This window comes from Elephas maximus, chromosome 20 (genome assembly GCF_024166365.1).
Source record: "Elephas maximus indicus isolate mEleMax1 chromosome 20, mEleMax1 primary haplotype, whole genome shotgun sequence".
NCBI classification, from domain to species: domain Eukaryota; kingdom Metazoa; phylum Chordata; class Mammalia; order Proboscidea; family Elephantidae; genus Elephas; species Elephas maximus.
In genome coordinates this window covers 16019509-16596224 of record NC_064838.1, presented here as the reverse complement: position 1 = coordinate 16596224, position 576716 = coordinate 16019509, and the positions used below count along the sequence as shown (strand labels likewise).

General features: G+C 41.5%; 1 protein-coding gene across 13 annotated transcripts; it reads left to right on the top strand.

Annotated features, from left to right (window-relative positions):
* The first annotated feature begins 144220 nt into the window (after nucleotides 1-144220).
* FRMD4B (FERM domain containing 4B) lies at nucleotides 144221-530498 on the top strand. Of its 13 annotated transcripts, none has more exons than XM_049863180.1 (27): nucleotides 144221-144509; nucleotides 146549-147080; nucleotides 207934-208028; nucleotides 223345-223453; nucleotides 248349-248476; nucleotides 372488-372553; nucleotides 375990-376084; nucleotides 384680-384772; nucleotides 403011-403095; nucleotides 442917-442973; nucleotides 443760-443782; nucleotides 473826-473909; nucleotides 475998-476063; nucleotides 479849-479906; nucleotides 481527-481613; nucleotides 504235-504311; nucleotides 506937-507075; nucleotides 507699-507840; nucleotides 508826-508959; nucleotides 509053-509172; nucleotides 510335-510563; nucleotides 512527-512583; nucleotides 513902-514049; nucleotides 515188-515307; nucleotides 516442-517253; nucleotides 524080-524209; nucleotides 529020-530498. In XM_049863180.1, exons 6-27 carry the CDS (start codon nucleotides 372488-372490, stop codon nucleotides 529138-529140), a joined length of 2943 nt encoding a protein of 980 aa, XP_049719137.1. In that variant the 5' UTR covers nucleotides 144221-144509; nucleotides 146549-147080; nucleotides 207934-208028; nucleotides 223345-223453; nucleotides 248349-248476; the 3' UTR covers nucleotides 529141-530498. The 13 variants fall into 13 exon arrangements, with proteins under 13 accessions (XP_049719137.1, XP_049719136.1, XP_049719134.1 ...); XM_049863179.1 differs by lacking the exon at nucleotides 223345-223453 and adding an exon at nucleotides 217001-217117; XM_049863177.1 differs by lacking the exon at nucleotides 223345-223453.
* The last annotated feature ends 46218 nt before the right edge of the window (nucleotides 530499-576716 follow it).

The window sequence follows — 576716 nt, the reverse complement described above, 5'->3', positions numbered from 1 at the left end:
CATCGCACCTCTTCAGGGAGCCATCACTCACACATACTCTGACAGCCTCTAATATAAATGGTGCTCCCACTCCCCAGGGAGGTGCAGTGTTCAGCCTGCACAGCTGCACACAGCGGTCCTGACAGTGATCATTTATTCTTTTCTCTTGATTCCTTTGACGCTTATTGAGCGTATATTGCCTGGGTGTATGTGTGTGTATTTTGTGTGTGTGTGTGTGTGTGAGAGAGAGAGGGAGAGAGCATTCTCATAGCTTCACCTCTTCCATGAAGCCTGTCTTGACCACTCCAGCCCATGGCAATAATTTGTTCCCTTCTTTCATGTTCTACACCACTTCTCCCCAAGCTATCATAAATTACCCTGTTTTTGTGTTTACCTTTAAACCTATGTGGTGGTGGTCCCAGCTAGGGCAATGCTGCTATTCCAATTTGTCTGATCCAAGGTTGGAGAATTTGTGGGACAGGCCTGACGGAAGTCTATTCACATGAGAGGTTAAGAAATCTCCTGCTAGAAAACTTTCCTAAGTGGAGAAGGAAGAGGTCACATAGGACTCGAGGTTGAGTCTGGGTCTTGCTTTAAAATAACTAACTGTAATGTTAAGCCAGTCACTTTTGTTTTCTATGAAATGAAGAATTTGGATGTAATAATTTGAAAGTATTATCTAGTTCTAACACTCTTTTAAAGGTAGTTTCCGTAATAAAAAAATAATATACGCTTATTAAAAATATTAAAAAAACACAGAAAAGTTTAACAAATGTATATTGTTGTAAACCCATTAGTTGAAGAGAATCATTGTTAACGTTTTGGCATATAGCTATCCAGACATATTTTTATTCATGTATATATTTATTTATATATTTATTCATGTATATATTTGGATAAAAATATATAAGGGCATAAATGGGTTAATCACAAATTGGATCACATCACGTGCATTCCTTTATTTTGCAAAGAATATATAGAATTTTTTAGGTCTTTTGTACCCTTTCTAAACTAATAACATATCTTGCAGATTTTACATAACAATACTATATACTGTTTCATAGCCTACTTTTTTATCTAAAACTATTTCATGTTTATCTTTCCATGTTAATACATATAATTCCTTGTAAGTTTCAATTACTTCATAGTATTTCATTGTGTAGGCAACTTTAATTTATTTAAATTATTCCCAATTGATGAATATTAAAATTTTCAATGTTATAATTACCAATGAGATGGACATCATTATGCATAATATATAAATATGTAAATATTATTTACTAATATATACACGTTACATATGCTTAAAATATAAATTATGCATTTAATGTATATTATCATAATATAATATATAATGTGTTATGTATAACACTATTTATTTTATTCTCTTTATGTCTAAAAATTTTAAGTAACTTGTATGAATATATACTATATAAGCATAATTTTTTTTTAAGCATAATATATGTTCTTCATTTGTGTTTTTGTCTTATTGTATTAGGTCCTTGAAGTAGAATTGCTGGATCAACAGCTCTACCGTTCTGTTTTTATAGTGGACTTTCAATAAATATTTGCAAGGATGATCACAATAAGAGGCTTTCCATCACATGGTACTACTGCATTGGCAAACATGACCCGCACTTTGTTAACTAAGAAAGAGAAAAAAAATCATTTAGAAGAAAACGAAAGAGTAGTCATGTCCAATATCATGCTTATGATAATGTTCAGAACATATGTTTCTAAGAGAAAGAAAAGAGCAAAGAAAAATTAAAAATAAAGGACAAGTAGAGAACTTATTTAAATTGATGCATTTTAAAGAATTGATACTTTTTCATGTGGCTTTACCAGCATGTAATTAGTAATAAAATATCAGCTGTGTTTATGTTCCAAGAATACGTCCCGTTCTAATGTAAAACTCAGAGCCCTGGTGGCACAGTGGTTAAGAACTACCGTGGTTAACCAAAAGGCCAAGTCATGTAGCCTCTCTGAGACTCAGTTTCCACAAATGTAAAATGTGGATTATTGTGAGTCATTGTGGAGACTGAACAAAACACTGTATGTAAAGCACTTGGCAAGTTCCTGGCACTTACAGGGGCTCGATAAATGGTAGCTATTCTACTCTGTCCTATAGGGTCGCTATGAGTTGGGATCGACTCGACAGCACTGGGTTTTGGGTATTATCACCAGCCACCACGGAGCCCTGGTGGCACAGTGGCTTAAAAGCATGGCTGCTAACCAAAAAGTTGGCAGTTCGAATCCACCAGCTGCTCCTTGGAAACCCTATGGGGCAGTTCTGCTCTGTCCTGTAGGGTTGCTATGAGTTGGAATTGACTTGATTGCAACGGGTACTGTAAAACTCCAAGCAATAACAAGACATTAAAAGACTAACAGGTAAATCTGAAGGAAAAAAATGACTAGAAATTAGATGATATTAGGAACTCATTACCATATTTTTACGAAAATAACACACGTTCTACTTTTTTTTTTCTCACCTATGCCCTCCCCCTCCCCCAGGCATTTTCATAAGTCTGCTATGCTAATTTTTTACAAACCCGTAAAAACCAAACACGCTGCTGTCAAGTCCATTCCGATTCATAGTTTCACAAGTTGGGAACCACTTTCCTTTTATGCTGGGTTTACTTTTCAAGCTCCAAGCCAGTTTTCTGATCTCTGAATGCAAGAAACAGGGACTTAACAAGTTACTCCGAGTATTACATTTAAGTGGAAGTAAAAGCAGGCATCAAAAGAAGTAGGAATCCCAAAGTTGGAATAGGATTTTCTAGGTCTCATGGAACACTCATTTCAGACTTAAGGCAGTCAGCTGTAATATCAGCAGCAGGAGTTGGTGTGTCCCTGCCACTACGCTGAGCTTCACTTTATTTCCATTGCTTCATCCACACCCATCATCAGATACCATCAAGTACATTCCAACTCATGGTGACCCCATGTGTGCCCATAGGATTTTCGGTAGCTGATTTTTCAAAGTAACTTGCCAGGCCTTTCTTCCCAGGCACCTCTTGGTGGACTTGAACCTCCAACCTTTCAGTTAGCAGCTGTGCACGTTAACCATTTGTACCATCCAGGGACTCCCCGTTGCTCCATACCTTTGCTTCCCTTATGACACCGTATTATGTACAGCCTCTCTCTGAACATCTTTGCAGCTTCTGCTCCTAACAGTAACTATCAGCTCTCTCCCTGTATCTTAGAACTTTACATCATTTGAACCCCAAGGGTGAGGGGTGGGATAGAGAGAGAAATAAAGAGAGTGAAGCAGTAGTTGACGTCATACCTGTTTGGGTTACCCTTTTTCTTGCAGCTCACTCCCAGGTTGCTAGCCAGCCTACAGGTTGTCTACTTTTGGGTGAACTGTCCATTCCCAGGCAGTGGTTGATATGATAATGATCTGGTTTTGACCTCATGCTTAAAAAACAGCTGGGGTGGGGAGCCCCTAGAAGGAACAGAAGGCAGGGGAGACATCCTGTCCTATAAGTCCATTATGGAGCAGCAATGAGACAGGGGCTAAATAAAGGAGGAACCGAGGTCTAAGCAAGGAGTGAACTCAGTAGTAGTGACCTACATAAGGATGATAGATTGCAAACCATATTTAACTAGAAGGCACTAGTGGTGGTCTTTGGGACTGAAGAGAGAAGTAAATTGTATTTTAAACCTAATCTCAGATTTGAATCCTAGGTATATCTTATACTAGCTGTTCAACCTTTGTGTCTCTAAACCGCAGTCTCCTTATCTTAAACAGGGCATAAAAATGCCTTATTTGCAGAATAGAGAAAACAGTTATGAGCTGATGACTGCAAAGTGCTCAGGACTGCACCAGTCATACAATTAAAAACAAGCACACAAACTTGTCGCTGTCACAGTCAACTCTGACTCATGGTGATCCATGTGATATAGACTAGAACTGCGCTCCATAGGGTTTTCTTGGCGGTAATCTTTACGGAAACAGATTGCCAGGCTTTTCTTCCACTGGATGGGTTCAAACTATTAACCTTTAAGTTAGTAGTTGAGTGCAAACCATTTGCGCCACTCAGGACCTCCAGCCACATAACCCATTGCCATCAAGCCAACTCCGACCCATAGCGACCCTAGAGGACAGAGCAGAAGTGCCCCATAGGGTTTCCAAGGAGTGGCTGGTGGATCTGAACTGCCGACCTCTTGGTTAGCAGACTTTGCTATTAACCAATATGCTGCCAGGCTTTCCGGTGGATTTGAGCTGCCGACCTTTTGGTTACTAGCTGTATCACTTAACCACTGCACCACCAGGGCTTCCTAGTCACGTAAAAACCAAATCCGCTGCTGTTAAGTGGGTTCTGACTCATAGCAACCCTGTAGAACTGCCCCATAGGTTTTCCAAGGAGTGTCTGGTGGATTTGAACTGCCCACCTTTCAGTTAGCAGCAGTAGTTCTTAAGCACTATGCTACCTGTGTTTCCAAATAAATAATCATCTTACTCTTACTATGGCAGTCCTTCTAAGGTTCCGTGTGAGTGCAAACCTTCTGAATCTGAATTAGAATTCAAAACCTAGCAGCCTTCCAGGGAAAACGGTGAGCTGCAGGATCCTTGCCCTTTACAAGGTTAAGGAGCTTAACTAAACATGCTAGTCTCTTCCCTTCCCCTTTAAGAATGATATCTCTTCTTCTGGTCCAGAGGCAGCTGTTAACAGCAGATAAAGGGACCTTGCTGGAGGCCCACCCCAGAGCCCTCAGATCTGCTTGGATTTCCTGCCTCCTCTACAATCTCTTCATCTCTAAGCAGCCTTCTCCTCCTTTCATTGCTCATCCCCCAAACACACATGTACCATCCTCTATTAAGTAAGAAGGGAAAAGGAAGATTGTTTTTAAAAATAGGGGAAAATGATGTCACATGGGTCTTGAGGAGGGACAGTCCTTCTTAAGATGGGCCTTAACCAGCAATGGTTGTTCAGGGGTAGAATTCTCACCTTCCATGGAGGAGACCCAGGTTCAATCCCCAACCAGTACACCTCACGGACAGCCTCTACCTGTCTGTCAGTGGAGGCTTGTGTGTTGCTCGGAAGCTGAACAGGATTCAGTGGGGCTTCCAAACTAAGTTGGGCTAGGAAGAAATGCTTAGCAACCTACTTCTGAAAAATCAGCCAATGAAAATCCTGTGGATCACACCGGTCCAATCCCATTGCGCATGGGGTCCCCATGAGTTGGGTGTTCACGCCACAGCAGCTAACAATGACAATAACAACAACCAGCAGCCTGTATCCTTCAGGCAATTTGGGAGTTGCTTCTGGGAGCCTTTATCTGGATTCCTTCTAAAAGCCATCAATTCCCCCGGGAACAGACACTGATAATATTATTTGGTTCATTGTACTTAGCACCTAGCTCAATAAATATTTGTTGAATGAATGAATGAGTTGATAAATAAATGAATGTTTTGGCAATAGAAAAATAATATTGCACATATCAACATCTTTAGTTTTGGAGTCAGACAAATACATGTTTATATTTTGGCTCAGCCATTTACCATGTAAACTTGGCTAAGTTATTTGACTTCTCTAGGCCTCAGTTTCCCTATCTATAAAATGGGAATAATAGTTCACCTCATAGGGATATGAGAGTTAAATGAGATATTGTATGTAAAGAAGTTGGCATCGTGCCTAGAACACATCTTGTGGTCAATGAAAGTTTGATATTATCTGGAAAAGGAAGACATAGCATAGATGAGTCACTATTTGACTCCAACTCATCCGCAAGGATGGCTGTTGTAACTCAACTCACTTGAAATGATGTCATGTTTTCTGAATGAGCTAAAATATTCTCCCAAGCTGGGAGTGCACAAGTGTTTAGAATGCCCAAAACAAACAAAAAATCCATTGCTGTCAAGTCCATTCAGATTCATAGTGACCCTATAGGACAGAGTAGGCGTGTCCCGTAGGGTTTCCAAGGCTGTAAATCTTTATGGAAGCAGAGTACTGCATCTTTCTCCCATGGAGCAGCTGATGGGTTCGAACTGCTGATCGTTCGGTTAGCAGCCAAGCACTTAATGCCACCAGGGCTCCTTAGAAAGCCTGGCTGTCCTCTAAAAAAACCCATCAAAATGGCAAAAAAATGTGTGGAGGCCAATTACATTTGGTGAATCGCCCATAACCCTCACTTGGTAATTGGGTCTCGATGCACCATTACAATTAAACATGCAAATAGCAGCCCTTTGATTCTTATCATTTATAGGAAGGATGAGCATTTTCAAACAGCTGCATTTGCACCCATTTAGGTAATGATGATGATGCCAACAGATCCTTCCCATTCCAACTGCCTTTCATTCAAAGAATCGGGCTCAGAGGTGCTTTCACAGGCTGCACTTACAGCTTAATTCCATCATTATGGACCTGCAGGAATCCCTGGGGTGGAAAGAAGCACACATTAACTCTTGCCAATGACAGTGCACAAACAACAGGCTAGGAAAGCAAATGGCAAATAATCCACCCAGTTGAAAATGGAAGGGAAATGTATGAAGCCAGAAACAAAGAAAAACACAATGAGTGGTGCTGTAATTTAGCTACACATTTCAAATAACAAAGGAATCCAAAAACTAAAGTCACTTCCCCTGGTACTCTGAACTCCATGGAGAGATTGTTTGTGGAATGACTCAACAGGAAGTGAGAAAGATCCACTTCACTCATCACCACCCACACACCTCCTGTCATTCAGTAATTCCACAAAGGACAAGGGAGCAAAACCACTAGGCTCTTGGGCTGTACTGCATGCTAGGTAGGTCCAAATCCTTCCCAGCATTGATGTTTTGAGCATCCCCCACTCTTAAGACTGAAATGAGACTATTCTGCTGACTTCATTCTGTGGGGACAATGATATCTACTTCACCCCTGTCAAAAGCCACCATTCCCCTTGGCTTTATATTATTTTTTTTTCTTCAGTTCACTTTTTCCTGAGGTTATTTTGTTATTGTTGTTGAGAATATACACAGCAAAACATATACCAATCAACAATTTTTCTAGAGTCATACTTCGTACATTCCAGGTTCCGATTATTAGTGGATGTTTGCAGCTGTTTCTTCTCATTTTGAGTTGTGCCACAAATGAATGTCCCTAAAGCTTGACTCCAGCCACGTCATTAAGGTCGACTCTACTTTGAGGAGGCAACTGTTCCCCAGTCATATTTTAAGTGCCTTTTTTTCCAACCTGGGGGGACTCATCTTACGGCACTATACCAATGCTTCGCTGCTATTCATAAGGTTTTCACTGGCTAATTCTTTTCCAAAGAAGACTGCCGTGCCCTTCTTCCTAGTCTTAGTCTGGAAGCTCAACTGAAACCTGTCTGCCATGATTGACCCTGCTGGTATTTGAATATCTGAATACCGGTGGCATAGCTTCTCGCATCGCAGCAACACACAAGCCCCTATAGTACAACAGGCTGACAGATGCGCAGGGGGTGACAATATGGATGGAGATTAAAGACATTATGCTGAGTGAGATAAATCAATCACAAATGCACAAAAATTTTATGACCTCGCTTATATAAAAAGCAGCTACCCAGATGAACGTGTGCACAAATACACACACACACACACACAAACACACAGACACAAGCACACACTCACTCACAATTTAGCATTCACTTTAGAGAGAGTTCCTTGAACCTCTGCATTGAACTCCTCTGTCGACCCCTAGTCAAAAACATGTATACCAACTGATTTCTAACATCACACATCTCTCTGATATTCATTCATTCACTGAACATTTATAAAACCACTGTGCTAGGTACTGGGATTATGAACATGAATAAAGCATTGCTTCTGTTTTTGATGCATTCACAGCCTAATGGAGGAGATGAACATTTAAATATATAATTTCATTAACGGTTGATAACTGTTTTAATGTGGTGGTGGTGGTAAGCTGCCGTCAAGTTGATTCTGACTAATGGCGACCCCAGTTGTGCCAAGTGGAACTGCTTCATAGAGTTTTCAAGGTTGTGACCTTTCAGAAGCAGATCACCCGGCTTGTCTTCCGAGGAGCCTCATAAAAGTATACTGAGGACAGGCATACCCGAACAACTTGCAGGACTGGTTTATTGGGTTCAAAAACTTTGGACCATAGTCTCTGGGGACAACTTAGTCAATTGGCATAACATAGTTCATAAAGATAATGTTCTACATCCTGGTTTGATGAGTAGTGCCGGGGTCTTACAAGCTTGTGAGCAGCCATCTAAGGTACAACTATTGGTCTCTACTCATATGGAGCAAAAGATAATGAAGGAAACCAAAGGCTCAAAGAAGAAACTAGTCCATAGGACTAAGAGCCCACAGGAACCACAGCCTCTTCTAACCTGAGGCCAGAAGAACTTGATGGTGCCCAGCTACCACTACCAACCCTTCTGACCAGGGACGAAATAGAAGGTTCTGAATAGAATGGGAGAAAAACGTAGAAAAAAAATTCCTAAAATAGGCCAGACCTTCCGGACCAATAGATGCTAGAGAAACTCCTGTTATTGTTGCCCTAAGATACCCTTTGAATTTGGAACTGAAGCGATTTTTACAGGCCACCTTTCAGCCAAATAATAGATTGGCTTATAAAGAAACAATATTACCCGTGAGTAATGTGCTCCCTTAAACAATCAAGTATGTGAGACTAAATGGTCAAAATTTACCCAAAAGCAATGATGAGAAGGCAAGAAGAGGAAAGGAAGCTAGATCAATGAAAACAGAACAAACAGAATGGAAACAATGAGAATGCTGACACATGGTGAAAATTGTAACCAATGTCACAGAACAATTTATATTAAAATTTTAAATGGCAACCTAATTTGCTGTGCAAACTTACACCGAGGATGTGTAAGAGGAAGGCATGTCTAAACCTGGCTCAGGAAGTTGGGGAAGGCACTACAGAGGTGATATTTGAGCATAATGTTCGGGGTATATAAACCCACTAAGGAGGGGGGTGACTGCAGGCATTTCTGGCAGAGAGAACACCATTGTCGTTTCATGGCATCCACTCAGTTCCAACTCACAGCGACCCCATGTACAACAGAAGGAAACACTGCCCAGTCCTGCACCATCCTTGCAATTGTTGTTATGCTTGAGCCCATTGTTGCAGCTACTGTGTCAATCCATCTTGTTGAGAGTCTTCCTCTCCTTCCCTGACCCTCCACTTTAACAAGCATGATGTCCTTCTCCAGGGACTGGACCCTATTGATAATATGTCCAAAGTATATGAAACGCAAAGTATTGTCATCCTCACTTCTAAGGAGCATTCTGGCTGTACTTCTTCCAAGACAAATTCGTTGGTTCTTTTGGTAGCCCATGGTATATTTAACATTCTTTGCCAACACCATAACTCAAAGGCATCAATTTTGCCTTTGTCTTCCTTATTCATTGCCCAGCTTTCATATGCTTATGAAGTGATTAAAAACACTATGGCTTGGGTCAGACACACCTTGGTCCTTAAAGTGACTTCTTTGCTTTTCCAGGCTTTAAAGAAATCGTTTGCAGCAGATTCACCCAATGCAATTTGTCGCTTGGTTCCTTGACTGCCACTTCCAATGGGCATTGATTGTGGATCCAAGTAAAATGAAATCCTTGACAACTTCAATCTTTTCTCCATTTATCATGATGTTTCTTGTTGGTACAGTTGTGAGGATTTTTGTTTTCTTTATGTTGAGTTGTAATCCATCCTGATGGCTGTAGTCTTTGATCTTTATCAGTAATTGCTTCAAGTACTTTTCACTTTCAGCAAGCAAGGCTGTGTCATTTGCACGATGCAGGTTGTTAATGAGTCTTCCTCCAATCCTGTTTCCCCATTCTTCTTATTCTTCATATAGTCCAGGTTCTAGGATAATTTCCTTAGCATACAGACTGAATAAGTGTGGTGAAATGATACAACCCTGACACTCACCTTTCCTGACTTTAAACCATGCAGTATCCCCTTGTTCTGCTGGAACGGCTGCCTCTTTGTCTATGTACAGGTTCCTCATGAGCACAATTAAGTCTTCTAGGATTCCCATTCAGAGAGAACAACAGGGGCAAAGGCTTGGAGTTGTGAAAAAGCCTGGCATGATGGAGCCACATTAGGCATTTTGTGTGACTTAAACATGGAGTAGGCATGTTGGGAGAAGAAGTGAAGAACATACAGATTTTGTAAGGCATGCTAAGGAGTCGGGACTTCATCCTGTGGGCAATGGGGAGCTACTGAAGGATTTTTGAGCACGGAACAGTAATGAATTCAGATTCCTGTTTTACAAAGACAATTCTCTGATCGTGTGTAGGAAAAACAAACCCAAGTCTTCTTGATGTCAGTGAAGCTTTTGTTGTACCCAAGTTTCCACTGCTACTGACACAAAAAATCAAAGCGTACTGTCAAACTATTCAAAAAGCCCAGTGGAAAAGGAAGTACTATTATTTTTAGACTAATGCAGTGTCTGGTACCCAGTGGTGATGGACATGCAAAATTAACAGATGATGACATGAGCTTCACAAATTTCAACCAAGGAAAACAGTTGCTACCTGGAACTATTCATAAACAATATTTAGGGTTAAACATTAGCTGATATCATTTTTACGGATCCAGGGCCTGCCCTTGAATAGTGTCAAAAGTGATTTGTTATAAACACAATGGAATTTCATTTTAAGATGGTGGTGATGATGGTGGGAGAGAAGGGGGTGGGGAGGAGGGGAGGCATCAACATTACCTTTGGGAATCCCTTAAATTACTGATAAAGTGCAGTATATGGAGCCCTGGTGGTGAAGGGGTTAAGCTCTCAGCTGCTAACCAAAACATCAGCTGTTTGCACCCACCAGCAGCTCTGTGGAAGAAAGGTGTGGCAGTATGCTTCTGTAAAGATTTAAAGCCTTGGTAACTCTATGGGGCAATTCAACCCTTTCCTATAGGGTAGCTATGAGTTGGAATCAAACACGATGGAATTCCAGTTTAAGATGGTGTTGATGATGGTGGGAGATATAGGGGGGTTGGAGGGAAGACATTGCCTAAAGCAAAAACTGGTTATCACCAAAATTACCTTTAGTGATCCCTTAAATTATCCATAAAGTACAGTGTACATGCCGTATAGATATGCAGTATTATTTGTGATCTATTTTTATATATATATAATAAAATTTCTAAAAGTGTATATATTAAAAATACAATTTCTCAGTATTTTTTCTAAGTTTTTGTTAGGTGCCGTTGAGTTGATTCCGACTCATAGCAACTCTATAGGACAGAGTAGAACTGCCTCATAGGATTTCCGAGGCTGTAATCTTTACAGGGGAAACCCTGGTGGCTGTAGTGGTTAAGTGCTACAGCTGCTAAGTAAAAGGTTGGCAGTCGAACCCACCAGTGCTCCTTGGAAGCTCTATCGGGCAGTTCTACTCTGTCCTACAGGGTTGCTATGAGTCGGAATCCACTCAACAGCAATGGGTTTTCTGGTTTAATCTTAACAGGAGTAGATCAACAGGTCTTTTCTCCAGAGGAGCTGCTGGTGGATTCGAACCAATGACCTTTTAGTTAGCAGCCTAGTGTTTAACTATTGCTTAACTGTGGCTTTTTATTTTTCCTATACCAATTGTACACTAGAATTTGTGTAAGTTAAATGCATATATAGTGCAAACAACACTGTAACAAAACAGCAAATTGGCAAATGAATGTACTTCTAATATACAAATTGGAAGAGTTTCAGGCTGTTAATTTTGTAACTGCCCTGCACCCTGCCATGCTGTCTGGGTAGGAAAACAGCTAGAATTGTGAAACGCACTGAAACTTTAATTGCTCGTAACCTGTCTCGTGCCTCAGACTGTAACGAGGAACCGGTACTACAGCGTGGTTGACGGCTACAAGGGGTCACAGATCACTGTAGGCCCTCATTTGTTCTCAAAATATTTTGGGGTTCAGTCAAAATCTGAGTATATCCATTGGAGGGTATCCGATGTTTGAACACCTGTCACATGTCCTGGAGATGGCAGCTGAAATATATCGATAACTGGAACTCAGTTTCAAGACTTTTGGGGAGGGCAAGAAGGTAGGAGGAGGGACTGGAAAATTCCACACAGTTGATATTGGGGTACCAGATACACTAGGTCACCACGAACATTTCTGTTTAACTGCTCATGTGTCCCACAGAGGTCACCCTCTGGAGCCACCCCCTTCCCTCACCCTCCAGCTGCTGTGGTCAACAGGTGGCTGAGGTCTGTCCACTGCCCAGCAGGGGCTGGCGGATCTCTGCTTGTCAACTCCAGGGAAGGACCCAGCTGCCAGGACAGTTCATGTGGATGTCACTGTAATGTCACAGAGGAATATCTTCTTCTGAACCTTAGGAGGTTGGCACCAAGGGCTTGTTTTTATATAAATTTACTTTCAGTGCTTATCAAAAACCGACTTGGAAAGAGTGTAATGAAAATGTTTTTACTCTTACTATAATTCTTGCATTCCTGGGTGGTGCAAATAGTTAATGAACTCGGCAGCTAACTGAAAAGGTTGGCATTTCAAGTTCTCTCAGAGGTGCCTTGGAAGAAAGGCCTGGAGATCTCTGTTTGAAAGACAAGCCACTGAAAACCCTATGGAGCACAATTCAACTGATACATATGGGGCCAACATGAGTTGGAATTGCCTCCATGACAACTGGAAAAATAAAAACAAAAATAATTCCTATGGGTGCAAATGACAAGAGTAGGCCATGCCACCAAGAGACCTGTCATCCTCAGGAAAATAGATACTCCCTTAAAAATACACCGTCATCTTCCTCTTTTTCTTCTTCCTCTTCTTCCTTGTTCTCCTCCTACTCCTTGAGTAGGTCTTCTTTCTACACACACACACACACACATTCACCCCATAGTGATTAAAATCCTAAAAGTTGATGTCAGACACACCTGGATTCTAATCCCAGCTGGATCCTAAAGAAGTAATTTACACTTGCCTGTAAAATGTGGATAACAATAATAGTTTTCTACCTCATAGCGTGTTTTGGGGAGGGAGTAAGAAAATGCACTTACAGAGATCAACACAGTGCTCGCCACAGGAAAGCCAACAAATATTAACCTTATTTGTTATTATTATTTTCACGGTAGTTATACACGGTCTTGTTATCCTGCAAAACTTTAATTACAATGTATTGCGAACATTTTCCCATATCAATAATGCTCCTCTAAACTATGAGACTGAAAGGCAGCACATAATTCCGTTTTATGTAATTAACAATATGACTTAATGGCTTCTTAATACTATTTGTTTTTCTTAGTAAGCAAGAAGGAATGTTACTAAAGAAATGTTACTAAGACTGCTAAACACTTAGCCATACGTATTTGTTTTCTTTCAATTAAAGGAAGAAGAAATTGTTTTTCTAATAGGTTACTTTTTGATATAGGTCAAAATTCAGTATAAAAGATACATTTTTCGTATTCCTCAAGGAGTTTTAATATCTTAATAATCAAAGGAAACTTTTTATAAATCATTTCACCTCTAAAGTGCCACAGGGTTCTCAGCTCCACAGCAAGAGTGGGTACAGCTTACCCATTTCAAACAGAGTTTAAACTGGATTGTTTGAAGAAATAATAGTCACCTGAGCTCTGGAGAACTATTTAGGCTCTTAATAGCAGCGACGATACTGACAATAGTCAAAAAAATGGCTAATATTTATTGAGGACTCATTGTGTGCCAACCACTGTTACAAGCATTTTACTTTTATCAATTCATTTATTTCTCCCAACAAGTTTTTGATGTATGATATTTATTCACATTTAACAGATGAGGAAATGGAGGCAGTGTTTCTGCATCTTTAGATGACAGATAGATAGACAGACAGATAGATGGATGGATGGATAGCTGCAGTTGAGTCAACTCCTACTCGTTGTGACCAGGTCCTGAATCATCCTTACAATTGCTGGCATGTTCAGTTTCGTCACTGAGGCCACCTTGCTAATCCATCTCACCATGAGTCTCCCTCGACCTCACTGGCCTTCTGCTCTACCAAGCTTGATGTCCTCCTCCGGTGATTGATCCCTCCTGAGAACATGTCCAAACAAACTGACAGTATGACAAACTGACAGACAGGTGGTAGTCCTCGTCTATAAAAAACAAACCAAACCAGTTGCCATCAAGTTGATTCCAACTTCACAGCAACCCCATGTGTTGCAGAGTAGGCCTGTGCTCCACAGCGTTTTCATGACTGTGACCTTTCAGAAGCAGATCGAAGGGCCTGTCTTCCGAGGTGTCTCTGGGTTGGTTTGAACAGCCAACCTTTCAGTTAGTAGCCTCATGCTTAGCCACTCGTGTCCCCCAGGGGTTCCTTCCTCCCTGTAAAACCCCAAACCAAACCTATTACCTTAGAGTTGATTCTGACTCATGGCAAGCCCATGTGTTACAGAGTAGAACAGCTCTACAGGTTTTTCTTGGCTATAATCTTTACGGAAGCAAATATAAAAGAGGCAGGTTACCTGTTTACTGCTGAGCTTCATAGGGCATAGTGAAAATAAAATGTACCGAAAACTTAAATGTGATAAAATTTTAGGGTACCATGAACATCTCATGACGCGAGTGAAGCAACGATTACAAACTTCATTTCAAAAACGAACACGTTTTTGACACGGTAATGACAACGTTGCACTGATGCTGGAGTCTCATGGCTCCCAAGCCGTATGATTTTTTGACACCACACACACTACTGCGTTCCATAGACTTCTCTTCTTCACAAACCAGTAAAACGTTTACCAATGGACGGGCTCATGTTATCTTTTTAGCAAATGATTAAGAGAGAGTATGGGTTTTGCCGAGGGAGTCATTTTTCAAAATGAGTCTCAATTAAAAAATTATGCCTTTTCGTTATAAAACGCCAAACAAAGCAGAGAAACATAACGAATAAAAATCACTCGAAACCTTGTAACCCAGAGAAGGCCTTTCAATTGCGTAGTTACATGCGTGCGCCACACACTTCATTTACATGGGGTTCTACATTTTATGCAGTTTTTGCTTTACGATATAGTATAGATTTCCATAACAACACAAATCAACCTATATCATTGTTTTTAATATCTGCATAATTCAACTAAACCACAAATTTATTTAACCAGGCCCATATTGATAAAAATAGACATTACTATTTCCCTTTTTCTTTTAATATTATAAACTATCTGTTGGTGAGCCACCTTGACATAATCCTTTGTGTACTTGTCTGATTACCTCCTCAAGGTGAACTGCTAGAAGTGGCATTGCTAAATCAAAGAATATACACATTTTACATTTTGATACATAATTAAGCCCATTTCGACTGATAGCCACCCTGTACGGTAGAGTACAACTGCTCCATAGGGTTTCCAAGGCTGTAATCTTTATAGAAACAGACTGCCACATGTTTCTCACACGGAACAGCGGGTGGGTTTGAACCAACGATCTTTCGGTTAGCAGCTGAGCACTTAATCACTGCACCACCAGGGCTCCTGGATACATAATTAAGTTCTTGGTATCTACATAATTGCTTTTCCCAACAACAATACAGGGGGCCTCCAATCCTTCCTGGTTACTGGTGAACAGTAGGGAGTTAATAAAATGGTGAAACATTTTAATACAATTTTCCCAGGTAAACAAGGCCAGGGCTCAGAATTCCCAGCAGGCCTGAGGATTTAGCTCACACCTCTTGGTCTGTTCCTCTCCCGGTTCATTTCTCTGAAGGGACTAACAGTGTGCATTTTGGATTAACTCAATTGCCTGACTTTGAAGCAGTGTTTCTAGTGCCTACAGAGACTCAACCTGGGATCCCAGGACAAGACAGTTGAAGGATTCTGTTGCAAATCTAGGAGGACACTACCCGTGCTGACTGATGACATTTAACACTAAAAAAACAAAACAAAACAATCTTATAGGTTGCTGCAGTGGGGTCACTTATGTATTTGCACTGTAATCTTTGCTTCTGGAAAGAACCCAAACCCACTGCCATGGAGTCAATTCCAACTCGTAGCAGCCCTATAGGACAGAGTAGAATTGCCCCATAGGGTTTCCTGGGCTGTAAATCTTCATGGAAACAGATGCCACATCTTTCCCTGCTGAGCAGCTGGTGAGTTCGAATCACTAATCTTTCGGTTAGCAGCTAGGCAGTTAACCACTGCACCACCAAGGCTCCTTACCAGTTATTCTCAGACTATCCGCTATGACATCTGGGATAGAAATAAATTCTCCAGGGACCTCCTTAGAAATCTAGGTCTTTAAGTATACAGCAAAAGCCAGTTGCCACCGAGTTGATTATGACTCATAGTGACCTCCTGTGTGTCAGAGTAGAACTGTGCTCCATAGGGTTTTCCATGGCTGAGATCTTTTGGAAGTAGATCTCCAGGCCTTTTCTCCAAGGCACCTTTGGGTGGACTTGAACTGCCAACCTATCAGATAGCTGCCAAGTGCATTAACTGTTTGCATCTCTCAGGAACTCCCCTTAAGTATATCGGTAAGCATCATTGCTCTATTATAGCAGGGAAGAAAACCCACATCTTGTGACCTTATTGATGCTTTAAATTTTAGAATGAATCTACTGTTATTTGAAAGTTTTTCTCGCTTTGTTAGCTGAGTATCACTGTATGAAAAGCTAAATTCTCAATGATTTTCCACTTTGGGGTGACACATAGCATGGATGCGCTTAGGACACACGTGTGAACAATGTTTTTTACTTGACACACATCGCCTCGTTGCATGTGAATTATATTCACCCTTTGACGTCTAGGAGCCCTGCTGGCCCAATGATTTAAGCATTTGGCTGCTAAACAAAAGGTTGGCAGTTTGAATCCACCAGCTACTTCTTGGAAACCAGATGGGGCAGTTCTACTCTGTCCTACAGGGTCACTATGAGTCAGAATTGGCTTGATGGCAATGAGTTTTTTTTTTTTTCGGTGTCTAGGTATGAGTAGAATATCAATGGCATTTGAAATGTTCTAAAAGTTGAAGAACAGAAAAATTGTAATCTTCAAATCGTGTTTTCCTAAGAGACTAATTCAGTGGTTTGGTATCAACAACAAGCCAGTGAATTTTGACTTTGAAAAAAAAAGGATCAATAATGCTTTATTTGAAATACAAATATAGCATTTTATTGTTTACAAATTTTCCCTTCTGATCCATTCTGGGTTGTCTGAGGTTGGGTTCCCCAGAGAAGCAAAACAAGTGAAGTATATATATATATATATATATATATATAGAGAGAGAGAGAGAGAGAGAGAGAGAGAGAGAGAGACAGAGAGAAATTTATCTCAAGAAAATGGCTCATCCAGTTGTAGAGGCTGGCAATTCTCAAGTCTGTGGGTCAGGTATCAGGCTGGAGGCTTCTCCTGACTCATGCTTATGTAGCTGCAAGGGCTAACAAACCCAAGATAACAGGTTAGACAGCAGGCTGTTGGCTCATAGGCTGTGGAGTCCAACGAATTCCAAGAGCAGCAGGCAATACCTGACTCAAGTCCCAAGGGCTGGATGTCAGATTATGACAAGCCAGATTCAGGATCCAGAGAAAGCAAAAGCCAGTGAGCTTTGCCAGAATGTCCATATATATTGGATGCAGGGCACACTTGAGGAAATTCCCTTACAGCTGATTGACTGATCACATCAGATCACATCATGGAGGTGATTACATTCTGTCACAAAATGGAGGATGACTACATCATCACATAACTGCAAAACCACAGAGAATCATGGCCCAGCCAAGCTGACACACAACCTTAACCATCACATGGGTGGTACAGATTCTCCTTCCTTGACACTCACTCAGGACAAGCACAAGGGGCTCCTCTAAAATTGCAAATGGTGAGCACACAACAAAAAGAACAAAGGTGAAGAAAATTCAAATTCTGGGAGGTGGGAAAGTAATAAGCAAACTGTTCCTTCCAATTCCACCAGAGAAATGCATTTTGTCTTCCAATTACAGGTTTCAGCACTTTGAGTTCATAGGGTGCCCCTGCAGAGGCTTATGAAGAAGAATGAAAAAATCCTTCTGTCTCATTTCTCCCAGGTTGATATTTCACTGGAAGCTAATGACAGCCTGCTTCTGCAGAACACTTTACAATTTTTAAAGTACTGTCACTTATCCTATTGGGCCCCCACATAGAGAAGAGGCATGTAGGTTGTTATTAATAGCTCCGTTTTATCAGAGAAGAAAACTAAGGCTCAGAAACACTGGCCCGAAGTTACATGACAAAGGTAACTTAGATAATGTCTGACACACTGCAAGTCTATCAGTCAATGTGAGGGGCTGCTGCTAGCACTACTACTACTACCATGGGTAGCCCTAACAGAACCAAAATCAATCTTTAACCCCGAAACATTCCTGATTCTCTTTCCACACTGCCTCTTGATGGTGACTTTTTTGCATCTCTCAGAGAGAGGGTGAAAATCAATATTGTTTTTTTTTAGGTGGCGTAGAGTCGAGTCTGACTCCTAGCGAACCCATGCGACAGAGCAGAACTACTCCATAGGGTTTTCTAGGCTGTAATCTTCACAGGAGCTGATCACCGGGTCTTTCTCCTTTGGAGCCCCTGAGTGAATTAAAACCATCAACCTTGCAGTTAGCAGTTGAGTGCTTAACTGTTGTGCCACCAGGGCTCCTGTGAAAATCAATAGGACCTTCTATTGTATTCACTTATCCTGATTTCTAAGTATATCCTATATCTGGTGTTCAAGTCTTGTTATAGACAGTATATGATGGAGTATATCCATCAAAACCATACTAAACCAAACCCGTTGCCATCTAGTCAATTCTGACTCGCAGCAACCTGATAGGACAGAGTAGAGCTGCCCCATAGCGTTTCTAAGGAGCCACTGGTGGATTCGGAAAACTGACGTTTTGGTTAGCAGCTGAGCTCTTAACCACTGCACCACCATGGTTCCATCAAAACCATAGTTGCACTCTGACTCATCTAAATCATGCTATTTTAAAGAAAAGGGAGTGGAATTGGTGCCTCAAATTAAGTGGCTGGTTTTCAAGGATTAGCATTGAAATGTTTGATTGCTTAGAATATCTTTGTTTATAACGTATATCACATTTTCTGAGCATTTGCCACACCTTTATTTTAAAAATTGAGCATTTATATTTGAAAAGTAACACTGTAATAGTTTTTTTTATTTTCAAAATTCTAGTATAATAAGTATAATACGTAGGCATTTTTAAGTAATATTAAGTAGGAAATAATGTGATAAATATTTTCTCATTTTTGCATGTCTCCCAGGCTTAATGAGAATTTTTTTTTCTTTCCTAAATTGTACCATAAAAATTGATAATAATAAGTAATGAGCCCTGGTGGCATAATGGTGAAGCTTTCAGCTGCTAACTGAAAGGTGGCAGTTTGAACCTACCCAACAGCTCTACCAGAAAAAGACATGGCAACTTGCTTCAGTAAAGATTACAGCCTAGAAAATCCTATGGGGCAGTTCTACTCTGTCACATGGAGTCACTATGAGCCAAAATCTACTCAATGATACCTAACAACAACAATCATACCAGTAATAATAGGTACTCAATTTCTTAGTAATAGGTCATATATAATGATAACCAAAACCCATTGCCATCGAGTCCACTCCGACTCATAGTGACCCTACAGGACAGAACAGAATTGCCCCAAGGAGCCGTTGGTAGATTCGAACTGCCGACCTTTTGACTACCAGCCCAACGCTTAACCACTGCACCACCAGGGTTCCAATATGTGATGATAATAATAGGTAATTATCGTTGTAATTATTACAATGATAGTAATAGGTAACAATAAAGCGCATGTGCAAAATGCACATATACATTACATGTGTCATCTTACGTACCTTTAAAATATGTTTTATATAACAAAAATTTGCCATTTCACACAATTTTATGTGTACTTATTACAAAAAAACCCAAACTCATTGCCACCGAATCAATTTTAACTCATAGTAACCCTATAGTCACAGAGGAGAACTGCCCCAAAGGGTTTCTAAGGAGTGGTTGGTGAATTTGAACTCCCAACCTTTTGGTTAGCAGCCTGATTTCTGAACCACAGTGCCAGCAGGGCCCCACGTGTACTACTGAGTAACATTAATTATGTTCGTCATGTTGAGCTACCATTACACTGTTTCCAAATATTTTCATCACGCTTAACAGAAACTCAGTACCCCCTAAGCAATACCTCCTCATTTCTCTTGTCCATCTGTCCCTGGTTACCACTAATTAAATGTGGTCTGTATGCATTTGCATATTCTAAACATTTATGTAATTGAAATCTTATGATATTTGTCCTTTCCTATCTGCCTTATTTCACTCAGCATAATGCTTTTAAGGCTTATTCATATAGCTTGTATCAGAACTTCATTTTTCTTTGTGGTTGAATAGTATTCCATTGTAAGTATACACCACACTTTGTTTAGTCATTCATCTGATGATGGCCATTTGGGTTTTTTCCACCTTTTGGCTCTTGTGAATAGTGCTGGGATGAACACTGGTATACAAGTATCTGTTTGAGTCCCTGCTTTCAAGTCTTTTGGGAATATACCTAGGATGGAATTGTTGAGTCTTTCTATGTTTAACTGTGTTTAGCAGTCTATGCTAATTCTACTTTTAACTTTTTGAGGAACCCTCAAACGGTTTTCCACAGTGTTTGCATCACTTTACCAGCAATGGATAAGGGTTCCAATTTCTCCATTCTCTCCAACACTGGGTATTTTCCATTTTTTCTGATAATAGCCATCCTAGTGGGTATGAAGTGTATCTCATTGGGTTTTGATTTGCATCTCCCTAATAATTAATGCTCCCATGTTTGTGTCAGTTTGTCTTACTGTAGGGAACTGTGTGCTGCTGTGATGCTGGAAGCTATGCCACTGCTATTCAAATACCAGCAGGGTCATCCATGGTGGACAGGTTTCAGCTGAGCTTCCAGACTAGGGCAGACTAGGAAGGACCCAGTAGTCTACTTCTGAAAAGAAATAGACAGTGAAAACAGCAGAACATGGCCTGATACAGTGCCAGAAGATGAGCCCCTCAGGTTGGAAGGCACTCAAAAGACAACTCCGGAAGAGTTGCCTCCTCAAAGTCGAGTCCAATTTAATGACACAGATGGAGTAAATCTTTCTAGGCCTTCATTTGATGATGTGGCATGACTCAAAATGAGAAGAAAGAGCTGCAAACATCCATTAATAATCAGAACCTGGAATGTAAGAAGTATGAATCTAGGAAAATTGGAAATCGTCAAAAATGAAGTGGAACGCATACACATTGATATCCTTCCTAGGCATTAGTGAGCTGAAATGGACTGGTATTGGCCATTTCAAATCGGACGTCATATAGTCTACTATGCCAGGAATGACAACTTAAAGAGGAATGGCATTGCATTCATTGTCAAAAAGAACATTTCAAGATCTATCCTGAAGTACAACACTGTTAGTGATAAGATAATATCTATATACCTACAAGAAAGACCAGTTAATATGACTATTATTCAAATTTATACACCAACCACTGAAGCCAAAGATGGAAAAATCGAAGATTTTCACCAACTTCTGCTGTCCGAAATTGATCGAACATGCTGTCAGGCTGCACTGATAATTACTGGTAATTGGAATGGAAAAGTTGGAAACGAAGAAGGATTAGTAGTTGGAAAATATGGTCTTGGTGATAGAAACAATGCCAGAGATCATATGATAGAACGTTGCAAGACCAAAAACTTCATTGCAAATACCTTTTTTGACAACATAAATACCGACTATACTCATGGACCTTGCCAGATGGAATACACAGGAATGAAACTGACTACACCTCTGGGAAGAGACACTGAAAACCTCAATGTTATCAGTCAGAACAAGGCAGGGGCCAACTGTGAAACAGTCCAACAGTTATTCATATGCAAGTTCAAGTTGAAGCTGAAGAAAATTAGAACAAGTCTATGAGAGCCAAAATACGACCTTGAGTATATTCCACCTGAATTTAGAGACTATCTCAAGAATAGATTTGATGCATTGAACACTAACGACAGAAGACCAGACGAGTTGTGGAATGACATCAAGGACATCATACATGAAGAAAGCAAAAGTCATTAAAACAACAGGAAAGAAAGAAAAGACCAAAATGGATGTCAGAAGAGCCTCTGAAAAGTTGCTCTTGAATGTCAAGTAGCTAAAGTGAAAGAAAGAAATGACGAAGTAAAAGAGTTGAACAGAAGATGTTAAAGGGCAGCTCGAGGAGACAAAGCAAAGTATTATAATGACATGTGCAAAGACCTGGAGATAGAAAATCAAAAGGGAAGAATGCCCTTGGCATTTCTCATGCTGAAAGAAATGAAGATAAAATTCAAGCCTCAAGTTGCCATATGGAAGGATCCTATGGGGAAAATATTGAAGGAATACACAGAGTCACTATACCGAAAAAAATTGGTCAATGTTCAACCATTTCAGCAGGTAGTACATGATCAGGAACCAATGGTTCTGAAGGAAGTAGTCCAAGCTGCACTGAAGGCCTTGGTAAAAGGCGAGGCTCCAGGAATTGACAGAATACCAATTGAGATGTTTCAATAAGCAGATGCAGTGCTGGAAGTGCTCACTCATCTATGCCAAGAAATTTGAAAGATAGCTGCCTGGCCAACTGACTAGAACAGATGCATATTTATGCCTATTCCAAAGAAAGGCGATCCAATCAAATGTGGAAATTATTGAAAAATATCATTAATATCACATGCAAGTAAAATTTTGCTGAAGATCATTCAAAAGCGGTTGCAGCAGTACATCGACAGGGAACTACCAGAAATTCAAGCTGTATTAAGAAGAGGACATGGAGCCAGGGATATCATTGCTGATGTCAGATGGATCCTGGCTGAAAGTAGAGAATACCAGAAAGATGTTCATCTGTGTTTTATTGACTTTACAAAGGCATTCGACTGAGTGGGTCATAACAAATTATGTATAACATTGCAAAGGATGAGAATTCCAGAACACTTTATTGTGCTCGTAAAGAACCTATACACAGATCAAGAAGCAGTTGGTCCAACAGAAGAGAACAATGGGATACCGCGTGGTTTAAAATCAGGAAAGGTGTGTGTCAGGGTTGTATCCTTTCACCATACTTATTCAATCTGTGTACTGAGCAAATAATCTGAGAAATTGGACGATACGAAGAAGAGTGGGGCATCAGGATTGGAGGAAGACTCAATAGCAACCTGTGTTACGCTTGCCGAAAGTGAAGAGGACTTGAAGCACTTACTGATGAAGATCAAAGACCACGGTCTTCAGTATGGATTACACCTCAACATAAAGAAAACAAAAATCCTCACAACTGGACCAATAAGCAACAGCACAGTAAATGGAGAAAAGATTGAAGTTGTCAAGGATTTCGTTTTACTTGGATCCACATCAATAGCCACGGAAGCAACAGTCAAGAAATCAAAAGGTGCACTGCATTGGGCAAATCTGCTGCAAAAGACCCCTTTAAAGCGCTGGAAAGCAAACATGTCACTTTGAAGACTAAGGTGTGCCTGACCTAAGCCATGGTGTTTTCAATTGCCTCATACGCATGGGAAAGCCGGACAATGAAAAAGGAAGACCAAAAAGAATAGACATCTTTACATTGTGGCGTCAGCGAAGAGTATTGAATATATCACAGACTTCTAAAAGAACAAACAAGTCTGTCTTGGAAGAAGCGCAGCCAGAATGCTTGTCAGAAGCAAGGTTGGTGAGACTTTGTCTCACATACTTGGGACAAGTTATCAGGAGGGATCAGTTCCTGAAGAAGGACACCATGCTTGGTAAAGTAGAGAGTCAGTGAAAAAGAGGAAGACCCTCAACAAGATGGGGTGACACAGTGGCTGCAACAACAGGCTCAAGTGTAACGACCGTCAGGGGAACGGCACAGGATTGGGCAGTGTTTTGTTCTTTTGTAGAAAGTGTCACTATGAGTCGGAACTGACTTGATGGCACCTAACAACAATGACAACAACAAGCAGAACTATTATCATCCTGTCTTTACAGATGAGAAAACGAAGGCCCAGAGAACCACAGTAACTTAACAAGCTAACTAATGGCAGTGCTGGGAGGCAAGCTTAACCCCCAAATTCTTGCTTTTAGTTTATTTATTATTTTTATTACTAGTTTTCAAACATTCACAAAAGTCAAAAATATTGCACAATGAACTCTCATTTGCTCATCACATAGATGTAACAATTTAACTTCCTTTCCTTTATTTCTCTTCCTCTCTCCCTCCTTTCCTCTTTCCAACTGGACAATTTTGAAATTAATTGTAGGCATCATATCCTTCACCTACAAGTACTACAGCTTGCATATTCTAAGAATAGGGACAGCCCTGTCACAACCCAAGATGATTAACAATAATTTTCTAGAATCATCTAATACCCAGTTTTTATATTAAAATTTCTGCAATTATTCCCCAAATGCTTTTTATGGCAATATTTTAAAAATAGGAATCAATGTTCACATTTCGTGTCTTGTTATTATGTCTGTTTATTCTTGGCCAGGTCCCTCCATCAGTTCTGTTTTGCTTTTCAATGACATTGACTTTTTGAAGTAGTACACTAAGCCAGTTGTTTTGTTGAAGTCCCCACATTCTGTATTTTTATGACTGTTTCCTTAACATTTCTTTAGTATTTTCCTCTTGTCCCTAAATTTCCAATAAAGCAAGCTCTATTGTTAAATGTCAAGTTCCTAACTAAAAAGCACAAGGTGTAAATAAGTAAATAGCAAAGCCATCCTCATCTTTAATACTATTGCTAACTAATAATGTTTGTCCTGGTGGTACAGGGTAATTGTTAGGAGCTCAATTTAAAGGGAAGATGAAAGGGTGAGGACTTACGACACTTAGAATACATTTGGTGGTGTGTGTTATAAAAAGCTTGTGTCTGACATTTTCAGTTTTGGCTATAATTTCACTCACATACACAGATTCTGGGAAAATTAAAGCACTTGTCTTTGTGGGAACTTCACCAACGACACTTAAAAATCCTGTAGCTCCTGCCAGGTATGGCATGTCTGGCAACATATAAGAATTTTTTTTTTTTTTTATGTTATATGTTTTCACTAATGATGGCATGCTGATTCAAAGACCAATTTGGAGTTTTTGATATAAGTTATGGATTTTGAGAATGATGACCTGGTGAAACAAGCCACCAATTAGGCCAGTGGCACTGTGGCCCCACCAATCCGTGGTATGAAGTATATCAATAAGGACTAAATAGTTTATTATGAGCGCCTTTCCATTACATTACACAGGGAACCTCTGGTTTTCCAAGTATGACACAGAAAAGCCAAAACAAACCCATCAGGGCTCCCTAACTATCACACAGGAAAGCCATAATCATGCTTGTTTAAGGCTTATCTCACAGAAACAAAGGGGAAAAAAAGCCAAAGTTTATAAAACTAACACATCCAGGAAGCCTCACCTAATAGAATGTTCAACCTACAAAACAATGAGGCTCCAACTCCTGTCTGCTCAGCTTCATGAATTTCAAAAGGGGCTCACTTTGACACCAAACGCTTTAGAACTGGAGTAAGGTACTGCCTGCAAGGTTGAGAGGCATAAAAAGTGGCTGGTATACAGTTAAAAAAAAAAACAATAGTAACTAAAGGATTAAATGAAATTCAGGGAAATCTTGAAGTTAGCACTATGGAAAATTCCCAGAAGGATCTATGAGTTTCTCTCCACTGCTAGTCTATCTATTTTTACAAAACTAAGCTCCCATTAGGACTTTATTCCTTTGGCAACATTTAATTAACTGCCATATCCTGGCTGAACTAAATCTAGAAATCTCATGAAACAATGAAAAATCTAACACAAACTTGCTTTATAAAATATGGCAAAAATACTACCACAAACATCCAGGCAAGCGGTATTGCAGGTTTACCTTAAACTAGGATGGCAGAAGATCAACAGAGAGGAGGAGAAGGACTTGTTAAATGCAGTATTTAGATCAAAACAAGAAAGCCTTGGTGAATTCAATCAATGAGTCTCAAACTTTATTTTGCATCATAATCACCTGGAAGGCTTGTTAAAACACAGGTTGCTGGGCCCCACCCTCAGAGTTTCTGATTCTAGAAGGTCTGGGGGTAACCATTGGAGCCCTGGTGGTGCAGCGGTTAAGAGCTCATCTGCTAACCAAGAGGTCACAGTTCAAATCCACCAGCACCTCCCTAGAAACTCTACGGGGCAGTTCTACCCTGCCCTATGCGGTCAACTATGAGTCAGAATCAACTTGACGGCAATGGGCTTAGGGGGTAAACAAGAATCTACATTTCTAACAAGTTCCTTGGTGGTGCTGATGCTGCTGGTTGTAGGAACCATGCTTGACAACCACTAAATAAGATAAAGGGCATAGTGGATATCTGCTGGGCTGGATTTTTTTCTGTCCACTCTTCCAATTACAGCATCTGATTGGCTCGGGGGAACTCCTTTTTTGCCACTGGATATAGTCATGGAAAAAAAAACAAATCCATTGCCATTAAGTGGATTCCAACTCTCAGTGACCCTATAGGACACAGCAGAACTGCCCATAGGTTTCCAAGGCTGCAATCTTTACTGAAGCAGAGTGCGACATCCTTGTCTCCACGGAGTGGCTGATGGGTTTGAACTGCTAACCTTCTGATAGCAGCCACTCTGAACCACTGTACCAGCAGGGCTCCTCCAGGTCATGGAAGAAACTGTAAATCAAGATGTACCACTCTCTCTTTACTCCAGCTAGGCTTATCAGATATTCTGTCTCATTCTGGGATTTGACTCCTGGGCAGAATGAACCAAGGACTAAAAGCAGCTGAGTCTATTCATGCTGTTGGCCACCTCCCACACAGACTGGCCACTAGTGTTTGCCCTGGTTCCTTTCCAAGACCAATCCTTCAGCTTTTCCTTCAAATCACCCTGTATCTTTCTATGTTACTTATTGGTTTGTTATTTGCTGAAGTTAGCCAGAGTTCTTCTGTTGCTTGCCACTGAAGACCCCAAATGATATCTAGGGAATAAGACAACTTTGATAGGGAGACTGTTTTAGTTTTCTGTGGCGGTGGGAACAAATTCCCACAAACTTGGTAGCTTACAATAACAGAAATTTATTCTCTCATAGTTCTGGAAGCCAGAAGTCTGAAATCTGTATCTCTGGGCCCAAAACGATGTGTGGACAGGGCCACGCTCCCTCTGGAGGCTCTGGGGGAGAATCCATTTCTTGCTTTTGCCAGCTTCCTGTGGCTGCTGCGTTCCTTGACCTGCGGCTGCATCACTGCAGTCTCTGCCGTCATGGTCACATTGCCTCCTCCTCTGCTGTGTGCTCTAGTCTTTCTCTGACTCTCTCTCAGAAGGACGCTTGTGATAGCATTTAGGTCCAGTTGGATAATCCATAATAATCTCATCTCAAAATCCTTAATTTAATCACATCTGCAGAGAACTTTTGCAAAAAAGAGAGCATTTACAGGAACCAGGGATGAGGACATGGGTATTTTTTGTGGACCATTTTTTAGCACACCACAGTGACCAAGGATTGTCCCAGTTTCAGCACTGGAAGTCCTATGTTCTGGGAAACCCCTCAGTCCCAGGCAAGCCTGGACTTGTTCGTTTGCTCCTTAAATTCTTATTTGTGCTAGAAACAAAGGCAAGTGACCAACTGTTACAGTCTACTTGGGACTTTCTGGGTTTTAGCACCGGAAGTCTCACATCCTAGACAACCTGTCAGTCTCAGGCAAATAGGGTCAGTTGATCACCCTCATCAGCCTCTCTGTTTTAGAGCAGCAGCCTAGGAAGAGTTGTCCTCTTTATGACCCTTTCTGAAGCAGAAAATACTACAAATATTTGGAATACAGGCCTCAGGCAAAGTGAGCCTGGAGGTGTTTCAAGAGAACAACTTGTCGACTGGATTGCTCTTAATTGCCAAAGGCCAAAGTTGAACGCAAGCTTTATTTCCCAAGAAAGACAAGGAAGAAAATTTTAATAGGTTGATTAAAACCAAAAAAAGGTAATCAGCTGCTTTGAAACTTCCCAGGGAGAAGGCAAAAAAAGGGGTACTTGTCGCAGGTGCAATGGGACAAGTTCTCAGCCTTGTTTCTTCACATGGGGGCTCCTGCTCATCTTAGGATGAGTCTCACCAAAGTCAACCAGGAGCACTTTAAAAAATGCTGGTTCTTGGGACTCACCACAAAATATGATTCAGAACCTCTGAGGTTTAGGTGTAGGAATCTGCATTTTAAACAACCATCCTGTGTTTTATGTTTTTTTTTTTTTTTTATGCAGATAAACCCTAAGGTGACCCCAATGATTTCCTGCTTCATGGTGCCCATGACTTTGTGGAATCCCCTTACCTTGGCAAGAACTATGATTTGCTTCTAACCAATAGAATATGGCAAAGGCCATGGGAAGTCACTCCCATGACTATGTTATATTACATAAGACTCCATTTTAGCAGACTAGAGAGAGAGAGACTCTCCTTGTGAAGGAGCTTTTGAGACAGCTACATGGCAAGGAATTGTGGCCAGCCTCTAGATGTTGAGAGTGGCCCTGCTTGACAGCCAGCAAGAAAGCCAGTATCTCAGTCCTACAACCATGGAAAAATGAATTCTGCCAGTAACCTGAGGGAGGTTGGAAAAGGATCTTTCCCCCATTGAGCCTCCAGGTGCAAACAAAGCTCTAGTTGACACCTGGATCGCAGCTTGTTAAGACCGGTGTGGGCTCTGGAAGTGACAGTCCTGCTTCATGTCCTAGGTCTGCCCCTTCTCAGCTTCGTGACCTTGGACAATATCAAAATATCTTTAAGCTTCAATTTTCTCATTTGTCATTGTGAGGATCAAATGAGACAGTGCCTGTCAAAACTGAGCACAGGGCCCATCATACAGAAAGAGCTCACCACACTTAATTGCTTTCTTTATAAGAACTAGTCCAAAATCCTCACATAGTCTCACAACTGGGACTATCAAAAACAGCTTATCAAAATGGAATTGTGGCTCCTTCTGAGGACATTTCTAGGACTGGCTAAACAGGCACACCAGTGAGATGATTAAAGAATCATAACTTTTGATAGAGCCAATCAGCTACCATCTGCCTGCACAACTGAGTGATTAGCAGCCACCCAGAAGTATCACTTCTTAGATCAGGCTCTAGGGCTAAAACACAGCAGTTGATTCATTTGATTTGAAGTTGGGAAGATGGAAACCATTCAATAGGCAAGTGTGCGAATAGGCTAAAAACAGGCAGTTTTGGAATGCTTGGCTGTGGTTCTTCCCAAAGACAAGAGAATCAACTCCTGAACTTCTTGAGAATTCTGAGCACTTAATGTATAGGTTATTGGGCACAGCACACACTAAAGAAGGTTTCCCAAGCTTTGGCAAGCATCAGAATCACCTGGCAGGCTGCGAAAACACAAAATAGAAACCAAACTCCAGATATCCTGATTTAGTAGGTCTCACGTGAACCCAATCTGCTAGAATTTTCATTTCTAGCAAGCTCCCAGGTTTTGCTAATGCTGCTGCTGGTTCAGGAGCCACGGTTTGAGTAGGACTAGGCTAGACTGGAGGGAAGAGTAAATGACAATGGTCTCCTTCATATATTTGGAGTATTACATTGCATCATGCCAAAGTGCAGAAGCCAGACCAATGGTCAGACTTTAAAGGATGACAGAGGTTGGCTTTCTATACCACAAAGCTTTCTAATCACTAAAAAAAAAAAATCACTAGGTCCAACTAATAATGATATAGACCATTTTATTAAATAATGAGCTCCTTGTACCCATAAATATCCAAGCAAAAGCATAAGGTTGCTGCCACAGGCAGCAGGTGGTTTTAAATCGCCACTGTAAAATTGTTGAATGCTTCCCAGGCCTAGTAGCCATGCTGCTTGAGTGCAATTGAACCCATACCCAACTTCATAAGGCCCCCAGTTTCTTCATCTGTGAAATGGGGATAATTTGAGGATTACATGAGAAAAGTGTGCACTGCAGGTAAGGTTCCTGGGGAGAGACTCTGAGATGATTAGAGGGAAGGAAGTATAGGAGGGAGTGTTCTCAGGATCGGCATCTGGGAGGGGGTCAGAGCAGCAAAATAGGGTGGAGTGAGTAGTCAAGCTGCCATATAGTTACAAGAAGATTTCAGCTCTGGAACACAGTTGGCCCTTAAAATTGTCCCAAATTGTGGTTGGAGACCACAGCTTTATACCCTTGCATCCACCAGTCTGTGGACAAGATGTCCTTGAGAAAGGCCTTGACCTTGGGAAAGGCAGCTCTCTCCAACCAGGGGAAATTCCCAGTGAAGGCTGACCACGGAGAGCTATCAGACAGTAACAGTCCTAGAACGGGAATCTGGGCGACACAGCATACCAACCACTAAGATGGTGAAGCGTTTAAAACAATGTCTGGTACATAGTCACTGCTATCTGCATTGGCTATATCTATTATAATTCATTTCATACATGTTGAGTTTTCAAGATAATGTTTTATGCTCAAATAGCAACTGCTGTTAGAGTCTGAGTGGAGAGGCTTAGCTTTGGTTATCTAGTCATTCATTCATTTGTTTCAGAAGAAACAGCCATCTTAGAATCATTCATTCACAGGAATATGTAAAATATATGGTGGGCTAATTAAAAATGGGGTTGAGAGAAAGAAAAACAAGAATAATGGCACCCTGGGCTTTGTCTTTAGAACACTTAGCATCATTTAGAATCATGTATGTATTTATATGATGATTTATTCAATGCCTGACTCCACTAGTCCAAAAGTATTAGGAGACAGGGAACCTTTTTTTATTTTGGTTTTATCTTCAGTTTCTAGCACAGTATTTAACATATGTTGTTATTATTTGCTCTAGGGTCAGCTCCAACTCGCAATGACCTTACGTATAACAGGACGAAACGTTGCCAGTCGAGTGTTAACTTTAAAACGATCGGAATATTTGAGTCTATTGTTGTGGTTATTGTGTTAATCTGTCTCACTGAGGGTTTCCTTCGTTCTTGTTGACCCTCTACCAATTTCAAAAGTTGTTGTTAGGTGCCCTCAGTCCAGCCGTTCAGACTCACAGCAACTCTCTGTACAGCAGAATGAAACACTGCCTGGCCCTGTGCCATTCTCACAGTCTTTGCTATGTTTGAGCCCATTGTTGCAGCCACTGTGTTAATCCAGCTCATCGAGGGTCTTCCTCTTTTTCCCTGACCCTCTACTTTAGCAGGCATGATGTCCTTCTCCAGGAACTGGTCCCTTATGATAATGTCCAAAGTATGGGAGACGCATTTTGAAATGTGGCGTCTGGGGTCTTAAATGCTAACAAGCGGCCATCTAAGATGCATCAATTGGTCTCAACCCACCTGGATCAAAGGAGAATGAAGAACACCAAGGTCACACGATAACTATGAGCCCAAGAGACAGAAAGGGCCACACGAACCAGAGACTACATCATCCTGAGACCAGAAGAATTAGACGGTGCCCGGCCACAACCGATGACTACCCTGATAGGGAGCACAACAGAGAAGCCCTGAGAGAGCAGGAGAATAGTGGGATGCAGACCCCAAATTCTCATAAAAAGACCAGACTTAATGGTCTGACCGAGACTAGAAGAATCCCAGCGGTCATGGTCCCCAAAACTCCCGTTGGCCCAGGACAGGAACCATTCCCAAAGACAACTCATCAGACATGGAAGGGACTGGACAATGCGTTGGAGAGAGATGCTGACGAAGAGTGAGCTACTTGTATCAGGTGGACACTTGAGACTATGTTGGCATCTCCTGTCTGGAGGGGAGATGGGAGGGTAGAGAGGGTTAGAAACTGGCAAAACAGTCACGAAAGGAGAGACTGGAAGGAGGGAGTGGGCTGACTCATTAGGGGGAGAGTAAGTGGGAGTATGAAGTAAGGTGTATATAAGCTTATATGTGACAGACTGACTTGATTTGTAAACTTTCACTTAAAAAAAAAAAATTACGGGAGACGAAGTCTCACCATCCTGGCTTTCAAGGAACACTCTGGCTGTATTTCTTTCAAGACAGACTTGTTAATTCTTCTGGCAGTCCATGGTACATTCCGTACTCTTCACCAACACCATAATCCAAAAGCATCAATTTTTCTTCGGTCTTCGTTATTCATTGTCCACCTTTCACATGTATATGAGGCACTTGAAAATACCATGGCTTGGGGCAGTGGCATCTTAGTCTTCAAAGAGACATCTTAGCTTTTTGACACTTTAAAGAGGTCTTTGGCAGCAGATTTGCCCAATGCAACACATCGTTTGATTTCTTGACCGCTTGGTTGTGTGGGTGTCTGTTGTGAATCAAGGTAAAATGAAATCCTTGACAACTTCAATCTTTTCTCCGTTTATCATCATGTTGCTTACTGGTCCAGTTGTAAAGATTTTTGTTTTCTTTATGTTGAAGTGTAGTCCATACTGAAGGCTGTGGTCTTTGGTCTTCATCAGGAAAGGCTTCAAGTCCTCTTTGCTTTCAGCAAGCAAGGGTGAGTCATCTGCATATCACAGATTGTTAATGAGTCTTCCTCCAATCCTGATGCCCTGTTCTTTTTCATATAGTCCTGCTTCTTGGATTATTTGCTCAGCACACAGATTGAATAAGTATGGTGAAAGGATACAACTCTGACACATACCTTTCCTGAGTTTAAACCACACAGTAGCCCCTTGCTCTGTTTGAACGACTGCCTCTTGGTCTAGGTACAGGTTCCTCATGAGCACAATCAAGTGTTCTGGAATTTCCATTCTTCGAAATATTATCTATAATTTATTATGATACACACAGTCGAATGCTTTTGCATAGTCCATAAAAAACAAGTAAACATCTTTCTGGTATTGTCTGCTTTCACCCAAGACCCATCTGATGTCAGCAATGATATCCCTCGTTCCACGTTCTCTTCTGAATCGGGTTTGAATTTCTGGCAGTTCGCTGTTGATGTACTGCTGCAAACATTTTTGAATGATCTCTCAGCAAAATTTTACTTGCATGTGATATTAATGATATTGTTCAATAATTTCCACATTCTATTGGATCACCTTTCTTTGGAATGGGCACAAATATGGCTCTCTTCTGGTCGGTTGGCCAGGTAACTGTCTTCCAAATTTCTTGGCATAGTTCTGCATCTGTTTGATGAAACATCTCAATGGATATTCCATCAATTCCTGAAGCCTTATTTTTTGCCGATGCCTTCCGTACAGTTTGGATTTCTTTCAGTACCATCGGCTCTTGATTATATACTATATCCCAAAATGATGGAACGTTGACCAATTCTTTTTGGTACAGTGACTCTGTGTATTCCCTCCATCTCCTTTTTTTTTTTTTAATAATTTTTATTGTGCTTTAAGTGAAAGTTTACAAATCAAGTCAGTCTGTCACATATAAGCTTATATACACCTTACTCCATACTCCCACTTACTCTCCCCCTAATGAGTCAGCCCACTCCCTCCTTCCAGTCTCTCCTTTCGTGACTGTTTTGCCAGTTTCTAACCCTCTCTACCCTCCCATCTCCCCTCCAGACAGGAGATGCCAACATAGTCTCAAGTGTCCACCTGATACAAGTAGCTCACTCTTCATCGGCATCTCTCTCCAACCCATTGTCCAGTCCCTTCCGTATCTAATGAGTTGTCTTTGGGAATGGTTCCTGTCCTGGGCCAACAGAAGGTTTGGGGACCATGACCGCCGGGATTCTTCTAGTCTCAGTCAGACCATTAAGTCTGGTCTTTTTATGAGAATTTGGGGTCTGCATCCCACTATTTTCCTGCTCCCCAGGGGTTCTCTGTTGTGCTCCCTATCAGGGCAGTCATCAGTTGTGGCCGGGCACCATCTAGTTCTTCTGGTCTCAGGATGATGTAAGTCTCTAGTTCATGTGGCCCTTTCTGTCTCTTGGGCTCATAGTTATCGTGTGACCTTGGTGTTCTTCATTCTCCTTTGATCCAGGTGGGTTGAGACCAATTGATGCATCTTAGATGGCCGCTTGTTAGCATTTAAGACCCCAGATGCCACATTTCAAAGTGGGATGCAGAATGTTTTCATAATAGAATTTATTTTGCCAATTGACTTAGAGGTCCCCTTAAGTCATAGTCCCAAACCCCTGCCCTTGCTCCGCTGACCTTCGAAGCATTCAGTTTATCCCAGGAACTTCTTTACTTTTGGTCCAGTCCAGTTGAGCTGACCTTCCGTGTACTGAGAATTGTCCTTCCCTTTTTCACCTAAACTAGTCCTTATCTACTAACTAATCAGTAAATAACCCTCTCCCACCCTCCCTCCCTCCCCTCCTCATAACCACAAAAGAACGTGTTCTTCTCAGTTTATACTATTTCTCAAGATCTTATAATAGTGGTCTTATACAATATTTGTCCTTTTGCATCTGACTAATTTCACTCAGCATAATGCCTTCCAGGTTCCTCCACGTTATGAAATGTTTCAGATTCCTCACTGTTCTTTATCGGCGCATAGCATTCCATTGTGTGAATATACCACAATTTATTTAACCATTCATCCCTTGATGGACACCTTGGTTGCTTCCAACTTTTTGCTACTGTAAACAGTGCTGCAATAAACATGGGTGTGCATATATCTGTTCTTGTAAAGCCTCTTATTTCTCTAGGGTATATTCCGAGGAGTGGGATTTCTGGGTTGTATGGTAGTTCTATTTCTAACTTTTCAAGAAAATGCCAGATAGATTTCCAACGTGGTTGTACCATTTTACATTCCCACCAGCAGTGTATAAGAGTTCCAATCTCTCTGCAGCCTCTCCAACATTTATTATTTTGTGTTTTTTGGATTAATGCCAGCCTTGTTGGAGTGAGATGGAATCTCATTGTAGATTTAATTGGCATTTCTCTAATGCCTAATGATCGAGAGCATTTTCTCATGTATCTGTTAGCTGCCTGAATATCTTCTTTAGTGAAGTGTGTGTTCATATCCTTTGCCCACTTTTTGATTGGGTTGTTTGTCTTTTTGTGGTTGAGTTTTAACAGAATCATATAGATTTTAGAGATCAGGTGCTGGTCGGAGAAATCATAGCTGCAAATTTTTTCCCAATCTGTAGCTGGTCTTTTAACTCTTTTGGTGAAGTCTTTAGATGAGCATAGGTGTTTGATTTTTAGGAGCGCCCAGTTATCTGGTTTCTCTTCATCATTTTTGGTAATGTTTTGTATTCTGTTTATGCCTTGTATTAGGGCTCCTAAGGTTGTCCCTATTTTTTCTTCCATGATCTTTATCGTTTTAGTCTTTATGTTTAGGTCTTTGATCCACTTGGAGTTAGTTTTTGTGCATGGTGTGAGGTATGGGTCCTGTTTCATTTTTTTGCAAATGGATATCCAGTTATGCCAGCACCATTTGTTAAAAAGACTATCTTTTCCCCAATTAACTGACACTGGGCCTTTGTCAAATATCAGCTGCTCATATGTGGATGGATTTATATCTGGGTTCTCAATTCTGTTCCATTGATCTATGTGCCTGTTGTTGTACCAGTACCAGGCTGTTTTGACTACTGTGGCTCTATAATAGGTTTTAACATCAGGTAGAGTGAGGCCTCCCACTTTCTTCTTCTTTTTCAGTAATGCTTTACTTATCCGGGGCTTCTTTCCCTTCCATGAAGTTGGTGATTTGTTTCTCCATCACATTAAAAAATGTCATTGGAATTTGGATCGGAAGTACATTGTATGTATAGATGGCTTTTGGTAGAATAGATATTTTTACTATGTTAATTCTTCCTGTCCACGAGTAAGGTATGTTTTTCCGCTTATGTAGGTCCCTTTTAGTTTCTTGCACTAGTACTTTGAAGTCTTCTTTGTATAGGTCTTTTACATCTTTGGTAAGATTTATTCCTAAGTATTTTATCTTCTTGGGGGCTACTGTGAATGGCATTGATTTGGTGATTTCCTCTTTGAGGTTCTTTTTGTTGATGTAGAGGAATACAAGTGATTTTTGTATGTTTATCTTATAACCTGAGACTCTGCCGAACTCTTCTATTAGTTTCAGTAGTTTTCTGGAGGATTTCTTACGGTTTTCTGTGTATAAGATCATGTCATCTGCAAATAGAGATAATTTTACTTCTTCCTTGCCAATCTGAATGCCCTTTATTTCTTTGTCTAGCCTAATTGCTCTGGCTAGGACCTCTAGCACAATGTTGAATAAGAGCGGTGATAAAGGGCATCCTCATCTGGTTCCTGTTCTCAAAGGAAATGCTTTCAGGCGCTCTCCATTTAGAATGATGTTAGCTGTTGGCTTTGTATAGATGCCCTTTATTATGTTGAGGAATTTTCTTTCAATTCCCATTTTGCTGAGAGTTTTTATCATGAATGGGTGTTGGAGTTTGCCAAATGCCTTTTCTGCATCAATTGATAAGATCATGTGGTTTTTGTCTTTTGTTTTATTTATACGGTGGATTACATTAATGGTTTTTCTAATATTAAACCAAACTTGCATACCTGGTATAAATCCCACTTGGTCGTGGTGGATTATTTTTTTGATATGTTGTTGAATTCTGTTGGTTAGAATTTTGTTGAAGATTTTTGCATCTATGTTCATGAGGGATATAGGTCTGCAATTTTCTTTTTTTGTGGTGTCTTTACCTGGTTTTGGTATCAGAGATATGGTGGCTTCATAGATTGAGTTAGGTAGTATTCCATCATTTTCTATGTTTTGAAATACCTTTAGTAGTAGTGGTGTTAACTCTTCTCTGAAAGTTTTGTAGAACTCTGCAGTGAAGCCGTCCGGGCCAGGGCTTTTTGGGGGGGCAGTTTTTTCATTACCTTTTCAATCTCTTTTTTTGTTATGGGTCTATTTAGTTGTTCTACTTCTGATTGTGTTAGTTTAGGTAGGTAGTGTTTTTCTAGGAATTCATCCATTTCTTTTAGGTTTGCAAATTTGTTAGAGTAAAATTTTTTGTAATAATCTGATATGATTCTTTTAATTTCAGTTGGGTATGTTGTGATATAGCCCATCTCGTTTCTTATTGGGGTTATTTGTTTCCTTTCTTGTATTTCTTTAGTCAGTCTGGCCAATGGTTTATCAATTTTGTTAATTTTTTCAAAGAACCAGCTTTTGGCCTTGTTAATTCTTTCAATTGTTTTTCTGTTCTCTAATTCATTTAGTTCAGCTCTAATCTTTATTATTTGTTTTCTTCTGGTGTCTGATGGATTCTTTTGTTGCTCACTTTCTATTTGTTCAAGTTGTAGGGACAGTTCTCTGATTTTGGCTCCTTCTTCTTTTTGTATGTGTGCATTTATCGATATAAATTGACCTCTGAGCACTGCTTTTGCCGTGTCCCAGAGGTTTTGATAGGAAGTGTTTTCATTCTCGTTGCATTCTATGAATTTCTTTATTCCCTCCTTAATGTCTTCTATAACCCAGTCTTTTTTGAGCAGGGTGTTGTTCAGTTTCCAAGTATTTGATTTCTTTTCCCTGATTTTTCTCTTATTGATTTCCACTTTTATGGCCTTGTGGTCTGAGAAGATGCTTTGTAATATTTTGATGTTTTGGATTCTGCACAGGTTTGTTTTATGACCTAATATGTGGTCTATTCTAGAGAATGTTCCATGTGCACTAGAAAAAAAAAGTATGCTTCACAGCTGTTGGGCCTCCATCTCCTTTTGATGCTTCCTGCATCATTCAGTATTTTACCCGTAGAATCCTTCTTAACTGCAGCTTGAGGCTTGAATTTTTTCTTCAAATTTTTCAACTTGAGAAATGCCAAGATGGTTTCAGGGGACTTCTAGGTCAGTTGACATAATGAAATCTATTAAGAAAACATTCTGCATCCCACTTTGGGGAGTGGTGTCTGGGATCTTAAATGTTAGCAAGTGGCCATCTAAGATGCATCAGTTGGTCTCAACCCGCTTAGAGCAAAGGAGAATGAAAAACACAAAGACGCAAGGTAATTATGAGACCAAGAGACAGAAAAAAAAAGTTCGTTTAAATCAGAGACTACATCGTCCTGAGACCAGAAGAACTAGATGGCACCTGGCTACAACCAATGACTGCCCTGATAGAGAGCACAACAGAGAATCCCTGAGGGAGCAGAAGAGCAGTGGGACGCAGACCTCAAATTCTTGTAAAAAGACCAGACTTAATGGTCTGACTGAGACTAGAAGGACCCCAGAGATAATGGTCCCCAGACCTTCCGTTAGCCCAAGACTGGAACCATTCCCAAAGCCAACTCTTCAGACAGGGATTGGACTGCGCTATAAGATAGAAAAGGATACTGGTGAGGAGTGAGCTTCTGACCTACTTGAGCCCAGAAGCTCACTCCTTACCAGTATCCTTTTCTATCTTATAGCCCAGTCCAATCCCTGTCTGAAGAGTTGGCTTCCCGTCTGGAGGGGAGATGAGAAGGCAGAGGGGAACAGAAGCTGGGTGAATTGACACAGGGAATGCAGGGTGCAGAGAGGGAGTGCGCTGTCTCATTAGGGGGAGAGCAACTAGGATGGGGGAGAGCAACTAGGAGTACATAGTAAGGTGTATATAAATTTTTGTATGAGAGACTGGCTTGATTTGTAAACTTTCACTTAGAGCACAGTCAAAGAAAAAAACAAAGAAATGCTGAGAGTGTTCTTCCCTTTTGATTTTCTAACTCCAGGTATTTATGCATTTCATTATAATACCTTGTCTTTTGGAGTCACCTCTTGGAATCTTCTGTTCATCTCTTTTATTTCATCATTTTTTTCCATTCACTTTAGCTACCCTACATTCAAGGGCAAGTTTCAAAGTCTCTTCTGACATTCATTTTTGTCTCTTGTTTCTTTTCTGTCTTTTTAATGACCTTTTGCTTTCTTCATGTATGATGTCCTTGATGTCATCCTACGACTCATCTGGTCTTCAGTTATAAGTATTCAATGTGTCAAATCTATTCTTGAGATGGTCTCCAAATTCAGGTGGGATACACTCAAGGTTGTATTTTGGTTCTCGTGGCTTTATTTTAATTTTCTTCAGCTTTAACTTAAACTTTTATGTGAGAAATTGATGGTTTATTCTGAAGCTGGCCCCTGGCCTCGTACTCACTAATGATACTGAGCTTTTCCTTTGTCTCTTTCCACAGTTGTAGTCAATTTGATTCCTGTGTTTTCCATGTGGTGAAGTCCAAATGTATAGTGGCCATTTATGCTGCTGAAAAAAGTTATTTGCTACGAATAAAGTCATTGGTCTTGCAAAAGTCTACCATGCGATCTCCAGTGTCAGTTCTATCACCAAGGCCATATTTTCCAACTATAGATCCTTCATCTTTGTTTACAATTTCAGATTCCAATCACCAGTAATTACCAATGCATCCTGTTTGCACGTCTCATCAATTTCAGACTGCAGAAGTTGGTAAAAATTTTCAACTTCCTCATCGTTGGCATCAGTGGTTGGGGCGTAAATTTGAATAATAGCCATACTAACTGGTCTTCCTTGTAGGCTTATGGATATTGTCCTATCACTGACAGCATTGAACTTCAGGACAGCTCTCGAAATGTTCTTTTTGATGATGAATGCCGTGCCATTTCTCTTCAATTTGTCAGTTCTGACATAGTAGACCACATGAATGTCTGATTCAAAATGGCCAATATGAGTCCATTTCAGCCTAGGATGTTGATCTTTATGCATTCCATTTCATTTGTGGTGACTTACAATTTTCTTAGATTCGTGCTTTGTACATTCCACATTCCCATTATTAATAGGTCTTTTCAGCTGTTTCTTCTCATTTTGAGTCATGCCACATGAGCAAATGTAGGTCCAGAAAGATTTACTCAATCCATGTTATTAAAGTGGATTCTACTTTGAGGAGGCAGCTTTTCCCCAGTCGTATTTTGAGTGCCTTCCAACCTGAGGGGTTTACCTTCTGGCTCTCTATCAGGCCAATGTTCTGCTGTTATTCATAAGGTTTTCATAGGTCAAATTTTTCAGAAGGAGACCACCAGGTCCTTCTTCCTCATCTGTCTTAGTCTGGAAGCTCCACTGAAACCTGTCCACCATGGGTGACCCTGCTGGCATTTGAAATACTGGTGGCATAGGTTCTAGAGTCACAGCAACACAGAAGCTACCACAGTACAACAAACTGACAAATGTGTGGTGGGTTTGACATATAGATACTCAAATATTTGTTGAATGAATGAATGTGTGGAAGAGTAAATAGAAATGAAGCTAAGGAAAAGAATGCCATAATGAACTAACACATTTATTATGAGTAGGGTGAAATTTGTAACCACATTTCCTGGCTGCTAATTAAAAAGAAAAAAAGGAGAGAGAGAGAGAGAGACCTGAGAGTTGAACAAAATGGATCTATGTCGTGATCTATTTTAAAAAACCACCAAATTGCTCAGAAGCAGTACAACCCTTATTGGTATAGAAAACAGATGAAAATTTCCAGGAATGATTGCCATAAGGAGGAGTCTACCTGATGCCAGCATCAACCCCTTCAACAACATCCATAAAATATGTATAATGGCGTTTTACAAGTCTGTTTCTAAAAGCTCTTCCATGATATACACTGGTGGTCTCATGGAGAAAGGCTGTTAGAAACAGCATGTCACCAGGCGTCTGCTTTTATGGCCTGATCCAAAGTAGATTTTAGAACATCTGAAGGAGCAAATGGTCATATTCACTGGCAACTACCTGTGGCCATGACTATTAGCTCACGTATCATATCACATTAACACGCTGCAAAACTCCCACAGATGTGCTGTGAGATTGTATCCAGTGTCTAGAATTTATATTCCATGCAGTTACAGGCAACTGAACATTGAGCCAATGGTCACAAGACACCACATGGAGGGAGATACAATTTACTGCAAAACGAAGCAGAAGAGGAACCGGTAGCATGCTGGAGCCAGCCCAGGGAAGTAGATAATGTGTTTCTCTTTCCAAGTTTACATTCAATGACTTCATATTGGTCGCTGAAAATTGGCCTTGGTGGCAATGTTTACACTATGGATATCAGCATACACTACAAATCAGGGCTTTTTTCCTCCTCAGAGAGCCTATTTACCAGCACATCACTGACTGTAACTCAAAATGAAGTCTGGCCTAAATAAAGGCTAAGTGAGAAATTTGTTTCTTGAACACATACAAGAACATAGTTATATCACAGTAGCCAAAAGGTAGAAATAACCCAGTGGCCATCAGTAGATGAATGGATAAATAAAATGAAATATATACATATATATATGCCTATGTTTTTTTTTTTTTATGTGTATAATGGACTATCGTTCAGCCATAAAAATAAATGAAGTTCTGATACATGCTACAACATGGGTGAACTTCAATAATATTATGCTATGTGAAGTAAGCCAGGCAGAGAGGACAAATATTATATGATCCCACTTATGTGAAATATATAGCATAGGAAAATTCATAGAGACAGAAAGTAGATTACAGGCTGGGCAGAGGGAACGGAAAGCTATTGCTTAATAGAGTTTCTGTTTAGGGTGATGAAAACTTTCGGAAATAGGGTAAAGTTTGCATAACATGGTGAACGTAATCAATGTCTCTGAACCGTACACTTAAAATAGTTAAAATGACAAATTCTATGTTGTATGTATTTTGCCACAATAATTTTTTAATATAAAGAAAGAGAGAACACACACAGTTAGGGCTGATGACAGTTCTATCCAAATGGCAATATAGCACAGTTGGATGATAGAGGGAGTAGCTTGCTAACGGGAGCCCCTTCTAGACACTGGAAGACGAGGCTGTGCTGTAGAGGTGACACTGCTATGGTTGCCCATGGCTTGTTTAGTGCTATATCGAGTCTTTTAATTCGCTTTAAGTAGGCTGCCAAAATTTCTACTCCAGTGGACTCTCATCCCGTCACTGGACTGGACAAAGATGAGAGCAAGTAAACAATGTAAAAACGGTGAGCAGTTCGCTAACCGGACCTGTGATCTACCACAGCCTGAGGTGGTAGACGTGAATCTGTGTGTTTCTGTTGGTTCCACTTCCCTAGTGCCCCTCACAGAGTATCCTCGTGTCCTGAGGTGTGATTCTGGTGTAAAAAATGATGTATTTCTCAAACAACACAGTCTCTGAATGTAAGCCAACTTCTTCATCTGGTGTCAACCATGGAAGCAGCCATCTGTTCCTGTGCTGGGAGAAAAACAGACTGCTGCCCTGAATGATGGATAGAATAATATTGTACCTTATGGTAAACTTAAGGGATTTTTCGAGGGATTTTGACTTTACACAAGTTTTCTTAATTGACAGAATGAGATTTCTCTGTATTAGAAAGCATACAGAGAATAGAGAATGGAATCTTAACGGCCAGCTTTAGGCTATTATATTTCTGGGTAAATTCAGACCCATATGACTCAGGGGAAGCTCAACTGGGGGTAGGGTCCTTTTATTTTTTTTGTTGAAGATGAGATCCCCGGGTGGCGGAAAAGGTTTGCACTCAGCTTCTAACTGAAAAGTTGTCAGTTTGAATTTACCCAACACTGCCAGAGAAGAAAGCCCTGGAAATCTACCTCTGAAAAATCAGCCATTGAAAACCCTGTGGAGCACAGATCTGCTCCGACACACATAGGGTCTCCATGAGTCAAAATCAACTCAAAGACAATGAGTTTGGGTTTTGGTTTTATGAAAGCTGAGCAACCTAAAGAGGGTGAAGGGAAGACAATCCCATTCCCGTACAAAGGAGGGCAGAAGGAGCAATCCTCTTAGGTAATCAAAACAGCAGTACCTTCAGTGCTGGGTGCCACCCTGATCACCACCAAAACGCCAGCACTTCATTACGTAGCTGTCAATGTAAACGTCAAAGCACCTTCTCCTAGGAAACAAGGGCAATTTCTTTTAATTTAGCTCCCTGACTGCTTTCCACATGAAGATGCAATATGCAGACATTCTGACAGTATTCTCCATTTTGTATTATATATTCATAATACTGCTCTAAACGGACTTTCAAAATACAGTTGTCATATGGTGCTGCCTATAGATCTTCAGGTCCAGGGAATAGCAGACGCCAAGACTGGAAAAGGATTATTTATGTCGTACTTTCTTTACCTTTAACCCCTCTTCCTATCTTTTCTGCTTGGTTGGCACTATTTAACAGAGAGTAAATAGACAATATTATGTGCCCAAAATGGCTCTCCACTGCCCATCAATTATAACATTGATTTTAATGACTCCGCAATACGTTGGCAACTTGATATAAATTATAGTTATAGAGCTCCCTGACTGATGAACACCTTTTAAGCCACCAGATGCCCCTTGAGAGAAAGCAGCAACCGAAAAACTTCGATTCAACTTAAAAGTCAAATCCACAGCCAATATGTGGTCTTTCTGGGGTGGAATTACCCTGTCTGTTTTAGGGTTGTAGATTTGACTGGGCCTTCCGGAGGATATTCATTCAGTGCTAAGAAATCTCCCGGGCTCACACAGTGACAGGATTTCCTGTCTTTTTAGAGGAGAAAAAGCAGGCCGAGATGGTGACATCTGAAATATGGCAGCTCTAACGGGGGCTATGAGAACACCTGCCACCTCTGTTCTAGCAGGTCAGGAGACATTTCTTGAAATGCTGGAGTAAGAACCATTGAGGGTAGGAGTGTGGAGGAAAAAAAGTAAACATGATATAAATAATACTTAGCTTATTAATTTAGGAATAACAATAGATAAAACCTTGCTCTTGCACTGCAGTGGCTTTCAAGCTTTTGACCATGATTCACAGTGAGAAATCCATTTTTCTTGCAAACATAGACTCATATGTGCAGGCATATATACATATGTGTGTGTATGTGTCTTTGTGTCTGTGTAAGACCATATAAGGGGCCCTGGTGATGCAACAGTTAAGTACATGGCTTAACACATTAAAAACATTAAAGAAATGCTTCCAGATACACTGAAACATCTTTAATACAATAACACAGTAATAATAATGTTTGGATGTGCATTGATAGGTAGTGACCGTTTGGACTATGAACCATTGTATCTACCTTGAATTTTTAATATAATAGGCTTTACAGGTTGGTAACCTGGGAACCGCCTGTGTGACAAACCTGAGCTTCATAGGGTCGTTATGAGTCAGAATCGACTCTATGGCAATGGGTTTGAAGCTTCATAAAACAAGACTGGGTTTAATATTTTCTATTCTATTCTGGTTTTAAAATGCTGGTTATGACCCACTCATTTGATTTCAAGATACACTAGTGAGTCGTGAGCTGCAGCCTCTGAAACTCTGATTTGCAGTGTGCCCATGATGGGCAGAGTACTGGAGCCTAAGGGAACGGCATGGTGGTTAAAAGTGCTCTCAAAATGAAGAACACCAAGGACATAAGGTAATTACGAGCCCAAGAGATAGAAAGGGCCACATGAACCAGCGACTACATCAGCCTGAGACCAGAAGAACTAGATGGTGCCCAGCTACAACTGATGACTGCCCTGTCAGGGAACAAAACAGAGAAGCCCTGAGGGAGCAGGAGAACAGTGGGATAAAAAAACAGACCCCAAATTCTTGTAAAAAGACCAGACTTAATGGTCTGGCTGAGACTAGAAGGACCCCGGTGGTCATGGCCCCCAGACCTTCTGTTGGCCCAGGACAGGAACCATTCCCAAAGCCAACTCTTCAGACAGGGATTGGACTGGACGATGGGATGGAGAGGGATGCTGGTGAGGAGTGAGCTTCTTGGATCAGGTGGACACTTGAGACTATGTTGGCATCTCCTGTCTGGAGGGGAGATGAGAGGGTAGAGGGGGTTAGAGGCTGGCAGAATAGACATGAAAAGAGAGAGTGGAGAGAGGGAGCGGGTTGCCTCATTAGGGGGAGAGTAACTGGGAGTATGTAACAAGGTGTATATGGTTTTTGCATGAGAGACTGACTTGATTTGTAAACTTTCACTTAAAGCACAACAAAAATTGAAAAAAAGAAAAGAAACTCTTCAAAAGACCACATTAAAAAAAAAGTGCTCTTGAGTCAGACTGAGCAGAGCAAGCAGTTTGTAAGTGGCTGTTAACTAAGAGGTTCGTGGTTAGAACCCACTCAGCAGCTCCATGGGAAAAAGACCTGGTGATCTGTTTCCACAAAGAGATTACAGCCAAGAAAACTCTATGGAGCGGTTCTACTCTGCAATACATGGCGTTGCCATGAGTCAGGGGCCAACTGGTCAGAAGCTGACTACAACAATCAGGTCAGGCTACACACATTTTGAACCCTGACTCTTCCACATGCAAGCAAGTTTCTGAATCTCATGTGCCTCAATTTTCTTGTCTATAAAGTAGAATTAATAATGCAGCAAAGCTTTTGAAAACTGGATGATGTGTAAGGTGGAACCTGTCAGAGAGGGAAAACACAAATATTTTCCACTACTAGAGAGGGATAGAAAAGTGGTAAGACTTCACCCTGTCAAAGGCGGAAAACTTACAAGACCTGGAAAAACAAGGCAGTCCCGTGGAGTGTTCACTCTCATGGGTTTCACTGTATCTTAGAAGGTTGCTGTGAGGATTAAATGATATAATACCAGTAGAGCTCCTATAATAGTACCCAGCACATAGTAGGCTTTCCCTAAATGCTAGCTCTCTTATCAGTTAACGATAGCCACAATAGTGCTGCATAAATCATCCCAAACTCCAAGGCAAACATTATTAAGCAGTTTTAGCTTTTGGGTTTGTGGGGTCCAGCTGGCTGTTGGCTAATCTAGTATGGCCTTGGCTGGGACAAGTGGTACATTGTGGGTCTGCTCTTGGGTCTCATTCTCCAACAGAGTAACTCGGTCATGTCCTTCTCATGGTGATGAAAGAGGGAGGTAAGCAAAGACAAGGTCAGCCTCCCACAGATTGTGCCTGCTAACATCCCATTGGCTGAAACAAATTACAAAGCCAAGGACAAAGTAAAGGTGGAAGGTCACTGCAGAGTTACTTGGTAAAGAACATGGATGTAGTGAAGGGTGACAAACGGGGTCATTTTTACCGTTCACCAGAGCTGTGATGATGCTCCTGTAGACTTTCTCTCTGTGCTAGGTGCTTTGCACAGAAAAACAAACCCATTGCTATTGAGTCGATTTCAACTCATAGCGACCCTATAGGACAGAGTAGAACTTCCCCATAGGGCTTCCAAGGAGCACCTGGTAGATTCGAACTGCCAACCTTTTGGTTAGCAGTCATAGCTTGTAACCACTACTCCACCAGAGTTTCCAGGTGTTTTGTATAAATCAGGTTAAATTCTGAAAATAACCTAGTAATGTGATAATAAGGATTTCTTCACTGCAAGTGTCAGAGTTCTCATACAGACAATTTCAAGCAGAAGTCCATTTAACTGAGAAGTAAGCCGGTCACGATTACTTAGCGTGTCTGAGTTACAGTAAGGCTGGATCTAGGGACTCAAATGTGGTCTTTGATGCTCTGCCTCTCTCCATTTCTCCACCTTGTTTTCCTTTGTGTGTTGAATCCACTCTGGAGATGACATTTCCCATGATGCCCCTCCAGGAACTTCAGGTTTACAACATTCTCACAGCTTGCAATTAGGGTGACCAACCATCTGGTATGCCCACGACTAAGCGGTTTCCCGGAATGTGGGACTTTCAGTGCTAAAAATGAGAAAGCCCCAGCCAAATGGGGAAGAGGTGATTATCCCACTTACAATTCCAGAGAAAGGACATTTTCCCAATGGAATTGGCAGAAAAGTCTCTTGGAGGACTCTCTTTGACCTGACCTGATTCATATCCCTGTTCCTGAACTAATGACCATGGCCAGGAATATGAAGCTTCTGGCTGAGTCATCTTCCAACCCATTTTGAGGTTAACTTGTCCTGAGTCCTATGAAAAGTGAGTAGATGAGATACTCAAAGAACAGGATCATGGATGTACAAACAATGTAAATCACTCAATTACTGTTGTCTCCAGTTTAGAGATGAAAAAATAGAAACTCTAAGAGGTGAGGGGACTTCCAAGATCACATAACAACATAAATGGCCAGGTCAGGGTTTGAATCGTGATCTGGTTTTAAAGTTCGCTGTCTTTCCACTGCCCAGTGTCACTTGCCTACAGCAGTAATTACACAAATTTTCTGAGAGCCCAATGCAGTACTGAAAAAACTCGACGGCACTGGGTCTGGGTATACCTATTAAAATAGTGAGAAACTATAAATACCCTACTTTCTAAAGAACTAGTGGAAAAGACAGAAATAAAGGCCACTTGGGGGAAATTTCTCCCCAAGCATTTTTTTGCCAAAATATGAACAACTGGTTGGATGACTTAAGGTGTTTTTAGGTTATTTTCCAACATGTGCAGTAGCACCAGAAAAATTGTTCTCTCACAAACCAAAACCCACTGTTGTCGACTCCAGCTCATAGTGACCCTATAGGACAGAGTAGAACTATACCATAGAGTTTCCAAGGCTTTAATCTTTTTTTTTTTTTTTTAATTTTATAGTATTTTAGGTGAAAGTTTACAACACAATTAGTTTCTCATTCAAAAATTTATACACAAATTGTTTTGTGACACTGGTTACAACCCCGACACATGTCAGCATTCTCCCCCATGCCCTTTACACTCCAGCTTCCCCGTGTCCATTCGTCCAGGTTTCCTGTCCTTTCCTGCCTTCTCATCTTTGCTTTTGGGCAAGTGTTGCCCATTTGGTCTGGTATACTTGATTAAATTAAGAAGGACATTCCTCATGCATGTTATTGTTTGTTTTGTAGGCCTGTCTAATCTTTGGTTGAAAGGTACACTTCAGGAGTGGCTTCAGTTCTAAGAAACCAGGATGTCTGGGGGCCATAGTCTAGGGTTCTTCCAGTCTATGTCAGACCAGCAAGTCTGGTCTTTTTTTGAGAATTTGAATTTTGTTCTAAATTTTTCTCCCACTCTCTGAGACTCTTTATTGTGTCAGAGCGGTTGGTGGTCATAGCTGGGCACCATCTAGTTCTTCTGGGCTCCGGCTAGTGGAGGCTGTAGTTCATGTTGTCCATTAGTCCTTTGGACTGATATTTTCTTTGTGTCTTTTGTTTTCTTCATTCCCCTTTGCTCCAAACATGATAGGACCAATGGATGTATCTTAGATGGCCACTCACAAGCTTTTAAGACCCCAGATGCTACTCACCAAAGTAGAATGTAAAACATTTTCTTTACAAACTATGCTATGCCAGTTGACCTAGATGCCCCCCAAGACCATGGTTCCTAGCCCTCGACCCCAGTAACTCGGTCCCTCAAGGTGTTCAGATGTGTCTAGGAAGCTTCTGTGCCTTTCTCTTGGTCATGTTGTACTGACTTCCCCTATATCGTGTGCTGGCTTTTCTTTCACCAAAGTTAACACTTGTCTATTATCTAGTCGATGATTTTCCTTCTCCATTCATGTCCTCCCTCATAACCATCAAAGATTATTTCTTCTTGTGCGTAAACCTTTCCTTAGGTTTTTGTAATAGTGGTCTCATACAATATTTGTCCTTTTGTGATTGACTTATTTCACTCAGCATAATACCCTCCAGATTCATCCATATTGTGAGATGTTTCAGGGATTCAGCGTTGTTCTTTATTGTTGCTTAGTATTCCGTTATTTATCCATTCATCTGTTGATAGGCACTTAGGTTGTTTCCATCTTTTTGCTATTGTGAATAGATCTGCAGTGAGCATGTGTGTGCATGTGCCTTTTCCTGTGATGGCTGTTATTTCTCTAGGATATATTCCTAGGAGTGGGATTGCTGGATCGAATGGTATTTCTAATTCTAGCTTTTTAAGGAGGTTTGTATTTTTTTTTTTGAATATCATTTTGCATAGTGGTTACACCATTTTACATTCCCACCAGTGTATAAGAGTTCCAGTCTCTCCATAACCTCTCCAATATTTGTTATTTTCTGCTTTTGTGTGTGTGTGTGTGCGTGTGTGTCTGTGCCAGTTATGCTGGGATAACACCAAGGCTGTAATCTTTAAGGAAGCCAACTACCACACTTTTCTCCTGCAGTGCAGGAGAGTTTTTGGTTAGTAGTTGAGTGCTAACCACTCCATCACCAGGGCTCCTTTGTTCTCTCCCACCCACCCCCACACCCACTGAGGAAGAGCGAGAAGAATTGCCACCAAGAATTCTGAGCTACCGTTGACTTTCCACTGGTCCCTGAGAAACTGAAAAAAAAAAAAAACTCCAGCATAGCCATTGGCCACACCAAGCAACAATTAATCCCTTTTGGGTCCTAGAGTCTTTGGATTCTTGACTCTTGGAGATGCATAAAGAAACAGAGACCCTATAAAGATTATTACTGCTAAAAATGTGGGTAAGGGAAAATTCTGTGGCCTAGACTAAAGGAAGAAATCCTGGTGTCATAGTGGTTAAGTGCTACAGCTGCTAACCAAAATGTCTGCAGCTCGAATCCACCAGGCATTCTTTGGAAACTCTATGGGGCAGTTCTACTCTGTCCTATAGGGTCACTATGAGTTAGAACTGACTCAATGGCAATGGGTTTAGATTAAAGAAGAAACTTAGAAGTGACTTATATACATTCTTTGTAGACATCTCCAGTGTCTTTGCCCAAACAGATTTTCTTGGTCCTTCTGTGAGATGAGCCCCAGACAGAGCTGACAGTTGGTGGTACATGTACTGCAGAAGCTGGCAGTCCTGTAGAAATACCACATGGATTATCCCTACAATTTTGTGTTTTGCCAGAGTAAAAATGGCCATGACTCTGCGAAACAGCTAGAACAAAAGGCTAATGGATTTGATGTCCCCTGTGGGCCAGGATACCACTGCTGCTCCTGCTCAGCACTGACTTGTAACAGTGACTGGAATCAGTTATCCAAAGACAGATGAGCCTCCTAAACTGGGTGGAAGAAACGACATGTCATTGTTTTCAGGCTCTCTTATACACAGAGCAAGTAATCCCGTGGGCAGCAAAGGTGAGAGATAAATAGCTATTGCTTGAGCGTTTGTGTAATTAAACGGCCAATGATTGGCAGGAAAGAGGAAAGAGAAATAGTTGTCATGGATATAATGTTACATAGAATAGAGTAAAACACTTAAACATTCCACTTCAGTGCTTTGCTCTAAACTTGTATAAAATGCCCAATCTTTCGTTATTAAAGGCAATTAAAAAAAAAACAAACATAAAAAGCTGGTGAGGTGAGGCAACAGAAATGGTCCTTAATATGGAAATTCTACAAAATGATATAAATCCAAGAGGAGGGAGAAAAACATCTATTGAGCACCAGTGTGGTGCCAAGCTCAAGACATTTTTTATTTAATCTTTACAACAACCTCTTGAGTTAAACATCACGATCACAGTTTTAGAGATGAGGAAATAGGCTGAAACAGAATCTCACTTAAAGCATACAACTAGTAAGTGGGGAGATTTGAATCTGTGTGCTTGACTGATGGGATCCCTGGGTGGCACAAACAATTTGTGCTTGACTACTAACCTAAAGGTTGGTGGTTCGAACCCACTAGCAGCACCATGAAAGAAAGGCCTCGCGATCTGCCTTGGTAAAGATTACAGCCAAGAAAACCCTATGAAGCAGTTTTACTCTGTAACATATGGGGTCAGCTTGACTTGAAATCCGCTTGACGGTAATGAATTTGGTTACGGGTTCTGTTGCAAAGCCCGTGATCTCTCCTCAAAGTATGCAGCTTCCCAGACACAAAGACCGTTTTCGAGAAATTGTAACAGAAAATACAATTTAAATGTCAAGGTGTTTTGCTCTTGGAATGGATTGTTATCTTTCCTATGGCTTATTTTTGTACCTGTCTTTGTGACAGCTAAACAGTACTGCATAGACAGACACAGTTGGTTCAATTGAGAACATCCTGGAAGCATTCGATTGTGTTTGGTATTTTGTCATGGGTTTCTTCAAGACCACTGCGAAGGTGAGATAAGACACAATCATGTAACAATCATGGCTTGAGAGGGAAAGGCTTCATTATAAACTCTGTCACCAGGACAGATTTGGGGGAACAAGTGTTCCCTTCCAACATAATTAGCTTGGCCAGTGAGGATCACAACTGTCAAATATGTGCTGCTATTTCTTCTCGCCAAATCAATGGGTGAGGATCCAAAATATTAATTGCAGTGTGGAAGCCACCCACCCAATATTGCACAAACAGCGTGAAGACTACCACGGGCATTCCTTCTGTTTTTAACATGCGGCCCTGAGACATGTCAAAATGGAAGAATAATAGCTGTCAGAGCTTAAGAGCCATGTTAACTCACCCAGCTACACGCCTGCTACAGACTATAATGGGTCTCCTTTCAGGCAAGTAAACATAAGTCATACTCTCATTAGAGAAAGCAGCAATGGATAATTTGTCCCTATAAATGTAATTGAATGCGTGCACACAATTTCCTTCACAGCCTATGCCAAAAAAATGCAAAGCCTTGGAAGAGAAAGCGATGGTGGGTGTTCAAATGTTACTTCCAGGGTTAGAATATTCCATGATATTAACTCTTTTGGGTCTTATATCAGGTCAGTTCATTGCTTAGTAGTAATACACTTTCAAAAACTTATCTAAGACCAGGGTTATCCTTTTTACTGAAATTTTTAGACCTTCTGAGCTTAGACTGTAAGGTATCTGGGAACATGGAACGAATTTCATAAATCTTGGCATCCTCAGGACTTGGCGTAGTGCATGATCAAGGTAGACTCCTAATAAATTTTTATTGAATGTTTGAACAAAGGAAATTGTAACTGTTTGGTTTGAGTTTACAAGGGTAGTTCAATAGGTGCTGCTTAAATTATTAAATTATATTTTCTGTGGTTTCCTCGAGGTGACTCATAAAATACTCTTCTTCCAATGATGTTTCTTACTGCATGTAAAAGACATATGGTTTTGTCATTATAGCCAAAAGATAAAAACAAGCTACATTACAGATGGCACATGTATATTGTCCCTTCCTTCTGTATGCATGGCAGATATTTCTAATCAGCACAGATTTCTCTCTGGTCTCCAGATTTTTCACACTCTGGCAGTCCTGGCGGCTACTGCCAACTGATTGAATTTGACACAAAAGGTGAACCTATTCACCGTCCTGAAGCTAGGATATCTCTTTTCTGGCAAGGATGGCAAACTAGAGATTATCTAAGAGTACACAATAAAAACAATATTTCAATTAAGCTTTTCTTACCCAAAGCATAATTTTACTGGCAATACAGTTATATTGCAAGACAGATATTTTAGTTTTGCTGTTTCTTCTGTATGAACACAGAAAGGTCAAAAGAACTGTAGACGCCTTGCTGTCTCCACTCTCCTATTACCGTCTGCTTCTAAGTGGTTCTGGATGCTTAGGTATACTTATCCCAGCTCCTTGTGAGTGAAACCATTTCATGTGATATGACAAATAAAATTTACTGCCATGATTCAGATCCTATTTCCAAACATAAGATCTATTATAATTCAACCAGCAGGTAGATAATATGAGGATAATTTTAGGACTTTAGACCTAAAAGGGGCCTTAGAGAAGATCTAGCTCTGTTTGTCTTCAGCCTTTTGGTTTCACGACCACTTTACAGGAATAAACATGATCTATGCCAAGCCAACGAGAACCTTCCAAGGGACAATTCAGGCAAATCCATTGGAAAAGATGCCCTGTCTTTCTCCAGGAGTGCAAACTGTGAGAAACATGTAAACCTGGAGAGGTACGAATTCTTGGGTTCATAAAAAATGTCATCTGCAGAATGGATCCAACATATGAAAGAAATAGAAACGAGTGATACAGACAGACAGAGCACCAAAAACCTCACTTGAGCCCCTAGATCAGCCATGTTCAGTTGCTCTTACTGGTTCACTTCCCAGTTAAGTGAGCCCATAAATACATTTTTGCATAAAATAGTTTGTATGAGGATTCTGTCACTTGCAATCAAGAATCCTTACTTAGACAAATGCCCTCATTGCAGGGCTATGTTCAGGATTTGATCCAGTTTATACAGAGCACCTAATGCAGTAGGAGAAGCCCCACGATCATCATTATAACTCTGGTTGATTACAAAAATGGCCTTGATTTGTCACCAATTCCCCATATCCATGCATTTTGCAGTGTAACTTTACAACATTCTCCCATTCTGATATTGGGCTTGGCTGTGTGGTTTGTTTTGCCAGTGTGATTTTAGTAGGCATGATCCAACCAGAAGCTTGAATTGGGCTATTGGGCTTGCTCTTGCTCTCCTCCTTTGCCATCACCATGGGAAGACGAGTGCGAGTTTCTTAAAGATAAATTTCAATGTGAAATCTGCAGTCATATCAATGAACTTTTTGTATTGTTATATTAAAATCCATTGGCATAACTTGCACATTCAATGAATCTTTTTACCATGCACGATTTTGTAGCATCCTGGATTGATCATTTGGAAATTATCAGTTCACCGCGTTATACATATCTTCCAAATATCGCACGTATCTTTAAAATACCCCCCCAAAATCACGTATGTTAATATCACCACCAAACTCATTAGAAAAGCTCATGACATCAAGCTCAGGGTGGTGATGATACTTTTTCCAATATCCTATGTTCACTTGGAATCACATATTCTATCATTGGTAGCAAATCCTGCCAGTTATTTTGTTTGAAGTGACAGTTTCTTGTCATTCATTTTCAAAAGCGTATCTGACCCACATCCAAGTCTGAATAGCCATAGTTTGTCTGCCGGTGGTTTTCTCAGACAGAGATCGTGTTCCATAAGTGGCTAGTTCAGCTCACAACTCCAACAATTGCACAAGCTCTTTTCCTCAAGACAACCTGGTACTTCAATACGCAGCAGGAGCGGTTCATGTATACCTCCCATTTTGTCACACAGAATACTGAAAACTCAAGTACTGGAGGGTTGATATTTCACAAAATTAATAACTTGTCTGCTTCATCAAGGACACTCTTAAGGGAAACTAGAATTTATTATTTTTATTTCTTACTTTTCTTTTTAGGAGCCCTCGTGGTGCAGTGGTTAAGAGCTCAGCTGCTAACCAAAAGGTTGGCAGTTTGAATCCACCAGCTGTTCCTTGGAAACCTTATGAGGCAGTTCTTCTCTGTCCTATGGGGTCGTTATGAGTCTGAATTGAATCGACTCAATGGCAACAGGTATTGGAAACCCTGGTGGCGTAGCGGTTAAGAACTATGGCTGCTAAACAAAAGGTCAGCAGTTCGAATCCACCAGGTGCTCCTTGGAAACCCTGTGGGGCAGTTCTACTCTGACCTATAGGGTTGCTATGATTCAGAATCGACTCGAAGGCAATGGGTTTGGTTTTCGGTTTTATCGTTGTTTTTTACCGTGAGTACATATTGTTGGCAGGTGCCGTCAAGTTGATTCCAACTCATAGAGCCTCCAGTGACATAGTAGAAATGCACACAGGGTTTTCTAGGCTGTAATCTTTACAGGAGCACATCACAAGGTCTTTCTCCCTTGGAGCCATTGGGTATGTTTGAACCAACAACCTGGCAGTTAGCAGCCAAGTGCTTAACCGTTATGCTACCAGGTCTCCTTTTATAAGTACATAGCAGTAAAGAATATAATGATTACTACAGGTACAGTGCCTTGATTCATGCGGTCCAGCAGTCGACCCATCATTGCTTTTTCATCATAAGTACAAATGTCAAGACAGTTATTCAATATTAAACCATGAAATTAAAAAAAAATTACTCAAAATATGAATATTTTAACACCTTTGTTCTTGTTTAGCCTTCACAAAAAAAGATATTCATTACTCTGAGTTGGTGTGACAGCAGACAAATACAAGCAAAAGAGCAAGCCCAGCTTGTCTTTGGATTCATCCATTTACGAGATGCAAGTTCAGTTTTGCGGATGAGATATTAACACTGTCGTTATGTTTGCAGCTGAAGTTTTATATCAGTGAGTTACCGTATGTTGGAAAATGGCACCGCCACTATTTCTTTTTCTGACTTCCCTCCAGCAGGCATTCAGCAATGTCAACGCTAAGAATTTATTAGTTTCTCAGCGATTGTGCTCGCTTCTCCAGCAGATGCGACTCTTACCTTATTTGCTTTGATACCTAGTTCAGTTCTACTTTGAAAATCTGTAACGAACAATTGTGGACTTTTAAAGAGCTCACAGCATCTCTGGTTAAAATATTCAATTCCTTTTTCTTTAAGCTTCAAATGATTGGCCTAAAAATGATGTTTCAATTTAACTGGCACCCTAATGCTATAAAGTAAGGAGAAGAAGCCCTAGTAGCACAGTGGTTAATCACTCAGCTACTAACCAAAAGGTTGGTGGTTTAAACTCACCCAGCAGCTCTGCGGGAGAAAGGCCTGGTGATCTACTTCCATAAAGGCTACAGCTGAGGAAAGTAGCATCTGGGGTGACGGCGAGCAGCCATTTAAGATACAACTATTGGTTTCCTCCTATCTGAGGCAAAGAAATGAAGAAAAACAAAGACTTGAGGGAGCAAACAGTCCAAAGGACTAAGGGACTGCAAGAACCGCAGCCTACATGACCCCAAGACCTGAAGAAGTATATGGTGCCTGGCTACCACTACTACTGGGATCACAACAGAGGGTCCTGGACAGTGTGGGAAAAAAATTGTAGAGCAAAAACTCTAATTCACAAAAAAGACCAAACTTACTGGTCTGACAGAAACTGGAGGGTCCCCTGAGACTGTGGCCCTAAGACATCCTTCTGAACTTGAACTGAAGTCATTCCTGGAGACCACTTTTCAGCCAAACCATAGATAGGCCCATAAATAAACAATAACAACTGAGAGGAAATACTCCTTAGAACAATCAATTATATGAGATCAAAAGGACAACATTTGCCCGAAAGCAAAGATGAGAAGGCAGGAAAGGATAGAAAATTAGGAGGAAAGGAAGCAGGGCACCTAGGACAGAAATGGGGGGAGTGCTGACACATTGTGGGGAATGAAATCAAGGTCATGGAACATTTTCTGTACAAACCATCAAATGGGAAACTAATCTGCTCCGTAAACTTTCCCCTAATGCACACACACACACACAAAACTACAACCTAGGAAACCCTGTGTAACAGTTCTACTCTGTCATATAGGGTCTCCATGAGTTGGAATTGACTCAACAGCACAAAACAACAGCAACAAATAAAGACAGCTCTCATCGCATCTCCACTGCTTCTTTACAGCTTTGCTCCCTTGCTTTGCAGTAGATTCCTCCCTTCTGTGTGGCGGAGAACTCTCTGATACATCTGTTTAGTTTTTTTTCAGCGTCTTTAGATATAGGCAGTGCTGCTGTCTGTGGACTCAGAAAGTAAGTCTTATAACCTCCCTTTTACAGGCCAATGATCCATCCTTAAATATACAAAAAAAACATAGAAATAAAATTTCTGTCATTTTTGAATAAAATCTTATTAAATTTTAAAAACAAGTTGGATAAAAATTTAGGAAAGGTTTTTAAAAAATTAAAAATATTGCAAAACGACAGAACATACTCACTTCTAGTTGTGTTTCTGTGTGTGTGCAAGGAAATTTTTGAGATTTTCAAATATAAATTTACTGAATATCAGTGAAGTTAAGATAGCTGGTGAAAGCACAGTAGAATACTAGAACAAACTGGGTTCATCTCTGAAAAGACGTATATTTATACCTTAAAATTACTACCCCCGAAAATTATAGAAAGCATAAGAATATGCAAGTCATATCCTCACTCATCATGTAGTCTGGAAAACTAGCCCATTTGTGAGACGATGAGTATAAAAAGAAAATAATGCCTTAATATTATTATGAAAATAGTTCTGACCTCATAGACCTCCTAAGAGAGTCTTGGGGAACCTACTAGCCCCTAGACCACACTTTGAGAACTTTTGAAATCCTTCATTTTACACTTTGGTGACAGAAAAAGAGGTACGCAAAAGAGGTACCTGTTCAAATTAGTCCCAAAGGTACAACTAGCATGCAAACCTCCTGGCTTCGCTACTATGTGCTTTGCATCTCTCTCTCCCCCTTCATCTCCATCCTCATCCTTATCATCCTTCTCGCCCCACCATCCCACTTAACCATAAGTTCCACAGAAACCCTCATATTGATTTGTGCTTGACTACTAGCCAAAAGGTTGGCAGTTTGAACCCACCCAGAGGAACCTCTGAAGACAGGCCTGGTGATCTGCTCCTGAAAGATCACAGCCTTGAAAACCCTATGCGGCAGTTCTACTCTGCATGCATGGGGTCATCATGAGTCACAACTGATGGCAACTAAAAGCAACAACAACAACTACATTAGAGCATAACTGATACTCAATAACTGATTTGTTGTATTGGATTCAAGTTTTGGTGATTAAGGATTGCTTCTAAAACAATGATATGAAAATCCAGGCTCTATTAAAGTGACTACGTTTTTGCTGCTGATTGTGTATCATCACCTAAAATTTCACCCAGCTTCATCTTTGACCACAATACAGAGTCTTTCTGTTTGCTTGTTTATTTATTTATTTTTTTAGTAAGAGCTGGTTCAGTTACCAATGACAGATTCCCAGTCAAAACTAACTGAAGCCAAAAATCGAGTCCATTGTCGTATGTAACTGGGCAGTCCAGTGGTGGGCTTGGCCTCAGGAACAGGGGGATCCAAGGAATCAAGCAATGTTGCTGGGCACTGCCCCTCATCGGGTCTCATTTCTTTTCTTGGGCTTAATTTCCAGAAAGGTTTTTCACACAGGGAAGGAAAGATGAGTTCTGGCACCCTAAATCTACATCTGTTTGTTGTTAGTTGCCTTAAAGCCACCTTCAACACATGATGACCTTATATAACAACAGAATGAAATGTTGCCCTGTCCTGCGTCATCATTGTGGTCCTTGACATGTTTGAGGCTATTGTCGAGGCTATTGTGTCAATCCATCTCATTGAGGGTTTCCCTCATTTTCACTAACCCCCTACTTTATCAAACATGATGTCTTTTTCTAGCAATTAGTCTTTCCTGATGACATGTCCAAAGTAAGAGAGTCAAAGTCTCCCCACTCTCTCTTTTAAGGAGCATTCTTGTTGCATTTCTTCTAAGACTCGTTTGTTTGTTCTTCTCCCAGTTCGTAGTATATTCAATATTCTTCACCAGAACCACAGTTCCAATGCACCACTTCTTCTGTCTTCCTTTTTCATTGTTCAGCTTTCAGAGGCACATGAGGTGATTGAAAAGACCATGTCTTGGGTCAGATACACCTTAGGCACCAATGTGACATTGCTGCTTTTTAAAATTTTTAAAGAGGTCTTTTGCTGTTAGATTTGCCCAATGCAATATGTCATTTGATTTCTTGACTGCTGCTTCCATGGACATTGATTGTTGATACAAGTAGTATGAAATTCTTGACAACTTCAATATTTTTTCTGTTTATCATGATGCTGTTTTCTAGTCATCCATAGACCAAAAAACCCACTGCCGTCGAGTCAACTGTGAATCATAGCAACCCTATAGGACAGAGTAGAACTGCCCCATAGAGTTTCCAGGGAGCGTCTGGTGGATTCGAACTCCGGACCTTTTGATAAATGGCTGATTTCTTAACCACTGTGCCACGAAGGCTCCATCAGTCATCCATAGGGCTCATAGTTCAAAAGGAAGAGGCATACTTCCTCTTTCCCAGCATCCATTTGTCAAATCTCATGGACGGGCCTTTATTGGCATTTTGTAGGAATCGCATGCCCACCCTTGGACAAACCACCAAGTTCAGGAGAATGTGGTTCTATGATTGGCCCAGACATGACCATGTGCCCAATGGTGACTACCTTTCTAGTTCTATAAAGAACTAGAGTGAAGTGGGTGTTAAAGGAAAAAAGCCTGTTGCATTTTAACTCATGATACATTTTTATATGATTACAACACTGATACATATACTGGATAATACAGAAAAGATAAGGAAGAAAAAGAAAATGACCTATAATATTACCACAAGTGGAGATAGCAAGGAAAAATATATGTTCATGTGTATTTTCTGAGTTTTTCTATGCATAACCAAAAAAGAGCCCAGCTGCCATTGAGTCAACTCTGACTCGTGGCCACCCCATGTGTTGTACAGTAGAACTGTGCTCCATAGGATTTTCAAGACTGTGACCATTCAGAAGCAGCTATCCAGGCCTTTCTCCCGAGGTGCCTCTGGGTGGGTTTGAACCACCAATCTTTTGGTTAGTATGGCGCTGTTAACCATTTGCAACACCCAGGAGCTCTTTTCTATGCATAGAAAATGAAAGAGGAAAAAGAAAAAAAAAAGATACCTGCTTTTAAATAAATACTCCCTCACATCCTAAAATTTCCTTACAACCTAACTGCCATGACTGGTTCATAGGGCAGTCTTGGCAGATGTGATGTTCTCAGACCTCCCTCTTCCATAAAAGTAATTTCAATCTCCTCCTTGTCAGTGAAGTTGCTATTTTCTCTGCAGATTACGTAGGTCCTTAGACAAGGCTACAGGGCAGAACTGAGCAGCCCATGAAATGCATCTGTTTCCCCTATGTACAAAACAAATCCAAATTAAAATATTGACTCTGGAGAAAGACTACAGTCACATCAGCATGACCTCAGCTGGCAGATTTGAAAGACAGCGTGCCTGCATGAGTCCTGCGTGACGCTGAGCAGGCTGTGGGGCCAGACTACATGTGTTCATGAATGCTGAAGGCGATAAGCATGTTGCCAGTCCAGCTTACCATTTCCGATTCTTTCTTTCTACTTGCTAAATAATGGAACAGAAAAGGCCTACAGCAGGCATCCCTTGAAGTTATGTGAGCTAACCATGCCTAGGAGAACAGCTCCAGGAAAACTTTCTTCCTATCTTTGCATAAATACAGCCAGATGCTAAGACCTTCAGTGAAAGCCATCATAAGCGAGTTACAGAACTGAACACACTGTATGTGTTGCATTGTCAAGTAGGATTCAGGCAGTGGCATGAAAGTAACTGTCTGACAACTTTTGTTGTTGTTTGGGGCTGTCAGTTTGATTCCAGCTAATTGCAACCACATGCGACAGAGTAGAACTGCCCCATAAAGCTTTCTAGGCTTTAATTTTTCACCAGGTCTTTCTCTGTAGAGCCACTGGGTAGGCTGAAACTGTCAGCGTTTCAGTTAGCAGCCGAATGCTCAGCCGTTTGTGCTACCAAGGGTCCTTAGGGTTAACAACTAGTTCCCTAAATGAAACAGTCTCTATTTAACAGTGTTAGCTGATTTTTGTAGCGTAAATCCTCTTACTGTTGTCAATTTTAAGCTCCTGAGCTGACACCACTGCACATGGAGTTAGGACGAGAATGGCACCTTCAGCTCTCAGGAGCCGGTACAAGCAGCTCCAGCACGCTACTGGAGTGAGTCATTCCTTCAACCTGATATTTATTCAGCCCCTACCCTTTGCGAGCTGTTGTGCTAAGCTCTGCAGATACAACAGTGAGCAAAACGTAGATGTTTCTCCTGCTCTCTCAGACTTGTACTCTAGTGAGGAAGACGGCCATTAACTAAATCTTCACAGATGTGAAGGTTAAGCTAAAGCAGTGATGAGCTATTTCAACGTGGACCACATAACAGGAAGTTAGGACCTTGCCTGGGGGTCAGGCGAGACTTCCCTAAGTGTCCTTTGTTTGTCTGTGCTCCAGTGTAGATGGTTAGTTTCCAGCCAGGGAAGTAAGCAGCTACTTATGTCCAGTTATTACCCCTTCTTTCTTGGTAACCAATTCCTTTCAACAGTTCAAATAGTACATTCCACTCAATTCTTGCTTGCATGGTTTCTGAAGAGAAAAAAGAAAAAAAAAAACCCATTGCTGTTGATACCATTCCGACTCATAACGCCCCTACAGGACAGAGTAGAACTGCCCCATACAGTTTCCAAGGAGCGCCTGGTGAATTTGAACTGCCGACCTTTTGGCTAGCAGCCATAGCTCTTGACCACTATACCATCAGGCTTTCCTTAATTCTCATCCTGTTCTATAGGTAAAGTATCCCAATAAATTAGGAAGAAAATAGTACCTCCTCATCTGACTGTTTTGATCAAATGTGCTAGAATATGTAAAACACCTAAACAGTGCCTGGCCCATGTTGTTGCTAGGTGCCATCGAGCCGAATTCTTATTCATAGCCACCCCATAGGACAGAATAGGACTGCCTCATAGGTTTTCCTGGGCTGTAATCTTTACGGAAGCAGATCACCAGGTCTTTCTCCCAAGGAGCCGCTGGTGGGTTCGAACCACTTACCTTCCGTCAGCAGCCGAGAACTTAACTATTACACCAACAGAATTGCTAGCCAATTTAGTCATTCACTGCTGTTACTGCAGTCATACATTTCTCTGTGAAAACCCAGAGATCGTGTGTCCTTTCAGGTTTTTATTCATACTTCTTAGCATGGTCCCTGACAAACAGAACATAATCAGTAAGTGTTTGGAGACTGAAATGGATGATAAGAGCCAAGGAACTTCCCCAAAATTAGCAAGTGTAAACACAAGCCATATTAAACCTTAAAATATAGCAGCAATTGTCTAAACTTTGTTGTACTAGCATAATAGTAGCATATAAAATTCGATGTAATAAGTAACTAGATCAGAATCACCAAACCAAACCCATTGCCGTCGAGTCAATTCTGACTCAGCAACCCTGTAGTACAGAGCAGAACTACCCCATAGGGTTCCAAGGCTGTAATCTTTATGGAAGCAGGTTGCTTGGAGTGGCTAGTAGGTTCAAACCGTGGGCCTTTTGGTTAGCAGCTGACCTTTTCAACTACGGCACCACCAGGGGTCCTTAGTCCAGAATAGACCCTACCATATATAAGATTTTAATATATAATGAAGAAAACGTAACCATCACTAGAGAAGAATGGATTCAAATAAAAGCTGCTTCATAATTGTGTATACACAAAAAAAGAAGGTTCATAACTGACACCAAATACAAAGTAAATTTGATGAATTTGAATATTTATATAAAAATGAAATTATAAAAAATTTAGGCAAATATTTTTGTATCTCTCTACACATGGAGATAAAAGCATGAAATAAATCTCAAAGGAACAAGAACAAGAGATTCCATTATCATAACAATAAAAATGTTCTGTTCTTGAAAACATAAAGTGAAAAGGCAAACAAACTGAAAAAAAATACTTGCCCCAAATATGACAAAATATTTTATGTCCTTAATATATAAAGAACTCTTGTAAGTCAATAAGGAAAACACTGAGGCCATAAAGAAAAATAGCTGAACCATAATTTCCAAGAAGAAATGGCAAAAAAAAACCCACAATAATTAAAAATAATTAATCTTACTAAGAAATATTAAAATGCAAATTAAAACAAGGAGAAGTCATTTTTAATCCATAAAACTAACAGAGATTTTAGAAACTGATAATTCTCAATGGTTTTGTGGGTACAATAAGATGGGAACTCTCACACGTTGCTGATTGCTGAGCAAATTGTCGCAAATTTCCTGGAAATTCTAGAATTTTTCTTAATGGAATCATATACTATATTCCCTTTTTTATCTGGGTTCTTTCACTAGAATAATGTTTTTCAGATTCACCTAAGTTATCGTGCATACCAGTGTTTCTTTTTTTAAATTGCCAAGTAATATATTTTTGTATGGATATGGCACAAATTTTTTTATCCGTTAGCCTGTAGATGGATATTTGGGTGATTTTCATTTGGGGGATATTACAAATAAACAGATACATTGTGAACATTCCTGAACACATCTTGGTGTGGACACAGTTTCATTTTCCTTGGATAAATGTCTAAGAATGAAGTTGCTAGATTGCAAGGTAAAAAGCACCCGTTTTATTTTATATGAAACTGCCAAACCATTTTCCAGAATGATAGACTATTTTACATTCCCACTAGCGATGTATGAGAGTTTGAGTTACTCCACATCCTCACAAACAGAATTGTCAGTCTTCATCTTAGCCAGTTGAATATTTGTATTCTCCTTTTTAAAGCAGAAACCCTGGTGGCATAGTGGTTAAGTGCTGTGGCTGTTAATTGAAAGGTCTGTAGTTCAAATCCACCAGGTGCCCCTTGGAAACTCTATGAGGCAGTTCTACTCTGTCCTATAGGATTGCTATGAGTCAAAATTGACTTGACAGCAACGGGTTTGGTTTTTTTGGAGGGGGGAGTTCTCTTTTAAAGCAAGAATGTGTCACTGGTAGTGCCATGTTCTTCAAATCACGTCCCGGCAGCAAAACTTCTGATTGTTCCACTCACAGGCTTAGAGTTTTGGTGACAAAAGACTAATCCCCCCAAACTTATATCTAACTGGTTCATCTGCTGATGGTCTTTGACTGAATCAATTTTTTTAGGGAGTGCAAAATGGTAATTTTTTAAAATTTGGTCATTCTTTCCAAATTTTTGGCTAGAATTTTTCTGTAAACGACTTTCCCATATCACTGATGACCATTTGGTTACCCTGAGGTACAGTTTACACAGTGAAACAGGACAAATCTTTCATTCTTGCCCATAAATCGACAATTTTTAGAATAAGGAATTGGTGTCCTATTTACTTGTCCTAACTTTTTGAAGAGTGTTTTATTTACAGGGGAAAACGTTCACAATACAATGTTTAGTGAATAAAGCTGGACAGAACTATATATAATAAGACTGGTAGTTGTCCCTGCATTGTGGGATTATTGGTAGTTCTTAATTAAACTAACGAGCCCTGGTGGCACAGCAGTTAAGCGCTTGGCTGCTAACCGAAAGGTTGGTGGTTCGAACCCACCAGTTGCTCTGTGAGGGGAGAAAGATGTGGCAGACTGCTTCTGTAAAGATTTACAGCCTTGGAAACCCTATGGAGCAGTTCAACTCTGTCCTATAGGATCACTATCAGTCAGAATCAACTCGAGGGCAATGGATTTTTTCCTGTATTTGCCAAGTTTCTGTAATGAGGATCCAACACTTTGAAAATGGGTTTTAAAACGTTATGTTTGCTGACTCAGTCAATGGACATATGGATGAAGTCTTTTGAAATTCCCCATTTTTATTACGCCTGTTGTAAGAGTCGCTTCTGACTCATCATGACCCCATGTATATCAGAGAAGCACAGTGCTCCGTAAGGTTTTTTTGTTGTCGTTGCTGTTTTTAATTGTGGTGAAAATATACAGACAAAAACATCTGCCGACACAACAACAATGCCCATCCGCATTTACAACCCCATGACATCAGAGGCGTCACTAGGGTTGGTGTCACTCAGTGCCATAACTCTTGGTGTCCCCCCCATGCTAATCACAATATTGTAGTTAAAACACCAGAAAATTTGACAGAATCAGCAGCTATAAAAACACTCCAGCAAGGAAAACAACAGCAGGTGCTTGTGATACATGCAGAGGAAACCATGTGATTCAAAGCGTCACTGTAACTGGGTAATGATGACTGTCCTGACCAAGCGCATTAGAAGGTTCAAGAAGTAAATTAGCAGAGAGTTTTAGCCTTGTAGGTATATTGATACATCTAAGCTGGGCTTGGAGCCCTGGTGGCGTAGTGGTTAAGAAGTCCGCTGCTGACCAAAAGGTCGGCAGTTCAAATCCACCAGGCGCTCCTTGGAAACCCTATAGGGCAGTTCTACTCTGTCCTATCGGGTCGCTATGAGTTGGAATTACAAAAAATGTTTTTGTTGTTATCACTAACTACAGGGATTTTCTATAAAAAATAATAAATTTCCACCGAAACTGCACAAAAATTTTATATACAGTCATTTTGGTGTCACCCCTCTGACAGTGTCACCAGGTGTGGTCCACACTCCCCTAGTGATGCCACTGCATGGCATTGGTTACATTTTCCATGTTGTGCCACCATTGTTATCACTATTCTCGCTCATTTCATAGGGTTTTCAATGGCTGGTTTTTTGGAAGTAGATCACCAGGCCTTTCTTACAAGGCACCTCTGGGTGGACTTGAACCTCCAACCCTTCAGATAGCAGCCAAGCATGTACACCATTTGCACCACCCAGAGACTAGGGAGATTAGACAGGGATTACAGAAGGAGAAGGCTGGCCCTTGAATCTCTCCAACCTAATGCATTTTCTTTCTTTAAGCCCTAACATCTTCTAAGAAGAAGTAAAATAAAATGGGCTAAACTACAAATAGATCTGCCAACACGAAGGAAATTTTAGAGGTTGCTACCATAAAATCCTAAAATAAGCTTGAAAAGGAAAATGCAGCAGGTGAGAGGTCTCACATTCTTCTCCGTGCTTGTGCGTAAAGAAGAGTGTTTAGAGGTGACATAGTAACTCCGGTCTCTCTAATGGTTTACAGCACAGGCTGACATGTCAAAATCCTTCTCTGTTCACACGCTGAATCAGTCAACACGCTCAAAACAATGCCACGACTGGTGTGTGCCTTTTCAATGTTCTAATCTTTGTACCAAAAGGAATGCCACTTTATAGAAAAACAACCCACCTAGGCACTTCTATGTGAGAGAGACACTGATTGGGAAATACTGCCTCCTGGGATTCAGGCACCCAGGTCTCCCCAAAGCCACAGCTTATTCATGAAACTCCAGCATTTTCCTCTTCACCATTTGATCATCAGAATCTCAGCCTGGCGTACAAATCTTCTGACTCACTATGTTTTTTTCCCCCGGCAGGCTATTTGTTCTTCTTCAGTGCAGTTTTCATTTCCCTTTAGAGCCATTTTCTTTGGCCGTTTCATCACTAGGAGACTATAAAATTTCTCAAAGCATAAAATGATGTTTAGTGAGACCGACAGTCCATGGGAGGCAGGCGCTCATTCTGGTTTGACGGAGTAAAGTATCTCTCCAGTGACTGTCACCCCTCACAGGTACGTGGCAAGGAGGCTTCATGCTGTTTTGTTATTAGTCGCCATCGAGTTGGCTCTGCCTCATGGCAACTCCATGTACAACAGAATGAAAGGACTCTCAATCCTGCACCGTCTTCATTATGGCTGGTCTCCTGGACTTCATCTTGGCCATGGCTTATTTTGAGTGCCTTCCAACCTAGGGGGCTCATCTTTCAGCAGTATATTGGACAATATTCTGTTGTGATCCATAGAGTTTTTATTGACTGGTCTTCAGAAACACATTGCAAGCCTTTCTTCCTAGTCTGTCTTAGTCTGGAAGCTCCACTAAAACCTGTCCACTATGGGTGGCCCTGCTGGATTTGAAATACTGGTGCCATAGCTTCCAGCATCACAGTAATATGAAAGTCACCACAGTACAACAAATTGACAGACGAATGGTGGTCATGCTGTTTATTGGTGTGGCAATCCCAGAAGAGAGAACCATAAAAGGATTTCTCAAAATGGACAGGGAATGATACATACATATTTCTGAATGTCTACTATATGCTGGGTTCTTTACATATCATTGTGGCCATTTATTTTTTTCCTCAGCAACTGTCTCTCCTTTCTACTATCGAAAGCATCCAGCTTTCCTTTGGATAATCATCCCTCCATATTTGCAGCCAGGAGGTTTGGGTAGGACTAATTTCACCCTCAGCTGTGGGTGGTGCAAATGCTTAAGTGCTCAACTACTAGTCAGAAGATTGGCAGTTAGAACCCATCCAGAGGCACCTCAGAAGACAGGCCTGGCAACGAGCTTCAGAAAGGTCACAGCGTTGAGAATCCTATAGAGCAGTTCTACTCTGCACACACAGGATTGCTTTGGGTCACAATCAACTCGAGGGCAGCTAAGAACAAGTTCACCCTCAATTCTGGGAACGGGCCCCAATTGGCTTCAAATAAATGCTCTTCGTTTACCTGACCTGAGTGATTGCTTTGGGAATGGACATGCAAATAAAACACATGGATCCAGGTACTGGAGAGGAAGCTGCCTTCCTCTTCCATGGAAGTTACCAGAAGAAATAGCATCCTTTTTAGCTGTAGTATGAGGTACGAGGATACACGGCCTAGAAATTCTACAGCCATTGTTACTTGATGAGATGGGCCATTTTGGAGACAAAGCCAACACACAAAGGAGGACCAATACACAGAGCTAGAGCCCTAATGGCACCACCAACTCTACAAACAGCAGCTAAAGCCAAAGAAGATAAGTGAGCCATTTGATGTTCTTGCTTTCTTTAAGCTAAGTTGGATTGGGTTTCCTATTGCTTGAAACCCAAAGATTCATAGCTGACACACTTACTAAATTTACCATATTTCCCTCACCATAAGCTTATTGCTCCTATTTTACCACGGAAGATCCCAATTTCCAGAGAGAGAATCCCACTGGCGTTACAGTTGTGAGGTGAACTTAAGTTATCTAAAGCTCGTGTTCTCAAACTCTAAGGAGCCCTGGTGGTTCAGTAGTTAAGCGCTGGTCTGCTAACCAAAAGGTCAGCTGTTTGAACCCACCAGCTGCTCCTTGGAAACCCTATGGGGCGGTTCTACTCTGTTCTATAGGGTGGTTTGAGCCGGAATCGCCTCGACGGCAATGGATTTGGTTTGGTTTAAGGAATCCAGGAGGTGCAGTGTTTAAGCACTCAGCTACTAACCAAAAAGGTCAGTGGTTCGAACTCACCAGCAGCTCTGTAGGAGAAAGATGTGGCATTCTGCTTCCAAGAAGGTTTATTACAGACTTGGAAATCCTACAGGACTGTCTACTCTGTCCTATAGGGTCACTATGAATGAGAATTGACTTGCCGACAATGGGTTTGTTTTTGGTACACCAGCATTTCTCAAAGTGTGATCTGAGAACATCTGAGAAGGGCCCCAAGACCCTTTCAAAGGGTATGCAAAGGTCAAAACTATTTTCATTATAACACTAAGATATTATTTGCCTTTTCTATTCTCATTTTCTTATGAGCATAGAGTTTTCCAGAGGCTTCATGACTTGCGATGATGTCATCTTTCTAGTGACTAACAGAATATATGCTTCTGTATTCTTGTGTTTGGTTTAGGTTTTTTGGCTTAGTTATCTAGGATATCCTGTATGAGTCAAAACCCTCACAGCATTTGCAGTGATACCTTTTATCTAGCACAAATAGCTTTGATGTTTTGCATAAATCAGTTTATCACCTTATTATCTCACGAAAAGTGGAAACAATGTTCCATTAGATTTTAGTAAGAAATTATTATTTTCCTTTATATGTTGTTATTTATTTTTACTGTGAAATTTCAGCACTTATGAATTTTGGAGAATTGGCAGGCCTTTTCTGAACTTTCACTCAAGCATTAAATTTTAAAATATTTCCCAAGATCAATGCTTCAAAATAGAAGTGTGTCAAAGTGGGTTCATTCAGTCAGGGGACATGTAATAAAGAAATGCATTTCCTATACTGAATTTTAAAATAACAAAATCAACCAAAAGCCTGTCTACTTTTTATTAGTACCATACTGTGGCCATGTCATCGATTAATACTCTTCCAGTCACTACTTCAGAATAGCAGATCCCTGGGCCTGAATGTCTTCTGGGATTTCAGTTGGTATCAGGACTCCTGCATTCCTTCCCATTGTGCTTTGAGTCTGAAGTCACTTCATTCAATGCTTCCCTTAGATAAGTCAAATGATGCTAATAGTGCTCCCTGTTTGCATAGCATCTCTGTCCCAACATTCAAATTGAGTACCTTTTCCACTCCTCAGAGGCCCACCCCTCCCTTTTGTTGACCTCAAGATGCTTGTGATGTGCAACACACTGTAAACAAAAATCCAGTGGAAATTGTAGATCACGACATTCAGGAGTGAAATCAATGGCAAGCTTACAGACCCAAAGTGTAGAAAGGCCTTTAGTGTATTGTCTTTACCTGTCTCCAGTCTCATCTCACGTGCCTCTCTTCCTCTCTCAATGCACTGCAGCCCCATTGACCTTTTCTTGGTTTCTCCATGCCTTGGGCTTTTCCGCCTCAGGCCTTTGCAAATGCTCTCCTTGACCTAGGTTGTTCTTGCCCTGAATCCCCACTTAGCTGGCTTTCTCTCATCCTCAAGGCCTCAGCTTAAATAGCACTTCCTCAGATTCTCTCCCTGACCAACCCATCTAAAGTATGACTCCTCTCTGTCCTTCTCTTTCATCACCTGCTTTACTTTCAGCTCATGGCATTCACCAGAATTTGTACATACACTTGTTTTTGTCTATCTCCCCCACTGGACCATGAGGTGGTGACCATGTCTATTCCATTCTTCATCCTCCCAGCCCCGCTGGCACTACTCCTGGCACATGGCAGATGTTTAATGCATATTTTATGAATGAATAAATGAGTGAATGATTGCTTCTTTCTCCAAAGAGGCCTAATTTCCACAAAACATCCTGGGAGAAAGAGGCACTTATTATTTTCAAAAATAAGACTGCTATTGGATTTCTAAAAAATCTGTGAAACTAGAAATTTGGCCCAACTCACTCAAGGAACAACGGAATGAAAAGAAATCAGTTTTAAGTCTGACTTCTTTGACAAGGTAGGCATAAGCACACGTAACGCAGATTCCATTTTTAAGAAGTTCAAGGATGAGAAAAACAAATCTCTGGTGAAAGAAGTTCAAAATAGTGGCTATGTCTTGGGGGGAGTCACATGGACTGAGAAGGGTCATGAAGAAACCACCCAGGCTAGTTAGAAACACCCTATATATTCACCTGGATGGTGATAACATGCGTATACAAAATAAAACCAGTTCCCATGGAGTCAGTTTTGACTCAGGATGGCTCTATATGTGTCAGAGTAAAACTGTGCTCCATAAAGTTGTCACTGGCTGGTTTTTCAGAAGTAGATTGCCAGGCTTTTCTTTTGAAGTGCCTCTGGGTGGACTCAAACCTCCAGCCTTTCAGTGAGCAGCTGAGTGCTTAGCAGTTTGCACCATCCAAGGATTCCAACATGGGCCAAAAAGAGAAAAAAAAAAAAAAAACCATTGCCGTCGAGTCGATTCTGACTCAATAGCAACCCTATAAGAGAGAGTAGAACTACCCCATAGGGTTTCTAAGGAGCAGCTGGTAGATTTGAACTGCTGACCTTTTGGTTAGTAGTCAAGCTGCTTAACCACTTCGACACCAGGGCTCCACAACAGAGGCATAGACATAAAATATTTGCCAAGCTGTACACTTAAAATTTGTGCATATTGCATTATGTATGTATCATACCTCGTTTAAAAAATCTTCGGCTAAGTTGACAAAGGAGCCCTGGTGGCACAGTGATTAAAAGGTACAGCTGCTAACCAGAAGGTCGGCAGTTTGAATCTACCAGTCGCTCCTTGGAAATCCTATGGTGTGTTACTGCTCTGTCCTATAGGTCACTATGAGTTGAAATCAATTCAGTAGCAATGGGTTTGGTTTTCGGTTTTTAAATTAACAAAAGAAGACTTAACCGAAAAAGTTGACCAGACAAAAGTGATACTGTAGCTACTGACAATACCAAGAAGCAAATTACTTTACCAAACTTCAATAACCCTGCCATCGGTTACATCCCTGGCATGAGAGTATCAGTATATGTATCGTATAATTTAGATATACACACACTGGGGAAAAAGTACCTTTTTAGGAGTGTTACAGAGTACCAATCTATACTGACCAAAAAGAACTCTGCTGTGAAATAAATAATTTAGTGTTTGCTCTTCAAATTGTTTTCTCTTCTTTGTCAAAGAACAGAAACGGGTGCCATAACGTTCAGTTTGTATCGCTTCCAAAAGAACCAATGCAGTTCACTGGTGTACTCACTGTTGCCAAATGAGGCTTGCCTCTGATAGACAAGTGGCTCATAAACTGATCTTTTTACGTGGAAATTTTGTTGCGCTTAATTTTTCTCAGGGCCAAAGCTCTAAATAGAAAACAGGTTGTTGTACCATGACAATAAATAATTGTTATTTATGTGCATTGAAGATGAGTGACTCACTTTTATAAATTACCTTTTCTCCATGGTTCACTGGATTCCTCCTGACCCATAAATAATGAGTCTCCTAATCTCCTAAAAAGAATTGGAGAAATGAAGACAAAAGGAAGGTGGGAGGAGCCTGGAGAAAATATTATTGAAAAAGAATTTACCTTTTTACATAAGCAAGCATATGAAGAATGTTCCATGACAGTCTATACTAAATCCATGTTGCACGATTTCAAGAGCAGCAGCCTGACACCTCTGTATTTTCCTTGACAAGTGTAAATGCGGTTATTTTAACAATGGCACCAAATACTTTTTTGAGACTGCTTCTTCCATAAAAGAGCCTCCCCCTTTAAGAAAGTCATATGTTAATAGCATGTGCACCCAGTCATCCTTCACACAACCCCAGAGGAAGCCTGTTTTGCCTGTCACATGCACTGTTTGTTTGAGCCCCTACGTTAAAATAGGCATTTAAAAATGGCGTCTCCATTAAATCACTTAGGGGTCAAACAAAACTGAACTTTCCTCTGTAAAATACAATAGTCAACCAGAGAGAATGCCTCTGTGATCAAGAATAGGCTGTGAGTTTATTGTATGATTCCATGGGGGAGAAAAAAAGGCATGTTGATCATTTTTCTAAAAATATGTAACAATAAATTCATTCAAATGTGAGGCTCTGGAGTCAGCCTTTGTCTCCTCTCCTCTGGAGAGTCAGAAATAAGGAAGATGAGCATTTATAGAAGAGAAATGAGTAACAATATTATAAGATAATCTCACCATATTTATGGTGTCAGTTTTTCAGTGTCAAGATCATTTCTCATTTATAGACCGGCTCCAGTTTAACAAAAAACATAATAAAAAATGAGCTTTCTTTTACTTTAAAAGTACTATCATTACCCATTATACACAGAATTTTATTCTTTCTCTAACAAAAAGAAAACAATAAAGCAGTCAAGAGTGGAACCCTTGTTTAATTAGAAAAGATCATCTTTCTATTCTCATACAATAAAATCTTCTTATTCCAGACTTCGCTAACTTGACATTCATCATCATTTGGGTAAGTTATCAGTTCAAGTTTTCCCTTGTGGCTTCTGATTAAGAATAGCATCTGACTAGCAGCTCTATTCACACTGTCACAATTTTGCATTATAAGACTTACAATGACATAATACAAGGTGAAAAATTAGAGCAATTTCTCAAACTAATGGTCAACCCGCAGCCAATGTGTTATATGAGTTTCCACTCACTGTAATGACCATTTAATAGAAAACAGAAGAGTCTTTGTCTGCCAGACCCCTCCTAAATACCAGATTATATCTACTAGTAAATAGGACATATGTCCCCCTATTGTACATGTGCTTCCTTTTGCTACATCATGTTGGTATTATCCTCGCTTCCTCCCTATCCCATCTTTTTAACATCTAATTAGGGAATGCAGTTCCCAGAAGTCAAATGGACAGGAAGCTGGAAGGAATGACAAGAGAAGACACAGGAAATGTCTCTGGTACTTGCTGGGAATTGTAGTTTTTCACGTGCTTCGTGAAATGCTGGGCAGTGGTAACAGGATTGGATGACATCAGGCCAACAGAGCTGTGCTTGATGAATCCATGCAAGATATTGAGAATGGAGGTAGGAGCTGTACATATTAATTTATTGTCCAAAAAAGATATATCTAAATCTTTTTATAAAGCTCCTTCTTACATAAAAAGAGCCCCCTTTAAGATATGCATATGTTGATAGCATATATAACCAACAGGACAATTGGATTTAGTGGCAATTTTTATATTTTGTTGATTAACAAACCAGATCCAATGGACTCACTCATGCTTCTAGAGGAGAAAAGTAGAAAAAAAAAAAAAAAACCAGGAATCAATGAAGAAATATAGCCAAAAAGGGAAAGAAATGTCACCCTGAAGATTCAGAAGAAGTTGTCTCTGAAAACGATTTAACCACAAAAACAGGAAAAAAAGTTAGAAAAGTGCTAATATCCTTCGTAAATGACCTTTATGCAATCATAGCAGGCTGCCATAGGAAAGCAAACTGAAATCAAAATAACACGGAATATGATGAAAAACAAGATAAATGGGCTAAAGAGGGATAAGAGGAGAAGCAAAATTGCAGTAACAGAATGAAAATCTCCATAGAAGAGCAAAAGAGAGACCAAAAAGTCACAGTTGAAAAATAAATCTCTAATGTGGAAGACCAAGTAGAGATGCTCTCAAAAGCATAAAGACACTAAGACAAGTCAATGGGTTTGAAACGGAGATTGTATCTAATAATTTAATTAAGTACCCCTAAGGAAAGAGTCTCAAGTTGCAATTCTGAAGGATTCTCTTGGCAAAATATTGAACAATGAAGGTAGTACCAAAAGAAGATGGAAGGAATATACAGTCACTGTACCAAAAAGAATTGGCTGACATGCAAGCATTTCAGGAGGTAGCACATGATCAAGAACTGATGGTAATGAAGGAAGAAGTCCAACCTGCACTGAAGGCATTGGAGAAAAACAAGGTGCCAGGAATAGATGGAATACCAAACGAGGTATTTCAACAAACAGATGCAGTGCTGGAAGTGCTCACTCGTCTATGCCAAGACATTTGGAAGACAGCTACCTGGCCAACTGACTGGAAGAGATACATATTTGTACCCGTTCCAAAGAAAGGTGATTCAACGAATGCAAAAATTATCGAACAATATTATTAATTTCACACACAAGTAAAGTTTTGCTGAAGATAATTCAAAAACAGTTGCAGCAGTACATCAACAGGGAACTGCCAGAAAGTTGAGCTGCATTCAGATGAGGACATGGAGTGAGGGATATTACTGCTGATGTCAGAGGAATCTTGGCTGAAAGCAGAGAATACCAGAAAGGTGTTTATCTATGCTTTATTGACTATGAGAGGCAGTCGTTAGAACAAAAGAAGGGGATACTGCATAGTTTAAAATCAGGAAAGGTGTACATCAGGATTGTATCCTTTCACCATACCTATTCAATCTGTATGCTGAGCAAATAATCCGAGGAGCTGGACTATATGAAGAAGAATGGGGCATCAGGATTGGAGAAAGACTCAGCAGATGACACAACCTTGCTTGCTGAAAGTAAAGAAGGCTTGAAGCACTTACTGATGAAGATCAAAGTCTGCAGCCTTCAGTATGGATTACACCTCAACAAAAAGAAGACAAAAATCCTCACAAGTAGACCAATAAGCGACATCATGATAAACAGAGAAAAGACTGAAGTTGTCAAGGATTTCATTTTTCTTGGATCCACAATCAATGCCCATGACAGCAGCAGTCAACAAATAAATGATGTATTGCATTGGGCAAATCTGCTGCAAAAGACCTCTTTAAAGCGTTGAAAACCAAATAGATTGAATTGTGTCCCCCAAGTATCTGTCAACCTGGATAGGTCATGATTCCCAATATTGTGTGATTGTCCACCATTTTGTCATCTGATGTGATTTTCCTACGTTATAAATCCTACCTCTATGATGCTAATGAGGTGGGATTAGTGGCAGTTATGTTAATGAGGCAGACTCAATCTACAAGATTAGGTTGTGTCTTCAGCCAATCTCTTTTGAGATATAAAAGAGAGAGGTGAGCAGAGAGACAAGGGAATCTTATACCACCAAGAAACAAGAGCTAGGAGAATAGAGCATCCTTTAGACCCGGGGTCCCTGTGCTGAGAAGCTCCTCAATTGGGGAAGATTGGTGACAAGGACTCGCCCCCAGGGCTGGTAGAGAGAGAAAGACTTCCCCTGGAACTGGCACCCTGAATTTGAATTCTAGACTCCTAAAATGTCAGAGAATAAATTTCTCTTTGTTAAAGCCACCCACTTGTGGTATTTCTGTTATAGCAGCTCTAGATAACTAAGCCAGCAAAGATGTCACTTTGAGGACTAAGGTGTGCCTGATCCAACCCATGATATTTTCAATTGCCTCATACGCATGCAAAAGCTGGACAGTGAATAAAGAAGATCGAAAGACTGATGCCTTTGAATTATTGTGTTGGGGAAGAATACTGAATATACCACAGACTTCCAGAAGAATGAACAAGTCTGTCTTGGGAAGAAGTATAGCTAGAGTGCTCCTTGGAAGCAAAAATGGTGAGACTTCATCTTCGTACTTTGGACATCTTATCAGGAGGGACCTGTCCCTGAAGAAGGAGATTGAGCTTGTTAAGGTAGAGGGTCAGCAAAAGAGAGGAAGACCCTCAATGGGACGGATTGACACAATGGCTGCAACAATGGGCTCAAACACAGCGATCATCGTGAGGATGGCAGAGGTCATTCCATTGTACATAGGGTCGCTATGAGTCAGAACCAACATGGCAGCACCTAAGAACAACAACGAGCAAAGAGCCAGAACGTTCTGAACAAAAGCAATCCTGAAAATGACAACGGAAGTAGACCTTTACAGCTAAATCGAAACAAACAATACAAAATACTGTGTATACAGCTGGTAAAGGGCCCACCATTGCTCAGAGTATTCAGTGAAAAATTTGGCATACACTGGAAGACTTTTTTGAGTTGCAAGAATGAATATATAAATCCTAAAATCATCTCCTTTTAAGAGTAGGAAGGTGCAGATGGGCGGGGAAAAAGGCTGAGTATAAAAACAAAAATTGAATTCAGCATCAGACTTTTCTTCAGCAGTAAAGCAATAAATGTCATTGTCTGCAGCATATTACAAGGAAAATACTGTAATACAATAATTGCCCCCCAAAGAGTAAACGACAGCTTTATTAATCATTCCCTCAAAATGTCTTTGGGGCCCTAGAATTATATAGGTGAAATGTTATTTTACAAAATTGTTTAACTTTTCCCTCAGGGAAGAAGACGAGAAAGGCAAGGTCAAGGGTAGAGAGGAGAAGAATTTTGATCTTTTTGAACAGAGTGGCAATTTTTTTTTTTCCATAAGAATTCCAACAGCTTGTTGGTGTGGAAGATGAGTCTTTTGTGTTATGAAAACCCCAGAGCATGACTTTCTCTGCCTCCACGTTTTCAGCACAAAAACTTGACGCTTTCTGTCCTCATATTCTGGTAGCCGAAGCACAGGCCTTGGACCTCAGCCAATCAAATGCTCCCTCCCTGCCTTTCGGCTCTGAAGCCAGCCAATAATGTGATAGTTAAAAGGGGGTTCTGATAGCACCAGCAGCGGAATCCAGGCCCTTATGCAGCTGGACGGGTTTCAACATCAGTGGTGAGACAAGCAGCAAGCTAATCAAATTGATCCTGTGGTCTAATTTTGACTGTGGTTAAGGCCACAGAGCTCCCTTGAGTTTCAAACCTGTTTCTTGCACCTATTAATTCAATGAGCTACCTATCTTTCCAGTAAATTTCTCCTCTGCCTAAGCCAACCAGGTAAGGTTACTCTTGCTTGCAATCCAGAGCATTGGTAGATGGATGACTTCATCAAACTGAGCTGGACTGGTGGCAGACCCCAGTGGACTCTAATGTCAAACCAACTTTGCATTCATAGCATAAATTCCACTTTTTCTTGGTATGTAATTCTTTTTATATGTTGCTGGATTCGGTTTGTTAATATTTTGTGAAGGATTTTTCATCTATGTTCATGAAGATACTTGTCTGTAGTTTCTCTGTAATAATTTTGTCTGACTTTGCTATCAGGGTAATATTGAACTCATAAAATAAGTTGCAAAGTGTTCCTTCTATCTTCTAAAAAAAATCTGAATCATTGGTATTATTTCCTCCGTAATTATCTTATAGGAGTCACCAGGGAAACCATCTTGCCTTATGCTTTTTTATGCAGAAATATTTTTATTTGCTAATTAGATTACTTTTTATAGGTCTGTTCAGATATTCTATTTCTTCTTGAGGCAGTTGTGATAACTTACATCTTTCTAAGAACTTGCTCATTTAATCTAAGCTGTCTAGTATAGTCCTTCTAATCCCTGTAGGGTTGGTAATAATTTTTTCTCCCTGTTTTTGGTAATTTTTGTCTTCTCCCTTCATTCTTGGTCAGGGTAGCCGAAGGTTTATGAAATTTTTAGATCTTTCTAAAGAAACTACTTTTGGTTTCATTGATTTTCTTTATTGCTTTCTGTTTTTCATTTCAATGATTTCTGCTTAGGTATTTATCATTCCTTCTTTATACTTGCTTTGGACTTAATTTCCTTTGTTTCTTTTTTTAGTTTTTTAAAGCGGCAGCTTACTTTACTGATTTAAGTTCTTTTTTCTGTTCTGATATAAGCATTCAAACCTTTAAATTTCCCCCCAAGTATTGCTTTATCCACATCTCACAGTTTTTGATGTTATGCTTTCATTTAATTCCATTTAAAAGATTTCCTAATTTCCTATAGGTTATTTAGAAGTGCATTGTCTAATTTCCAAATATTTGGGTATCTCCATATTTATTTCTGTTGTTGATTTCTGATTTAATTGTTTTGTAGTTGTAGAATGTACTTTGAACGATCTCTAATCTTTTAAATTTATTAGAACTGTTTTATAGTTTAGCATATGGTCTATCCTGAACAATGTTCCCTGTGCACTTGAAAGGGATGTAAATGGAGTTGTTGTTGGGTAGTGTTTTGTAAATGTCAGGTAGGTAGGTCAAGTTGGTGGAGAGTGTTGTTCAAGTCTTTATTATTCTTGATGACTTTCTGTCTTGTTCTGTTAATTATTTAGAATCGGATATTGAAATCCACAACTGTAATTGTTAAATTGCCTATTTCTTTCAAGTCTGTTTTTGCTTCATGTATTTTGGGGCTTTGTTGTTAAGTGCACATACATTCATAATATCTTCCTGATATATTGACCATTTCATCATTGTGAAACCTCCCTCTTGTCTCTGGTAATATTTCTTGTCTTAAAGTCTGTTTTGCCTGATTTTAATATAACTATTCCAGCTTTCTTATGGTTACTATCTGCATGCTACATCAATTTCCATCATTTTACATTCAACCTATTTATGTCTTTGAACCTAATTGTGTCTTTTGCAGACAGCATAGAGTTGGATTTTGCTGTTTTTACCCAGTCTGACAACCTCTACATTTTAGTTGGAATATTTAGTTCATTCACTTTTTTTTTTTTCCAGTTTATGATGTCTTTTTTTTTTTTGAATTATGCTTTAGGTGAAAGTTTACAGTTCAAGTTAATTTCTCATACAAAAATTGATACACATACTGTTATGTGACCCTAGTTTCAATACCTATAATGTGACAGCATATTCCCCCTTTCCACCCTGAGTTTACCATGTCCATTCAGTCAATTCCTATCCTTTTCTGCCTCCTTATCCCACCTCTGAACAGAAGCTGCCTATTTAGTCTCATGCATCTACTTGAACTAAGAACCACCTTCTGCATGAGTATTATTTTATGTTTTATAGTCCAGTTAAATCTTTGTCTGAAGAGTTGGTTTCAGCAATGGTTTTAGCTCTGGGTTAACAGAGAATCCACACGCCGTGTCTCCTAGGATTCCTCCAGACTCAGTCAGACCATTTACATGAATTTGAGTTCTGCGCCACACTTTTCTCCTGCTCTGTGAGGGATTCTGTTGTCTCCCTGTCAGGGTGGTGATTTGTGGTAGCTGGGCACCGTCTAGTTCTGCTGGCCTCAGGCTGATGGAGTCTCTGGCTTATGTGGCCCTTATGTCTCTTGGGTTAATATTTTCCTTGTGTCTTTGGTGTTCTTCATTCTCCTTTGATCCAGGTGGGTTGGGACCAATTGATGCATTTTAGATGGCTGCTTACAAGCTTTTAAGACCCCAGATGTCACTCACCAAAATGGGATGCAAAACACTTTCTTAATAAACTTTGTTAGCCAGTTGACCTAAATGTCCCCTGAAACCATGGTCTCCAGACCCCCATCCCTGCTACTCTGTCCCTCAAAGTGTTTGGTTGTGTTCAGGAAATTTCTTAGCTTTCGGTTTAGTCCAGTTGTGCTGACTTCCCCTGTATTGTGTATTGTCCTTCCTTCACCTGAGAATTCTTGCCTGCTTTCTGTAGTGAATTCCCCTTTCCCTCCTCTCCCCCCTCATAACCACCAAAGAATGTTTTCTTCTGTGTTTAAATCTTTTATTCAGTTTTTATAATAGTGGTCTCATACAATATTTCTGCTCCAAGTCATTTGTCCCCTCCAGCAACAAAGCTGCTAATTTTCATGGTTAGTCCTGTTTGATAGAACTCATTTGGCTGAGCAGCTGGGATGATATGTGGGGCAAACCCAGGCAAGAATGCCACAGATTCCTACTGTTCTTACCCCAAGTTCCACAGTTTTTCATAGATACACGCTTCTCAATTTGTTGTTTGCTTTTAGTCAATTTCCAGAGCCCTGAAATGATTGACAATTTTGTCTGGCCTTATAGCTTGTTTATAAGTGTTATTTTTGGAAATAGAATTTATAGACCTGCTTACTCCTTCATAGCCAGAACCTGTGTCTACTCTCTCTCTCTTTATGTTTTTTTTTTCTTTTTTGCTTCCAGGCTACTCAAACAATGGTATCTTAGTCATCTAGTGCTGTTATAACAGAAATACCACAAGTGGATGACTTTAACAAAGAGAAATTTATTTTCTCACAGTCTAGTAGGCTAGAAGTCCAAATTCAGGGCATCAGCTCCACTGGAAGGCTTTCTCTGTCAGCTCTGGAGGAAGGTCCTTGTCATCAATCTTCCCCTGGAAGATGAGCTTCTCTGCACAGGAATCCTGGGTCCAAAGGACGTGCTCTGGTACTGGCACTGCTTTCTTGGTGGTATGAGGTCCCTATTCTCTTCTTGCTTCCCTTTCTTTTTATCTCTTGTAAGATAAAAGATGGTGCAAGCCACACCCCAGGAAAACTCCCTTTACATTGGATCAGGGATGTGACCTGAGCAAGCATGTTACCTCGCCTTCTAATCCTCTTTAACCACAGACAGAGATTATGATTTACAACACATAGGAAAATCACAAAATGGAGGACAACCACACAATACTGAGAATCATGGCCTAACCAGGCTGACACATATTTTGGGGGGACACAATTCAATCTGTGACAAATGACATTGCTAGAGCAAGTCTTAGGACACCAATGACGTTTTCCATTGCAGATTCTTGCTAGATAACATTTTATTATTTCTTTTTGATTCCTAAGTGATTGTTTCTGTTACCCATAGGAGAGCCCCGTCTTGTTCATATCCTTCTGTCTCTCCCCCTTCACTTCCCTGTCCAAGCAAATGTCAACTGTCACCAACGCAGAAAAGAATGATGCAGCATTTACAGAAGCTTACTTAGGGAAGATTGCAGAAAGGATTTTTATTTGTCTGTTTGCTTGTTTGTTTGTTTTTACTCACACACCACTCAGCAAAAAAATATATAGTAAATCCCTATTCATTAATCATTCCTACTATCATCAAATTCCCACTTTGGTTGGGGGACATGCCGAAGGGCTTTGTGCCCTTGCCTTTCCACTAATAATGCTCAGCTCTGTTACTATTCTCGTCAAGATTCTCTCTACCCCTCCCTCCATCACATACCAGATCCACTCCCTTCTGTCAGTTATGCAGACTAGCACCCTTTTTCCTTGTGAAAACTGAACCCTAGCCCTAAACCTAGATCCCAAAGGCTTGCGGTTGGTTTAACAAAAACATCTTTTAAACGATATCAGATCTCTTTATATAGAGATTTTGTGCCATGTGCTGAGGACATAAACATTTCTTGAAATGTTAAGCACTTTTTATGACCATATCCCAATACTTTACACCTGGAAGACAATCCAGCCACCTACTTTGTTAAGAAGCTTGAGGTCATTTGACCCAAGTTCCTTCATCTATATTTCTGTTGCTGGGTGATTAACACTTCTCTCTTATGCTTCCCTTAGGACCCAAAGAAAGGAAGTGGGTCTTTATGTCAACACTTAGGCACACACCCCCTCACTTATATACCAGTTAAGGTTCTTTCAGGTGCGTTTAATGTAATGTGCTTTGACAAGTTTAGGCAAAGTTTGATTTATCCAAGAAAGAGTGAAAAATCCAAGACCTGCTAAGGACCTTGGCAGTGGATACTGTGGTTTTTCTCTCTGGAATGGTGCCATGGGATAACAGCGCCAGACTCCTTTCAACACGCAGTCTCTGCTCAAGTTTCAAAATCTCAGGAGAAACAATCTGATTGGCTAAACTTGGTCAGAGGTCTTCTCCACAGACCAATCACTGTGTAGGGGAGTGGCAGGGTCTGTTACTGGAGGAAAAGGTGCTGCGTGGATGAGAAGAATAACCCTACAGCACTACTGGCACTCTCTTCCCTCCAGGCTTTTCTTCAATTGCCTCTCATTTCTTTACATCCTCAGTGTCTCCTTTACCTTTGGTTCCTTCTTTATGTCTTCAAACAAGCACAGGTATTCCCTAGCTTGAAAGAAAACTTTAACTTTGTAATCTTCAGCTCTCATCTTATTATTGTAATTTTTTTTTCCCTTTTCGATTTCACAATTCTACAGTAAACCATCTACTCAGCTTCCCAGGCAGCTGACTTACTCCTAAAACAGGACTTGCATATACTATTTCTCTGTTGGGGGATACTCTTCATCTCCTTCTTTGCCATCTTATTTACTACCTGTACCAGAAAGCTGTGTTTGACACATGCTCCCTCCCTACCTCCCCCAGTCAACCGCTTCTTCGACATCATTCGGTTTCAGCAAACATTGAATACATTAAATGAATGCTGTTAATTTGAACTTTATTGATTTTGTACCATTTATTTATTTATTTCTAATTTTTTAAATTGTACTTTAGATGAAGGTTTACAGAGCAAACTAATTTTTCATTAAACAGTTAGTACACATTGTTTTGTGACATTGGTTGCCATCCCCACATGTCAACACTCTTCCCTTCTCAAATTTGGGTTCCCCATTACAAGCTTTCCTGTCCCCTCCTGTCTTCTCATCCTTGTCTCTGGGCTGGTGTGCTCATTTAGTCTCATTTTGTTTTATGGGCCTGTCTAATCTTTGGCTGAAGGGTAAACCTCAGGAGTTACTTCATTACTGAGCTAAAAGGGTGTCTGGGGGCCATACTCTCTGAGTCTCTCTAGTCTCTGTCAGACCAATAAATCTGGTCTTTTGTGTGTATGTGAGTGAGTTAGAATTTTGTTCTACATTTTTCTCCGGCTCTGTCTGAGTGTACCTTGTATTTAATTTGTTTATATGCTTTTGTTTTAAAGCTACTTAACAGCAATAAGGAGTTTATAAAATGCTTTTATGTTTGTACGTATTTAAATAGCATTACAGTAAAAATAATTCAAGTCAACCCCGAGAGTCTGAGATATAACACTTTTCTTTTAAAAAAGTCAAGTTTCAGGAGACGTTGGTCTATGACATCAGTTTATCATTTAGTCACATATTTTCTGATAGGGTATTTAACCACCACACACACACAAAAAAAAAGGCTCAATAAATTCATCAAAAGTAAGGACAATGAATTTAGTAATTTTTGTATCTATTTGCATATATCTAGTACTGTCTCTATATTTTGTTGAGTGAACAAATGGAAGCTTTGCTTTCGAAGAGTTATTATGAAATTATATTATAGATAATAACTACCTTTTATTGACTACTGACTTTTATTCAGTGCTAGGAATTGTGCTAAGTGTGGTAAATAGAATATCTCAATTAGTCTAATTAGGAGTCTCACTTTACAGATGAGAAAACTGAGGTTTATAGAAATTAAATAATTTCCCTAAGGTCAAATAGGAGTCCCTGGGTGAGACAAATAGTTAAGCATTCAACTACTAACTGAAAAGTTGGTGGGTCAAGCCCCCTCAGAGGTACCTCAGAAACAAGGCCTGGCAATCTGCTTCCGGAAGGTCATAACCTTAAAAACCACGCGGAGTGAAGTTCTACTCTGTACACTTGGGGTCCCAATGAGTTGGAATTGACTAGATAGTAACTAACAACGAGATCATATAACTAGTAAATGCCAGAGCTGGGATTCATATGCAAAATAATTATTACAGAAAAATTAAGAGCAAGGCTCTTTCAGTATAATTTTTATGGTAAAGCTCCTTTCATTCTGTGTAATATTTATATTTAATTCAGTCCTTTAGCCTGTAAAAATATTTATATTTCTATGTACTTTTCACACCCATACTTGCCACAATGAAAGTCAGTGTTTATAGAGTCATGTATAGCATGTCTCCTTAATACATTTGTGCTATTACTATCAGTGTTAAGAAATTTTACTCATTTAGCAGACAATTTTGTTAATTTCGCTTTGTACTTGATAGGGAGCTGTTTTAATATGTCAGGCTATGTTTCGTAATATAGGAAATGCCATACCAACACATCATCAAGAACACATTTCTGCCCACTGGCTTTCCATCCAGGACAAGGAAGTATGTGTTGTGGGGATTACTGTACAGAGAGAACCAATGTCACTCACGTTTCAACCGACGAGGAGTTATTAAAAAAAACACACACGCAATATAAACAAAATCTTAGCATAAATTGAATAGGCACATCTCTGCTCAATCCTTGGCTGATAACTGCTGCATTTATCAATTTTCAGGCAATTATCCATTATAAAAAAAAATAATTTCCAGGACCTTAACTCCTGATGACTTCATTTCACATTGCTGACGGCATGGATTAGCTAATCGGAAGCAGAGAGGCTGTGTGGTTACTGCGCATTAACGCATAGCTTGGTTGTGGCTGAGTTTTCCACTCTTTAGGGCCACAGTCAAACATGTGGTCAAAACCACTCTGCCCATCAATTATGCTACCCTTGCTAATTTTTTTTTACAAAAAAATTTAAGCGTTCGAGTGGTTCTTATTCTAAAGAATAAATATTTAAAGAGAAGGAATTGACTTTCCATGCTGTGAGGAAAAGAATCCAAAATTATCATCATCTACAAGTTTCGACTTGCTCTAGCCCTCACCACATCTAGCCTGGGTGGCACCATTTGCCTCTTCTGGGCAACTTTTGTAAAGAATGCTGTTTCCCATGCCTGGGACTCTCTACCATTCTCCTGCTTGCCTCCTCAGTTACCTCCTCCTCCTCCCCCATCCCCTACATCCAGTATGCAGCCAGGTTAAGAACGGTTGATCCAGAACAAACACACCAAGCCATTGGCAGCGTCTATTGCTCTGGAGGAAGTCTGGAGAGGAGGAATGGCTGGCCTACTCTGTCAGCACAGGTAGTCCCCAATTTAAGACAGGGTTCTGTTCCGACGGCTCTGTCCTAAGTCAGTTCTGACACGTCAAATACCTCATTTTTTTTTTTAGTTTTCATTATTATTGCCTTTTATTATCAGTAAACCCAATCTTTGTCTTTGGGTGCTGGAAATATTACACATAAACTTACAGATCTATTAATATATACATACCTACATAAAAAAAATACACAAATCATAAAAATTTACCCCAGCAATGAAGAAGAGGTGGATAACATTGGCATTTTATCAGTTGTGATAACAGCTCCACTTGTGGAAGGTTCTGGGCCACCCAGATTATCCCTGGGAATGGGGATGGTGTTTCTAGTCAGAAAGTTAGTGAGAGTTGTCTTTATGGCCCTTTTCTTTTTTTCTTCATAGATTTCACAGTAACATCTCACTGCTTCCTGAATCTGCCCACGACTTTTAGCAAGGCAATCAGTGTTTGAGCACACATTTTCAAGCAACTGAAGCTCCCGGTTTAGTTTAGAAAACTGAATCTATACAGCATTGTTTTGAACAGTAAATTATAAAACTGAACATCTGTGAGTGAACATCTAAGAATGATAACATCGGCAAATTATGCACGGCAACGCTGTATCCAGTATGTATTACTAACAACAACAAAAAAATAAACGATAAGGTGTGCCAAAAAAAAAAAAAACCCAAAAAACCTGAAGGTCATAAGTACGCTTAGTCGTTAACTCCAACTACCTGTATATGATTCTGCATTGTCTTTATAAAAAGCATATTTTTAAAATTTTTGCTTAGGTAATGTATGCACATGATACAAAACTGAAAGGTGCAAAAGGGTCTTAAGGAAAAATGAGTCTTAACTTTTCTGTGTGCTAGCCACTCACCTTCAGGCCTTGGAGGAAACCACTGTTAACCAGTTTCCTGTGTTACTTTCAGACTTAAGCTGTAATATTACAGCTTAATGTGAATATATATATATGTATATATATATATATCCATACAAACACACCGGAAACCCTGGTGGTGTAGTGGTTAAGTGCTGTGGCTGCTAACCAAAGGGTCAGCAGTTCAAATCCACCAGGGGCTCCTTGGAAACTCTATAGGGCAGTTCTACTCTGTCCTGGTGGCTCCCTATGAGTCGGAATTGACTCAACGGCACTGGGTTTGGTTTGGTTTGGTATATACACACACATAATTTTTATTTTCATGTTACATATATTTTATATTTATGTATTTATTTTATATTTTGTGTATGTATTTTCCCAGATAAACAGAAAAGACTTGCTCATTTTTAAATAAAGAGGGGGCAAAACAAACAAGACACTTAAAAATTAAGTCAGTGTATGAGTTGAACTGTAAATGATTCTAATTAACCTAGTCAGGTTACTGTGAAGTTTTTTTTATAGTGGATCTCTTAACCTGAATTTATTCTATTTTGATACATCCCAACTTAATTTCAGCTCCCAAAGATGTCTATCATGAGACCTTTTCCGTCCTCTATGCCATTCTCTCCCTTAGGTCCTTCCAAGAGGTTTCAAGCATCCTTTGTGCTTCTAACCATACCATTAGTTGTCTGTGTGTGTGTGTTCTCGTGCATTTGTATACTAGCGCTTTATGTGGAAAGTGACTCCAGGGAGCAGGAGGGAGGAACAGCGGGAGTGACACAGAGAAGGCAGGACGAACAATGCAAAGCGGCGTCTAGGGCTGGCCACCGCCGCTGCTCCTGCTACGGGAGACCACTGCAAGACCCCCGGACCGAGAGGCCTCAGGAAACGCATCTCAGAGCTGTCTGCCTGGAGGACAAAGGCGGCATGCTTTTATCCCGCAGCTCCCATCGCTCATTGTGTACCATTCACATTTGGATTTCCTTCTTAACGTCCCGAGGCAAAGCTGTCTGGTTGCACAGATGTTAATTATTCGAGACTACTCTTAATTAGTTGTGTGAGTTATTCACTCCGGAACCGTGACAGAAAGCCTCAGCCGGTTTGGTCCCCAAAGACATAACCCAGCGGGCTTTTCAGGAGCCTAGTTTATGACCCTCCCCCACGTCCCTCTTCCTTCTTGAACCAGAAAATTGCAGTTTAGTCAAGCTCACAGAGGCCACCCCCCATGGGGACCTTTAAAATTAAATGCTTAGGATGTACATGTTTTTTAAAAGCTCCTTGCACACGGAAGCGAAAAGCTTTAGAGCCGCTGCCCAGTGAAATTATTCAGTTCGAAATCAAGTTGCCTTGCAGAGGTTCTGGGCTCTGAATGGAGCTGACCATTCATTTTCCTTTGACTTGTAATTTCCCTTTGCTCCCAGGATTTGCGTCTTGCTCTGTGCAGTGTATTAAGCACGCTGGCTGCCTTCAAGATCCTCTAAATAATTAAAACTTTATTGAGGAGCGCATTGGGCAGATTAAGTCCATCAAATAGAATCTACTTGTTCATTACAATCTCCTACACACCCAAAATCAGGAGGCGGGGAGGCTCTGGCTCTTACTAAATTATTCGTTCCTTGTATAAAACTCGTATAGACGCACAGGTGGTCGTTTTGAAAGACTTTGCTGGAGGACCTTGCTGGTTCATCTATCTGAGGACCCCACTTTTATTTGAACAGAATAACTGGTAGCAAAAAGCTTCCTTTTTGTTCTTTTTATTCCAGGCAGGAATAAATGAAGCACTCCAGGTAATAAAATATATGCAAGAGGAAAATGACTTTCACTAGGCTTATACCAGGAGGGGAAATAGACTGGTGCTTATTTTAAAGAAGTTCAGACCCAGCATTCTTTTTTATGAGCCTGGGTTGAATGCTTGGCAGGCAGTGGGAAAAGGAGAATATGATATATTATAATCAGAGTTTAAGAACCACTTTACTAAACAAGTTGGATTGTTAAAAACAATGAGGCAGTTCTGTATACACCAGCATGGAAAGATTATCTATGATATAAGAACAAGCAAGGAACAGAGCCGGAGGCATAATATAATCTCCTTTGTGTAAAATTAAATTTTTAAAAGCTTTATATGAATTTACAGGTAAATGCTTCCGACAACACCTCAAGGGCAACACATCCAGCTATTTTGCTGTTATCTCAAAGAGGTCACTGATGTTAGGAGAGGGGAGGGGAGATGCTTATTGGTTATATCAAACTTAAAAAAAAAAAATAAAGAATACCTTCTTTAGAACTAGCTGAAGATTTTTATTACCGCAAAACATCACTGTGACAGCTAAGCTACAGCCCTAAAAAAAAAAAATTGCAGCAAAAGAATTGTAAAGTGACTTGGATTTCATCATTTTAAGGAAAATCTTAGGAAGCCGGAGTTAGTCAATTACAAAAGTACTAAAATTGTAGACTCTGAAAAAAGGTTTTCTGCAGAAATAGTTTATTTTCCTCACCTCTCCTCCCAAGACCTTGGAAAGATTCCTTTTACACTAAAATTAGTAAAGTAGTTTAAAAGAAAGTATGTATGGGATTTGGAGTCAAAGAGAACTAGGCTGAAATCCTGCCTCCGTTACTTATTACTATGTGACTCAGAGCACTCAGGGCAACACACTTAATCTTACCAAGCCTCAGTTTTTCTCATCTGCAAGATGGGAGAATGATGATACTGGATCATTATAGAACCTAATTAAGATAATGTATGCAAGGGTTTAACCTATTGGTTGGTATAAAAGAAGCATGCAGTACATGTTAGCAATTTGCAGGCCTTGTAGAACATATTATTGTTAAAAAATAGCCTATATACCTTCCTGGATAGGTTTCTATATTCTAGTCCTACTGAATTCTGGAACGATCCAATGACTTGCTTCAGCCAGTGAATCATGGATGAATCATGGACGGAAGTGTCACTTCTAAGCAGATGCTGTAAGAGCCAGCTTGTAGTTCACTATGGTCCTCTCTTTTTCCATGACACCAACTTGAATCTTGAAGAGAAGACAAACATGAAGCAACGCAGCCAGCAAACTCTTTCACAATGTCCAGGATGTGGATTGTAGTGTGAGTGAAAAATAAACTCTGATGGTATTAAAAAAAAAATTTTTTTTTTTCAGTCACTGATATTTTTGGATTTTCCTACAGCAAAACCTAGTCTATCCTGACTGATACATACACCTTGCCCCTTGACTTCAGCTCTTAGCTGAAATTCTTTGGACAGGTTTTTTTTTGCTACTATTGGTTAGGTTCCTCAGTTCCAAATATTACAAATATTTCTGCCTAGTTTAAGCAGACATGCAGTTTATAAACGGATGTTAGGTAGCTCAGCCCAAAGATAAATGGCCCAAAAATAAAGCTTAGGATACTCAGTCAGGAACAATGACCAGTTATTTTGTAGGCCCGCTCCAGTGGAGACAGCGTAGCTGATGCCTCTGGGCACAGGCTCTGCAGCTTGCACGGCCTATTTTTGGCCTTGGCCTGGAAACTTTGCTAGAACCTCTGCCACTTCTACTTTTGGAAGCTAAAGTATCTACTGTCATCTCACCAGAATGAAGTCCACCAGATGCCCGCACCTGGTTGGTAGAGCCTATGTCACAAGCCTGCCCTTAGATACAAGGGAGGTTGGGAACATGTACATTTGGCTTCTACCTTGGGGAGATGCAAACTCATAAAGTAGGATATTACTCAGACACAGAAAAGGTTTTCAAACATCATTGTTTTTAGCTGTCGTGGAGTCAGCCCCTGACACATGGTGACCTCATGCACAATGGAAGGAAACGCTACCCAGCCCTGCACCACCTCCGTCCTCGGTTACAGATCAGGCCATTTTGATTCATAGGGTTTTCATTGGCTGATTTTTTTTTTTTTTTTCCGGAAATAGATCACCGGCCTTCTCTCCTAGTCTGTCTTAGTCTGGAAGTTCTGCTGAAACCTGTTCAAACCCAGGTCTCCAATACGGAAGGCGAGAATTCTATCACCTAGCCACCATTGTCCTCATTCAAACGGTAGCCAGAAACCAGCTGCTGTTGTCGTGTCAGTTCTGACTCATGATGACTCCACCTGTGTCAGAGACAACTGTGCTCAATAGGGTTTTCGGTGGTTGATTTTTCAGAAGTAAAGCACCTTTCTTCTGAGGTGCTTCTGGGTAGACTTGAACCTCCAAACTTTCAGTTAGCAGGCAACCACGTTAACCATTTGTAGAACCCAGGCACTCCATATAAACATTCCAAATACCAAACCCATTGCTATCAAGTCGATTCCTACTCATAGCAACCCTATAGGGCAGAGCAGAACTGCCCCATAAGGTTTCCAAGGAGCAGTTGGTGAACTCAAACTACAGACCTTTTGGTTAGCAGCCTGACCAAACATTAGGGACGTCGAAAAGGAATTGATAAATAGCCATAAGACAGCCCTTTAAACATATGTATAGCTTGCTCTGGTATAGAGCTGTGTGGTCCAAGATGGTAGTCACTAACCACATATGGCCATTAATATTTAAACTAAATCAGAAAATCACTTCCTCAGTCACACTAACATATTTCAAGTGTTCAGTTGCCACATGTGGCTAGTGGCTAATATATTGGGCAGCATAGATATGGAGCATTTCCATCATTGCAGAAAGTGCTTTTGGACAAGGCTAATCCAGAAAATTGAGTTTAATATATTTTTTTAAGTAATTGGCACCAGAGAGAGATGGCCGCATGGTGCAGTGATCAGAGCACTGTTGGGTGTCAGGAGACTCCAGTTTCCCTTGACACTACTTCTTTGTGGCATCAGGCAAATCTTTTAGCCTTTTCAGGACTTGATTTTCACATCTGTCAAACAAAGACATGGTAATTGTAATGGAATAAGTCCCCTCAGGCAGCCCCCAAACAAAACTCCTTTAATTGGCTTCCTGCTGCCACTTCTACTGGGTCAATTCCTGGATCACAGGGTGATGTCCAGATGAGGAAGCAGGGGTGGTGAGTTTCCACTCTACAGATGAACCCTTGAGAATTGTAACTTTGGACCCTTTTCTCTTTCAGGCAGGGACCTATTTGTCCCCCTTCCCTGCAGAGCCGATTTCACCATTAAATGTGAAGAAATTTTCAGTCTAGAAGTTCAGTATGGATAAGGATAATTGTCAATCTCAACCTCACACGTACAGTGAACGTGACACAGGTTCCCGGCCTGATCGGGTTTTAACTTCAGGTTTCACTCCCCTTCACTACTCTGCCTGCAGTCTCCACCTATGTTTTTTTCTTGGTGATTTGCTCTACCTTCTGCCCAAGAAAAAAGCCTTCTCTTCCATTTTCTTTTCCACCTCTGTAGGGTCCACGACTTTTTCTCTTTGAGTACCATCTCTGTTGATGTGGTGGCAGATACTTCTACCTTCCACAAGTAGGAATGGCAGTAGATCCAGTCAAAGGGTCCAGACAAGGACCAAATGACCTCAGTGCAAGCTACAAACCCTGTGCCCAGGGCCACAGGCTGTGCTGTCTTCACTGGAGCAGGACTGCAAAATAATTGGTCGTCGTTCCTAGCTGAGTAGCCCAAGGTTTTTTCTCTAACCATCAAGATAAAAATCCAGATATTAACAAGAGTTCTTTCAGCTAACTCCACAGGCCATCCTCAATCCAGTCACTTCAACCCAATCTTACTGCCACTTCCTTCCTAATCTAAGCCCCCCTCAACTCTTATTGGGACAACCTCAAAGTGTTTCCACCTTAGTCTCCCTCAACAGTCCCTCCTTCACCTAAAAGCTAATGTGACCTTTATCAACAGGGTAGAGCACAGCCTGCCTCCCCACTGCTTTAATACCCTCCCATGGTTCCCTGTTGTTGTTGTGTGCAGTCTAGTTGATTGCAACTTTATAGTAAACCCCATGTGACAGAACAGAACAGTCCCATAGGGTTTCCTAGGCTGTAATCTCTATGGAAGCAGTAGAGTCTCTTCTCCTGCAGTGGGTTCTAACTGCCAACCTTAAAGTTAGCAGCCTAGCTCTTAACCATTGCACCACCAGGGCTCCTTTCTATAGCCCTTAAAATAAAATCTGAAGTCCTTACTCTGGTCTAGGGGCCATGCAGGACCTGAGTCCTGAGAGCTTCTCTCTCATTCTGTCATTCTGCCTGCTCAATCAGACTATAAGGGAAAATTTTATACTTCACTGGAAAACCACTTGTTATCTGGACTCTAGAGAACACTCCTTCAGAGTATCTGATTCTGAGTCTATGGAAGCTATTTTACAACCCTGTCACTTTTAGCTAACTGATAAACCAAAAACAAACAAACCTATTATCGTCAAGTTGATTTCGATTCCTAGTGACCCTATAGGACAGAGTAGGACTATCCCATAGGGTTTCCAAGGCCGTAAATCTTTACAGAAACATACTGCCACATCTTTCTCCCACAGAGCTGCTGGTAGTTTCAAATCACCAACCTTTCGGTTAGCAGGTGACCACTTAAGTACTGTGCCACCAGGGTTCCTTAGGTAACTGACAGCAATGCAAAATAATTCTAGTCTCTAGGCATGCCAGTTCTGTCCTGCCCAACAGAGGCTCAGTTTTCTTCCCTCCTCCACTGTGGAGGAAAAGTTTTGCCCCCGTTTGCAAATTCATTTCAACATTTCTTTACTCCATATACATTTGTGCTTTTTAAAAAAATTTTTTTTTACCTCTTCGAACTAGTTATAAAATCTGCCTGGTTCCCTCACTGGTTAATGAGCTAAATAAAATCTTTAACAAATGTTCATTTTATATCTGTATGAGAGTCTAATTTTACCTTTTTCTTTTTGAAAATTATCTTTTAATACTACATTTCAGCCACCTGGCTCTCTTTTATTCTCAAATATTCTAGCCTATTCCCACCTTGGAATTGCTATGCTGCTGTCCTTTTGTTGGAAATTCCCTGCCCTGAGATATTTCCCATGGCCAACTTCTCTTTACTCAGGGCTCAGTGCAAATGTCACCACCTGAGAAGGAGCTTCCCTTACCACCCCCTAATCTCTGCCATCCCTCTCTTTTGTTGTCCTCTCAGTACTTACTCTTTATCTAAAATTTTTCTCCTCCATGTATTTGTTCAATTATCTACTGTGTGATTCCTTCTTCTTTTGGGAGAAGTTATACTCCACAAAAGTAGGGCAGTCTATGTCATATTCACTATGTATTTTCACTGCCTGACACAGAGTAGTTACTCAATAAATTTATCTGAATGAATGAAAGAAAATGATGGAACACCTTAACTTCATGTAAACCTCAGTTCCATCAATTATAAAATAAAGAAATGATATGATAAATACATCTTGCTTCAAAATAATCCAAAAACAAAAAAACCAAACCAACTCATGGAGGCCCCATAGGGTTTCCAAGGCTGTAAATCTCTACAGAAGCAGACTGCCACATCTTTCTCCCAAGTAGCCACTGGTGGGTTCGAACCATCGACCTTTCAGTTTGCAACCAACCAAAATAATAGGAGAGGAGAAGTCAGTGGAAGGATACAGTAAGAAGGCCATGAGTTGGTAATTGCTGAGTCTGAGTGATGGGTATACAAGGGTTCAGGATACTAGTCTATCTACTGTTTAAAATTCCCCGTAATATAAAGTTTCAAAAAAGTGCAATGTATGTCAATTTCCTTTACCCCTTTTTAGGAGATTTCTCATGCTTCAGGTCATGAGATTTGAGAAAATGAGTGTTTGCATTTGGTTTTTTTTTGGTTGGTTGGTTGGTTGTTTTTTTGGTTCAGCAGTGCTAACTCCAGAAGACACCGCTTGCAGAATTAGTACTCAAAGAAGAGGATTCTGAGGCAGTTCCCCTCAAACAAATGGCGGATCTCCTCTTGGAGCATCATACCTGATGGGGTGAACTGATCTTGGAATTGAAGCTAAAGGTCAGGAACCAACAATCAAATGTCAGGACTTGAGAGGCCAGGCGAACTGCAATTCCACATGTGTTTATTGAGGGCTACTATGTGTTAGGATACCCTGGGTGGTACAGATGATTAACATGCTTGGTTGCTAATCAAGAGGTTGGAGGTTTGAGTTCACCCAGAGTCTCCTCTGAAGAAAAGCCTGGAGATCTACTTTCAGAAAAATTAGCTATTAAAAACCCTACGGAGCACACAGGGGGTCACCTTGAGTCAGAATGGACTCAAGGACAACTGGTATTGTACTATGTACTAAGCACTTGACCAAGCGAAGGAGATTCAGTACAGCATAGGACAAACATGGTTCCTACCCTGAAGGAGTTTAGAGTTTATCAGAAAAGACGGAGGAGGAAATAAGCACTATATCAGAGTGCCCCCAAAGAGGCCCCCAGCCTCGACCCAGGGTGGTCTGGAAGGCTTTCCAGGTAAGCAAATATCCAAGCTAAGCTTTGAGGAATGAGGAACAATGATACCTGATGCTCAGTGAGCTCCCTCTCTGTGCCAGACACTGTGCTAGGCACTTCACAAGTCTTAATCATTACTCTTTACAGCAACCCCTTAGCTGAGGAAACAAAAATTAAATAATCTGGCCAAGGTCTGTCTCTCTCTCTCTCTCTCTCTCTCACACACACACACACACACAGAGTAAGCCTAAATAACCTCGTTCTAGGGTTGCTGTGAGTTCCCTCGGCGGCAACAGGCTTGGTTTTTTTAATTTTGAGTCCACAGGTCACCAGAATGCTCTGTGGCTTCCCACTTGAAGATAATCAGGCTAACCACTGAGCAACTTTTAATTCACCTGGAATCCAGATTTCTGGGTCAATGGAATTGGGGTGACCCACCCAGGCCATTTGCCCTTAGGTGTCCTTTTGAACCTTGAGCCTTGAAGAAACCGGTTCCTAAATATCACCTTGTGGTCAAACAATGGTCTAGATAAACCAGTAAGACTTCTGACTTGGGAATTGTGCTCTTTAAGCATTCAGTCAGTTTCAGGAAACAGAGACTTCAAAATTCAGACTGGGAGCTATGCTTTAGGGTAAACCAGGAATTATTTTAATTGTTCTTCAAGATTCTGCTGTATGACTGCTGTAGCCTGACTGCAAACTGTTTATCAGCTCTGTTCTTCCTCTTTTTCCAGGGCAATGACGATAGGATCTGGTCTAAGAGTGATTTGAGGCTCTTTCATCTCTGGAACATTTTTGACTCTCTAGTTGAAATGTTACCCCAATTTGCAAGTCGTATAATAAATAAACTTAAATCAATTTCTGTTATTGGCTTAACATGATTTTTGTTTAACAAGGTGGGGAGCAAAGGGGGTCCAAGTCAGAGGGAAGAGTGCTTGTGGAGCCCTGAGATGGAGAGAATGTAGCACATTCAAAGAGCTCAAAATTTCTTGGAGGTAGAGAAGATGTGAGAACATGACAGACCCTGGAGAGAACCTTGGGAGAGATGACAATGTGGGAGACTCTGAGAAGAACAAGAACTCACGGCAAGGGAAACAAAGTGAAAGCTGGAGAAGAAGGGCCACCTGGGACGCACCTTCTGGTAGTAGGATCATTTCCAGTGCATATTTCTAACCTTCACTGCCCTGCCAAAGTGGGCCCACCACTTTCCACTTTCCCCAGGTAATCTCTGCAGCTTCCTTTTGTCTCAAGCCCCTCCCCCCCCCAATTTTGTCCTTTGTCTCAAGTTCCTGCCTTGTAGGCTTAACCTGGTTGTCACTTCCCTGCTCTGCCTCTTCCATGTATACTACCAGAAAGGCATATTACTCGGTAGTTAGAAGCACAGGCTCCGAGATCAAACGAAATCTGGATTTGAAATCTGGGTGTGCTATTTACTACCTATGTGAGCTTGGGCAAGCGTTTTAACCTCTCTGACCTTTAGTGTCATCTTAAAAAGGCCAATAGTAATAGTTTTGTAGGAACCCTGGTGGCACATTGGTTAAAGCGCTCAGCTGTGAAGCACAATGTCAGCAGTTGCTGTCAAGTCAGCTCGGACTCGGGGCTACCTTAGCAAAACAAAACAAACCGTCGCCCGGTCCTGCCCCCTCTTCACCGTGGTTGGTATGTTTCAGTCCACCGTTGTGGCTATCGTGCCAATCCTTCTCACTGAGGGTTTCCCTTGTTTTCGCTGGCTCTCTACTTTACCACACTTGATGTCCCTTTCTAGGGATTAGTCTTTCCTGATGTTGTGTCCAAAGTAAGCAAGCTGAAGTCTCACCATCCTCACTTCTAGAGAGTATTCGGGTTGTATTTCTTTTAAGACTGATTTGTTTTTTTGGCAGTCCACGGTATATTCAGTGTTCTTTGCCAACACCACAATTCAAACACTCAATTCTCATTCTGTCTTCCTTTTCATTATACAACTGATAGTGCTCAGGTTTTTATGAAGATCCAAGTGAGACAGCACATGTGAAGAATTTAGCTAGGACAGGGATCACAATAGAGGGCCCCGGATACAGCTAGAGAAAAATGTAGAACCAAATTCAAACTCACAAAAAAAGACCAGACTTACTGGTCTGACAGAGACTGGAGAAACCTCAAGAGTACGGCCCCGAGACACTCTTATAGCTCAGTAATGAAGTCACTCCTGGGGTTCACCCTTCAGCCAAAGATTATACAGGCCTATAAAACAAAATAAGACTAAATAGGCACACCAGCCCAGGGGCAAGGACAAGATGGTAAGACGGGATAGGAAAGCTGGTAACTGGGAACCCAAGGTTGAGAAGGGGAGAGTGTTGACATGTCGTGGGGTTGGCAACCAATGCCACAAAACAATATGTGTATTAATTATTTAATAAGAAACTAATTTGCTCTGTAAACCTTCATCAAAAGTACAATTAAAAAGTGGCATACAGTAAATGCTCAATAATTAGAACCGCTGGCTTGCTTTTATCCTAGTTTTAGTTTTGCATGTTCCAGTCATGCTTCATCCTCTCCCTGGCCCCTATTCCATGAAAGTACATTCTGAGCTTGAAATGCCAAAGGGCCTTCCTTACCTGGGATGAAAAACTCACATTCTTCCTTCCTCAGGACATGCTGATGGACAGTAAGTGGGACTTTTTCTCTCTCTTTCCACGGAGTCTCATACGACAGTGAGACCACCACTGCCTTCCTCAGTAATTCTTCCATGGTCTTTTATTCGTAGATCTAAACTCTGGGTACATAGCCTTCTAAGGACCCCGTTAAGGAAGCACTACTCTGGGGGTCAGCAGGTAAGACAGAAAGGAGTTCATTTTAATCTTCGTTTAGTAGAAAATATTTGTGAAGTAAAAGGACATTGACAGTGGAAGACAGATGAGTTTAGCATTTGGAAAACAGCTTGATGGGGTGAGGGGAAAAAAAAACAACTGACATCTATTTTCATTTCAACATCAAGGATGGATTTAAATACGCCGTAAAGCCCTTTTGCAACCTAGCTAGCATACTGAACAGGAACGGCTGTGCTCCTAGAAAAGGAAGCATATGGTCCCGCTACGACTCTGAAAAACCTGACTGCAAGTAATACGTGATGCCCGCTATTTTTTATTCTTATTTCCATCCTTCTGACTCTCAAATAGAAGGTGAGTGCTGAATGCTGTATTTTTTTTTTTTTTTTAATTTAAAAAAAGTAGTTGTTTTTTGGTTTTATTTTTGTGGCCGTTATTGTTGGTTTGGAGCCCTGGTGGTATAGTGGTTAAAGAGCTCGACTGCTAATCAAAAGGTCAGCAGTTCAAACCCACCAGCCACTCCGCGAAAACCTTATGGGGCAGTTTTACTCTGTCCAAATATAGGTCACTATGAGTCGAAAGTAACCCGACAGCAACGGGTTTTATTGTTGTTTTAAGCATGTATTCTCTATATCTAAAGGTACATATATATGTATCCAAACCAAACCCGTTCCTGTAGAGTCGAATATAAATATGTATATATATTTTTGTTTGTTCACTGGTTTTCATGTACTTCAGGTGAAAGTTTGCAGAGCAAATTAGATTCCCATTCAATAGTTTGTACATAAACCGTTTTGTGGCCTTGCTTTCATTCCACACAATGTGTCAGCACTGTCCCCGTTTCCTCCCTGGGCTCCCCATTTCCTTTCGTCCTGATTTGCTACCACTTCCTACTTTCTCATCTTTGCTTTTAGGAAAATATTTCCCTTTTGATCTTGTGTAATTGATTGTTCTAAGAAGCATGTTCCTCTCAGGCATTATTGTTTATTTTATGGGCTTGTCTATTGTTTGACTGGAAGGTAGTCTCCAGGGATGGCTTTAGTTCCAGGCCATGAGGGTGTCTTAGGGCCATAGCCTTGGGGGTTCTTCCAGTGTGTCAGACTAGTGAGTGTGGTCTTTTTTGTGAATTTTATTTTCTGTTCTAAATTTTTCTCCCACTCTGTCCAGGACATCTGTCGTGATCCCAGTCAATGTGGTCATTAGTGGTAGCAGGTACCATCTAGTTCTTCTGGTCTTAGGGTCATGTAGGCTGTGGTTCGTGTGGCCCATTAGTCCTTTGGACTAATTGCTCCCTCGAGTCTTTGGTTTTCTTCACTCTCCTTTGCTCCAGATGGGAAGAGACCAATAGTTGTATCTTAGATGGCTGCTCGCAAGCGTTTAAGATCCCAGATGCTACTCACCAAAGTAGGGTGCGGAACACTGTCTTTATGAACTATGTTATGTCAACTGACGTAGATGTCCCCTGAGTCTATGGTCCTTCACCTTCGAGCCTAGGAACTTCATCCCACGAAGTCTTTGGGTATGTTTAAGCAGTTGCACCGACGGTGGCCCTTGTGTGCTCTCTTGTATAATAATGTATGAACACCCACCATCACATATGTAGAAATATCCACCACCAAACCTGTATCTGCTGGTGAGTATGCTCCCTCACACCCTCACACACCTCTTCCTGTGTATCCATTTGTAAATTACTGTTTGTTAACGCAGGATTGTCTATGCTGTGGTGGTTATGTAGTTGCAATTTATTCTTGCATTCCTGTCGGTGTCCTTTCTTGCCTTGTTCATGTTGTGCTGACTTCTTCCCATATTGTGTGTTGCCTTTCCCTTCACCGATACCAACACGTGTCTTGTGTCTATTTGGTAATTTTCCCTACCTCTCCCTCCCATCCCTGGTGACCATCAAAGAATTTTTTTTTCTGTGTATAAACTTTTGGTTCTTACTTTAGTCTCACACAATATCTGTCCTTTTATGACTGACTTATTGCACTCAGCATAATGCCCTTCAAATTCATCCATGTTGTGAGATGTTTCACGGATTTGTCATCATTATTCCGGCATAGTATTTCGTTGTGTGTATGTCCCACAGTTTGTGAATCCATTCATCTGTTAATGGGCACTTAGGTTGTTTCCATTTTTTTGCTATTGTGAATAATGCCGCAATGAACGTGGGTGTGCATATGTCTATGTGGGCGATGGCTGTTATTTCTTTAGGGTATATACCTAGGAGTGGGATTGCTGGATCCTGCGGTATAGTCAGCCCTCTGTGTCCTTGTGTTTCGCATCCACGGAGTCAACCAACTAAGGACAGACAATATCCAGGGAAGAAAAAAAAAAATGCATTCAAGGGGCTGGGGGTAACACCGAGGGCTGGACAAGATAAGACAGGGAGCAAAAGCCCTGAGATGGGAGGGTGCCTGTTTGAGGAATAGCAAAAAGACTGGTGCGGTTAGAGGAGATGCAGGTAAAAGAGAGATAGGCTGTACTATCAGGGAGCTAATAGGGGGCTGGGTGTGGAACCTAGGGACTTAGTAAGACAGGGAACAGAGGGTCCCCCAAATCTCCGAAGTAACAAGAAATGGGCCAGGGCGCAGAAACAAAGCCATTCCCCAGAACAATGGGGCAGGGTATCTAAAAATAGCCCACAAACTTCTTTAAAGTTGCCTTTCAGAAGCAGCTGGAGAAAACTAGCCCCAGGGACATGCACAGAACATCCACCTGTGACCGCTGTGTGATCTTCCACCTGGGGCAGTGAGGGGCCACAGCCCTAGCCGCTGAATCGAACCCAGAGAGTGAGAGACTGGGCAGGTGCGGCACCCCATAATAAATCCTGTTACCAATCCCAGAGGCCTCCGGGACAGAAGCCATCTTGGAAAGCTGCTGCGCAGGCACCTCAGTTAACATATCCCCACCTGTGTCTACGAATAAACATGAATCTTTTCCCGCCTGAGAATGTTTAAAAACCCAGGCCCCTCTTTTGTTCTGTGAAACAGGGGTATGCATTGCTCTAGGCCCTCCCCCTCTCCGCTTGCAAACCTCTTCAATAAAGCTTTGCTCCTGTGAAAAACTCTACGTGTCTTACCTGCTCATTCTTGACCAGTGAGAGGCAAGAACCTTATTCAAGTAACAAAGACAAGTCAAGACAAGGGCTCCAGCCAGAGGAAAGGCATGTGGCTGTGAAGGAAGAAGCTCCAGGGGGAGGAACGCAGCAGCACCCTGACACAATCTGGGCAAGTAAGGACACTAGGAACAGGGTCGCAAACTTATGCTCCGGGGCTCCTTGGCCTGACCAAAGATCTGGTGGATCATGTTTGTGGCACAGGTCCGTAGTCAGGTAAACCAAAAAACCAAACCTGCTGCTGTCGAGTCGATTCTGACTCATAGCGGCCCTATAGGACAGAGTAGAACTGTCCCATAGAGTTTTCAAGGAGCGCCTGGCGGTTTTGAACTGCCAACCCTTTGGTCAGCAGCTGTAGCGCTAAACCACTATGCCACCAGGGTTTCCTGCTGTCAGGTTGTAGAGAATAAAGTTGGCAGGCCCAGGACCTGGCGCTCTGTGCAGGGTGCGCACGCAGCTTCCAGTCGCCCGGGACCCCCTACCTGAAGGACCCCTGGCTGGAGGGCAGCCTGCAGCGTGAGGGCCCAGAAGCAGCTATCCTTCAAGCGCCCGCTTTGACCCAGCGCCTCAGGGACCGCCCTAACCTGGCCCGACCATCGCTATTCCACTTCAAAGGGAAACACTGTTCATTCCTGTGCTTTGTATTAAAAAAAAAAAAAAAAAATTACGTAAGAGGTTTGAGTGTGTAGGTGTTTTGGTATCCATGCTCCTTGTAGGAAGAGTACAATATTGGGTCCTGGACCCAATCCCCTGCGGATAGGAGGGAGGACTGTATTTCTTTTTCTAGCTTTTTGAGGAAGTGCCATGCTGTTTTCGAAGTGGTTGTACCTCTTTGCATTCCTACCAGCAGTGGTTAAGAGTTCCATTCTCCTCACAACCTCTCCAGCATTTGCTGTTTTCTGTTTTTTTGATTAGTGCCAGTGATGTCCAGGGTGAGGTGGTATCTCACTGTAGTTTTGATTAGCATTTCTCTAAATGGCTGGTTACCATGAGCATTTTCTCACGTGTCTTTCAGCCACCTGAATGTCATCTATGATGAAGCTATCTGTTCATATCTTTGGCCTATTTTTGTAATTGGATTGTTTGTCTTTTATACTGTTGAGCTGGTGAAGTTTTCCATAAATTTAGAGATTAGACCCTTGTTGGATGTGTCATAGCCAAATTTTTTTTTCCAATCTATAGGTTCTCTTTTGAAGAAGTATTTTGTTGAGCATAAGTGTCATAAGTGTTTAATTTTTAGGAGGTCTCATTTATCTAGTTCATCTTCTGCTTTGTGAAATCTGCCTGTATTTTTGCTCACAAATGCCCCAGCCCAGGTACATTTTTTCTCTTATCTGAGTGTTTCTCCTTCAGGCTATTCTCTCTCTGGAGAATTTGCAGAAAAGATCATGGAATGTATGTCTGAGTTTCATCCACTGACAAAATAAGACCAAATTCCTGTACCAATGAGCTGGGTTTAATGGGGTATTTCTGTTCCCAGAAGTGAGCGGAATGAATCAAGTAATACATGTTCTATGCAAGTTTCTTTTCACCCTTTTGTAAATATAATGTGATTTTTTTAAGTGATTGGAAGGGTGGGAGTGGAATGCAGATTACTTTTTGGCTTTCTTCCAAAAACAAGGAGAAAAGAGCTCCTGTAGATTCTATATGGGGGTTACCCTTGAACCCTGGGGAATCACATTCTGCAATTAGAGGTATGAACAGCAAACTCTTGGCACTGATACGCTGAAAAGGAAAGATGTTGCCACCTCTCTTGCTTCATTTCTCTTCCTGACTCAGCATGGCCCTGAGCCACATTTCTTGGAGAGAAAGCTAGATTGTTGACAATGGAATTCTGGTCCTGGTGGTGGCCTCCACGATAAGTTATAAGTTTTCTGCACCACGGTTTCTCATCTGTAAAACAAGAGGATGAATAAAATTATTCCCATGTTTTACTTCAGCACTAATTCCAATTCAGCATGCTGGCTTTTTTTTTTTTTTCCCTGCCTATTTAGATAGGAAAAAAAGAAATAATTTTGACTAACATTTAAACCCTGGATTGGAGAATTACGACAAAGGAAGACTTTTAGGTTATAGTCTTTTATTTTTAGATGTCATGCACATTGCCAACAAATGAGCAATGAGGAAGTAATCATGGCATAGCCATAACATGAAATATTAAGCAATAATTAAATATGACATTTACAAAGCGGTTTAGTAGCCTGGGAGAATGCGCTAGGTAGAATGTTAAGTAGAGGGGAAAAAAATCAGGATATTAAATTGTGTAAACAGGATCATAGCAATGATGAAAAAGGTAGAAAAAAGACCAATGTCAGCATTTTAACAGTGGCTGCCTCCTTTGGTGGGATTATGGCTGAACTTTTTCTCTACTTTTCTATGTTTATTCTTTTCTGTATTACTCTGTGTATTAAGTATTGTTTTTATATATTATACTGTTCCTACAAAGAGCATGCTCTACTTTCTAATCAGAGGGTGTGTGCATTTGAACCGTTTTGGCTGTTTTTCCCTAGCCATGGGTAATGGATTTTTGTGTCTGGAGTTGATAGCTCCTCGTGACAAATGACAGGAATGTGAGAAACAGCCAGCCGGGTTGGAGATATAGCCTGTGGTCACTCCGTGGAGCAGAGCACTCTCAACTAAATAGCTATTGAATCCCTGGCCTTGGCATTATTAGGACCATGCACCACCCAAAGGAACTAGCCATCCATAAATGACTTTCATGCTATTACTATTGCACAGCTCTCACTGAACTAGAAATAGGCCATTGACACTGTAGGCGGTTAGGCTGCAATGCGGGTGCTTCCAAGCACTTCCTCTACTAAAGACGAAGTCACTAAATTCCCAGTCAACGCTCCTCCCGTGCAGCCACCACCCTTCTGTTACTGGAGGCTTGTGTGTTGCTACAATGCTAAACAGTTTCAACCGAGCTCCCAAACTAAGACGGGCTAAGAAGAAGGGCCTGGTGACCTGCTCCTGAAAATCAGCCAGCGAAAATCCTACGGATCACAAGGGTCTGATCCATAAGTGATCGTGGGGATGGTGCATGACCAGGCAGCATTTTGTTCCATGGCATTGTGCATGGGATCACCATGAGCCAACTCAATGTCAGCTAACAGCCGCAACAAATTCAGTGCCGATAGGCATCTTTTGAATGTGTGTTGTTGTGCCAAGCCCTGTGCTAAGCACTGGGGACATAAAAAACCAAACTAAACCCACTGTTGTCAAGTCAATTTCGATTCATAGCAACTCTATAGAACAGAGTAGAACTGTCCCATAGGGTTTCCAAACTAAAAGTCTTTACAGGAGCACGGGTGCCACAGCCATGGAGCGCCTGGTGGGTTTGAACCACTGACCTTTCAGTTAGTAGCTGAGCTGCACCACTGAGGATGTAGGTTTAATAAAACACAGTCTAGTACTTAATATCTGCAGATATGGAAACTAGTTATGCTACCATGTGATGAGGGGGATAATGGCGACAGGCACAGAGAATTATGGGAGCTCAGAATGGAACTTCTAAGTTAGCCATGAGATGGCGAAAGGGCAAGAATGCTTCCTAGAGGAAGGGGTACTTGAGCAGAGGAGTGACAAATGAGTAGGAGAGGGCCTGCCAGAGGAGCTGAGGAAAGGCGAACACAGGAAACAGGGGAAGCAACAGAAGCAAAGCTGGGAGATCGGAGACAGCATGGAGCAGGACCCTTAGAGCCATGCAGCATTGTTGAAGCATAAGATGTGAGGAAGCGTAAGATGTGAGGCCGAGAGTGGTGATGAATGAGAATAGAAAGGAATGGAGGGGTGGGGTCATGCAGGACCTTATGTGCCCGTGAGCAGAATAGACTATACTAGAAGAGACTAGAATAGACTGCATACTAGGGCCTGTAAGCCAAATCTGACCCATTGCCTGTTTTTGTATAGTGCACAAGTTAAGAGTAGTTTTTTACGGTTTTAAATAGCTACATTGAGCCCTGTTGGTGCAATGGTTCAGTGCTTAGCTGCTAATGGTTCAAACCCACTAGTGGCTCTGCAGGAGAAAAGATCTGGCATTCTGCTCCTAGGAAACCCTATGGGGCAGTTTTACTCTGTCTTATAGGGTCATTGTGAGTTGGAATCGACTCAACAGCACACAAGTACCTAGATAAAAAAAAAAAAAAAAAAAAGCTGTTGCTGTCGAGTTGATTCCGACTCATAGCAACCTTATAGGACAGAGTAGAACTGCCCCAGAGAGTTTCCAAGGAGCACCTGGTGGATTTGAACTGCTGACCTTTCAGTTAGAAGCCGTAGCTCTTAACCACTATGCCACAAAGGTTTCCAAGTACCTGCATAATTCCCTTGATTTTGCCTCTTGGTCTACAGAGCCTAAAATATTTACTATCTGGCCCCTTTAGGAAGGAGTTTACCCACCCCTGGGCTAGAATATACCCTGAAGGTGACAGGGAGCCAGGTTATGAGCTTGGGAGTGGTCAGGTCCAGTTTAGTTAGACTACTCAGATGGTGTGGGGGTGAGTAAATGTGAAGAAAACACAACAGGAGTCAGGAAGGAAGCTGAGAGGTGAGAGGTGAAAAGTGTCTGCATAAAGGCAGTGGTAGAGAGAATGTGGAGAGAAATGGACTGCTGGAAAAGGTCTTGAGTTCAGTTCTGGATGTACTACCTTGGAAACACCTGGAGACATGTGCTTGGAGAAGTTCACCAGCTGTTGCATGAATACAGGCATACCTCGGAGATACTGTGGGTGTGGTTCCAGAATGCTGCAGTAAAAGCAAGTCACATGAGGTTTTTTTGTTTCCCAGTGCACATAAAAGTTATTTTTACACTATACTGTAGTCTATTAAGTATAATATAAAAAACAATGTACATACCCTCATTAAAAAATAATTTTTTCTCAAAAATGCTAACCATCATCTGAGCCTTCAGCAACTCACAATGTTTGTGCTGTTGGAGGGGGTCTTGCCTCAATGCTGATGGCTGCTGACTGATCAGGGTGGTGGTTGCAGAAGGTGGGGATGGCTGTGGAAATTTCCAAAAATAAGACATCAATAAAGTTTGCCACATCGATTGACTCTCCCTTTCACAAAAGATTTCTCTGTAGCATGGGATGCTGTTTGATAGCATTTTGCCCGCAGTAGAGCTTCTTTCAAAATTGGAGTCAATCCTCTCAAACTCTGCCACTGCTTTATCAACTCAGTTTATGCAATATTCCAAATCCTTTGTTGTCATTTCAACGATGTTCATAGTATCTTCACCAGGAGTAGATTCCATCTCAAGAAGCCACTTTCTTTGCTCATTCACAAGAAGCCACGCCTCATCCGTTAAAGTTTTATCATGAGATTGTAGCAATTCAATCACATCTTCAGGCCCCACTTCTAATTCTAGTTCTCTTGCTGTTTCCACCACATCTGCAGTTACTTGCTCCACTGGAATCTTGAACCCCTCCAAGTCATCCATGTGGGCTGGAATCAACTTCTTCCAAACTCCTGTTAATGCTGATATTTTGACCTCCTCCCATGAATCACAAATGTTCTTAATGGCATCTAGAATGGTGAATTCTTTCCAGAGGTTTTCAAATGACTTTGCCCAGATTCATTAGAGGAATCACTACCTCTGGCAGCTATAGCCTTACAAAGTGTATTTCTTAAATAATAAGACTTGAAAGTCAAAATTACTCCTTGATCCATGGGATGCAGAATGGACGTGTGTTGGCAAGCATGAAAACATTAATCTCCTTGAATATCTCCATCAGAGCTCTTGGGTGACCAGGTGCATCATCAATGAGTAGTAATCTTTTGAAAGCAATCTTTTTTTTGGAGCAGTAGGTATCAACACTGGGCTTCAAATATTCAGTAAACCATGTTGTAAACAGATGCGCTGTCATCCAGGTTTTGTTGTCTCATTTATAGACCACAGGCACAGTAGATTTAGCTTAATTCTTAAGGGCCCTGGGGTTTTCAGAATGGTAAATGAACACTAGCTTCAACTTAAAATCACCAGCTGCTTAGCCCCTAACAAGAGAGTCAGCCTGTCCTTGGAAGCTTTGAAGCCAGGCAGTGACTTTTCCTCTCTAGTTATGAAAGTCCTAGATGGCACCTTTTTCCAACATAAGGGTCTTTTTTCTACATTGAAAATCTGTTGTTTAGTGTCGCCACCTTCATTAATGATTTTCTGGGTCACTTGCTACAGCTTCTATATCAGCTCCTGCAGCTTCACCCTGCACTTCCATGCTATGGAGACAACTTTTTTTCTTAAACCTCATGAACCAACCTCTGCTAGCTCCAAACTTTTCTTCTGCACCTTCCTCACCTCTCTCAGCCTTCATAGAATTAAAGAGAGTTAGGGCCTTGCTCTGGGTTAGGCTTCGACTTAAGGAAATGTTGTGGCTGGTTTGATCTTCTGTTCAGACCACTAAAACTGTTCCACTTTCTTACCATTTGTGTGTTCACTGGAGTAGCACTTTTCGTTTCCTTCAAGAGCAAAAATTTTCCTTTGCATTCACAACTTGGCTAACCGGCACAAGAGGCCTAGCTTTCCGCGTGTCTCGACTTTCGATATGCCCTCCTCACTAAGCTTAATCACTTCTAGCTTTTGATTTTAAGTGAGAAACGTGCGACTCTTCCTTTCATTTGAACACTTAGAGGCCAGTGTAAGGTCATTAACTGGTCTAATTTCAATATTATTGTGTCTCAGGCAATAGGGAGGCCTGAGGAGGAGGAGGAGAGACGGGGAACAGCTGGTCAGTGGAGCAGTCAGAGCACACACAACCTTTATCAGTTAAGCTCGTCATCTTATGTGGGCATGGTTCATGGTGCCCCAAAACAATTACAATAGTATCATCAAAGATCACTGATCACAGATCCCCATAACAGATACACTAATAATGACAAAGTTTGAAATATCGCGAGAATTGCCAAAATGTGACACAGAGACATGAAGTGAGCACATGCTGTTGGAAAAACAGCACCAAAAGACCTGTCTGACACAGGGTTGCCACAAACCTTCGATGTGTAAAAAACGCAACATCTGTGAAGAGCAATAAATCGAGGTGTGGCTGTAAATCCAAAGCTCGCTGGAGAGAGAGCAGAGTTGAGGTCTAGCATTAACAAACCAGTAACCACCTGCCATCAAGTTGGCTCTGACTTTTGGTCACTTCATACGTGCCAGAGTAGAACTGTGTACCATAGGGTTTTCAATGGCTGCTTTTTTGGAAGTACATCACCAGGCATTTCTTCCAAGGCAGCTCTGGGTGGACTCCAACTGCCAAGCTTGCAGTTAGCACCTGAGTGCCTTAACCATTTGCACTTTCCAAGGACTCCCCAGTCTTGAGAAAACCAAAAAAAAAAAAAAAAAATCAAACAACTGCCACCGAGTCAGTTCTGACTCATAGCAACCCTATAGGGTTTCCAAGGAGCAGCTGGTGGATTCGAACTGCTGACCTTTTGGTCAGCAGCCAAGCTCTTAACCACTAAGAGATGTCAGCAAATAGGTGGGGACTGAACATATGCAAGAGGATGAGCTCACCCAGATTAAGGTGTAGGTGAGGTGAAGATCACAGAGGGCCAAGGGCATGATCATGGGGACCACCAATATCTAAAGTGCTGAAGATGGGAGGAGGAAACTACAAAAGGAGCAGAACGAGTGGTGATGAGAGAGGTAGGAGGAGAAGAACCAGATATGCTTTCATGGAAGCCAAAGAAATAAAGAATTTCAAGAAGGAAATGTGGTCAACATTTCCAATGCATCGAAGACTTCCAAAGTGTTAAGGACTACACAAATATCCTCCAAATTTGGCAATTGAGACGATGTGGCAAAATTAGTCTTAGGGGAACGATTAGATAAAATTTTCTTTTGGTAATTTCGTCTGGGTCCCCGAAGTTTTTTGTTGATCTTTAAGTTTATGGAGCCATGAAACTTACTTCCATTTGTAAGAAATGTTCAAAGAGCCCCACAAATGGTATTAAGACAATCTGGATTAGTGAGTGGTTCAAGGGCTTGAATCATTACATTTGGGTTACTGTACAAATTACTGTTCAAGGAAACATATTAAACATCTCATACAAAGATAACGTGACTTTCCCAAAGCATAATTAAAAGCATACTATTTTAAAATAAAAGAAGTATGTACTAAAAACAAAAAAGTTTACAAAGACCCTGTGTGCTGCCATAAATAAGTTCCTTGAGAAGAACAAGGAAACAGCCAAAATTAAGAATGCAATTATTAATAAGGTGGAAAAAAATTTACAAAGAAAACAAACTGTTGATAAAGGAAGCAGGTTGGAAAATTAAGTAGGTGAGTATATGAACAGCTTTTGTTTTGCTTGCCCGGCATCCTCTACAGAAATAAATCCCAAACCTTCCCATGGGGAGCCATTCTTCACTCTGAAATTGTAGTTTAGGAGAAGCTGATAGTATTCCCAGCCCTGGGCGCAGACGTGCTCAACTCCTGTCTAAGGAGAGCACTGCATCTCGTGGGCCACAATGATTGGTTCAAGGGTGGGGTAGAGACTCAGTGTGAGCCGATGAGGGTCAGGCTGGGTGTTTCCCTGGCACCAGGTGGAAAGAGACCATCGCTTTCCACTGGGGTTGGATGCATTCTTGGAGCCACTGGTGGCTGTATTTCCCACTGTACCCCTGCCTGAGAATGAAGTTCTCAGAGAAGAAAACTGAGTCAAGAGAGGTAGAGAGGCACTTTCCTGGTGACATTATTTAGTCCACTGAATTCAACCATGTTAGAAGCAAATCCTAGACATGTAGAAAAATTTCCCTTTCCCCCTTAAAGCCGTTTGATTTTCATTTCTGTCACTGGCAATTAAAATTGTCCAAATTGATAAAGTTGGGGATATTTAGGAATAGAATGAAACTCACAGTAAGAGAGCCCAAAATTATGAAATTATATGTATACAAAAATGGTCATAAACATAGTTAAGGGTTGTGTGGTTTAAAGACGTAGAATGTTACTCAATTTGCTCAACAAAAAGAGGAGTTTATTGTATTGAGTCAAGGGGTGCTCATAAAACCCAAGGGCAGGAAGTAATGTCAGCCTTCACGACCGGGAATAAAAGACCTCCAGAAAGTCTGCAGGAAAGCTAAAAAAAAAAAAAAAAAAAACATTGCCTTTGAGTCAATTCTGACTCATACTGAGCCTACAGGACAGAGTAGAACTGCCCCAAATGGTTTCCAGGGAGCGCCTGGTGGTTAGCAGCCGTAGCTCTTAACCACTGTGCCACCAGAGCTACTAAGAGAAAATTCTAAATATGAGAACGGGGAGTGGGATATGGTTGACCCAAACTGGGACAGGCTCCAAGGACCCCTGGTGGTGCAACAGGGTAAGCACTTGGGTGCTAACTGAAAGGTTGGTGGTTCGAACCCAGTGGGAGAAAGACCTGGCAATTTGCTCCTGTAAAGATTTCAGCCCAGAAAACCCTGTGGGGAAGTTCTGCTCTATCACATGGGGCCACTATGAGTCAAAAATAACTCGACGGTAACTACAAACAGGACAGGTTCCACCTTGGATCCCATCAGCTTTGGCCAAAAGACAGTGCTCAGGCTCTGCTGCATATTCAGAGGGCCAAGGCAGATGTTACCCTTAAACTTCTAGAGCCTGAACATGGGAAAGAAATGTGGAATCATGGCACAATGGGGAAAGCCTGGATTAGTAGCTCAAATTTGTAGCTCTACCTAGGCTGGACTTCAGACTCATCACTAGTCAGAACCAGCTGAGTGGCTTTTTGGGGTTCATACTCCTTCTTGGAGCCCCAATGCCTCCTATCCGCCATGCTGAAATGCTCCATGTGATCAGAATGAGATCATGTGTTTGAAAATACTCGGTGAAAAAAAAAAATCACCTCTTCATAGGTATTTAAAAAACAACAAGAAACAGCTGCTATGGAATCAGCTGTGCCTCATAATGACCCCATGGGTGTCAGAGTAGACTGTGATCCACAGAGTTCTCAGTGGCTGATTTTTCAGAAGCAGATCACCAGGTCTTTCTTCCAAGGCACCTCTGGGTGGGCTCAAACCTCCAACCATCAGATGAGCAGCCAAGTCCTTAACCGTTTGCACCACCCAGGGACTCTTCCTAGGAACATACGTATGTTGAAATCAAAGTTCTGAATGACTGTGCAGAGTAGAAAGAACACAACTTTGGAGTCAGATAAAGAAGCTTCAGATCTCAACAACTAAACCACTTCTAGCCTTCTCACCTTAGGCCCAGTTTGTAACTATGTTTTCCTCAACACAAAACAAGAATAATAATATCTAGCTTAGAGGAGTAATGTGGAAATTAAATGTTAAATATCAACTACCTCTAGCCCAGTACCTAGGTCTCTAATAAATGTTAACTGTCCTCATTATTAGTTATTGAGAGGCACCAATTATTATCTCAAGGCATGTCTATCCTTAATCTAAAAAATCTTCCCCTACAAGGTTTGAAATAATCACCTGTTAAAAAGGCTCTGTGCAGAAAGACTCCCTTAAACACTGGTTCTTAACCAGTAGAAATATTTGGGGATCTTTTTTAAAATACCAATGCCTGAGTCCCCCTCTAGACAAATGTCTGAACCTGGGGCCCTGGCATTTGTATTTTCAAAAACTCCCCGGTGGTAGATATAAACCCAAACCAAATCTATTGCTGTTGAGTTGATTCAGACTCATAGCTACCCAAGAGTCCAGGGTAGAATCACCCATAGGGTTTCCGAGGCTATTATCTTTACAGAAGCAGACTGCCACATCTTTCTCCCATGGAATGACTGGTGGGTTAGAACTGTCAGCCTTTAGGTTAACAGCCAAGTGCTTAATCACTGTGCCACCAAGGCTCCTTAGTGGTAGACATAAAGGCCACTAAACGTTTGCCTAAAACCCATCTGTCAGTTTGTTGCACTATTGTGGTTTGCATGTTGCTATGATGCTGGAAGCTATACCAGCGGTATTTCAAATAAATACCAGCAGGGTCTCCCATGATGAACAAGTTTTAATGGAGCTTCCAGAGTAAGACAGACTAGGAAGAAAGCCCAGGCAATCTACTTCCAAAATTTAGCTAATGAAAATCCTCTGGATCACAATAGAATATCAACCTCTATAGTACTAGAAGATGAGCACCCTAGGTTGGAAGGCACTACATGATAGTCACAAAAACAGACTCAGACATACCAACAACAATCAAGAAGATGGCGCAGGACCAGGCAGTATTTCATTCTGTTATACATAATGTCGCCATGAGTTGGAGCCAGCAACAAAATGTTTGTAGAATGAATGAATGATGTGTGCATGAAAGAATGAATACAACAATGAACACAATACGTTTATAATAAATTTGGGACAAATCGTTAAATTCTGTACTCTGCAATTCATGCTAAAAGTGGGTTGGCATACAAGTAAAATATTTAAAGTAAATGTATAAAAGAAAAGGTTAAGTCAGATGTTTCCACCATTTTGTGATATGTTGTAAGTCCCAGCCTCTATGCCTGTGGTTATGGTCCCATTTGGGAGTGAGCTGTCTGTTATGTTAATGAGGCAGGATTAGGTCATGTCAATGAGGATTAGGGTGGGATACAACACCCTTACTCAGGTCACAGCCTTGATCTGATGTAAGGGGAGTTTCCCTGGGGTGTGGCCTGCATCATCTTTTATCTTACAAGAGGTAAAAGGAAAAAGAAGCAAGAAGCGAGAGAGGGACCTACCTACTACCCCCAAGAAAGAAGAGCCGGGACTGGAGTGTGTCCTTTGGACCCTGGCTCCCTGCACTGAGAACCTCCTAGACTTGGGAAGATTGATGCCAAGACTCATGGAGATTTCCAGGGAAAGCCGGGCCCATAGATGTTGAAAGGAGAGAAGGACCTTCCTCCAGAGCCAACAGAGAGAAAGCCTTCCCCTAGAGCTGGTGTCCTGAATTCAGACTTCTAGCCTCCTAAACCATGAGAGAATAAATTTTTGTTTGTTAAAGCTATCCACTTGTGGTATTTCTGTTATAGCAGCACTAGATAACTAAGATAGAGTCTGGCGTTTGTGCTTTCTGCGGTGTGTTGGGTTATTGTTGGAGAGCCAGACGTTATCCGGGAAACCTGCATCGCAATGAATGGAACAGCGTTAACCCCTGTGAGGACACGGACATTTGCTTCCAGGCTGGAAATGCCTCGTCTTTTCTGCTGCTTCTTTGCTTCCTGGGTTCTCAAGCCTTCATAGCAACGGAGCTGTTGACAGAACAGACCACTCAACAAATTACGTTCCTTGAGTGTTTCCTTCTTCTCCCTGATCAAGTTCTTGAGTTTCATTTAAAATTGGCATGCAGACCACTTCTTTTTCAAGCACTTAATCTACCAAGTACCACAAGTCAAAATAAAGATGCTTGCAAAGAAGGAATTCAAGAAGGAAAGAGCTTCATATAGACCCACCGGCTCAGTTTGACTCATACAAGGTCAGGGGAGAAAAAGTCCTGATGTAATCACTAATCAGAATTCTGAACTGTGAAGTAAAATTGATATGCCCTGGCAGTATAGCTCAAAACGGCTGGGAGAAACTGAATATTTTAAGGCTTAACAACATATGAATTTCAGAAATGGAGACCCTAAGGAAATAAGCAATGAATTAAAAGGATTTTCAGGTGAAATATAACAGCTATTGAAAGAAGACAAAGAAAATTGGTTTCATTTTTATTGGAAATAGCTGAGAAAGTTAGTCTGCTAGAGAAATCTAGGAAATAAGAAAGAATAAAGTAGTAAATTAAACTGAACTCATAACTCACTCTTTAATATCATTGCATGAATGAGTGAGAAGGATAGGTACTGAAGAGACAGACAAGAATATTAGAAAATATTGGTAGTCAAAAGGAATCAGACCCACCACACATGGTAGATCAGGGGTTACAGAGCTGAATGTGTACAGGGACTTTGAATAAAGAGGTTTGGGTGTAAGACAATAGGGAGAGGCGATGACTTTTAGTCAATTGCAGCCAAGTAGGATATAAGCCCAGTATGACAGCCTCTAATCTTTTAAAGAGAAGTTGGAAATCCAGATTTTTTAATGCAAAGTTCTCCCAAGTTTTAAAACTCATCAATAAATTAAAATGTTTTCAGAACACTAAACTAGCCTAAGGAGTCCCTGGGTGGTGCAAACAGTTTACACACTCTGTTGCTAACTGAAAGGTTGGAGGTTTGAGTCTACCCAGAAAGGCCTTGAAAGAAAGGCCTGGCGATTTACTTCCAGAAAAAATCAGCCATTGAAACCCCCATGGAAGAGTTCTGCTCTGACACACACGGGGTTTCCATGAGTCGGGGTCGACTCGACAACAGCCGTTTTTTAAGTTAGCCAAATAAAACACGCCTGTGAGCTGTATCTGGGCCCCAGGCCACCATGTTGAGAACTCTGGGGTAGTGGACCAAGAGTGCATGGGCTTTGGGTCCTTCTACAACTGGATTTTAACCCCAAATGTACCACAAACTAGCTGTGAGACCATGGGTGAAATAATTCAACGTTTCAAAACGTTAATCTACTTATCTGTAAAAAAATAATGTTTTTCTTTTCTGGGTTGTTGTGAAAATTATACAAAAGCACAGCCTTAGGGAGCGTGGGTTACAACGAGGCAGGAGAGGGGAAGGCTGTGTGTACCGCTCGCTGTACGTGGTATAATGTGCTCCCAACCCATCATAAAGTCCTGGCAATCCTGAGAGAGAAATAGTCTTTAAAAAAATTTCAAAATATGAAAGAATCTAAAACACAAGAGTGTATAAAATCAAGTATACAAATTGAAAATTTTGAGTCACAAATTACTGAGTAATGATAAAAATGGCTCATTTTTTATGTCACAGTAGAGCATTAAAAACCACGAAATTCACAAAAACACTAGGAACTGGCCATGCCTTAAAGCAGTGTTTCTCATTATGTGTACCTAAAAAGCCTTTTTTTCCCCCCTAAAAACTCCTAGCCCACAGATTTTAATACCCTAGGTATTCCGCATATTTGTTCATGTACTGTATGTATAGCTGTGCTTTAAACACAAAAAGGGTAAGATTGTTTTTGTTTCCTCCCAAAACCAATTTTCACCCCCTGGGAAAGGACATGGCTTCCTTTATGCATGTCTGTCTTAAAGAGACCTACAACATGGATTGAATTAGTTCTGCCATTTTTGTCTCTCTTTGGGGTTGGATATCATGGATATAAATCTCGTTGTTCAATGCCAAACACAGAGGAGATGCTCAATACATTATAGCTGTTGCAATAAACACTAATAAGATACACGGAGATTTATCTGAATAATCCTTTGGGGCCAGGGATGTCATGAAAAGCCCAGAGGCCTGCCTATCGCCTATGTTTTATTGCCTCGCTCCCAGACCTTTATGAAGGCAATGTTCCAACAGACCAGAAAGTCTCTAACAACCCCTCTGGAGATTCCTCACTTCCCAGGAAACCATGTTCTCCAAGGAATATCAGCAGCGTTGCTGTTCCTCCTTGCATCACTTAGAGTATTGGTAAAATTCAAGGGAAAAATCTACTCTCCGCAAATACGTCAGATGGAAGAATCATTTTGCTTAAAGTTATCTTCTATCAGTTCCGATTTCCTACTGCCTTGCAGCCAAAGATGAATCCGTATCTTCCTCCCACCGTATCTTCCTAGCCCCTTGTAATTGAATCTCCCAAGCTCTGAAGTGTACTAGAGAGTTTCTGCGCTTGGCTTCTGTTTGTGTGGTAGATTTGATGGTACATGCTTTCTTGGCCTGTTCCATGCTGTTGGAGCATTAGCCAGACTCTGGAGAGAAGGGAAAAGCACTGTCCTTGCAGCCTCTTAGTGGTTTGACTATTGCCTAATGCTTGGCAGGCTTCTCAGTAACAAAAGTTTGGATTGAACTGTGAGGACGTTAGGAAATCCTGCCCCAGGAGAAAATCTCTGTATATGATGTCAGAACAATTAGATATTAAAAGTTGCAGACTCCGGGGTTATTAACAAGCTTAGGACAACTAATTAAGAAGGGTGAGTTGATTCTACCTGGCTTCTTCACCCAGAGATTTGAGGAGTTAAGCAGGAGTTTCCAGCGATTCTCAAGGCTAAGGGCTGGGATTTAATGACAGTACACACGGAGAAGAAGCTCAAAGAGAACATTCTGGGGAAACCTCAATGCTCGCGCACATTTTGTACTTTAATCATTTGTTTACACCTCTGTCTTTTCAACTGGAGGAATGACTCCAGTAATTCACCACGAGCGTCTAGCTCACTACCTGGCTCACCTCTGTTAGTAAGGCCTTGTTATGATTATTGTGGTTGTTGTTGCTGTTGGATGAGAAATGAATCTTTACCAGCAGTGGTAAACCAGCTGCCTTTGAGTCAGTTCTGACTTGTGGTGACTCCACGTGTGTCAGGGTAGAATTGTGCTCCAGAGGGTTTCCAATGGTTGATATTTTAGAAGTAAATTGCCAGGTCTTTCTTCTGAGGCACCTCTAGTAGACTCAAACTTCTAGCCTTTCAGGAGATAACTGCTAATATTCTCTTCAAAGTAAATAAGGGAAAGACATGTAATTCAGATGGCCTGAGCTCTGTTATTTAACAGCCATGTGACCTCGGATGGGTTACTATATCTGTGCCTCAGTTTCTTCATTTGTAACATAGGGATAATTATAGTGCCTGGCACAGTAGGGCTGCTGGGAAGGCTAATTAAACTAGTGCATGTACACTTTCCCTTGTAATGTGTTCAGCTCAGTGCTTGGCACGTTGAAAGCACTCAATATGTGATAGCTATTATTACTATGGAGCCCTGGTGGCACAGTGATTAAGACCTCAGGCTGCTGACCAAAAGGTCAGCAGTTCAAAACCACCAGCAGCTCCGTGGAAATCCTATGGGGCTGTTCTACTCAGGCCTGTAACGTCCCTATGAGTCAGAATTGACTCTGCAGCAACGGGTATAGGTTATTATTTCTATAATTATTATAATAATTATTAATAAGTTTTATCTTATGAACAGATCAGCCTCAAAAGTCAGGAACTAAACCAAAAAAAAAAAAAATCGTATCCATTGAAAATTTCCCTTGAATATTCTTTAATTGTTCCTAAGTGGCAGTGGGTGGTTTTTAAATTAACAGGGCTCAAACCCCTGAAGGGCAAAATGGAATTTAATATTTTTTCATTTCTTTTTGCATGTCAGCTGTGGCTTCTCTCTCCCTGAAGCAGTGGTGTCCAGAGCCTAGTTTGAAGGAAGAGAGGGAGAAGGAGTGAACCAAAGGATACTTCTCTTCTTGCCAAGCTTATAGAGTTGACTTTGAATAAGCTAAACGCACACGTGGTGTGATTCACTGCATTAGAGATGTTGTTCCTTCGAAGGCTGACTCTGAAGCAAGTTATGTCTCCGGATATAGAGCAGAGATGGCTCAGAAGAGAATGATGTATCTCATAGAGAAAGCTGATAAATCAAGGCAGGCTGGAAGCCACATTGTCATTCAGAGGTCATTGAGTATTTTCTTACTATTCTCAATAACTTCAAATGACAAATTGCTAGTTTTGTAAAGTAAACAACCAATTGACTACCCTGATCCATTGTCCTCTTCTTATGCTTGGCCGTGAAACCTCCACCAGCCCCGGCCGTTTCCTCCCAAGAATGATAAGGTGAGCAGACTCAATCATCTCTATCATTCAAACAGCATGTCTAAAATGTCCCCAGCACCCGTGTCTCCTGTAACCACCACTATAAAACACAGGGGATTGCCTCAATCCAGAGAAATGGCCAGTTTGTTTCATCAGCCCCAGGGAATTCTGGGAATTGAGAGAAGAGGCAATCTGAAAGAAAGGTATAACAGCAAGACAGAGGGACACGGGGTCCTAGGGCCTTTGGAGGATCAGAGCCTTGCTAACTGGTAACCCACAGGCCAAATCCAGCCCATAGACATATTTTGTTTGGCTCACATAGTATTTAAAGAAAAAAAAAATTTTTAATTGACTGTCAACATTTAAAACTCAGGAGAAATGTCTTAAAAATTGGTGTTTCTAGCTTCCCTTGAAAAATGAGAAGTTTGCCAATCCTGGGCTGTGTTTCCACATGGTGAAAATCACCTTCACCTCAGTGGCAGGTGTTCTCATTAGATCAGGCACACCTCTCAAGTTTGCCACAGTCCCCACCAACCCCTCATTGATCTCTAACAGAGTTACTATTTATTTTTATACTCGTATTGTGGTTTTTCTTATAGTAAAGAGAAAAATAAAACGTTCCTACTACTCATGTCTCTACCCAAATCAAGGACAGAAATTATTACTCTACTACTACGATTTTAGACTTTTATGTCCATCCCACTTCACTCATATAATGTTTCAGCTGATACACATTCATGGGACCCTACCAGCTTTAAAAATAGAAAAATACTTGCATGTTGTTGTTGTTGTTAGGTGCTGTTGAGTCGGTTCCCACTCATAGCAACCCTATGTACTACAGAACAAAACACTGCCCAGTTCTGTGACATTCTCACAATCTTTGCTATGTTTAAGCCCATTGTTGCAGCCACTGTGTCAGTCCATTTGATTGAGGGTCTTTCTCTTTTCCGCTGACCCTGTACTCTGCCAAACATGATGTCCTTCTCCAGGGACTGGTCCCTACTAATAACATGTCCAAAGTACATGAGACAAAGTCTCTCTATTCTGGCTTTCAAGGAATGCTGTGGCTGTGTTTCTTTCAAGACAGGCTTGTTAGTTCTTCTGGCAGTCAATGGTGTATTCAGTATTGTTTGCCAACACCATAATTCAAAGGCATCGATTCTTCATTGGTCTGCCTTATTCATTGCCCAGCTTTTGCATGCATATGAGGGGATTGAAAACACCATGGCTTGGGTCAGGAGCACCTTAGTCCTCAAAGTAACATCTTCGCTTTTTAACACTTTGAAGAGGTCTGTTGCAGCAGGTTTGCCCAATGCAATATGTCACTTGATTTTCTGACTGCTGCTTCCATGGGTGTTGATTGTGGATCCAAGTAAAATGAAATCCTCCACAATGTCAATCTTTTTTCCATTTATCATGATGTTGCTAATTGATCCAATTGTGAAGATTTTTATCTTTATGTTGTGGTATAATCCATGCTGAGGCTTTAGTCTTTGATCTTCATCAGTAAGAGCTTCAAGTCCTCTTCACTTTCAGCAAGTAAGGCTGTGTCATCTGCACAGCTCAGGTTGTTAGCGAGTCTTCCTCCAATCCTGATGCCACATTCTTCATATAGTCCAGCTTCTTGGATTATTTGCTCAGCATACAGATTGAATAAGTATGGTGAAAGGATGTAACCCTAACACACAGCTTTCTTGATTTTAAACCATGCAGTAGCCCCTTGTTCTTTTCCAATGACTGCCTCTTGGTCTATGTACAGGATCCTCATGAACACAATTAAGCGTTCTGGAATTCCCATTCTTTGCAATGTTATTCATAATTTGTTATGACCCACACAGTCGAATGCCTCTGCGTAGTCAATAAAACAGAAGTAAACATCTTTCTGGTATTCTCTGCTTTCAGCCAGGATCCATCTGACATCAGTGATGATATCCCTGGTTCCATGTCCTCTTCTAAATCTGGCTTGAATTTCTGGCAGTTCCCTGTCAATGTACTGGTACAACCACTTTTGAATGATCTTTAGCAAAATTTTACTTGCGTGTCATATTAATGATATTGTTTGATGATATCCACATTCTGTTGGCTCACCTTTCTTTGGAATGGGCACAAATATGAATCTCTTCCAGTCGGTTGGCCAAGTAGCTGTCTTCCAAATTTCTTGGCATAGACAAGTTAGTACCTCCAGTACTGCATCCCTTTGTTGAAACATCTCAGTTGGTATTCCATCAATTCCTGGAGCTTTGTTCTTCACCAATGCCTCCAGTGCAGCTTGGATTTCTCCCCTCAGTACCATAGGTTCTTGATCATACGCTACCTCCTGAAATGGTTGAATGTCGACCAATTCTTTTTGGTACAATGACTCTGTGTATTCCTTCCATCCTCTTTGGTGGTTTCCGCATCATTCAATATTTTGCCCATAGAATCCTTCAATATTGCAACTTGAGGGTTGAATTTTTTTCTTCAGTTCTTTCAGCTTGAGAAATGCTGATCGTGTTCTTTCCTTCTGCTTTCGTAACTCGGGGTCTTTACACATGTCATTATAATATTTTACTTTGTCTTCTCAAGCTGCCCCTTGAAATCTTCCATTTCGCTCTTTTATTTCATTATTTCTTCCATTCGCTTTAGCTACTCTATGCTCAAGAGCAGGTTTCAGAGTGTCTTCTGATTTGTATAGTAGTTGGTAAAAAGCCACTGCCCCAGACGCTGCTACATGTCCCTGTTACCCATATCTACTCCAGCCTTTTCCCTGGGACCCAGCAACCGAGGGTTAATGCTGGCTGTAGAAGAAGTTCTTCAGAACAGTATTTCAGTTCCAGGTGCCCGTTAACATCATTCAGCTGGTAAGCTGTGAGTGGCAGGTTTAGTAGGCTGTGTTTGTCTCTATTTCTGCCTTTGTAAGACATCTTGTCTCTGGCAAAATTCCATTCTGGTTATGAAACCTATGTTTTCCCGGTTGGTCCTGGCCCTCAACATAATGGCTCTCAAGACCTTCCTAGTCCTCATTAGGACACATGGTAGAACAAGTATAAACTCCTTCAAAAAAGACAATGTCACCAGGAAATACTGCAGTGATGTCTCTGACTTGTGGGAGGAAAGAGTCTGGAAGCATTTGCTTAAGGACAAACAACTGAAAAAAGAAAAAGTTGCCATTGAGTTGACTCCAACTCATGGCGACCCCATGTGTGTCAGAGCAAACCTGTGCCCCGTATGGTCTTCGATGGCTGATTTTTTGAAAGTAGATCACCAGATCTTTATTCTGAGGTGCCTCTGAGCAACTTGAACCGCCACACTTTTTGTTAGCAGCTGAGCTCGTTAACATTTTGCACCAACCAGGGACTACTACCCACAACTTATACACATGCTGTTATTTTGCTTCCTATTGTTCACTGTTTTCAGGTCCCACAGTGTCATCCAAGGAGCTCTGGTGGCACAGTGGTTAAGCACTTGGCTGCTAACCGAAAGGTCAGCACTTCCACCCTACCAGCCGCTCCCCAGGAGGAAGATGTGGCAGTCTGCTCCTGTAAACATTACAGCTTTAGAAACCCTATGGGGCAGTTCTATCCTGTCCTGAAGGGTCACTGTGAGTTGGAAACGACTTAAAGGCAGTGAGTGGGTTTAAAGTGTCACCCAGGGTGTCATTCACCTTAGTCTCTGGGCCTAAGAAATCCTTCACCTCTCTGCTGCACAATCTTGAATGCTAGACATTTTTGCCAGGCTAACTCCTATTTATCTTTCAAATCTCAAACTGAATGTTGCCTTTCCAGACAGTTTCTCCTTCTGTTACAATGCGCCTTCCACAGCAGCCTGTATTTCCCATTCCAGCACTATCTTCCAACTGCCTGCTTACTGCATGTTATTCACGCCCCGGCCAGGCTTGTTTACCATTTATCTCCAGCACATGGTGGAAATTCAATAGATGTTTGTTGAATGAATAACTGAGTGCAGGAATGAACATTTTCGGTCCCACACACAGCAGACATTGCCATATTCCGAATTTTATGGAGTAGGGGACGTCGTGGATCCTCTTGGATTCCTTTTACCACCAGTGCCTGCGTGCTTTATGACTAAATTCCCACGTGGGACCTTCTTCAGGGGTTGCCTTGTGCACTGTCGCTTAGTCACCTTCCCTATATGGAGAGTCTAAAGTGCCTGAGAGTTTTCTCGCCATCACCCAGGGAAGCCAGCCGTCAATGACTTGACTGATGTGAAAGTAGAAAACCCCAGCTCCTTTGCCTCCACCACCTGCTACCATTTGCCAACAAGTTGACTCCAACTCATGGCGATCCCATGTGTGTCAGAGGAGAAATGTGCTCCACCAGGTTTCCAGTGACTGAATTCTAGGAAGCAGGTCCTCAGGCCTTTCTTCCAAGGTGCCTCTGAGTGGACTAGAACCACCAGCCATTTGGTTAGCAGCTGAACGCGTTAACCGTTTACACCTCCCAGGGACTCTTTGCCTCCAGGTGAGGCCGACTCTGAGGTGTAATTTACACACCAGAGCTCCCCTGTAGGGGCAGGCTGAGGCTGGAACTGAGAGCACACCCTTCCCTTTCCTTGTCCTACTTACACTGCTCCTCCAGCTGTGTTTCACGGGAACACCCAATTCTTGGCCCAGGGTCTGCCCCTGGGAGAACCCAATCTAAGAAAAATTGGTCGGTGAACATTTACCAAGCACCTCCTGTAAGTAGAACACCATTATCAGGCAACCCCACAAAGCAGGCTGACTAGTGCTTCATTCCCCTTAGTTCACATCCTGAGGGACAGTGCATTGGACTAAGACAACTGGACCATCAGTGATGCCATCTGAACCAGCATTTAGTTATTTTGGCATTTTTAGGATACGAACGTAACCCAACAGTGTGTAGCCCATTAGAGGAGGGAAAAAAGACTACAGAAAATCAATAGCGTTTTCTCTGAAGTCCCAGAGAAGGTGCCAACTCCGGATTTCCTTGGATGACTCGTTCAGTGGACCTTTCGCTAGCTATAATTACGTGGCTTTCCCAGATACCAAAATAGAGGAGTTGTGTGGAAAGGTCAATAATGGAGCCTTGATGCTGAGAGTCTTAATTGAGGAAATCATTGATTCTTCATTAATATTTTAACCTGCTTGAAAGATAAGAAAGTAAGGGCTAATCTATTTTTAAAAATACGCAACTAAAAACCGTCTGTCAGGCGTGTACATATGTGATTCTCTTGACGCTGGTGGTAATAGTCATATCCCAGGGTTCCTGGACCTTGGCACTACTGACATTCTGGGGTGCACAATTTCTTGTTGTAGAGGGCTATCCTGTGCATTGTAGAATGTTTAGCAGCATCTCTGGCCTCTATGAACCAGATGCCAGTGGCCCCGCACCCCACACCAGTTGTGACCACCAAAAATAACTCCAGGCATTGCCAAATTTCTCTGGGGGGAAAGTTGTCCCTGGGTGAGATGTATATCCCAGGGAAATGAAAGCCTGAGGTTTTGAGGTTCAGAGGTGGGAAAGTGGGTGTCATGCTTCTGTCCCTTTAAGTATAATTGTAGAGGATGAAAGATGTCATCCGGACCATGGAGATTATAAATTAGCATCATGGTGGATCCAGTACTGTGCATTTTTACAGAGTGTCCTCCTTTAGAAAAGAGAGTCACATGGCCAAGAAGCTTGTTTAAAAACGTGTGTCTTGATTTGTCCCGAATGATGATGACATGATTTGGGAATTCAGTAGATCAGATCTAACTACTGATTAAACAGATTTCTCTCTAACATGTCGGGGTCAGTTCCTCTTTACTAGCTTAAAAAAAAAGCAGGTCACAAACATCTGTTTTGAGTCCTTAGAAACTTGAAAAGATTAAAATGAAAAATAAGAAGGAAATAAACAAATGTCCTTTTACCATCTGTTTCCTAACGGTCACTCACTTCAAATTATTGCAGTTGTGGAGAAGGACAGAGTTCATAAATCTTTTGAATGCCTAAAGTAAGCTAGTAGAGAGGCCTTTTGGGATAACATTAAAGGCAATGAGGATTAAGCTAAATGTTTTTTTTGTTTGTTTTAAATCCAATTAAAAGCATGTATTACAGTCTCTTGGTGATCCATGTGTTTGGGTGAAGTACATCGGCTGCCAAACAGTCCCTCCTTCAGGTCCTTCAGGAATCGATTTACTCAGCCGCCACCATCAGCAAAAGCTGTAGGTATAGCATGTTTTACCTACAATACGACGACTGCAGAATTCTTTTATGTGTTCCTGTGGTTGACAGTTTTGTATAAGAATGCTTTAATACCCTCTGGTACTTGGCTTTTTACATTTTGGGCTTTGCTTCCTGGATTCTGTTATGTGTGGTTTAATAGGTAGTCATCCTGCTTTGTTCCTACAGAATATGACTAATGTTTGGCTTGTTTCTAATAGAATTCAGTATCACCCCCATTTAGTTGAGTGAGCTGCCTGGTGGTCCCAATTGTTGAGGGGCTGGATAAAATTTCATGGGCTTTAAGTCTCAAGTTCTACTCACTATTTTATAGCCTAGTGGGGGAGACAGACATTGGGCAAAGAATTACTCAAATAAATGTAAAATCGGCTATCTGTTTAGTGCTGGGTTACTCAGCCTTGGCACTGTTGACATTCTGGGTCAGAGAATTCTTTGTTGTGGTGACAGTCTTGTGCATTGTAGGACAGTCAGCAGCGTCCCTGGCCTCTACCCACTAGGTGAAAGTAGCATCCACCCTCTCCATTGGTGACCACCAAAAGTGTCCCCAGACATTGCCAACTGTCCTCTGAGGGCAAAATCACCCTCGGTGAGAACCACTGGTTTAGTGCCAAGAGGGAGAAAGTGATTCATTGTCTTACCCAGAATGTGTAACCAGGTGATTTGACACAGCCTGCCTGAGTCACTTTTTTTTTTTTGCCTGAGTCACTAGGAAAGTGTTCCTTGAGGCTTTGGTGTTTGAGCCGAGATTCCAGTGATTAATAGGAGTTGACTAAGCAAAGCTACTACCTGTGTGTCAGTTTGTTGTACTGTGGTGGCTTGTGTGTTGCTGTGATTCCGGAGGCTGTGCCACTGGTATTTCAAATACTGGCTGGGGCAGTCATGGTGGACAAGTTTGAGCAGACCTTCTAGACTAAGACAGGCTAGGAAGATAGACCTGGTGATCTTCTCACAAAAATCAGCCAATAAAGCCTTATGGATCTGCAACCAATGTACAAAACAATATGTGCATTAATTGTTTAATGAGAAACTAATTTCCTCTGTAAACTCTCATCTAAAGTACAATCAAAAAAAAAAAAAAATTAGCCCAGGGCTGATTCCTCCCAGGAGGAGGTCAGACAAAAAGAAGAAGAAGAAAAAAAAACCTTATGACTCACAGCAGAACATTGTCCAACTCACTTGCTTTGGACACCTCACCAGGAGAGATCAGTCGCTGGAGGGGGACATTATATTCGGGGAGGAAGCGGGCCAGCGAGGGAGAGGGAGATCATGGTGCTATGGATTGACACTATCGCTGAAACAATAAATGTGAACACGGCAGTGATCATGAGGATGATGTAGGACCTGGCAACATTTCATTCTGTTGTACCATGAGTCAAAGTCAACTTGATGGCAGCTATCCATCTCTCTATCTAACTAGCTATCTAAGCAAGGAGGAAGGGAAGAATATTTCATTCATCTTTCATTCAAGACTTACATAGTGAATGCTTCCAAAACAAACAAAAAAAAACAAACCCGTTGCCGTTGAGTCAATTGTGACTCACAGCAGCCCTACGAGACAGAGAAGTGCCCCATCAAGTTTCCAAGGCTTTAATCTTTTATGGAAGCAGATTGCCACATCTTTCTGCCTTGGAGCAGCTGGTGGGTTGGAACCACTGGCCTTTCAGTTAACAGGCAAGCACTTAACCACTGTGCCACCAGGGCTCCTAGTGAATGCCTACTATGTGCTAATTCTGCTCTGTTGTTGTTAGGTGCTGTCCAGTCATTTCTGACTCATAGTGACCCTATGCACAACAGAACGAAACGCTGCCCGGTCCTGCGCCATCTTTACAATCATTGTTATGCTTGAGCTTATTGTTGCAGCCACTGTGTCAACCCACCTGGTTGAGGGTCTTCCTCTTTTCCGCTGACCCTGTACTCTGCCAAACATGATGTCCTTCTCCAGGGACTGATCCCTCCTGACAACACGTCCAAAGTGTGTAAAACGCAGTCTGACCATCCTTGCCTCTAAGGAGTGTTCTGGCCGCACTCCTTCCAAGACAGATTTGTTCATTCTTTTGGCAGTCCATGGTATTGTCAATATTCTTCGCCAACACCGCAATTCAAAGGCGTCAACTCTTCTTCAGTCTTCCTTATTCATTGTCCAGCTTTCACACGCATATGATGTGATTGAACACACCATGGCTTGGGTCAGGCGCACCTTAGTCTTCAGGGTGACATCTTTGCTCTTCAACACTTTGAAGAGGTCCTTTGCAGCAGATTTCCCCAATGTAATGCAACTTTTGATTTCTTGACTGCTGCTTCTTCCGTGGCTGTTGATTGTGGATCCAAGTAAAATGAAATCCTTGACAACTTCGATGTTTTCTCCGTTTATCATGATGTTGCTCATTGGTCCAGTTGTGAGGATTTTTGTTTTGTTTATGTTGAGGTGTAATCCATACTGACGGCTGTGGTCTTTGATCTTCATCAGTAAGTGCTTCAAGTCCTCTTCACTTTCAGCAAGCAAGGTTGTGTCATCTGCATAACAGGTTGTTAATGAGTCTTCCTCCAATCCTGATGCCCTGTTCTTCTTCATACAGTCCAGCTTCTCGTATTATTTGTTCAACATACAGATTAAATAGGTATGGTGAAAGAATACAACCCTGACGCACACCTTTCCTGACTTTAAACCAATCAGCATCCTCTTGTTCTGTCTGAACAACTGCCTCTTGGTCAATGTAAAGATTCCTCATGAGCACAATTAAGTGTTCTGGAATTCCCATTCTTCCCAGTGTTATCCATAGTTTGTTATGATCCACACAGCCGAATGCCTTTGCATAGCCAATAAAACACAGGTAAACATCCTTCTGGTATTCTCTGCTTTCAGCCAGGATCCATCTGACATCAGCAATGATATCCCTGGTTCCACGTCCTATTCTGAAACTGGCCTGAATTTCTGGCAGTTCCCTGTCGATATACTGCTGCAGCCGTTTTTGAATGAGCTTCAGCAAAATTTTGCTTGCGTGTGATATTAATGATAGTGTTCTATAATTTCCACATTCGGTTGGATCACCTTTCTTGGGAATAGGCATGAATATGGATCTCTTCCAGTCAGTTGGCCAGGAAGCTGTCTTCCATATTTATTGGCATAGACGAGTGAGCACCTCCAGCGCTGCATCTGTTCGTTGAAACATCTCAATTGATATTCCATCAATTTCTGGAGCCTTGTTTTTCACCAATGCCTTCAGAGCAGCTTGGAACTTCCTTCAGTACCATTGGTTCCTGATCATGTGCCACCTCTTGAAATGGTTGAGTATCGACTAATTCTTTTTGGTATAATGACTCTGTGTATTCCTTCCATCTTCTTTTGATGCTTCCTGCGTCGTTTAATATTTTCCCCGTGGAATCCTTCACTATTGCAACTCGAGCCTTGAATTTTTTCTTCAGTTCTTTCAGCTTGAGAAACGCTGAGCGTGTTCTTCCCTTTTGGTTTTCCATCTCCAGCTCTTTGCACATGTCATTATAATACTGTACTTTGTCTTCTCGAGAGGCCCTTTGAAATCTTATGTTCAGTTCTTTTATTTCATCAATTCTTCCTTTTGCTTTACCTGCTCGACACTCAAGAGCAAGGTTCAGAGTCTCCTCTGACATCCATCTTGGTCTTTTCTTTCTTTCCTGTCTTTTCAGTGACCCCTTGCTTTCTTCATGGACGATGTCCTTGATGTCATTCCACAGCTCGTCTGGTCTTTTGTCACTAGTGTTCAGTGTATCAAATCTAGTCTTCAAATGGCCTCTAAATTCAGGTGGGATACACTCAAGGTCATATTTTGGCTCTCGTGGACTTGCTCTGATTTTCTTCAGTTTCAGCTTGAACTTGCATATGAGCAATCGAGCTCCTGGCCTTGCTCTGACTGATGATATTGAGCTTTTCTATCTTCTCTTTCCACAGATTTAGTCAATTTGATTTCTGTGTGTTCCATCTGGCGAGGTCCATGTGTATAGTCACCGTTTATGTTGGTGAAAGAAGGTATTTGCAATGTAGAAGTCATTGGTCTTGCAAAATTCTATCACTGGATCTCCGGCATTGTTTCTATCACCAAGGCCATATTTTCCAACTACTAGTCCTTCTTCTTTGTTTCCAACTTTTGCATTCCAATCACCAGTAATTATCAATGCATCTTGATTGCATGTTCGATCAATTTCAGACTGCAGCAGCTGATAAAAATCTTCTATTTCTTCATCTTTGGCCCTAGTGATTGGTGTGTAAATTTGAATAATAGCCGTATTAACTGGTCTTCCTTGTAGACGTATGGATATTATCCTATCACTGACAGTGTTGTATTTCAGGATAGATCTTGAAACGTTCTTTTTGACGATGAATGCAACGCCATTCCTCTTCGAGTTGTCTTTCCCAGCATAGTAGGCTATATGATTGTCCAATTCAAAATGGCCAATACCAGTCCATTTCAGCTCACTAATGCCTAGGATATCGATGTTTATGCGTTCCATTTCATTTTTGATGATTTCCAATTGTCCTAGACTCATACTTCATATGTTGCAGGTTCCGATTATTAATGGATGTTTGCAGCTGTTTCTTCTCATTTTGAGTCGTGCCACATCAGCAAATGAAGGTCCCGAAAGCTTGACTCCATCCACGTCATTAAGGTCGACTCTACTTTGAGGAGGCAGCTCTTTCCCAGTCACCTTTTGAGTGCCTTCCAACTTGGGGGGGGCTCATCTTCCAGCACTATATCAGACAATGTTCCGCTGCTATTCATAAGGTTTTCACTGGCCAATGCTTTTCAGAAGTAGACTGCTGGGTCCTTCTTCCTAGTCTGTCTTAGTCTGGAAGCTCAGCTGAAACCTGTCCTCCATGGGTGACCCTGCTTGTATCTGAATACCGGTAGCATAGCTTCCAGCATCACAGCAACACGCAAGCCCCCACAGTACGACAAACTGACAGACACATGGGGGAATTCTGCTCTAGGTGCCAACAATACAGCAATAAACAAGTCAAAGAGCCCCAATGCTTGTTATGTTGTTTTCAGGTGCTCTCAAATTGGTTTCGACGCATAGTAACCGTATGCCCGACAGAACAAAGCACTGGTCCTGAGCCATCCTCACAATCATTGCCATATTTGACCCCATTGTTGCAGCCACTGTGTCAATCCATCTCATTGAGGGTCTTCCTCTTTTTCACTCACCCTGTACTTTACCAACAAAATTCTCCAGGGATTGGTCCCTCTTAATAACATGTCCAAAGTACCTGAGACAAGTCTCACCATCTGTGCTTCTAAGGAGCATTCTGGCCGTACTTCTTCCAAGACAGATTTGTTTGTTCTTTTGGCAGTCCATGGTATATTTAATACTCTTCTCCAACACCATAATTCAAAGGCATCAATTCTTCTTCAGGCTTCCTTATTCATTGTCCAGCTTTCTCATATATATGAGGTGGCTGAAAATATCATAGCTTGAGTCAGGCACAGCTTAGTCCTCAAGGTGACATCTTTGCTTTTTAACACTTTAAAGAGAGGTCTTTTGCAGCAGATTTGCCCTATGCAATATGTTGTTTGATTTCTTGACAGCTGCTTCCATGGGCATTGATTGTGGATTCAAGTAAAATGAAATTGTTGACAACACCAATCTTTTTTCTGTTTATCCTGATGTTGCTTATTGGTCCAATTTTGAGAATTTCTGTTTTCTTTATGTTGAGGTGTAATCCATACTGAAGGCTGTGGTTCTTGATCTTCACCAGTAAGCGCGTCGAGTCATCTTCACTTTCAGCAAGCAAGGTTATGTCATCTATGCATTGCAGGTTGTTAATGAGTTCTGATGCTGAGAATCTTAACTGAGGAAATCTTAACTGAAGAAAGCTGTCTTACAAATTTCTTGGTATAGATGAGTGAGGGCTTCCAGCATTGCATCCATTTGTCAAAACATCTCAATTGGTATTCCATCAATTCCTGGACACTTGTTCTCTGCCGATGCCTTCAGTGCTGCTTGAACTTCTTCCTTCAATACCATTGGTGCTTGATCACATACCCCCTGCCCCCCCCCCAAAAATCCATCGCTGTCAAGTCAATTCCGCTGTATAGAGACTCTTGATCATAAACTGCCTCTGAAATGGATGAATAGCGACTAATTCTTTTTGGCACAGTGACTTTGCATATTCTTTCACTCCTTTCTTTTTTAATTGTGCTTTAGGTGAAGGTTTACAGAGCAAATTAATTTCTCATTTAACAATTAATATACATATTGTTTTGTGACATTGATTGCCAACCCCACGGTGTATCAACCCTCTCCCCCTCTTGACCTGGACTTCCCTGTTACCATTTGTCCAATTTTCCTGTCCCTTCCTGCCTTTCATGCTTGTGCCTGGGCTGGCGTGCCCATTTAGTCTCAAATACACGGCTGAGCTACATGTGTTATTGTTTGTTTTATAGGTTTGTCTAATCTTTGGCTGAAAGGTGAACCTCAGGAGTGACTTCAAGACTGAGTTAAAAGGATGTCCAGGGGCCATACTCTCCGGGTTTCTACAGTCTTTGTCAGACCAGTAAGTCTGATCTTTTTTTGTGAGTTGGAATGTTGTTCTACATTTTTCTCTGTCCAGGACCCTCTATTGTGATCCCTGTCAGGGCAGTCAGTGGTAGCTGGGCAATATTTAGTTGTTCTCGGCTTAGTCTGGTGAAGGCTGTGGTATCCTTCCATCTTCTTTTGATGCTTCCTGCATCGTTCAATGTTTTGCCCATAAAATCCTTCAAAATTGCAACTTGAGGCTTGAATTTTTTCTTCAGTTCTATCAGCTTGAGAAATGCTGAACATGTTCATCCAGGTCTTTGCACATGTCACTATAATACTTTATTTTGTCTTCTCGAGCTGCCCTTTGAAATCTTCTGTTCAGCTCTTTTACTTCATCATTCCTTCCATTTGCTTTAGCTACTCAGTGTTCAGGAGCAAGTTTCAGAGTCTCTTTTGACATCCATTTTCGTCTTTTCTTTCTTTCTCATCTTTTTAATGACCTTTTGTTTTCTGCTTGTATGATGTCCTGGATGTCACTCTACAACTCATCTGGTCTTCAGTCATTAGTGTTCAATGCATCAAATCTATTCTTGAGATGATCTCCAAATTCAGATGGGATATACTAAAGTTTGTACTTTGGCTCTCATGGACTTGCTTTAATTTTCTTTAGCTTCAGTTTGAACTTGCACGTGAGCAATTGATGGTCTGTTCTGCATTCGGCCCCTGTCCTTGTTTTATCTGATGATATAGAGTTTCTGCACTGTCTCCTTCCATGGATGTAGCTTATTTGGTTCCTGTGTATTCCAACTGGTGAGGTCCATGTGTAGAGTTGCCTTTTACATTGTTGAAAAAAAGGTATTTGCAGTGAATAAGTCCTACAGGATTCTATCATGCAATCTCTGGCATCTTTTCTGTCACCAAGGCCATATTTTCCAACTACTGATCCTTCTTCTTTGTTTGCAACTTTCACATTCCAATCACCAGTAATTATCAATGCATCTTGATTGCATGTTTGATCAATTTCAGACTGCAGAAGTTGGTAAAAAAAATCTCTAATTTCTTCATCTTTGGCATTAGTAATTGGTGTATAAATTTGAATAACAGTTGTATTAACTGGTCTTCCTTGTAGGCGTATGGATATTATCCTATCATTGACAGTGTTGTACTTCAGGATAGATCTGAAATGTTCTTTTTGATGATGAATATGATGCCATTCCTCTTCAGTTTGTCATTCCTGGCATAGTAGACAGTATGATTGTCTGATTCAAAGTGACCAACACCAGTCCATTTCAGCTCACTAATGCCTATTATATAGATCTTTATGCATTCCATTTCATTTTTGATGACTTCCAATTTTCCTAGATTCATACTTCTTCGCACATTCCACATTGCAATTATTAATAGATGTTTGCAGCTGTTTCTTCTCAATTTAAGTCATGCCCCATCAGCAAATGAAGGTCCCAAAAGCTTGACTCCACCCCATCATTAAGGTCTACTCTACTTTGAGGAGGCAGCTCTTCCCAGTTGTATTTTGAGTGCCTGCCAACCTGAAGGGCTCATCTTCTGGCATTGTATCAGGCAATGTTCTGCTGCTACTCATAAAGTTTTCACTGGCCAATTTTCTTTAGAAGTAGACCGCCAGGTCCTTCTTCCTAGTCTGTCTTAGTCTGAAAGCTTCACTGAAACCTGTTCACCTTGGGTGACCTGCTGGTATTTGAAATACAGGTGGCATAACTTTCAGCATCCCAGCAACATGTAAGTTACCACAGTATGACAATTTGACAGATGAGTGGTGAGCTATGTCTGTAGTAGGGAAAAAAAAATCAATAAATAGGTAAACAAATAATATAGAATGTGTAAGAGTCTACTTGATCTGGGTGAGCACCAAAGGACCCACTGAGGAGGTGACCTTTTGCTGCCCTTGAATAGTGAGAAGAAGTCAGGCAAGCAAAGACCTGGGGAAAATGAATTCTAGGCAGTGTGTGCATCAGTTACTATAGGAAGGGTTTGAGAACGTCCAGTCACAAATCTCTTCTCCATTCATTTAGAATCCTGACCACAAGATAAAGAGCTGAAAGCCAGAGCCATTTAATGGCTAAGCTGTTGTTTTAATGATACTTGTTTCTCTTGTCCATTTAGGTACAAATGGATGTGTGCCCATATCACCACTGGCATGGCAGAGATCAAAGATATATTGTTAATGGAGTTGGTGTTACTGTGTTTTTCAGGATAAATCATCCAAGATCTCTTTGATTGAGTGATCTAGTGAAGTTTTCATTGGCTGTATTTCTTCTGTGGCTAAGAGAAAGAACTCTTAAAATGTTGCTGGCTATAAATCTGGCCCTCTTTCCTGAAGATCAGATTTACAAGAGAGATAAACAGCCAGCAATTCCTGTTAATAGAGTCTACAAGATTGCTTTATAATGAGGAAAGCAATTGACAAGATCATTTAAAAAGAAGTAATGTGACAAACACATCCAGAGGCTATGTTTTCTAATAAAAAGGTTGCTTTCGATGACATACAATACTTAGCAGAGTGCTTTCACTGTGTTTATTTTCCCCAAAATAGTAGCAGCTTACAGATGCGGGCTCCCCATCTTGACAATGCACCAGGGATTCAGATGTCTAGGATACAACAGAATTTTTGAGCCAGGAGAGTCCAACAATCTTATTTCACAAAGAAAGGAAATGAGGCTCAGAAAGGTTGAATGACTTGCCCAAGGTCATAAAGGAGCCCTGGTGATGCAGTGGTTAAATTCTCGAGTCCTAATGGAAAGGTTGACAGTTCAAACCCACCACTGGCTCCACAGAAGATAGACCTGATGATCTTTTCCTGTAAAGATTACGGCCTAGAAAACCCTATGGGGGCAGTTCTCTGTAGAATCGACTCAATATTAAACAAAACAAGGCCATAAAATAATTGATGACCCTGCCAAGACAAGAACATGCTTCTCTAAGTATTCTGGTCTGTGTTCCCTGCGTGAATATATATCTGCATTTTACACAAACCACTCATTAAAGGAAAAGTCCTACAGATCTGAAATCCACACGTGTCTTTGACACAGCTCATCACAGTAGGCATGTGGTTATCACCTGGGTAGATTTTGCCCCGTCCTCCCAGGGGACATTTGGCAGTGTCTGGAGACGTATTCGTTCATCACAACTGAGGGATGCTATTAACATCTAGTGGGTAGCAGACCAAGGATGCTGTTAAACATCCTACAAGACACAGGACGACCCCCCAACAACAAAGCATTATCAAACCAGTGTATGTCATTAGTGCTGAGATTGAGAAACCCTTGGTTGGGACTTTGGTGCTGCCTTTCTCACTAGACTTTCAGCCCAGTGAGGGCCAGGCCTTGTCCTGGCTTGTTCATTTGCTACTGATGACTCAACTCGACTACCAGTACTGCCATTGAGTGCATTCCCAATACTTAACTGTTTAATTTAGTTGTAAGCTAAAATAAAAGATGGAAATTCCTTCAAAAAATGGTGGTGGGACACAAAAGAACTGCAGAAGTCCAATGATGAGTTCCCGTGGTAAGTGGAGACATTTAAAAATAGTGGCTCTTTATCCTTGTGGGGACACTTGTGCCTTTGAGAATTTCACAAAAGCCATGGACCCTCTCTTTAGAAAAATTCCACTCATGACAAATTCTCCATACAGTAGGACCAATGGATTCCCTGACATACTAGAAAGGCCAGACGTTCTGGGTCTAAAAGAAAATGTGGGATATTTTTCACCTCTCTTATCTATGCTGTTGTCTAGTAACTCTAGATAGTGAATTACTGGCTCTGCACATTGTTTCCAGGAAAATTCGTTCCTACCTGAAATAGTTTTAAATAGAATAATTTAGATGTTGGAAAATCCCCATCTACAGAAACAGACAAATAAAATGTAGGATATGATACAATGGTTAAAAGACAGAAACTAGATCCATACCCAGCAACTTGGATTTTTTTTTTTTTTTTAACTTGATATTAAGTGAAACACACAGGCTATGGTACCTTGCATAGAGTATGATATAATTTATGGAAATTTTAAAACAGAAAAAAAACACTATTATATAACCCTCATGGATGTATTTATATGAAAGTATGAAAAATATTTTGGAGAATTCAAACAAAATCATTACAGTGGTTGCTTCTAGGGAGCTGGAGATAAGAATAAGGTTGGTAATAGGAAACAGAGAACTTCAACTTTTCTGTAAAGTTTGATTTGGTCTGATAAAAACAAAAGACAATGGGAAATACGCTAAAATGCCCAATCCTGAGTGGTAGCTGTATGGATGTTTGCCATCCTATATTCTGTACTATTCTGTATTTTTAACATTTTCTTTTTTCTGAAAAAGGAAAACTAAAAACAACCTCAGATAGATAATGGTTGTTTTCAGTTACTCAAACTCTTAGCAAAATGGCCTCCACTCCCTAAAAAATGTGCTGAGATCCTCACAAGTTTGCCTTGTATCTTGTTTGCTTTGGCAAAATAAGCAAACTGCCCTGAAATGCTTTGTACGCATGGCTTGGTTTTTACAGTCGCTGATTCACAAGTGTGTTTTCCTTTTTCTGCCTACCTAGCCTTCACTCTTTTTTTTTTTTTTTTTTTTTTAGCCTTCACTCTTAGTAGAACAGTCAAGATGGTTTCCCTTAAATATTTGACTTTTTCTCTAAATTTGGTCAGATTTAGTAACTGGTTGAAGTGGAGGGAATTATGGGTGGAGAAAGTTTTCTCAGTACGTGAATGGAAGTAGAATTACATCGGCCTTATAAATGTTAGAACCGATTTAGGTTATGATTATGTGACTGAAAAGCTATTTAATGTAAGTTATGTGATCTAAAGCCAATGAATAGCCTCATTATATATTTTTTTAACCATCTACAGCATTTGGAATCATGTAATTAGGAACATCATTTAGGTCTTAGCTAGAAAATAGAAGCAGATGTTTATATTGGAAAAGCACTAGGCTAAAAGCCAACGAGCCAAAGTTCTACTTCCTGTTCTACTAATAAAAAGCTGTGTGCTCTTGGGCAAGTCACCTGCCTTCTCCGAGCCTCACTTTCCTGACAAAATGAAGGAGTTGGAATGGATCAGCAGTTGCAAACTGCCTTTGAGTCGTATCAGGTCTGCAGATATGTGTTTGTTTGGTTTAGTATTTAAAATATTTTCAAATTAGTTACCAACATTTAATAATCAAGAGATTTTTTACTAATCATCCAATTTTCTGGCTAGTCTTAGAAAACAGATTTGGCAATACTATTCCTTCAACAATGGGTTGTTGCTGAGTAGTGGGGGCCAGTGCTCTCTCTAATTTGCCACAGCCTCCACTGTTTCCTACTGTCATATACCTGACCCATTATATTTATTTGTGTTTCTACCTGGCTTCTCTAAACATCTGAATTTGTAACCCTTGAACCAGAGTTCTCTACATTTTTTGAGTTTCATAATTTCCTGAAGCTAACAGAAAAATGTATTGGAGCAAGTCAACAGTGTACCCAAACTGAAACAGAATAAGGGAAAATGAAACAAGCCTACCAAAGACTGGAAAAGCCCTATTATGGATTGAATTGTGTCCTCCAAAAATGTGTGTCAACTTGGCTAGGCCATGATTCCCAGTATTGTGTGATTGTCCACCATTTTGTCATCTGATGTGATTTTCCTATGTGTTGTAAATCCTACCTCTATGATGTTAGTGAGGCAGGGTTAGAGGCTGTTTTGTTAATTAGGTATAACTCAATCTACAAGATTAGGTTGTATTTTGAGTCAATCCCTTTTGAGATATAAAAGAGAACTGAGCACAGAAACAGGGGGATCTCCTACCACCAAGAATGAACCAAGGAGGAAGCGTGTCCATTGGACCCAGGGTCCCTGGGCTGAGATGCTCCTACACCAGGGGAAGATTGAGGACAAGGACCTTCCCCCAGAACCAACAAGACAGAGAAAGTCTTCCTTTGCAGCTGTCACCCTGAATTTGGACTTCTAGCCTCCTAAACTGCGAGAGAATGAATTTCTCTTGGTTAAAGCCATCCGTGTGTGGTGTTTCTGTTATAGCAGCACTAGTTGACTAAGACAAGCTCTAATTCTCGTTTTTGGAGTGGGAATACTAAACAGAATTAATGGAGCTTTTGTTTCCTATTTTATTCCTTTTTAAAGGAAATTATAGTTTTTAAATAAAATAATCTTAGAAGTATGAAAAGGAGATCTGTTTAAAGGCTGGCATGTTTATACCTTGAGTATATCCCACCTGAATTTAGAGACCATCTCAAGAATAGATTTGACGCATTGAACACTAGTGACCTAAGACCAGACGAGTTGTGGAATGACATCAAGGACATCGTCCATGAAGAAAGCAAGGGGTCACTGAAAAGACAGAAAAGAAAGAAAAGACCAAGATGGATGTCAGAGGAGACTCTGAAACTTGCTCTTGAGCCTCGAGCAGCTAAAGCAAAAGGAAGAATTGATGAAGTAAAAGAACTGAACAGAAGATTTCAAAGGGCCTCTCGAGAAGACAAAGTATCATAATGACATGTGCAAAGAGCTGGAGATGGAAAACCAAAAGGAAAGAACACGTTCGGCGTTTCTCAAGCTGAAAGAACTGAAGAAAAAATTCAAGCCTTGAGTTGCAACAGTGAAGGATTCCACGGGGAAAATATTAAACGACGCAGGAAGCATCAAAAGAAGATCTAAGGAATACACAGAGTCATTATACCAAAAAGAATTAGTCGATATTCAACCATTTCAAGAGGTGGCATATGATCAGGAACCGATGGTACTGAAGGAAGAAGTCCAAGCTGCTCTGAAGGCATTGGTGAAAAACAAGGCTCCAGAAATTGATGGAATATCAATTGAGATGTTTCAACAAACAGATGCAGCGCTGGAGGTGCTCACTTGTCTATGCCAATAAATATGGAAGACAGCTTCCTGGCCAACTGACTGGAAGAGATCCATATTTATCCTTATTCCCAAGAAAGGTGATCCAACCAAATGTGGAAATTATAGAACACTATCATTAATATCACACGCAAGCAAAATTTTGCTGAAGATCATTCAAAAACGGCTGCAGCAGTACATCGACAGGGAACTGCCAGAAATTCAGGCTGGATTCAGAAGAGGATGTGGAACCAGGGATACCAATGCTGAAGTCGGATGGATCCTGGCTGAAAGCAGAGAATACCAGAAGGATGTTTACCTGTGTTTTATTGGCTATGCAAAGGCATTCGGCTGTGTGGATCATAACAAACTATGGATAACACTGCGAAGAATGGGAATTCCAGAACACTTAATTGTGCTCACCAGGAACCTTTACGTAGATCAAGAGGCAGTTGTTCAGACAGAACAGGAGGTACTGATTGGTTTAAAGTCAGGAAAGGTGGGTTGTATTCTTTCACCATACCTTTTAATCTGTATGCTGAACAAATAATACGAGAAGCTGGACTATATGAAGAAGAACGGGGCATCAGAGTTGGAGGAAGACTCATTAACAACCTGTGTTATGCAGATGACACAACCTTGCTTGCTGAAAGTGAAGAGGACTTGAAGCCCTTACTGATAAAGATCAAAGACCACAGCCTTCAGTATAGATTACACCTCAACATAAAACAAAAGTCCTCACAACTGGACCAATGAGCAACATCATGATAAACGGAGAAAAGATTGCAGTTGTCAAGGATTTCACTTTACTTGGATCCATAATCAACAGCCATGGAAGCAGCAGTCAAGAAATCAAAAGACACTTTGCATTGGGCAAATCTGCTGCAAAGGACCTCCTCAAAGTATTGAAGAGCAAAGATGTCTCCTTGAAGACTAAGGTGCACCTGTCCCAAGCCATGGTGTGTTCAATCACATCGTATGCATGTGAAAGCTGGACAATGAATAAGGAAGACTGAAGAATTGATGCCTTTGAATTGTGGTGTTGATGAAGAATATTGAATATACTATGGACTGCCAAAAGAATGAACAAATCTGTCTTGGAAGAAGTGCGGCCAGAATGCTCCTTAGAGGCAAGGATGGTGCGACTGCGTCTTACATACTTTGGACATGTTGTCAGGAAGGATCAGCCCCTGGAGAAGGACATCATGTTTGGCAGACTACAGGGTCAGTGGAAAAGAGGAAGACCCTCAACGAGGTGGATTGACATAGTGGCTGCAACAATGAACTCAAGCATAACAATGATTGTAAGGATGGCGCAGGACTGGGCAGTGTTTTGTTCTGTTGTGCATAGGGTCACTATAAGTCGGAAGCGACTCGACGGCACCTAACAACAACAACATGTTTATAGAAAAATAAGTGTGTCTAGAATAATTTTTTTTTTAATCTGCTTTTAGAAACAATGGAGCAACAAAGAATCGTGTAGCCTGGGTTTTGAATCTTCCTTCCAAATACAATCAGGCATACCCCACATAAATCCTGATGTTTATCTTAAATTTTTCAAGGTTCAACGATCAGCAACTTTAAAAACACGACGGAGTCCAAAACATATGCCATTTTGCAACCTCTGCAAGGAAGAGGAATCTCCCCCAAGGTCATTACCAAATTACCTACTTTAATCAGAGTGGGATTTTTGTGATTAGGTGACATGGCAGCAGAAGAGCTGAAAAACATTTGTTTTATTTCCCACGGAGTGCCCTTGCCCTTTTGAAGGAAAGATGATACTCTCCAAACACTGATTTAAGATTCCAGTGGACCCCTGCACTCACGCGATTCACTAAGGGACTGGATTGCAGCGCTGGCCTTTCTCCAAGGCATTTTAGCCAGTGAAGTGCCAAAAGAACATTATTAAAAAGCACTTTCACGTATAAAAGGGGCTCAGTGATGTGCCCTGAAGACAGTTATGCATTATTGTGAGCTCCACGTTCGATGATATTACTTTCATAATCTGGCAGCAAGCTCAGCCACATTTAGCAAAATAACACAGTTCCTATTCACAGCGAATCCGCAGCAACAGCTAAATATTAGGTTGAATATTAAGGAAATTGTCGATGTTTGACCTTTATCCCACAAAAAGGCAATTTCCTAAGGTTCGACCTAGTATCAGCGTATTTTTAAATATGATTACTTACGTTTTCTCTTTAAAAAAAAATATCAGGGCATGATAATTAGCACACTTAAAGCATGTATGTGAAGCATCAGTGGTTCAGGGGTAGAATTTTCATCTTCCACTTGGGAGACCTGGGTTCGATTTCTAGCCCATGTAGCTCAGGCTAGCCATCACCCGTCTATCGGTGGAGGCTTATGTGTTGCTCTGATGCTAACAGGTTTCAGCAGAGCTTTCAGACAAAGAGACCAGGAAGAAAGGCCTGGTGATCTACTGCTGAAAATCAGCCAATGAAAACCCTACGGATCACAATGGCCCGATCAGCAACTGATCACGGGGATGGTGCAGGACCGGGTAGTGTTTCACTCTGTTGTGCGTGGGGTCACCATGAATTGGGGGCCAACTCAACAACAGCTAAGAATAAGATGTGCAAATAGTAAACAATTCACGCAACAAAAAAGGGGAAACAGTGAGAAGTTCCTTTCCCTCTCACCCAAACTTACAGTCTTTCTAGACACAACCACGGTTAAAGCGAAGCACTTATTTCCGGTTATTTACATCATGTGACATATTCAAAGATTAGAGACGATGATCTAAAATTTTTGTGCTATATTTGAATGTAAGGTACAACAGCCTTGGTCAGGTTAGTGAAAGGAGGGTCTTTAATTTCATCTTCATGTATATAAAAGGCTCTGGGGTCAAATGGGCAGGTGAGGCATCCGTGACAACAAACACCTCCCACGAATGTAACACATGAAGTAACTGGTCACCCACCTGTTATTTACACCATGTGTTAAGTGCCTCGGGGTGCTAGAGCAGGTCAGGGCTTACATGGAAATAAATGCATGACCCAGTGCTACCCTTCAAGAAGGGACAAAATTCTGTGGGGTGTATCAGTGGGTGGCTGTTACATTCTCATTAGCAGTCCTTAGTTATCTAAAGAAGTCTCTGGGTGGTGCTAACAGTTGAAACACTTGCCTGCTAACCAAAAGGTTGGAGGCTTGAGTTCACCCAGAGATGCTTCAGAAGAAAGGCCTGGAGATCTAATTCCAAAAAATCAGCCACTGAAATCTCACTGGAGCACAGTTCTACTCTGACACACACGGAGTCGCCGTGCGTTGGAACCAACTCAATGGCAACTGGTTAGTTATCTAAAAAGTTCTTCAAAAGAAAACACAATTGCCCTTGAACAACAGCATAGCTACAAGCGTCATTTTTTGATATGCCCAATATTATTGCAGTTTAATTTTTTTAAAGAGCTCCTATTATTAAGAACCCCAAAATCAGTGAGATTTATCCAGGCCACGAGGCTAACAAAAAATTGCCGAGAAAGTCTCATCTCTCTACCAGCTGGATGAACTCTTCATCTCTGGACTCAGAGCAGAGATACAATTTTAGCTCCTGACTTAATAGCTGTGCGACCTTGAATGAATCATTTCACCTCTCTGGGCCTCAGTTTCTTCATGTGTAAAATGAAAAGAATAGGGTGCTACCTCACAGAGCTACCAGTTAACTGAGGCCACATGTGTCAAGTGCTTATTAATGAGTATCAGCATGATTTATTACAAATTAATGAATATTTACCTACTCACAACCTTTTTGCTACAAAATAATGCAAGCAGTATATATGTTCATAGGAGTCCTGGTGGTGCAGTGGTTAAAGTGCTTGGCTGCTAACCAAAAGGTTGCCGGTTCAAACCTACCAGCTGCTCCATGGGAGAAAGATGTGGCAGTCTGTTTCCATAAAGATTTACAGCCTTGGAAACTCTGTAGGGCAGTTCTACTCTGTCCTATAGGGTTGCCATGAGTCAGAATTGATTTGACAGCCGCGGGTTTTTGGATACCTGTTCTTATCCCAAATCTGAGTCATCAACAGGAAATCTTTGGGAAGCACAAACTTGCTGAAGCTAAGCGGACCACAAGGCTGAAGGAGTGGGGTGACTGCCCTTTAACTTTGACTTTAAAATTGTACATAAAACAAAACAATCAATGCCCAATTGTACATCAGCTGTCAATAGGGGACTGGCTGAATAAATTAATACAATGCAGTATCAATATATTAATAATCAATATAATATCAGTATAATAGATGATCTAATTTGTATGTGTGTTGGCATGTGTATTAAAACAGTCTGGAAGTATGTCTACCGAAATGAAAAGGCACTTATTCTGGCTGGTGAACTTGTGGGTGATTTTCAATTTCTATTTTATATATTTTATGTTCATAAAATATACCTCCTCGAATAAGCATATATTTACCATTAGCATTTTTAAAAAAAAAGAGCTCTTTTTATTCTGGAAGAGAAAAAATATATATAAGGCATGTTTGTATTAATTCAGTAGCTGAATCTCATGTTACACGTAACAAAACACACTTCTTTATACTGCACAGGACCGAGATAAAGGGCTTAAGATGGGGGTCCAGGGAATTTCTTGCACCACCTTGCATTAAACAGCTCAACCCCAAACATTCTATTATGTAGAGAGCTGTTGGTCAGGCCCTGATTTTTCACCTGGAAAGTCTTCATTTCAGGACAGAATTGTTTTGGCTTGATTCTCATTGCTGATATTTTGTCCATATTTATTCGTCTCATCACGCCACCTAAATTGTGGGTCTTTAAAGAGGGACACTCATTTCTTTTACCTCGTTTGTTGTGTAGCATTCCCACATGATGCTCAGCCCAGCGTTAAGTATTTACCTTCTTTTTTTTTTTTTCATTCAGCTGATTCTGACTCACAGTGACCCTGTAGTGACCCTATAGGACAGAGTAGAACTGCCCCATAGGCTTTTTAAGGAGCGGATGGTGGATTCGAACTGCCAACCTTTTGGTTAACAGCCAGCCTCTTAACCACACACCAATAGTGCTCCAAGTATTTATTTACTGGTCATGCAAAAAGTACAGGACTTGCTAGTTGTTCTTCTCTCGTGTGGTTCCTCTAACTCTTCACCCCCGGCCCCACCAAAAAAAAAAACACTGCCATTGAGTCAGTTCTGACTCATAGTCGCCCTATAGTAACCCTATAGGACAGAGTAGAACTGTTCCATTGGGTTTCCAAGAAGCGGCTGCTGGATTCGAACTGCCAGCCTTTTGATTAGCAGCTGAGCTCTTAACCACTAGCTACCAGTGGATCCTCCAGTCAAGGCAATAATAAATATGGGAAATGGACAGTCTATAGGTGAATTTGACCTGCAGACATGTTTCAGTTCGTGTATGGAATATTTCGAAATATTTTAGTTGGCCGCTATCATTCTTAAAATTGGGTAAGTTCACACCAAAATCCAGATTTTCAGGCTGTTTTGAAAAGACAAAACGTCTGACCACTCCGGATCTACATTCCCAAATGGTAACGGTCTGCTGGGGCAAACTGTGGCTGCTTCCTTTAGAGGGGGGATATGTTCTCTAGTTTGCCGCAGTCCTCACCACTCCCTCTTGCCCCCGCTTGTCATATTTCACTGATTTATGCTGCTTATACAGCCTCTGTGTTTACCACCTCTGAGAAGTCCAGTGGTTTCTTCAAACTTACAAGTCTCTGGGGTTTCACTGCTTTCCCATATTCTGTTCAGGCTTCTGACCATGCTCTCCCCTAACTGGAGAAATTTCTTTCAGGAAAGCACCTGGGAAATGCTGCCTCCTTCGTGACACCTTCCTTGATTTCCCTCCACCAGAACTTTGAACATCTCCTATATCATATACAGCATTCCCCCTACGGGTAAAGAACTTGTGATAATGCCTTGTACACTGTAGCACTCAAAACACCTTAGTTTTATTATAGCTATCCTGGTGTTCTCTCCCAGGCTGTAAGCTCCCTGCTGGAATGAAGCATTTTACTCATCTTTAGAGCCCAGTTTTCGTGATTTGTACAGAATTTGTCCTGAACAAACGCACACTGAATTAAATAGGAATGCCCACCCAGTGTTGGATTCGTCATAAGAATTTCACAATTTAGGGTGGGAAAAAATCCCTGTATGAGTAGGGATGAGACGTGGGTCACAAGGGATGTAGAGGGGAGGGTGAGAGCAGTGTTTCTCAGGTGGACTCCTGAGAAGCTTGCTGAAAATTCAACTCTCTGGTCCATGAGCTTCTGAACTAGGCCTTCTGGGGCTGGGGCCCAGGAATCTGAGGTTTTATCAAGCTCTGCAGGTAGTTGGTAAGTATACTGATGGTTTAGTGGTTCTCAATGCTGACTGTGTATGAATTTCACTACTGGAGCTTTGAAAAAAGATAGCAAATCCCAACTCCAGAGACTCTAATAAAAGTTTCTCAAATATTAAAAAATATTCTAATATGGAACCAAAGTTGCAAATTCTGTAGTAGGGTAGGAAGAAAGGAAAAACGGTTTGTTTTGTTTTAATTTTTTGCTATATTTTATATGTTTATTTATCAAATGAATAAACAAAGTTAGATAGAAAGACTTTCCCCCTACCATTTAATAATCATAAACCAAAAACAAACCAGTTGCCGTTGAGTTGATACCATCTCATGGTGACCCCATGTGTATCAGAGTAGAACAGTGCTCCAAAGAGTTCTTAAAAGGGTTGATCTTTTTCAGAAATAGATTGCCAGACATTTCTTCTGAGGCATCTCTGTGTGGAGTAGAACTTCTAACCTTTAAGTTAGCAGCTGTTAACCAAATATTAAATGTTTGCACCACCCAGGGACTCCTTAATAATAATAGCTAATATTTATTAAGCATTTACATTGGGCCAGGCGCTACTCCAAAAGCTCTCCATGTATTAACTAACTTAATTCTTAAAACAACCCTGTAAGATAAGCACTATTATTATTATTATTCCTATTTTATAGAAGTAAACAAGTTCTAGAGATGTTGTGTAATTAGAAAAGCTGGACTTCAAACCCAGGTAGAACAGCCCTGGACAGCGGCATCATTAGGGGTTTGGGGGGTGGGGTGCAGACCTCACCAGGTGACAGTCAGAGGTGGTGACACCAAAATGACTGTCTACACAATTTTTGTGCAGTGTTTCCACAGAAATTCTTATAAAAATATTCCTGTACTTAGTTATAACAACAAAAACACTTTTCTGTAAGCCCAGCTTATGTGTATCAATATTCCTACAAGGCTAAAACTCTACGCTAATTTACTTTTGAAAACTTCTAATACAATCCGGGAGCCCTGGTGATGCAGTGGTTAAGAGCTGACCTGCTAACCAAAAGGTCAGCAGTTCGAATCCACCAGCCACTCCTTGGAAACCCTATGGGGTAGGTCTACTTTGTTCTATAGGTTTGCTCCGAGTCCTGAATGGGTAGTGCGCTCTGGCCACAGCTGTCATTATTACCCAATTACAATGACGCCTTGAATCATGTGGTTCCGCTGGCTTCCGCACTACAAACACGCTCTGTTTTTCTTGTTACCAGTGTTTTTACAGTCTCCAATTTTGTCAAACTTTCTGGTGTTTTGGCTACAATATTGTGGTAATTAGCATGGTGGGGTGACTTGAGCTACTGGGTAACTCCAACTCTAGTGACGCCAATGACCCTGAAGCCCTAATTTTTAAGTCAAAGCCTTTTTGCTCAGGGAAAAAAAAAAATCCAATAAATATCCCACATCTTTAAGAAAATTCTCTGGACTAGAATGACTGACCTGGATTAGCTTTACTGATTGCTCTCATGTTGTATTTTCCATCTTACATTCTACATCTAGTTTGTCCCCCCAAAACATGTACACATGTCTGTATGTATTTCTTTTTTCTCCAAAGAAATGCTGTGCATTTTTGAGGGCTGAGCAAGCCATTGCTCTTCGTAATGCCCCCGTACCCTGAGGTCCTTCTCATGCTGTTGAACGCACTGAGTAGACAATATTACGCAGTGGTTAGGGAGTCCGTCAGAGCTGAGGTTAAAGATGAGCACTAATGCGTTCTAGCTTTCTACTTTTGGGTAAACGATCATCTCTGAGCCTCAGGCTCCTCCTCTGTAAGATGGGGGTTCAACAACTGACATCGAATGAGCCATTGCTATGTGCCAGACGCTGAGCATTGGTGCTCTATTATCTTGGTTTCGTAAGGCCGCCACAGCAAAATGCCACACAGTGGGTGCCTTTAAGGAACAGCAATTTATTTTCTCACATTTCTGGAGGCTAGAAGTCTAAATTAGGGTATCAGCCATATTGATACCTTCTGAGGGTCCCGAGATAGGAAATGTTCCCTGCCTGTCTCCTGGCTTCTAGTGGCTGTTGGCAATCCTTGGCATTCCTTGGCTTGTAGATGGATCCTGAGGTGCTGTTTTTCCCATGATTCTTGATGACACCGCCCCAAAGGGATAAGGATTAGGGTCCACCCTACCACAGTATGACCTTGTCAACAGACAACAAAAGAAAAACGCTATTTCCAAAGAAGGTTACAGGTACAGGGGTAAGGATTTCAACATATCTTTTGGGGGGGGGGACAATTCAATCCACAACATCAAAAAAGAAAGGTGGAGGTGGGGGGCGGGGAGAAGAAATGCCAAAACCAGTGTACTAAAACTGCGGTTGGGTTCAGATATTGACACTGAACAAATCGACTTTCACAAAAGCACAAAGCCATATAATTGTGCAGTCACTAGATAATGACAGGGCTTGCTTTTAAATGAATTAATTCATAGCTTTATGGCAGAATTTATTCAATGGCAACTATCAGCAATAATCATAGAGAAGTGAGATCTGGTAATGAGACACGTATGTAAAGCTATTTGGGAAATATTTTCTCTCAGCCCTATCAGCGAACCTCGGGTACTCGTCAACTCATTTGGGATAATATAAAAAAAATCCCTACAGAATGGTCCTATCTCCCATCCTAATTTGCTATACTGCTCTTATCGTCAGATCAAGTTGGAATCCTTGCTCTGTGTCTTATTACTTATTTTGAGTTAACCTCTCTGAGCCATCTGAGTTTCCTCACCTATAAAGAGAGCACAAGAAAACACTGCTGAATCACTGAATTGTTCTGGGGGATAAAAGCCTGGCATAAGGTTAGGGTAGGCTTTAAATGACAACTTCTCTCTCCCTCCTCCCCCTTTCTCCCTCCCTTTGCTTTCTGTCTATATTTCTTTCTTTCAAGAGCAGAGACATCAGGTTTGCAGGAATCTCAGACCAAGTCATTTAGCCAGGCCCTTTGGGGTCCCTAGGTATACTCTGCGCCTCACGCACCGGAGCCTCATTCCTTTTATTCTAAGGGCAGCCGGGTCCTGGGGTGCTTCAAGCTTGGGAGGTGGAATCAAGTCCCGCCAAGCGCTTTTTGGAATCTGAGGGAGAGAGAGAGGCGCGGGCTTGTGACACCCCCTTCTCTCCCCGCTCCCGGCAGTACCAGCCACTCCGCACCCCTTGGCACCGGCGCCTTTTCTCTGTCGGGGACGCCGAGCCCAGCCCTAGAAGCGCGCGGCGGGGGCCGAGGGCGCCCCTTCCCTTCCTCCCGCTCCCCCTCCTCTTCCTCCCCTCCCGATACAATGACTGGGCCGGAACAGCGCAGCAGCCGTGTCTCATTGGCAGCGGCCGCCCCAGCCCCCGGGGAGGCGGCGGGCGGGGGCAGCCGGGGAGAAAGAAGCCGAGAGCTGGGGCTGACACCGAGAAGAGGAAGGCCGGACGGAAAGACCGAGGACTGAAGGACGTGAGGAAGGCTGCCGGGCACTGCAGTGAGTGAGGCTCCAAGCGCGGACGCGCGGCGGGCGGCGGCGGGGCGGCGCGCAGCCGGGCCGGGGAGGTGGCGGCGCTGGCTGCCCGGCGAGCCGGGGAGTCGGGCTCCGCGGCTCACGTGCTGAGCAGGAGCCTGGGCAGAGAGCACCAGGAGAGGGAAGAGGGACAGCCGCCCGGAAAGGCGCCGAGGAGGAGAGTGGAGTTGACGGGCTGGCTCAGAGCCGCGCCCCCGGGTCCCGCGCGGAGCGCAGCCGAGACAATAAAGTAGCGGCCGACAGTCCCCGAGCGCCTGAGGGAGAGGCGGCAGAGCAGGTAGGCAGGCGGCTGCCTCCGGTTCCCCAGCGCGCCGCGGGGCGCGGCCGCCACATGCGGCTCCAGCGGGCGCACCCGGCGCGCCCCGGGGCGCAGCGCGCAGCGCGCAGGTTGGGAGACCCCCAGTGGAGGTGCGGGTCCTGGCTGCACCGGCAAGCAGCAGCCCCGCCCCGCGGCTCCGGGCTTGCTGCAGCCTCAGCTGGAGTCCCCCGGGCGCTAGGCGCGGCGCTTTGGTCGCGTTAGTAGTGTGGAGACAGGAAGTTTGGCGGTTTCGAAGCGTTGGCGCTAGTGGGGTTTGCAAACGCGCCACCAGGGACCATGTGCTTTGGTTGCCGCTCGTTCGTTGGTGGGAGGTGGGGAGAAGAGCTGATGAATCCCAGATCCGGCTGCCCAGAGATACTTTCAAAAGGGAGCCAAAGGAGTGGGGGCAAACCCTTCGCATTAGGAGAGGAAACTAAGGGTTCAGTTTAGCTGCCCTTTCAAAATGGGTGTGTCAGGTCAAGCCGCGCCTGTGTTAGCCTGTGTGTGTGGGGGGATCTCTCCCTATCTATTTTCTGCAGTATTTCGCTTGTACCTGGGGAGGGCAAAAAAGATGATATTTGGCTGCTATTTTGAGGAGTGTCATTTGGTGTGGACGAATGGATAAGCTCGTTCTTTGCATTGGATGTCCCGTGCTCCGTAAGAGACTACTGAGCTGTGCCTGGCGTTGTTCACAAAAGGGATGAGAGCTTGGTTTGAATCTCCTGGACTGAGAAAGCAGCCGCAGGAGGAGATTTCTCTAGCTTGCTCTCCTTTGTGTGGCCGTTTCCTTCCAGATGTGAAAGGGTTGGGCTGGGTGCTCCTGGGTGGGGTAATAATTATCCTGAACATTCCTGCGATCTGCAAGGACTTGTAAACATACCAGAGCCAACTCCTCTGAACTTTGCGAACTGACTTGGTCTGCTCGCTGGTACCCAGACGGCTGCGTCTAGAAGGTAGCCACTTCAGGAAAAAGACCCTGGAGTGCTGACAGCAGCAGTCTTTCCGGAAAGCTGGTTGATCCTTCAAGGTTAGCTAGTCGTATTTGCCCTAGGAGCGTACCAGCCAATTCAGAGGATATGTGCAAGATGATAGCACGGTCCCTGACATGCTGTTTCCTGCCCTAACCTGAATGGATGTGTGGAGCTTCCAAATCAAATGTCTGGAGGGGAAGCAAAGCAACCTTGCCTGACTTAACTTCATCAGCCTTCACTTTTGTCTGTCATCTACATGCTGTTGAGAATGGTAGTTATGTTTTCCTGAGAGCTTACTCTGTGTCTGGCACCTGGGTATTCACTTTTTGGGCATCACAAATAGTCCATGAAGTAGAAAACTGAGCCCTAGAGGGAGGTTAAGTAGCTTGTCATAAGTCACATTGGCAACTTGTGGATTCTACAAGGTCTGATTCCAGATGCCAGGCTCTTAACCCTGACGGGGCCCTAAAAAGGGAAGTGCCGTGGTGGTACTGGTGATAAAGAAGAAAATATCAGTAACAACTACCTCATATGTTTTCCATAAGGTTAAATAAAATGATGTTTAAAAGAGTCATTGACAGACGGTAATCACTCGGTGTATATTTTTGTCTCAAAATTAGAATCGATACACTCAAAATAGGTGATGAGCGTATTGTTTCTACAGCTCTTTGGTCCTTTTTGTATATATGAAAATTTTGGTAATAAAAAGTAACAGTGTTTACATTTCCTAACAGGGGGCCGGAACGCCTCAGGCCATTCTGAGGACTTCTGGAACAGAAAAGGTTTGTCACTTCTTTGTGATACCAGCATGTATTAACCAAACACTTTATTTGCTTAAATTCAACAATGCAGGTGGAATGTATTTGATGGAATGTATGATGGAAAATAAAGAAACCTAAAACGCCATTATAGTGAGGTTTGATTGTCATTATCACTGGAAAAGTTCTCAGGAGCCACTTCTCTTGGGCGTACAAATGATTGTCTTAACTTCACCCTGCTTTGAAATGTGTAAGTTTCCCTCTGAGTGGCAGCTAAGTTAATGGGCTCCTCCAACAGGCAATCTCAAAAAGTGTGGGAGGAGGTGTATCTAAGGCAGAGTGTAAAAACAGCTGAAGTTTTCTTAGCAATGTTTACTGTCTCTGGCTTCTGTTTTCAACAGGCCTAAGAATCTCAGTTCTCCATTGAATTCCACAGATTTAATCAAGACTCTGCAGTGCTATTGTGCAGACAAAGAGGAAGTTTTGGCTAGCTGACAATACAAATATGGTACGCGGATAGCAGTTAAAGATACCAGGACTGTCTTCTCCAGCCTGCAGTAATTGTCTAGAATTTCAAGAGCTCTTCATAGTTATCTTACACACATTACGCACCTAAGTGAAGGCTTGAGGGTTACATGTAGGTGATCTCTCTGGATCGGGGCCTAGAGATCTGACCTTATTATCATGAAGACACAATTTTTAACTGCTCAGCAAGTGCTTCAAAAACCAAACCAAACCCATTGCTGTCAAGTCGATTACAACTCATAGCAACCCTATAGGACAGAGTAGAACTGTCCCATAGGGCTTCCAAGGAGCGGCTGGTAGACGTGAACTGCTGACCTTTTGGTTAGCAGCCATAGCTCTTAACCACTACACCACCAGAGCTCCCAGCGAGTGCTTAGGTTCAGTGAAATTACCATCTTCTTTAAATAAATAATGTAACTCAGCTGGTCAGCAGGGCTTAGCCATCTCCTCCCTTGCTTCCCGTATTGCTCTCATTTCAGACGTGGTTTTCATTTTGTTTTAGAAGGCAGCTATCTTTTGTCATTCATTTATTTCAAAGTGCCTGGATGGAGATGTTTTCTCCTCTTCTGGCAAACCTGTGTCCTGAGCAGTCAGAGAGAAGCGGTAAGTTAGTGATTTTCTGTTGCTAGACACTTGACAAGCCATCTCGTTATTTAGGGGCCAAATCTATTTCCTCGATAACCTGATTTGCTAAAATTATCATGTCATTTCTCATCTCATTCTTCCTGGTGAAATCCATTTTTACGCTAATCTCATAAAGCAGTGTTTTTCAAACTGCAGGTCATAAAATCAATTTAGCGGATCACAACCAGTATTTTTTGTCTTTTTTTTTAATGTAGGACAGAAAATAGCAGCGTCATTTTACCTTGGTAAGGGCACTACAGTTTCATGAAACTTTGAGTCAGTTCTGTGTCTGAGGTTGTGTACATTCTGGGTTGCAGTGTAAAGTGTGATTCCTACCCTGACTTGCTATCAAAAAACATTGGAAGTTCCCAAATGGTGCATTTATCAATTAGTACTACTTTTGTTTATCATGGTAAATATATATGTAGTAAATTGTTGGCCATATCACCATTCTTCATGTGTACAATTCAGTGACATTGGTCACATTTATCATGTTGTTCAACAATTACCATTACCCATTTCCAAATTTTCCTGTCACCTTTAACAGAAGCTCGGTGTCCCCTGAGCATCAAGTCCCCCTTTTTCTTTGCCTCCCACCTACCCCAGGTAGCCACTAATAAACTTTGGTCTCTATACACTTGCTAAACCTAGATATTTCATATAAATGGGATCATACAATATTTGTCCCTTTGGGACTGACAGTACTGTTTGGATTATAAGTGACAGACACTCAATTTAGATGGAATTAAAATATGTTGTCGTTGTTAGATGCTGTCAAGTCAGCTCCACCTCCATGCTCACAACCATTGTTATGCTTGGGCCCTTTGTTGCAGCCACTGTATCAATCCACCTTCTTGAGGGTCTTCCTCTTTTTCACTGACCATCTACTTTACCAAGCATGGTGTCCTTCAGGGACTGATCCCTCCTGACAACATGTCCAAAGTATGCAAGACATAGTCTCACCATCCTTGCTTCTAAGGAGCATGCTGGTTGTACTTCTTCGAAGACAGATTTGTTCGTTCTTTTGGCAGTCCGTGTTACATTCAGTATTCTTCACCAACACAATTCAAAGGTGTCAATTCTTCTTCGGCCTTCCTTGTTCATTCTCCAGCTTTCACATACATATGATGCAATTGAAAATACCATGGCTTGGGTCAGGTGCACCTCAGTCTTCAAGGTGACATCTTTGCTTTTCAACACTTTAAAGAGGTCTTTCATAGCAGATTTGCCCAATGCAATGCGACTTTTGATTTCTTGACTGCTACTTCCATGGGTGTTGATTGTGGATCCAAGTAAAATGAAATCCTTGACAACTTCAGTCTTTTCTCCGTTTATCATGATTTTGCTTATTGGTACAGTTGTGAGGATTTTTGTTTTCTTTATGTTGAAGTGTAATCCATACTCAAGGCTGTGGTCTTTGATCTTCATCAGTAAGTGCTTAAGTCCTCTTCACTTTCAGCAAGGAAGATTGTGTCATCTTCATAATGCAGGTCGTTAATGAGTCTTCCTCCAATCCTGATGCCTCGTTCTTCTTCATTTTGTCCAGCTTCTCAGATTATTTGCTCAGATACATGTCTTTAAGTTTGTCATACTGTGGGGAATTCTGTGTTGCTGTGAGGCTGGAAGCTATGCCACCGGTATTCAGATACCAACAGGGCCACCCATGGTGGACAGGTTTCAGCTAAGCTTCCAGACTAAGACAGACTAGGAAGAAGGACCTGGCAGTCTACTTCCAAAAAGAATTAGCCAATTAAAAATATATATATACACATATATATGGAGCCCTGGTGGCGCAGCAGTTAAAGTACTCAGCCACTAACCAAAAGGTCAGAGTTTGAACCCAGCAGCTGCTCTGCAGGAGAAAGATGTGGCAGTTCACCTCCATAACAGTTTACAGCCTTGGAAGTCCTATGGGGCAGTTCTACTCTGTCCATTAGGGTTGCTATGAATTGAAATCAACTCAACGGCAGTGGGTCTGGTTTTTGGTTTTAGTGGCCTGTGTGTGGATTAAAGTTACTAAAACACCAAAAAACCAAACCCGACTCATAGCAATCCTACAGGACAGAGTAGAACTGCCCCATAGAGTTTCCCAGGAGCACCTGGTAGATTGAACTACCGACCTTTTGGTTAGCAGCCGTAGCATTTAACCACTACCCCACCAGGGTTTCCAGGTTACTAAAAGGTACATGAATAAGAGTGGCTTGAAGAGCATCTTATTCAGGGCTAAACGGTGCTTACAAGACCTGATTCTTTTCATTGTTTAGCTTTGCCTTCCTCTTCTTTTCTGTGTGTATTGGGTTTCTTCTTGGGTGGCAAGATGACTGTAGCAGTTGCCAGTTTACACAATCCCAGGTTCAAGTCCAACAAAAAGAATAAACTCTCCTTCCCCAGTTTTTGAAAAAAAAAAAAAAGCCTCAAAAGCAGTTCTGATTGGCCAGATGGGCCTGGTTGGAGGAAACCAGTGGGCCATTTGGCTTTTGCAGAAGCAGCTTAGTCCCATGGTGGGTCCCACCCCGACCACGTGGACCGAGAACACCAGCGGGTGGACCTGCCAGATGGAGTTGCTGGAGGAAGGGGAAAGGGATGCCGAGGAAGCCTGGAATAAATGTTCACAGCCATGCACAAGTGGGTAATGCAGTATAGGCTGATTCCTGCTCTTTGAGGCCCAAAATCATGGAAGAAGAGATGAATTCTACTCAGGCAAGTAGGTTATCGATGTGATTTCTCAAGTGTGTAAGGAAAACCTTAGCTGACACTTTTAACATGGTTAACATCAGGACGTCTGAGATCAAAACACAGAACAAGTCAAAGTGATAGTAGTTTCCAGTGACGTCGATGGGGGAAAAAAACTAGACATATTGATTACAAACACACCACGATCCGAAACCTCTTACCAGGGGTGATCATATCCATTTTGCATCTATGCGCAAATCATAGCAGGCATTTTGCTGTGCTGTTTTGTTGTGTTGATGTGGCTAATTTGGCGAACAAAGTTATTTGGAGTAGGGTCGTGGAGCAAATTATTTGAAGAGCGTACCTTCTTAAGGCCCAAGGCGTATGAGTCCTCTGCTCGGAGACTCTGCAGCCTTGAGGTGTTTGCTTAAGCCTGTGTAATTTGCCATTGGAGATCTCCTGCTTTTAAATGTCCTCTGTCACTTCATATACAATTATCCAGTGGGTATGGGGTTCTAATTGTGTGTGGCTGGGAGAATAATGCTCACTCACAGCAGAAGTTCCCTAGAAGTAGGGTGACCCTGCTGGCTTGCCTGGATCAATCCTGGTTAATGTCTGTGACTCCGTTTTTAGGCAATAAATTATATGGGGTGCCACCTATAAAGGCTATTTTAGGAAATCTATTTAATTGAATATATTATTTTATAAGAATTTCTTTCAGCAGTCATCACTGAAAAATAATGTTTAAGGATGCATGCTTCCGTGGTAAAAGTATAAAGGAAACCAAGTAACTGATTACCAAAAAGGGTAGGATAGCACACTGGTCCTCAGTCAGGAATGATTTCTTCCCCCAGGGGATATTTGGCAACATCTACAAAAATTATGGGGTTGCAAGTAGGGCAAGGGTGCTTCTGGCGTCTAGTAGGTGGAGGCCAGGGATGTTGCTAAACATCCTAGAATGTTCAGGATAGCCCCCAAGCAAAGAATTATCTGACCCAAATGTCTATAATGCTGAGGTTGAGAATCCCTGGGTCAGTGGTGACGTTTGTAGGGGAGAAAGGGAGAGTGTTTAGGAGCTCCTGAGGTGACCAAGTGTCAGACCAAGTGTCGGATACATGGGTATTCGCTTTGAAGTGATTACTGAGTTTTGCATTTACGTTTTGTGCACTTGCGTGTGTGTTATGCTGAAAAAAGGCTTTAAAAAGCCAAGAAGCTCGTACAGTAAGTAAAGGATGAAACTCCTAACGCCTGCTAGCATCTTGCTCAGTTGTAAAGGCTCAATAAGTAATAATAGAGCCGATGGTTACAATAACAGCTCACGTTCACAAAGTGCTCACCTGTGCTGGGATGTACCTGTGATCTCTGTGAGGATGCCCTCATCCGGTGCTCTCCAAGCCCCAGGATGTGGGGACTCTTGCTCTCCGCATTTTACAGCGGAAGGAACTGGAGCTTATCAAGGCTGAGCCGGCCAAGATCACAGAGTATTTCTGGAGTTGGCCAAGTCTGCGTGTTAACTAATATTTTGCAGGAAGGCAGCGTGGTTGTGGTTATGAACACTGGCTCAGGAGACAGATGACAGCACTCAAATCCAACTGCACCACTTACTAAATATGTACCTTTGCGCAAGTGACTTAATCTTTCTGTGCCTTAGTTTCCTCTTCTGTAAAAGGGGGATAATAAAAGTTCCTACCCCATAGGTTGGAAACCCTAGTGGCATAGTCGTTAAGTGCTATGGCTACTAACCAAAAGGTCGGCAGTTCGAATCCACCACGTGCTCCTTGGAAACTCTATGGGGCAGTTCTACTCTGTCCTATAGGGTCACTATGAGTCAGAATCAACTCCACGGCAACGACCTTTGGGTTTTTTTATCTCATAGGTTATTGTGAGAAGTAAGTCACAAAATATGTGAAAAGTGTTTCACACAGTGCCTACCCAAAAACCAAAAACCAAAGCTGTTGCTGTCGAGTTGATTCCAACTCATATCGACCCTACAGGACAGAGAGAACTGCCCCATAGAATTTCCAAGGAGCACCTGATGCATTCGAACCGCTGACCTTTTGGTTAGCAGCCAAAGCTCTTAACCACTGCAATACCAGGGCTTCACCAAACAGTGCCTGCTGCATACTAAATACTCCGTAAATGCAAGCTATTATTATTTGTACTTTGTAAAGGCTAGGAAAAATAATAATTGTTATTATTTATTGAGGTTGCTGTGGAATCGGTTCTATGTACTGCAGAGTGGAACTATTTCATAGGGGTTTCGTGGCTGTAGTCTTTACAGAAGCAGATCGCCAGGCCTTTCTTGCACAGTGCTGCTGGGTAGGTTCAAATCACCAACCTTTTGGCTAGTAGCTGAAAGCACACTGTTTGCACCACTCAGGGACTCCTGAGGACCTACTATATGCCAGTTTTTATGCTAAGTATTTTTCATATATCATTTTCTTTTTATAGATCCTGTAATACAGGTATAATGTCCACTTATTGTTATTATCAGCCCCATTTTACAGATGAAGGAGCCCTGGTGGTGCAGTGGTTAAAGGACCAAACCAAAAGGTTGCTGGCTCAAACCCATCAGCCGCTCCGTGGGAGAAAAACATGGCAGTCGGCTTCTGTAAAGATTTCCAGCGTTGGAAGCCCTGTGGGACAATTCTACTCTGTCCTAGGTCACTATGAGTCTGAATCGACTTGATGGCAGTGGGTTTGGTTTGGGTTTGGGTTTATAGAAGAGAAAAACTAAATTTGATGAAATTAGCTTGTATTGGACACTTAATTTCAACTCCAGGTCATTCTAACTCCAGCGCCTCTGCTCTATTTGGAAGGGAGCCATGAGATCAACTCATCCACAGAAAGGAGCCCCAGGGAGGGGATGTGACTTGGCAAGTTATTAAGGGATGCTGCAGGGCTGGAGAGCATGTCTTCTGCCTCCCACTGCCTTCCATAACCATCTCTGTTTTGGGAACAATGCATCCACCACACCGGGTAACCATGCTGGTGGGTGGGAGCAGCCACTTGGGCCAAGAACACTGGATCAGGACTTAGAGAGATGTCTTCTAATCCAGCTACAAAAAAAATCTAGAGCTGTGTTTACCCATGGCAGTACGTGAGGTAATTTTAGATATTACACAGAGAAACATTTTATCTATCTATTTTAATGTATACCAGCATTGTTTTTTTTTTCATCTAGACCCTCAAACTGAGAATTAAGGGATATTATTGCTTAAGATAAGGTAAGAAAAAAATAGCATCAGGGCAAAGTCGGTTAGGGGGCAGTGGTGGTTCAATGGTAGAGTTCTTACCTTTCTTGCGAGGTACTAGATTGGATTGCAGACTGCACCTCGTGCACAGCCAACCACCCATCTGCAGTGGAGGCTTGTGTGTTGCTAGTGCCAAACAGGTTTCAGCAGAGCTGCTAGAATGAGACAAACTAGGACGAAAGGCCTGGTGATCGGTTTCCAATCCTCAGCCGCTGAAAACTCTGTAGATCACAACGGTCTGATCCCATTTGCCTGGGGTTGCTATGAGTCAGGAGCTGGCTCAAAGGCAGCTAACAACAACAACAACAAAGTCATTTAAACAAATGTTAGGTAAAACATAGTGTAGATGGTATAGAAAAATAGCCAAACTCAGAAGGGAGGAAGTGAATGACTGAAGTCTGGGTAATATTGGACCAGAGTGGTGTTTCTCAAACTGAGTACACACGGATCACTTGGGGGTCAAATTAAAATACAGATTCTGATTCAGTATATCTGGGCAGAGCCTGAGATGCTCGTTTCTACAAGCTCCTAGGTGATGCTGATGCTGCTGGTCTGTGGACCACCTTTGGGTAGCAAGAGACTAGAGGGCATTGGCTCTCCTTTGACATGTGCTGGATGCTGTAGCAGATACAACGGATTGCAAGGCAGTCAGTCTTTCATCCTTCAGAAGCTTGATCTAGCTGGGGAGAGAAGATGTGAATATGGGAGGTGGACGCCCACAGCCAGACAATGGGTCCATCAAATGAAAGGTATGATGGTGGTCTACCCTGAAAGGCTTGCATCAAGATGGGAGGAGCTGGTGGGTGATAGCGTTATACGTTGATTTGTGTCTCCCAAAAAGATATATGCAAACCCTAACTCCTGGGACCTGTGAATGTGACCTCATTTGGAAATAATGTCTTCACAGATGTACTTAGTTAAGTTCACATAAGGTCATATTGGAGTAGGTGGCCCTAAGCCAATATGACTCTTATCCTAGTAAGACAAGGAGAAGAGACACAGGGAAGACAGCCATGTGACTATGGAGGCAGAGACTGGAGCGATGCTGCCGCAAGCCAAGAAAAGCCTAGAGCTACCTGAAGGTGAAAGAGACAAGGAAGGATCTTCGGCTAGAGCCTTTGGAGAGAGCATGGCCCTGAATTAGGACTCCTGGCTTCCAGAACAGTGAGAGAATCAATTCCTGTTGTTTTAAGCCGCCCAGTTTGTGGTACGTTATATGGCAGCCCTAGAAAACTAATGCAGGTGGAGACAGCTGCTGTCACTGAAGAAGGGGAATTTAATTAGGGCCTGAAAGGTCTGCAGCAGCAAGTGGAGAGAACCAGGGCCGACTTTATAAGCAGGAGGAAGGGCGCAAGTAATAGGGAAAAATCAAAACACCAGCACAGGCAAAGTAGAGGCTTCAGCAACAATATGATCAACGCAGAGAATCAGTTTGGAACATTCCGTCAAGACCACCTACATCTTCAAAGAACAAGTCCCGATTGCCTGGTGATACTGCTGTTGTCGTTGTTCGTTGCCACAGAGTCTGTTCTGACTCATGGCAACCCCACATACAACAGAACGAACTGCTGCCCGGTCCTGTGCCATCTTCCCAATGGTTGGTCCGCTCGAGTCCTCTGTTGTGGTCATTGTATATTTTGAGTGGCTTCCAACCTGGGGCTCATCTTCCAGCACTATGTAGTGTAATATTTTGTTCTGATCCATACAGTTTTCATTAGCTAATTTTCCGAAGTGGATCGCCAGACCTTTCTTTCCAGTCTGTCTGAGACTGAATCATCTGCTGAAATCTGTCCACCACGAGTGACCCTGCTGGTGTTTGAAATACTGACAGACAGTGGTGGCTGGTGAAAATAGCTACCGTTTACTGAGCCCCTGTAAGTGCCAGGCACTTGCCAAGTGCTTTACATACAGTGTTTTGTTCAGTCTCCACAATGATTCACAATAATCCACACTTTATATACGTGGAAAATGAATCTCTGAGAGGCTGCATGACTTGGTCAAAATCACACAGCTTGTCAGTGACAGACCTGAAATTCAAACTCAGGATGGAGTCTGTGCTCTTTGCCACCACAGTGTAAGAGCCTCAGCCCTTTGTTGTCCCTGAGTCATAGCATGAGGGGCTCAGCTTTCTTTCCAGAGAGCATAGTTCACAGGAGATTTTAATGGGCTACCTTGTTTCACTACTACCTGTCTGTCAGTTTGTCGTAATGTGGCGGTTTGTGTGTTGCTGTGATGCTGGAAGCTATGCCGCTGTATTTCAAATACCAGCAGGGTCACCCTTGGTTGGACAGGTTTCAGCAGAGCTTCCAGAGTAAGAGAGACCAGGAAGAAAGGTCTGGCAATCTACTTATGAAAATTAGCCAATGAAAACCATATGGATTGCAACAGAATACTGTCTGATACAATGCTGGAAGATATGCCCCCCAGGTTGGAAGGCACTCAGAATAACAGTGGCCACAACAATGGACTTGAGCAGACCAACGATCATGAAGATGGAACAGGACCAGGTAGCAGTTCATTCTGTTGTACATGGGGTCACTATGAGTGGGGGCCAACTTGATGGCAATGAATAACAACTGTGTTTCAAATGAGAATATTCCCTTTCCAAAAAGATCCTGAGCAAAAATCCAAAGTTGTCCTTGTTCGGTCATTATTTATAAAAGAAAAAATTTATATTCCATTCTGCCTTGCTGAATAAACTCTTAATAGACTGGAGTTATAGGGTCACTATGAGTTGGAACTGACTTGATGGCAATGAGTTTGAGTATTTTTTTTTAAGGCGTTGTGACCTTACAAAAGAAGTAAGTACGAAAGTGCTCCCCCCACATATCAGCAGTGATATGAATGGCTTGTCACAGACAATGGAGATTTCCTTTGGAAATCACCAAGGACCCTAGACAGACAGTTATTGGAAATAATTATGCCTCTGCCACAGCGTGGGCCCCATCACGGCCTCTCCTGATTCAAAAGATCTTTCTGGAAATACCAGCATCCATCTTCCAGCTGGTGCTTATAACAGCTGACAGCGTCCATGGGGGACCCAACGATGCAGCCTGAGGACTTTTTTCAAGCTTCCCTTGTTGCACCTGACTGATCCCATCCCATCAGTTCAGTCATGGCCAGAGAGCAGAGGAGACCATATGTGACCTGAATGAGATGCTTACACAGGCGCAGAGCTCACATTGCCAGCTCTGGCTTGGTACATCCACGCTTAGTACTTTGGCAGGGTTCTGTGAGATAAAGGCAGAACTGGGGAAGAAGGGAGGGAGGTGAAATCAGGACCAGAATTGGCCCTGGATTGAGAACCGGGAAGGCTGAGTGCTGATTCCATCTCGACAGCCGGCTGCCCTTGGATATACTGGTCAGCCCTCTGCTCTGCCAAGGGAAGAACTGGACAGTGCATTAGTTTCCTAAGACTGCCATAACAAAGTGCCCCAAGCTGGGTGCTTTATAAGGACAGAAATTTATGTCTCACAGCTCTGGATGCCAGAAGTCCAAATCAGGGAATCGGTTATGTTGGTTTCTTCTGAGAGTTTGAGGGAGAATCTGTCCCATGCCTCTCTCCTAGCTTCCGCTAGCTCCTTGGCTTGCAGCTGCAGTGTCATGTGGCATCTCTCTGTCCCCCTGTCTCTGTGTCTTTTCTCCTGTTTTATAAGGAACCAGTAGTATAGGATTAGGACCCACCCTCCTCCAGCATGACCTTATGTTGACCTAATTGATAACCTTCAAAGACCCTATTTCCAAACCAGGTCACATTCACAGGTACCAGGGTTAGGACTTCAGCATATCCTTTGGGGGGACACAATTCTGTCTATAACAGATGGTGACACTTGAGGCCCCTTCTTTTATACTAAACCTTTATGCTCCGAACAACCAGAGGTGTGCACCCTGCAGTTTATCAGCGCCAGCTCCACTGTTCTCACTTTCACGTTCTCTTTTTCACTCCCAGATATGTGCACTTGAAAAGACTTCCTTAGCAGTAGTGTGTCAATGGAAAGTTTAAGCAAAACTATTGGCCATGCAGTAAAGTTATATTTGCTGTGACTAGTTGTATTAAATAGCCTTTCAGTATGGAGAGCATGGCTTCTTTGATAAATTAGGAAAGATTAGGGCATTTGAGGCCATTCTAAATGAATTAATTGTGTCCGTTTAAATGTGCAAGCTGAAATCCAGCATCCTGATAAACTAATGAAAACCATGTGCCCCTAGACTGGGACATAGAACCCTTTCCCGGTGGGGCTGTAAGACTTAAATTGAGGACATAGCATGGTAATTTGCTCCAACTGTGTTAAATTAATTCAATTTATAGTTGAAAAGAAAGAAGTGTGCTGCTTTATATACCTGCATATTCCCGGCCCAACTGCACGTTCATTGCTTAAAAGGGCGGGGTGTCCAGTTGACTAGCAGTCAGAAGCTTGATTCAAACAAATCAAGAAGAAGGAATTGGTTTTGCGCTGATTCAGCCACTTTAAACGGTTCAAATTGTGAGTGGTTCTCGTCATAATTTCTCATCCTGAGCTGAGTAGAAAACTCCATCCCTGGCCCATTATGTAGCTCAGATTAAGAAAACCTGTGACCATGATAAAGGTAGAGGATATTTAAAATTGGACAGTTTCTCAGCAAGCATTCATTCCATGAATGATAGATCCTTTGACTGTATAATCAGAGGGGGACATGTCACTGTCTTCTTTCAGAGGTTACAATGCAATTGCTTCTCTACCCCATGGACAGTTTCATTTACACAGAATTGTCACGGAGAAGTAATTTATTTCACTTCAGTGATTTTTTCCAGGTGATTTAAGCTTGCCTCTGGGTACCCACATTATTTATTTATTTATTTATGCTTCAACTCTCTTTGATGAAAACCTGACACATGGCTCTTTGCTTTTTTCCACGGCATACGGAAGTGTGGTGAGGTCCTCCCTTGACTGGGCTCATCGTGATGAACATCACTGTTCCTTACCACAGCCTCGTTGTTCTTTGACCCCTGAATTGGGTGGGGTTGAGTGCTTCTCTATAAATAATCACAGGCCTGATTCTTTTGTAGTTACTGTTATTGTTAATAATAAATCCCTGTCACCATGCTTAGGACATCATAGGCGTTATAATCTTGGCTAATCTGCCCACCTCCCCCATGAAATGAGCATTAGTTTTTGTCAGTTTCGGAGGTGAGAAAATTGAGGTTTAAGAGATTAGTAATAAGTGATATCACTGGCAACTGAACCCATGTCTTTCCAACTGCAAAATGTATACTGCTAGCCAGGCCACACGCTGCCTCTTTCTTGCTCTGCTTCTCTTCTCTGCACCTCTCTGGGTATTCCTGTCTGCCTCCTTGCTTTACAGCTTTCCCCTGGATAAGGGTCCAAGATGAGGCCTGCACCTTTTTATGGAGCATTTTTGGTATCTTTGGCTTTAAGTGAGGTCCCGAGGGTATTTTTGCTGATTCCTGGGTTCCCGGACATTTTCTGCACAGTTGCAGTTTCCAGGAGTCTAACCTGTGGACCCATCACTGTGTATGCTAAGGCTTTGGGGAATTATAGGATGTTCAGCATCGTGATTAAGTTGCATAATCCGGAAACCTGCAATCAGAGGGGTGCTTGGTGATTCCATAATGCAGGGTTGGCACACTTTCCTGTAACGGGCCAGACACTAAATATACTAGACTTTGAGGACGATATGGTCTCTGTTGTAGCTACTCATCTCTACTTTTGTAGGTCAAAGAAGTGATAAGCAATAGGTAAAACAGTGGGTGTGACTGTCCTCCAATAAAACTTTATGTACAAAAACAGGCAATGGGCAGGAGTTGGCCCGTGGGTCATAGTTTGCTAACCGCTGTTATAATGAGGGGATAAAAGGACTAATCAGAGCATTTTAAAAAGCGTGGAGAGGTAGGTAGTTGAGAAGCCCTGTGAGTAGTAGTTAGGCCCATGGACTCTGAAGATAGAATGGCCTGGGTTTGCCTCCTGGTTCCACCATTTACTCTTCTAACTTAGACCAATGTCTTAACCTCTCTGAGCCTTAGCATTCTATCTTTAAAATTGGGGAAAGGATAGTTCTTACTTGTAGGGTTGTTCTGAAAATGAAAGGAATTAATCTCTATACTTAGAACAGTCAGTGCCCGGGACAAAATAAACACTAAGTAACTTTTTATAACTACAGTAACTAATCCAATTTCTAGAGACACAAAATATTCTTTTTTTTTTTTTTTATTGTGCTTTAGCTGAAAGTTTACAGCTCAAGTTAATTTCTTATACAAAAATTTATACGCACATTGTTATGTGACCCTAGTTGCAATCCCTGTAATGTGATAGCACATTCCCCCTTTCCACCCCGATTTCCCGTGTCCATTCAACCAGCTCTTATCCCTCTCTACCTTCTCATTTCCCCTCTGGACAGGAGCTGCCCATTTAGTCTCGTGTATCTACTTGAACTAAGATGCACACTCTTCACGAGTATTATTTTATGTTTTATAGTCCAGTCTAATCTTTGTCTGAAGAGTTGGCTTTCGGAATGGTTTTAGTTCTGGCTTAACAGAGGGTCTGGGGGCCATGTCTTCAGGGGTTCCTCAGTCTCAGTCAGACCATTGAATCTGGTCTTTTTACATGAATTTGAGATTTGCACCATATTTTTCTCCTGCTCTGTCAGGGACTCTGTTATGTTCCCTGTTAGGGTGGTCATTGGTGGTAGCTGGGCACCATCTAGTTCTTCTGGGAGAGATGGAATATTCTAATGCTTTGATGGAAAGAATGAAAACTCACTCTGCTCTGAGATAATGGAGGGCAATGGTAAAGCTCCTGGCTATTGTGGATGAATGTGTGCAGAGGAGACAGGTTTGTTAGTGAAAACTGCGTAGTGCAGTGGGAAGGGTCTTGGCCCAGGAGCTAAAGGAACGGGGTTCCAGATCCCAGGCAGAGTCATTAACCTGCAGTGCGTTCTTAGGCAAGTCACTTCCCTCTAGAGTCTTGGTTTCTTCATCTATAAAATAAGCAGAGTCCCTGGCTGGTACAAATGGTTAACAAGCCCAACTGCTAAACGAAAGGTTGGAGGTTCAAGTCCACCCAGAGGCACCTTGGAAAAAAGGCCTGGAGTTCAAGTTCTGAAAAATCAGCTTTTAAAAACCCTCTGGTCACCTCATCTGGAGCAAGGGAGAGTGAAGAAAGCCAAAGACACAAGGGAGAGATTTGCTTAAAGGACTAATGGACCACAGCTACCACAGCCACCACCAGACTGAATCCAGCACAACTAGATGGTGCCCACCTACCACCACCGACTGCTCTAATAGGGATCACAATAGGGGGTCCCAGACAGGGCTGGAGAAAAATGTAGAACAAAATTCAAACTCACAAATAAGACCAGATTTACTGGTTTGATACAGGCTGGAGAAACCCTGAGAGTATATATAGCCCCCAGACGCCTTTTTGACTCAGCCCTGAAATCACTCCTGAGGTTCAGCCCTCAGCCAAAGATTAGACAGGCCCATGAAACAAAATGAGACTAAATGGGCACACCAGCCCAGGGACAAGGGCTAGAAGGCAGGAGTGCACAGGAAACCTGGCAACTGGGAACCCAAGGGAGAATGTTGACATATCGTGGAGTTGGCAACCAATGTCACAAAACAATATGTGTATTAATTATTTAATGAGAAACTAATTTGCTCTGTAAACTTTCACCTAAAGCACAATTAAAAAACAAAACCCTACGGAGCACAGTTCCATTCTGACACACGTGGGGTTGACATGAGTCGAAATCAACTTGACGGCAACTGGTTAAACTAGCTTAGTGGTTGCAAACTGATTGCTCACAGGCCAAGTTCTCCTATGGATATGCTTGATTAGCCCTAAAGTGTTATGAAAATATTTGAATTAATCACCAATAATTAAAAATCAGGAGAGCCAACAAAAATTCTGGATTTCTAGTTCTTTTGCAGATTCAGAAGCTCTAGCAACACTGGCTGCATTTCCACCTGGCAGCAGGTGGCAGTCACTGAGCAATGGCAGCCTGTGGGTTCTGTCTCTCACTGCTGTAGCAGGTGCTGCTGGTGTCCAAGCCATATCCTTGCCCTCCCCCCTTCAGTGCATGCCAGCTGGACTTGCCCCTACCAGCACCTGGATTCTTTGGCCTGGGGACTTTGGCTGACTCTGAAAGTGATGGTTTGGAAGTGCTGGGTTAACATACAGGTAAGGTATTGGGTTAGTGTACAGGTACCTGGTTCCCTTGCCTTTCAAGTGTGATAACTGAGGTATATGGTCTACTCCATTTCCGTGTGAGATTAAGCTTCAGTCACCATGGTGACAGATGACTTAACAACACCTATTTTTTGGTGGCTTTCCCTTTCTTGCCTTACTTCCCCACTCCCGTACTGGTGTTTCCTGGGATCACCTCCCTGATAAGCTCCTAACACTTGAATCCTTGTGCAGAGTCTGCTACGGAGGAACCAGCCTAAGAAAGGCCGTAGTCCCTTCCACTGAGGCCAAGTGGGAACTGCTGTTGTTTTTCCTGATGCTTGGGCAGCGTTTCTCGGGTAGAGAAGTATTTGTCTATCCCATGTCTATGAAGAGGAAGGGTAAAGGGTTTCTAGAAGACTGGGAGCATATTTCCTCGTGTGAGTAAAGAACAGACTGCAAGCTTTATGCAGATGCCCTTCTTCACTTATTGAGGTCTTGCCCTTACAGGATCTGAGTTTGTGACCCCTTCAGTAGATGACCGTTAGGGATCTTTTGAGCTGGGGATCTTGTTAATGCGATATTTTGTGAGAAGCAATTCCGATCCCTAGATTGTGACTGGTGAATTGTTTTAACCCACCTGAGGAGATTTGTGTTTTAAAAGAGGAGATTTGGGGATCAGGTTTGTTTCTGTATAGGTGGCCAGCATCCCAGTTTGCTTATGGCAGAGGGACTTCCTACAACATGGGATTTTTAGTGATAAAAATGGGAAATTCCCAGGAAAATCAGGACAAACTGTTCAGTCTACCCCAGGTGCATGTATTCAGTAGGTGACACAAATGGTTAAGTGCTCGACTACTAGCCAAAAGGTTGGTAGTTCGAACTCACCCAGGGATGCCTTGGAACAACACATGCCTGACAACCTGCTTCCGAAAGGTCACAGCCTTGAAAACCGTGTGAGACAGTTCTACTCATACATCGGGTCTCCATGAGTCGGAATCAGCTCAGTGGCAACTAACAACAGTACGGCAACAACTAAGTACAGGGCACACATAGGACCGTTTAGAGTCCAACTCCTGGCCCCCGTGTGTGTGTGTGTGTGTGTGTGTGTGTGCATATATATATGTACATATGTATACAGGTTTCCCCCACTATCTGAAAGCAGAGTATTCCTATGAAATCTTTTGTAAGAAATGGCATAAAGCGAAGAAGCAATTACTGTTAATTTATATGGGAAAAATTTTTGAGCATTGCCAGACCCAAAAAATGCATGCTTTGGATATGTTATCAGGAGGGACCAGTCCCTGGAGAAGGGCATCATTCTTGGTAAGTTAGAGGGTCAGTGACAAAGAGAAAGACCCTCGACAAGATAGGTTGACACAGTAGATGCAACAATGGGCTCAAACATAGCAGCCATCGTGAGGATGATCAGAGAGTCTTTCATTCTGTTGTACATAGGGTTGCTATGAGTCAGAGCCAACTCCACAGCACTTAACAACCACAACAACAACTCTAGTGCTGTTTAGTGGTTACCCCGTCCGTCTGCAGTGACCATCGAGACACTTACTGCTTCGGGGTCCAGGTCTAGAGGGAGGAGCCGAAGTGCGTATTCAGGCACGAAGACTCAGTCATCTCTTCCCCCGTGCCCAGAAATTCAAGGTCCATTCACCCTGTGTGCTCCCCAAAAAAGGAATTTGAAAGAAGTGCAGACCCTGCCATGGGCAAGAGCAGGGAGAGATAAATGTAACTTGAGTGGCATGATTAGCAAGATCTTTGCTTTGTTTTCTTAAGAAGACAGCAGCTAGTTTTCCTGCCACCTCTTGTGGTGACTTTTTCTTCCAACGTATAATTCCTGCGTAGTACACCAGTTGCAGTTTTGTGCTGTCCCTCCTCCCTCCTGCCCACTCTCCCTAGGAGGAATTCCTCAAGTTGTGTGGTCGTGGTGGGACAGTCCCATCTCTCCCTGGAGCAAAGGGACCAGATTGCTCCTCTTTTCACAAGACACATTCTGGGAATGTGGGAGAGACTTTTTTTTTGTCCCCCAATATTCACTTCCTCTTTACCTTTTAGTAAGAGCTCCCACTACCTAGGTTTTATCTGGGCTAGATGGTGCAAATGGTTTGGGCTTGACTGCTAGCCTAAAGGCTGGTGGTTCGAACCAACACAGCCATACCGTGGAAGAAAAGTCCTGGTGATCAGCTTCCATTAGGATTATAGCCCAGAAAACCTTATAGAGCATTTGTACTCTTGTCCAGGCATGGACTTGTAACTTGAAATTTGTCTCCAAAATTGAAGGGTGCTGAGAGACTGAAGAAAGAGGTGGGTAACTCCAGTGTGGCAGCAAAGGAGTATATTAGGGAGACTTACATATGAGGCCAAGTCCTGGGTGGCAGCATGACCAGAGCAGATCTCCGCACCACACAGTGGGAGGGCTGAAGTTTTATAGTGGTGGTGTACAATAGTGGCTTCATGCCAGGGTCTTAGATAAGAATGTAAACTGTAGTGAGCTGATGGACCACATGAGGGTGCTCATGTTTGGCCTCACAAAGCCTGTTTCCCCTTCAGGCCACCCCCCTCCCAGGCCACTTCTTACAACTTGGCACATTTTCTCTATTGTGCCATAGTACGTGAGACCCTGTCTCCTCCCTGCTGGGGAGAGATATAGAAGTGGGGTTAGCCAGGTGCTGCGTGCTCCCCACGCATGTGCAAGAGATGGAGAAAGTTACTGTGTGCCCAGAACAGGGGGAAGACTTCTGTGATAAGGAGAAGAAACTGGGAGAGAAAGGCGACTCAATTCCCAGCTTCCTTATCAGAGAATGTTCTGGGCCCAAAGCCTTTACTTAGGCAGCCCAGATGGGATATGTAGAGACAGACCCTTTCCCCAACAACTCTGCACATATGGGTCGCGGTGAGTTGGAATTACTCCTCAGCAACTAACAACAAGAACATGTTTGCTGAAGTAGGGACTACATTTCCCAGCCCTTCTTCCATCTTATGTGGCCATGTGAACCAAGCTCTGCCTAAACGAATATAAGAGGAAGTGATGTGTGCACCTTTTGTGTTATTCCCATGAAAAGGAAACAGCTTCAATTTCCTTTCCCCTCCTTCCCTGTAGCAGGAACAAGGAAGTGGTGGTGAGCCATATTCAGCCATGAGCATGAGGGTGACAATCCAGGGATGGGCAGAGCATTACAATGGAAGGGCCTGGGTCCCTCTACCTCTGTGTTGAACACAGTTGTACTACCTAGTCCCCAGCCCCTGCCAGACTCCCTCCAGCTTGGACTTGGCCTTGAAATAGAAATAATCTAAACCACTCTTACTTAGTCTTAATTAAAGCCAAGAACCTATATTATATGTCATATAAAGGCTCACTATATGACTTAGCCTCAGCCAGTTGGGAGTTGGTAGAAAGAGCATGGGAGTTGGAGCCAGAAAGATCTGGGTTTAATCTTAGCTCTGCCACTGGGTGACATTGGATAAGAAATGAATCTAAACCTTTTTCTGAGACTGTGACGTGCATTACTACATTTAATACTCCCAAACGGGCCTCTGGGGTAAAATATCCAGCATGATACTTGGCATATAGTCCAATATGCTTTTTCATTCCAATAACCAGACACTCACTCAAAGAGGTTCAAATTAAGAAAGAAAAAAGGATGTAGGTAGTGTTTCTCAGAAAATAACCCAGAGACCACTTATATCAGGATCACTAGAGTGCTTTATTTAAAAGTACCCATCCCTGAGGGCTGTGGGGACCATGGTCTCAGGGAACATCTAGCTTAACTGGCCTAACGTAGTTTATAAATAAAATGTTCTACATCCTACTTTGGTGAGTAGTGTCTGGGGTCTTAGAAGTTTGTAAGCGACCGTCTAAGATACTCCACTGGTCTCACCCCATGGGAGCAAGGGAGAATGAAGAAAACTAAAGACGCTGATGGACCACAATAAAGGGCTCTGGCCAAAACTGGAGAAAAATGTAGAACAAAATTCTAACTCACAAAAAAAGACAAGACTTAACTGGCCTGACAGAAATTGGAGAAACCCCAAGACTAGGGCCCCTGGATACATTTTTAGTTCAGTAATGAAGTCACTCCTGAGGCTCACCCTTCAGCCAAAGATTAGACAGGCCCATAAAACGAAATGACATTAAAGGGGCACACCCGCCCAGGGGCAAGGACCAGAAGACAGGAGGGGACAGGAAAGCTGGTAACAGGGAACCCAAGTTCGAGAAGGAGAGAGTGTTGACATGTTGTGGGGTTGGTAACCAATGTCGCAAAACAGTATGTATACTAACTATTTAATGAGAAGCTGGTTTGTTCTGTAAACCTTCATCTAAAGCATAATTTAAAAAAAGGAATACTCGGATTCCTGAAGATACTAAAAAAAAAAAAAAGTACCCATCCCCTGGATGGAAGATGGAGGAGTCAGCACACAGACAAGCTCCCAGAAGGTTCTATACACATTCATATTTGAGAACCACTGCTGCAGGTGGATCTCCTAGCACCCTTTGTAGAAAGGACAGCCAGGCCTCAGAAGAGTCAAAACCTTGTCATCCTCTCTTCCTAGGTCCATGGGAGCTGGGTCTCTTGTTTCCCTGCTGTTCTCCTTTGCTTATTCTCTGCTGCTTACACCTGGCTCCTTTTATCCTCATTCCAAACACCCTGCATTGATCCAGCTAGGATTGGGGTCACCTTGTTCCTGTGGCTGGGCAGGATGTGTGGGAGGGGAGTTGGAAGCATAGATGACACCTGATGTCACCTTCTCTTCCGTGACTATGGACCAGGTTGCATTACCAGAAAAACAGCAGTGGTTGGGGGAAGTGTCATGTCAAAGTCTTGTAGAGCTTTGCCTTTTCCTTCTTGTACCATTTACCGTATAATATTGTAATTGTCAGTTTGCTTCTCAGTATCCACCATCAGACTGGGAGAAATTTGAGAACAAGACGATTGTCTTACTTACTCTTCTATTTCTAAGACTTACCGGAATGCTTGTCACCAAGAACGGACTTAATGAACAGTTCCTGAATGATGACTGACCAGAAATGTCAGTGCAAATGTATATACCAAACCAAAAAAACAAACCCGTTGCCGTCTAGTTGATTCCAACTCATAGCGACCCTATAGGACAGAGTAGAACTGCCCCATAGAGTTTCAAAGGAGTGGATTTGAACTGCTGACCTTTTGGCTAGCAGCTGTCTTAACCACTATGCCACCGGGGTTTCCTGCAAATGTATAAGAGCACATTATTCTGTTACTTTCTAACTTTTTAAAATCAGTTTTGTTAAGACAATTTATAAAACAAAATGCAACCATTTTAAGTGTACAGTTTGATAATTTTTAACAAACGTATGCACCAAGGTAACCACACACCAGTTAAGATATGTGGTACTGTCTAGTCACCAGTTACTGTCCCGTTGATTCTGGCTCACAGCAACCTTCCGTGTGTCAGAGCAGAACTGTGCTTCATAGGGTTTTCAGTGACTGGTCTTGCTGAGGTAGTTTGCCAGGCCTTTCTTCTGAGGTATCTGTGAATGGAGTTGAGCTGCTGGCCTTTTGGTTAGCAGCTGAGAGCATCTCTCGGGGACTTCAGCCAAGATGTAAAACATTTGAATTACCCCTAAAAGTCTCCTCTTATAAGGGGCCACTTTTTAATTCTTCCAGATTAGCTTAAGAAAGGGCTTGTCCAGAGCTCAGAATCTTGTGGTGCTTCTCAAAGTCCAGGAGTCCCCGGGTGGCACAAATTATTAAGCAGCACCTGGGTGATTAGTTAGCAAGTTAGTGATGAAACCAAGACCCCCAACTCAGAACACTTTCTGCAGAAGCCCGAACACCTATTGCTCATCCTCTCTTGCCTCTCCACTTCCTTCTAGTAGCTTTTCTTCAAGATGATATTTTCATTGGGAAGAAGTATAATAGTAATAGGTAATAATTTATTATGTATTAAAGGAGCCCTGGTGGCTCAGTGGTTAAAGCGATCAACTGCTAATTGAAATGTCGGTGGTTCAAAACCACCAGCGGCTCCGTGGGAGAAAGATTTGGCAGTCTGCGTTCGTAAAGATTTACAGCCTTGGAAACCCTGTGGGGTTGCTATGAGTCAGAATCAACTCCATGGCAGTGGCTTTTTTTTTTTTTCTTTTTAGCTATTATTAGCTATTATTGTTATCATCATCATCTTCCCTGTTTTCACAAGTGAGAATATTGAAGTTCAGAGAGGTTAAGTAACTTGCCCAAGATCAGTCAGCTAATAAGAGTTGGAGTCAGGATTCACACCCTAGCAGCCCGATTCCAGAGCTGCTAACAAAGCTGGTTCTGTTATTGCTCTCATGTTGTGTTTAATACTTTGGGCTTTGGAATCAGAAGAATTTGGCTTCAAACCCTAGCTCTGCCACTTACGAACTGTTGTGTGAGCTTGGCCAGGCTGCATAAACATAGTTATCTTCACTTTCCTCATCCATAAAATGGAGAAATAAGTTACCTCACAGAATCATAGTACGGAGCATAAAATGTGACATGAACGTAAAGTTTATGGCATGCTGTTTGGCATACAGTTAAGGGGGTGTCCTCCTAGAGCTGACCGTTCCCACTGCTCCCAGGCATTGGGACAGGCTTCTTAGCACAGTGAAGGCCCTTCCTGATTTGGCCCTCTGCAGTGTCATTTCTCACCAGACTGTCTCTCTAAGCTCTGGCATGCCTCACTCTTCCCAGTTCTTCAGAAAGCGTCAAGCACTTTCTTGCATCCAGACTTTTGCCTGGAATGCCCTTGCCTGTCTTTATCTGGCATATTTCTGCTTTTCTTTCATATAGACTAGACATCACTTCTTCCAGGAAGTCTTCCCTGACCATTCATCTCTCCCAAGCCAGGGATGAGTGGTCCTGTCGTTTGATCCCACATACCTCTGTACTTCCCTGATCTGTACTTTTCAGGCTGAATTGTAATTGTCTCCACAGTGGAAACCCTGGTGGCATAGTGGTTAAGTGCTACAGCTGCTAACCAAGAGGTAGGCAGTTTGAATCCGCCAGGTGCTCCTTGGAAACTCTATCGGGCAGTTCTACTCTGTCCTATAGGGTCAGCAAGAGTCAGAATTGACTCGACGGTTTTTGGTTTTGGTCTCCATGATAGATTGTAAGTTCCATGAGGACAGAGACTATGTTGTGTTCACTATTAAATCCTTATTTCTTGGCACCATGTTTAACTTCAAGTGGGCACAGATAGATGGTTGGATGGATAGATGGATGGATGGATGGATAGATAGACAGGTAAGGAATGACTAAAGAAAGTATCACTATGCCCCACCAACTCTCCCTTGCATCCATTCTCTACTTTGTCCTTTTAATAATAATAGTACACTCCTCTAAGTTTTATCTGGGCTTGTGGATGCGCTGAGAGAGGCTACTTTCCCCAGCCTCTTTTGCAGGGAGCTGTGTCTGTGTAACTAAGTTTGGGTGAATGGAATACTCTCTTCTTTCACTTCTCATTAGCTGGGGAGTGAGGAAATGGCAATGTCTGGAGTAGTAGCTTTGGAGGCCATGTGTGAAAGAGCAGAGCCAACCCACCATCATGGATCCCTGGATGCTGCTGTAGAGCAGAACTGTCTACCTGTCCTAGACTACCTGCTTCTCTTTGGACCACTACATGAAAGGGAAATACATGTTAACCTCAATTAAGCCATTGTATTTTGGGGTTGCTTTGTTGTAGCAGGATTCGCTGGGTGGCGCAAATAGTTAAAATGCTCGGCTGCTAAACAAAGTTTAGAAGTTCAGGTCCACCCAGAGGTCCCTCAAAAAAAAAAACCCAAAAAACCAAAAAACAAAAACCTGGAGATACTTCCCAAAAATCAGCCATTGAAAACCCCGTGGAGTTCAGTTCTACTGTGACCTATGTGGGGTCTCCATGAGTTGGGGTTGACACAATGGCTACTGGTTATTGTCACAGCAGCTTTGTGTGTATCATGACTTAGTCATCTAGTGCTGCTAAAAAGAAGTACCACAAGTGGGTGGCTTTAACAAAGAAATTTATTTTCTCACCATTGAAGAGGCTAGAAGTCAGAATTCAGGATGCTGGTGCTAGAAGGCTTTCTCCCTCTGTTGGCTCTGAAGGAAGGTTCTTGTTTCTTCTGCGCTTCTGCTCCTGGGCGATCTTCATGTGGCTTGGAGTCTCTCTTTTCTCATTTCTGCTTTGCTCACTTGTTTAATCTCTTTTATATTTCAGAAGAGATTGACTCAAGATACACCCTATATTAACTCTGCCCCCTTAACATAACAAAGAAAACCTGTTCCTTAGTAGGATTATAAGCACAGGCGTAGAGGTTAAGATTTCCAGCACATATTTTGGGGGGACGTGATTCAGTCCGTAACAACAAGTGATACTCTAATCTTACGAGAAATGCTTCATTGATCTGAGGAAATACACAGTGTTGGCTTTTGCTGTTATTGCCCTTCTTATTAAGACGTTAAAACTAAATGAGTAAGAAGTCATCCTGAATAAATAAACAGGATTCAGGCCTGTATAGGGACCCTAGTGGTGTAGTGGTTAAGTATTTGACTCACAACCAAAAGGTTTTCAGTTCGAATCCACCAACCGCTCCTTGGAAACCCTATAGGGCAGTTCAACTCTGTCCTATATGGTCGCTATGAGTCGGAATCAACTTGATGGTAACAGGTTGGCAACAGACCTATATAGCATCTTTCCTTTTGACTCCAGCACCATGCAGTGCCTCCATCTGTTGAACAAGAATGGGTATTTTTATGTTTTTTCATTTGTCTGGTCCTTGCCTATCTTTGCAGAGCCTCTTCTTGTACTTTCTCTGCCTTATGCTATTTTTTTTTTTTTTAATGCTATAGGCAAAGTACATAATGCTCTCTTCTTTCCTCTTCTTTTCTCTCCAACAGGCCACACGTTCTCCTGTGACAGGAAGATCTTTGCACATGCTAATATCTGTATGTGAGATGTTCATCTCCTTCTCTTAGCTCCATTGCCTTCTACTTGTATTACTATCTCAGATCAGTTGTCACCTCCTCCAAGAGGCCTTCCCGGATCCCTCACTGGGTCATGCTCCTCTTTCATATGCTGTATTGTGTATTATTTCAGGTCTTCCTAGAAAGAGAAGTCAAGATGGGATGAGATGTACAAGGGGTTTGTTAGAGAAACTCCAGTGAAGAATAAAGAGGAGGGAGCAGGTTGGCCTCAGTGAAAGGAAAGCAAGGAGGGTGGGTAGGAAAAGTGTCAGGCTCAGCACAGATCTGGGAAAGTTTCAGCCAAGCTGATGGGACATCGCTGAGATAAGTCTCCTGGTACAGGAACCCTGCGTTGCACGGGAATAAGCCTGCGCTAGTTGCTGGACCTTCTTAAGATGTTAACAAGGGCTTCCTGCCCTGCTTAATCAATGGCTGGGAATAATGTTTTTGTGCATAAATAACGACATATTTGATTCTTGTTTTATGGCCTTTTTTGCTTTTCATTGCAGTTTTTTTTTTTTTGAAAGATACATTAAAAATATATGCAGCTTAGAAAGGAAACAGAAAACACAACGTAAGCAATTTTGATGTTTGCTGCTGAGTCTAGTGAAGATGATGTATTTAAAGTTGCATGTAACTCATTGCAAAAAAATTTAAAAACACTAATAAATAATGGGGATTGTGCAGTGTTTGAGCTGTATCCAATTGGCTTTTTTTTTTATTACGTGGCTTAGCTCAGCTCCTTCACTTCGGGTAAATCACTTATGTTTTGGGGCCACAATTTTCTGTAATTAAAAATATTACTAGCCCATCCAAGTTTAGTTTGAAATTCTGTGATTCTATTTTATAGAGCTAAAGAAGGGATCAAAAGAGATGGCAGCTGGAGCTGTGAGTCAGCTGTGCTCCCTACAGTCTGAGATGTGAGCGGTGTGTTTTTATTTATCTCTTTTTACTTTCTTGATGACCATAAGTATTTAATTTTTAGGAGCTCCCGGTTATCTAGTTTCTCTTCTGGTGTTTGTGCTTTGTTAGGTATGGTTTGTATTCTATTTATGCCATGTATTAGGGCCCCTAGTATTGTCCCGGAAAACCTGGTGACACAGTGGTTAAGAGCTATGGCTGCTAACCAAAGGGTCAGCAGTTCAAATCCACCAAGTGCTCCTTGGAAGCTCTTTGGGGCAGTTCTACTCTGACTTTTCTGTGATACGGAATCGACTCTATGGCAACAGGTTTGGTTTGGTTTTTGGTTTAGTGTTGTCCCTATTTTTATTTCCATGATCTTAATCGTTTAGGTTTTATATTTAGGTCTTAGATCTATTTCGAGTTAGTTTTTGTGTAAGCTGTGAAGTATGGGTCCTGTTTCTTTTTTTTTTTTACAGATGGACATCCAGTTTTGCCAGCACCATTTGTTAAAAAGACCATCTTTTCCCGATTTAATGGACTCTGGTCCTTTGTCAAAGATCAGCTGGCCATAGGTGGATGGATTTACATCTGCGTCTTGATACTGTTCCATTAGTCTATGTGTCTGTCATTGTACCAGTACCAGGCTTTTTGACTACCGTAGCTGTATAGTAGGTTCTGAGGTCGGGTACTTATGAGGCCTCCAACTCTGTTCTTTTTCTTCAGTGATGCTTTGCTTATCTGGGGCCTCTTTCCTTTCCATATAAAGTTGGTAATTAGTTTTTCCATCTTGTTAAAGAATGCTATTGGTATTTGCATTAGGGTTGTATTATAGCTGTGGATTGCTTTGGGTAGAATTGACATTTTCACAATATAGAATCTTCCTGTCCATGAACATGGTATGTTTTTCCATATCTGTAGGTCTCCTTTGGTTTCTTGCAATAGTGTTTTGTAGTTTTCTTTGTATAGGTCTTTTACACCCCTGTTTAGATTTATTCCTAAGTGTTTTATCTTTTAAGGGCTATTAAAATGGTTTTGTTTTCCTAATTTCCTTTTCAAAGTTCTCTTTGTTGGTGAAGAGGAACCCAACCGATTTTTGAACGTTGGTCTTTTATCCTGCTACTGTGCTGAAATCTTTTATTAGTTCCAGTATTTTCCTGTGGAATCTTTGGGATTCCCTACATATAGGACCATGTCATCTGCAAATAGGGATAGTTTTACTTCTTCCTTTCCAATTTGGATGCACTTTATTTCTTTTTCTTCCTTATTGCTCTAGCTAGGACTTCTAGCACAATGTTAAATAAGAGTGGTGATAAAGGGTATCATTGTCTTGTTCCTATTCTCAGAGGGGGATATTATCATCCTCTGTCCATTGAGAATGATGTTGGTTGTGTTTTTTGTTTTTTTGTATAGATGCCCCTGATTATGTCGAGGAATTTCCCTTTTTTCTGATTTTATTGAGAGTTTTTATCAGGAATGGGTGTTGGACTTTATCAAATGCCTTTCCTGCCTGATTGAGATAATCATGTGATTTTTTTTCTTTTGTTCTATTTATGTGGTGGATTACATTGATTGATATTCTAATTTTGAACCATCCTTGCATACCTAGTATGAATTCCACTTGGTGACATTCTTTATAATTTTTAAAAATACTTTTCATATCGAAATCATTTTTTTTTTTCAACCTGGTTTAAGGAGGAGTCCCTGGGTGGTACAGATGGTTTACTCACTCAGCTGCTTACTGAAAGGTTGGAGGTTTGAATCCACTCAGAAGTGTCTCAGAAGAAGAGCTTGGTGACCTACTTCTGAAAAATCAGCCATTGACAACCCTGTGGAGCACAGTTCTGTTCTGACACATGTGGGGTCGCCATAACTTAGAGTCAATTCCATAACAACTGGTACCGGTTTTGGCGCTCTAAGAAAAAAAGAAGCACACAATAACTCAAATCTGCAATGATGGTTATACAATTCCTTAGAGCCTTAACCTGAAAATCTCTAGTAGGTGAAATTTAGTATAATAAATGTCCTTATGTCAGTTGATAAGATCAAGTGCTAAAAATACCTAATCTCAAGCAAGTCTTAAACCCAAAATTTCCTATGAATTTATTAATTGCTCTTGGGAAGATGGGTGTTTGTTCTGAGATATCTTTATCCACTTAATAAAGTACTCTATTTATAAATGACCACCCATGTGAAGAGAATGCCTTATTGTTCTGCAGGAAAGAAAACGGGCAAATTTATTGGCCAACTATAAAAATTTAGATGATTCTCCCATGCTCACTGCTTTGAAGTTTGGCAAAGGACGCTCTCAAGTATGAGAAAAGGGTGGGCATGAAAACCAGGCAGTATGACAAGATGGCAGGAGAATGCTTGTCTGGCCCCATGTGTTGACTTGTTAGTGTAAAGGTGGGTGGTCTCCACAGTGCCTGGTGATAGTTCAATAATATGTGGGTGTTTAGGGCCCCATGTGGGATTACTAAGTGTGAGTCTGGCTGCTGTGGTCATCAACACCTTTTGCTTTCCTGTTGCTCCTTTTAGCTCGTAGTCCAAGATGTGTAAATTTAGATCTGTAATTTACAAGTGCATTCAAGGTGCTAGGCTTGTTTCCTCTGAGGGTGCATGAAATGAAGTGTTTGCAACTAGAATCCAGCTTTAGCCTTGACTGAAAATTTCATTTAAGCTTTTTTACCCCATAATGGAAACTGCTTTAAAGTTTTATCTAATAATAAAAATAATATTAAGATAATACAGTATAAAGGAGAAAAGTAAAATAAAACACTTGTAATTCCATTACCGTGAAGTAAATTGCTTAACATTTGAAATGCAGACTTCTAGGCTGACTTCATTTCTTATCTTCCTTTGGCCATGGCTTCTGACATTTTCTTGTTATGTTATCATATTGTCATTCATCTCAATTTTTTAAAATTCTAACCTAATAACAGAAATTGCTATTATTATTATTCCCAGTTTGTTATGTACTAAGTGCTTTTTGGGAGATTGTATAATTTAATCCTAGAACCATCCCTTGATTGAAATAGGCAAAATTATCCTTTTTATAGAAGAGAAAATGGAGACCTGGAATGGTAAAAAATATCAGCTAACTAGAAACCTGACATTCTAACCTGAGCAGGTCTGTTTGATACGAGAGGAAAGATGTACTGTATTTTATATCATCTGACTGTATTTTATGGATCATTTTATGCTGGTTTTAAATCCTTCTGAAACAAGGCATGAGATAAATCCAGTACAAACATACACGTTTGAAGGGCCCTGGGACCTTGCTATGTAAATAAATGCATGGTCTGCCCTTCTGTAACCGTGGAAGAAACCATTTTGTCAAGGTACCACTCATCTCTAATTTTTCTGACTTGTAATTTCAGGATTTCATGAAAGGTTCAATTGCAGTTACTCTGAGTGCTCTGTTTAGGCAGTCATGATTCCATCAGACTCTGATGCCTAGCAACCTAATCTTATAGCATGCCTGGAATTTCTCGTATGTTTGGTTACTTACAAGCTTTCTAAAGTAGACCTTCACCAATTCATGGGTAGAAAGGTTTCACTTTAGTGGTTTTCTAAATGTGATACAAATGCTATGCTTTATGTATGAAGTGTTTCCAAGAATAGAAAGGTTTCAGAGCAGCCATCTCTGCGTCTTCAGTCTCAGGTGTTCCATTAGCATCGTTAAGTTATGAGGTCATGGTCAAGGCAAGAATAGCACTTTGAGAGCTGGCAAACTCAGATTCTTATATCTTGCAAGGAGCTAACAATGAACTTTCTCTTAAATACGCTAAAGGGCACAAACACACTCACACATGGTTTTTAGCTTAAATTCCATTTTAACTTTTAGAAAAAGAGAACTGTTGACCGAATAAACTTTTACATGTATCAAATTCTGGCGAGGAGAGAGATCTAATCTTATTGCCTCAAGTTTTTGAAGGATTGAATCAAGAGTTACAAACTCAAAATATTAGTAAGAACCAGTAAAACATTACATGTTTAATCAAGATTGGTAGAACAATAGGGTGGTAGGTCCTGGGACAGACTGGAGCACCGTGCCCCACAATAATTATTTTCTAAAACTATTAAGTTCACCAAACAAAACACCTTGACAGCTTCATTTAGACCAGGATTGGCTGCCATTTGAAAAATTCTGCTTAATGGAACGGAAGATTAGGTACCAGGTAGGGAAACATATTAAGGTCTTGGAAGTTTGACCGTTATTCCATCTTTTATTCTCTCTGTCAGCATTCCCTTTGTTCCTCTTCCTAGAGCTTATCACAGTCTCAGTGATTATTTTCCTTTTTTACTTGTTTATCTGTTTATAATTGGTTTCTCTCACTAGACTATAAACTTCATGAGGGCAGGCACTGTGTTATTCTTGTTCATGGTTATACTCACCAGCACTAGCCAGGGCCAGGCATATAACTGGTCCTCATAAAAACGGTTGAGTGGATGAAGTAAGGACTCTGATGACTCTCGTCATCATGTGACATGTCTTCATTTTAGCAACCACAACACTTAGTACAATTTGTAGCAAATAATTGTGATGCAATAAGTGTTTATTGGATGAAATTGTTGGTGATCATGGTCGACCATGTTGTAGAAATGGATGTGGCCACGAGGCTGGGAAGGTGCTTTGGACCCAGTTCTCCAAGGAAGCTCAGAAATAGCAAGGTGTATGGATACTAATAAGATATGACCAGTAATCTAAGTTAGTTGTTGATATCAGGGACATGTGATCATGGATGAAAATAGAGTCCAGGAATGATCAGTGTTCCCAGATAAAGGTATGCAGTTGGCTTCAACTAAACGATCTGGTAATAGAACGAATGCCATAAGAGCTAAAGGCAGGATTCATACGCGTCCTGAGCAGAGGATGGTGAGAGAAAGTCATGATGGTAGTAAGGCGCTAAAAAATGATCTAGGCACCCAAAACGGGGTTTAGGATTCTAAAATTCCAGAAATAGTTGCAAGGTGCAGCGTCAGCTCAGTGTCCAGCAGAACAATTGCTGGAGCCCAGGTCAGACCCACACCAGCATTAGTATTGGTTGGTACTGAATTCCCTAATAAATTCACTTGTTGTTGTTGTTTGTTGCCATCGAGGCAATTCCAAGTCATGGTGACCCCATGTGTGCAGAGTAGAACTATCCGTAGGGTTTTCAAGGCTATTACCTTTCAGAAGCAGAGTGTCAAGCCTGTCTTCCAAGGCACCTTTGGGTGGGTTCGAACCTTTTGACTAGCAGCTGAGCTCTTGACTATTTACCCCACTCAAACCAAAAAAACCAAACCCATTGCCATCGAGTCAATTCTGACTCATAGACACAATTAGTGACAGCACCTGAGGGACTGAGACGGTACCCTTGACTGTAGGGAGAAGCGCTCCCAATCCTGCTTTTTGTCCAGAATGAGTATAGGCCTAGAATGTTTAGTTTCCAGAATAGGAGAACCCTCCGGGTGAGTTAATGCTGTCACATAGTTTGGCAAACAGGACTCATTGGATATAAGTAATAGAAAGATCATTCGAACTAACCTAAGGGAAAAAAAGGAATCTATTGGCTCCTATAAACACACCATTCAAGGACATGAGCAAATTTGGTCTTGGAGATTATGCCCTCTCTCTGCTTCTTGGCTCTGTTGCTCTCTGTGTGTTGGCTTCACTCTTATCTGCTGGAGATAAGCTTTTGCTGTAGAGAGCCAGTGTGGCCTGATGGTCAAGAGCATGAACTTGGGTATTCTCACAGCCTGGGCTTGAATCTCACCTCTGCTTCTTGACCTTGACCTTGGAAATGGGGATAATTAATGAAAAAGAAAGAAGAAGAATTGATGCCTTCCAACTGTGGTGTTGGTCCTGAATACTGAATATATCATGAATTGCCAAGAGAACAAACAAGTCTGTATAAGAAGGATTACGGCCAGAATGTTGCTTAGAAATGACGATGGTGAGACTTCAACTTGCTTACTTTGAACATGTCATCAAGAAAGACCAATCACCAGGAAAGGACATCATGTTTGGGAAAGCAGAGGGCCAATGACAGTGAAGGAAACGCTCAGTGAGATAGATTGACACAATAGCTGCAATAATGAACTCAAACTTACCAGAGATCATGAAGATGATGCAGGGCTGGGCAGTGTGTCATTGTGTTGTACGTGAGGTTGTTATAAGTAGGTGTTGTACAACAATAGTGCCTTCCTCATAGGTTGTTGTAAAGATTAAATGAGTCAATATATGTAAAGCACTTTGAATGGTGCCCTGTACATAGAAAGTGCTGTTGTTATTGGCTACTAGCAATTCTGGCTTATAATCTAGCATCTCTGAGACCAGGGGAAGGTAGCACCTATAGGAAGGAATCTTACCGGCATAGCCTGCAACACAGGCACACCCAGGTGAGAGGAGATCCCTTGTCAAAATAGGAAAAATGGAGAAATGAGGCAGAGATGCCTCAGTCCACCAGAATTTATACTCTCCTTCCATATACAGTTGTTGCTAGGTAGTGTCTGCCCAGCTAGGGGCTATAGCTCCTCCTCCCTTTGCAAGGGGAGGGGGAAAAAGCATGCATATGACTACACCCACCCCTCTCTTGTTGACATGGTGAGGTTCCAAAGACCAGGTCGTTACATGAAAATTGGTGTTATGCAAAAATGGTAGATGACCACATCAGATCACAAAATGGAGGATGACTACATCATTACATAACTGCCAGATTACGTTATTACATAAACTGCCAAATCACTGACAATCATGGCCCAGCCAAGTTGCCATATAACCTTACCCATCACAGCTAGCATTACTTTTGCCTCACTCCTTGGTGTTCATTACTGCCAGATGTATGTTGTTAATGTGCAAAAAGTCAAATAGCAGGTTTTTTACTATTGTCATAAATGTGAAATGTCGGATAACGAGATAGTGAGGCGTGGGTGTAGTTCTTGTCTATATCATATGAGTGGAAATGAAGTGTGATACTTCCAAGCCAAGGCATTTAAAAAGTGGTTGTGTTTTCTCCCCTTGATGTAGTTAATGATGAAGATGTTGATTTTAAATTTTCATTGCACTGGAATCATGGGGCAATCTTACTTAACAAAACTAATGTCAGGACTGATATCAGACCAATAGTTCTCAACCAGGGGCAATTTTGCCCCCCTAGGGGGCATTTGGCAATATCTGAGTACAGTTTTGGCTGTCATAACTGGGGTTGGGGTGGAGCTACTGATATCTAGTGAGTAGAGGCCAGGGATGCTGCCAAACATCCTACAATGCACAGGACAACCCACAACAAAGAATTTTCTGGCCTAAAATGTGCAGAGGTTGAGAAACCCTGCCCTAGAGGATGCAAAGGTGAGGTATGTAAGAGGTCTCACTCATACCTGAGTCACTTCAAGGAAGAAAGCTGCCTGTTGACTGGAATACCTACCTTGGAGAGTGCTGTGAATGAAAAGCAAGATTCTACTGTGTTAAGGGAGCCCTGGTGGCACAGTGGTTAAGAGCTACAGCAAGCTATGGCTGCTAACCAAAAGGTTGGCAGTTGAATCCACCAGCTGCTTCTTAGAAACCCTATGGGGCAGGTTCTACTCTGTCCTACAGGGTTGTTATGAGTCAGAATTAATTTGATGGCAATGCTTTTTTTTTTTTTAATTGTTAAACCAGTGAAATTTGGGGTCTGTGTATTGTAGCAGCTAGCATTACCTTAAGTAATACAAGGGATAAAAATGCTAAAGCAATTGTGATTATTTAGCCTATTTTATTGCTGTCTGCATAGGTTGAAATATATATTTAAATTGGAGACCATGGTTCTACATAAAATTTACCAGTAATTCACAGCCCAGGTTTTCCTAATTAAAACTACCCAAATCAGTATGTATTGATTTTTTTTTTTTTTTTGTAGTGGGAATGGACTGTTAGTGTTTGGTTTACATCCTGGATGGAAAATATTTTGGGCCTGACCTTAATAAGTAGGTTAGTTTAGGTTTCAAATCAAAATTTGTTTTATTTAATATTTCCTCTGGTTTAGTCAGTGAACGTTAAGTTAACCTTTCACGTCATCCTATTAGTTATTCGCTGTAATGAAGACAAGTTCGATTTACAAAAGAACAGTGGGAAAATTGTTACAGATGGCGGCTCTTGTAAATATTGTACAAATGGCTGGACTCTCCAATCTGTTTGACAATTGATGCAAATTACTGTGAAAGGTCTGAAACTGGTTAATATTGGGACTTCTCAGGAATTTTAGAGAAAAACAGTCAATAATCTCAGTACATGGAGTTCAGGAGGGTTCATCTGCTCTGGGAGTGACCCAGAGCTGATTAACCGAAGCACTGAGCCCCTGGGCCATGCTGATTGATTTAGACATGGGCTAGTTACTCAGGCTGGTTCAGTGAGTCCATCCTGGGATTTGTGTAGGATCTATCAGGAGCAACATGCTTTTTGTTGTTGTTGTTGATATAAGGCTATTGGCTATGAGCTCTGGGGTGCCCTCTTATTTAAGAATGAAGCTACAATAAAGAAAAACATAAGAAAAAGATGAACAGAAAGAGAGAGAGAGAGAAATTAGGTCCTGGTGACATTATTTAAGTGTTTGGACCAAGTCATACCTGAAGCTCCATGGACTTTTCATTAATCAAGCCAGTAAAGTTCTTCTTTTTCCTTAAGTTTTCTGTCACTTGTAGCTGCTTTCAGATTGGCTAATATAATTGAGATATGTTGATTATGTCTGACCCCCAGGAGTTCACACATTCATTTTTTATGGTAGGTTATGTAATTGTTACCAATTATTTGTTCTTCTTCCAGTAATGAGCTTCGATCCTCACCCATTGCCATGTAACCACCCTGTGGATGTCAAGTGTGGCTGTGTGACTTGCTTTGGTTGATAGGATATGGGAGAGAAATGACGCATGTATATCTAATCAGCAGCTTTAAGGACTACCATGTGGTTCTCCCAGTTTTTCTCTATTTCTCTGAAAAGTAGCCAAGAAATCCCAGAGTCAATCTTAGAATGGAAAAGGTATGTGGAAAACAGCCTTAGCCAACCCTTGAGTTCCTTTATGTGGCCTTTCACTTTGGCTCTTTGGAAAAACACCTGGAGAGATTTTTTTCCCCTAAACCCAGAGCATTTGTTACTTTTGTCCAGTTGATTGACATTTCCTGGGAGAGCTGTAAACAGCTTGACTTTTGTCTGGCCCAGGGCTGCAGCCTGCCCTGTGACTGGTATGCAGCTTGCAGGGGTTGGTCAATATACTATACAAATGAAGTGTCTGTGGCCTCCTGAGAGGGGATTGGTCAGTTCATGGCCCTAGTGGGAGGCCCATACCTTGAAATTGATGAGGAGTTTGTTTATATGGGCAACCAACCCCACAGTGGTTTTTCAGACAGGAAGCAGACAAAAGTAGGAGGAAGAAAGCAGAGAGAGGAGGCAAAGAACCTCCTAAAAGAGCTGCAAGATGAGTTAAGGGCTGTAACACTAAGATGGCAACAGGCCTGGAAGGGGACCTGTAGCAGAGTCAGCGGTGAAGGCGGGAAGACCGAAGGCAGAGAGGGTTGTCCTGAGGAGGCCAGGAGGAGGCCATGTCCTCAAGGGGCCGAAAGGTCACTTGTTTGGTGCTTGTGGCTCTGTTAAATGTAGTGGTGGTTAAGAACATGACCTCTGTCTCTGTGATTTAACAACTGGGAAGTCACTGACCTTCTCTTAATGTCTTCCTCATGATAATGATAGTATCTTCTTTAGAGGGTTTTTGTGGGGATAAAATAAGATACTATACATTTACAGAATTTCATACAGTGTAGGACCCCTAGCAAGGCACTCAGTAAGCAGTAACTATTATTCTTACCATTACAGAAGAAAGTATCTTTTTGATACTTCCATAACAGCTCAGTCCTTGAATAAGATTTGATTGTAATACATTTGTTGCATAGTCCATGGCCAAGTTCAACACAAATACTCAGCGTGTTATTAAAAGATGCCCCTTGAGGACACAGTTTGAGTATTCCTGCCCTAACTGTGAAGTCAAGCTATTCTGCACCCTGTGACCTTCTCTGTCCTATCCCCAAATGCTTGATGCTCTTTTTCTTGCTAGCTCTGTTTGCAAAGCCTGAGGGATTCATGTAATAGCATGTTCATCAAAAAATTAGCTTTGCAATTTAATGAAAAGAAACTTTTGTAGCTTCAGCTGTGCAGCTGTGTCCCAGACTGCATTCAAGTTATGCCTTAGTTATAAAAGTGAACACTTAGTAGATGCTTGTTACTAGTATCTCATAGATGAGAAAACAAGATTAGCTAATTTGCTGTGTACTCACAGGTAGTCATTATGATTCAAAGCTTATGTTTAAACCCAGAATTTGTTTCTTCAACACATATTTATTATCTAGTATATGCCAGAAGTATTTCCAGTTGAATAAGATAATCTAATACATTTCCTGCCCTCATAGAGCTTTTTCTGTATTTGGGGAGATTACTAAGCAAAAACCAAATAATGTAATTGCATTTAATACAATGGGGGATAAGACAAGGTAATGGGATAGAAGGTAATGGGGGCACATTAGAAAGGGTATTTGGTCAGATGGAAGATATTTGAACTGAAACAGGATTGATGAGAAGGAAGATTTGGGGAGAAAACATTCTAGGCAGGGAGGGCAGCAGGTGCAAAGGTCCTGCGGCAGAAACCAGCTTGGCAGATTTTACAACAGGAGAGAGAAAGCCAGCCTGGCTGGAGCGCGTGACCCTGGGAGAGAAGAAGATAATTGGGAGCTAAAAGATCAGAGACTTTTGGGTCATAGTAAAGAGTTTGGATTTTTTTCTCAGTGTAGCAGGAAGCCACTGGAAGATTTTAAGCAGGAAAGTCACATGATGTTCTAATTCCTGTATGAAGAATGGATGAACTAGATATGCAAGGTGTAAAAGGAGAGTCAGCTGGAAAGAAAGGATGGTGGTTTGGACCGTGATTGTAGGAGTGGAGATACAGAGAAGTTGGTGAGTTTGGTACATATTATGGAGGTGAGCTGACAGGGCTTGCTGGTGGACTAGATCTGGGCAATAAAGAAGAAAACAGAAAAAATAACAACTTCTAGGTTTTTGACCAAAGTAATTAAATCATAGGGATCCCTGGATGCACAACTACAGTACTAGCCATAAGGTTGGCAGTTTGAACGCACCTGGCAGTGCCTCAGAAGACAGGCCTGGCAATCCGCTTCTGAAAGGTCACAGGCTTGAAAACCCAGTGGAGGACAGTTCTAGTCCACACACACGGGGGAGCCATGAGTCAGAATTGACTTGATGGCAACTAACAAGGACAACAACCACAGCAATGAAATCATGAAGCTCTACACAGAGGATTCAACCTAGCTCTCCCTAATATCTCGGCAATCTCTTTTGAAAAGCAAGTATCTAATTGCCTGCTCTGATGAGGAATTCTCCTTTTTAAAGCACTATCTTCTCATTCTATATACAGGAAGCCTGAGGAGAGGAGAGAGAGAATTAGAGGCAGATAGACACAGATTGATTTTTATAGTTTGCATTTGAATTCAGGTTAGCCTGCCCCAGATGTCTGCTCCAATCCTTCTGGCTAGGTTGTTAACAACAGTGGACCAATTGTGGGCATCGGCTTTGCCAGTGATGGTGTCTGTCTCAGCGTTCAGGTTCTTAAATTGAACAGAAGACCAAGAGGCCAACAGTACTGTCCTGACTGGCCTGCTTGTTGCCCAGTGCTCAGCTTTGTCTGCAGCCTACTTCCTGGATTCGGCTTCATGACTTGGCCAAGAAGGCTTTGGGTGCACGCCTTGGTAGCATGTGATAAGGGCTTCAATTCCAGAAAGGGATCTCGGCTGTGGTCAAGGGCGTCCATTGGTCCCCAAGGTCAGAAGATGACAGCCTGGCCTCTTTGGCTCCTTGCCCTGTACAATCAGAGCAGGCCAGGCCCCAATCTCAGGGCTGTGGTGGAGCCGGGACACCACTGAGGTTTGGACAGAGAGCAGGGTGGGGCGATCTGTCCTCGGGCTGCTTCAGAGCTGGCTTCTGACAAGGGACTAAAGTCAGGCATGTGGCCGAAATTACACACGAGTTCCTGGCAGAATTCATGTTAGGATTTATGAAAATAGATTTTATAACTTCAGCTGTGTTTGGTGATGATGATTTCTTGGTTGGAGATACATGGTGGCTCCCTAGGCGATGTTCTTCCCAGGGTAGATGTCTGACGACTTTACACTGACTGTGCCGTCCTTACTCCTCGAAGCTTTCTAAGTCTCTGGGCAGAGAGGGGGAGTATTAGTCAGGATTCTGGCAGGAAACCGGATTCTCTTCTGATGGTTCAAGTGAAGAGAATTCGCAAAGGGACTAGTCGCAGAGGTGTGGGCAGGGCTGAGGAAACACTGAATGGGCAGCCACCCAAAGAGTACCAACAAGGGCAAGTGTGACCACCCCTAGGGCTGAAGGGGACAAAGGGAGGAGCTCTGGTTACCTGAGCCAGGTGAGAACTAGAACCACAGAGGAGGAGCCCCCAGCAGGGGCTGCAGTCACCGAGGGAAGCAGATAGTGCCAAAGAAGTGGCCCTGAAGCAGGAAGGAGTAAGGAAGACATACCTACCCTCTCTGTCCTGTTTCCTCCTGCCCCTCTGGAGAAGAGGGAGGAAGAAGAGGGTACTTTATTCTTCACTGCAAATAACAGGATCGCATTACCTTTAAACACACACACGCGCACCCTCCCCAAAGAAGAGCCACTTCGTGTTACCGTAGTGTTCTATATGTTTAAGTTGCTAGGTGGTACAAATGGTAATGCTCTCGACTGCGAGCTGAAAGGCTGGAGGCTTGAGTCCACTCAGAGGTGCCTTGGAAGATAGGCTTGGCAACCTGCTTTGCAATATCAGCCAGTGAAAACTCTCTGCAGCATAGTTTTACTCTGACATACATGGGGTTGCCGTAAATTGGAATCGACTCAACAGCAACGGTTTTTTTTTTTTTTTCTTTTTCAAAGGGGATATATGTTTAAGACACAATTGTATTTTTGGTTATGTGTACTATTAGTATAAGAAGCCCTGGTGGCACAGTGGTTAAGCACTCAGCTGCTAACCTAAAGGTCGGTGGTTCAAACCCACCAGCCACTCCACAGGAAAAAGATGTGACAGGCTGCTTTCATAGAGATTACAGCCTTGGAAGCCTTATGGGACAGTTCTTCCCTGTCCTATAGGGTCACTATGAATCAGAATTGACTTGATGGCAATGGGGATACTATTAGTAAAAAAAAAAAAAAAAGTTCAGGCAAGCCAAAATTTGCATATTTATTTATTTATAATTGTATATAGTATATATGTATTACTATACTAAGGAGCCCTGGTGGTGTAACAGTTAAGCTCTCAGCTGCTAACCAAAAAGTTGGTGGTTTGAACCCAGCCAGTGGCTCCATAGGAGAAAGACCTGGCAATCTGCTCCAGTAAGGATTACAGCCTAGAAAACCCTGTGGGGCAGTTCTGCTGTCACACAGGGTTACTACGAGTTGAAACAGACTCACCAGCACCTAACAACAAGAATATTGCCATACTAATGTATTATGCACGGTTAATTCCCTAGGAGGCACAAATGGTTTGCATTCAACTACTAACCTGAAAGTTGACGGTTCAAATCCACCCAGTAGTACTGAGCAAGAAAAGCCCTGGCGATCTGCTTCCGTTAATGATTATAGCCAAGAAAACCAAATGGGGCACTTCTACTCAGTAACATATGTGGTCCTTATGAGTTGGAATCATCTCGATGGCAAATAACAAGATATTGTACACAGTATAGCACAGTAGGTAAGGCATGGATTCTGTACCTCCATTTCTTCATAGGATTGTTGTGACAATTAAATAAATACAACCACCCTTTACTTACTGACGTGGTTAGGTTACAAAGACTAGGTCATAATGTGAAAATCGATGTTATATGGAAATGGAGGATGACCACATTGGATCACAAAACAGAGGATGATTACATTATTACTTAAGTACCAGATCACATCATTATATAACTGCCAAATTACATCATTACATAACTGCCAAATTACATTATCACTTAGCTACCAAATTATATCGTTACCTAACTGCCAGACCACCGAGAATCGTGGTCCAGCCAAGCTGACACATAACCTTAACCATTACAGCCAGCATTACTCTGGCTCCCACCTCAGCATTTCTTACTGCCAGACGTATGTCGTTAATGTGCACAATGGTCGGATAGTAGATTTTTTACTGTTGTTGTAAATGTGAAATATTGGGTAACAAGATAGTCGGTGAGTGAGGACTAGCCCTGAGGAGTAGTCGAACAATACCCTGACATGAAGAAAGTGCAATGTATGTTACATTACAGTATGTAACATACTTCACAGCAGAAATTTTAGAACAGTTAGATAACAATATTTAGTGTTTAATACGTTTTAATACATTTTCCTATACCCATCTCACGCATATGGGAAAATGTATCAGGGTGAACACGCCATGCTGTGGAGACCGCCTGTAAAGAGTGTTTGCCACCAGGCAGCCCCAGGTGGGATCCCAGCCATCTCCTGTGCTACCTTGAGTAAGTTGCTCTCTCCCAACCTCAGTGTCTTCATCTGACAATACAGACATGTGTCACTGAAAGTTCACAAAACGTCTGTGGAATAGGACGTTATGTGATTTGGACATTGTGTGAACACGCCTGAATCATGAGCATAACATTCACTGATTCTCCACCTCCGTGTTGTTTAATAACCTTTTGTTTTACTTCCAAATCGATACTTCTTCTTTGCCTCTCGCTGCTGCTATCACTGGCTCTGGTTTTGCTGTGTTCGGAAGCCATGGTGCACTTCACGGTAATATTTTTGAAAGAAAATTAAACAGAGAGATAACGCTACAACACTCAAGAGATGCACGATACGTGAGACTGGATGCTGCTGCCTGCAAGTTGAAACATACACTGTTACACAGTGAAGTTTTTATTTGTAAGTAGGGAAAGTTCACATTAAACTTATGATAGAAAGTACAGGACAGTACATACGTAAGCCAGTAACATAGGCACTTTTAGGACTCTCGAGACATATATGTTATAGGGTATGTACGTACTGTACCATTATATACCTGGCAGCACAATCGCTTTGTATACAAGAGACACAAGATACACATGTTGCCTGTGGAAAGCTATTGCATTCGTTACGTCCGGTTACATCCGCTACATCCCTTTCTCCAGTTGGAATTTCTGAACTCTGTTATACCCTTATGGGACCACGGACAGATATGCAGTCAGATGTTGCCCCAATGGACCTTACGCAGCACGTGACTATACTTAATAGTACCTACCTTATAGGGTCGTTTGAGGACTAAATGCGATACATCAAGTCAGACACTTAGCACAGGTACCGCCTGGTGCTTTGTACTCAGTAAAATGATACATATTTTTATCGTTACAACAGTAACACTCATTGTATTAAAATCAGCAAAGAGAAGAAAAATAAAAATCACCCATAATCCTACAGGCTGGCTATGATCACTGTAAAAAAAAAAAAAAAAATCTATATATACGTATATGCATATATATACATTTTTTAGAACCTTTTCTAAAGCTTATATATAACCAGTTACTGAAAAGTTGATTCTGACTCATGGCGACCCTGTGCGTTTCGTAGTAAAACCATGCGCCACAGGGCTTTCAATGACAGTTCTTTGGAAGTAGATCACCAAGCCTTTCCTCCAAGATGCCTCTGGATGAGTTGGAACTGCCAGTCCTTCAGTTATTAGCTGAGCGCTTTAACTGTGCCACGCAGGAACTCCAAAGCTTATATACATGTTTTGCATAATGGAAATATTGTCTATTCTGTCTTCAGGCTGTTTCTAATGGCTGTAAACTATAACATCTTAGAGACTCAGAGTAAGTTATTTTCCCAACTCCTATTGTTGGTCATTTATGTTTTATACATTTTTTTTCTATTTTAAACAACACTGATGAATAATCTTTTTTAACAGCTTTATCTCATTGCCATTGAGTTGATTCCAACTCATAACAACCCTATAGGACAGAGTGGAACTGCCCCATAGGGTTTCCAAGGAGCGTATGGAGGATTCAAACCACCGACCTTTTGGTTAGCAGCTGAGCTCTTAATCATTGTGCTACCAGGGCTCCTTAACAGCTTTAAACCAAAAAAACCAAACCCATTGCAATCGAGTTGATTTCAACTCATAATAACGCTCTAGGACAGAGTAGAACTGCCCCATAGGGTTTCCAAGGAGCGCCTGGTGGATTTGAACTGCTGACCTTTTGGTCTTAACCACTATGCCACCAAGGTTTCCTTAACAGCTTTCCTGGAATGTAATTCACATACTATACAAGTCATCCATTTAAAGTTTACGGTTCAATGGCTTTTGATTATATTCAGTGTGCTGCAACCATCACCACAATCTAATTTTAGAACATTTTCATCTCCCCAGAAAAGAAGCCCATCCCCGTTATAGTCATCCCTGCCCCAACCCCTCCCAGGCCCAGCAACTACTAGTCTGCTTTCTGTCCCTATAGATCTGTTTGTTCCGGACATTTCACATAAATAGGATCATACGATATGTGGTCTTTCGTGACTGGCTTCTTTCACTTAGCAGAATGTTTTCAGGAGTCACACATGTTGTAGCATGTATCAGCAGCACTTCATTCTTTTTTACTGCTGAATATTTCATTGTATGGATATGCCATATTTTATTTATCTACTCACACGTGATGGCCATTTGGTTGTTTGCACGATGAATAGTCTTCCAGGTTAATTTCTGCACACATCTTAATTATTTCTTCCAGTGCATACCTAAACATGAACATGGTGGGTCAAAGATTATGCATATCATCTGTAGATTTTTTGAATATTAAACACTTCCGATTAATTCTTTAACTCTCATCGGAGCACATTAATTGCTTCCTTTGTCATCTGAAGGGTCGCTGCTCACCATTAAGACTTTTTATTTGTGTTCCTTGGGACACCTGGATATGTGCAACATCTAATCTTTGTAATCATCACCCCTCAGAGGTTCTATCCTATTTTGGGTACCAGAAGTCTGATGGGCAGTGGTACTCGTCAAGGAAACAAATTGTGTGTACTTGTATCAGTCTTTACCATTTGCACCTAGAAATCCCCTAAAGTCTGGAGTTAATGAAGATCAACGGAGACTTGTATGTGGCAGAAAGTCTCTATAAATGGTCTCACTTTGTCCTTTTAAGGACATGTTTCCACTACCAATCTTTTGAAAGTAGTTAATTTCCAGAAAAGGAGCCCTGGTGATTCAATGGTTAAGCACTTGGCTGCCAACCCACTCAGGGGCTCCATGGGAGAAAAGACCTGGCAATCTGCTCCTGTAAAGATTATACAGCCTAGGAAACCCTATGAGACAGTTCTGCTCTGTCCTGTAAGGTCCCTGTAAGTCAGAATCACCTTGATGGCATGCAACAACAACATCCAGAAAAATAATTTTTTATGTCAGTGGAATTTTGACCCAGTGTTTCACAGCCCATGGGAAGCTAGGTACCATTAAGCTCACCATCTTATTTATTTAAAACACATTATAGATAAGGTGACTTTCCCTCCTCCTTAAAAAAAATTGAAGATAAGTAAAAACTTGCTTTCTACATGCTGTGGTTTTTCATCCAACATTGCTGTTAAACTGTTGGGGTGGCCTCCTGGGTAAAATCTACTCACACGTTTTCTTTATCATCAGAAAGGATCCTGTGGGGAAGGCAGCTGGCAGATAAACACCAAGCTTAAGCCACAGTCACTGTCAATCCTGGATAATGTTTGCAAATAAAATGGTCTCTGCAGCAACCAACTAGCAGTGGATAAGAGAGCTGCCTCACTTATAGCTGCGTTTAGTCTTTCCAAAACTTGAAAATTATTCATTGAACGATGGCAAATTGGGTGGCTTATTGTGTCCTCACCTTCACCCCTGGAGAGCCTCCTTCACTGACCTTTCTAGTCACAAACAACAAAGGTGATTAAAATACTCTGTGCTTTGTATAAAGACCATCTACTGCACCCAAGGTTGTCTCACTGGTGGTGCCGAAGGATTTGCCCTGATCCACTTCCCCTTGGGAACAAACACGTGCATTTATGAGATGTTTGGCCTAGATGAGAAGAAAACCCATGAGGACTAATAAGTGTTGGACTTATGTGTTAGTTACTGGGAGGCACTTTTATGTATGATATCCAATTTCAGCCTCACAAATTGGATAGTAGGTACTGTTATGCCTGTTCTAAGGATAAGAAAGTTGAAGCACAATTGCTCTATGCCTCCCAGCAGCCAAAGTATAAAAAAAGTTCAAATTAAGTACACAATTCTAATTATTCTGGGATAACCAACCAGTTGCCATAGAGTTGGTTCCAACTCATGGCCGCCCCACGTGTGTCAGTGTAGAACTATACTCCTTAGGGTTTTCAGTGGCTGAATTTCAGAAGTAGATCTCCAGGCCTTTCTTCTGAGGTGCCTCTAGATAGACTTGAACCTTTCTATTAGCAACCTATTATGTTAACTGTACCACCCGGTTTTTTGTGTTGGCATCTGTTGCCATCAAGTCGATTCTGACTCATGATGACCCCAAGCGTTACAGGTTGAAACTGCTCCGTAGGGTTTTCTTGGCTGAAATCTTTATGGGAGATCTCCAGGCCTTTCTTCTGTGGTACTTCTGGGTAGGTTCCGACTGCCAACCTTTTGCTGAGTAGCTGAGAGCAAACTGCTTCCACAGCCCAGATTTAGAAAATTTTGGCATAGGAAATACATTAATTCCTAGGAGTAAACAAAGGTAACCCTGCTGCTAAATTCTTAGGTCTAAGTTGGAGACAGTGCACGCCTTGGGTAGTGAAAGTCTTTTAAAGTAAATGTTGCAATGCTGTACTTTCCAAGTGTGGCCTTCAAAGAAGACACCCCTCAGGAAAGGAGATCCATGGTCGAGAAATCTGGGAAACGCTGGATTAAATTAGGTTAACCTGGATTTTTTATTGCAGGCCTTCTAGTTGTTTTTGCTAAGCGCTGTCACATCCATCCCAACTCGTAGCAACCCCTTGTGACAGAGCAGAACTGCTGCACAGAGTTTTCTTGGCTGTAATCTTTTTTTTTAATCTTTACGGAAGCTGATTGCCAGGTCTTTCTCCCAAGGACCTTTCAGTTAGCAGCAGAGCACCTAACTGTTTGCGCCACTAGGGCTCATATACTCATATAGGAATGTGCATTGTGAGCCCCCAGGATGGGTAGAGCATAAACATTTTTAGGAGTTGAAGTTTGTGACATCCTCAGCTGGAATAAACTTAATCCCCATTTGTGGGGATTAATTTTTTAATAGGTAATATATTTTTATATATGTATATGGTAAGTTCAGAGTACAAAAAAGTATTCAATGAACTATAGGTCTCCCTTCCACCTTTGCCTCTGAGATTCTCTCTTGAGCGACAAACGCTGGTTTCAAGTTCTGAGAAATTCTGTGCATATGTAAGAATGCTTTATGTATGTAGGTATATGTGTGTACATGTACATCTGTGTTTTGATTTTTGAGATCATGCTTTTTAAAGCAAATGTTCCCCCCTCCCCATTTAAACTTAACTCTTAACCCTTCACAGAAACTAAAAAGTTGTGATAAAGACAGTTCTGGGAAGAAGTTAAATAGTTGGATAAGCTATAAATAACCGGGAGTCCTGGTGGCATGTGATTAAGAACTCAGCTGCTAACCAAAAAGGTCAGCAGTTCAAATCCACCATTTGCTCCTTGGAGACCCTATGGGGTAGTTTTGCTCTGTCCTGTGGGGTCTTTATGAGTAAGAACTAACTCGACGGCACCTAACAACAACAACATAACTAACCTGTAGAATGTAGACACCAAAGCTTAATGAACCAGTCCGAGCCGCCTCCTGCTGATTAAGTGAATGAAAACCAATCATTTTAAATTTCCTTTTTGGAAATTCCCCTAACAGTTTGTACCATATATAAGCTGATCAAAATTGTACTGCGCTGAGCCCATCTCTTTGGGGCGGGGGGGAGGTGCTCCTTGTTCTCAAACAGTTTTTCTGCCCAATAAAACTTTTTAACTCTAATTGACTTATTGATCAGATTTCTTCTCTTGACATACTATATACATTATTCTGTACCTTGCCCTTTTACTTAACAATGTATGTTGGAGCTTGCTCCACTTGAGTGGATGTAAAGCGCCATCATTTATTCGTTTTAATATCAATGTAATATCCCCTTGTGGATATATCATAATCTGCTTAACCAGTCCCTATTGATGGACATTCAGATTATTTCTAATCTTTTGCTAGTAGAAACAGCATTGCAAGGGGCGCCCTTGCATGTTTGTCTGTGTCACCATGGTGTTTCTTGCATCAACCTTTGCCAAAAACCAAGAGCATTATAATATACTATGACTTTGCAAAGTCAAGGACGGCTCATGTTTGAAGCCTTCTGATAGTCTGGCTTGATACAGAGATAGGAGAATTTAGATTTTGAGATAATAACATACCCAATTCCTAAAAATATGTGTATACATATATATTAACAGAGGTTGTTTAAAATAGAGGGGAAACCCACTATAGATTATTTTTCCAGAGATAAGTAAAAATAAGGTTTTTAAAAATCATTTTTCTTTTCGGGAATAAGGAGGCTTGGAGTTAATAATGTACATGTTTCTACTCATGGCAAGATGAAACTTGAGAAATGCAGCCTCCGAGAACAGAGATTTCCCACATGAGTATCCTTTGATTCTTAACTCAAAACTTGAAGCGAATTGTTTTATTGACTCCGGCTCTGAAGCAATGATTTAGCTTTCTCACTGTCTTGTACTGCATTTAATTTCTGCCAGATAGCATTTAGCTGACTCTAAGACTTTAAAGGAGCCCTGGTGGTACAGTGGTTAAGAGCTTGGCTGCTAACCAAGAGATCAGCAGTTCGAATCCACCAGGCGCTCGTGGAAACCCTATATGGGGCAATTCTACTGTCCTGTAGGGACTATGAATTGGAACTGAGAAGGCACATAACAACAAGACTTTAAAACTTTTCTTTCCCTTGTACATATTTCTCCCTTTTCTTTTCTATGTACTGAAGGGAAAAAATAATACAACAGAAAGTAAATTTGTTTTTAATTTTTATTTTTATTGTACTTTAGATGGAGGTTTACAGAACAAATTAGTTTCTCATCAGTTTGTACACACATTGTTCCATGACACTGGTTGACAACCCCGCGACATGTCAACACTCTCCCTTCTCAACCCTGGGTTCCCTATTACCAGTTTTCCTGCTCCCTCCTGCCCTCCCGTCTCTGCCCCAGGGCTGGTGTGCCCCTCCAGTCCTGTTTTGTTCCATGGGCCTGTTCAATCTTTGGCTAAAGGGTGAACCTCAGGAGTGACCACATTACTGAGCTGAAAGGGTGTCCAGGGGCCATACTGTCAGGGTTTAAATTTTTATATAACAAAGAAAAAAATAAAACTTTCCTTTTGAAAAAATGTTGATATCTAGTTGGAATTCAGCTCTAGAAATTAAAAGAAGCCCTTCCGTACTTCGTTAACAGCTTTGCTGATGATGTCTCCCATATTTTTGATAGAGTTTGATCTCAGAACAGGCAGGGAAAATTTCTCTGAGGCCAAATTAGTAATGGGGCAGTAGGTAACTTAAGTGTATTTTACATTGTCTGTTTTTTTTTTTTTTTGGTTCTCCTTTGGAAAAATGCAGAGCAATGCATTAAAGCCATCATCCACCACAATGTGCCTTTACTCTGACCAGGCATTTTGTATAATATCTTCTTTGATCCTCACAACAACCTTATAAGGTGGGTACTACTGTTATCCCCATTTTATTGGTAAGGAAACTGAGGCACGGGACAATAAAGTAGCTTACTCAAGGCCACACGGCTAGGGCTTTGGAGGGCTAGGAGTTGAACCCGTTACTCCAAAGCCTTCTCAAAGATGACTCTATTCTCAGACTAGGCCTTACCTTGATTCTTTTCAACTTGAAGAAATCTATTCAGCAGCAAGTGAGCAGAATTCTTATCACTGCTCCAATGTAGTAATGCCAAGCAGCATGTAGATTCTCCCCACTGTGTGCAGCCACCACAGTGGAGGGTATATATTCTCTTACAGCTGAGCAGCCCTCGACGCAGAGCGTGAAACAAGCCCAATGACACAGGTGACCGCTTCAAGGAAGGAGGCGTTCTGACCCTTTTATTACCTCCCCCCGGGCAGAAACGATCACCTGCAGCAACACCTCATATAACTCAATTTCCTCACTTGAGGCTGGTTGAATGGACAGGTTCTTCCCCATATTCTAATAGAAACAGTCAACACAGTTTTCCCTTGGGAATTTGTGCAAACACTTGATGTTCTCATCCTACATTCTTTTTTTTTTTTTTAAACGTTTTATTGTGTTTTAGGTGAAAGTTTACAGAGGAAATTAGTTTCCCATTCAACATTTCATATACAAATGGTTCCGTGATGTTGATTGCCACCCCCGTAATGTGTCAGCACTCTCCCCATTTCCACCCTGCTTTCCCGGTTTCCATCCCTCCGGTTTCCCTGCCCCTCCTTGCCTTCTCCCATTTGCTTTTGGATAAATGTTGCCCGTTTGGTCTCATGTAGCTGATTGTTCCAAGGATGACATTCTTCATGAGTGTCTCCCTGTGTTTTAATGTAGAAAGAGTCTTCTGGTTATGATGTACAGAACCTAGCCATACCAGTTGTCAGTTTCACCTTATTGGTAAGGGGCAGGAAGAGGGTCATTACTTAAATCCTGAGTGGTCAATACATTTACAGGCCTGTAAAGAAAAATTTGACCAAAGGAGTCCAGAAACATAGGTCTAATCCGACTCCAATCCTGTGCTCTTAACCACTGCTGTGCCACGGGCATCTATCCATTTCATTTGACCTCTGGGGCAAGATAAACACATCCAGTGCTGGGAAATCTCAGAAAACTTATATAAAGGGAACTGTGGCCACCTCCCAGTATTTCAAATACCAGCAGGGTCACCCATGGAGAACAGGTTTCAGTGGAGCTTTCAGACTAAGACAGACTAGGAAGACGTGGTGGTCTACTTCTGAAAATTAGTCAATGTAACCCTGTGGATCACAACAGAACATTAGCCAATTTGTCATTAGGAGGGATCAATCACTGGAGGAGGGCATCATGTTTGGTGAAGTAGAGGGCCAGCGAGGGCAAGGGAGACCCTCGGTGAGATGAACTGGTACAGTAGTAGCAATGGTGGATTCCAACATGGTGGCAATTGTGAGAATGACGCAGGACCAGGCAACATTTTGTTCTGTTGTGCATAAGGTCATCATGAGTTGGAGTCCACTGGACGGCAACTGACAGGAACACTTACTGAGCAGTTACTGGGTACCAGGAACTATTGTGGTAGATGTTTCAAGTCCACACAGAGTAGGATTGCTAGCACCCTTTACCAATGAGAAACAGACACTCAGAGGTTAAGTGAGTTGGCCAAACTCACATGGCGAAGTGCCAAACCCAGAATTCAAACACGGGTCTTACAAACTCTCACTTCTGCATGTGGTCATCCCGCATGCTCTGCCGCCTCCCGAGACATGCAAGATGAAATCAGAGATGGGAGATTTGTAATTGCCACGTCCAGCTTCCTGCCAGGGCAGGATGTAATTGCAGGGCTGAGACCAGAGTCTATGATAAGCTGATACTAAACTTGTTCTTGGCAAGCACCACACTGCTTCTTGGGAAATGAGGGGGTAGGGTAGAGGAGGCGGAGGTGGGGGCTTAGGTGCAAGGATTTTTTTGTAGTGTTTCATCTCCTTTTGCTTGAGGATGAAAACACTTCCTGGATGACTATCCTAAATATTTAGTGGTGTTTCAGATACGATACCGGTCTTCAAACATTCAGGCCCAGGGACACAGTTATGATGATAGAAGTTGCTTTGCTGTAACTGAACTTGGTCTTCATCTCTCTCATGAATCTGGCTTGAGGCTTGCATCTCAGCAGGGCACTTGGACATGAGTGATGCCTCTCATTGTGAGACAGGTACATTATGAAGGCCTTTGGACACTTTACCGACCGAGCTGTTTGCCAACACTGTCTTTTATGTTTAAAAGGAATGAACATCAGTTGAATGGCTTTGTATTTGTTACTTGTGACTCTGTTCTTGCTTTTTTTTTTTTTGCAGAAGAAAAGTGAAGGTTCATGAGATAGAATAAGATATGTTGCTTTTATATTAAAAAACAAAACAAAACATGTCACCATGGAGTCGAATCTAACCCATAGCGACCCAATAGGACAGATATAAAGTTTCTTTAATTCCAAATCCGTGTGATTTCCTTTCTTTTGATTCTTTCATTAGCTCTTTTACGTGGAAAAATATTACTGGTCAGGGAAGTATTCACATTTTTTCTATTTTTTTAAGATTGAAGGGTTTGATGCTTTGCTGGCTACAAAAAGGCAGCTATGGATTTGAGAAAAAGCTCTGCAATACGCCTTGCTCCCTTCTCCTCTTTGTTTTCCCCGGAGTGAGCATCATTTTGTCAGGGGAATCGCCAACTGGAGGCAGAATGCCTCCTGGCCTGGCTTTCCATCACCCATTGTTTGAGCTCCGCTGATAGGCTCCGTGCCACTTTGATGTCCTTTCATTAGAACTGTGTTCCAGCCTTTGTCATTTGTTTTTCTCTCTTTGCCTGAAGCAGGAACAAACCTGGCATGTTTGAGAGGCAGGAACATTTAAGCTGTTTTGAAAGAAAAGAAGAAGCCAGCCTGTGAGGAACAGAAGCAAGGTATTCCTAAAAAGGGAAGAATTGATGCAAAGATCCTCAAGTAGAAAGGAGACTAAAAAGAATTATAGGTGCTGTTCACTAGCACTCGGTGGGTGTATTTTTTTAAACAGTTTATTGAGATAATTTAGTTACCAACATCCCGTTTAAATTGTTCCTCATTTAAAATGTAAAATCCAGTGGCTTTTGGTATATTTACAGAGTTGGGTCACCATCACCGTAAGTATACTATGGAACGTTTTCATCTTTCCAAAAAGAAACCCATCCTTCCAGTACCCTGGCCTCCCACCAGCCCTAGACAACCACTCATCTTTCTTTCTGTTTCTTTAGATTGGCCTGTTCTGGACATTTCACATAAATGGGATCATTCAATACATGGTCTTTTGTAACTGGGTTCTTTCACTTAATGTAATGTTTCTGAGATTCATCCATGCTGTGATGCTGACAGCATTTTATTCTTTTTCTTGCTGAATAATATTCTAATGTATGAACATATCACATTTTATTTATCCTTTGTCTGTTGATGGACACTGGGGTTGTTTTCACTTTGGGGCTATTACGAATAATGCTACTATGAACATGATTTTGTGTGGACATGTTTCATTTTTCTTGGGTAAACCTAGAAGGAGAATTTCTGGGTCATATGGTAACTATATGTATAGCATCTTGAGCAACTACCAAATTGTTCTTCAAAGTGGCTGCACCATTTTACATTCCCACCAGCCATGTGTGAAGTTTCCAATTTCTCAACATCCTTACTAACATTTGTTATTATCTGTCTTTTTGATTATAACCATTCTAACCAAAATACCAAACCAGTTGCCACTGAGTTGACCCTGACTCATGGCAATCCCATGTGTGTCAGAGTAGATTTGCGCACAATTTTTTCAATGGTGAGTTTTTGTAAGTAGATCGGTAGGCCTTTCCTTTGAGGTGCCTCTGGGTGGATTTGAACCACCAGTCTCCACAGCCAGTCTAGGGAATGTGAAGTGGTATCTCGTTGTGGTTTTGATTTGCACATAGAACACGGTTCTATTCTGCACACGTGGGGTCACCATGAGTCGGAACTGACTTGATTGCAACTAACAATAACAATAACGACCAATGATGTTGAGCATCTTTTCATGTGCTTATTAGTCATTTGTTTTATCTTTCTTTGGAGAAATGTCCATCCAGATTCTTTGCACATTATTATTTAGTTGGGTTATTTGTCATTTTGTTATTGTGTTATAGGAATTCTTCATATATTCTGAATATCCAAAAAAACCCAGCGCCCTCGAGTCGATTCCGACTCATAGCGACCCTATAGGACGGAGTGAACTGCCCCATAGAGTTTCCAGGGAGCGCCTGGCAGATTCAAACTGCTGACCCTTTGGTTAGCAGGCGTAGCACTTAACCACTACGCCACCAGGGTTTCCAATATCCTGAATATAAGTCCCTTATTAAAGGTTTGATTTTCAAATATTTCTCTTAGTGGATTCTTTTCACTTTCTGCATGGCGTCCTTTGAGTCACAAAAATTTTTAATTTTTTATTGTCTAATTTATCACTATTCTATTTTATTTGTTGTGCTGTGTTGTCCTAGCTATTAAATCATTACCCAACCCCAGGTCACAAAGATGTACTGCTGTGCTTTCTTCTAACAGTTTTTTAGTTTTAGCTCTTATATTTAGGTCTGTGATATACTTTGTGTCTTTTTTGTGTGTGTGTATGGTATGAGATGGGCGTTCAAATTCCTTATTTTTCATGTGCATACAAGATGTCCCAGCACCATTTGCTGAAAAAACTACTCTTTTCGTATTGAATTATCTTGGCCCCTTTGTAGAAAATTAACTCACCATGGATGCTAGGGCTTATTTCCGGACTCTCAGGGATACTTTTTAATTGATGGTATCTTTCTAAAATGATGACAGCTTCAGAGAGCCCAAATGCAGCTGGGTAGTAAAGCAGCTGATATCCACCTGGTGAATTCTGAATTGAAGGAGCTTCATTTTCTCTGACTATAAAGTGAATTTATGGATGAAAGCTCTGGTGTTATTTACTTACAGAGTTGCAGAGAACCTTCAGACCCTTCACAGATCCTTAAAAGGGCTTCATCTTACCCCTTAACAATGAAAAGACAACCCAGTCAAAAACAGAGCAAAGGACATGAACAGACACTTCACCAAAGAGGATATTCAAATGGCCAACAGACATATGAAAAGATGCTCAACATCAGTAGCCATCTGACAGTGAGATACCACTAGGATGACTGAGGTTTAAAAGGAAAATAGCAAATGTTGGCAAGGATGTGGAGAAATTGGAACCCATATCCATTGCTGGTGGGAATGCAAAATAGTACAGTGGGAAACAGCCCGGTGGTTACTTAAAACACTAAAGATGCCATATGACCCACAGTTCCACTTAGGCCACTGTGATGGTTAAGATTGTGTGTCATCAGAAGAAAACATTCTTTGATGGTTATGAGGGTAGGGAGGGAGGGAAAGGGATATTCACTAATTAGATAGTAGACAAGAATTATTTTAGGGAAAGGGAAGGACAACATGCAATAGAGGGGTATTCACTAACTAGATAGTAGACAAGAATTATTTTAGGTGAAGGGAAGGACAACACACAATACAGAGAAAGTCAGCACAACTGGACTAAACCAAAAGCTAAGAAGTTTCCTGAATACAATCAAACGCTTTGAGGGACTGAGTAGCAGAGATGGGGGTCTGGGGAACATGGTTTCAGGAGACATCTAGGTCAATTGGCATAACAAAGTGTATTAAGAAAGTGTTCTGCATCCCACTTTGGTGAGGGGTGTCTGGGGCTTTAAAAGCTAACAAGTGGCCATCTGAGTTGCATCAATTAATCTCAACCCACCTGGAGCAAAGGAGAGTGAAGACACCAAAGACACAAGGAAAACATGAGCCCAAGAGACAGAAAGGCCACATAAACCAGAGACTCCATCAGCCTGAGACTGGAAGAAATAGATGGTGCTTGGCTACCACCAATGACTGCTCTGACAGGGAGTACAACAGAGAATTCCTGATGCAGCAGGAGAAAAGTGGGATGCAGACCTCAAGTTCTAGTAAAAAGACCAAACTTAATGGTCTGACTGAAACTGGTAGGACCCCAGATATCATGGCCCCTGGACTCTCTGTTAGCCCAAAACTAAAACCATTCCCAAAGCCAAGTCTTCAGACAGGGATCGGATGGACTACAAGATAAAATGATACTGGTGAGGAATGTGCTTCTTAGCTCAAGTAGACACATGAGACTATGTGGGCAGCTCCTGTCTGGAGGTGAGAAGAGAAGGTAGAGGGGGACAGAAGCTGGTTGAATAGACATGGAAGATACAGAGTGGAGAGAAGGAGTGTGCTGCCACATTTTAGGAAGAGCAACTAGGGTCACCTAACAATGTGTGTATAAGTTTTTGTTTGAGAAACTGACTTGAATTGTAAACTTTCACTTAAAACACAATAATACTAATAAAAAAAGATTGTGGTCAACTTGGCTGGGCCACGATTCTCAGTGTTTATATGTGATCATCCCCGGGACCGGATCTGCTGTGAATAGCCAATCAGTTGAAAGGGAGTTTCTTTGGGCGTGCGGCCTGCCTCTGAATATAAGCTGACATTCTGGCTTTTTGCTCGCTCTGGAACCTGCAGCTGCCTCCTGTTCATCTGCCCTCTGGTTCTTGGGACTTGAGCTATCAACTTAACTGCTGATCTTGGGATTCATTGATCTTCACAGCCTGTGAACGGGAGCCCTGCTGTCCGACTTGCCCATCTTAGGTTTGCCATCTCCTGCAGCTACGTGAATCAAAAGAAGCCTGCAGTCTTGTGTGCCAACCTTGGAATTCGTCAATCTTCACAGCCTGTGAGCAAGAGCCCTGCTCACCGACCTGCTGATCTTGGGTTCACTAGTCCCTGCAGCTATGTGAATCAGAAGCCTCTATCATGATCCATGGACTTGGGACGTTCCAGCCTCTATAACTGCGTGAGCCATTTCCTTGATATAAATCTCTCTCTCTATATATTTATACGCTTTACTGGTTTTTCTTCTCTAAAGAACCCAGCCCAAGACAGCTACCTTGTAGGTAAATAACAAATTGGCTCAAAAAATAATGAGAATCACCAATAAGTACTGTGCTCCTTTAAAAAATCACCAATATGAAACCAAACAGTCAACAACTATTTTAAAACAAAGATGAGAATATAAAGGGGCAGGGAAACTAGAGTAATGAAAATAGAACAACTAGAACAGAAATAATGAGAATGTTCATGCATTGTGAAGAATGTAATCAATGTCACTGAACAACTTGTGTAGAAATTGTTGAATGGGAACCTCAACTGCTGTCTAAGCCTCTACTGAAAACACAATAAGATATTATTAACTACCCTTGACAGGGCAATATCTACTGTAATGCTCCCTTTCTTTCCTTCCTGCCTTCCTTCCCACCTACCTTCCTGCGCCTTCCTTTCAGCATAATCTGGGCTGAAGAGATGAGGTTTGCAGTAATGATACAGTAAAACCCAGAATGATACAGTGGGCACATTTAAAGTAGGTGATATGCACAGTCATGCAAATAGATAGGATAGCACACACATGCACATATATATGTAAAAAAAGAAAAAAAAATATATATATATACAAGCCTTGGGGGTGCAGTGGTTAAGAGCTCAGCTGCCAACCAAAAGGTCAGCAGTTCAAATCCACTAGCCACTCCTTAGAAACCCTATGAGGCAGTTCTACTGTGTTGTGTAGATCACTTAAACACACAAATTCAAGGGTAATGATTTTTCAATTTTGCAAGGTATTTTAAATAAGCTGTAAGAAAACATGGACATAGGGTATTCATCCCCCAAAGTTCATGCTTCTACTCTCTCTAAATCCTTTCCCTTGGGCCATGCTTATTTGGTAACTGCATCAGCATGCCTGAACAGTCTGCTAAACTCAGGTTCCAAGTGTCCTACTGGATATTTGCACTTGGACACCTATTAATACCAAAGGCTGCGAACAACAGAGAAGTTATTTTTGACACCTTCTGAGGGGAAACAATTTATCAGTCCTTTGGATTTATCCATTACCACGAGTCCTGTATCAACCCCTAGCTTTCCATTCCTATTGCCTCCACCTGGTTCTCCTACAATAAACAGTGCAGTAACCTTCTGACCAGTCTCTTCCCCAGCAGTCTCTTTCTATTCCCAATAAACTAAAACCAAACCCACTGCCGTCGAGTTGATTCCAACTCATAGCGACCCTATAGGACAGAGTAGAACTGCCTGATGGAGTTTCCAAGGAGCGCCTGGTGGATTTGAACTGCTGATCTTTTGGTTAGCAGCCATAGCACTTAACCCCTACACCACCAGTGTTTCCTCTCTTCCCAATAGTCTGGTTTAATTTTTTTTTTAACTTCTTTGATTCCATCAATCTCTTGCCCCCCAAACCTTTATTGCTTATGGGATAAAAACTAAACTTTTTAGCTTAATATTCACAGTCCTTGTCCATCTGTCCATTTGCTTTCCAAGCCTTGTCTCTGACCTCCTGCAGGAGTTTTCTTTTCTAGTCACACCAAGCTATTCAGTGCTTCCTGGACAGGCCTCTAGTCTTCCCGTTTCCAGGTTTCATATTATACTTTGTTCCCCAAGTAGTATGTCTGTCACTTTCTCCTTATACAGCTCCCCTTTCTTTCAAAACCCAATATAAATCTCATTGCTATTGCCCATTTCAGAGTGAAGAGTCGGGTTCAAGTCCCAAGGTTTAATAGCAGAGGTATACGGCAGAGGTTGCACACTGACAATCCGCAAGCCAAGTTCAACTTGCAGATATGTTCTGTTTGGTCCACATAAACCAAACCGAACCCATTGCCATTGAGTCAATTCTGACTCATAATGACCCTATAGGACAAAGTAGAGCTGCCCCATAGGGTTTCCAAGGAGTGGCTGGTGGATTCGAACTGCTAACCTCTTGGTTAGCAGCTGTAGCGCTTAATCACTGAGCCACCAGGGCTCCTTGGTCCACGTAGTGTTTTTTAAATTTTTGAATTAGTTGCCAACAATCAAAAGCCCAAGGCTTCACATAAAAACAAAGCAAAACCACTGAAAAACAGATTTCTAGCCAACTTGGAAAGTTTGGAAACAGGGCTCAGTATTTCCACATGGCAATGGCCTGTGATTGAGCTGTCCCGTTTAGCCAAGGTGTGTGTGTTTCCCCGACCACTGCTGCACTGTGTCCACTACCAGAGCTCCTGCTTCCTGGTGTATGTTCCCTGTCTAGCCCCTGTGGGCCTCTGATCCAGCAGGTGATCTTCCAAGTCCTTGTGAATACCTCTTCCTTTGTTATCTTGAGTTGCTATTTCATTCTATGGCTTTTCACTTTTTTGCGTGTTTGAAATGTTCCTTCCATGGTACCTCCTATGAGATCATATCTGTAAAATATTAATAAATGTACTAAGGTGATTTTTAGAGTCCCTGGCTGGTGTAAACAGTTAAGGGACTTGGCTGCTTAACCAAAAGGTTGGAGGTTTCAGTCTACCCAGAGCAACTTGGAACAAAGACCTGGTGATCTGCTTCCAAAAACTCAGCCTCTGAAAACCCTGTGGGGCACAGTTTTACTCTCACGCACAAGGGGTCACCACGAGTCGGAATTGACTGAATGACAACTGGTTAAGTTGATCTTAACATTTTTAATATTCCATCACTTGCTAAAAAAATGTTGAGGTAGTATTTTTTAAAGACCTGCATTACAAGGAAGTAGAAGAGAAATTCCAATAAAGAACCAGGACCAAACAAACAAGGAAAATGTCATATATGCGGTTGCCACGATTTCATTTATAAAGGGAAAGAAAGCTAAGATAGATTTTATTTCAAGGAGAACTAAACCTGCAGACTGAGCCCACAGCAGCTTCACTGAGCATTTGCTCTGGTTCACCGTGTATTTGTTCCATGTAACTGATTTTTACTTTTAAATTATATTTTCTTTCAAATAAAAGAATCAATTTGAGTTTTTTTGATAAGAACATTATAAATGAAATTATGTCTTCAGTTTTATTTCTGCTGGGGTTAAAAATAACTGTACTGGTCCGGAGCTGGTTAGCATTTATTGCTCTTTATTTTTAGGACTTGGCATAGGGACCCATCACTATTTTTCCACCAAGGTTTCCAGGTTTTCTGTGTCTTCTCCTGCTCATGAAGTTTCCCAGCATGAAATGTAGGGAAATGTTCCTTTAGTGGGCAGTTCCCAAGACGGCCCCATGTTTTCCAGTGTTTTATTGTTTGTAAGAGTTGAGACGATTCTAAAATCCATTTTCAGCTTTTCATTAGTCAAATACTGAGCCTCGGCATACTTTAGAGAGCCCTGGTGCACAGTGGTTAAAGCATTTGGTGGCTGACTGAAATCCACCAGCTGCTCTGTAGGAGAAAGATGTAGCAATCTGCTTCTGTAAAGACTTACAACCTTGGAAACTGTATGGGGCAGTTCCATTCTGTCCTACAGGGTCGCTATGAGTCCAAATCGACTTGACGACAATGGGTTTTGGCATACTTTCCACCTATCATGGCCACCACAATATCTTCTTGGGAAAAGGCTTTAAGAGGAAATCTCTTTGGGATTCTAAACTGTTAAACCATTATTATTACTAATATAAGCACTTAATACGAGAAAATACAAAAGTTGCACTGATGGAAAGAAGACACTCTGAAGACTAATTTTAAAATATGTGAAGCTCTGGCAAAGATCTCGAAATACACAGACATGCTTCCCACCTAAACTATTTGACTGTTACTCCCACACCAATATAGGCTGGGAACATGGGGTCTCCCTCCACCGTTGTTTTATTTTTTTATTTTGATAACGTTTAATTCTTCTTCTTCTAGTTGTGCAAATGTACACAACAAAACATTCCTCAGTTCAACAGTTTCTACATGCGCTATTCTCTGACATTGATTACGCTCTTCATGTTGCTCAACCCTTATCCCTGTCTTTTTTCTAATTATTCCGCCACTACTAATGTAAACTCAGTGCCTCCCAAGCAAGAACTCTCCCTTTCCCCTTCCCTCCCAGCCTTGGTAACCATTAATAAGCTTTGGTTTCTCTCTATTGGCTTATTTCGTATAAGTGATGTCAGACAGTACTAACTTATTTCACTCAGCATTGTGTTTTCTAGGTTCATCCACGTTGTGACATGTATCAGAACTTTATTTCTTTTTGTGCTGAGTAGTGTTCCGTGTATTATGTATCACATTTTGTTTATCCATTCATCTGTTGATGGACATTTTGGTTGTTTCCATTTTTTGACTATTGTGAATAGTGCTGCAATGAACATTGATGTCCAGGTTTCTGTTTATATTCCCGCTTTCACTTCTTTGGGGTATGTATCCATTGCTGGGTCATGTGGTAGTTCCATGTTCAATCTTTTGAGGAACTGCCAAACTATTTTGCACAGTGACTGTACCATTTGCATTCCCACCAGCAATGGATGAGGGTTCCAGTTTCCCCACATCCTCTCCAACACCTCATGTTTTCCATTTTTTTTAATCATTGACATTTTGATGGTGGTGAGGTTGATTTTTAAAAAAAAAAAAAAAATTTTTTTTTTTTTTTAATGTCTAATGGGAGCCCTGGTGACACAGTGGCTAAGTGTTTGGCTGATAACCAAAAGGTCGACAGTTTGAATCCACCAGTCACTCTGTGGAAATCCTATAGGGCAGTTCTACTCTGTCCTATAGGGTCTCTATGAGTTGGAATTGACTCAGTGGTAGTGGGTTTGGTTTTTTTTTTTTTTTTTGGAATGCCTAATGGGAATCCTGGTGGTGCAGTGGTTAAGAGCTCAGGCTGCTGACCAAAAGGTCAACAGTTCGAATCCACCAGCTGCTCCTTGGAAACCCTATGTGGCAGTTCTACTCTATCCTGTAGGGTCACCATGAGTCAGAATCAACCTGATGGCAATGAGTTTTTGGGTTAATGTCTAATGATTTTGAGCACCTTTTCACGCACTCCTTGACCATTTGAATATCCTCTTTTGGGAACAGTCTTTTCAAGCCCTTTGCCCATTTTCTGAGTTACTTGTCTTTTTGTTGTTGAGTTGGGGGTCTCCTTTTTGACCCACAGACTTCACAGTCATACATGCACAGCGAATAAGAAAGTACTTCCCATACCTTTGCCACATGTGGGGCCACCACTCTTGATATTTTGCTTTTAATTGACCACCTTTTTCAAAATCAAAAAATTTTATTTTAGAAGGTAACTCTACAAGGGTGACTGGGTTTCTCTTTAGGGGAATGAAAAATGTTTGAAAATGGATAGTGCTGATGGTGGCAAAATGTGGTGAACAGAATTAATGTCACTGAATTGTACACTTAAAAATGGTTAAAATGGCAAATGTTTTGTTACATATATTTTACCATAATTAAAAAAATTAATTTTACATGCCTACTGTAAAAAAGAAGACCTGTATTCTTGGCCAAACATGGAATGTTATTGGAGTATCAAATGCAAGGAGAACATGCCGGTGTTATCCAATTCTGTCTAGAGCCTGCCAAAGGCTCATCTTTCTCTCCACACAACGGGGGACAGAGCTGGTGTTAGAAAAAGTGCTAAGTATATAATAGCACCAACCTGAGACTCTCTGGTAGCTATTTGGAGGGAACCAACAAGGAATAACTTTACCACTGATGCAGTGTTATTTCCCGGGAGCACTCTGTGAAGCACCCAGGGTCATCTCAGGCAATGGCCCAGGTCCCACTCTTTGGCAATCACTGGACTGAAAGATACACCCCCTGCCTCTCCAGTATGTTTCAGAAAATGTTGGTGAGAGCTTTGAGCATGAAGTTAGAGGGAGATTGATGTAAGTGGACATCCAAAAAACTCTTTACTTTGTGTTATGTTTGCATGAAGCTGGCTTTTATAAGAAAGATGTTCCAGCATGCCCCAAGTCAGACTGGTTTAATTTCCCTATTCTTCTCCTTCTTTTTCTCTCCCTCCTGCTCTCCCACCCTCCCTTCTCCTCCCCCTTCTTTTCCCTCCTTATTAGTCGTCTTCACAGGACAGTCACCTGTGGGAGTGTGTTCTTCATCATTAATGCGGGAGCAGACACACTGTGGATTTCTCCAGGGCACAGCCTGTATTCCCCTTTTACCCAGTTCTGTGATATTTTTAGTTAGGGCTGCAGAGAAGCTGTCGGCAGCAATACTTGTTTGGGGTGTTTTTGAAAAGCTGGGTGTCTCACTGCACTTTCACCACCAGCCCCGCCAAACCCACCCCTAAGAAAGAAAACTCAAGGCTAAGGAAATTGCACTTCAGGGTTGAACTTCAGATCCAGGAGAAAATGTTACATGGACAAAGCAAGTGAATTCATGCTCGGTGATTTCTGAAACCCAGGTGGTGTTTTGATTCCCCCAAACAGAATTTAAGCTTTTAAAAGAATTTGCTTGCTTCATTATTGGAATTATTGATGGCCTTAGTGTCATTTTAGGGAAGCAGTTTGCATGAAAAATATACTAAACATTTGTGGGATTTTCTACTCAGCTCTACCTCAGTCTCTTAGGAGTTTACCAAGCAAACTCCATTTTCCTGGTTACTGCGGGAACAGGCATTTTATATCCCAGTACCCTGCTCATAGAGTTCCTGGGTGGTTCACACACTTGGCTGCTGACCAGAAAGTTGGAGGTTATAGCCCGCTCAAAGATGCCTCAAAAGAAAGGCCTGATGACCTACTTCTGAAAGATCAGCCATTGAAAACCCTGTGGGACACAGTTCTACTCTGACGCACGTGGGGTCGCCATGCGTTGGAGTCAACTTGATGGTGACAGGTTACCTCGTTCACTGTTGACAGTTGTTTGTTCAGGGATGGGCCCCTGACTTCCACTGGGCCAATCGGAGGTCTTTCCTGGAATCCTTGAACTTGGAATCCTGAAGGTTCAGAGGCTGAAGTTGTAAAAGGCAAAGCTTAGGAGCTGTTGTGGCCAAGTTTTCCTTTCTGTAGGAAAAGTCAGTGAGGCAGAAGATTGAAGATGACATGCAGAAAGAGTTAGAGCCCTGGCTGCATTTGAACTCCCACTTATATCCTTCCTGAGACCTAGCTTCCTCCCTGCCCTTCCTACTGCCTGTTATGTAAAATATCAGAGTAACTTTTGTAAATTTCCCGTTTCTGCTTAGAGTGTTTCAAGTTGGGCTTCAATTCATTCATCTCTAACCAAAGGAAGTCCTAACAGGTGACAAGTAATCATTATACAGCAGAGTTCAATTCAACAACCAATACTATTATGAGCAGAGAAAAAATATAGACATGGCTCAGGAAATTAATACTAGTCGCATGTCCACACATCCTAGACTCCAGTCCTCACAGCAACACTATGGTGCTTTCACCATTTTACAGATTAGAAAGCTAAGGCTCTGAGAAGCTAAGAAACTTTCCCAAAGTTACCCAGCTGGTAAGGAACAGAACCAGGCTTTGAACCTATGATAGTCTGACTTCAACACTTATTTGTGATTCCAATCTTTGCTATTATAACCTCCCAACAAATGTGTCTTCAATTTTGTCTTATTTGTATTTGTTGTGTTTTATCAGAAAGAATGGACTAAATATGCTCTAAAGATGGACTACACTGATTGGCAATCACTTCCAGGATCATGGAACCTGGAAAGATGGAAGGAACCTTACAGGTTAAGTTCTTCAAACCCTCATTTATTCTGCAGATTACAAATTGAGGCCCTGAGAGATGAAGGCATTTACCCAAGGTCACGTAGCTATTGTATGGCAGCCACCTAACTTGAACTTATCTCTCAACACCAAGACATTTGTTTTTTCCCTTAAACAAATCCTTTTGGTCTAAGCTTAAAAGCTACTTTCCCCGCAAAGCCCTGCTAACCCCTAGACTAGGACGACATACTTCCTACCACCCTCTCTCTCCCCTTTCATAGCATTTTATTCCTGACTTAAACACTTGTTAAACAGTCTACCTTCCCCACCAGACAGTAGCCTCTGTAAAGGCTGGAACCCTATCTGCCATATTTGCCATTGCCCCTCATATACCCAAAACCAAACCCGTTGCCGATGAGTCGATTCTGACTTACAGTGACCCTAAAGGACAAACTAGAACTGCCCATAGGTTTTTCGAGGAGGGCCTGGTGGATTTGAACTGCTGACCTTTTGGTTAGCAGCCATAGCTCTTAACCACTACACCACTCATACGGTACATGCTTAATATATGTTGAGTGACTAAATGGGGGAATAAAATAGCACATGGGATCTGCAGCAATGTTCAGGAGTTTAGAGCAATTTAGCTGTATGATATTAGAGCATATCTTCCAGTTGAAATTGTTTTTTTTTTTTTTTTTGCTACATTGAACATTTGCTGCTGTAATCCTAGATGTAGCACCTAAACTTACACAGCTTTGGAGGCAGAATCAGTAGTAGATGAAGTACCAGCAACCACACTGCCTTCCCAGCCTCCCTTCCCTTGGGCTGGGGGTTTTAGCAAATGGCCAATCACACAGCTGTTCCCACTTCCTCATTGAACACGTGCTACACAATCAGACCCACTCCAGGATCTGAGCAGTGACATTCAGGACCTTGGTGCAGGATCATCAGATGGTAGTTTCCTGAATGACTGCTTGTGACTTCATGCTGTTAAGTTTCCCCGGAGTTACTATGGTTCCCGCCCTCCCTGATGCTGTATTGTTCACTCTGCCTTGAATTCTGGGAGCTACAGACTTTCTAACACATTTTCTTTTTTTTTAATTTTGCTTTAGGTGAAAGTTTACAGGGCAAATTAGTTTCTCATTAAGCAGTTAATACACAAATTGTTTTGTGATATTCGTTGCCAACCCCGCAATGTGTCAACACTCTCCCCTTCTCCACCCCAGTTTCCCTGTTTCCATACATCCAGTTTTCCGGTCCCTTCCTACCTTCTTGTGTTTGATTTCAGGCTGGTGTGCCCATGTAGTCTCGTATACATGATTGAACTACGAAGCACATTCCTTACGTGTGTTATTGTTTGACCTTTAGACCTGTCTGATCTTTAGCTAAAGGGCAAACCTCTGGAGTGACTTCAGTCCTGAATTAAAAGGGTCTCCAGGGGCCTTACTCTTATAGTTTCTCCAGTCTCTGTCAGAACAGCAAGTCTGGTCTTTTTTTTTTAATTTGAATTTTGTTCTACGTTTTTCTCCAAAAGATAAACTGAATAACTGGGATTCTCTAAAAATTAAACACTTATGCATCAAAAGACTTCACCAAAAGAGAACCTACAGACTGGAGAAAAAAAAATTGGCTATAACATATCCAACAAAGGTCTAATCTCTAAAATCTACATGAAAATCCAACACCTCTAAAACACAAAAACAAATAATCCATTTAAAAAATGAGCAGAGGAAATGAACAGATACTTCACCAAAGAAGATATTCACATGGCTAATAGACACATGAGGAAATGCTTTCGATCCCTAGCTGTTAGAGAAATGCAAACCAAAACTACAGTGAGATACCATCTCACCCCAACATCACTGATACTAATCAAAAAGACAGAAAATAACAAATATTGGAGAGGTTGTGGGGAGATTGGAATTCTTATACACTGGTGGAAATGTAAAATGGTACAACCACTTTGGAAAACAATATGGCACTTCCTTGATAAGCTAGACGTAGAAATACCACAGGACCCAACAGTCTTACTCCTAACAGTATAATCTAGAGAAATAAGAGCCGTCACATGAATAGACACATGCATACCCATGTTTATTGCAGCATTTTTCACAATGGCAAAAAGAATGGAAACGACCTAAGTGCCCATCAACAGAGGAATGGATAAACGAACTATGGTAGATACACACAATGGAATACTAGGCAACAATAAAGAACAATGATGAATCTGCAAACATCTCACAACATGGATGAATCTGGAGGGCATTACACTGAGTGAAATAAGTCAATCAGAAAATGGACAAATGCTGTATGAAATCATTATTATAAAAACTCAAGAGAAGGTTTACACACAGAAAGAAACAATCTTTGATGGTTATGAAGGAGGGGAGGGATGGGGAGGGAAAAACAATAACTACATAGTCAATGGGCCCCTGGTAGCACAGTGGTTAAGAGCTCAGCTGCTGACCAAAAGGTCAGCAGTTCAAATTTACCAGCTGCTTCTTGGAAACCCTGTGAGGCAGTTCTACTCTGTCTTGTAAGGTTGCTGAGTTGGAATCGAATGGTAACTTTGGTGAAGGATAAGACAGTACACAATACTGGGGAAGTCAGCACAACTTGACCAAGGCAAAGCCATAGAAGCTTCACAGGCACATCCAAACTCCCTGAGGGACCAAGTTACTCGGCTGAGGACTGGGGACCATGATCTTGGGGGACATCTAGTTCAATTGTCACAACATAGCTTATAAAGAAAAGGTTCTACTTGGTAAAGTATCTGAGGTAGTAAAAGCCTGCGAGCAACTAAGATATATCTACTATTCCAATTCCGGCAGGAGCAAAAGAGAATGAAGAAAACCAAAGACACAAGGGGAAGATTAGTCCAAAGGACTAATGGACCACAACTACCACAGCCTTCACCAGATTGAGCCTAGAACAACTAGATGGTGCCCAGTTAGCACCACCACCTGGCCTGACAGGGATTGTAATAGAGGGTCCTGGACAGAGTGGGAGAAAAAATGTAGAACGAAATTTTAATACATTTCTTCCTTTTTTTTTTCTTTTTAATTAACTTCAGTTTGCTAGAACAGGTTTCTGTCACATGCACTCAAGAATCCCGAGCAGTACATGTGGTAACACCAGACTGAAAATGAGAAAACAAGTAATTCAAACCATTGTATAAATTAGCGATGGACTTTACTATCCCTTAGAAAAATCAACTGCCATCAAGTTGATTCCGACTCATGGTGGCTCCATGTGTGTCAGGCTAAAATGTGCTTCTTAGGGTTTTCAATGGCTGATTTTTGGAAGTGGATCACCAGACCTTTATTCTGAAATGCCTCAAACTTTAGGTGCTGCCAGTAATCGTTTGCACGATCCAGGGACTTCTACCATCTCTTGTTGTTGTTGGGTGTCACTGAGTTGATTTTTGACTCCTTGAGACCCCATGTGATAGAATAGAACTGCCCCATAAGGTTTCCTAGGCTGTAGTCTTTACGGGAGCAGATTGCCAGGTCTTTCTTCCACAGAGCTGCTGGGTGGGTTTGAAATGCCAACCTTTGAACAGCCAATCTTTTTTTTTTTTTTTTTTTTTTTACTGTGCTGTAGATGAAGGCTTATAGAACAAACTAGTTTCTCATTAAATAGTACACACACTGTTTTATGACATTGGTTAACAACCCCATGACTTGTCAACACTCTCCCTTCTCAACCTTGGGTTCCCTACTACCAGCTTTTCTGTCCCCTCCTACCTTCTAGCCCTTGCTCCTGGGCTGGTGTGCCCCTTTAGCCTCATTTTGTTTATGGCCCTATCTAATCTTTGGCTGAAGACTGAACCTGAGAAGTAACTTCATTACTGAGCTAAAAGGGTGTCGGGGGCCCATACTGTCAGGATTTCTTCAGTCTCTGTCACGCCAGTAAGTCTGGTCTTTTTTTGTGAGTTAGAATTTTGTTCTACGTTTTTCTCCAGCTCTGTCCAGGACCCTCTATTGTGATCCGTCAGAGCAGTCAGTGGTGGTAGCCGGGCACCATCTAGTTGTACTGGACTCAGTCTGGTGGAGGCCATGGTAGTTGTGGCCTGTTAGTCCTTTGGACTAACCTTTCACTTGTATCTTTAGTTTTCTTCATTGTCACTTGCCCCCGAAGGGTAAGACCATTGGAGTATCTTAGATGGCCACTTACAGGCTTTTAAGACCCCAGATGCTACTCCCCAACGTAGAATGTAGAACATTTTCTTTATAAACTATAGACTTTATTCTGAAGTGCCTCAACCTTTAGATGCTTCTTAACCATGAGCCACCAGCGCTTTGAGCATTTGCATTTTAAAAGAGGATTTGAATGACCGAAGTCAATCTCTGATTTTGAATTGTGTAGGGAAGGTTGGGAGAGGAAGAGAACAGAAGTTTCGTGAAGAATGGGGAAAGGCTGAAGAGAGAAGGTGACATAGGAGCTGAAGCTTGAAAGATCAGTAACATTTTTCTGGTGGTGGTAATAGTACCAGTGGTCTTTTCTTGTTGAATTTGATGGTTTTTTCTCCCTCTTGACTGAGTCTTATGTAGGATCACTCTTTCAAACCTTTTGGCCTAAAGCTAAATTTATTTTTTCATCCAAATTTTCATGTCACTTTCAGGAGTGACACATGTTCATAAATTACATTAGTTGTATTGAACTCATTATTTAAAATACGTGGTATGCCCATGCAGATGGACTATAAACCATCGGTTCAATCTTCAACAGACACAAAAACACAAAGATAATGGAAAATGGAATTATAGGTAGTTGGAGGGCTATAGGGGAGAAAGTATGGCTGGAGAGGTGAATTAGGCTCAAATGCAAGATGGCTTAATGAAAGCCATACCAGATGCTGGGATTCGTGGGAGATAATTCACTGCACTTCTCTAAATTCAGATCAAGAAGTGTGATGGAATCAAGATAGGAGCTCTGTTGATGATGAAGCCAAATTATCATCTTAGACTTGAAGCCAAATGGTCTTCATTATATTTTAACCCTGAATCTGGTCTCTGGAGCCCAAACTTGGGAAGCATTGACTTGGATAGAGGATTGTAACCTGCCTCACCCCTGTCAAGCCCCGAGAGTAGGGCGGGGAGGTTGTGCATGCTTGCTGCAGGTGTGTATCTTAGGAAGAGAGAAGATCAAAGAAAGCAGAGGCCATTTAAGAATAATTGGTCTCCTCTCATTCTTACCAGATGAATCACTCCTGGAGACAGAGACCAAAATTTTTCTCCAACCCTCATTCCTTGTTGGGAAGGGCCTTTCTCCTCTATTTGGAATCATAAGGAATGAAGTTTATAAGCGTTCCTTACCCGCAATATGGAGATCCCAAATTGCTCTTGCTTCTTTAGGGGATTAGCCAAAAATACAATTCCTCAACAGAAACTTACTTCAGAGGTTGACAGTGTGGATACAACCGCCAGTATGGAGAAAACTTTTAGTCCATTGAAGGACTCTACTACCAGTATGCCCAATATGGCAATGCCATAGTTATTCAACCCACAGCAAGCCCATGTGAGATGTTCTCTTAAAACTCCACTGATAATTTGGAGTAGAACTTGCAAACTAATGCCTTTCTATATAAAACCCTTTCCCAAGGAATGAAAATGAAATGAAATGGAAATGAAAGGCTAAACCAAATGATGTAATGCCATCTTGCAGCTTCATCATGAGCATGCTCTAGGAAAAATATTCATCTTGGCTAAACAATAGCCTTCCCTATTAATGGAAATAAGATTTTCATAATGGGCTGCATGGTGGTGCCTTACTGATGCAATTACAAGAAGCCTCCTTGGCTGTACTGAGAAATCTGTTTACTACCATAAATAAAAAACTGGCTTTCTGCAAAAGTAACCTCTTTGGGGAATGCCGATCAGAAGTATTCCCATCGTCTTGGAGTCTTTAATGTATTTTGCAGCTGGGTGTCTAGGGGTATATTTCAACAAACCTCTGAACTAGATTTTCTGATTCTGTCCCACAGAGAACAGTGCTGTACCTCTATTAACCTGAAACATTCGCTGCAGCACAGCAATTTGGTGAAATTATAATTGAAACACAGTACTTGACCCTGAGGGGACCATGGAGAATGGGATTTGCTTTGGTGGCTTCTCATGCATCATTGAAAACCTGCTGTCGCTAAATCAAAGCCTTGCTTATATCTTAACTATATAAATCATTTATTGACAGCCATTTCAGTGAGGCTATGGAATACTGCTCCTTGCCAGCTCCTTCGTTTTTCTCCATTTGTCTATGTATTTTTCCATAAATTGGATTACTCTGATTAATAATCATCTTGTGAAATAGGATCTTGTTACGGGATTCTGGTGACTATTGAGCAAAATGTAATTAAACCATAGCCGTGCAGTCTTATCAGGAAAAATACATTTGGAATTAAGGGAAATCGGTGAAGTTCAGGTATTAATTTCAAGTGTGCGTGGTAATAAACTGGGCTAACAAGGTATTACCGAGTGTTAGAATCCTTTTGGGGCTCACCTGAAAAGATGAGATAAAAGGGGTGTAAGGTTTTACTTATTTATAAGTAAATGGACTCTGCTAAATCTTTTGTGTGATGCTTAAGAACATTTTTTTTACAATCTTCTTTACCATCTGAATTCGTATTAATTATAAAGAGTCAGTTTAACGAAATCAATTTAACACCCCCTGCTTCTTAAATCAATGAGGCTGAGATTACTAGCTGTACCCCAAAGATTTATTTTCCCATTTTCCTTGTAGTAATAGAAGTAGGCTATGGCCACCTAGAATAAAGAAGACTACATTTCCCAGACTCCCTTGCAGTTAGTTGTTGCATGTGACTGAGTTCTGGCCAATGAAGGGGGGCGGTGTGTGCAATTAATTTCTAGGTTAAGGGGCTGCATCATCTCTTTCTTCTCAGTGACTGGAATGTGTATGTGTTGGTGGGGACCAGAACAGCTCTCTGAGATAAAAGATGGAAGCTGCGTGCTAAGAATGGAAGAGGAAAATGCACCCTGTTGATTCAGAGTCCCTTTAACCTGTCCAGGACTACCTATGCTACTCTTACATGAGAAAGAAATCAACTTCTGTTTGGTTTAAACTGCTGTCTTTTAGGGTACCTTTTAGCTCAGGCTGCTAACCAAAAGTTCGGCAGCTCAAATCCACCAGTTGCTCCTTGTAAACCCTCTGGGGCATTTCTACTTTGTCTTATAGGGTCGCTATGAGTCCGAATCGACTCGAGGGCAATGGGTTTTGTTTTGTTTTGTTACAGCAACCTAATCTGTATCCTTACTCACCTTTTGAAACCCAAACTATACAGGTCGTAGATCCGTGCAAAAAAAATAAAAAACTTGTTGCCATCAAGTCAATTCCAACTTATAGGACAGAGTAGAACTGCCACACACGGTTTCCAAGGCTGTAAATCTTTGCGAAGCAGACTACCACATCTTTCTCCTGCAGAGTGACTGGTAGGTTTGAACTGCTGACTTTTGGGTTAACAGCAAAGTGCTTAACCACTATGCCACTAGGGCTGCTAGCATAGATTAGTACTGATGGCAAATTGGATGCTTTCAGCAGCAAGTAACAAATGCATGGACTCAAGCAGGTTTAAGCAACGAGGTAAATTATTATCTCAGAACAGAAGTAGGGCAGGCATTCGGGTTGCTTGATTCAGTGGCTGAATAATATCATCAAGGACCCAGCTTCCTTCCACCTGTGCTCTGCCATCCTTGGTGTTAGCATCATCTTTAGGCCAGTGACACATATGGCAGCAGCAGTTCCAAGCATCACATCCAGACAAGACAATGTTCATAGGAAGAAGAGAGACCCTTTTTTCTGTGCCTGCCTCTTAGGAGAGCAGAGCATTTCCCAGAAGTACTTCTGTCCCCAGCAGTGTCCCATTCGTATCTGATGGCCAGTATTGAGTTGCATTCCCGACCCTGTTACTGACAAGGGGACTGAGTCCCCTAGTAGATTACCCTTGAGCAGGGTCATTGGAAGGAGCCCTGGAGGCACAATGATTAAGTGCTTGGCTGCTAACTGAAAGGTTGGCAGTTCGAACCCACCAGTGGGTCCACGGGAGAGAAGACCTGGTGATCTGCTCCCATAAAGATTACGGCCTAGAAAACCTTATGAGACAGTTCTAGTCTTACAGGGTCGATATGAATCAAAATCAATTCAATGACACACAACACCAACAACAGGTTCAGTGGGGTCTATGGCTGCATGAAGGAGGGATTGAGAAATGAACAATTTTGGAGGAAATAATTGAGGAGGTGGATGATGAGTAGGCTACTACACAAGGAAACAGCATAAAAGGATCTGAAAAAATGTGAGTGAGAAGGGATATGTTGGGTTTTTGCTTCAAAATATGACAGCAAGGGGGGAAGCAGATGGAAGTACAGACAAAACAAGACTAGCCAGGAGTTGAGAATTGTGGGAGTTCATCGGGGCTCATTATACTTTTCTCTCTGCTTTTGTGTATAGTTGAAATGAAGTATAATTTAAAAAGTTAAAATAATCCAAGCGAACCAATGGAAGAAAAAGTAACAGGAAAAATGTAATTTATCCTCATGTTAATAATATTAGCTGATTAAGGGGCACTGGGTTTCTGTTAAGGGTGATGTTATGGATTGAATTATGTCCCCCCAAAATATGTGTTGTAAATCCTAACCTTTATGCCTGTGATTATAGCCCCATTTGGGAATGGGTTGTTAGTTATGTTAATGAGGCAGGATTAGTATCGGGTGTTATCTTGAGTCAGTCTCTTTTGATATATAAAAAGAGATGAAATAAGCAAGCAGAGAGGAAATGGGGTAAGAAAGATGCCAAGACACATGGAAATCTCTAAGGAACCAGGAAGCAGAAGCTAAAGAGACAAGGACCTTCCACCAGAGCTGACAGAGAGAGAGAGCCTCCCCCGAGAGCCAGCACCCTGAATTTGGACTTCTACCTCCTAACTGTGAGAAAATAAATATCTGTTTGTTAAAGCTACCCCCTTGTGGTATTTCCATTACAGCAGCACTAGACGACTAAGGCAGGTGATGAAAAAGCCTGGGAATGGATAACGATGGTTGCCAGCATTATGAACATAATTCAAGTCACTGAATTGTACGTGGGAAAAAATGTTGAGATGGTAAATGTTTTGTTATATACATATTTTTACCACCATAAAAATAAAGTCAATGATAATAATAATGTTAGCTGACATTTATTTAGCATTTGCTCTTGGTCAGGGGCTCAGCTAATCAGGTCAGAATGGCTTAGGCAAACAGTAGAATTTATTGGCCGGTGTGACCGAAATTTTCAAGGGTAGCTTAGGCCCAGATGGTGCAGCTCTTGGTTCTGCTTTCCTGTGTGTTGGTGGGCTCTCTTTGTTTGGTCACCCTAACAGCTCCTGCCTCACTCTCATTCCCTTAGACATCCCAGAGGAAAGAGCACTTTTCCTCTTTAGTCATTGCCACAGAAAGTCCCAGGCCAGGATCCCATTGGCCCAGCGTGGATCTCTTTCCTACCCCTGAGCTGGTCATTGGCAGGAGGATGTGGTTGTCTGATGAACCAAGCCTAAGACATAGGTCCACCCCTGGAGCTGGGAGTAGGCTCAGCCCCTCTGAAACTCTGCGGAGTAAGAGAGGAAGAGGATTGGTTCTCCTAAAGAGAATCAAGGGGCTGTGGCAGAGGGAAGACATAATGGATGCTGGGTGGGCAAAAATAACAGATGGCCACTGCACTTGTAATATCTCATTTAGGCACATACTGTTAACGCTCCATTTTACAGATGAAAAATTTAAGCTGATTTACCCATGATTATGTAGATGGTGATGGCAGAGCTAGGATTCAAATGGGAAGTTTAATATCAGGAACTACGTGTCCTGTTGCTTAGGGTGAATAAAACTGCTCTTTCAGAGCCGAGGCAATGGTTGACTGTGAATCTCTGAGGAGACTCACAGACAAGGGAGACTTCACTATTGAGGATTGTGACATAGTGGTTATGAGCATGGATTTGGGAGTTTATGTGGATTTAGGTCCAAATCATACCACTCAGGAACTGGCTGTCTAAATAAGTCCACCAAGTGCTCAAAGTAGTCTCATTGCAGAGATGGGGAAAATGGACCTCAGAGGACCAAAGTGACTTGTCAAAATGTAGAGCCAGGGTATAAATCCACATCAGCTGTTCTCACAGCCTGTTTTCTTCCAACTTGCCAGTGCTTTTCAAACTGCATCTGGGACCATTGGGGGAGTGAGATGGAGGCCAGTTAGGTATGTTCTGAGTCTCTACCTTCCACTTTGCCTGGAGAAGCAGCAGTTTAAAACCCCTTTTAGAGACTGGAATTCTACATAAAGTTTTTTTTTTTTTTTTTTAAAGATTTCTCTACTTTTCTGTTTGTTTTAACTTTGGATTATGGAAAAATCCAAATATGTGCAAATGACAAAATGGTACAGTTCTGAGGATCACTCCTATACCCCACACCTACTTCAACCATTATCAACTCAAGATCAATAGCGCTGTATCATACCCCACTTCCCTCCTCATTATTTTGAAGCAAATGTCAGACACACCTCCCTTTTAGCTCAGTAATGAAGTCTCTCCTGAGGTTTACCCTTCAACCAAGATTGGACGGGCCCATAAAACAAAATGAAACTCAAGGGGCGCACCAGTCCGGGGGCAAGGACTAGAAGGCAGGAGGGGACAAGAAAGCTGGTAATAGGGAACTCAGGATTGAGAAGGGAGAGTGTTGACATGTGGGGTTGGTAGCCAGTGTCGCAAAACAGTGTGTATACTAATTGTTTAACGAGAAGCTAGTTTGTTCTGTAAACCTTCATCTGAAGTACAATAGTAAAAACGTCAGACATCATATTATTTCTTCTGTAAATATTTCAGTATGTATCTTCAGAAGAGAAGCACATTTTTCATAATGCTAATATCACACCTTAAGCATTTCACGATAATTTCTTGATGTCATCGTATACCCAGTTAGTGTTTGTCTTTCCATTTGTCTCATAGATGGTACATACTTCCTGCAGGTTGTTTGGATCAAATTCAAAATAACATCAACCCGTTGTTATCTCTCATGGATCTCTTTTCATCTGTAAAATTTCCCTCCATCTCTTTCGCTTTTTTTCTTCGCAATGTATATGTTGGAGAAACTGGTTTATTTAATCTGTGGTTTTCCAGAGTCTGGATTTTTCTGCCTTCATCCCCATGATACAAATTACCATGTTCTTCTGTTAACTGGTCCTTCCTTGGTAGTTGGATGTAGAAACTTGATCAGATTCAGGTTCAGTTTTTTGTTTTTGTTTTTCCAAGGGCCTCTGAGGGCAGAAAGCAAGGCCAGCACGCAGATACGGGGGAGGCAAAGCTGACGTGGGGATCAGCGCAGGCGGGTAATATGCTGTGGTGGTTACAGGTAAACTCTCTCGAGCCAGAATGCCTGGGTCAAGATCCTGTCGTCACCACATACTGACTGTGTGGCTTTGGGCAAGTGACTTGACCTCTCTAAGCCTCACTCCTTGAAGCAAATGCCGTTGGTGCTCCTTGGCCTGCCCTGGAGATTGACTGCTGACATTTCTCATGTACACTGGCAAGGATTCTTGCGTCTTTCTGCCTGAGGACATTCTTCAGTTGCGCGCGTGAGCTCCTGCCAAGCACAGGGCAGGCCAGGGAAGAATTAACTGCTCCAGGAGTGACCCGCAACCAACAAGGGAACTATTGCTTCCTTGCTCCTCTGTGGGAAAATTCTGCCCCTCTGTGGGAAAATTCTGAGGCATGTCTCACACAGTCTCTCAAAGGGTTCCCAGTGAGACTGAGCTCCGGCTACTGATAGTGGTAGCCTACTCTTGAATGTACCATGGACTAGCTTCCTTCTGTTCCCTTTCTCACTTCCTCATTCCCCTACTTTTGCTTCCTGGGATCATTTCCCAAAAAACTTGATGTTGCTAACTGCTGTGATCCATCGAGTAAGTTCACAGCTCATGGCGACCCCATGCACAAAGAAAGAAAATGCTGCCTGGTCCTGTGCCGTTCCCATGATTGGTTGTAGATCGGATTGTTGCATCCACAGGGTTTTTAATGACTGATTTTTCAGAAGTAGATTGCCAGGCCTTTCTTCCGTGTCTGTCTTATTCTGGAAGCTCTGCTGAAACCTATTCAGCATCAAAGCAGAAAACTATTTGCCTCCAAATACTTGTCTCAGGGTCAACTTTTGGGGGAACCCAACCTAAAGACATTGCCCATCAGGAAAATGTTGTGAGGATTAATTGTGTTAATATAAAGTCCTCAGAGCAGTGCCTGCCTCTTAGTAAGTATAAAAAGGAATGGAGCAACTCTGTCAGAAGGGGGCATCCCGGACTTACCCTAACCAAATATGCAAACCTACTTCTCCCTCAATCCATTTATTCATCTGCCAGACAATTCTAGAGCATCTACCATCTGCCCAGGGCTGTACCAGAAGGTAGAGAAACAGCAGTGAGTAAATTGGACAAAGGCGTGGAGCTTGAAGTCTAATGTTGTTATTGTTGTTGTTAGGTGTTGTTGAGTCGATTCCGACTCATAGAGACCGTATGTACAACAGAACAAAACACTGCCCAGTCCTAAGCCATCCTCACGATTGCTGTTATGCTTAAGCCCATTGTTACAGCCACGGTGTCAATCCATCTCTCTGAGGGTTTTCCTCTTTTTTGCTGACTTTTTACTTTACCAAGTATGATGTCCTTCTCCAGGGACTGATCCCTCCTGATCCAAAACCAGACCAAACCCAGTACTGTCAAGTCGATTCTGACTCATAGCGACCCTACAGGACAGAGTAGAACTGCCCCACAGAGTTTCCAAGGAGTGCCTGGCGGATTCGAACTGCGGACCGCTTGGTTAGCGTCCGTAGCACTTAACCACTACGCCACCAGGGTTTCCATCTTAGCAAGGAAGAATGAAGAAAACTAAAGATACCAGGGAAAGGTTAGTCCAAACGACCAATGAACCACATCTACCATGGCCTCCACCAGACTGAGTCCAGTACAACTAGATGGTGCCTGGCTACGGCCATTGACTGCTCTGATGAGGATCACAATAGAGGATCCCGGACAGAGCTGGAGAAAAATGTAGAACAAAATTCTAACTCAAAAAGAAAGATCAGACTTGCTGGCCTGACAGGGACCAGAGAAACCCTGAGAGTATGGCCCCCAGACACCCTATCAGCTTAGTAATGAAGTCACTCCTGAGGTTCACCCTTCAGCCAAAGATTGGACAGGCCCATAAAACAAAACAAGACTAAAGGGGCAGACCAGCCCAGGGGCAAGGAATAGAAGGCAGGAGGGGACAGGAAAGCTGGTAATAGGGAACTGAAGGTTGAGAAAGGAGTATGTTGATGTGTCTTGGGGTTGTTAACCAATGTCATAAAACAATATGTTTACCGACTGTTTAATGAGAAACTAGTTTGTTCTGTAAACCTTCATCCAAAGTACAATTTAAAAAAAAAAAAAAAAAAACTCTCCTGTCTTTAAAAAATCCCCTCTTTTGGTCCCAGATTCTATTCTAGCATCTCTCCGCTGACTTCCCTGTCCTGAGCAGCCTTGCTATCAGAAGGCTTCTATCCTCCGTTTCCTCTTCACTGTGGACACCCTCTGTGGAAACCATCCTTGCAGACAGATGTCACCAAGAGCTCTTCTCGCTCCCATCCCTAATCTCTAAATCCAAGGGCATTTTCCCAGGTCTTATCTTTTTTTTTTTTAAAATAGTATTTTATTGTGTTTGCAATGAAAATTTACACAGCAAATTAGGTTCCTGTTTGTCAGTTTCTGCACAAATTGTTCTTTGTCATTGGTTGCCTTTTTCACAATGCATCAACATTCTCTTTAATTACATTCTGGTTGTTCTGTTCCCAGTACTCTAGTTTCCCTCTCCCTTGTCTTCTCATCTTTGCTTTAGAGTAATTGTTGACATTTTGGTCTCATATAGATGGTTTTTTAATGGAGCAGTATACTCATGGATAATATCCTTTAGAAAAAAATAAATGGAGCAATCATTATGATAGTTTTTTCTCAAGGTCGTCTGTAAGAAAGATGACCATGTAATTTCATTATCCAAATGGGACACATTTGAGAGTAAAAGGGAGGGGTGCTGCATTAATTAGTCAGGGACGACAGGCGAAAATTGGGACTGTGCCTGCAAAACCAGGGTGTATTGTCGCCTGGCCTGTAAGTCAAATCATAGTTTCAGTGCAGAAAAGGAGTCGTCTACACAAAGGAAATCCTACCTCAAATGTTATAAACAACCTTTAATTTAACCATTTCATAATTTCACATTCTTATGTATTACCCTTTTTTAAAGTGGAGGCTTATCTGTACTGTGCCATATCAGTGCTAAAAGGAATAATATTAAGGTTCTCATTTGTAGCTTAGCAATGAAATTGTCCCTTATAGAGAGCTGACAAGTGATCTCACACACAGAGACAGGTACTTCAGATCTGAACACAGTGAAAAGAACCATCAAAACTTCTGGTAAAGTAGAGAATTGCATGTTTAGAAAGCAAAAATTTCAGATAGAGAAAGCTAATACCCAAGTGCAATGCATTTGAAATAATATTTAAAAATTGCTGTCTAGATAGTGTTGACACACTGCCGTCGAGTTGGTTCTGACTCCCAGTGACCCTTTAGAACAGAGTAGAACTGCCTGATAGAGTTTCCAAGGAGCACCTGGCAGATTTGAACTGCCAACCTCTTGGCTAGCAGCCGTAGCACTTAACCTCTACGCCATCAGGGTTTCTAACTGGGTGTAGTTACCTCTTAAAATAAAACTAAGACATGTACATTTGCAGCTCCAGTTACAGCTGGAATCAGCCTTATTTATGGTTTAATCTGGTGGGTCCCAAACGTAGCTGTCCCTCCAGGTAACCTGGGGGAGCTTTTGTGAATATGCAGAATCCTAGCCCTGGGAGATTTTGATGCACTAGGTCACAGATGGCCCAGAGCAGGGGTCAGCAAACTATGACCACTGGCATACTGGTCGAATCCAGCCATGCCCATTCACTTGGATATACGAGGGCAGAGCTGAGTGGTGTGAGGCCTGCAATAGTTACTATCTGGCCTTATTAGTTTCCTAGTTCTGTCAGAACAAAGTACCACAATCCAGGTGGCATAAAACCACAGAAATATATTCCTCACAGTTCTGGAAGCTAGTAGTCTGAATTCAGGGTGTCAGCAGGGCCATGCCTATCCAAAGGCTCCAGGGGAAGATCCTTTTTTGTCTCTCCCAGCTCCTGGCAGCCCCAGGTGTTTTGGCTTGTGGCAATGTAATGCCAATCTCTGCCTCCATTTTCACACGGCCATCTTCCCTTTGTATCTACCTGTATCTTCTCCTTTTCTTATTAGGACTCCAGCCATATTGGGCTCAGACCCCCTCTACTCCAGTATGGCTTCATGTTAACTTGACTAATGACATCTGCAAAGGCACTATTTCCAAATAAGATCCTATTTACAGGTAAGGGGGAAGGGAAGGGTTAGAACTTCAGTATGTCTTTTTAGGGGACACCATTCAACCCATTACATGAAACCCATTGCAGGAAACATTGATTGATCCATGGACTAGAGGAATCAGTATTTTTCAGAGCTATTCAGGAGATTCTGATGCTTGGGAATTACTGATGACAATTTGTATCCAACATTTGCAAAAACAGTAAGCCAGAGGCGCAGAGAGGTGAAGTGACTTTCCCAGTGTTTCAAGGTCAAGACTGGACTGAGTAACTCCTCATTTTTTAGCCCTAATCTTCCTACCGTATCGCCTCACCTCTCTAATGATGCTCCCAGCTTCCATGAAAAATCAGCCCCTTTACTTGGCCATTGTGGAGCTCAGTTGACAGCAGTCAGTTCCCTGGCACTCGACGATGAATAATACAGTGACTTGGCTTGTCATCTGTCATTGCAACTTTCATGCGTGCCAGAATGCCTTCCCCTTGTCACGGGCACCATCTGGATGTAAAACCATGTGGAATTTCCAACAAGCGGCATTTGATAAACATGGGACATGGAAATCTCTGAAGCAAAAGACTTGTGGGGAGTAAAAGAGGTCATGTGTCCAGACAGAGAATCATTTATTTATCAGTTCATTCATTCAACATACATTTTCTAGGTGCCTTAACTATTAGCCAAGCACTGTACTGGGCATGGGAAATTTAGTCATGAACAAAACAGACATAGTCTCTGTCCTCATGGATCCTATAATTTGATGAAGGAGGCAAACATTAAATAAATAAATAGGTAGATAGATAAATAGATGGGGAGGTAGAGAGACACTTGGAATTGCCGTGAGTGGTGTAGACAAGTACTTGGTGCCAGGACAAATGCAGTAATGACAAAAAGAGACAACAATCATGGAGTGCCTGTTACGGCCCGGGAACTCATCTACATGATTTGTATGTAATAACTCATTTCATCTTCGCGGCAGTCCTGTTATTTCAACCCCATTTTACAGATAGGGAAGTTGAGACACACCTTGGTTCATTGCCTTGCCTATCATCACATGGCCAAGAAATGATGAAGCCAGGACTTAACTCCACTCTATCTTGCCCTAGAGACGTTAACCACCATGTCTTATGCCCCCAACAGAAGGATGCCATCCTAAGAAAGCTCCATGTAAGTTGATCTGGTGTCTTTCACAAAGCCTGGCACATACAGGCATTCTATAAACATATAATGATTGTATGAATGAATTCATTAATGAAGGCGTGCATATATATGTATGTGTATATTTTTAAGAATTATATCTGACGTAAAATGAACTGTTGTGAGTTCTACGTTACCCAGTCTCAGTTTTTCCTTTTTGAGTCTTTGAGCTGTTAGCAGCTATTTCAGCCAAAACACTGCCACACTCTCTCATATGAAAGGTGAAATGGAATAATTAGACAGAGCTCATTAAATCAGTTAAATGATTCTGAAGTAGGAACTAGAGAATCATAATTTACTAAAATGTTTGAAGTATTACCATGCAGCGAGAATAATAAAACTTAGAAGTGACACTCTTCCAAGATTGCTGTGAGCAAAAAAGGCAATCGATCACAGACATAGAAACATCGAAGACTTGTTTATCGCATTTTCTTAGCTTATAAAGCTTTGTCCAAAAGCACACATGGTTACGAAGAAGTTCAGCTGGTCCAGATTCTCAGAAAGCAGGTGTGCCCTAGAGGTTTGGATGGGTCAGATGCGACTGAGGTTATTTCCGGAGCACTCAGCAGGTAGGTGACCTGTAGACCAATTTTAAGTGGCATCTTTGTAAACCTCAAGCTGTGTTTCTTTGAACAAGTTAGAGGGCTTTTTGCCACCTAGTACAGTAGTCACACTGTCATCAGGTAACAAGAGTGGACTCCATCAGGTACACCATTGCTGGTTACTGGGGTGTTTCTCCAGGCATGCTTAATCTTGATCGCCAGCTTTGGTGCTCTCAATGACGAATGCCCTGAACACATCCAAGCATTTGTTTGGCTCTTGGGTTACCCACGTAAGATGAAAGGAGAGAACATTTCCTGACTGAATGTATATTTCTGGAAATCCTCCAACCCCTTAACATAGTTAATCAACAAATCAAATATCCAACTTTCTTATTCAGTCTTTATACATGAAGGGAATATCATAGCCCTTCCCCACTCTTTGACTGACTCACTCCTACTTTAGGGCCCAATTTAAATGCTGTATTCTCAAAAAAAGCCATGCGGAATCTCAGACTAGGCTGGGGACCCCATTTGCCCTCTCCTGGTGCCCTGTTCACAGGTGGCCCAAGAAGATAATTTGTATAATTAATTGTGTAATATCTTGTGCACTGTGAGGATAGACTATGTCTATCTTGTTCATCAATGGAGTCCCAGGGTAGCTCAAATGGTAAAGTGCTCAGCTACTAACTTAAAGGTTGGTGGTTCAAGTCCACCCAGAGGCACCTTGGAAGAAAGGCCTGGTGATCTCCTTCAAAAAATCAGCCCTTGAAAACCCTGTGGAGCACGGTTCTACTCGGACACACACGGGGTGGTTGCCTTGAGTGGGAGTTGCCTTGATGGCAACTGGTCTGGTGATTCTGTTCCTGTTTTTTTTTCACTCTCCACCCAACTGCCCCTTTTCTATTAGAGATCCAATATGTTTGATGAGATTCTTTCATTCATTTGACACATACAGTATATTCTCTGTGCCAGGCTCCCCCAGGAACTTGATAAACTTTAACTCAGTACCTGAAACAATCCCTGTTGTTGTGTGCCCTCAAGTTGATCCCGACTCCTAGGGACCCTACAGGACAGAATAGAACTTCCTATGGGATTTTCTGGACTAATTTTATGGGAGCAGATTGCTAGGTCTTTCTCCAGCAGAGTTGCTGGTGGGTTCAAACTACTGACCTTTTTGGTTAGCAGCTGAGCATTTAACCATTGTGCCGCTCGGGCTCCTTACTGAGTAGGCATTACTAGTGTTGTTTTGCAGAGAAGGAAATTGGGGTAGAAAGCTTAACTGGTTTACTCAAGGCCACCCACTAGTCAATGGCAGGAAGCGGGATTCCGGTACACTTTTCTCTGACTCCAAATCACGCACGCTTTCTACTTCAGCATGTTGATGTATTTCTGTTTAGGATCCTCCACCCCCAAACACCGTTTTCTTACTCGCATATCCACACTTATTACAATACCTGTTAACAGTCTGTCTTTCCCAGTAGACTCTTATGTCTATATGTGAAGACAGAAACCATTTCTCTTCTGATCACTGCTGCATCCCTGGTGTCCTGCACAGTGCCTGGCATGTAATGACCAAACCTGTTACTGTTGACTCCAACTTATAGCAACTTCACAGGACAGAGTAGAACAGCCTCATAGGATTTCCAAGAAGCTGCTGGTGGATTCGAACTACTGACCTTCTGGTTAGCAGCGGAATGCTTAACCACTGGCGCCACCAGGGCTCCCTGACATGTAATAAGCACTTAAACAATCATGGAATCTGTGAATGAATGACTTCTTTCTCCTACCATTACACAAGTTCATGTTGAAGTCCATTTTTCTGGAGAGGATACAAATTGGAACCAAACCCTGCAGCCATTTCTCTACAACTGTAACATTGTAAACATTCGTTTTCTATTTTATTTATTTAGAGCTCTCTTATTGAAAGAAGAAATGTCTCCCTCCCTCCTTGATGGTCTCTCCTTCTGCACATTACATTATCTCAGGCCAGCGTGGCATAGGCGGCCACCTGTCTTTTGTGAAAATAGAATACGCATTCTCACAACAGCTGTGTCGTGGTGATTGCCAGGGCCTTGGTATAAACCTGGGACTGGGTTTTTTGTTTTTTAAATTATCTTGGCATAATGTATTCATTATGGAAGTGATCTGAATGAGTTGTAACACGCCAGGACCACTGAAACCATCCCACGCACTGAAGAAGAAAGGCAGCCAGCCGTGGAGAAAAGAGTACCGAACTTCGAACCATAAGGAGTGGTTAGTGGCCTCAGCTTTTCCACTTACTATTTTCACAACCTTAAATGAGCCAGGATTCTTCATTTCTATGGGCCTGAGTTTTCTTATCTATGGAATGAGGATGATAAAATAGATCAGGGAGGACAGTAAAGTGGCATGTGTACCCATCCACTGTTGCCATCTTCCATGACGGACATTGCTAATCAGTAACGATATACTTTCTCATTGATCCAAGGTGCAGCTTCATAAGCTGTATCACAGCACTCCTTACAGCCATCACCCATTAGTCACTGACAATTTGCCTTCCCAGCCATTCTTTCTGGATTCTCACAAATATACGAGTAGCCACTGAATCGATTCCGACTCATGGCAACCCCGTGGCTGTCAGAGTAGAACCGTGCACCGTGGGGTTTTCAATGGCTGATTTTTCAGTAGGTTGCCAGGCCTTTCTTTTATATAGATAGATTAGATAGATAGATAGATAGATAGATAGATAGATAGATAGATAGATAGATAGATAGATAGATAGATAGATAGATAGATAGATTGATTGATTGCCAGGCCTTTCTTCCAAGGAACCTCTGGGTAGACTCAACCCTCCAACTTTTCAGTTAGCAGCCAATCACATTAACCATTTACACCACCCAGGGACTCCCTCAAGAATACAGGGAGCCGGTTTTTGGTGCAAGGCAGGAGGAAGAGAGATGACAGGAGGACAGTTTTTATTCTCCAGAACTTTCCCTGGAAATCACCTTGACCATGATAATGTCACAGATCATTCTCTGAGATGACCTTGGCATACAAAGGTCACTGGAGCCATTCTGGTTCCTGGCTGAGGCCCTCCAGGAGCAGGCCAGGAGCCACCTTCCTTCTGAAGCTGTGCTAGGGCGTCACTATTGGAACACAATTGGGAGATAACTCTGAGATGTTTGCTCGGTTGTGAGAATTCCTTCTTAGCAGTCAGAACCCAGCAGATCACTGTTTAAAATTTGGCTTCCTCCAGGGTAGTCGAGTTAGTGGAAAGACCCCTGGTGAATGACTTTTCATGGCAGAAAAAAGCAGGCCACAGAACTATAGATATACATTAAAAAAAAAAAAAAGAACATGTATGCATACATGAATGTCTGAAAGGATGTACTCATATGGCTGATGTTCAGTGGGCATCCCTAGGTGGTGCAAAGAGTTAGTGCTCTCTGCTGCTCACCAAAAAGTTGGAGGCTCAAGTCTATCCAGCAGTACCTCAGAAGAAATACTTGGCAATCTTGAAAAATCAGCTAGCCAGAATCTTCTGGAGCACAGTTCTACTCTGACACACATGGGGGAGCCATGAGTCGAAATCGGCTGGACTGAAACTGGTAATCTTTAGTGAGTGTCTGCTGTGTGCCACGCGCTACGTGAAATGCTCTGCAAATTCCAAAATGTAAGTCCTCTTACTGTGCCCATTTTACTGATGGGAGAACTGAAGCTGAGGGGGGTTAGGTGACTTCCCCATTGTCACAAGCTTCTCAGGGATAGGAGCCAGGATTCGAACTCAAATATACGACTCCACAATCAGCCCTCTTAACTTCTACATCCTCCTGCCCCCCACCGAAAGTTGGAGAGTGGTTATCTCAGACTGTTGAGATTAGAGATGATTAAAGATATTTTTTTTGTCCTTTGTGCTTTCCCGAGTTCTCCAAGTTTTCTACAATGAACCCGCTTAACTATTGAAAACAGGAAACAAAAACCTTAAAAAGAAAGAATTAAGAGTCTGAGTCAGAAGACCTGGGTTTAACACCTAGCTCTGTTGGGACCGATTGTCTCACCTCAGGCTGGTCCTTTCACTTGTCCGGGCCTCAGTTTCCTTCTCTGTAAAATGTGATTGTTGGACTGAGTAATCTGTAAGGCTCCTTCTAGGTTGGAAGTTTTTACACATTGTCTTGGTGGGGGATGGGGTTAGTATCCAGATGTATTCTTTAACTTTTTTTTCCCTCCTGAGAAGTGATGATTATTAAGCCTTAGAAACTCTTCAGGGGATTTACGTGGTTTTAAAAATTGATAGTGATTCCTGGTGAGCTTGCAAGTTCCCTGGAATCAAAAGAAGCTCCTTTTTATTAAAACCAGGAGTTTCTGAAAGCAGATACGTTAGAACACAGGCATGGTTATCATCAGGGCGGGGGCGGGGGCGGGGGGGGCATTATGCTGAGCCTAGCCTTTTGTACATCCATTTCTATCATCCATGTCTGTTTGGTTGTTTGGTCTAAATTTAGTGGTTTTGTGGTGTGGAGGTCATGAAGGTTATGCTACAGTTAAAATACATGGTGTCTCATTAAGTTGGTTGCATTTATAGATCTTGAGAGGCCTTGGGGTGATAAAAACCTGAGTTATGCATTGCATTAAGCAGAGTTATATAAAGCCTGTTGAATATTAATTTTGTAATGATTCACCTTACAGTTTTATGAGGCTAGATATAAAAAGATGCTGTGAATAATTGAGGCTATGGTCTATAAAATGAAGTCTCGGGAAGAGTAATTGGAAATGAAGAGAGCAAAGCTTTACCCTTCTTTGCTGAGATCAAGCTACTTGAATCCCACTTCCCCTTCCTGCAAATTCAGCCCACCATATTTCTTAAACCATTCCATGAACACATACTAAAAGAACACAAAGCTAATAAGATACAGGTATTTTCTACCATGCTATTATTTTCATTACTCTTAGTTTAGCCTCTAAATATATTTGGTCATTGTAGTCTGAATGTTTCAGAAATCCTTTCCCAGGCTGCATTTTTAAAAATTATTTTTAAAATAAAGCGAGTTCTCTTATGAGAAATAAAATTTTATCTTTTGTGTCACTCATATCTCTTCTCAAATAGCTCTGTGCTAAAGTTATACAAATGGCCAATAAGCACATAAAAAGGTTATCAACATTATTAGTCATCAAGAAAATGCAAATTTAAACGACAATGAGATATCCACCTCACATCTATTAAAATGGCTAAAAGACTGACAACACCAAATGTTGGTGAGGATCGGAGCAACTAGAATGCTTCTATGCTGCTGATGGGATTATAAAAGGGTAAAACCACTCTGGGACATAGTTATTGTTTTTATAAAATCAAAAATACCCTTGTCATAGGACCCAGCAGTTCCACTCCAAGATATTTACTGAAGACAAATGAAAATGATAGTCATACAAAGACTTGTTCAAGAATGTTCATGGCAGCTTCATTCATGATAGCCTGGAACTGGCAACAGTCGGAATGTCCACCAACAGGTGAATCGATAAACAAGCTGTGGTATATCCACACTACAGAACACTATAAAATAAAACAATTAATAAGGAACAAACTACTAACATGTGCAGTAATGTGGATGAATCTCAAAAATATTATGCTGAACAAAAGGAGCCAGACAAAAAAAGAGTCCAGACTGTATGATCCCTTTCATGTGAATTTGTTAAGAAAGCAAAGTCATGTATAGTGACAGAAAGTAGATCAGGGCTGACTGAGGCAGGGGTATCCAGTGATGGGGAAGGATTAAGTGCAAAACGACATGAAGGAATTTTGCAGGGGACAGGAAAAAAAAAATTTTTTTTTTTTCGTTCTAGTGGGGGGTACTGGAGAGTATATATTTGTCAAAATCTATTGCACTGTACCCTGAAAATGGGAGTACTTTGTTGTATGTCAATTGTATCCCCAATAAAGTTGATTTTTAAAATGCCTTTTGCAGTAGCTCTCTTTTTGGTTCATAAGCATATCTAGAAGCTAACCTAAGATACTGATTCCAAATCAAGGCTCTACTGAGTACTGACCGTGAGCTCTTGAAAAAGTTCTTTCAACCATTCTGAGTCTCATATTCATGTATATAAAATAGGTATAATAAATACATTTGGCCAGCCTCACAGAATTGCCCTGAGAAACAAAGGAAATGATGAATATGTTGGTGATTGGTAAATTATGATACAGTGCAGAAAATTAGCTATCACTACCACTTTGTAGTTCACTTTGCAAGTCAAAGTGAAATTACCTTAATATAGGGCCCATGTAAAACTTTAGTTAGCTGACCCTCTTACCTGGCCTCAAAATGAACTCTCCCCATATTGAATGCCTTGCTAAAGCACAGAGATCGTAGCAAATTTCCATAGCATTTAAACAGTACCCACCTGGATAATCCCATGTGACATAGTAGCAATCAACCCACTCAGACTCTAAGCCCTTTGCTTCCAGCAGTGACAACCTACACAATTGTTCCCCCAAGTCAAGACACGCTGTACGAGTTATCTTAGCTTGTCAACGAGGTTTAAATTTCATTTGACTAATGTCTCCAAAGGATCTTCTGTTTTTAGAGCAATGAGCTTCAAGTCATAAGCTAACAAAGTAAGTTTTGATTCTGAATGAAGAGGGAACATTGAAAAGTTGGGTCCTGGGATGTAATCTAAAACAACACATGCATTCAACTGACAAGCAGTCACTGAGTATCTACTATGTATGTTGCCCTTGGCTCTGGTGACTCAGCAGTGAATAAATAGGACAAGCAAGAGCTCTCTCCCCAGGAGACTTGCATTCTAGGTGGGGAAGAAAACCAGCCATCAAGTAAACAATGTAATTTCAGAACCGTACAGGAAATAAACAAGGGTAGAGGATAACACAAATTCAGATTGATGCTATTTAGGATATAGTGATCAGGGAAGATAATATGAGCTAAATTGGATTGATGAAATGGAACCAGATAAAGGAAAATCTGGGGAAATAGTGATCCAAGTAGTAGGAACAGCAAGTGCAAACTCCAAAGTCCCTGTGGTGAGAATGAGGTTGGTGAAGTAAGGTAGGAAAAAGAAGCCAATGTGGGAAGTATCAAGTGTGGAAGGGAATCCAAGATACAACAATTGGTGTCTACTCACCTGAAGCAGTAGAAGAAAAAGAAGACCCAGAAATAGGAGAAAGAAATGGTCTGCAGGTCTAACTGCCGCCCTGAACTACTACCTCCTTTGCCATGAGACCAGAAGAAATAGATTGTGCCTGACTATCATTACTGAATGTTTTGATCAAGGACCCAATAGATGGATCCTGATCAGAAGGAGGAAAAAAGTGGAAGAGAGCATCAAATTCCTTTGGGAACCAGACTGGAGGAACCCCTGAATCTACTGTCCTGAAATAATCTTTAATCCTTGAACCAAAACTACCCCATGAAGTCATCTGTAAAAAAAAAAGAACAGTTTAGCTCAATTAATAAAGGATATTGGTCTTGAATATTTTGCTCTTTTAAAGAATTATCTATATGGGATCAAATTGACAGCAGTAATTCTAAAGCACAGATGAGACCTTCAAGGGACATAGAGAGTAAAAGCTAATGGTGGTGAAACAATATGGGTAGAGATAGAATGCAGACACAATGTGAAGAATGTAACCACTTGCGTTGATCTGTACATGTAGAAATTGTTGAACAGGTATGTGTTTTGTTGTGTATATTTTCACACATACACATACAAAAGAATGAAGGGGAGATTGGCATGAAATGAGGGTTTGAGAGGTGAATAGGGACCCACAAATCTGGGGCTTAACGTTTATCCTTTGTACCTTAAAAAGACACCAAAGTGTGTTAAGCAGAGAAACCATCTGATATATAAATATGGCCACCATTTGAAGAAGGGATTGTGTCAGGTGTCAAGTGTGGAAATTAGTAAGAAGACTATTGAAATCTTCTAAGGGAAAGATGATAGTGGCTTGGAGTAGGGAGATGGCCTTGGAAATAAGGAGATATGGGCAAATAGGGGCTGTGTTTCACGGGCAGAGCTGCTAGGAGTTGATGAATGGGAAGTGATGTGATAAGGGTAAAGAATACAGGTAGTCCCTGACATACAGTGGGGTTCCGTTGTCACGACTCCATCCTAAGTGGGTTCTGACATAAGTCAAATACCTCTTTTTTTAATTTTAGGTTTCATAATTATTGCCTTTTATTATTCTTTTTTATCTTTGTAGATCTGCTCTCTGACCATCTTTGAGTGAGCATCTGAAAATGATAATATCAGCACATTATACACTGCAATGTTGTATGTCATACATATCACTAATGATAAGATGTATTAAAAAAAAAGATGGTCATAAGTGCAGTTCTTCGTAACTTGAATATGTTTTAAGTCAGGAACTACCTGTACATAGGTTTGTGGCCTGAGCAAAGATCCTTACCTAGTTCCATCGAGTCGATTCCGACTGATAGCAAAGATCTTTAGTGGTGGAAATGGTTTCTGTCAACTGGTAACCTAAAGGTTGGAACCCACCCAGCAGTACCACACACACACACACACAAAGCCTCACAATTTACTTCTGTTAAGATTATAGCCAAAAAAACTCTATAGAGCAGTTCTACTCTGTAAGACATGGAGTCACTGTGAGTTGGAACTGATTGGACAGCAACTAACAACTAACCACAACAACGTGGACTGAGCAACCAAGATGGTGAGAATCTTTCTCAGAGACCACCTGGTGTGATTGGCTAGGATGTCTGTATCCTTTGTCTACTGCAGCATGACTGAATAACCCTGAAGACTGGAATAGCAATCAGTATTTGTAAATACCCTGTGGCTGATTGGGAAGACCCTATCACCTCCCTTCTGTGAATCTCCAGACGTGTTAATGAGTGGGTGTTGGAAATGTCATGATCTTCTAATCACAACCTTCTTCTCTAGAAGCCATTTTCAGCAGACAGCAGTTCAGAGCAAAATCCAAACCCTTTCTGGTTTCTGTTGTTTATTGTCGGTATGTCACCGTGGGCATTGTGCTCACTGCAGGGGGAGTGCTCTGAGGGTTGAGTTTTGCTTCGGGAGACTTTTTGGAAGATTGCCCATTTTTGTTAATTATGTCTTGGGAATTATTTTGTCAGAAACTTTGGAGCCCAGGAGTCTAAAAAAATTACAGGGTATTATTAAATATTTAAGAACTGCTTAATTTCTTCTCCATGTGGTACGAGATTTTGGCTGATACTGGATCTTTGGGCTGTTTAGTTTCATGTCGCCCATATTGTTTAGAGTCACAGATCCAATTTTGACTATTAAAACAAATTTTAAATTTGTTTCAAACAATCTGTTGGAGAACTGTGTGTGGAGATTTTGTTGTTTCTTTATATTCATGGGAAGTAGTAAGGTTAACACTGCGGCAGAAGCAACCGTCTCAGCTTGTGAAACTCCTGTCTGAGTAACAACGAGGAATACTATCTTTTAAAATCTTCTGGATTCTTTTCTTCTCCTGTATTAAAAAATCCACCATCTGTTTGTCATACTCTGGTGGTTTGCGTGTTGCTATGATGCTGAAAGCTATGCCACTGGTATTTCGAATACCAGCAGAGTCATCCATGGTGGACAGGGTTCAGCTGAGATTCTAGACTCAGAAAGACTAGGAAGAAAGGCCAGGTGATCTACTTTGGAAAATTAGCCAATAAAAACCCTATTTTTTTCAACGGAATGTTATCAGACTCACTTGCTTTGTACACAACAACATCAGTTGCTAGAGGAGGACATCATGTTTGGTGACCCAGAGAGCCAGTGAGGGTGAGGGAGACCCTCGGTGTGATGGATTAGAACAAGAGCTGCAATGATGGACTCAACATGCCTGTGATGATGAAGATGAAACAGAGCCAGGCAACGTTTTGTTCTGTTGTGCATAGGTCGCCACGAGTCGGAGTCAACTTGATGGCAGCAAACATTGCAAAAATAATGTAAGCTTATCCTAGAAATTTTGGAAGGTACAGGATAAAGTCAGCCGTAATCCAATCACAAAGAAATACATAAAGATGTTGAAGTTTATAATCAATGCTGGAACTGGAAGGGGCTTTTCAAATATACCTAGTCCAAAGTCTCATTTTGCATATGAGGAAAACAAGGCCCAGGGCGGCAAAGAGTGTACAAACCATGTTTCCTGATTACTGGTTTTGAACTACTTCCCTGATTTTTTATGTGACTTCCTAAGCACTTTAGGCTCTCCGGGCCTGAGTGGAGCCAGGTGGATCTGCTTCACCCTCTTCTCCAGCAAAGTGGATGCCACGAATCACGTTCCATCACTGGTAGTACAGGTGGCTCCATCTGCCCCCTGGTGTTCAGGAGGCTGCATGATCTTAAAATAAGAACGGCATTGAATTGCCTTGAACTTGATGAGCCTTTCTCAAAGAATGGTTTTGGCCCCCTTGTGTTAAAATCAGCTAGGGTTCTTGTTGAAAATGAAGACTTTGAAGCCCCACCCCAGGCTCATGGAGTCGGAACTTCTAGGGGTGGGACCTGGGAATCTGCCTTTTTAACAAACTGGGATCCATTGAAAAATAATAGTTTGGCGAGTAAAACTTCTTATATTTAATCATTCAAATTGTCTCATCTAAGATAGAGAGATGACTGATAGATAGATGGGTAGATAGACAGTTGAATAAACACGTAGATGTTTTATAAATTGATAAAAAATTTCTGACTCCAGGCAATGAAACTTAACCACGGTTATTTCTTGGGAGCAGTGAAGGGATGAATAGGGAAGTGGCCTGTCACTGTTTTAAGCCACTTGGCAACTTAGGTAGGCAGAACATAGATGTTTTTAGGATCTCTTTAAGTGTTCCTGCAGTTAAGCTATTTCTTTGAGACACTAGAAATGTCTACCCAGAAATGTCTACATGGTAATATTTGCTAGTTGTGCGTAGACAGTGGGAGAAAGGGAGTACCCCTTTCCTGATATGAGAGGACACAGAGAGAGCAATTAGAGGCATGGGGAGCTCTGAGTCAGCTCATGTATTCACTCACTCACTCATTTATTCAACATCTATGCATTGAACATGTACTGTGTGCTAGGAATGATTCCAGGTGCTGGGGATACAGGCGAGAACAAGACAGTACAGTCCCCATCACGTGGAGCTTATGTTCCCGTGGGGGAAATGCCAATCGACAGTTAAACAAGATGATTTCAAATGGTGATAAAGACTATGAAGGAAATAAAGCAGCTGTGCCATTATGGCTCATGATCATATGAGTCGGAATCGACTTGACGGCAGTGGGTTTGGGTTTGGTTTTGGGTGCCATTATGAGGAGACCAGGTGACATAGTGGTTAAGTGCTCGGCTGCTAACCGAAAGGTCAGCATTTTTTGTTTGTTTTTTTCTTTTTTTAAATAATATTTCATTGTGTTTTAGGTGAAAGTTTACACAACAAATTAGGTTTCCCTTTAAGAACTTTTATGCATATTGTTCTGTGCCATCGGTTACAGTTTTCACAGTGTGTCAGCATTCTTATTTTTTCCATTCTGTTTGATCTGTTTCCATTGATCTAGCTTCCACCTTCCCCTCCCTGCCTTCTCATCTTTGCTTTTGGGTAAACATTGACTGTTTGGCTTCATATAGTTAATTGTTTAAGAGAGCATATTACTCACAGGTGATATTGTTTATTTTATAAGCCAACCCGTTATTTGCCTGAAAGGTGACCTGCAGAAATAGCTTCCATTCCAACTTCATACATTATTTTAGGGTGATAGTCTCAGGGATTCCTCTAATCTCTATCGGTCTAGTAGGTCTTGCCTTTTTTTAGGAGCTTAAATTTTGTTCTACATTTTTTCCCATTCTATCTGAGGCTTCTGTAGTGTCCCTGGTCAGAGCAATTGGTAATGGTAGCCGGGCACCATCTAGTTCTTCTGGTCTCAGGTTAGAAGAGGCTGTGGTTCATGTGGGCTGTTAGTCTCATGAACTAGTTTCTCCTTTGAGCCTTTGATTTCCTCCATTCTCTCTCTCTCTTTTTTTCCCCCATATTGTTGACTTTCTGAAACAGTTTTTATGCTAATATTATAACACATTGCCACTCAACAACGTGTGTTCTGATTTGGCCTTAGAAATCCACTCACTGCAGTCACAGGTACTTCCTTTTGGCACTCAGATCCCAAGTGGGGACAATGCAGGTGAGTCTTGCCAACGCAGCCCCTCCCAGACATTGGAGAGTCATTCAGGATCAGAGGCAGAATCATCCTTGGATGCCATGTAGCCCAACTCCCTCATTTTACAGATGGGCAAAGTGAGGCATAAATGTTCCAGTGTCACTATTACAGTATACAGTGGTTTGGTGGCTGTGCCAGTATAAGAATTTGGGCCCTTGAATTTTGATCCAGGAAGTACCATGTTGCTCTTTAAGAATTTACAAATAATAGGGATGATGTGATCGAAATTTTTCTGAGAACTTCATAATCAGTCCTAAAAAGAAGGGAGAGAGAGGGATAAAGGTAAAGAAGAAAGCCGTGTGCTAGTGCGGAGCAGTGTGGTCTGAACTTGAGCTCTAAAATGAGACAGAACTTGGATCAGCTACTTGGTTGATGATTCAAAAATTTATACACATTGTTTTGTGACATTGGTGGCAATCCCCATAATGTGATAGCGTATTCCCCCTTTCCACCATGGGTTCCCTGTATCCATTCATCCAGTTCCTGTCCCTTCCTGCTTTCTCGTCCTGCTTTTGGACAGGAGCTGCCCATTTGGTCTCTTGTATTTGATAGAACAAAGAAGCATGTTCCTCACGTGTATTAATTTTTTGTTTTATAGGCCCATCTAATCTTTGTCTGAAAAGTAGTCTTCAGGAATGGTTTCAGTCTATGTTAGCAGAGCATCCAGGGACCATAGTTTTGGAGCTTCCTCCAGTTTCTCTCAGACCATTAATCTAGTCTTTTTTACGTGGATTTGAATTCTGTCCTACATTTTTCTCCCATTCTACCCGGGACTCTCTCTTGTATCCCCTGTCAGGGCAGTAATTGGTGGTAGCCAGGCGTCGTCTAGTACTTTGGGTCTCAGGCTGGTGGAGTCTCTGGTTCATGTGGTCCTTTAGTCCTTTGGGCTAGTATTTTCCTTGTGTCTTTGGTTTTCTTCATTCTCTTTTGCTCCGGGTGTGATGGGACCAATAGATGTATCTTAGATGACCACTTGCAAGCTTTTAAGAAGGTCAGCAATTTGAACCCACCAGCCACTCCATGTGAAAATGATGTGACAGTCTACTTCCATAAAGATTTGCAGCCTTGGAAACCCCATGGAGCAGTTCTACTCTGTCCTACAGGGTTGCTATGAGTTGGAATTGAATTAACTTGATGGCGGTGGGTTTGGTTGTTTTTTTGTTTGTTTGTTTTCATGCCTATATGAATGATTGGAGGACTGTTCTCTGGTGGGCACGGACTGTCTCTTTGAGAGATCTGAGCTGAGACCCAAATGGCAAGAAGAAACCAGCCACATGCATATCTGGGAGAAGAGGGTTCCAAGAAAAGAAAGCTGTAAAGAATAGGGTCCTGAGGTGGGGTTAGCTTGTATGTTTGGGGTACTTGAAGAAAGCCGGTGTGGTTAAAGCTTCATGACCAATGGAACATACCAAATAAAGTCTAAGAGAAAGGCAGGGCAAGCCCTGTTCTCAAGTCACACTACAGTGAGGAGTTGATTTTATTCTAAGTGTAACCAAAAATCTTAGAAGAGCTATATCCAGGGAGGGATGAGTTGATATCTTCAGATATGGATTTTTTTTTTAAGTCATTCTAGCACTCGAAACTTTGTAGAAACTTAGAATAAGGCCTAAAGAGACGCGTAGCTACTTCACAGAGTAAAGTATGAAAAGTTACTGAAAACCACAAGAGAGAAACTAAAGCAATGGCAAGATATACCGTATTTATGGAAGGGGAAGGCCAGCAGCATAAAATGTCAGTGTTTACAAAAGTGTTTATAAACTCAATGTGGTTTTAAGTGAAATTCCAATAGCATTCTAAAATATGAATGGAAACCTAAAAAATCAAGAATATAGTAAGAGAATCCATAATATAAGAAAAAAGAATAAGGACTTCTCCTACCTATCACAAAGTATTATGAAGTCAGTCATTAATAGTAATTAAGACACTATATTATTGGTGAAGGGGTATAAATGAATAGATCAACAGGCGAGAGCAGAGCGCCCAATGATGAGCCTAAACACGTACTGACCTTTCTATATGATACAGGGGCATTGGAAATCAGAAGTGGAAAGCATGAAGTATCAGAAGTAAATGTTGTTGAAACAGCTGTTTTTCTAGAAGAAAAAAACAATTAGATTCTTAATTCACACTTGGCACAAAAACATTACAAAATGGATTAAAACCTATATATACATAAGATAAAAAATTTTAAAACCCTCAGGGGGAAAAAGAGGATACCTTTATGATCTTAGGACAGTGGAGATATTATAAACTAGAGACTCAAAAATCACACCCAATAATGACAAGATTGATGGATTTCGCTGTATCAAAACGCCTAATTTCTGCACAAAATATCACTATACAGTTAAAAGGCAGATGACAGACTGGTAGAAGATACTTGCATCTCCAAACACCCGACCAAAGCTATATTTTCAGTCTCTAATGAACTCCTGCAAATCAAGAAGGAAAATTCAAGCTACCCAATAGAAAAATGGGCAGCTTATTAAAAGACACGTCCCCAAGGGGGAGATGAGAATGGGCAATAAAAATATGAAAATATATCCCACATCACGAATAAAATCAGGGAAACGCAAGTTTAAAATCACAATGAGATAGCACCTTAGACTCATCAGAGTGGAAGACATTGAAAAGTCTGACAGTGAGGGGTGACAAGGAACAGAGGTGAACAGGCACTCATTCATGGCAGGAGGCACTTTGGAAAGCAAGTTGTCGTTCTCTGGTTTGACTTAAAATGCACACGGTCTACAACACAGAGATTCCATTCAAAACAGAAATCAGTAGTGCTCCTAAAAGGAGGGCGTCTTAGTCATCTAGTGCTGCTATAACAGAAATGCCACAAGTGGATGTCTTTAAATTTATTCTCTCACTGTCTAGTAGGTTACAAGTCCAAATTCAGGGCGTCAGCTGCAGGGGAAAGCTCTCTGTGTTGGCCCTGGAAGAAGGTCGTTGTCATCAATCTTCCCTTGGTCTGGGAGCATCTCAGTGCAGAAACCTCAGGTCCAAAGGACACGCTGTGCTCCTAGCGCTGCTTTCTTGGTGGTATGAGGTTACCATGCCTCTCTGTTCACCTCTCTCTTTTATATCTCAGAACAGACTGGCTTAAGACACTATCTAATCTTGTAGATTTCATCAGTATAACTGCCGCTAATCCATCTCGTTACTCCATAGTGATAGGATTTACAACATATAGGAAATCACATAAAATGATGGACAGTCGCACAATTCTGGGAATCATGGACCAGCTAAGTTGACAGATATTTTGGGGAAAGCAATCCATTACAGAGGGGATTTGGTATTTTGCAGGAGACAAGCCTTTGCTATTCAGGACTGTCTCATACACTGTAGAAAATTTAGCATCCCTGTCCTACCCACCCCTCAACCCACAAAGAATTCTCTCACTTTCCCAGATACCGCATAGGAGAGCTGGACCGAAGTGTCCCCCAGGTGGGGTCCACCAGGAGAAATTTCTGTACACATGCACACACATACTGGTCTGCAGGTCGTGTGTGCCCCAGGAAACCTCTGTGATGAACAGGGAGGCCTGTGGGCAGAAGGAGAACCGTGAAGGATGTTCATTATAGCATCCTTTGTTATGAATAAAAGTTGGACACTCCACAAATATTCATCAATCCAGAAATGAAAATTAAACCCTGATACAGTCCTATGAGGGAACACTATGCAACAGTTAATAATCTAGATATATCTATATCCCAGTGGAAATATCTCAAAAACTGTATTGAGTAAAATGTAACATACAGTATGATACAACTTACATAAAGTTTAAAAATCACAAAACTATGGAGTGTGTTCTTTTGGATGGGTAGGTTGTGTATTATTCACAGCAGTTATATTCTATAAAGTCGTTGTGAACATCTAATTAGCAAACACTGAACCATTGCTCCTAGGGAGAATTCAGGGTTTGGTTCCCGTGAGCCTCTGGTCAAAACATTTTGATTAACTAATCAATACATGACCTTTTTTAATGTGCGTATCTATTTAAAACACCTTTTTAAATGTATATTACTGATTTATTAGCGCTGAGCTTATAACCAACACCACTATAACTCATGCCTCAACGAAGCTTATTTAACACATCTATTTTCTGCTCACACTTAGGAGCACTAGACAGCATATCAGCGCTGTGCTTGGGGAGCATTTTCAACAGTGAAACCACCAACAAAAAGCACAAAAATACAAAACACATAGCACTAAATAGATTGCAAAAAGAACACTTATTTCCAGTGTGGCAGACGAAACAAGAGCGTAGAATGTCACCTTGTCTGGCCTCAGCTGGAAGTGTGCCACTTGGGGACTAAGAATTTGTGCCACTCTGCACATATCTATGGAAACCCTGGTGGCATAGTGGTTAAGTGCTATGGCTGCTAACTAAAAGGTCAGCAGTTCAAATCCACCAGCCTCTCCTTGGAAACTCTATGGGGCAGCTCTACTCTGCCCTGTAGGGTCACTCTGAGCCGGAATCGACTTAATGGCGGTAGTTTGGTTTGGTTTGGTTTTGCGTATATCTCTGAATGCCTGCTGAAGTACAGCAAGTATTGATTTTGAGGTTACAAATAAATTTTAGTAAGTAGGTGAATTTACAAATATGGAATCTGGGGAAAATGAGAAACAACTGTGTAAGTAAACATGAACATGGATATCTACCAAATTCATCATCGTGGTTGCCTCTAAAGAGGATGGGAGAACCAAACTGGGGAGACTAATATGGGGAGGTTTAACTCTGTATGGACTTTAACTCCTTAATCTTAAAAGAATAAAGTCAGGATATGAAATAAATTTGAAAAATAATAACACTTGTTTTGAGTGATGGGCACATGGATAGGAGTTTATTGCCTTATCTCTTGTGTATTCCTGTATTTTTACCCCCACTTTGGCTGCTGTGTAGAGAGCGAACAGGGGTGAAGATGGGGGTGAGGTGGGGCACGGCGGTGCTGGAAGCAGAGTGTCGCACATTTGAGGAGCCAAGTGGGGGCTCTACCACCCCCTGCCTCTACTACTGTGACCTCTGAGAAGGTTTGACCAAGTTTCTCTATCACCCAAAAGCTCTTCTTGGACTAACACAGCCCCTTGTTGCTTCTGCTGTATTCCAGCTTATGAAATTGTCATCTAGCGGGTCAGTAATTCATCAGTTGCTGGGCTTTTCAGCAGAATGAAACATTCGACTGATGTCTAAGCACGTTGAGTCCTCCCTATCCCTGTGCTGCTACACTTCTTCTATAATCAAGAATAAGAAAGTTGCTGAATGTGTGTTCTGTCCAGTTGATTGACCTGTAATACCCACGTGTCTTAGTTTACTAATGCTCCTGTAACAAAAAATACTACAGGTGGGCTGCTTTAAAGAATGGAAATGTATTTCTTCACAGTTCAGGGGGCTAGAATTCCAAATTTGGGGTGTGGCTCTAGAGGGAGGTCTTTCTTCGTCTATTTCAGTTCCTAGTAGCTCCCAGCAATCCTTGGTGTTCCTGGGCTTGGATGCATCTGCCGTGTGTGTCTGTCTTCATACGCCATCTTCTTTCTGTGGGCCTCTGTGTCTACCCTACTCTTTTTATAACTCAGAAGTAATTAGGTGTAGGACCCACCCGTCATGGATTGAAATGTGTTCCCGCAAAATATGTGTCAACTTGGTTAGGCCATGATTCCCAGTGTTGTGTGGTTGTCCTCCATTTTGTGATTGTAATTTCATGTTAAAGAGGATTAGGATGGGATCGTAACACCCGTACTAAGGTCACATCCCTGATCCAATGTAAACGGTTTTCCTGGGGTGTGGCTTGCACCACTTCTTATCTTACAAGAGATAAACAGAAAGGGAAGTGAGTGGAGAGTTGGGGACCTTATACGACCAAGAAAGCAGTGCCAGCAGCAGAGTGCGCCCTTTGGACTTGGGGTTCCTGTGCAGAGAAGCTCCTAGTCTGGGGGAAGATTGATGAGAAACACCTTCCTCCAGAGCTGACAGAAAGAGAAAGCCTTCCCCTGGAGCTGATGCCCTGAATTTGGACTTCTAGCCTACTTCACTGTGAGGAAATAAATTTTTCTTTGTTGAAGCCATCCACTTGTGGTATTTCTGTTATAGCAGCACTAGATAACTAAGATACCACCCTACCCTGGTATGACCTCATTAACATTAAAAAAGATAAACCCTATTTGCAAGGAGGATCATATCCACAGGCGAAGGGGCCAGAACTTGAGTTCATATTTTTGTGGACACAATTCAATCCACAACACCATGTTTTCAAGTATTTCAGCATTTCCCAAAATGTGTTCCATAAAATCCATTAGAGGATTTTATGTAGGAGGAGGATGAGGAAGGAGGATTCTGTGATTAAATCCACAATGAAAACCGTAGTAGAATCATATCAAATGCATATTTAACTTCTGCAAATTCAAGAAATGAATTTGAGATGCCATCTGAATCTTTTTTTCCCTGGTTGTGGTACCATGAATTACTTAATATGGCCCTTCCAGTGATAGTCTTTGTGACTCCCAGAAAATGATTGAGTGGTGCTATGCAAATGAGGTGCTCATGGCCCACCAATGGCATTGGACAGCCTGCCAATAATGCAAATAAGGTGCATTGTACCTTTGTGGGAGGTGAGACCCTGCAAATAAGGTATATGGAAGCCTAACAAGGCAATTGGTCAGTTTTACCATCCCACTAGCTTAAAGGGAGCCGATCTCAGAGGTGAGAGGAGGGACCTCACTACCATCAGGAGGAAAGTCAGGAGTGGAGCGTGTCCTTTAGACCTGTAGTCCCTGAACTGAGAAACTCTTAGACCCAGGAGACAACTGTAACACCAGACACGGTGAAAAGCAGTGGCAGAGAAACAGCAGCAGAACCAGGAGACCAGCGCAAGACAGCATGGTGGGCTTCCCAGCCCACAGAGTGAGGTGGATACAGTGGGCGTGCCAACTCACCGAGGGAGAAAGCTGAGCACCTTTGGGCAGGAGGCTTGCTGGTGGAGAGGGGTGCCTTCGGGCACTTATTGGCAGAACTGAAGAGCTCTGTAACACTTGGTCGAGCAGAGCAGGGGCCAAAGAGCTGAGAGGGACTGAGGCCAAGAGAGAGGCCTGCCTGCAGGTACAGCTGAGAAGCTGTCCTGAACAAAGAACTGTGCACTGAGTCGATCCTGATCCTGAATTGTAACCTACTACTTCCCTAATAAACCTCATAATGGTGAGTATGGTCTACGAGTTCTGTGTGGCCGTTGCAACAAATTATCAAACCCAGCATAGAAGTAGAATGCTGCAGGAGGGACAGCTGGTGTCAGAATTGGTAAAAGGTTGAAGGAGGAAATACGGCTGACCTTCTCCTTATAGGAATCAGTTTTGGGCTGTTGATCTTGATTCTCCTTCTCCCACCTGAAGTTATACGAGGTCAGTTGCCATGACGACATTTTTACACTGGGTGGTTCCTGTTCCTTCAAGTATTTTGCCATGCTGTGAGTGATGCTATTATTTTAATATATTTGTCTTTCTATATATCGGGGTCATCACTATTTCATTGGTAGAATTCTCACCTTCCATGCAGAAGAGCCAGGTTCGATTCCCAGCCAATGCCCCGCATCCACAGCCACCGCCTGTCTGTCAGTGCAGGCATACGTGTTCCTATGTGCCAAACATCACGTTGCTGTGATGCTCATTAACAACCTGCAGTATGCAGGTGACACAACCTTGCTTGCCAAAAATGAAGACAACTTGAAGCACTTACTGATGAAGATCAAAGATACAGCCTTCAACATGGATTACACCTCAACATAAAGAAAACAGAAATCCTCATAACTGGACCAATAAGCAACATCATGGTAAACAGAGAAAAGATTGAATTTGTCAAGGATTTCATTCTACTTTGGTCAATAATCAACACCCATGGAAGCTGTAGTCAAGAAATCAAATGATGTATCTGTCGCATTAGGCACATCTGTCACAAAAGACCTTTTTAAAGTCCTGAAAAGCAAAGACATCACTTTGATGACTAAGGTGTGCCCAATCCAAGCCATGGTCTTTTCAGTTGCCTCGTATGCATGTGCAAGCTGGACAGTGCAAAAGGGAGACTGAAGAAGAACTGATGCATTTCAATTATGGTGTTGCCAAAGAATATTGAATACACCACAGACTGCCAAAAAAAAAAAAAAAACATAAACAAATCAGTCTTAGAAGAAACACAGCTGAATTGCTCCTTAGACACAAGAATGGTGAAACTTTATCTTGCATACTTGGGTCATGTCATCAGGAAAGACTCATCACTAGAAAAGGACATCGCGTTTGGTAGAGTTGAGGGTCAGCAAAAATGAAGGAAACCCTAAATGAGATGAACACAATAGCCACAATAATGGGTACAAGCATACCAAAGACCGTGAAGATAGCACAGGACCAGGCAATGTTTCATTCTGTTATGATGGGGTCTCCATGTGCTGGAGCAATAGCAGCTAACAACAATAACAACAACATGATGCTGAACAGGTTTCAGTGAAGTCTCCAGACTAAGCCTATGAAGAAAGGCCTAGCAATTTACTTCTGAAAATTCAGCCAGGGAAAACCTATGCATCACAATGGTCTGATCCGCAACCAATCATGGGGATGGCACATGACCAGACAGCATTTCATTCTCTGGGGCATGGGGTCACCGTGAGTCAGAGGCCAACTCCACAGCAGCTAACACCGCCACCAAACTGGTTGCCATCGAGTCAATCCCACCTCATAGCGACCCTATAGGACAGCGTAGAACTGCCCCAAAGAGTTGCCAAGGAGCGCCTGGTGGATTTGAACTGCTGACCTCTTGGTTAGCAGCCGAACTCTTAACCACTATGCCACCTGGGTTTCCTTTTTATGCAAGTGGCCCATAAATAAAGCCAACTTTTTCATGTAGTGCTCAAAGACAATTTCATCTGTTACAACTTTGAGGGAAAAATTTGCTATATTGATGATGATGTTTTCTGATGGGTTCTAACAAGGAACTTTCCTTAAGGGATTGTCACGGTTAATTTGACCATACACAGTTTTCACTGTGAACAGACTTTAGAAACTACCTCCCGTGTAAGATGCAATTTTACTATACATTATCCCTGTGAAAACTGAAAATATGTAATAGCCTATTCAAGATCCTGAGGAACCCTGCAGTAAAGAAATTTGCTGAACAGTTTAAATCAGCAGCCAGCAAACTTTCTCTGTGAAGGGCCAGATAGTAAATATTTTCAGCCTTGTGGTCCAGACAGTCTCTGTCTCAGCTTTTCAGCTCTGCAGTTGTAGCTCAGAAGCAGCCATAGACAATATGTAAATGAATGAAGGAGGCAGTATGCCAATAACATTTTATTTATAAATATAAGCAGCAGGCCTATATTTTTCTGACCTTGGTTTAAATCATTGTGAACTAAGTTTATTGAACCATGCCTCCTTTTTTGTTGTTGTTGTTCCTCCCTTAAAACCTGTAGAAGGATCCTTGGTGAAACAGTTGTTAAAGCACTCAGCTGCTAACTGAAAGGTTGGCAGTTCGAACCCACCAGCTGCCCTGTAGAAAAAAGATATGGCAGACTACTTCAGTAAAGAGTTGCAGCCTTGGAGACCCTATGGGGCAGTTCCACTCTGTGGTATAGGTTTGCGGAGTTGAAATTGACTTGACGGCAGTGGGTGTGGGTTTTGAAAAACCTGTGGTAGACTCTTGGATTCCTGAATTCAAATACTAGAGAGTTTTGACTCTTTGTGAGTGATACCGAAGGTCCGTGGCATGTGGCACGTTGTCGCGTTTCTAGTGCCTGGATGTTCATTACACTGGTGCCAGAACTAGTTGCTTACTTAGTGATGGTGATCACAACTGATCTACCCTAGCTCATTGAGACCTTGAACTTCTTTGCTACTTCTCAGGGGCCTAATATCACAATTATCTTCTACTGAATTTGTGGGTGAAGTTATATGCTCTGATTGCATCTGTATCTTTGGTATGTTTGAAGGTTGTCAGACATCCACCCTGTCATAGAATAAAAGAATATGTGCCCATAATACTCTTAGCTCCTTTCCTCGCAGTTTAATCTCCTTCCAAATACTGTGCACTCTATTTCTGTTCCTAGGTCTGGGACAAATAGACGTATCTTTCCTGTTTTTCTCGTGTTCCCCATTGTGGCTAGGCAGTCAGTGTGCATGGGGCCACAGAATCAGAAAACTGACTTGTTGAGTGTAACCTTGGGCAAAATAGCTAATTTCCCTGACTCAGTTTCCTCATCTTCATGGTGTGATAATATCTGTAGTACTTTTCGAGTTCCTAGAAGCATGAGCAGCAGAATAAGTGATGTGCCTGGCATACCGCATAGCTCGTGGTGGGCACTCAATGAATATCACATCTGCTGCTTCCACCCTCCTCCCTTCGTCCCGTGTTCCCACACTGGTGTGTGTGTGAAACCATTGGGACTCACAGCAGACAACAGAACAGGACGCTTACTGACTTCAGGAAAGCTTCTGGGGGAAAAGCTGTTTTCTTATAGAGGGAGTGACAAGTAAATGTAAATAAGTGTATCTTATGGCGTGATAGGCACGCTACATTTCCTCAGTATTCATGCGTGGCCTGTGTTTCATTCTGTCCACACTGAAATCTGTTGATAAGGAGATTCAGGAGTGCCATCCTGGTTTCCGTAATTCAGAAACACGGATTCTGAGGTGATGTCTTACTGAGTTCCTCCTCTTTGACAGCCCTGGTTTTACAACAGACGGTAGATAACTTTCAGCACTTCAGAACTTCCTCTCGGAGAGACGAAGTCAATGAAATGAGTGGTCTCAGAAGCTCCATTAGTTTCAAATATTTAGTTGTTAAGGAGAATAGCCTTGATTTCATCCGTCTTTGAGCTAGTTCTGTTCTACATCTCGTCTAATTAGGTGAATTTCTAGAACTGTGATTAAACTGTAGCCAGCCAGGGGAAAATGAGAAATAAATTAGAAGTGTCACTGACTTGAGATTTATAGTTCCTTCCTGTGTGCCAACAGAAATTAAGGAGCATCTCGTCTGTGTTGCAGGCTTTGATGAGAAAGCCGGGAGAAAGACTGTGTGAGAGGAAAAAATGACATCTGTGCATAGAAACCAAAATCGGAAGATTACTGCTGTGAAAACGTAAGCGAGGCAAGAGCACACTCACTGCTTAAAGGTAAGTGGACGGCTCTGGGAAAGCTGAACTCTTTCCGGGGTTGGAAGAGGAAAGCGGGTTTATGCATGTTGGTGTGTGAGCTCACATTTATTGGTCAAGTGGAAATAAGCAATATGATAATATATTGCACTATGTGACATGATATGATATAATATATAATATAATATGATATACCATCAAAACATTTGTGTTATCCAGGTTTTCAGGAGCCATTGAGGCTGGATGAACCCCTTAAACTTTTGCCCTGAGATAGTGTTTAAACTTTAAACCTTAAACCAAAACTATCCCCCTAAAGTCTTCTTTGAACCAAAAGATAGTTTATCTTAATAAGTAAAGTATGTCTGCCTTGAGCATAGTGCTCTTCTAAAGAACTATCTATGTGAGACCAAACTGACAACAGCAACTCAAAAGATTAGCTGAGAAACTTATGGGGCAATGAGTTTAAGTCAGTGGTGGTAGAACAATTTGCAAGAATATTTGTACAACTCGAAGAATGTCATCAATGTCACTGACTTGTGCGTTAGATATTGTTGAAATGATGTATGGCTGTGTATATTTTCACCAAAATAAAAATATATATATATTATTAAAAAAATTTGTGTTACTGGATTTGACATTTGCAAATACAGTAAGCCTAAGTGTTTTGTATAAAAGCTAAATGTCCAAGAGTTGAATAGTAGACTTACATTTTATAAAGGTGTCCTATTCCCAGAAAATATTTACTAGGGAAAATATTACTAGAGACAATATTCCTAGAGGACAAAAATTTACTAACTTCGCTTTAGACACATTTTCTATATTTCTTATATTTCATATACATATGTATACATTTTACATATGTAAAATTATTTTCCTTTTATATTCACAGTTAAGCACTTGACAGCTTTAGTCCAGTGGACAACTGAGCAAAGCTAATGGTTGCTTATTTCTATACATGTAGTGATTTTCGTCTACGCTGTAGTAAGATGTGCTTTACATCCTTCATATCAATAGTTGGGTTTTTTTTTTTTTTTAGTTTTCCACTGATTTTTTAGAAAATAGTAAGGGCAAAATGGAATATTGGAATGGTGGCACAAGCACTGCCATGGAGATAAAGCTGGCAACACTGTAGAAACCAAACTGCTGGGTATGCAGACATGAGATCTCAAAATTTGGCTTCATCGGCTGATCTCATATCTGACAGGCGAAAGGTGGTGTAAGGGTATTGATGTATCACATGCAAAAGTATGAACTGTGCACAAATAGATTGTGCAACAGTGAAGAACAGCATTTACCCAGTCTTCTCAAAATGCTTCCTTGAGAGAAATAAACAGTAGGATTGTCATTTCCTCATCCTAGCCTCTGCCGGAGAGGAGCGTCGCGTAGCGGTTCGGAGCATGGACCCTGGAGGTTCTTGCTCTACAGCGTACCACCTGTGAGACTGAGATTAAAGTGATTTGTCTTCCTTTGCCTCAGTTTCCTCATCTGTAAAATGTGGCCTTTATTAGCAACTATATCATTTGCTAACTGGCCACATTTTACAGATGTGGAAACTGAGGGAAAAGAATCGTTGTAGTGGAGAAGATGAAATAAGTTAATATATGCAAAGCATATATTATGGAAGTATGCCAAGCATACTTAAAAGGTGCTCAATAAATATTAGCTATTTTTATCTCCTGACCCAAGCCATGGTATTTTCAGTTGCCTCATATGCACCTGAAGAAGAATTGACCCCTTTGCATTAGGGTGTTGGCGAAGAATATTAAATATACCATGGATGCCAGAAGAACGAACAAATCTGTCTTGGAAGATGCACAGCCAGAATGCACCTTAGAAGCAAGGATGGCGAGACTTTGTCTCACATATTTTGGACATGTTATCAGGAGGGACCAGCCACTGGAGAAAGACACCGCTTTTGGTAAAGTAGAGGGTCAGCAAAAAAGAGGAAGATCCTCGAAGAGATGGATTGACACAGTGGCTACAACAATGGGCTCAAGCATAACAATGATTGTGAGGATGGCGCAGGACCAGGCAGTGTTTCGTATCTGATATATATAGGGTCTCTGTGAATTGGAACCGACTCGACAGCACCTAACAACAACATTTCACCATTCAGTAAAGTGTCCTTAGAAACTTCAGAGATATCATATGATTGTCTGAAGGGTGGAGATGTAGAAGAACTAAAAAGATGCTGGAGAAGCATCTTTTAGATGCTTCTATAGCCCTGTCATATTTGTACTATCAAGCAGCTGTCACAGGAATTGATGGGCCACTAGGCAGAGAGAAAAGAAAGCTACAGGGGGCGGAGAGCATTTCCCAGACTCTTACAGATTATCTCCTTGATTCAGATACTTTGAGAAGTATTGGGGGATACAGACTTAAATGATTCAGGATCTTAAATTCCACTTCAGATTATCTAGAACTCTTGGCTGTAATCTGCAAGGTGAGGCATGAACCTGGCCCTAGCCATTTTCCTCCAACATCTTTCTCTTGGCTCTCTGTGCTCACTCTTGCCTCCTTCCAGTCCCTCTAAATATGACCAGCTCCTGTCTCCTTGGAGCCTTTGTACACACTGCACAAGGCAACTTGGCTTCTCTCTCTCCCTTGTACCTAACTCATTTGCCTTTTGCTTTAAGTCACAGACTAGGGTTTCTCTGGCTAGCCCACTAGAGAGGGGGCTCCCTCTGTGAAGTTGTTGTTGTTGTTAGCTACCATTCAGTTGGCTCCAGCTCACGGTGAACTCACGTATAACCAAAGGAAGTGTTGCCCAGTACTGTGCCATCTCCGTGCCCTTTGGTGTGTTTGAGCCCGTTGCTGTGGTTGTTGTGTCAGCTATCTCAGTGAGGGTTTCCTGGTTTTTGCCAACCATCCGCTTTACCAAACATGTTTGGTCTGTGAAATTCATTTCCAAAATTATTGCCCCTATTGATATTCTCATTGGCAGTGAATATGAGAGTATGTTCGTAGTCTTCCAACAAGGAGTATTCAAAATCTGTTTCATCCTTGCCAGTCTGATAGGTGCTGAGCTCACTTATTTAAAATAGATAGAAGGGAGGGCACGCAGGTGTGCCAAGAGGGCAGAAGTTAATCGTTCATTAACTCATCTTCAGAACCTTGCCTGTTTCCTTCATTGCACGTTACCATTGGCAGTTATTTTGTCTGTCTCTTCGATTATTTTTTACCTGCTTCCCTCTGGTATGTAAATTCCACAAGGTGCAGGGCAATGTTTGCCTTTTCACAGTTATACCCTGGGATCAGGGTCTGGCAGTGGCCACAGGTGAGCCTCTTGATAAGCATCCATGGATTGAAAGAATGAATGAGAAAGACAAGGTTGCTGGCCTCAAGAGCACAGGACCTAGGAAGCGAGATAGACAAACCATGTTTTTAGGTTCAGAAGTAAAGGATGGCGGGGATCAGATGTGTCTCACCAAAATCTGACTCAGTGTAGGAAGGAGTAATATTCAAAGTACTAACAACCAGTCGGCATAAATAAGGATCAGCCTGAACAGTTATCAGCCATAGTGCTGAGCAGGGTCCAGCAGGGCCCCTCTTGGCAGGGTGTTTCCCGTTCAGTTGCTGGATCGTGGGGACCTGGGATGGGATTCCAGGATGAGGCTCAGGGCAGTGGCCAATTACCAACCAACAGGGACAGATTTCCATATTTTAGCAACCACCACAACTGCATGTGTGATTCCTACTCAAAGTCAGCCCTGAACCCTTACTGGTCCTCTTGGTCCTGGAGTTCTGCTCTCTGCCTTGGATCCTTAGCAAGAGTCTTCCAGGGACTCGGATTTTACCCCTGAGCACCCTCTGCCCTCACTGCATACCTTCGTGCCCTCCCTTGTACTTACTCTAAGTAACCAAGCTCAGCACCTAGCAGACTAGCAAGGATGAAGCGAGTTTTGAATACTCCTCATTGGAAGGATATGGACAAACAGGCTGTCATCTTCACTGCTGATGAGAATCTCAATAGGGGCAGTATTTTTAGATGCTAACTTGGCAGTATTATCAAAATTTGAAATGCAGATTCCTATTGACCAGGTAAGAACAACTTCTAGGAAATTATCTTCTAGATAAACTAGTACAGATACAAAACAATATGTGTACAAGTATGTTCACTCTAGAACTGTTTCAATAGCAAAAATACTGCAGCGGTTTGTAGTCTCTAAGTAGGAGACTAGTAAATAAACAATGGTATTTCCATCTGATAGGATGCTATGTGTCCTTCAAAAAGAGTTAGGGTATCCATCAACAAGTGAACGGATATACGTGCCATGGAATATTATTGTCATAAAGAGAAGTGAAGTTCTGATACATGGTACGATATGGATAACCTTGTAAACATTATGCCGAGTGAAATAAGTCAGATACAAAAGGGCAAATATTGTATGATCATCACACTTAGGAGAAATGTCTAGAACAAGTGCACACGTAGAGACAGAAGTTAACTAGTGATTGCCAAGAGCTGGAGGGAGGAGGGACCCGGGAGTTACTGGGTAGGGAGCACTGGCTTTCTGTTTAGGGGGATGAAAACGCTTTGGAATTACATAGTGGCGTTGGTGGCACAACATTGTGAATAGAATTAATGCGAAAGAATTGTACACTTAAAATTGGTTCAAATGGCTAATTTTATGTTATGTATGTTTTGCCAGACACAAAAAAATGAGTTAGGATAGGTCTCTAAGATATACTAAGTGAAAAAAAAATTGCTGAAGTGGTATATATTATGATCATATTTGTTAAAAACAAACGAGCAGTCTAAAAAAATAAGCTCACACACCTGTGCACATATATACCATATAATCTGGAGAGAGACCCTCAGCTTGTTAATGGCTGTTACTTGTGACAGATGGGATTAGGAGAAGGACAGGAGGGAAGAAAATCTGGTCCTGTATACTTGTGTTTTATTTACTTATGCAGTGAGCATGTATTAATTTCATGATGTTTAAATTTGAAGTTCTTCTTTTAAATCAATCTGACCTGGTCTAAAACATGGGCATTGGTACAATTTTCTACTTTTTGTCACCAAAACAATCCTGGAAGATCTGTCTGCACTTGTACGTGCCCCTATCTAGCATCCCTGGGCAATGTTTAACCTGAAGTGAGGATTTCATTATGCTTTACAACACAAAGCAGTTTTCCTGTTCTGGGTTAAACTACATGTGTGGAAAAACAGCCTTTGGGTATAGTAAGAATTTGGTCTTATCCCTCCCTCAGTGAGGTCTGACTCCTCTATCTGGTAATTTACTGCCAAGTCAGATGCTTCTGGTTGTAGTTTTAGGTCTCCTTCTTTCGTATTTAAGGCATTGTCATGGATTGAATTATGTCCCCCCAAAAATGTGTGTATCATTTGGGCTGGACCATGATTCCCCGTGTTGAGTGATTTTCCTCTATGTTGTAAATCCTGCCTTTATGATATTAATGAGGGAGGATGGGTGGCAGTTGTGTTGGTGAGGCAGGACTCAGTCTACAAGATTGGACTGTGTCTTGAGGCAATCTCTTGAGATATAAAAGAAAGAATCCAGCAAAGAGACAGGGGACCTCATACCACCAAAAAAGCAGTGCTAGGAGCAGAGTGCATCCTTTGGACCCGGGGTCCTTGTGTGGAGAAGCTTCTAGTCTGGGGGAGGATCGATGAGAAGGCCAACAGAGAGAGAAAGCCTTCCCCTGAAGCTGACAGCTTGAATTTGGACTTTTTAGCCTGCTTTACTGTGAAGAAATAAATTTCTGTTTGTTAAAGCCACCCACTTGTGGTATTTTTGTTATAGCAGCACTAGATAACTAAGACAGGCATGTTGTATATAATGGACAACACTGAACACATGACATTAAACATTTCTCAAAACTCATAGTACTATATAACACAGAGTGAGCCCCACTGTAAACTGTGAACTTTAGTTAGTAATAATGTATTAATATTGGTTCAAAGAGCCCCGGTGGCCCAATGGCTAAGCACTCGGCTGCTGACTAAAAGGCTGGCAGTTTGAACCCACCCAGTGGCTCCACGGGACAAAGACCTGGTGGTCTGCTTCTGTAAAGATTACAGCCAAGAAAACCCTACAGGGCAGTTCTACTCGGTCCCATGGGGTCACTATGCATCGGAATCTACTTGCAGGCCGCTAACAACAACTGTAACAAACGTACCACAGGAAAGTAAGATGTCAATGACAGAAACAATGTGCAGGGAGGAAGGAACAGATGAGAGCTCTGTACTTTCTGCACAATTTTTCTGTAAACCTAAAACTGCTCTAAAAATAGAACCTCTTTAAAAAAGAAAAGAAGAATCACAATATCAGAACACCTATTCATTTTTATACATAAAATTTTTTATGCATCATAAGAGATTTTTTAAAAAGCCCTAATAAAATCGTGGGAAAAAACCATTGTTTAATGGATCACTCATTAAAACAATACAAACCCTACAATGTAATAGTAAGTTTGTAGAAGGATGCGTACCTACTGTTCATGTTGGTAACCTCAGGGAGATTACCTCGCAGATGGCATCAGCTGAGAGATTTACTTTTCCTTTACATGCTTGTATATGGTTTGAATTTTTACAATTACAGACTTCTAAAAACAATTTTTTTTTAATTGAGTGCTTATTATGTGCCTGGTTTTTATATGCATTTTTTAATCCTCACATTCACCCTGTGAGCTGAATACTGTGGCATGCACTACCTCACGGTTGGAGAGAGTTTTAGAGAGCCTTAATAATTTGCTCAGTGTCTTACAGCTTGAAGAGGTGGAGTCGGGTATCTGAATTCAGACTTTGTCCCCATAACATCACTGGATTGACGAGATCTTATTCTTCCATGCTCTTTCTCTAGCGGGCTCTCCTGAGTAATGAAATTGCACTGGACTGCTCACAGGAGGGACAAGGACATAGTATATGCTATCTTGGGCAGGATTGTCAGTTGTTGGTTGCCATCGAGTCAATGGCAGCCCCGTGTGTAACAGAGTAGAACTGCTCCGTATGGTTTTCTCGGCTGTAACCGAAGGGAAGCAGATCACCAGGCCTTCCTTACATGGTACCGCTAGGTGGGTTCTAACTGTCAACCTTTAGGTTAGCAGTGGAGCACAAACCTTTCGTGTCACCTAGGGACCCCTGGATTGTCAGTTATTACATAATTAACAGATAACATAATTCTAAAAGCAGTATAATTAAGACAATTATGTTATACATCTCAACAGTTACGCCTTACAGCTCTTTATTTCTGTGTATGGGTATGCTTCCCCCTGAACTCTGCCTGCAGGCCTGGCTCTGAAATCTTTTTTCTTTCTCTTTTCTAAACATCTCTCATTCATTGTTACAGTGGTCTCACCTCCAGGCACTGCTGTTCATGAAGGATATTCTCCCAGTTTTAAAAAACAACGTTTTTTGAGGTATAATTGACCTACAAATAAACTGCATGGATTTTGAGTGTACAATCTGGTGGATTTTGACCTTTGAAATCATCGCCGTAATCAAGATAATGAAGCCAGCCATCATTCCCAAAAGTTTTCTCTTGCCCCTTTGTAACCAGTTTCTTCTCCCTCCTGCCCTGCCCGGTTCTCTCCTCCCCCAGACAACTGCTCATCTTGTTTTCTATGACTGTGCGTTGGTTTTCCTTTCCTAGAACGTATATAAATGGGATCATATAGTATGTGCTCTTTTTTGTGTGGCTTCTTTTACTCAAAATAATTATTCTGAGATGTGTCCATGCTATAGCATGTATCGACAGTTCATTCTTTTGTATTGCTGAGCAATATTCGATTGTACGTGTGTGCCATGGTTTAACAGTTCACCTATTGAGGGCCTTTTTGGTTGTTTCCAGTTCTCTGCTGTTACAAACAGTGACGCTATGAGCCTTCATATACAAGTCTTTGTATTGAACGTATGCTTTCATTTCACTCGAGTAAATACCTAGGACTGGAATAGCTGTATCTTAGGGTAAGTGGATGTTTAACTTTTTAAGAAACTGCCACAGTGTTTTCCAATGCACAGGAGTTTTTTATATACCATTTTACATTCCACCAGCCGTGTATAAGAGTTCCATCTCCTCCATATTGTTGCTAACACTTGTCTGATGTGTCTTGTTCGTTTTAGCCTTTCTAATAGGTATGTGGTAGGGTCTGATTGTGCTTTTGATTGGCTAATGACTAATGGGGCTGAGTGTGTTTTCATGTACTCATTTGCCATCTGTATATCTTCTTTGAGTTGTCTGATCCAATTTTTTGCCCATTTTTTAAATTAAATTGTTTTTTTATCACTGAATTTTCAGAATTCTTTATATATTCTGATACGAGTCCTTCATCAGATAAATGCTTTGCAAATATCTTCTCCCAGTCTGTAGCTTTTTTTCCCCCCTTTGTTTTCTTAACAGTGTCTTTCAAAGCGCAGAAGTTTTTAATTTGTTTAATATGAATTGTTTCAGTGAGGGATATTTTAAAGTATTTGTTACGAATTCTTACATTCAGATACCCACTCCACGTGATATCAAGCATAATAAAATGCACATTAAAAGTAATTTCTTACACTATACATTTTTAAAGACTATAATTTTGCTTTGGAAATTATTTGGTAGAAGAAGCCCATTTAGTTTATTACTGACTATAATTTTTCAGGACTCATCATAAAAAAATGCATCCTTGAAAATTCATGCTCAGTCAAGTTTTAACCTAAAAATTGTTTTAAAACAATGCCGTTTAATGAACACTGCATGAGTTGAAGTCAACTCGAGGGCAACTGGCTTACACTTATCAACAAAGAAGTTGGCGGCGATATGTTAACTTTCGTAGATACTAAATTAAATATTTACTACTTTAGATTGGGTAGTTTTCTTTTCATCTTTAGAAACCAATAAAGTTGGTCTTGTCTGCTTGTTCTTCAGCTCTAGAGCATTTTTTTCTAGGCCCCTGGAAGACATGTATCCTCTAGGCCTGAGTCAGTCTAGTTAAAATATAGTTAGGGGAAAGTATAATAATTAATAAATTAAAAAGAAAAAAACAAACAATTTTAAATGTCTTCACAAAGGATTTAATTGACAGTCATTAGGTGTGAGTGACAGGATTTGGAGACTGGCCTTTAAGATACTAAATGTTGAAGGATTTGGTTTGTTTCCGCTGGTACTTGAATGTTCTGCTGATGTTTGCTTAAACACACACACACACAAACCGGAATGTTCTGCTGATGTTTGCTTAAACACACACACACACAAACCGGATCACCTTAGGTTCTGAAGTCCCACAAAATGATGAATTTTATTTTTTTACATTTTCTTATTTAAAAAATTGTTTTTTTATTTCAAAATAATGCCTGATTTTTACACAACAATTCAAACAGTAAAAGTATTTATGGCGTAGAAAATTAAAAGCTCTAATCATCCACCCCTCAAAGTTAATTGTTAAACATTTTCTTTAATTAAAATAAATAGAAAACAGACACATGCCCCTTTCCCCTTCAAAAAAAGTAACAGCTTTACAGTCATCAAAATTGCATATGAATACAGGAAAATCTAAATGTAGAATGATTTTAAAGTGCTAGGTGTTGAAATTTGTGCTAAGTCTGCTTGAAAGCCATTAAAGAGTTTCAAGAAGATAAAAAAACTTTCATTTCTTCCAAATGAAAAATGTTAATTGTATAAAATGGGCCCTAATATGTTTTAGTGATAGCTGACTAAAGATTCTTAATGGTCTCATGGCCTAACACAGAAGTACAATATTTTTTAAAGTGGGCGGGGGGGAACCCTATTATTTTCCCTTTAGGTGATGCTTCATACCACTAACATTAGTAACACAAATTGAGAAGCAACAAATTATTACCCAACTGCCAGGCACTGTTTTAAGCACTTCACATGTATTAATTTATGTAATCCCTGAATTTCTGACACAACTAGGAGATAATTGTTATTGCCATTTCAGAGATGAGGACATTGAAAACAGAGATTAGGTAACATGCCCAAGGTCACGCAGCTAGTGAGAGGCAGAGCTGGGCTCCGACCCTGAATGGCTGGTCACGCAGCTAGTGAGAGGCAGAGCTGGGCTCCGACCCTGAATGGCTGGCTTCAGAGCCTACGGCACTCTGAGGAGCTCTGGTATCCACACAGCCATCTACAAACGATTTGAATTTCAACTGCAACGGGGTAACCTGAAAGCTTTAGTGCGTTGATAAGCTATTGGCTTTTCTTCACTGGAAGCCAGTAACCAGGAGTGTATAAATGATTTCTGTTAATAGCTGGGAAATTATGCTTTAATATTCACCCAGCTGTTTACTAATGACAAGAGTCAAGCAGACACAAGGGAATACTATAAATCAAAATCCAAGTTTTCAAAGGTTTTAGCAGGGAAGAGCTCTGGAAAGGAAATCTCTGGACTGGAAGATTGGAAGATCTCATAATCTTTCCTTCCCTCTGAGATTCACATCTCCCATGTTTGATTAATTAAAAAAAAAAAAATTCACGTCTATGGTCGGATAAATTTAGGAAATGCTCAATTAAACAGAGTTCCTTTACTGCAGGGCTTCTTAGGGACTTTAACTTCCTAATAAGCCCTGTGAATGCAAAAAAAAAAAAGGAATACAGTACATGAAGTATAACATGTAATTGTTTCCCAGAGTTATTTTACCACAGAATACTTTTCCCGTGGAAAATCTTGAGGGCTTGCTTAGTATTCCTGAATACTTTTGGGGAAGCCTTGTGCTAGGGATTTTCCAAATACTACCATGAGGGGTCAGTATTTCCCCTTGTTACACATTCACTTAAAAAAAAAAACAAAAACCAGGCACTCAACCATTAGTCAAAAGCTGGTGGTTTGAACTTACCCAGACACCTTGGAAGACAAGCCTGGTTATCTGCTTGAAAAAGGTCACAGCATTGAAAACCCTATGGAGCAGTTCTCTGCACACATGAGGTCACCGAGAATCAGAATTGACTCAATGACAGATAGCAACAGCAATATTCTGACTTAAACATTGGCTATAACTCTATTGTCCCTTAGCTGACCAGAGACAGGCTGATATTGTCAAGACACTTGGTTAAAAACTTTTAAGGAAAAGAGCAGCTGCTGAGGCTGCTTGTATACAACCAAACACCTCATGGGATTTGGTTTGGAGGTTTAGGATGATGGTTTCGTGGGACATCCAAGTTAATTGGCCTAATATCATGTTTTGTGCTTCTGTTCGACCTCCTAGTTTGTTGGGTGGTGTCTGGGGTCTTAAAAGCTGGCAAGCAGCCATCCAAGTTACAACAATTGATGTCTATTCACCTGGAGCAAAAAGAAGGAGAGTCAGGAATAGAAGCAGGAAATGAAATGTGTGGCTAATCGCCTGCATGAACAACTGCCTCCTTTGCCATGAGACCAGAAAAACTGGATGGTGCCCAGCTACCATTACTAGACATTTCAATCAAAGATTCTATAGAAGAATTCTGATCAAAAGGGAGAAAATGTGGAAGAGAATTTCAAATTCTTATGGAATTCAGACTTTCTGGAGCCACTGAGGCTGGATGAACCCCTGAAAGTATTACCCTGAGATAAGCTTTAAATCTTAAACTAAAAGTATCCCCTGAAACCTTCTTCCTTTTTTTTTTTTTAATTGTGCTGTAAGTGAAGGTTTACAGCTCAAGTTAGTTTCTCATACAAAAATTTATACACACATTGTTATGTGACCCTAGTTGCTCTCCCTATAATGTGACAACACTCTCCTCCTTGCCACCCCGGATTTCCCGTGTCCATTCAGCCAGCTCCTGTCCCTTTCTACCTTCTCATCTCACCTCCGGACAGGAGCTGCCCATTTAGTCTCATGTATCTACTCGAACTAAGAAGCACACTCTTCACGAGTGTCTTTCTATGTCTTATAGTCCAGTCTAATCTTGGTCTGAAGAGTTGGCCCAGAAGTCTTCTTTAAATCAAACAATAGTTTAGCTTAATTAGTAAAGAATGTCTGCCTTGAACATTGTGCTCTTTTAAAAAATTATCTATAGGGGATCAAATTGAGAACAGCAACTTGGAAGATTAGATAGAAAGTTAGGGGGCAGGGAATTTATGTTGATAAGGGAGAAACAATTTGGAAAAGAAGAGTGAGAATGGTTGCACAACTTGAATGTAATCAGTGTTGCTGAATTGTACATGTAGAAATTGTTGAATTGGTATATGTTTTATTAAAACAAGGGAAACGGGGAAAAATGAAACAAAACAAGTCTCACTTCAGAATGTCCTTCATTAATTTCTCACCAATATCACTATCTCACACATCTTCCTGCCAGCTTATTGGCTCATCCTATTCCAGATATAAATATAAATACTCAAAAAAAAAAAAAAACTTTTAAGGGATGAAGGAAGGAAATAAAAAAAGATAAGGCTTATAAATAGTCCATGTTTTCAAAAGGCACAAGAAAGGGCCGAAGAAATAGCAAATCTACTGAGCTCTCTTGAGAATACAGGTTCTCGGCCATATTGTTTGACTTTTTTCCCTCGTGTTTCTTAGCCGAGTTGTCTTTCTGTCTTCTCAGCCCCAAGAGGGTCTATGAGCTTATCTTTTCACAACTGAGGATAAATCCCACAGACCCTTCTGTTGTTACAGCTCCGATTACTTTCTGATTTCATTTTCCTCAGTCTGCACTGCGATCTTCCCTGAGGCCTGGTACCTCAGCTCTAAAGTACCTCTGTGGTGATTAACAGATCTGGCACTCCCATGAGCGTTCTAGTCCTGGCTTAGCAAATATGTACCCCCATACCAGGGTAGACCAGTTGCCAACTCCTGGTGATTCCATGTATGTCAGAGTAGACCTGTGCTTTACAGGGTTTTCAGTGACTGAATTTTAGGAAGTGGATCTCAAGACCTTTCTTCCCAGGTGCTCCTGGGTGGCTCAAACCTTCATCCTTAGGTTAGCAGTCCAACTCATTAACTATTTGTACCACCTCTTAGTCACTGCACCCTTTCTTCATAGAACTCAGAACTCTCTCACAATCCTTCCTGACTGGGCTCCCGGCAGGCATTACCAATAGATTGGTGTCGATGTGAGTGGTCAACCTCTCCGCATCCAAGCCTATAAATTCTATCTCTGGAGCCTCTGTGATGACTCTCTCAGATTAACTTAATCTTCCCAACCACCTACCCAAAACATACATGCACACACAGAGGTTGTACAAAGTCTGTCTTGTTCGGATCCAGGATAATGATAATCTCTCATTACTGCTCCGCCGTATAGTAACACTTTCCTTATGGCCCACTCTACAGGTGCTACACCTAGTTGGAAGAGGAGGTTGTTAAATCTGGCATGGGCCAGAGGCCCCAAAGTTGGCCCATTCTGTTGCTGAAAATCTGATTGCTGTTAATATCATAAGCATATGCTTCATTTTAATTAGCATTTCCTTGGAGTTGCTTTTGTATGAAGTACTCAGAAAATAGCCTGTCCTGTTTGTCAGGTTTCAATAAAAGTTTGAAAGGTATAAAAAGCCCTAACCTGTTCTGGTAGACTTTGAAACTGATTATCATCTGAAAAGTTTGTGTGTGTGTGTTTATGCTGGAAGTGGTCTTTTAAAGAATTAGGGGGGCAGGAGAGTGTAGTACTCAAGCATGACCTCTGGAGTTTGATGGAGGTCAACTCTGCTCTACCACTTACTTATTTTGGGGTCTTTGGAGAGTTATTTTACCCCCTTGAAATCCTCTGTAAAATAAAAACAATAAACCAGTTGCCATCAAGTTGATTCCAACTCAGGGAAACCCTGTGTGTGTCAGACTAGAACTGTACTCCTTAGGGTTTTTGATGGATGATTTTTTGGAAGTAAATCACAAAGGCCTTTCTTCTGAGGTGCCTTTGAGTGAACTCGAACCTCTAACCTTTTTGGTTAGCAGCCGATCTCACTGTGGTTCGTTCGTAAAATAAGTCTTCATTGTCAATCTCTCCTCATCCAAGCCTGTAAATTCTCTCTGAAGCTTCTTTGTACCAGGTACTACCATCAATGTGAGGACCGAATGGGATTCCCTGAGCCCCAAGCCTGGCATATGAGTGCTCAATAAATGATACTATTACCATCACTCTCTTAAATATTTTAACTGGTGCCATCGTGAGAAAAAAAAAAATCATGAGAGCTAGGGGCAAAAGAAGATCATGTGTGTTCTTTGAATTCCAAAGTGATTAGAGATGGGATTTAGATGGTAGACCAGCAGGGTAAATATTTAATTTTTAAACTGTGTCTTGGAAGTGAACTTTCCCCTGCAGCCAGTGGGGTGTGCTGTGTAAACAGAAGAACTACCTCTGAAGCCGGTTTGAGGTGACCCTGTGGCTCCTCAGCTCAAAGAAGTACTACCTGAAAATGATGAGCAGTGAGTGCACCTTTGCTGTCAATTCTCTACCCTCTGTTTCCTGCTAAATTTTAATTCCAGCCGCACCCTTCTGGCAGCAGAATTAACGAGCACTTCTTAAATGTCTTCTCTGACAAATAAATATACTTTAGAAATTAAAAAGAAGCAATAGATTAATGGATTGTTTGGCTAAGTCACAATTCAGCTCAGTGGTAGGGAAAGGAGTATGCGTGAAGGGTATGTAAAAGGAATGGGTAGAAATAAAAGGCTGTTCGTGTCCAAGTCCTGATACCAAAAGATAGAATGTCAACAGCCTCTCTGATTTTGTATTCCTTCTATTTAATTTGTGATTTAGAATCTTACGTTCATTCTTGTAGCCTTGTCTCTTGAAATTAGCTTCAGACATTAACCCCGTCAACCTAAGCCAACTTTAAATTCATCTTTTAATTTTAAAAGAAACTTGCTTCCCTTTCAACTCTGAATTTCTGTAGTTGGGATTTAAAATAGTACATGTCTTACATCAATTGATTTGTTTTCCAAAAGTAATTTGGCTTTTGACAATCATAAGAGAACATTTGTATGTCATTTATTTAAAACTGATTTTTGATTATCCATGAAGTCAAGCATTTTTTCTTATATTAATTGGCCATTTGTATTTCTTATGAAAATTGCCTATTCTCCTGCTTCTTCTTCTATTGGTTTGTTTATTACATTATAAGCTAAGGAATTTGGACGGGACTGTCTGAGGTTTGGAAACTCTGGTGGGTAGTGGTTAAGTGCTATGGCTGCTAACGGAAAGGCCAGCAGTTGGAATCCGCCAGGCGCTCTTTGGCAACTTTACGGGGCAGTTCTACCCTGTCCTATAGGGTCACTATGAGTTGGAATCGACTGGACGGCAGAGGGTTTGGTTTGGGTTTTTTGGTCTGAGGTTTGGAGCCCTGGTAGCACAGTGGTTAAGCATTGGGCTACTAACAAAAATGTCGGCAGTTGGAATGCACCAGCCATTCCTTGGAAACCCTATGGCGCCGTTCTACTCTGTCCTATAGGGTCGTTATGAGCCTGAATTGACTCGACAGCAATGGGATTGGTTTTTTTTTTAATTTTTTGGTGGCCGAGGTTTAAGCAAGGTGCGGTAATAATACAATCCTGCTCACAGAGTGGCTCAAAAAGTGATTCAAAATAATTGGCAAACATGGATTTTCAGCTTTTGCCGAATCTTTATCGCTGGTGTGTGGCTGCATCCGTTGTGGCTGATAAACCATTTCTTGATGCCTCACTTCCTTTTGCGGGCGATCTTGAGCTCTCAGATGGCTGGTTCCTGGTTCTGAGGTGCATACCGACTCTGCCTGGGCTGTGGCAGGTTGCAGAGGGCTGGGGCAGCCAGCGTCTGTGTAGTCGTGGGGATGCCAGCCAGGAGGCAGGTGATGCCGTTTGACGACCCTCCTTGACAGAAGGCGGTTGCGTTATTTGGCTGCGAAGGAGCATAAGCTCAATGTCCATCATCAGTCTTAAGAAGAGGAGATGGATAATTCCTCCAGCCATCTGGGCAGCGATGGAATCTCATTCGTTTCTGTATCCGCACTCTGGGAAAGTGTTGGCTGGGATGAGCTGCCCAAGTGTTTGGCTGATTTGTGTTTGGTTTTTGTTGCCCAGGACGGTAGAGTAAGTGGTAAGTGCCTCAGTTTGCCAAAGTATGGTTTCTCTCAGGGCCATGCTCTAGGGAAGGGGACCCTTTGCTAAGTGGCTGAAGCTTGTGGTTTCCTTTTCAGATATAAATGTTTTCAAATTAAATTTATGTATAAGAAAGTTCCTCCTTTTCAGAGCATGGTCTGCAAGTTTCAAAGCAACAGTCCTGTAACCACTACCATAATCAAGATTGAACAGTTCCGTCGCCTCAAAAAAATTCTAAACTAACTTTGGGATATAATAAATGTCCTTATTTATTAGCGCAGTAAATAATAAGAGGTAGTGGTGGATCTCATAAGTACTGTAATTTCACAGTAGCCGGGAGTATAAACAGCATTTGGTGACGTAGGCAAGAACTCTAATGTGATGTAAAGGTAACTGTGATTTCTGTTGGTGTCTGAGTTGTAAATTAAAAAAAAACAAACCTGTTACCCTTGAGTCAATTCCAACTCCTAGTGTCCCTAAAGGACACAGTAGAACTGCCCCATCGGGTTTCCAAGGAGTGGCTGGTGGATTCAAACTGCTGACCTTCTGGTTAGCAGCCATAGCTCTTAACCACTGCGCCACCAGGGTTTTTGAGTTGGAGATTCCGCTGATACTGCTATAGTCTGACACCTACGTTCATAACTGAAGGAATGCTAAGTTTCAATTAGAGGTTAATAATCATAATTTTTTAAAAAAATAGTAATTTTTCCCCTAATTCCAGTTTTAATTTTGAATTTTCTTCAGTGATCCCTTGGGGGTAGTGGACCTCTGGTTAAAACATCCTGGTCTCTGGGCTGGGGTGGGGGCAGGAGGTGACTACAAAGGAGCAGGGAGGAGTTTTTTGAGGTGATGGAACTGTTCTATCTGGATTGTGGTAGCCATTACAGGTCTGTATACTTTCGTCAGAAGCTTGCAGACAGTGCTCCAAAAGGGGGCATTTTATTGTACGTAAATTTAACTTAATAAAAGAGAAATTCTTTCTTTTTAATTTCTTAATTTATCTTAATTAATTAATATCTATCTCTCTCTTCCTTTCTTGCTGACAGCAGCCACTGTAAATAATCCCTTTTGTACGAGAGCAGAGTTTCTTGCACAGTTATCCAGTGCCTTCTTGAGAGTCAGTATAATAATAGTGGTCAGGTGAAAGGACTCTGGAACAAGTCTCCCTGAGTTCAAATCCTGGCTCTGCCAGTGATTTGCTGTGTGACTTAGGGCAAGTTACGCAACATCTGTGTGTCTCAGCTTCTTCATCTATAAAATGAAGATGATTACAACTGTACCTACCTCAAAGATTGTTTGAGGATTAAGTGGGGCAATATGTTTAAAGTGCTTAGAATAGTGCCTGACACATCAAAAACCAAAAAAAAAAAAAAAACCCAAACCCGTTGTCATCGAGTCAATTCCGACTCACAGTGACCCTGTGAGACACAGTAGAACTGCCCCATACGGTTTCCAGGGAGCACCTGGTGGATTTGAATTGCCAACCTTTTGGTTAGCAGCCATAGCTCTTAACCACTGCTCCACCAGGTTTTCCGAATACCAGTGGCTGTGCTGGTAACCACAGAAAGATGTTATTTAGTCATGAGAAGTTAGTCGTTGACAAATAAAATGTGTCTTATCCATGAGACACATCAACTTTCTTGTTAATATCCTAAATGCATCGGAAACACTTTTTTTTTTTTTTTGGCACTGTCTGAACTTCAGCTCTCAGATTGATCAACAACCCAACATCCTCTTCCATTTCCAAATAACTTTCCCTGCCAGACTCCTCACATGATGCGTTTCCAAAGGACAAAGCCACTGGGTTTTATGCAGTATTTGCAAATGAAAATTACGCCCAAGAACATAATGAAGTTACCAGATCTCCTTTAAACCCTGGTTGACTTATGCAACAAGTACTTTTGGATTATTAATTGTAATTGATATTGACTACTGGAAACCCTGGTGGCGTAGTGGTTAAGTGCTACGGCTGCTCACCAAAAGGTCAGCAGTTTGAATTCGCCAGGAGCTCCTTGGAAACTATATGCGGCAGTTCTACTCTGTCCTATAGGGTCGCTATGAGTCGGAATCAACTCGACAGCAGTGGCTTATTGACTACCATTCAGATGGTCCACAAAACTTTGTTGAATATTTGAACTGTAGCAAAATGTTTATTGACCAAGTTTCTAGCAGACTCCTGCAGAGATTTTAGGCCTGGAGTGTTTTACAAGTTGGAGCACAGTCTGTGAGCTGGCAAATTGCCTACGAGAAAGAATTTATTGAAAATAGCTTTCTACACCATATACCCGGCAACAGCTCATTTATCTGGGGAACCAGAAACCAGGGGATTATGGAAACCTAAAGTCATGAAATCATCCAAACACTTTGTTTAAAATAGTTTCATCCTTGCTCACTAAACCTGAAATGCAATTTATAAGGTGGAGGAGAGGGAACCTACAGCAACTTCATTTTCAGGTCAGTAAATATAAATAACGTAGTCTCACAAAAGGCTTGTGTGGTCTCTCCCTTCCTGAACAGTATTTGCTAAGGACAGAGCTTGTATTGGATAAATGCCCAGTGAGTGGTATAAATGCCAAGGCTCAGCCTTCCATCTAGGGCCGAATTAAGGCATGTGAGGCCCCTAAGCACTGATAATCTGTGGTGTCCCCTCCTCTGCTTACTCACACATTGGAAGAGGATATGTGAGTTAGATATATGTGTGTGTGTGTGTGTGTGTGTGTGTATGTGTCTTAGCTATTCATGATGTAACTTCTTTTAAAATGTGGACTATAATATTAGCGATTGAAGTGGTGTATACCATATACGTGGAACGAGATGAGCTGGATTTACAGAATTTTATTGGATGTGGGGTACTGAGATTTTTACTATATACCACATTTTCTACGAAAAAAAAAAATTCCAAATATCTGTTGCCATCGAGTTAATTCCAACTGATAGCAAAGGACAGAGTAGAACTGCCCCATAGGGTTTCAGAGGAGTACCTGGTGGATTCAAACTGCCGACCTTTTGGTTAGCAGCTGTAGCTCTTAACCACTAAGCCACCATATTTCGCATATTGTACAGAAAAGAAAATGAGTTGGTGAACTTAGTTGCTTCAACAATCGATGTAAAATTCTGTTGATCTCCCACAAAGAAAAATTGATTTTTACCAATTTTGCTTTAAACGGCTCATACTTCAATTTTGATGCTTGTTGCTTAATAAATGGTATACTTATAAATGAAAAGATGTCATAAAAGAAATTTTAATGATTAGAAAACAAATATAGCAAATTACTATATTTTATTTTTAGATAGATCTTTCATCTCTAACCTGTCATAATTAAAAACATTTTTTTCGATTTTTTGCTGTTACAAATACTTCAATGTTTCATCACAATTAAGCTACTGAACAATATCTACTTCCGTATATAATAAGGATAATGAGTCGAGTCTTTCCTGAGTCACTGTTGTACTCTTGCTTTCCCTTATGTCATGTCTGTTTGGTATCTGTGGGTCTTTGCTTTAGACAACTGGTGCCCATTTTGTTGGTGCCCTAAGCATGTGCTTGCCTTACTTATTGGGTAATCCACCCCTGCTTGCATGCCTGGCAACCACCAATCTCTCCAACATAGAGCTTGCAGGGCATAGTTGGTGGTTAGCAAACTACAGCCCGTGGGCCAAATTTAGCTCACCACTTGTTTTGGTTAAGGTTCAAACCTAAGAATGTTTATTTTTAATTTTTAAATGGTTGGGGGGATTATCAAATGAAGACAATTTTATGACACATGAAAATTATATGAAATCCAAATTCCAGTGTCTATAAATAATGTTTTATTGGAAACCAGCCACGCCCATTTGTTTATATATGGTAATGGTAAACCAGTTATCATCGAGTCAACCCCAACTCAGAGTGACCCCATTTGTGTCAGAGTAGAACTGTGCTCCATAGAATTTTCAATGGGTGATTTTTCAGAAGTAGATTTCCAGACCTTTCTTCTGAAGTGTTTCTGGGTAGACTTGAACCTCCAAACTCTTGGTTAGCAGCCGAGCACATGAACAGTTTCCACCACCAGGGACTCCTTGAATATGATAGATGGCTGCTTTCATGGATGCTTTTACACAGCAAGGCAAAGATGAATAGTTGGCACAGAAACAATACGGCCCACAAAGCTGAAAATATTTACTATTTGGCCTTTAATAGAAAAAGTTTGTTGACCCTTGATCTAAAACATTGGTGGTACCATACTGGAGGGTCTTACATAGACAATTTAAAAGCTCCATGTGCCAGTGATACATCACCTTAGCACGGGAGGGATCAGCTCTGAGCAACAAAAATTGTACTTCTCCCTTCCCCACCCCTACATCCTCCGTTTAATGCAGGTTTAGATTTCAAATCCCTGTGAAATAAAATGAGTCGGACTCGACTCGACGGCACTGGGTTGGGTTTTTTATGAAATAAATAAGGAGTCCTGGTGGTGCAGTGGTTAAGTGCTTGGCTGCTAACTGAAGGGTCAGAGGTTCAAACCCACCCACAGGCTCTACAGGAGATAAGACCTAGCGATCTGTTTCCATAAAGACTACAGCGTAGGAAACCCTGTGGGGCAGTTCTGCTCTGTCATATAGGGTTACTATGAGTTGTTATCAACCTCACACAATAACAACATGAATTAAATAACTTCAATATACTTTGTATATTGAAGCAGATTAGAGAGGCTGTTTCTGTTAACACTTCTGTTAAACCCAATTTAAATGCAACTAGAGGGAATTCAACAGAGTGAAGATAAAAGGACACCAATCTTTCTGTGTTGGGGTTACACAATGAAATTCCAGTAGCTTGTTTCCTATCAATTAAGAAAATGAAGTTTTACGATGAGATTCCATCTCACTCCAACAAGGCTGGCATTAATCCAAAAAACACAAAATAATAAATGTTGGAGAGGCTGCGGAGAGATTGGAACTCTTATACACTGCTGGTGGGAATGTAAAATGGTACAACCACTTTGGAAATCTATCTGGCATTTTCTTAAACAGTTAGAAATAGAACTACCATACAACCCAGAAATCCCACTCCTCGGAATATACCCTAGAGAAATAAGAGCCTTCACACAAACAGATATATGCACACCCATGTTTATTGCAGCTCTGTTTACAATAGCAAAAAGCTGGAAGCAACCAAGGTGTCCATCAAGGGATGAATGGTTAAATAAATTGTGGTATATTCACATAATGGAATACTACACATCGATAAAGAACAGCGACGGATCTGTGAAACATTTCATGACATGGAGGAACCTGGAAGGCATTATGCTGAGCAAAATTAGTCAGAGGCAAAAGGACAAATGTTGTATAAGACCACTATTATAAGATCTTGAGAAATAGGATAAACTGAGAAGAACACATACTTTTGTGGTTACGAGAGGGGGAGGGAGGGAGAGTGGGAGAGGGCTATTTACTGATTAGTTAGTAGATAAGAACTACTTTAGGTGGAGGGAAGGACAATACTCAATACACGAAAGGTCAGCTCAACTGGACTGGACCAAAAACAAAGAAGTTTCCGGGATAAACTGAATGCTTCAAAGGTCAGCGGAGCAAGGCCGGGGGTTTGGGAACTAGGGCTTAAGGGGACTTCTAAGTCAATTGGCAAAATAATTCTATTATGAAAACATTCTGCATCCCACTTTGAAATGTGGCTTCTGGGGTCTTAAATGCTAACAAGCGGCCATCTAAGATGCATCAATCAGTCTCAGCCCACCTGGATCAAAGGAGAATGAAGAATACTAAGGTCACACGATAGCTATGAGCCCAAGTGACAGTAAGGGCCACAGGAACCAGAGACTTACATCATCCTGAGACCAGAAGAGCTAGATGGTGCCCGGCCACAACTGATGACTGCCCTGACAGGGAGCACAACAGAGAACCCCTGAGGGAGCAGGAGATCAGTGGGTTGCAGACCCCAAATTCTCATAAAAAGACCAGACTTAATGGTCTGACTGAGACTAGAAGAATCCCGGTGGTCATGGTCCTCAAACCTTCTGTTGGCCCAGGTCAGGAACCATTCCCAAAGACTACTCAGCAGACATGGAAGGGACTGGACAATGGGTAGGAGAGAGATGCTGAGGAAGAGTGTGCTACTTGTATCAGGTGGACACTTGAGACTGTGTTGGCATCTCCTGTCTGGAGGGGAGATGGGAGGGTAGAGAGGGTTAGAAACTGGCAAAATTGTCGCAAAAGGAGAGACTGGAAGGGCTGACTCATTAGGGGGAGAGTAAGTGGGAGTATGGAGTAAGGTATAAGCTTATATGTGACAGACTGACTTGATTTGTAAACGTTTACTTAAAGCTCAATAAAAAATTATTTAAAAAAAAAGAGAATGAAGTTTTGCTTCACATTGTCCTATATCTTTAGTTTTAATATTGTTGTTGTTAGGTGCCGCCGAGTCGGTTCCAACTCATAGTGATCCTATGTACAACAGAGCGAAACACTGCCTGGTCCTGTGCCATCCTCACAATTGTTGTTATGTTATGCAGCCACTGTGTCAATCCATCTCGTTGAGGGTCTTCCTTTTTTTCACTGACCCTCTACAAAGCATGATGTCCTCCAGGGACTGGTCCCTCCTGACAACATGTCCAAAGTATGTGAGACTTTTTAATAAATGAATATTATCTTAGAGAACATCTAGACCAGGGACTGTCCAAAGGACTTTTTTGCCAAGATGGAAGCGTTCTATATCTGTGCAGTCCAATATGGTAGCCACTAGCACATGTAGAGGAGTCCCTGGGTGACACAAACAGTTAAGGGCTCAAGTACTAGCCAAAAGGTTGGTAGTTAAAACCCTCCTAGAGGTACCTCGGAAGACAGGCCTGGTGATCTGCTTCTGAAAGGTTACAGCCTTGAAAATCCTATGGAGGACTTCTACTTTGTGTACATGGGAGTCAACTCAATGGCGATTAACAACAATGCGTGGTTATTGAGCACTTGAAATGTGACTCGTGCAACTGAGGAATTGAATTTTTATTAAATTTCAATTAATTTAAGTTGAAATAGCCACATCTGGCTAGTGGCTACCTTATAGGACAGGGTAGATCTAGACTTCCAATTGCAAACTGGCCTGCAAGCTTGACTTGTTTGCCTTGTGCAGTGTTTTTAAAGAGTTTGGATTTGTTGCCAATATTTAAAGTTCTGTTGTTGTTGTTGTTTAATATAAAGATCTGAATTCTGGCTTCTCGTGGAATACTAGAACGTCTGAAGACATCAGGGCTGCCCCCTCAGAATACAACATGTGATTTCTGGTCCCACTGCTCTACATTATCTTACACCCAGCCCGTAGCACCATTTTTATTCCCTGCCTGGCCTCTGTTTGAGCCCTGGTGTCATAGTGGTTAAGAGTTCAGCTGCTAACCACAGTTTGAATCCACTAGCTGCTCCTTGGAAGCCCTACAGGGCAGTTCTTCTCTGTCCTGTAGGGTCATTATGAGTCAGAATCGACTTGACAGCAATGGGTTTTGGGTTTGGGTTTTGGCCTCTATTGGCATCTGAATGTGCAATTCTTGATCTGATTCAGCCCCATACTTTTCATATGGGAAAATAAGGCCCAGGGGCATTACATGCCTTCCCCAAAGCCACCCAGTGATTAATACTTGGTCTGGCACCAGAATCCAGGGCGCTGGTGGAAATCTCTGGGTGTGTTTGGGAAGTGGAGGAGGTGGGTTCCATGCAGACCCTAGGTGTGTCCGAGCCATGCTCATAAGCCTCATCCTCCTGAACTTCCAGGCCATGGGTAGGTTGAACATTAGGTGGGTGAGGTCTCTGCTTTCTTGCCATCTGGGCTGACTCAGTGAGAGCCACAATGGCCAGGGAGGGTGTGGGAGGGAGAGAGACCTGAACTTTCCCTGGCCATTTCCCTCTCTGACTTCCTCTCTCATTGTTTACAGCTGACACATCCAATGTTCTCAATGTTGGCACATCTGATAACCCATTGTTGGCTCCTTATCCCCCTGGTATCTCTGCTTTGTGGAGTTCCTCTGCTCATTTGGATCCATATTTCTTTTTCCAAGGGCTTTTGACTTTCCTCTGAAGTACTAGTCAATGAAATCTTGGGCAAAAATAAAAGTGTAGGGTGCTTACTTAAATCCACAAAGGTAGTTTTGAAATAGTCCTCCACAGCATGAGAGTTAAATTTTATTAGGCACATCTCCATTCTCTTGTCCCGCTCAGGCCAAGGCTAGTTCAGGAAGAGGAAGACTCTTTTTTTCGTCATCACTAGGTGACTGTAGGGACGTTCTCACCTGGATTCGAGCACTTGCTCTGCTAGTTGTTAGGTCAGTGGGAAAACCACTTAACCTACTAAGCCTGAATTTCCTCTGACACCATTGGGTAGGGTCCGAATGATAGAGAGGGTCAAAGTCCAGACGACCCTGAGCATCAATGCCTGAAGCCAGATTCATCTGGACTTTTCCATTATGTGAGCCAATAAACTCCCCACATTTGCCTTTATTGGGTTTATTTACTTGTGTTTGCTTAGACCAGTTTGAGTTGGATTTCTGTTCCCGCGATTGAAAGAGTATTGCTAAAACTTTCCCCCTCCATTTCAAAATTACCCCAAAACCTGTCTCCCAATTTATTTCCCAGTTAACATAAACCCCTTTGCTGGCTGTCAGCCATCTCATGTACGTGACACAGATTTTCTCTCCAGTATATTTTGCTGTCTGAATATTTGAAGCAGTTGACTCTCTTCATTTGGGCTATCTTCGCATGTCTATTCTCTGCCGAGGCTATAAACAGTTAACAAACTAAGTGTATTAGTTTTCTATTGCTGCATAACTTCTATTACCACAAATTTAGATCCACATTTCTTTTTCCAGCTTAAAGCAACACATATTTATTATCTCACAGTTTCTGTGGGTCTGAGGTCGGGGCACAGAGTAGCTGGGTCCTGTGTTCTGGGTCTCACCAAACTGAAATCAAGGTGTTACATGGAGCTGCAATCTCATCTGAGGCTTAGGGTCCTCCTTCAAGCTCACTGACTGTTGGCAGAATTCAGTTCATGGCAGTCAGAGGACTGAGGCCTCAGCACCTTGAGGCTTCCCACAGTCCCTGCCACATGGCCCCCTCCACAACGTAGCAGCTTGCTTCTTCATGGATAGCAGGAGAACATACTTCTCTCCAGTCTGCTCAGCTGGAGTAATTATGACCGTGACATCCCATAACCTTTGAAATATATTAACTTCACCAGGAGGAGGGACAGCCATCATCTTAGCCATATTTTTCAGTTAGTAGCAAGTCACAGCCCCACCTACACTGAAGAGGAGGAGCTGTGTGGAGATTACAAGATTGTCTTAGAATTCTGCCTTCTGCATCAAGTTAACCTCCCACCAAATAGTCTAAACCCAATAAATTCAATTCAGGGTGATATTTATTGATTAGTGAAGTTGCTCTGATATGTAGTATAGATTTTCAGTAAGCACATATTCTTAGTTATATGTAACTAATATATATTTTTAATATATATGTAAATATAACAATATATAAAAACCTGTTGCTGTTGAGTCGATTCCAAGTCGTAGTGAGAAAAATTGCCCTGTAGCCCATAGGGTTTCCAAGGCTGTAATCTTTATGGAGGTAGACTGCCACATCTTTATCCCACAGAGTGGCTGGTGGGTTTGAACCGCCAACCTTTTGATTAGCAGCCGAGTGCTTAACCACTGTGCCCTATCATATATGAGCCTTGGTGCCACAGTGGTTAAGAGCTACAGCTGCTGATCGATAGGTCAGCAGTCGAATCCACCAGCCACTCCTTGGAAACCCCATAGGGCAGTTCTACTCTCTTATATGGGGTCTGTATGAGTGGAATCGACTCAATGGCAGTGGGTCCTCTATATATACATGTACACCTGTTGCCATCGAGTTGATTCCAACTCATGGGGATCCTGTGTTTGTCAGAGCAGACCTGCACTCCACAGGGTTTTCAATGATTGTGGTTTTATGGAAGTAGATTGCCAGGCCTTTCTTTTGTGATGCCATTGGGTAGATTCAGACCACCAACCTTTTGTTTTGTAGCTGAGTGCAAACAATTTGCATCACCCGAGGAGGTTTATAACTATGTATAAACACACACACACACGTACATTTTAGGGTTGAAAAGATGGATATCATGGGCTAAATGATGGCCCCCCAAGATATCAGATTAAATCCTTGGAATTTGAAAATGTTACCTTATATGGCAAAGACTTTGCAAATGTGATTAAGTTAAGGGGATTAGATCATCCAGGTAGGTCCTAAATGCCATCACAAGTGCCCTTGTAAGAGAGAGACAGAGGAACTTCATATAAAAAGGGAAGAGGCCCCCAATAAGTAAAGCATTACTGAAGTAGAACCTACTATACCGTCACGGTAGTCAAAACAGCCCCGTACTGGTACAACAGATGCATAGACCAATGGAACAGAATTGAGAATCCAGACATAAATCTGTCCACATATTAGCAGTTGATATTTGACAAAGACCCAATGTCAGTTAAATGGGGAAAAGACAGTCTCTTTAACAAATGGTGCTGCCATAACTGGATATCCAGCTGCAAAAAAAGTGAAACAAGACCCATACCTCACACCATGTACAAAAACTAACTCAAAATGGATCGAAGTCCTAAATGTAAAATCTAAAATGATAAAGACCATGGAAGAAAAAATGGGGACAACGCTAGGAGCCCTAATACGTGGCATAAACAGAGTATAAAACATAACTGACAACGCACAAACACCAGAAGAGAAACTAGATAACGGGGAGCTCCTAAAAATCAAAAACATTTATGCTCATCATAAGACTTCGCCAAAAGACTGTTTTGTGCTTTCGTTTCGAAGTTTGATTCGTGTGACTCATCTGCTGAATGGGCAGTCTCGTCCTCGTGCGTCTCTCTCCACTGTGAAAGCAGGTCGTTATTTCCGCCAGATTGGGGTCTTTTTTGTCTGTTTTATACAAGATTTCATGATTCTATTCAGGTATGCCTCTCCTGTCTGCTACCGCCTTTCTCCCCTGGAGGCCCTCTCTGTAGGAATAAGATACAGCTGTGTGATGTTTTCTACTCTCCTTGTGGAGATGGGACTTTGTGAGAAACACAATTGCAACTGTTCCATATGCATACCTCTTCCCCAGGCCAACATCATCCTCTTTGAAAAGAAACGAAATTCAATGTCATGAAAATCCCAACCAAATAGCCCAGAATCGAGAAATTCCAGAAAATTCCAAGTCCCCCAAGGGAGAGGAAGGGCATCGAGGTAGACAGGTAGAAGAAATTAAGCAAATATAAATTTCTCTCCACTCAATTTCCTCTACCTCGCTGACAAATAACCAGCAGTGTTTGCACCGTTTTCTTCTGATGAATTGTCTTTTCCTCTGCAGCTCACAGCACAGAAGATGCAAGGTTTTATTGTCTTTATTCTGCTGCTTCTCAAAATGCTGAGCAGCTTTTGGATGCCTGGCGAATTCATCACGTTTTCTTGAGATTAATGAAGCAATCAAGTCAAACTCTAGAGCTAGAGAAGAGAAGAAGGAAAATCTTGATATTTTAAGCAACTCACCTGTTGGTTTCTGTCTTAAAGCCAGTGCTAAGGATGAGATGACTACCAGGCATTTGGGAAAATCTGGCTGTGAAGTGGGGCTACAGTGGTTTGTGACTCCATGCAGGTGTGGTTTCGGAGAGGCAATATGGTGGAAAAGCATATGAGAAAAACTGGTAGATACAGTATGGGCTTAACAGATCTGACTCAGATGTCAGAGTGCCTGGGGTCTGTGTAGTCCGGGCGCCTCTGGCCAAGTCCAGGCTAAGTGACGTTAAGTAAGTTATTTCACTTCCTTCTGCCTCTATTTCCTTAACTCTAAAATGGAGCTGATCAGAATAATGCCTACTTTATAAAGTAGTTGGAGGAGTAGATGAAATTATAATACACATGAACACTTGGCTCATCAGTGCTCAGTAAATATTAGCTACCGGTATTACTGTTATCAATATTATTGACTAGTTTGAGGTACTGCCCTAGAGCAACAATCCATTCACTCAAACATGACTTTTGTACCCAGTATATGCTAGGTGTCAAGACTGTAGCAGTGAACCAGTTACCATAGGTGACGGGAATTACTGTAAGAGAAGCTACTGTAGGGGGACCACCCGTATTGTGGGGAACCACAGGAAGGGTTTAGTGCCTGTAGCTGTGAGGCTTCGCACTGGAATCTCGAGAGTCTGTGAACATAGTGGAGCTTGTCTTTGGCATTCTTGAACTTCTCCAGCTATTCCACCATCCATCCCCTAGAACTCTCTTCCCACGGGTTGTTGCCCAAAGCCCTCAACTTTAGCATTTGTCATGGGTTAACCCTTTACTACAGAGTCCCTGTGTGGTGCAAATAGTTAATGCACTCAGCTGCTAACTGAAGGGTTGGAAATTCAAGTCCATCCAGAGATGCCTCAGAAGAGAGGCCTGGTGATCTGCTTTCAAAAAAAATCACCCATTGAAAACCCTATGGAACGTAGTTCTGCAGTTCTACTCTGACACACCTAGGGTTGTCTTGAGTCAGAAATGACTTGACAGCAACTGATAAATTGGTAACCCTTTCCTACAACCAAAACTCAAATGATTGGGGAGACTAATTTCAACTGTTAAATCTCAGATAACCTGGGTTTAGTAATAGACAGTAAGAGAAAAAATGCCTGATAAGCTTACGTTCCATTACATTACAGCCATTTGTGTTTTAAAAAGAAACTCAGCCAAACGAATCTTCTTTGGCTTCTACTAAGAGGAACTTTGAGCAGAGGGCTCTCTTATTTCCTTTGCTTATTTTGAGCCGTTTGCATTCCACTCTATCTCTTTCCCCTCCTACGTCACCTGCTTTCACTCCCCCGAGCTATCATAACCTTTGGGATATCAAAGAATAGGAGTCAGTAAAATAAAACCAGAAGGCCCTGGGTGGCGCAGATAGTGAAAGCCAGAAAGTTGGAAGTTCACGTCTACCCAGAAGCCCCTCAGAAGAAAGACCTGCTCATCTGCTTCCAGAAGGTCACATCCTCAGAAACCCTCTGGAGCAGTTCTGCTCTGCAGACACGGGGTCCTCCATGAGTCAGAATCGACTCGATGGCAGCTGACAGCAATAACAAAATAAAATCAGCCTTCTGGACGTTAACCAGTCCACCCTAGAGTCTAACTCCAGTGATAGCTTCTGCCTTCCATGTGTTCCTGTCCTGTGAGAGCTACAAACATCAAGTGTCCTCGGTTTGTCTTTCCTCTGTTTTCATTCAACTTTTAAATTTAACTTAAAAAAAATTCTTTTTAATATTTGGGAAATTTTGGGAGCTTGTTTTTTAATTTCACTTTTGAATCTGCATTTTAATCCAGTGAGGCAGCTAGCAATCATTGTGGGACCAGGACACCTGGGTTTGAAACTAGCTTCCACCGCCTACTAGCTGCGAAACCCTGTGTAATTTTCTTAACCCCTATCTGCCTCACCTGAAAAATGAGGGTAATAATAGTATCTGCCTCACTGGGTTGTTGAGGGCATTAATAAGTTAATAGCTGAAAAGCGCTTAAAGCAGTGCTTGGCACATAGTAACCACTCAATAAATGTTAGCGATTATTAGTGCCGTCTTAAGAGAAGTGAGCTTCCAAGCTAGATCAGCAAGTGGATAATATTCCTCCTGTATTTCTTAATGGTCAGCCACTTATTTCTGCAACTCAGCTTAAAGACAATCAAATTTAAAATTCACCCAGGGCTTTGCTCTGATTTGCTGTAAGTAATTGTTCAAAAGCATAGCCCTTGGAAATTTTCTGCTTTAGGAAGTTACAGCTAAAAAAAAAAAAAGTTATGGTGGAACTAGTATCCAAGGCTAGTACATCATTAACTGGAATTCCATGTGAATTATAGTATAACCATGTCCCTAGATGGTTAACCAGGTTACGTTAAGTTACGCACCACTTTATTTGATGGACTTCTTTGAAAGTTTCCCTAGAAAGGGGTGGAGAGTCGGCTTTGGAACTGGAAACTTTGCTCAGTTGTCAGATGTTTTTGTAAAGTCAGAGAGACAGCACATTTCTAATTCCTCATATTTCTGATGAAGAGGTTCACGCCGCTTAGGAAGTGGGCCAGGATGATTCATATTCTCTGAGGTGAAAAATAGAACTCAGAAACCCAGTGTTCTCAGCTTCTCCCTCTCTCACCCCTGGTTTAAATGGTGTTGCTTAGATGCAATGAGTATCGTCTCGGGGCACCTCGCTCCAGACTGAGGTGGGGGTCATCAGCTGGGCTTTTCGTCAGTTGAGTCGTAATTGCAATTACCCTTAGGGCAGTGAGAATTCACAGGAATCCTAAGTTTAACCTTCTCGAATCTAAAGAAGCAACCCGTAATGCAGAGTGTAAGTTGCAAGCCAGTGGCGACACCGTACAGAAGCTCGGAGTCCCTGAGTGGTGTAAATGGTTAATGCTCCTGGCTGCTAACCAAAAGATCGGAGGTTCAAGTCCACCCAGAGCCTCCTCGGAGGAAACATCTGGAAGTCCACTTCCAAAAAACCAGCCACTGGAGACCCCATGAAGCACAGTTCTGCTCTGCACGCAGGGGGTGCCGTGAGTCAGAGCCAGCTCACCAGCCACTGGCAAGGTGGATACAGGAGCTCCGGCCGCTTCGTGTCCATATCCGGGTAACGTGCTTGGATGGGCTTTGTGTGAAGTGGAACTTTGGCACAACTGGGCTGTCATTACCACTTGCCAGCACCCAGAGCTAAATAGCACTGTTCCCCCTTCAAGAGGGCATGCCATCCCCAGGGTGCCAGAAGAGAACACAGCCATGTGGCTCATGTATTTCAAATGGTTGACCTGCTAGGGCTTGTAGCCCCTGTTTATAGGAGCCCTGGTGACCTCAGTGATTAAGAGCTCAGCTGCTAATCAAAAGGCCGGCGGTTCAAATCCACCAGTTGCTCTTTGGGAACTCTATGGGTCAGTTCTACTCTGTCCATAGAGTCGCTATGAGTCGGAATCTACTTGACTACAACGGGTTTGGTTTTCTTTTGTTTTTTAGTTCTATAGGCCAAGTACAGATTTTCAAACTTCAGATGTATTGGACGGAATAGTTTTCATTATAATAAAAAATAGTTTCCCCCCCATTCTATGACAGTTTCTCCTATTGAAAAGGGATGCTGTGCCTTGTGGGTAAGCTGTCAGGCTTTTTCCTTGTTCTCAGTGGCTAGGTGACAGTCCTGGCTTATGCCAACTTCCTGTGTCATCAGAGGACGTCAGTTTGGCAGCCCACCCCTAGGTAGAGTACTTCTCTAGAAACATCTCCTATGCTCACAGACACTCGTGCACTTACTCACACATGCGTATGCTCACACATATGCACGCACTCACACTTATGCACTCACGTGCCCACTGAACTCACAGGGCACACACACGCACACTCATGTACTCACATGCTCACTCGACTCACACATGCACACACACATATTCATGTACTCACGTGCTCACTCAACTCACGCATGCACACGCAGACATTCATGTACTCACGTGCTCACTCAACTCACACATGCACACACACATATTCGTGTACTCATGTGCTCACTCAACTCACACATGCACACACAGACACATTCATGTACTCACGTGCTCACTCAACTCACACATGCACACACACACACTCCTTCATGTACTCATGTGCTCACTCAACTCACACATGCACACACACATATTCATGTACTCACATGCTCACTCAACTCACACGCACACACAGACACATTCATGTACTCACGTGCTCACTCAACTCACACATGCTCACGCACAATCGCATACCTAGATTCACTCACATTCATACACCCACAAGTGCACACCCATACACATTCATGCACTCATTCGTGCGTTCACACACACACTCCTGAACTCACATGCTCACTCACACTCACTCATGTACTCACATACACTCGCACACTCACTCTTTTGTACATGACTGCCAGCAGAAAATGGAAACGTATCAGTATTTCAGAGTTGATGTCAGTCCTGCTTTTGGAGCTTGAAGTTGGCCAGATCTGGTTGAAAGCAAATCACTCCAAAAGGACAGAGAGGAACAATCAGGAGGAAGAGAAGGGCTCAGAGAGGGCCGTGGGAAGCTGCCAAAGTGAGGCTTTATTACTTTGTGCTTTTGCTGCACAGCCTGCATGTAGCAAGCCAGGGTCTGTCCTGTGTGCTGGGAAATTTCATTTGTTGTCAGGAAATATGACCCATATGAGGAAAGGGTGGAGTCCTAGTTGGCATTGCTGGGGACCTGAGGATCCTGGAGGGGGAAGAACCCACGTGAGGAATAGAACTCCAACTCAAACTTGTTTAAACAATCAAGGTTGTTTATTTGCTCAGGTGACTGAGAAAAACAGAAGATGCTAACTTCAGGCGAGGTTTGATCAAGAGGCTGACGCCGTTCTCTGAATTCTCTCACCTCTGCTCTCTCACACGTGGGCTTTTTATCAGATGTTCTTCCTTTGTTGCAGCTAGAACGGCTGTATCAGTTTGGTCTTCACTGACATCTGCACTTTACGTAACAGAGAAGAGAGGGCACCTCTACTCTATCCCAGAATTTCAAGCAGTTGTCCTGAGATTCTCTCTAAGTAGACTGGCTCGTGTCCATGTCCAGTCAGTGCTAGTTGGTTTATGCCAATTAGGTTTTTACCCTGAAGTGAGAAGTGGGGTCAGCATGTGCATTGTGTGGGACTGGGATGGGTGTTGTATAAAAATCAGGATTTTCTCACCAAGAAGGGGGGATGTATGCTGATAGCCACCACACCATCTGGCCAACCCTTGGCTGTCAAAGGGGCCAGGAACTAGCTCATTATTTTCTTCATGCCTTAAAGGGACAGATGGATGTCATGCAAATACCCCTGATCCCGAATCATTATAACCTTTCTATGGTTCAAAAAAAAAAACAGTTTCCAGAGTTAACTCTGACTCATGCAGACCCCATGTATGTCAGAGTGGAGCTGTGTTCCGTAGGCTTTTCAAGACCTGATTTTTCAGAAGCAGATCACCAGGCCTTTCTTCCAAGGCATCTCTGGGTAGGCTCCAACCTTTTGGTCAGCAGCCACGCACGTTAACTGTTTGCACTATGGAGAGACGCCCAGAAATGGAGTCTTGCCAAATTCTCTCCCTGGTTGTATTATTTTCCTCTTTTATGAATTTTTGTTTGGACTTTCTCCACAGCCCAGTAGATTTAGCTCTCCAACTTAAGGAGAGGAGTTCAGATACCTAGCTCCAGGGTAATGATTAACCTAGAACTTGCCAGTGACCTATTCTTTCTTCCTTTCATGGCCTCTGCTTCCCAAAGAAGTGCTGAACCAGGCGGAAGCTAGTTTCCTGCGGAGACGGTCTGAATAGCAGAATAATAACCACACGGACCCTTTACTGAAAACCCGCTGTGTGCTAGGAATGGCCCCTTTAGACACAGTACATACACTCCTCACTAACAAGCTTGGGATGTTGGTGTTTTTCTATCTTACAGGTGACAAGCCTGATATTTAGAGGGGTTAGATAATTGTTCCAAGGTCATAGGGCTGGTAAGGCCAGAGCTGGGATTCTACCCCCAGTTGGGTGGAATCTGACTGCAAACCTGAGCTTCTCAGCTGTCTCTCTCCCTGCATAAAACTCTGAAGCGTGGTCCTCAGGCGGAACTTGGGGGTGGGCTCTCCAGTCTTCTGCCGCCCCCAGACCCTCCCCACCCACAGCCATCACTGCTCAAAGAGTGGCTCTGTCCTGCTGCCAAAATCCACGCAGCTCTCTCCAAATGTGGCTGCCCTCAGCCTCAGGGGAGCTGCCCTGTCTGCTGCCCCATCCAGACCTGCCCTGTCTATCCAGGACAGCAAGCCCTAGCGCTTTCCCCATTTTGTTTCCGTTTTACAACGTTTTCTACTCAAGACTTATATGTCTCGTGTCCCCCTTCATCGTAGCCCTGGTCTTTGTGAACTATGTTTCCTAAGTTCTGATGGGTTGTTGTTTTAAGCGTTCCATGGTGACAGGTTTACCCTTCAGCCTTCTGGAGAGCATGTCTTGCTCAAAAGGTGGAAGGTGGAAATTTCAGACTAACAAGGTGATGCCTTTGGGGCATTTGGCTCTTGAACCATACTTCATAGGCAGCAAGCAGTCTCTTGCTCACACTTGGGGGAATCCATGATTATGCTGACTCTTAATTAAAGGATGTTTCAAGGTCCCAGAAACACAGTGTTCTCTATCACTTCAAAGGGAACTTTTCAGGTTTGCTTCTGAATTCCTTTCCAGACACAAACTTTCTCCTGATTTCGTCTCTGTATTATCTCCTACCCATATCTCTGACTATCTAGATCAGGGGTCTCCAGGCCATGGCCTGTTTTTGTAAATAAAGTTTTATTAGCACATAGCCGTACCCGTTCATGTATGTACTCTACTTTCACACTACAATGGCAGAGTTGAGTGGTCACAGCTGAGATCATATGACCCCACAAGGCCCGAAATATTTACTATCAGGCCCTTTACAGAAAAGTATGTGCCAACCCCTGATCTAGATCAACAGACTCCGTAACCCTCTTTTCCCCACGTGGACAGAAATAAAAATTTCACGTAGCCTGGGCTCTAACAAGAAAAGAAAAAAAAAAATTCAAACAAATGCCTGAAGTTTGGAAAGGAAAAGCACAACCTCGCCCTCAGTCTAGTCTCGAGGAGAGCAAGTGGGTGACGTTGTGCAGCCACTCCCTAATTCTCGTCCATACAGACATTACTAATCAATCATGGCACGCGTTCCCACAGAGCCCGGACCAAACCTCAGAGTCCTTCTCAAAGCAATGCCCAGGCAGCCACTACCAAATAATTGAACTTGGTATTTAAGTGAAAAACTATTTACCATCCCTGGCCCGGGGCCACCATCAGATCAAGAAATCACATAAGGCAAAACCCATATTTAATAAAATAGTCCTTGAACATCCTTTTGGGGGTGGCATTTTAGAGACAGGTATAGCATCTCATGGTAACTCCAGAGTTGGAGCAGCTCACTGTTTCCTTGATTAAGCGCCAGATGAAGTAGTTGGCTTGCAATTAGGAACCATGTTGTATGCAAAATGCTTCCCCTTAAATAGAAGATTTCATTGCAGTTTACAGTACCATCCCCATGAGAGGCACCCAGAAGCTAGAATATTAACAGTACCGTCTCATGCTCACCCTCTTTGGGTGGCTGCATAGATGGAACCACCAGCACTATCTACATTGTTCATTCCTTCTCTCTCATGGCTAACTCTTAGCCTCTCATAGCCAAGCACCTATTGTTGAATTCAGAAACTGTAAAAGCATGTACGTGGTATTGCCATGTGTTAGGGACATTTACATTACCACATCTTTGTCAAAGCAGGCCACACTCACTCTGTGCTCAGTCCCCTGGTTTACCCAAATTACAGGAAGTCCCCCAAAGATGCTCTAAATGTCTTCCTGGTTCCTTACCATCAGAATGTATGCTTGAGAGAACTTGGGGGAAATTGGTCTCTTTCTGGTGTCGAAGACCTGACATTAATGGCAGTAGGTAAGAATTGATACACATTCACAACTGTGAGGCCCTGGCCCAGAGGCCACATTTGCTGCCGTACAACTGACTGAAGTCTGCTTCAGAAGTGATAGTAAGTTGCAAATGAGTAGACCACACATCACTTAGCAGTTTCTAGCTTCTTTTTTTGGCCAGAAGTTGGAGAAGAGGACGGGAAGGAGAGTAATATTTTAAAGGGTCAGTTGGTGGGAGAGATATGCTCCTTCTTACTGGCTGGGGAGGCTCCAAGCCTGCAGAAATGGTCATTAATGACTGGGAGGATCCAAAGACACTGGGAAACTTTGGTTTGAGCCTTGCACAGTTGGCATCTTGTCAGCCAACTTGTACACGTTGCTGTGATACATCAGCTGGAATCCAGTGTGGGTTTTTTCCCAGAGCCATTGTTCATCAAACTCGGAGCCAGGGAGTGTGTGAGCATGCCTTTGGCACTTTAAAAGAATTAAGCCAGCCTTGGCAAAATGTTTTAGCAGTTGGCACCTTGTGTCTTTATTGCATTGGATTTATGGAAAGGGAATAAAATGGCAATAGCGAGGGCCCTTTTAATAATGTATTAAGCTTTTAGATTTGGGGGATCCCAATAAAATTAATAATGTGGTGTTACTGATATTCTTTGGGCAGAAAAGGAATAAGGCAATGCATCCCTTCCTGGAAGAAATGGAAGAATTTAATAAGTGTTATACCAAGGCGTCGCATAACCAAATCATTGAAAAGGCAAAAGGATATTATTTGAAATCACATTAATATAAAGATGGTTGCTATTAACATGACACATATCCTGGGGAACCAGCCCACTAAGGGAGACCAAGTGAAGTTTCAGTTCCTTTTGGAGGGGCTGGCAAGGAACTAGGGGGACCTTTCTGCAGACTGGAAAGCAGGCCACCAGGGTTTGTTTAATTTCTAGCACAAATGAGGAAGGATTGGGCGCGCCAGATGCTGTGATATTCCAGAGCAAGGATGCCATGACTTGGCACTGGTTCCTACCTTAGCTTTGCTATCAGTTTGTCTCCAAGGCAAGAGAGCCTGTAGAGAACATCTGCTTTTTCTACTCTCACCATTCTTTTATGCCCGTTTTCAAATAAGCAAATAACCACCACAACAACAACAACAAAGAACAGTTGCCATCAAGTCTATTCTAACTCGTGGCAACCCTGACTGTTTCAGAATAGAACTGTGCTCCATAGGGTTTTCAACGGCTGGTTTTTCAGAAGTAGATTGCCTGACCTTTACTCTGAGGCATCTCTGGGTAAACACGAACCTCCAACCTTTCAGTTTGCAGCCGAGCGCGTTAACCGTTTGCACCACCCAGGGGCTAATTCTGATAACACAAATTTCCTTCTTTGGAGGAAATGCTGTTTTCACACTTCCAACCGAGTTGTTCTGTAGGGGGCTGCCAGTCATAGTAGCCCACCCTGCCGACCCCCCGGGATGGCTTCCGCTTCTGACTGGGGCCAATCAATACATACTCTCCCACCTCCTCCACCTTAGCCAGATTGCTTTGAATGGTCAGTCACATCCTTCCTCATGATTTATCCTGCTGGAGCTGGCCAGTGGCAGCTCTCTTTCCTCTCTGGTTGGAAGGCTACAAGGACATGCACCTAGAAGTACCCTTAGCTGTGGAGTTATGGTGCTAACAGATTCAAGAGAATGAATAAACCATGCAAAAGAAGCGGTAGCAAGAAAGAAGAGTAAGAAAGAGAAAGTTCTTGGCATCCAGGAGGCCAGCTTGACCCTGCTGGTTCCTTAGTTTGTTCATATAGGCCAATGAATCTCCTGTTTTGCTTAAATTAATTTAAATTATATGTCTGTTGTTGGCAAGCAAAAGGATTTGACAAATAAGGGCCATATGGCCCTTCGTAGCTGGCACCCCACTTTTCTCAGCTAGGCTGCTGGATCAAGTTTCTCACCTCTTTCATTCTTGGCTGCATTGGGCAAGCACTCAGTGAGTACCCATTATGTGCCACCACTGTGCCAGCCCCTGAGGGTACAATCGTGAGGAAGACAGACATGGTCCCTGCCCTCTTGGCAGATACACAGTGAGTATCACAGGGCCTCTTGCATTGACTTCCAGGTCCTGTGGAGTTTTGGGTACTGACCCAATGGACTCACCTTTCCCTATGCCGTGTCCTCCTTTATTGGTGCCCCCACTCCTACGGCTTACATCAATGTGGGTTTTTGTCTTTCTTGACCTTCTTTCTTTATGCCCAACTCCACTGAGTACCAACCACTCAACTCAGTGTCCAACCTTAATTATTGGCCTCTGGTTACGCAAAGGTCTTTTAACCCATCATTCCTTAACTTCCCTAAGCCTCAGCTTTACCATCTGTAAAAAAGCTGTAAAAGATTGTGGTGGGGATTAAATGCTTAATCACTGCTTCATAACATGAATTCAGTATATACTAGCTGAAGTTATTATCTGATATTTCTAACTCCGATAAGCAGGTTTAATGTAGAATTACATTTTTTTCATCCATGATATTAAAGAAAATAATGCTGTGAAGGAATCCTATTGATTAGAAAGTTTGTAGCTTTTTGAATTTTAGTATTTCAGAGTTCTGTTTTTTGGGTAGAACTCTCGTGAGTCCTCTACATTTGCCCAGGATTTCCTATTTGGACTTTAAGTTAGCCCAGAAGAAAATAGGGATAGATTTTTCTCTAACTCTGGGCAGAATAAAAGTGTGCAAAGAGAGACCAATTTGTACATGTGCATTTGTGTGTACACACTCGTGTGTAAGAGAGAGCAGTATTTCACAAATGGAGTACGTTTGAACTTTTAGGTCTGACCATGTCCTTAAGCCTCTTTTAGTTTCAAGCTGTTTCCATTAGAAGCCTGTTTAAGGTTTCTGTGCTTCAAAACCTGTCCAGCCTGTTTCTTCTTTCCATGAAGGACCTTGTGAGTGTGGCTGAATAGCACTGTACATTTCATAGTCTCAGGGGTAAGCACTAATGGCAGGGGTGAGGTCTGCTTCTCCCCTTATCTTATGGACAGAGAAGGCTTCTCTCCTCCTTTGTTGAGATTTCCCTCTTGCTGAACCTTCTTATATCGCTGGAAAGGGTCTCTGGTAGAATGTTCCATCCCATGGCATCTTCCATTGTACTTGTCATTAACTAAAAAACCAAAACCCACTGCCGTCGAGTCGATTCCAACTCATAGCGACCCTATAGGACACAGTAGAACTGCCCCACAGAGTTTCCAAGGAGCACCTGGTGGATTTGAACTGCCAACCTGTTGGTTAGCAGCCATAGCACTTAACCACTACGCTACTAAGGTTTTCCATTGACTGAAGTCCTTGGTAAAAAAAAAGTAACTTCCTGCTGGGCCAGTTAGGAACTGGCGATAACACCTGAGCTACTGAGGACAGGAGGAGGAGCCAGTAAGCGTGAGACTACCTAGTCAATTCCTGACACAGGGATTCCTTTCTAAGGACTCTCAGGACAGAGTTCATCTTCCTTTTCTGTGGAATGTCTTGGTGCCTGTTTGAGACCCCTGAATCCATACCAAGTTTCAAAGCATCAAAGTAATCCAAAACCAAAACCCACTGCCATTGAGTCAATTCCAACTCATAGCAACCCTGTAGGACAGAGTAGAACTGCCCCATAGGGTTTGCAACGCCATAACCTTTATGGAAGCAGACTGCCACATCTTTCTTCCTTGGAGCGGCTGGTGGGTTTGAACCACTGACCTTTTGATGAGCAGCGAACCATGTTAACCACTGCACCACCAGGGCTCCTTCTCAGTAATCAAAGCAGATCCTAAAGTGGAAAAAGGAAATCTTAGCGAGATTTTGTGTTTTACCAGCACAGACACAGGTACAGTATCATCAAGGTTGTCACACATCCAGCGACCAGTAGGCATGTCCTCCAGGAAGTCCCACAGACACATAAAGCCCTGTTCCTCTCCTGCATTCCGTACCTGAATGACTGGTACCGTCCATAGTCCACGCCTTCCAGGGCTGTACCTTCTTTACAAAAATAATCACTTTGACCCCTGGGTTTTTTGTTGTTTTTTTTTTTTCCCAACCACCGTTTAGCCAGTCATTTCTAAGCTTTATCTCAGTGGTTCCTTATCCCTTTGGTTACTGTTTGTGATGTAAGTTTTACTAATAATACACTGAGGTCAGTGTAGTGCTATCTCCTGAAGTCTGTAACCCTCACCTACCTTCATGTCATAGTGTCTCTCATCTTGATTTCTCATGAAGATATTAGATATACAGAAGGCCTAGCGTTTACCTGGAAATTCACTTTGTGCGTCTTAATTAGATAATTAGTTCACGTCAGTCCTACGTACATTAGGACTGAAGGGTAACATACCAGTTGCTGACAAGTTGATTCCAACTCATGGAGACCCCACGTGTGTCAGAGTAGAACTATGCCCCATAGGGTTTTCAGTGGCTGACTTTTCAGAATTAAATCGCAAGACCCTTTTTCCAAGGCTCCTATGGGTAGACTTGAACCTCCAAGCTTTCAGTTAGCAGCTGAGTGCGTTAACTGTTTGCACCCATCAGGGATATGCCTACGAACATTAATTGGACTCATAGAATACGTGGGGTATTGTGTTAGGCTCTGGGTGTACAAAGATAAATAAAACATAAATCCTACCCTTGACAAAGCTTCAAGTCTAATGTATAATAAGGGCCCTGGAAGCGCAATGGTTGAAGCACTCAGCCGCTAACCAAAAGGTTGCTGGTTCAAACCCACCAGCCACTCCTCAGTTTAAAAACACCTGGTGATCTGTTCCTGTAAAAATTACAGTCTAGAGAACCCTATGGGGCAGTTCTACTCTGTCATATAGTGTCACTATGAGTCGGAATCGACTCAACAGCACAAAACAACAAACAATGTATGGGGTATCATGTTAGGCTTTGGGATTACAAAGGTAAATAACACACAGATTCTATGCTGGATGAAGCGTCCAGTCTAATGTGAAGTAATGGTTAAGGATCTCCTGAAGTCACAGAGAAACCACACATAAACTGGCTTGATCTATAAGGAGTTATTGCACAGAAGTGGACATCCTGAGGTATGGCAGCCCAAGAGCAATACACAAAGGCTACCTTTCCTCTTCTTGGTGGCTGTCTTGCTGAAATCATTTCTTTGTATTGGCTTCATCCTCAAGCTGGCAGCAAGATGACTCTACTAGTGTTAGGCAAAGTTTCCCAGGAGCTCCCTCAGTAGACTTTCCCTTAAGTCTTAGTGACCCAGACTGGATCACATGCCCTTTCCTAAACCGGTCACTTGGCAAGGTGAATGGGATTATCATAACTGGTTTAGGCTAATCATTCGGGTGGAATGGATGTTGGGTAATCACCCCATGACCACAACAGATGGGCAGCATGAGAAGCAAAAAATTCACTACGATGTGGTACATGCCATGATAGAAGGTTCTATAAGATTCCAGAAGAATTATCTGTGCATAGGCTACCATATTTAATCATTCATTGATGAAAATTGTAATTTTTTTTTTAACTAAATTAAGGGTGCTCCTGAAGTCCGTGTAGAGCATAATGATTGCATCCCCTACTGGCTACCGCTGCACTTCTCATGCTACATGTACGCATCCCTTCAAGCCATTGGGAGGTGTTGCGAGAGACTATGGGAATCCAAAAATTAGCATGGTGCATCTTCCTGCATCATCAGTTTTATTTATTGTGTTTTTAGAAAAAGAAAATCAAAGGCATATATATCATGAAGAAGAATATAAAATCCACATGAATCTTTAAATTAAAATAGGTGAATTTAAAGAAGTTTCTGGTTGCTAAAATTGGTTTGGGCCATGCCCCTGGCCCCTGATGGTACATATTCCATCCCCTTTGCAGTGTAGTTTGTTTGGATGGAATAGTTTAAGAGGCTGTCATGGATTGAATTATGTCCCCCCAGTGTATGTATCAATTGGGCTGGGCCATGATTCCTGGTATTGGTATTGTGTGGTTTTCCTTAATGCTGTAAATCCTGCCTCTATGATGTTAATGAGGGAGGTTGGGCAGCAGTTGTTAGTGAGGCAGGACTCAACCTACAAGACTAGATTGTGTCTTGAGGCAATCTCTTCAGATGCAGAAGAAAGAAGTTAGCAGAGAGATGGGACCTCGTAACACCAAGAAAGCAGTGCCAGGAACAGAACGCATCCTTTGGACCCGGAGTCCCTGCTCCTGGAAGCTTCTAGTCTAGGAGAAGATTGATGAGAGGGCCAACAGAGAGAGAAAGCCTTCCCTGGAGCTGACACCCTGAATTTGGACTTTTAGCCTACTTCACTGTGAGAAAATAAACTCTTTGTTAGAGCCATCCACTTTGGTCTTTCTGATATAGCAGCACTAAATGACAAAGACAGAGGCCCCGTCTCTATTTTCATTGTTGAAGAAAGAAATTAACCTGGCTGCTCTGCTCACCACACAACCATATTTCAATGATTGTGGGCTTTTAAAAATTCTTTTCTGGCTTGAACATAATGTGATAGTTATGGAATTGTGTTTAATTATGTGAATACGTTTTCATTTTTGTATATTTCTATGCTGCATAACCTAAATTATTTATCCTTTCTCAAACCATATAGTAATGCGTTCAGAAAATGACATTCAGGATGGAAGTAAAGAATGCCAGTAACTGTTGACATTCTCCAGACTCTTGTAGTTAATCAGCTAACAGACTTAAATATTCTATTTTAGAAATGGAAACACAGAACAAATCCACCAGGCAAATGAGTCCACGTCTTATCCTGCTCCTTGCATAACTTGAAGTAATACATAAAAACTGAACTACTTTCTGAATGTCCTAAAGCAGTCTTGAAAGGGGCTTTAGCGAACTAAGCCACTTAGAAGGAACAAATATGTCACAGATAATCTTTGCTGTTACTGTCAAGACCTATTTGAATCAGATCAAATTAAGTTCAATATGGCTAAAATCCCAGAGACCTTGCCTGCCATCTTGTTTCTTAGCACACAATATCCCCAAGTCTATTAGAAATATCTCACACTGAAGCCATCAGACTGTTTTTCTGAGTCTCAACCATTTATCCCAGTGAGTTTTCTTCCCCCCATCCAATGATTGGCCCTAATCCAATACCAGCCTCAAGTTTCTCCAGCCTTCTTCCTTGGAAAATGCTTCCAGACCTGAGACTAGTTTCCAAGTTTTATTTTTCTTGGCTCTCAATCAATTCAAAGCTCTTTCTTAAATTGCACCCAGTTTCCAGTTTCTTTTTTTAATGAGAAAGGCTCTCCTTTTATAAGGCTACAAATAACTTTTACTTTTCCATCTACTCAATTAATAAAAAAACATTTATTAAATACCTACTATGTGCCAGGCACTGTGCTAAGCCATGGCGATACAGTGGTGACAAGACAGGCGTGGTCCTTACGTTCATGGAGCTTATAGTCTAGAGGGGAAATCAGGCATAAAACAGGTTATTTTAAACGTAACGGGTGTTAATGTAGTGAAGTTCATGCTGCTGTGGTGGGGAACTCACGTGTTCTGGGAGATCAACATTAAAGCTAAGGATTAAAAGATAATTGGGAGTTCATTGGATGAAATCTTGGGATAGGGAAAAGTGTTCAGGACTGAAGGAACAGCAAATATGAAGAGCCTGAGGTAAAAGGGTTGGAACCCAAAAGAAGACCAGTGTAGTCTGCTGTAATGAGACAAAAGATAAAGCAGAAACACAGACAATTAGCTTAAAAGATTATTTAGAATTATACAGCAGCCCTTGTAATCAAATCCCATAATTTGACTTATTTACCATTTTAGCCACCTTTTTTCCGAAACAAGTAGAAACTTCAGCTGAAGTTGAATCGAGATAGAGATGTTAGAGCACAAATTTAAATAGAATGCCCTAGGGTTTCTGTCTGAGCAATTTTCCTTGTGTTAAAGGACACCAGAGTGAGTGAAATGGAAGTACCAGGCTCCACATGAGGGCACTTATTTTCAGGTTTCTAGTAGATAAGGAGCCCTGGTGGTACAGTGGTTAAGCTCTTGGCTGCCAACGGAAAGGTCAGCAGTTCAAAACCAGAATTGGCTCTGCAGGAGAAAGATGAGGCAGTCTACTTCTGTAAAGATTTACAGCCTTGGAAGCCCTATGGGGAAGTTCTGCTCTGTCCTATTGGGTCGCTATGAGTTGGAATGACGGCAATGAGCAGCATGGTGTAGTAATTAAAAATCCTAAAGCTTTCCCCAGTGGGATCTTGACCACAAGCCTGCCACATCCTTTTGTAAGCTAAGCTATGGGGATCATGGTGAATGAAGTACCAAATATCGACCCACTTGGATAAAACCAGTTCCATTTGCTGTTTAAATAATTTATGCAAGTTGGGGGGCTGCTAAGATGGAAAACAATCCAACAATCCACTTAGAATTCTTCCCTTAAGATGTATGTCTTCCAAATATTTTCTTCCTTTAAATCCAATTTTACTCCCTTCTCAAACATTTTTTTCCCTTAGATTTTACTGTTATGCTACCTTGAATGGCTTCTCTAGAAATACTCTAATTCTGACTATACAGTATTGCCTTTTGCTGCAATTTCTTTGTTCTTTTTAAATAACTTTTTCATATGATACATATGTGTTTCATATGATATATGTGTTTGGATAACATAGCCTATCTCTGGAGGGATATACAAGAAACTAGAAATAGTGGTAGCCTTTGGGGAGGGGAAAAGGGCAGGACTGCCAATAGCTTGCATAGTACTTTTGTGTAATTTAGAAAAAAGGGGCTCTTTCTTCAGAGCTTGAGTTATGGATTACCAAGCAGAGTCCTGGCTAAATTAGAATCCTCATCACTACCTCAGCCAGATGCCATGGTGCAGTGAACAGCCTTTCATGGCGGGCTTGGAAATGCAGAGCTGGGGAACAAGAGAAGGCTTCCTTTTCGTTTTGTATGTCTTATGGATGATTATATATACATTTCGAAATTAGAAATTAGAAAAGTAATATGTGCTCTTGTAGAAAACAAGGAAAAGAAAGCCCCAAAAAGAAAACAAAAATCATCCAATAATCCCAACTTGGAAATTGCTACTATAAATAGAGTCCCTGAGTGCTATAAACAGTTAACATACTTAGCTGCTAACCAAAAGGTTGTCAGTTCGAGCCCACCCAAAGGCACCTCAGAAGAAAAGCCTCAGCCATTGGAAACTCTATGGAGGACGGTTCTATTCTGACATATAGGGGGTCGCCATGAGTTGGAATCAACTTTACAGCAACTGGTACTGTTGATAATTTGGCATATTTTCCTCTAGGACATATATATATATAGATATATGTATGTATATATATATACACACACACATATATAAAATAAAAACAAACCTGTTGCCATCGAGTCAATTCTGACTCATAGCGACCCTATAGGACGGACTAGAACTGCCTCATAGAGTTTCCAAGGAGTGCCTGGTGGATTTGAACTGCCAACCTTTTGGTTAACAGCCATAGCACTTAACCACTATGCCACCAGGGTTTCCACACATATATATACATATACATATACATATACATATACATATACATATACATATACATATACATATACATATACATATACATATACATATACATATACATATACATATACATATACATATACATATACATATACATATACATATACATATACATATACATATACATATACATATACATATGTGTATGTGTGTATAAATACATATTCCTGCACTCAGTTGCACAATTGTGTTCATGTGCAGTACTTTTCTTCTGCTTTTATTTTGACTTTATTTTATATCGTACGCATTTTTTCCAAATCTAGAGGTATTTGAACGCCTTTTTCTGAATGTGTAAGTACTACATATTCATTGTAGAATATTTAGCAGATACAGGTAAATAGTTAAGATGTATTCTACATTTTGTTTTTTACCTTTTTATATTAACAGTTTTATTGAGATATAATGCACCGACCACCAAGTCCACCTGTTTAAAGCGTCTAGTACGATGCTTTTGGTGTATTTCCAGAGTTGTGCACCCATCACCAGAAGCTAACTTTAGAACATTTTCATCACCTTGAAAAGACACTCTGTCCGTATGAGCAGTCATCCCCCATTTCCTCCCAGTGTCCAGGCCCTGCCAGCCAGCACTCTGCTTTCTGTCTCTATAGGTCTGCCTATTCGGAACGTTTGATATCACTGGGTCATATAATATGTGGTCTTTTATGACTGGCTTCTTCCACTTGGCAGAATGTTTTTGAGATTTATCCACATTAAAGTTTTTACCAGTACTTCATCCCCCCCTTTTTTTTTAGCTTTTTAAAAATTGAGATATCATTACATATCATAAAATTCACCCTTTAAAAGTAAGCAAGTCATTGGTGTTTAGTGTGTTCCCAAGATTGTGCAACCGTCACGACTATCTAATTCCAGAACGTTTTCATCGCCCCGTACCCGTCAGTAGTCACTGCCTATTCCCTTGTCCCACCAAGCCCTGGCAACCGTGAATCTACTTTCTGTCTCCATGGATATAGAGTTTAAAGGTCTAAAAGGATTTTTAAAAGTAACCTTTTTTTTGGTCTGATCTCTTTCACTTAGTATAATGTTCTCAAGAGTCATCCATAATGGATTAATTCTTCACTCCTTTTTATACCCTGAGTAATATTCCCTTATAGGTACATACTACATTTCGTTTATCCGTTGATCACTTGATGGACATTTGGGTGTTTTGGGCAGTTATGAAGGGCACTGTAAGAACATTTGTATACAGTTTTTGTTTGAACTCCTGTTTGCACTTTTTTAGGGTATATTCCTAGGAGGGGAATTGCGGGGTCATATCGACTCAATAGCACTGTTGTTGTTGTTTTTTTATAGTAATTCTATGTTTAACATTTTGAGGAACCACCAAACTGTTTTCCACAGAAGCCGAATCAGTTTATATTTCCACCAGCAGTGTACAGAGCCCAATTTCTCCACATCCTCACCAATACTTGTTATTGTCTGTTTTTTGATTATAGTGATTTTAGTGCATGTGAAGTGGTAGCTCATTGTAGTTTTGATTTGCATTTCCCTAATAACAAACAATGTTGAACATCATTTTATGTGCTTTTTGGACATTTGTATATCTTCTTTGAAGAAGTGTGTATTCAAATTTTTTGACAATTGTAAAAGTCGGTTGTCTTTTTATGATTCAGTTGCAGTTCTTTATATGTTCTAGATAAAATTTCCTTATCAGATATAAGATTTGCAAGTATTTTCACTTTCTTGATGTTGTCCTTTGAAGTTCAAGAGTTTTTAGTTTTGACAAAGTCCAATTTATCTATTTTTTCTTTTATTGCTTGTGCTTTTGGTATCGTATATCTAAGAAGTCATTGCCTAATTCAAGTCATAAAGGTTTACACCTGTATTTTCTTCTAATAGTTTTACACGTTCTTACTTTTAAGTCTTTGATCCATTTTGAGTTGATTTTTGTATATGGTATGAGATAGGGATCTAAATTCATTCTTTTGCATGTGAATATACAGTTGTCCCAGTGCTGTTTGTTGAAAAGATTATTCTTTCCCATTCGATTGTCTTGGCACCCTTGTCAAAAATCAGTTTATCATAATTGTGAGGGTTTATTTCTGGATTCTCAGTTCTATTCCGTTGATTTATATGTCCTTCTGCCAGTACCGTACTGTCTTGATTACTGTAGCTTTGTAGTAAGTTTTGAAGTGTGTTCCATTAAAAATAATAAAGCACTCAACTAAAAGCAGCTTAAAATACCCAAGGCCCCAGGCTTGCTGGCCTGACAGAGAGTGGAGAAACCCCAAGAGTATGGTCCCTGGACACCCTTTTAACTCAGTACTAAAGTCACTCCTGAAGTTCACCCTTCAACCAAAGATTAGACAGGTCTATAGGGCCAACACAGCCCTGGTGGCGCAGTGGTTAAAAGCTTGGCTGCTAACCAAAAGGTCAGCAGATCAAATGCGCCAGCTCCTTCTTGGAAATTCTATGGGGAAGTTCTACTCTCTCCTGTGGGGTGGCTATGAGTTGAAATCGACTTGATGGCAGTAGGTTTGGTTTTGGTTTTATAGGGCCAACAATAACACATGTGAGGGACGTGTTTTATAGTTCAATCATGTACACGAGACTAATGGGCACACCAGCACAAAAGCAAAGACAATAAGGCAGGAAGGGACAGGAAAACTGGACAAACAGAAACAGGGAACATGGGGCAGAGGAGGTAAGAATGTTGACACGTTGCGAGGTCGGCAACAAAAGTCACTAAACAATTTGTGCCTTAAGTGTTTAATGAGAAACTAATTTGCTCTGTAAACTTTCACCTAAATCACAATTTAAAAAAAAAAAAAAAAAAAAAACGAGGCAATTTCTTGTTTATGTCTGGTTATAAGTTGTCTGAAAGTAGGCTGCTCCCAGGTTGGTTTGGATCTGAACAATCCCATCAAGGTCCCAGGCTTTTACTATCCTCTTTTCTACTGTGTTTGATATCAACAAACGTCCTCATGATCACAAGATGGCTGCTGCAGCTCAAAGCACTATGTCCACATATAACAAAATCCCAAGCAGGAATCAAACAGTGTAGTGACAAAATTTATGTGTTCTTCCATCTCTTCAAAGAGAGAAATCTTTCCCAAAACTCTTTAGAAAGCTTCCCCTTATATCTTATTAGCCAGAGTGGGGTGCCATGCCCTCCCTTGGACCACTCATAATCCATCTCTGGAGCATGACAATTGGCCACTCACAAAATCAGATTCTCTGAAGAAGGGGGTGATGGATAGACAACCAACATTATCTGCCAAAATATATAAACCAAAGGATAAAGGCAAAATTATCTGCAAGGCCACCAGCCAGAGATAATAATGGAAACTTTTGAGGGTGAGAAAGTTTTCCGTAAATTTCTTTGGTTGCAGCTCCTTCAGGAGCAAAACCCTTATTCTTCCTCTGTTATTGACTCAAGACCAGATTATGCAGTCCTTCCTTTCCTTCCTCTTCAATACTTCCCAGAGCTCCCTGAACTTTTGGTCTGAAGAATACACAACGGGTTTCTCAACCTGATAAAATATCCTTAGGCTTTAAGGCCAGTACCATGCTGCTTTATCTCTGGTCGACAACCCATTTTGTAGTAGAGAAGAGTGGGCCACTACTGCCAATGCTAAAGTTATTTTTTAGAATAGCAGGACACAAGAAATAACTTTTATATCCCTTTTCTTGGATGTTAGACTTCACTTTCCTTTTGCTGTTACTGCTAAGGGCCAAATATTTGAAATTCCTAGCAATAACTCTACCAAGTTCTTCTGTATTTTTTAGCGATAATGGGGAAAATGACCTATTTTTATAACCTATGGCTTGTGTTGGTTTGGTGGCCAGAGTACACCTGGCCTTGAGAACTTTTACAACCTTCTAAAACCACTGATCCTGGCTGATTCCTGTTTTTCATTTTACTCCAGTTATCTGAACCCAGGTAGTATGTTTGATCTTTGAAGAGTCAAGATTTTTGCATGTATCTTTTTATGTTTCTTCTACCATCCAGAGTATGGAAGTGACAATCTGTTGGGTTTCAGGTAACTGCTCTCTTATCTACCACAGAAAAATTCTGTTACTTTTCAGCATAGATTTTCTTTTTCTTCTCGTCATTGTTTTATTCTTATTTAAACTGGAGAAACCCAGAGGGTGGATTTTTTGTCAAATTCAGTTCCTGAAGTAATAAAATATGCCCCAGAGCCATCCCTACCCTATACATTTTAGTTAATATAGGCTAAAGCCTTTGTAATTTAGGAATGCAAAAGAAATTTGTCTGTTTTTAATCTTTCCATAAAGTTTTGTTCTTGTTGTTAGGTGCCGTTGAGTCGGTTCTGACTCACAGCGACCCTATGCACAACAGAACAAAACACTGCCCGGTCCTGCACCGTCCTTACAATCGTTGTTATGCTTGAGCTCATTAAAAAGTAGAACTGAAAAATTAGCAGCTGCGTGGTTTTAAAATGCTTTTAAATTCTTTTTCCTCTGATCTTCAGCAAGTCACTCGGCTCCTCTCAGCCTTAGTTTCTTTGTCCATGAAATGAGGCCGATAATATCTTTCCCCAGTTGACCCCTGAAGAATATTGTGAGAATCAACTGACAATATATGTGACAACCTTCTTTCATTTTTTAGAAAAAGGGTGCTATATAGATCAATTGTTTACAATTTTGTTTTTGTCATTGTTGATGTACACGTAAATTAAGTGTAAATAAAAGGTGACAAATTATGGGGGCAAGAGGTCAGTCACAAGATTGATTCTGTCTCTTCTTTAAAGAAGAAGGTTCAATTCTTTCCCTCTGATCTACCTGGGTGTGTTTGGAATCATCATCCCCTTCAATGGCTTCAAAAGCTTTCACATCTACACAGATGATTTCCAAAATTTGACCTGGCCAGAATTTCCAACATGCTTGGTGGATTACCCAGTAAAAATTGGTACAATATGTTGCTCCCTTTTTTAACGTCTTCATCTAATATGGATAACATTCCTCCTTTTTCCTTTGAACAAAGAGATTTTGGTTTGGTAAAATAATAGATGAGGTTTTGGAGGAAGACGGGAAGATTTTGTTTTCTTTTTTCTTCTTCTAGGAGGAGAATGGTTTTGCCTAAGAACGGAAGCTGGAATAGATGCCTTAGTACTGAATATGATTGAGTTTTGTAGTGTTTTTAGCCTTTTATGATGCCAAAAGCCATTGGAAATCACAGAAAGGCAGCTGCAGAGCTCAGCCAGCCGACTGGTGGGCCATGGGCTATGGGGACAATACCTGGTTCCCTCCTCTTCAGGATTCTGCTGCTTCTGGATGTTTCCTTCCATCTCCTCCTGCTTGAGTCTAAGACAGAAGTTTGCTGCTTACTCTCTCAGCCAATGGGAAAGAGGAGAGAGAAAGCAGGAGAGGAGGGAGGAGCAAGACCATCCAGCCTCTGGCTCAAGTGGGAGTGAAACAGAGCTAGCCTTCCACCAAGCCTCCTTCTTCATCCTTGAGGAGGGATATACAAGGAGGGCATGCAGATCCCTGAGCCAGAAGATGGTCTCACTCTTTCTTGCCGCCTCAGCCATAGCAGGTGTCTTCTTAGTCATCTAGTGCTGCTGTAACAGAAAGACCAAAAGTAGATGGTTTTAACAAAGAGAAATTTATTCTCTCACTGCCTAGTAGGCTAGAAGTCCAAATTCAGGGCATCAGCTCCAGGGGAAGCCTTTCTTTCTCTTATCAGCTCTGGAGGAAGGTCCTTGTCAACAATCTTCCCTTGGTCTGGGAGCATCTTAGTGCAGGAACCTCAGGTTCAAAGGACACACTGTGCTCCTGGCCCTGCTTTCTTGGTGGTATGAAGTCCCTATGTCTCTCTGCTCGCTTCTCTCTTGTATATCTCAAAAGAAATTGGCTTAAGACACTAGTGAATCTTGTAGACCTCATCAATATAACTGCCGCTAATCCATCTTATTACATCATAGTGATAGAATTTACAACACATACAGAAATCATATCAGAAGATAAAGTGGTAGACAATCATACAATCATACAAGGGAATCATGACCTAGCCAAGCTGACAGATATTTTGGGGGGACACAATTCAAACCATGACAGCAGGAGAAGAGAGCGGCACACTGGAGGGCCTCTGAGTAGTTTGACATCCCACCCAGAGAACACAAGAGACGCTTGCTTTGAGGGGTGTGCATTTGCCTACCAACATCTCACCCCATTCCACGCGTTAAGGCCCCAGTATTCCCCAGGAGCCAAGAAACATGTTGACTCTTTCATTTTAGTTATGTGGACATTCTCATTACTAACTTCAGGTCGTTTTCTTCTCACCCCTATATCCCTGCAGCTGCCTCCCAGTAGGCTTTCCTGAACCCAGCTACCTCTCAAGCATCCCCTCTCACCCTTTTCCCTCAAGTTCCACAAATGGGGGATCCTTCTAGCTACAGGACCTTAGTACTTACAGCTCCATCTGTCATGGGCCACTGCGTGTGCCTCCCCAGCCCCTTTACCTAGCTCTCTCCTACTCAGCCTTCTGGTCTCAGCATAAGTGCCACCCCTCAGAGGGGTATTCTCTGATACCTCCCCACCCTGCCGCACGTGTCTTTAGTGCAATACCTGGGCCTGTACATTACTTGTTGAAATGGTGGACTTCTTACTCTAAGACCCACTTAGAGATCGTCTCTGGTTTGTCACCAGTGTATTCTAAGTGCTCAGTGTACGGCCTAACGCATAGTGCGAACACAATAAATATTTGTTTACTAAATGAGAGTATGTATTTTCGTGAAAATGGATGAACTTCCTGTATTCACTGTTGAGAGAAATTGTCATTCATTTGTCAGTTCAGTAAGCATCTCTTGATTGTCTGCTGTGTGCCAGCCCTGTGCTAAGAACTGGGGAAGCAAAGTCCACCAGTGGTTTTTGAATGGGGCTAGCTACCACCTCATTACAGGGCATTCAGAAACGTGCAGGGGTGATCTCTTTTGCTGCTGTCATGATGCCTGGGCATTTAGCGGGCAGGACTCAAGGTCTCTAAACATCTTCCAATGTATGGGATATGCCTGTACAAAGGGGAACTGTCCCTGCCAGCCCCACCTCCACCTCACATAGGGATTCCTCACAGAGCTTGCAACCTGATAGAGAAAGGTGAACCAAAAGGGGCAATATCATGTCATGTGTGAGATGGAGGACTGTCATAGCAGTGCATGGCCCAAGGAAGGGATCAGCATCCCACCTAGGGTTCTGTATGAGAGAAGTTATTATTTTTTTTAACATCCCAGAGAAAAGCTTTGCCCCTTCTAGTTGTCATCATTGTTAGTTGTTGAGTTGGCTTTGACTCTGGCTTTGACTCCTGGCTACCTTATGTATAACAGAAAGGAACATCGCCGGGTCCTGCACCCCATCTTTGTAATCGTTGGTCTGCTCAAGTTCATTGTTGTGGCGATTATGTAGTGTCTTCCAACCTAGGGGCCTCATCTTCCAGCACTATATCAGACAATATTCCGTTGTGATCCATTAGGGTTTTCATTGGCTAATTTTCAAAAGTAGATCGCCGGGATTTTCTTCCTAGTCTGTCTGTCCCTACTAAGGAACCTCTAACTTAAATGAAATGATAAAACCAAAAATTAAAGTACCAAAATATAAATAGCTGATGGCTAAAATAGCTACTCTTTCTTTTTATGGTAAATATTGAAAAAAGATCATTGAAAATAATGGGAAATGGCATTCCAATTCCTTTTCAAAGGGCTTTGATTTCATTGTCCTTCTTTGTCAGTGTGTGGAAACCACTAGAGAGTGACTGTTTCATTTCTTCCCCAAGTCTGCCTTTTGGGGAGAAAACATCAAGAGGGACAAATGTTTTCCTGATGACAAAAGTCATGTGAGAAGAAGTGCAGGGGTGTTAGGTTAACTAGACCTGGGTTCCTCAACCTCTGTACCTGTGACATCAGGAGCCAGATGATTCTTTGTTGTGGGGGGCTCTCCTGAGCATCGTAGGATATTTAGCAGCATCCTTGACCTCCACCCATAAGCACCCTTCAGTTGTAACAACCAAAAATGTCTCCAGGCATCGCCAAATCTCGCTGAGGAGGAAGGAAAGGACAAAATCATCCCTGGCTGAGAACCATTGAACTAGACCTGGTTTTCATCCACCTCAAGCCCAAGTCAGACATTCCTAATCCTTTGAACTCTTTCCTCTACTGGAAAGTTCGCCCTGGCTCTCCATTGTCAGTCAGAAGGTAGCTACACTGTGAAGAGAGTCCAGTTAAAACACATCCATCAACGTTAGGTGGACTCTGTCTTTTTGAGGGCAGAGGGGGCCACCAGAAGCTGCTGTTTTACCAACTTGCTATCTCTTCCTTTCCAGAGACAGGGGCTGGCAATTTGTGCTCTCTTCCTGGCGTTATGCTCTTTTTCCTGCTGATGGCTGAAAGGAGAACCTGCAGGAGCCTCAGGGATGATGACAAGTTCTCTTTTTCGTCTCTAGCAGAACTCCCAGGTGTATGAGTAATGCTGTCACCCGAAGCATCTTCTTAAGCCTCCAGAGAGAGAGCTGCAGGAAATTGCAGTGTATTGCAGGGAACTCTGATGCTGGGGAGGAAAGAAAATCCTCTTCTTAATTAAAAAAAAAGAAAAAGAAAAAATTTTGAAGCTAGCTTGATACAGCTCCCGCTCTGCAGGAAATTTTAGACCAGCTTTCAGGGTGGTCTAGTCCCTTTTAAGGATGCTGCCTCCTTTGGGTCTCTCTTTTCTCCACTGTTCTACATCTGGGTTCATTGTCATCCACTGCCAGTCCCTGGTGTGAACGAACTTGCACTTGTTTGCCTGTAAAATCCCACTCATCCTAGAACTTTGAACTTCTCCTTCTGCAGGAGAGGGCAGCCATTTGGATAAGAAACAGCATCCATGTTTCTATGGTGGGAATAAGATGTCTTCCCATCTTCCATCCAGCTTTGAGCATGCATTCTTTTTGAGTACAAAAGAAAGCTTGAATCTGGTGGAGAAGATTGAGCTTCAAAAGGCTTTGGGGGAAATTAATTGAAAGAAACCCCCCCAAAAAACAAGTCAGTACCACTTTTAACCCCCAAGAAACAGAAAACCAAAAACCAAACGCACGGCCAATGAGTCGATTCCAACTCACAGTGACCCTATAGGACGGAGTAGAACTGCCCCATAGGGTTTCCAAGGAGTAGCTGGTGGATTTGAACTGCTGACCTTTTGGTTAGCAGCTGAACGCTTAACCACTGCGCCACCAGGGCTCCAAAGAAACAGAAGGCAGTAGGAAAGCAGATACAGATAGTTGAAATAAAAAACACATTTTACTTTTACTATTTTATCTGAGTATAAATACTTGAAACAATTCCTGATTTTGTTGTTGTTGCAGGTTTGTTTGTTTGTTTGGTTGTTTGTGGGCGGGGAGGCAGTGCTTACCCTCTGCCAGCCACTATGCTAATCACTTTATTTGGATTATTTTGTGTAATTCTCCCCAAATCCCTATGTAGTAGATTCAGACATTATCCCCATTTTATAGATGAGGACATTGAGGCTTTGTGGGGTTAAGGAGCATTCTCAAAGTCCCCCAAGCCTTGAGGTGCAGAGATGTGAAAACAGGTATGTCTGTTTTAGGAGACTTAGCTCCTAACCACCCTGCTCTTCCAGCATGGTCCTCCAACTTTAGTGTGAGTCAGAGTCCCCCAGAAAACCAAAACCAAACCAAACCTAGTGCCATCGACTCAATTCCAACAGAGGCCGAGTAAAAACTCAGGTCACTAGCTCCACCCCCATTATTGTTTTATTCCGGGTTGGACCTGGGAACTTGCATCTGTAACAGGTTTCCAGGTGATACTGATGCTGCTGGTCCAGAGACCCTACTTTGATAACTGCTACATCTATCTCATTTTCTAAAAAGTAGCGTGAGCACTGACTTTGGAAACCTTGAATGAAAATGATTGAGGCTGGAGTTGACCATCAGCAGTAGACCCATGCACCATAAGGTAACAGCCAAGGTGTTTCTCTAGCCTCTCTTCTGAGAGGCTGGTGTCATGAGACAGAGATAATTGACCTGTTGTAGGTTTTATTCTGGTATTCCCTTGGCTGCCTGGCATTTCCGAGAACACAGTCGAACAGCATTGTTAAAAAAAAGTGTACCACTAGCATCCACTTAAGCCATTTTTCAAGTCCAGTAGTTTTCCATCGGCATGGTATTTCTTTTTCAAACTATACTTCGTTCCTTTTCTTTGGACTCAGTAAGACCTAGTAAGTACATTCAGATACTGGATAAGTACTGCAACCCTTATCTTGGAAAATACCATCAAAATACTAATACTAACAAGCACATTGGGTAGAATTATTGTGGAGAACAATTTCCTAATCTTGGGTTGTATCTTGTGACCTGTTGACTAATTCAACAAAAATTCTCAGGTAATTTCTATTAGTAGTGAAAGAAGCCTCATTTAAAAGTTTCCTGATTATGGTTACTTTGAAAACAACAGGCACTCTGAGGACAGATTTTGTGTTCCTCATCTTTTGACTGATTGAATTTCACCTGAACTAAGATTCTAAAGGTGCATTTGAAACCTGAAATAAAGCTGATTTCCTTGTCGATAATCTGTCCCGAAGCTTTCTGAGCTAGAACAGGAGAAAGGCTTTGGCGCCTTACCTTTCTGCCACTTTATAGCAAAGATAACAACCTAGGTGTGAAACTGCCAGTAAAACACAGACAGTTGTCCTCCAGATGAATTCAGGAAAAGTGCTCCATCCAAATGAGTGGGCTGAAAATTGGCTGTGATGCTTCTGCTATGAAAAATGTTACAGTAGAAGATGGAACTTTTTAAAGGAAAATAGAGACTGGTGGTATATGCGACACCTCAGCTCCCTTTTCCAAATGCCTTAGGAATCGATTCATGAGGGAAGATTTCAAACAAAATAGGTTAATTAACCTGTTGACTTCATGAGTGGTAGAACAGTGTCCTTTGGATTTGGGTCGAGAATAACCTCACCCCTTCTTCAGACTGGGTGGGTCCAGAGGCTGGATTTTCCCGAACCAAATCAAGATGGCTCTTATGGGCTTCTGTTTCCCAGCAAATAGTAACTGCAAGCTGTTTGCTAGGGACTAAGCACACTCTTTGTTTTTTCTCATAAGCTGACAGCTGCAATGGAATTAGCAGAGTGTGAGGAGTGGGGGGACCTGCCCTCCTGCTGGCAGGGACAGTAGGTTGTCATGTTCTGGGAAGACCCCAAGTTAGGAGCAAAGGCAGATTCTGGGGCAGCAAACACACTGTTGCTTTGAGACTACTGTCTTCATCTCATGCCTCCAGCAGAATGGAGAAAACATTCAGGGTTTTTCCCCCAGGAGTGGGGTCCAAAGGGATGCTTTGAAGGATTTTTTTTTTTCCCCCTCCTCCATCTGTGGCTGCCTAGAGGTGTTTATCAGTGCAGGGCAGAGGAAGATGCCAAGGAGGGACGCTGTAGTGTAAAGCAGGGTGCTCCCCCAGGCAGATAAGCGGATTCGGGCTGCTGTATGTGTGCGCGTGTGTGCAGGACGTGCAAGCCGAGCGCGCTGAAATGCAGCTGGCCTCTTTGCCTGCAAAGAGTTGCTCCACTTCCCTCCCTGCCCAGCGCCCTCAGGGAGCGCAAGGGGGAGTCCTCTCTGGCCAGGGCTTCCCGTGCCCCGGGAGCGCCGAGGGCTCGCCTGGCGGAGCTTAGCGCAGCTTTCTCGGCGGGCGGGGGTGGACACTGGGCCTCTGTGTGCCAGCCGCAGGCGTTGGCTGGCGGGCGCCCAATCCCGGGCCATGCCGCCGGAGCCTGCCAGGACGCCCGGTGAAAGACGAGTTTGGTGGAAGGCTTGACCCCGGGCTGCCAGCAGAAGCCGGCGTCGGGAGTCCAGACAGTGGGGCCGCTGTGGTGCGAGCCGCTGGGCTGCAGCTGCGGGAGGCGCCGGGGACCCCCCAGGTGCGGAGGGAAGAAGGAGGCATGGCTTCGGTGTTCATGTGTGGGGTGGAGGACCTGGTGTTCAGCGGCAGCCGCTTCGTGTGGAACTTGACCGTGTCCACGCTGCGGAGATGGTACACAGAGAGGCTGCGGGCTTGCCATCAGGTGCTGCGGACATGGTGCGGGCTGCGAGACGTGTACCAGGTGAGCCAGGGCGCACGGCGCCCCCGGGCCCTTGCGGGTTGCTGGGCGCTCGTGGGAAGCTGGTTCCACCTGTATGATTTTATCCTCTCTCTCCCTCCACCTCTCTCTTTTTCAACTCCTAGCGGACTGCTTGGCTCTTGGGTCCGATGCTCAGCAGCTGTAACTGTTGCCTGACAAAGCTTACCTTGAATTTGTCGAACCGAGCATCGGGGGCACTTGTGAGTTCGTCCCAGCATTTGCAGACTACTGTTTTATAGTGACGATAGGCTGGCTGGTACTTAGCTCAGAAAGCTGTAGCTTTGCAGCAGAGGGTCTGCAGGGAGGAACTCTGACTTTCGGATAGTATCTTCTTTTTTATTTCATTGGGGATGGGGTGGGCATTTCAGGGGCAAGGGTTTCAGGCCAGTGTATATCCAATAGGGCCTTAGTGCCTTTGCATTCTTCCATTTGATTATATTTCAGTTTTCCATCAGGCAGTCCCAACTTGCAAGATAGAGCCAGGAAAAGCTGATTGTGTGTCTGCTGGCTTTTGGAAGGAAGGACCGCAAATTCTGAACACTTTGCAGGAGCATGACGACTGGCCGGGGAAGGGAGGGGAGGCCTGGCTGAGCTTCGGAATGCTTACGTTTGGATTTACTCCCTGTCACACAACACAGCCTCTTTATTTCCCTGCTAGGTCTCATCCTGCAGGCAAAAAATGCAGCAACTTTATTCAACTATGAGACTTCATCCTCTCTGGGGCTGCAGCTTGCCAGAATTGTTTTTGTTGTCTTTTTTTTTTTTTTTTTAATAGTTGAGTGGATGTAAAAGTACTGTGCTTTGGATGTTAATATCTTTTTAGGTTAAAAAAATCCTACATTATGTTTAGGAAGATTATACCTGGTGTTTACGATGGCAATATAGTATCACATTTTCTTTCCTGTGATGTGGAATAGCTTGGATATTCCCAAAATAACTATAATTTATATCTCAATGTATTGTGCCCCATATGCAATTGAATACCTGGTCTGGACAAACTGCAGTCTTCCATCGATCAGGCAAAATTAAAAGACCTTACCTAAGATTAGACTGTGGGAGTCTAAATCAGTGTCCCCTTGTCATCCTGGTTAAAAGGTGGGGAACGTTTTGGCTTGTGGATTTGCAGCTCTTGCTCTGTATAACATGTCTGTGACGTCTTGTATTTTGAAATGGAATCCAAAAGCCAGGTTGAGAAACAGGGCAGCACGTGGGGGCTTGAGAGTATTAGGGAGCTGGAGACATATCTATCCCATCTGGCCACATTACACAGCTCACCTGGCTTTTTGGAGAGAATTGGGAAATCACTGCTCAGCTTGGTCTGTAGGGGAAGTGCCCCTCATATAGTTTTTTTTAAATGTTTGAAAAACTTTCAAAAGGGGAATGCAAATATTACAGCCAAGCAGATAGGCTCTGTGCCTACTCCCCAAGGATTCAGGGGATTTATGGCTTATCGCTGATGCTGTTACCGACCAATTCAAAAATGGAGGTTCCCGAAACATGGGAACCCATGGGATCTTTATAAGGTTGATCAGTAATTATTTTTATGCAGAACAGCAGCTCGAGGGACTAATTACTAAAATAGATGTTTTCTCGGCTATAAAATGGATGGTGACTGAGCCGATACCTTCTCGCAATGGTAAGAAAGAACATCTAAAATAATGAGGACCTTTTTATGAGTATTGAACCATAAGTAGAAGAAAGTGATCTCTAAGTGTGAACTTTTCTGTATCTTCAGAGAAATAGAATTTTTTTAAATATTTTAAAACTTGGGAGAACCATAGAATTCTTAATTGTGTAGATAGGTAATTGTTGGCAAAGAAAAGTCATTTTCTTTAATGCCGTTTATTATTTTTATTTTATGTATGTATGTATATATTTTTGATGTATATATTTTTGATGAGAAGATATATAGCAAAGCACACACCACTTCAATTTCTGCATGTACGATTTAGTGACATTGATTACATCCTTCAAATTGCACAACTATTCTTGCTGTCCTTTTCCAAGTTATTTTATCACTATTAGCATAAACTCAGTGCACCCTAAGCTTCACAACTAACCTTTCGAGTTGCTGTTGTCAATTTGATCACAAATAGAAAATTCTTTAAAAGAGCATAATGTTCAAAACAAACTCTTTAATGCCTTTTAAATATTGAGCCAGAAATGACTAAGACTGTGTAGAACTGAGATGCAGTAAAATAGAGTGGTTAATACATTAGGCTCAAAGTTAAATAGACATAGTGGTGAATTCTGCTTCTTCCTATGTGTGACCGTGGGTAAGTTATTTAATCTTACTATACTTCAGTATCTTCATTACCATGTGAGAAATGTAACAGTACTAATCACAGAGAGTTGGTAAGAGACTTAATTGATATGTAAGATAGTTAACACAATGCCTAGATCTTAGGAAGCACTCAATATATGTTATCTGTTCTGTCAGTTAAGATGCTTTTAATATAATAGGAAACCCAACTCAAACTCACCTACAAAGTAAAAAGAAGTAACTTTTGACACAACTGACTGAAAAAATCTAGCAATAGAATGAGTTTCAGGCACGGTTTGATCTGGGCACTGTGCTCGTTACTGTGATTCTTTCAGCCCTGGTCATGCTCATGTGCTGGCTTTATCCTCAGCTGGTTTCTTCCCTCACGATAGTAAATAGTTCTAGGAGTTCCAGGTCTTACATCTGTATATAAAACCACTCAAAAGGAAAGAGAATTTCTCATACCCAACAACTAGCAAAAATTTTTACTTGTTAGGCCAACTTAGGTCCTATGTCCACACCCAGTACGATGCATTGATTGGTATAGGGGATGGGATTACAATCCATGCATTCTCCATGGGAGTTGTATTGCCCCCAAAGGGCTGAAAATTGTTTCTTGGAGGGTGGAAGGCTAAAAAAACTTACTCTCTTTATGTATATATACACAATACATAAAGAGATATACAGTATATCTGCGGCATTAAAATTTCAGAGGAGTGATCATGGGAAAAAAGGTTGGGAAAGACTAGACCGCGTTGATTGGCTTGGCCAGTGGGGGAGAGGACCCAGTTTTGAAACTGGGGATGAGATTGACCCCACGCAGACCTCATGCCTGCTAAGAGACGAGGGAAGGTAGAATACATGCTTGGGACCTAACCAGCAATGGCCACTCCACCTACATCATTAGAATCCGGAAACTGGTGCTCCTTAAATAATTATTTTTTCAAGATGAGTACAAAGATGAATGCGCAAACATCTTTGTAAGTATTTTGTCCACAGTAATTTGAGTTAAGAGCCTGTGGGCTCGTTATTATAATAACCAGCCATATTGCTATCCAAACCAAAAAACCAAACCCGTTGCCATCAAGTCGATTCCAACTCATACAACCCTATATTGCTATTCCAGTCGTTCTCACCTCTGAACCATCAAGGGTATGTCCCACTGTACTGCCCAGCTTCCTAGCGTGTGAACTGGAAACACATACCAGAGAGTTACATATTTTACTGAATCCAATTTTTTTTTTATCATCTTGATGATAAAAAGGTGTGATTTTTCTTGCTACTAGCCTGAATAGCCTTGATTATAAGGGAGTCCAGTGCTCAGTCACTCTAGGGAGAAATAAGGGTGGGGCAGGAGAGATCCATTACATGAAATACCTGGCAGTCCCCGGAGGGTGTTTGTCTATTCATACACTGTCAATGAAATAGGATCTCCCACCTACCTATTCTTAAGGCATTTGGCACCAACATCACTGCCTGGTTAGCAAAGCTGGGGAGGCATCATTTCTTTGGAATTGAACATTTCCTCCACTTCTAGGTCCTGGAGAGGCAAGAGTCTTAATTTGCCAACAACCATGAATAATTAAAATACTGGCTATGAGGCCTTTCTGAAGTAATGTGACTAAATAAAAAGCAGGCTGCCCTGAAGCTGCCTGTTGACAAAGATATGCTTTATGAGTGAAGGTTTGAATTTTGTTAAAGTAGTAGGCCTGCAGCATTCAGCTTCGAGTACCAAAAAAACGAAACCCGCTGCCATCGAGTCGATTCTGACTTATAGCGACCCTACAGGACAGAGTAGAACTGCCCCATAGGGTTTCCAAGGCTATAATCTTTACAGCAGCAGACTGCCACATCTTTTCTCGCAGAGCAGCTGGTGGGTTCGAACCATCGACCTTTTGGTGAGCAGCCAAGCGCTTTAACCACTCCTTGTTTGGCTGAATTTGAAAAGCTGATCCATCAGCCACGTATCTACTCTGCTTATATCTTGCCTGGATGGGTTGAGTTTCAGCAACTAATTGGGTTGAATAATAATTGAGGTGGGAAATGATGAGAGACTGTTAAAGATCGATACCTTTTGCCTTTGATTAAATGTGGCAAACATTCAGATTGTTTCCTTGGGATTAGGTTTTCGCCCCATCCTAGAGCCTCAAAGGTAGAATTTCTCGGAAACCTTGAATGGAATCACTGCCTCCAGTAGGAGGCAGCTTGGACAGAATCTGAGACATTTAAACGACTGCATCAGAGGCTGGGTAGTTCCCCTGAGGCAGGCAGCTGGCACTGAGAGGGCACATGCAGTACTGAACACTCAAGGCTGTGGGCTCAAGCAGCACAGAGGTTGAAGCTTGGCTTTGAATTTGCGTAAATTTGACCTTGAGCAAACTGCTTTCCCTCTCTGAGCCTCATTTTCTTCTGTGTGAGATGGGAGAACAGTAGGCCCTGCATTATGGAGTAAGGTAAGAAATTCATAAAATTGTGTATGTAACATTTAGCACCATGCCTGGCACAGTCATGTTGGTTCTTGGTTATGTAGAGGACTAGACACCATACCCATAGAAAGGTCTTAATAAAGGGTAGTTAGGAGTAGTAAGCTCGACGGCACTGGGTTAGGAGCAGTAAGGGAGCCCTGGTGGTGGAGTGGTTAAGAGCTTGGCTGCTAATCAAAAGGTTGGCAGTTCAAATCCACCAGCCACTCCTTGAAAACCCTATGGGGCAGTTCTACTTTATCCTATAGGGTTGCTATGAGTCAGAATTGACTCAATGGCACATACAACAACATAACAGGAGTAGTAAGACCTCAGGCTGCTAACCAAAATGTCGTCAGTTTGAATCCAGTAGCCACTCCTTGGAAACCCTGTGGGGCAGTTCTACTCTGTCCTGTAGGGTCGCTATGAGTGGGAGTCCCCTCAATGGTACACAACAACAACAGGAGTATTACGGGGCCCAGGTGGCAAAGTGGTTAAGAGTTCAGCTGCTAACCAACAGTTGGGCAGTTTGAATCCACCAGCTCCTCCTTGGAAATCCTATGGGGCAAGTCTACCCCGTCCTATAGAGCTGCTATGAGTCAGAATCTGCTCAATGGCAACGGATTTTAACAGATTAGGAATATTATAGGAATCCATAGGAGTTGCAGGTGGGGTTAACACACCCAACTGCTAAACAAAAGGTTAGAGGTTCAAGGCCACCTAGGGGCTGCTCATAAGAAAGGCCTGTGATCTACTTCCAAAAAATCAACCATTGAAAACTCTGTGGAGCTCACACGGGGTTGTTATGAGTCGAAGTTGATTCAGTGGCAACTGGTGCTGAGTATTAGTACCATTTTTTGTGAGTAAGACTAGTCCTTTTCTAACTGACTTCCCATCTAACGTGCGAGGATGTTCAGTAAAAGAAACTGTGGGGTTTCCCACAGCAGTGGGTACGGAGTGGACCTTGAGTATTTGGACTCGTCTTTCACACAGTAGATCCATGTCCTCTTTTAAGCCCTTACATAATATCTAGGAGGTCATAGGCATCTCACACTAGGGACTCTGAGGAGACAGTGTCTCTATATCCAACTCTCTGATGATCCACAGGCTGGTAGCACCTGAACTTTGTATTTCACCATGCTGGTTGGCAAAGACCAAGCCCCCCCAAAGGGCAATTCCTCAATGAGTAGTCAGTGACCTGTGAGCACGTCAAACCACATATACTTTGCCTGCCTCCACCCTTCACTCTTCATTAAAAAAAAAAATTGCCATTGAATGGCTGCCAACTCATAGCAACCCTATAGGATAGAATAGAACTGCTCTGTAGGGTTTCCAAGGCTGTGAATCTTTACGGAAGCAGACTGCCACATCTTTCTCCCACGGAACAGCTGGTGGTTTTGAACCACTGAACTTTTGGTTAGCAGCTGAGCGCTTTAACCACTGCACCATCAGGGATCCCTGGCTAGAAAGAGAATAAGCAAGCCACAGCCCGTGGGCAAAAACGGACTGTCACCTGTTTTGTAAATAAAATTCTATTTGGCACACAACAGTGTTCATTCATATAAATATTGTCTATGGCTGCTTTCTCTCCATAACGGCAACACTGAGTGGTTGTAATAAAGACTGTATTGTCCATAAAGCTGAGAATATTTGCCGTCTGGCTCTTTATGGAAAAAGTTTGCCAATCCCTGGACTAGAAGGAAAGCAATGCATTGGGTGGAGAATGCTAAAGAAAGAGATGTCCAGCATTCAATCTGAAAAATAGCACTGGGAGGAATATGGAAGAATTTTCTCATCAAAAAACTCATCACTAGGAAATTAACAAACAAATATTCAGGATGAGTGCTCAGTTTACCCTTACAAGGTGCTCCATTGTAAAACATAATGATTAAGTTATAGATTGACTCATTCATTTATTCATTCATACCAAAAATAGTTAACAAGTACCCCCTGTGTCCTAGTGACTGTGTCAAGAGGTAAACCAACATAAAGTCAAAACAGACATTGTTCCTGCCCTCAATAAATATACTAGCATGTAAGGGAGAAAGTTAAGGAAATCAAACTCTATGAAAGGGCTATGTTCAGAGTATTATAGGAGAACAGAAGAGGGGGCTTTAAATTAGACCAGTGTAAAGCAAAAGGGGAGAGGGAACCAAGGAGGCTTCCTGGAGGTGATTCTTCAGCTGATCTTTGAAGGACAACTAAAAGTTAGCTAGATGAAGAAAGGCATTGTCATGGATTGAATTGTGTCCCCAAAAAATATGTGTGTCAATTTGGTTAAGTCATGATTCCCGGTAATGAGTGATTGTCTCCCATTTTGTCATCTGATGTGATTTTCCTATGTGTTGTAAATCCCATATGATGTTGATGAGATGGGTTTAGCAGTAGTCATGTTAAGGAGGCGCAGGGCTCAGTCTACAAGATTGGATTGTGTCTTGAGCCAATCCCTTTTGAGATATAAAAGAGAGAACCAAACAAAGAGACATGGGGACCTGATACCACCAGGAAAGCAGTGCCAGGAGCAGAGCGTGTCCTTTGGGTCAAGGGTTCCTGTGAGGAGAAGCTCCTAGCCCAAGGGAAGATTGATGACAAGGATCTTCCCCCAGAGCCGACAGAGAGAGAAAGCCTTCTTCTGGAGCTGATGCCCTGAGTTTGGACTTGTAGCCTACTAGACTGTGAAAGAATAAATTTCTCTTTGTTAAGAGAAATTCGCTTATGGTATTTCTGTTATAGCAGTACTAGATAACTAAGACAGACATTTTAGGTATGGAACAGCATGACATTGGGGGAGATGGATCATAAAGAGTCTTTTAAGGCTGATGAGTGAAGAAACGAGAGAGAGAGAGAATAATACTGGAACTTGAATGATCTTAGGACTAAGATTTTCAAGTTTTTCTTCAGAACTTTGAGAGGAGGGAAGAGGTTGATTTAGAACTATGACTGACATCGTTGAGGCTGAAGGATTTAGGAGAGGCTGGCACACTGGAGACAGGAAGGGAAGGTAAACTAGGAGACCATTGCAGTGATGTAGGTGTATAAGTCAGGTTAACATAGGTTGCTGTGGCAACAAACAACTCCGGAATTCTAGAGGCTTAAAACAATAAAGGTTTATTTTTCCACTCACATTACCTGTCCAATCACAGGTTGGGCTTTCTGTCTTTCTTCATCTAGCTAACTCCACCTGTCCTTCCAAGATCAGTTACCATGACAGAGGGTGAAGAGCTAGGTAGGGTTTTGCACTAGTAATTAACAAGACCCGATTATTTTCTCCTTTGAACTTTTTTGTTGATATTGTGTGTTTTCACTAATGAAGGCATGCTGATTAAAGGACCAATTCAGAATTTTTGTTACGAGTTACGGATTTTGACATTCATTATCTGGGATCCCATGTGTCCCAGCAGATGCTGCACATAGTAAATCCTACCAATGAGTCAATTATAAAATTTGTTTTTATTATTATTATTTTTATCTTGTTTCTTAAAACTGTGAAACATGAGGTAAAACATGAAGGCACCTGGCAATGGCTTAGCTTTTTTATTATTTTTCATGAAACTCTTCAAAACATGGTACAATGCATTCTTCCTTACTGCATTAAGAAAATACTTAGAGCTCAAATAAATAAAGCCAGGGATTTTTTATCTCAGGAAAATTACCACAATAATGCATTCTTCATTGCTACAAAAGCAGTACTGACAGGCCAAATAAATAAAACTAGAGGAATCTGAATCTCAGGAGAATTACCACTACTATGTATTCTTCATTATACCAAAAGCAATACTAACAGCTAAGAAGCAGAAACAGCTGCCCTGGAATACTGCAGAACTGCTCGCAGTGGTACATTCTACCTGCTACATGTGGAAGCAATGATGGGGCCCTAAGATTGAATGCAGGGTAAGAATAACTTATAAGGGCTCCGATCCCATGAAAAGTATTGTTACAATGCATTGTTTATTTCAAAGACATTATTTACTGCTCAGAAGGTAGAAAAGCAGGGAGCCAGTTGTACCTGGAAACAATGAATGGTGTTAGGGAGAAAATGGCCACTATGACTGAAGACTGGAAATAGCTTATTCTCATGATAAATACATTCTTCCTAGAACATAGTAACTGGGAAACATAGTGAGGAGGCTTATCTCACAGAAATAAAAGCAAATCTGTCAAAAGTTTAGAAAATTACACATCCAGGAGGCTTCACCTAAGTCAATGCACAATCTACATAAAAATGAGGCTCCCTTCCAGGGTTCTTGAGTTTCACACATTTCAAAAGGCTTCCACCTTGAAGCTAAACACGTTAAAATCAGGATACCTCCTTTCCAAAGAACTCCAGAGGCATAAAAAGTGGGTGAGATACCTGTATGTTGCATGGGTTTTGCAAGGGTTAAATGCTTGGCTTCTAAGTGGCTCCTGTCACTTCTCGCAAGTCATTGGCCAGGACTGGTCACATGACCTACCCAACCACAGAGCCAGGAAGCTCATCCCTACAGTGGAACAACGTGAATGCTGACGTAGATTTGTTTTCTTAGGAAGCTGACTTTGAAATGGAGATAAATGCAGGTTTATTATAGATCAACACCTGTGGAAGGGAACAGAAAGAAGTACCATTGAGCAGAGGGAGAAGCTGGGCTACAATTCAGGCTCAATAAAGGCCTCAGAACTCATGGGTCGGTTCCAAAGCTGAGAGTTGTCCTCCGTTGGAACAAGAGAGCTGAACCCTCCCCCACCTATATCCATCTATCACTGGAGGTGGGCAGCCCCTGGAAAAGGGGTGTGAACTTGGACTAGCAAGCTTTTGTTGAGATCTGTAAGCTCACAACACTCCAAATAGCTAGGGGAGTAAGTCCTTCAGGCCTTAAGGGGGGTCTGAAGAATACGGCATCTTCTACAAATGCCTAACCCAACAGGTGCTAGGATTGCACTAAGGCAAGGCCAGCAGGAAGGAGGTGGAGAGTGAGGAATGCATTGATATGAAGGATATAGAATCTGACTTAAAACACGGCCCAAACCACCAGTGCAGTCTCCTCAATGTAGACTGTACACTCTGTTGAAGGGATTGGGTAGCCAGTGAAGACTGCTACAAGTAGTGAGTAACAGATACAGAAGGCAAGGAAAACTTGGTTGACAGATAAAGCCACTGCCTTTTAAAGAGTAGAACTGAGCTCCATAGGGTTTTCTTGGCTGTAATCTTTACAGAAGCAGCTCTCCAGGCCTTTTTTTCACAGCACCTCTAGGTTGGTTTGAACCACCAACCTTTAGGTTACTAGTCAAACACAAACTGTTTGCACTATCCATGGACCTGAAAAATTAAAGAGGAGCCCACTTTTCACTGAGGAAATTCATTTTCTTCTTTTTCTAATGACCAAAGACTAAGATTTTATGACAGGGAACTAAGATACTAAGGTACCCAAACACTGATAAGGACAACTATCTTAATATTTTAGCTCATCGCTTGACATAAATGTATTTCCAAAAGACCAAGTCATTTATGGTCAACAAGATTAGTATCAGGATCTTTGAAAAGCATTTTTGAACCTTTGTTGGTGTTGAAAAACACAAAGTTAAGAATGGACTCTTCTGGCTTTTCAAATGTGTTTATTTTTCCCATTCCATCTTGTTTTGGTGGAGTTGCAACATAAAATAACTTCCTTACTCATCCCCTACTTATGTTTATTCTAAATGTTGTATCTATGAATGCCCCAGCTGGTTGTTGTGGAAAAGTTTGAATGACTAAAATGGGGAATAAGATCTCTGTTTCTAAGTTTTATGAACAAGACCATATGACTTGCAGCATAGAAAGGAGATAAATTACTAAACTCTCATGAAAAAAAAATTTTAAATCAAGCTCCATATAAATATATAACTACATGTATGTACCTGTATGTATATGTACATAAATGATAGATATATATTCTAGCATCCTTGACATGAACATTTGCTATGAAAGAGGATAGCTAATAATAAAAAAAATAAGGTAAAATTAAATAGTACCATTTCCCCCTATTGTCTTCATTGTTTTTAGTCTCTCGCATTTTGTGTTTGGGTAAAGATTTTTGCTCAAATAGCTATTTTCCCTTTAAACCATGCTTTTTTTGAGTCTTATTATCTTCACTAATAGCTACCCACTATTGAGCAGCTGCTAGATACCAGACCTTGTGCTCAGCATTTTACGAAAAAACTTTTAGGAATTATTTCAGCATGCAAAAATGTGAAAAATAATATAGCTAAAATTCTTTGCACTCATCCTTGAGTACTGAGTTCTTTTAAAAAATTACCTAGATGAGACCAAATGGTCAACAATTACTCTAAAGCATGGATGAGGAGGTCGAGGGGCAGCGAGAGAAAGTTAAGGGGAATGGAACTAGAATGAAAATAATGAGAATGTGGACACAGTGTGAATAAAGCAACCAATGTCACTGAACGATATGTGTAGAAATTGTTGAACGGGAAATTGTTGTGTATGCTTTCACTGAAATACAGTAAAATATTTCTTTTAAAAGTCTGTGCACCCACTACTCAGTTTTAAACCTTGACATTTGGCTATATTTCTTTCATATATTTTTTCATGCCTCATACTTTTTTCTTTCTTTTCATACCTCACCTCTCTCACGAGAGAAAATCCTACCCTGAAGTTGGTGTTTTTCATTCCCATGTGTGTTTTTATAATTTTGCCACATATATTTCTATCTATAAATAATGTCTATTATTGTTTTGTTTCTTTGTGAAATCTACACATATATGTATCCTTCTGTTATCTTATTTTTCTCTCACCAAGTTTTTGGAAATTATCTCTAAATTCCTTTTCACCTCTGCATTCCATTGCATGAATATACCAATCTCTTGTTGATGAACATTTATTTAAGTTGTTTCTATTTTTTTGGTTCAAAAATACTGCAGTGTAAATTTTTGTATTTGTCTCCTTCGGCACATGAGCAAGAGTTTCTACAGGATATATACCCAAAAGTGGAGTTGCTAAATTTTCAACTTTGTTAAATGTTCTGCCTTATCTTTAAACTTTATAACAACTCTTCAAGATGGTATCATGAACCCCTTTTACTGATTTTATATTTTTATATTGCTAATAAGGCAAGGTGCTAGATTGTGAACAGAGTACAAGCAGAGCCAACAGAGCTCTTGCTATCAACTTGCTACTTTATTTATTGAAAGACAAATAGCATGTAAACATAGTATGTTATCATTTATTCACTTAATCATTCTCTCAACAAACGCTAGGTAGAAATATATCCTAGTGTTTAAAAATGAAGTCTATGAACGCAGACTGCCTGAGCTCAAATCCTCAGGGTGGGGGATGCATGGATGGATGGATGGATGGATAGATGGATGGATGGATGGATGGATGGGTGGGTGGGTGGGTGGGTGGGTGGGTGGATGGATGGATGGATGGATGGATGGGTGGATGATGTAATTATCTTCCTATGTGCAAATTCTCAATTTTTATGCGTATGAATAGCCTTTAGAGCTTATAAAAATATACAAGGAGCCTCTTCCCCTTCCCCCAGGTTAATATTTATAGTCTGGGATGGCAGCCAGGAAAGGGGCCCACCAACCACCATGTAAGGACATTATGGCACATGAGGTTGTTCATGGCACAGCTTCTTATCCAGAGGCTCTGGCATCTTAACTGTGCTGTTTGGCTTATTATGTGAAAGCAAAGATAGACTATTTAGCTCTTTTATTCCTGTCTCTCTGACAGGAAACTATTAAACTTTTTTCCATCCCACCCCTAAGCCCCACTCAATAGGACCCGGAACCCCAGATTCTCATGTAGTAAGGCTGTGGAACCCGATTGGCAGCTGTCTTTCTCTTCCCATCTGTGTGAGCTCTCCTTGTGACGGCTAAGGAAACCTAGTTATTACAAACATCATGCTACCCTTGGGTAATGTAGCCAGCGTGTATTTTCACAGAAATTAGTTTGTCTCATTAAAATGTGATTAGATGCTTATTATCTAAGAGAGAAAAGAACCTTAATAAAATGGGGAAGTAACATGGGCTATAGTCAGCTGGAGGAACCCTGGTGGCACAGTGGTTCAAGTGCTTAGCTGCTAACCTAAAAGTTGGTGGTTCCAACTCATCAGTCACTCCACAGGGGAAAGATGTGGCAGTCTGCTTCCCTAGAGATTACAGCCTTGGAGACCCTACGGGCAGGGACAGATTACTCAATAAGCAAGGTACATATGGGCTTAAGCACACGTAAACCTGTGCATGCCTTGCTTATTGGGCAATCCATCCCTGCCTATAGGGCAATTCTACTCTGTCCTATAGGGTCGCTATGAGTCAGAATTGACTCAACAGCACCAGGTTTGGTTATAGTCAGCCGGACCTGAGTTAAATCAAGGCTCCACCTCTTACCCAGCTGTGTGACCTTGAGCAAGCTAATTAATGGCTCTGAGCCTGTTTATTTATACAAAAGAGTAAAATAAAATCTACATTCTAAATTTGGTATAAATGTTAACAATAACACTGAGAAATGATAGTTTTTCAAAAGTAAAAAATTTCTACCCCACCCTTATAGCTCAGTAATGAAGTCATTCCTGAGGTTCACCCTTCAGCCAAAGATTAGACAGGCCCATAAAACAAAATGAGACTAAAGGAGCACACCAGCCCAGGGGCAAGGACTAGAAGGCAGGAGGGGACAGAAAAGTTGGTAATAGGGAACTCAAGATCAAGAAGGGAAGAGTGTTGACATGCTATGGGGTTGGCAACCAATGTCACAAAACAATGTGTATATTAATTGTTTAATGAGAAACTAGTGTGCTCTGTGAACCTCCATCAAGAGTACAATTTAAAAAAATTTTTTTAAAGATGGTATTAATTCTTTAAAAAAATAAAATTGTACCCCTTGCATAAACTTCTTCCTAAGCCAAAAGTTACCATGATAGTAATTATGAATGCAAGGTCTGACCAGGATTTAAGCTCTAAAGCCACCCCTGAATACCTGTGTAACAGGTTACTTGGTGTCTCGGTACCTCATTTCCTCGTGTTTTAGATGGGGATGATCATAGTGCCTACCTCCTAACATTGTTGTGGAGACAAACCAAGGTCATGTAAATTCAGGTCTCAAAGGGGGCTGGCTCATGGTAAGTACTGGAAAAGCATCAGCTATAATTATTTCTATTTAATGAACATTTTCTATGTGTCAGACACAGTGCTAAGCATGTTATATGTGCCATCTCATTTAATTCTCCTAACAATGGCATGGAGTAGATATGTTTAAACCCATTTGACAATGGAGAGGAAAAACTCAGAAAAGGAGGGTGAGGCTGGCTGCACAACTCGAAGAATGTAATCAATGTCATTGAATTGTACGTGCAGAAACGGTTGGATTGGTGTATGTTTTTCTATGTATATTCTCAACAACAAAAATAAAACAATTTATTTTAAAAACTTATTTGGCAGATGCAGAAGTTGTTTAGAGATGTTAAGTAATTTGTCCAAGAGCAAAGATTTGAACTCAGATCTGGCTAAATCCAAATCCCGTTCACTTGAGCCATTATATGAAATGGAGATAATTTATAAACCATTCAGCCTCTTCCTTTTCCATGTCTGCCTTCGTGGAGTACTTCCCAAGATCCTTCGAGTCTCTAACCTCTCCCTACACCAAACCCTGTAGCCATAGCAGGAATCAATAATTTCATTTAGAGTAAAGTGAAAATGGCTGATAATAGTGCCCAGTCTATTTCTTGAAGGGATCTTTCCACTTTAAAAGAAGACAAAGCTGTCTTAGTGTTGCCATGACAAAATACCGCAAGTGGGTGGCTTTCACAAATTTATTTTCTCACCTTTAGGAAGCTAGAAATCTGAATTCAGGGCCACTGGCTATAGGGGAAAGCTCTTTCTCTGTTTCCTATGAGGGACATTTTTTTTCCTCAGTTTCCCTAGCAGCCAGTCCTTGGAGTGCCTGGGCTTATAGATGGGTCAGCCTCCTTCATCTTCAGGCAGTGTGGGTCTTCCCCTTGTGTCTGCTTTATTCTGTGCCTAATCCGCTCTTTTATATTTCAAAAGTGAGTAGGTTTAACTAACTAGACAATAGGTAAGTGGTATCTTGGGTGAAGCGTAAGACAGCATGCAATACTGGGGAAGCCAGAACATCTTATACAAGGTAAGGTCATGTAAGCTCCATAGGTTACATCCAAACTTCCTGAGGGCTACGGACCGTGGTCTCGGGGAACGTCTAGCTCAATTCGCATAACATAGTTTATAAAGAAAATGTTCTACATTCTGCTTTAATGAGTAGCATCTGGGGTCTTAAAAGCTTGTGAGTGGCCATCTGAGATACTCCACTGGTCTTACCCTGTCCGGAGCAAGGGAGAATGCAGAAAAACAAAGTCACAAGGGAAAGACTAGTCCAAAGGACTAATGGACCACAACTACCACGACCTCTACCAGACTGAGTCCACTACATCTAGACGGTGCCCGGCTACCGCCACTGACTGCTCTGACAAGGATCACAATAGAGGGTCCCAGACAGAGCTGGAGAAAAATGCAGAACAAAATTCTAACTAACAAAAAAGAGACCAGACTTACTGGCCCAACAGAGGCTAGAAAAACTCCGAGAGTATGGCCCCCAGACACCCTTTCAGCTCAGTAAAAAAGTCATTCCTGAGGTTCACCCTTCATCCAAAGATTGGACAGGCCCATAAAACAAAACAAGACTAAAGGGCCGCACCAGCCCAGGGGCAAGGACTAGAAAGCAGGAGGGGACAGGGAAGCTGGCAACAGGAGACCCAAGGTAGAGAAGGGGAGAGTGTTGACGTGTCGTGGGGTTGGTAACCAATGTCACAAAACAATGTGTACTAATTGTTTAATGACAAGCTAGTTTGTTCTGTAAACCTTCATCTAAAGTACAATAATATAAATAAATAAATACAAAGAATATTTAAAAACATTATGTGAGGGTAGTAAAGAGAATTTTTTTCATAAGTAATTTCTTACTATGAAGGTTAGAAGATGGGAGGAAATATAGGAAATGTTTATAGGTTCATGAGGGGTCTGCAAACACAGGGGGACTAATGATGAAGCAAAGAAGAACTAGACGGATAAGAAGGTCAAGGGAGGAATTGAAGAAAATGTTAACATTAATCATTTACAAACTCCATCAGGATTCACTAACAAGAACTTGTGGAGAACTCTGTGGCTTCACACACTCACACACTGATGCGTGGTGTAATCCTTTACACAGACCGGTACTCATCCCACTTGTGGTATGTGAAATATTAGGAGATAGAATAGCAAAGGATAAAATTAAATAGGATCCCATATTGAGGAAGCCATTTTCCTTTCAATCTGTCTTTTATTCCTTTTGAATACACGAAAAGATTCAGTTAGGAGCTGGTATGTTCTGAGTATTATCGTCCAAGTTGCTTAATCTAACGAAGAGTAGACTTACTGCTTGCAGCCTTCATAAAAGATCACATCTTGTTAGAACATAACTGCATGGCTTTGTTTTCTTTCAATTTATTTCTATATTTACATTAAATATGTTTCATCAAAAAAAAAAAAAAAGAGTAGGTTTAAGACATACCCTACACTGATAATGGCCTCATTAACACAACCAAAAGAAAAGTGCAATTCCCAAATGGGATTGCATCCACAGGTATAAAACCCATTAGCAACCCTATAGGACAGAGTAGAGCTGTCCCATAGAGTTTCCAAGGAGTAGCTGGTGGATTTGAACTGCTGACTTTTTGGTTAGCAGCCATAGCACTTAACCACTGTGCCACCCGGGTTTCCATCCACAGGTATACGGGTTAGGATTTACAGCACGTATTTGGGGGGTCAGGGGGAGGGCACAATTCAATCCATAACAAAAGCCTTTGGCCATGAAGTCAATTTCCTAATTACAAATGTGCAAGCATCCACAAACCCGTGGCTGAGAGCTTTCTCCCTTCCTCCCACCCCGGTTATCCCTAAAGTCAAATCATGGAGGGATTCACAGTAGCACAGGGGAATTCTAGTGCTAGGATGGGGTTAAGGACACACACTCTGGAGCTAGACTGCCTGTGTTCAAATTCCAGCTTCGCTACCTATTACATGTGTAACCTTGGGAAGTTACTTCACCTCTCTATGTCTCGTGTTTCTATCTGTAAATCTGTAAGAAATACTAATATTAGATTACCTCCTAGGGTAGGTAATAAAATGTGTGTAGAAATAAAGTGTGTGTGTGTGTTTACACATAAATATACAGGTATACATATATATTGCTTAAAGACAATGTCTGACATGTGGTATGGACTAGATCTCAAAAATTTTAACTACTATTCCATCAGAAAACGTCATTCATTGTTTATTGAGCACTTTTTATTGAGTGGTGTCTTAGTAATCTAGTGCTGCTATAACGGAAATACCACACGTGAATGGCTTTTATAAAGAGAAATTTTTTCTCTCACAGTCTAGTAGGCTAGAAGTCTGAATTCAGGGTGCTAGCTCCAGGGGAAGTCTTTCTCTCTCTTTTGGCTCTGGAGGAAGGTCCTTGTTGTCAATCTTCCCTTGGTCTAGGAGCTTCTCAGGTGCAGGGATCCTGGGTCCAAAGGACGCGTTCTGCTCCCGGTACTGCATTCTTGGTGGTATGAGGTCTCCCGTCTGTTCACTTCTCTCTTTTGTATCTTAAAAGAGATTGGCCTAAAACACTATCTAATCTTGTAGATCTTGTCAATATAACTGCCACTAATCCATCTCATTAACATCATAGTGATAGGATTTATGACAGATAGGGAAATCATATCAGATGACAAAATGGCAGACAATCATACAATACTGGGAATCATGACCCAGCCAAGTTGACACATATTTTGGGGGAACACAATTCAGTCGATGACAAGTGGTATTTATTACCGTCCAGGCACTTTTCTGGGTATTTGAGATACAAGAACATAACGAACAGATATGGGCTCAGCTCTCATTGAGCCAGCGGTCCACTGGGAATGACAGGAAAAATAACAAAAAACTAACAAAGAGTTTCTCTCCAGAGATCTTATTAAAACTGAGACCCAGAGAATGAGAAGGAGCTTGACATTTGCAGGTCGAGGAGGACAGCATTCCAAATGGAGGCAACAGCAGGTGCAAAGGCACTGAGATAGGAAAGAGCTTGGAGTCAGAGAAGTGGAGAGAGGGGCAGAGTGACTGGAGGGTAATAAGAAACGTAGAGTATGGGGGTGGGGGTTTGGAGAGACAGCAAGGATTAGATCACACAGTACCCTGGTAAAAAAAATAGGATCCTAGATTTCTAAGTATGGTGAGAAGCCATTTAAGGTGTTTTAAGTGAAGGAATGACTTAGTCATTCATTCAACAGATATTACTGAGGACCTATGACGTTTGGGCCTCATCTAGGCAGTGGAAATAGACCAATAAGCAAAGAAAACAAAAACTCCTGCTCTCGTGGAGCTCGCTTTCTTGTGGGGTATTTGTACCTCCAGCCTGGACCTCTTCTCAAGCCCACACCTGTATATCCAGCTGCGTTCTTGACATCTTTACTTGATTGAATAATCTGCATCTCAAACTTGGCATGTCCGAATCTGAATTCCTGATCTTCCCACAAAACTTTCTCCTTCCTCTGTAAACTGGCAACTCAGTCCTTCCAGATGGTCAAATGAGAGCCTTGGGTCGTCCCTGACTCTCACATTCCACATCTAACCCATCAGCAAATTCCATAGACTATACCTCAAGCTACATCTCTAATCCACTTTTCACCAATGTCTCCACCACGATGGTGGACCGAGCCACCCTCCTTTCTCACCTGGTTTCTCTGCTAATACCATTTCCCCCCTACAGTCTATCCTCAACAGCCTCCAGTGTGATCTTATAAAATTAAGTCAGAGGCAGCCTTACATGATCGGCACCCATTCCCCCAGGCTGCCCCGCTCCTCCCAGCAAACACACACCACCTCTGGCCTTAACTCCCAACACTCTTCTAACTCTTCTCCAACCAGTCTGGCCTCCTTGCTGTCCCTTAGACCCACCAAGCACATCCCAGCCTCAGGGTCATTGCCCTTGAAGTTTTCTTTACCTGGAGCCTCATCACCCAGAAGTCTTCATGTCTGTTTGCTTCTCACTTCCTAGGTCTCTATTCAGATGTCAGCCAACCTGAGAGTCATCCCTGCCTGCTCCATCTCTTTTCCTGCTTTATTTTCCTTCATAACCCTTATCACCATCTGATGATATGAATTTATTTTTTCAAATACTTGTTGGTATCTCCCCACCAGAATGTTAACTGAAGGAGTGCAAGGACTTTGCTTTTTTCAATGTGGTTTCCTTAGTCCCTGGAACAGGGCCTGGAACCTACTGTGTTCTTCAGAAAGGTTTGTTGAATAAATGAATGAATGAATTTGGTTTATATTTTAAAAAGTCTGCTCTGGCCATTCTGGGACGATGGCTTGGAAGGGGTAAGAGCAGTTAGGAGTCTGTTTCCAATGTCCAGCTAAGAGATGATGGGGACCTGGCCTAGAGTAGTGGCAACGTATGGTATATGGAAAAAAAAAAAAAGGTTGCTGTTAATTCCAACTCACAGCAACCCCATGTAGGTCAGAGTAGAACGGTGCTCCGTAGAGTTTTCAATGGATGATTTTTCAAAAGTAGATCACCCGGCCTTTCTTCTGAGGTGCTCTTGAGAGGACTTAAACCTTCAACATTTCAGTTAGCAACTGAGTGTGCTAACCACTTGGACCAGCCAGGGAATCCATAGTATATGAAGACGCTAAGCATTTGGAGGAGAAAGAGGAAGTGGCATTTGGAGGATTCTGTGGTGGTGCGGTGGTTAAGTGCTCAGCTGCTAACTAAAAGGTCAGCAGTTCGAATCCACCAGCCGCTCCTTGGAAACCCTGGGGGCAGTTCTACTCTGTCCTGTAGGTTTGCTATGAGTCGGAATCCACTCGACGGCAATGAGTTTGGTTTTGGTTTGTCCAAAGAGAATATTTGCATTCTGTAAGGTTTTAGAAACCTCATAGAGGGAAAAAGCCATGCATGTTTAAATATATTTATATGGTGTGTTGATTCTTTTTCATTATTGAAAAGAGTCCCAAGCCAGTGCAAGTTGATTGACAATATATTCATTTGGCTTCTCTGATGACCATTTCATTAGGGAAGAAGCATTTTAGATAGCAGAGTCTGTTATTTCCTCCAGACTTTGTGAAAACAGGCTCCCCCAAGGATCCCAGCCTTCATGTACAGCCAGCTGCAAGTGCCACCCACCCATGCGCGGCCCAGGGTGGGGACGTCAGCAGTTTATGCAATTCTTGTCAGCAAAGACTGTCAAGTGATCGCTATTTCCTGCACCCAGCCCTGTGGTTAGGCTCTGGAAGGTGCCCTATTTTTCCTGACAAAAGCTTACAGGCTTTTCAAATCTTTTGCTTTCTTTTCTTGGCATTCTTGTGGCCGTTGCTTATCATTCTGACCCTGTCTCAAGTCATTCTCATCAACTGCCGTTAAAAGGATTGAAGGGCCGTCTGTCTGTGTTTGTCTGGATTCTTGAGAGAAAATACCATAACTTTTCTGGTGGCTGTTAGTGTTTAATTAAAACTTGCTTTCCCCAACTCTTTGGCTGCGTCCAAGTTTTTTTCTTTTTTTTTTTTTTTTAATTCTGCAAGCACAGACAATATAAAAAGAGTTTGACCCTTTAAGTTTCAAGAACTGGTTATTATGTCTAATTGTCAACCTCAAATAATGACAGAACCATAATCTCCAGGGTGAAAAGTGAAGGAAAAAAAAAAACCCCAACTATTTCCTGAAGAAAAAGAACATTTGCTTTTAATAACTAGATCAGTACCAATCTTAAAATTAACTTAGTGTTTAAGTCGGAAACAATTTGGTAAGAATAGAAAGAATCTTAACCGTCAGCTCACACTTAAATTTATGGGACTCTTTCTTCCTTAGGATATTTACATATTAAAGTTTCCAGATATTGAAGCCAGATAAAGTTCCAGCTGAGCTCATGAGATTTTGCTCTCAAATTCTTTTTGGAAATGAGTTTTTTTTTTTTTTTTTTTCCTCCAGTGTATGTGTTTTTCCTTTAATAAAATTTAAAAAAATAAAATAAAATTCAGAAGCCAACTCTTGAGTTTTCAAAAAGAAAACTTTTTTGAGATGTTAATACCAAAGTCTGAACAGTGTCCTTTATTCACTACATAGTCACATCAGTTGAATTTCTTTTTCAGGCTTATATGCCACGTTACCTTACAAATTTAGCACAAAGTTGCCACACCTCTATGCTGTATATTGTGTTTTTTAAGTAAATCAAATTAAATGATGTTTCTTCTATCATTTTCTCTTTTCTCCTGGCCTCTATTATGTAGTTTCTCTGAGCTAAATAAACCATGTTTAAGTTTATAAATAGATACATACATGCAGAATATATGTGTATATATATGAAAAATGGAAAATGTATTTTAAATGTATGTAGGTATGTGTATGGAAACCCTGGTGGCATAGTAGTTAAGTGCTACAGCTGCTAACCAAAAGGTTGGCAGTTCAAATCCACAAGGCACTCCTTGGAAACCCTATGGGACAGTTCTACTCTGTCCTATAGGGTCGCTATGAGTCAGAATTGGCTCAGTGGCAGTGGGTTTTGGTTTTGATGTGTGTATATGTACATGTATAGTGTGTATATATGTATGTAAGTGCATGTGCAAATCTATATGTACAGATATGTGTGTATATGTATGTGTACATACACATACATACATACATATCTCTCTCTCTCTGATATAACTGTATTTGGATATAACTGTCTTTCCAGAAAGTAAAACTGTGAGCCAACATATTCACCTGACATCGCTTCAGCTTTTTTTCCTCCAATTTCCATTTCAGTTGTATCATGACCTTGACGTAATTAGTCATTAACAATAATATGTTTGTATTCCATAATAGCTGTGTTCTTTAGGAGCTTGCTGTTAACTTTGGTGAAGTTCAGCAAATGGAAATTTGGTGAACAAGTTCATCTGTTTCCGTTGTTAAAGAGAAGATGGAGAACCACAGAACTGGTTATGTGCAGGGCCTCCTGTGTTACCGCCTAGGTGGGCTTGGCTCACTTGTATGTGAAATAGGGACGCTGCCATGAGGTGCCTTGCTCTGGAGTACTGAGTATTAAGGGGAAAAAAACAGTAAGGCAAGTTACTCAAAAGACAGTGCTTGCTCACTCTTGTTCCCCAGCAAGCCCTGTCCAAGAACAACAAGCGAATAGTTACAGGCTTGAGGGAGGAAAAAGACAAAAGAAGCAACCTAGAAAACAACAATGCCTTTTCAGCTAAAGCAGCTTCATTCATTATTCACAGATACTTAACGACGTCATTTTGATAGACTTTTAAATGAGATAAATGACTTTATTCCTTTGAGTGACTTGTACCTGTCCTTCAGAAGCTAAGGATGTTAGAGTCAGATGGATTTGGGTTCTAATCCTGTGCCTCATCCCAGACTAGCTGTGTGACCCAGAGCTTGACGCTCAACCCCTTTGAGCCTCAGTTTCATGTATAAAATTGGGACATGACATCGCATAGTTTTGTTCTCAGGTTGAAATGAGATAATGCCATGTGATAACGCCAGAGCAGTGCTGGGACATGACCACAACTCAAAAAATTGTGGTTTAAGAAAAAGGTCCTGGCTACTAAAATACACAAAAAGGAAAAGGGAAAGCATCCTAGAAATGGGATTCTCTCTTCCTCTCTCACATAGATGAAGTTACTTAAAATAGTAAAAGAGAGGCAATAGATATTTTGAAGCAAAAAAATTAAATTATAATTGATCTTGTAAGTTATTACAAACCTTCTGTAGGACAGGTTAGTTGTATCTGATCAAAGTGTAAGGTGTATATCCTGTTTGACCAAACATTCCCATTTTTTAAGAAATCATCTTAAGGACATGTGTATACATGTGCATATGTATAGACCTTATGGGCAACGGAACACAACGTTGCTCAGTCCTGCATCACCCTCGTGATTGCAGGCATGTTTGAGTCCATCCATGAGGCTATTGTGCCAATCCATCTCACCGAGGGACCCCCTCACCCTTATTGTCCCTCTACTTCACCAAACATGATGTCCTCCTCTAGCAACTGATATCTCCTAATGATGTGTCCAAAGCAAGTGTGTGAGTCATCTAGCACTGCTATAACAGAAATACCACAAGTCGGTGGCTCTGACAAATAGAAATTTATTTTCTCACGGTTTCGGAGATTAGAAGTCCGAATTCAGAGTGGCAGCTCTGGGGGGAGCTTTCTCTCTCTGTCAGCTCTGGAGGAAGGTCCTCGTCTCTGCAGCTTCTGCTTCTTGGTTCCTTGGAGATCTCCATGTATCTTGGCATCTATCTTACCCCATCTCTTTCCTCTCACATTTCACTATAAGTGGCAAGGAGAAACCATGAAGCCCCTTTAAAATATTGCTTAGAAATCTCCTCAGCTAAATATCCAAGTTCATCGCTTAAAATTTCTACCTTCTACCAAACATTTGAACATAATTCAGACAAATTCTTTGCCACCGCGTAAAAAGCATCACCCCTCTTCCACTGTCCAATCACATGTTCCTTTTTTTTTTTTTTTTAAGCCTCACTAGAAGCACACTTAACATTCACGTTTCTAGCAGCTCTCTGGTGCTGGTGCCGGTGCCATATGTATTCTCTAAGACAACAGAGACTTTCTGTATAGCTCTCCTCACTTCCTTCTGAGCCTTTGACGTCCATATTCTACCAACAGTCTCTTCAAGGCAATCTAGACTTTTACTATTTTTTACTATTAGGCACCTTAAAACTCTTCCAGCCTCTACCCATTACCCAATTCCAAAATCACGTCCACATTTTAGGTGTTTATTAGGTCAGAACCCCACTTCTCAGCCTCTATCCTAGTTATCTAGAGCTGCTATAACAGAGATACCTCCAGTTTCTGGCTTTAACAAACAGAAATTTATTTTCTCACAGTTTAGGAGGCTAGAAGTCCAAGTTGAGGGTGCTGACTCTAGAGAGAGGCTTTCTGTCTCTGTTGGCTCCTGAGGAAGGTCCTTGTCTCTTTTGAGCTTCTATTTCTGGGTGAACTTCATATGACTTGGTATCTATCTTCCTCCGCCTTTGCTTCTCTCGCTTGCTTGTCTAATCTCTTTTATATCTCAAAAGAGATTAACTCAAGATACACCCCACACTAATTTTGTCTCATTAACATAACAAAGACAACTCATTCCCAAATGGGATTATAACCACCGGCATAGAGGCTAGGATTTGCAGCACATATTTTTGGGGACACAATTCAGTCCGTAACAGCAAGCAAATCTGACAATGTTCTGTAGAGACGCATACAGTTATCGTGGCTAATTTTCAGAAGTAGATCATTAGGCCTTTCTTCCTAGTCTGTCTTAGTCTGGAATCTCAGCTGAAACCTGTCCACCATGGATGACCCTACTGGTATATAAATATCAGTAGCATAGCTTCCGGCATCATAGCAATATGCAAGCCGCCACAGTCCGACACACTGATAGATGGATGGTGGTGTATAGATATGTCCAGAGAAATGTATGTATGTGTTCCTGTGTATGGGTGAAGGAGGTTGGAAGTACACATATGAAACTGTCAGTAATTTTGTCCCTGGGAAGTATAAGTGGATAAGGGGAAAAATTTTTGCTAGTTTTACTTCTATAACTTTTAATTTAAAATTTTTATAGCAAGGATATATGTAATTTTTCAAACTTCCTATTCAAATCATTTGATGCAGACCGTTGTATAGACCCCCGGAGCCTACTCATATGTTCACTCACCCAACACCAGCATGGAGTAGTTTCTCTCCAAGGGTGTGTCTACATATGCATTCAATAATGATCATGAATCACCATTAATGCTCTTATTATTGGGCAAAGGGTAATATTTGTGCTCATTTGAGAACCATAGAGTTTGTTTTGCTATCATTTAAATAACACATGTCCATTGTAATAAATTTAATTGTTACAGAAATGCATGACTTAGAAAGTAGAAATTCTTTAATGGTTGTAACAGTGGTATACAGTCATCAGATATTTTCTAGGCATACACTGACATATATATTACATTAATATAAATTTTACAGAGGTAAGATCACCTTATACCTTTTATTCTGAAAATTGCCTTTCTCACTTACTAACATATCTTAGATAGGTTCCCATTAAGCTCCTGGTTTTCCATAACCGCCGAGTAATCGATGGTATGGATGTACCATAATTAATTTCATCAGTCCCCTAGGGATGGGCATTTTGGTTGTTTCCAAATTTTGCTAAGACAGACAATGCTACAGTGAACATCCTTATACTAAAACTTCAAACATTGATGGGAGAATTTTTGTAAAACAAATGCCTCGAAGTGAAATTGCTGAAATTTTGGAAGGAATTTGGTCTTCCCAAAAGGTATCAATGTATGGTTTCACCAAGTATGAACAAAAATGGCCCTTTTCCACAATCAAGTCTACATGTTTTTGACTTATGCCAATCTGCTATCAAAAAATGTGTATTTCATATTTGCTTTCATGTCATTCACTTATTAGTGCAGCTGTCCATTTCTTCTAACTTTCTTAGGGGCCTTGATTCTTGGAACATTGGTACTGCTCTGGACTGGTAACATCGAGGGAAGCATATTCTGTATTTTATCACCGTATAAACTAGTCTGTATGTTTTCAGAGCCAGGCTTAAGAGCAAGTTTTAGTTTCTTAGAAAATGTCATCTTAAAGTCATTTGGAATTTCCTTGTATAGTTAAAATAGATTTATGTTGGGTATTGCTGGTTAAAACCCAAGTATCATAAAGATAGATTTTTATATAGCCTCTCTGTCATGCAGAAACCCTGGTGGCATAGTGGTTAAGTGCTACGGCTGCTATCCAAAATGTTGGCAGTTCAAATCTGCCAGGCACTCCTTGGAAACTCTACGGGGAAGTTCTACTCTGTCCTGTAGGGTTGCTATGAGTCGGAATCGACTCGACAGCAATGGGTTTGGTTTGGGTTTGGCTCTTTGTCATGCACTAAAATCTTAAGATTTAGAAATATCTGAGAATAGTTATTTCTTTTTATATTCATCTACTGTTTGGTTTCATACTCTGGTTTCCGCATTTACTACTTAGCGGATTTCAGCGAAATTTTGTTTTCTCTCTTACATGAATGCTCACAATTTTATTTAGACAAATTGGAAAGCAATGATGAAGGCCTTTTGTTGTTTTTTTTAATGGAGGATAAAGTTTGAGGCAGAATGGAGAGATGTACTGTTTATTTTCTGTTTTCATCTTAGGTGCCTGAGGCCCATGAGCTTGTCTGGCCCTCTAAATCCATATTTATTAACGTAAATATAATTTAGCCAGAGTCAAATTCTCTCAAGATTTCATAGCCACAAAACTGTCATTTGTCTCATTTGGGGAAGCACCAAAAGTGATTATTTGGGTGATGACTGAAACTGCTGGTCTCGTTAATGTCGTGGTTATTCGAGAGACAGCACTCTGCAGGTGGGGATGGATTGTCCTGAAGATTTGTTTGTATGTAGACTTTATCCAGGGCCAGCCTAAACCAGAGAGGTAAACTGGAATTGCTTCAGGAAGCCCCCCAAAGGGAACTTGTGTCATTTTTTAGCTGTCCAGCACTAACCATCTGCTTCCTGTTAGCCCCCATCTCCCTTCTGGAGGTGCCCACCAGGCGTTGGCAAAAAGGCATCTCCCACTTTAAAGTGTTGAAATAGCATTTTAATTTATTCATTGCTATCGGGTCAATTCCGACTCGTGGCAACCCCATATGTTACAGAGTAGACCTGCCCCATAGGGCTTTCTTGGCTGTAATCTTTAAGGAAGGAGCCCTGGTGGTACAGTGGTTAAGTGCTTGGCTGCTAACCTAAAGGTCGGTGGTTCAAACCCACCGGCTGCTCTGTGGGAGAAAGATGTGGCAGTTTGCTTCCATAAAGATTTACAGTCCTGGAAGCCATATAGGGCAGTTCTTCTCTGCCCTAAAGGGTTGCCATGAGTTGGAATCAACTCCATGGCAACAGATTTGGTTTGGTTTTTTTAATCTTTATGGAAGGAGATCACTAGACTTTTTATCTGCAGGCCACTGGGTAGGTTTGACAGGCCATCAAGTGAATCCCAACTCCTGGCAACCCCAAGTGTGCGGGGTATAACTATTCCATAGGGTTTCACGGCTGTGACCCTTTGAAAGCAGATTGCCAGGGCTTGCTTCTATGGCGTTGCTGAGGGAGTTGGAACTTCCAACTTTTAGGTTAGTAGTCAAACACAAACATATGTGCTACCCAAAGATCTGTATATACTTACCATAATTAAAAAAAAAAAAAAGGCAGTTCTGAGTGCATGTTTCCTACCATGGCTGCCGAGGGAACCAGAGCTTCCTTGGTTTGCCCCTGGTTCAAATAGGGGGCAGGCCTAGGCCCTGTACCTGGCCATCCCGATACCTCTGTGTTCCCGCACCCTGAACGTTGAACTAGGAAGAGGGAGCATTTGGAACTCAGAATCAAGGTAAGAGCTGAAGTCGGTCCCGGACCAGACTGTTGTATGGCATGATCTTGGCTGTTTGGTCCCTTAGGGGTTCTCTTGTTTCATAATCATTTTCTAAGCCTGTGTCCAACAGCCATCTTTTCCTTCTTTCACATAAGTTGGGGAAATTCTGACTGGTCTCTAAGCCAATGCTTTCCCAACTTCTTTGCATGTCATAGAATACACAGAAAATGATGTTTGTATGGTACCCAGAGTGAATGGACAAACCTTCTCATGGCTGGAGGTGACCATTGCAGTGTCTCTGGATCCTTCTGAAAGGGCCAATAGTTTAGGACACCTAAGAAAAAAGACCAAACCTGTTGCTGTCAAGTTGATTCCGATTCATAGCGACCCTATAAGACAGAGTAGAGCTGCCCCATAGAGTTTCCAAGGAGCACCTGGTGGATTCAAACTGCCGACCTTTTGGTTAGCAGCCGTAGCTCTTAACCACTATGCCACCAGGGTTTCCTTAAAATTAGGAAACCTATAATTCATTATATCCATACATTGGTTGGGAAGCCCTTACTGATGCTAATCAGAATAGCCTTATTCCTCTTGCCACTGATTGGCTTAGCATAGACGTATGACCCCCTCTGGCTAATAAGGGTCAGTCTGCTGAAATGTTTCTTGAAAGCTCTCTTTATTCTTAAAAAGAGAGAAAGAAGATGGTTTTTCTTTTTCTTTTTTTGTTTTTTGGAGAAGGGATGTGATGTCAGCCGTATTGCAATCTTGAGGAAAGGTTAGCGTGACGAGAACATGCTGAGTGGAAAAATAGAAGAAACCTGGGTCTTTGATAGCATTGCTAATCTTCAGATTTTACTAGCCTTGGGACTACCCTATCTGTATTTTTACACAAATAACGCGCACCTTCTATGTTTGTTTGCCAACTCTCCTCCCCACCCCCTGTGAGGTATTTTCATAAGCTCCTCTATGCAGGTTTTTTTTAACATATTACTTTAAAAAAAATTAGAGTATTGCACTTACAAAAAAACCTTGGGGAGGGGAGGGCGTGGTTGGCAAACAAACATAGAAGGTGTGCGTTATTTGCATAACGATGCGGTACTGAGATAATAAATCCTTATTATTAAAGTCTTTTCACTTTTTTTGTTGTTATTTACTGCCAAAAGCAGTCTAATTGATGCAATACCTGCTCAGGCTTGAAGGTCAGACCTCATAATAGAGTTTGCCAATGACAACAAAAAAGGTGCTCACAGTAAGAAACTCTGGAGGAAAGAATGGAACAACATCTGGAGATGTGCTGTTAGAAAGGAAATGTTGAAGTTCAAAGTAAGATGAGTAGAAGCAGAAGTAAAAATCAGTGTGCTTTATATTAAAGAATGTAGGGTTCTTTGATCCATATTATAGTAATTATGGTGAGAAATATTTGCCAGCATCTCAGCAAAATGTTAGAGGAAGAACCTATAGGAAAGGTACTTTAACACTCGGGAGAAGCAGAGAAACATACAGGAATTGGAAGCCTGGAGGCAAACTGTGGATCTGGCACTTCCTAGCTGTGTGACTGATTTGGTGTAGGTTACTAACCTCTCTGCACCTCAATTTCCTTGTCTGTAAAATGGAGATAATTAGAGTACTTACCTCATAGATATTATTGGGTTCATAAAGTATGAAACAGTGTCTGGTATATATTACATACTATATAAAACCCATTAAACCCATTGCTGTTGAGTTGATCTTGACCCATAGCGACCCTGTGGGACACAGTAGAATTGCCCCATAGGGTTTCCGAGACTGTAAATCTTTATGGAAGCAGACTGCCACATCTTTTTCCCACAGAGCGGCTGGTGGGTTGAAACTGCTGACCTTTTGGTTAGCAACTGAGTTCTTAACCACTGCACCACCAAGGCTCCATATATGTAAGTGTTTGCTATTATTAATCCCCTACAAATATCATCTAAACCTATCTAAATCCAAAACAAAACCCTCTACCGTGGAGTCGATTCTGACTCATAGCGACCCTATAGGGCAGAGTAGAACTGCCCCACAGGGTTTCCAGGGCTGGAAATCTTTATGGAAGGAGACTGCCACATCTTTCTCCCATGGAGTGGCTGCTGGGTTCAAACCACCAACCTTTTGGTTAGCAGCCAAGCATTTTAACCACCAAAGCTCCCATCCAAACCTATACTCATATACATATATATATACATATATGCAGTAGGTTATACCTATATATATAAAGTTACTTAAACACTGCTGCTTCTACCATTATACACCCACTGGAATGGCTCAAATTAAGAAGATTAACAATACCAAAAGGAGCCTTGATGGTGCAGTGGTTAAGCCCTCAGCTGTTAACTAAAAGGTCAACAGTTCGAATCCACTAGTTGCTCCGTGGGAGAAAGATGTGGCAGTCTGTGTCTGGAAATATTACAGCCTTGCAAACTCTGTGGGGCAACAATGCCAAGTGTTGGTGAGGATATGGGATAACCAGAACGCTTACAAACACTGGTGGGAATATAAAATGGCACAACCTCTTTAGAAACTCTTCCGTAGTTGCTTAAAAAACTAGACATACATCCACCCTGTGACCTATCAGTTCCACTCCTAGATACTTATTCAAGAAGAATGAAAATGTACGTCCTCAATAAAACCCTGGTGAAAGAATGTTCATAAAAGATTTATCTCTAATACCCCCAAACTTATAGGTTTCCATCAATAGGAGAATGGAAAAATAAGCTGTGTTATATTTATATAATGGAATACCACTCGGCAATAAAAAGGGATGGACTACTAACGTGTGCAGCACCATAGATGAGCCTCAGAAATATTGTGCTGAGTTAAAGAAGTCAGGGACAAGAGAGTACATGCCCTATAATTCAATTAATATGAAAAACTGGAAGAGGAAAAACTAATTTGAGGGATAGAAATCAGAATAATGATTGCTTATAGAGGGATGGAGAAGACTAACAGAGGGAACTTTCTGGAAATGTTCTATATCTTGGTAGGGGTATACGTAGCCCAGATGTATACATATGTCAGAATTGATCAAATTGTAAAGCTTAACAGCTATGCATATTACTATATATACATTGTAACTCGATTTTTTTTAATGAAACAAACAGCAAAAACAGCTGCTGCTGGGAAGTCAAGGTGCAATATGAGCATCTTCTCATACCAGCCAGCCAAGACCGCTATCAAACCCTTCCAAAGTCGTGTCAAAAGCACGAAGGAGGTGACTTGAAGAAGCTCCTACTGGCCAAAGATGGGACAATTTGAAGATCATAAAGGGCAATATCTTTAATGGATTAAACCCCATAAGATACATTTAAATCCTTGTGTTCATAATAACTTTTAAAAAATAATTTGACCACCATTGGATATGGCCAACTCATTATTTTGGAAATTGGTAAATAAGGCAAAAATCAAGAATTTATCCTGCCTTTCCCGTGTGATTTGTACCACTGGGTAGCCAATTAGTGGAGAAAAGAAATTCCTCATTGTAGGAGTAGTCTAGCTAATAAAGAAAGAATGATAGGATTAGAAAACCACCATGTTGCAACCCCTAATTAATTAAACAGTGTCACCATTGAATATCAGCAGCTGTTAACATCACAAAAAGAAATGGGCTTCTAATGAAAGAACACAGGTGGTGACCTATGAGGTAGCCATCTTGCCCAAAGTAATTTAACCAGAATTTAACAAGCCTTCTGACTTAACCAACATATGGGAAATACAGTGGACAGAGGAACTTGTTAAATAAACCATGGGGATGTAATCAGCAAATCCCAGATGGTGAGAGAATATATATAGGACAAACAGCCTGCTTTCTTCAACAAATAAATTGCTATGAGAAAGAGAGAGAAGGGGAAGCTATACATTAGAAGAGATCTAAGGGAGCTGCCAATAATTGCAAAATATGGACCTTAAACAAACATATATATTTATAAGACAGTTGGAAATTTGTACACTGACTATATATTAAAGAATAATTGTTATTAAAAAGAAGAAAAAGATAATTGAGGTTATGTTTTGAAAAAGAGTCCTTATTTTTATATTGAAATATTTACAGATAAACTATTTGAAGTCTGAGATTTGCTTTAAAATAATACATACAGGAGAACAGAAAGAGAGTGAGAATATAGATGCAACAAGATTAGCTGTGGATTGATAATTGTTGGAGCTGGGCGATGGAAGCATGGGGAGCCATTAAACCATTCCAACACCTTTTGTATGAGCTTGAAATTTTCCATCATAAAGAGTATTGTTCGGTTTTGTTTTTAAAGGAATGCAAAGAGAAAGGGAAAAAAGCAAAACAAACAAAAAAATCCAGATTCTGCAGAAAGACAGGAAGGAAATCTAACAGAATGCCAGAATGTTAACTCCTAGATGCATTTTTTTTTATGCGGCAGTTCTACTTTGTCCTGTAGAGTTGCTATGAGTCGGAATCGACTCGACGGCCCTGGGCTGGGGTTTATGGTGACTGAATGGAAAGGCTATGTTTAAGAATGTGGGTCCTGAGTTCAAAATCCTGTTCTCCAGTCCCAATTAAGGGGACTTTGGTTCCTGAACTTCTCTGGGACTCAACTTCTCATTTGTAAAATGAAGATAAATAGGACCAGTTCTTAGGGTAGTTGTAAGGATACAAGAAGATAATCTCCCTCTGGGAGCAAGGAAGAATGAAAACTAAAGATAGAAGGGAAAGATTAGTCCAAAGGGCTAATGGACCACATCTACCATGGCCTCCACCAGACTGAGTCCAGTACAGCTAGGTAGTGTCCAGCTACCACCACTGACTGCTCTAACAGGGATCACAATAGAGGGTCCCAGACAGAGCTGGAGAAAATGTAGAACAAAATTGTAACTCAAAAAGAAAGAGCAGACTTGCTGGCCTGCTAGAGACTGGAGAAATGGCCCCCGGACACCTTTTTAGCTCAGTAATGAGGTCATCTCCTGCGGTTCACCCTTCAGCCAAAGATTGAACAGGCCCATGGAACAAAACAAGGCTAAAGGTTCACGCCAGCCCTGGAGCAGAGACTAGAAGGCGGGAGGAAACAGGAAAGCTGGTAATAGGGAGCCCAGGGTTGAGAAGGGAGAGTATTGACATGTCATGGGGTTGTTAACCAATCTCATAGAACGATGTGTGTACTAACTGTTTGATGAGAAACTAGTTTGTTCTGTAAAACTTCATCTAAAGTACAAAAAAAAAAAGGGAAGATAACCTGTGTGAAGTATGTAGCACAGTAGCTGGTACTAGATAACACTCAATAAATGTTGGCTGCTGACTATTGTTTTAATACAGGTAACATTTAAAATCAAACAATAAATGTATTCATTTTTTTAAGGTCCTTGAGTGGTGCAGGTGGTTTGTGATAGGCTACTAACCTAAAGGTTGGCGGTTCAAACCCGCCCAGTGGTAACACAGAAGAAGGGCCTGATGATCTGCTGCCATAAAGATTGCTCACTGCCGTCGTCGATTCTGACTCATAGCGACCCCATAGGGTTTCCAAGGCTGTAAATCTCTATGGGAGCCGACTGCCATGTCTTTCTCCCTAGGAGCTGCTGATGGTTTTGAACCGCCAACCTTTCGATTAGCAGTCGATCGCTTTAACCACTGAGCTACCACGGCTTCCTCCTGTAAAGATGACAGCCTTTAAAACCCTACGGAGCAGTTCTACTCTATGACACATGATGTCACCATGATTCGGAATCAACTCAATGGCAATGGCGCAGTGGGTTTGGTTTTTTTTTTTTTTTATATATTCTTCTTTTTTTTTTTTAATAAATATTGGAGCATTTTTGATGACTTTTGAACCTCAAAGGCCTTTTTCTATTTCCAAACTCAGGGATGTGACTAGATTTTCCAACATTTATATCCATCGCCATGCACATGCCTCATGGTAAACCAAATCAGAGGCCATGGCATATATACTGTGAGGCAGACAGAGAAGAAAGCCCCGCAGTGCCCCTCTCTCTCCCAACTCTTCACCTCTGTGTAACTATTTATGGTTTAAAAAGCAAAGGGATCCGCCTAGAACAAGAAACTTCCCTCTTTTTCTGCCTGGAGAGGAGCATGAGTAACGGACTTTTCCATGTGGTTATTTTTCCTGGGCTTGGCGTACCCCCTCTGACTGCTATAACATGTGATCCTGAAAGAGACCTTAAATAAACCTCAGATATTCCTTATCGGTCAGCGGTGCTGTCCCAGTTTCTAGTACATTATGAATTAATTTTCCGTATTTGGCACTCTTCCTTTTTAAACAGAAGTTCTATTCATTCAAAATATTCGTTGGGAGCCTTCTATGTGCCATGTGGTATAACCCTGAACAAGGCAGAAAGGGCCCTGAACCCCAGCCCCAGCTATTCACGTGTTGGGGTTCCCTTCACCTCCTGTCTTTGCCCCGAAACTCACTCTCACCACCCAGCTCCCTCCGTCCCCCCTTATCACTTTCTCCTGCTTTATTTTCCTCGTAGGTCTTACCCTCATCTGAAATGATCCTATTCATTAAGTTATTTATTTTTCATTATCTGTCCCCTCCCCCTGGGTTGTCTCTCCTGTTCACCACCGTATCCCCAAACCTGGCACAGTGCCCAGCAGGACTGGCAGAACACATAATTTGAAGGACTCAGTAAAAATAAAAAATGTGGAACCTTTTGTTCAAAATTATTAAGCATTTGAACAGAGCAGAGCATTAAGCCAAGCACAGGGCCCTTCTGAGCATGGGGTCCTATGCAGCTGCCCAGGTCACATGTCCGTGAATCTGGCCCTGGTGCCTGGCACCTCATTAAAAAAAACAAAAAACAGTTGCCATCAAGCCAGTTTTGATTCATGGTGACCCAGTGTGTGTCGGGGTAGAACTGCTCCACAGTTCTGCTCTGACCTTTTGGAAGTAGATGGCCAGGACTTTATTCCACAGCACCTCTGGGTGGATTCAAATGGCCAGCCTTTAGGTGCTGAGTGCGTAATCATTTCCACTGCCAGGAGACTCCTGGCACCTGATAGACACCAAAAAAAAGAGAGTTGTTGGAATGAATACAAGTCTAAGAAAAAACATCAGGTATCCAAGGAGCCGTGACATATATAGAGAGCGACAAAATACTAAGACCAGAAACCAGCACATGTATGGAAAGACTATATAATCCCTTGGCCAAGGCTTGGCTGTGAGGTGAAAATTAAAATGATCACTCTACTTCCCTTGGGATGCACTGAGACCAGGCTGCAAATCCATTGAGGGTCGGGACCAAAGTGTTTCTTTCGTCTTTAACTTCCCTTGCAGGACATCTGTACATATTTGATGTCCTATGAATATTTAAACTGAACTGAATGAAAAAAAAAATTTTTTTTTAATAGATTCTAGAAGCTGAATTAGAGAGAGATGGGTTTTGAAGGAAACATTTCTTTCTTGAGTGTAAGGCTCCTGAGTTTAGGAGAAGATGAGCAGTTTTAAAGTTTGCTGTCTTAGTTTATGAGAAATGGCTCCGTACGCAGCTCAGCCATTAGAGTTTTGGAAAACCGCGATGCATTGCCTGTGGTGGGATTTTATGACGTGTCTGGCGTTCATTAGGTTTTGGTGTCGACAGTTCGAATCCACCAGCTGCTCCTTGGAAACCCTATGGTGCAGTTCTACTCTGTCCTGTAGGGTCTCTGTGAGTCAAAATCGACTCCATGGAATGGGTTTGGTTTGGTTTGGTGATGAAAGTGATAAGTTCGTGACAAAAGCAAAGCTTTTCATAAAGATTCTTAAGGCTCTGTCTTCCTTTAGGAGTCCCTGGGTGGTGCAGTTAATGCACTTTTCTGCTAACCAAAAAACTGAAGGTTCAGGTCCACCCAGGGGTGGCTTGGGAGAAGGTTCTGGCAATCTGCTTCTGAAAAGTCACAGCCTTGAAAATCCTATGGAGCAGTTCGATTCTGCACGCACGGGGACACTGAGTCAGAACTGAGTCCGTGGCAACTGGCAACAACAACTTTGAATCTTCCCTCCTCGTTTTCCTAACCACAGCATCTTCACTTCCGCCTGAGCTGTTTCAGCTGCAGCACTTTTTGAATCTCCATATATGGTGCCTCACTGGAAATCTTATTGCATAACAATTTTTCGTGTTCCATTCATCCTATATATAACCGCCTACCGCATTGCCTTTTAACGTGATGTTAAGTGACTGGTTTGTTCTGACATCCAGACCCTCCAATTGTGGGATCACATGCAGGAATAATTACTGCGTCAGTATTAAATTCTTTGACACCATTTCTATTTATTGCATCAAGTAACCGATATAAGCATCCAAACTTGCGTTAACTGAGATTGTTTCAGGCTATCTGTCTTCCCCATTGTGGTTCAGGGTAATTAGAGTCTTTGGAAGGACTTGGAGATAAAAAACAGTCTGTCAGTTCTGAGGGATAAAAATTGTTTGCAGGGGAGGGAAAGGTGGAAGGCAGCTTACTGTGTGTTTAGGTACCTGAGACATGTGGTATTTAAAAAAACAAAAAACCTGTTGCCATCGAGTCAATTCTGACTCATAGCAACCCTTTAGGACAGAGTAGAACTGCCCCCATAGGGTTTTCAAGGCTGTAATCTTTACGGGAGCAAATGATCACATCTTTCTCCCACAGAGCAGCTGGTGGATTTAAACCAACAACCTTTCGGTTAGCAGCCAAGTGTTTAACCACTGCACCATCGGGGCTCCCATATGTGGTATACGCCAGGCAAATCTTGTGCTACCGCATTTAATTCTGCCAACACTTCTATGAGTTAGGGATTTTTTTATCCCCACTTTACAGAAGAGGAAACAGAGTCTCAGAGAGATTAAATATATTTCCAAGGACAAACAGTTACAAAACACCAGGTTTGTCTGACTCTGGAACTTATGTTCTTAGCCATACCATACATGTAAAATTCCAGAAGAGTTTTTTTTTTTTTTTAAATGGGAAAAGCATAATACCATGTCACAGTTCTTACTTAACCATTATAAAAATGAATTTATTTGCGAGTGAATAAAAATTCACCAAGTTTACAAGTGAGCTTATTTAAGATCGCCTGGATTCTGTACAGTTTCTCTCTGTTTCACTGGAAGGTGTCATACATTTTGAGTATTTCCTCTCCATTGAGGCATTTCAATAGTACTGATTTTGTGAAATGCAAATACGAAATAAATCCTTTTGGAGACCACAATCACCCTGCCAAAATGTTCTGTTTGTGGCTGGTGTTGCTGATGTTGGTTGATCCTGCTAAGGTGTTCCTGCTGAGTTCTGAGTTTCTTTGTGAGTATAAAGACAGTCGACGTGAAATGGCTGTGTGTAGCAAAGTTTGATTAAATATTATCTTATTTACAGTCATTAAATTCCCTGCCTCATTACAAATATGTCTCAGCTGAAGAGCTGGAATTGAAGTGTGGATTCTTAATTGGCATAGCCTGTCCCTGAATAGTCACCCACCCCAGTCAAGCATTATCCATGGCGTTTAGAAAACAGTAAACATTTAATCGTGTGTTTTAAATGTGTCATGGAGAGAGACTTTGGGTGGCCAAAAAAAAAAAATAGACTTTTTTATTTTGTTTCTTTTCCCATTGCTCCCCTGACTCATGTTGAAAGGCTTTTGTTTCTAATCAAAGCAACAAAGGGTTCGCTCATTTCCTTGAGATTATATGGCAGCGGAAGGCGTCGGGGTTTTTAGGTCCCTGCTTCCACCAGCCTGTATTTGGACACACACACACACACACGCCACGAGTGCTCAATACATGTGTCCTTTGTTCAGCACATTCTCACCAGTCCCTTTAAATGAGTCGAGATCATGGTTTGGAGGTAAGGACGATTTTTCTTACAATCTTCTAACGACAGATGTGTGATGGTGTTTCTTGAGCTTTTACTGTCATTTTTTAGGGACACTTTGGGCAGATTTTAATATTATAACGTGGGGCAGGGGAGGAACTAATCTACTGGAAATCCAGAACCCAACTTTTAGAAAAGGAAACTCAAGAAATGTTCACCTTCGCTCTTTTCAGGGAATTACTCTTCCCAAAAAGAGTTGAATGTGCTCCATCCAGATTGATACCAAAGCGAAGAGGGTCCCACACGCCCATCTTTTGGAAGGTTTTCCTGTCATTGTTTTAAACGCTATCGTTGCGCCTTATAGAAAGGCCCCCGAAGGCTGATTTTTTGTTTTACTTCAGAACTTTGATGATTGTTGTTGAAGTATATAATTCCACCTCACCACCCCCTCCCCCCAACTTTTTCTTTTTTTTTAATTGTAAAGACTTGCGATCTTTTACGGAGGTGGAAAGGGCAGGAGAAGGCAGGAACTGTGTCAGCAAGCAGCACGAGACTGCTCTCAGGTTTATGACGGTTAATCGTCTCATCAGCAAGATTTGTTTGGGCTCTTCTCTATTTCTGTGAGTATTTGGCAGCAAAGATTCTGAAAGAACTGTTGGATGTCAGTCCCTTGATTTGCCTCAAGAAAGAGGCAGGGAAACGGAATTCTGTCCCATGGGCTGGTTTATGGTGAAGACTGCCTGGTGAGCAGAATTCAACGTATCATGATAGAGGCCTTGGAAATGCCATTTTGGGGGATGGCTCTCAATTAATTAATAAAACTTTTGTGATTTGTCAGAGGACATCCTACATCCTTATGAAAGGGGGATTTTACTGTTTTCTTTCCTCCCTGGTAATGTGGTTATGGTAAACTCATCAAGTCTAGCTCTGTGTGCTGCATTTTTCCCTGGTAGATCAGTAGATGTTGGAAACGGGGGAGAGGAGGATAATCTGGGCAGAGCACAGAAAGCAGAGGAAATTGTCTCATGCAGACTGCAAAGCTCTTGGGGATAGAAGGAAGTCTGTGGAGGAAGTGGGTAGGATTGGATAGAGAAGACAAACATCAAGGAAATAAATATATCACTATAGCGACTGGGATTGGGATAGACCCTTTGCCATAACATATACAATAGTATGGCCTCAGAAATGAAGCAGTTGTCTCTAACTCAGACCTGTCCGCTCATCTGAAGATCTGAGGAGTGGGAGGGAGTATGATCTTATCCTGAATGCAGCCCTCTGACTTAGATCTTCAGAACAGCCTTATGGTAACCCCCCTCCCCCCCCAAAAAAAATTTGCCCTTAAGTTGATTCCGACTCACAGTGACACCATGTGTGTCAGGGTAAAACTGTGCTCCACAGGGCTTTTAGTGGCCGATTTTTTGGAAGTAGCTCATCAGGCGGTTCTTCTGAGGCACCTATGGCTGGACTTGAACCTCCAACCTTTAAGTTAGTAGCTAAGTGCATTTGCACAACCCCGGGACTCCATGGTGGCCAGGACCTCACATGAAATGACCCTGTTCTTAAGAGTCAGACCATGGAGCCTCCTTAGAGAAGTAAGGCCATCTTATAGTACAGCCTTTTTGGGGATTAGAAACTGTATCTCCTAACAGAAGGTCTGATGTATCCCCAGACATACCACATTCCACTGCAGAGTATATTCCGAGTATTCCAATGCACTATTTCCTTGATATTCAATTTGGAGTATACAAGGATAATTTACGTTGTAAAACTATTAGAATGGAGTTCCCACATGTAGTGAGTGTCAGTAACTGTTGGGAGATGGAGGATGGGTGGTGAACCAATACCATTGGTTAAGAAGTCTTATGCATGTGTCATGGGACATTTGTGCCGGAAGAAACCTTTTAAGTCACTTTGACCAGTCCCCTCATCCTATTAAAGGAACCCTGGTGGCACAGTGGTTAAGTGCTCAGTGGCTAACTGAAAGGTCAGCAGTTCGAACCCACCAGCCAGTCTGTGGGAGGAAGATGTGGTAGGCTGCTTCCATAAAGATTTACAGCCTTGGAAATGCTGTGGGCCAGTTCTACTCTGTCCTTTAGGGTCGCTGTGAGTCGGTCGGAATTGACTCGACAGCAGTGGGTTTTGTTGTTGTTGTTGCTTTCTCATTCTGTTACTGAAGAGGTTAAAGTCCAGAAAAGTGGCAGGATTTTTCCAGGATTTCGTATTCCATGAGTGGCAGGACGCCGCCTAGAGACCAGGTCTCCTGAGCCCTGAATCAATACTCTGCCCTCCACTCGCTGTTTCTGGGACTAGCTGATTGCTTTGCCTATTTCTGAATTTCCTGTAGCACACATTTCTTCTCATGCATGCATGCGTCTTGAAATAGAAATTCAAGAGTCCCGAATGAGGCTCTACTTCCTTTTATGCCCTGCTTCTGACCCCTGGAAACCCTGGTGGTGTAGTGGTTAAGAGCTACGGCTGCTAACTAAAAGGTCAGCAGTTCAAATCCACCAGGCACTCCTTGGAAGCTCTATGGGGCAGTTCTACTCTATCCTGTAGGGTCACTATGAGTTAAAAGCAAGTCAATGGCAACAGGTTTTGTTTTTCTCTGACCACTGGCAGGAACCAGGAATCCAAGAAAGAGAACCAGCAGCCTTGCTGCTAGTCATGACAAGCCGTAGGAATAGGTAAAAACATAATAAAACGCTCTCCCTTTGCTTTGAGAATATTATAGGAACCTGAAAATATCAGTGAGGCCTCAACAGAAGTCTGTGGCACGATCATAATTCAAGTGTGGGACGGATCCCATGAAGCTCCAATTAAGATAAGACTCTTTTCTTGCTTCATGTAGGCAGACAGCAAAAATTTTTAATGAAAGACTTTTTCTCCATGGCACAGATAAAACTGAGCACAGGTGAAATATACATGAACTTGAATTAATATAATCTGGCAAGTTTGGGCCAATAATTTGTCCTCCCGGTAAAAGCAATCTTCAAAAGAGAAGATACTGGGCACATCCCCTATTTATTTTACATTTCCTTTTGTTTTTTTAAAGGAAGACTTTGTAGATCTGGCTGTAAAGGTGTGCTTTCTTTTGTTCTCTGTTGTCGTTGTTAGCTGCGGTCCAGTTGGCTCCCACTCATGGCAGCCCCATGCGTAACAGAACCAAATCCTACCCGGTCCTGCACCACCTTCCCTTCTCTGGTGTTCATTTATTTCCTCTTTTGCTTTTCTTTCTCTTCTTTCCTTGCAGACTAAAATGAACAAGCCAGCAGACTTTGTACTTGTTCTTTCAAATGTAAAATAACTTTACTTTCTTTTAGATGGGTTTATATTCGGGTTCGAAACCCTGGTGACGTAGTGGTTAGGTGCTATGGCTGCTAACCAAAAGGTCAGCAGTTTGCGTCCACCAGGCACTTCTTGGAAACTCTATGGGGCAGCTCTACTCTGTCCTATAGGGTCGCTATGAGTCGGAATCGACTGGATGGCAGCGGGTTTGGTTTTTGGTTTTTCTATTCAGGTCTTCTATCAGGTGTGAGCGCAGCCCAGAAGTTGGCCTTCCATGATATAGAATCTTTATCTGTAAGAGCCATGTGGTGTACGGAAACACACAGTGGACAAGAGAGAGAGCCAGACTCCAGACTGCCACTTGCCAACAAGCTGTGTGGCCTCGGGAAGCTAATTTTTCCTATCCAGGCCTCAGAGTTTACATTCATCTGTGAAGAGGTTAGGCAAACGCTAAGGCTCCTTTTCACTTTGAAATGCTCAGCATCCAAATAATTTGTCATTACTTCCCTGTTAGCCAGATAAACCGCATCTATAGCTGTCTCTCTGCTTATTTCTACCTCCCCTCCCTAATTCTCTTCCTTCTGCCTCCTTTTCTCCCTCCTTCTCTCCTTTGTTCCCTTCCTTCCCTCCCTTCCTCCCTCCCTCTCTCCCTTCTTCCTTACCACCTTGTTCTAGAGAGAAATTCAGGGGCTGGGTTTTAACAACGCGCCTGCCTGTAAAGCCAATGGAAACATAGAGTAGGAGCAAGCTCAAGAAGGCAAAGTTGGAAATGGAGAAGTTGCTGAAGCCACTAACTGGAATCAGACATTGAACTGCTATCAAGTATGAAATCAGGACCTTGTGGGTGATGGGTATAATTATTCTCGTATTGAAATTTGTCCCTGCTCCTTGGGTTACAAACTCTTCAAAAATCAATGCATGTTTAGTGGGTGTGTCCTACACCAACATGGCGCCAGGATTGACTTACAAAGGTGAATGAGATGCGGCCACTGCTTTGGGAGTGTGCAAATCGGAACTCTCCGGTGACTCTGTAGCTCATAGAACCTTGATTTTTGATTCATTTGCCACTCGGAGAGTGTAAAAGCATTGACATGAAGTAGCTGTGAGTAGTAAAGTTTTAGAAAAGCCAGTTATCATTGAGTCTTCCTCGACTCATGTCAACCCTACGTGTGTCAGAGTAGAATTGTGCTTCATAGGATTTTCAGTGGCTGATTTTGTGGAAATAGATCACCAGGCCTTTCTTCCAAGGTGCCTCTGGGTGGGCTCGATCCTCCAACCTTCTGGTTAGCTACTGAGCACATGAGTCATTTGTGGCACCCAGGGACTAGTGAAGTTCAGTCAATGTTTTGAGGCCAAAGTATTAAACTGATAGGTATATTTAGGTAGAAAATAAAAAATGTCAACTAAGGCAAGCAATGAGCCCCTAAAGCATTCAGGGGTCTATTGGTAAAGGTTGTCTTTGATAGAATCTATCCACATGGAACAAAAAGAGAGAAGAAGTGGCAAGTGTGTGCACTGTTTTCCATCTTAGCATGTAAATCCTGGCTTTGCCACTTAGGAACTGAGAGACCCTCTCTAAGTTTCCAGTGGGGATAATTATAACTACCTTATAAGGCTGTTGGGTGGTCAACTCAACAGCTGCTGGTTTTTGTGGGGGGTTTGTTGTTGTTGAGGAAATTAGAGCTAGTGTCTAGCCCTGAAGAAGTACTTAGTTAATGGCAGCTAATGGTTTTTTTAATAATATTTAAAAGAATGATCATTATACATCTATCCCAGAGATAGCAGATAATGATGATGGTGTCATGAAAATGTTTAGACACCATCAGAAGATTGAATGCATAAACTAATGAATGGGTAATTTTGTTCCAGGCCCTTAATGTTAATGATAGCATAAATATGAGCCAATTAGTAATTACTCCAGCATCAGGACCTCTCTGCATCTTCACATTGTCAGGATATCTGACAGCCTTCTTCCATTTTGGACACACGAGATCACCTGACCCCACAGGTATTTGTCTGGATTTCACTGGGCTCAGGTTCACAAATACGTAATTACCGAACGTCCATTGCAAACTTTGGCCTTGCACTTGAGGTCAGATGTTTATCTATATAAAGATGTGGTTCTATTCCATTTTAAGGACATAGACCTGGTAAAAATCTGACCAAAGTTATGAAAAGCCTTTCCAGAAAAATTCTTACTACATTTTACTTATATTTGGGGGGTTTTCCAAGCTCCTTTAACCTCAGTAATAGATCTCCGAGGGTTCCATGTTTCCCAGTTCAAGAACTACAGTTCTAAGTTACCTGTGTGTTTCTTTCAGAGAAACCATGAGAAACTAGCTGGCCTCTTGCTCTCTCTGTCTTTCTCTGATACCCAAGAAGCTGTTTTTTCTGAATCCTTTAGCATCTGATCTTATTTTAGCCTGCTGGAATAGTGAAGTGTCCCGGAATTTACATGGACTTATTTGTCTTAGTTGACGTTTTTAAATTTCTACCTAAATACACCTATCAGTTTAATACTTTGGCCTTTTACCCAAAAGAAAATCCTGCCGCCTCCCCTTCTGCAGCTATTTGTATCTCTCCTCTGGGAGCAGAAGCCATACCTTTAGCAACAACCAGGGTGCTGGAGAGACAGGTGTCCTCCTGGTACTTGACCTTGTGTTGAGTTGAGAGTAAGGTCATTCTTGTGGGACCTGAAAGTAATTGCTGTGTTCACCATTAGAAATCTGGCTTTAGGGGATTTGTCTGTAAATCTGCAGAGATTTTGCTGTATCCACTACATTTGAGGTGGAGGAATAGGAGGTTGTTCGCAGTAACTATGCATGTCCCAAAGTACACGCCAGACTGTACAAATACCCTCCTCTGTCTTGCTTTGCATCATCCCTTTCTTTCTTTTTAAAAGATACTACGAATCGACTAATGATACTTGTAAATGCTGTATATGAATGGACAATACTGCGTTGCTTTCCCAATTTTTGTAAAGTAAATATGCAACTCCTTTTATTCATTCCACAGATGTTTTCTTCAGCAGCCTCTTGTGCCAGGGGCATGCTCCAAACTGGGGGTACAGTGATTAAGGAGACAGATATGGTGCCTGGCTATCAATCTGATATTCTCCTGGAGGAGACAGATATAAAGTAACAAAGTGCATCATTATTTAACTACAATTGTGAAAAGTGGTGCAAAAGAGAAGCATAGAGAGCTAAAAAGACAAGTAACACTCATGATAAGAGTTGTGGAGCCCAGTACTGTACTAGGCACCCTAGAGGCATCAGCTTATTTAAACCTCATAGCAAGGTACCATTATGTCCACTGTGCAGATCAGAAGACTGAGTAACAAGGAGGTAAGGTAACTCGCCCATGGTTGTGCAGCTACTAAAATATCGAAGCCGGGATTTGAACCCCAGGCAGTCTGACTCCAGAGCTTTCACCCATAACCACTACCCAATGGTCTCCCAGAGAAAATGGCTTGTAATCTAGGATTTTAAGGATAAATTGGATTAGCCAAGCACTTTCCCTACCCCCTCGTGTCTTGAGCTGGAAAGAGATCGTACAGAGGAAGAACTAGAAGGGGGCCAGTGTGGCTGGAGCCCAGAGAGTGAGGAGGAAAGAACAAAATAAGGAGAACTGTAGGTGAGAACCAGGCAGTGCAAGGCTTAGTGGGCTGCATAAGCGATTGGAGAATTTTTCTAATTGAATGAGGTCAGCTTTGGAGCTAAACCCTTCCAGTCAAGAAGACCTTCACATGTGTATGATATAAAAACATTGAGGAATGGTCCTCTAAGCTGTCTGGGTTATTTCAAATTAATTAAATATTGTGTATGTGTGTGTGTGTGTGTACAAGTATGTGTATAGATAGATTAAAAAAAAAACAAACCTGTTACCTCTGAGTTGATTCTGACTCATAGCGACCCTACAGGACAGAGAAGAACTGCCCCATAGAGTTTCCAAGGAGCAGCTGGTGGATTCAAACTGCCGACCTTTTGGTTAGCAGTTGAATTCTAATCACTGTGCCACCAGGGCTCCAGATAGAGAGATAGTTGTATAGATGCATCCCTAAATGGCATAAATAGTTTGTACTGGACCACTAACCTAAAGGTTGGCAATTCGAACCCACCCAGCAGTGCCACAGAAGAAAAGCCTGGCAGTTTGCTTCTGTTAAGATTACAGCCAAGGAGGCCCTGTGAACCAGTTCTACTCTGTAACACGTAGGGCACCATGAGTCAGACTCAACTCAATGGCAATGGGTTTGGTTTTGGATTATGGTATAGGTATTGATGGAGTCCCTGGGTAGTAAGAATGGTTAACTTGCTCAGCTGCTAACCAAACGTTGGAGATTTGAGTCTACTCACAGGTACGTCAGAAGAAAAGTCGTCTGGCATTCTACTTCTAAAAAATCAGCCCATTGAAAACCTTATGGAGCATAGTACCACTCTGACACCCGTGGAATCACCGTGAGTGGGAGTCAACTTGGCAGCCATTGGTATAGATATATAAAAGCAGGCCTGCTTGATGATATTTTATCTATTTAATATCCCTGACCCATTGATGTCTCTCCCAAGCAGAAGTGTTTCCTGCCTTTTGGGGGCCTGTAGAACTATATTTTTCTTAATAGTCCATGCAGCCACACTTTGCATGTGGCAGATTCAGTAATTATTAGTCATCATGGCCAACACTGAATGCCAGGCAGTCTGCTAGGTGCTTTCCACACATCCTCCCTGTGTGTTTCAGCCTCACAATAAAGAAACATATTTAAAGGAGTTAAATGATTTTTCCAAGGTCCTACTGGCCAGTGTGGGGGTCAGGTCTTGCTTCCAGGTTTGTGTGATATCAGAGTCCATGCCCTTAACCCCAAGCCCTCCTGTCTCCCTGCCTATGGCACTTCCTATTTTACAGATGTGAAAACTTTCCAAAGTTAATAATAGAACTGATTTTAAAGCTCCGGTTTTGAATTAAGTTTCCTTTTCTAGCCAACAGCTAGATCTTATAGGAAAAACAAAAAGGAAAGGAAACTGGACAGAACACCATGAACTTTGCCATGGCCTAAAGCTGCCTTGCAAACATATTACAGGTTTACCAGGCCACAAAGATGGTTTTTACCCGCCCACCAGCTGAGTTGGTGACATTGGCAGAAGTAGAGGGATCTAAGGGGAGTAAGGAAAGAGGAGGAACCTGTATGTGGATATTAATCGGTGGATGTTTGGAAGAGAGTCAATATTCTATCCCCAAAAACGTGGTATAGAGTAACGTATTGCTCTGGAGTTGATTCTGACTCATAGCGACCCTAAAGGACAGAATAGGACTGCCCCATAGGGCTTCCAAGGAGCACCTGGTGGATTCAAACTGCCGACCTTTTGGTTAGCAGCCGTAGCTTTTAAGCACTATGCCACCAGGGTTCCCGGGGTACAAAGTAGGGGCTCAAAAAATGTACATTCACTGAAAGGCAAAAATAAATAAATAAAGCCAGCAAAATGGGCAAACTTTATAATTTGATGGAAATACAATCATATGATCAGAAGAAAGAAAGCAATAATAAACTAGAATAATACCCAGTTACAGAAAAAAAAATCCTGGTTGACCCCAATGCCGTTTTATGTTTATTTTTTCCTCAGTGACATTTTAGTTGATGATTTACAGTTGCATTGTTTGTGGAGAAAGGCAACACAAATGAATTTCTGTAGGAACTAAGCAGAACTCCAGTTGGCTGTAACTCAGAAAAAAGAAGGCACTGTAGTGGAATAAAACCAAAAGTTCTACAAATATTTCTAATTCTCAGTCAGAATATTTGTGGAAATCTGGGGGCGACAGGTTCGTTTGATTCTTACGGACCTATATCTTCTTCCCCCCACCTTCAGTCCTTGCTGGCACCACGGGACCCACTTTTCTTGTTTAAACAAATTACTTCTCTTTGGTAAAACTCCTCCTTACTCCAGTTTATTAAACCGTGTAGGACTCCGAAAAGGTGACAGTAGTTAGAATAATAGTTCCCCAGCCAGAAGAAACAGTTACCTCCAGGGCTGTTGGGAAACTCTCCACTTTTTTTGTAAAGTACATTTCTTTTCATTCACTTCATTTTAATAAAAGGCTTCTGGGACTGGCAAGCTGAGAAATCGAGGCAGCCAGGAGAGTGCTGATGGAGCATGGCAGAGCCCTGAAAGCACCTTAGGGGTTGGGAAAGCTGCCTTCTCGTTACAGTTCTCATTTCATGTCATAGAAGCCTTCTCACTGCAAAATGCACAGGATGACACATTCCATACAGGGGCTGGCTTATATTTTTGTTTAGTCTTGTTTTGCTTAGTTTTACTTCTCAGTCAACGCTCTTGTAAGGGCCAGGAGGTGGCTTGGGGTAGTACAAAGAAGCAGCTCTACGTCAGGAATCTGGCTCTGTCTAGCTGTGGCCACAGAGAAGTCACAACCCTTCTGTGGCCTTAATGGCCTCATCTGTAAAGTGGGAACATACCCTTCTGGCATGTCAAGATTTGTTGTAAAGTCCAAAAGGGGAAATGGAGGCAAAAACACTTTGAACAAAATACTCCAGACAGCAAGGTGATATAATTGCTAAATGGAGTGCTTTACCAATTCTCTAAGCGTCCGCAGTAGCTACTTGCTCGTTTCTCTTCTGCAGGGTTCAGGGGCGGAGAAGAATCTGCTCATCATCTGCCTAGCACCTAAACATGACCTCTGAGAGCATCCACCCAGAAGGGGCCTGTAACAATTACTATGCAACTTAGACAAAGGTAGTAAAGGGCAAAGCTGGAATATAAACCCAGTCTCCCAACCTATGCTCTTGATGTCACACTCTATAAAAAATAAATAAAGACCAGTTACTCTCAAGTCAGCCCCAAGTCATGGCGACCTCATGTGTGTCAGAGTCGAACTGTGCTCCACAGGCTTTTCAATGGCTGATTTTTCAGAAGTAGTTCACCAAACCTTTCTTCTGAGGTGTCTCTTGGTGGACTTGAACTTCCAAGCTTTCAGTTAGCAGCCAGACACGTTGACTGTTTCCACCACCCAAGGACTCTGCATACTCTATTTGTCTCTTAAGTACACACTATTCTAAAAAAAAAAAAAAAAGTAACGGTAGCTGCTATTTATGGAATGCTTACAATGCACTAGAAAAAGTTGTGCCTTTTTACAGTAGCTACTCAGAAAGGGTGTGGGCACACTGGTGGTGCAGTGGTAGAATTCTCACCTTCAGTCGGGAGACCCAGTTCAATTCCTGACCGATGCATCTTGTGCGCAGCCACCACGTGTCTGTCATCGGAGGCTTCTGTGTTGCTATGATGCTGAACAGGTTTTGGCAGAGCTTTCAGGTCAAGACAGACTAGGAAGAAAGGCCTGGAGATCTACTTCTGAAAATCAGCCAGTGAAATCCCTATGGATCACAACAGTCCAGTCCGCAACCTATTATGGGAATGGCGCAAAACCTGGCAGGGTTTTTTTGTTCCACTGGACATGGGGTTACCATGATTTAGGGGCTGGCTCCATAGCAGCTAACAACAGCCACAAGGCAAGGCCAACCCAAAAGGCACTTTAAATTGGGGAGAATTTAATGACTTCCCAAAGAGTTTGCACAACCCACTGCCCAGGCCACTCTTACCAAAAGCACCACATGATTTTACAAATGACCCAGACCCACTCCACCCCTCGGCAGAAATGCTGCTCCAGGAGAGCAAGTCTAAGACACAGCGCTGAGGCCTCAGGGGAAAATATTTGGTTCCCTGGATACAGTGTCAAGTGCTAGGTAAGTTTTCCTCTCACAAGATGCATCCCTTCCGGTGCAGGCAGAACAGAACTGAGATTTGAATAACGCAGGAATAGAAGTAGGGAGGAACTTGCCGACAGAGCATAACGACACAGGCTCCGTTCTGCCTGTAAATGAAAAGACTGGAAGCATCTTTTACAAGTGCTTTCAGGTCATGATGGTCTCCTTTAGCGGGGAAGAGAGTTGCAGTGGTTTGACAGATAGCAGGAGGATCACAGCAACACAGCTGGGTAGAATCTGGCAATGAAGAGGCAGAGACGTCCCTTAATTGCCAAGACCTTTACTGTAGAAACAGGTAGAAGACTCAGAGGAGGGCAGGAGTTGGAAAAAAGGGAAATTCATTCATTTGTTCATTCATCCCGCAAATATTTATGGAGCCCCACGACGGGCTAAAGGAGCCCTGGTAGCACAACAGTTAAGTGCTTGGCTGCTAAACTAAAGTTGGGGCTCGAACCCACCAAGCGGCTCCATGGAAGAAAGACCTGGCAATCTGCTCCCATAAAGATTATAGCCTGGGAAACCCTCTGGTGCAGCTCTGTCACATGGGGTCACTGTAAGTCAAAATCGACTGGACGGCCTCCAGCAACAACAATGGGCTAGGTACTGTATTAGGGGCTAGAAGGCACCAGCAAACACAACAAATCTCTGCCCTGTGGAAGTTACACTCCAGTGGCAAAAGAAGAGAATGGAAGAACTGCAGTTCTGGGTGAGGAGAACCTCAGCAGTGGACTGGCCCACTGGGGTCACCTTTAATGCCAGGCTCTGCACCAGGCTCTGCACCAGGCATTCATGAGCACAACCACCCTGTTGATAAGTATCATTAGCCCCATTTCAGAGATTTTTAAAAAAAGAGTCTTACAAAGGTTAAGTAAGCTGGGCTTTGAACCCAATTCTGTATGAAGCCAAAACCTCTGTTCTTTAATCCCTATCATGGGGTCCCCTGATAGTCTCAACATCCTGACGTAACTTCAAACCCAGTGCTGTGACCATCACACGTCCCCGAAACCTCCTTCTCCCACCGAACTTCTCCAGTAGTGTGCTGGGAAGTGTTTAACAGTTGGGTCTCTTGGGGTGGGGGCGGGGAGGGGGGAAGCCCCGATTTGTAACATCTGCCGATTTCCGTGGTGTAAATACTCACACCATGGCCAATTTCACGCTGATTTCACCAACTCGATGTCACCAAGTTGGAAAGAGAGAGGCAGTAGCACATAATTAAATAGTCTTGCTACCACATAGGTTCAATACAAAACCAAACCCACTGTCGTCAACTCGATTCCGACTCACAGAGACCCTCTAGGACAGAGTAGAACTGCCCCATCGGGTTTCCAAGGAGTCCCTGGTGGATTCAAACAGCTGACCTTTTGGTTAGCAGCCATAGCTCTTAACGACTACATCACCAGGGTTTCCATAGATTCAATAAGTATAAATAATCTCAAGGGCAAAGATTATAGTGAAATAATTAGAAAATGGTGAGTTCAGAGCATATAATACCTTTGTTTTAAATATAATTTATTTAATTGTAAATTTATATGCTTTAATTTTTAAGATTGGTTGTGTTTGAAAATGGAGCATCGAGCTCTCCTGAACTGCTGTGAACTGGCTCCAGCACACCACTCTTCTCTCTCGAAGGATTCTTTCTTCTAGTTGTGTTCTCCAATGCTCTTCCAGAAATCTTTTTAGGCTCCTTTTTTCTTGTGTCTGTCTGCTCCCTAACCAGTGGACTTCCAGCTTTGTTTTGTTTTTTTCAATCTTGACTCCTGTGATAACCTCAAAATGAGTCTGAATCTCATTTGAAAACATAGCCTGCATTGGGCAACAAAGGAATTTCAAAGGATTCTTGGATTTTAGGATTAAGTATTTTTCTGTATTTTCCCAAATGAGTGTGACTTCTCTCTTTTCACAATTTGGTAATACTTTTCTAAATCTCCTACCCAATTTGACATTTCAACCAACCAGTTGGAGTCTCTGGGTGGTGCAGCTAATGCGCTCAGCTGCTAACCAAAAGGTTGAAGGTTCGAATGCGTCCAGAGGTACCTTGGAAGAAAGGCTTGGTGATCTACTTCCAAAAATTCAGCCATCAAGAGCCCTAAGGAGCACAGCCTACTCTGACACACATCGCGTCGCCATGAGCCAGAATCGATGGCAACTGGAGAAATTTTAACAGGGTTGATAAAATCTTGAAACATGAAAGCTCTGACAGTGAGTATGTAAAGTTGATTCAGGTAGTCTAGTAAATTTTTGTTACTTGTTAGGCTTCCAGGATCACGTATTTGATTTGTGTGTTCTGTATGTGGCTTATATTCAGCCCGGAATTTCCAGATGTAGCATACAGTGAATAACCAGTACCTAGAATATCTGCAAATGACAAGAACGACAGTTTATTTTTAAAATTCCTTCGCCCTAGCTGTGCTTGCCTTTACTTTCAAGTTTTTGAAAGACGCAGTACTTTTGCTCTTTCCTACAGACTGTTTTTCATGAGAAAAGAGAAAGCTGACAGTTGGCAAAGCAAAAAGTTTCCTAACCACAGGGTGTCTGCAACTTGCATAATCAACCGAAGCCAAAATTTCCACTTTCTGCACAGCGAACGGAGAACTTCATTTTTGTTTAATCTGAGCTGGGAAACAACAACTAAAACCCCCGCCACCAGGGAGCTGAACTCTCAGCTTTTTTTATTTTTTATTGTGCTTTAAGTGAAAGTTTACAAATCAAGTCAGTCTCTCATACAAAAATTTGTATACACCTTTCTATACACTCCTAGTCGCTCTCCCCGTAATGAGACAACACATTCCTTCTCTCTACCCTGTGTTTCTGTGTCCATTCAGCCAGCATCTGTCCCCTTCAGCCTTCACAACTCCCCTCCAGACAAGAGCTGCCCAGATAGTCTCATGTGCCTATTTGATCCAAGAAGCCCACTCCTCACCAATCTCATTTTCCATCTTATAGTCCAGTCCAATCCCTGTCTGAAGAGTTGGCTTTGAGAATGGTTCCTGTCCTGGACTAACAGAAGGTCTGGGGACCATGACCTCTGAGGTCCCTCTGGTCTCAGTCAGACCATTAAGTCTGGGCTTTTTACTAGAATTTGGGCTTTGCTTCCCACTGCTCTCCTGTTCCTTCAGGGATTCTCTGTTGTGCTCCCTGTCATGACAGTCATCGGTTGTAGCTGAACACCATCTAGTTTTTCTGGTCTCAGGCTGATGTAGTCTTTGATTTATGTGGCCCATTCTGACTCTTGGGCTCATAATTTCCTTGTGTCTTTGGTGTTCTTCATTCTCCTTTGCTCCAGGTGGGTTGAGGCCAATTGTTGCATCTTAGATGGCCTCTTGCTAGCGTTTAAGACCCCAAATGCCGCACGCCAAAATGGGATGCAGAATGTTTTCTTAATGGTTTTTATTATGCCAGTTGACCTAGATGTCCCCTGGAACCATAGTCCCCAAACCCCGCCCCTGCTACTCTGTCCTTCAAAGCGTTCAGTTTATTCAGGAGACTTCTTTGCTTTTGGTTTAGTCCAGTTGTGCTGACCTCTCCTGTATTGTGTATTATCCATCCCTTCACCTAAATTAGTTCTTGTCTGCTATCTAATTAGTGAATCCCTCTCTCCTCCCTCCCTCCCTCCCCACCCTCGTAACCATCAAAGAATACTTTCTTCTCTGTTTAAACTATTTCTCGAGTTCCTAAAATAGTGGTCTCAGACAATATTTGTCCTTTTGCAACTAATTTCACTCAGCATAATGCCTTCCAGGTTCCTCCATGTTATGAAATGTTTCACAGATTCATCGTTGTTCTTTATCGATGCGTAGTATTCCATTGTGTGAACATACCACAATTTATTTATCCATTCATCCGTTGATGGGCACCTTGGTTGCTTCTATGTCTTTGCTATTGTAAACAGTGCTGCAGTGAACATGGGTGTGCATATATCTGTTCACATAAAGGCTCTTATTTCTCTAGGATATATTCCAAGGAGTGGGATTGCTAGATCGTACGGTAGTTCTATTTCTAGCTTTTTAAGGAAGCACCCAATCGATTTCCAAAGTGGTTTACCATTTTACATTCCCACTCTCAGCTTTTCTTGCTTGCACTTTGCGACTTTTCCTGTTTACAGTGTCTGGGTCCTCCCGGGTTTTTTTCCGCTCTTGACTCATTGATGCTGTGACCATGACGTCTAAAAATACAGCCTAACAACTGGTGTTAAGTAAAGAGGATGTTTCCTTCTTGAGAGGAGCAGCAGATATATCATCCAAGGTTTTCTGAAAATAAACATTTGACGGTCCCTCATCAGTGCCTAACATGAGTTTCTAATCAGAAGAGCTAAGTACAGTCAGAGAATTTATAGAGAGAACCCTGCATCTCACTGTCACTTCCTCTTCAGAATATGCAGCTTCTTCCATGAAGTTACGTCCCCTGTTTTCCCCCTTCATGGAGCTTGATCAGCCACCTGATAAGCTTGGCTCAGCCACTTCTTAGCTGTGGGACCTTGAGTAAGTTATTCCCAATTTCTTGGAGTCTTAGATTCCTCGGCGTAAAACGGAGGATAAAAATACCCACTTCACAAGGCTATTGTAAAAATTCAGTGGATAAGATGTATGTGAATGTTCATGTGACCCCCTGCCTGTCAGTTTGTTGTACTGTGGTGACTTGCATATTGCTGTGATGCTGGGAGCTATGCTACCAGTATTTCAAATACCAGCAGGGTTTCAGTAAAGCTTCTAGACTAAGACAGACTAGGAAGAAAAGCCTGGAGATCTACTTCCAAAAATTGGCCAATGAAAACGCTATGGATCACAATAGAATATTGTCTGATGTAGTGCTGGAAGATGAGCCCCCTGGGTCAGGAGGCACTCAGAATACACAGTGGCCACGACAGTGGATTCAAGCACACCAGTGATCACGAAGATGGTGCGGGACTGGACAACGTTTTCTGCTGTTGTACACGGAATCGTCATGAGTCGGAGTCAGCTCATCAGCAACTAAGAGCAATAACAAACGTGCCTGACGTAGACAAACCAGACCAAACCCACCGCCATCGAGTCGATTCCGACTCATCACGACCCTATAGGAGAGAATAGAGCTGCCCTCATAGGGCTTCCAAAGAACAGCTGATGGACTCGAACCACCAGCCTTTTGGTTAACAGCCAAACGCTTAACCACTGTGCCACGAGGGCTCCAACACAGACAAAGCAGTCAGTAAATACTCATTTCCATTTCGTGTTGGGGAGTGAATAGGTAGCCTGGCCCGGGACACAACCAGGTCATAATCAACTAAGGAGCAAGAATTGCGTTCTGTATTCCCCAGCTTTGTGCCTATTGGCAGCTAAAAATGGTTTCGAGTTAGTCTGTTGATGATCACTGAACAATCAGAATAGAATTCAGCCTCACCTACTGGGTCGTCGGCTCTCTCCAAAGTTAAAAGGTAGGTTGATTTTCAGTTTAGATATAGCAGCTTGGCCTCTTAATAATCCAGAAAAATTTCTTTTCCTTGGGAAAAATAACCATCTAACCAATTTAAAATAACTATATTAGCTTGTTTTATTAACAAAATAACTACCGTTATTTTTATGCAAATAACGCACGCCTTCTGTGTTTGTCTGCCGATCACCCCTCCCCACTCCCACTAGGTATTTTTGTAGGCGCCACTATGCCAGGTTTTTTTTTTTTTACATGTTGCTATGAAAACAAATTGGCATAGCATGCTTGCAGTGGTGCCTCGTGGGGGGAGGGCGAGACTGGCAAACTCACGTAAAAGATGCACGTTATTTGCATAAAAATACAGTAATTATATTGATATGAGATATAACAACATACATTAACACGTTAGCACTCAATGGTTTACAAAGCATTTCCAACTGATAATAGTACTCACTGCGCTGGGGTGAGGAGTAAAGCTGATAATGTTAGCATAGACCCTAACACCTAGGGTGTATTATTGGTGATGCTGGGGGCATCTGTTGCTCAGTGGTAGAATTCTCACTTTCCACGTAGGAGACCTAGGTTCGATTCCAGCGAATGCCCCTCATGCACAGCCACCACCCGTCTGTCAGTGGAGGCTTGCATGTTACCGTGATGCTGAACAGTTTTCAGAGGAGCTCCCAGACTTCAATAGACTAGGAAGAAAGGCCTGGCACTCTACTTCTGAAAATCAACCAGTTCATCCTACAAATCAGAACAGTCCGATCCACAATAGATCAAAGTATGAACAGCATTTCTGTCCAACGTGCATGAGTCAGGGGCTGACGCAACCACGCAGCTAAAAGCAACAACGTTACAGGTGGTATCATTATCATCTGAACTTTTAAAATAGATTTGAAGCTCAACCACATTAAAACAAGGGACAGCTAAAGCTAAATGAGATTGATTATTTCCATTCCCATTTCCCAGGGGTGGAAGCTGAGACTGAGAGAGATACCATGATTTTCAGACCATACTCTTAGTTGAGTGGCAGAGCCAGGACACAAACCCAAACTTCCTGACTCTCTCATTTATTCCAGGCTGGTATTTCCTGACAGCCTTCAGCTCCAGGCGTAATACGTTGTCTTGTTTCTTTCTTCGGAACTTGGCTTTTCTTTCCCCTAGTCTTAGGAGTACCAGGCTGTAATCTGATAAGAGATTCTCTTTTATGAGAATGCCCTCTGCATGTCTGCCTAAAGCTGGCTGGAATCGCTTGCCAGGTTGACGCTGCAGCTACTAGCCCCTGGCCGTCACTGGCCAGCCTTCCTTGTTTCCTTTCCCTGGTATCTCTGCCAGCAGAAAGTAGCCTGTGGTTGGATGCTAATGTCCAGGAAATAGGCTTAGCTCTCCAGTGTCTACTCGGTGCCACTTGTCCAAAGCAATGGTCCAGTGTAAGCTCTCTCCATTAATTTCCTCATTTCTTATGCTTCCTGGACAAGAAGTGAGTTTTGCACATGCTCAGAACTCAACCTCATTACCAGTTTATCTTCTTTAGAGTCTTTATTGTTATCTGAAAATATCTTATTTGTTTAATTGTTAACAGTTTCTCTTCTGATTCCTTACCTTTAGAAGCTGTGTTGTTGCTGGGTGCCATCAAGTCGATTCTGACTCGTAGCAACCCCGTGTGACAGAATAGAACTGCCCCACAGGGTTTTCTAGGCCGTAATCTTTATAGGAGCAGATCGCCAGGCTTTTACTCTCAAGGAGTTGCTGGGTATATTTGAACTGCCAACCTTTCCATTAGCAGCCGATTGCTTAACTGTTGTTCCACCAAGGCTTCTTTCCCTCTAGAAAGAGTGATTCTCAACAACCTGGGGCTATTCTCCTCTTCAGGGGACATTTGGCCATGCCTGGAGACATATTTGTTTGTCACAACCAGGGGGCGTGTGTTACTGGTATCTAGTGGGTAGAGAGGTCAAGGATACTGCTAAACATCCTACAATGCGTACGACAGACCCCACAGCAAAGAATTATTCAGTCTCAAGTGTCGATAGCGTCATTTTGCAAAACCCTGCTCTAGAACAATCTCCAGGAGATGGCAACCTTGTCAACCTCATATGATGATATATATTAGTATCTAGAACAGTGCTTACACTTCAGAAATTCTCAATAAATATTAGTTGAGTGAGCGAATGAACGCACGATCCGGAGCTTTTTTATATTGAATTAATTGCATTGTGTGCTAGGCTACATCTTTATAAGGCCAGAGTAATGTAGAGTGTTAAAGTGTCAAAAAGCAAAAATGTCACCTTGAAGACTAAGGTGCACCTGACCCAAGCATGGTGTTTTCAATCGCCTCATGTGCAAGCGAAAGCTGGACAATGAATAAGGAAGACCAAAGAAGAATTGATAACTTGGAATTGTGATAACTCAAAGTTGTGGTGTTGGCAAAGAATATTGAATATACCATGGACTGCCAAAAAAACGAACAAATCCGTCTTGGAAGAAATAAAACCGGAATGCTCCTTAGAAGTGAGAATGGCAAGACTGCATCTCACATACTTTGGACATGTTATCAGGAGGGACCAGTCCCTGGAGAAGGACATCATGCTTGGTAAAGTAGAGGGTAAGTGAAAAAGAGGAAGACCCTCAATGAGACGGATTGACATAGTGGCTGCAGAAATGGGCTTAAGCATAACAACAATTCTGAGGATAGCACAGGACTGGGCGGTATTTCAATCTGCAGTACGTAGGGTCACTATGAGTTGGAATGAATTTGACGGCACCTAGTAACAACAACAATATAGAGTCAGGCCCAGGAAGTCACATAACTGATAAATACTATCCTGCATGCAGAATGGTCACTAAGCATTGACAGAACCAGTGACCCAACAGCTGGGATGGATTCCATCCTGACCACTCAATGAAAATCAATAGCAAACACACAGGCATCGTTTTTAGCAGCTGCCTATATTCCTTCATTGAGAAGCCAGGAGATAGCCAAGGAATGGCAATTGCAAAAACTTTGCTACTGTTCTGGTCTTGCCTCCAGATAGTGGCCTGAACCAACAACTCTCATTTAACGAATCTAGATGAGACTTTTCCAGAACAATGTTCCTCTTTGCAACCAAGATGATATGTCAAATGCCTAAACTACATGTGACTTACTGTGTAAGATATATGAGATGGGAAATACCTTATAATAGAAGTAATGTAGTCTAGCAGCTGAGAACGTGGACTCTAGAGTCAAAATGGCTGGCTCCACGTCCTGCTCTGCCTCTTCTTAGCTACATGACCTTGTTCTGTGGGGCCAGTCATTCACCTTCTCCAAGCCCCATTTTTCTCATCCATAAAATGGAGCTAGTAATGGAATTGACCTCAGAGGGGTGTTCTGAAAATTAGTTTAAATGACCCATGTAAATGAAAGAATAATGCCCCATACCCAGTCAGCAGCCCTTACGTATTGTTAACATTTTTCCTAAGACAGATGACTTGGTTGAGCAGAGTCCTAGTTTTCCGTCTTTGGTAACTGAATTCTCGCTCTTCTTTATCACTTCCTCCGCCCATTTTCCTTTCATCCTTGGGTATTTATAGGCTACCTGCATTCCCTCCTCTCTTGCTCTCTTTTTCCTTCTATGCTGCCAGTGACCTGCAGGGGGTGCACAAGAGTCCTGCTTTGGCACAACTAGTGGAACCTGAGACTCTACTCCTCTTTATAGCCATACGACTTCAGGCAAGTTACTTCACTCATCCGCACTTCAGTTTGGTCCTCTTTAAAATCTCAATAATAACTCTAGGAGTTGTTATCACTGTGAACGAAGACACTGCACATGAGAAGTGCTTCACACTCACATGACATGTAGTAAGAACTTAATAGAAGCTAGGAGTATAGTTTATTGATACTTACAAAGGAAGCTCCCAATGACTGTGTGTTGGGAGGGTGGGCAACGTCTTGAAAGAACTTGGAGGAAAATCACAGCTGACTCCCTTTGGAGACATCTGTGTCAGTCTAAGCCTTTCTCTGAACAGGAGTGTCAATAGCTCATATTCAGTCAACACCCCGAGATGATATAAAGGGGCCCTGTTCAGCTGGAGTTGACATCATTTGGGTGAAACATAAAACTTCATCCACTCAATGAGTCCCAGAGTGAGAACGTCCTAGATACGTCCCTTCTACCACTCTCCAGTTCCTCCAGAATATCCCATCTGATGAGGAGTTTAATAGCACACCTTGTTCTCTAGGTGGAAAGCTTGTTTTTGTGTGTAAGTCAGCCAAGGCATAGCCTTGGGAGATGTTTGGGATATCTTCACTTGGGATTGTGCTCTGTAATTTTTTTTTTCTTAAAAGTTTTTTTAATTGTTATTTTATTGTGCTTTAGGTGAAAGCTTACAGCGCAAATTTGTCATTCAAAAATTTATACACGAATTATTTTATGACATTGGTTGTAATCCCCACAATGGGTCAGCTCTCTCCCCCTTTCCCTTTCCACCCTGGGTCCTCCATGTCCCTTCATCCAGTTTTCCTGTCCCTTTCTGCTTTCTTGTCTTTGTATTTGGGCAGATGTTGCCCACTTGGTCTTGTATACTTGATTGAACTAAGAAGCACATTCCTCACATATGTTATTGTTTATTTTATAGGCCTGTCTGATCTTTGGCTAAAAGGTGGGCTTCGGGAGTGGTTCAGTTCTGAGTTAGCAGGATGTCTGGGGGTCATAGTCTCAGGGGTTCCTCCAGTTTCTGTCAAACCAGCAAGTCTGATCTTTTTTTGTGAATTTGAGTTTTGTTCTACATTTTTCTCCCATCCTGTCTGGGACCTTCTATTGTGATCCATGTAGAGTGGTTGGTGGTGGTAGCAGGGAACCGTTTAGTTCTGGGCTCAGGCTGGTGGAGGCTGTGGATCACGTGGCCCTTTAGTCCTTTGTGCTAATGTTTTCCTTGTGTCTTTGGCTTTCTTCATTCTCCTTTGCTCCAAACGGGGTGGGACCAATAGACGTATCTTAGACGGTCGCTCACAATCTTTTAAGAGCCCAGAGGCTACTCACCAAAGTAGGATGTAAAACATTATCTTTATGAACTATTTTATGCCATTTAACCTAGATGTCTCCCAAGGCCATGGTCCCCAGCCCTCAGCCTCAGCAACTCAGTCCCTCAGGGTGTTTGGATGTGTTCAGGAAGCTTCTGTGACTTTGCCTTTGTCAAGTTGTGCTGACTTCCCCTATATTGTGTGTTGTCTTTCCATTCACCAAAGTTAACACTTGCCTAATACCTTTTTTTTTTCCTAATACCTAGTGAGTGATTTCCCCTCCCCATCCCTTCCCTCCCTCATCACCATCAGAGTTCTTTTTTTTTTTTTTTTTTTTTCTGTGTGTGAACCTTTTCTAGGAGCCGTAGTGGCATAGTGGTTAAGAACTTGGCTGTTAACCAAAAGGTGGGCAGTTCAAATCCCCCAGCCGTCCCTTGGAAACCCTATGGGGCAGTTATACTCTGTCTTATAGGGTCACTGTGAGTCAGAATTGACTGGATGGCAACAGGTTTGGTTTTGTTAAACCTTTTCTTGAGTTTTTATAATAGTGGTCTCATTCAATATTTGTCTTTTTGTGATTGACTTATCTTACTCAGCAAAATGCCCTCCAGATTCATCCATGTTGTAAGATGTTTCATGGATTCATCCTTATTATTTATCCCTGCATAGAATTCCATTGTGTGTATGTATCATAATTTGTTTATCCATTCGTCTGTTGATAGGCACTTATGTTATTTCCATCTTTTTGCTATTGTGAATAATGCCGCGATGAACATGGGCGTGCATATGTCTATTCATGTGATGGCTTTTATTTCTCTAGAATATATTCCTAGGAGTGGGATTGCTGGCTCATGTGCTCTGTAAATTTAAATCATTTGTGAATGTATTTCAGTGTCAACTGAGTCTAGATTCCACTTTTAGGACATTCCTTTACTCAGTAGGTATTTATTTACCAGGTTCTGAGGTGTTCTGAGCCTTGGAGGTACAATGGTGAACAACACAATCAAGGTCCCTTCTCCCGTGGAACTTACACTCCAATGGTAAAAAGTAGAGAAGGATAAACAAGCAAAGAAGAAACGTTAGCTGTAAAGACAATAAGAAGCATAGTATGGCAGAGAGCGCCCAGGCTCTACTTTAGGTTGAGGGCAGGGACAGCCTCCCTAAGTTGGTGACATTTGATTTAAGATCTGAGAAATAATTAAATCATATAGTGATTAGCCACTCTGGGAGTGGATTCAGTTCTGAGTTAGCAGGGCATCTGCGGACCATAGTCTCAGGGGTTCCTCCAGTCTCTGTCAAATCAGAAAGCCTGGTCTTCTTTTGTGAATTTGAATTTTGTTCTACATTTTTCTTCCACTCTCTCTGGGACCTTCTATTGTGATCCCTGTCAGAGCGGTCAGTGGCAGTAGCCAGGCACCATCTAGTTCAGACAGGGAACAACCTATGCAAAAGCCTGGTATGTGGGGGGAGGCCAGGGTGGCTGGAAGGTCAAGGGCAAGGCAGATAGGTTGGAGGTAAAATTAGAGAGGGTGGTGGGCCAGGTCCTGTAGGCCTTATATGGAAGGCAAGGACTAAAATTCTCCATGAAGTTGGTTGGGAAGCCATTGGATAATTTTAAGTAGGAACGTGAAGGGATTTGATCTGTATTTGGAAGCCATTGCTCACGTGGCCATGCAGAAAGGGACCATCATGGAGCTTGAGTAGAAAAACGCAACCTACTTAGATGGCCGGCTTTACACACATCCAGGAAGGGACAGTGGCAGATTAGACCCTGGATGGGTCACCACACAGAAAACTCCGAGAAGTCATTTTTATGTGGCAGGCCCTCCGATTCTAAGCTTTCGGGAAAGGTCAAAAGGGAACAAGAGAGGGAGAAGAAAAGAAACTTGCTGTTTCCTTACCCAGCTTTCAGATTTCCTTGTTCCAAAGAACCAGTAAAACAAAACCAAAGTAGGCTGGGGTTCTGGTCTTCTTTTGTAGCTATTATTTCCCGTTGTTGTGTAAACTGACCCTAGCCCTGAGGGGTTCCACGTTGCACTGCCTTGACCTGCCTTTCGGGTTCTTCCCAAGCCACTCTCATCTCTCCTTTCCTCCCAAGCCAGGAGGTGGGATTTGAGGGACAAGTTCATGCAGACTTGAACCCCACTCTCGGCTACTTGTCCATGGGTGGTGACTCCATGAAGCCAGAAGTCTGGACTGGGGCCCATTCTCACTTCCTGTCTGCCCTTCCTGGTTTGATCGCTGACCGGATAGACAGTCTTTCCACCCACACTCAGCACTTGCAGTCTGAGGACCCGCTGTTATCAGCTGGGGAGCAAACGCAGGGCAACCACAGACTGAGGTGGGAGTTTTCATCCAGTGCGCATGGCTGTTACCTGGAATTCCTGGGGCTGAATGAGGGAGGAGGTGGCGGGGAGGATATAGCAAGACTAGGTGGGTGTTGAGTGAAACTCTCCAAAGAGGTCATTTTTTAAATAAGTTTTACTCTCATGTAAGGCCTTGCTGTTCTTAGCTCCCACTGAGCAGGGGGATCAAATCTGAAACTATTTCCATGGTCTGTATCAGGTTCAAAAATGATTCTGTGTTTAATAGGTGTAATTACTCTGCTTCAAATAGAACTCTTGTTGAAATTGTTAAGATAAAGCACTTGGGAGAGTCATGTTTTAAAATTAATAAGAAATGTCCAGTTGGGTTTTCTTCTTTTATTTTTGTTATTATAGTATTTTTAAAAACTTCAAAAAGATCAACTTGAATAGGATGGTATTTATTAGCTGAGTAACCTTGGTGCATCATTTATGCTCTGGCCTGGGAGACAGGAGTCCCGGGTTTTAATCCCAGACTGGCATTCACTAGCTCTGTGGTCTGGGGTGTGTACTTTCTTGCTGGGCCTCAGTTTCTTCATATCTCAAATAAGCTGTAGGTATTAGATGCCTTCTATGAGCCTTTCTATTTATAAATTCGAGAATTCTAATGACTTGCAGTCAAATTCTTTTGCTCTGGAGCTGAAATGATTTGTTGTGCCTGCCTTATGATACCTTTTTTCCCCTTTCCTACCCACCTGTCTAATCCTTTGGAAATGGGCTCTAAGTAACTCTTACACAATTTGGCACTTTATAATGTATGTAATATCATGTATAACTAAGTGGTTCAGAGCTCGGGCTTTGGTTCTGGGCTAGTTCTGCCATTTACTAGTCCTGTTATTTGTAATCCCTCTAAGCTCATTTTCACCTGTAAAACTGGGGTGATAAGAGTAGTTACCTCCTGTGAGTATCACAGGACTGAGTATGTTAATAACAGAAAGTGCTTAGTGCAATGCCTGAAACACAGAAAGTGCCTATTAGCATTATTTGTGTTATTATGCACGTGTCCAGCCTGGTACCAGGCACACAGAAGGCATGCAGGAGCCATTGGTCCCTCTCTTTCTTCATGTAGCCTGTATCAGCTCTGGGGAATTTCTCTGCCATGTACATGTTAACTTTACCTGTCATTTATCATCTGTAAAATGGATTCTTCTCATTGCAAAGCTTGAGAGAACATACAGATTACAGAAAAGTTTAGCTATTTGCCAGTTTTCAAGCAAATAGGAGGTATAATCATTGTGGCCCTAAAATGTGGTTTATTTCACTCCCAGCGACGTCAGATTGAGAGCTGTCGAGACATTGCTTATGAGGCTCAGAGAGGCTAAGAAATTTCTCCAAGGTAACACAGCTAGTAAGAGATAAAATATGATTTTGAGCTCAAGTGTAACAGTCTTAGAACTCCTCTGCAAGTTACGTAATTTCTCAGGCCTCAGTTTCCTGGGTGGCGTAGTGGTTAAGTGCTATGGCTCTTAACTAAGAGGTCGGCAGTTCGAATCCGCCAGGCGCTCCTTGGAAACTCTAGGGGGCAGTTCTACTCTGTCCTATAGGGTCGCTATGAGTTGGAATCGACTCGACGGCAGTGGGTTTGGTTTGGTTTGGTGCGGTTTCCTGGTGCTTAAGATGAGAATGCCTTCTTCATAGGCTTGTGTTGAGATTGAAATCCCATGTTAGTAAGTGTCAAATGTCAATACTTGCCCTGGTGCACAGTAGGGCCTCCCTTGATATTGGTGGTGTCTCTTCCGTGATACCAAAAAAAAAAAAACAGTTGCCATTGAGTTGATTCCAACTCAGAGTGACCCCGTGTGTACTTCATAGTGTTTTCAAGAACTGATTTTTTTTTTTTGGAAGTAGATTGCCAGGCCTTTCTTTTGAGGTACCTTTGGGTAGACTCAAACCTGCATCCTTTTGGTTAGCAGCTGAATACCACCTGAGCTTAAATCAGGGTTTGCTCACTCACATGGCAGGACTCCCAGGAACCTGGCAGGTGATAAAAACGGATGAGTTGGAGATCACAAACTCCATCAAACATTTCATTACATGGCATCTCCCGATTTCTAATGTCAATTAAAATTTATTCATTAGCGTTGTTTTGGTGAACAAAATACTTCCACCACTTTTCACCGTCCAATGTAAATAAATGACAAGGGCAGGCCTTTCTAACTCATTGCTGTCAAGTTGATTCCGACTCATAGCGACTCTTTAGGACTGAGTAGAACTTCCCCATAGGGTTTCTGAAGCTGTCATGCTTATGGAAACAAGCTGCCACATCTTTCTCCCACAGAGCGGTTGGTGGGTTTGAACCTCTGACCTTTCTGTTAGCAGCCGAGCACTTAACCACTATGCCACCGGAGCTCCTTTTTCTATCTCTAGTGACAATCAGTTCTCTGCCCTCCCACAGAAGAAAGGGCTTGGTGAATACTGAACACGGTTTGTGTCTGTTTGCATAAAACTGTAGTGTTTTCTTCTACCAGTTTAGCTGCACTGGCCTTCTCCAGCTTGCCCTGTGGTCTCTTATCACATCATACAGTGAGGTGTTTGTTCAGTTCCCTCCCCAGTTGTCAGCCTCTCTCTCGGCTATGGTATTGCTGTCAATGGGAGCAAAAATGATTACGAGTAGACGGCTTTACCCTATTACTGACATCATCTGGGGAGTTTATCCTTTGGAAACCTTTTGCTTTATTTAGGTATAGAAACCTGTGGTATCTTATGAAGGTGCTTTCAGTTGCAAGAAGCAGAATCTAACTCAGGTTAGCTTAAAAAAAGAAAAGTGGATTTATGGAATAAATACGGGGTGTTTCATGGAACTCAAGGAAAATGATTCACCTAGACCAGTGGAAGGAACTGCAAAGCCGTTAGAAAAGGGTTGCCAGGGGTGGCAACTCCATCAGCCTTGCCTCTCAGGCCACATGGTTTCCCTTGCCTCCTTTTAGCTACTTGTCTGCTTTATTCTCTCTGCAGACGACTCTCCTTTTTCTCCTCACACACGGCAGACAATGCCTGCCTCACACCAGCCAAGTTCTCATTCTCTCAGACTGAATTCCTGATTATCTGGAGAGAGGCTCTGATTGGCCCAGCTTGCATCAGGTGTCTATGTCCTGTCCAATCAACTGAGTCCAGGACAGGACCAAGTTGTGCAAACGTGGCCACCACTGCCCATGTTTGTCATGAGTTGGGTAGACACACCAAAAAGTTTGCTGTAATTGTTGTTGTTAGTTGCCATCAAGCCGGCTCTTACTTATAGAGACCTTACGTGTAACGGAATGAAACATTGCCGGATTCTGTGACATCCTCACGAACAACTGTTGGTATGTTTGAGCCCGTTGTTGCAACTACTGTGTCAATCCATTTCATTCAGGGTTTCCCTTTTTTATGCTGAGATGAAGAGTTCAGCTGCTAACCAAAACATCCGCAGTTCAAATCCACCAGCCGCTCTTTGGAACCTCTATGGGGCAGTTCTACTTTATCCTGTAGGGTCACTATGAGTCCTAATTGACTCGACAGCAACAGGTTTCTATGCCCTGTGATAAAATTGTGTATTGACCAAAGGAGTATTGACTAGTCTGAGGGAGGTCTAAATCGAAATGGAAAGGTAAAAAAAGGATTATTTTTTTTTAATCAGGAAAGATTTTTATTTGGACTAGAGGAAAATATAGTAGCTTGAAATATTTTATGACTCATGACATATTCCATAATGGAATCATGTTTTGGGAGTTAATCTTTTAAGCACTCATTTATTATACATTTCCATAGGGTACACACTGAGGGTTTGCTTGTCTGGGTTGTTTTGCAGAGGAAAGTAAAATTATTTGAACTGACACATTTATTTATTTTCATCTTATTTATGTATTTCCTCCCATAGTGTAGCAGAGTTAAAAAAAAAAAAAAATGTGGAGGGATGTTTTTGTTTGTTTTTTAGTTAGACCTGAATTCATATCTTGACTTGCCTTTTTTCCTTGCCCAGATAACTTTGAATACGTTACCTTAAATTCTGTGTACCTCAGTTTTCTAACCTGTAAAATGGGGATGTTGCTATACCATAGATTTTTGTGGAGCTTTAATGAGAATATACATCAAATGGCCAGCTAGGGGCTGGGGACTAGCAAAGATTACTTTCTTTTCCCTTTGCCACCAAAGGTGTGTATTTGACCTTGGCTTTGCAGAGTTAAAACATTATCTGTGGCCATGGGACAGAGTACATCTTACTTACTTACCCCTTTGCCCTCCTGCAGTGAGTGAGTCCTGTGATCCACACCTCTGTGATGCCATGACCTAACCAACTGAGCTAGTTTTCAGACTCTTAGGGCAGAGTTCAGGCAAAAACGTGCATGCTAAAGCTATTATTTTTCACATTGAAACCAGGCAACATACTTACCCTACACTGAGTCTCAATTTCCTCATCTGTTAATTGGGGACAATAACGCCAACCCCATAAGGTGACTGCAGCTCAGAGATAATAGGTATAAAACACCTGGTGGTGCAGTGGTTAAGAGCTTGGCTGCTAACTAGAAGGTTGGCAGTTCAAATCCACCAACCACTCCTTGGAAAACCTATGGGACAGTCCTACTATGTCCTATAGGGTCGCTAGGAGTCAGAACCAACTCGACGGCACCTAACAACAACAACAGCAACAGCACAGTGTTGAGTATATAGTTGATGCTCAGTATAGAGGCTTTTTTAAAAAAATTGACTTCATATGTGTTTGACTTCCTGGTTCTTATAATTTTGTACAACAGCTGAGAGTGGAAATGCAGCCCGTGCTTTTCAGAAGTGACCCGGCAATATCACGTCTGTGTGCAGAGCTAGATGTGCAAAGAAATTCCTTGTGACATTGTTTGTAATACAAAAGATGAGGAATAGCTTAAGTGTTCTTCAGCAGGCGATTCATTAAATTATTATACATCCGCACGACGGTTTGGGACTATACAACCTTTAAAAAGAATGAGGTCGGCCTGTATGTGCTGACGCTGGAGTTAAAAAAGCAGGGGGTGCGACAGTGAGTATAGCATACTCCCACTTGCATTAGAAAAAAATTATTATATCCACACACGCACACACGTTTTCATGTTTACACACATTTTCATGTTTACACATATGTATACAACTTCTTTTGTGGCTGCAACAATGGGCTCAAGCATAGCAACGATTTTAAGGATGGCGCAGGACTGGGCAGTGTTTCGTTCTGTTGTGCGTAGGGTCGCTATGAGTCGGAACCCACTCGACAGCACCTGACAACAACATACAACTTTTGGATGGTTACACATACAAAAAAAAAATCTTAAGAATAATTGCCTCATTTGCAGAACAGTATGTCCAATAAAAGAGCTCTGGTGGCACAGCGGTTAAGCACTTGGCTGCTAAGCTAAAGGTTAGCAGTTCGAGCCCACCAGCCACTCCACGGGAGAAAGATAGGGCAGTCACCTTCAGTAAAGATTACAGCGTTGGAAACCTTGTGGGGTAGTGATACTCTGCTCTATAAGTCGCTATATTATTATGTCGAGTATGATCATACTAAAACATAATATGAAAATATGTTTACTAATATGCACATGAATATATCTGAAAAGCCATGTAAAAAACTGCGCGGATTCACCTCAAGCTGATAGGGTCGTGATTTCTGTGAGTAAACTGGTTTGGGGTCTAAGGTACTCAAGGTAGATCTTTGTATCCTATGTATTGTTCAAATATTTTACGAAGAATATTTACCAGTATTGCAATTTTAAGTGAGAAAAAAGTAAAATACAGTTGGAAATTTATACATTAAACTATTAACTGCTCTTAACTCTGGTGGCGATGTACTAAAGGGGGCAGGGTTCCAAAATGGAAGCTTTTCATCCTAACTTTGGTATCATATGACTTTTTTCTTACAAGTATTCATGTATTGCATTTACTGAAGCAATCCGATAAATAAGACATTTCCTTTTGAAAAATAAAATATCTATTCAAGAGAAAAAAGGCTCGTTTCCTCTGGGAAGGAGACGTACTTTTCCTAGGGTAATCTTGTGTATCGTTTAAACTTGGTACAGGGGATAGGCAATAATTTTTCAATATATTGAGTAGTATTTGCTTTGCTTTGCTTCCTTTAAATCCAAGAGTTAATGCTATGTAATAAATCTGTTCATGATTCACTCCTGTAAAGATATTTTTAGGCTGAGTACATCACATGTAAAATAAGTAATAAAGCAGGTTCAAGGATTTGCTTGCCCCTCCCTGTCCTGACTCCGTTCTCGCTGTCTTGTCCCCGCAGATGACAGAAGGCAGGCACTGCCAGGTGCACCTCCTGGATGACAGGAGACTGGAGCTGCTGGTGCAGGTAGGTGTTGCCCTGGTTCTTCCTGTGAGCCTCACAGCCCGTGGTCAGGCTGCTCGCTTATCTGTGCCTCTAAGCCAATGGCTCGGGATGGACTGAGGGGGAAAAGGAAGCTTCGAAGTCTTAGAAGACTTGGTCTGTGTGTAAGAGTAATTGTAGGCCAGTGACATGGACTCAGAGCCCTGGTGGCGCAGTGGTTAAGAGCTCAGCCTGCTAGCCAAAATGTCACAGTTCGAATCCACCAGCTCATCTTGGAAACCCTATGGGGCAGTTCTACTCTGTTCTATAGGGTCACTATGAGTCAGAATCAACTCGACAGCAACAGGATTTTTTTGTGTTTTTACATGGATTCAGAAACCCTTGGGTTCCAATCTCAGCTTTGACGCTCAGGAGCTGTGTGATCCCAGACAAATGACTTTACTTCTCGAACCTCTCATTGTAAATTGGAGACCATAATACTTCCTTGAAAGGCTTAACATGAAGTGAGAATGTATTGTACCGCTCTATGGCTACGTGGCATTGCCTGGGTTACCCAGTCTCATCAACTGTGAGCTGGAATTAAGACTCCCTAAGTGGTTAAGGGAAACACTGGTAGCATAGTGGCTAAGAGCTATGGTTGCTAACCAAAAGGTCAGCATTTCAAATCCACCAGGTGGTCCTTGGAAACTCTATGGAGCAGTTCTCCTGTGCCCTGTAGGGTCGCTATGAGTCAGTATCGACTCAACGGCAATGGGTTTGGTTTTTTGGTTCTTAATTGGCTAAGAGCTCAGGTGTAATCAAAAGGTTGGCAGTTCAAATCCACCAGCTGCTCTTTAGAAATCCTGTGGGGCATTCTACTCTGTCCTATAGGGTTGTTATGAGTTGGAATTGGCTCCACGGCAACGAGTTTGGTTTGTTTGTTTGGTTTTTGTTTAACCTTCTTCACAAGGAGCCCTGGTGGCACAGTGGCTAAGCACTTGGCTGCTAACCGAAAGGTCAGCAGTTCGAACCACCAGCCACTCCTTGGGAGAGAGATGTGACAGTCTGCTTCCGTAAAGATTACAATCTTGGAAACCCTATTGGGCAGTTCTACTCTCCCCTATGGGGTCACTATGAGTCAGAATGGACTTAACAGCAATGGGTTTATGGGCTTAGCATTCCTCACAAAGGAGTCTCTGGGGGTACAAATGGTTAAACACTCAACTATTAGCCAAAAGGTCAGTGGTTCAAGCCCACCCAGAGGCCCCTTGGTAGACAAGGTCTGGAGATCTGCTTCCAAAAGGTCACAGCCTGGAAAACCCTATCAAGCAGTTCTACTCAGCACATATGGGGTTGCCCTGAGTCAGAATTGACTTGATGGCAACTAACAACAATGACCTTTCCTCACAGAATTATGGTGAATATCAAGCTAGATTATATATGTGAATTAAACTTTTATGTAAATTTGTAAAAAAAAAAAAAATAGCTTGTATTGTATGGGATGATATGAGTGATGTTTTAATTATTGATGACTCTTTTTTCACCCAACTCTCAGGACCCAAGAGTCTTAAAAGTTGTGGAAATCTCTGCTGACAGACCACACCTACTGCTAGCTAGAATTCTCTGCTTTGACCAAACCTAAATTCTTTTCCGTTTTGAGACTTGTCCCAGACTTCTATGCCAAGGCTTCAATTCAGAATGAAAATAGGACTGTCAACAATAGCTTTTCAGTAGAGTAGACGTCTTGAGTCTGCCAGTTTCTTTTTTTTTTCTTTATTTTAAAATCATGTCTATACTTTCTGTCTACCTTCTCAACACCAAACATCCAATGCTCAAAACATCATGTTATTGTTGTCATTAGCTGCCATTCAGTTGACTCTGACTCATGGCCATCTTATGTACAATAGACCAAAATGTTGCCCAGTCCTGTATCATCTTCATCACCAGCATGTTCAAGTCCATCGTTGCGGCTATTGTGCTAATCCATCTCACCCAGGGCCTCCCACACCCTCCTTGGCCCTCTACATTTCACCAAACGTGATGCCCTCTTCTAGTGATTGATCCCTCCGGATGACCTCTCCAAAGCAATCGAGTTGGACAATGTTCTATTGTGATCTAGAAGGTGTTCACTACCATTCCTCTGTCAGTTTGTCACACTATGGTGGCTTGCATGTTGCTATGATGCTGGAAGCTAGCACACCAGTATTTCAAATCCAGGGTCACCCAGGGTGGACATGTTTTAGAGGAGCTTCCAGTTTAGGACAGACTAGGAAGAAAGGCCTGGTGATCTATTTCCAAAAATTAGGCAAAATATCATAAGGAGCTGTTTGGCTCAGAGGTCAAAAAGAGACCATCTGGACTGCTCCCTGCATTCCCCTTTCCCCTCCCCAGTCCCTGTATGGCCAGGATTAGAATTCACGTCTGGTGGACTTCAGACCCAGGCTTCTTCCCACCAGGTTCAGTGCTTCCCAAAAGCTCATAGCTTACAGCCTTCTTCTAATCAGGTACTCAGTACATACTGTTGATGACAATTGGCAGAATGGGCATAATTACTCCACCGCTAGAGAGAAATGAAAAGCTTAGGCTTAGGAATCAGACAGACTTGGGTTCAAATCCCTGCCCTTACCAACAATGTAACATCAACCAAAGTACTTTGATGGGCCCCACGTGGCTCATCGGTAAAATGGAAACACAGATTCCTATCTCACAGGCATATTGTGAGAATTAATTGAGATAATTATACGAGGAGTTTAGCACAATCAGTCCTAACTATTACTGTTCTTTCTATCTGTGGCTCTTAGTCCTTGAGCCATTCAGCAGGCCCCCATCAAGCCATGTTATTTTTACAATCTCTTCATAGCATCACAGATAACCAGGTAGTGAGGTGTTGAATAATCTTTGTCTTGGTCACTAGCACCATAAACCAAACCAAACCAGCGGCCATCGAGTCGATTCTGACTCATGGCGACCTCAGGTGTTGCAGAGTAGAACTGCACTCTGTAAGATTTTCAAGGCTGTGAACTTTCAGAAGCAGATTGCCAGGACCTTCTTCTGAGGCATCTGTGGGTGGATTCGAACTGCCAAACATTCAGTTAGTAATCCAGGACCTAATCGCTTTTACCACCCAGGGACTTCTCACCAGCATCATAGTACACATTTTAAAAAAAATTTTTTTTTTTTTCCAAAACACCGGCACATTAGTAAGCACACTGTTACCATAAGGGAAAAAAGTAAGGTGCTCAACTGAATTGCAAATGCATGACAATGAGAATTTCATTAATGCTCCTATTCCCATCTCGCCTCCTTTCCTACTTCGCTAAGGGAATGGCCTACGGGAAATCAACCCAAGCAGGAAAAGGGGGTGGGTATTTAAAAACAAACCAACAGAAGCTGCTTTAAGCTATTTGGGGCACAGGAAGGTGGTAGCGATAAGAGAGAAAGGAAACCAAATTGTTTCTAATAAGATTTTTTATCTTGACAGCCCAAACTTTTGTCAAGAGAGTTGCTGGACCTAGTGGCTTCACATTTCAACCTGAAAGAAAAAGAGTACTTTGGAATAACGTTTATAGATGATACGTAAGTATTTTAATAGTTTTTATTTCTTTACTTATTGCCTGGACAAAAGAGCTCTGGTGATGAAGGGGTTAAACTGCTGGCCTGCTAACCGAAAGATCAAGGGTTCGAAACCACTAGCCACTCCGAGGGAGAAAGATGTGGCAGTCTGCTTCCATAGAGATTTACAGCCTTGGAAAACCTATGGGGTTGCGATGAGTCAGAATCAACGGCTGTGGGTTTGATTTGTTTTTTGTTTTTCTTAATTGCCTGGACAGTTTACTTCATGATGAGCAAAAAGGGAGGGAAATGCTGCAAGAATATGCCTGCTTAGTTAAAGGTATTTGAATGCAGGATTTTTCTCCGAGGACCATTGCAGAGGAGGAAGCAAAGGAGTATAGAACCTTTGTTAAGAACTCCAAAACATTGTCTTAAGTGTCTTAGAAGTTTTTTGTAATGAGGCTGCTATCCTTGAGGGTAGTCTGTCTTCACTTTTCCCTGAAGGTGGTGATGTTTTACTTACTCAGCACCAGAAATTCTAAGCTGTCATTCACTCCTATCTTGAAACTGAATTGGTGTCATGGTGTTGGCTGCAAGAAAGTTTAAAGTCCCATTTGTGGCCCATTTAAAAAATATGTGTATCATTCAACACAGATTGAATTTTTTTAGTTTCCACCTAGATTAACTGTATGCTGCTTCCTCACTAGCTTTTTCTTTTTTTATCTTCCGTTTTTCACCTGTTGCATATTGTATGTATTTGTCAATAATTTCCATCCTCCGTAAATGAGGCTGCGCACGTAACAATAAATTCATGAGAGTTTAAGGCTCTGTGTCAGCAAATGAGTCTGGACTTATTAGCTCTCTTCTGTGTGGGTGTTAGTGTGTATATGTGTGTTTTATGTTGACCCAATGTCCCTACTTTATGCCCAGCCTGATACATTATCAGCGGAATTGTTCTCCTTTCTGGGGATATTTTCTGTGTTAGTGTGTATATGTGTGTTTTAGGTTGACCCAATGTCCCTACTTTATGCCCAGCCTGATACATTATCAGCGGAATTGTTCCCCTTTCTGGGGATATTTTCTAAAGAGCCCCTTAAATGATAAAATTCAAAAAATGTGTTTCAGATACAAAATACCTTGGCCAACCACCCAGCATTCTTTCCATAACTCTCCCAATTTAATTTTTTTTTTATCAGTCCTTCAGTTTAATCAAATCAAAAATAATCTCATGAAGGGGTTAATGTGCCTTTTATACCTTGTGACCTCTGATTGTTTCCATCCTGGGCTACCAGCCTAGATCCTACTGGAAATACCACCACGCTCAGGATTTGGGTTGATCAAAACCCAGGCAGCTGAGAAGACAGCAAGTTGTCAGTACGAATAGAAAAATCGAAAACTTTAATTCTGGAATCAGGGTGTTTCCCCAATACGGTTCAACAAAGCAGAAAAAGTACCTTCAATTCAACATCACCCTCCTCCCTCTTAATCACAAAGTTATCTGTTCACTCAACAACGACTTGAGAGACACTGCATGATCCGTCCTCTGCTGGATCAAATAGGAAATGCAGATGTCCTTTGACAACAACAAAAAATTAACCGTTGCCATCGATTTGACTCCAACTCATGGTGACCCCGTGTGTCACAGAGCAGAACTATGTTCCCCAGGGTTTGCTTGGCTGTAATCTTTACTGAAGCCAATTGCCAGACCTTTCTTCCACAGCACCACTGGGTGGATTGAAACAGCCAACTTTTGGGTTAGTAGTTGAGCACAAACCATTTGCACCACCCAGGGACTCTTTTGACAACACACCCTCACTGAAAGACAAGACTAATTCATGTGAATCAATGATTAAACACACGCATATAGAAGTTAAATCTGAATATGAATGAAATAACAGCAACAACCTAAGATATAAAACCATAAACACCTGGTGGCTAAGTTATATGGCATAAACTCTAAGTGGTGGAAGCGCTATAACTTAGGACAGTGTCATGTAGAGTAGTGGTTAAAGAGCATGGACAGTGGAGTAATTTATTCATTCAGCACGTATTTCTTGAGTGCCCACTAAATGCTAGCCGTTGTTCTGGGCTCCAGGGACTCAGCTCTAAGCAACACAGAGGAGATTCCTGCTCTTATGTGGCTTACATTGCAGTGGTGTGGGCTTGCGTAACAAGTAGACAAACAGATGAAAGAGAAATTGCCAGAAATTTTAAGTACCTTAAGCCCCCGCCCAAAAAAAAAAAAAAAAAAACCCATTGCCGTCAAGTCAATTCCAACTCAGAAAGACACAATAAGACAGGATAGAACTGCCCCATAGAATTTCCAAGAAGTGGCTGGTAGATTCGAACTGACCTTTTGGTTAACAGCTGAGCTCTTAACCACTGCACCACCAGGGCTTCTAAGTGCTTTGAGGAACGTAAAATAAGATGCCATGATTAAAAAAAAACCAACAACTGAGGCGGGTAGTTTTAGACAGGCTAGGCTGGGAAGGCTTCTAAGAGATGACATTTGAGCTAAGATTTGAATGAAAAGCAAAGGGCTCTGCAAAGTTTTAGGGAAACATTCTACACAAAAGCCAGTGCAAAAGTTTTGAGGTGGGACTGAACTTGACCTTTTTTTTTCTTAAACCTTAGTATGGCTAGAGTATAAAGAACAAGGGAGGACGTAGTGCAAAATATGTTTTGAGAGGTAGCCAGGATCTTTGTGGTTGTGTAATCTTAGGCCAGTTATATAAGACCTCTGACCCTCAATGTTTTCATCTGTACAAGGGATATAATAATAGTATCCATGCAACAGGCACTATATAATACTAGGATGCTAGTATTACGTGTTATTAAATTAGATACGGTATGCAAAGCCCATAGCGCAGGTACACAATAAAAGGGGATGATCATTATATTTTTAGTCTTTAAGGCAGTAGGATAAGCATTTCAGAAGGAAAAAAGACTAAAGGAGGACTGGAGAAGTGAGGGTGGGCTTCACAGAGGAGAGTAACTAAAACTGTACCTGGCAGGGCAGGTAAGCTTTAGATAGAAGGGAGATGTCTTAGTCATCTAGTGCTGCCATAACAGAAATATCACAAGTGGATGGTTTTAACAAAGAGCAATTTATTTTCTCACAGTCTACTCGGTTACAAGTCCAAATTCAGGGTGTCAGCTCCAGGAGAAGGCTTTCTCTCTCTGTCGGCTCTGAAGGAAGGTCCTTGTCCTCAGTTTTCCCCTGGTCCAAGGAGCTTCTCGGGCACAGGGACCCCAGTGCTGCTTTCTTGGTGGCATGAGGTCCCCCACTCTCTACTTGCTTCCCTTTCCTTTTATCTCTTGAGAGATAAAAGGTGGTGCAAGCCACAGCCCAGGGAAACTCCCTTTACCTTGGGTCAGGGAGGTGACCTGAGTAAACGTGGTGTTACAATCCCACCCTAATCCTGTTAACATGAAATTACAATCACAAAATGGAGGACAACCACACATGGCCTGACCAAGTTGATACACACATTTTTGGGGGGATATAGTTCAATCCATGACAGGAAAGGTGATGGCATTTTATGCAAAAGCTACCTTGTGGGCAAATGCAACCCCATTGGAAAACCAAACCTCTTTTGGCTGAGTCAATTCTGACTCATAGCAACCCTGTAAACTATGGGGTGTGTGAGTATGTGTGTGTGTGTGTGTGTGTGAGAGAGAGAGAGAGAGAAAAATCTTATATAACAGGATGTGAAATCTTATATAACACAGGACACTTTACTCTCATATCAGGTGTTGAGGAGCCCTGGTGGTTCAGTGGTTCGGCTGCTAACCAAAAGATGGGCAGTTGGAATCCACCAGCAGCTCCTTGGAAACCCTTTGGAGCAGTTCTGCTCTGTCCTATAGGGTCTCTGTGAGTCGCTGTGAGTCAAGCAAATGCAGGACGTGCTAATAGACATGGAATATTTGCCCAGTGGTGAGGAGACCAACCTCATAGCAGAGTAAGATATACAAGGGACAAGATCATAGATGAGCCCTGGGAGTCATGTAGATGGGGAAGGCACCCCCAGCCCCCGAAGGACACCATGCAGAAGAGTAACATGACTTATGACTGCAATGTCAGGCATTCCCCAGATTGCATGGTTCAAGGTGGGCTGGGAAAGAGGGGTCCTGGCCACAAGGAAGGTTCTGGGAAGGCTCCAGGCAGAGGTGAGCATAAACCAGACAGTGCACAAATCAGGCATTCATGACAAGACCTCCCTTTCGGAAAGAAAAGGAATAATATGAATGGCGTTCTTTAATGACTTGGGCCAGCACCCTCCTGGTCAGCCCAGGGACAGCTTTCTAAACCTATACTGGGAGAAGAATGCCTTACCCAAGGACCTCCTCCACTTGTCTCCTTGGCAGTGGTGGTCAATGGTTCTAGTCTTTCCAAGAAGCCTGGCTCCAGATTGTCTTTAGTATACTCCTTTGCAAATGACAGCAAAGTCTATTTTTGAATTGTGACCAGTTTCGGAAGGTGTCTTGTGGCTATTGCTGTGTTTACTTTCAGAAGAAGTATGTACTAGGCTTTTGGAGGCAAAAGAAATTGGCCATTTCCACCTTTCTGGGGAACGGGCCTGGAAAATTGCTTATGTCTAAGGGTGTCTCCTTGGAATGTCTTGGTCACAAGCCTAGTTCTTTCTCTTGGTCTGGTAAATATTTTTGGAAAGTATTTTCTTTCAGAACTTTTCCCTCCATAAAACCACTGAGTCGGATCCCTCCCAGGATGCTGTCTGAATTGCCTTTTCCAGTCTAGATGCCACATCAGTCCTTGGCCATCTGTGAACTTCTCTCAATAGAGTAAGGCAAAGCTGAAGGGGACATTTTGTCCATGAAACTAGCTACTGTTTCTATCCTAGTCCACAGACCAAGAAGAGAAATAAAAAAATAGGCTGCAGTTACATAATAAAAGTAGCAATGATGGCAAACAAAAATCAACTCATTGTCACGTTAGAGGGTAGGGAGAGAGAAGCCCGAGATTCCAAGTGTCGGTACTTTCTTGTGTTCCACACGCAGGGCAAGTCTTTCACCCCTAGAGGGTGCTCACAGCCCTCCTGAAGCAGTAAGGCCTCAGTTCCCAGTCATGGTTCCCATCTGCTTCACCCACTTCATTATTTTCCTTCCCGTGTTTTGAAAGGTTTTGCTAGATAAGCTTTATTTGTGAAGAAATAACCAGTAGATTTTACAGCACAATTATGACTCTTGATCACTGTCCCTTCTAATGGGTCTGAGATGATTGTCCTTTCATTGATACAAAAAAAAATACCAAACCCATTGCTATCCCGTCAATTCCAACTCATAGCAACCCTATAGGACAGAGTAGAACTGCCCCACAGAGTTTCTAAGGAGCGCCTGGTGGGTTTGAGCTGCCGACCTTTTGGTTAGCAGCTGTAGCTCTCAGCCACTGTGCCACCAGGGTTTCCTCCATTGCCTTCACATAAAAAAATAATAAAAAAAAAATAGTGACCTTATATTTGAGTAGAACTGCCCCATAGGATTTCCAAGGAATGTGCCGACCTTTCTGGTTAGCAGCAGAATTCTTAACCACTGTGCCATCAGAGTTCCTTCATTGATAGAATTCTAGCGAAAAGGAAAGTTGTTTTGTGGTTGGCCCACACAGCTTGATAGGTGAATGGTCTCAGTTTAGTCTCAAAGACCATGCAACAACACGTCAACCTTGATTGTATCGCAGTGGTAGAATTATGGATATTTTTCACAGTTTTATTCTTCAAGACTTTCTCCTGTTAGTGAGATTGTGGATAGATTTTTAAAAATCTAATTTCTTATTTACCCTTTTTTTTAAAAAAAATTATATTAGACATACATCAATATTCCTATTATAAAAATGTAAGTTAAGGCCAGTCCCTATTCTTTTGACTACTTCCCCATTTGAATTGTAGTTTCTTCCACAGGGGTGACCACTGTTAGCAATTTGGCCTCTCTCTCTCCAGAGCTTTATCTAAGAATTTTCATCTAGATATAATTGTGTTTCGAGTGTGCTTCTGTGGTTAACATAATTGGTTTATGCCTGGTATATTTTTGTGCCACTTGCTTTATTCACTCTTGGATATCATTTCATGTAAGTTTGTATAAATATGCATTATGCTGTTTAAATGCTGCCACTATGTAAAAGCGTATACCAAAACCCACTGCCATTGAGTCAATTCCGACTCATAACGACTCTGTGGGGTTTCCAAGGCTGTAAATCTCTACGGAAGCAGACTAACACGTCTCTCCCATGAGGCCACGGGTGGTTTCCAACCGCCAACCTTTCAGTTAGCAGTCGATCGCTTTAACCACTGTGCCACCAGGGCTCCTCAAAAGCATATAGGACTATTTAAAATTAGTTTCATTTTCTGTAAAGGAACTTTTGACTCTTGATACTATCTGATATTTTAGGGGTGCAAATCCGCCAGGCGCTCCTTGGAAACTCTATGGGGCAGTTCTACTCTGTCCTATATGGTCTCTATGAGTCAGAATCAACTCGACGGCAGTGGGTTTGGTTTTTTTTTAAGACACACATTTACCATCTCTGAAACTGGGTATGTCGTTAAATCAATGGCATCCTAAACATGATAAAATATGGTGTAAGAATCCCTTATCTTTACCTTTTTTTTTTTACATACAAAAGCAATACTTCCAAGAACCTTCCCTTATGTCGCTTATATAAGCTTATTTATCTTCATAATATTCCTCCAAGGAAAGCTAAAGACAATTATCAGAAGCTTTATCTTATAATAACACAAAGACACACCTTTTCCTGTGTCACAACTGTTAAATGACAGAGACAGAGGCAACAATTATAACAGTTGATTCAACTCTCTAGTCTGATTTTTCTCCTCTATTGAAAGTCCTGGGTTCAAATCCCAGCTCTACCACTTTTCTGGCAGGCTTATTGTAAAATTTAGCATTAATATATTAAAAAAAAAAAATTCCAGCTTGGTTCTTAACACAAAGTAGTTACTCATTAAAGATAATCATAATTATTATCATTATTACTTATGGCCACTTTTCCTATCCATTTATACATGAATACAGCTTGGAATTTTCAGAATTAAAAAATATATATATATTATTTACTGAACAACCAGAATAAGTTGTAAAATGTCTTCCATCTCATTACCAGTGTTGTTATAATTTGACACCTCACCAGTGTCAGCGTGTTCTTAAGTTGAATTTTATGTGAGCAAGTAAAATGGGGTCTAGGCCCTCTGGGATTTATGGTCCAAAGCAAATCAACTAGTTGAACAACCTTGGAGAAGTCATGTAAACACTCCTGGGCTACGGTACCATCAGTCCTTTAGATCTCTGCGGTCAAAATCTAGGGAGAACTGTTAATACCCATGAACATGGAAAGGCTCTTGAGAAAATAAACAACACACTTCATTATCCCTAAGTCTATAATGTACATACAAAACTAGCACCCAGAGAGTATTTGATCATGTACTTTAAAAGAAAAGATGTAGTATTGTCTTTGTTAGTTTCCATTAAACCAGAAATTTTCCCCTTCTTGACTATATAAAACATTTCAGATTTTATATTTAAGAATAATTTAAGCATGAATATATTTAGTACCTACCATGTGCTAGACATTGTGCTAAGTGCTTTACTGAAATTATCAATTAGATTCTCACCACAAACCTAAGAGGTCTCCTCATGGTAAGAACGTGGACCTCAAGCTCCGATTTGTTAAGGCTAACGTCACTTAGGGCCTCAGTGGAGCAGGATTTGAACCCCAGTCTACGTGACCCTAAAGCCCAAGAAGACTCTTAACTTCAGCGGTAAGGATTGGGCTCCCAAGAAGCAAGCCTTCGTTGTTGGAACAAAGTAGCAAATAGCAAAAGAGAAAATATGGGAAGAAGTAATATTAATACAGTTTTTTCTGGGCTCTCTATTTTTCTTCATTTATTTCTTCCTTTTAATCTTAATTTTTTGAATAGGTGGTCTATTCACGTGGCTCAAAATTTAAAAGGTACAAAAAGATATGTAATGAAATGTCTGTCCCCTCACCACCCAGAATTTTATCTTCAAAGGTATCCCATTGTTATCAGTTTCTTGTTTCTCATCCCAGAAATATTTTAAACACATGCATAAAAAAAAGTACACATGCATACACACACATAAATCTATTTTTAATACAAAAAATGGCAATATACTACACTCAGTTATGCATCCTACTTTTTCATTTAACAGCATACCTTGGAAATTGTTCAAAATAAGTTTGTAAAGAGGTTCTCAGTCCCTTTTTTATGGCTGCGTTGTATTTCATTGTACAGTTTAAAGTAATTTTTTTAAACAATGCCCTATTGGTCATTTAGGTTATATCTAGCCTTTTGCTCTTACAAACAGTGCCACAGTGAGTGACTTTATATAGGTCATTTTTCACATGTGCATCTTTATCTTGATCAAGTTCTGAAAATGGAAATGCTAGTTCTGAGGGAGGCACTTTTGTAATTTGGTAGAAGTTGCTAAATTGGCCTTATTGCCGGTTGGAACAGGTTAGGCTCCTACCGTCAATGTATGAGGAACTCTTCCCACAGCGTGGCCAGGACCGTGTGGTGGTGAAGTTTTCTCTGACTTTCTGTTTAACGCTTCTTCTTTTCTTTGCTCTCCCAGAGGTCAGCAGAAGTGGCTACAATTAGATCACCGCGTTCTTGATCACGATTTGCCCAAGAAACCAGGCCCAGCCATTTTGTACTTTGCCGTGAGGTACGTATCCATAGATGTGTCCAGAATTCCTGCTCCTCCCCCTATGCCCCTATTATTTTTAAAACATTTCTGGTCATCAGAGATAGAGGATAAAAAGAGAAGAGACCTATGAAAACATTATTCTGTAAACGAGATTCTGTGCTGTTCTGGCCTGGGGACCAAGTTACCATAGATACTGTGTAGAACTGTGTTCTTTGAAGATGAAAGCCAGAATAACCTTCCTTTATTCCTCGAAGCCACTTAGGTCAATTTAAGGCTGAAAAACATAGGTAGTATGTTTTAATACATAAGCCTGTTTCTCACTCAGCAGTCTTTTAGGATTCTTATTTTTTTGAAAAAACGGCAAACATCTGCTGTTACTTTCTTTGAAGGAGTAATGTTTTCTACAGGCTGTGGACATAATTGAATTTGATGCAGGTTCACACCTTCATTTGAATAGAAGATAAAATGCAAACAAATGCTCCCAGAAAGAATTATCTTCAGCAGAGATCTGAATTCTGCTGACAAGCAGAGAGGCTTTGGAGAATAATGCAAAGGAATTCTTGACTGGTTCTCTGAGTTCTGTTTGGGCAAGACACTTACCATATGCTTGTTGTTGTTAGCTGGTGTGGAGTTGGCCCTGACGCGGGCCCTATTTCATGGCAACCCCATGCACAACGGAGGGAACGCAACATTGTCTGGTCCTGTACCACCATCCCCGTGATTGGTTGCTGATCAGACAATGTTCCTTTGTGGCCCATAGGAGTTTCATTGACTGATTTTCAGAAGTAGATCACAAGACCTTTCTTCCTAGTCCGTCTTAGTCTGGAAGCTCTGCTGAAGCCTGTTCGGCATCGCAGCAGCCCGCAGACCCCCGCTGACAGACAGGTGGTAGCTGCGCATGAAGCACGTTGGCCGAGGGTGGAATCCAGGTCTCCTGCGTGGATGGGGAGGATAGTACCACTGAACCACCAGTCCCTCTAACCATATGGGACCTCAGATATTTCCTCCTGAAATGAATGCATTCAACTAAATTAGTGATTTCTCAAAACCAGCCCATGATGGAAATATTTTTTAGCATTAATTATTCAAAATTTAGGATTAAAAAAATGTTATCAAAAGGAACTCCCATGTTTCTCTACCTCACTTAAGGAATAAAACTTACCAATAAAGTTGAAAGCCCCTTCTCATACACTGGTTGCCTACTCCTGGCTTCCTGAATTTGGTAACAAATTTCATGATAAATTTTGTTTTCCTGGTCTGAAGCCAAATATGATCAAATAAGCTAAGGTACTAGGTTTCTCGGAAACCCTGGTGGCTTAGTGGTTAAGTGCTATGGCTGCTAACCAAAGGGCTGGCAGTTCGAATCCACCAGGTACTCCTTGGAAACTCTATGGGGCAGCTCTACTCTGTCCTATAGGGTCGCTATGAGTCGGAATCCACTCGACGGCACTGGGTTTGGTCTGGTTTTTTTAACTAGGTTCTCACCTCTAGGTATGTTTTCATGAAGCTAGATCATCAGCCTGAAGAACAGGCCTAGATTCTGAGATTTCTATTATTTTCTGGATGTTGAAAACATACTGTATTTCATGACATGATGATGGAAGGCCCCTGTTTTGATTTTTGGGGTTTTTTTTTTTTTTTTTTACTGGGATTACCTGCAAAAATCATGTCGATTTCCACAAACACCTTTTTTTGTAAATTTAGTCTGTTCCATGAAATCCAAAAGTCTCAGAATCAGATTTCCTATTTTTTATTTTTTAAAGGATCTTTTCTTAGATGAATTGATGGTGGTTGTGGATGGTAGCTGCTCTTACTCAACAAATAAAGTATTGGCAAGCCCCCCTGTGTTATTTTACTGATTGATTAAGATTTTATTTTGTTTTAGGTGAACGTTTGCAGAGTGAGTTAGTTTCTCATTCAACAAACTGTACACAAAGTGCTCCAGGATATTGGTCGCAATCCCCACACTGTGTCAGCACTCTCCCTGGGTTCCCCGTCTCGTCTGGTTTCCCTTCCCCTTCCTGCCTTCTCATCTTTACTTTTGGGCAAATGTTGCCCTTTTGGTCTCGTATAATTGTTTGTTCTATGGAGGAGCATGTTCTTTTCGAGTGTTATTGTTTATTTTATAGGCCTGTCTGTCTCTTGTTTGGCTGGAAGTGGTTTCCGGGAAGGGCTGCAGTTCTAAGTCGGAGGGGTGACTTAGGGCCATGGTCTTGAGGTTCCTCCAGACTCTATCAGACTAGTAAGTCTGGTCTTTTTTTACGAATTTGATTTTTTGTTCTGCATTTTTCTCCCATTCTGTCCCAGACCCTCTATTGTGATCCCAGTCAGAGCAGCTGGCATGTTTTTTATTTTATTTTATTTTGTTGTTCCTGTTAACAGCTCTGAAATCTGATTTAGAATTTTTTTCTTACCAGAAAAGGTCATGTTTTTAAAACCCAGGAAGACGGTAGCATCATGATAATTTGTCCAGGAGCACAGCTGGAATGGAAAAGCGCAGAGAAATCCTAAATTAAAATATAGGAGTTTCCTGGACACGAAGCTCGGGTACATGGAAATGGAGAAAAAGGAAAACACAAATGAGCAAGCAGTAGGAAACATTGCATATTAGTAATTAAGCAAGGGCAGAGAATAGCAACGTTTTAATCTCATACCATATGGAGAAATGACTCAATATAAAAAAGATACATTTTTTTCACAAAGAATTACATTATCACTGTAAACAGTTCAGACTATATGAAAGTATAGAGGGAACAGGGCAAGTTACTCTCCACCAGCCTTTGACCTTCACTTCTCCCCTCAATTCGCTCCTCTTCTTAGAGGAAGTGAGAACAGTAAAGTCGTTTGGTGATTTTTTTTTTTTAAACTTGGCCATTGTTCCTCGGGTCTGTAAAAATCTGGAGTCCCTTAGTGGTGCAAATGGTTAAAACCTTTGACTGTTAACTGAAAGGTTGGTGTTTCCAATCCACCCAGAAGCACCTCGGAAGAAAGGCCTGGGGATCTCTGTCTGAAAAATCAGCCACGGAAACCCCTGTGGAGCACAGTTCTGCTCTGTTACACACGGAGTGGCCATGAGTGAGTGTCGACTAGACAGCAGTGGCTTTTACCATTTTACTACTTTATTCCTTTTCACTTCCATCATTTCTATCTAGTCTCCTATTAAACATTTAGTCTGTTTCCGGTTGTCTGTATTAAAAAATATTTTTTTCCAGTTGCCGCTGAGTTGATTGCAACCCATGGCGCTCCCGTGTGTTGCATAGTAGAACTGTGCTCTATAGGGTGATACTAAAATGTAGATTGCAGTTAACATCCTTGCCCTTTCATCTTTGTGCACACGTGTACATCTCCTACTGAGTAACTCCCTCGAGGTGAAATTTCTGGGTCACAGCATTACGTCTTCAGAGCATTGAACAAGTACCATTTCTTTAAAAAAAAAAAATGTAACCGGATTTGTGTACTAGTTCTTTGATAACTAGGATCTGGTTTGTTTTGGGTCTCAGAATACCAGGGGAGAAAACCTTTGTCTTCCCATTTGTGCTGTCATTCAAAAGGCTGCTCTGTGTTTTACAAGTAGGTTCCTGAGATTCCGGAGTGACCTGGTGCTTGTTTATGAGTTTCAACACTCACTTACACAGGGCTATCTTGACAGTGTCCCGTAATCACTTGGCATTTTTTTTCCTTAACTGCTCTCATGTTCAAAACCCTTATCAGGTTTTTAATTATTCACTTAATTCTTCCTTCCAACAGTATAGTGAGATCATAATAGTTCTAAGTTATTATTCCAATTAAGTACTTGTTGTCACTCCAATTTAATTAAAGAAAAGATAAAGCAAAAGCACGAGCCAAAAAATTAAGAGAATGGAGTGAAAAATAGTGTTTGGAGGTTTTACCAGTGGGATTTCATACACCCTCAATGAAGTAAGCTGCCTCTCAGAGGGTCTCTAGCAACTCTTCTGAGAAAACAGAACTATTGGTGATGGTTCCATCTCAATAGACACCACCATCAAGCCTTCAGGTTGCCTATGTTGACCAAAGGTCCCTCGGTGGTGCAGAGGGTTTGCATTCGACTACTAACCTAAAGCTTGGCAGTTTGAACCCACCCAGCAACACAGTGGAAGAAATTCCTGACAATCTGCTTCTGTAAAGATTACAGCCAAGGAAACCCTATGGAGCAGTTCTACTCTGTCATAGATGGGGCTGCTATGAGTCACAGTTGACTCGATGGCACCAGGTTTGGCCTTGAGTTGTTGACTAAACTTACAGTCACTGAAAAATAGAACCCAGGATAGAATTTAGCTCAGTTTTATATTTGGTCATTGCAGGTGCCTCTGGAGATACAGAGGATCTCTTTTGATATCAAGGTCATTGCCTCTTGCATCAGCAAAGCATTGTTGCACGCACTGGAACATGGAGCCTGGGAGCCCCTCATTCATGAATACTGAGGTGTACAACCATTGAGTAGTTGATACGCAATGTTATTTTTAATGCAAACAATTAAAAATATCTAATTTTTTTTAATTGCCCAACAATGGAAGTTCAGCTAAATACCTGACATTTATACAGTGAACAACTGCTCACTTTAATAAAAGAGATGAGATTAAAAGTATATTACATTTCAAAGCTCTCCAGAGGGAGAGTCAAGGTATATCTAAACCATCTGGGGCCATTTTTCAAACTACACAGTCACTCCCTTCCAACCCCCAAGTCCCTCACTTACCCTGATTCTAATATAGGGCCCGGGGTGGGGAGGGGAGACATTGCCAAGTCCCTCTTCCTGCCCCTGCCACATAAATCACAACTTTAATGAGCCACTATTGTCAGAGATGTTGCAATGTATCTTATCTCTAAGGCATCTTGGAGCTGAAAAAAAAAAAAAAAGATTGAGAACCACTATATCTACACATAGGGACCCTAGATGACAGAGTAGAACTACCCCATAGGGTTCCCCAGGCTGTAATCTTTACAGGAGCAGATTGTCAGGTCTTTTCTCCCTTGGATCAACTAGGTGGATTCAAACTGCTGACCTTTCGGTTAACAGCCAAGTGCTTAACCATTGTGCTACCAGGGCTCCTTATCTATAAAAAAAATTTACACAGGCCATGGAAAGAAGTTCAACTTAGCGTGTTAAATTTTTTTTTTAAGGTGCTGTGTTTTATAAACACACATAGATATGTAAGTGCTTGGAAAGGAAGAGCTGGAAGGAGCTACGTCAAACTGTCAAGAATCACTCACCCCTTCTTTTATTATTTATTGAACAACTATGTTGTGCTCTACCCTGTCCTAATTTGGGGCTACAACAGTGAACAAGGTAAAAGTCTCTGCCGCCATAAGCAGCAAACAAACAAAGATTTATTATGTAGTGCCAACTGGTTCATTCATCTGATAAATACTCTTTGAGTTCCTGCTAGGTGTCTGGCCCTGTTCTAGATGCAGGGGATACAGCAGTGGTCAAGAAAGTGACAGATCCTGCCCACGGAACCCTTACATCCTGGTGGGGGAGACTCACACTAGATAAAGTAATTTACAAAGATGTATCTTCTGCTGAGGCTGCTTACGTACGATGATACACCTCATGGGATTTGCTTCCTTGGTTTGGAGGTTTAGGATCATGGTTTCATGGGACATCCCAGTTAATTGGCCTAATAACATGTTTTGTGCTTCTGCCCTACCTCCTAGTTCTTTGTGTAGTTCCTGGGGTCTTAAAAGCGTACAAGCGGGCTTCCAAGGCACAACAATTGGTTTTTATTCTGCTGGAATAACAGAGGGAGAAGGAGAGTCAGGAATAGGAGGCAATGGATGTGTGGCTAATTGCCTCCATGAACAACTGCCTCCTTTGCAATGAGACCAGAAGAAGTGGATGTGCCTGGCCACTGGTATCAAATGTTTTGATCAAAGAGTCTATAGAAGACTCCTGATCAAAAGGGGGAAAATGTAGAACAGAATTTCAAATTGTTGTGGACTCTAGACTTTCTGGAACCGTGGAGGGTGTATGAACCCCTGAAACTGTTGCTCTGAGGTAATCTTTAAACCAACCAAAGGTATCCCCTGAAGTCTTCTTTAAACTAGCTTAACTAGTAAATGAGGAGTCCTAGTTACACAGTGATTAAAGTGCTTAGCTGCTAACACAAAGGTCAGTGGTTAGAACCCACCAGCTGCTCCATGGGAGAAAGATGTGGCAGTTGGCTTCCGTAAAAATTACAGCCTTGGAAACTGTGGGGGGCAATTGTACTCTGTCCTATGAGGTCGCTATGAGTTGGCATCAAGTTGATGGCTGTGGGTTTGGTTCTGGTTTAACTAGTAAATAATGTCTGCCTTGAGCATTGTGCTCTTTTAAGAACTATCTTTATGGGATGAAATTAACAACAGCAACTCAAAAAAAATTAGATAGGAAACTTAAGGGGCAGTGAGCTTATATTAAAGAGGGAGGAACAATTTGGAAAAGGAGGGTTAGAATGGTTGCACAACTTGAAGAATGTCCTCAGTGTCACTGAATTGTCCATGTAGAAATTGTTAAATTGGTGTATGTTCTGCTGTGTATATTCTCTGCAACAAAAACAAAAAATAAATTAAATTTTAGAAAGGTATTTCTTAGGCGAGACGGAGGGAGGGGCTATGAAGAAGAGGGCATTAGGGCAGGGGAAGAGGGAGTTAGCTCAGCAGGTCTGCAGTTCAAAATGGTCAGGCAAGGTCTCTCAAACAAGGTGACATCCAGCAAAGACCTGGAGGAGGAGAAGCAGGGAGCCCCGCAGGTTTCTGGGGAGGAGTGTCTAGGCGGAGGGAACAGCGAGCGCACAGGCTGTGTGAACCAGGAGCTCTGAGACAGTCCTGTGTCTGGACGGAACATAGAAAAGGAGATGGCACGGGGCTGGGCAGCAGAGCGCTGGGGCAGCGGAGCTTTAGGGCCTGTGGGTTTTGAGCTTGAGAGTGTAATAATCCCATTTACATTTTAACTGACTCATTCAACCAGCTGTGTTGAGGACAGACTTGGAACCAGCAAGGGGGACACAGGAGACCAGTTAGGAAGCTGTTTGTGATGGTCCAGGCCAGAGATGACTGTGGCAGACCAGGCTGGAGATGGTAAACGTGGTCTTGGGCCAGTTTGTTGTGAGAATTAACTGCCCCGTATGGTTTCCAAGGAGGGCCTGGTGGATTCAAACTGCTGACCTTTTGGTTAGCAGCTGTAGCTCTGAACCACTGCGCCACCAGGGTTTGCTAAGAGAGATCGGGGGTACAAAATGATTTGCAAGGCATTATGCAAATACAAGACAACCTTCTTTTTTAATTGTAGCATTCATGAAAAAGACAAGTAGCAGCATATGGTTCTGCTCTCAAGAAGTTTTCTCTCTATTGAAATGCAGCATTTATCCTGTGGCTGACAGTGAGTTAATATCTTACTCATATTGTCTAATTTGGAGTCCCTGAGTGTTGCAAATGGTTAATGCACTTGGCTGCTCACTGAAAGGTTGGAGGTTCATGTTCACCCAGAGGCACCTCAGAAGAAAAGCCTGGTGATCTACTTCCAAAAATCAGCCATTGAAAACCCTATGGAACACAGTTCTAGTATGGCACACCTGGGGTCGCCATGAGTCAGAATCTAGTTACTGGACTGATTTCATCCTGAGCTAAACGCTGGGGTCCTGCAGACTTGGGGTAAGACTTTTCTGGTTAATACCCACATGCTGTTCTACACAGAGGAAATAAAGCATTTCAGGTGAAGGCACTTTGCTTTCTTTTTGTGAACTTCAGGATTAAACCTTTGTCTTTCCTGCAGTTAAAGAATCTCAAAGATATGTGCTGACTATGTATGTGTTCTATGCACATACATTTATGTACCAGATTTTATTGAACTCATTCTCTGTGTCCATGTGAGTCCACACTCCCCCACGTTTCTGGGGGACTTCTTCAGGCTGAGGGTTGTTAGCTCTATGCTGTAAATTATCTCCTGCAAACATGTGGGTCTCTTCTGTAATGCAGCCCAGATGTGAGCATTAGAAGGGCTTGATAGCAAGCAGGCGCAGGCAGTCGTTTAAGTAGAAGGACGGGCTATGGCATGACCTCATTGGAAAGGCTCCCACTCCCTCAGGGGAGGGCATCCAGCGGTGGCTCCGGCTGGTACCACCTAGCCCCACTCAAAGCAAGGCTCTCTTTTGGCATCTTTCAGCTCCTTATTCTTCTGAATACCTCTGCCTTTTTTTTTTTTTTTTTTTTGGCCTTCCCTGCCCTCCTCCCTTTTCTTTCTCTTCTTTCCAAGCCACCTTTTGGTCTTCCTGCCCCTCTTTCTCTCCTCCTCTTCCCAAGTCACCTTTGCTGTGCCCTGGGATTGTAAGCGGGCACTCAGTGGTACCCTAGGCATTCCCTGTGACCCTAAGTGCTGAGAACAGCCCACTGCATTAGTGGGGAATTGGGAAGTAATCGTGGCGAGGGCTGGTCCCTTTCTGTCAAAGTTGCTGCATGTATCCAAACCAAACCCACGGCCGTGGAGTCGATTCCCACTCAAAGCAACCCAGTAGGACAAAGTAGAACTGCCCCATAGGGTTTCCAAGGCTGTAAATCTTTACGGAAGCAAACTGTCACATCTTTCTCCCAAGGAGCTGCTGGTGGGTTTGAACCACTGACCTTTGGGTTTGCAGCCAAGTGCTTAACTACTGTGCCATCATTGCTCTGCTGCACATAGGTACTATAGTGCCTTTGAAAGACGGCCGAATGCCTTTTCGTTGCTCTCTGCCTGGCTTGGGAACGCTACCAGTTACCAGTTGCCATTGGCTCAACTCCAACTCATGATGACGCCTGTGCTCCATAGTGTTTTCAATGGCTGATTTTTCTAAAGTAGCTCACCAGGACTTTTGTGAGGCACCTATGGGTGGACTCCCGCCAACCTTTAAGTTAGCAACAGAGCACATTAATGGCTTGCACCACCCAGGGATTTCTGGGTATTTGGAACTTCAGGCCTTTAGGAAGAGCTAAGTCCAAGGAAAAATCATGACCACAACCTCTGTGTCCCCATCATTCTGCCAGATTTTTTGTTTTGCTTTGTTATTGTGATAAAAATAGACACAACATAAAATTTGCCATCTTAACCATTTTTAAGTGCCATCCTAACCATAATTCAGTGGCATTAATTACATGTACAGTGTTGTTCAGCCATCACCACTGTCTACTTCCAAAACTTTTCCATCACCCCAAAAAGAAACTCTGTACCAGTGAGCAGTAATTTCCCATCTCTCACTCCCTCCAGCCTCTGGCAATCTCTAATCTACTTTCTGTCTGTATACACTTGGCTAGTCTAGATATTTCACGTAAGTAGGATCAGGAAATATTTATCTTTTTGTTTTCTGGCTTATTTCACTCAGCGTAATGTTTTCAAGATTCATCCACGTCATAGCACATACCAGCACTTCCTTTCTCTTTATGGCTGAGTGATATTCCCTTGTATGTACCACCTTTTGTTTATTCATTCACCACCAGATTTTTTTTTAAGAGAGCTGGATATATGAAGCACAACACCGCATGTAAAGATTATGATAAACAGAGATTTATTGCTATGGAAAGGGGTTGCCAATGTATTCTAGGGAAGAGAAGTAGACCACAAAATAGTATGTGGAACACGATTGCACGTTTATTAAATATTTGTATAGATGGAGGGGGAAGAAGGTAAAAATGTTAACAGTAGTTAACCTCTAGGTAAGATGAGTATAGGAATAATTCTTACTTCCTTTTGCTCGTCTGAATTTTTTTCCCCTACAATGAACATATTACTTGACAAAAGTATTTTTTTGTTTGTTTTTATGCACATGTGAGGAGTGATAAAAGAAAAGAAAAAATGCTTGTGAGTGGACAGCTGTGAATTATTTTAAAGCTATCAGAGAGTAGGTAATTTACAATGCCAAAAGCACAGGAAAGCATCTCTTCTTGGAGGAATTCGACTAAAAAGCCCAGAGAAATAACTGGTTCCTCCCACGTTAGGGTCAGCAGATGCTACCTGAGGGGGACATGGGAGCAGCCAGAGCCCTTTGCCAACACTCCCACCTGAATGCGTAAGATCCTAGCACCTAGGGGGTGAGGTTGTTGGCTGCCTTAGTATCTATCGCGGTTGCCTAGGGGCCAACCCATTCTGAACTTCCAGGCAGTTGTTCGGTGACTCCATTTTTGAGGATCCAACATCCTAATTCATAGGAGAGTTCAATAAAGAGCCCTTCAAAACTCATGTTCGGTCTTGATTCCAGTTTCTTCCAGGATTATATGCCTCAATGTGCCCTGATCAAATGTCAGAAATTGTTTGTGGGAACCTGCTCACTCTCCTCTCTGACCTCCCTCTTTTTCCTTAGGTAAATGTGCCTAGTGTTTCAGCAGTTTTAAGAAACGGGATAGGGCATGAATGCTTCCAGGAAGGGTGTGTGTGTGTGTGTCAGGGCAATGAAGAGTATGAGGGTGACATCAGAAGGGCAGAAGGAAAGAATTGATATCCTGAAGAGTGACGGAGGCAGAAGAGTGTAGAAGTTAAAAGATTGGGCTTTACCAAAAATTTAAAAAAAAAAAAATCCGTTGTCATAGAGTTGATTCCGAGTCACAGTGACCTTTTAGGGTTTTTCAGTAGTGGCACTATTGACTTTTGGGCCAGATAATTCTTAGCTGCGGGGCTGTGCTGTGCATTGTAGGGTGTTTAGCAACACCATTAGCCTTCACTCACGATAAGCCAGCAACATCCCTTGAGTCGTGACAATCAAAAACACCCATCTGCAGATGTTGGCGGATCTCCCTGGGAGGGATTTTGGCCCCTTCCCTTGTTGAGAACCACTGCTTAGCATCACTCTTAGGTTCAAATCCCAGCTCTTCCACTTATTAGCCGTGGGGCTTTGACACCCTCTTTGGGCCAGTTTCCTCACTTGTAAGATGGAGTTGGTGGTAGTACCTACCTCCTTCATGGGGTTGTCAGAGGGTTACACATATTAACATAGAACCTAACACAGAGAAGACCCTCCATAAATGTTAGCTACTTTTATGTTATAAATAACAGAGACCGCCTCTACCACATGTTTAATGGATGAAAAATTCCATAATGTGATATATGGCCTTTGAATAGGGAAGGTTGGAGACTTTCTGGCTTGGATCTGACCCATTCATCTTTGCAGTGGGTGGAGAATTTCATCATTTATCTTCATTACGCCCAGCTCTTCCCTTTCTATCCGACTTGCCTGTCCTGCCTCCTCTCCCTTCTGCCTCTCAAAGTATCTGCCTCTGCTTTCCTCCTGGAGTACCGAAGCAGGATGTTTTGAAGCAAAGAGGCAAGCACTTGGAATTCACATGACCTTAATACTTGGCGTTGCCTAGGTGAGATGACTCTCCCCTTTCAGAGAGCGAGGCCCTCCTGTTCCCAGGCCTCCAGCCCTTCCCAAGAGAATTCAGAGTCACATTGTACGAGAGGAGAGCATCAGGGCAGGTTCCTGCAGGTTTACCTGGAGGGCACGCTCTGCTTCTCCTAGCAATTCAGAACTGAGGGAGGGTGTTCCTGACAGGGGAGCACATTGAAGAAGCAAATAGCACTTCCCCTGGGGATTTTCAAAGACCACTCCCCTCCCAGAGATGAAAGGGAACATATTGGACTTCCGTAAAAGTATAAGTACCATATAATTGCTTGGAGAAAGTGGAATACACTTAAATTACACTTCAGTCTCCATCATGCCTCGTGAGGTGAGACTATGACGTTGCAGGGTCATTACACCCTGTAAGCAGAGATCTCGCTGCGCACAATCTGGATGAGAATCTGATAGAAACCTCCTTGGGCAAGTGGCTGCAGCCGGTGCCTAAAATGACCCACAATGGCTGAGCGAAACCTAGGATGAGGCGCTAATTTCGCCCTCACTGGACGCCAGTCACGCACTCAGCAGTACTCAGAATGCAAAACAATTGAGCAATCCTTGCCCAGTTCACCTACTTTGAAGATATGCAGACATAGCAAAGGCCCTGGAAAGCTAAGAAAATGTACTCAACTGGGGGGAAAAAAGTAATAACTGGTCAGAAGAGGATTTGTTTTAGAGTATTTTCCTATTGTAACATTTTGCTTCCTTGAGAGAAAGAGTTTAGGAAAGACACCTGACGTTTCCATTCTTGTTTTTACAGTTGAAGCTTTAATGAAGGTCTCAGCTAAGTCAGTGCCTTTTATTGTAGTGAACCCATAGAGCAGAGCAGTAATAATAATAGACTAATAATTACTGACACCTATTTTTTTTATTTGCTGCTGAACTACAGCCACCTACTGTGTTGAGATGTTTAAAACATCTCTCCTTTCTTTGATATAGGCAGTAAGTGGGGAAAGTGAGTCACCGAGGGACTAAGCACCTGGCCCAAGGTCCCAAGACCAATAATTGCTGGAGCTAGGATTCAAACCTGGGTCTGCTTGGCTCCCAGTGTTGACTTTTGACCACTATGCATAAACACCACAAGATGGAAATATTCACCACCTAAATGTACACAGGGGTCATTGGTGGTTCGGTGGTAGAATTCTTGCCTTCTGCGAGGAAGACCCAGCTTCCATTCCCCACCAATGCACCTCGTGAGCAGCTAGCTGCCACTGTCAGTGGAGGCTTGTATGTTGCTCTGATGCTGAACAGGTTTCGGTGGAGCTTCCAGACTCAGATGGACTAGGAAGAAAAGTCTAGCAATATACTTCCAAAAATCAACCCATGAAGATGTCATGGATCACAGGGGTTGGATCCACAGCCAATCACGGGGTGGCGCAGAACCACCAGGGTTTCATTCCATTGTGCATGGAGTCCCCGTGAGCCGGGGGCCAACTCCAGGCAGCTGACGACAACAACAAATGTAAGTGACCATTCAAAGAACAGCCCATCACAGAGAAGCCGAGTTTTCTACTTCTTGACTTGCATGTCCTGTCTTCTGGCTGACACCTGGCTCCAAGCCACCTTGTCGTGTTGTGTGCTGTGATGTTGTGTTATCACTGATGAATGATTAGGTGAACACTATGTCCCATCAAGAAAAGAAAAGAAAAAAATACTAATGGGAGGAGCAGCAAAAGTTGAGCAAAACCTTCCTCAAGCAAATTCTCATCTCAGGAAATTGTACTTTTTAAGCTTTGTGAGGTTTGTCTCTAAAATACATGCCTGTTTAGAAAGACCGGGTTCTATCTGAGGCTGAAAATTCAACCATGGGCTTCAGCTTAACAAAATCCTAGTGAAGTCGCTCACCTTAAGCGTGCAGAAAGGGAGCGGTATGTCGTTTTGCAAAAAGGCGCTGAGACAAAAGGCCTTTATGAGTCTGGGATAGTCGTTTTCATTTCATTAAGAAGCCCTAGATTTTGTTTTCAGTTCATGGTACATGTTGATAGGTGTCCCTGGGAGCCATTTTCCCCAAAGACCATAATGCGTACTTTTCATATGCCCCATAAATATGAGGCCATTACAATGGCCTCCTTGAGGGAGAGATGGGATCATGGACTCACAGAGCAGGTAATCGGATGCCTAGGCAGCAAGGCAGAAGGCACTAGGGCGGGTTGACAGAAAGTAGCGGGAAATAGGATACGGACCTGTTTACTGGAACTAGGACCTAGCGAGGGGCTTTGACTTCAGAAACAAGGTGAGCCCAGTTCCTAGCACAAAGGTATCTGTTCAGAGTTGGACGAACTACAAATTGATTTGGTGCTGAGCCACCTAGCTCCCTGAGTATGGTTTTTTAAACTCTCTGAGACTGACAAGAGGATTGGTCTGGATAAGCTGCCCTTTCCCTAGAATGGCCTCCCGACTTCTGTTACCTGGTAACTCATGCATTCTTTAAGACTCAGCTCAAATGCCCCCTCTCCTGTGACACTTAGCCATATGGATTTCAGTTTGGTAGCATTCTCTCTCTCGATTCATAAGCCAAGTTAATTGCATCCTTCCCCTGGGCCCCCATTGCATTTCATTGTGATTATTATTGTTGGAAAGCATGATATCATATTTGTTTGGAATATGAACTTAGAAGTCTGACAGACCTTATTTCAAGTCATGGCCCCACCACTTCCTAGCTGTGTGACCTGGAGAAGTTGACTTAGCATCTCTGCTTCTCAGTTTTCTCCTCTGTAAAATGGGTTCATAATTTGGTGCTTAACTACATCTGGTTACACTAAAGAGTAAATGAAATGATGCATGTAGAGAACTTTGCATCATCCCTAGCACACTGAAGCCACCAAGCCATTTGCCGTCAAGTCAGCCCTGACTCATGGTGACCCCATGTGTGCTAGAGTAGAGCTGTGCTCCATAGGGTTTTCGATGGCTGATTTTTCAGAAGTAGGTCACCAGGCCTTTCTTCCAAGGCATCTCTGGGTAGATGCAAACTTCCAACCTTTTGGTTACCATCTGAATGCATTAACTGTTTGTACCACCCAGAGACTCCAGCACATTGAAAACTCTCTACTAATTGGAATTCTTTGGCTGCCGGCAACAGAAATCAATTGAGGCTAACATAAACAGAACTGAAGAAAAACTGACCTAACAAGGCCCCTGAAGAGATAGGAACCAGAGCTTCTCCAAAGATCTAGGGAGCAGAACCTAATAGACAGTTTCACCAGGGTGCTGCTGTCAGACCAAATAGGCTCCAACCATTTTTGAACTTTAGGTCCTTCTGATAGGGTCGCTATGAGTCGGAATCGACTCGACGGCAGTGGGTGATCAGTCTTTACATTCCAGGGTAGAGGAATCTTACTGGTCTAGCTCTGGTCACATTGCCCATGCATTGAGAGGGAGCTCTAGCTGAATAATAGGAATGTGTTCTGCCATCCTGAGGGCCCCACCTGGCCAGCTTTGTGCATTTACATACAGCCAGTGACCCTTAAAGGATCCCTGGTAGCCCAAATGGTTAAGTGCTTGGCTACTAACTGGAGGGTTGCTGGTTCAAACCCTTCCAGTAGCTCCATGGGAGAAAAACTTGGCAACCTGCCTCTGTAAAGATTACAGCCTTGAAAACCCTATGGGGGCAGTTCTACTCTGTCCTATAGGATCCCTACCAGTCAGAATCAACTCAATGGCAACAGGTCGATCAGGTAGAGGTCTCTTCTTTTCAGGCCACTTCATGGACTGTGACCAACTTGCTGATTAGCTGTCTTTGAGTCTGGTGACCGTCTATTGTCAGCAGAGCCAGGGTAGAAGAAACTAAACTAATGGGAAAATACTCAGATTTTAACAAATTCTGTCTTGATAAAAGCCAAGTTCTAAATGTTGATCACATTACCCTAAAAAAAAAAAAAAAAACCACTTTTTACCTAAATGTTTTCCCCACCTAGATTTCTTTTTATCCCAGCCTTTGGATATCGTTACTTCCTGTTGTTGTTTTTGTTGCAGTTGTGGTTAGCTGCCATTGAGCCAGCCCCCCAACTCATGGTGACCCCAGGCACAATGGAACAAAATGCTGCCCGGTCCTGCACCATCCCCATGATTGGTTCAGATCAATGATCAGTTGCAGATCAGACCACTGTGATCCATAGAGTTGTCATTGGCTGATTTTCGGAAGTACATCACCAGGCTTTTCTCCCTCGTCTGTCTTCACCTGGAAGCTCCATTGAAACCTCTTCAGCATCATAGCAACATGCAGTCCTCTACTGTCAGATGGGTGGTGGCTGCACATGACGTGCACTGGCTGGGCGTAGAACCTGGGTCTCCCATATGGAAGGCGAGAGTTCTACCTTTGAAACACTGCTGCCCTCATAGTTTCTTTGTAGCCTTCAGACAGAGTTAAAATCCCATCATGTCCTTTAAGCCTTCTTGATATGATGCAAGGTCTACTGAGCCTCAATAGTTAGAATTTCTTAAATTCCTACCAAATGCTGTACTGGACACTTCATATATAATGTCTTGATTAAATTGCCTAACAGCCCTCTTAAGTAAGGATCATTATTTCCCTATTTTATAGACAAGGGACCTTATACTTAACTTACCCAGGGCCATGCAGCTCCAAATTCCAGAAAAGGGGTTTTATTAAAAATTAACAATTGTTAATATTTAATGAGTGCTTTGCATATATTATCTAATTTAATCCTTCCAAAACCCTATGAGATAAGAACAACCATAACATCTATTTTAGAAAAGACATCAAGAAACTAAGTAATTTCCCCAAGGCCACACAGTTAATAAATGATGGAGGTGGAACTCCAAATTCTAGATCTTTCTGATTTCAAACTTAATTTTTATCCCAATTCCTTACTTCCCTCCCTGGCTTGATGCTTAACTTCCTCTTCTCACACACCCAACATTCCTCAATCATCATTAATCTCCCTTAGTAAACCCCAATAAGTAAAACTATAAAGGGTTTATTCTCTTTCTGGAACTTCCCTTGATGATTCAACTTTAGGGTTTGAAGTTTTCAAATGATTTTGCCATCCCAGTGATAAAATACTTTACGGACTAATTCAGCTATATTTATTCATCAAATGGTCCATCATTGCTGAAGGGAAAAAAAGAGCAAACGCCTAAGCTCTACCATGGTTTTACAGAGCCAAGGATGGCCTCACCTTGTCATTTTAGCCCTGGCTTATCTTGACTCCCGGAGCCCTCATGGTTGAGAACTCAGCTGCTCACCAAAAGGTTGGCAGTTCGAGTCCACCAGCCGCTCCTTGGAAACCCTACGGGGCAATTCTACGCTGTCCTTTGGAGTCACTATGAGTCGGAATCAACTCAAGGGCAATGGGTTTGTGTTGACTCTCACCAGTTTGAAAGCAAGTTCTCCTCCAGCACCTAAGCTGTGAGACGTCTTGGGGCGTTGTGTCTCTGTATGCGTTATTCACCAGGCAAGAATCCGGCACCTGAAGAACATTCAGAGGCCTCAGTTTGCCCATTCACCCACCTTACAGGGCCTGCCTTTACAAGCTGGCTTCTTATGGGACTATGAAAACAAACCAAAAAACCAAACCCAGTGCCGTGGAGTTGATTCTGACTCACAGCGACCCTACAGGACAGAGCAGAACTGCCCCATAAAGTTTCCAAGGAGCACCTGGCAGATTCGAACTGCCAACCCTTTGGTTGGCAGCCATTGCGCTTAACCACTACACCACCAGGGTTTCCATTATGAAAATAAAGGTTGCTAAAGATGGCTAAAGACTCAGCCTACCCTTCCCCCTCCCCAGCACCCTCGTGGGGCCTCAGAGCTCACCAGGGAGAAGAGCCTGCAGCCTGTGGTCTCAGAGATCCCACCAACAACAGCCGAGGGAAGGGGTGGGGGGTGAGGCCCAGAATACACCGATTTGCATGAAAAAAGGCCAAGACGGAGTACTACTGAGTGAGCTTGGCTTCCAGCCAAGGGAAACTTCTGGTGCCTCAAAGGACGAGTGGGAAGGAGGGAGGGTGTGGTGGATGGGGTGGACTGGGGGAGAGGCAGGCCTGGTGCCTTCAGACCCACCCTACTTTTCAAAGCCTGAAAACCCCTGAACGACAAGCAGTGCTTACTCAGTGGCCTCAGAGCTCCCCTGGGCTTTGTCTGGACGCTGTCTGAGATGTGGGCTCTCGGGACTTGTGTCAAAGAATGAACAACACAGACGAATTTGTGTCTGGAGTTGAATACCCTTTAGGGTTTCTCTCCACCTTATCTTCCAACACCAAAACATTTCTAGAAGAGGGTTTATCGGTTCTGGCGTAAATGGAATACCTTGTTTTTTTTTTTTTAGTTTTCATTAATGTTGCCTTTTTTTTATCAGTATCCTTATAAATCTGATGTTTAACATCCGGGAGTGAACATCTGAGACTGATAACATCAGCATATTACATGATGCAACGTTGTGTGTAGTACATATTACTAACGATAAGATGTACAAAAAAACCCAACCCAGACGGCCATAAATGCAGTTCATCATAACTCAAATATATGGTAAATCGGGACTACCTTATATATGTGTATATATACGTTGGCTGATAAATCAAGACTACCTTATATATATGTATATACACACATACCCTGGCTGCAACAACGGGCTCAAGCATAGCAACAATTGTGAGGACCAGGCAGCCTTTGGTTCTGTTTTGCATAGGGTCGCTATGAATCAGAACCGGCTTGATGGCACCTCACAACAACAACAACATACACATTCGTATCGTATCTGAATATATGTATGTATACACATCCATATTTGCAGATTTCTTTTGAAAAGAAAAAAAAAGCGCACAATTCCCTATTCTTCAGAATTCTGTCTCTGCTTTTGGGGAACAGGAAATAAGGAAATGAAATCATGTTGACAGAAGGAAAGAAATCTGAAGAAACAAACTTCTGTACTGTTTTGCAGGTTTTACATTGAGAGCATATCGTTTTTAAAGGATAAAACTACCGTGGAGCTGTTTTTCCTGAATGCAAAGTCCTGCGTGCACAAGGTAAGGTGCCCTGTTTGTTTCATTCTTTGACTCCAGGGGAACTGGTGTTGGAGGGAGTCTTTCCTGTGTTTTCTTTTTCAAACTAAGGGAAAAAGACCATAATCTTTTCCATCAATACAAATTCTTACCCTGCAAAAAATAGCAGCTATTCTCAAATTCTGAGTGGGTAAGGCAATGGTCTGCAAAGGGATCCTGTTCACACACAATCACCATTAGTTTAAATGCCGCTAACAGGCCACACAGAATGACTCAGAAAGACACAAAGATGGGTCACTCCGGGTCGTGATCAAAGCCTCAGAAAAGTCAGGCCAGAAATATTTTTAAACAGGGCATGCCCCGCATTTTTCAAAAACCAGTATTTACAATTCAAAGCGAGTACTATTTAGGTTCAGACCCTACCTTTGATCCTCCACACCTGAGCCACCGTAGATCCAGGGCCCCTGCTCAGAGCCAAGGGCTTTACAGCAGTGTCTCAAATACCTGTGGTAAAGGACCACTTTTTTTGTTTTGTTTTTTCCTTTTTTATTACTATTCTTTCCATGAAGGACAGATTACTATTGTACAATTCAGTAACCATGAATTACTAGAAAGATGATTCTGTGCTTGGAGTTGCAGTCATATCAAACTGCTATAAAACTTTTTATATGAGATAAGAACAATCATGACATCTATTTCAGAAAAGACACAAAGAAACTAAGTAACTTGCCCACAGCCAAGTAGTTAATAAATGTTGGAGGTGGAACTCTGTGTTCTAGATCTTTCTGATTCCAAAGCTTATTTTTTCCCCAACTTCTTCCTTCCTTCCCTGCCTTTAGTACTTACTTAACTTCCTCTTCTGGGACACCTAGCATTCTTCAGTCTTCATTAAATCTTGATTAGTAAACTCTTATAAGTAAAAACATACTGAACCTATTCTCTCAGTGTTTGTCTTAACTCCTTGCAGACTGGCAGCCTACAGTACCACTCTGGGTAGTATCCTTCTCAAACCATGCTTGGTCTGTGGGCCAAGGTGTGCCCATCTGGAGCTTAGCTCCACTCTCTACATTATGGTGCCAGTGCTCAGGATGAGAATTCCCTGCCCATACCCCGTGCCTGCTTCTGAGGTCTATGGCAGCCTCCTCTCTGGCCCTGTCTTCCTAATGATTTACTGAACTCTCCTTGGGCATCTCCCTAAATCTAAGGAGTGCCCAGGGGCAGCTGGATGGTGCCTAGCTTGGAAAGAGGGGACAGGCTATGGGTTAGGGGACCTACATTTATACTCTCCCCCTAGTCCCCACAAATGTTAAGGGAAGACCACTGCACACAGACATTAAATTTTGTGTGAGATACAGGAAGGGCAGGTTTTTGTTTTTGTTTTTTTAACAGCTTTATTGAGGTCTAATTGATTGTACATATTTAAAGTGTACAATAATTAAGTTTTGGCATTTATAATACCCATGCAACAATCACTGTAATTAAGGTAGTGAATATACTCAGCAACCACAGATCTGCTTTTTCTCACAACAGATTAGTTTGTATTTTCTAGAATTTTATATAAACGGAATCATATAGTACATAATTTTTTTTTTTTAGCCTGGTTCCTTCCAGTGAGCATAATTATTTTGAGATTTATCCATGTCGTTGTGTGTATCAATAGTCAATTGCCTTTTATTATTAGGTAGTATTCCATCGGAAACCCTGATGGTGTAGTGATTAAGCGCTACGGCTGCTAACCAAAGGGTCAACAGTTCGATTCCGCCAGGCGCCCCTTGGAAGCTCTACGGGGCAGCTCTACCCTGACCTGTAGGATCACTATGAGTCAGAATCAACTTAACGGCACTGGGAACTGGGTAGTATTCCATTGTAAGGGCCTACCTTAAATTGTTTATCCATTCACCTGTTGATGGATATTTGGATTATACCAGCTTGGGGACTACTACAGATAAAGCTGAAAGGACCTTCATGTGCATGTTTTTTGTATGGACATGAACTTTCTTTTCCCCCCTTTGGTAAATACCTAGAAGAGGAATAGCTAGATCATGTGGTAGATACATGTCTAACTTTTTAAGGTCCTTCCAAAGCGGTTGTACTACTTTACTTTCCTGCCAGCAGTGCAGAGGGTTCTCATTCCTCCACCACACCCTTGCGAACACTTGGGATGGTGAGTCTTTGTTAATCTTAGCCACTCTATTAGGTATGTGGTGGTATCTCATTGTGGTTTTAAATGGCATTTCCTTATTGATTAATGATGTTGAGCATATTCTCATGTATTTATGTGACATCAATATATCTTCTTTGTGTAGGATTTATTCACATCTTTTGCCCATTTACTTTGGGTTGTTTCTCTTCTTAGTACTGAGTTTTCAGAGTTTATATATTATGGATACAAGTAATGTATCAGTTACGTATGCATTGTAAATATTTCCTCCCAGTCTGGCTTGTTTTTTTTGCATTCTCTTAACAGTGTCTTTTGAAGAGCAGACGTTTTTATTTTGATGAAGTCCAATTTATCAGGTTTTTTTTTTTTTTTTTTAATGAATTGTACTTTTAATAGGGTATCTCAGATATATTTGCCTAACCCAAGGTCACAAAGATTTTCTCCAAGAAGTTTTGGAATTTTAGGGTTTACATTTAGGTCTGTGATCCATTTTGAGTTAATTTTTGTATATGGTACAATGTATGGACTGAAGTTCATTTTTTTGTGTATGAATATTCAGTAGTCCCAGCACCATTTGTTGAGAAGACTAGCCTTTCTCCACCGCATGTCTTTACACTTTTGTCAAAAATCAGTCGCGCATCTATGTGTGGTTTATTCTAGACTCTCTATTCTGTCCCTTCATCTATTTGTCTACTTTTATACCAACAACGTAGTATTTTGATTACTGCAGCTTTGTAATGTGTCCTGAGATCAGTACACCCTCCAATTGTTCTTTTTTCAAATTTGTTTCAGTTATTCTAGGTTTTTTGCATTTCCAAATAAATTTTAGAATCAGCTTGTCAATGTCTACCCCCCCACAAAAAAAGAAGCCTGCTGAGGTTTTGATTAGGATTGCTACAGATTAGAGCCTGGGGAGAACTGACATCTTAATAATATTGAGTTTTCAACTATTTAGATTATTTATTATTTAGACCTTTTTTTTTTTTTTTAATTTCTCTCAGCAGAGTTTTGTAGCTTTCAGTATCCAGGTCTTTTATCAGATTTATCCCTAAGTATTTCATATTATTTGATGCAATCGTAAATGGTATTTTCATATATTCAATTTCTGAATGTTTATTGCTAGCGTATAGAAATACAATTGATATTTGTATATTGATTTTGTATCCTGCAACCTTGTTACCCTCACTCATTACTTCTGGTAGTTGTTTTGTAGATTCCATCAGATTTTCTTCATAATCGTGTCATCTCAATAATATAGTTTCACTCCTTCCTTTGCAATCTGGCTGCCTTTTATTTATTTTTGTTGCATGATTGCCCTGGCTGGAATTGCCAGTAAAATGTTGAATCCAAGTGTTGAGAAAGAACATTTTTCAGGCATTATTTCTTGAATAATTATTTCTGATCTCAGGATGAAAAATTCAGCCTTTTACCACTAGGTATGATGTTAGCTGTGGGTTTATCATCCCAGCAAAAAAAAAAAAAAAAAGTTTATCATAGATGCTATTTATCAGTTGAGGGAGTTCCTTTCTGTTCCTGGTTTGCTGAGAGTTTTTATCAGGAATGGATGGCAGAGGTAGATTTTATCAAATGTTTTTCTGCATGTCTTATCTATTATAAGATTCTTACAATAGTATACTTCCATTTCTCCTCTCAGCCTTTATGCTATACGTTTTACTTTTATATGTTATAGATACACGTGACATTGTAAGCAGTCAGTTATCTTTAAAAATATTTAAATAATAAGAAAAAAACCTCATGTATTTGCTCATGTAGTTACCATTTCCATTGCTCTTCATTCTTTTTGTGTTGATCTACATTTCTATTTGCTATCATTGTACTTCAGCCTGAAAGGCTTCCTTTAACATTTCCTGTAATGTGAGTTTGCTTGTGATAAGTTCTTTCAGCTTGTGTCTGAAAAATGTCTTTATTTGCCTTCATTTAGAATTTTATGTTGGCAGGGCATCCCCCCACCCCCACCAATATTTACAGGCATTGTCCCACTGTTTTCTTGCTTGCATTGTTTCAGATGAGAAATTTACTGTCAATCTTATCTTTGTACTTCTGTGCACAGTGTGTCTTTTCTCTCAGGCTGCTTTTAAATTTTTCTCTTCTTCACCACCTTGAGCAGTTAGGTTATGGGATGCTTGGCATATCATTCTTTATTGTTCTTGTTGTTGGCATTTATTGAGCATCTTGAATTTGTGAGTTTACAGTTTTTATCAAATGTGGGAATTTTTAAAAAAATATTTGTGTTTTAGGTGAATGTTTATACAACAAATTAGGATCCCATTTAACAATTTTTATACAGATTGTTCCATGGCATTGGTTACAATTGTCATAATTTGTCAGCATTCTCGTTATTTCCATTCTGTTTGTTCTATTTTCATTGATCTAGCTTCCCTTCCCTTCCTTTTCACGTCATCTTTGCTTTCAGGTAAATGTTGACCTTTGGTCTCATATAGTTGATTTTTAAGGAAACACATTACTCATGGGAGATGTTGTTTATTTTACAAGACAATCCATTATTTGGTTGAAAGGTGACCACCAGAAATAGCTTCAGTTCCAAGTTCAAAGGGTATCTAAGGAGAGTTTTGGGAATTCCCCTAGTCCCTAGCATTCCAGTAGGGCTGGCCTTTATAGGAATTTGAATTTTTTTTTCTATGTTTTTCTCCCATTCTATCTGGAGCCTTTTATTGTGTCCCTGGTCAGAACAGTTGGTAGTGGTAGCCAGGCACCGTCTAGTTTCCTGGTCCAAATGTGGAAATTTTTTAGGCATTATTTCTTTAAAGATTTTTTCTGTCCACACCCCTCCCTCCTTTGCAGACTCCAATTACATATATATCTAGCCACTAGAAGTTTTCCCACAGCTCAGTGATGCTCTTTTCTTTTTATTTACATCCCTTTTTCTGTGTTTTATGTTGGGTAACTACTGTTGCTGTCCTCAAGTTCACTAATCATTTCTTTTGCAATCTAATCTGCCATTAACCCCATCCAGTGCATTGTAGTTTTTATCTCTAGAACCTTGATTTGGGTCTTTTTTACATTTTACATGTGACTTCTTAACTTTGAATATATGAAGTACAGGCAATACAGTGATAATAATTGTTTTAATATCCTTATTCTATTATCTATGTCAGTTATGATCAATTGATTTTTCTCTTCTTATGAGTCATATTTTCCTACCTCTTTGCATGCCTGGGGATATGTGACTGGATGCCAGACATTGCTAAGTTTATCTTTTTTGAGTGCTATATACTTTTGTATCCCTCTAAATGTTCCCAAACTTTGCTCAAGTGTACAGTTTAGTTTCTTGGAAACAGTTTGACTTTTTTCAGGTTTTGTGTTTGTGATTTGTTAGGCAGGCCCAGAGCAGTGCTTGTTCTAGAGCTAATTATTCCCCATTACTGAGGCAAGACCTTCCTGAGTACTCTACTCAATGCCTCATGAATTACAAGTTTTTCCAGTCTGGCTAGTGGGGAAAAGGCACCATTTCTAGCGCTGCATGAGCACCAAGCAATCTTCCCTCTCACCCTTTGGAATGGCCTCCCCTCAGCCTTGGGTACTCTCTTCCCACATGTGTAATGATCAGTACTCTGCTGAATACTCAAGGGACACCCTCTGCAGATCTCCAGGGTCTTTTTCTGTGCAGCTCCTTCATCCCTGGTACTCCGTTCTGCAAATTCTGTCCAATTTGGTCTCCTCACTGTCTTAGCTCCATCTTCTCAACCCAAAGACTGTGTTTCCACCTCCCTGCTCTACCCTTTCGCATGGGAAACCCTCTCAGGGCAGTAAGTTGGAACAATTATAGGGCTCACCTCATTCATTTCGCTGTCCTTTGTTGCTTGTTGTTCAGTATTTTGAAAACTGTTTTATGTAAATTGTCTGGTTTTTGTTTTGTTTTTTAAGTTGTTTCAGATAGGAGGGTAAATCCAGTTCCTATTACTCTATTTTGGCCAGAAGCAGAAGTATTCATATTAGAATATTTGGCTAGGTCTTTAGGAAAAATAAATGTCTCCAGCATCAAAAGCTTCACTATAGCCTCTTTTCTCTAGGACTGGGGCTTCCCTAAGTACTCCAAGGGTTGACTCATTGATAGACACTTACACAGACACTTTTGCAGCATTTACTGGGGCAGGAAAACATTTTATAAACCACAGTTAGCCATCATCACCTATGTGGAGAAATACAATCACCCTTGTGATATTTTTTACTGCCTAGCTGGCCATGATCCAGTGAAATATATTCCTTGATTTATTGTTTGCTCTGTTGCTAATGCAAGGAAAGTTAGCACTCAAACTTAAACTCGTGATATTTCTCTAGTAGCTTTGTATGATAAATCCTGTTGGTTTTGAGGAAGTAATAATAAATTCTGTTGGTTTTGAGGAAGTAATAAAAAGCAGAATTTTTTTTTTTTTTTACTCCCATCTTATGAATATCAGCTCCAGGGAGCTCTTTTTTGAATAGGAATGTTTTGTGGCTTGTCAAAAAATTTTGAAGTTTTATAAAATCGTAAGACACTATAACTGTTGGGAGAGTTTTTTTAAATGCAGTTGTAGGAATCTAATGTTGAATATTTTCTAACTAAGCTAGAAAATATTCTTGATACACGTTACAGTATGGATGGAACTTGAAGACATTATGCTGAGCGAAATAAGCCAATCACAAAAGGATAAATATTGTATAACCTTACTTATATAAAAAGACAAGAAAAGGCAAATATGTAGAAACCAAAGTTTACTAGTAGTTGCCAGGGGTGGGATGGAGGGGAAAAAGGGGGGTAACAGTGATGGAAAAATCACATTGACTAAGGGTAGGTTTGCACAGCTGATTACTGTTGTACACATATAAAAAGCTGAATTGGCAAAAGTAGTGTGAAAGATATATTTACAAGAAGGACAAAAAAAAAAAAAAAAGAGAAGCTGCTGAGGCTGCTTATATACAACCAAACACCTCATGGGATTTGATTCCTTGGTTTGGAAGTTTAGTGTCATAGTTCCATGGGACATCCCAATCAATTGGCCTAATAACGAGTTTAGTACTTCTACCTCCTAGTTTGTTGCATAAGGTCTTAAAAACTTGCAAGTGGCCATCCAAGGCTCAGCAATTTGTCTCTATTCACCTGGAGCAACAGAGGAAGAAGGAAAGTTGGGAATAGGAGGAGAATATAGAATGTGTGGCTCAACTACCTCCTTTGCCATGAGACCAGAAGAACTGGATGGTCTCCACCGTTACTGAACATTTTGATCAAAGTTTCTATAGAAGACTCTTGATCAAAATGGAAGAAATGCATAAAAGAATTTCAAAATCTCATGGACTCTAGACTTTCTGGAGCCATGTAGGTTGGATGAACCCCGGAAATTATTGCCCTGAGATAATTTTTAAATCTTAAATCAAAAATATCCCCTGAAGAATACAACAGAGAACCCCTGAGGGAGCAGGAGAACAGTGGGATGCAGACCCCAAATTCTCATAAGGCCAGACTTAATGCTCTGACTGAGACTAGAAGGACCCCAGTGGTCATGGCCCCCAGACCTTCTGTTGGCCCAGGACAAGAACCATTCTCAAAGCCAACTCTTCAGACATAGACTGGACTGGACAATGGGCTGGAGAGGGATGCTGGTAAGGAGTGAGCTTCTTGGATCAGGTGGACACTTGAGACTATGTTGGCATCTCCTGCCTAGAGGGGAGATGAGAGGGTGGAGGGGGTTAGAAGCTGGCGAAATGGACATGAGAGAGTAGAGGGAGAGAGCGGGCTGTCTCATTAGGGGGAGAGTAATTGGGAGTGTGTAGCAAGGCGTATATGGGTTTTTGTGTGAGAGACTGACAATAAAAATTATTAAAAAAAAAAAAATCCCCTCAATTCATCTTAAAACCAAACAATAGTTTAACCAGTAAAAAGGTTTGCCTTGAGCATTATGCTCTTTTAAGAACTATCTATATGGGATCAAATTTACAACAGCACCTCGAAAGATTAGGTAGGAACTTTAGGGGGCAGAGAGTTTATGTTATTGAGGGAGGAACCGCTCAGAAAACGAGGGTGAGAATAGTTGCACAACTCGAAGAATGTAATCAGTGCCATTAAATTGTACATATAAAAACTATTGAATTGGTATATGTTTTGCTGTGTATATTCTCAACAGCAACAACAAACTAAATAAAATTTAGAAAAAAAAAAGACATATGGTTCAGTGGTAGAATTTTCACCTTCCATGAGGGAAACCCAGGTTTGATTCCTGGCCCGTGTACTTCCTGTACAGCCACCACCCGCCTGTCAGTGGAGGTTTACCTGTTGTCATGACGCTGAACAGGTTTCAGTGGTGCTTCCAGACTAAGATGGACTAGGAAGAAAGACCTGGGGATCTAATTCCAAAAATCAGCCAGTGAAAACCCTATGAATCACAATGATCCTATCTGCAATTAATCATGGGTATGGCAGAGGGACCGGCAGCATTTCATTCAGTTGTACATGGGGTCACCATGAGTCAGAGTCTGACTCGACGACAACTAATATCAGCAACATGGTTATGTAAGAACATTCCACATAAGGAATATCATTTGAACTGTGGCATCAGGAGTCAATAACTTTTATGATAACATAGTCTTAGCTGTAGAACACACACACATAGGTGGAATGTTGATTGGGAAAAGTGAGTCACGGTGGTTGGTCCCAAACCAAGCCAAACCCCTTGCTGTCAAGCCCATTCTGACTCATAGCAACCCTCTAGGTCAGAGTAGAACTGCCCCATAGGGTTTCCAAGGAGCGGCTGGTGGATTCGAACTGCCAGCCTTTTGGATGGCAGCCTGAGCTCTTAACCACTATGCCACCAGGGCTCCTGAAATTAATTTAGGGCTCACTGCTAGATCTGAAAGTTGAATGAGGCTCCCTTCCACACTGAGCAGGGGATATTCTCCCCAGTGACATGGTGAGCACCTCTGATAATCCATCCACATACCACTTCTTCCCCCCTGCCAGACAGCTTTCCCCTACTGCTAGTCCCTTCCACTGGGGACAGAAGCGTGCAAGCGGGAAGAGACAACTCTTATTTGCAAACACTGACAAAGCCACAATATCTTTTTATATGCTTGGTTAGTAAAAAATATGACTCATGATAAGGTTTCATACAGTTGCTGGAGTTTTGTGTGGATATATAAATGGATTTATATTCATAAAATTCAGCCTCACGAGTATGCTATTTGAAACATTGGGTGGTTCCCAGTTGTTTTATAATTATCACGGTCCATACTACACAGAGAATGAGCAGTCAGTGACACATAAATGTGTTGACAGCAATATTGTTCATTATTTCTGAGTTTGGGTGTCTAGGGTAGCCGGATAAAGACTTTGTACTTTTGTTTACTATGTTTACTGTGTAACACCAGTGGCTACCTGTGTACACAGTCTGGCACAATTGGCGTTCAATGCATTGTTGATTAACTCAGTAAATGAACTAATGTGGCTGATAATCCAATCTTGCTTCCCAAGAAGGTAAGAGAAAAACAAAAATGACTTTTCTGATGTGTAATTTGACTAGGGGCAAAACACATGAAAATGTCTAAATTCCCTGAGAAACTGAACACCCAAAGTGCTGAAGAAATCATCTCAGGGTACAAATGAGTAACATTTAGTAATATTGTAGTTAATTCTAACTATAAATTACTTATCCTCATCAGAAAAGGAAAATGATTTGGTAAAGGAGAAAATTTCATATCTAGTCTAAGATTTAAAAAAAATCAAAAACCCGTTTGATTTTTCTTCAATCCTTTAGATGTCAATAACAGTCCTATAGAAAATTAGTTCTGTAGACTACAGGTATGAAGCAATGATGTATAAGCCAAATTCAACCATGCCTACAGCTAAGTACCTGTAAAAGCCTTTATTCAGTGATTCTTTATCGGGTGCCTACCCACTGCAGTCCTGTAGGGTTGCTACCAGTCAGAATCGACTCAAGACCAACGGGTTTGATCTTTGGTTTGGTACCTCCTGCCAAGTATTGTTTGAAGCTATTTGTAACTGGAAATGCCCTGAGGATGTTTTTGATGTTTCTTCGGGTATTTTAAATCTCAATTTAAACATTGGTGAAAATCAATTTTGTTCTCTGAGTAAAACATGTATCTGACAAAACTCGGCTTACTGTGTGCCTGTCCTTGTAAAGTAATCCGAAGGATGGGGTGTTTCTGTTTGCTGTCTTCCATGACCCACTGTAATTTGGAATATGAGAAGATACATTAGAAATCAAAACGTGTTTTGATTTTGGCAAGGAAATATAATTCTAAGGAAAGGTCTCAGGGCAAAGGCAACCTTTGGGCTGTACCAGCTGTGTGATCTGGGGAAAGGTATCCAACCTCTCAGAGCCTCTATTTTTCCACTTTGAAAATGCTGAGGTGAGATTAGGCCAGCAGTTGTCACCGTGTGACCTACGACTTCCTCTATCCGATTTACGACAAATGCTTACGTTTAATGAGCAGGCTGCAGCCCCTCTGCCTCTGTCCAGACCACAGAAAGAGAATTCAGGGAGATGGGAGGGACGGAGCTGGAAATCCAGCTCTTCAACAACGTTCTCAGGTGAGACTCCGGTCCACTTGAGTTAAAGAACCTCTGGATTTTCTGCGTGTTAAACAAGCACTCCCCATGAATCTGATGTTAGAGGGCAGAGAGATTCGTCTATGGGCCTCAGTTGGAGAAATATAAGAGCAAAGTTCAGAGACAAGACTCTAGAAAAAAGCCTTTTCAGTCCTGCCCTTCTTTTACCAATTGCTGTCAAGTCACCTGCAACTCATGGTGACCCCATGTGTATCAGAGTAGAACTGTGCTCCACAGGGTTTTCAATAACTGATTTTTTGCAAGTAGATTGCCAGGACTTTGTTCCACAGCACTTCTGGATGGACTAGAACCTCCAACCTTTTGGTTAGCAGCGGAGCTCGTTAACTGTCTGTACCACCCAGGGACTCCTCCCCTTCTTTACTAGCAGTTAAAAAGGAAGAAGCCTTGTGAGTTCCTGTTAGCAACCAGAGAGAAGAAGATGTGAAATTGATTTTCAGCCCTGAGACTGATGGGAACAAAAGGAATGTCCAAAGAGCCTTCCCTAGACATTTTTTGTGTGTGGGCACTATGCTCAGCTGTATACATTTAATTATGTTTGATCCTTTCTGTAACGTGGTGTCATGGATTGAATTGTGTCCCCCAAAAATATGTGTCAATTTGGTTAGGCCGTGATTTCCAGTGTTGAGTGGTTATCCTCCATTTTGTGTTGTAATTTTATGTCAAATTGGATTAGGGTGGGATTGTAACACCCTTACCCAGGTCACATCCCTGATCCAATGTAAAGGGAGTTTCCCTGGGGTGTGGCCTGCAGCACCTTTTATCTCTCAAGAGATTACAGGAAAGGGAAGTGAACAGAGAGGGGGGACCTCAAACCACCAAGGAAGCAGTGCCAGGAGCAGAGCACCTCCTTTGGACCTAGGGTTCCTGCCGAGAAGCTCCTAGTTCAGGGGGAGATTGACGTCAAGGACCTTCTCCAGAGCTAACAGAGAGAGAAAGCCTTCCCCTATGACCTCACGTGTGACAGAGTAGAACTGTGGTTTTCAATGTTGATTTTTTGGAAGTAGATCTCTAGGCCTTTCTTCTGAGACACCTCTGGGTGGACCTGTACCTCCAACCTTTCAGTTGGTAGCTGAGTATGTTAACCATTTGTACCATCCAGGGACTCCTCATGGCTTATAGTGCAGATTGGGATCAACTGGTTTTGGATAACCCATGAAGAAGGAAATTTATGATCCACTTTTACAAATAAAGGAACTGAGGCACGGAGAGGTCAAGCAGTTTGCTTAAAGTCAGACAGCCAGGAGGTAGGAGAAGTGTCCTTGGTCAGTTATGCCAGCAGGAGACCCTGGCCCTTAAAAGGACCTCTTATTTGTCTCAGTCTCCTTTTAGTCATTGCTCCTGGGATATAAGAAGTGCCTTTGATGACTCACTATTGAGGGGCCCTTGTTCCCATTGCTGACAGAGGAGGCAAGTCATAGCAACCAACATGTATTGAATACATATGGTTTGCTAAGCATTTACTATGTATATTAATTCATTTAGTTCTCAGTCTAACCCTATCAGGGAAGTACTATCACTGTCCCCCATTTTACAGATGGAGATACTGAGGCCCAAAGGTTAAGTAACATGTACAAGGTCTCAGAGTTGATATTCTGGATTGAATTGTGTCCCCCAAAAATGTGTGTCAACTTGGCTAGGTCATGATACCCAGTATTGTGAAATTATCCACCATTTTGACAGCTGATGTGATTTTCCTAAGTATTGTAAATCCTACCTCTATAATGTTAATAAGGCAGATTAGAGGTAGTTATGTTAATGAGCCAGGACTCAATCCACAAAATTAGGTTGTATCTTGAGTCAATCTCTTTTGAGATATGAAAGAGAAAAGCAAGCAGGGGGAGGAGGGACCTCATTGCCACCAAACAAGAGGAGCCAGGAGCGTGTGCCCTCTGGACCCAGGGTCCCTGTGCTGAGAAGCTCCTAGACCAGGGGAAGATTGATGACAAGAACCTTCCTCCAGAACCAACAGAGGGAGAAAGCCTTCCCCTGGAGCTGGTGCCCTGAATTCAGACTTATAGCCTCCCAAACTGTGAGAGAATAGGTTTCTCTTTGTTAAAGCCATCTGCTTATGGTATTTCTGTTATAGCAAAACCACCCAAACCAAACCCATTGCCATCGAGTTGATTCCAACTCATAGCAACCCTATGGGACAGAGTAGAATCATACCATAGGATTTCCAAGGAGCAGCTGGTGGATTCGAACTGCTGACATTTTGGTTAGCAGCCAAGTCCTTGACCACTGCACCACTAGGGCTCCTCTGTTATAGCAGTACTAGATAACTAAGACGGTTGGTAAGTGGAAATAGCTGGGATTCAGCCCATGCAGTGTGATGCCAGCGTCTATAAGTATAACCACGACACATACTGTCCCCTCAATGGATGAGGGGCGTCTGCCTGGTGCATATGGGGGAGACACACCCCTGGCATCCTAAGTTTAAGCGCCCCCTTTTTCCTGATCCTGAACCTTGCTTCACGTGTTGACACTATTAGCCTAAAGGAGTTTAAAATGTGCCTCTGTACATCAGGGGCCACATGGCCTCTGCAGGTTGGGCTGGGGATGGAGCACCACTTCTGAGAGGATGTTTTAGGAGTTCATGCACACTCGTGTTAGAACAGAACCTACCAGAGAGTTAGGAACTGCCCATACGGCTCGAGTGTCCCGCAGAGCGTGCAAGCTGTTGTTAGAGTCATCGTTCAAGTGAGGGCTCTTGAACCTGTTTGGCTTCTTTGATGAGAATGCAGAGGGGCACAACTTTTCTTTTCAAAAATAACCACCCATGCCAGGTAATGTGATGTGGAAATGCTGAAACTGACAAGGGAACCCTGGAAGCACTCGGCGTGCGGGCTGTGGACAACCTGCCGCATGCTAGAAAAAGCCAAAACGCGTAAAATTGGACCAGGCTTATCCCAGTTATGATTCTTAGAGGCTTCCTTGACCGTATCTATGATTTTAGTGATCAGCCAGTATTTATCTCTCCCTCCTTTTTTTTATCAGTGATTTGAAGACATGCTTGGAAAAGTAAACAAGTATTGGCCACCTTGCCTTTTTCCGTGTGTATAAAATTGTGATAATAATGAAAAGACAGAAAACGGGGTTCATGAGGCGCTCTGTGGTACAGGTCACACACAGCCTCATCTCCCTCCTCTGCTGCGACAGGGAGAAGGGGGATGGGAGGACGGAGGGGGAGCGTGGTCTTGACTGACAGTTTATTAAATAGCAGGCACTGGTTTTTAAGTGCTTTTTGTGTATTGACTCATGTAACCCTCACGACAACCAGCACTGTTCTTTATTGCTGCTTTCACAGATGAGGACATGGAGGCCTAAACAGCTTTCATGACCTGACCAAGGTTAAACAGCTCATTACTAGTGGAGTGATCAGACCCAGGCAGTCTGGCTCCAGAAACCATATTGGCCTTTCTTTATTCACTCAGGAGCCCTTGTGGCACAGTGGTTAAGAGCTTGGCTACTAACCAAAATGTCAGCAGTTCAAATCCACCAGCCACTCCTTGGAAACCCTATGGGGCAGTTCTACTTGATGGCACTGGGTTTCGTTGGCAATTCACTCACCTGGTGAAATAAATTAACATGCTTAACTGCTTAACGAAAGGTCAGAGGTTAGAGCCCAGAGGTGCCTTGGAAGAAAGGTCTGGTGATCTACGGCTGAAAAATCAGCCATTGAAAACCCTGTGACTACAGTGTTACTCTGACATGCAGGGGGTCGCCGTGAGTCAGAGCCAACCCCACAGCATCTGGTTTGGTACTCATTCAATTAAAAGGTGTTGTGTGCCTGTTAAGGGCCAGGTCTCTGATGAGTGCTGCGTTATCACTATAGTATTTAGCACTTAGTACCTTCCCGCAGGAGCTCTGGTGGTGCAATGGTTAAGTGGTCAGCTGCTAACTGAAAGGTCAACAGTTCGAACCTGCCAGCCCCTCCACGGGAGAAAGATGTGGCAGTCTGCTTCCACAATGATTTGCAGCCTCACAAACCCTATGGGGCAGTTCTACTCTGTCCTCCTGGGTCTCTGTGAGTCAGAATCGACTCGATGGCAGTGGGTTGGTTTCTGGTTTCATACCTTCCTGTGGATTGCTCTCAGTCTTAAGGGTTTTTTTGTGTGCATATGTATGTGTAGGGTCATTATGAGTTGGAATCAACTCAATAGCACACAACAGCATGTGTGTATGTGTGTTTATTTTTAAAAGAACAAGGTTGATGACACTTTCTAAGACATAACATTTCTGAAGGATGCCAGAGACTGGAGATGCTGAACATACCGTGAATTCTTTGATGTTCCTTGTTATTCCTTCCTAAAGTTGTATAAAAAGCAGTTTGGGATCTTTTCTTGGCTCCGCAATATGAGGAATCTCACAAACACAATTAGGATTTTTTAATCAAACACACACACACACTATAACTTACAGCTAAGGCTCTAAACCCTGTCTCATGCTCATACAATTTTTCCATGTCAAAAAGAGCAAGAAATACTGAATATTATTACCACATTCTTAGAAATTCACTGTGTGTCTTGACATATTAAAGACTTCAAACAGTCCCTGAATACACAAATCTGTTCGATTTTATTTAACCCAATATTTTCCAAACTTATCTGCACAGGAAATTCTTCTTGCAAGCAATACTTATTAATGGACTGTGATCACACTTTGATCACACTTTTGAAAATGCTTTTTTAGAGACACACATACATCTAAGTAATGAAGCAAACAAAGGCAACTCTGAGCCTTCTATGTGTTGCCCTGTGTTAGATCTGGCCTCAGGACAAAACCTAGGTCAATTCTCACGCCGTAAGCAAGGCATCTTGGGAGTCAGTCAAGAGATGTTGACCTGGTCTTCAGACAAAGATTAGACTGGACGGTAAGACATAAAATCATAATGGTGAGGAGTGTGCTTCTTCGCTCAAGTAGATACGTGAGACTAAGTGGGCAGCTCCTGTCCAGAGGTGAGATGAGAAGGCAGAGGGGGACAGGCGCTGGCTGAGAGGACACAGGGGATACAGGGTGGTGAGGGGGAGTGTGCTGTCACATTGTAGGGAGAGCAACTAGGGTCACATAACAATGTGTGTATAAGTTTTTGTATGAGAGATGTAAACTTTCACTTAAAGCACAATTAAAAAAAAAAAAAGAGCGATATTGACCTGGATCTCAAGCCATTCAGAGGTGTAGATAGCATGTTAAAATGGCAGTAGCGCCTGACTAGACTTGACTGCACTCTCTTCTTTTCTATTAAGTACTTGTCTCTTTGTACTTTGAATAAATGTGGAGATACAGGCGAGCCAAACATTAGTAACCCTATCTAAAAAGAGAGTTATTGCAAGACGTTCAACCATATTTATTTTTATCCTCCTTCTTACCCCATTTCTTGACCAAGACCATCTTAGGTGTGCCCATTTATTAGCAGACTTGGCCAGGGAGAGTCTCAGCCTATCACCTAATACGTGCTCTTACCATGTTTAGAGCCATAGGGCACGGAGCATACTGGCCTCGGAATCTTCCTGCTACTTAGCATTTGAGCCTGTGAACCTGGAGGCTCCCAAGCTACCCATGTGGGTAGAAATTGTTGAACGGGAACCTAATTTGCTGTGTAAACTGTCACCAAAAAGACAGTAAAAAAAAAAAAAAATTTTAAAGTCCATGTGGTTTTTTTTGGAGGGCAATTTGATGATATCCATTAAAATTAAGAGTTTATCTTTTCAGCGGCACTCCATCCAGGTCTAGGAAAAACTATCCCATGGAAAATTTTACTGAAATAGAAAAAGATAAACGTAAAACGTTCTTGCATTATTATTCCTCATAGTAGGAAACTGGAAGCTGCCTAAGTACACTTCAGGAGGGGTTCGCTGAAGAAATTACAGATTATTCATATGATAAGATGGTGTCCAGCCACTTGAAAGAAAAGAAAGGAATAACCCTCTTCCTCTGACATGGAAACATGTCCAAACTACATTGTTAACCTTAAAAAGAATCAACTTACAGAATAATATAGTTTGATTCATTTTCCTTAACTATCATTTTCTTATGTGTATAAAATGTACTTGTAGGAAAAAAGAGAAAAATATATAAAAACCAAAAAAACTCACCACCGTTGAGTTGACTACAACTCATACCACCCCATAGGACAGAGTAGAATGGCTCCATAGGGTTTCCTAGACTGTAAATCTACACGGAAGCAGACTGCCATACCTTTCTCCCTCCAAGTGGCTGGTAGATTCGAACCGCCAACCTTTAAGTTAGCAACCAAGCACTTAACCATTGCACCACAAGTCATCCTTCAGAAAACTATCTGACATAGAATAGATTGTAATTATCTCGGAGATTGATGTAACAGGAGATCTTTTACTTTCTGAGTAATGCTTGTCCAACGTTTTTAAACAGGAAGCTTGGATCAGTTTTAAATCAGAGAAATAATCAGTGTTTTCATTAAATTTTACCTCTTTAAAGTTGTAAAGACAATTAAAAAATTTTGCTGATCACTTCTCCATTGGAAAACACACTTGATCATCATTCTCACAGGACCAAGCCGAGTAAAAGTTAAAAATTCCTAAGTGCTTTACTTAGGGAAGGAAAAGGTCTACTATGAAAGACAACTGGCATAATGTTTTTTTCTGATTGTGAAAATAGTACTTGCTGATTGTAGAAAATTTAGACAGTGAAAAGAAGTATAAAGAATCAAAAGAGAAACTGATTCATAATTCCAATACCAGTTACTGTCGAGTATGTTCTGACTCGTGACAATCGTATGTGTGCCACATTAGAACTGTGCTCCACAGGGTTTTCAGTGGCTGAATTTTCAGTAGATTGCCAGGATTTTCTTCCAAGGCACCTCTGGGTAGACTCAATCATTCAGACTTTTAATTAGCAGCCAAGCGTGTTAGCTGTTTGCACCACCCAGGGACATAATGGTAATAGAGTAGAAATGGTACTGTTTGGCATTTTTCTTTTGTGTGTGTGCATTTTTTTTTTTTCTTGGTTGAGATCAATGACTGCCCACATTTTACGTTTAGTTGGACTTCTTACTTTTTATAGACTTCTTACTTGGCCTCATCTTGTCTACCTTTCTTCCGGTACTCTAGCTATTTATCCTGTATTTTAAGACTCAGTATACAGCATGAGCAGGCAGGACAGGGAGTCCTTGAAACATCACCTTTTTATTTCGTTAAATACAAACGAGCACACTGAGGCTAGGGACCAGGTTTTCTTTATCCTGGGATCTAGATATTAGGTAAAAGGTTGTTGAATGAGCAGATAAGTGAACAAGTCAATGATTAAAGAATGAACAAATGGAGAGCAGGGTTGAGACATTTTAGAAAGTACCTCCCCTTCCTAACATCTGGGCTGCCTGCAGAGAGACTCTGTGAAGCAGCTGGTGGGAGTTCAGACTCTGAAACCAGGCAGCTGGGGCCCAAAACATGGCTTATCTCTGGCCTGGGTACAATATTTATACTTTTTATCCTTGGTTTCACTGACTGTTAAGTGGGGATAATAATAGTTACTATCTCAATGGGTAAAAATTAAATGAGTTAATATATGCGAGGTGCACAGAACAGTGTCTGGCACTAGTTTGCTGTTATTGTTATTACTGTTATTGCTACTGCCGTTACATATCAAGCTCCTTAATAAGACATGCAAAACCAGTTTCTGTCCAGTCGATTGCAATTCATGGCAACCCCATGCGTGTCAGAGCAGAACTGCGCTCTCTAGGATTTTCAATGGCTGTGAGCTTTCAGAAGTAAATCACCAAGCCTTTCTTCCGAGGTGTCTCTAGGTGCATTCTAACCTCCAGCCTTTCGGTTAATAGCCAAGCATTTAACCATTCACACCACCCAGGGCCCACACATGCAATAAGACATGCAAGCCACAGCGTATCTCTCTAGCCTCTTCCGACACTCACCCCGTGGCGTACTGAAATAACTCCTTGTTTCCTGATGACACCACTCTTTCTCAGCTTCAGTGCCTCTGCTGGATGCCTTTCTGCTTCCCTTTACTTCCCTCTGGCAAATTGCCACTCAGCCTTCAGAACTGAGCTCCAGACACTTTGCCCTGTAAGCAATTCTTTCTTTACCCTGTCCTCTACCACCGCCAGTTCCTACAGGGAGTGAAGTCCTTCCAACCTCCAAACATCCCTCATATCCTTCTCGTAACATTCTTCTCACCGTGTGAGCTGTTTGTTTATGCATTTGTCACCCCCAGCTGGACTAACTCCTCGGGACTAGTTGTTATTCTTAGCTGCTGTCAAGTCTGCCCCTGAGTCATGGTGGCCCCACGTGGAGTGGAACAGAAGGCTGCCTGGTCCTGACCATCCCTGTCATAGGTTGTGATCCATAGGGTTTTCATTGGTGGGTTTTTGGAGGTAGATTACCAGACCTTTCTTCCTAGTCCATCTTAGTCTAGAACCTTCACTGAAACCTGTTAAGCATCACAGCAACACGCAAGCCTCCAGTGGGATTAGCTCTTACTCATCTTTATGTCCCAACCATTGGCACAGAGCCTGGCATATGCTCTAGGCCCTCAGTAAATATTTGTCAAGTGAGCAAAATAAATGTCTTTTACACTAACAACTAAACTAATCAAATTTTGCAAAATGGGCTTGTGAAAAGATCAAGCCAAATTGCAAATCAGTTCTGAGATAAAAAAATATATATATAACAACCATAAAATGAGAAGTTTTCAGCTTTCAATCTTGTTTTGTTCTCACTACCTAAGATGGAGCTACTGTTTCTAAATTTAATTTTCCAGAGTTGATATTGTACTTGTAACCTTGGAATTTAATATACTGGACCTATCGGAATAGTTTTCACATTGCGTGATCCAATTTTGAATCACAGGAGTCTCCACACATCTATTGTAACCTTTGCTGCTTGATTTACTGCTAAGTGCCTTTTTTTGGAGATAAACTGTAAAATCAGCTACAAGAATAGCTTGACAAACTTCTCTGCTCTTAGGTTCAAATGTCTTTTCTTGGAGTTCCGAGGAAATAAGTTATAGACTTTCGATTACCTCTAGGACAAAGTGACAGGAAACTATACAGAGACCAGTTGTCCTGAAACCTCATTTTAGCCAAGTGTTGCAATACATCCTCCCACTGAAACCTTTCCACCGAACCATCCCGAATATAAGTGACTTATTTTTTCTTAACTAGACCAAAAGTTACTATATAAAACCAGAAAAACTAAATCCGCCGCTGTCGAGTCGATTCCGACTCATCGCGACCCTATAGAACAGATTAGAACTGCCCCATAGAGTTTCCAAGGAGCGCCTGGTGGTTAGCAGCCATAGCTCTTAACCACTATGCCACCAGGGTTTCCAAGTTACTGTCTAGGCATAGTGGTTAAGTGCTATGGCTGCTAACCAAGAGGTCAGCAGTTCGAATCCGCCAGGCGTTCCTGGAAACTCTATGGGGCAGTTCTACTCTGTCCTATAGAGTCGCTATGATCGGAATCGACTTGACAGCAGTGGGTTTGGTTTTTTCTGGCTTATCTAGGCAGCAACAAAGTGGGGAGGGAAGAAAAGTTGAAGAAATGAATCATCCAAACGTCAATAATGAGCTCCCAAAAAATCAAAAGGTGACGGTTTTTGGAGAAGAAGACACTCTCCTAAAACCTAGAAAGATATTTTGATAATTTAGTACTATTCCAGCTGTCTATTCATGGCAAAGAGACTTTTTTTAAGTACACATTCATGGAAAGACCTGTTGTTATGCATATGTATAGTGCCTGAAGAAAGAGGATTTAGTCTCCAGCTTGATTTAACCTAACAGAACATGAAACCTATTACTCTGTTGCCAGTCCATTACTGTCAGCATCATGTTCATGGTTCTTGTCCTGGAATGATTCCATGTAGTTCAGTAACCAACAATTTGAGTAGTTGCCAAGAGCATTAAAATATATTCAGTATGTCTGCTAACCTGGCTAAGCTTTAGCACTTGGGATCTGAGAGTGTTTGCATATGTGAATGTGTTTGCCTGTGTCTGTGTGTTTTAATCCTCAACTCATTTTGAGACTCTGACATAATTTAAAGGATCAGTAACAGAAATTGGAATTTGCAGACTATAGGTTCTGTCTACAGAGAGGGAAGCGTGCCTTCCCATAATAACCAGCCATCATCAGGAGCGTGATATTTACCAAGTTAAGTCACTAAACTAAACATCAGAGTTGGTGTGAGGATGAGCCAATCCATAAGGAACAAAGAAATCTAGTACCATAGTTTCAGGGCTATTGAAAGTTTTATAATAAATATTTCACCTCTCCCTGTGTCATGTGGTTTTCCTTTATGTTTTCCTAACGTTGAAATTATGTTTGTCTTAACCATGAAGCACACCTTGTGTATTTGTGAGAGTCAAAGTTTTCATAATAATGGTCTATAACACATGCCATTTTTAATCCCATGCACTCAGGGACTTTTCATACGTGCTCTGTCAGTTGCCTTTACCACCTCCCTAAGAGAGTGAAGGGGAAGATATTTGGTCCCCCCCTTTCATCAATGAAAAACCAAAGCCCAAAGAGGTAAAAGAATGTGGCCAGAGGGTGGAGGACAAGGAAAAATGCCCTCCAGTGGCATTAGTTGTTGTTGGGTGCCATCGAATCAATTCTGACTCATAGTGACCTCACATGACAGGGTAGAACTGCCCCGTAGGGTTTTCTTAGCTATAATCTTTACGGAAGCAGATTGTCAGGTCTTTCTCCCACGGAGCCACTGCGTGAATTTGAACCACCAGCCTTATAGTTAACAGCCGAGTGTTTAACCATTGCTCCACTAAGGCTTTTTCCCAATAGCACTAGCCAGGGTAAATTTACCAAGAATGAATTATTTGATCACCGATGTATCCCTCGTACAAGTAGGCATTCAAATATTTGTGAATACATTGAGAAGAGCTACTAAAAATTTACTTGGAAGACCTATATTTCATTATGGTACCATTTAGCATGAAAACATTTAAACCCAGTAGTGCTGTTTTTGGAGCCCTGGTGGCGTAATGGTTAAGAGCTTGGCTGCTAACCAAAAGGTCAGCAGTTCGAATTCACCACCCGCTCCTTGGAAACTCTGTGAGGGCAGTTCTGCTCTGCCCTATAAGGTTGCTATGAGTCAGAATCAGCAGCAACGGGTTTGGGTTTTTTGGTTTAGTGCTATTTTTAAGGAGCCCTGGTGTCTCAGTGGTTAAGCACTCGACTGCTAACCAGAAGATCAGAGGTTCAACCCAACAGCCACTTAGCAGGAGAAAGATGTGGCACTATGCTTTCATAGAGATTACAGGCTTGGAAACCCTCTGGGGGCAGTTCTGCTCTGCCCTGTAGGATCGCGACAAGTCGGAATCAACTCGACAACACATGACGACAGCAACAGTGATATTTTTGGTAAACCATGGGTTATCTCCCCAAGAAGAGGAGGGTAACAGCCAAACTGTGACCCAAAAATAGTCATATAAAAAAAACCATGGTAAATAGTTGGAAGAAGGAGAGGAAAAGGTAGATAGTCCTTTCAACTGAAAATACAAGATCTTAAAACCTAGTAATTTTGACAGTAATGGATGACAGTACTCTGTAAAATATTTCCCCAATTTATTCTAACAATCAGATTTCTTTTGTATGTTTACTGTTTGTGGAGATGCCTAGCTTGACAACCTTCAAGACACAAGTTTTGCATTTCAAGAGGAATACGGCATTCAAATGGCCACCAACCAAACCAAAACCAAACCCACTGCCGTCGAGTCGATCCCGACTCATAGCAACCCTCTAGAACAGAGTAGAACTGCCCCATAGAGTTTCCAAGGAGTACCTGGTGGATTCGAACTGCTGACCTCTTGGTTCGCAGCCATAGCACTTAATCACTATGCCACCAGAGTTTTCCAAATGGCCACCAGACACATGAAAAGATGCTCAGTGTCATTGGCCATCAGAGAGATGCAAATGAAAACCACAATGGGATACCATTCCACTCCCACTAGGACTGCTAAGCTGAAAAAAAAAAAAAAAACAGGAAATGACAAATGTTGGTGAGGATGTGGGGAAATTGGAACCCTTATCCATTGCTGGTGGAAATGTAAAATGGTACAGCCATTGTGGAAAACAGTATGGCGGTTCCTCACGAAACTAAAAATAGAACCATCATATGATCCAGCAATTCCACTCCTAGGTATATACTCAAAAGACTTGAAAGTAGCAACTCAAAGATTGTATACCAATGTTCATTGCAGCACTATTCATAATAGCCAAAAGGTGAAAAGAACCTAACTTCCCATCGACACGTGAATGGATAAACAAAATGTGGCACATACATACAATGGAATACTACTCAGCCAGTAGGAGAAATGAAGTCTTGATACATGCTACAGTATGGATGGAGTTTGGAGACATTATGCTGAGCAAAATAAGTCAATTACAAAAAGACAAATATTGTATGATCTCACCTATGTAAGAAGACAAGAAAAGGCAAATGTACAGAGGCCAAAGTTTATTAGTGGTTATCAGGGGCAGAAGGAAGGGGAAAATGGGGTCAGTGATAATGGAAAAATCACATTGATTATAGGTAGGGTTGCACAGCCAATTACTGTAATTGCTGTTAATAAGTTATACACGTGTAAAAAGCTGAATTGGCAAAAGTTATGTGATATATTTATAATAATGACAAAAAATAAATAAAGAGTAGCGGCCCCTTATATACAACCAAACAACTCATGGGACTTGTTTCCTTGGTTTGGAGATTTAGGGTCATGGTTTCATGAGACATCCCAGTTAATTGGCCTAATAACATGTTTACTGCTTCTATTCTCTTAGTTCATTTCATAGTGCCTGGGGTCATAAAAGCTTGCAAGTGGCCATCCAAGGCTCAACAGTTGGTCTCTATTCACCTGAAGCAACAGAGGAAGAAGGAGAGTCAGAATTAGGAGAGGATATGGAATGTATAGCTAATTGCCTCCATGAACAAACTGCCTCCTTTGCCATGAGACCAGAAGAACTGGATGGTGCCCAGCTACCGTTACTGAACATTTTGATCAAAGATTCCATAGAAGAATCCTGAGCAAAAGGGGGAAAATGTAGAACAGAATTGAAAATTCTCATGGACTCCAGACTTTCTGGAGCCAGGGAGAGTAGATGAACCTCTGAAGCTACTGCCCTGATATAATCTTCAAACCTTAAACCAAAAATATCCCCTGAAGTAATCTTAAAACTGAACAATATTTTCTGCTTACTAGTAAAAAAAGGTCTGCCTTGAGCAATATGCTCTTTTAGTAACTATGTGGGAACAAACTGACAACAGCAACTTAAAAGATTAGCTAAGAACCTTAGGGGGGAGTGAATTCATGTTAATAAGTGAGGAACAACTCAGAAAAGGAGGGTGAGAATGGTTGCAGAACTTGTAGAATATAATCAGTGTCACTAAACTGCATGTGCAGAAACTGTTGAATTGGTGTATGTTTTCTGTGTATATTCTTAACAACAACAAAAACAAAATCTAGAAAAAAATGTAAAAAGGAATATGGCAAAGAAACTTCCAAAAATAAATTTACCCATGCCAGCTGTCTATGTCTCTATCCACCTTTATCTGTCCATCCGTCATCTAGCTATCGTCTATTTTTTAACCCAAATCTGAAGCAGATGCAATCTGCCTTTCATTGGAGCACTGCATGTTTGACAGGCCTAAGGAAGACTTCGAAGGGCCATCTCTGTATTTTTCAGAAAGAAGACATTGAAAGAAGTCTTCCATTTCCAAACTAAGCAGGCCTAATATTAATACTATTTTGGCAAACCTTTGCTGTACAGGGGAGTCCTTGGGTAGTATAAATGGTTTACATGCTTTGCTACTAACTAAAGGATTGGAGATCTGAGTCCACCCAGAAACCCCTTGGAAGAAAGGCTTGGAGATCTACCTCAGAAAAAAATCAGCCATTGAAAACTCTGTGGAGCAGAGTCTACCTTGACAAACATGGGGTCGCCATGAGATAGGGTTCACTCGATTGCAGCTGTTTTTTTTTGTTTTGTTTTTTCTTTTTATAATATAGGTTCATTATGAAATAGACTAAGATACCCATTTCAGGTAAACCTGTTGAACTTTCCACAAATAGTTACAATTTTAAATTTACTAAGAAAACATGTGGAAACCCTGGTGGCGTAGTGGTTAAGTGCTACGGCTGCTAACCAAAAGGTCAGCAGTTCGAATCCGCCAGGCGCTCCTTGGAAACTCTATGGGGCAGTTCTACTCTGTCCTATAGGGTCGCTATGAGTCGGAATCGACTCAACGGCAGTGGGTAAGAACACATGTAGTTTATGAATACAATTTACCTCTGAGTTGAAGTGAAGTTGGTAAATATGTCATGAGTGTTGGACACCAACCAGTATTGTTTATTTGTTCTTTGGAGAGTGCAAACTATGGCCAAAGGTGTGATGTGGGGATCCAACTGCCGAGCTTTGAATCTTGGCTTCATCAGTTATAACTGCATGGCCTTGAGCAGCCTACTTTATCTTCCTAAACCTCAGCTTTCCTGCCTGTGAAATGGGGATAGCACTACTCCTCATAGGGTTGTCCTGAGGACTCACTGAATTAGTGTAGGTAACACTCTTGGAACAGATAATAAGCACCTGACAAGTATTTCTTGTTTTTGTTGTTGTCAATGGCAATGTTACCCCAGAATTCCCAGGAGGACTACATCTATAAGACATACTTGAACATAAATAATAACAATTATGGCATAAAAGGAGGATGTTGGTGAAAATATTTTAAACATGGAGTACCCTTTTGGAAAAAATAAATGAAGACCCAATTAGATAAAAATGGAACACCCAATTAGATAACACACAGTAGTTCTGAAAATAAAAGCATCGTTACATATTCGCTCAGGTAAAACTTCCAGTTAGGATAACTTTAGAAAGTCTTCTGGGCTCAACAGCTTAATTTTGAACGTCAGGACTATAACCTACTTTCTTCTGATTCATCCTTTCTCCCTCTAATCATCCTCGATTGTCTTGTAAACACCTTGCACTTTTTTTTTTTTTTAAAATAAGGCTGTGTTTTTCATCAGAACGCTGTACTGCTATGAGTTCAAATTGTAATCGTAAATTGGTGCCAGGGTGCATTTAAGCAATTAGAATGCTGTAATTAACGTCTGCTGTGTATGTAATCTTATCACGTAGAAGGGTGAATGCAGAAGAGCTTGGTTCTAAGTGTTTGTTTAATAAAGGTTACTCATCAATCTCCAATTGTCCACCTGTGTGTTTATCAGATGTGGGTGCCATGGAACCTCCATGCATATTCCAGAGTCTGACCTATTTAGGCTCCCCGCCTTTCTTGTACCGCCTAACAATTTGGCCATAGATCACCACACCTCTAATTTTCAGGGCAGTCTCATAAACGTTCACTCCCTTGCTTTGAAAATGTGTTGGCATAAGAATTTATAAAGAGTCTTCAGATATTAGCAGAATGGTGGAGCCAGCCTGGCCGATATTTGACCATGTGACAATCTCATTCTTCCTGGACTTAAAAGGAATTTAAGTTAAAGTTGAGCCTAAAGACCTCAGAATAAAAAAAAAAAAAAAAAGACCTCAGAATAGGGAGAAGTAAAAATAAGGATTGGGAGGGTTGGGAAAACTCATAGTCCTGATTATATCGTTGGCAGTGTCATCTGCGTTATCAGAAGGCTTAGGGTTTTTTTTTTTTTTTTAAGAAATTATGGTTTAGTTCTATGTGCTAGGCACTATATAGATGGCTAGATGTACCAGCTACCAGTTGTTGTCCAGTTGATTCTGACTCACAGTGACCCCATGTATGTCAGAGTAGAACTGTGCTCCACAGCTTTTTAAAAAATTATGATTATGTTAATATACACACAACACATACGATATTTCATCAGTTTCTACATTACGCTTCAGTGACATTGATTACATTCTTTGAGTTGTGCAACAATTTTTGCTTTTTTTCCAGATTATGCTACCACCATTAACTTACCTTCAATGCACTCTAAGCAAAAATCCCCCCTTTGCCTCTCCCTCCTGCTCCTGGTAATTGCTAATTACTTTTGGTTTCTATATTTTTGTTTAATTTATTTAAGTGATATCATACAGTAGTTGCCTTTTCTGACTTATTTCACTCAGCATAATGTCCTCAAGGTTCATTCATGTTGCAGCATACATCAGGACTTCATCCCTTTTTATGGTTTATCCATAGGGTTTTTCAGTGGCTGATTTTTTGGAAGTAGATTGCCAGGCCTTTGTTCCAAGGCACCTTCAACCTAGCATGTTATCAGCCTAGCATGTTAACCATTTGCATCACTCAGGGACTCCACTAGGTGTACAACGGTGAGTTAAACATATCTCTGCTTCTGCGGAGTTTTACGAAATTAATGCCATAGAGGCAGTCCCCGCATTATGAACATCTGACTTACATACAACCTGTAGTTACAAACCAACCTCCGTAAAGCCTATTATATTAAAAATTCGAGGTATATACAATGGTTCGTGATAACAAACGGGCGCTACTTGGTGACACACATCAAAACATTATTGTTGTTGTTACTGTATTATTAAAGATGTTTTAGTGTATCTGGCAGCGTTTAATGTTTTTATGCATAAAAAGGTGCACTATATACTGTACACTAAGACAAATATTTGATTAACGTTAGACACAAACCATACCTAACTGTTCCAACTTACATACAAATATGACTTAAAGACAGACTTAGGAACAGAGCTTACTCGTAACCCAGGGACTGCCTGTGTTTCACAAATGGAAAACTTTGTTAAATGCATTCCAGTTTCAGAGATGTTAAAATTTGAAAAAATGCATCTTAGACTAGATGAAACATAATAGATGTCTTTTAGATGTTGACGTTTTTCTTTGCTACAGAAGTAATATATATTTATTTTAGAAATTTTAAGAAATGGCCTATTAGTATGTGTGAAGATCTTTGCTGTGAATTTTACATTTGTTTTCTAATTTAATCTTCACAATGGCCCTTTGAGGTAGATACTTTTATTATTCTCATTTTACCAATGTGGAAACTGAGGCACAGAAGGGTTTGATAACTTGTCCATTGGCAGAGCCAAGATTCAACCCCAAGTTTGTCTAGCCATGCTTTCATCACTGAGAAAATACATATGTGGTGCAATGGATCACTTTTGTGTGGCCTTTCTCGCCATGGTCTTATAACTCCCACTCAAGTGATTGGGTTGGAATGTGCCAATAAGGTAACTGTGGCCCACCAAGAGGATTGGTCAGTTTTGCCTTCCCGCTAAGCTTAAAAGAGAGCCCATTCCAAAGCAGAAAGGGGATCTCGCCACCACCAAAGGAAGGACAAGCCAGGAGCCAATCACATCCTTTAAAGAACCCAGGATCCCTGCACTGAGAAGCTCCTGGAACCAGGAGAAAGAGAGCTGTAACACTGAAGACGGTGGGAAGTGGTAGCAGAGAAATGGTGGCAGGTGAGACCGGCAGGAGATGGCATGATGAGCGTCCAGTCCACGAAACAAGAAAGCTGAGTGCTTTGGCCAGGAGGCTTGCTGGCCGAGTAGAATGATCTCTGGGCACTTGTTGGAGTTAGGCTTGTGGACCCACGGAGCTAGTGCTGAGCACCTTTGAGCCGAGGTTTACTGGTGGAGTAGGGTGCCTCAAGACACTTATTGGCAGAGCTAAAAGGGCTTTGTAACACTTGCCCCAAAAGGGCAGAGGCTGAGGGCCAGAGAGAGGCATGCCTGCAGGCACGGCTGAGAAGAGGCTGCCCTAATGGAAGAACTGTATCCTGTGTGTTCCTGGACCTGAGCTGTAACCTGTTACTTCCCTAATAAGCCCCATAACTGTGAATATGGTCTATAAATTCTGTGTGTCCATTGCAATGAATTATCGAAAACTGCAAAGAAATAAAGAGTGCCGTAGAAGGACGGTTGGTGTCAGACTCGGTAAAGATGGCAGAGAGAGGAGCATGTCTGACCTCAATCTCATAGGAATCAGCCTTGGGCTGTTGATCTTGATTTTCCTTCTCCCTTGTGAAGTTAGAGGCGGTCAGATGTCACCCCCTTGCCATTTTTACAACATGTAATTCACAAGTCCACTGCCCAGAGATGTCACCACTGTTGCTCTAATCTTTTTTTCCCAACCTTTTATTTTGAAAATTTTTAAACCTACAGAATTGTATAATGGTTTCAGGACAGTTATGGCACTCAGGAAATTTAACATTGATACAATACTGTTCTCAGATCATAATAATATTATCTCAACTATTATCTAGTATACAGTCCTTATTCACATTTCTCCAACATTACCTCAGTAATGTTCTTCATAGCTTTTTTTTTTTTTTTTCCTAATCCAGGATCCAATCCATTTCTCCAAGTAGCCCTGCTTCTTTTTGGAGGAGAATGGTATCTGGAAACCATAGTCTGGTTTCTGTTTAAACTAGTTTAAACAACGTCCCAAGAACAAAAATTTGTACTACCTGTCCACCTGAAAATAAAAGTGCATTGATTACACAAACCATACCTGGGCTGAACCTCAGGAAGGCATATGGTCTGGCTAATTTTCTCTCCATTCTCATGGCCATATCTATGTATTCATTCATATTGTCCTCCCACGGTCAAACACTAATTCGTATGCTACAAGCTTTCTCTCTCTCTGTCTGTCTGCTCCTATCTTCATTGTGATCAAGTTGCAGAGAAGCAGTCTGCCCAGATACTTTGGGCATAATGCTTATGTCTTTGGAACTATGGTACACACCCACAAATGCACTTGTATTTGTTTGCCTTTCTTGGAATTTTTTTTTTTTTTTACCTTTTGAATGCATTTACATATCTTGTTTTTCTTTTTGACCTCAAAAACTCCATGAAGTTAAAGAACGGCTATTATTATTTCCTTTTTACATATGTAGAAGCTGAAGCCAAAATAGTAATTGACTCCTTGATAGCTAATGCCTCTTTGTGTTTAGTGTTTTAAGGTTGCTTACCTAGTCATTGCCTGCTGGGTACTGGGCCTTATTTTTAGGCGGACATGATGGTGAGGCCTGGGCTATGACCTCCAGGTTCAAAAAGCTGGGATGTCCTTTCTCTGAGGAGAAAATCCATGCATATCTACCATATATAGTGAATCAAAAAACACAAGAAGCATCCCTTCTAAAAGGGAAAAGATATAAATGGCCCCACTGACTTTTTACTTCATTATCCTTTTCATTGATACTGTGCAAACATTGAGTACCTGCTGCATGTTAGGCAGTTTTCTAAGCGCTAGAGAAAAAAAAAAAAAATAGTGCTATAGCCAAAATAGATTTTAAAAAATCCATGCCCACAAGGATCTTCTAGGTAGAAGCAATGGCAGGTGGGAAGAGAGACAATAAGGAAAGTAAATAATATATTAGAAGGTGCCAACAGGGTCGTCACATACAGTTATGCAGGTTGCTCGCTGCCCGGCTTTGTTCTTGATGATCCTATGGAGGTATTGGTATGAACACTGAGGATCAAGTTGTCACTGAGATTTGAAAGACTACCAGGAAGATCACAAGTTCTGTTTGTTTGTTTTTTAACTTTTATATTGAAATTCATTATCATATACACATAGGAAAAAACACAGAACCTAAGTGTGCAGCTTAGTGAATCTTCACAAATTGCAACTAGTACCAAGAGCAAGGCAACCAGGTTACCAGCACCTGAGAAATGTCTCTCACATGTTCTCTTCTAGTCTCTAATTCTCCCCCACTTAAGGGTTACCACTACCACGACTTTTAACAGCATTTCCTAGTTGTGCCTGATTTTGTATTTTACATAACTGGAGTCATGTAGAATGTGCTCTTTAACCTCTGGCTTTCTTTGCTCCAATTATGCCTGTGAGATTCGTTCATATTATTTCATGTAGTTGCAGCTGGCCTGTTCATTCTTACTGCTTAACAGTAGTCCATGGCATGAATATACCAGAGTTCATTTACATGCTGATGGGCATATGGGTGGTTTGCAGTACTTGGTGATTACAAATAGTGCTGCCACGGACATCGTAGCGCCTGTCTTTTAGTGGACATATGTAACCATTTCTATTAGGTGTGTCATACCTAGGAGCAGAATTGCTAGACCATAGTCTCTGTATGTATTAAGCTTTAGTAGACAATGTGAAAGAATTGGTCCAAAACCAACTTCTGTTCCACCAACAGTGTACAACAGGAGTTAGTTTTGATACGTTAAGTAAAATGCCTACTTTATACAATGCGATCAGATAGACCATGTGCATTGTAGAAATAATTAAATGCTGCCAAGGATAAGGTTAGTATAAAACATTTCATTTTGATCATATACGCTTGTAAAAGAGGGCCCACAAATTTGAAATGGGAAATTCTCTTAACAACCAAAGCAAAAAGGGAGTCGTGACAACTTAAGTAACTCGCAGTGGCTGTAGGGCGAAAATGAAGCAGCTGCTGAGAAGGAGCAGAGTCACTGCTGATGCTAAAAACCAAGGAGAAGCTTCTCCCGTGGGTCTCATAAAGGGATATTATGTGACGTCACGAGCAATGTTCTCAACAACGCACCTAGAGTTATTTGAATAATGAGTTTCTGAGGGTTGTTACCTGTATTGTTTCTCAACATAAACCAATGGGGTGATGCCAAAGCACAGTCCCAGAAAAGCAGTTCTACATGGGACAAAACTTACCGTTCAATTCCGTAGCTTTCTCTTGATTCTAGCTTAATCCAAGAATACAATTGAGAGTATCTAGGGCAGGGGTTCTCATCCGGGACAGTTTTGCCCCCAGGAGACGTTTAACAATGTCTGGAGACAGTTTTAGTTGTCTCCACTGAGCAACAGCAACTGGTTACTGGTATTTTGCCGTATATTTCCTAAAATCAAGGACATCTCCTTCTATAACCCTAGTACACTTAACACACTCACAAAATTTGACATTGAACCTATAATATTGCCTAATACACAGTCCATATTCAAATTATCAATTGTCTCAATAATTTCCTTTATAACAATTCTGGGTGAGGAGACCAGGGACACTGTAAACATCCTCCCATGCATAGGATTGCCCCTCAACAATGAATCATCCAGCCTGAAATGTCAACAGTACAGAGGTTCAGAAATCCTGATCTAGAGGGATGAAAGGACAATGTATCATTAAGACCATTCCCCATAAATGTTAGCTCTTGGAGAAAAAGGAAGAAAGTATTGGCTCCTGTAGGCAAAGACAGAGGGGGAGAGTACGGAAGTACGGATTCGGTAGCGCTGACCTGGCCTTCTGGAGACCTAGTGGCACAGGGCAGTATGTTACTGTGGCCTGTAGGTCTGAAGTGTTGACACGGCCCCTTAGTGTAAAAGTTGACATGGCCTAATAGTGTAAAAACCAGGGAGCCCCTCTCCCTGGGCTTCTCTGGCCAGCAGTTTCCTTCTTCCACCATGGTGTGTCCTCTGAGGAATTAGGGAGGCACCAGGGAGCTGCAGCCACTCGCTCATTTGTGCCCCTGTTGTATCTGTGCTTTGCACTGTTTGTTTGCTAGCTTAGTAGTAAACCAAAGTGAAGTATCCTAACCAGTGCCCAAGGCTTCATTCTTGCCAATTTTTAATCTTAGCCAGGCTTTAAATTCTGGCCAGCTCAGTAGGGGATTCAGCTGGACCACCAATGTCAAGAAGTACCTTTCCCTCCATTTGTGGTCATTGATTCCCTCTGGCTCACGTCTTCCACTTTGTATCCAGAGAGGGAGAGTTCTTCCCTTAATTCCATTTGAAGAATCCCAGGGGAAGTCTTTGGGTCATTCTTCAAATCACTTAACCAGAAAAAGATGACTATGTTTTCACTAGAGCCTTCTCCAAAAGAAGGGGTACTCATCCCATAAAAAGGGAGGGGTACTAGGCAGTTAAGGAGCCCTGGTGGCACAATAGTTAAGTGCTTGGCTGCTAACTCAACAACACACAACAACAGCAACTAGACAGTTAAGACAAATAAATATCTACCACTCCAGGAAAATGTCAATTTTTAAAAAAATACTTTTTATCTTGAAATAATTTTAGGCTTACAGAGGTACAAGAGCAGTAAAAAAAAAAAAAAAAAAAGGTACCATATATCCAAACCTGTTGCCATTAAGTCAACTCTAACTCATGGTGACCCCATGTGTTATAGAGTAGAACTGTGCTCGATAGGATTTTCTGGGTTGTATTCTTTACAGAAGCAATTACCAGCGCTTCCTTCCACAGCACCATTGGGTGGGTTCAGACGACCAAGCTTTAGGTTAGTAGTAGAATGCAAACCATTTGTGCCACCCAGGGACTTTGCAGAATGTTCATCAGCCCAAATTTGCTGGTTAACATTTGCCATATTGGCACTGTTACTCTCCCCATATGTATAATTTTTTTTTTTTTTTTTGAACCATTTAAGAGTAACTTGCAGTCATCATACCCATTTAACACAAACCATTTCACTGTATGGAGTCCCTGGTATGGAGCAGTGGTTAAGAGCTATGGCTGCTAACCAAAAGGTCGGCAGTTTGAATCTACCAGCTGCTCCTTGGAAACCCTATGGGGCAGTTCTGCTCTGTCTTATGGAGTTGCTATGAGTCAAGGACAATGGGTTTTTTTGGTTTATTTCACTGTATGAAGTCCCTGGGTGGTGTATGGTTAATGCACTCAGCTGTTAACTGAAAATGGGAGGTTTGAGTCTATCAAGAAGCACCTCAGAAGAAAATCTGGTGATCTACGTCTAAAAAATTAGCCAGCAAAAACCCTATAGAAAAAAAAAACCTGCCGTGAGTCTGAATCAACTTAACAGCAACCGGCTACTGGTATTTCACTGTGTGTTTCCTGAAATCAATGACATCTCCTTAGTAACCGTGTTCACATGATCACATTCAGAAAAGTTAACATCGAACATACAGTATTGCACAATATACAATCTATATTCTAATTACCAATTGTCTTAATAATTTCCTTTGTAACAACTCTTTTTTTTGCTTTAGATTAACGTTTTATTTAGTTATTATGACTCTTTAGCTTCCTTTATTTTGGAAAAGTTCTTCAGCCCTTCTTTAGCTTTCATGACATTGACATTTTTTAAGAGTGTGGGTCAGATGTTTTGTAGACTATCCCTCAATTTAGATTTGTCTGATGTTTTCTCATATTTAAATCTGTTCTTGTTGTTGTTAGGTCCTGTCAAAGTGATTCCTACTCATAGTGATCGTATGTACAACAGAACAAAACACTGGCTGACTGTGCCATCCTCACAATCATTGTTATATTTGAGCCCATTGTTGCAGCCACTGTGTCAATCCATCATGTTGAGGGTCTTCTTCTTTTTCACTAACCCTCTACTTTACCAAGCGTGATGTCCTTCTCCAGGGACTGATCTCTCCTGATTACATGTCCAAAATAAGTGAGATGAAGTCTCACCATCCTCACTTCCAAGGAGCACTCTGGCTGTACTTCTTCCAAGACAGACTTGTTTGTTCTTCTGGCAGTCCAGAGCATATTCAGTATTCTTTGCCAACACCATAATTCAAAGGCATCAATTCTTCTTTGGTGTTCCTTATTTTTGCCTAGCTTTCACATGCACATGAGGCATGATTGAAAATACCATGGTTTGGGTCAGGTGCATCTTAGTCCTTAAAGTGTCCTCTTGGCTTTTATGACACTTTAAAGAGGTCTTTTGCAGGAAATTTGCCCAACGCAATACATCATTTGATTTCTTGACTGCTGCTTCCATGGGTGTTGATTGTGGATCCAATTAAATGAAATCCTTGACAATTTCAGTATTTTTTCCATTTGTCATGATGTTGCTTATTGGTCCGATAATTAGATCTAGTGATATATATTCAGTATATGAATACTACACAGTGGTGTGCCTGAGCCAGCTTAGACCAGCTCATGAGAGCCAATCCTGCACATCTCTTCCTAACTCCATGTTCTGTGACATCATGTTGGTAGATTGAAATGAGCCATGGTGGGAGTATTTATATCACGCACATCAACAATTGCTGTAAATCAGGGCTTCCCCCCAGCCACACCCCCAGCCGTTTGCAAAACATTTCATTTTCCAGCACACACTGTATACAGGTGAGGTTGGGTCTTCCGTGTGTAACGTCAGGAGGCACACGATGCTGTTGCACGCAGTTATTGGCGATGTCTCATCACTTGGCTAACATGGTGTCTGCTAGGTTTCCCCATCGGAGAGTTACCATTTTCCCGTTTGTAATTAATAAGAAATCTGTGGAGAGAGACTTCAAAATTACGTGAACAGCCCGTCCTATTTCTCATCAAACTTTCACCCAATTGTTTTCATTTATTGACGATTATTGCCTGAATCAATTAGTACTATGATAGTTGCAAAGTGATGATTTTCTATCTCTTTCATTCCTTCTACATTTGCTTGTTGGTGTTCTACAAGTTAATTTTTAACCTTAAAACAGATTGATAATTAGTAATAGATGGGGAAAGAAACAGTTCTCCCAACATTGTGCCAAGTAGTTCTAAATCCAAAGTATTTGTGACAAAGCTACCAATATCCACTGCTATAGCACAGGCTAAGTTTCCAAGCAGTAAAGCATTGATATAGCAAAAGTAGGGTGAGTCTCTAGAAATAAATTTCCCGTTCTACCATGAGATTTTATGTTTGATGTTGCAGTACAGTCCAACGAACAGTGGAGATGGCACTTGGGGTCATTTTTCCCCAGGTCTGCTTGATTCCAGTTTTTACCAAAAGCATACCTTTGGAGAATTCCTGGTGAGAGATTTGCACAGAAGTCATAGAAAGCTGACTAGAGCGTGGAACAGGAAAGAGCAGTGGACTGGGAGTCCAGAGGCACCCTCTGCTGTTATCTACTGTGTGATTGGGCAAACACCTTCATCTCCTGGAGCCTCAGTGACATTATCTGTAAAATGATAGGGGTCATATTTTTCACTAAGATACTTTTCAAGTTTTAACAGTTCCTTTTATTTATGTCCCCCTACTTGAGAACCAAATCCTAGAATTCACCTCATTTGCGTGGTGTCCTGGTCCACAAGTCAAGGACAAAAATAAAATGGGGCCTGAATCTAGTGACCCAGTGATTGGATTCATAATCCAGCTGAATTAGCCATGACTTGATATTGTTTCATATTACCTTTGTGCATTCAGCCACGTCATCTGACTCACTTCTCTGGTTCTCATTGTTTATCCTTGACAGTCATAGAAACCCACTGAAGGATCCCATTACTGTTCTCTCTGAGGAGAGACCTCTCAAATGGTAGCTCGCCCAGTACCTCTAAGGTTACCTCTGTTGCCATGGTTGTAAGGAAAAGAGATGTTGCATCCTGGGGCAGACTGCAGCTTCTAAGAAACCTTTACACATCTGGTATGAAATTCTGGAGTTCCTTTAAAAAAAGAAAAGAAAAAAAAACAACCCAACCTTGTTGCCATGGAGTCAATTCCAACTCATAATGATCCTATAGGACAGAGAGAACTGCCCCATGGGGTTTCCAAGGACTACCTGGTAGATTCAAACCACTGACCTTTTGGTTAGCAGCCCAGCTCTTAACCACTGCGCCACCAGGGCTCCGTGAATTCTGGAGTTTTTTTTGTTGAGTCTTAGTTACATTCCACCCCAGGAAGTTACTGAAACTTAGTAAATAGTATAATCTGGTTGATCCATTGTTTAGTGAATCTACTCACTAGTCAAGTAATGTTGGCAATCAGTATTAGACATCAAAGTATGTTGCCTTGGATTTCTAGAACAGTGGTTGTTAACTGGAAACCGTGGTGGCATAGTGGTTAAGTGCTACAGCTGCTAACCAAGAGGTTGGCAGTTTGAACCCGCCAGATGCTCCTTGGAAACTATGGGGCAGTTCTGTTCTGTCGACTCCACGGCAGTCGCTTTGGCTTTTTTTGGTTTGGTTGTTAACTGGAGAGTGAGGTGGGACTGAGGGGCATAAAAGAATAGGGAACTTTGCCAAACAGTACAGTCTTCTCTTTCCCTAGAGCAGATCATGATAAGCGCCACCCCTCCACTCCAGCATCACCCCCTCTCCCACCGTTGTGTTGGGAGTATTTACTAGGTGGACAAGTCCCACAGGTGAATTGTGTATTTGCCTTCCCACTCTTCTGGAGCCGTCTCAGCCTGGTACGGTTCACGCTTCAGTTCCCCATTTCAGTTCAGCATTTTTAATATTTAATGACCCTTCTAAGGTAGAGAAGTATTTGGCAGCTTCCCTACGCGTATCTGCTTTAGGTCTTTTTATCTGTCTGGCCGAACTTCCATTTGCTAAATTGAAAAGTCGGTGCCTAAAATAGTGTTTAGATGACTCATCAAAAGTTCAGAGGAGGCAAAGGGGGGTGGGCAGTGTCAGGGGAGTTGGCAGTAAATTTCAATTTTTTTTTTTTTTTTTTGATTTTCAATGTTTCTCAATATTTTTTAATTTACTATTTTCTTTCCACTAAGATTTTAAGACAAGAGATTTGACTTAAACATTTGAGTTCCAGCCCAATTTCAAACTAGAAGAGGTTTTTGAGCACCCCTTTTAGCCCCCGTCTGTCTCCATGAATTTCTTTTTTCTTTGAACTTAAGGAATTTACCCTTTTGACAATTTAATCTTGATCAACACCCACCTCACCTGGTGGATTAAGGGCCTCATCATCTTTCACCGATTACAAAACCACTGTCTCTTGCCTGAAAGACAGAGGGCAATTGATTCCTACAATCGACCTGGCTTCTCTTTGATTTTATAATCTGTTTCTAGAGATTCTAGGCGAGCTTTGAATTCCAAGGCTCTGGGCCTGTCAGCCCTTGAAGCCAAAAACTTTGAAGCAGACCCTCAGCCTCAGGTTTCACAAGGGATGCCTGTATGTCGGCGGATGAAATTAATTTGTTTTTCATTTCGTAGCATAGATGAAACATCAATAATTATCACTGCTGATGTCCTGCCCCGAGTTGTTTGTTTATTTTATGGTATGACTTTTAAAATAATTATTACATTAGTTTGCTTTTGAGAACCCCAGTCAAATCACTTGGAAACCCAAGTGAAAAGCATAATCCTTTCAGAAATCCTCTGGGCACCAGCACTGCTGTAAACCTACCTAGTATATACATGGTCATAAACGATTGAATTATCTTCATTCATGCACTTGGGTTAACTAGGAAACTCTCCAGCTCGGATTCAACAGGGAGAAGGCAGAAAGAAGGAGTGTAGTTTCCAGGCCCATGAGTTCCATGTTCTTAAACACTCTTCATTTTCAAGCACTAATTATGAGGGATTTAGGCAAGGAGGGGCTTATGTGAAATTGTGTTTGCATGCATTAATGCTGACAAGCTAGCATACTACAAAAATATATTTTTTAAAAAATAAAGATCTCCATAACACTCAGTGCTGCAGTATTAAATGATGCAATAATGGTATTCACATATATCACCACACTTAAATAGATGAAGGCTCATGTAAGTATTATTGGTAGACACTATACCCCTTGCACACACACACACACACACACACACACACTTATGCATTCAGGCTACTGAAAAAGCATTTTTGTTAACCAAGGCCCAGAACTCCCGTTTTTCTTTGGGAACTTGAAGGACGAAAAAAAAAAAATGATACAAAAAATGAGTTCATCAAGTTTCAATATAATGGGAGTACACTCACAAACATATATAGGTTTGGCAGAGGATATTTGTACATACGTCACATGCATTCGTATGTGCCACAAATATATCCATGTACATAGTAGAGCACACGGGGCACAGTTATGAAAACTTCTTAGCCATAACCAAACACCTCAAGGGACAGAGTCACTGGGCTTGAGGGCTTAGAACCATAGTCTTGGGGAACATCTAGATCAATTGGCATAACATAGCCCCTAAAGACAATGTTCTACATCCTACTTTGGTGGGTAGTGACTGGGGTCTTAAAAGCTTATGAGTGGCCATCTAAGATATTGCTATTGGTTTCTTCCTGTCCGGAGCAAAGAGGAGTGAAGAAAGTCAGAGTCTCAAGGAAGCAATTAGTGTAAAGAACTAATGGGCCACGCCAACCACAGCCTCCATTAGCCAGAGACCAAAAGAATTAGATGGTGCCTGGCTACCAATACTGACCGCTCTGATTGGATCACAGTAGAAGGTCCTGGATAGAGTGGGAGAGGAACGTAGAACAAAATTCATATTGATAAAAAAGACTACTCTTACTGGTCTGATAGAGACTGGTGGAACTCCGGAGACTATGGCCCTTAGATGCCCTTCAAACTGGAATTGAACCCACACTGGGAGATCACCTTTCAGCCAAACAACAGACAGGCCTATAAAGTGAACAATAACTACAGAACAATCAGACCAGACCAAAAGGGCAGCATTTGGCCAAAAACAAAGTTCAGAAGGCAGAAAGGGGCAGGAAGGATGGGCGAATGGAAATAGGGAACTCAGGGAGGAAGTGGGTACGGCGCTGTCTGTCACATTGAGGAGATTGCAGCTAATGTCAAGAAACAAAATATGTAGACATTGTTGAATTGGAAATTAATTTCCTCTGTAAACTTGCTCCCAAACCACAATAAAATGTTCAGAAAAAACAAACTTCAATATAAAAAAAAGAATTTTAGTATACTGAGCTTTTGCTGAAACAGAGTTTTAAGCCTTCACATTTTAGCTATAATGGTACGAATATTAATTCAGTAATGTGCGGTTGACACAGAAGTGAATTTATATTTATAATAATGTTCGTATTGTGTGCATACAAAAACAACCATTTTTATAGCACAGAGAAAAAAATATCTCAGGAAAACACTCAGCAAACTAATCTAGGAAAAATCTGTAGGGCTTAAAAATGGACTTGGAGAGATAAAAATTATTCACTGAGAAGTTGTCTGCATTTTCAGCCTCAAAGTCCTTCATATTTCTTCCAGAATACGGCTCTCTAAGCAAAAATTCCCAAAGCTAATTAAAATGCACGCCCACACGTGCACGCACGAGCGTGTACACACACACACACACACTGTGGCTTCCTTTAACCCTCCTTTGGTCTCTCCACCCCCCCTTCCCCCTGCAATGGTATGATCTGCATTGGATTGTAAACTGGAGGTGCCAAGCTGTGACAGCTTCCCCAACTCCACAGCCTTTGGCTGCAACCTAGGGCAGCATTGTGCTCAGTGATGCTTTGCTTTTCCACCCACAGGGCCAAATCGAGGTAGACAGCGAAACCATCTTCAAGTTAGCGGCACTCGTTTTACAGGTAAGAATTTACAAGCTGCCTCTTCCGGCTCCTTTTTGTTTGCTGGTTTTGTTAACTGTCTGTAACTCTGAAACTTTTGCACGGGCCAGTGGCTGGTAGATTTTTAAGCCAGTTTGGTTGTTTGCCAGTGAAAAATGTGAGCCACCGTTTTCTGTTTTGGCATAGTTTGCGTGAGCTGTAGTGAGATATTGTGTGCTTCAGCGGCAAATGAAATTCAGAGCTCTCCAAGGGGAAAGAGTTAACCCCGTATTCCTGGAAAAGACCTTCTGAGGTTACTTGATTCTGGAGGTGGCAGTTGTTACAACGGTTGTAATTTTCATTTAAATTTAGTTAACTTTTGAATAGATCACTTCAAGGTTGAGCAAAAGAGCCCTTTAATTTTTAAAGGCACCAACGTTTGAAAAACAAAGTCTGTTTCCGTGCTGATTTAAAAAGAGAAAACAAATAGTGCCTGTTGATTTACCTGTGTGAGGTTTAAAAGATCTGAGTCCCGCCTAAAAAAAAAATGCCAAACAGACAGGACTTTGAAACATAAAAAGAGAAAGACTTATTTGTGCCGTTTCAGATGCATTTGTCTGTTCCGTAAACAATAAGAGCTATTTCGTGGACACTGGCTTGTTCTTATCAAGGCCACGTTCTTCTCCATGGCCGTAGGTAGAGGGGTGCTTATGTTAAGGCGCAAACATTCTTCCAGACAAAACCCGGGGAGTTTAATGATCAAGAGTAAAACTCATTGAGCTTGGCATAAATACATATTGATTATTTATCTTTTTTTTCTTTTTCCAGGAAGCCAAAGGAGATTATACCAGGTAATGATCCTTATTCTGATGTTACTGTGCAATATTGCCATAGCTGAATTTAATTAGTGCTGTGATTTTAAATAACAATGGGGGCAAAATCAAAAGGAAGTAAATCCCGGGGGCAGGGAACTAAGATCTCTCCCTTCTTCAAACAGAATCTATTCTTTTTGTGAATGAATCTGGGAATGTCGCTTTCTTACAATTTTTCAAGCCAGAGTGACAACGAATTGCAGTTAGAAGCCTTCCCAAGTTCTATTTACTGTCATCTGTTAGCAAGATGAAGAAATCTATAAAAAGCTTTGGTAGCCTGTGCTGATTTTTTTTTTTTAATTTATAATAACCCTGTGTTTGAAGAGTTGTAACGGATGCTCAAAAAGATTAAATCTATCAGCTGCTTAGTTAAGGGATTCATAGTGGGCTTTCTTTATGCAGCTGCCCCGAAGGGGCCTCACCCTTCATACACTTGACCTGCCAGTTGTATTGTTACTGCGAGACACTTGCTGGTTCTAACTGCCTGACTGGCCACAGCACCACAGAGTGTTTACGTTTGAATTCACCCTCTACCTGCTCCACTCAGTCCCTTCAGTGCCATAATTGTAGTGGGAGAAGTAGAAAACTGTTAAAGGAGGAGGCTAGGCTTCTGAACAGAAACAGTTCCCAGGCCAGTGACCCGTGCAAAAGCCTCGCCTCTGCCATGTTAATGTTCGACTCCTGGTAAACTTTCCCCATAGATTATTTACAGATCACCTAGTACTCGGTCCCTGCCAAGTCCTTTGAAAAGTGTGCTCCTTAACGGACTGATAGCAAAAGAATGCCTTCCAAGCTTGAAAACATCCCGTCCGGGAGTGAAGCTTCACCTCAGAAACTACAAACACACCGTAGTCCACCCACCACGTTCTCCCATTGGCTTTATTTCCTACCAAAAATAACCTTTTTTTAAAGGAAGGAGAGATGAGCTGAAGGAATCATAGAAATCAATTAGCACCAATATTTTTTAATTATAAAGTGAAAATGCCAGAGGGAGGGGAAGACTAGTTTCTAGATGATTGGCAAACAACATCCAGAGCTGCTGTATCCTTCACTGTTGTCTTTGCTGGAGGAGCCCTATTTCCTAGGAGATCCTCTATGCAAGGAATGCCATCATTTATGCGGGTGAGTCTGAAGTAGATTTACAAACGAGGCCTTCGGGATCAAGAGCTCGCGCTCTGCAGTCTATGGGTTGCTGAGCTTCCCTCCTCCGCTTTGTCCCTGTGGAACATCAGTCAAGCACGACTGATGCCCTCTGAGCCTCAATTTTGGTGTCAGAGAAATGACAACTACCTTATATAACTGTTGTCATTGTGAGCTTTTGTGCAGTTGGCCCCCCAACTCATGGTGACCCCGTGCACAATGGGATCGGACTGTTGTCATCCACAGGGTTTTTCACTGGCTGATTTTCAGACGTAGAGTGCCAGGCCTTTCCTCTTAGTCCACCTTAGTATGGAAGCTCCATCGAAAGCGATTCAGCTTCACAGCAAAGGCAAGCCTCCACCGATAGAGGGGCGCTGGCTGCACGTGAGGTGTCTTGGCCTCGAATTGAATCAGGGTCTTCCGCATGGAAGGTGAGAATTCTGCAGTTGTACCACCACTGCCCTCTTTATAGGACTACTGTGAGAATTCAAGAATCCCTGGTGACTCAATGCATAAAGCACTCGGTTGCTAAACGAATGGTCAGTGGTTCAAACCCAACAGCGGCTCGATGGGAGAAAAGACATGGCAGTTTTCTCCCGTAAAGATTATAGTCTTCGAAACCCTGTGGGACAGTTCTTCTCTGTCCTATAGGGTCCCTGTGAGTTGAATTCAACTTGAGGGCACCCAACAGAGTGAAAATTAAATGTAAGTCAATGTTGTCCAAGGCAGCATCAGGGATGTAGCAAGCTTTCCCTACATTTTGGCTATTACTATTTATTATAGTGTCATTATCCTGTCTTATCTCCTGCTTACCTCTGGGAAGACTTTTGGGACTAAGCTGGCCCTAAAGAAGTTGTAATAATGTGTTGGGGGAAAGAGGAGAAAGACAAGATAATTTCACAAACCTTCCTTCAGGAAGATTCCTTGCCTGCAGTGGAAGAAGGTATAGAAATGACATGCTTGTGGTATCCCACACATTTTTGCTCTGGGATTTCAAGTTTAGTGAGTTAGTCTGGCCTAGCCTAATCCAGTCCTTGCCCTTAACTTCAGCTTGTTCCCAGTGGTTCTCTGAATGAGGATGAGGCTGAAGAAGGGGAGAACACAAGTCTGAAATTGTCTATACCATGCTGAGGAGTAGAAAGAACAAGCGATTGGGAATCAGACAAATAGCAGTGTGCCCTTGTGACAATGAGCCATTTATCCTTTCTGAGCCTCGGTTTCCTCATCGGTGAATTGAGTTCATGAAAAATGACTATCCAGGGTGATTTTCAGGAGGGGATTAGTGAAGGGGAAAGGCTGTGTAAATCATCAATTGTTTCATGAGCATTGGTTATTGCTAATAAGGGTGAAAGCAATGATGGGGCATATGAACCTTTGTCACCAGGCTTATTATGAAGCAGGATTTGGTTCACGGCTATCACCACCTCCCCATCTGGCTTCCTCCCCTCCTGAACAGAGGGGATATTTTTCTCCTCCAAAATATTGTTATACAAGTAATTTTAAAAATCAGGCAAAATAAAAATACCATGAGGCAACGCATATAGTTGTTAGAGCAAGGACTTTAGAACCAGGCCTGTTAAAACCCTGCCATCAATTCCGACTCTTAGGGACCCTATAGGACAGAGTAGAACTGCCCCACAGGGTTTCTAAGGCTGTAATCTTTACAGAAGCAGACTGCCACATCTCTCTCCCATGGAGCAGCTGGTGGGTTCAAACTGCCAACCTTCTGGTTAGCAGCTGAGCACTCTGCCACTGTGCCACCAGGACTCCACTAGGACCAGGCAGCCTCATTCATATCCCAGGCCTGCCACTTATTAGCTGTGTAATCTTAAGCAAATTCAAACCCTGTGAGCCACAGTTTCCTCATCTATAAAATAGGATTTCTAATAGTAACCCAACCCAGTGCCGTCGAGTGGATTCCGACTCATAGCAACCCTATAGGACAGAGTAGAACTGCTCCATAAAGTTTCCAAGGAACGCCTGGTGGGTTGGAACTGCCAACCGTTTGGTTAGCAGCCGTAGCACTTAATCTCTACGCCACCAGGGTTTCCTAATAATAGTACACACCCCATAGTATTGCGGTGAGGAACAAGTCAAGATTTGTAAAGTGCTGAAAAAATTCCTGCAGTAAAAATAACCTGTCAAATGGATGGGCGACCCTTCTGTTGTTAAAATATGAGTTGTTTCCCTTTCTTTTGCTGGTGTAAGTAATACTGTGATGAACATCTTTGTGTATTTGAGATTGTCCTTATTTTTTTCAGGTCACTTGTTTTCTTAAATCAGGTTTCTTAGGTGAGAAGGGCATTTTCAAGCATAGGGAGATTCCTCAGAGGAGCCAAGTGCTGAAATGGAATTTATGTGTGTTTGATGCATGTAAACTTAAATTCTAGAAAATTCATTACTTAATCCAATAAACATCTACCGAACACCTAAAATGTGTCAGTGCCAGTCTAGGTGTTATGGGTGCAAAGGTAAAGACTGCAGGGGCCCCTCCCTCCAGGGAGTTTGACATTCTATCAAGGGCTACCTCAGTGGCAATTCCAGATTCCACTTTTCCGTTCATTTCCATTAGTAGCTGTAGCTCTTGTCCTTTAGAATTTCTCTGAATTTTCTCACTAAGGTATAAACATTGACCAAAAGATACCCCCCAAACACCTTCCTAGACCAGGGCAACAGGGCTTTTTCAGTTAAAACAGTGATTTAACACCTAATTCTAAAAGCCTGCTTTGATCGGCCACTTGTGAATATACCCCTCTGTCTTGAGTTCACTTATTTCCAAAGCTGAAATCCCCAGCATCCCAGCCTCCAGGCTAACTCCTCTTTCACTGTCAGCCCTTGAATTACTACCATCCTCTTGAATCATCTTTGAGGATTTTCCCCTTCCCACTTCCCACCCTTCCAGCCCCCATCTGTCAGACAGCTCCCTCCTTTCCCTTTTCTTTATCAGAGCACTAGTCTTCTCAGCCCTCATTCTTATCCATTCAAGAAAAGTGTATGTGGATACTATTTATTTGAGCTAACAATTAAGTGCTTACTATGACATTGTTCAAAATCATGCCTGATTTCATTCAATCCTCACCACAACTCAAAGAGGTAACCCATTGCTTTCAAGTAAATTCTGACTCATGGTGACCCTATAGGACAAAGTAGAACTGCCCCATAGGGATTCCAAGGCTGTAATCTTTACAGAAGCAGACTGCAAACCACATCTTTCTCCTGCAGAGCAGCTGATGGGTTCAAACTGCCAACCTTAACCAATGGTTAACCATTGCCCACCAGGACTCCCCATCATACACTGTTGTTAGTTATTAGGTGCCATCGAGTTGATTCCGACTCATACCAACCCTACAGGACAGAGTAGAACTTCCCCATAAGGTTTCCAAGGCTGTAATCTTTACAGAAGCAGACTGCCTCATCTTTCTCCCGTGAAGCGGCTTGGTGTTCAAGCCCCTGACCTTTTGGTTAGCAGCTGAGTGCTTAACCACTGCACCACTAGGACTGCTTTCATGGCACACTGCTGCCTACATAATCTGGGAGTTACCTTCCTAAAACAGACTTGATCATTATTGTTTACTTGTTCAAAAAATCTGTTACAGTTTCTCATTGCGGACAGACACCCACACCCCAACACCTCAACCTGGCATTCAAGGCCCTACTTGATCTGGCATTATGAGTTTTAACCTCCCATACTCTATTGTCCATACTTCTAAATATCTGTCCATTCATCTCTTCTCTTTGTTTTTCCTCCCACATAAACTGAAAACCATTTGCTGTCAAGTTGGTTCCAACCCTTGGTGACCCCATGTGCATCAGAGCAGCACAGTGCTCCATGGAGTTTTCAGTGGCTCATTTTTCGGAAGTAGATCACCAGGCCTTTCTTCCAAGATACGTTTGGGTGGACTCGAACCTCCACCACCCAGGGACTCCTTTCCCCCACATATCCTTTGCTATTTTGCCGTCATGGCTTTGTTCTAATTCTTCTACCTAGAATGCCCTTAAAAACAGCAATTCTCCCCTTCTTATTTTGCTTCCTGCCACATTTCCTAAAGTGAAGATTATTTTAAGCTAACAGTATCATAACCCATAGGAAGCTTTGCTCTCTGAAAGTTAATTAAATAGTGGAGTGGAGACTTCCATTTTCTTTAAATAGTTGACAGTCTGAATTTTTAAGTCAGCCCTTAAACCACAAAGATAAGCTACTCCCGGTAACACAACACAGACAAACTCCATGAATTCCTGAAAGCTGACAGGGCAAGGAGACAGGCTTTATCACTGAGCCAGCCACAAATAAGCTTGTAAATGCAAAGCGTTTTTGTCTTTGTTTTTTTTAAGCCCTGAAAAATGGAAGTTAGCAAGTAACCGTGTGGTCAGGGTGCTCCTACTTAGAAGAAAAAGTGAGCTGACTACATTTTACAATTCAGGGCTGGGTCAGAATGAGAGTATGTTCCTACCAACTTCAATTGGGAAGGAAATCATCACAACGTTCACAGCCTTGCGTCGAAATGTGGCTGTTTCCCATGGGGAAAAGGAATTTGTTTGGATGTTCTGAGAGTAGTTTCTGAAGGAAAAAGATAGTCAAAGACATTAAAGAACTTCGCCTCCTAGTTCTTACACGTTAGGGCACCGAAAGCTCAAAGTTATAATTCCATTTCTAGAGCCTTTAAAGTCAGTTTAAAAAAAAAAAAAACTCATTGCCATCAAGTTGATTCTCACTCAGAGACCCTCCCTGTAGGACAAAGTAGAACTGCCCCATAGGGTTTCCAAGGAGTGGTTGGTGGGTTCCAACTGCTGACCTTTTGACCACTGCACTACCAAGGCTCCTTAAAGTCAGTTAACCCAGAACCCAGTGCCATCGAGTCGATTCTGACTCATAGCGACCCTGTAGGACAGAATAGAACTGCCCCAAAGAGTTTCCAAGGAGTGCCTGGTGGATTTGAAGTGCTGACCCTTTGGTTAGCAGCTGTAGCACTTAACCACTACACCACCAGGGTTTCCAAAGTCAGTTACAAGAGTGAAAATAACAGCTTCCATGGGCTAGGCACTGTGCTGAGCACCTACTTCTCTGGCATCAACTGGGAGGCCATAGTGAAGACAGGAACTCTGGAATCTAACCGTTGAGGTTCAAACACAGGCCCAGCCACTCTGAGTAATTTATCTTACTTCTCTGGACCTCAGTTTCTTTGTAAAATAAGGGTATAAAGAAGTACCTATATCATAGAACTGTTTGCTAAGTAATCCATTTAAAAATGTTTTGACATAAATGTTGCATAGTGTTGTTATTATGTTTAACCCTTATGACAACCCTATGACCATAGACACTATCATTATCCCCATTTTACAGATGGGAAAATTGAAGCAACCCACTTAAAAGTGCTTTTACATAAAATGTTATGTAGTATTATTAACATTATCATCATTTCGTGTAACCTTCATAACAACCACGTGACCACAGGTGCTATTATTATCCCCGTTTTGTTGTTGTTAAGTGCCCTGTAGTTGATTCCGACTCATAGCAGCCCCAGGTGACAAAGCAGAACTGCCCCATAGGGTTTCCTATACTGTAATCATTTAGGAGCAGATCGCCAGGTTTTTCTCCCATGAAGCCACTGGCTGCTAGCCAAAAGCCAAGTGCTTAACCACTGTGGCACCAAGGCTCCTTATCCCCACTTTACAGATGGAAAAATTGAGCTTTGGAGTGGTTAAGTGGCTTGCTGGTGTTAAAAATAATTAAAACTGAAAGAAATTGTAACATAAGGTTTATTCTGAGCAGTTTTTCTACATGCCTATAGGGATACCATTCTGATTCCAAAAAAAAGTAAATGAGTCGAAGTAGGCTAGTTTTGATGAGGCTTAAAAAGGGAAGAAAGCCAAACCAAACCTGCTGCCCTCGAGTCGATTCCGACTCATAGTGACCCTATAGGGCAGAGTAGAACTGCCCCATAGAGTTTCCAAGGAGCGCCTAGCGGATTTGAACTGCTGAGCTTTTGGTTAGCAGCCGTAGCACTTAACCACTATGCCACCAAGGTTTCCAAAAAGAAAAGAGGAGGGAGAAAAATAGAAGATCAGCCATTGGCTAATCTTAACATGATTGATTGAACCCTGCCCCACCCCCTTTTACTAATATCAGATCACAGGGTGGTCTCCGGCCCACCTGCAGCCACGACACCTTTTGAACAGACTTCCAATAGGAAAGAAAGGATTAGCAACTTTGGGTGAAAAAAGCTGCTGGTGGGATTAATTTTGGGTCAGGAATTTTTTTACAGTTAATATTTGGCTTCATGGGTAAGAAAAACCTTAAAATCAAAGTAGGATGTCAGTTATTAATTTTTCTCTTTGACACTGCCTAGTTCACAGAGCTAAAGAGTGGCATATCTGGGCTCCAGACCTCACACCATTTGCCAGTCTGGAGTCTCCTTTTTGGTATTCCAGCACAGATTTGTAAGAATCATTGCTATCTTTATTGGCAGAATAAAGAAATCTGACTTGACAGAAATTGAACATTTCAGTGTCAGGCTGGAGCTTTAATGCGAAGTGGTTAAGAGCTATGTGTGCTAACCAAAATGTAGGCCACTCAAATCCACCAGCTCTTCCTTGAAAACCCTATAGGGCAGTTCTCCTCTGTCCTATAAGGCCACTATGAGTCAGAATCAACTTGAGGGCAACAGGTTTGATTTTTCATTTTTTGTTTTATTTGGGGCTGGGGGGAGTGGTCCTTAATGAATCAGCAATATGCTTTTGTGGAAAAAAATCCTTGAGAAGCAGCTTTTTTCTTTACCTATAAGATGACTGTATTTAGAGGTTGAACTTAAAGACACAGACAAGTTCTTTTGTAAATCAGCTTCGTGCATTGCTGTTTTATTTACTTATAATAATTTATAAGTACTTATAAATGTGTCTTAGTAATCTAGAGCTGTTATAACGGAAATACCACAAGTGGGTGGCTTTAACAAAGAAATTTATTTTCTCACAGTCTAGCAGGCTAGAAGTCCAAATTCAGGGCATCAGCTCCAGGGGAAGGCTTTCTCTCTCTGTCAGCTCTGGAGGAAGGTCCTTGTCATCAATCTTCCCCTGGACTAGGAGCTTCTCAGCACAGAGACGCTGGGTTCAAAGGACGCAGTCTGCTCCCCAGGCTGCTTTCTTTGTGATAAAAGGTCCCTGTGTTCCTCTACTCAAATCTCTCTTTTATATCTTGACAAAGATTGGCTAAAGACACTATCTTATAGATCTCATCAATATAACTGCCACTAATCCATCTCATTACGTCATAGTGATAGGATTTACAACATATAGGGAAATCATATCAGATGATAAAATGGTAGACAGTCATACAATACTAGAAATCATGACTAGCCAAGTTGACAGATGTTTTGGGGGGACACAATTCAACCTATGACAAAGTGTTAGGCCATTTTACATGTTCTATAAATATTAACTCATTTAAACATATTTTTAACCTGTGGAGCCCGGGTGGCGCAGACGTTAAGAGCTTGGCTACTAACCAAAAGGTCAGCAGTTTGATTCCACCAACCGCTCCTTGGAAACCCTATAGGGCAGCTCTCCTCTGTCCTAAAGTATTGCTATGAGTTGGAATCTACTCAACGGTGATGGGTTTGGTTTGTTGTTGTTGTTTTATCAGCCTCTGAGGTTAATCCTATTATTCCCATGTTACAAGCAAAATTAAGAAACTTGGTGTGACATTATAATTATTTATATTACCGTATTATGGTTTTAACGTTTCTCAATGTTAGCATTTCCATTTTATAGATGGAAAAATTGAGCTTGGGAGTGATTGAATAGCTTACTGTTGTTAAAGATAATCAAAACTCAAAGAAAGTGACATTGACCAGATGCTGAGTTGTTATGTTGAAAAAAACAGCAAAACCAAGAACAACAATAGCAACAAAAAATCGGTGACTGTGGACAAATAAATTTGGGAAATAGTTGGTTAAAAGTTGAACAGAATGGAAATACAGGGTGGAGAGAAGGAGTGTGCTGTCTCATTAGGAGGAGAGCAACTAGGAGTATAAGGAGTATATAGCAAGGTGTATATAGTTTTCGTATGAGAAACTGACTTGATTTGTAAACTTTCACTTAAAGCACAATAAAAAAAAAAATTTTTTTAAAGAAAGAAATTTGTAAAATCATCATATGAATGTCTGTTTGTGTTGGCCAGGGCCAGCTACAAAATGTACAGCCACAGTATAAAGCGAAACTATGGGATCCCTTATTCAAAAAAGCAGGGGGAAATACTGATGAATAAAGTACTAAACTCTGGAAAAAAAGTCAAACAGAGTTCACCAAGTTTTCTTCAGTAAGCTTTCAGTCTGCTCTTGTGCACAGTGACTCTCCAAGAAGAGGATAAGTAGGCAGCACTTTCTATATTTATTTGGCCCTAATGTCTGGAGAGAAAACCCTGGTGGCGTAGCAGTTAAGTGCTATAGCTGCTAACCAAAAGGTCAGCAGTTTGAGTCTATCAGACACTTCTTGGAAACTCTATGCGGCAGTTCTACCCTGTCCTATAGGGTCCCTATGAGTCGGAATTGACTCGACAGACGTGGCTTTGATTTTTTTTAATGCCTGGAGGGGAAACCCTGGTGGTGTAGTGGTTAAGTGCTATGGCTGGTAACCAAAAGGTCAGCAGTTTGAATCCACCAGGCAGTTCTACTGTGTCGTATAGGGTTGCTCTGAGTCGGAATTGACTCAACAGTAGTGGGTTTGTTTTTTTTGGTTTGGTTTAATACCTGGAGATGGGTGCTTCAGTGGTAGAATTCTCACCTTCCGTGGAGACCCAGGTTCATTCCCGGCAAGAGCACCTCACGTACAGCCAACACTAGTCTGTCGGTTTTCAGGTTTCAGCAGAACTTCCAGACTAAGACGAACTAGGAAGATAGGCCTGGCGATCTACTTCCAAAAATCAGCCAGTGAAAGCCTTATGGATCACAACAGTCTGATCCCTAACTGATCATGGGATTGGGGCATGACCAGACAGTGTTTTGTTCCATTGTGTGTGGGGTCACCACGAGTCAAGCACTGACTCAATGGTAGCCAACAGCGGCAACAATGTCTGGAGCATCTTGCCGGACCAGTATTTCATGGACTTTACGTTGTGAAACATGAGTTTATTATTTACCAAAAACTCAAGGTTAAAATGTGTTTAAAAGATACACAGTTTTGAAAAGCCTATTTTCTGTCTCCCTGCCACATTCATTACTTGCCTCGGTTTTAACTTCGTTTACTCTTAGGCAGGGTGAATATTCCTCAAATTCTGGACGTACGCTATCAGAAGAGGCTTGATTTGAAAAGAACCATCCGTCTTGTAGCGTGGGCATTTTCCTCACCTCTTCTAAGCATAGAGTATTAGGGATGCCCAGTATTATGTATTTGAACCCCTTCATTTTGTAGCTGATGAAATGAGGCATGGTGTATGTACGGCAAAGCAGGTGGATGAGACAGGTCCCCAGGTCTCCCTGCTATCTTAAATTTACTATTTTAAAAAACTTACACCTGTACAAAGAGGCCTCCATGGATCTTTGCTATCCCTGGCAAGGAAGGCTGTGAGGGACAGCAGGCAGTGTTGTGTCAGTGGGGTGGCCCCAGTCTAGTACCGGCCCCTTGCGGAGACAGAGTAAGAGTGAGAAACCAGGAAGTGAGCAGCACTCTTTGGTGCCCTGGGAACAACGTATCTTTTTCTCAGCGCTCAATCACATTCATTCGTGTAGATTAAGTGCCTACAGTGTGCAAGAAACTGGACTGACCATGGGCTGTGATGGCAGACAGGGGTTTCCAGTCTTCCTTTTGTTGCTGAGCCATGCTCATGCCACATTCTTTAGAGGAGACACTGGGAAAAAGCATGGACTTTGAAATCAGACAGATGTGAGCTTAAGAGGAGCCCTCCTCATCTGCTGGCTGTGATCTTGAGCCAGTTTGGGGCTGTCTAAGCCTAAAGCCCCAAAGCCCCTTATCTTTAGGAGATTTGTTGTGAGGATTCAGTGAGATAAAGCGCCTTGCGGGGTACCTGGCACAGAATGGAGCCTCAGGGCTTGTGAGTTTGACTCGTCTTCTAGTCCCCTTTAGTATAAAGATGCTTCTTGTTGTTGTTGTTAAGAGTCCCTGGCCTCCAGGTAGTTAATTATATTCCAACCATTCATGGAAGCAGAGTCAGAGAAGGGTATAGGAATGTGGGATGGACATCAAGTTCTTGTTCTAAAGTTTTACATCTCAGCTATGAAATTTAGTCCTTCAGCCCAGTATTTACATTAAAAATATTGTTGTAGGTGAATGTTTATTGGCATGAAAAGATGATTGCAATATGAATATATTATGTGGAAAAAGTAAAAATATATATTGTCCTTTTTTGGTACAAAAACATGTATGGCAATGTATCACACACACTACATATATAAAAATCACTCTCTAAACTTTTTTCCTTTTGCAACCCCATTAATAAAAATATGTCAGCATCCATTCTCAATGTATATATACATATATATTTATACGATTATAAACCTATTCCAAACCAAAACCCAAATCCGTTGACATACAGTCAGTTCCTACTCAGGGCAACCCCGTGTATCACAGAGTAGAACCACCTCATCAGGTTTTCTTGGCTGTAATCTTTATGAAAATAGGTTACCAGACCTTTCTTTCACAGCTTTGCCAGGTAGGTTTGCACTGCCTTTCAGTTAGTGGTAAAGGGCAAACCATTTGCGCTACCCAGGGACTAAACGTCAATAGGAGTTCCGGTATTTTCTTTCTACATGTCCACAGGTCTTCCTACCATGGAGACGGTCTTAGAATTGTTAATATCATAGGTTCTGAGTTTGGGCAAGCTGAGCTTGAACTCAGATTCCAACTGTCATTAGTGAACAATCTTAACTAATCTACTTACCATCTCTAAGCCTCAGTTTCCTCATCTGTAAAGAGAGATAATTATAGGTCTTATCTGAATAGCTGGATTCGGAAGAGTGCATGGAACAAGGGATAGCATTGCTGATGTCAGATGGATCATGGCTGAAAGCAGAGAATACCAGAAAGATGTTTACCTGTGTTTTATTGACTATGCAAAGACATTCGACTATGTCAATCACAACAAATTATGGATAACATTGCCAAGAATGGGGATTTTAAAACACTTAATTGTGCTCATGCGGAACCTGTACATAGACCAAGGGGCACTTGTTCAAACAGAACAAGGGGATACTGCATGGTTTAAAATCAGGAAAGATGTGTCTTTTCAGCATACTTGTTCAGTCTGTATGCTGAGCAAATCATCTGAGAAGCTGGACTATATGAAGAAGAACGCAGCATCAAGATTGGAGAAACACCCATTAACAACCTGCCATATGCAGATGACAGAACCTCACTTGCTGAAAATAAAGAGGACTTGAAGCACTTACTGATGAAAATCAAAGTCTACAGCCTTTGGCAGGGATCACACCACAACATAAAGGAAACAAAAATCCATACAAATGGACCAATAAGCAACATCATGATAAACCGGGATAATGCTGAAGTTGTCAAGAATTTCATTTTACTTGGATCCACAGTCAAGGCCCCTGGAAGCAGAAGTCAAGAAATCAAACAACATATTGCGTTGGACAAAACTGCTGCAAAAGACGTCTTTGAAGTGTTAAAAAGCAAAGCTGTCACCTTGAGGACTAAGGTGTACCTGACCCAAGCCATGAAATTTTCAATTGCCTCACATGTAAGGGAAAACTGGACAATGAATAAGGAAGACTGAAGAATTGATGCTTTTCAATTATGGTGTTGATGAAGAATATTGAATATACTGTGGACTACCAGAAGAACGAACAAATCTGTCTTGGAAGATGTACAGCCAGAATGCTCCTTGGAAGTGAGGATGGTGAGACTTTGTCTCACATACTTTGGACATGTTATCAGGAGGGACCGGTCGCTAAAGAAGGACATCATGCTTGGTAAAGTAGCAGGTCAGTGAAAAAGAGGAGGACCCTCAACGAAATGGATTGACACAGTGGCTGCAACAAAGGACTCAAACATAGCAACAATTGTGAGGATGGCGGAGGGCTGGGCAGTGTTTCATTCTGTTGTACACAGGGTCACTATAAATCGGAAATGACTCCACTCCAAGACACCTAGCAACAGCACCTGATAGTGTTATTATGTGGGTAAAATGACACAGTGCCTGATAAGAAAACACTTTGTGTACTGCCAGGTTTACAGTAAAGGCAGGAGAAAATTAGCTGTGATTATTGTTATCGTTACTAACAGTTGTCTCAGGACAGTGAGAATAGAAATATTTAGTTTTTTCTTTTTTGAACATCAGTGTGTTTTCATTTCTCTCTAGTGAAAATAGAGTGCTTTTTGGGTCTTTTTTTTTTTTTTAATGTCATTTTATACATTCAAAAAACTCAGAGCTTAGCATGGTGACAGCTCCCAAGCACCATATATTCTTGCGATACAAGTCCATGATTCGTGGAATATTACCCACTTTGCCTAACAGAAATTTCCCAAACCAAGGCTTCAACTCTTTCACCACCGCCCCCAGCAAGCCAGTGATTCCCGCAGCAGAGGGGAGCCCCCAGTCAGGCCCTGCTGGTTCACAGTGTGCAGCTGCCCACAGAAAGGAGGTGCTGTGGGCCTTTGCGATGGGCTCACTCCGTCTTGGGGCTCAGGTGCACCCAGCTGGCTAGGCAGAAAGGAAGCAATTAAGACCGTGGAAACCTACCGGGGAAAAAGCTGTTGGTGGGGTCGACTTCATAGAGCCCGTGACCTGTGCAGTCACACGGGCCGATGCTCCGAAGGGTCTCGGGCTTGGTTTGATGCTGTTCTGTCACCACCTTGAAGTTCTGAAGAATTTCTGAACACTTGACTTGGCGTCTTCACATTTTGGTGTGCCCTGCAAATTATGTATCTGGTCCTGGCTCTGACAACTATAAGACATTGAGAAGGCCTGGATGTTGAATGGATTATTAAAAGGATTCCTTGTATGAGGGACATGGTATAATTTGGAAGCTGGTAAGGGTGATTTTTTGATTGTTGAACAATGTGATGAACACAATGAATTCACGTCACCGCCATGTCCACGTGAAGATCGTTGAAATGTATTTACCACAATAAGAAAAAAAAAGTATATTTGATTAAAGAAAAAAAAGGAGTCCTTTTGTAGGTATCTAAAGAGGATCTCCTTTGAGGATGGGACCCACTCAGAATCTGCAAACCAGCTTTTCCTTATACTTGATTGAGAACCTTCTTAACCCTTTCTGATGCTAATATGTATTACCGCACAGGCCTGAGGCACAGGGAGTAACTCCTAGGGCTGTTACAGGATTAAGAGAGAAAATGCCTGGGAAACTAAACCCTAAACCCACAGCCTTCCTGTCCATTCCGACTCCTAGCAGCCCTGTAGGAATGGGTAGAACTGCCCCATAGGGTTTCCAAGGCTGTAATTTTTATGGGAACAGACTGACACATCTTTCTCCCATGGAGCGGCTGGTATATTCGAACCACCGACTTTTTGGTTAGCAACCCAGCACTAACCAAGTGCTTAGTTCAGTGCTTGGCATTACTCCAAACTTGTAAACTATTTTGCTCTTAAGCTTCTAGAAAAGAAAGCTTCTACCTGTATTTGAATAGAAGAAACTGCTCTCATTTATGTTAATAGTTCTCAACAGTTTACAAAGCTTATTTTCAGAATATTATCTCCTTTGGACTTTAAAATGACCCAGCAAGGAAGGGGGTTTTGTCTCCACTTTACAGAAGAGAAAACCCAGGCCTAGAACAACCAGTTAATGGCCATGTGCAGCTAGGAAATGAGGCCATTGCACTTCACAGCTTAAATATTTTACGTTTCAAAGCACTTTCATTTCACAGTTTAAATATTTGTTGTAAGTAAACAAGAGCGAAAACAAACACAGATTCTCAAGTTAGACCTTAATACATGTTTAAACAGCTATTAACACCGCGGTGGGGATCAGGCCTATGCAGAAAGCTGCTATCTTGTCCTATTTGGGTTCTTAGTTTCTCTCTCTGCATGAGTAAACCAGGCCATTAAGCCCATCACAGCTACTTGGTAGTAAAACGAAATGCCGCCCTAATTGGGCTGAGATATTTGCCTCTTTATTATTTGGGATGAATAGAAAGTAGCATGACATGTGATGCCATGAGACACGGGTGAACATCTTCCGCTCCATAAACTGCAAACCATCCTGAGTCTGCCTGAGCCAAAGGGTGGCATTGTGGGGGACTAATTCTACAAACCCTCACTGGTAAACATTTCAGTTCCTTTTGGTGTGGTTCCAGAAACACTGAGAGTTTAACATAACACATATTCAGCCTTGTTATCTCTGCTCAAATGGCTACCGGGGTTAATCCAGTTTTTGTGTGATCAGGAAGGGCATGTTTTGAGTCACACATGCAGGAAGAAGGGATAGAGCTTTGGGGCTTTCAAGTTGACCATAAATAACCTTTACTTGGTTAGTAGGAAACTTAAGGTCCCTGGGTGGCCCAAAAGCTTTGCACTGGGCTACGAACCAAACCACTGGTGGTTTGAACCCACCCAGCAGCGCTGTGGAAGAGAACAGGTTTGGTTTTTGGTTAATAGGAAATTTGCCGGAAGAGGGACAGATTTCTTTGACTTTTCATTCTTTCTTTTGTAGAAAAACCCTGTCTGTATTGAGTTTTTCTTTTTCCATGTGCCATTTTTGTAACTCTCGGCTTTGGTGGGTAGGTTTCTGTGACAGGTGCATTATTTTCATTTTAAATATATATATAGTTTTTCACGTTAATCTGTTTCCCAGCAAAACTCCTTTCAAAGGGGTTGTGTTCCTACCAGGTATTAGAAGAACTGAAGGTTCAAAGTAAACAGTATCAGAACCTGCAAGAGAGTTGGCTAATGTTTAGAAAAATCTCTCATCACCTTCTCAATCTTAGTAGAAATTCTTTAGACTTTAAAAAAAATAGTTCAACAATCGATCCCCCATCAAGTGTGCAGATGGGCAGAGTAATTTGTTCTGTAAAGAGGCCACAGACAACTAAAAATGTAATGATAAAGGGATTCTAGCTGAGACGACACCGTTTCCCAGAATGCATGCAGGTTCTTGCTCTAGGAAGCGCCTTTTCTAGGGTGCTGAAAGGAGAGTCTGACACGAGTTCCCTGGATTGGTCGTGATGTGGGAAGGGCAAGTTTCAAGACTGAGTTTCCACTGGTTGCTGTGGCTTCCTTCAAGCCAATCCCCAAACTGCTTAGAACTTGGAATTTGGCCAGTTGCTTCCAAAGTTCTCTTCCAGCACAGCTTCTTATCAACTTTTAGGGTTGCCAGATATAGCAAATAAAAATAGAGCATGTCCATTTAAATTTTAATTTCAGATAAACAATGAGTGGTTTTTTGTTTGTTTGTTTTTTAGTATATGTATGTTCCAAATATGTTATTATTTGGCAACTACCTAGGTCAGCCATTGAGGATTCTAATCAGTGGTAATAACCCACCACCAGCCTGGTCTGAGAGCACTGGGGACAAAGTGTTTGGTAAAATCTTTGGTGTATGCTGCAATCAAAAAGGAGGGAACACATTTATTATACATATGCAGGTGCCTTCCTGGCAGTCTATTGTAATCTTTCCAAGAACCCATGAGACAGGTCACTGTTTCTATTTTTTTTAATAGACTGTATTTTTAAAGCAGTTTTAGGTTTACAGGAAGATTGTGCAGAAAGTACAGAGTTCCCATATACCCCCTCCTTGCACATTATTTCTCCTATTAGCATCTTACATTCCTATGATACATTGGTTACAATTAATGAGCTAGTAATGAAACACTATGATTAACTGAAGTCTGTAGTTTACATTAGGGCTCACTCTGTGTTGCACAGTATCTGTTGGTTTTGACAAATGCATAATGTCATGTGTCTACCATTACAGTATCCTACAGAATAGTTTCACTGCCTTAAAAGTACACTGTGTTCCACCTATTTCTCTCTCACCTTCCCCCCTGACTCCTTGGCAACCACTCATCTTTTTGCTCTCTATAGTCTTGCCTCTTCCAGAATGTCGTATGGTTGGAATATACAGTATGTAGGTATTTTTTTTCTTTCACTTAACAATATGCATTTAAGATTCTTCCATGTCTTTTCTTGGCTTAATAGCTCATTTCTTTTAATCACTGATTAATATTCCATTGTATGTTTGTACCACAGTTTGTTTATCCACTCACCTATTGAACAGCATCTTGGTTGCTTCCAGTGTTTGGCAATTATGAATAAAGCTGCTGTGAATATTTGTTTATTCCTATTTCTATGATGAGAACACTGGAACTCACAAAGTGTAGTTTGTCTAAGACCACAGAACTCATAGGAACACGGAGATCTGGGACTGACTCCAGTTCTAAGTCCCAAACCCTACTATTGAAATCACAGGCCTAGGGCTGGTTGGGTGGTTGCTTGCTCAGTCTCTTGCTGTGTTTCAAAGTGTATGAGGGCTCTGGAGTGGGGTAGCCTGATCTAAATCCTAGCTGCCCGTGTCCCAGCTCTGGTGAGATAGCCTGTATCTAAATCCTTGCTGCCCATGCGCCAGCATCGGTGAGACTGTGGGCGAGCTGGATGACGTCTCTAAACCTCAGTTTCCTTATCTGAAAATTAGAAATAATGCCTCTGTCTTGGATCCCTGTTAGGATTAAATAAATTCATATATGTAAAATGTCAGGCGCTTGTCTGGCATACAGCAAGTACCTAGGACATGGTAATTATCACCATTTTTGCTGCCCACCCAAAACCCAGTGCCGTCGAGTTGATTCCAACTCATAGTGACCCTATAGGACAGAGTAGAACTGCCCCATGGAGTTTCCAAGGAACACCTGGTGGATTCGAACTGCCAAGCCTTTGGTTAACAGCCGCATCACTTAACCACCACACCACCAGGGTTTCCTTGCTGCCCACGTGTTTAGCTTATTTTTTATTTTTGTAAGAAGGAAGGCATATAGAATTAAAAAAAAAAAAAAAATCTGTGGGTCTTTTTTAAAGCCAGAGGGGTTTCTTTCATTGTTCTGAGAAAGAGGAGCTGAGAGGTGCTAGGAGCTGGGAACAAGAGCAGCCTAGAAATGCATACTCACACCTGAACGCTGGTGAAGGACAGCTCCTTTTGTCAGGGTGACTCTTGGGCTGACAACCCCCGGAAAAGCTGCTTCTCCCACCTTTCCAGTAGGGGGCGTCCCTAGCTTCAGCCTTAAGGAAGGAAAATGGCTTCTGTAGTCCTTTCAAGGAGCCCTGATGGCTCAGTGGTTAAGAGATACGACTGCTAACCAAAAACTGGCAGTTCGAATCCACCAGCCGCCAGTTGGAAACCCTACGGGGCAGTGCTGCTCTATCCTGTAAGGTCACTGTGGGATCGCAGTGAGTCGGAATCCACTCGACGGCAATGGTTTGGGTTTTTTTGTTTGTTTGTGTTTTGTTTAATCCCTTGAATTTCCTGTTGTTTTTGAGTGCTGCTGCGTGGATTCTGGACTCATAGCGAGTCCATCTGACAGAGTCGAACTGCTCCGTAGGGTTTTCTTGATGGAAGGTGCCCTGGTGGCTTACCGGTTAAGCGCTCGACTGCTAACCGAGAGGTCGGCGGTTCGAAACCAACAATGCTCCGTGGGAAAAAAAGACTTGGCAGTCTGCTTCTAGGAAATCCTGTGGAGCAGCTCTGCTGTATCCTATAGGATCACTGTGAGTCAGAATGGACTCTACCGCACACAACAACAATCTTTACGGAAGCAGATCACCAAGTCCTTCTCGGGCAGAGCCACTGGGTGGGTTGAGCCAATCTTTTGATGAGTAGCCACGTGCTTAACCCTTTTGCCTGCAGGGCTCCTTCAGGGGACAAATGACCCAGTCACTTTTCAAATGGACACAACCTGATTTGGCTTGAGGTGTGACCAAGAAATCGCCAGAATGGAAAACCCTGTGCCTTGGGAGGGCGGAGGGCGCGGTGTGGCGCGGCCATGCAGGCCTTTCCCCTCCGCCTCCCCCTGCGTCGCTCCTCCCAGCTCTCCGAGCCTCTCCTCTTCCTCCTTTCCCGCTCAGTGTCCCAGCCTGAGAGCCCCGCAGCAGCCCCTGGTCCCCTGGGCCTGTCGCCGCCTCACTGCGGGGGCCTTTGGTGAGTCATCAGACATCGGGGGGCCTCCTTCTCCCCCATCTGTGAACTCAGGCGAACTCGGCTTACTGACCCGGCTGATTGGAGCCGCTCTCTTTTGAGTTTGGTCTGGAGGGGTGGACAATGAGCGGGGGATTCATTTTAGATATTATGACACTACCCAAAATAAAAACAAACCAGTTGCGGTGGAGTCCGACTCACGGCGATCCACGTGTGTCCGAGGAGAACTGCGCTCCGTTGCCTCCCTAGAGTTTTCGGGGGCTGATTTTTCCGAAGTAGATCGCCAGGCCTTTGTTCTGAGGTGCCTCTGGATGGACTCAAACCTCCAACCTTTTGGTGAGCAGCTGAGCACTTTCTGTTTCCACCACCCAGTGACTGTGAACTGTTGTCCTTGAAAGCGTTTCTTTTTGGGGACTAAAGGGCACTCACTCTGCAACACTACATGGGCAGCCTCCAGAATCTCCTGATACTAACCTCCTAGGTCACCTGCCCTAAGGCCTTTGCTCAGCCTCCTTGACCATCTCTCCCGTTTTAAACCATGGATTACTTACTGTCTCTTTCTTGAAAATCTGTGTTTTATGTTGAGTTTATTCTGTCACAGTGGTTCTCAAACTTTGTTAAATACAGATTGCTGGGTTCCACCCTCAAAGTTTCTGATTCAGTAGGTCTGGGGTGGGGCCCAAGAATTTGGAAACAAGTTCTCAGATAATGCTGATGCTGCTGGTTAGGGACCAAGAGGATTGCTGTTTTATTGTGTTTGTCACCTTTAATATTCTTTTTAGCTAGGAATTACCAAAAAAGCCAAACCCACTGCGGCCGAGTCAATTCCAACTCACAGTGACTCTATAGGACAGAGTAGAACTGCCCCACGAGTTTTACAAGGCTGTAATGGAAACAGACTGCTACATCTTTCTCCCACAGAGCGGCTGGTGGGTTCAAAATTTTTAGTTAGCAGCCGAGTGCTTTAACCACTGAGCAAGCAGGGCTCCTTAGCTAGAAGTTAGTAGAGAGAAATTTGCTGTTAGAAATTCCTAGTTATTAAGTCAGGAAGATCATGAACCAAACTAGATTCATCATTGCTGATGACATGTTGTTGTTAGGTGCCGTCGAGTCGGTTCTGATTCATAGAGACCCCAGGCACAACAGAACGAAACACTGCCCGGTCCTGAGCCATCCTTACAATCGTTGTTACGCTTGAGCTCATTGTTGCTGATGACATAGTTGTGCAGAAAACAGAGAAATGTGATTTTCCTTTTTAATATTTATCTTTGTTAGCAATATACACAACCAAACATACATCCGTTCACAATTTCTCCACGAAACGTTCCGTAACATTGGTTACATACTTCACATTGTGTCACCATTCTATTTCTAGCCTATTGTTTCGTCACCGTTAATTTAGGCTCGGTGGTTAAGTTCTCGACTGCTAACGGAAAGGTCAGCAGTTGGAACCCACCAGCCGCTCTGCAGGAGAAACGTGGCAGTCTGTTTCCGTAAAAGATCCCTATGCTCAGAATTGACCCAATGGCAGTGGGTTTGGGTTTGGTCATATTTGCCCCTTAAAGTTCTCATCTGTGCTTTCGTTACCTCCTGTCAGTTTACACTCATAATTCTTTAAAAGAGCGCTACATTCGAGGCAAACATTTTTTATTAATTGAGCAAAACTGTTGTATAGTTTAAAGATGACTTCATGAGCGGTTTTCCCTTTTTAATGAAGGGCAATTTCAAGGCAGTTTGGCTACTGGAAAGGCTACCGTAAGTAAACTGATAACTTACTACAAACTGCTAATCACAGAGGTGTTGATCAATGCCAGTAGATTAGTTGAGGAAATTGATGATTATAAACTGTGACCAAGATCCTTTTAATAATTCCATTTTTAAGCAAGCTGTCATCCTTAAAGACTGGATCTAGGTCAAGTGGTTTAGTAGTCAAGTTGGCACCTGTCACACCTATTTAACAGACATTGAATACACCTTTTCTAACTGGAGATCATTAATTGTGTTCCATTCCTTCAGCATTCTTCAAAAACCTGACCAGTCAGTCACCACAGGTTTCTAGCAAGCGTAGACAAGGAAGCAGCTTCTCCTCAGGGCCTATACGCGGCCACGCCAGAAAACCAGCAGATGTTTCTATTTAGCTCAGCTCTTAATGACAGGAAATCTTTGGTTTGCAAGGAACATGGTATTAAATAGAGTTCTCAACTGTGAGAACTTGCCTAAGTCCTCTGAGGCCCCTTTTCACAGCCTGTTATTTAATTTCTGAGGACATTTAGTCAACATGGTACATTTACACCTATTATTAACAGGCCTGGGACTTGATCTTAGGTGTTTGAACAGGCGTTTAATCAATAGTGCTTTCCGTTCACATATACATTTTTCTGAGCTAGCGATTTTGAGTTATGATTTTGTGTGAATGAAAAAAGAACTCCAGTCCCAAGTTACTTTTTTTTTTTTTAATTGTGGTAAATATATATGAAACCACATTTGCCATTTCTACATTGTTCACATGTACAACTCAGTGACATTGTGTTGGTCACATGCAGTCGTCACCATTATCCCATTTTCATGTTTGTCCCTCACTTTTAACAGAAGCTCAGTGCTCCCTGAGCAATGAGGCCCCTCTTACTCCCTCTCTCCCACCCACCCCTGGTGACCACTGGTAAACTTGGTCTCTATGCATTCGCCTGTTCTAGATATTTTGTATAAGTGGGATCATACGATGTATGTCCTTTTGTGACTAACTTATTTCACTCAGCATGTTTTCAAGGCAGTATCCATGTTGCAGCGTGTATCAGAACTTCATTTTTTTTATGGCTGAATAATATCCCATCGCGTGCACGACATTTTATTTATCCATTCATCTGTTGATGGGCATTTAGGTTGTTTCCATCTTTTGATATCGTGAATAGTGCCGCAATGAACACGGTATGCGTGTTCCCACTTTCACTCTTTTGCATATATACCTAGAAGTGGAATTGCTGGATCATATGATCATTCTACATTTAACTTTTTGAGAAACCATCAGACTGATTGCCACAGTGTCTCAAGTTACTAATTAAATAATTCAGTTTGTTTCTTTGTGCGGTAAAGTCTCTGCAGACGTTTCCGTTTAGGCCTGGTGTGTAATGTGTACTTTTCATGCCCCTTTGATTTGGGGTCAGGTACAATACAACTTTGGCTTCAAGAAGTAAAGTGAAGTTTGGGGTTTGAGCTTTTTTAAAAACCTGTCCTGGAAACGTAGTGAATGCCCCCACACCCAGCATGGACAGCAGCAGTCTTAAAGGGAACTTACTGAATTCATTTTCCCCAAGAATTGCTAGCACCCACAGTTGGCTAACTGCCTGCACCCCCTTGCGCTCCAGCCTGCAAATGGCAGGTGGCTGATTGTTGCTCTGAGCAAGCTCGCTATTAGCCACAAGCAGGTGTACACATTTGCTGGGGGGTGGCTTTTTCCACACAAGTGTTCCAGCACCCACAGTTTTGCACACACACAAAAGGTGGCCTCGGTTTTGCCAACCATGTGGCTCCCTCAAAATGAGTAGGGTTGGCACATTCCTACGGGGCTTTTGTGGTCAGTTAAGAAAAACACAACACCCCATAAAAGGGGGCTTGAGAATGCCAAAGGAACCACTTCCTACAAAGTAGTCCCAGTGGCTAGGTGGTGTCGTGGGCTGCTTCCTCCTGGCAGGCTGTCAAAATGGGAATCTGAAATACCCAGGGGAGGGGTTCCACCTAGGTAAGCAGATAAAACGCAAGCATGTTGTCCATTGTGACATCTGAATTCCTGCTGAATTGATGGAGAAAAACAGTTTCAGGTTTGGCCACTGAGAAGCAGCAAGCCATGTAGATTTATGGTCATTCTCTTTGGGCAGGACCCAGAGAAACCAGTCTCTCGTGGCAATTCCAGTCAAGTGCATCTTTAAAATAACATTTCCATTACCATTAGGGTCAAGAATGTCCAGACGGATGAATGCATTTGCTGCTGGTGAAAGGCAGAGACATCCCGACTGAGGTCTGCTCACTTCCCTGCTGGACATTGAGATTGATCCTTATTCATATAAACCTCGCCCTGTGCCCTCACAGCCAGCTTGGGAGGGGCCTCATGTGCTGACGCCAGACCAGGCTTCCCCTGCAAGCTCACGGATCCATGAGGCCTCAGGCTCACAGGCTAATTTCCCAGGTCTGGCTTCTGGGTGGTACAAACGTAAGCTCCGCTGCCAACCAAAAGGTTGGCAGTTCAAGTCCGGAAGAAAGACTTAGCGATCTACCTCCAAAAAATTAGCTGTTGAAACTCTACGGAACACCGTTCTACTCTGACACACGTGGGGTTACCATGAGTTGGGATTGACTTGATGGCAACCAGTTATTGTTAAGAGATATTTGGGTTGTTTTCTTTGTCTTATTGTGAACAATACTGCTGTAAACATTCTTGTGTATAGGTTTCTCTAGGGACAGACCCAAGAAAGGAATTGCTGCCGGGTCATGGTGTATGCAAATTTCCAAACACTGATAAAAAACCCAGTGCCGTCGAGTCGATTCCGACTCATAGCGACCACTAGCAATGGTTATTCCTCTACATCTTCCTTTAAATTAGGAATTGCCAGAATTTTAAAAACTTGACATCTGGTGTGTAATGGTAATGGAGGATTTAATTTGTACTTCTCTGAATACATATGAAGTTGAACACTTTTTCTTCTGTTGACCATTTGGATTTCCACTTGTGCGCTGTTTGTTGATACATTAAGCTCATTTTTCTGCCAGCCTGTGTGTCTGAGCCGACCTTCAATCCTTCTGAAACTCTCTCTTTTAATGTTACAGCCAGGTCCACAGCACAGTCACCTCAGTATTTGCAGTGGCTTGCTAGACATTTTCTGTATTAATTAGGTTCTCCTAGGAAAGTGATATTATGTATTCACAAGGAAGGGATGTTTTGCAGTGGCACAAATGACCAGATGTGGGAAGAAAATAGGAACCTATTTAATACAAAGAAACAACACTGTGTTCTTTCTCCAGAATATAATCTTTAGGATGGTCCAAAATCCAAATTTGAAAAAACTGTCTATGTGTCTCCTTTATTCATGCATTGTTGACAGTCTACACTGTTAAAAATTATCTGAAGCTAGAAACCAAGTTGAGAAACTAAGAAGGCATCTTCCTGTCCATCCTTTACTAAGTTTCTGTCAGAAACTGCAAGTTGATGGTGATGCCCTGTGGCCGTGTTTCACGTGGCCTGCACAGTGTTTTGGTTATCTTCCATGTTCCCTTCCCCCTGGTCCCCGCCATTCCCCATTGTCTTCCTGTGTCATGCGGAACTTGGCTTGCCATTTTTTATTTCTCTCTTCCCCAGTTGATTTTCTTATGCTCGTTTTACTTGGCTCCTGTTATACATTGGCATTTGAGATCCCGGATATTTATAGTCTAAGAGTGGCACATAAGAAAAATTCTTCAAGTCTAAAAGATAGGCTTCAAAAAGTTTTTGGTTGAATTCTTAGGATTTTCATTATAAGCTAATCAAGATTTCTCAAACTTAGAACTATTGACATTTTGGACTGGGTAATTCTTTGTTGTGGGAGGCTGTCCTGTGCATTGTAGGATGTTTAGCAGCATCCTTGGTCTCTATCCACTAATGCCAGTAGCATTCCCTTCCCTAGTTGTGACAGAGCATCAACAAACATTGCTAAATGTCCCCTAAGGGGCAAAACTGCCCGTGGTGGAGTACCACTAATCTCTACAGTACGCTTCTTTTAAAGTAGTCTAAACTCTCCTTAAAAAGATTCCTAAGCCACGCTCCTATTAATGGACAGTTTAGTTGCTTCCCGATGTGGCTGGTTAGTACAAAAAAAAAAAGTTCTTAATGAATATTCTCATACATACATATAACCATGAGACCAAATGGGATTATTTAGGATGTTGGCTCATGATTAGCCTTTGGTAATTTATTCAGCCAGCATTTCCAGATGAATAACATCTTATCACATCTTGTAACTGGAGTAACTTCCAACTGCACATAGTTAAAAACTACTCTTGAAAATTCTTTAGGAAGATGGCATCTTGAACACCAAAGCTCATCTTTCAGTAAATCCAACGTGAGTAATGTGTTTTTCCAATTGAAACCCTTGGCGGTTTCTTCAGTTAGGTGTTAAATATAGAAGTTGCTTGCATTTAACAGAAATGTATTAAAATGATATGTTTAAATGCTAGAAAAATCTCAGCACTGTGAGATGCTTGTATTTGGGACACGGGGACTAAATCCATCTAAGAGAGGAGCAGCGTCAAGTCTCCAGTTTCCCACTTACTCTCAGCCATGATGGATAAAAGTTCTCTCTCCTCTCTTCTCTCTTCTCTTTCTTTTGGATGAATGCAGTTGAATAAATTAAAAGCAACTCCATTATATGACGCTCACTTCTACATGCTAAGCATGTAATATACACTTATTACATATTTGTTAAATGAATAAACACATTTAAGATGAATAGCAGCTTTAAGTCTTTTTTTAATTGTGCTTTTGGTGAAAGTTTACAGCTCAACTTAATTTTTCATTCAAAAATTTATACCACATTGTTTTGTGACATTAGTTGCAGTCCCCATAATGTGACAGCATGTTCTCCCTTTAACCCTGGGTTCCCTGTGCCCATTTGTCTAGTTGCTGTTCCTTCCCGTCTTCTCATCTTACTTTTGGACATGAGTTGCCCATTTGGTCTCGTATATTTGATTGAACTAAAAAGTGTGTTCCTTACTTTATGTTATTTTTTGTTTTATAGGCCTGTCTAATCTTTGTCTGAAAAGTGGCCTTGAGGAATGGTTTCAATTCTGGGTTAGCAGAGTGTCTGGGGCGGGGGGCCAGAGTTTTGGGGGTTCCTCCAGTCTCTGTCAGATCAGTCAGTTCTGGTCTTTTTTTATGAATTTGAACTCTATTCTACATTTTTCTCCCATTATCCATGACCGTCTGTTGTGATCCCTGTCAGAGTGGTCATTGGTGGTAGCTGGGTACCATCTTGTTCTCCAGGGCTCAGGCTGGTGGAGTCTCTGGTTCATGTGGTCCTTTAGTCCTCTGGGCTAATATTTTTCTTGTGTCTTTGGTTTTCTTCATCCTCCTTTGCGCTGGTCAAGATGGGACCAACAGATATATCTTAGATGGCCACTCACAGGCTTTTAAGAACCCAGATGCTACTCACGACAGTGGGATGTAGAACATTTTTTTATGAACTATGTTATACCAATTGACCTAGGTGTCCCCTGAGACTATGATCCCCTGCACCCAGCTACTTGGTCCCTCAAAATGTTTGAATGTGTCCAGGAAACTTCTGTGCTTTTGGTTTGGTCCAATTGTGCTGACTTCCCCTATATTGTGTTTTGTCCTTCTCTGCCCTGAAGTTGAGACTTGTCTACTATCTAGTTAGTGATTTCCCCTCCCATTCCCTCCCCACCCTTTAACCATCAAAGAATGCTTTTTTCGTGTGTGTAAACCTTTTCTTGAGTGTTTATAATAGTGGTCTCATGCAATGTTTGTCCTTTTGTGACTGCCTTATTTCACTCAGCACAATGCCCTCCAGATTCATCCATGTCGTGAGAAGTTTAGCAGATTCATCATTGTTCTTTATCGTTGCATAGTATTCCATTGTGTGCATGTACCATAATTTGTTTATCCATTCATCTGTTAATAGGTGTTTAGGCTTCCAACTTTTTGCTATTGTGAATAATGCTGCAGTGAACTTGGGTGTGCATATATCTGTTTGTGTGATGGCTCTTATTTCTCAGGGGTATATTCCTAGGAGTGGTATTGCTGGATCGTTTAGTATTTCTAACTTTTAAGGAAGCACCATATCTTTTTCCAAAGTGGTTGGTTGTACTGTTATTACATTCATTCAGCAGTGCGTAAGAGTTCAAGTCTCCCCACAGCCTCCCCAGCATTTGTTATTTTGCTTTTTTTTAGATTATGGTCGGGGTGAGATGGTATCTCAATGTAGTTTTGATTTCCATTTCTTTAATGGCTAATGATCTTGAGCATTTCCTCATGTGTCTGTTAGCCGCCTGAATGTCTTCTTTGGTGAAGAGTCTGGTGAGGTCTTGATTGCCACAAAATTAACTCTAATCCAAATATATAAGTTGAATGCCAGGCTGAGTTCTTATAACATAGCAAATGATTCACATGGACCCACAAGATAACATATATGTTGTTGATGGTGATGATTAAAAACAATATGTGTTGTCCTTAGTTTATCATTTTATAATATGTACATGTATTTGCTTTTCATAAAAAAACTCACAAGCCAACTTCTTTTTAAAGAAAAATAGGATTTGAAGTACAGAACATAAAAGGTATTGTTAAGAAAAATAAGTATCATTACTGGGAGTTGACAGGTGACCTTTAAATATGAATAAATTGGATTGTGGTATATTTTGATTTTCAGGAAGCCAAAACCGGTTTCCCAAGATTGTCAGTGTGGTTAAGCCACGCTGCTCAGATTTCAAATGAATAGAGATTTACCCTTATGTAAGGCTGGGAGCCAAGGGAGTTTTTATTTCCTGTAGTGATTTGGAAAACTGAAAACCTTTAGGAAGGGCCACAAACCTGGTTTTGAAATGTAATGTTGACAGGTGCAAATCATAACATCGCCAAGCTTGGTAACACTTACTCTAATTACCCATTCTTATTGAAACACAGTAAGTTCATTAACAGTTTGCTCACTGAGCTTACTTGGTTGCCAGGAGACTTGAAGATACATCCAGAAAACAAATGTTCTGTAGACATTGAAGGAGAACCACTTAAACCTAACTTGATTAAGTGGCCAAAAAAAACCTATTGCTTTCGAGTTGATTCCAACTTATAACAACCCTATAGGATAGAATAGAACTGTCCCATAGGGTTTCCAAGGAGCAGCTGGTGCATTCGAACTGCCAACCTTTTGGTTAACAGCCATACCGCTTAACCACTGCTCCACTGATTAAGTGACAGGAATGAGCAATCTCTAATATAGAACAGTACAATGTGGGCAAAACAAAACATGTCTGGAGGCAATGTTTGGTTCCCCATTTTGAACTGTAACCATTGATCTATGCAAGTTGAATGAATACTTCGGGAGGAAATTCATCTTGGGTATAGTGTTTGGTTTTTCCATTGAGTGTTCGTCTTCTTCACTATCACGAATCACATTGGGGCAAACCATAGGGCTCCTAATCAGGCTCAGGGAAGCTAATATAAAAATGCACAAGTGATGAATTTTAAAACTACTTTGTCAGTGTTTTCATTTATAATTGGAGACAGGGGTGAAGGGAAGCTGTGCCTTCTCAGAGCGAGAATGTTCATGTTAACTCTCTAGGACACTGCTCTGGAGGTCTCTGGGAGTCAGGTAATAGAATACAGTAGTCAAGGCTTTGACCTTTGAAGCCAGATCCACTGGGTTGTCCTTTTGGCTCCTTCCCGTAGTAGCTGTGAGACAAGTGACTTGAGCCTCTCTAAACTGCCTGCTCCTACCTGTACCTACTGCACAGGAGGGGTCGTGGTAAGACTTATATGAGGTGAATAATGCCTGAAAAATGCTTTGCATGGTGCATGGTGCCTGGTAACCTCTCAACAAAGAGTAGCTAAAAGTGGTAAAGATAGGAAGAGGTAGAAAAGTAGGAAGAGAAGAGTTAGTAATACGCTATTTGAACGCTGGTTTGATTGGATTGTGTGTGTCTGTGGTAAATATATATATATATTTAAATATGTGGTGTGTATATATATTTAAATATGTGGTAAATATATACATATAAAAACAAGCTTTTGCCATTTCAACGTTTTTTACATGTATAATTCCGTGACATTCATCAGGATTTTGAATAACTTTTACATGAACTTCTTCCATACTCTAACAGACCCTAGAGAAATCCTATTTGTTTCCTCCTCAACTTGAGGCAGTTAGAGAGAATTCCCTCTTACACAGCACAGGACGAGCTATGACTGGTTCATTTTACCTGTTCTCTCTTCTCTGAAGTCTCACAAAGACCGCCCCCTTCTCTTTGTACAACTAGAAATTTGCCATTTTATAATTAATTAGATAATAGTTGGCCTTACACGAGATACATTTTAGTTCACTTGGTGCAAGTTGAGGTATACTTGGGCTTCATTACAAACGTGCTTTCCAGTCATCTTCTAGTCAAGTGATTTCCACATCTGGGGGACTTAGATGTTTTTATTTCAGAGGGTAGTAAGGAAATTACAGAAAAGAGTAACAGAAAGTTCTTCATAAATCTTTGTATTACAATGATATCTTTTATGAAAAATGGGTCACATTATATGAATGGTTGTATGATGACCGATATTCCAACATGGTTGAATATTATATAGCCTCTAAAGATAATTTTGAGGATGCTGTAGGATCATGGAGAAAGTATATAATGAAATGTAAAGAATGCTGAGTAAAAACAGAATTAGAAATATGCACAGTTGTAATCATAATTATGTAATAAAATAGATGCAGAAAATAATGGACAATGAAAACAGCCATGGGTTTAGGAGTAGAGTAAGGAAAATGAGATACTGGCAGTTTAATAATATTCACACTTTTTATTTTTGTCTTTTTAAAAGCTTCAAAATATCATCATATGGTTTGGTTGTCAAATTTGGGGGCTGTTTCTTGTTAGAGCCCATACCCATGTGTGTGTTGACCACAAAGTTTTGACAGAACCTGACATGCTATATGGTTACTTTTCAGATTTCATTCATTTGGTGACTGACTTGGATTTTTTTTAGGTGACAGTGACTAACATTGCTGTATTATTTTTCTTTTTAGTGATGAAAATGCCAGGAAAGATTTAAAGACACTACCAGCCTTTCCAACCAAAACTCTTCAGGAGCACCCATCCCTTGCTTACTGGTAAGCCAAGTCAAGATGACAAATGTATGCTACCCAGTAATCCTGTTGTCATAGCCTCCATCAAGAACTGCATGCTTTTCAGAATTTAAAAGAAAAGTGAGGGAAATGTCAAATTGCCCATCAAATGTGTCAAAGTAACGGTAGATAGACCTTGATCCTTTCATGAAAGGATTTTGTCAAGGCTCACGGAGATCACTGTGCATGTCTCCCAGTCTTTCCTTTTGCTTAGATATAATTTTAATGTCTTCTATTTTAGGAAGTCGTTTGAAATGATCTTTGCTATGTAGTTTTTGTGTATAGCCCTCATCTGGTTAGAAATTATATTACCAACAATTGGAAGATGTCTGGCATCATTCCATACATTCATGTCACCAGCTCAGATGCCTACTAGTTTCAGGCAGTTAACAAAATTGAGAAATGTAGGCCAGGTGTAGGTCTATAGGGAGGGGTGGGGACTGTGGTGAACTGGAGAGCTTTTGCCCTGGGAAAAAGACGTAAGGCTACTCAGCTATAGAATTTAGGCATAAAGAGTGGTTGTGAGCCGTTGCCTTTAAGTGTTTAAAAGCTCTGAAGAGCGTGTTTTTATGTGAATATAATGCTCGGTATATGTGCAGTCACTGTGTAATGTGGCCTTAATCTAGCAAAGTGCAGTATAAATATAATGAAATAACAGACTTCCCTGATCAGAGGGTTCCCTAATGATCAGAAATGACCTTAATGCCTAGAGGTTTCCTCTATGACCAGAAGTTGTTATATATCTTGAGTTGTTTTATTTATTTATGTTTTAATGAATCCATAGTACTCATTTTCCATACCACAATTTTTTCCTAGAAAATTACTTTTTCCCCTTTGAATTACTCATATTCCCTTTATGTATATTTTCCTTGCTGTAAGTTTCTGAAACGTGAAGATAGATTTCCTTTCCACTAAAAAGCAGACACAAACTAAATATTGCTAGCTTCAGTATGAAAGCGGGATTGTATTTCGCAAACATAGCGAAAGTGAATAATGAGTCTGCGTTGCATTCTGATTCGGGAACCTTCCTAAGAAATTAAATGGTTTCTTCTTAAAACAAAAAATACAGGCTGATTACCATTGATTATGGGTCTTCCTTTTGAAACTGTGGATTTGGAAAAGCTCATTGTAAAGCGTTACCGAAAAAACAGACAGAGAGATAAAAAATATTTACTCTTCTAGGTTATACTTGAAATATGACTCAAGAGCTGTCTTGTCAGAAGGGAGGGTAAGGTAGCTGAATGATTTCAAGGGTTGCCAGACTTCAGCCTAGTTCTCTTCTTTCCAGTCAACAAGTTTTATCCTAGGACAGTAATGAAGGGGTTTTCTCCTAAAACTGTGTCGCTAAGTGGTGAGAATACAGTGTTTTGGATTGTACACAGACTCAGAGTAGTTTTAATTCTTTTTTTAATCTTTGTGAATAATTCAAGAAGAAATTTTTTAAACACCTAACACTTGCTAATCTCTTTTTTAACCAAAGAGAAGATAGGTCTTCTGATCAAAAATTTCCCAGCAATGTTCTCTAACTAGCATTTCAAAAAAAAAATCCGTTGCCGTCGAGTCAGTTCCAACTCACAGCAACGCTACAGGACAGAGTAGAACTGCCCCATACGTTTTCTAAGGAGCACCTGGTGGATTCAAACTGCCGACCTTTTGGTTAGCAGCCGTAGCACTTAACCACTATGTCACCAGGGTTTCCAACTAGCATTGCAAATGTAAAAAAAAAAAAAAACTAGCATTTAGTAAGCATATCTTGTTTTTATCATATATTATTCAGTTACAATAAAGGGTATTAATTTTCCATTTGAGAAATTGATATTATGTTTCCTTTTCTAATAAACTAAGTTAAAAATAAATAAAATGGCAAAAATCATGAGGTGGTCTCAGATGTCTGATGCTCAGGAACCCGTGACCTACAGAAACTACAGAAACAAAGTCAGCTAGACTCTGTCCTCCAAACAAGTTGGTGAAGGCCTTCCCTCCCAAGTGCCCAATAGCTGCCTGAGAATCTTAATTGAGCCTGTATTTCATCTAATCATGTTTTGACATATTTTTCCTTTTCTCCTTTTACAGTGAGGACAGGATAATTGAGCATTATTTGAAAATAAAAGGTCTGACTCGAGGTCAAGCTGTGGTTCAGTGAGTGTCTTTCTTTTCTTTTGCTTAGATATGATTTCAGTGTTTTCTGTTTGAAGAAGTCATTTGAAATGATTTTTGCAATATAGTTTCTGTATACACAGTTCTTATTTGACCTCAGATGTCGACTGGTATCAGACAGGTAATAAAAATGAGAAATGTCAGCCAGATATAGGACAGTAGGGAATGGTGGGGACTGTGGTAAACTGCAGGGATTTGCCCTGGAAAAAGGAGGTAAGGCTACATAACTTTAGAAAGTAGGCAGAAGATTACCAGATTTTATTATATTGTATAAGAGAAACTGGGTATTCAGATTTTAAATCTCAGGTTTAAAAATTGGGAAGTAATTATAAGAAAATTTTAACATAGGACAGTCTGTTAACCCAAAACTAAAACTATTTCCGAAGCCCACTCTTCAAATGTTAGGCTGGATTATAAGTCATAAAATAGTATTTGTGAAGAATGTGCTTCTTAGTTCCCGCAGATACACGAGACCAAATGGGCAGCTCCTGTCCAGAGGCAGGATGAGAAGGCAGGAAGGGACAGAAGCTGGTTGGAGGGACACAGGGCACCCAGGGTGGAAAGGGGGAATCAGGTGTCACATTACAGGAATTGCAACTAGTGTCACATAACAATACGTGTATAAATTTTTATATGAGAAATTAGCGTGAGCCGTAAGCTTTCACCTAACACACAATAAAAATAACTTGGAAAAAAAAAGTTTTAATATACTGTGAGGCAAACAAAACCTGTCTGGAGGCCTTGTTTGGTTTTCCAATTTGTGATTCTACTTTGGTTGGAGTACATGGTGTATGGGTGTTGGATAATCAATTTCTTTAGGCTACTGAGAATAGACCATAAAAAAATAAAGAAAATAAGAAAAAAAAAAAAAAACTGAGAATAGACCATAGTGATATATATTTCTGAATGTTATGACATATAGAGCTACCACCTATTTATTAAAAACAGTTCGATTTCAGTAAATCAATTGCAAAAGGACAAATATTGTATATCCCACTTAAAGGAAATATCTGTAATAGGCAAACTTATAGAGACCAAAGTTTATTAGTGATTACCAGGGGCGGAAGGGAGGGAAAGGGGGAGTCATTGTTTAGGCAGCCTGAGTATCTGTTAATGGGGATGGGAAATTTGGCAACAGATTATGGTGATGGTTGCACAACGTTAATTGGTGTCACTGAATGTACATGAAATAGTTGTTGAATTGGCAAATGTTCTATTACATAACGTATTTTTACACAAATAACACACACCTTCTACGTTTGTTTGCCAACCGCACCCTCCCCCACTCCCCCCGCGAGGTATTTTTGTAAGTGTCACTATGCCCATTTATTTTTACATGTTGCTATAAACAAACAAACAAAAAAAATTAGCATAGCATGGTCAGAAAATGCCTTGCAGAGGGAGAAGCGGTTGTCAAAAAATGTAGAAGGTGCATGTTATTTGCGTAAAAATACGGTATCTTTTTCACACAAAAAAAGTTCACCTTCTACATTAAAGTTTTAAAATTATACAAGTTAATCTGTTTTAAGGACGTTGCTGCGGTAATTATAAAATAATTTTATGGATGGCTATAACTTTAAAAAAAATACCCCACCAAGTATAGATTAGAGCATGTAAGAATTGAATTAAGGACTTGGAGATCATTCCCTCCCCCACACCCCCCACCCCGTCAGTGTCTAGATTTCCCCAAAACCCCATACTTCTATGCACAGTAATGTCATTTTTACCATAACACAGTTTCTATAATCTTCAAGGCAGAAATCAGAAATTAGTAGTCCTTAAGTGGAATCCTGGACATTTTAACTCATCGTGCCTGTTTCCTGAACTGAAAAAAAAAAAAAAGAGGAATAAAAATTTCTCCGTACGATTTTAGATTAGGTTAGTGAGCACATTACAAAGTGTCCTTGCTTAAATGCAGGGTTCTTTCATGTCCCTGGATGGTTATCTTTGTGGTTCCAAATAAGAGACTGTATAACTTGGTAGTCCAGGCTCTAGAGAGTGGAATCAGGCTCACTTTGTTTGAATCCTGGCTTTGTAATTTAATTGGTGCATGACCTTGGCACATTTAATTAACCTCTTATTATTTATTCACACGTAGGTCATGGACTTAAAAATTACCAAATTACTGATTTCAAAGTCCGGGGAAATTCATCTTCAAAATGTCGTTAGAAAGTCCAGTTGTATTAAACAGGAACCTCAATCCCTTGAGAGCAGGGAAGAAGTCTTACACAATTTAGTCTACCCCAAAACAGCTTCTGGGTACACTATAAATAACTTGTTCAGTTAAAATAGTAAGTGCTGTACCTACTGAAGCCTGGCCCCCTCCCTCTCTCCTCTACATCCACCTTTTCCAAAACGAGAAGAACTCCGGGGTGGTCCTGGAAAGAGACACATTGGTGGTGGGTTTCTGGGGCTATGGTCACAGCCTAGTTCTTGACCGTGATAGTGGTTACAAATGTGTTAGTTTGTTAAACTAAGCATATAAAGTTTTGGTGTGTTGTTCTTGGTATGTATATCAAAAAAAACAAAAACAAAAAACTCTTTGCCTTCGAGTCGATTCCAACTCATAGCAACCCTATAGGATGGAGTAGAACTGCCCCATAGGGTTTCCAAGGAGTGGCTGATAGATTCAAACTGCCAACCTTTTGGTTAGTAGCTGTAGCTCTTAACCACTGCGCCACCAGGGCTCCTGTGTATATCATATTTCCAAAAAAAGAAAAAGTAACCCTAAAGGTACATCTCAGAGATGTAGTAGAAGCACATTGTTTAAGAATCTTGAGACTGGCGTTCCTGAGTTCAAATCCTGGCAGCATGACCCACTAGTCCTGTGACTTGGGACAAGTTGCTCAGTCTTTTCAGACCTCAGTTTCTCTATTTATAAAAGGTGGAAAGCAAAGCCACCAGCAGCAGCAGCAGCCCCACCCCAGGGTCGTCATACTGGGTCGTCATACTGATGACGTGAAATAAGGCACACACGGCCCTCAGTGCAGTGGGTGCTACGTAGCCACTGTTCAGTAAATAGCAGTTATTCTTACTGTAAGAGCCTTGGTGGCACAGTGGTATAAGAGCTCAGCTGCTAACCAAAAAGTCGGCAGTTCGAACCCACCAGCCACTCCTTGGATACCCTGTGGGGCAGTTCTACTCTGTCCTATAGAGCTGCTGTGAGTCCAAATTGACTTGACAGCAATGGGTTTTGGGTGTTTTGGGTTTTATTGTTACTGTGAAAATAGCGAGTAATAATATCATTACTGCAGTTCTTTGGGGGGAGACATTTTTCAGTCAAGTTTACGTACAAGAAAATTCACCCTTTTTAAGTATACATTTTAAAGACAGTTATTTACAGTTATTTAACCTCTACCACAGTTAGTATATGGAGTAACTTTTTTTTTTTAAACTTACGAACATGCCCCAAAATTTCATTCTCATTGCTTCCATTGTTAGGTGCTTACATTAAAAAATACTTGAAATTTGAGTTTATGCTACAATACATTGTAATATAATATAGTACATTTCTTAATCTACAGAAAGTAACATTTCCAATAGCTTTTTGAAATTAAAGTTCTATTAAAAACTTTCTAAACTGTGGATGGGGTAAAAACATGTCACTCCCCAGAAAGGTTGACTCTATTTCTACTTGAGTCAAATCATTATTAGTCATGGTGATATGAGGAAAGTTGACAGACATTGTGTTTCTTTAAACCACTTTTCCCATGAGGGTGCTCTGAATATGTTTATCAGAGATTATAGTGTATATTCATTTTCCATAGGTATATGAAAATAGTAGAAGCCCTACCAACTTATGGGGTCCATTACTATGCAGTGAAGGTAAGTACTTACATATGACAAAGGTTTCATAATGCCCATAACATTTTGAGAGTTACTGAACAACACTGACATTCTACAATTGCATAAACCTATATGTATGTGTGTGTATATGTAAACTGGCTCTAGGAACTGCAGCATTGAGAGGAGGGCTGATTTTTCTTAAAAAATAATAGCCCGATTATATCCTGTCATTTTTAGCAAATTAAAAGGCATACTGTTTTTGAAAAATACTTGATCTATTCACGTATTTTCCCAAAAACCTAACCAAACTCACTACCGTCGAGTTGATTCTGACTCATAACAACCGTATGTAGGGTTTTCAAAGCTGTAAATGTTTATCGAAGAAGTCTACCACATCCTTCTCCCGCAGAGTAGCTGGTTAGCAGCCAAGCACTTAACCATTGTGCTACCAGGGCTTGTGTTTTCTCAAGACCTCTCTTAATCCTAAAATATTCAGACCATCCTCTTTTGACACACCTACTCCTGTTGCTGTCCTGGCTGATTTTTCTCATTTCCAGTTGTTCACCTGTCAAAGTCTTCCAGACCTTCGGTTGACAGTGCTTTTATGAGACTCATGGGCTCTCCAGTGTTATTTCAGCAACTTCATAAAATGCTGAAATATTTATAGGATTTGCAGTACTTTTCCATCAGTGTGTATTGCATAGTATTTCCGATAGTTATAAGCAAGGAGAGATTGTCAAATATTTTAAGATGATGAGCACAGATAAGACATGATGGTAAGAGGAAGGTCTTGTTTGAAAGGGGAATAATTTTGTAATTGATCAGTTCTGGATCAATTATATATCAGCGCTTGATCTTTTATATTATGGCAACGTTCAAATCCCTGTACAATTCAAAATGGTGGGGAATGGTAAGTCCTTGTATGCTAAGGACACATTGTACTAAACATACGAACTAGCTCCACTTCAACTTCTGATTTTTCATTGGTTTACACGCGAGTATCTGTCGAAGCCTGAGTTTTTCTTTCCCTGAGTGAATACGTCCTTTGCATGGGCAAGACCTAAAAGATAAATTTATGGGGAAAAAAAATTCTGCTTACCTCCTCATCTGCACTCAAACTGATTGTTCACACATCCTGTCATTGGACTATACAGTTTTCCAAAAAATTTTTTTCAATATTCCCATCTTCATTAGAAGGAAGCGTCAGAGTTTGGAACCATTTTTCTCATCTTTGTAATTCTTAAAAAAACTCCCCTAACCTTCATAGCTAGTTACTAATTCAGAGAACAAAGAGCTTTTTTTTTCCTTCTTTCAATGGATAACTGGCTTTGTACCCTGAATTCTTTTTTTTTTTTCCCTCTGAATTAATTCTTAGTTGAATGCTTATACTTTATTTCTTTTCGCCAGCTGTTTAATTAAAACAGTAATGCTTTATTCTTTTTGATGGTATTAACAGTATTGGTCAGTTTTGCCTTGTAGATCTTATTTGAAGAAACTCTAAGAAGGCATTTTAATAACAAGTTTTAAGTCGTGTTTTGTTTACCAAGACAGCTTTATTTTGACTTGTTGATACTAGTTAAGGGATGAGTTGCTAAGTATTACTTCACCTCTAGAAGAGCTAACAATTAGGCCTTGTTTCTCATGTTTTCCATCTTCTAGGATAAACAAGGAATTCCTTGGTGGCTTGGAATCAGCTATAAAGGAATTGGCCAGTATGATTTACAAGATAAAGTGAAGCCTCGGAAAGTAAGTATAAATCACTTCAAGCACTCGTGAGGAAAGCTTATTCACCAACCTTGCCCAGTTCTAGAACTGACAATAACTTCTAGGGGCCCTGAGCAGTCTGGGCAAAGAACTGTAATGAATGAAGCCATGGGTTCAGAGGTAGACTCAAGTATAAAATAATTTTTATAAGCCACTGATATACCGTTTAAACAATAATTCCACTCTTGTCATTTATTCTAAAGAGTAATCAAAATTATGCACAAAGATTTAACTACAAGAATGTCGTTCACAGCATAGTTTACAAGTGCTTACAATTCGGTTTTTATTTTAAGATAGTATAAACAGTATGATGCCACTTGTTTTATTGTTTTATAGATTGTGTGTGTGTGTATTGGATGGATAGACACATGGACAAATTGTAAAGACATAGGCCAGAATTCCTGCGTGCAGGTTTCTTCTCAGTGGTACAGTTTTAAGTAATTTTTCTATTACTACTGGTAACTTTTTTTTTTTTTTTTGCTTTGTTTCAAAATTTTCTGCGGTAAACATGCCTGTTTTTTATAAAGAAAAAGAAATTACTTCTGTTTATTATAAGGTCTGGATTTTTCTAGACCTTTTTTATAAGGTCTGGATTTTTCTAGACCTAAATAAGTTAAATTATTTTCAATTCCAATTTGATTTTTTAATTGTCGTTGAAACGTAGGTAACACAACATTTGCCAATTCCACATATTTCAGGTGTTACATTTTTATTTTGACACTGTTTTCATGACCCAAATGTACGATACGTTTTTGCCTTTGTAAGAATTGATGAGTCGGCGTAGAGCACCATCAGGCTGCCCTTGGCCTACTCATCCTAGTCATCATTGTAATGACCTAAAGGCTGACTAATGCCGCCCTGGTTTGTGCCCTCCCTGTTCCTTGCTGCCATCTCTGGGAGTGAAACAATTGCCTATAATAACAGCCCATGGTCAACCTACCTGCGTTATCACAACCCAACATCACAGCCTTAAATATCTCCTATTGCCACTGTCTCTTGCTTTAATGTGTATTAGAAAAACAGCTGTGTTCTTCACCAAGCAGCTCTTGTAATCACACCACGGCACTATACATCTTGTCAGTGTCCTTCCAGCTTCAATCAATGCTCAAAATCTTCCTGTGAGTTCCGAAACTGAGTATGGCTCCCCATTTTACAGCTGTGAGACTGACGCAGGCAGTACAGAAGGGCCTCACAGCCATTTCTGACGCTGGAACTCTGCTCTCTTGGATCAGTCTGGTTGGGCATTGAGGCTTCTTAGCACAAATTTTCAATGAAATAATAAAACATCGTTCAACACCCAACATCCATCTTCAGAGATATTAAGAGAATATCTGTACACAATTAGAATTTTGTCTTTGTAACTTCTGTGACCACGATTGATTTAAGCAGGGAACGCTTTCTTAATTTCCAGGACTAACAGTACTATCGTCCTTACTGATTCCTAAAGTTTGCTCCTAAAACTAAATTTCTAATACATTTAAATAATGTTAGTTATGAGGGGTACCCACTTTTTTTTTTTTTACGTATTTTAAAAATCGTTTCTTATGGCTGTATATTTTTTTCCCAAAAGTAGTAAATATTCATTATAAAAAACTATTTGTTGTTCTTGTTAACTATTTGTTGTTCTTTTGTAACGAACAAAAAAACAAACACTGCAGAAATACGTGAATTAGGACAGGAAGCCCACCTGTACTCCCCATCGCTCCCTCGTGATAACGCACTATTAGGGAATGATGCTGATTCGTTCAGACTTTGCCAATGTATATATTAAGATTTTTAAAAGAGAAAAATCATGCTATAGATACTCTTGTATGCTTTGCCATATTTCTCCAGATTATTTATAAACAGATTTCTTTTTATTTTTTAAAGCTGCGTAGTATTCCATTATATGCAAATAAGTAATTTTTTTAAACCACTGACTTTTTGATGGGCATTATGTGGTTTTCGGGGGGTATTCTTGGTTCCATGGTAGAATTCTCACCTTCATGCAGGAGACCCGGATTCAATTCCCAACCATTGTACCTCATGCCTAGCTACCAGCCATCTGTCAGTGGAGGCTTTGTGTTGCTCTGACACGAGACAGATATCAGCAGAACTTCCAGACTAAAACAGACTAAGAAGAAAGGCCTGGAAATCTTGTCCTGAAAATCAGCCAGTGAAAACCCTAGAGATCACAACAGCCCAATCCACAACCGACTATGGGGATGGTACAGGACCAGGCAGTATTTTGATCAGTTGTGCATGGGGTCACTAACAACAACAAATAGTTGTTTCCATTGTGGGGTGTGGGAAATAACAAAGAATCCCAGCCAAGACCAATATAAGTAGCCCTAATTTGTCTATCTTGTAAAACCAAATTATTGCCAATCATTAATGCTTAAAGTAGGCCTCATCTGTGTTAAAAATTTTTTGCCAGTTTATTTATCCTCTGAATTTTACTTTAAGAAACAACTTTTAAATTTCTTGCTTGCTTTTCTGAACCTTGATGTAAGGTACAACTTCAGTTGGCTTACAAGTGATTTCTTAGATAGTGTGATTTGGTAAGATTGGGATTTCCACAGAGTGTGAATGCAGCCACTAAAAATAACGAGGCTTTCTCCCCCAATAATGGTGAATCAGAGGCTGCACAGTAAACATTGCACTTAGTTTCCTCTCCTTTGCCTGTGACTCACAGGTTTTTTTTTATTCACAGTTTCATAGAAGTTGGTAAATATTCTTTGGCACTGATATTATCAGGTTTGCTTGTTCATTCCAGCATCTAGACAACAGTCAGAAGCCACTTCCTTTTTTTTTCTATTCGCTGAGTTTTCCTATTTTTTTTTTAAGACATGCCAGTCAATTCGAAAAGGACGGTAAAACAGGCCATCTTGTGTTATCTCTTTCTTGCCATCTCTTCCTCAGTTATTTTAGTCCGTCTCCATTCTGTACCATTGTTGCTTTCCTCCTTTCTTCTATTAAAATCTGACAGTGGATTTTGTTTTTATACATTCACTTTCCGTGTCTAAACAACCGAAGGGTTTAATTGGAAGGATCCTGTTCTACCATTTTCCTCTCCTGGCTTAGTGTGCATAAATGGAAGACTGTATAATTTAAAGAGCTGTGAACACTGACTTCAAAAAAACTATCTTCTCATTAAACAGTTAGTACACATTGTTTTGTGACATTGGTTGCCAGCCCCACGACATGTGAACAGTCTCCCCTTCTTGACAGCTCTCCTGTCACCTCCTGCCATCTTGTCCTTGCCCCTGAGCTGGTGTGCCCCTGTAGTCTTGTTTTGTTTTATGAGTCTCGCCAATCTCCTGCTGAAAGGTGAACCTCAGGAGTGACTTCATTACTGAGCTAAGAGGGTGTCGGGGGCCATACTCTCAGGGCCAAAGGCTGTTTGGAAACATACTGTCAGTTATAGCCTTTGAATGTTGCGGGCTGTGTTTGTTGTAACTCCCAGAGAGCCCAGCAAGTGCTCCTCATGTATTTTTATATAATTTATTTTATTTTTTGTTGTTGAGAATGTATATAACAGAATCTACACCAGTTCACATGTACAATTCACTGACATTGATGACATTCTTCGAGTTGGGCAACCATTCTCACTCTCCTTTTCTGAGTTGTTCATCCCCCATTATAAACTCACTGTCCCCTAAGCTTCTTATGTAATCTTTCGAGTTGCTATTGTCAGTTTGATCACATGTAGGTAGATCTTAAAAGAGTACAATGCTCCAGGCAGACATTCTTTACTAGTAAAGCTAAACTATTGTTTGGTTTTAAGAAGATTTTGGCTGAAGGGGTATTTTGAAAGGGTAGCTGGAGAAGACAAGGTAAAGTATTATAATGACGTTGTACAAAGAACTGGATTTAGAAAACCAAAGGGGAAGAATGCTCGGCATTTCTCAAGCTGAAAGAACTGAAGAAAAAATTCAAACCTAAAGGTGCAATATTGAAGGATTCCAATATTGAAGGATTCTGTGGGCAAAATATTGAGTGATGCGGGAAGCATCAAAAGAAGATGGAAGGAATGAACAGAGTCACTGTACCAAAAAGAATTGGTCGACATCCAGCCATTTCAGGAGGTAACGTATGATCAAAAACCGATGATACTGAAGGAAGAAGTCCAAGATGCCCTGAAGGCATTGGCAGAAAATAAGACTCCAGGAATTGACGGAATACCAGTTGAGATGTTTCAACAAGTGACGCAACACTGAAAGTGCCCACTCATCTACGCCAGTAAATTTGGAAGACAACTACCTGGCCAACCGACTGGAGGAGGTCCGTATTTGTGCCCATTCCAGAGAAAGATGACCCAACAGAATGTGGAAATTATCAAACAGTATCATTAATGTCACATGCAAGTAAAATTTTGCAGAAGATAATTCAAAAATGGTTGCCGCAGTGCATTGACAGGGAACTTCTAGAAATTCAAGCCAAGTTCAGAAGAAGATGTGGAACAAGGGATATCGTTGCTGATGTCAGATGGATCTTGACTGAAAGCAGAGAATACCAGATGGTTAGCTTTGTTTCATTGACTATGCAAAGGCACTTGACTGTGTGGATCATAACAAATTGTGGATAACTTTGTGAAGAACGGGAATTCCAGAACACTTAACTGTGCTCATGCAGAATCTGTACATAGACCAAGAGGCAGCCGTTCAAACAGAACAAGGGGATATTGCGTGATTTAAAATCAAGAAAGATGTGTGTTAGGGTTTTATCCTTTCACCATACTTATTCAGTCTATATGCTGAGCAAATAACCCAAGTAACTGGACTATATGGAGAACACAGCATCAGGATGGGAAGAAGACTCATTAACAACCTTCATTATGCAGATGACACAAACTTGCTTTCTGAAAATGAAGAGGACTTGAAGCACTTACTGATGAGATCAAAGACTACTGCCTTCAGTATGGATTACACTTCAACATAAAGAAAACAAAAATCCTCACAACTGTACGAATAAGGGGCATCATGGTAAACAGAGAAAATACTGAAGTTGTCAAAGGTTTCATTTTACTTGGATCTACAATCAATGCCCATGGAAGCAGCAGTGAAGAAACCAAACAATATATTGCATTGGGCAAATCTGTCGCAAAAGACCTCCTTAAAGTGTTAAAAAGCAAAGCTGTCGTCTTGAGGACTAAGGCGCACCTGACCCAAGCCATGGTATTTTCAGTTGCCTCATATGCGTGAGAAATCTGGACAATGAATAAGGAAGACCAAAGAAAATTGACGCCTTTGAATTATGGTGCTGGTGAAGAATATTGAATATACCATGGACTGCCAGAAGAATGAACAATTCTGTCTTGGAAGAAGTACAGCCAAAATGTTCCTTAGAAGCGAAAATGGCAAGACTTTGTCTCTTGTACTTTGGACATGTTATCAGGAGAGACCAGTCCCTGGAAAAGGACATCATGCTTAGTAAAGTAGAGGGTCAGCAAAAAAGAGGAAGACCCTCAACGAGATGGATTGACACAGTAGCTGCAACAGTGAGCTCAAGAATAGCCACGATTGCGAGGATTGTGCAGGACCCAGCAGTGTTTTGTTCTGTTGTACACAGGGTTGCTGTGAGTGGGAACTGACCAAACCGCCCTAATGAATACTTCAGGGGATATTTTTGGTTTAAGGTTTAAAGATTATCTCAGTGCAGTAGTTTCAGGAGTTAATCCAGCCTCCATGTCTCTAGAAAATATGAAGTCCATGAGAATTTGAAATTCTGTTTTGCATTTCCCCCTTTTTATTAGGATTCTTCTATGGAATCTTTGATCAAAATGTTCAGTAGTGTTAGCCAGGCACCATCCAGTTATTCTGGTCTTATAGCAAAGGAGGCAGTTGTTCATGGAGGCAACTAGCCACACATTCCATTTCCTCCCCCTGTTCCTGACTCCCCTTCTTCCTCCGTTGCTCCAGGTGAATAGAGACCAATTTTTGTGCCTTGGTGGCTGCTTCCAAGCTTAAAAAACCCCAGGCACTATGCAAAGAACTAGGAGGTAGAACAGAAGCACTAAAGTTATTACGCCAATGAACTGGGATGTCCCATGTAACCACTCTTCGTGTGTTTTGACTGTAAGGTTTTTGCCATTCTTGGGGCCAACAAGTTGCTTTCAGCCAGTGTAGTACAGTGATGCTGAGCAAGAGTTTGGGAGCTGGCCCAAACCTGTCTTTGGTGTTTATTTGCTGTATGATCTTAGGCATGTAGTTTAATATCTTTGAGCCTCACTTTCCTCATCTGCATAATGGCAATGACTCCAACTCTGTAGAGTGGTTGTAAGAATTAAATGAGGTTGTATCTAGCACTGTGCCTGATACACAGTCATCACTCAGTAACCGGTAGTTTATTCACTGGTAGCGAGGATGATAGAAAGTAGAAAAGAATTTGAGTAGGAGAATAATGTGATTTCAATGACGATGAGGACTATGAGGAAAATAAGGCGGGATAAGAAGGTAGAGAAAGATGGGAGGTGGGAGGAACAGGGGCACAGGACAGCCTGTGATGGGCATTTGAGCAGAGGTGAGGTTGAGGAGGAGGGAGCCATGCAGAGATCTGGGGGGAGAGGAGATCCAAAGTTAAGGGTTTCCAGGTAACAGACACAAGGCATTTAAGCTGAGGCCCTTGTTCCTGCCACTTGTAAGGTAGTCTCAAAATGCATGCCTTTCCCTTAAACCAAAAATATGCCCTGAAGCCTTCTTAAAACCAAACAATCATTTAGCGTACCTAGTAAAGGATGCCTGCCTTTAGCATTGTGCTTTTAAAATGTATCTATATGGGATCATATTGACAACAGCAACTTGAAAGATGAGATGGGAACTTTAGGGGGCAGTGCGTTTATGTTAGGGGAGAGAGGAACAACTCAGAAAAGGAGGGTGAGAATGGTTGCCCAATTCGAAGAATGTAATCTATGCCGCTGAATTGTACATGTAGAGACTGTTGAGTTGATTATGTTCTGCTGTGTATATTCTCAACAACAAAAATAAATTATTTTTAAAAAATGCTTCGCTTTCTCAGAACTTGTCTAAGATAGTAGAGAATATTCTCGGATTCCTATTTGGTTATAGAGGGACCCAACATTGCTACAAACCCATAGCCTCAATGTTCCATCTCATAGGTCACAGGCGAGGCCTTGCCCTAGGTGGCAAACTCAATCTTTCATTTTCAGAGGCCAGTAAGCACTCCCTGCCCTTCTCAATTCATCAACCATAATGCACTAAGACGTGATGCAAATTAACAGAAAAATTTTAAAACCCTGACTTACAAACCACAAAAATTCAGGGTGTTAAAAATTCAGATCATAAGTTTTCCTTTTTAATCCTTTCGTCGTACGTGAAATGTGTCATTGCGATGCAAAAACACATTTGGATTCAACTTAATTTCAAAGCATAGACCTTTTGAACTTAAAAACCAATGATGTTTTACTTTAAAAAGAAAAAAATTAAATACAAACACACACGCAAACTTGTGTGTTCCTTCTAGGTTCTTATTGTTTATTCAGCATTTCAAGGAAAAACGCCTATTCACAAAGAAATAGACAGTGGCTGAGTAAAATATTAGTGTATGTCATCACTGATTTGTATCCCTGTTAAGATTCTTAAGGAGTCCTGGTGGCACAGTGGTTAAGTACTTGCCTGTTAACCCAAAGGTTGGCCATCGGAACCCATAAGTGCTCCACAGGAGAAAGATGTGGCAGCCTGTTTCCGTAAAGATCACAGCCTTGGAAAACCTATGGGGAAGTTCTACTCTGTCCTTTACGGTCACTGTGAGTTGGAATCGACTCAATGGCAGTGGGTTCTTTGGACAAGTTCTTTGACCTGGGAAAACCAGAAGCTGTCAGTGATGGGAGTGATAAAAAGGCCAATGTGCTTTTGGGTAGACCTTCCTGGGATGAAATGCCTTTCAAGATAGTATCTTTCTGCATTATCACACACTAAGACAAACTCATGATGTGTGTACTTCATCACCCCAGGGGATTTTAGTGTGGGAAGGGATGTTTAACCTTCAGCTAACTGATTTTTTTTTAAACTGCTGGAATTTCCAAATGCCTAGAGCCAGGTGAATTAAGTAACAAGCACTGAAGTCTTCCTGTTTCCTTGTCTAAAAATATAGGGTTCCTTTCGTTTGAAGGCAGTGACTTGCTTATTTTTCTAAACACAGTCTTCGTGACCATTTCTAAGCCCACCTCGCTCTAACCACGACCACCATACCACCGTGGACTTCGATTGGAATGCCGCCTAAATTCTAGCGGAGATTACCTGTAGGCGAAGAAGAGGGAATGTGTGTTGTCAAATTTCACTGTCTATGTTAATACAAAATAAAGGATGGTTGGGAGGAAAAAAATGGGATTATAAAATGTCAACGAGAGACCAGTCCATCCTGTTACTAAAGTGTATAATTAAGCTCCAGCCACACCAGTAATCAATCTGATTGTTAAAACCTTCTGCAGAGTCAGTGGGAGGAGCACTCAAATCTTGTAGCATGGATTTCAAGTAAGAACCACCCCTGCTCTCTTGTTTGCTGGCGGGCTGACCTGGAGCTGTCATTCAACCTTGCTAGGCCTTCATTTTCTCAGCCATCAAATTCAAATAATTCTGTCTAACCTGTCCACCCCACAGATCGTTGTGAGGGCCCAATGAGTAACTGGTTTCTTTCACTAGATATTTTCTCTTCCACACCCTACTGTAATTGATAGTTAATATAGGAAGTATACTGGGAAGTACAGGTATTCCTCTTCCCCTCTGTCATGGATTGAATTATGTCCCCCCAAAAAATGTGTGTATCAACTTGGTTAGGCCATAATTCCCAGTATTCTCTAGTTGTCCTCCATTTTGTAATTGTAATTTTATGTTAAAAAGGATTAGGGTGAGATATAGCACCCTTGGCAGGTCACACCCCTGATTGGATGTAAAGGGAGTTCCCCTGGGGTGTGGCCTGCACTACCTTTTATCTCTCAAGAGATAAAAAGGAAAGGAAAGCAAGCAGAGAGTTGGGGACCTCATACCACCAAGAAAGAAGCACCAAGAGCAGAGTGTATACTTTGGACCCGGTGTCCCTGCGCCTGAGAAGCTCCTCGACCAGGGAAAGATTGAGGACAAGGACCTTCCCCCAGAGCAGGCAGAGAGAAAGCCTTCCCCTGGAGCTGGCGCCCTGAACTTGGACTTCTAGCCTACTACTAGACTGTGAGAAAATAAATTTCTCTTGTTAAAGCCAGCCACTTGTGCCATTTCTGTTATAGCAGCACTAGATGACTAACACACCCTCCTATTGTTGTTGTCATTAGCTGCTGTGGAGTTGGCCCCGACTCATGGTAACCCCATTCACAATGGAATGAACTGCTGCTCAGTCCTGCGCCATCCCCGTGATCTTTTGAGGATTGGACAACACTCCGTTGTGAACCAAAGGGCTTTCATTGCCTGATTTTCAGAAGTAGTCTGTCTAGGCCTTTCTTCTTTGCCTGTCTTAGTCTGGTGGCTCTGCTAAAAACCCACTCAGTATCACAGCAGCCCACACCGTCCACTGACAGATGGGTGGTAGCTGTGCATGAGGTGCGTTGCCTGGGAATTGAACCCAGGTCTTCTGCGTGGAAGGGGAGAATTCGTCACCTGAATGACCGCTGCCTCCTTCCCCTCCTGTACTTAATCACGAGTAGAATTTTAAGCAGTTTTTTTTTTTTTTAATGTGTTTTAGGTGAAAGTTTACACAGCAAATTAGGTTCTCATTTAACAGTTTTTACACAAATAGTTCCATGACATTGGTTACATTTTTCACAGTGTGTCAGCACTTTCGTTATTTCCATTCTGATTGTTCTGTTTCCGTTACTTTAGCTTCCCTGTCCCCCTTACCGTCTCATCTTTGGTCTAGGGTAAATGTTTACCATTTGGTTTCATTTAGATGATTATGTAGAAGAGCATAGTACTCATGGGTGAAATTATTTATTTTATGAGCCCAATCCGTCACTTCGCTAAAAGGTCAAAGAACTTTTAATTTTAATGACTTAAGCTAACCAATTTTTTTTTTAATGGATGGTGCTTATCAAATTTTCTAAAAACTCTTTGATAAACTAAAAATTGACCATATTTTTTCTCCTATGTTTTCTTGAAGATGTTTCATGTCTTACATTTAATTCTGTGATCCATTTTGAGTTATTTTCTTTCCTGCTTACATTTATGTTTCTGTATATAGATGCCCAATAGTTCCAGCAATATATTTTTTAAAGAATATCTTTTCTTAATTTAATTGCCTTTGCTCCGTTAAAAAAACCAATTGGCTGTACTTGCATGGGTTCATTTCTGGACTCTCTGTTTTGCTCTACTGACCTGTGTGTCTGTTTGCATGCCAAAATCATGCTGTCTTGATAAATGTATCTTTTATAGTAACTTTTGAAATTGGATAGTGGGAGTCCTCCAACTTTATTCTTTTTCTTCACTATTGAAGCAGTTCTTTTTAGACAAGGAAATAGGCAGACTATCAAGTGCCTATTAAGTTTCAGAGAATTGGGTGGACATTGGTGAGTCTCCTTTGTACATCCGCCAGATATGTGGAAAGAGAAAGTCCAAAGCAAGTAGACTTATCATTTATAAAGTGATCCAGAATGGACACCCATCACTTCCTCCCACAATCTTTTGGCCAAGACTCAGCACATAATCGAATCTAGTTGCAAGGTAGACTGGGAAGTATAGGTAGGTGGCCAGGTGCAAAGCCATATCTCGAGGTGTTCTATTACTAAAAGGAAGAAGAAAAAATAGGTCCCTGGGAGATAAGTAGTCTCTGCCACACGGTGCTTGTTTCCTTCGTAGTCTGTTAGCTGGTTGGTTAGTGAGAAACAATAAGGAAAGTTAGGAAAGAAATAAAGACAGTTATAAATTGTGAATAGCCTCTGATGGACAAAAACAAGATGGAGGGACAGAATAATGGGGTGGGGTGGAAAATGTGCTTAGTGAGGCCTCTCTGAGAAGGTGACACTGAAGCCGAGACCTGAAGGTGAGAAGGAATGAGGCCTGTGGAGAGCAGGGTAGCATGTTTCTAGTCAAAGAACAGCATTGCTGACAGGAAGAAGATGGGCCTGTCAGCCAAACGGAGAGCATACCACCGTAGCTGGAGCTTAGAGGGCAAGGCTTTCCTGTAGACAACTGGAGGGGCTGGTAGAAGAAAAAGGAATGACCGATGGGCAGGCAAAACCATCAGATGTTCATTACTCCATCTATTACTTTTCATCTCTAGGCATTCACCAAATGGCTGGATTGGTGGTACATATAGAAAAATGAAAGTTGACGCTTTAATAGGATTGACTAGTCTGAATGCAGAGACTAGCAATTAGTATGTAAAGTATTGTGAAAAATTAAAGTGTTCTATAAGGGTTCTAAGGAGACAGTATTTAGTATATACCTGTGAACAAAGATTGAGTGGTTTGGGTTTTTTTTTTTTTTTGTATGAGAATTTTGGCGATAAACTAAAGATTTCAAATTCATCCATCATCCTTCAGGAAGAAATTTCTAGGAATAGAGTGCCATGTTCTTAATTTTATATATATATAAAAGAAAAAAAAAAAAACACACAGCCCATTCTGTTTACAAGGACACTGAGGTAGTGCTTTATATGCTGAATCTCATTTAAAGAAAAGCCACAGTCCCTGTTACCAAAGATTGACAGTCTAACTGGAAAGACAAAATGACATTCAAAATCCAGGATTTTATTCAAAATACTTAGTAACCAGGCTAGGTACTGGCGCATAAGAAGGGATAGCAGCTGTCAAAATCTGACGCAGCCATACCAGTGCCTGTGAACCCCCAGGTCAGCCGTGACTACCAATACATGCAGTCAGTGCGATAATGCAGGTACGCCACTCCTCACTTATCCACGTGGTTAGGTTCCAAAGATCAGGTTGTTAGGCGAAAATTGGCGTTATGTGAAAATGGAGGATGACTACACCATTATGTAAGTGTCAAATTACGTCATTATGTAATTGCCAAACCACTGAGAATCATAGCCCAGTCAAGGTGACGCATAACCTTAACCATCTCAGCCAGCTTTACTCTTATCTCGTACCTCGATGTGCATTACTGCCAGACGTATGTCATTCACATGCAAAATAGTAGGATAGGAGATTTTTTACTATTGTCGTAAATGCGAAATGTCAGATAATGAGGTCGTCAATAAGTGAGGACTAGGTGTATTAACAGGAAGCCATTAGATCAGCCAGGGGAAGTGACAGATTCTGCCACAGAGGAAGCTTGGATGAGATGACATCCTCTTAGACAGATTTTAATGTTATACTACATTTCCTGATACTCAGAACTTAGTCTAATCTTTTTGCCAAAATACTCAAAATGTGTTAGCTCTTGCATTTAAGATGTGATTTTTTTTTTTTTTTAATGCCTGTAAGGCTGTGATACCACATCAGAAAAAGTAATTTTTACTACTGAGTGTACCATTGGGGTATGTTACATAATTTGAGTCCCTTCTGATAGGTGATGTTTGCATGTAGAAAGCCATCTGAACAGCCGTTTGTTCCTAAACATATTACCCAGTTGGAAGAATTAGAACTCCAAAATTGATAATTTTTTAACAAAAAATTTTATCTTCGTTAACACATTCCACCTACCTTAGCCTAGTTATATCACCAAATATTGTCATTTAAGTCAGGATTCCTCAGTCTCAACACTCTTGACATTTTGGGCTAGATAATTCTTTCTTGTGGGGGCTGTCCTGTGCATTGTTATAGGATGTTTAGCAGCATCCTTGGCCTCTACCCACTAGATGCCAGTAGTACCTCTCCCACAGTGTGACAATCAAAAATGTTTCCACACATTGCCAAGTGGCCCTGAGGGGTAGGTAGAGTGGTGCAGTATCACCCCTAGTTGAAAACCACTGATCTGAGTAAAGTTAAAGAGACTCAGAGCTCTAGAAGGAGTCCTGGTGGCGTAATGGCTAAGCACTCAGCTGCTAACCAAAAGGTTGATGGTTCAGACCCACCCAGCAGCTCCACAGGAGAAAGACCTGGAGATCTGCTCCATAAAGATTACAGCCTAGAAAACCCTATGGGATTGACTCCACGGCACCCAATCATAACAGACCCCCAGTCCTACAGATGTCTACCCTGATTGCCGCTTTCTCTTCTTCTGTAATGAAGCACTGGGAAATGCTCCTGTTTACTTTCCTTTTTTGGTAACATAGCAAATGTTCGTAGAGTGCTTTTCCCAGGTGAGAAAGGCAAGGATATTGTGCTGCGGTTATGCATTGGGATCAATCGAGCCTGGCTGTGCTTGGGAGGGAATCCCAGATCTGTACTTTTTTAGCTATGTGACCTTGGCCAATTTACTTAAACATCCCTGAGCCTTAGTTTTCTCTTTTGTAAAATGGAGCTAAAAGCAGTACTTCCCCCTTGAGTTGCTGGGAGGACTCAAAGAGATAATCCATGCAACATCTTGGTGCTGCAGTTGACACAGTTGGCCACAGTTTGTCAGCTGGCACTGTCACTATTAACTGCACATTTGTTATATGACTGTCACTCCTACTAGCCTGTAGTCCTTCATGGCAGGGGCTTCACCCTAGTCACATAAATATGTGGTGGATAGAAGAATGTCTGGATGGAAGGTAGGTCAATTTGGCTTTCAAAAAATCCCATTATCCTTGGTTACGAGGGAGGGGAAAAGTGGGGATGGAAAAACACTAAATAGGCAATAGATAAGTGGTAACTTTGGTGAAGGGTAAGACAGTATATAATACTGGGGAAGCCAGCACAACTTGTCCAAGGCGAGGTCATGGAAGCTCCATAGACATAACCAAACTCATTGAGGAACCGAATTACTGGGCTGAGGGCCGTGGGGATCATGGTCTTGGGGAACATCTAGCTCAGTTGGCATAACATATTTTATAAACAAAATATTCTACATTCTACTTTGGTGAGTAGCGTCTGGAGTCTTAAAAGCTTTTGAGTGGCCATCTAAGATACTTCACTGGTCTCACTCCACCCGGAGCAAGGGAAAATTAAGAAAACCAAAGACATAAGGGAAAGATTAGTCCAAAGAACTGATGAACCACAAGTACTACAGCCTCCACCAGACTGAGTCCAGTACAGCTAGATGGTGACCTGCTACCACCACCAGCTGCTCTGACAGGGATCACAATAAATGGTCCTGGACAGAGCTAGAGAAAAATGTAGAACAAAATTCTAACTCAAAAAAAAAAAAAGACCAGACTTACTGGTCTGACAGAGACTGGAGAAACCCCAAGAGTATGGCCCCCGAACACACTTTTAGCTCAGTAATAAAGGTACTCCTGAGGTTTCACCCTTCAGCCATAGATTGGACAGGGCCATAAAACAAACAAGACTTAATGGGGCACACCAGTTCAGGGGCAGGGACTAGGAGGTAGGAGGGAACAGGAAAGCTGGTAATAGGGAACCCAAGCTCGAGAAGGGGAGACTGTTGACATGTCATGGTGTTGGTAACTGTCATGGATTGAATTGTGACCCCCCAATATATCTATCAACTTGGCTAGGTCATAATTCCCAGTATTGTGTGATTGTCTACCATTTTGTCATCTGGTGTGATTTCCCTATGTCTTGTAAATCCTATCACTATGATGTAATGAGGTGGATTAGCAGCAGTCAAAATTGATGAGATCTACAAGATTAGATAGTGTCTTAAGCCAATCTCTTTTGAGATATAAAAAAGAGAATCTAGCAGAGTGACAGGGGGACCTCATACCACCAAGAAGGCAGCACCAGGAGCAGAGCGTGACCTTTGGACCTGAGGTTCCTGCGATGAGATGCTCCCAGACCAAGGGATGACAAGTACCTTCCTCCAGAGCCAACAGAGAGAGAAAGCCTTCCCCTGGAGCTGGCATCCTAACTTTGAACTTCTCGCCTACTGGACTGTGAGAGAATAAACTTCCCTTTGTTAAGGCCATCCACGTGTGATATTTCTGTTATAGCAGCACTAGATGACTAAGATAGTAACTAGTGTCACAAAACAATGTGTACTAATTGTTTAATGTGAAGGTAGTTTGTTCTGTAAACCTTCATCTAAAGTACAGTAAAAAAAAAAAAAAATGTGATGTAAACATAAAAAATCCTATCATCTTAAGCTCTACTGGAGAATTCAACCAGAGTGCCCCCACTTTTGCCACATCTGCTCAAACCAGCACTGTCGAATCCGGAAATGTTGTTGTTAGGTGCCATGAAGTTGATTCCAAATCATAGCAAACTCCACGTGGCAGAGTAGAACAGCTGTCGTCTTTACCGAAGCAGGCTGCCAGGCCTTTCTCCCGAGGAGCCTCTGGGTGGGTTCGAACCACTAACCATTCAGATAGCAGTTGAGCAGATAATTGTTTGCACCACCATATCTCAACATGTGCCCCCAATGCGTACTAGGAAGGGAATAGGCTTCATCAGGTCGGACTAAGTGATCTCCTTTGAATGAATTATCCAAGATATCTGCCCCCGAAAAGAAACAATGCAAACTCTTTGTACATAAAATAAAAATCCCATTATCCTGCAAAATTCTATTTTTGTGAGACTCTGAAAGGCAAAGCAGATCCACTCCCCTGATCTTGAGTACTAACAGTATGTTCATCAAAAATAACTTTTTCAAAATGAAAAAAGAATGAATTATCAGTACTACTGAGATGTTGTTTATCTCAGATCACCTGATGTGAGTCATTGTCTGCCATACAGTCATAGACTAGAGCTGGAAGATTCCAAATTTGGCCATTTCCAGGTGACTTCTCAGTTAAATGATTAACAGATACTGTAAGTGTTGTTCAGGTATGTGTGTGTAGTATTAAAAAACCAAGCCTCTGCTGACGTCCTGCCTACTTTTGCCTAGTTGGGTTTTATACCTTTGGGTGACACCTACTTTCGATTCATCAAGATTAAGAAAGACAGTTCGATCTTTTCTGTCCCAGGCTTTCCCTGGGTCTTTCCTTTCCCCAGGGAGGCCCCTCTTGCCCATGGCAGGGGTACAGTCTTCAGCATTTTTGTTTGTGTCAGGGCACATTCCTTCTCTCCTCTGTAACGCAGACAGGAGGGAACTTGCTGCCCGGCCTGTGCCTGTAGGGTGTGTCCTTGACCCTGCTGTCCCTCCCCACCTGTGACCTTCGCAATACCAGAGCAGTAAACAGATTTCCTACCTAGAGGGTGTATCAGGAAACCAACACAAAATCAACAGAAATACAGCAGATGGTTTTCAGTGAGACGAAAACTCACAGAACTGGAAGCCTGGCTGACACAGATATGTCAACAGAACAATTCAGCTGTTTTTCTCATCAGTGGAAAGACAGATGTTGGGTCCAGACAGCTGTTTCTAGTTCTATTTCAGCTATCAGACGACTATCTGGTAAAATTAGGAAAGAAGTGAGAGTCCTTCATAACAAATACAACTGGCTTTATCATTTACTGAATGTTTATTCTGAGCCAGGAACTGTGCTAAGTGCCTCACAGACCTCTTACTGAAATGTTCAACAACCCTGTGAGGCAGGCATTGTTGGTCCCATTTTACAGATGGGGAAACTGAGACTTAGGAAGATTAATCAACTTCCCAAATACAACACAACTGCAAGTGGTAGAACCGGAATTCAAACAAGACAGCCTGCCTTGGCTCACTGGTAAACACCACAAGGGAGGGGACCAGTTGATCGTTCACCAACAAGATCCCGGCCTCGCACACAGAAAGTCCTCAAGAAATATTTATTAATTAATAATAGATGGGTAAATAATGACTTCAAATGCCACGGAAGTACACGTTACCCTGTTTCCTGGAAGTCACTCTGCTTTTCCTTGTAGTCTCGTTTTCCTAAAGGTTGACAATAACCTCAGGTGTTCAGGAGCCATTCTAACAATGGGGTGGGGATGGGGGACCCGTGATTTTTTTCTAATTCTTAACGTTTAAAAAAGTGGGTGGGCTCTAACTAAATACTGTTTTTCTATTTCAACAAAAATGGCGTAAATACTCAACACATTCATGTCATTAAGTAAAGCGTAATGATGTGTGACCAATTATTCTAAAAAATCACCTTTCTTTACATCTAAGAATGAAGAAATTTATTGTGATTATATTATTTTACACAAGCTCACTTTCAGAAACAGGGTTTGATTCCTCCCAGGTGTTCTGTGTCCATTTTTAAATTTTGGTTACTTTATTTTTTAAGACAGGAGGATTGGTGTCTTTTGGGTATATTCTCTTTCCTTCACAGTTTCTTGCTTATCTTTGTTAGCCTACGGGCAGTCCCCATATTACGAACGAGTTCCGTTCCTAACTGTCTTTAAGGTAAATTTGTATGTAAGTTGAAACAGTTAGGTACCGTTCTTATCAGTTGTCAGTCGAATGTTTATCTAAGTATATAGTGTACCTTTCTCTGCATAAAAAATTAAACACTTCCAGGTACCCTAAGACATCTCTAACATAATAATACAGTAATAACAATGTTTTGAGGCATGTTGCAAAGTAACACCGGTTTATTACAAACCATTCTATGTACCTCAAATTTTTAATATAATGGGCTTTATGGGGTTGGTTTGTAATGACTAGGTTTGTCCATAAGTCGAATGTTTGTAACCCGGGGACTGCCTATACTGTTTATATTCATCTTTTACTTTTTTTCTGTTGTATCTAATTTTGCAATCTCAAGATTAATCCCAGGTATTGTCTCATCTATTGCTATCTACTTCCTTCTTTTGATGCCAGAGGTTACGCTCTTCATTCTAGACAAGTGGAGAATGCAAAGAGATTTAAAAAAAAAAAAAAAAATTTGCTGTCATTGATTCCGACTCATGGTGACCCTATAGGACAAAGTAGAACTGCCCCATAGAGTTTCCAAGAAGCTCCTGGTGGATTTGAACTGCAAACCTTTTGGTTAGCAGCCATAGCACTTAACCACTACACCACCAGGATTTCCATAAAGGGATTAGGGAGACCTAATTTATAGATTTTTTTCCTTCTTACAAGTATTTCCCTTTGTCACTAGCACCATGAATTCTAAAACAACAGAATTTCAAACTTATAGCTCCTAATAAGTGCCACGTAAACAACCAGACCAAACCACTGCCGTCAAGTCAATTCCAACTCATAGCAACCCTATAGGACAGAGTAGAACTGCCACATAGGGTTTCCAAGTCTGTAATTTTTACAGAAATAGACTGCCACGTCTTTCTCCTGAGAAGCAACTGGTGGGTTCAAACCATTGACCTTTCCATTAGCAGCAGAGCGTTTAACCACTGTGTCACCAGGGCTCCTCACATAAATAGCAGTGAATACTAATTAATGATAATATAAGCAGAATTGCTATTATACTTGTATAATAATGACTTAAGGAATCATTTCAGTTTCATACTCAAATAAAGCTCCAGGTTTTTTGTTTGTTTGTTTTTAGCTCTTCAGGATTGGAAATGTTGATGTCTTAGTCATCTAGTGCTGCTATAACAGAAATACCACAAGTGGATGGCTTTAACAAAGAGAAATTTACACTCTCACAGTCTAGTAGGGTACAAGTCCAAATTCAGGGTGTCTCCTCTAGGGGAAGGCTTTCTCTCTCTGTTGGCTCTGGAGGAAGGTCTTTGTCCCGATCTTCACCTTGTCCAGGAGCTTCTCAGGCGCAGGGACCCCATGTCCAAAGGACGCGCTCTGCTCCTGGTGCTGCTTCCTTGGTGGTATGAAATCCCCCACTCTTAGCTTGCTTCTCTTTCCTTTTATCTCTTGAGAAATAAAAGGTGGTACAGGCCACACCCCAGAAAAACTCTCTTTACCTTGGATCAGGGAGGTGACCTGAGTAAGGGTGGTGTTACAATCCCACCCCAATCCTCTCAACATAAAATTACAATCACAAAATGGAGTACAATCACACAATACTGGGAATCATGGCCTAACCAAGTCGATACATGCATTTTGCGGGGGACATAATTCAATCCAAGACAGTTAACTTGGGCAAAATAATTTTTTTCCTATTTTAATATGAAAATTACAGATCTGTGTGTATTATATATATATTAATATACATATTTAATATATATGTATATTATATAAATAGTCCTGCCCTATGAGACACTATACACCCTGTAATAATCTTACCTTATATAGACACTAATGTTCTCCAAATAATAGAAAATACGAAGCATACTGTGCTTCCTTCTACCTCCTTTTGAACTTTGATCTCTGCCCTCAAATCTAGAATGTTATCCTTGCAGCCATTCTTTGTCATCTTTCAGGTCATTTAGAGTAATCCTGATTATAGGACAGATGGTTTCTCTAATACAGAGCTTCCAACAAGTCAGGTCAGCTTAATGGATATTTTTTTTGACCAAGTTCCCCTTCTTCCACTTGTCTGAAATCTCCACGTAACTTTGACCAAAGAGGGTGTCTTATTAATCCTTTCAGGAAAACACTGGTGTGTAGCCAAAAGGAAGGAAATGAACCCTGATCAGTTGCCTGCCGTGTGCCAGGCTCTGCCCTAGGCTCATTGCGTGAGTGATATTTGGGTAGATGAATTCACATCACCAAAGTTCCATTGTCATTTTCAGAGCCTCATCCTTGTTCTCTGAGATCAAGAACACCAGAATAATTTTGAGAGTACAACAGAATAGTGATTTCAGAAATTTCAAAAGAACTCACTTATTTGCAGCTGCGAGCTAGATCAAGTACTGTTATACTTATCTGTCTTTACCTAGCAACTTTAAGCATTGGTAAGAATCACAATGATAAGAATGTTATGAAATGTCTACAATAGGGGCTTCTGAAATGGCTGGGAGCTGGAAATCCCACTCTCCTATAAAATAGGCGGACCTGTGTTCATTTTACATAAAGCTTTATTGCTATGTTTATTTTGAGAAATTAAAAAATACAGAAGAGTACCAAGAATGTGATAACTCCTGCCTGCCTACCTGAATTGATGATTATTAATATTTTGTTATATTTGCTTCATCTTAATTTTGTTAATAAAAAATAAACATCGCAGGTTATATTGAGATTTTCTGTATTACATACCCCTTGTCTGTTCCATTCTCCCACCAAAGAGGCGACCCCTGTCAAGAATTAAGTTTGTGTCATTCCATACATGAAATCATATTTTGCACAAACTTTCTAAGGTTTCAGGTGGGGAAATGGCTTTGCTTTTCAGACTTAAGTTCCCTGGGTGTTGAAAATGGTTTGCATTTGACTACTAATTGGAAGGTTGGCAATTTGAACCCACTCAGCGGTGGCGTGGAAGAAAGGCCGACGATTTGCTTCTGTACAGATTAGAGCCATGAAAACCCTGTGGAGCAGTTCTGCTCTATAACACATGGGGTCACCATGAGTCAGAATCAACTCGACGGTGACAGGTTTGGCTTTGGGGCTTCAGACTTAAAAATCCAACCTTGTTCCCATAACTTCTTTTGTAAACCCACTTGCTGTTTAGTTATTCTAAATTCTCTGAATAAGTAAAGCCCTTCACCTGTTAAGCAGAGTTTGTGCTCACAGGAAGGAGCCCTGGTGACGCAATGGTTAAGTGCCCTGCTGCTAACCAAAAGGTCTGTGGTTGGAACTTACCAGCCACCCTGCAAGAGAAAGATGTGGGAGTCTTGTACCATAAAGATTACAGCCTAGGAAACCCTATGGGGCAGCTCTGCTCTGTCCTGCAGGGTGGCTGTGAGTCGGAATCAACTCCTGGGCAAATGGAATTGAGTTTTTAGTGTTCACAGGGAGCGAGTTTGCCCTTAGTGCAGGGACATGCTGAATGGAGTCAAAAGCTATAGCATTTCACATTTGTAAGTGATAAAGCGGAGGTGGTGGCTTTCAGAGATCATGTTTCAAGTCCAGCCCAGGTTTTTATGTGTGTGGGAATGGCCACAAAGGAAAACACAGCTGAGCTGCATTGTAACTGTTCCTGTAGAACCTGTTCACGTCCAGGGGTGAGTAACGCTGGGTAGACAAGTCTCCCTAAAACAGCCTCCGGTGAAATCTGTGCCCGAATTCAAAGCAGCTCGCTTCCCGGGAAGTCTCATCTGAATCCAAGCTGCACCCCCATTTAAAAATGTCTCACGCTTTGGGGGAAATCCGCTAGTGAGAACTTTGCTCTCCTCCCCGGGCTGGCATGGAGTAGGACTGGGGAGGTGCTACTCAACAGAGTTGCTGATGTCAGTAGTGTGTCAGCTGTGGGAGGCTCGGTGTATGAAACTGAGTTACACCTAAGTGTCTTATGAAATCCAGTGCAGAACTCACTGGAGCGGCTGTCTGGGAGGGGGGAGGTGGAAGGAACCTGGGGGTTTCCCCTCATATTTCAATCCCATTTTTGGAAAACCTGTGGATTTAAAGAAATGAAAGCCTCAAGCCCATGGACGTTTTAGGAAATCGGTATGTAGCTGTGTGCTTTCAGTAATTGCAACTTGAACTTGGCGTGAACGTTGTAGCTACAGTGGACGGCGTGTTAGGACCACGAAGGGCTGTGTGTTAGTGCCTGCTGCTTTATTTTTCTCTGGTGGGTTTGGGGGTTCGGTCCGAGCATGTTTGTGGCACGGCTACACGTACACAGGGAGCTTCAGCTCATTCTGGTCCCTTACGTGAGGTTTACACGTTTGTGAAAAGTCTTGGTTTCTGTACTTTGGGATATGGTTTTTCTGATAGTGTGTTGCCGCAAAGCTCTTAAACACTAACCGAGCTATTGAAAAATTATTACTATTTAGACAACTAAAATGCTCTTTTAAGATTCTTTGTGCATAATTTTAGAATCCAGCCAACATCTGATAATGGAATGAAATCACTGTGCTATTATTTCCCTAATTATCAAGATGGGGGCAGGGAAGCATCCAATTCTGAAGTCCAAGTTGAAAAGGACAAGTTGAGGCTCAGGCTAGTACAAGATCTAACAGAAGAGCCTGGGAAAGACCCCTTAAAGTACTGCAAGGTGTACTCAGTTCTGTGAATGGGCTGCCCTTTACCAAATGATTCTCTGGTTTTCAGATGCAAGGTGCTAATAAAGCCTGTTTCTCCTGACCGAGCAGCAAATAGCACTGAGCACAGCACTAGAATGTCAGCATTGCAAACACAGAGGCTGGATTCTGTTTGTAAAAACTGGGGCTCTCGCTCAGAAGGAAGAGGACACCACCAGCGTCTGCCGCCCACCCCCACCCCCACCCCCGCACCTGCCTCCACCTCCTAGTCATAGGTTTCTGTGGCTTGGGCGGGCTCGCAAGTCACCTCTCCACGATGTGGGCTTCTGTTTTACTTTCACTTTGCATTCTTTTGAAATCTAATCTCTGGTCTCCTCAAAACGCCTCTTTGAATATTTTTCCATCTAAACGTGAAGTCAACATCTTTGAGTTAGAGGAAAAACAGTATGCATGTTCCTCTACTGATGCCTAGTTTTATTGTTCAAGGAAGGTTTTTGCCGGTGAGATGAAGCTTAATAACTGCAGATTACTGGCAGAAAAAAGGATGAAAGGGTTTCTGGTTGTAGTTGGTTTATAAAAAGAGTGAGTCATGTATTTGTGCTTGAAATCTTATCAGTGCAGACCTTCCTGGGAACCTAAAATCGTTTGGTTATTAATCTGATCTATAAAAAAAAAAAAAATTTTTTTTCATCTGATCTATATGTTTAGAAAAAATAAAAATAACTAAAGCTCTGTGGCTTTTCTGTCTTCTTATTTTTTTAGTTATTCCAATGGAAACAGCTGGAGAATTTATATTTCCGTGAGAAAAAATTTGCTGTTGAAGTTCACGATCCACGAAGGTGAGGGTCACGAACTTTTCTCCCTGTTGACCTGGTCACTTTATGACTAATGCTGCTGAGAGCATTCATGTACAAGGGTTTGCATGGGTGTATGCTTTCATTTCTTTTGGGTATATATCTAGGAGTGGAATTGCTGGGCCATATGGAAACCCTGGTGGCATAGTGGTTAAGTGCTACGGCTGCTAACCAAGAGGTCAACGGTTCAAATCCACCAGGCGCTCCTTCGAAACTCTATGGGCCAGTTCTACTGTGTCCTATAGGGTCACTATGAGTCTGAATCGACTCAATGGCAGTGGGTTTGGTTTTGGTTTATGGTAACTCTATGTTTAACCTTTTGAGGAGCAGCCAAATTGCTTTCCAAAGTGGTTCACCATTTTGCCATCCCATCAGCGCTCTGTGAGGCTTTCAAGTTTTCCGCACCTAAATTATAAATTAAATTGTAACCATTCTAATAGGTGTGTAGTTGTGTCTCATTGTGGTTTTGATTTTCATTTCCCTCATGAATGTCAATGCTGAGCATCTTCTCATGTGCTTATTGGTTGTTTGTATATCTTCTTTAGGGAAATGCCTATTCACATCCTTTGCTCATTTTAAAATTTGGTAGTTCTGGCCGCTTTGAGGAGTTCTTGGGTGGTACAAGTACTTAACTTGCTCACCTGCTAACCAAAATGTTGGAGGCTCAAGTTCACCCAGAGGCATCTCGGAAGAAAGGCCTGGTGACCTCCTTCTGAGAAATCAGCCATTGAAAACCCTACGGAGCACAGTTCTGCTTTGACATACGTGGAGTTGCCACGAGTCAGAATCAACTCAGTGGTAACTGGTTTCATGACTAGTACCTGGTTTTGGTCACTTTGAAAAAATAGTTACCAAGTTTTGAATATGAATCGAGGTCCAAGTTCTCTTGAGAATTTTTTTTTTTTTTAACCAGTATCATTTTATGTCTTATAATCCAGTCTAATGTTTGTCTGAAGAGTTGGCTCTGGAAATGGTTTTAGCTCTGGGCTAACAGAGAGTCCGGGGGCCATGTCCTCTGGGGTCCGTCCAGTCTCAGACCATCAAGTCTGGTCTTTTTACTAGAACTTGAGTTCTGCATCCCACTTTTCTCCCACTCCATTAGGGACTCTGTTGTGTTTCCAGTCAGGGTGGTCATTGGTGGTAGCCAGGCACCATGTAGTTCTTCTGGCCTCAGGCTGAGGGATTGTCAGGTTTATGTGGCCCTTTCTGACTCTTGGTCTTATATTTCCCTTGTGTCTTTGGCGTTCTTCATTCTTCTTTGCTACAGTTGGGTTGGGACCAATTGATGCATCTTAGATGGCTGCTTGCTAGCTTTTAAGACCCCAGACGCCACTCACCAAAGTGGGATGTAGAACATTTTCTTAATAAACTTCATTATGCCAGTTGACCTAGATGTCCCCTGAAACCATGGTCCCCAGACTCGCACCCCTGCTACTCTGTCCCTCGAAGTGTTTAGTTGTATTCAGGAAACTTCTTAGCTTTTGCTTTAGTCCAGTCATGCTGACTTCCCCTGTATTGTGTGTTGTCCTTCCCTTTACCTAAAATAATTCTTGTCTACTATCTAATTAGTAAATACCCCTCTTCCTCCCTCCCCACCCTCGTAACCATCAAAGAATGTTTTCTTCTGGGTTTAAACCTTTTCTTAAGTTCTTGTAATGGTGGTCTCATGCTAAAATTCTTATTCAGTCCTGAGTGGTTCCTTTTTGGTAGAAAGATACATTTATAGATGTTTGGAGGTCAGAGAGGTGGGGGGAAACCAAAACAAACAAAAAAAAAAACCCAGTGCCGTCGAGTCAATTCCGACTCATAGCGACCCTATAGGACAGAGTAGAACTGCCCCATAGAATTTCCAAGGAGCGCCTGGTGGATTCGAACTGCCAACCCTGTGGTTAGCAGCCATAGCACTTAACCACTATGCCACCAGGGTTTCCCCGGGGGGGAAGCAGCTCTGCCAAAAAGGTGACCCAGTGAGATAAGGCAGTTCCAACAAAGAGCATTAGTTCTTCCCAACACACACACAGTGTCTGTCCCTCTCCCTAGTCTTCCCTACCCCCTCTGACTTCCCTCTCTCCCTCTCCTCTCTCCAGTTTTTCTCTGTGCACAAGCAACACTCTGGACCAGTTTTGAACTTGCATATTTTCAGACAGTATGGTTACGTCCATGTTCTGATAATGTCAGAGCCATTCACATCTACCTAACTCAGCAATGCCCTTTCACCTTGAAAAACGTGCTGACCCCACAGTTGCTAAGTCTGTAAAATATCGTCACCTTTATTCCTTACAGCTTGTGATGGCTGTGCATCCTGATGATTTATAACTAAATGTTTTTAGCACAACCTCACATTTGATGAATTCCTTGCCTGCTTTGTGTGTTTGTGTGTGTGTGTGTGTGTGTGTTTTAATATACTGGCTTATACGGAAGGTATCACCTAGATTATGACCAATTTTTGTTATAAAAGGAGACAATGAGAAGCTTGGCTGTTGCCCGCATAAGACTGAGTACAACAGGAAGACAATGAAGAAGATGCTTTGTGACAGCGTTACTCCGGGGTACATTTTGTGTTACGTGGGCCAGAAGCAAATGATTTGAGTGCTTTCCTTAATCTTTCAGGGTTTCAGTGTCAAGAAGGACCTTTGGGCAAAGTGGCCTCTTTGTGCAGACCTGGTATGCAAACTCTTCTCTCATCAAGTCCATCTGGGTGATGGCAATTAGTCAGCATCAGTTTTACTTGGACCGGAAGCAAAGCAAAGTAAGTAACCAGAAGCCTTACTATAGGGACAAATTCCAGTCTGTCATTTGCTTTCTGTTCAGAAGATAAGCATTCTCAGAAAAGATGCAAACACTTGGGTTTTAACTCTTTTCAGTTTTTTTTTTTTAAACTTTTGTTGTTGTTAGCTGCCATCGAGTTGATTTGGATCCCCAGCGACCTTAATGCACAACAGAACGAAACACTGCCTGGTCCTGCACCATCCTCACAATCGTTGCTGTGTTTGAGCCCATTGTTGCAGCTACTGTGTCAATCCACCAGATATTCTAGTTTTTCTTACATTTAAAAGATGGGCTGTATAGGTACTGGTTTAAAAGTTATAAGATTTGCCATCAGTTTGGCATGTCCGTGTGTGTACACTGGTGGTGTCGCTGTTGACATTTAAAGTTAGTGACTGAGCCATACCCTCAGAGAGAATCATGCATAGTTACCAAGAATATTTGAGCTGCAAAGCCTAAGTCTTGTGTTTTGTCTGAATTTTAATGTATAAAAATTTTAAATTATCACCCTTGTTGATATCTCTATTCTGTGGCAGCTATACTGTTTTATTAATTTGAGATATGTCACATGGAGTTAATTTTGTTTCACTGTTGTATACCTTTTAGGCAAAAATTCCTTCAGCCAGGAGTTTAGACGACATTGCAATGGATTTGACAGAGACGGGAACACCAAGGGTCTCCAAACTGGTGTCGCTGGAGGCAAAAAATCAGTTCATCATGGCAAGCAATGGCAGTTTAATCTCCTCAGGTAATGACTAGGAGGTTAAAAAAAAAAAAAAAAGTGCAAGATATCCTTTTTTTGTTTAATCTTTCTCTTTTTTTGTCATAACCCCACCCCCTTTTTTTTTTTAATTATGGTACTTACGTATGTACCGTAACGTGTGCCATTTCAGCCTTCTTCACGTGGACACTTCAGTGACATTAATTGTATTTATCACATTGTGCAGCCATCACCTCAGAAACCACTTTTAAATGAACGTTTTAACCCATTATTTTTGGAATAAATAAGTATATCAAAATCTATAGTGTGCCACAGTTTTGAACTAATTTTAGAAGGAGTCAAAAGAAAGTTAAATGATAAGAAGTCAGATTGTACAAGTAGCACTAGATACAAAGATAGTGAGTTTCCAGAGGTAGCTTGAGGGGGCAATTCTTCCCTACCCTCCTCCCTGTAAGTTCCATCAACTTCCCCCCATCTTTGTTTTTTTTTGATACAGATTATTGTCTAATGTAATAGAAAGTACTGTACAAACGTGATTGCCCTCAAAATGTGATTGCTGCCGCCAAATCCTCCCTCTGAAGAACCTTCTAGAATGTTTAACTTTCTTCTGCCTAACGAACTTCTGATGTGTAACTTTCCTTTGCACAGGACGTTCCATTGCCTTTCTTGCTTGCTTTCCAAAAGACCATTTTTAACAGTTAATCTCAAGGAACATCTTACCTTTTCTCCTGCTCAGAAAAAAATGAAATTTTTTCTTGAGCATATCTGCAACATGAAGCATTTTATCATTGCTGCCAAAATGCAAAAGGCACGTTTTATTACCAGGCTCTGTTTGATGCCCAGAAGCATGAGAAAATGTTCTCCAATTTCCTTTTATTATGTTCAGAAACAAGGAGAGAAAAAATAAACTACTATTTAATAGCAGGTTTAGCTTCAGAATCCTTTGTCCTTTAAACAGGAAGGAAACATGCCTCGTATAAACCTTCCCTGCCTCCCCCTCCTCCCACCCCAGGTTCCCAAGACTCAGAGGTTAGTGAGGAGCAAAAGAGAGAGAAAATTCTGGAACTCAAGAAGAAGGAAAAGCTGTTGCAAGAAAAACTCCTGCAAAAAGTCGAGGAGCTTAAGAAGATCTGCTTGCGGGAGGCTGTGAGTATCGTTGCCTTTTCAGGTTCTTCAAATTGTGTTTGTCAATTCACGCCAATGACACTTATCCCCTCTCAATTCTGTCCTGTTTTACAGGAACTCACTGGCAAAATACCAAAGGAGTATCCACTGAATGTAGGCGAAAAGCCCCCTCAGGTCAGAAGGCGTGTGGGCACTGCGTTCAAATTAGATGACAACTTGCTGCCAAGCGAAGAGGTAGGCACCCCAGCTCTGAGCACTTCTACTAATGAGGAGACCAGAAAGCGTCCGTTGGATGTGGTTGATTCGTTCCTTGGGGTTTTGAGTCCCTGCTATACATTTTAATCTCACCAGTTGAAATAGACAGCTTAGACCAAAGTGATCTCTTTCTCTCCCACACACCCCAATTAAAACTGAGTTATTTTCTCACTGCTTATGGTTTTTACTCCCTAAAACATGGAGAACGTTAAATAATCGCTGGATCTTTATGAATTGAGAAGCTGTGTCGTGAGAATTAAGAACCCCCAGCACTGGACTCTTCCACTGAAAACTAAGTAGCCTTTGGCAAGTAGCTTACCCTCTCCAAAGCCTCATTTCTCAAGTCTCAGTTTCCTCATCTGTAAAATGGGAGCAATGACCATACTTCCCTCTGAGGGTTGCAATGAGTATTAAATCAGAAAATACCTGTAAGGCACGCAGCTATAATAACGTTAAAAGATTTGCTAGCCAGTGTTTTTCATTTTTATGTCATCGAACTATATGACCCTACCCATGTTTCTTTTAGAAAATTTAGCAATCTTGGCTTTAGAAAACGAGAGCTATTTCTATCAGTAATAAACCAAGCTTTGCCATTTATTGAGCACTCAATGTGTACCCAGCTCTAGCTAAGCAACACAGAAGCATTAACTCATTTCATCTTCACTACACTTTTATAAGGTGAGTTTTATCTCTATTTTACAAAAAAACTGAGGCATTAAAACATTAAGCAGTATGCCCAAGTCCAACCAAGCAGAAACTACCAGAAAGAAGAATCAAGCTCAGCTTTATCTGTCTCTAAAGTTATGCATGTGGATATAACATTCTGCATCTGTGAGCCTTGAGTTAAAAGTCTCTTGAGAAAGATGATCGTGACCCAACCGACTGAATGAAGGAAAGGCCAACCCCTTCCTTGAGAAGGGAAGAGGCTTGGACTGATGGAAAGTTCAAGTAAGATGGACAAGGGAGATCTTATCTGCTAGGAAAGTGTGTAAGGAGACCTGTGCAGGAAATGTGGATTTTATTCGCAAACAGCGTCTGATTTCAGAATGTACCAGAAAATGAATTTTATTATCCATTGCATCTGAGCGTGACTGTCTATGTTCACAAAATTAAAACAGCATGATTAATAATATGTACACAGGATCCAGCTTTGCAAGAACTGGAGAGCAATTTCCTAATACAGCAGAAGCTAGTTGAAGCTGCAAAGAAACTTGCCAACGAGCCTGACCTTTGTAAAACCGTGAAGAAGAAACGGAAGCAAGACTACACAGATGCAGTGAAAAAGCTGCAGGAGATTGAAAATGCAATAAATGAATACCGAATTCGATGTGGAAAGAAACCCAGCCAGAAGCCAGCAGTTATTTTACCAGGTTAGTGATACGTAAGGTTTTTTGAGTCACTTAGCGAGTACTCTTGATGGTTATGTGGCATTTCCAAGCCAGTTCACTTGCTGAGGGTTGGAACGGAAGAAAGAACAGGGTCCAGAGTAAGTTTCTGAGGATAAAAGTCATCTGGAATTTCAGTCTTACAAGTTTATAAGCTTGATTTTCAGTGACATTCTCACTATTGAAAGACTATACTGTCACATTGCTTTACCTTTCAGGATGAAAGAGTGTGCGCGAAAATACTGGTTCATTATAAGACAGACTCACCTTTAGCTGGCCTGATGTCTTTGCATGCAATACAATTGTCAGTACAGGATATTAAGAAAGCTAAGCCCTTTCCAGTAGTTTCTAAGAGGTTTTTAATGCAGCAGACCATGCATTTTCTTAAGGACCTAGTCATAGATGTGTGGATAGAGAGGCGCTCTTAGAATTATTATCCTTATTGGAGGTTATTTAAAGGTATTGGAACATACTCGTGATACAGTGTCAAATGCAGAAAGGCAAAATGCAAAGTTGTAGCCACAGCACAGTCCCAGATTTCTGGAACGTGTACATGCAAGGCTGATTGGGAAATATTTAAAGATATTAATAACGGGGGAATTTCAAGCAGTTTCATTTTCTTCGTAATACTCCTGTATTTTCCTAATTCTCAACAGTGTGTATCTGTTACTTTCATATTCAGAAAAAAAAGTAATCTAAGAAATCTAATTTAGGTAGCTTTCAAGCCCAGTTGGCCTTCCACATTTATCAACACTATTTTCAGCCGTGATCATTGGCTGGGATATGATTGTATTTCCTTGATTTCATGATCAGTTTTTCACATTTTAACATCCGTGAAATTGAGGTATTTCTTATACTAGAAGGTGTCTGATGATTATAACTGACAGTATCTTTGTTTTACTGGGACACGAAATAGTTAACATTTTACTACCAACAGCATGTTATATTTGATGAAATGTGGTAACTGGCCATTTGATGTCTAAAGCAGAGGTACGGCATTTGAAAAGTGAATTCACAGACCTGAGCCCAGAAGTACCAGTCAGCTAAAAAAAAAAAATACCAGTCAGCTACAGCTGGAGAATTCAGGGTGACTTTGGCTCTGAATAACAGAACCAGTTGGCCTTGGCAGTGGTTACCTACAAAGACGGGTGATTAGCAGCACACTTCACTTGCATGGCCATTTGTCATGGCCCATTCATCCCCAGACTCCAAGATTCAAGTGTTCTCCTTCACAGTGACTGACATTTGGGCAGCAGATGGTGTCAATGGCTGAAGATATATTGGATAGACCTTTTTTTTTTTTTTTAAGTGTGCCTGACAGCTGACTGTACTGGCACCTCACCTCCAAGCTCCATCATGTGTCTAAATTAAGAGAAAGTCTGCCTGGCTCTGAAAGAGATTAACATTTGAGATTGGATGGGGAGATCCCCTTTATAATGGCTGTGAAGCTTGCATTGAGGTGTCCTGTTTGCTTGTAGCTCTGCCAACACCCTCGACGCTGAGGATGGAATGATTTGCCAAAGCAGATCAATACATCTGAGATGTCTTTTTTCACTACTTAACATTTGATGGGTATCAGTAATACTCAGAGTACTATGGGTGTTTCTAGCTTGTTGGTTGTAAGCATTCATTATAGAGGGTAAAGTTTTTGTCCGGTGTAGAGTTTTGATTTAAAATCAAAATGCCCTTGAAGTCGGTTCCATTTTAAGAAATAATCTAATATCATACTTGAATAATAAATGTGTAGACATTTGTATATACAAAATGTGTATATCTTCAGTAGCAGGTAAATCAATTTCTTACGATAAGTTATTATTCTTGATGCACTATAATTAGTTATATTTATCTAGTTAAAAACAAACTATACTCCACTGAGGATGGCTTTGTTAAGCTCACTATGTGTGCATAAAGGCACAGTTGTACTAAAGATGGTTATTTCTATTCACAGAAGACATAATCCCATCAGAGAGTAGCTCCTTGTCCGACACAACCGCCTATGATGATCGTAAGTGGCTCCCCCTTTTTTCTTTGAAAAATGTTATATATTCTGAGATATTGAAGTTTTTGTTTTTTGGTTTTTTTTTTTAAGTAAAGTCTACTTGTTATTCTTTTTTGGAAAGTAGAACAAACTAACTTATATTTATGCAAAATGGTTGAGAAAGGAAATACGATAATTGACCAGATTAAGTCAATATTAACAACCAACCATACAAATCACTTGATTTCAGGAAATTAGAATACCGTAATATGAGCAAGTAAGTCTCTCAACAAGGATTTGTAAGACTCTAGGTTTTTTTTTTAACCTTTTAGTTTGAGATAATTGTAAACTCACAGGAAGTTGCATAGAAAATGCATAGTCCTTCGCCCAGCTTCTCCAATTGGGGCGTCTTATAATCTCAGAAGTACAGTATCAATACCATGTAATTATAATGTGGACTTTGATCATCACTGTATTCTGGATAAGTTGGAGTTTTTTGTTTTGTCTTTGTTTTTCTTAGGGAAAAAAAAAAAACACTTTCTAGAAATTGGGTAACTTATCCTTTTGTCAGTTGCATCAGGTAGGCCGTACCTATGGCAATGGGCTATGTTGGTTCAATACATTTCATGATGGAATGGCTTTCATATCAAGTAATAGGGTATTTCCTATTAGTCCCCTTGTACTTAAACAGACGAGTCTGTTATCTATCAAATGTGATTTGTAGTTTTTTGAGGCATGCAGGGAGGCTATTAACTCCCACGCAGGCCCTACTGCTTTATCCTCAAAGTTTTATGGTGCACAAAATCCCACCATTTCAGAATTCTTCCTTTGAGCTAAGGTTTGGTCATTCTTGCCTTTCCTCTTCGTAAATGCACATTTCAGTGGGAGACATAAGAAGTCTCTAATGACTTAGCATAAATTTGTTTCCAGTTTCAGCATTTGCAGTGATAGGACGAGCCTTTGGTTAGCCAGAGAGGCCTGAGAAGTTTAAAACGTAAAGGTAACCAAAAGTAACCCAGGCCACGTTTTCAGGCCAATATAACTTTAGAAAAAGTACAGTATCACCCCTACCACCTAAGCGATTTCTTTGTTCGAAGTGGCACCTCTTGAACTGGCAAAAGCTGAATCATGTCCACAGGAGAGGATCGAGTAATTTCTTTTTCCTAATGTACAAAAATATAAAAATGAATTTTTTGAAACTTACGTACTTCTAAATACATCATCTTTGGAAGAGAGCAGCTTGTTCACTAGATCTTCTAATTTCTTTTATGAGATATTGGCAAGATTTGTATTTCCTTATCTGGTTATCTACTTATTTGTTCATTCATCTATGTGCATATTATAGCCAACGACTCCTTTACTCTGGCTGGGCAACGTTCGAGTTCGGTCCCTCATTCTCCAAGGATTCTTCCCCCCAAGTCTCTCGGAATTGAGCGAATCCATTTCAGAAAGTCATCTATCAATGAACAGTTTGTGGATACCAGGCAGTCCAGGTGAGAGGTTACACCATCAGCAAGGTTCATACCTGGCAGCTATGAAATCTTTTTTCCAGAATGGTTGACAACACTTCCGAATGATCTCATTTATCCTTTCAGAAGGTGTTATCTTGCTCATTCCACTTAGGAGCAAACTGAAGCATAAAAACTCAGTTGCTTGTTGTTGACGGCAAGTGGATGTGTTTTAAGAGATCCTTTAAAAAACATTTGGGTATTCCTTGTTTTTAAAGTCCATTTGATTTGTGTTAGGTCTGGGTATAAGGACATTCATTATTATCAAGATTTGGGTCTAATGTCCAAAATTCACTTTCATAACCCAGGCTCTGAGGAAACTGTCGTTAAATATTACTCTGTTAAAGCGAGTGACAGGACTGACTTCGATCCAATTCATAAACATGGACTTAACCACTTTTTTAAATCGTAAAATAGATAATACAGCTTTTTCCTCATGTGTCTCAGATGAGCAGTGCAAAGTGACTTAAGGAAATTATTAGACCTCTAGACCAGGAATCTGCAAACCATGGTTTGCGGGCTAAATTTGCCCCACTGCCTGTTTCTGTATGGGGCAGGAGCTAAAAATGGCTTTTGTATTTTTTTAATAGTTGGGAAAAAAATCAAAAGAAATATTTGACAGCTTGCAAAAATAATGTGGAATTTGAATTTCAACATCCATAAATAAAGTTTTCTCGGAACACAGCCGTGCCCATTCATTGGGATATTGTCTATAGCTGCTTTTGTACTTCCTGTTTTTGGTTTTGGCAGAGCAGAGTAGCCACAACAGAAACCGTTTAGCTCACAAAGCCAAGATTATTTACTATCTGGCCCTTGACAGAAAAAGTTGGCCGACCTCTGCTCTAGTTGTTCACCATCTACTATATTCAGTCAAAAGAAGACACTCTTTAAAAGGTCTTTTATTTTTTCCCTTCGTGTTTATGACTCAGAGAGGCAAACCCATAGGCTTCCCCTAAAACTCATCTTGGACCTACCCAGATACTAAGCCACAGGGACACTTTTCCCGTTTTTCTCTCTGCTCTTCCCTTTAGTTTCCGGCAAGCTTTATATCAGTTTATGACAAGTTGCCGAAGATGTTGGGAAGCTTATCATTTCCTGAATTCTTCCTTTTTTATCTTCACAGGGAAATGCTGTCGACACACAGCAGCCCTTACAAAACTCTGGAGAGGCGGCCGCAGGGAGGACGAAGCATGCCCACCACTCCGGTCCTTACCCGCAACGCCTACAGCAGCAGCCACTTGGAGTAAGAGCGTGTCATTCCAGTTGCTTTGGCTTTGTTGATTTTTGGTTCAAGGCTCTGTCTTACTTTGTTGAGTTTTTTTAATCATGTTGAGTGACTTTTCTGCTTCTAGGCCCTATTTTATCGATAATACATTTTCTGCTAATTTAGTTTCAAATATGTCAGCCAAGAAAATGTAGTCAGTTTCTTTGAGTATACATTGGATTCCTTGTTCTTTAATTTCCCTAAAGAGGGACTACCATTCTCATCCTCAGAAAATGTGAAATTTGTTATTCAACTTGAAAGCAACGCTTTCAAGTGTCTAGTGAGTGCCAGGTTCTGTGCTAAGTATAAATATATATATACTAAATATAAATATGCATTATATTACTTACCTTCAACAACAAACCTGTTGTGAGGTAGATATTAGATACTGTTATCATCCTCATTTTACAAACATGGAAGTGAAGACCCAAAGGTTAAATATCTTGCCCAAGCTCATACAGCTGGAAAATGGGCTATGACTCAACACAGATACTGCTGACTCCAGAGCCCAGGCCTGCTCCACTGTGCAATGCTGCCTCCACCCTATAATGTATACCAATATCCTGTGGGAAGAGAAGACCCTGCAAACATATGTGGGTTTTGTTCAGGCTTTGATGTAGGTTGTACACCATCCGTCAGTTTATCTCCCCTACCCTCAAGAAAGGATTTGGATTGCACGGTTGGCAGACCCTGGTTCTTCTCTCGTTTTGACTTCTCTCCTATGTTGAACTTAGGAGTCCCTGGGTGATGCAGACTGTTGAGCAATCAACTGTTAGTGAAAAGATTGGCAGTTCTAAGCCTCCCAGAGGTACCTTGGAACACAGGCCTGGCGATCTGCTTCCAAAAGGTCATAGCCTTGAAAACACTATGGAGCAGTTCTGCTCTGCACACTTGGGGTTGTCATGAGTTGGAATCAACTCAACAGCAGCTAACAACAACAACATTGAACTTGAGTGTGCAAATTGATTCTGTTGTGCAGTTAGCTTTGGAAATTTTAAAACCTGTGTTGCAATTCAGAAGTTATTAAATCATTCAGTGTGGTGTTCTTTCTCTTTCTACCTGCCCTTTTTTCCTCCTTTCTGACTTACAAGTTTGCCCTCATCCTCTTTTCAGGCCCGAATCTTCATCTCAGCACTGCCGCCAGCGGAGTGGAAGCCTGGAGTCCCAGTCCCACCTGCTGTCTGAGATGGACAGCGATAAGCCATTTTTCTCCCTCTCCAAATCCCAAAGAAGCAGCAGCACCGAAATCCTTGATGACGGGTCTTCCTACACCAGCCAGTCAAGCACGGAATACTACTGTGTGACGCCAATTGCCGGCCCGTATTACACCACCCAGACTCTGGACACTAGGGCCAGGGGTCGGAGAAGGTCAAAGAAGCAGAATGTTTCTACTTCAAATTCAGGAAGCATGCCCAACCTAGCACAAAAGGATAGCCTGAGGAACGGCGTCTACTCCAAGAGTCAGGAACAACCCCCTTCCAGTTACTATATTGCGGGGTACACGCCATATGCAGAGTGTGATCTTTATTACACCGGCAGCTATGTGTATGAAAATGACACTGAAGGACAATACAGTGTCAATCCTTCCTACCGGTCCTCAGCCCACTATGGATATGACCACCAAAGGGACTACAGTAGGTCCTTTCATGAAGACGAGATGGACCGGGTACCTCATAACCCATATGCAACTCTCCGGCTGCCGAGGAAGGCAGCTGCTAAATCGGAGCACATCACCAAAAATATCCACAAGGCCTTAGTCGCAGAGCATCTGCGTGGCTGGTACCAGCGGGCCTCTGGGCAGAAGGATCAGGGCCACAGCCCACAGACTAGCTTTGACTCAGACAGGGGATCACAGAGATGCCTGGGGTTTCCTGGGCTGCAAGTACCTTGTTCTCCAAGCAGTCGGGCATCATCCTACTCTTCAGGTAAGAATATGATACAAAAAAACCAAACCAGTTGGCGTTGAGTTGACCCCAACTCATGGTGACCCCATTTGTGTCAGAGTAGAACTATGTTCCATAGGGCTTTTTTTTTAATTTTTTATTGGGCTTTAGGTGAAAGCTTACAGTACAAATTAGTTTTCCATTTGGTAGTCTGTACATTAAGTGTTCCATGACATTGGTTGAATTCCCCACAGTGTGTCAGCATTCTCCCCATCTTCAACCTGTGTTCCCTGTTTCCTTTTGTCTGGATTTTCTACCTCTTCCTGTCTTCTCGTCTTTGCTTTTGGGCAAACATTGTCCTTTTGATCTCGTATAACTGATTGTTCTAAGGCACCTGTTCCTCTCAGTTGTTCTTGTTTATTTTATGGGCCTGTCTGTTGTTTGAAAAGTGGCCTCCAGGAATGGCTTCAGTTCCAGGTCAGAAGGGTATCTTAGGGCCATGGTCTCAGGGATTCCTCCAGTCTCTGTCAGATCAGTAAGTCTGATCTTTTTTATAAATTTGATTTTTTGCTCTACATTTTTTTCCCACTCTGTCCAGGTCCCTCTGTTGTGATTCTAGTCAGGGTTGTCAGTAGTGGTAGCTGGGCACCATCTAGTTCTGGTCTCAGGCTGGTGGAGTCTGTGGTTCATGGGGTCCATTCCTTTGGACAAATTGCTCCCTTGAGTCTTTGATATTCTTCACTCTCTTTTGCTGCAGACAGGAAGAGACCAATAGATGTATTTTAGCTGGCCATTCACAAACCTTTAATACCCCAGATGCTACTCACCAAAGTAGGATGCAGAACACTGTCTTTATGAACTATTGTTGTGCCAGTTGACCTAGATGTCTCCCAAGTCTATGGTCCTTCACCTTCAAGCCTAGGAACTAGGTGTTTGGTTATGTCTAAAGAAGTTTCCATGACTGTGTCCCTTGTGTGCTGTATTGTCTATGTTAATATACATGCAGCACCTGCAATTATATATGTAGAAATATCTACAACCAAACCTATGTCTGCTAGTAGGTGTGCTCCCTTACACCCTCCTACACCTCTTTAGCATACCTATCTACCTATGTATCCATTCATAAACTATTGTTTGTTAATACCATTGTTGTAAGATTTTTTATATTATAGTAATTACCCTAAAACTGCCCTTTATTCCTGCGTGCCTTTCAGTGCCTTCCTTTGCCTTGGTCATGTGCTGACTCCTACTCCATAGGGCCGATTTTTGGGAAGTAGATCTCCAGGCCTTTCTTCTCAGGTGCTCTGAGTGGACTTGAACTTCCAACCTTTTGGTTAGCAGCTGAGCATGTTAACACTTTGCACCACCCAGGGACTCTGAAGGAACCTGACACCCAGATTTAATTTATGTCCCCCACCTACCCAAAACCAGTCCATTCAAGGCTCACAAGACCAGAACCTAAGTCACGGGGGCGGTAGCAATTCAATGGAGTAACAATAAGAATCATCAACTTAAAAACTGAGTTATTCTCTCCAGCTTTCCAAAGAATACAGTACACATGAGTCCAGTGAAGCAAGTTTTAGATTCAAAGCCAACATTTATTGAGCGCCTACTATACTTGCCACTCTTTGGGGGGCCTTCACACAGTTTTTCTTTTCTGGGCTTTAGGTTGACAACCACACCTCTTAAATATATTCAGGCCACTGAGATTTGGTATTTTAAAGGAATAGAGCAAACCCTCCAGGCAAAGCAGAAAACTTGACAATGATGTATCCATCCCTGTCCCCCAGGAGGAATTTGATCATCTGAGGGCAGTTTGTATTGAATGCTCAGGTACCTGCATAAGGCTTGTAATAATTCTAAGAGGAGCTGGTGTTGATTAAGCACTGTACCAAGCACTTTGCATGTCTTAATTGGGTAACCATATGATATTTTACTTTGTGGTTGGTTTAAGGAGTTCTCAAATTTTAATTAGAAGAGAGGTTGCCTTTACCTGTTGACTTTGGACTCTAACTCTACTAACATTTGTGGAAGGCTTCCTGGGTACTCCAGCTGTGCAAAGTACTTTAAGTAGAGAAATGGAGGTAGAGGGGGAGTCTGCGTATTCAATTTGTTCATCAAACAAGCAGGCACTTCCATGATGCAGAGGAGCCAGTTCCTGTCCTCAGTGAGCATACAATGTATTTGGAAGCCGGAGGAATGTATAAAAATTAAGCAATTTTAAAATTCAGAGAAATGAATGGAGTCCCTAGTGTTGTAAACAGTTAACACGTTGGGCTGCTAACCAGAAGGTTGGAGATTTGAGTCCACCGAGAGGTACTTCCCAAGAAAGGCCTGGTGATCTACTTCAGAAGAATCAACAATTGAAAAACCTATGGAGCACAGTTCTACTCTGACCCAAATGGGGTCGCCATGAGTCAGAGTTGACAGCAACAGGTTTTAAGAAATGAATGGATAAAAACCAGAGGATAATATGTCTTGGCTCCTCTCTTAAGCATGGTACCTCTAGTAAGACTTAGTACAGGGGTATCAGAACCGTCGTGTAATCATCATTGAAAACTGTCCCTTTAAAAGTTTTATATGCTTGTTGACAAGGGGCATGTCCATGGAGATTTCTATTTGGATTCAAGTACTTTCTATTTGTGTAGGACTTTGAACTTCCGCTTTCTCATCTGTTACAGCATCTAACCTATGAAAAGGCTCTTATAGTTATTTCCTTTTGTTTGTGGCTCGGATCTAGAGAATGCCTTTCCTCCCTCTGAAATTCAGGGCGTTGCATGAGAAACTTTCAGAAGCCAAACCTGACCAGAATGCTACAAGTAAAGAACCAAACAAAAAGGGCTGGGATTCATATGGACAGTCATCAGGGCACAGGGCTGGGGTGATACCTCTTTCAACAGTGTGGCCCAGGGAGAAGCAGGTGTAACTCAGGAACCTCAACATTCCTGGCAGTTGGTTTAGTATCTGGGGCAAAGGTAAGAATTACCTTACACGTCCTGGTTCATACCTGGAGTGAGCCGTGCTGACACCAGCAGGATTTGGTCCCACAGACTAAAAGACATCACTTTTTAATTTTTTTTTTTTTTTTTTAGAGGAATAGAGGTAGAATCAGTGCTACTGGAATTTTCCTCATTTCCGTCTACGTTTTATAGCCATAGATATATATGACATCAGACATGCATCATTGTCGTAGAGAGATAAGTTTTCAACTATTTGCCAAGTTAGTCAGGGATTTTGTAGTCCCTTTCAACCTTCTCGGTGACTCAGTTTTAGTAGTAACGGCATTAATCATTTATTGGTCGTTTACCACGTGCCACGCAGTGCACTCAGCACCTCATACACGTTATCCTGCTTAGTCTTGGCAACAGTTCCATTAGATGGATGCTGTTTATTTTTATCCTGATTTTGCAGCCAGAGGGACCGTGGTGGTTCAGTGGTAGAGTTCTCACCTTCCTGGCAGGAGAACCAGGTTAGATTCCTGGCCAGCGCACCTCATGTCTATCAGTGAAGATATGCGTGTTGCTGTGATGCTGAACAGGCTTCAGCAGAGCTTCCAGACTAAGACGGATTAGGAAGAAAAGCCTGGCTACCTACTTCCAAAAATCAGGCAATGAGATGGATCACAATGTTTCGATCCTGTTGTGCCTGGGATCGCCATGAGTTGGAGGCTGAATCCAGTAGCTAACAACAACAACAAATTTTGCAGCCAGGGTAACTTGGGCTTAGAGTGTTTAAATGGCCCTACCTAAAGCCTTGCAACTCATAAGGGGTGGGGTGGTGGAATTCTATCTCAGTTCTGTCTGACATCTTAATCACCAAGCCCCACAGCCTGTAACTTAGAGTTAGGAAAAATTCTTTGAAGCTCAAAGTGAGAGTGTTACATCTTTTAATCAAAACCTCTTGGCATTCAGGGCTGTGGAAGAGTTTTGAAATGTGTTTGTCCCACTCTGGTGGCAGGTGCTTTGTGAGTGAGAAAGAGAAGGGGAGGAAGCAAATAGCTTGAAGTGGGAAATGGACAAGAGCAGGAAGGATCCATGGCAGTGCTGGGTTTTTGAGTCTTGCATGACCAACATGACATTGTGGTCACCTTATGCATCCTAGGCATGGAGCAGGACTGGCTGGTTTTATAGAGAGGACAGCAGACACCCAGCAAGGAGGCGTTCACTCGGCTTCACCCCACAATTATACCCTTGTCGTGTTACAGTTCAGTCCCTCTGTAGTACAAAATCTTCTCTTCTTCAATTCCTTTTCATACTAGTTCCCACCCTGCCCACACCCCACCCAACCCCACCCTTTTTTTTAAGGCAGAAGTTGTCTTGATCCTGCTAGTGGCCACTGCTAAACACTCAAGTATCAACAAATCACATTACAGAATGATTTCCCTCCAAAGTTCCCCAAGACACTCACTCATCACCGTATCGTTACAGCTAAAGTCTTGTATGCCCAGCTACCACAGCCCGAATGGGAAGATTTTTTTCTGACTATATAAGAGGGTCCCCTCCCACCCCTGATTTGTCTTTTTTTTTTTTTAATATGTAACAGCTTTATTGAGATGTGTTTCACATTGATTTGTCTCTTTGGTTATTTTAATAGTTACCATTTATTGTTTACTCGGTACCAGGCACAGTGATAAAGATTTTCATCTTATTTAGTTACCTTATTTAATCCTGATATCAGCCATGTTGTTGCATGTCGTCAAGTCGATTCCAACTCAGAGCAACCCTATAGGACAAAGTAGAACTGTCCCGTAGAGTCTTCTAGTCTGTAATCTTTATGGGAGCAAATCACCAGGTCTTTTCTCCTAAGGAGCCCCTGGTGGGTTCAAACTGCCAACCTTTTGGTTAGCAGCCGAGTGCTTAACCATCGTGCCACCAAGGCTCCTTCTGTCAGCCCTAGGCAGGATGTATTTATATTATTATCCCCACTTTACAGATGAAGAAACTTCAGCTGAAAGAGGATAAGCTATTTGCCCAAGGTCACACGGCCATTAAGTGAACAAATTGGAAGGGGAGCTCCACTGATTTCAATCCCTGGCCCCTTTTTTTTTTTTTTCCTTGCAGTAGTGTTTTGTAGGTTTCTTTGTATAGGTCTTTTACATCCCTGATTAGATTTATTCCGAAGTATTTTTTTTTTTTTAGGGGTTATTATAAGTGGTATTGTTTTGCTGATTTCCTTTTCATCGTTCTCTTTATTGGTGGATAAGAATCTACCTGATTTTTGTGTGTTTATCTTATATTCTGCTACTCTGCTGAATCTTTCTATTAGTTCCAGTAGTTTTCTCATGGAGTCTTTTGGGTTTTCTATGTATAATATCATGTCATCTACCAACATACAATACAGGAGAGGTTAGTACAACTGGACTAAACTGAAAGCAGAGAAGTTTCCTGAATACAACCGAACGCTTCGAAGGCCTGAGTAGCAGGGATGGGGGCCTGGGGGCCATGGTTTCAGGGGACATCTAGGTCAATTGGCATAACAAAATATATTAAGAAAATGTTCTGCATCCCACTTTGGTGAGTGGTGTCTGAGGTCTTAAATGCTAGCAAGCAACCATCTAAGATGCATCAGTTGGTCTCGACCCACCTGGAGCAAATGAGAATGAAGAACACCAAAGATACAAGGTAAATATGAGCCCAAGAGATAGAAAGGGCCACATAAACCAGAGACGCCATCAGCCTGAGACCAGAAGAACTAGATGGTGCCCAGCTACCACCAATCATTGCCCTTACAGGGAACACAACAGAGAATCCCTGATGGAGCAGGAGAACAGTCAGATGCAGACCTCAGATTCTCATAAAAAGACCAGACTTAATGGTCTCACTGAGACTAGAGGGATCCTAGAGGTCACGGTCCCCAGATCCTCTGTTAGCCCAAAACTGGAACCGTTCCTGAAGCCAACTCTGCAGACAGGGATTGGACTGGACTATAAGACATACTGATGAGGAGTGAGCTTCTTGGCTCAAATAGACACATGAGATTATGAGGGCAGCCCCTGTCTGGAGGCGAGATGAGAAGGCAGAGGGGGCCAGGAGCTGGTTGAATGGACACGGGGAATACAGGGTAGAGAGGAGGAGTGTGCTGTCTCATTAGGGAAAGAGTGGCTAGGAGTACATAGCAAGGTGTGTATAAGTTTTTGTATGAGAGACCGACTTGATTTGTAAACTTTCACTTAAACCACATTAAAAAAAAAATTTTTTTTAAATATGTCATCAGCAAATAGGGACAGTTTTACTTCTTCCTTTCCAATTTGGATAGCCTTTATTTCTTTTTCTCGCCTGTTGCTCTAGCTAGGATTTTCAGCACAGTGTTAAATAGGAGTGGTGATAAAGGGCATACTTCCCTTGTTCCTGTTTCAAGGGAAAGGTTTTCAGCCTCTCTCCATTGAGAATGATGTTGGCTCTTGGTTTTGTACAGATGTCCTTTATTATGTTGAGGAATTTTCCTCTTATACGTGTTTTATTGAGAGTTTTTACCAGGAATCAGTGTTGGACTTTGTTAAATGCCTTTTCTGCGTCTAGTGAGACGATCGTGTGGTTATTTATATAGTGAATTACGTTGATTGATTTCCTAATGTTGAGCCGTCTTTGCATACCTGGTATGAATCCCACTTGGTTGTGGTGTATTACTTTTTTGAAATGATGCTGAATTCTATTGGCTAGAATTTTTGCATCTATATTCATGAGAGATACTGGTCTACAATTTTCTTGTTTTGTGGTGTCTTTGCCTGGTTTTGGTATCAGGGCCAATCCCTGGCTCTTGAGCTCTAGTCTGTGTACAGCTAATTGTAATACACATCTAAATGACCTACAATTTTTTTCACTTTGCATATTTTTAACAATTTTCTCTGTCTTTTCATTTTCAATTCTAGTGTCTTCTACAAATGCCTCTGGAAACTGGAGAACCCAGATAACTGTTGGGGTATCTGACTATGAAGCTCCACATTCTCCTTACACCAGCTGCTATGGAAATGTGTACAATCCTTTGCCCTCTCCAGGCAGGTAAGAAAGCAACGCTCTCAAATTCTAGCAGCCTGTCCCTGTTCAGGAAACCTTGGTGGCGTGGTGGTTAAGTGCTATGGCTGCTAACCAAAGGGTCAGCAGTTCAAATCCACCAGGTGCTCCTTGGAAACTCTGTGGGGCAGTTCTACTCTGTCCTATAGGGTCACTATGAGTCGGAATCGACTCGACGGCACTGGGTTTGTTTTTTGGTTTGGTCCCTGTTCAAAAGAATTCAGGGATCCAATTTTACCTTATAAGCGCTTACTAATCCAGCTCCATAAAAAAACCAAAACCAAACCTGTTGCCGTCGAGTCGATTCTGACTCATAGCGACCCTATAGGACAGAGTAGAACTGCCCCATACGGTTTCCAAGTAGCGCCTGGTAGATTCAAACTGCCAACCTTTTGGTTAGCAGCCGTAGCTCTTAACCACCATGCTACCAGGGTTTCCAATCTAGCTCAGGCGTTGGCAAATTACAGCCCACAGGCCAGATCTAACTGCCACCTGTTTTTGTAAATAAAGTTGTGTTGGAAAACAGCTCTGCTCATTCATTTATATATTATTTATGGCTGTTTTTGCCTTACAAGGGCAGAGCTGAGTGGTTGTGACAGAGACCATATGGCCTGCAAAGCCAAAAATACTTACACCTGACCCTTTAAAAAGAAGTTTGCTGACCCCTGATTGAGCTCATTTAAAATTGACACTGTTGTCAGAGTTATATAATATCGGAACCTGAAGGTTGTGTTTTTGTTTTGTTTTTACTTGTAATATTTGAAGCTGTATTGTAAGATGTCCATTTTAGACTCTTTTGGAACCTGGCAGGGAAAAAAAAAATTTTTGGCTGAAAGTGAATACAAAATCTCTCTCCTCCAGAAAAGGCTGTTCATACCAAGATTCCTAGTAGACAGTTGGTGGGCGTGATTTCAAACATTTGCTGTCTTTTTGTATAGACCCTGTGTTCTCCAGGCAGCAACAGACGCACTCAGCTGTCCTGACTGTCTGTAAAAGTTGCTTTTGGTAAACATGTAGTGGAAATATACAAGAACAACTTGTTAAAATGTGATATAAAAAACAAAAAAAATTTTTTTTTTTTTTTTACAAACTCTAAATTTACCTATTTTTCAGTTCTCTTTACACACAGGAGGAGTTAAGTTTGAAGGGGTCATTTCTCCTCCTCATTTTCTCACAAAATATAACCCACACTCATGGTGCCAAGAAATAAATAATTTTCTGTTTTTCTTTTTTTTCTCCAGAGCATTTAATTTGGCTCTCTTTAAATCAGACCGCCTCAGGCATATGAGATCCTCACAGGCTATCACTTATAAAGATCTCTCTACCGGTGAATTGAAGAGCTTAGCAGTTTAGAGCACTTGGTGTTATCAGCAAATTGGAGCTATTCAACCCCAAAGCCTCATTTTTTCATCCATATTCAGCAGGCGTTTTTCTTGGCTTGAAATATTAGGCCAATTGTCTCAACTCAACAAAGGGTATGCTCAAAATAGAATTTTAGTGAAAACATACCTCAGAAGACGTCAGATAGCTTGGGCTTCTGTCAGTAATGCTTGAAAATGAATAATCGTAAACACCAAACTGACTTTGGCCCAAAATCTGAGCAGAACCTTTTTAATTCATTTCCGATCAATTCGTATAATACGTTTGCAAATAATTTTCACATTTGCATAATTTCAACTTTTTGTTTACACAGTGAGTAATGATATAAAACATTCAGTGCTTAAGACAGTTCTAATATCTTTAACATCAGTTTCACCGGGCTCAGGAAGTGCTAAACATTTTTAGAGAATATCTGTTTTACCAAGTGTACTTGTCTATTTCAGCTGGTCCTAGATGGCTTGATAGGGGAGGTTTATGTCAGAGGGACATAATGGACAGGGAATTAGAAGCTATTTAAAGATTCCTTTAAAAAAATTTTTTTTTTCTTTTTGTGTGTGTGGAAATCCTGGTGGCATAGTGGTTAAGTGCTATGCCTGCTAACCAAAGGGTCGGCAGTTTGAATCCACGAGGCACTCCTTAGAAACTATGGGGCAGTTCTGCTCTGTCCTGTAGGGTCGCTATGAGTCAAAATCGACTCAACGGCACTGGGTTTGGGTTTTTTGGTTTATTGTGTGTGTAGGGAAACCCTGGTGGTGTAGTGGGTAAGTGCTACAGCTGCTAACCAAACGGTCAAAGTTTGATTCCACCAGGCGCTCCTTGGAAACCTGATGGGGCAGTTCTACTCTGTCCTATAGGGTCGCTATGAGTCAGAATTGATTCGACTGCACTGGGTTTGGTTTTTTTTTTCTTTAATTGTGTGTGTGTATATGCCTAGTAAAAGCTCCTTGTGGAAGACTTGGAAACTACAGGGCTAAATAAGTAGGAAATAATTCCACCATCCAGAGATAGCAGCTATTAACATGTTGGCACTGTCCCCCCATTTTTCTGAATCCATTTTTAACCTGGGCATAATATTACATATGTAATTTTACGTCTTGTTATGTTGTGTATGAAATTCTACATCCAAGTTTTTTACTCAACATTATACCACAAACATGTTCCTGTGTTCTTGAAAGACTCTGACCAACATTTTATTTGACCAATATGATATTCTACTCTATAAATATATTATACTTTATTTACTTGACCAAACCAAACCAAAGCCATTGCCTTCGAGTCAATTCTGACTTAACAATGCCCCCATTTTTAACATCTGAGTGTTTTTCAGGTTTTTTTTATTATTATTATTCTTTTGTTTTGTTTCTGTTAACATCTTTGTACAAAATATTTGCCTAAATTCCAGATTAGTTCCGTAGGATACATTCTGGTAGGTAGAATTAATGGATTAAATTGAAAAGTGTATTTTTTTAAGCTCTTACTTTCCATAAAGATTTGCCAGTTTACCCTCCTAGCCACAGAGTTATAGGTGTGCTGATTTCCATTTATTTAAAGTTTTTTGTAATTACGATACAGTTTGATCAGTTTAACTTGACGCCTTAGCGTGGCGGAGCCCTGGTAGTACAGTGGTTAGGCATTTGGCTGCTAACCAAAAGGCCGGCAGTTCAAATCCCCCAGCCACTCCTTGGAAACCCTATGGGGCAGTTCTACTCTGTCCTATAGGGTCGCTATGAGTGGGAATCACCTTGACGGCAATGGGTTTGGTTTGGTTTTTTGTTAGCATGGCAAATAGAATAACAACCATTTATAAAGCTTTGGAAATTTGCTGTAAAATAGCATAAATAATTTTTTATAAAACACAATTTTTAAAATAAGAGAGAAATTGAATTTCAAAAATAAAAAAGAAAAGCCTTAGAACTGCCCTTGGATTTGAAATGCTTGGCAACATATCAATGGTTTTTTTTTAATAAATGAAATGTATATTATTTAGCTATCCTTTCCCCCAGAGTACCCAGGTACTAGATATTACAGAAAGCTACAAATATTTACCAATAAAATTTTTTCCCTAATATGATTTGGTATAACTTCTCAGTGACATAAACTTCCAAAAGTAAAAATGCTGAAGTCTTGTATGCTACTTAGTATATATATAATGTAGTCAAATGGCTCAGCTGTTGCAAACTCTGTTTTCAAATAACTTTTCCTTTCACGTCCTGTTTTCCATTTCCCCATCTCTTCCTTGCCTAACTCTACCTACGACTAGGCAAAACCAAGGGCTTCTGTCCCGGCGAATGGTTGTGTCTCCAGAAATGAGATCAGTCTTAAATTCTCTTTTGCTAAGTGTAGCCAACTGTAGTAAGTACAGTCGCTCAAATGTGTGTGTTGCTTCTGGCTTCACAGGAGCTTTGCTTGTTCTGGCCAATGTGTGAAGTTGTGAAATCTGACTTTGTGTTTATGTTAGATGAAAATACTAAATACCTGGATTTGCACAGTATTCCTGCTCTTCTTCCAAAGGCTTTTTTTTTTAATCATCTTTACTAAAAAATGTGGAAATTTCATATTTTAAGAACATCTACTAACTATGTAACCTGTTTTAATCAACTATTATCAGTTTTGCTTATTGGAATGGTTTGTATAAGGTGCTCTCATCTGGATGGACCGTCCGAATATGCCTATGGTTTTTAAATGGGATGCTGTTTGTTCAGTCATTCTCAGTTTACACTTGACTCATACACCCTAGAGATCTAACACACATACCAAGGTGCCCCTGGCCCCCTCTAAAAATATTCTTTTGTCCCTGAGGTAAACATCTAAAATATTCCTTTAATTTGAAGAATACCTAAAATGTGCCATGAAAGTAATTCTTCTGAAAAAGTTAAAAATATGACCCACACAAATAGAAAATAGGCCTGTGTCAAAGATTTATTTAAGCAATCAATGAGGGAAATAGCAGAATGTTACCACTGGTTGAAAGAGAATTTGTAAAACCGAATTTGACACACTGAAAGAGAGAATGCTGGAGTAAGGTTATGAAATTAGGTACAAAACCAGTTAACGTCCTACAGGGCAATAAAACTATAACTGTAAGCTTTTTCTATCAGACAGAAGTTATTTGAGTTTCTTCCACACTAAAAGTCCACAAATTAACGTGTAGCTTCACACAATCTGGGTTGTAATCAATGGTAAGTTGTAGTTAGACAAACATACATCTCCCTAGAGAATTAAATAGTCCTTGCATGGATCTGTTAGACAGTGCTCCAGTATGACACTGACAGGACACACAGTCATCCTGTCGCCTTACTTCAGGTTCTGGATAATTTTCCTTAACAGCACTCTCTACTAACGTCTTTGAGTGTAGTAGTCTTTGTTCTCAGGGCACAAAAATGACCACAAGAGTAACTTTTCTGGTTTCCTTTAACAGACAGTACACAGAGACCCATCAACTGGACAGTACAGCTGGAAACCGGTTGGAGGACAGCCTGGGGGGTAGTGAGCAGAGGCTCTTTTGGCATGAAGATTCAAAGCCTGGAACATTAGTCTGAACTGCAGTTGGACCACGTGACCAAGCACTGCGTTCTCACACTAGTGTGCCTTGCAATATGTGTTCGTCTTCCCAGAAGGCTGCTGGCATCAAAGGTTGAAGAGAAGACTTAGTTGCCCTCGAAGTGAGTCTCACACGAAGCAGTACAAAGCCGCTAAAGATGACTTGCCTTTCAAACTCCGGGCGGTAACCTAACAGAGCAAGGTCTGACCACACCTGGAACCATTGCCAAGAGAGGACTCAGCTTGAAGCCTTTATCAATAGCAAGCACTTTTTAAGAGAATGAAAGTTGTTGAAGGCAAACCTCAAAACTGAAAAGTGCGGTCAGGTCTTCAGTAGGAAAGAAGGAAAGGGGAAATTTCAGAGCACAATTCAAAATGATGAGAGGAGGTAAATCAGAAGCTCCTTAGTCATTGCTCACTGTTACAAAGTTTGAATTTGTGAGCTGACAGAGGAGAACATGCTATTTCTACACAGACGTGAACAATTTAGACAGTATTGGAAAATTACTTGAAGAGAGAGGCTGGATTTTCATGAAGTTCTGAATGAGTGTAAATGTTTTTAGGGTATTATAGAGTGATGTTTTTCATAAGCACCGTAAAATGGGTTCTGGAAAGACTTATTGCTGTAGCATCTTGTAATATAACTTTTGTGGTAGCAGATTGGGGAAAATGAAGCAGTTCACTGAATAACTGACAAACCCTGCTTGGAGAATTTTCTAAGGTACCATATCATTGAGCTCCTTTTTTCTTTCCACACCAATGGCATAACGTACTATTGTTATTCAGGCTGGTAACGCTCCCGTTTGGCTGTCATTGGCCATGGCAAACTTGACACAGAAAGTTTTTATAATCATGAGTTTCAAAAGGTATTTTAAGGTGATACAGAAAGAACCCGAACCAACAAAAACCACATTCTTTTAGATGATCGTGTGCCTTAAAATGGTGAACATTAGAAAATTAAACGTATCGTCTGGGTTCCGCAGGTAGCTCTACATCACCAAATGACAAAAAAAGATTAGTTGTTTAAAGAAAAAAAACAACACTAGTACTGCAAGCCGCAGTAGACCTGATTATGAGGCTATAACTACCTCATGCTTTCTTTGGAGGAACTAATTAGCTGTGGTTTATTGTGGGATTTTTTTTTTTAAAACAAATGATTTCCATATTCCAAATGGATTCTTTTTTGTCATCTTTACTCTGCTTCAGAATTCCATAAAAGGTGCTCCTTTTCACCCGCTTTTATACAGGTTCCTTGTTCATATTGTGAATAGAAATGTTTCTGAACAACTTTTTTGGAACATTTTCTATCTCTAGCCCAAAGCATGTAATATATACATAAAGACGATTTGTTAAACTGGTCCTTAGTCATTTGTATCATTAGAAATGAACTTGGGGGGAAAAAAAAAGACACGCAAAAAAAAAAGTAATAATTTATTCCTTTTTGCATATTTGTATAGACTCCTAGAAACAGAAATACCCTTCTGCCTATTCTTTTACTGTTCTGACTATTTTAAGACCTATTTTTTTACATAGGTCAATAAACTAAAGGTGTGCTACTGAAAACGTTTACTTATTCTTCCACTTACATTCAGAGTTCACAGAGCAGCTTAAAGTGCTATGGTGAGTCATCATGTTGGACAAGGCTTCAGATTTTTAGTTATAGCATTACCGTATTTTATTGATTCCAAGATGCACTTTTCTTTTTTTTTTTTGTATTTACATCTTTGAAATTGGGATCTGCCTTTTGATAGATAGTCTGTCCTAGCTGAATTGGTAGTTTTTTTTTTCTTCTTCTTGGTGATACATGAAATAATGCTGTGTCTTACAATAATGTTGTCTTGGAGTTAATGAAATACGGTAGCTTATTGCCTCACAGACGATGACTGATGTGAAGCACTGGGTTTATTGGGAATCTTGGGAATGTTGTTTGTAACAAATAGTCCATAGTAGTTTTGTTGACTGGCAAGCAAGGTCTTTAAGATGCAGGAAAACATTTCACCTGACGTCTTTTTACCCTGCATTGCACAATGGGAAGAAAGAGATGGGAAATGAAATGTAGGAAGACGTTAGTATTAATATTTATTTCATTGCATGTAATGTGCATGAAAATGACATTTTCCTATTCAAGAGATGACAAGCTCAGAATTGCAAGTATACCTTTAAAGGACAAGTAGAATTTGGCTCCCAAAGTGGAAAATGGAAGCACAACGATCTTGCTGGATGATTCTTCCCCTCCACATACTTGTTTGCCTTTCTTGCTCTTTTTTTGGATGATATTTTATTGTGTTTTCAGTGAAGGTTTACACAGCAGTTTAGGTTCCCATTCAACAATTCCTACACAAGCTGTTCGGTGACATCGGTTACACTCTTTACAACGCGTGGAGTTCTCATCATCTCCGTTTGGGTGGTTTCGTTTTCTCTGCATATTTTTTGAAAAATCTCTCAACCACATTATTGGTATGCTTATTAAAAACCAAAAAGTAGCACAGGTAAATTTTTCAACATGTGAGCTTTCTCTTTTTTATTACGAAATATCATACACAGTATTTTTACACAAACAGTACGCACATTCTATGTTTGTTAGCCAACCACGCCCTTCCCCCGCGAGGTATTTTTTTGTAAGCTCTCTGCATAGTGCCCTTACAAAAAATACTCATGGTAAAAATTTTATATTCTAACAGAAAACAAATATATAACATTAAAACTTAATCAAAACCTGTAAGTTTATATGACACCCTCTAATTTGGAAACCCTGGTGGCATAGTGGTTAGAAGCTACATCTGCTAACCAAAAGGTTGGCAGTTCAAATCCACCAGGTGCTCCTTGGAAACCCTATGGGGCAGTTCTACTCTGTCCTTTAGGGTTGCTATGAGTTGAAGTAGACTATACAGCAGCAGGTTTTAATATAACAACTTCTTCATGTACTGTATATTCAAATGTTTTTCTATGCATATCATAGTTAAATAATAATTTAAAAAACTAGCATCGTATTACGAATACAGTTTTACAATCTTATTTTCACCTGGCCACTTGGGTCTCTCTTATATGGATTCGTATTGATCTACCTCATAAAGTTGTATATTTTACAAGATGGATTTAAAAACTGCCTCATCTTCCTGGATGTTTATATTTTTTTCTATTTTTGAGAAAATTCTTCAAAATTCTTCCATGTACCAGTAAAAGCTTAAATGTCATAAGCAATAAAGATTCTGGAATTGTCTTTCAACTATTAGTTTGGCCTATTCTTAGGCACTAAGCTCAGACTAAAGAGTTTCCCTTAATGTCAGTCTTTAAGAGCCTTCAGAATCAGTGTTCCATGTCGTAGAAAAGTCTAGACTATTATCTATAGCAGTAATAGTCAAACTCAGTGGTGAAAGACCTTTTTTTTTTAATTTCCAATCCATCGTGGACTGACAGTTTTGTAAAGTAAAAAGGGAATTACCAGAAAAATTAAAACATAAAAGAATGAAATTCAAACATACTCTGTAAAATAGAGGGTGAACGAAAAAGAGGAAGACCCTCAACGAGATGGATTGGCACAGTGGCTACAACAATGGGCTCAAGCATAGCGATTGTGAGGATGGCACAGGACCAGGCAGTGTTTCATTCTGTTGTACTTAGGGTCGCTATGAGTCGGAGCTGACTCGATAGCACCTGACAATGACAACAACTGTCAAGTTGCGATTAAAGTTTCTGAATGGTGACTCTCAATTTCTGTACTTACCTTGCCCCAAGGCCCAGGAACAGAGTTTGCAGACCACCTTTGAGTAGCAGCGACCTAGAGATACATCAAGGAGGTGCTTCAGACATGCTTGCTAGTAAGGCAAGCCCTTAGTTGTCCCTCGTTGTCTTGAAGGCGTAGAGATAGTCTGTCTTCAGAGAGAAGAATCTTTTCACACATACGTGGTGTCCAGATGATGGTGCAAAACTTTACTCATCTTTTAGCCCAAAGTTAGGTGAATCCCTCACCGCCTAGGTTCCTTTGTTGTTAGATGCCATAGGAATGAAATGATCCCCAGTCCTGTACCATCCACACGGTCAGTTCTGGACAGGGCTGTGTGATCCATAAGGTTTTCATTAGCTGATTTTCAGAAGTAGATCATCAGGCCTTTCTTCCTAGTCTGTCTTGGTCTGGAAGCTCTACTGAAACTCGCTCAGTATCGCAGGAACATGCAAGCCTCCACTGACAGACAGGTGGTGGCTGCACATGGCCGGGAATTGAACCCAGGTCTCCTGCTCGGAAGGTGAGAATTCTACCACTGAACCCCCACTGCGTGCGCTATGCTCCTTACATTATTTTTATCCCTTCCTCTGGATTCCCCTGTATCTTTCCTACCACTCGGCCTCCCCTCCTTCCTATCCTTACGCCACGCTGAAGTAGAAAAGCGTGAAGTATGCCTCGCTACGAAACTGAGTTGACGTTTGCTGAATTCTAGTTTAACGTGTGCCGGGCCATTGTGCTAAAGTACTTCCCGTGCATTCGTTCATGTCGTTCTCAAAACAACCGCATGAGCTGCTAATGGGGTTCCTATCGTTCCCATTTTACAGACAAGGAATCCAAGAATTAGAAATGTCAAGTAACTTACCAAAAATCATGCAACTATCAGAAGAAAAGACAGAAATAAACTCCAACCTGTCAAACTACCACCGCCTTGTTTAACGAATGCTTTCCACAAACAATTTCTCTGCAGGAAGGGTTGTAAACAGAATTTTTTTTCAATAATAAAAACTCAGCGGATTCATGCTAGGTCTAATAGAACTTCTTTACTACCTCTTCTTGGAGATAAGGGAAAGAATTTCATTTACCAGTGGCAGAAGAGCAAAGAGGTCCAAGTCCAAACACAGGTCAATATAATCCTTACCTAGGACACTACCTAGCTTAGGTAGCTAGGTGACTGCCCACAAGCATGACTGACTGCTGTGTTAGCTCATCTGTGGACCAGAGGCATTTCTTAAATTATTTTCTGGTCAATAAAATGCCTCGCACCAGGGAAAGTACTTGTTACAATCACAGATAGCCATAATGAGCTAAATATTGATCAGTAGCCCTGAAAATATCTATTGATCCTTCCCCGTTTTTTATTGCTCAGGCTCAGTATGATAATAGGAAAAGTTAGGTGCTCTAATAAAGTGGCCCTGGGCAGCACTCTAGGAATTTGGCTCTCTCCGATGTAAATGCTTGGGTGGGCACCAGCCACTTTTGATTCTCTTTGAAAAGAGTGAAACTGGGATTCAGCTCAGATTAGAACCTGAGTCCACCTGCAGACTGTATGTATTTATAACCCTTCCATCCTCTGCTACGTTTGATGATTCAGTGAAGAAGCTTGTCTTCCCCTGCAAAAGAACACAGGAGAATATGCATATGGATAAATAGGCTGTGTGAGGTATTTGTTGCTGTTTCTAACATGAAAACACACACATACCCCAACAATTTTCTTCGTTTCCTTTTGTATTTGAATATCAGCAGCCTTGGTAAGAATGGTGAGCCAGGGCCAGCGCAGGGTGGGAGCTGGCCTAACTTCTGAGTTTCAGCTAGCACTTCTCCTTTCTTGTATGCTTATAAACTTATGAAGTCCCCAAGTTTGAAAAGGTCTGTGATTTTCCACTGGGCTGTGCCACCCTCTAAGGGACATTTGGGAGTGTATTTCTGTGCTGTGAATTCTCTCAATAACTTGGAGGGACTACTGACATTCAAGGGAATCCCTGGGTGGCACAAATGGGTATGCACTCTGCTACTAACACTGAACTGTTTGTTGGCAGTTTGAAGATTGGCAGAGGTGCCTCAGAAGATAGTCCTGGCAATCTCCTTCCAAAAAATCAGCCACTGAAAATCCTATGGAGCACAGTTCTACTCTGACACACATGGGGTCTGACACACAGGGGATCAGGATAGGCTTGACGACAACTGGTTTTTCCTGGTGCAACTATACAAAAAGCTGGTCCTATTCCACATAAGGCTACAAAAGAGGAAGCCTCAGAAAGGTCCCCACACCCTTGGTTCCATGGCCACACAGTATGTGGTAAAGCTAAAACCGAAACCCATGTCTGTCTGACTCCACGTCTCATGCTCCTTATTAATCACGCCATCATAGAAAGCAATTGCGCAACAAGCACTGCCCTTACATGGAAACACATGAAAACGAAAAGGTCAGGGAAAGAACAAACAGGAGAGCAGGCCTGGGGAGGAAGACGAAGGAAGGCTCAGAGGGAAGGCTGGAAATCAGATGAGCCAGGTGCGTTTTCAAGACATGCAATTCAGACACTTCCGGTCAAGGTGTGGCTCGAAGACATTCCTAATGTCGAGCCAGTTAAGAGCCAGCTGGACTGGAATCACCTTTGCCGAAAGGGTGGAGGAAACTTTGCAGAGAGGAAAAGGAGCAATAGCATCTGAGGAATGCACCCAGAAGATTTGGGATGTAATCCCTGGTGGCGTAGTGGTTAAGAGCTACCAGGCACTCCTTGGAAACCCTGTGCAGCAGTTCTACTCTGTCCTACAGGGTCGCTATGAACAGGAATCTACTTGATGGCAATGGTTTTCTTTTTCTTTTTTTTTTTTAAGCATCCCAGGAAGGATCCCTGGTGGCACAACATTTAAGCACATGGCTGCTAATCAAAAGGTTGGTAGTTCAAACCCACCCAGACCTGGCAAGGTTATAACCTAAAGGTTATAACCTAGGAAACACTTTGGGGCAGTTCTACTCTGTCACATGGGGCCTCTGAGTCAAAAATTGACTAACAAGAACAGTATGCCAGCGTCTCACCCCTTCCCCTCCCAACATGCACACACACGCACACAAACACAAACACAACACAACTTTTCCCAGGAAACCATTCTCTATGCCATCTTCTCACTTTCAGAAGAATACGGCTTCATGAGGAGATCAAAGATTGGGAAGCCACAGTGAGAAAGATCTCATCAGGATACTGGTAGCCCAAGACTGGGAAGGCCATTTCCAGCACCCCTTCAATTATCTCAGAAGAAGCCTTTCGGTGGTGATAGTAGGTGTCTGGACAAGCATCACCATCTTTATAAAATAGTGGTTTAACCTGTGGGCTTTGAAGTCAGGCTGACCTAGAGACAGGCTGCTGCCCTTGTAATCCCAGCCTTACCACTTGCTTGTTGTATGAACTAAAATAAGTCTCTTAACCTCCCAAGGCCTCAGCTTCCTCAACTAGTACACACCTCACAAGAGTATTGTGTGGGCTAAATGAGATAATGTGCGTAAACAGCCAACACGTCTAGTCCCTAGCAGATGTTTCATAATATATGCTATTCCCTGAAAAAAAGGTGCTAAGTAATGTTCAGTGCTAAACGAGACTTAGAAAGTTGAGGCCCTGAGCATTTGTACTGCCTCTGCTTGGGCACTGAAATGACAATGCTGAAATAATTTATCGTTAATTTATCAATATTTCATTAGCTTATTATGTCTCAGTCACTGCCAGAGGCGTTTGGAATATTGTATTTTTATTTAGCCCTTACTGTAATTTTTAATCCTAAGCAAAAGCTCAGGGAGCTTAAGTAGCTTGCCCATGTTATATATCTAGAAGTACCCAGGCCTGGGTTCCAACTCACAAACGCATAAGAAAGAAGCTCGGTAAAGTATGAATTTGTGCTCCCTGGAGTCCACTGTGGAGGGGGTTCCATGAAAGTTTAACCTGATTAGTCAAGCTGATTAAGGTGTTTTCCTGACCTTCGGGGAACCCCGATGGCTCAAATGGCTAAATGCTTGGCTGCTAACTCAAAGGTAGGCAGTTTGAACCCACCAAGGTGCTCCTCAAGAGAAAAGACCTGGCTATCTGCTCCTGTAAAGATTACAGCCTAGGAAGCCCTATTGGGCAGTGCTGCTCTGTCCTGTAGGATTGCTATGAGTTGGAATCAACTCTATGGCACCCAACAACAACAACCTGACCCTTTTGCCAGATCTCCCCTGCAAGGTTGGATCTAGGGTGAGGTGTACTTCAAGGCCCTGAGAGCAATTGTCCCCTTAAATTGTGTATCCTGGTTCCTCACTTGTTTCACCCTGGTGTTGGCCCACCTACTGGCTCAGAGACTGGTACATTTTTACCTGCATACAAATGTAAACAAGTCTGCCGGTAGTGTTGTCAGATTCAGCAAATAAAAATACAGGATGCTCACTTAAATTTGAACAGTAACTCTTAATGGCCAAATTTTTTGTCATTTATTGAAAAAAAAAAACAAAACCCTGAATACAAGACACTTAGGGCATCCTAACAAAGTCAATACAGAGCACTGATAAAAATTGTTAAAGACAAGACATGTTTTGTAGATACAGGATGCCTGGCAACACTACCTGCCAGGTCGCTGCCTGATGGAAAGTGGGACAATAATGGATGTTTGAGAAACTCTGAAAGGTGCAAATGGTTTGCACTCAACTGCTAACTGAAAGGCTGGCCTTTCAAACCCACTCAGTAGAGCCAGAGAAGAAAGGCATGGCGACCTACTTCCAAAAAATCAGCCACTGAAAACCCTATGGAGAAGAATTCTGGGAAGATGACGGCCTAAGTAAACCGTTGTTCTAACCCTCTCTCACAAAGATGACCAGAAATACAACAAGTAAATGGCACTCAGGTTTGAGGAACTCTGAATCAGGGAGCAGAGGAAAGCAGCAGGGAACTGCAGACAGGAAAGGATCAACAAATCAATAAGTCTTATAAGGTAGGATAATCACTTTTCCCATGTACCTGCCTCCCTCCCCACCCCCAGTCACACAGGTCACTGGCTCCTGTGAACTGGGGAAATGGCCCCAGAAAAAGAGCCTGTTTCCTTAACCACCACACCCCCTGCCTATACAAAGAGACAGGACCCCAAGCTTCTGCTCTAAAATCAACAAGGCAGACTTTCCCAAGTGTCCGTTTGGAGTATGCAAGCCCCACCCCCACCCAGACACTGTCGGCTGCAAGCTTACCGTGAATTGCTACAGAAGGCCCTGTACAATGAAGTCTGCTCTTATAGTCAAGACTCTACATGCCTCCCTGTGTACCCCATAGCTCAAGCCTTTGAAACCAATAGGACAGGCCTCCTAGGGTGTCATTTGGGTCTGCCTGCTCCCCATTCTGGTTGGTGCTGAGGACTACAGACTGAGGCTGCTGTGTACTAGCACAGGCATCTTGAGTGGAGGCTATACCCACAGCCAACATACTATGGGGGGATGGGTAGGGGCTCTGATAGTAACAAGGCAGACCTCCCTGGGGGTCCCTTTAGAGAGTGACAATCCTTCCATACCCAGACACTGTCACCTGCCAGCCTGCAGTGAATTTGCTACAGAAGGCCACTGGAGTGAAGTCTGCTTCTATAGTCAAGGTACTCTACCTGCCCCTTTGGGCACCCCATAGCTCAGGCCTCTGAAATCAACAGTACAAACCTCCCTGGGTATCAGCTTGGGTCTGTCTTTTTCCCTTTCCAGTCTGCACTGAGGACTGCTGACTAAGGCTGCTGTGCCCTAGGAAGCAGGCATCTTGAGCGGAGGCTATACCTAGAGCCAACATACTGTGGGACAGACTCCGATAGCAATAAGGCAGCCCTCCCTGTGGGTCCATCAGGGCATGACAATCCCTTCCCCACCCAGTAACTGTTGGCTACTGGACTAATACGAGCTCCTAGGAGGAGGATCACCTAAGAAGAGACTGCCCCCCTACCCAAACACCACAGAGCAACTGGACCTCTGAAATCAACAAGACAAATTTCTTGGAGGTTCTTCTGAGGAGTTCTAGTCCCTCTTCATCCTGAATCAGAGGGAAGTCTGCTTGTGCTGCCCCTGAAAGCTAGCTCATATAGAAGCAATACCCACAGAGCAGGGAAGGAAGACTCGGGCAAAACTGGACAGGAACACCAAGCCCTGAAGGGGGCTTGCTGGGTGTGGGTTCTCTGACTGAAAATGAGGTGACAGAAACAGAGAAAAAGAAGGGCCTAATAACCAGAGAGAGAGGACTGAGCCCCCTGGTGGACAGACAGATTAGTACATGATATCTTGCCCGAGTGGCAGTGCCCACTGCTAAACAGACATATTCTGTGGATTGTCTGGGAGAGGCTAAAAGTTAAAAATCAAGACCTGGAACTTTCAAATCCTAGTGAAGCCAGGAGGGGAAAAAGAGCTATCACAGAGAGGGAGAGGTAACAGTAAGCAAAGGCTGAAGACTCTGCCCACCTAAGAGTTTTTTGCAGAAAGAAGTGTGGGCAAAATCACCAAACACTGGGGAGAAAGTTAACACCCTCAAAAATTCAAATGCTTGAACAAAAATTCATGATGCATGCAAAGAACAGAGGAACAATGACCTATCCACATGAACACAATGAAGGGAATGAAAGTGCATCGAGTGATGACCAAATAATGAAAAAAATAGAAGAATGTAATAACTTTAAAAATAATTAAAGACCTAAGGGAAAACATAGACAAAGTACGAAAAGAAATAAGAAAAACAATGCAAGAACAAAATGAGAATCTATACAAAGAGGTATTACAACTGAAAGGGACAATAACTGAAATAAGAAATACAACAGAAGGACTTACCAACAGGTTTAATCAGACAGAAGAATCAGTAAATTAGAGGATAAAATAGTTCAAATTATAGAGGCTGAAGAGCAACACGAATAGGCTTAAAAAGGTTGAGCACTATCTAGCAGAATTATGGGACAGCAAGAGACCTAATATACACATCATGGGAATTCCAGAAGGAGATGAGAGAGAGAAAGGGACATAAAGAATATTTGAAGTAATAACGACAGAAAAATTCTCCAATCTAATGAAGGACATGAATCTACAAATCCAAGAAGCTCAAAGAACCCTAAGCAGGATAAACCCAAAGAAATCTACACCAAGATGCATCATAATTGTTGTCATTGTCGTTAGGTACTATCAGGTCCTACTCACAGTGACCCTATGTACAACAGAACTAAACACTGCCTGGTCCTGCACCACCCTCACAATCATTGTTATGCTTGAGTCCATAGTTGCAGCCACTATGTCAATCCACCTTGTTGAGGATCTTCCTCTTTTTCACTGACTCTCTGCTTTACCAAGTGTTATGGATTGAATTGTGCTCACCCAAAATATGTGTCAACTTGATTAGGCCATGATTCCCAGTATTGTGTGGTTGTCCTCCATTTTGTGATTGTAATTATATGTTAAAGAGGATTAGGGTGGGGTCGTACCACCCTTATACAGGTCACATCCCTGATCTAATGTAAAGAGAGTTTTCCTGGGGTGTGGCCTGCACCACCTTTTATCTCACAAGAGATCAAAAGGAAAGGAAAGCAAGCAGAGGTGGGGGGACTCATACCACCAAGAAAGCAGTGCCGGGAGCAGAAGGTGTTCTCTGGACCTGGGGTCCCTGCATGGAGAAGCTCCTTATCTGGGGGAAGATTGATGAGGAGGCTGGCAGAGAGAGAAAGCTTTCACCTGGAGCTGATACCTTGAATTTGGACTTTTAGCCCACTTTACTGAGAAGAAAGAAATTTCTCTTTGTTAAAGCCATCCACTTGTGGTATTTCTGTTATAGCATCACTAGATGAGTAAGTCACCAAGCATAATATACTTCTCCACGGACTGATCCCCCCGATAGCACATCCAAAGTATGTGAGACAAAGTCTCACCATCCTTGCTTCTAAGGAACATTCTGGCTATACTTCTTCAAAGATGGATTTGTTGGTTCTTTTGGCAGTCCATGGTATACTCAATATTATTCTGACTGCAGAAGTTGGTAAATATCTTCAGTTTTTTCATCTTTGGGCTTAGTGGTTGGTGCATAAATTTGAATAATAGCCATATTAACTGGTCTTCCTTGTAGGTATATGGATATTATTTTATCACTGACAGCATTGTACTTCAGAATAGATCTTGAAATGTTCTTTTTGGTGATGAATGCAACGACATTGCTCTTCAAGCTGCATTCCTGACATAGTAGACAATATGATTGTCCAATTCAAAATAGCCAATAGCAGCCCATTTTAGCTCACTAATGCCTAGGATATCGATGTTTATGCATTCCATTTTACTTTTGACAATTTCCTGTTTGCTAGATTCATACTTTGTACATTTCACATTGCAATTATTAATGAATGTTTGCAGCTCGCTCTTCTCGTTTTGAGTTGTGCCACATCAGCAAATGAATATCCCAAACCTTGACTCCGTCCACATCGTTAAGGTTGACTCTACTTTGAGGAGGCAGTTTTTCCCCAGTCATCTTTTGAGTTCCTTCCAATCTCAGGGGCTCATCTTCTGGTACTATATCAGACAACATTCCACTGCTAATCATAAGGTTTTCACTGACTAATTCTTTTCAGAAGTAAACCTCTGAATCCTTCTTCCTTGTCTGCCTTAGTCTGGAAGCTCAGCTGAAACCTGTCTGCCATGGGTGACCGTACTGGTATTTGAATACTGGTGGCATAGCTTCCAGCATCACAGAAACACGCAAGTCCCCACAGTACAACAAACTGACAGATGTGTGCATCATAGTTACGATATCAAAAATTAAAGATAAAGAGAGAATCCTGAAAGCAGTGAGAGAGAACCAACAGTCACATACAAAGGATCCTCAATAAGACTAAGGGCAAATTTCTTTTCAGAAACATTGGAGGCCAGAAGGCAATGGAATGATATATTTAAAGTGCTGAAAGAAAAAAAAAAAGTCAACCAAGAATACTATACCCAGCGAAACTATCCTTCAAGAATGCGGGTGAAAGTAAAACATTCTCAGATAAACAGAAGCTGAGAGAGTTCATATCCACCAGACTGGCCCTACAAAAAAATACTAATGGGAGTTCTGTAGATGGAAAGGATGCTAGAAAGTAATCCAAAGCTATACATAAAAAAGAAAGATCACTAATAAAGGAAAATGCATGGACAAGTATAAGGGCTAGTAACAAGGTATTCACGCCTGATAATTCTAATTGTGTTGTCCTTCATGTTTCTTAAGAACAAATATATAAAAAGCAAGGATAAAATTATGTTACAGAGCACATGAAATATAAAGACATAATTAGTGATAACAAATGGAGGAGAGGAATAGTATAGATAAAGAATTTCTTGAATGTTACTGAATTAAGTTGGTACCAACTTACCCTAGAATCTTATAAATACAAGCTGTTAAATGTAATATTCATGGTAACCACTGAAAAAAATCTAAAAAACATGCACAAAAAGAAAGGAGAAGGGAACCAAAATGGCTCACTGCAATAAACCAACAGAACACAAAAGCGAACATTAAAAAAGGACAAAGACAAAGAAGCCTTAAGAAACAGAGAAACAAATTTAAAAAATGGCAGAAGTAAGTCATTTCTTATCAGTAATTACACTGAATGTAAATGGACTAAATGCTCTGATCAAAAGGCAGAAAGTAGCAGAATGGATAAATAAAATAAAAACCATGACCCAACTATATGCTGTTTACAAGAGACACACCTTAGACACAAGGACACAATTAGGTTGAAAGTGAAAGGATGGAAAAAAATATTCCTTGCAAATAATAAGCAAAAGAGAGCTGGGCTGGCAATCTTAATATCAAACAAAATAGACTTTAAGACAAAACCTGTCAGAAGAGATAAAAATGGACATTATATAGTGATAAAAGGATCAATTAATCAATCATGAATATATATGCTCTTTCATGGATTGAATTGTGTCCCCCCAAAAATATGTGTCAACTTGATTAGGCCATGATTCCCAGTATTGTGTGACTGTCCTCCATTTTGTGATTGTAATTTTATGCTAAGAGGATTAGGGTGGGATTGTAACACCACCCTTACTCAGGCCACCTCAGATCTAGTGTAAAGGGAGTTTCCTTGGGGTATGGCCAGCACCACCTTTTATCTCTCAAGGAAAGGGAAGCAAGCAGAGAGTCAGGGACCTCATACCACCAAGAAAGCAGCACCGGGAGCAGAGTGTGTTCTTTGGACACGGGGTACCTGCACCTGAGAAGCTGCTTGACCAGGGGAAGATTGAGGACAAGGACTTTCCTCCAGAGCCAACAGAGAGTGAAAGCCTTCCCCTGGAGCCAACACCCCGAATTTTGGACTTGTAAACTACTAGACTGTGAAAAAACAAATTTCTCTTTGTTAAAGCCATCATGGTGTTTCTGTTATAGCAGCACTAGATGACTAAAACATGCTCCCAACATGAATATATAAATACCAATAAAATTGGAGGGAGAAATAGATAGCACCACACTAATAGTTGGGGACTTCCATATATCACTTTCAATACATCTAGAAAGAAGATCAACAGGGAAATAGAGAACCTGAATGATGCTATAAAGCAACTAGACTTAATGGACATGTATAGAACATTCCACCCAACAACACTACAATGTACATTCTACTCCTGTACACATGGATCATTCTCCATGAGAGATCACATGTTAGGTTGCAAAGGAACTTCCGATTAATTTAAAAATATTGAAATCATACAAAGTATTTTCTGTGACCACAATGGAGTGAACCAGAAATCAATAACAGGAAAAAAAAAAAAAACCTGGAAAATACACAAACATATGGAAATTAAACAGCACGCTATTCAACTGCCAGTGGGTCAAGGAGGGCAGCAAAACAGAAATCACAAATTTCTTGGAGTCAAATGAAAATGAAAGCACAACGAACCAAAACTTACAGGATGCAGCAAAGGCAGTACTCAGAGGGAAATCTATAGGAGTAAATGCCTACATAAAAAAAAGATCTCAAATCAACAGCCTAATTTGACAACTCCAGGAAATGGATTATCTAATATAATAATAGAAGCACGAACACCAAAATAAATAAATGGACCTCACAAAAATTAAGAACTTTTGTTCATCAAAAGTGAAAAGACAAGCTGCCAACTGAGAGAATATCTTTGGAAACAATATATCCAACATGGATCTCATAATCAAAATATATATAAAACCTCAACAACTTGACAACAAAAAGACAAACAACCAAATCATAAAATGGGCAAAGGACTTGAGTAGACATTTCACAAAGAGGACATTTAAGTGGCCACCAGACACAGGGAAAGATGCTCAGCATTATTAGCCATCAGAGAGATGCAAGTCAAAACCGCAGTGAGATACCATTTCATCCCCACTTTTTTTTTTTTTAGGATGACTAAGATTTAAAAAAAAAAAAAAAAAAACAGAAAATAATAAATGTTGGAAAGGATGTAGGGAAATTGAGACCCTCACCCATTGCTGGTATGAATGCAAAATGGTAGAGCCATTGTGGAAAACAGCATGGCAGTTCCTCAAAAAACTAAAAATAGAACGACTGTGTGACGCAGCAATTCCACCCCTAGGTTTATACTCATAAGACTTGAAAGCAGAGACTCAAAAAGAGACTCATAAACCAGTGTTCACTGCAGCATTATTCACCATAGTCAAAAGGTGGAAACAACCTAAATGCCCATCAACAGATGAATGGACAAACGAAATGTGGTACAATGGAATACTACTCGGCCAGTAGGAGAAATGAAGTCTTGATACATGCTACAGTATGAATGGAGCTTGAAGACATTATGCTGAGCAAAACAAGCCAATCACAAATGGACAAATATTGTATGATCTCACTTATATAAAAAGACAAGAAAAGTCAAACATATAGACCAAAGTTTATTAGTTGTTACCAGGGGCAGGAGAAAAGGGGAAAAGAGGGGTTAATGGCATTGGAAAAATCACAATGACTGAAGGTAGGGCTACACAGTCGATTACCGTAATTGCTGTCAATAAGTTGCACACCTGTAAAAGTCGAATTGGCAAAAGTTGTGTGATAAATAAGTTTGCAACAATAACAATAACAAAACAAAACAAAAAAAAGATTAGCTTTTGAGGCTGCTTATGTGCAACCAAACACCTCATGGGATTTTTTTCCTGGGTTTGGAAGTTTAGGGTCATTTTTTCATGGGATATACCAATTAATTGGTCTAATAACATGTTTAGTACTTATGTTTCATCTCCTTGTAATATGTCGGTAGTGCCTGGGGTCTTAAAGACTTGCAAGTGGCCATCCAAGGCACAACAATTGGTCTCCATTCACCTGGAGCAACAGAGGAAGAAGTGTCAGACATAGGAGGATATGGAATGTGTGGGTGATTGCCTCTATGAACAACTCCTTCTTTTGCCATGAGACCAGAACTAGATGGTGTCCAACTACCATTACTGAACATTTCATCAAAGAGTCTATAGAAGAATCCTGATCAAGAGGGGGAAAGTGTAAAAGAGAATTTCAAATTCTCATGGACTCTAGACCTTCTGGACCTATGCAGGGTGGATAAACCTCTGAAGCTATCACCCTGAGATAATCTTTAAAGCTTTAACCAAAAATATCCCCTAAATTCTTCTTAAAATCGAACAGTAGTTTAACGAGTAAAAAAGGCCTGCCTTGAGAATTACATCCTTTTAAAAAAATATCTATAAGGAATCAAATTGACAACAGCAACTCAAAAGATTAGATAGGAACCTTAGGGGGCAATGAATTTATGTTAATGGGGGAGGAACTCAGAAAAGGAGGGTGAGCATGCTTGTTCAACTCAAACAATGTAATCAATGTCACTAAATGGTACTTGTAGAAACTGTTGAATTGGTATATGTTTTGCTGTGTGTATTGTCAACAACAATGACAAAATAAATAAAATTCAGAAAAAAAGGAGAAGAAAGCCCTATGAAGCACATTCTGCTCTGACACACATGGGATCACCATGAGTCGGAATAGACTCAACAACAATGGATTTGGTTTCTATTTTTATTTTTTAGAAGCTCTTGGAGGTCCACTGATGGAAGTTGTGTGCCATACCACGGCCGTCCTTGGAGAGGCTGGCGCTGCTCGGTCACAGACCTGTTGTTCAGACTGAAGAACCCCGTAGGTCAGCCCCACTCTGGTCTGTAAGCAAGCACAGACTACGTGGAAGCTCTTACGGAAGAGCTTGCCTGAGCAAACCTTTCCTACAAGGTAGTTTTTTCTGGCCTAATCTTTGTGTAAAGGAGCCCTAGTAGCCCTTTGGTTAAGCCCTGGGCTGCTAACTGAAAGGCGGATGGTTCAAACCCACCAGCCGCTCAGCAGGAGAAAGATGTGGCTAGTCTGCTTAAAAAAATATTATGGCCTTGGAAACCCTGTGGGGCAGTTCTACTCTGTCCTACAGGGTCACTAAGAGTTGGAACCCACTCCCCGGCAGTGGGTAACAGGTTTAAACTTCGTGTGCATGTAAAATTGGTAAACGAGGACACCTAGCGGCCTTCCTGTGTTATAACAGGCAGAAGGTTTCTGATGGAAGGCCCGAAAAATGCTAATTTAAATACTGAGTACAAACAAGTTTCATTGGCCTTGCAGAAAGAAGGAAAAAAAAAAAAAAAAAAAAAAAACCTCAGTTTCTAATGCCCAACAATTCAATTTATTACCTGTCTTTTTGACGAAGTCACTTAAATTATCACTCTTCTGTAAAATAGAAGTAATTTTAACAATCGCACAGAATTGTAAGGATTCAATAAAATTATGTGCTTAAGGAGTTTAGCACAGTGCCAGGAACAGCATTAAAAAAAAAAAACAAACCCATTGCCGTTGAGCTGATTCCACGTTCATAGCGACCCTATAGGACAGAATGGAACTACCCCACAGAGTTTCCAAGGAGCACCTGGTGAATTTGAACTGCCAACCCTTTGGTTAGACGCTGTAGCACTTAAGCACTATGCCACCAGGGTTTCCAGGGACATCATAGTCCCCTACAAATATTAGTTGTCGTTATTATTTTTTTCTAATATGATACTGCAAGGAGGTGGAATTTAAGAATCTAGACATTAATATTAACAACATTTAACATTCACTGACTGGCCAACCTATGTCGGGTTTGTACCAAGGCTGGGATTAGGGCATGACATACTTGCTCAGACAAAATGTAAGAGACACCAGAAATCCCAGCTAGCAAGATAAATAACATTTTAATGCAATGCTTTTAAAAATAAAAACTGTATGTAAAATATCCATGATGAAGAGAATATCTAACTTTTAAGTAAAGACCAGCATTGCTGATTTGTCCTTTCACCTCAGGCTTTGATGTGGCTTGGTGCTGTACTCAGTCCAAACAATAGGATGAGGCAAGTGTCCTGTGTGCCCATTTTACAGATAAGAGAAAGGAAGACCACAGGAATTGGTCAGATACCCTGCCCAGAGTCACATAATTACGTCAAAGGAGTAAAAATCTTCCCCGGATGGGAATGATTCTTTAGCTCATGCCTTTTCCCTTCCACGTTATTCACATCTCTCCTTCGTAAAGTGATTCCGACTAAAGTTTTTCTACCCCAGGGTGCAATTTCATTTGTGCTGTGCTTAGGGTTGCCAGATTTAGCAAATAAAAATACAGGATGCCCAGTTAAATCGGCGTTTGCGATAACAAATAATTTTTAGTATGAGTTTGTCCCGTGCGTGTCCTGGATTTTATCTGGCAACTCTCCCCCTTCCCTATCACCAAGGCTACCAGGAATTTTCATCAACAGAGCTTGCAGTTACAAAATGGAATGTAACTGCTGGATTAAGCCAGCATTTCTGTACTGAGCACAGATCAGGAATAGTAAATAGCTTTGATGGAGTACCAAGGGCCAAAAACATTAAAAATTGGCTTTGTGTCCTAGGCTTAAAGGCAAATGGACAGCGTGAGCGTCATCTCACCTTATCAAAGCCCTGTTTTGGCCTTTACTGAAGATGCTTTGGTGTAAAAATGATAAGCCTGAGTTGAAGTAAAATAAAGAAAATGCTTCTGGCGCTCTATGTTGTGTGTAATGCTGAGGCTGTTGTTATTTTTTGATATCTGCAGCTCTGGGCAACATCAATTATTTCCTTGGCAGAACCATATTCTGAGCCCCCATGATTTGCTGCCATCTATAGTGCAATGAAAATGATTGAGAACATGTGAGATTCGTTCTTCAAAATACAGGTAATCATGTTGTTCATACTGCGTGAAACATTAGCAAATCTCAGCCCCTTGGAGCCCAGTAAATTGAATATACTGTAGGAAATTATTTCTTCTAATAACATTGTATTTGCAGATGGAAACGAGACAGCCTGAACTTAACTACTACTCGATAAAATATTGAGGAATTTTTTAAAATTATATAAAAGTGAAACATTAAAACATATTTGATGGATTCCTAGGAAATTGCCAGATTTGAACAATTCCTTCAGTTTCTAATTCACACCCCCCTTGCCCAGTGGCGTTCCCCTAGCTCCCTCCCAGATAAACAGACCCTTACCAGGGTGCTTCCTTCACACACTCCCCCTATTTCTGGATTGGTGCTGTGTGTACATGTGAGTGTGTGCACATGTGTGCCCCTCCCTGCTCCCCTGCTAGACTACGAGCACTTAGAAAGCAGGGGTTATGTTTTTTTTTTTATCTTTTAAATATCTGCCCCTTTTAGGGTCCCAAAGCAATTCCTGGTCCAGCAAGTGCTTGTGGGATTAGGTAGTACATATAGACACTGTCATGGATTGCATCGTGTCCCCCAAAAATATCTGCCGATTTGGGTAAGTCATGATTCCCAGTATTGTGTGATTGTCCACCATTTTGTCATCTGATGTAATTTCCTATGTGTTGTAAATCCTGTCTCTATGATGTGATGAGATAGGATTAGCAGAAATTATGTAGACTAAATCTATAAAATTAATCTACCATTTAAGCCAATCTCTTTGGAAACCCTGGCGGTGTAGTAGTTAAGAGCTATGGCTGCTAACAAAAGGTAGGCAGTTCAAACACACCAGGCGCTCCTTGGAAACCCTATGGGGCAATTCTGCTCTGTCCTGTAGGGTTGCTATGAGTCAGAACCAGCTGGATGGCAATGGGTGTGGGGTTTTTTTTGTTTTTGTTTTCTTTTGAGATATAAAAAAAGAGAAGGAAGCAGAGAAACTGGGGGACTTCATACCACCAAGAAAGCTGTACTGGGAGCAGAGAGTGTCCTTTGGACCCAGGGTTCCTGTGTCAAGAAGTCCCTAGACCAGGAGAAGATTGATGATAAGGACCTTCCTCCAGAGCCAACACAGAGAGAAAGCCTTTCCCACGAGCTGGTGCCCTGAATTTGGACTTCTAGCCTACTAAAAAAAACTGTGAAAAAACAAATTTCCCTTTGTGAAAGCCATCCACTTGTAGTATTTCTGTTATACCAGCACTAGATGACTAAGACAGATACCAAATGAACAAGAAAAAAATCACTCGAATCCAAAATACACGCTTGTGAGGTTCCGAAATAAGGCAACATTGCCGACTAACAGGCCCAGGCTGTTTTACAAATCACTACTCAGCAGAAATCTTTGAGGTAAGGATTTGGGGAAATAAATTCTCATTCAAAATTACCTGGATAATGGCTCCGAAGTCAAGATAGTTCAACCGGATTAGAATGTGGGTTGTTGAGGACAGAATCTTGATCAGATATTTTTCTGGTTTTTTTCTTCTATTGTTCTCTCTCTCACTCTCCCTTCCTCTATCCCTCTTTTTATTGCTAGCATTTCTTAGGGCTCATTATACTTCCTTGGCCCACCAGCATCATGAGTGGCTGTTAAAAATGCAGATTCCTGGCACCCTCCCCAAACCCACAGGATCAGAAATTCTGGGAAGAACCCTGGGGATCCACAATTTATCAGGCACCTCTGGTGATTCGAATGCATAATGAGAAGTCCAGCTCAAGCTCATTGCTACTCAAAGTGTGGTCCATGGACCAGCAGCATCACTGGGGAACTTGTTAGAAAAGCAGTGTCTCGGGCCCATCCCAGACTGACTGAACCCAGTTCTGCATTTGAACAAGGTCTTCAGCTTGTGTATGTTGTTGTGTGTCTTCTAGTCGATTCGGATGCATATCAATCCCATGTGACAGAGTAGAACTGCATTATAGGGTTTCCCAGGCTGTAATCTTCATGGATGGCCCAGAGGTTAAGAGCTCTGCTGCTAACCTAAAGCTCAGCAGTTCTAATCCACCAGCCACTCCTTGGGAACCCTATGGGGCAGTGAGTCAGAATCAAATAGATGGCAACAGGTTTGGGTGGTTTTTAATAATTACGGGACCAGATCTTTTCTTCCGCAGAGCCGCTGGTGGGTTTGAACCGTGGACCTTTGGGGTTAACCATCCAGTGCTTAACTATTGTGCCACCATGGCTCTTCCATTATGCATAGGCACATTAAAGTCTGAGAAGCTCTGCTATAGTGAGTTCTCTTCTCCCAAGGGAGCTATGAAAATAATTATTAACACCCAAAATATTATAGTAATTATTAAGAAGGCCCATCCACTCCTGAGACTTCAGCTAAAACAATGTATGTGACATCCATCTAGAAATCTTCACCAAAGAAAAGACATACCGATGCTCTAGCTCTAGACTGGACCAACTAAATCAGAACATCTAGGGTAAAACCAATCATTGATTTCTTTCTTTTTCTAAGTCTCCAGGTGATACCAATGTGCAGCAAGGCGTGAGCACCACTGAGCTAGACCGAGACTCTGGCCTCTCCCCCTCCCCTTCCCCTTTTCAGCTAATCCTCTTCCGCCCCCTTGAATCTGCCCTGCCTATGGAGAGGGTCGGAGCCCTGGTGGTGCAGTGGTTGAGTGTTCAGGCTGCTCATCAAAGAAGTAAGCAGTTCTAATCCACCAGCTGTTCCTTGGAAACCCTATGGGGCAGTTCTACTTTGTCCTGTAGGTCAATTCCTACAGCTACGAGTTAAAATTGACTGGACAGCAATAGGTTTTGTGTGTGTGTGTTCTGTTTATGATTTGTTCATAAGAAAGGCTCTCTAAAAGATGTTTTCCAAGAACGTCCTAGCTATTGTTTTTATACCTCAGGGCCGAGCTGATGTGTCCTTGTGCGTCCAGCACTGGGTCACATTCTTTATACACAAGGACAGAGAACAATGGCTCCAATTTTAACTCCTAAGTCAGACTTCAGGAAAGTCACTCAGCTTCTCTGCGCCTCAGTTTCCTCCCCTCTTCTCAAAGAGCTGATGTGATAAGAATGAAATAATATATAATAATGTTGAGATGATGTATATAAGATGCACACAGCACAGCTACAGGCCCCTGGTAAAACTCATCGCTGTTGTTGTGTGCCGTCAGTTCCTGCCCTAGCGACCCTGTAGGACAAAGTAGAACTGCCCCATAGGGTTTCCTAGGCTATAATCTTTATGGTAGCAGATTGCCAGGTCTTTTTTCCCAAGAAGTGGCTAGTGGGCTTGAACTGCCAACCCTTTAGTTAGCAGCTGAGTACTTAACCAATGCACCATCGGGGCTTTTTCATCACATCCTAGTGGTGGTGATTTTGCTATTTCTTGATCTGGGTGTAGCTGTTGGGTCCAGGGGTGGAGGCCTGACCCCAAGCTAAGCCAGTCACATCCCCTCTTAGGAATTTGGAACTGGGAAGTGAAAACCTCAGAGACAAGGTGACATTGGAATAACAGCACTGGATTCTTGCTACTCAAATTGCTGTCAGAGGATCAGTGGCAGGCATCAGCCTCACCTGGGAGCTTGTTACATGAGCCACATTCCCTGGCCCCACCCCAGACCTCTGAACAAGGAGCTGCATTTTTTGCAAGGTCTCTCTGGTGTACAATGGTTAAGCGGTCAGCAGCTAATCAAAGGGTTGGAACCTGCTGACCCAGTGGGCTCTGCGGGAGAAAGACCTGGCAATCTGCTTCTGTAAAGATTGCAGCCTAGAAAACCCTGTGGGGCAGTTCTGCTCTGTCATGTGGGGTCGCTAGGATTTGGAATCGACTGGACAATACCTAACAACAACTTTTAAGAGAAAAATTACTTAATATAGTTAACACACCTCAAAAAAAAACCATTAGAAAGTGAAAATGTCACCAATATTTGATGTGGGAAAATAAGAAAAAGTAAATATCATTTTTCGTTTCTGAGAGGTTGTCGGGGAACAGCCCCAGCAAGGAAAAACCCTCACTGTGTGTCCTGGTAGATAATCTGAAGAACTGACACGTAGCCCTTTTCAGATTCATGCATTCAGGGAAACTTACTGACACGGGCAAGCAGCTGCTCTCCAGTGGCGGCCGGCTGGAGTATTTTCCACAACCACCTAGCAAGGGATGAAGCTTATATACCATTCCAGCTGGGACCAAGGCTCCTCATTTTCTCCTACATCCTTGGGCAGTCAGCGTTCCCAGGGACTTCACGCCAAGGCCCAGATGTTTTCCCTCTTGTTGCTAAGGCATTCTTCGGCCTTGGCCGCTGGCCTAGTCATGCCACTCCTGGCCTTGTACCTTTGCCTGAGTCTGTCCCAAATTCATCCCCAGCATGCTTCAGGGAAGAGCAAAGCTGACTCTATTAGGGAGGGGATGCGTGTAGCTGAATAGCATTACCCTACAGAGGTGAAGCAGATTTTATAATTATTTTAGCTTGGGGAAACATACTTCGATTCTTTTGTGTCACATTTTCCCAGTCATCTCATTAAAGCAAACCAATTCTCAGTAATCTTTCATTACAGTCTTGTTCTTGTCTTAAGTACATTTGTTTAAAATCTCTGATACCTAAAGATTATTAATAAGGGAAAGAGTTGGGGTTTTTTTTTGTTATTTTGTTTTTGCCAAACAGCTCTCTTCAATGCCAAATGTAATCTGATAATTTGAGGAAAAAAGTAACCTTACATAAGGTGAGAATTGAAATGCTACTCAATTTTCCATAATTACATTAATGGTTAAGTGCTCAACTACTAGCCAAAAAGTTGGCGGTTCCAACACAACCAGAGGTGTCTTGGAAGAGAGGCCTGGGGATCTGCTTCAGAGAAGTCACAGCCTTGAAAACCCCAAGGAGGAGTTCCACTCTGCACACAGGATCTCTGTGAGTTGAAATCCACTCGAGGGCATCTAATAACAACAACTAGGTGGTTTATCAGCTTTTTACAGTTTGAGGCACACTTAAAGGAAATTGTAGCCTTCACACCTTCATTTTATAAAATACTTCTAACAAAGACCTTTAAAAAAATTATATAAAAAAGCATGACCTAGCTATAGTTGGTTTCTGCAGTTTGCAAAATTTGAAAACCTCAACAGCACTGCAGACTGTATCCAAGAAAGCTTACAGGACACTACAGGTTTTTTCTTGTCCTCTATACTGAAGATGAATCTGGCAATGGAGGAGGGGTTAAGTTCTAAAATTAGTCCCTGATGTGAAAATTGTGGTGGGTCAAAATTTTGCCAGAAAATTTTTAAGAAGGTACCATGTTGAAAAGTGCCCACATCAATGCTGCTTCACTTGAGCCCTAGATGAAATAATCCAGTGCCATCGAGTCAATCCCGATCCATAGCAACCCTATACCAAAAAAACCAAACTGGTTGCTGTCCAGTTGATTCCGACTCATAGCGGCCCTATAGGACAGAGTAGAACTGCCCCACAGAGTTTCCAAGGAGCACCTGGCAGATTCAAAGTGCCGAGCTTTGGTAAGCAGCTATAGCACTTAACCGCTGTGCCACCAGGGTTTCCTAGATGAAAGAGTAGCTTCTTTTTCATGGACCTGTTATATGAAAAGTACTTATTTTTATTTTATGTTTTTATTTGTTTTAGATAAAGGTTTACAGAGCAAATTCGTTTCTCATTAAACAATTAATACATGTACTGTTTTGTGACATTGGTTGCCAACCCTGCAACATGAAAACACCCTTCTCAACCTTGGGTTCCCCATTTCCATTCATCCAGCTTTTCTGTCCCCTCCTGTCTTCTCATCCTTGCCCCTGGGCTGGTGTGCCCATTTAGTCTCATATACATGGTTGAGCTACATATGTTATCGCTTGTTTTATGGGCCTGTCTAATCTTTGGCTGAAGGGTAAACCTCAGGAGTGACCTCAGTACTGAGGTAAAAGGGCGTCTGGAGGCCATCTCAGAATTTCTCCAGTCTCTGTCAGACAGGTAAGTCTGGTCCTTTTTTGTGAGTTAAAATTTTGTTCTACATTTTTCTCCGGCTCTTTCTGGGACCTTCTGTTATGATCCCTGTCAGAGCAATCGGTGGTGCTAACCGGGCACCATCTGATTGTGCTGGACTTAGTCTGGTGGAGGCTGTGGTAGATGTGGTCCCTTAGTCCTTTGGAACTAATCTTTCCCTTTTATCTTCATTCCTCCCTGCTGCAGATAGAGTGGGACCAGTGGAGTGTCTTAGATACTCCTCGCATGCTTTTAAGACCCCAGATGCTACTCACCGAAGTAGGATGTAGAACATTTTCTTCAAAAACTGTGTTATGCCAATTAAGCCAGGCGTCCCCAGACCATGGCCTGCAGCCCCCAGTCCAGTAATTCAGTCCCTCAGGGGGTTTGGATATATCTATGAAACTTCTATGACTTTGCCTTGGTCAAGTTGTGTTGACTTCCCCAGGATTGTGTACTATCTTACCTTTCACCAAAGTTACCACTTACCTATTGTCTAGTTAGTGTTTTTCTCTCCCCATCTCTCCCAACCCTTGTAACCTTCAAAGATTGTTTCTTTCTATGTGTAAAGCTTTCTATGAATTTTTATAATAGTTGTCTTATACAGTATTTGTCCTTTTGTGATTGAATAATTTCACTGAGCATAAAGTCCTCCAGATTCATCCACGTTGTGAGATGTTTCACAGATTCATCACTGTTCTTTATTGATGCCTAGTATTCCAATGTCTGTATGTACCATAGTTTATCCATTTACCTGTTAATGGGCACTTAGTTTGTTTCCATCTTTTTGCTATTGTGAATAATGCTGCAATGAATGTGGGTGTGGACATGTCTACCCATGTGAAGGCTCTTATTTCTCTCGGATGTATTCCTAGGAGTGGGATTGTTAGATCATATGGTATTTCTACTTCTAGCTTTTTAAGGAAAAGCCATATTGTTTTAAAAAATGATTGTACCGTTTTGCATTCCCACCAGCAGTACATAAGAGTTCCAATCTCTGTGTGCCTCTCCAACATATGTTATTTCCTGTTTGTTTTTTTGATTCGTGCCAATAATGTCGGAGTGAGGTGGTATCTCATTATAGTTTTGATTTGCATTTCTTTAATGGCTAGTGATCAGGAGCATTTTTCAAGTGTCTGTTAGCCCCTGAATGTCTTCTTTGGTGAAGTGTCTGTTCATATCCTTTGTCCATATTTAATTGGATTATTTGTCTTTTTGTTGTAGAGGTGTTGGATTTTTCTATAGACTTTAGAGATTAGACCTTTGTTGTATATGTCATAGCCAAAATTTTTTTCCCTGTCCGTAGGTTCTCTTCTTATTCTTTTGGTGAAGTCTTTTGATGACCATAAATGTTTAATTTTTAGGAGATCCCTGTTATCTAGCTTATCTTCTGGTGTTTGTATAGTAGTTATGGTCCGTATCCTGTTAATGCCGTGTATTAGGGCTTCTAGAGTTGACCCTACTTTTTCTTCCATGAGCTGTATTGGTTTTGGTTTTATACTTAGGTCTTTGATCCTTTTGAATTAGTTTTTCTGTGTATGATGTGAGGTATGGGTCTTGTTTCTTTTTTTTTTTTTTTTTTTGCAGATGGACATCCAGTTTTGCCAGCACCATTTGTTGAAAAGTACTTATTTTTAAACACTAAACTCAGGCTTTTGCTCAGCAAGAGCTCACACTATGGAAACAGACTGAGAAAACAGATGTACATTGCCCAGCTCACATCCCCTTTGGAGCACTAAGATCTTCAGATGAAGTGGAGATCAGAGTCACCTGCAAATTTAAAGTCGGTTTTTCTTTCTTGTTCTCTCTGTCTCTGTGTCTCTTTGTCTCTCTCTTCCCCTTTCTCTCTCTGGCACATAGAGTTGACTTTTCATAAATTCAGTGTGAGCATGATATGACTCTCAGTAAGTTGGTTCTCAAAATCATTTATATCTATAGCATACACTCCAATTCTAGCATTTTAGGCAGCCACTAGAAAGTATTAAAGGCCCCACTCTATAGTCAACAAATCGGCAATAATGCACAATGATCTAGCTCGCCTGTAAAAGCATCCACAGTTCTCACTCTACCTGACTTTCGACTTGATGTTCAATCCACTGCTCCTTTCTCCCAGCAACTGTACCTCCTGTTTTACCATGTCACTATAGCCCAGACACCTCAATATTTTGTCTGACAGGTATTACTGTAAACCACATGTACGCTGCAAAAATGAGTTCTGTGTATTGATCAAAAGTCGGTGACAAGTGTGAAATGTTTAGGTTTCTAGCCCCTATAAACCAAAATCAGACGAGTTGCTGTCAAGTCAGCTCTGACTCATGGCAACACCATGTGTGTCAGAGTAGAGCTGTAATCCATAGGGTTTTCAGTGGCTCATTTTTCAGAAGCAGGTCACCAGGCCTTTCTTGCCAAGCACTTCCAGGTGGATTCAAACCTCCGACCTTTCAGTTAGCAGCCAAGCACATTAACCTTTGCACTACCCAGGAACTCCTTCTAGCCATTAACCAAAAAACCCAACCCAGTGCCGTGGAGTCGATTCCGACTCATAGTACTAGAAAGTATTAAAAGCAGGGCTTTGAACACATTTGTTCTAGTTTGAACCCCTGCTGAGAATTTGCATTTCTACCCCCAGATATACTAAAGCAGAATCTACATTTTAACAAGATCCCCAGGGGATTCTTATGTATAATAAATTTTGGGAATCACTGCTCTACTAGTGGTTCTCAGAATTGGTCCCAAACCAGCAGCATTAGCATAGCCTGGGGACTTGTTAGAAATGCAAATTCTCAGCAAGGGCTTGAACCAGGAACTAACAGGTTTGAAGCCCTAATTAGAAGCCCTATGTGATAGAAAACAAGTCAGCAAAATGCCAAGCAATTGGATTAAGGTGCATAAGTATCTCACTAATATGCACCTCCTATCACTGTCTTGTCTGGGACCCTGGTGGCGCAGTGGTTAAGAGCTTGGCTGCTGTCATGGATTGAATTTTGTCCCCCCAAAACGTCTGTCAACTTGGCTGGGCCATGGTTGTCAGTATTGTGTGATTGTCCACCATCGTATGTAATTTTCCTATGTGTTGTAAATCCTATCACTATGGTGTAATAGGATGGATTAGCAGCAGTTATATTGAGGAGGTCTATGGAGGTTTATAGAATTGGGCAGTGTCTTAGGCCGGTCTCTTTTGAGATATGGAAGGGAGAGGTGAGAGGAGAGTTGTGGGGACCTCATACCACCAAGAAAGCAGCTCCAGGAGCAGAGTGTGTATTTGGACCTGAGGCTTGTGCACTGAGTTGCTCCCAGATCAAGGGAAGACTAATGACAAGGACCTTCCTCCAGAGCCAACAGAGAGAGAAAGCCTTCGCCTGGAGCTGATGCCCTGAATTTGGACTTGTAGCCTACTAGACAGTGAGAGAATAAACTTCTCTTTGTTGAAGCCATCCATTTGTGGTACTTCTGTTATAGCAGCACTGGATGACTAAGACAGCTGCTAACCAAAAAGTCAGTAGTTCAAATCTACCAGCCGTTCCCTGGAAACCCTATAGGTCAGTTCTACTCTGTCCTATAGGGTTGCTATGAGTCAGAATCGACTCGATAGCAAATGGTTTGGTTCATCACTCTTTCTAGGCTATTGCCATCTCTAACTCCTCTGCTTAAAAATATTTCTCTAACTCTTCAGCTCACCAGGTCTGAATGTTAAGGTCTTCACAATCTAGCCCACCTTGGTGATTAATTAATCTCCAGGGGTCACTATCCACGCCATTCAAAACTCTCTTCTCTCACTCCAATGCGATCATGTGTGTGTATGTAGACACGTCACGTATTCACACTTATTGCCTTGATTTTTCACATGTTCTTTATTCATTTATCAAGTGTTAATTACCTACAATGTGCCAGGTGATAGGAAAACCACAGTCTCAGACACAGACCCTGTCCCCTAGAAGCTGGCAGTCTACTTAGGGTGTCAGCTAAGTTATAGGCAACTATAATACAGTGCGATGTGATATGACAGGGTTACATAGGGTGTGGGCAACCAGGCCTGCTGGGGGTCAAGGTGGAATCAAGGAGGGCTTCCTGAAGGAAGTGGCCTCCGACTGTGTATGTGTGCTCAAGATTTCTGTTTATCTCATTGAATTTAAAAAAGATGCATTACTTTTGTGATCATCATCACCATAAAGTACCAGGCAATACGGGTAGCGGCTATCCAAGTTCAGAGTCAGCAGCAAGCAGTTTGCAGTAATTGTTGCTGGGAACCAGTCAGTTAACGGGTTCTTGTCCAGAAATGGTAGTTACAGGGCCATCCTTAATGTAATGGATCCTTTATCTTGCTATAATCCAAGCAGACCAGCCTAAAATAATCATGATTTTCTTAAAATCTAAAGGATTTTTTTCTTCTTCTTTTTCATTGGGGGTTTGGAGGGCTTAGAAAATTAAATAATAAGTTAAACTTGAGAGATAGAAAAGGTCAATGTGTATGGCCCATGTGAGCCATTCCTAAGATTACATTCCAATAAAGTGAAGGAATGATAGCTCCCATTATTTGGAGGGTGAGTGGTAAAATGGAAATGACAAAGGCTCTGGGGTCACTTTCTTACACTGAGATGTCTTATTAGCAGGAGTAACAATAAGACCTAACAGCAGTTAAACCCTTGTCATATAGTTGGATTCCATATGTGTTATCCTATTTCACCCTCACAACATACTCATGAGGTAGCTGCTATGAGTACTCCCATTTTATAGATAAGCAAACTGATGCTGTGAGATTAGGTTAACACACCCAAGGATATCCTCCTCACCCACCAAATGGGAATAACAAAGTTGATTTTTTGTCATGAGAAGTAGATGGGGAATATATATATGCATAGTACCTAACAGAGTAGATTTTCAACACATGCTGCTTCCTTTCCACGGGATTAATGCCACTGGACCACTTTAGAAGTGAGCCGTCTCTGCAGTGATCACATTTGGTTACTCATGTTACCAATACACTTTGGCTAGAGTCCCAGTTGGAAAAGTCATTTAGAATTCATGTCTTTAATAAGTTGAAAATTCTGATTCATAGGTTTGATGCATAAATAACACTAGACTAGAATGAAGGCTCAATTTACCCTTCAAAAGCTGTTGCCCTGATATTTACTGTAAGCCCAGCATGGTCCCAACAGAGTAAGCAAGTTTGGCCTGGAGATCTACCTAGACTTTCAAGGGATAGAGACATCCTTAGCCCAGCGTCTCCGTTAGGGCCCTTATCAAAAGTTATCATGGCATATGACTAGCAGTAATCAGATAAACCAGGGAGGAGAAAGAAAATAGTTCCAAATTCAGAGTCCTTAGATTCTGATCAACAATATATTTTTACCCAGTAGAGCAATGGCCTGAATCTAGCTCTCTGCCCTCACTCATTCACTTAAAACACACACACACACACAAACACACAAACCCATTGCTGTCAAGTTGATTCCAACTTATAGCAACCCTATAGGACAGAGTAGAACTGCCCCATAGGGTTTCCAAGGAGCAGCTGGTGGATTCAGGAGTGAGGTTGATAAAACAACTGCTGTCCCTTCTTTGAAGATAATCTGTGAAAAGGAATATAAATGCGAATTTAAGTAGATAAAGCTATGAATCAGCTTTTACCCATGATCATTCTTGGACATAGGCTGTTCCTGAGGCAAAAACGAAGCCAATTGGGGAAGATCAGATTTGTGTGCACCCCAGTCTTCTACATTCATACCCCCGTTATTATGAGAGAAACAATTGTGGAGCTGATCCCAAAGAACTTAAATACAATCTCTATTTGGCTTTATAAATTAAGCAGCCTATTTACTTCTGCTTATGCCTGGCTTTAGTAAAAGAAGTAAATGATGTTAACCTCTCTAGGTAGACGCTGCAATTTGTTTTAAACAGGTCGTTCCATAATGGAGCCAGTAACTGTTTCCGTAATTGTGAATTCTGAAGTCCCTCAGTCAGGCCCTGGTCTCTATGGCTTTAGAATCTTCTCCCAGCATATTCATCATGTTTACTCCTGTGTAGCAGGAAAAGTTAAATATTACCAAGCTAAGAAGGAAAATGACGTGATAGGACCTACTCTAAGACTTAGGTATTAGGGAATATCCTCTCACATATGGGTCTTTCTCCAAGCTTCCTCTTTGTATTTGGGGTTTGTGCTACAGAGAATTCTTCCACCCTTCTCTACTCATCCTTTCCTCTTGCCCAGGGTTTCTCATCCTCAGCACTACGGACATTTTAGGCCAGGTAATTCTTTGTTGTAGGGGACTCTCTTGTGCATTATAGGATAATTAGCAAAATCCTTGGCTTTTATCTACTAGATGCTAGTAGCATTCCCTCCAGTTGTGGCAATTGAAAATGTCTATAGACTTTCCCAAATGTCTCTTATGGGGACAAAATTGTCCCCAAGAGAGGATCACTGCTCTAAAAAGGGGACTTGCTAATCTAATTGGTGGTGATCTGACCTCCATTAGGACACATTTCACTGGTGGGGTGGTCACTGTATTAAAGAACTGCTAACCTGACCTCTCTTTTGCTTCTTGAAGCCTCTCTTCAGCTCGGGATGCCAATAATGTAAGGGTGAAAAGACACTGTGTTCAGCTTAACTGGAGTCGAATCTCAGCTTCAGAATTTATTAGCTAGACAACCTTGGTTGAATTCCCTTCTGTCTCTAAGCTTTAGCTTCTTAATCTGTAAAATGGGAATAATAACAGTACTTGCATATGACAGCCATAGCTTACCGTGCATTCAGTATTTGTACTGCCTTTCTTCTATACTGAAAACCTCAATTTTCTTTGCGTGGCAATATGCCCAGGTGAGGGTTGCCAGAGTTAGCAGATAAAAATATACAGTGCCCAGTGAAATATGGGTGTCAGATAAAGAACAAATATATTTTTAGTAATAAATATGCCATTTATTAACAAATTATTTGTTGTTTATCTGAAGTTCAAATTTAAATGAGCATCCTGTATTTTATCTGGTAAACCTAAACTAGAAACTAGTTGTCGTTGAGTTGATTCTGACTCATGGAACCCTACCCCAGTTAAAAATACTTCTCTCCCAGGCTCCCTTGCAGCTAGAGAAGGACAAATGACTTCAGTCTGGCCAATAAGATACAAACAAAAGTATATTGGGAACACTAACTGTTTTTCTGATTAAAAAGGGCTAGACTCAGACATAACTTGACTTTTACTTTTTGCCCTTCTTCTTCCTGTGTGGAGTGTGGACGTGATACCCAGGGTTGGAGGAACCATCTTTTTAGGATGAGCGGAGGGCTACTAGGAGGCTGGGTTTTAACAGCCTTCCTGCTAAGCAGCTATAACTTTGTTTTACAGTAGAAACATAAACCATATATATATATAGTTAAGTCACTATTATTTGGGTTTTCTGCCACATGCCTGTGCTGCATCCTATGTTTGTTCCTTCAGATTTAGCTCTACCCTTGTGCTCCTGTGCTGTGACCTTTATAGAATACATCTTAAAGGAGTTCAACCAATGGGAGATACTATCAGGAAATTACAGAGATGGAGGGAAAGAGAAAAGTTGGAGAATTTATCCTCCAGCTCACTCCTTCCCAGCTATGGGAAGGTTGGTGGTAACTCTATTCCCCTACCAAAAGCTGCATCTCTTGCCAGGCAGCCCTCTTCTATAGATATGCTCTTCTCCAGGTTGCACAGACTTCTCTCTCTCTCTCTCCCCTACCTCTAGCCTCTAAACAGGTCCCAATTATGCAGATTGCAAGTTTCAGATTCTATAAGAGGAAACAAGGAATCCCACTTTGTCCTTGAGTTTCAGCCAAGTCCAGGGCTTTGTCTTAGGTTATGGAACTCTTGCCTAGTAATTAATAAATGTGTCCTTTGCCTTTCTTTTTGCTATCTACCTATCATCTATCTACCCATCCACATACCCTCCCTTTATCAGACCTTAAAATGGAAAAAGAGTGAAAGTACCCCAAAGCACTAATAATTGTTACGAGGAACAAAACATAATTTATTGAAATTGGTCTTATTTACTGGTTGTATATAGGTGTCATCTCAGACATGAACTCTATTGATAGTGGCTGCCTGGTGTGATGCTTTGTGTAGGATTATGAAGTTGCTTCTGGGCTTAGAAAGAGTGCCATGATCAATTAGTAATGTCTGCCATGGTCATGACTTAGGGGAGTAGCAAGACATGTATCTTATATTTGTCATCCCCTATCTGTAACATTAGCTACAGCAAGTGGTAGTGGTTGTCATTTTCTGCCAGGTCATGCCCTGACGTGACCTTAGCAGTCCATTCAGATGCCTTAGTAGCAATAGGGTAGCTTTGCTGTTTACTTAGCTTGCCTAACGTACAAGAACTAATTTCACACTAGTTAAAATTGAATTCTACGTGGAGTAACTGATTAAGGAACAGATTATACACACTTATTTGAGCTCTTGAGAGATGTTTAAGCTTTTTAAATATATTCAAATGTCAAGAAAGGAAAATCTATTTGAATGAATGCCAGAAATAGATTTCCTTTAGATCAAAATACACTAGTGACCATCTTTTTTTTTTTTTTCCAAATTAATGTTGGAATGTCCGTCTTCTTCATTTCTGAGACATTCATTTCTTAGAAGGGGAAAAATCATGTTAACAGAAATCACACGTTATGATATATAAAAAGTCTCAAGCGTTATTTTAGTAAAAACTGCAACAGAATCATTTCTTCCCCAAATTAATGCCTATAGTACCAGGTAAGCATTCCAAAGCATTCAAAACCACGTCCCCAGAGCCTGGCCTCCTTCTCAGAGCCTCTTGCTTTTATTCCTCTCGTTGCTGGGAGGATGTTATTGGAAACACACCGTCTGACCCTCTGTAACCCCCAGATTGCATGTCAGTGGATTGCAGTTGGACAGTGGTGGATAATTTTTTTTTTTTTTCAATTTTAGAAGCCTCCATCATACCTGAGAGTTTTTCTGTTTTTGTTTTTAAGATATCCTAATCTGTGTTACATGGAAACATTTGCTGAGCAATGTCACGGAATGTCTGGCATCCAAAGAGAATAAGCAATGGGTCAATCAAAGACTTAATGTTATTTCTTGGGGGGGGGGAGAAGCCAATGGTGGGACATTTGTTTTGAAGCATCTAGCATATGACACTTTGGTTAATTTAAAAATAGAAGCTCACTAAGCATGTGAAGGACTTCGGGAATGATTTTTCAAACATGATGTTGGTCACAGGATTAGAGAGACTCGCTGTGAGAAAAAAAAAAAAAATGATGATGATGGCGACCATGAATCAACCTCCAGTTCTAATTCCCCTAATGGTTTGGTAGTTGTTTCTCCTTTCTGGGTGGGTTAACTGTGTGTCACCAACGGCGTGTGGGGGGTGTGGACCTCACTGGGTGACACTGTCAGAGGCAGTGATGCCAAAATATCTATAAAATTTTTCTGCAGTGTTTCAGCAGAAATGTATTGTTTTTATTAAAATATCCCTGTAGTTAGCTATAACAAAAATTTTTCTTCATAAGCCCAGCTTACATGTATCCATATACCTATAAGACTAAAACTCTATGCTAATTTACTTTTTGAACCTTCTAATGTGCTCTGGTCAGAGCTGTCCATATAGAAAAAAAATTTTTTTTTTTTTTAACCCAGGTACAAAGCAGGTAGTTTCGTCTGCACATGCTACAAGCACGCGCTGTTTTCTTTGCTGAGGTGATTTTATAGCTGCTAATTTTGTCACGTTTTCTGGTGTTTTAGCTACAAAATTGTGGTAATTAGCACGAAAGGGTGATACTGGGGGACACCAACCCTGGTGACACCACTGTGGGTTAAATTTCTGAACTCCTGGAAAAACACATGTTTTCAAATATGAAATTCCTGAGATAGTAGGAACTGTTTTGCTAAAAAGTGTTCAAGACCCAACAAGATGGACTGAAAACTGTAATATGAGCCACTGGAACTGAAAGCTCTGAAATAGCCCTGCGTATGGAACCCACCCAGCAGATCCGCAGAAGAAAGGCCCGGCAGTCTGCTCCTGTAAAGATTACAGCCTAGAAGACCCTGTAGGGCAGTTCCACTCTGTCACACGGGGTCACTGTGAGTCTGAACTGAGCCATTGGCACCCAGTAACAACAACAACATTGATTGTGTCTTAAAAACTGCAGGAAAAAAATGACTCTGATTCACTTCTGATCATCTGTGACATTTTCTTACCCCTGATTTCACACTTTTATTTAGAATAATAAGAATCCACAGTAGGAACTCATCGTGACTTTCAACTGCAGCTTGAAGATTTACTACAGTATGGTTGGCTATTTTGGACTATGATTGGTTATTTTTGGCTCAAGTTGTTTAAAAGATGTCACACAAACTCCCATAGACTTGCTATGTAAGCAAGCTGACACTCTGGTTGTTCTCCAAGCTGCCTGCAGTTGCAAGGTGGTGAGATCTCTGTCCTGATGGGTGGGAGGAGAAAGCCCCTGTGTAAACTCTGTTACATGGTAGAGACTCTGATGATAAGGCCTAATTCCAAATGTCAGGGCAGAGAAGGAGACATATGAATTGTGACATCCTTTGTGTTCCTGTTGACCACACAAATTTATCAAATTAATTTTACTATGTGTATTTTCCATTTATTCCCAACAACCTGTTGCTCAGTCATTCATTCGCTCAACCAATGTATTTGATAATGTTTTGTGTGCACTGAACCGTGAAGATACGTAAAGAACAGATACAGCACTTGCCGGTGAAAAGCTTTCTGATGCTTGATACACGGGCAAACATTCTGTTATGAAGAAGTCAAGGAATAACCAAGTAAGGTTTGATCAAGTCTTATTCCTGATTGTCTTTTATTTCTTACATATTAGAATGTTATCTCTGTCCTTTTAACACAGTGAAAAAGGGAAATAAGATGTTAATTAAAGACACCACCATTGAGAGGATTAACTGTTGCCATTGAGTCAACTCCAACGCATGGTGACCCCATGTGTGCCCCACAATGTTTTCAGTGACTGCTTTTTTGGAAATAGATCACTAGGCTTTTCTTTGGAGGTACCTCTGGGTCGACTATCACCTCCAACAACCTTTCTGTTAGCAGCTGAAGGCATTAACCATTTGTCCCGCTATGACTCAATTCAGAGGACCAGCTATTGGCACACGATGCCCAACAGAATGCCCAGCGCTTACTTGCGATCACTGGAGTCAGGCTCTAGTAGGCAGGTGTTGGTATTCCTGACAGGCTAACAATCTCAAATGCAACAGTAAACATGCACAAAATATCATTGTAACAGGTGATAAAAATAATATTGTGAGAGAAAGGCAACACAGTCATGAAGCAGAAGCGCTAACGCACAAGGAAGTAGAGTTAATAAAACAGGTCTTGCATCCGTGAAATAATACAATGTGATATGTGTTCTGATACAATGTGATACATGTTCTGATAGAGCCAGCACAGGTTGTAGAGGGTTCAGAGGAGAGGGCATCTAACACAGACAAGGGAAGAATGGACAAGGCTTCCTGGAGGAGGTGATATTTTAGCTGTGCTCTGAAATTTATACTGAGTCAGCTAAGAAAATCAAGCCCAGACAATATTCTCAGTCAAATGGATAAAGAAGAGAAGGCAAAAACCAAACCCATTGCCACTGAGGACAGGGTAGAACTGCCTTATAGAGTTTCCAAGAAGTGCCTGGTGGATTTGAACTGCTGACCTTTTGGGTAGCAGCTGTAGCACTTAAGCACTATGCCACCAGGGTTTCCGCTTTCTTTATTAGCTGGTATTAATGTAGTCAGTATGGAATACCTGGGTAGCATAAATGGTTAAGCAATGTACTGTTTACTAGAAGGTTGGAAGTTCAAACCTACCCGGAGGAGCCTCGCAAGTAAGGCCTGGTAATCTTCTTCCAAAAGCTCATAGCCTCAAACTATGGAGCAGCTCTACTTTGCACACATGGGACCAGCCTCAACAGCAACTAACAAGAACAATGTAGTCAATAATGACGTGATTTTCTTTCTACAAGGAATTAATGATGTAATTATAAACTTAACACACACACAGGGGACAGTCATCATTTCTTGTCCTGATAACCACCGAAATCAGTTGCTATTGAGTTGCTTTTGTCTCGTGGTGACCCCATGTGTTGCAAAGTACAGCTGTATTCTATAGGGTTTTCAAGGTCTGAACTTTCTGAAGCAGTTCACCCTGCCTTTCTTCTGAGGCACGTTTGGGTGAGGTCAAACCACCAACCTTTCGGTTCGTAGTCGAACGTTTAACCATTTCTAAGGATCCTCCTGATAATGACGCCCCAGCATTTGTCAAGGCACTACTCTCTTCCCCCTTAAAGGTAGTGTTTGTAGTCCAGGTACCCTTCCCTCCACAGGGCATCCAAGCTAAGCCAGTCAGACACCCATTCTCTGGAATTTGATCCCTCAACTGAGAAAATGGAAGACTGAAAGGGTAGGAATTTATTTGTCTCCATAAGGCATGTGGAGTAGGTGCTTCATCAGCTCCTGCTAATTATATCCCCAGAGCCCTGTCTGTTCTACCACCAAAGTACATCCAGAAACAATTCACTTTCCGCATTGCCATTAGGACTACTCTCCCTAATCCTGGCCACCATCCTCTCTTTTCTTGGTTTCCATGACAGCTTCCTCAATGTTTCCCTGTTTCTACTTTTGCCCCCCGCCAAAAAAAAAAATCCATTCTCCACATGCAGCCAGAAGAATCTTTTTAAAACAAAACATTTTATTCCCCTGAAATTCTCTTGCAGTTGTTTCTAATTGCATTTAGAATAAAATACATACTTTTTATTGTGGCTGACTTTATGGTGTCTGTCCCCTGCCTACCTCCCCAAATCTGGCTCTTACCACTGTCACCATCACTCACGAACCTCCAACTACACTGGAATGAGAGAGGGGGATTATGGGAGGGAGGGAGAGGAACAGCTATCTTGGGAGACTATACAGTTATTTCAGCAATGCAATTGACACTCAAAAAATGAAAATCTATGACCATTTATTCATTTACTCAGCAAATCATTTTTTAGCCTCTGTCTCTTCTAGGCACTAGGAATAACAAAATAAATGAGGCAGATATAGTCTCTGATCTTACATACTTTGTTTTCTAATGGAGAATTGTCTAAAGAATATTTAACACAATCCATCATAGGCTGAAGGTAGCTCTCGAGGAAGCATTGCAAAGATGCTTTGAAGAACTGACAAGTGCGTATCCTAGCAATAGGGCACCAAAGGGAATACACTCATTTTGTCAACTCTGATGCATTCATTTTAAAAAGTCATGTTTTTATAGCTATCAGTAATCATGTTTCATACATAAGTACAGGTAATGGTGTTTCATGTACGTTGGAAGAAACCATTCATGGAAAAGTACTGCTACCTTGAAACTACTGAAGACATTCCAAGTCATAAATGGTAAAATGTGGAAGACAAATTGAATTGTTCTTGGATGACAATAGGGCCATCTGCAGAAGAAGAGAAACTGAATAAGACATTTTAAGATCATATCGTGGCTCTAGGAGCAAATACAACTGATTGCCAAGATCTAATTGTTAGAGTCTACGGTGTCCTCCCCAACAAAGACAGTCACATGTTTCAGCAAAAGGAAAATTACATGATTGAAAAGATTGGAAGCAATCTTAAAAGAAAAAGCCATAGAATTGAAAAAAAAAAAAAAACCTAGAGGAAAACACACTGGATGTTCAAAGTGGTTATCTGTGAATTGGTGGGTTCATCTTGTTTCTTTCTGCTTATCTGCATTTTCTAGTTTTTCAGTAAGAACATGTATGACTTATACAATTAAAATCAAGTTATTTTAAAGAGAGAGACAATTCATTCCTTTCCAGTTTTCATATTTTCTTTGGAAAGGGACCAAAGAGGAGGCTTGCTGACACCTTACCAAGATTTGATAAAATTCTTGAGACACTGCATGAGGTTTTGTGTTACTCTTCTAAAGTTTCTTGAAGCGCTGTCCTTTTCTCCAGTGTCCTGAATGCTTCTTGAATAACAGAATTGTGCTATCTACATTTCTGCTTGCATTTCCATCAACTGAAGTGCCCTTTGCCTGTGTCCTGAGGTGTTTGTTTGGTGCCACCAATGAGGGAGTTATTTTTTCCATTTGTGAATGGCCTACGTTATCATTATTTATTCAGCTTTGCCTTTTGTTTAAAGGTAAAATTTGCATTCAGTGAAGTGCCCAGATCTTATATGCACAATTTTGGAGCTTGGCGGTGCAGTGGTTAAAGCATTCAGCTGCTAACCAAAAAGTTGGTGGTTCCAGCCCACCAGCCACTCTTTGGGAGAAAGATGTGGTAATCTGCTTCCATAAAAGTTAAACAAACAAGCAAAAAAAAAAAAAAAGAACCCCAAACCTGTTGCCATTGAGTCGATTCTGATTCATAGCAACCCTACAGGACAGAGTAGAACTGCCTCACAGGGTTTCCAAGGAGTGGCTGCTGGGTTCGAACTGCCAATCTTTTGGTTGGCAGCTAATCTCTTAACCACTGTGCCACTAGGGCTTCTTTGTAAATACTACAGCCTTGGAAACCCTATGGGACAGTTCTACTCTGTCCTAGGGTACTATGAGTCAGAATTGACTGGACGGCAGTGGGCTTTTATGTGTATAATCAGACAAGTTTTGACAAATCTATTCACCTATGTAACCAACACCCTAATCAAGATATAGCACATTTTTATCACCCCAGAAATTTCCCTTATGCCCCCTTTCCAGTCAACCCTTGCCCTCCACAATCAGCTGCTCTTTCAATTTCTATCACCATGGTTTAACTTTGCCTGTTCTTGATGTTCGTGTAAATACAGTTTTACCACATGTACCCTTCTGTGTCTGGCTTCTTTGGCTCCACCTGATGTTCTTGAGATTCAACCACATTGCTGTGTCTATCAAGAGTTTGTTCATTTTCATCGCTGAGTAGTGTTTCATTATATGGCTACACCAAAATTTGTTCACCCGCTCTTCTTTTGATGGACTTAATACCATCAACTTTATTTTTTCTAATGGCTTTTTATTTCATGAAATAATTCACACAAGAAAAAAAAGATAAAATATTCTGTAATAAACACTAATGGGCACATCCAGATTTATCAATCTAATTATCTACTTTAAAAGTTTTAAAAAGGAATCAAATATTGCAGTTAGAGTTGGAGCCCTAGGCTTTTTCCTTTCACTCTTCCCCTGCCCAGGGACAGCCACTATCCTGAATTAGGTGCTTCTCTCTCATCCGTGCACGTTTTTATATCACTGTATTAACTTTTTGCATCTATTATTGTAGAGAAGATGTCTGCTGTCACTCTGATTTTTGTTATTGTGTAGATAATATCGATTTTCTTTGGCAGTTTCTTTGAAATTCTGCAGATTACCTATGAGTTTCTGAGTATGGCCAGGTACAGATATGTTTAAATTAATTTTGCTCAGTATTCAGAGAAGGCTTTCACTCTGAGGACACAGGTCTTTCTTCAGTTCTGTAAAATTAGCAGTCATTGCTCTTCAAATAGTGCTTTTTTTTTTTTTTTTAACCATTCCCTCACTTATTCTGCAATTTCTTTTAAGCAAATACGGAAACCTTAGACTCATTCCCCATGTCCCAGCTGCCCTTTCACTTTTTTGACTCCTTGCTGCAATCCGAAGACCTCAGTCTTATGTTCCCTTTCAAAAATGTGTTCTGTGTCCAGCTGGAGTTTATCCTACACATGGCACTGTTTATTTTAATAGCTATGTTGTTTATTCCCAAGGGTTTTCAATATATTATATTCATCTATTATTTAAAAATTTATTGTTTTTGATGAAAGTTATGCCTTATTTATTTCTCTGAAGATCTTAAACCTGATTATTTTTAAAATCTGTTAAAGTCTGTAAATTAGTTTAGAGTGAACAACTGTTTGGAATATTTGTTGGCTGTGTTTTCTTTCCCACATAATTTGACTCCCTGACCCCTTACTTATTGTCTTCTTATTAAAAAAAAAAAAAAATTGTCTCTATTCTTAAGTTTTCATTTAAAGATGATAAAGGAGAAGAAAACATGCTAGCCCCTCCATGATAATGTCAGTACAGAATGGTTTACATTATAGCAATGTAAAATCATCCCTTAAGGGTATTACCTACATATTAACACATACACTGAAAACATGGTTAAAGGTTTTTCCAGTTATAAAATTGTATATACATTTGCAAAATATTCAAATGACTTGGAAATGTTTAAAGCAGAAAACAAAGATCACTGTCTTATATTGATATAAATCCTGTCAGTTTTTTCTGAACTTATATATAATATAAATATATATGGATTATATTTATATACTTTTCATTTTAAAAATAAAATATTCCATTTAATAATGGGCATTTTTACATAATAAATTGTAGTCGCCATTCCACAACAATAAGTATAGTTCAACATCATTTTTTTTAAACAGGTTTTTGTGGCATTAGGATGTAGATATGAGATAGAGGAATAGGATGTAGCTTATTTGTGCAATCCCCCATTGGTGGGCATTTAGGTTGTTTCTAGATCACTGATAAAAACAGTGCTGTGAACACACTTTTAAATATCTAAAGTTGTGAGGATCCTTCCAAATAAAATATGCTGTGTAAGTATATTTCATTACCCTTGCTTTTAATGTAGTATGAATTCCCATTAATATCATAGCTTGATTGAAGAAATCTATTTGTGGCAAAATATGTCTGAGACAACCCTCAAGAAATCTGAGGCTTCTTCCCAGTTTCTGAGTATTTTAGTATCTCTGCTTCTGAAAAGCTGGATTTTTGTAAAACTATTTGGAAAATGCCATATCCTTGAGGTATCAGTAACAAGTGTCATCGAAAAATATAAATTGTTGGTTTTAAAGGGCACTAAAGATTTAAGGGTTAAAAGTCTTTTGTTCGGTAAACCTGATTTAAAAAAAAAAAATCATTGCTGTAGAGTCGATTCTGACTCATCGTGACCCTACGGGACAGAGTAGACCTGCCCCATAGGGTTTCCAAGGAGCAGCTGGTGGATTCTGACTGCTGACCTTTTGGTTAGCAACTGAGCTCTTGACCATTGTACTGCCAGGGCACCATGAACCTGATCAGACTTGCATTTATGTCCCACCTGTTTAGGCCAGGACTTTCATAGGCCAAGTTAGTGAGAAAATTAAGGAAGCTATTCTACAATTGACTTAAAGATTATTTGGAGTTGTTTTTGTGTGTGTTTTAAAATGTAGACAGCATTTTTTGTTTTTCTGGAAATACAAAAATGGATGGATCAAAAAATGAAATGAAATAAAATTTAATAAAATAATTTGTAATCCCTCTGCCCAAACATTTTAAATTATTCCCTTCCAGTCTTTTTCCTATGTAAACACAAAATATATATTGTTTTCCTTATTTTATTTGACATGCTTAGATCAACATTTTATAAAATGTGTTCCGAAAAACACTAATCTTATATTTTGCAGGGGGAAAATTTTTCTAGATTAAAACGTTTAAAAAATTAAAACTGTTTCCTGCTTTTGGAATGTACCAATCTCACTGGCATGTCCAGGACCTTTTGGTTAAGAACCTCTCTAGCTTTCTTTAACCCAACATTTTTCAGACCATTTGATCTCAGAATCCTTCTACAGCCAACAACTTACCATTCACTACAGGTGTTTGAGGACAGTAACATTGCTGCTGCTGATTCTATTACTGGCATCTGCCAGTATTTTTTATTCCCACCCCAAGCAGGGCAATCACTTTCTGTGCTTTTTAATTCCATCTTTTTAGGGATGTGAGATGCTATTGCTCTTGGACTAATAGGAAGTGGTGAAGACAACCCTGATTAAGAGCTCTGACTTCAGAGGCCATCTGACTTCAGTTTAAATGCCTAAGTCTCAATTTTTATAATCTGTGAAAGGGGCTAATAAAAGTATCCACCTTTCAAAGTTGTTGCGCAAAGAAATTTATGTATCATATCTAAAGCACTTATCACATACCTAGCAATGTTAAGTGCTCAATAAATGTTAGCAGTATAGCTGTGTAATAAGCAGGCACAGTAGTAATAACATCAGGACTACTATCATTGTTAATAGTAATAGCAGTAGTACCTGTTATTCTCCCCTGTTATTCTCTAACACACGTAGTAGCAATAGTTATAGCAACAATAGCAGTAATAGCAGTAGCAGTTGTAGTAGTAATAGTAGCAGTGGCGGTGGTAGTGAGAACGGTAATAGTAGTACTAGTAGAATTTAGTATAGTAGCAATATTGGTAGTAATGTAATTATATCACCACACTCTTTGGAAGTATATAGGATCAATTTACCTTTGAAATTAAACTGTCAAATCAATTTAACTTGAGAAATTTGAGATGGAACATAAAACAATAAAGACAAGCTAGTGAATATCCTCTTGTAATTTGAGGCAGTCAAGGGGTCTAGGGAAAGCAAGGCAGGCTGGGTATTTTGGCTCTCGAGAAGCACTTGCTTCATAAATGGAAGAGTCTATCCTGAGGCAATGCAGCCATCGGTCAGGGAAATTTGAGGAGAGAGCTGGGTATTTAAATGTCACTCACAAATCTTCAGGCAATTTGCTGCCAGTGGGCAGAGTCTTGGTGATGCAAATGGAATTGCACAAGAGTATTTTTATAGCATGCCAAAAACAGGACAGAACTGATTTATTTAGTAACATTTGGAAACCATTTATAAGAGTTGTGTCCATTTATAGCCAGTGCTTCGAGCTGAAGAGAGAGATGAGATGGCTTATCCATAGTCTTCCCCATCTTGAATGCATATGGAATAGAAAAATAAATAGATCGAAGAGAGAAGCACTTCCTCTTAAGCACTTTTTATAAATGTATGAAGACAGGTTGGTGGTTCAAACCTACTCTGCGGCTCCCTGGGAGAACGACCTGGCTTCTGTAAAGATTACCGCCAAGAGAACTCTGTGGGGCAGTCCTATGCTGTCACACGAGGTCACTTCTTAGCCATCTAGCATCGCTGTAACAGAAATACCACAAGCGGATGTCTTTACAAAGAGAAATTCATATTCCCACAGTCTAATAGGCTAGAAACCCAAATTCAGGGTCTCAGCTCCAGGGAAAGCCTTTCTGTCTCTGTCGGCTCTGGAGGAAGACCTTTCTAGTCAATCATCCCCTGGTCTAGGAGTTTCTCTGCACAGGAACCCCAGGTCCAAAGCACACGCTATGCTCCTGGTGCTTCTTTCTTGGTGGTATGAGGTTCCCCCTCTCTACTCGCTTCCCACACCCCACGAAAATCCCTTTACATTGGATCAGGGATGTGACCTGGGTAAGAGTGTTACAATCCCACCCTAATCCTGTTTAATATGAAATTACAATCACAAAATGGAGGACAACCACACAATAATGAGAATCATGGCCTAACCAAGTTGACACATACTTTGGGGGGGGATTGAATTCAATCCATGACAGTCACCATGAGTCAGAATAATTCAATGGCATCCAACAGCACCCCTGAGTCCAGAGCACCTGGGCTTAACCACAGCTGCTTCTCCGTCATGCACGGGGAGTAACTAAGACAAGACAAGTAAAGTATCTTCCTAGGCTATCCAATCTATGGCGGAACCAGGATTTGGACTCAGACAGTCTAATTTCTGAGTCTTGCCTTTGAGGCACCTTGTTTTACTGACTCCAGGTTTTATTTCAAATTTTCAGAGATGAAGACCAAATAAAAGAGAGTTCAAATGTTTTGAAATGCCTACTGTTTTGTGCAACAGCTTGGGATGTTTCCATGGTTATAAAACGTACAGATTAGCTGAAAAAAAGTTCAACTCTCACTAAGCACACACCCATAAAAGGAAACAACTCCAAATAATCTTTAAATCAATTTTAGAATAACTTCCTCAATTTTCTTACTGGGCGCCAACAATGGAGGGGTAAACAAGGCCACTCTGTTCTCATGGAGTTACAGGCCATCAGGGAAGGGCTGTCAAGTGAACTAGCAATGACAGTGCAAGAAGGGGACAAGGACATAGTCCTAGGCAAGGACATCTGGGACACCAATGCTAGTCTTCAAGGTCAGGGAGGGCTTCCTGGAGGAGGTGACTTCTGAGCCATAAGAAAGAGGGAGGCAAGGGAGAGAAGGTTGACCCATGCAGAAGAACAACATCCACAAAGCTTGGGCATGACAAAGAGCTTCACCCCTTGGGGTTCTGCGCATTGGTTGAAACAGAGAGAGTGAGGTAGGGACGGGTGAGACACACGGCTGGGAAAGGAAGCAGAGTCCACATTCCGAATCACCAAGCTAAGAAGTTTGGATTTGTCCGTACGCTAAAAAAAAAAAAAATCACTGGAGGAGCTGGCAAGGACTCTTTCCAGCAAGCTACAAATGATGAGGTCCCTGAGTGGCGCAAACAGTTTGCACTCAGCTGATAACCAAAAGTTTGGCTGTTTGAACCCAACCAGCAGTATGCTGAATGAACAGGCCTGGCAATCTGTGATCTACTTCTATTATCATTGCAGCCGAGAAAATCCTACGGAGCAGTTCTACTCTGTAACACATGGGGTCTCCTAAGTCATAAATCAACAACAAAAATAAAATCAACAACAATCTACCAATGACAAAAAGCCTAATTCAAATTGAGAAAATAAAAAGAAAATCTGTAGCTCATATAACAGAAAAGACACCATCATTGTTTAAAATTTTAAATTCAACATACAAATGGAGTATATAGATGTTCTTAACACTATCCTTTCCCCACCCAATTTCCTTTACTGCATGTAACCAATATTATCAGTTTCTTATTTATCTTTCCAAGGCTGTCTTATGCATTTGCAAGAAATATGTATATATGTTCCCCCCCTACACAAATGTATGAGTTAGTAATACTGTTTCATTAGTGATAAGTCATTATGTATGTAGCTTTTCAAGTATTTAAAAATGACTATTAAAATTTCTCAGTTGTAAAGCTCAGTTGGAGATGAGCTTCTTTCTCTCCATGTCCCTGAAAATTTGATATATTCTTTGGGGAGGAGCAAGGTAAGCCTTGACAAAACACTGCAATCATTAGAGATCAGAGTTCCAGAAAGAAATATTACAGATTTGTTGACATTTTTGTCTTTTTTATTAATTTTTTTCCTTATTGTGCTCTAGGTGAAAGTTTATAGCACAAATTAGTTTCTCATTCAAAAATTTATACACAAATTGTTTTTTGACATTGGTTGCAATCCCCACAATGTGTCAGCACTCTCCCCGTTTCCACCCAGTGTTCCCCATATCCATTCATCCAGTTTTCCTGTCACTTCCGGTATACCTTCTCATCTTTGCTTTTGGGCAGGTGTTGCCCACTGCGTCTCATATACTTGCTTAAACTAAGAAGCACATTCCTCATGTGTGTTATTGTTTGTTTTATAGGCCTGTCTAATCTTTGGCTAAAACGTAGACTTCGGGAGTGGCTTCAATTCTGAGTTAGCAGGGTGTCTGGGGGGTCTCAGTCTTGGGAATTCCACCAGTCTGTGTAAGACCAGTAAGTCTGGTCTTTTTTTGAGAATTTGTTCTGCATTGTCCTCCCACTCTGTCCAGGACCCTCTCTTGTGATCCTCGTCAGAGCAGTTGGTGGTGGTAGCTGTGCACCATTTAGTTCTTCTGGGCTCAGGCTGGTGGAGGCTGTGGTTCGCGTGGTCCATTAGTCCCCCGGACTAATATTTTTCTTGTATCTTTGGTTTCCTTCGTTCTCCTTTGCTCCTGACAAGAGGGAACCCATAGGTTTTAAGTCTTATTTGTGGATGACAGAACAAAATGCCCAGGACCTCTGAGGTCACCCAGACACTGAAATAGCCTTGATTTTAAGGGCTGTGAGATTAGTGTCTTCACTTGCCTCTCGGTTTCATTCTTTCCTGTCTCCTATGGTGTTTTCAATCACCTTATATGCATGAGAAAGCTGGATGATGAATAAGGAAGACTGAAGAAGGATTGGTACTTTTGAATTGTGTTGGAGAATATTGAAAATACCATGGACTTGTTATCAGGAGGGATCAGTCCCTGGAGAAGGACATCATGCGTGGTAAAGTAGAGGGCCAGGGAAAAAGAAGACCCTCAACAAGATGGATTGACACAGTGACTGCAACAATGGGCTCAAGCATAACAATGATCATGAGAACGGTGCAGGACCCAGCAGTGTTTTGTACACAGGATCGCTATGAGTTGGAACTGACTCAATGGCACCTACCAACAACGACATCCCTTTAAAAGAAGCCCTGATGGCACAACAGTTAAGCAGTTGGCTGCTAACCAAAAGGTTGATAGTTCGAACCCTATGGGGCAGTTCTACTCTCACTTGGTGGTTATGAGTCAAAATTGACTTGACGGCACCTAACAATATAATTTCAAATCTATTTTCCATTCAGTAGCCAAGGTAGTCTTTTAGAAATTTGAATCATCTCATGTTACTCCTCTGAGACCTCCCAGTGGTTTCCAATTCAACCAACAATGAAATCAGACTCAACCCAGATCATAAAGACCTATCTCATCTGGCCCCTGCCTACCTCCCTGCCCTCATCTCCATGCACAACAGAATGCAGTCATGTGATCCCTGGGTCATCTCCTAGAACATCCTGAGACCTTGCCTGCCTCAGGGACTTTGCACTTGCTTAGAGTGCTGTTCCCCTTTGCTTTCTACCTGGTTGATTTCGTCCGCTAGGTGTCACCTCCTCGGAGAAGTCTTCCCTGACTTCCCTATCCAAAGTAGTTCTCCCCTGTGATTTTGTAACACAGTGTTC

Coding starts and splice junctions, on each gene's coding strand:
- FRMD4B (XM_049863173.1), top strand. CDS start 305,334: ATGGCTTCGGTGTTCATGTGTGGGGTGGAGGACCTGGTGTTCAGCGGC. Junction 507,076..507,698: donor TGGACCGGAAGCAAAGCAAA/GTAAGTAACCAG, acceptor TATACCTTTTAG/GCAAAAATTCCTTCAGCCAG. Junction 510,564..512,526: donor GCCAGCAGTTATTTTACCAG/GTTAGTGATACG, acceptor TTCTATTCACAG/AAGACATAATCCCATCAGAG.